Below are 561896 nucleotides of genomic sequence, written 5' to 3' on the forward strand. Positions count from 1 at the left end.
TTAAATATTTGTCCATTTCTTCTGACTGTAAAGGAGGCCTGTATATCACACCAGTGTGCATATGTTTTCTATTCCCTTTTTCCAGATTAACCCACAGTGCTTCTTCTTTACCCCTTTATGTCTTGCAATTCTGTCCCTTTAAACTTAACATACAACGCCACTCCTCTACCTTTTTTTACCTATCCTATCCCTCCTGAATAGATTATAGCCAGGTATAACTACATCTCAATTGTGGATATCCATGAACCATGTCTCTGTGACTGCCACTAAATCCAGTTCATTTTCTACCATTACCTCTAGATCTGGAATTTTATTTCCCATTCTATGGGCATTGGTATACAAAGCTTTCAAGCTATCGCTCTTTTGTCTCATTCCAATAATGGTATTTGATGCCTTATATTCTTGAGAGTTATTAATTACCTTGGGGTATTTTACACCCATCCCCAGTACATTTAGGTTAAAGCCCTGTTCAGTACATTAGCCAATCTGTTACTAAACAGCTCGCATGGTTTTACTGCATATTAGATGTTATCATAGATCCATACTAAGAGCTAATGTGTGTTAAAACAGTCAGCATGATATAAACATGCACTTCTTTCAAGTGGCATTAAGTGTAGCCACATCATCAGCAACCTAGTAGAACAACTGCTATAGGAAGAAATGTTACAGTGCTAAACTCCCCTGTTTCATCCCCCTCTCTGCCAAGTTTTACATCCCCCAGGTCCAATTCTCCCTCCCCCTAGACTCAAAATGTCTTTGATATCTCCCTTAGGTCCAAATTCCCCCCAATCTCAACCATGTCAACATCCCCCCAGGTCAGATTCCTCCAAAATCTCAAATTTTCCCCTCCACCCAAAGTGTTAATCTTCCTCCTCAACTTAACCCCCTGATCCAATCTTTCCCTTGTGTTTCAAGCCCTCTAAGTCAGTGTTCTTCAACCTTTTTACACCTATGGACCGGCAGAAATAAAAGAATTATTTTGTGGACCGACAAACTACTAAGACTGAAATTTAATAAAAAACGTCTCCGTACCGTCACTGCGAGCTCGGTCCCCAGAAACCATCTGATCCCATCCGCACAAACCACAAATAGTTATGATTTTATATTGAACATATTTTATTAAAGTACAAAAAGAAAAAATATTCTGTACAATTGTCATTTTATAAATACAAATAATACAGAGCAAGAATCAACAAAACCCCTGTCTCCCCTCCCCTTCACATATATCACCTCTACTATCAAGAAAACTGAATAAGCCAAATTATTACAGAATGCTCATGCTAACAGAATACCGCAGTCACACATGACAGGAATAGTGTTAGGGGAGTACAACTAGGGCAACTGCCCCCTGGTCAGAAAGAGCCCTAAACCAGCTAGAAGCTAAAGAAGCACTGCCTGGGCTTTGTAGTCCCCAGTTATGTCTAACACCAGCTCTAGCAGGATACATATTTTAAAAATGATATATTCTAATCACAAAATAGAAATAAGTTATTTTTTTCTATCTTTTGTTGTCTCTGGTTTCTGCTTTCATCTTCTTTTCACTATCTTCCTTCCAGCGTTTACCCTCTCTGTCTCTTCAATCCAGCATCTGCCCCTTCCATCCACTGTCTGCCCTCTCCTCCTTCCATATGGTGTCTGCCTTCTTTCTATGCCCCTCTCCCCTTTCCATCCAACCTGCACCCCCTCTCTCCTTTTTATATGATTCATTCCAGTTTCAATGCTCTCTTCATTTTTACCTCTCTTACACCAGATCTAGCATCTTTTTCCCTCTCTCCTTATTTCTCTGCTGACCCCCTTCCCAGCATCAATCTCGCTCTACTTTCTCATTCTCTCCCCTTTCCTTCCTCTGCTCTCTGCATTCCACCCTGACACCTTCCCCTCCTCTAATCTCCCTGCTGTTTCATTCCTTTTTTCCTCCTTCCCTGTCCAGCAGTAACTCTCTTCCATTCCTTTTCCCTCCTCCCCTCCCAGCAGCATCTCTCCTTCTTCCTCCCTCCTGGTTCAGTAGCAGCTCTCCCTTTATTTTCCCTTGTCCAGCAGCTTCCCAGCCTCCAACAGTGGCTTCCTCCCCTTCCCTTCGCTCTCAGTTCTTGCCTGCTACAACGCAGCGATTCCCTTAGGCAGCCTTGGGTCCTTTGATGGGTCACTCCACCTCTGAGTAAAGAGGAAGTTGCATCATCAGAGGTGGGCTGCGACTCAGCAAAAGACCCAAAGGCTGCCTACGTGAATCGCTGTGCTGCTGCAGGCAAGTACTGAATTGGGCCCCCCTGATTGCGCTGGCCCTGCACGGACCAGCAGGAAATTTTTGTACACCGATCTCACCGGCCCTGCATGGACTGGCACCAGTCCACGGACCGGTGGTTGAAGAACACTGCTCTAAGCTGTATGAAATTTCCCTCCCTACATTTCTGCCAATGGCAAAGCTGTTTCAATATCACATTTTCAATAGCGAGGGACAGATAAGTTTTGCAAGACTCCAGAGGACCTGCTTGTCCCTAATGATTGAAAACACAATATTGAAGCATCACTCCCCCCTTAAAGGAATGAGGTTAAAGGGCTCCCACACAGCTTAGTTAGAACATTGCCTCCTCCCCCAGTTAGGGCTGCTAGATTTTACATTTTTAAAATACGGATCCCTGGACATGCCCCCACTTAGGCAGAACGCTGCAGAGCGAAGGCTTCCAGGCAGGCCGACAGCAGCAGGATCGTGTCACTAAAGCTGCTGACTGCCCAAAGTTTTGAAATGGCAGCACTGGATGAGATATGTGAGGACTTTGGAGACTCAGAGAGCTATACCCAACTCTGGGGTAGGGGTTAGACTGGAAACAGTGAGTCCAATACTCGTACAAACTCCCTCCAGCCCAGAAAACCATATGCAGGGCAGGATTAATTTGTCAAGGGCCCCTAGGCACACATGTACATTGGGCCCCCTACCCTGCCCCACCCCATTTATTTACTTACTATTTTGTTTCCACTTTCTTTCTTTTTTTCTTTTATTTTAAAATTCAAAACAAACAACAAAGATTACCATACCAGTGCCAGTGTACAGTTTTTCTTCTATGCAACCTCCAAACATCTTTGAACAAATCTCCCCTTCCTTCTTAGAGGAAGAGATCTTCAGCTGGCAGGGCTTTGGGAAGCCCACCAATTTATATTTTGCATTTGGGTAGGAAGTATTGGGCATGGCGGGAAGAAACTTTAGGTGCCCGTCATTTTATTGGACTAATACATTTCTCACTTAGCTTTCAGAGGTTAAAACCTCTTTCTTCAGGTCAGTGAACTATACTGCTGTTATATTATCCATGTCCTGACCTGACGAAAGGAGTTATGATCTCTGAATTAGTTAAAAATGTATTAAAATTAGTCTAATAAACAAGATCACCTTATTTCCATTTTCTACTAATAAACAATTATCAAAACAGCTACAATAATACTTTATCCTAAAGCAAAAAGAAGTAAATAAAACAAATAGAAATATTTTTCTACCTTTGTTGTCTGGTTTCTGCTTTCTTCATCTTCTCATCATTCTCTTCCTTCCATCCACTGTCTGCCTCTTCCATATGGCATCTGCTCTCTTTCTATGCCTCTTCCAGAAATTGACTGCCTCTCTTTCCACATCTTCTCCCCCCCCCTCCCATTGGTGTGGCATCCATCATATTCCCTTCCCTCCTCCAATGGGCTGGCATCTCTCTCTTTTCCTTCCCTTCCCTCTCCCACATCCCCATGGTTGGGCATTTCACTCTCTCCTCTCCCTTCCTCCCACTTCCATCAGCATCTGCCCTTCTCTCACTCCAACCCAATTCCATCCAGTATCCTTCCCCCTTATGTCTCTCTCCCCTTTCCCTGCACCCCAATTCCATCAGCATCTGCCCCTTTCTTTCCCTTCAACCCAATTCCATCAAGTATCCTTTCCCTTCTCTCTCTCTCCCCTTTCCCTGCACCCCAATTCCATCAGCATCTGCCCCCTTTCTTTCCCTTCAACCCAATTTCATCCAGTATCCTTCCCCTTATCTCTCCCCTTTCCCTGCACACCAATTCCATCAGCATCTGCCCTTTCTCTCCTTCCACCACCCTTCCATACCACCCTGCCCCCTTTCTCTCCCTCCACTACCCTGCCCCACCATCCATCCATACCACCCTGCCCCCTTCTCTCCATCTACTACCCTTCTACATCAGAGGGGGTCCACTGAAGAAACAGAGGACTCAGGTGTTTGTTTGTTTTTTCCTTTGGCAACGCGGGCCACACAGGAAAGATCAGCAGCACTGCCCCCCCCCCACCCGGGAGATTGACAATGCTGCCCCCCCCCCCCGGGAGATCGACAATGCCCCCCCGGGCCCGGGAGATCGACAGCACCACCCTCCCCCCAGGATCGACATCAATGAACCAGAATAGGTGACGTCGGAGGGGGTGGACCAGCAGATGCAAGGAGTTGCTGCAAGGTCCCACGATTACTGCATCTGCTCAGGAAAGAAGTAAGTGACGTCGAAGGGGTTGGAACGGCAGACGCAGTCATCACAGAACCTTGCAACAACTCCTTGCATCTGCCGGTCCACCCCCTCCAATGTCATTAATTCTGGTTCTTTGATGTCGATGCCGGGGGGAGGGCGGTGTTGTCGATCTCCTGGTGGGGGGGGCAGCACTGCCGATCTTTCCCAGGGGGACCCGCATTGCCAAAGGGGGGAAAAACCCCCGAGTCCTCTGTTTCATCAGGCCCCCATGACAAATTTGGGCCCTAGGCGCGTGCCTACTGGGCCTATTCATTAATCTGGCCCTGACTATATGGACACCTGGACAGTCTTCTAAAAAGAGGACATGCCTGGGTAAATCTGGACATCTGGTTACCTTTCCCCAACAAACAAAAATGGTAAAATAAGATATTTTAACACCAAAGTACATTTACCACAAGCAAAAGCTATATCAAACCAACATCTCAGGACCCTCCATTATTCATGATTCATCTCATGAGCCCTATGTGGGCCAACCACCTCCTCCTCACTTTGAGAACGGTTGTGTTTGATCACTGTAGCATTCAACTTCTTCCTGTTTTTGCATAAAATTTGGCTCCCATTACTTAAAAGCATATGGTATAAAATATGCACTGTATGAAATCCATTCACAGGCTAAACATTTTCAATTCAAGAGTAAAACAGTTCTCCTTAGGGAATGAAGAAAGAGAAATTATGGATTATGTGGTCAGAGAGTGCTTCTAATGCCCTGGAACTGGAACTGGGATTATAGAAATCATACACAGTGCTGTATCTTGGATTTCTATGATATGTTATAAAGTCTTAAGACCAGATTACAAGAACAGGAAGTGGCACTATAGAACTCAGAAAAATATTGTAATCACGCATGGTTGACAATTGCCTAAAATCTCTTAAGGAAAAGTGAGACGTTATGAACCAGGAACTGCAAAAAAGTAAAGCAAAAAAAAAAAACCAAACCCAAAACAGAAGAGGCTGAAAGAAAGAAATTGTTCCCATCTGCAGACACCACTCAGGAATGTGAGACAACAGATTTTGGACTTTAGTATGTATTACACTGACACTAAGGGCCAAATTCTATAAACGGCATCCCGATTGTAGGCGGCCAACTGCTGCTTAACCAGCCAATTGGGATGCACATTTCTAAAAACAAAACAAAACAAAAAATCCCTCCCGAAGCAGGCCGCCTACATTGTAGGCACCTCCGGGAGCCTAGGGAGGCACATAGGTCCGCCTAAGCTCGCCTAAGGCTAGGAATGGGCATGCCTTGGCCCAGAAATAGCTTTAGGCAGGCCTAAGCAGACCTATTGGCCTCCCTAGGCCCGCGGTAGATGCATATAATGTAGGCCAACAAAATACTGGCCTACATTGTAAGCATCCCAAGACAAAACGGGGATAAATCAAACACTGTAACCCAAGAGTATAGTGCTATAAATAGATCAAATGAATACTCTCTGGCTATATATCAAAATATTCACAGCATTTACTAAGTCACACTTGTATTGTGCTTAGAGAACCGTTACAAGGTAAAAACACCCCGTCAGTGAACTAGAAAGCCCACCTTTGAAAATGGCTCAAGTTCTCAATCATTGCACAACAATGAGTGTATAAAGTGCTTTTTATCAAGTTACTTAATATATTTAAATGGAAAGACAAAGAGTCAATTCACAACATCGAAAAGTAAAAATTTTTTAAACTTAGCTGCATGTAAACGTGTGAATGAGTACAAATGGGTCTCAGGTCCTGACGCGTTTCACAATCAGCTGCTTCGTGAGAAGGCGGGCCAGCCAGCTGAAGTAAGGATGCCTCCGGCTGGAGATCCCTTGCCACGATAAGCTCAGCGGCAACCCGATTCTCTAACCGGCGCCTGTGATATGGATGTTTGGTAGAGAATCGGGTTATTATTAGGCACACTTAGGCATCTGTCCTTGAGAACAGACGTGATTCTCTATAGGACGCCCGTGTGCGATTCTCAAAAGCCACTTATGCAGCTTCTGAGATTGGGCATCCTATACAGAATTTGGCCCTAAATGTGCACCCATATTCATGCCTTTGTAACTACCATATTTTCACGCTTATAACGTGCGCGTTATACACGATTTTACAAACCGAGTATAACCATGTGCGTTATATTCGTGAGCACGTTGTATAAATTTTTTTTTACATAGTTCCCCCCCCCGATGTCCGATTCACCCCGCAGGACCGCTCGCACCCCCACCCCGAAGGACCGCTCGCACTCGCACCCGCACCCCCACCTCGAAGGACCGCTCGCACCCCCATAGCCTCCCCCCCATCACGGAGAAGCTGCCTACCGTTGTCCTGTTGCTTCCTCTGCCGGCGGTCCCGCCCCTTATCTGAGCCCTGCGTCTGCGCTGCTTCCTCTTCCGGTGGTCCCGCCCTTTCTCTGATGTCAGAGAAAGGGTGGGACCGCCGGAAGAGGAAGCAGCGCAGACGCAGGGTTCAGAGAAGGGGCGGGACCGCCGGCAGAGGAAGCAGCAGGACAACGGTAGGCAGCTTCTCCATGATGGGGGGGGAGGAGGCTGTGGGGGTGCAAGCGGTCCTTCGGGGTGGAGGTGCGGGTGCAAGTGCGAGTGCAAGCGATCCTTTGGGGTGGGGGTGCGAGCAGTCCTGCGGGGGGGTGAATTGGACGTCGGGGGGGGCATCAGGCTTTCAGGGTGGGGATAGGACTTCAAGGGGGGACAGGACTTCAAGGGGGAGAGGAGAGTTGGGGCGGGCGAAAGGAGAGTCGGGGCGACGAGAGGAGAGTCGGGGCAGGCGAAAGGAGAGTCGGGGCGGCCAGAGGAGAGTCGGGGCGGGCAAAAGGAGAGTCGGGGCGGCATGCGCGGTATACGGGTGTGCGCGCTATATAAAAAGTTCTTTACATAAATTACAGTTTCCCGCACGTTTTAAACGGGTGCGCGGTATATGAGTGAAAATACTGTAATAGGCTGTGGACTTGAATTGGAATGGTTAAATACAATTTATAATCCTAACAAACAAATGGTGTGAAGGGAGGCATGAAAGCTCAAAGAGGAGGATTATATTCCAAACAGCATTACAAAATTCATTGAAGCTAAGTACAACATGAAAATTAACCCACCATGGCCATACTTCAGCTAAAAGTTAACATCAGGGTTCTAAAATCTGTCCAAAACAAACTTATGAGATGCAAGAAAACAGTATTAGAATGTGACACTTTCAATGTCACATCAACTAAGGCCACATTCTGTAAACGCCGCCTAAATTGCCCGGCGCCTAGAAAATTTTTTTTATTTCTTCAATTTTCTATACCGTTCTCCCAGGGGAGCTCAGAACGGTTTACATTAATTTATTCAGGTACTCAAGCAGTTATCCCTCTCTGTTCTGGCGGGCTTACAATCTATCTAATGTATCTGGGGCAATGGGGGGATTAAGTGACTTGCCCAGGGTCACAAGGAGCAGCGTGGGCTTGAACCCACAACCTCAGGGTGCTGAGGCTGTAGGTTTAACCACTGCGTCACACACTCCCCTGCACCAGTCGCGTGTCGTTCACACATAGGCACCGTTATCAGAATTGTGGCTATCAGTGCCTAAGAAAAAACTTAGGCGCTGGCAATTTTCCCTCTAAGCTGCACAGCTGTGTAGCCGCTCACCTTCCAATAAGAGGCCGCACAGCTCTTCTGGGTCACTGTGTAGCCCAGCCGCTAGACACACTACTCTTTTGCTTTCCCACTGCTGACGCTCTCCTTTACTACAAGCCCTTTATCCCCTTTACCACAGTCTGGCAACTCTTCATTCATTCCCCCTGTAGGTCCAGCATCTCTTCATTATCCCTTTTCCCGCCGGTACGCAAAAGCGCCTGGCAGGACACCAGCACAAACAGCACCAAATAAAGGCTGTTTTCAAGCTGGCCCAGCTCACAGGAAGCGTATCATGGATGGGACATGGCACAGTAAAAGGACTGGTAGGGTTGACCCAGAAACAGCCTGTATTTGGTGCTGCTTGTGCTGGCGACCTGCCACACGTGTCTACATACCAGCGGGGAAAGGGTTGATGAAGAGGTGCTGTTGGACCTGAGGGAGACAGAAATCAAGCAGTGCCAGAATCATTTATAGTCGTAATGGAACAGATGTCAGGGTTCAAAGGATGAAGAGGGATCACATGTTGGAATGAAGTGGGAAGGATAAAAGGGCACATTGGATGGAAGTGGAGAGGACAGAGGGGCACATGTTGGAAGGAAGTGGACAGGACAAAGGGGTACTTCCTGGAAGTGGGTAGGAGAGAGAGGGGAAGTTGATGGATGGAAGTGGAGAGGAGAAAGGGAGTAGATGATGGATGGAAGTGGGGAGGAGAAAGAGGGGCAGACGATGGATCGAAGTAGGGAGGAGAAAGAGGAGCAGATGATGGATGGAAGTGGGGAGGATAAAGAAGGGCAGATGATGGATAGAAGTGGGGAGGATAAAAAAGGGCAGATGATGGATAGAAGTGGGGAGGAGAGAGGGGCAGATGATGGATGAAAGTGGGGAGGAGAGAGGGGACAGATGATGGATGAAAGTGGGGAGGAGAAAGAGGAGCAGATAATGGATAAAAGTGGGAAGGAGAGCGGGTTATAGGCGCTGGTTACAGAATACGATCCTGAGAGGGCAGGTGGTGAAGGGGGGGAGGGGGAGGATAAGGACAGGGACACAATGAAAATTCTGGAAAAGAGATGAGATAGGGACATAGGTGAAATGTGTACACAGAAGGGTGACACTAACAGACATAAAAGTGAAATGATGGATCAAGGAGAGATGGGGGCTCATATAGAAGGGACACTGAAAGAGGGCAGATATTGGAAGGAATGAGAGAGTGAAGAGAAGATGAGAAAAGCAGAAACCAAGAGACAACAAAGGTAGATAAAAGATTTTTGCTTTTTTTTTCTTTTGCTTGAGGATAAAGTATTTGTATTATGTTTATTATTTGCGTTATACAAAGTAAAGCACAAGTAAGCATACATAATAAATATACCAACAAACATAAAATCATCCATAAAAGCAATCAGAAGTGAAACATATAGCACAAGACATTTAACTGCAACCATAGCCAATGTTAACAAAAATCACCCTCACTACCTCAGAACAGTCACACCTTCTTCAACCATTATAGCTTCAACCATTAAAGCTTCTTCTTCATTATAGCTGTGTTAATAAATGTTCATAAACTGAAAATGGAAATAAGGTTATCTTTTTATTGGACTAATTTTAATATATTTTTGACTAGCTTTAAGAGACCAAAACCCCCTTCCTCAGGTCTGGAAAGGATACTGTAATAGCAGTATATGGTACTGACCTGAGGGAGAAGATTTTGGTCTCTGAAAGCTAATAGAAAAATGTATTAGTCCAATAAAATGATCTTATTTTCCATTTTTGTTTTATTTCCAAGTGGTGATTGGTATTTGTCAGTCTTTTCAAATTTGCATCTGGTTTTATATTTTGCACAGTACTAAGGAATATGCATTACTGTTTCTGTGGTGCTGCATTGTATACATAGGGCTCCTTTTACGAAGGAGCTTTATTGCACGGTGACTTTTTATCATGCGCTAACCCCCACGCTAACCGAAAAACTACCGCCTGCTCAAGAGGAGGCGGTAGCAGCTAACGCGGCCAGCACATTAGCACACGCTATTACACGCGTAAAGCCGATAACGCGGCTTCGTAAAAGGAGCCCATAGTTTGGCTTCTTAGGGTGGAGTTTCATTGCTGTTTTTTTAAGGTTGTGCTTACTTATTCTATACTGGGTGAGAGTGTATCTGGGTTCTGTGTGTGCAAAAAAAGACATGCTTTTTTGTTGGCATTGACTGTGCAGGATCGATCTGTACTAATTTGGCTTATTCAGTTTTACAACGGATGTATTTATGTTTTAGTGCTCATTGCAATGTTTAAAACACTGCCTTTTCCTATGTAGACGCTTGTTGTGTGACTCATGGATTATTACTAAAAATAATGTTTCCATATAGAGGAGAGGGTGTTAAAAAAAATGATCGGCCCTTGGTGTCAAATGCGTTAGGTATGCCACTGGGTGGCATGGAGACTTTCAGAACAGGGCACACAACGGGATATTCAATGCCAGGAGCTGCATATGCCCCAGCACTGAATTTGAGTATAAATTTAGGCATTCATCCCTATCTAGGAAATTTTCAGTTTAGGAACATAATTCTCACAGTTAGGAGCATAAATATTTGATTATTGGGACCACAATGGCTATAATCTCAAGTTAATTAAATAGACAGAAATCAATACAATTTTTAACAGTAATAAGCAGATGAAAACTACTGAAGGGCACACTAGAGAATGACACAGGGACAAATTTTTCCCCATCCCTGCGGTAACTCATTTTCCTGTCCTGCCATCAAGTTCTTTTCCTGTCCCTTCTCCATTCTTACAAGCTCTGTCCTCATCTGCACAAGCCTCAAACACTTTAAAATCATAAGAAGCAACATTCTATAGCTCAGATTGTGATGTCATAGTGCCTCATTCCACCAATGCCTAAGCTCCGTCCTCATCTGCACAAGCCTCAAACACTTTAAAATCATAAGAAGCAACATTCTATAGCTCAGATTGTGATGTCATAGTGCCTCATTCCACCAATGCCTAAGCTCCGTCCTCATCTGCACAAGCCTCAACCACTTTAAAATCATAAGTGTTCGAGGCTTGTGCGGTTAAGGCTGAGCTTACAGGAATGGGGTAGGGTCAGGGACAGCGACAAAACTCGGACGGATGGGACGGGCAAATTGAGTTCCCTCCTCCTTTTCTTTGCTGACAGGGACATAAACTTTTCAGCAGTTTGAATTCAAAGTTTCTTTGGATATGTCATAATGCATATGGATATGTAATAATGTATATTCAGAAATGAATGTGAACAAAAAATATTTCTGACACCTTGTCCAAATTTAAGGACAGCCTCTGTTAATGGACTGGTTGACAAGTAATGATGTCATGCAGGATAAAAGGTACATAATGGGGAGTAACGAATTCTCAGATTGAGATCTTTATCAGAAAGCCGGCGTTTGGCGTCTGTAAAGATTTCCCAGATGACGCAACAGCCTTTTGATAATCCATTATGACAATTAAGAAACGAAATAACTATTTTAATAAAATTTGCGTCGTGTTATTTTCCATGTACTTTTTACACACCTAGAGCGAAAGCTAGCAGCTTAATTGGCAACTGCTGCTTATAGCGTTTGCTTGTGTACCCAAGCTCAGGGGGAGGGGGAACATTTGTCCCCATGTCATTCTCTAGTGCACACCCTCAAAAAAATTAAAACTTCACAGCCACGTATGTAATGCACTAAAACCAGATTCAACTTTGAAGCCTTTAGTCTGTCCAAATGACTTGTTGTAGCCAAGTTAATAACTCTACATTTGATTTTAATTGAATGTTTCCTCAGAGTTGGAAATCCAGAAATATATAACAGCCATGCACTGCCTGTGAGTGCCTCACCTCAAATGTGTCTGAAACTCAACTAGAAATACATTTCTCAGGACTGTTAACTGACTGTTCAAACCTCTTGTACAAACTGTGCAAAGGAACCCCCTAGAGAGGTTATTTGGCAAGAACTGAAGATTACCGTTGCCAGTCTCTCTCTAATTGTAAACATTGGCGCTCTGAGAATGTTTAAGTGAGAGCAGGAAAAATATGGGCTGCTGCTTGGCTGAGGACACAGAGGGAGAATATAGGGGAGAAAGGAATGCCTCTGTGGGGTCCTTTTACTAAGGCGCACTAACCAATTTAGCCATGCGTTATATCAGATAGCGTGCCTTAGTAAAATAGGGGGGTATGTTAGCAGGCTGTAAATTGCTACCTGGGAATCCACCCCCTTGGTGAGAACTGACAGGGATGTGTCTGGACTAGACCACATGAAGAGAGAACAGAAAAGAGAAATTCACTCCCCTCTACCCTCCCCCAGCTTAGACCATGATTTAGGACAGTGTTCTTCAACCACCGGTCCATGGACCAGTGCCGGTCCACAGAAATAAAGTGTTTTTGATGGAAACAGGATCTCACTTTTCTCAGCATGTGAAGGCTGAAGAAACATTTTTTTACTAGGGAGTTGAGGTGGTCGTTGAAGGAAAGTGTAGAGTCAATGATGACTCCCAGAACTTTAATAGAATATTCAAGATGCAGAGTGGGGCCAGAGGACAGTGGGATGGAGGTGGGCAGTTGGTCCAATTTTGGGCCGAGCCAGAGAAGTTTTGTTTTAGATTCGTTCAGTTTCATCTGCACAGTGTGGGCCCAGGATTGAAGGTTCGATATACATGAGGATATGTTCGCCGAGAGGTTGGTGAGGTTCCGGTCGGTCTCGAAGAGGACAAAGATGTCATCTGCGTAAGTGTAGAGTGTTTCAAGGGGGGAGAGATGGAGGAGTTTAAGGGAGGACATATAAATGTTGAAGAGGATAGGAGAGAGAGGTGAGCCTTGCGGGACTCCACAGATCAGGTTCCAGGGGGAGGAAGAAGTGCCCTTCATGTTGACTATGTAGGAGCGGGAGCGTAAGAACTTCGAGAACCAGTCAAGGACTGTGGAGGTTATGCCTATCTTGGTGAGTTGGTAAATTAGAATATCATGATGGACGACATCAAAAGCTGCAGAGAGGTTGAATTGAAGAAGGACGGCAAACTTGTGAGAATGGAGATATTGAACTTTTGAGATTAAGGAGGTCAGAAGGGATTCGGTGCTGAAATTGGGACGGAAGCCGTATTGGTAGGGTTGATGAATGGTGAATTTCTCAAGGTAGGAAGATAGTTGAGTGGATATGATGGACTCTAGCATCTTGGTAAAAAGGGGAATGTTAGCTATTGGACGGTAGCTGGATGATGTAGAGGGGTCAAGCTCAGGTTTTTTCAGTAGTGGGGTTAAGGAAATATGGCCCATTTCTGGGGAGAAGAGACCCGAATGGAGGGCAGAGTTTATGAGAATGGTAAGAGATGAGATGGCCTGAGGTGGAGTGTTCTCATAGAGGTAGGAGGGGAAAGGATCCAAGGTACAGTTGCAGGATTTCAATTTGAGGCAGAGATTACAGACCAGGGATTCGGAAACAAGTTTGAAGGAAGACCAGGATCTGTCTGCTGGGATAGGGTAGGAGTCTGTTGGGATAGGGTTGGGTCAAATGGAATCAGAGATTTGTAGGAAACTGCAGGTGGGAAGGAGCGCCTCAAGGTGGAGACCTTTTCGTTGAAGAACTTTGCTAGAGAATCGGCTGAGGGGAAGGAGGGAAGTACGGAGTCATTTTTGGAGGTTAAGGAACGCCAGATGTTAAATAATGTGCTATTCTGATTGTTGGATTTGGAGATTTTATCACCGTAGAAGTTTTTCCTTGCTTTTTTTAGAACAGTATTATAGATTTTAATGTTGACCCTCCAGGAGAGTCTGTCTGTAGGGGATTTCGATTTTTTCCATTTTCGTTCCAGAGCACGGCATTTCTGTTTCAGTTCTCTGTGGTATGGGAGGTACCAAGGGGCCTTACGGGAGTAAATGGTTTTAGTGGAGAGAGGGGCAATTTTCTATACTGTTCTCCCAGGGGAGCTCAGAACGGTTTACATGAATTTATTCAGGTACTCAAGCATTTTTCCCTATCTGTCCCAGTGAGGTACCAAGTGGCCTACTCAGAAAGACACAATATAGCACATCTTATTCAGTGGAAGCTTTGCAAATATTACATCACTGTACTTGAAAAGCACTGGGATTATGACCCTAAGAGAATTATGGAGAATGAAGAGCTTTTGATAACTTAAGATACTCCTAACTGATAAAAGGCTAGATCAGAGTATCGCAAACAGTGTGCCGTGGTGAGATTCTGGGAGTGCTGTGAGACGCCAGCGAGTAAGAGAGGCGCCGGCGCCAACTGACTGCTTACAGGATGTGCCTTTTGTGGCGAAAGGAACACCTTTGTAGGCAGTCAGCCAGCGCCAGTACCTCTCTTTTGGTGCCTCTCCTCTAGCACCCCCCACCGGCGTAGTAGCTGCAGGCTAAGGGCCCTATCTGGAGGGCATCCGCGCAGGTGTGGACATCGACGTGTTGATGCTACATGCGCGTGATGTCATCACATCGAAATCCGTGCATTTCCAGATGCCCTCCAGCTGTGGCCCTGAGTTTAGTGTGCCGCGGCTTTAAAAAGTTTGCAGGGCACTGAGCTAGATGAAAGAAAACTGGACACAGTGTAAAAGAGAAAAATACCAGAATAGCATTAATCATAGATGTGTCAGTCCCAACCAATTACTAAGTACTAAGAATCGCAGTCTGACACCAAGAGAATGTGGTAGAAAGATACAGAAACATTTCCTATTGGTTTGGGTGCCACGGGTCTGATTAAAAGGAATTTCCAAGCAAACCTGGATAAGCTGCCTATACATGTAACATCTTAGGTAATCTAATGGTTAATGCAGTGGTCAGGGAACCAGGTTCAATTCCCACTGCAGCTCCTTGTGACTCTGGACAACCCTCAATTGCCACAGGTACAAAATATGTGCCTGTATATAATATGTAAACCGCTTTGATTGTAAGCACAGAAAGGCAGTATATCAGGTCCTATCTGTTTCTTACCTTTTATGAACTCCAGAAGGAAGCTGTCTCTGGCACAATGCATGTATTACGGCTGGCATTAGAGTAAATTTGAAAGACTGAGGTCATACTCCTCATACCCTGACTTAGAAGTTAGGTTCTTTTTTTTGTCATAGTATGTGTCAAATTAACCCATTTGCAGAAATTGTCCTCTGAGGAAACAATAAGATAAGGGAGGGCCCAAGGGCTAGGCTCCTGCACACACTGTTTTTCTCCTAGGACAAGCAGGATAGTCAGCCACATATGGGTGTTGTCCCAACAGCTCCCAAATTGCGGATAAGCTCTCCAATAGCTCAGAGATTTTTTTTTTTTTTCTCTGAGCACGTGCAGTGCCCGGGCCCCACTGGGCAAGCCCGAGCCCTATCCATTTCGCCCTGCTTCCCCCAATCCCCAGTCTTTAGTTTCCGCCCGTTCCCATCGGTCGGATTTTCTACAGCTCTCCATTACAACTTTTCTACTCATCACCTTGAAGATGCCTGAATCATCTAAAGAAACGACTGGGATGCAGGAGAAGGATGAATACACTGGATCCTCATGAATTATGCGCCCACTGATTGGATCCGGCGCTCGAGGTTTCCGTGTTGCTTGCATTGTGCGCACATGTCACCACGTGCACGCAAGCTAAGGAAGAGTGCACTGAGAGACTTCATGAAGAGAAGTGAGGCCCGAGAATCTTCCTCCAGCAGCCATCCTCATCGGAATGCAGCAGCGGGGGATCCACAAGCTACAGCGGCAAGGAGCCTCCAGGATGCCCTGGCTTAGCTAATCCCCCCGCCTGCACTCGGCCCGGTAGAGAAATATCTCCCGGAGTCCCTGCATGTTGCCGCTTACAGCCAGCCTCTGCAGGGCAGCCTATAGGAGTCTCACCAGACCGAGAGATCTCTCCAGGAGTCCCTGCATGTTGCCGCTTACAGCCAGCCTCTGCAGGGCAGCCGATAGGAGCCTCACCAGACCGAAAGATCTCTCCAGGAGTCACTGCATGGTGCCTCGTAAAGCCAGCCTCTGCGGTCAGCAGATCGGGGTTTTCGTCCTCCAGACTGAGAGATCTCCCCCGGAGTTTTTGCATGCTGCTGCGTAAAGCCAGCCTCTGCAATCAGCAGATTTGGGTTTTCGCCCTTCAGCCTGCATGCTGCCGTGTACAGTCAGCCTCTGCAGGGAGACGATCGGGGTTCCCCCTCCAGCCCCAAAGGTAAGTCCTAGCTGCTTGTTTTTGGGAAAACCTCTGATAATCTTTTGCAGCCCCGAGGGCTCTTCCCCACCCTCCTCCCAATCTGAATCTAAGGAGAAAGAAACTCCCATGCTTCTTTCCCTCGGAGGGGACCTGCAGACCTCAGCTTGTAAAGAACATGCTGAAAACAACAACAACAACAACAACAACAACAAAAAACAACTGCTTCTTTCCCTCCTAGGGTCTTGCAGAGTCTGCAGTTTACACCTTTCCCACCCCTCCCCCTCCCCCTCTCATGTCGGGAACGAAGAGTCTGCCTTTCAAAGCAGGGTGCTGATATCTTCAGTGATGCGGCATGTTAGACCATGCTTCTCCAAAGGTGGGGGTTTGAAACTCCTCAGCCTAAAGAGCAGTTCACTGCACTTCAGATGCTTTTCCAGCCAGCATGAGGGACTCTGCTACTATTTATGATTTCGATAGCACTGAAAGGCATATGCAGCGCTGTACTGTTTAATATACAATAGGCAGTACAGCAGGAGAAGCCCACTCAAGAGGCATTATCACTCCTCTTTCTCTGCCTCCAGGCACAGTGGGGAACACAGCCAGGAGCACTGGCACAGATGAAGGGGTGCATCCTGCCCCCTCTCTGCAGGCTCTCCCCCCCTTTCAAGAAGGACAGAGAATGTCGGTGGGGTACATGGAGTCACCCAACCAGTTAAGTGAGCAGCTCATGAACCTGCGAACCACCAGGGGTGGGACCAGCAGAAACAGTTAATTCTCCTGCTGACCCACTCCTCTCTCAGTGGGCAACACTCCCCACAATGCCCCCCTTTAGAGGGAGCCAGGCACAACAACATGGCGCGGTCCAGCGGCATGCCATGCACCCAAGCAACGGAGGAACAAGCAACACACCAGCCTCCAGCCACGCCCCGAGTCACCACACACAAAAATAAATAAATAAATAAATAATTAACGGAACCCCCCCCCACAAACGAGGACTCACCCCAAGTCCCTCCAGAAACTCACAGCCTTTCTCAAGATCCACGTGGGTGGGCAACAAGTACCCAAGGCAGAGTACTACAAGGCCTGAACTACCAGTACCAGTACTTCACGCAGGCAGTGGCGATTCCAGTCCACAAGAACCTCCTGGACTGCAGAGATGAGATTTGGCTGACTTCCTCTTCAGGGCAACCAACATCAAGGAGACTGGGATTGAAGTACCAGATCTTTCCAGCCCAGGGATTCGACAACACGCAGCAGCCATACAGGGACATTGCGGTAGCCTTGGCGCTTAAGAGAAACAGGGCAGCACGACCCCCCCCCTCCAACGCCCCGTCAGGGAAGGACCTGAAAAACCCTGGATTCCACGGGGAAAAAGACCTTCGAGGGCGCAATGCTGAGCGCAAGAATTGCTGCACTCCAGTTCCAGATGCGGCTTTATCAGGAGGCCAGTGAGAGAAAATAAATAAATAAAATAAGATAGGGACTCCAGCTCACTATCGAGCCAGTCCACACTGGTAGCAGTCTGTGCCCCAGCGCTCGCAACAGTAACATAACTGCTACGCAAACAAGCACCACCCGAGGAACAGGGGCATCCAAGTGCAGCCCTCTCCCCAAGACAAAAACAGAACCTTGACCACCCTCCAGCCCAGCAGGATCAGTTTGTCTGCGAAGGCTTGGCCCATGATCACCATCGACCAGTGGGCCCTCAGCATCATCAAGCAGGGATTCCGAATTCGTCTCCACTCCCCCCCCCCCCTGAGTGGGCGGGGCACCCTCCATCTGACGACCCAATTTTCCTGCAGCAAGGAGAGGACCTGCTTCTGCAGAATCAATAGAGGCGGTGACGAACAGAGGAGATCACCAAGGGGTTTCTACTCCAGGAACTCCCGCGTCACCATGGACAAGGACAACGCTTGTTCCTGGATCTCTGCAAGCTCAACAGGTGCATACAACAAGGTCCAGATGCACTCTCTGGGTACTGTCTTGGCCCTGTTTCAGCCCGAGTATTGGCTAGTATCCCATGCACCTAGCCCACAGGAGGCATCGTCGCTTCTAAAGCCAAGACAGACACCTCCAGTACAAGGTCCTGCCCCTTGGACTCTCAACGGCTCCAAGAGCATTCACAAATGCGTGGCAGTGGCACATCCTCGCCTTCAAGGGGTGCACGTCCTATCTTATCTCGACATCTGGCAGCCCCGACAACCACCATAACCCTCCTCCAAGAACTGGGGTTCCTCATCAACTACATGAAATCCCACCTGTTACCCACCCAGGGGATATCGTTCATCTGGGCAGTCAGCAACACCACACAGACCAAGGCCGTCCTACGGGACTACCAGATCGACGCCATGACATCCCTGGCCCAGTGCATCCCTGCCAGCAGCTCATCGTCAGCACGCTCCCTCCTGTGTCTCGGCTGCGGTCTTTGTTGTGCAACACACCAGACTACACATGAGATCCCTGAAAGGGCACCTCAGACGTCACTGGGACCAGTGTACCCAACCTCTGACCACTCAGATACCCATTTGCCAGCCCATACACAAGACGCTTCACTGGTGAATGGCCCGAGATAACTTAGCAAAAGGGAAACCAGACCACCACCTCACCAGCTGGTGGCCACCATGGATGCCTCCAAACATGGAGGGGGGACACACCTTCTCGATCCTCGCACAGGCGTCCTCACTCCATATCTACCTACTGGAGCTCAGGGCCATAGGGAATGCCCTCGAAACCGTCAAACAGGCAGGGCAGTCCTCACCCAAACAGAAAACCATGTGGCCATGCACTACATCAACAAGCAGGGAGGGACAGGGTCAACCTCGCTATGCAAGGAAGCTTGCCACATGTGGGAGTTCACCAACTCCATTCAATGCCCCATCCAGGCAACTTACCTCCCGGGGGAGAAGATCAACCTGGCAGAAAGACTCAGCCACCAGCTGGATCCCGATGAGTGGTGTCTCAACCCAGCGGCGATGAAGAAGATCTTCAGCACCTGGGGCACACCGAGCATCGACCTGTTTGCAACTGAACTGAACTCAAAATACTCGACCTTCTGCACAAAGAGATCAACCCATCGCCGTCTCAGTCCCGACGGTCTGTCTGTGAGTTGGAACCACGGACTCTTATACGCCTACCCGCCATACCCTAAGTCCTGCAGAAGATCCTTCAGGACAGAGCAACGGTGATCATGATTGCCCTGTCCGGGCCCCTGCAACCATGGTTCCCGTTCCGGCAAGGGATAGCGGTTCTCCCACCTTTCCCCCTCCCGATCAGTGCAGTTCTCATAACACAACGCGGGAACCTTACCCTCCACCATGACCTGCGTTCCTTAGCCCTGACCGCATGAATGATGAGAGGATAAACCTACCACAAGACGTGGAACACACACTTATGGCAGCCAGAAGACCTTCAACCAGAAAACGCTATGGGATTGAAATGGAGAAGGTTCCGCTACCGGTGCACAGACACGCAGCGAGACCCCTACAACTGCCCCATACCAGACATCCTGCAGTACATACTGAGCTTATCTCAGTGGGACATAAAACCCACTTACATCAAGGTCCACCTAAGTGCAATCGCAGCATACCATGCTGGCCTAGACAACAAACCAGTGTCGAGGCATCCAGTAATCACAAAATTTCATGAAGGGACTGTCCAATCTGCACCCTCCAGTCAGACCACCACCGCCTGGATGGGACCTCAACTTGGTGCCGCATCAGCTCACCTCAACCCCTTCAAACCTTTGAGGGAGGCAGATCCTGTATTCCTGGCCGGGAAAACCCTGACCATCGTGTCGGCCGACACACTCCTCCATGAGAACAGAACCCACCCCCGATTTTTGCCGAAGGTGGCTTCAGCATGCCTCCCGGCACTCTACATCTCCCCACAGGTAGGCACACTGCCACCTCAGCAACACCTCCTGGACTGTGTGCGGGCCCTGACTATGCAGCAGATTAGACAAGCCTCAATTGTTCGTCTCCTACGACCAAAACAGACCAGGACTTCCGGCCACCAAATGCAGGCGCTCTCGCTGGATATAAAAGTGCATCCTCTTCACCTATAGAAAAGCGCAGCATCAACCGCAGGTGGAAGCCAATGCCCACCAGCGCAGAGCCATAACCACCACAACGGCTCATCTGCACCACACACCAATAGGGGACATCTGTGATGCAGCCACTTGGTCCTCCATGCACACCTTCACCAAGCACTACTGCCTCGACATAGCATTCCACGCTCCAAATGCATTCAGCCAAGCAATCCCGGGAGGGACAGCAACCACTAGCACAGCCTTGACGAACACTGATCAAGTAGGGTGTTATAGATATTGATTAAGTAGGTCTTCCAGCACTCCTGCCTAGACTGAATGTGGAATAGGCAAGTATGAATTCTCACATGCAAGTACGAATTGTCACTGTTGACCAGTTGGTTTCTCACTGTTCATTGATTGTCATTGACAAGGTCACTGTTCTGTGAGTATTATTGCTCAGTTAACACAGCACTTTATCTAAAACCTTGTTTCCACAACTTCACCTGCTTTGCCTGATTACCCTGCCCGGCTCAGCCTCCACAGCCAGGCGAGGGATGCACAAAGCGCTAAGGCGCAGGTCCAGTCGGTACATCCCTCGGCTAGGGAGTCACCCATATGTGGCTGACTCATCCTGCTTGTCCTAGGAGAAAGTGTAGTTACTTACCTGTAACGTAGGTTCTCCGTGGACAGCAGGATAGTCAGCCACACAACTCACCCGCCTCCCCATACGGCCGACCCAGCCACAGCTAGGAACATCCTGGGGATTAGGGGGAAGCAGGGGAAAATGGGTAGGGCTCGGGCATGCCCAGTGGGGCCCGGGCACTGCACGTGCTCAGAGAAAAAAAAAAATCTCTCTGAGCTATTGGAGAGCTTATCCACAAATTGGGAGCTGTTGGGAAAACACCCATATGTGGCTGACTATCCTGCTGTCCACGGAGAACCTACGTTACAGGTAAGTAACTACACTTTCCTAACCAATCAATAAATACTAATACACACAGTGCTGCGGCCTCCACCACAGTATGCTAAGGCCTCTGACTTATAAAGGACCAGCAGTATCATTTCAACCACTCCAGAAGGAGGATGCTGTAACCAGATGATATATATGTCCTCTCTACTCTGACTTAGATTGATCCTGAGGGCAGAGACATACAGAATTAGAAAGGGTCCTTACATATTTCTTTCCATTTCTTCTAATTGAAAGTTTCTGAGAACAGTGAAACAGCCCACATGCAATTAATTTTCACAGATGTGTAATATTTGAACCCATTTGCAGCCCTCAGAAATAACAAAGGCAAGATGCATTCAAGCACTTTACATTGCAGGAGGAGTTTGACTGTTCATCCAGGGGTTACCAGAGAGGCATCTGAGGGTGTGGGTCTGAGGGTGTGGGTGTAATTGTTCATCAGGATTCAGCTCCTTTTTGCAGGCTCTGTGACACATATGTTGACAACTTCTGTTAAAGTATTTGATAAGATATAACTTCCCTGTAGTTTCAGGAAAGCTGGAATTTCTAACAGATTTTTGATTGTGGTTCAAATTTGACAGATTTTTCAGACTTTTGAAAAATCTGATTAAATTCTGTCAAGCCATGTTTTTGAAAGATGTATATATAGATAATAAATTGGCTGCAATCTAATTCTGATTTTCATTTGGATTTATATGTAGGCTGCCAGCCAGTTTGAATCAAAATGACAATTTTTTTTCACTTGAATCAGATTTGCTAGCTTCAGATTTCAGTAGATATTGTGCTAGCGGAAATCCAAGTCCTAGGAAATTCAGCAGGAACCGATCCCCTCCTCCCTTAGATTGAACAAGTATGGAGGTTGAAAACTGCGCCCTCAGCCCCAATGTTGATGCCACATTGGTTACTGCAGCTTCTGGCTCACTGAAGGAATGGAAATTGGTGCCTAGAGCAGTATCCTCTCGAAAGACAGCCCTGATGAGGGAACTGCATGTGCATCTGCTAATAGGGGGCTGATATTTTTCTTTAAATAGCCAGATTTAAAATTCAGGAGATAGAAAAGGAGGTTTATGATATTGCTACACAAATACTAGGAATCTGGGTGTTACATAGTTTGTGCTAGGACCCAAATCTACATATTACCAATGATACACCTCCGATTCCCAGAACGGGTTTATTTCCATCTTAACTCCAAAACAACAGCATCTACAGCTAAAACGCGCCACGGACGGAAAGAGTTAAACACGTACCAAACTATAAATACTCGTGCCAAGGAGGGAAAGCTCGCTGGCTTTCCATTGGCTGACGGTGACATCATGCTCTTTCCCTTGCAGCAAGCCAGGTATGGTCGGGAATATAGAGGCGTCGTGCTTCCCTGCCCCGCCCTGCCAATGATGTCACTGCAGTGACGTGCGGGGAATTGCAAGATGAGGAAGAGCTCAAGGTACTGCTTGAGCTCGTTGTCGTCGTTGGGTCTTCGTCTCCCTCCCATCCAGATGTTTTCTCATTATCGAGAGAAAGATCAAGACATATTAAGGAAGAGACTAGTCTGAGAGCAGCAGGCTAAGGGATACCTTTACGCAGAAGTCCAGCCTCAGTCCCAAACGATGTCCCTTGAGTTGGAGGGGAGGAAGGAATGTCCTTGATATGACAGGGAGGGATCTCTTTTTAAAGGGACCCTATCGACAATATTTCTGCTTCAAACTGCCATAGTTTAGTAACTGGAAAAAAGAGTGTTGTCAATGTTAGGTATTTTTCTGGAGCATTCTACTTAGTCTACTGGTTAACTGCATCATTGTATTGCTACAAGCAGCATATTGTAAGGCACTCAAACAAGAATCTTACCTGAAGTATTTTAATGGTGTTTGTTACTTTTCAGTGGGCACTAATTTCACTAATGTAATACGATTTTTGTTCCTGGGCAGTAAGTGTAATTTCTTAATTGCTCATGCCTACAGAGTATAGAAAATGACTTATTTCCATAAAACTATGCTTTTGTGACCAGAATAGTCAAATTTTGCAATTTATCTATTTAAAACGTGAAAATGCCGAATTTCCATCTTTTCATTCTTATAAAGTCATAAAAATCAACATGTGAATCACAATTAGCATGTATTTATATTGAAGTTATGCAAAGACGAGCATCCACACATGCACTGCTACCACAGCTGTTCTGTAACTTGCTTGTACAATTATGTGTGGTTTATAGAATTAGAGGGCATATGGTTAATCCTGCCATAGGTGTAAGTCAATAGCCACACAAGTCTATGCGTCTTCTTTCTCCCTTAGTCTCCCTTAGTCAGCTTCTTTGACTGGGTAACAAGAAAGTTGGACTTGGGAGAGTCTTTGGACGTCGTGTACCTGGACTTCAGAAAAGCTTTTGACAGTGTCCCACACTGCAGGCTGCTAAGCAAGATGGAATCGATGGGGTTAGGAGAGACACTAACTGCATGGGTCAATGATTGGCTGAGTGGCAGACTTCAGAGGGTGGTGGTTAATGGTACCCTCTCTAAAACATCGGAGGTGACCAGTGGAGTGCCGCAGGGCTCGGTCCTGGGTCCACTCCTTTTCAACATATTCATAGGGGATCTGACTCAAGGGCTTCAAGGTAAAATAACACTATTCGCCGATGACGCCAAACTATGTAATATAGTAAGTGAATGCAGTTTACAGAATTATATGGCGCAGGACCTGCTTACATTGGAAAGTTGGTCCTCAACCTGGCAACTAGGCTTCAATGCTAAGAAATGTAAGGTCATGCACCTCGGAAGCGGAAATCCATGCAGGACGTACTTCTTGAACGGAGAAACTTTAACTAGGACTTCAGCAGAACGAGATTTAGGAGTAATCATCAATGCAGACATGAAAACTGCCAATCAAGTGGAGAAGGCTTCATCTAAGGCAAGGCAGATATTGGGTTGTATCAATAGAAGTTTCGTCAGCCGAAAGCCTGAAGTCATAATGCCGTTGTACAGGGCCATGGTGAGACCTCATCTGGAGTACTGTGTGCAATTCTGGAGGCCACATTACAGTAAAGATGTGCGCAGAATTGAATCGGTTCAACGGACGGCCACCAGGATGATCTCGGGGCTCAAGGGTCTCTCGTACGAAGAGAGACTGAACAAATTGCAGCTCTACACTCTTGAGGAACGTAGGAAGAGGGGAGACATGATCGAAACATTTAAGTACCTCACGGGACGTGTCGAAGTGGAAGATGATATTTTCTTTCTCAAGGGACCCTCGGCCACAAGAGGGCACCCGCTCAAACTCAGGGGCGGAAAATTTCATGGCGACACCAGAAAGTATTTCTTCACAGAGAGAGTGGTTGATCATTGGAACAAGCTTCCAGTGCAGGTGATCGAGGCAGACAGCGTGCCAGACTTTAAGAATAAATGGGATACGCATGTGGGATCCCTACGAGGGTCAAGATAAGGAAATTGGGTCATTAGGGCATAGACAGGGGGTGGGTAAGCAGAGTGGGCAGACTTGATGGGCTGTAGCCCTTTTCTGCCGTCATCTTCTATGTTTCTATGTTTAGGTGGAATAGTGAAAGGAAAGGGATCAGAGGGGGTTTGGCATGTAATGAGAGAGTGAAGGAAGAGATTGGCAGAGGTATAGAGTGTGTATGTGCATGTATGAGAAAGTGAGATAGGGGAAGTGTGGGGTGTGAGTATTTGTCAGACAGAAACAGTCTTGTAACCAGAAGTCCAGTGGGTGAGGGAGGGTGACAGAGGTGGACTGGCAGCTACATATTTTCTCTCTGCTCTTCTCTCCCCTCTCCCACCATAGCATCAAGCCATACCTTTTTTGGTGGGCATGCCCAGTTCCCACTAACTGAAGAGGTCTGCTGCACAAACCTGAGCAGTGAGAAAGTTGTTGGTGGGCTTCCACATACTGACACCAGGAATCCACACACATCCTAAGTTCATGTGCATGAACTGAACATGATGTGAAGTGCCGGGAAATGCATTGCTGACTTCCTTGCTGCTTAGGGGGAGTGAGGGGTCTTGTGCGGCAGACCTTTTTATCTGGTGGGGCTTGAGCATCCCCACCAGCTATTCAACAGATGCAATTTTAAGGAGGGGTGTTGAGCACAACGGGTGGGGGTTGGGCAGACCACCATGGTCCCCTCAAAGCTATGTCACTGGTTAGAAAGGACAGCATAGAAAGAGGGAATCCACCTACTCTCCCCTCTAGCATCCTGATCCCACATCTTTTTAACCTTGACAAGGGGACAGAATTTGTCCCTGGCCCCATCCCCATGGATAACCATGGGAAACCATCCCGTGTCATTCTTTGGTGTCTATCTCAACCTCAGTCCTTCTATACCAGCATTCTTCAATGCAAGGCTTGAGGGTCAGTGGCTGTGCCCATTCATATTCTGATTCTTCCCTCTCTTCTTAAAGAATGTCACGGGGATGGTTTCCCTATGTTAACCACGGGGACGGCGACAGGGGCAAATTCTGTTCCCGTGTCATTCTCAGTAGTTGTAACTTTTCTCCTCCTTTTCCCTTTCCCCTTCCATCTCTTATCTCTTTTCTTTACCCCTTGATTCCTTCTCCTTCTCTCTCCTCTGAAACATCCTCCTCATTTGCTAGATTTTTTTTCCCTACCCTATTTTCCCATCCCAGAAATCCATAAAATATCTCCTCCCAGAAAAAGAGAACAAAATAAATATTCTGGACACACAAGAAATATTTTATAAAACCCAAACTATTATTTTTCTAAATTAAAATACAAATTCCCATTATTTAATATACCAATGTATTCAAATGTATTGGAGCCATATTTAGAAATGTTGCCATAGAGTGTTCTACATAATTCTTGCACAAGAAACTTGGAGCTAAAAAACAAAAAGTAACTCAAAGTGGTGAGAAGTTTAAAAAAAAAAAAACAACTACAGGCAGCAACCTGATAAGTAGTACAGTACTCCCCTGAAATTCACGGGAGTTCTATTCCAGGAACCCCCGTGAATTTCAAAAAAACACAAATGCAGTTTTTTGCCTGTCAAAAGGCAGGAGAGGGCAGGTAGAGAGGCAGGAGAGGGCAGTTGGAGTGCCAGCGGGTGAAGAAAATCACTCGCGGTCTGCTCCGACCGCTTCTTCCTGTAGTAAAGTCGGGCTACACCAATCAGGAGCAGCTTTGACATGCAGCTCCTGATTGGTGTAGCCCGACTTTACCACAGGAAGAGGCGGTCAGAGAAAACTGCGAATGAGTGAATCCGCAATTTGCGAACCATGAATTCATGGGGGAACACTGTAATTCTCCCCAAAACCTCAGTAAATCTCCTTTGTCCCAGGTACAAAATAATTATCTGTATGAAATATGTAGACCACTTTGATTGTAACCACAGAAAGATGATATATCAAATATCCCCTTTTCCTTGTTTAATAAACCAAGGATGAGAGGTTGGATTGCTAAATTATAAATGGACCCTTTTACAAAACTGCAGCAAAAAGCAGCCTTAGTGCGTCATTATATAGGTCTTTCCCACAAGCTCAGGCCAATTCTACGGTAGCTGGAAAATGGTTGTTTTTCCGAATTCATGGCACTAATGTTGACACTAGTGCATGAGCACTTACTGGCACCTATTGTGAAGGCATTAGGGGCCCTTGCTAATCAGTTAGTGCATGGCAATGTGGCTGCGCTGATTGGTACTGGCACGCTTAACTCTACACCCCTAGTCACATCCCCTCAGCCAAAAAATAAAATTTCCTTTTTTGCATAAGGAGCAGCACTTTACCATAGGACGACTCAGTGAACCCCATGGTACACCATTTTAAGCTGCAGTAAACACGCATTAGTGTTTACCATAGCTTGGAACAAGGACTCCATAGGGCGTTGTATGACTGTTTATTAATTTGGTTTTATATTCCGTCCTTTCCAGGAGAGCTCAGAACAAGTTACAAGTTTACATACCTATTAAAGTGTTACAAGTTTACATACCTATTAAAGTGTGTTTATACAAGGTGATGGCAAACATGGCATGGCAGGACATTATTTGATAGAGATGGCAAAATATAATTAAAAAGCATGGTAAAACAAAGCATGACATAGAAACATGATGGCAGATAAAGGTCAAATGGCCCATCCAGTCTGCCCGTCTGGAGTAACCATTATCTCTTCCTTTCTCTAAGAAATCCCATGTGACTATCTCAGGCTTTCTTGAAATCAAACACGTCTGTCTCCACCACCTCTACCGGGAGACTGTTCCACGCATCTACCACCCTTTCTGTAAAAAAGTATTTCCTTAGATTACTCCAGAGCCAATCACCTCTTAATTTCATCCTATGCCCTCTCATTCCAGAGCTTCCTTTCAAATGAAAGAGACTTGACTCATGCACATTTACATCATGTAGGTATGTAAACGACTCTATCATATCTCCCCCTCCCGCTTTTCATTCAAAGTATACAGATTGAGATCTTTAAGTCTGTCCCCATACACCTTATGACGAAGACCACACACCATTTTAGTAGCATTCCTCTGGACCAACTCCATCCTTTTTATATCTTTTTGAAGGTGTGGCCTCCAGAATTGTACACAATATTCTAAATGAGGTCTCACCAAAGTCATATACAGGGGCATCAATACCACCCTTTTCCTACTGGCCATACCTCTCCCTATTCACCCTAGAAATCCTTCTAGCTTTTGCCGTTACCTTTTCAACCTGTTTGGCCACCTTAAGACAAACATGGCATGGTGAGATTGTTGAGTCCACTGTGCATGTATATCCTCAGAAGTGGGAAAAAAATCTTGGCTTTATTGATCTAGAATGTTACTGGATCTCTCTATGGTTTCAAAAGATTTAAATTTCTACTTTGACAGCTGTCCTGAATAGTCAGATTAGGTTATTAATGAGAGCTTATGTTACACCACAGCAACTTGCAAAATGGAATTCTAAGACTTCAGATTTATGTTGGAGGCATGGTAATCAAGTGGTGGACTTGTCCCTATATTTATAGCATTTTTGGAAACAAGTCCTCATGATTATCTCACAGATTACTACCACACCTATAACTAGTTCTACATTAGGAATGCTCTTAGGAGAAGATCCTGAGTAGATAATACTGCAAAAGTATCTACTATCAAAGACTGATTTCTGGTATGTTATTGGCAGCATGAAGTGTAATTGTAAGATGCTGGAAAGGGCTGACTTTTTCTGTATCAGAATGGCTTCGTAAAGTATGGGGGAAATTATGTGTATGGCAGTGGTTTCCATAATATAGCTCACCTGAATTCAAAATGTGTCATTTTTTATAACAGTGAATTTGTAACACCTGGTTATATTTTTCTTTTGTAATCTGTCCTCAAACTATGTGGTTAGTCACAGAATATAAGCTTGAAGAAACATAACATAACATACGGCCTCTTTTACAAAGCTACACGGCAACAGCCCCGAAGCCCTTTAAATCTCTCTAGGCTTCGGGGCCGTTAGCGCAGCGCAGCCACTAGTGCGGCTTTGTAAAAGAGGCCGATAGTGTTAATTCAGATACAGTAGGTATTTTTCTAAACTAAACTTTAAGATTATATACTGCATCTTCTCTATAAATATAGAGCTCGACATGGTTTACAAAAGTTAAAAGGGAAGTATAGTGGGAGTTGGTGGTGGGGGAAACGGAAATTTACATTTTTGAAAATAGCCAAGTTTTCAGGTATCTACGGAATAGTTGGAAATAGCCCAGGTTGCGCAGTTGGGCAGGGAAATTATTCCAGAGCTCTATAGTTTTGAAGTGAAGAGATTTCCCTAGTTTTCCAATGTAGGTGACACCTTTTAGTGAGGGGAAAGATAATTTGAGCTTTTGGATAGATCTGGTATCGCAGCATTCCAAGACAGAGGAATTAAAGGGAGAAGAATGCCATGGAGGATCTTGAAAGTTAGGCAGGTACATTTAAAGTAGATCCTGGAAATTACTGAGAGCCAGTGGAGTTGTAGCAAGAGCGGCGAAGCATGGTCAAATTTGCTCTTTGCAAAGATCAGCCTAGCTGCAGTATTCTGGATCTGCTGAAGTCTTTGAAGACTTTTCATGATCAGACTTAAATAGACCGAGTTGCAGTAGTCCAGCCTCGAAAGAATGATTGATTGAACAAGGACAGCAAAATGTTGTTAGTGGAAATAGGATCTCACTTTCCTCAACATATGGAGGCTAAAAATGCTTTTTTTTTTTTTTACTAGAGAGTTAAGATGATCAGTAAATGAAAGTGTTGAGTCTATAATAACGCCCAAAACTTTGCTTGAGAATTCAATCTGTAGTGAAGGTCCAGAAGGCAGTGAAATGAATGGAGGTAGCTGATCTAACTTTGGGCCAAGTCAAAGTAGTTTTGTTATGGACTCTTTTAGCTTCATTTGTACAATAAGGGCCTAAGATTGAAGTTTAATTATGCTTTCTATAATATTCTTGGTGAGGTTAATAAGATTTCAATCTATCTCGAGAAGGACAACAATGTCATCTGCATATTGTGACAGGGAAGCGCCTGTCAGCAGTTTAAACCCGGTTTTAAACCCTGCCTTGCAAAGGGCTGCCCCTATTCCTAAGCCCAGGAAGCTGCCCAGTAACCCTGTTCCTATCACCAAGAACCAACAGGCAGGGCAAGGCAAAGAGAGAAGGGCAGAAACCACAACATCTGGTTTAGGGCACTATAATCCCTTTTATAACATCTTGGGCAGTTCTCCAACAAAACCTCTAGTAAAGAAAACTAGCACAGGCATGGTTAATGAGAGGGGTGGGGCTGACAGGCAGGACAAACCCAGAGGGAGAGTGGGAACTAGCCTGCAGCATAAAATCAGCACAGCTGGGAACACTCGAGAGAAGGCAGAGAATGCAGGGAGGAATGCAGGCGAGAATTCAGGAGGGAATTCAGGAACTGCTAGAACAAGAAGTGCCATGCTGAGCAGGAAGGAGCCTGCTAGGAGTTCTCTGTCTCAGACCAGAGCTAAAGCACAGGCTGTCTTACAACCCTCCCGAGCAAACAGACTTCTGGCTCCTAAGCAGAAGTTCAAGGGAGGAGAAAGGCTTCCAGGGCAGGGCTGGCCGTTAGCTGCCCCTGAAGGGAGTTCTTACCCGGTCTCAGAAAGCGGAGAGTCCCTAATGGAATTAGAGGGAGAGCTATCTGGAAGCAGTGAAATGGAGTGGGATCTTGCAGCCTGGGATCTCCTGTAGAATCACAGTCAATAAGGTATGAATGGGGGAGGGGAATGAAAGTGAATGTATTTTGTGTAGCGTTCTTTCTCCCTTAGGCAGAACTGTAAGCATGTGTGAATGAATCAATTAGAGCCTGAGAGAGAGGCCTTGTAGATAAAGGGAAGGAGGTGAGAACCATAATTAACTTTCCCGAGAAGCTTGAACGGAACTCAGAGACCTGACATCACGTAACCCTGAAGCAGGGAACTTTTGGGAGGGGACTTACACCAGTCATAAAAGGTTGGGTTATATAAAGTTCCCTAGCCCCTACCCAGGAGCATAAGGGTAGTGGGGGCATTGGACTTCAGGTGGGTCAGGTAGAAAAGCTTCCTGAAGTATCTGCAGACAAAAGTAGTAAAACTAAAGAGAAAACGTTTTGGTTTATTTTTGGCTTTTTGCCTGAGCAGCAGGCTGGACTATGTTATATGGAAGAAGCCTTGTGAATGTATGATTTGTTTTAAGTCCCTCAGCCAGAGGGACTACTGGAACCCCAGTGCTTTGAACTGGGGGTAATAAAGATAAAAGCTGAACTTTACCCAAAAAGCAGTCTACTAATTATTCTACTGATTATCCAGTGGGAGTCCTCCTGGGAGCGCTCCGTCCTACGCCTGGGGCGGGAGTCGGGTTGCCAGCGCTAGGCTTATCCCTGGCCCCGCCACAATATGTATACAGTGTTTCAAAGAGGGAGAGATGGAAAAACTTTAAGGTGAACATATAGATATTGAAAAGAATAGGGGACAGAGGTGATCCCTGCGGTACTCCACATAGCGGCTTCCAGAGTGATGACCTGGTGCCATTCATATTAACAGTGTATGAGTGAGATCGTAAGAATTTTGAGAACCCGTCTAAGACAGTAGAATCAATTCCTATCTCAGAAAGTTGGTAGATGAGAATGTTGTGGTGAATGACGTCAAAGGCCGCAGATAGGTCAAATTGTAATAGAATAGCAAACATATTACAAGAGTGTAGTTGCTGAACCTTTGAGATTGTGAGACCAGTAGAGATTCGGTACTGAAGTTAGGTCTGAAACCATATAGGCAAAGTAACAGAATGGAAAATCTCTCTAAATAATAATAAAAGTTGAGCAGATATGATAGACTAAAATTTTGGTCTGGACAGGAATGTTCGCTTTGGGTCGGTAGCTAGACGGTGAGGAAGGGTCTGTCTCTTGGGTTTACAATTTAAGTTTATACCTGAGGCAATACAGAGTTAAGTGACTTATCCAAGATCACAAGGAGCTTGAGGAGAAAAGAAGGAAGAATAGAAATGGAACTGAAAGAATGAAAGATACTACACTCAAAGTGGTTTACATACAGGTACTTCAAGCATTGTCCCTATCTGTCCCAGTGGGCTCACAAATCTATCTAATGTACCAGGGGCAGTGGAGGATTAGGTGACTTGCCCAGGATCACAGGGAGCAGGAAAGGGCTTGAACCCACAACCTCAGGGTGCTGAGGCTGTACCTCTAACCACTATGCTGCACTCTCCTCTACTCAGTGGAGAGAGAACTCCCTCAGTATCCTTGGATGTTTATTTCATCCTGCCCCATGGCTTTGTTTACTTTTCAGTTGTGAATAAAATATGTTTTTCATTGAATAGTGTTGGTGTAATATCTCCTCCATTTTCATATGTCCTGTTGTCAGTCAACTTTGGCTCTTCTCCAGAATTTTCTTCTGTGAACAGAGAACAAAAAGTGTGTTTATAAAAATATAACATCCTAACAATCCCTAAAACTTTAATCAACAAAAACAAGCAGCTAAATTTCCATTCAAAACAGATCTGCAAAACATGTCATTACATCTGAAGTACATTTAATTGTGTCCAGTGATTTCAAGGAGGTCCAGTTTAAATATTACACACACAATGATGATAAATGGGGAGGAGAAGGTAGATAAGTCTCATTTGAAGCACAGCACCTTGGCAAGGGTTCACATATCTTGCACATACATGCAGTATACCAATCCAAACACCTTGTTAATCTTAATTTATACCAAGCCATAATAACTTAAGAACCTAATAGTTGCCATACTGGGAATATCCTCTTTCCATGTTTAAAAAAAGTGGGGATGGAACAGTACATAACCACTGGGGATATCGTATAAGCCAATAAAAGTCACAATCACAAGAAATTCCTATCTTTATCTCTCGCTACATATACATAGGTATATGCATAAATGTTGCTCATTTCCTTTCCTTGAGTCCTGCCACTACAATCTGAACAAGCGGATTGTGTCCCCTTCTTACCAGCAACTGGAGGTAAAGAACTGAGTTTTCCAGTGCCCAGTGGAGCTCTCCAGTATGCTACTGCCAAAGCAGGTTAAGATTCTCTGCCCCATCTACCTCTATAGCATAATCAAGTTAATCAATTAACCTATACATGGAACTTGTTTACCATCTGACAGAAGCAGAGAACCCTCATGAGTAGCATATACTGTAGTTGAAATTTTCAAAGGTGGGTCCCAGACTGGTGTGGCAGGATTCAAGGAAAGGAAATTAACAGGTATGACTAAAATTAAGTTTCTTTACCATCCTTGCCATATCAGTATGAACAAATGGGATATACCTAAGCATAATCTCACTGGGAGGCTGAGACTGACCAGTCTCTGGACAGAATGTCAACCCTGTAGTGTTTCACAAAAGAAATGTAGTGACAATCAGGTGGTCATTCTGCAATTATCTTCAGGTAACACTCAGCGGGCCTACACCCTGATCCAGTAAGGTAAAATGAAGCTGGCTGGTGGGAAGCAAGTACATGATACCCTTGCCCATGCTGCCAGGGAGATACTTCCAATCTTCCTCCTATAACAGGCCAGCACCATCACCTGTATCTTCAAGGAATTAAGGCCTAGCCCTGTTCATAACATCTATGGAAGAACTCCAAAACATCTAGGCCCCCCTTGCTTGTTGACATATGCCCTTACCTGGCAAGGTTTTGACATTACTTGGCAGCTATCCCTTGGATCAGGAGCATGAATTCCACCAGGGACAAATGGATAGCCCTTGTCTCCAACCTGTGGATCACACAGGATGCCTTCAGGACTGACCAATGCCTTTGTGCCAACCAGATATTGCAGTGGCACCTTATCTTCTGGAGGTTGGCATCATTAGTCACCACCAACCACATGGCATTGTCCAAAGGAATGCCACCAGGCCAGACTCTTATGAATACAAGAAAATAAGGCAATAAAGAGTATATTTCTTTTCCAAGGTTAAACTCAATTGGTATCACATACACAACCTTAGATGAACATATTATTCCCGTTTAGGACCTCAGCGGTGCAAGCTGTGAGAGCATTTCATTCACAGAATTGTTTGCACTAAAGTCTTCATCGGTCTTATTTTATATATATTTTTCAATTATTTTTCTTATTTAAATATTTTAATTATAGAAAAGTTAGAAAAGTACTCATCTCTTTTAGAGATGCATAGCAGGGGCTCTTCACCAACATAGGCTATGTTTCGCCCAGGGGGCTTTATCAAGGTATTTTTCCCTGACAAAAAGAAAAAAGAGAGTCACCATAAAATGTTTCAATCATATCATTTTCACTTATAGTTTGCAACTAACCCATACAGACATATCTTCAAGCCCATATCAGTAGCCAAAAAAACAATTTATGTAAAAAGAATCAAAGAATCTTAACATATACCTTTGTTATGCCGGTTCCATGAATACTGCTGATAGTGTTTAAAGCAGAAACATGGCGGCGGCGTTTTTTTTTTATCCCAGGGGGTAACGTGATGATCTCATACAAACGTGCCCAATCAAAATCCCAAGACAGCAGAGGGAGATTTAAACTAATGTCATCCATTCAACTTCAGAGTTCAGACCATTCGGTTTAACAGTGTTCAAAGAAAAAATCAGTTGTTGTTCTTTAAAGTTTAGACGCTCTACATGGTTCCCACCCTCCCACCCTAACTCGATACATTCAACTATTCTCCATTTTAGATCTGTTGTTTTATGCCTCATGACCTGCCAGTGTTGAACGAGCAGCGCTTCCAGACTTCCGGTATTAATTTTGGATTTATGCTCCGTTAGCCTAACCATAATTTTTCTACTAGTTCTTCCGATATAGACAAAGTCGCAGGGGCATATTATCGCATATATGACGTGAGTGCTGTTACATGAAGTATTTTTCTTTAGTTTAAAAGTCCTCTTAGTACCTGGGTCAGTCCATTCAGGGCCAACAATTGCTTGTGAGCATCACTGGCATTGCCCACAGATTTCCTGAGAAAACTGTTGCTCCTCTGCAGCTTCATCTTTTTCCTCAAATTTTTGTACAGACAAAAATTCTCCAATAGTTCGACCTCTCTTAAAAGAGACAGTCGGGTATAGTTGAAAGCATGGGTGCAGCTCTAACACAGGCCAATGGGACTTAATACTTTGAAAAAATCTACTACTGACATCAGTATAGGGAAGCACACAGATCATATTCTCATCAATCTCATTATTTTTGTTATTCTTACTTTCTTGAATCAGTAAAGATCTATTAGCATATTTAGCACGAAGATATGCTTTCCTAATAGATTTTTTTCGGATATTGTCTCTCCCGAAATCTCTGAGTCTTTATTTCTGACTGTTTTTCAAACTCATTTCGATCAGAACAAATCCGTTTAATTCGCAAGAACTGACTCACTGGTATATTATATTTAAGAAAGTATGGATGGTAACTCGAGAAATGTAAAAAATTATTCTGTTCAACTTCCTTCCTATACAGAGTTGTTTGAATTGATTGATCTTTAAGAATCATTACATCCAAATATGCGATCTTATTAGGATGAACTGTCATAGTAAAGGTAAGATGCGGGTCCAAGGTATTCATCCATGTGAGGAAATATTCCAAATCTACATATGATCCACCCCAAAAGATCAATATGTCATCCAAATAGCGTTTCCATAGTTTGACATTTTGGAATATTGGTGCTGAGTATATATGATCTGATTCAAATTTAGAGACATAGAGATTAGCCACCGAGGGTACTAGGGTTGCCCCCATCGCGACTCCTTGTGTCTGATAGTAAAAGTCACCTCGATACCAAAAATAATTTGATCGGACTACTAACGTAGCTAATTTCATGAGCCAATCTGTTTTAAAACGGCCCAGATCCATATTCTCCAAGGTTTCTTTAACAATCTGTAAAGCAGCATGTTGAGGTATTTGGGTATATAATAAAGTGATATCGAGAGTAACCAAATAGGCAATTTCAGAGATATTATTCACAGTCTCTAAATTTTGATTGGGCACGTTTGTATGAGATCATCACGTTACCCCCTGGGATAAAAAAACGTTGCCGCCATGTTTCTGCTTTAAACACTATCGGCAGTATTCATGGAACCGGCATAACAAAGGTATATGTTAAGATTCTTAGATTCTTTTTACATAAATTGTTTTTTTGGCTACTGATATGGGCTTGAAGATATGTCTGTATGGGTTAGTTGCAAACTATAAATGAAAATGATATGATTGAAACATTTTATGGTGACTCTTTTTTTTCTTTTTGTCAGGGGAAAATACCTTGATAAAGTCCCCTGGGCGAAACATAGCCTATGTTGGTGAAGAGCCCCTGCTATGCTTCTCTAAAAGAGATGAGTACTTTTCTAACTTTTCTATAATTAAAATATTTAAATAAGAAAAATAATTGAAAAATATATATAAAATAAGACCGATGAAGACTTTAGTGCAAACAATTCTGTGAATGAAATGCTAAGACTCTTATGAACCAGCAACAACAATCTGGCCTTCTGATGGTGTCTCATGTGGGCCTCAGCCCATGGCACCACCTCCATAATTTCTAGGGATCCAAGGATCTGAAGATAGTCCCATGCTCAAGGAGTCTGCATCCTATACAGCTGCTGCTATTGAAGCTTGTGTATCTATTCCCCAATGCCATATCAAACAGGTCTCCCAGATACTCCTGGATATGGTGAAATGAATCATGGGGAGATTCACCACTTACCCAAAGTACTCTAGAAGTTGAATCACCTGAGATGTGTCTAACTTGGACTCCTCCTACAGATCTGCCCTGACTAGCCAATCGTTGAGCGATGGATGAACCCAGATACCTTGAGAGGAAAACTGGGTCACCTCCATTATCATCACCTTGGAAATATGTAAGGAGATGTTGCCAGTGCTTGAAATTGGAAGTGCCTGCTCAGAATGCAAAAACATCAGGTGACTCAGGGAAGTGCTACAATCAATGCAACAGAGCCCTGGTGACATAACCTCTATACATATCTGCATGCCCAGAGACGCTGCCCAGCCCTTACTTTTTATGGGTCTCAGTGCTGAACCTCCTTCCAGTAGAATGGTGGTCTTCTTGGTGACCACTGTAATAAAGGCTTGGGCACCTGCTAATACCAAGCCATCTCCTGTGGTAGAATGGGTAGAGTCTGTATTGGATTTTAGTCTCCTGAAGAATCCCAAGAATAGGAGGAAAGGGTTTAGGGGAACCTGCAAAGCCCTCCAGAAGAGAATTTCCCTCTTCTGCCTCCAAAGCTGAAACCATGGACAATCAATTCTGTAAGTTCCTCAGGCTGAAAGAAGTGAATGACCAGGGAAAGCACCCTTTCCTCTCTGATGGGAGGCTTGAACTCTAAAACCTGTTCAAGGTAGGTTCCCCAGGGGAGGGGGGATCTGAAGGAAAAGCCCCCTTTTCACAAGCTCCTAGGCCTAGCCTTTTATTACATTACATTAGTGATTTCTATTCTGCCAATACCTTGCGGTTCAAGGCGGAATACAAAAGAAGTTATCTGGCCATTTCCAGAGGAATTGAAGAGTAGAGCGAGTTGCTTTAGAGAATTGGGATGAGTCTTGCGGTGTTAGTTTGTCTTTAAGGATGTCTTGAATAGGATGGTTTTTATTTCTTTTCTAAACGATTTGTAGTCTGGAATCGTTATCAGTAAACTGGAGAGCTGGTAGTCTAGTTTTGCTGCTTGAGTGGCTAGAAGGCCATCGTACAGTTTTTTTCGTTTGACATCTCTGATTGGGGGATGCGTGAACGGTTTGTGCGTTCTCCTTTGGTTGAGGTAGTTTGGATTAGGCGGTTGTTTAGGTAGGCTGGGCTATCTCAGTTTATGGTTTTAAATAGTAGGCAGTAGAATTTGAATTGTACTCTTGCTTGTAATGGGAGCCAGTGTGATTCGCGGTACGCCGCCGTGATGTGGTCGTGTTTCCTCAGTGAATAGATAAGTCTTAGTGCTGTGTTTTGAACAGTTTGTAGTTGTTTATGGACCACATCTAGCCTGGCATGTTTTAGGGGACCCAGGCAAAATGTCACCTTTCTACCCACATCTATCCCCGAAGAGTCACAGTTCCTGGCCAGGGCCTCCTTCCCAAGCAAGGTAACCTGCTAAAATCAATCTGCATTCTGGGTTCCTAGAGGTCCTGATACTGAAAAAAAAAATTAAAAAATAGGAAGCCTTTCCAGTCACAAGCAGCCTGCTGGGACTGCTGGACAGACAAAGGTAGGAAAACCGGGGCTAAAATTGCTACTGTTCCTGCCAAACCCAATGGGACAGTGGGAGATACAGAGAAGGGCGACCACCAAAATTCTACTATACTTCCATATAGGTGACACCTGCAGCCATACTAACTACCCCAGTAAAGTCTGTTTTAATTAATTTAGTCATACTACATGTACTTTATTATGTAACGCTCTTTTACTAATGTACACCGCCTAGAGGCCTGATTAGGCATTATATCAAATTTTTAATAAACTTGGATAAGGGCTATTGTGGTGGTAGAGAGGTGGGTATAGTAGGTTTTGAGGGAGTTTTGGAGGGCTCAACATACATTAGAAGAGGTATATGGTGAAATGTACTTCTGATATCCTTTATGTGAAGTTTACAGCAATGCCCTCTAAAGTACCCCACCGCTCTGTTGGCATGTCGATGTGGCCAGTCTATTACAATGCTGGCCCCTCCCATGTCTAAATGGTAATGATTTGGACGTTTCTAACATGGATGTTTTTGTGGTCGAAAACGGAGAATAAAGTTAGACGTTCTGGCGGCCAATTCATCCAAGTAGTTGATTTTTGAGAGAGAAAAATTATTTGGGTGTCCTGTTTGAAAATGGACATATCTCCGCCTCCGTCTTTGGAGGTCTTGCGGGAAACATCCAAAGTTGGACTTGGACGTCCTATTGAAAATTGTCCTCCATGTCATGCAACATAGCAGGTGACTGGGTTAGCTGCTGACCAGGATATTCAGCAGGAGAAAGCCAGCTGTCTCCCGCTGAATATTAGTGGTTAGCCGGCTTAGCACTATTTAGCTGGCCAGGAACCATTCCTGGCCAGCTAAATAGTGCTGAATATTGGGTGTTATGTTGCTAATCTATAACATAAATGTTTATGTGCCCAGATATAAATGTCTATAGCCCATTTTGACCGGTTGATATTTTAGATGTTTAGGTTTCTAAAATGGGAGCTCCTGATACACAAAACTGGCGCATAAAGGTCCATTTCTCCATGTATTTTTAGAATACGCTCTACCGCGGCAGATCCTCTTGTAAAAAATTAGTAGAAGTTGAGACACCCTGACCTGGATGTTTTCGTTCAAATTTGTACATCCATTCTAAAATGCCATTGCACGTTTCCTATAATCTGTTAAGAATATGTAAACACTCTTTTTAAAAAAATTGGTAGATCATAAGTGATCCTCTTTGGATACTGCAGTCAATTTATTTTTCAAAGTCCTCTCTATAGATGATTTGTTGCTGTGTGGCTTATAGCAGTTGTCTATTTATGAATGTGGTTAATAGCACTAACTTTTCTATTTTAAGCAAAGAACAAAAATAATTTCTTTACATAAGCAGTCAAAAAACAGTCATTTGAGTCTTGAGAAAAAGCTCTGACCTTAATGTTTTCTCACTAGATAATGAATCTGTGAAGAGGAAATTTAGGGCCATGTTCTATACAAGGCATCCCAATTGTAGGCAACGGTAGGCATCCTACCTCTGTCTAACCAGCTAGTTGGAACACATGGTTTTAAAAAAAAACCAAACAAACCCTGTAGGCATCTGTCACGGGTGCAGGGGATGGCTTCACTTAGAAGTAGGGTGCAGGGTGCAAGGCTGGGCATGGCTTCACTTAGAAGTAGCCTTAGGTGAGCTTAAGTGGCCCTAGGCATCTCTCTAGGGCCACGATAGGTGCCTGAAACGTAGGCCAGCAAAATGCTGGCCTACATTTCAAATAGACACAGCCGTTAAACTGATCGCAGCAAGGAAATCTCCCTGCCGCGATCAGTTGAGAACCCCTGAACCCCATTGCAAGTTGGCTGGCAGAAGGGAGTGGCTCTAGGTATCTGGCCAATCAGAATTTTAGAATACACTGTGTGAGGTGCCTTAGGCACCTGGGCCTATAAAGGCCTTAGGCCACTCACCAGGGCATCCCAGGATGCGCTGGGAAGGGGAAGGCCTGTCATTCTGGTGTGCCCACCGGCCGAAGGGAATACCCATCTCTCCAGCAGGCTTTCTTGTTAAAGGGAAGGGGGAGGGTCCTGGTAGGCTTTGGGGGATGGGAGTTTGTTGGTGCCAGCAGGAGGGCTTGAGTATCCCTCCTGCTGCAAAAGTTGGGGAGGGTGCTAGCAGGAGGATATCGGCATCCCTCCTGCCGGGAATTTTGGGGGGGTTGAAAGCAGGAGGGAGTGGGATTCCCTTGCCACGATCCGGCCCATGTGCCTAAGGCCCAGTCCACAGGAGGGGCCTAAGGCTACTGGGCATATTCCGGTTGGCCCAGGTGTCTCAAGCCCCACCTGTGGGCAGGATTTGAGCCATCTGGGCCAATCAGGCCCTAAGGCCAGCCATTCAACGAATGGCTGGCCTGCTAGATGGATGGGCTTGGCACCCGTCTGTCCGGCCAACAATTTAAAGGTAGGAGGGGTGATTGGGGGTGGGGGTATCAAGGAGTCAGTGGGGGGGGGGTGCATTGAGGGCAGGAGGGCCTGGGATCCCTTCTACCTGTATTTTAGTGGGGGTGGGGGGTAGGGGGTGTCACCGGGCCAGAAGGGCTTGGGCTCCCTTCTGGCCGGATCGGACGAGTGGGCAGTTGCTGGGCCAGGAGGGCTTGGGCTCCTTCCTGGCTGGATCGGACGACTGGGCAGTTGCCAGGCCAGGAGGGCTTGGGCTCCCTCCTGGCCCTATCGTAATGGGAGGGGAGGGGAGTTGGGGAATTGCCGGAGCAAAAGGGCTTGGGCTCCCTCCTGCGTTGATCATTGTAGGGGAGGGTGGATTCTGTAACCGGTGTTCTTTTTGACAGACATCGGTTACAGAATCTAGCTTTTAGGCAAAGGACTGGCTCCTCCTTCGCCTAAAAGCTCTTGTTTTGGGCATTTGAGAGTTTGGCTTTTTTTTAGGTTGATTATATGGTGTTAGTGTAGACGTAGTGGTGGTCTGGGCATTTAAACAGCTGAACGTAGAGGCAGGCCATTATTTTAAAAGCCCTCCTTTTGGACATTTTTTTTGATAATGGACATTTTCCCTGCTTCTACTTTCAACGTTTAAGGCCTTAGGCCAAAAGGGGACTTAGACGTTTTTTTTTTTTTTATTATGCCCTTCCATGCTATGATCTATTGAAGAGAAAGTAGCTCTTCATAGCTATTTGCAGTTGTATGAATTTAGGCCCAGATGCACTAAAGAAGATCGGTAAGACCATGTGGGTCTGCTCCAATCTGATTTTTGGCCCATTCTAAAAGAGCTATTCATGCACTAAAAAGTTTGCATGCAAATGATTTATGTGGAGGTTTGTCATAATCCCCAACTCTCCCATTTGATTCATCGCTGTGAGAGCGACTCACACATGCGCAGAGCCGGCAGGGGAAGCCCAAAAAGGAGAGAAGCAGGGGAAAGCTTCGGGGCAGGAAACCTTTTTTTTTTCTTTATTTTTAATGGGCATTGATGCTGTCCTTCCCATTGAGCCCTGATGAACGTGGCACCAGGAATTCCTTCCCCCCATGCTAGCAAAAATCAGCAGTAGGGATGCCCATTCCCTCCTGACATGCCGCCATCCACCCCCCACCCCACCTCCCCACCCCCGTGCGAGAAAAAAATGGCAGGAGGGATGTCTGCCCACACACATACACCCCCGCAGCAGCAAAATGGTAGGAGGAATGCCCATTCCCTCTTGCCACCAAAAGGCCATTCTCACGCCAGGTGCCTCCGAACCATACCCTACCCTCCCCCCACCCCCAAAAAAGGCAGAAAGGATGCCCGTTCCCTCCTGCCACTGGATGCTCCCCTAAACCCCCTCGTATCTATAGGGAGGGGTCTTAGGCATCTGAGCCAGTAAGGGCCTTGGGCCCCTCTCCGTGCATCACATGATACACCGATGAAGGAAGGCCCACCATTTTGGATTGGCAGGCCTTGAAGGTGGAGGGACCATGCTTCCCTCCTGCTTCCATCTTTTGGGGGTTCAGGGGAGTATCTGGTGGCAGGAGTGGGCATCCATCCTCCTTTTTTGGGGGTGGAAGGGTGAGAGTAGGGTTAGGTTTAGGGGGAGGGCACCTGGTGCGCGAGTGGCCTATTAGTGGCAGGAGGGAGTAGGCATCCCTTCTGCTGTTTTCATTTCCACGTAGAGGGGGGAGGTCGGTTCCCAGTGCCAGTTCATTGGGGGGGGGGTGATGTTGGGGAGGGCCATCATTGGCAAGAGGGGGTACTTTTTTTCTTTTCTTTTTTTATGGGGCAGCATCTATGCCCATTAAAATAAAAGGGCTAAATTATGGTTAGATAGGTAAGCGACTGGTCTTGACCAGTCGCTTTTTTGAATTGCTAAAAGTGATCACTTTTTTTTGTGCCTCGGGAAGCCATGTAAGAGCATGAATCGCTCTACTAGTTTATATGGCATTTCAATATTAATGAGCTTATTTGCATGGTTGGACTGGAGAATGAGCGCTCGTGCAGAAAACCACTCAGTGAGCCATCTTTTGCATCCAGTTGGCAAATGTGATCGTCGCTAAGGCTGTCATAATGGGTTTAGTGACGATTGCAGGCATCTTGGGCCTTAGTCCTATAAAAAGGTTTTACCTACAACACATCTTTGTAGGGCAAACAAAATAGAACAGAAATCTAACAGTTTGAGAGGTGCTAAAGTAAATTGTACACATGTTCTTCATCAAAAAAGGTTATTGTGCCACTGAGACATTTCATTTGACTGAATCCCTGAATTGTGTACTGGTACTGAATTAATCTCACTTTTATTTTTGTGCAGGATATATAACAACTTTTTATTTATTTATTTATTTATTGCTTTTACATTTTTTCCAAGAAAACCTCTTGTACAGAATATTGAAAAAAGAACAGGAATAATAATTTTAAACAAAATACAGATATCAAATAGGAAATACAAGTTATATAACAACTTTTGCTATCCATACCTTGCACCCAATGTTTCTCCCTTTATCTTTTTACTTTTTCCTTTCTTGATTCTTATTTCTTATTGAAATCACTTGATGCTTATGTGTTAATATACTTCCTTCAGTTATCCAAATGCAATGAGAGTTAAAGATTTTCCATCTAAGTACTGTCTGTATGGCATCTTGTGATGAATATGATATTACATACTATGTTGTTATGCTTTTCCTTGGTGAACTGTTGTTTATTTACTAAAACTTCAATAAAAACTTATTGAACTTAAAAAAAAAAAGACGGCTTCATGAAGAATAGACATCAAGAGATCTTATAACAAAAATATTACTCAGATTTCCTATTACTTGATTGTATTCATTTATTGTTTCCAACTCAACAAAAGTTAGAAAGAATCATACATATCTGGGGATACAATAACTCTATGCACAATATAAAACATTACCCCAACCTCACCTTTTACTAAACAGTAGTGCAGCTTTTAGTGCCGGCCATGGTGGTAACATCTCCAACGCTCAAAGGAATTCTATAAGCATCAGAGCTATTACCGCCACGGCTGGTGCTAAAAACTGCACTACTGTTTTGTAAAAGGGGGGGAGATAAATTAAAATGGAATGAGATGGAACTTGGTATTGGAAGGTAAAACAGTAAAAATACACGAGTTTGAAAATAGGCCACATTAGACTGAGGATGTGAAAGAAATAACCCCCCCCCCAACAAAATATATCCAATACATTTTTATTTCTCTCGTCTCAAAATCTCACAACTGCCTCCACTACCTTGCAAGCTACTCCACATCCAAAAACTAGTGCTCTTCAACTGCATCATCTCCCACGTGTTCTACTTAAAAACAACAACAACAACAAAAAAACTACCATCCACAATTGGTCTCATCCTCCAAACTACCCCAACTCTGTGAACTACCACACAGTATGTCCTCACTGTCCTAAAACAACCTCCTCCCACCTCAACTTGCTCAAACCATTCACTCCCCAAAACCTTGCATCACAACTGCCCCAACTGCATGAATCACTCCCATCCCAAAACTACCATCCAAGATTTCCTCAAACCCCCAAACTTCATTAACCCCCAAAACTGTTCCCAAAGCTATTCTACCCCACCCACTAAATAACTCCTTCCAATTGCCCCACTACCCTCCAATCTGTTCCATTCCATTGATGCCTTGCAATTGTCCCACCACTCCAAACTCTCCAATCTCCATAAACTACCTCTCATCCCTCATGCTGCAAGACATGCCTTTAATTTGGTTCTTTCTAAAACTCTAATCCTTTGTTATTTTCATATTTCTCCTCCCTTCTAGTATCTTGATCAGATTGCTATTTAGGGATCAATATTCAAAGTGATTTAAATGACCAAGAGAGGCTCCTGCCATTTAAATTATTTATCTAGGGCTTACCAGAAATATTCAGTGGAATTTAGGTGAATAATGCCACTGAATATGTGGAGGGGCATAATCAAAAGGAACGTCTAAGTCAGAAGTCGTCTAAAGTAAAAAACAGCTTAGGACACATTTTCGAAAAATACGTCCAAAATTTTTTCCCTTTCGAAAATCGTCTAAGTATACATCCTGCTGATCTGATCGTCCAAGTCGCTAAATCGTCCATCTTTATACTACATTTTTGTCCAAGTCAAAAACGCCTAGAACAAGCCCTATTGGACGTGGGATGGGTCTGCAAAGTAATGGACTGAACACCCAGACATGGCACCTAAATAGTGAGGTACCTTACAGGGCACTGCTGTGAACTTCACAAAAAGGGTGCCATGTCATCATCTCATACAGTTCCCATATAGGTCACGGTGAGCCCCACAAACCACCTCCAGAATCCCCTAGACCCACTTATCTACCACCCTAATAGCCCTTATGGCTGCAGGAGCCACTTATAAGCCAGTATAAAAGGGTTTTGGGGGTAAATAGGGGAGTGCACATGTTTCAGTATCAATGCAGGGATTACAGGGGCTTATGGGAATGGGGCCTCTTCTCCATGGGTCCCTAACCCACCCCCAAGATGGCTTAAGATGCCTCTGTTCAGGACGACTAGGCTTTCCTATGCCAGGCTGCCAGGTGATGGTCTGGAGACTGAATTTTAAAGGTGTGATTACGATTTTTATGGGTTGGGGGGGTCGGTGATCACTGGGGTAGTGTGTGGGGGTCTGTATTATGTGTTTGCAGTGCTTATTTGGTCACTTTAGGTGGGTTTTTGTGACGTAGACCATATTTTAAATGGTCAAATCACAACATCCAAGTTCTGTCGATCCTGTGCTGAATAACTTTTGGTTATACATGCAGTACGACTAAGTCTAAGCCTGCCACGTCCCGCCCAAATCCCACCCTCGACACTCCTCCTGAAATGCCCCGTTTAGCTATGGTTGTTCAGCGGCACTATGAAGGCCTAGGTCGTTTGTAAACACGTCCAAAACCCGTTTCAATTATCGGCACTTGGACGTCTTTCGTTTAGGAATGTCCAAGTGCCGACTTAGGCCGGTTTTTGGACGTTTTTCTCTTTCAATTATGAGCCCCACAGTCTCGTCAAGATATATACCAAACTCAGTATATATCTCAAACTCCTCACCTCCAATATATAATCCCCAGCTCCTCAGAAGTACTATCTAGACTGAAACGTTTTTACTGCCCTAGGCTTTATGTACTACCTCATCACTGGAACCGCTATCAATTTTTATTAACAAACTTTAATTTTTTAGTTTTATTTAACAACCCTTCTAGCATATTTCAAGGGTACTTAGCTTTTAATTGTGGTCTTCTTTTCAGGGAAATAGGAGCTGAATACATAGTAACATAGTATATGACAGCAGATAAAGACCAGTCTGCCCAATAGTCATACTCATATATTCATGATTAAATTGATTTCTCTTTAATATTTCTGGGCAATACACCATAGAAGTCCACCTAGTACTGTCTTTAGGTTCCCAATGCTGGAGTTGCCATTGAAGCTCACTCCAGCCTATCCTAACCATCCTGTCACTGGAACTTTTATCAAAGCCCAACTCATCATTAACCAAATCACCATATACGAGACACAAACTACGCAGGATTACCCAGTACCGGCCTTAGTTTGTTTTATACCATTCATTTTCTAATTAGAGATCCTCTGTGTTCATTCCACACTTTTTTGAATTCCGTCACCATTTTCAACTCCACCACGTCCCTCCGTGAAAAAGAATTTCCTAACATTATTCCTGAGTCTGCCACCCCACAACCTCAATTCATGCCCTCTAGGTGTACCATGTTCTTTTCTCTGGAAAGATTTGTTTCTATATTAATATCTTTCAAGTATTTAAATGTCTATATCATATCTCCCCTGTCCCTCCTCTCCTCCACAGTATACATATTCAGGTCTTCCAATCTCTTCTTATACATCTTTTGGTGCAAGCCCCATACCATTTTTATCACTTTTTTCAGAACCACTTCAAGTCGTTTTACATCCTTAGCCAGATACGGCCTCCAAAACTGAACACAGTACTCCAGGTGGGGGCCTCACCATCAGGAGAAAGCTAGTCCTGGATATCGAGATCCCAAAACCATGTTTGTCATTTGCTGCACCTAGATTGTGAAATAAGTTACCTCTGATTCTCAAGTGGGAAAGGGATCTATATGTTGTTGCAGAAGAAAGTAAAAGTATTTACTTTCGGGGGGCGCTGTTGAGCCCGACTGGGATGGTCGCTTGAACAACTAGCTCCAGCAACCTTTCTTTACTTTTTGCTCTTTTGCTGCAATATTTTCGTTTTTCACCCCTCTAATTACCACCTTCAGCTGTATGAACTATGGCTTCAACTACTAAGGGCAAGAGACACAAGCCAGACCCACCTTCTCCGGCGAAAAACTCCAATTCAGAGACTTCTGATACTGCTGCATCTCCCTCCATGTCTGACTTGTGGGAAGCAATTAAAACAGTTCAAGAACTTATGACAGACACCAAAGATGCAATATCGGAGCTTAAAGAAGATCTGGCAGTGATTCACACTGATTTGTCTTCATTTAAATCCAAATTGGCTGATTTAGAAATCAAATCGGCAACTACGGAGGCTAATGTTAAAGCACTTCAGGGCCATGTGAAACGCACGCTGGCCCTGGAGAAAGATATGGAAGACGCGAGTAATCGTTCTCGCCGGAACAATTTGCGTCTTTTGGGGGTCCCGGAAGGGCAGGAAGGAAACAATATGGTCACCTTCCTCGAAGCGTTCATCCCCAAACTGCTGGATCTTTCATTCACCCACGACTTCGAGATTGAGCGAGCCCACCGGTCGCCATCTTCCAGGCTCCCACGCGACCGTCGACTGCGACCCATCGTGATGAAAATCCTGAGATACCCTCAAGTTATTGCTATACAACAAAAAGCAAGATCTATGGCTCCCATTACTTATGAGGGTAACCGGATTCTTATTCTCCCGGATCTTCATAAGAACACAGTCAAAACCCGGCAGCAACTCCTAGCATTCCGTCCCCAGCTAAAGAAGATGGGCGCCCGCTTTGGCCTCTTTTATCCGGCGCGGATGCGGGTGACATATTTAAACCAAACAAAAGACTTCACCGATCCGGAGCTCTTGGCCACCTACATAGAAGAAACTTCGCCCACCCCGATTGACAATGTGTGAGTCTGATCTGCCCTGCTCTGCTAGCAGAAGCATGGCTGTGCTTTAAAGAGTGACTCTCTACTTCAGAGCAACGGAATTTTCCTCACCACGATGCATTACTTCCTTTTGTAATTATGGCTCAAGTTTTTTTCTTTTTGCACAATGTCTGCCTACTCTCCTTACCTCTACTGCACTCCTCTGCACCACGAGCTGACAATGTGCTCTCTGTTTGTTTCCTTTCCCGCCTTGGGCCTCGGCACCATTAGATTTAATGCTGCCTGCATCTGTCTCTGGAGCCGTTTTCGGCTCTCTCTCTCTAGCCTCTCACTGTGTGCGGCTGCCTTCTGCTTTCTCCTTGGTCACTCTGACACCTTGTTTTCACTCACAGCGTGCTCCTGTATCTGTTCAGCCCTGTTAGTTCTGCTTCAACTGTTTTTGCTACCTGGATTGTTATGACTGGTTATCTTTCAATTAGCCTAATAGGTCAGTTGTTTACTCAAGGTTTTACTGCTTGAACTTGCTGATATCCTGTTTTTGTTTTCCTGCAGCAAGAGCTACTGTTTTCACAGTCTTTGTCAATAGGTTTGCTGGTGTGTGCTGTCCTTCGGCCTGGGCCTTGGCTTCTCAGCCCACCCATATTTTATGGCCTGCTGCTATTTAGCAGGGGGCTTTCTCACCTTTTCCAGTATATTTTATTGCTCTTTACTTCTTTCTCTCTTTATTGGTATTTCACTGATATTTATCACTCCTGTTCTATTTACTACAGATATGTATGCAGTTTCTGATGGGTATTTCATTCCTTATATTTTATTTGCAGACAATTATCAGATTCTTTTCATTATCTTCAAATGTCATTATCAATAACATCTTTGAATGTTAAGGGTCTTAATAATGTAATAAAACAACGGAAGTTAATGTCATATTTGGATGATATTAAATCTGATGTTATTCTGCTACAGGAAACTCATCTTAATTCTGCTGACTCTGCCAAGTTTACCAAACGTGGTTTTCTTCCTCCCCTTTTCTCCCCTGCTGAGGATGGTAAGAATGGTGTCATTACTCTGGTGAGACAACATCCCTCCATTTCCACACTTTTTAGCTCTCATGATACACATGGTAGATGGGTAAGTGCTAAGCTTTCTATTTCCAATCATGCATTGCGAATCATTAACATCTATGCACCTAATATTGATTCTCCAGATTTCTTTCATAATATCGCCAACCATATATTGCAGGATCCAGATACTCCCGTAATAATAGGGGGGGATTTTAACCTCATTTTGGACCCTAGTAGGGACCGGAAATCGCACGCCCCCTATAAAAAATCAAAATCATGGTATGCATTGCATGATATTATGACTCAGTTACAACTAACAGATCCTTGGAGAATCCACCATAGGGATGATGAACAATTTACATTCTTTTCTGCCCCCCATGCCACATACTCCAGGATTGATTATTTCCTTGTCAGCACATCTATCTTAACACACATTCTTTCATCTGACATTCACTCCATAACTGTTTCAGATCATGCTGCCATTACAATAAATTGCACACATTTCTCCCTAGAACCTCGCAGTAAGCAATGGCGGTTTAATTCTTCACTCCTTGCTGAGGACCATTTTTCGGATTGCATTAGTGCTGCCATTGAAGAATTTTTCAAATTCAACATTCCCACACATACTAATTGGATTGTTACCTGGGACGCCTTTAAGGCATTTATTCGTGGCACTATTATTCAATTCTCAGCCAAACTTCATTCTTCTCAGAAAACTGCACAACGGGATCTGGAATCCCGCATTCGTTTGGCTGAGTCCATCCATATCTCTGATACATCTAATATACAAGCTCTAACTGATCTTCGCAATCTTAAATTGCAATACAACTCTCTTTTAAGCTCTTCTGCTGCCAACTCTGTTTTTGTTCAAGCATCCACATATTACGCCGACAATAATAAACCGGGTCATCTACTTGCAAACTATCTGAAAAAATCTCAAGATAAGATTACCATATCTTCTATTAAAGATGTATCTGGGCAGTTATCTACAGACTATTCCTCCATCTCTTCTGCCTTCCATGATTTTTATCAACAACTATATTCATCAGAAACCTCCCCCTCTATTCCTCAGCTTACCTCATTTTTATCTTTTCCCCATCCTTCACTCTTACCTACCGAGACGTCTCCTCTCTCCTCTTCCTTCTCTGCTCAGGAACTCCAGGACGCCATTAACTCTCTAAATTCGAATAAATCACCAGGCCCCGATGGCATTACTGTTGAGTTTTACAAGGCCTTTCTTCCTACTCTGCTTCCACATTTGCTATCTTTCTTTCAGTTTCTCTGCAATCAGGGCGATTCTTCAGGCTCCTTTACAGAGGCTACCCTTATTGTGTTTCCCAAACCCGGCAAAGACCCCCAAGATGTCAAAAACTATAGACCTATCTCTCTAATTAATGTGGATGCTAAAATCTTTGCTAAAATTCTTGCTACCCGGCTCCAATCTGTTCTTCCATCTCTTATCTCCCCTGATCAATCTGGCTTTATCCATAACCGATACTCCTCCAATAATACCCGCCTTTTGTCACATATCATCCACCACACTACATCTCATCCAGACAGACTCTTGATTATGGCCCTCGATGCTGAAAAGGCCTTTGATCGCCTAGAATGGCATTTTCTTTTTCATATTCTCCGTTGGTATGGATTCCCAGATCCTTTTATTGATATGATCAAAGTTCTATATTCCCACCCGACGACTCGGATTATGATTAATGGCCGTACCTCGCAACCTTTCTATCCATCCCGTGGCACCAGACAAGGATGTCCCCTATCCCCATTACTTTTTAATCTCGCTCTGGAGCCGTTATTAGCGGCTATCAGACACGACCATAGAATTAATGGCTTCCAGTCTGACCAATTTTCAGTTAAACTCTCGGCCTATGCAGACGATATCCTGCTCTACATCACCCCGGACTCTCTTTCTCCTGTTCTTGAACAAATTAGACAGTACTCAGCCATATCTGGCTATAAGCTAAACATAACTAAATCAGAAATACTTCCGCTAAATTGCATTGATGTCCAAACTGATGCAATTAACTCTGGCTTCATATGGTCCCCTACCAAAATTAAATACCTTGGTTTATTCTTTGGTCCTACTCTCGAATCCACATTGAAACTTAATTCTGATTTCATCTTCTCTATCATTCACACTTGTACTTCCAAATGGTCCCCCCTCAACCTCTCCTGGTGGGGCAGACTTTCTACAATACGAATGATGATAACTCCCAAAATAAATTATGTTCTCAGTATGCTTCCATGTCTTTTTTCTCCCTCCGTCTATTCTCGTATTGAGCGTCTCCTTTCTTCCTTTTTGTGGCACAACAAACAGCCCCGGATTGCCTTGCGTAAATTAAAGTGTCCTCGGGACCAGGGAGGTGTCAACTTCCCTAGCTTTCGGGAATACCATTATGCTTTTCTATTATCTCAAGGCTCCCTATGGTCTAATCTTTTCCTCATAAGCACACCGCCCACGTGGTTATCCTTAGAGCATTCTTTACTCGATCCGTACATCATGCAACATGCACCTGCCATTCCTCTGCCTTCAGAGGCCAAACGCAATCCGATTTTACATAGTACTTGGCAAACACTTAACCATATTGACTCCATCTCAGAGAACAAATTAGCTGATTCATTAGCGGCACCTATTTGGCATAATCCCAAACTTAAAATTGACAATTCCGTGGTACTTTGGAAATCTTGGCAACAGCAAGGTCTCTGTACTATTGCGCATCTTATCAACGCGAATAAATGGATTACCTTCTCGGACATTATGGCAAAATTCCATATCCCTCCCACCCAATATTTTAATTGGATTCAGCTGCATCATTGTCTTACTGCGAGGTTCTCATCTCCCGCATCCTTGCATACTACTCCTGACCTCCACTCAAAGATACAACTTTTCTCTGCTTCCAAAGGTCAATCTTCAAATTGGTACAAGTATATGCAGGCAAAATCATATCCTTTCCTCGTCGAATCCATCTCTAAATGGGATCCGATGTTGCAATCCCCTATTACCGAGCAATTATGGTTGGCGTTATGGCCCAGATTATTTAAATCCCTTCACTCAGCCTCTCATAGACAAACAGCTCTTTTCCTCTATCATAGAGCCTTCTGGACTCCTATTAAATCAGCCAAAATAATGAAGTCCTCAGTTAACTCTTGCTGGTCTTGCAAAGCATCTGAAGGCTCCTTGCGGCATATGCTCTATGATTGCCCCCATTTGCAGATTTTCTGGAATTCGATCTGGCACACGATTTCTAAAATTTTCTCTATCACTGATCCTTTCTCATTTGATATTTTGATTCTGGGTTCCTCGGCACTCACTGCCCATCTATCTGTGTATCATGACCGCCTTTTTACCCTTTTATTAATTCTAGCCATTCAACTTATTTTACATAATTGGAAAGATTTTACAAAATTAGATTATAACCAATGGTGGAATTCAATGTGCCTCCACAATAAATTTGAACGACATATGGCTGACCGCCATAAATCTAGAGCGACTTTTGATAAAACTTGGTCGATTCTGGCAAACATCAGCACTTAGACCCTTGACCATAAACCGGATCATTTACCTATAGTATTCTGGTTTGATCTTTCCTTTATTTTCTCTTTATTTACAATATTGTATCTTATCTCTCTCGATTTACTCCCTTCACTATCCCATACGAAGCTTGTTCCTCGTTCTTATAGGCTTTTATGATGTGCATACTAACATGATTGATATACTGTTTACTGTTCATTTATCTTGTTATTGCCACTTCTTATTATGTAATTGAATATACTGGATGGGTGTCATCACCCGGTTTATAACCTGTGCTTCCTTGGAAGCTCTTCTTTTTGTACTTCAGTTTTTTTATGTTTTCCAAAAACCAATAAAAAATTTTTTGAACTGAAAAAAAAAAGTATTTACTTTCACATATTTCATGATTTCTTAATGCATTAAGACATTTTTAAAGGGCTGCTTGAATGTTTTATAATGACTGTCTTTTATGGTGATGTCATGTTGCTTTCTAACCCACAGAAACTTCTTATACTGTAGTTGGAGGCATATAAATAGGGAAGGGATTTGGATTTAGCTTCTGCCTTTTTTCACTTGTAGTTCAAGATGAGTTACTTTCCAGTAGAGCACATATTTCCTCTACTGGAGAGCTTAGGCTAAGCTTGTAACTGAGAAAATAGATTGTTAAGTGACATGCCCCATAATCACAAGGAGCTGCAGTGGGATTTGAACTGAGCTTCGTTGGTTTTCAGCCTGCTGCTCTAACCATGACTCTACTCCTCTACATCACCTTTATTCTTATTTGCCAGCTAAATAGGTGTTCGTTAAGGTTATATAAAATCAGTTAGCCTGATATTCAAAGCAATTTAATTAATCGGCAATGGCCACTGACCAGTGAAATTGCACATAAGAATTGCCATACTGGGACAGACCAAATGTCCATCAAGCCCAATATCCTGTTTCCAGCAGTGGCCAACCCAGGTCCCAAGTACCTGGCATAAATCTAAAGAGTATTAATATTCCAGAGCTGAGATTGTGATGTCATAATGCCTCATTCCACTAATGCCTAAGAGCCAACCTCAGCAGTGATGTCACAATGACTTGGCTCACATAAGAACATAAGAGCTGCCATACTAGAACAGACCGAAGGTCCATCAAGCCCACCGTATTTTCACATAGATAACGCGCACCCGTGTAAAACGCACACAAGGGTATAGCGCGCAAAAAACACATATTTATGTACATAAATTTTTATATACCGCGCACACCCGTATACCGCGCATGCTGCCCGACTCTCCTTTCGCCCACCCCGACTCTCCTCTGGAGACCCTGACTCTGTTTTCGCCCGCCCCGACTCTCCTTTCCTCCTTGAAGTCTTGTCCCTACCCTAAAGCCTGATGCCCCCCCCGATGTCCGATTCACCCCCCCGCAGGACCGCTCGCACCCCCACCCCGAAGGACCGCTCGCACGCACCCGCACCCCCACCCTGAAGGACCGCTCGCACCCCCACCCCGAAGGAGCGCTTGCACTCCCACCCCGAAGGACTGCTCGCACCCCCACCCGAAGAACCGCTCGCACCCCCACAGCCTCACCCCCCTCCCCCATGGAGAAGCTGTCTACCTTGTTTCCGGATGCCAGCGAGCCCAGCTGTTTCCTCTGCCGACAGTCCCACCCCTTCTCTGAGCCCTGCTGTGCTGCTTTTTCTTCTGGCGGTCCCGCCCTTTCTCTGACATCAGAGAAAGGGCGGGACCGCCTGAAGAGGAAGCAGCGCAGCACAGGGCTCTGAGAAGGGGCAAGACCGCCGGCAGAGGAAGCAACTGGGCTGGCATCCGGAAACAAGGTAGACAGCTTCTCCATGGGGGAGGGGGGGAGGCTGTGGGGGTGCGAGCGGTCCTTCGGGTGGGGGTGCGAGCGGTCCTTCGGGGTGGGAGTGCGAGCGCTCCTTCCAGGTGATGAATCGGGCGTCGGGGGGGGGAAACTATGTAAAAAAATTTTTGTACAACGCGCTCACGCGTATAACGCGCAAGGGTATGCGCTGTTTGTAAAAACCACGTATAACGCACGCGTTATATGCGAGAAAATACGGTATACTTCTCCCTGCGCATCCACGGGGTTAGGGGCAGAGCCAGCCCATGAATATTAAAAAACCGCGAATAATATTCAGTCCGGTTCTACCCCTAATCCCCGCTTCCCCCGGCTATTTTAAGCCTTAAGCCTTACCTGGTGGTCTAGCGGGTTTTCGTGGCAGAAGTGATCTTCCCACACTCCTGCTCCATGCAGATCGCTCATAGGAAATGGCTGCCTTGAGCTCCCATCGTAGCCTGAAAATTAAAATGTTTTTTTTGTTTAAAAATCGTGAATAACCGAATCCGTGGATGCTATAACCGCAGATTCGGAGGGGGGAAGTGTATCCTGTTTCCAAGTGGCCAACCCAGGTTCCAAGTACCTAGCTAGATCCCAAGTAGTAAAACAGATTTTAGGCTGCTTATCCTAGGAATAAGCAGTGGATTTCCCCAAGCCATCTCAATAACAGTCTATGGACTTCTCTTTTAGGAAATTATCCAAAGACAAAAAAATGCTGTGGAATGGGTGTTTTTGATGCAGATATTTATTCAATAAAAACACTTGTAGAGTACAAACTCATCCACATGAAGAAGCGATAATATGGACCCAACACAGTCTATGTTTCTGCTAGAGTCCCCTTCTTTACGGATCCTATAAAGTTTGAAGTACAGTATATACGGTATATTTTTAAAATGTATAATGTTATACAATGCAGTGCATAACTATGTGAGTGAAAAATGAAAGGATCCCTAAAAAGACCCATGTGAATGAAAATATGAAACAATAATTTGTGAATATAAAAATATGGAAAATCATGAATATGTAAAAAATGTGTGGAGGTGTTGAGGTGAAATAATGGTGATTGCGAATACCAGTGCTGATGTTAATATGCAAAAAAGAGAAGACTACAAAATAAAAAAAAATAATAATAAAAGAAGATCTGAGTGAAATGTATAAAGCCTAAGCCAATGTTAAAGTTAACCGAGTCGAGCTCCGATTGGAGATGACCCGGTATATAAACCAAAGATTAGATTACATTAGATTAGAAAGCACTAAAAGAAATGTGCACACAAAGATGTGCAAGATGTAATCCATGTTAAAAAGCAGCAGTCTCAACATAGACCCCTGGGGAACCCCACACTATTTAAGCAAAAAAATATATACAGTTGAGAGAAAAAAATCAAAATATCCGCAACAAATCTCTCAAAATATATGTGCTTATTTTCAATTATTGAGTATCCATACCATTAAAAGGGAAAATAAACTATACTTTAACAAATTTAGGGCTCCTTTTACAAAGGTGCATTAGGGCCTTAACGTGCGGAATAGCGCACGCTAAAATGCCGCGCAAGCTAACCGCTGCCGTCTCCTTTTAAGCAGGTGGTAGTTTTTCAGCTAGCACTGTAGGGGTGTTTCTTTATTCACACCTGAAGGTTAGGCCTCTCTGATGTCATAAAGCCTGAACCATTGTCTGCCAGAAATCATTCCAGCATGAACCATGCAAGAAGAGAATAGAAGAAAACATCTTTGCTGTTTATGATGCCTGATGCATTCTGGGTATGTACCAGAACTGTATTCTAGTCAAGGACATCCAGCTATGCCTACATGCTCAGCCTGTGTGAATCTTGGGGGAGGTAATACTCCTGTGCTGTTCTTATCTCTCTGAAGGCAGCTCTGTTACACAGCCTGTGCAAGACTTTACACAGAAAGACTATTCATCTAAGTTCTGTTTCTGGATTGGTCCTAAGAGGTCATCTGACGAGAACCAAGTAGAAGGTGCCTAATTATTGATTAGTCTATGTTAGTGTGTGAGTGAACTTGCATCTTATCATAGGTTCTCTGCACATCTTCTATAATAATTAAGACCTGAAAAAGTTACCTCTTGTGACTCTCTGCCTGAGAGAGAGAAACCGGACTTTTATACATATCTGGATTCCATCACATAAAGGAAACCTTTGTTGCCAACCTAATTTACAGCTGTTCCAGTGGCTGATGGACTCTTGTTCCTGTACCAAGGGAATTCATATCTTTCTTGCTGAGGAGAAGACGACTTCCGTCTCCTGGGCTAAGGCCTAATCGGATGGTGAAATAAGGAAATTATCTATCTTATCAGCTGGGGCTAGATAAAAGTATTCCATTGTTGTATAAGATAAGGAGTTGTAAAGTTACTCTTGGTGATAAGCTATTTTTAGAGTTGCTGCTAATCAGGAATTATTATTATAAGGAATTATTTAGTGTGTAAGAATTAGTTTTACTCATTTATCTAGCAAGTGTTGTGTGATAATTATGTACTGAGTTTCATATATGTATTCAGATATTATGTGAACAATAATTAGTTATTATTTACAGCTGGCTTGTGAATTATATTTTTCTATTTCCATAATAAAAGTATTTCACATAGCCTGGGTCTCTGTGTCATGTAAGTAGGCAAAGCTTGCTGAACCTGGATGAGGTATTATGGTTTTCCCTGGCACCTGACTAAGATATGTATGTAACTTGTTTATGTAACTGATTAGTCATCCATAAATCTACCTACAGCACATGCTATAGTGTGCGTTAATCTTGTTGTACACTAAAAATGCTAGCGCACCTTCGTAAAAGGAGCCCTTAATGAAGGAAAAGGTCTCAGATCCCCGTCTGCCACCAGAACTTATCTTACAGGCTGCCTGAAAAGGGAAACCACCTCATGGGCTGAAAAAAAACCTCCTTCCACAATTATAGTAGTTTCAAGTTTCAAGTTTCAAGTTTCACCTTTATTTGATGAATCGCTTATAACAATATCTAAGCGATGTACAATTTAAAAACCATCAGAGTGAGGTAATACATTTAGTTTACAAAAGTCACTTAAAAGACAGACAAAATTGGACGAACAGGAAGGGGTGGGAAGGAAGGGGAAAAGTTACAATTTTGTTATAAGTTAGAATTTGACATCAAAAGGGAAGCACATTGGGTAGTAATGGGTTAAGATAATGTTAAGATAGTAAATGTTTCAGTTCATAACTCACTTAAAGCTTTTAACTCTATAAATTGTGCATGCAACAGAAAGCAACAGTTGCTTATTTCTTAAATATCATTAGATGCTGTGAACTTCCATGTGGATTGCAGACTTCAAAAAACTTCAAAAGTGATTCCACATAGCTGCCAATCCAGATATGATATATTTACGGTCCACCACTGACGAAGGGAAGCCAGCATTTCACTCTCTACTGTGTCAAGGCGTGGGACCCATCTAATTTGCAATAAAGAAAAAAAATAGAACAGCATCAAAACTAGTTTATTTGAAAAAATAACAACCCTCTCATGACATAGAAACACTTATTTCAATCGGCACCTAAACTCTGTGCTCGCTCTGGCGGCAAAGATGGCTGTGGGTCAGAACTTCCCTAAGTTCCTTCAGCAACCTCGGATGTACACCATCCGGCTCCATCGCTTTGTCTACCTTTATTTTAGCTAGCTCCTCACGAACACAGCCCTCTGAAAATTTGATCAGGGTCTATTACTCCTCCATCCCTAGTCACGTTTGTCTTCTGCGGTCCCACTCCCGGCGCTTCAGCCGTGAACACAGAACAGAAATATTTGTTAAGTAATTCGGCCTTTTCTTTATCAGCTTCTACATATTCCTCCCCTTCACCTTTGAGTCTCACAATGCCACTTTTGCACTTCTTCCTATCACTAATATATCTAAAAAATGTCTTGTCTCCACGTTTTACCTTGTCAGCTATTTTTTCTTCCATTTGCATCTTTGCTTTCCTGACTATATGACCAGCCTCTCTTAACATTTCCAGATATTTTTCCCCGCCTTCCTCTTTCTGTGATCTTTTATAGTTTATGAAAGCTAACCTCTTATTCCTTACCTTCTCAGCTACTACTTTTGAGAACCAAAGCGGCCTTCTTTTCCTCTTACTTTTACTTATCTGCCTCACAAAAAGGTTTGTTGCCCTTACAATTGCTCCTTTCAGTTTTGCCCACTCCATTTGTACCCTGCTTAGAACCTGTGGATAATGCAGGTAATACATTTTAAATAAAAATAAATAAATAAATAACTGTGAGCTGGCTATCTCAAGGGTGTTTCAGAGGTGGGTCACACTAGGACCCAATATTCAGTCTAACCCAGCAAGGTTAGCACATATATAGGATTGCATAAATAGCTGTCCTATCTATATGTGCTGGCCGATAGCGGTTAGTGCTAAATATTGGCTTAACCAGTAATAGGCTGGCAGTCAGAAATGAAACTGGATATTCAGTGCTGGTTGCCGGAAATATTTCAGTATTGAATATTCGGGTTAAGCACCAGCAGTGGGCAGTGCAGTTAAAGCCCACTGCTGGCTGACAACTGGGCTGCTTGTTTTTCTGGTTGAATCAAAAATATACATTTGTGCATATAAATCAGAGCCAGCACAGAAAAGACACAAAAACAAAGTGAAAGATCCAAGATAGACTAGGGGAGGGTGAGAGAATACTAGGGAAGAGTCAGGGATTTTCAGTGTTTATTCAATAGACACCTATTTTCCATTTGTTGTTGTTTGCATGTTTTGCATTCTTTATTTTTTTCAATGATGGAGTTTTATCGGTTAAAACCTAAAATGAGAAGCTCTACATATCAATAATTGCAAATAATGAAATGTAATTTTCCCCTGATTTTTGTGTCCACCCCCTCCCACCACCAAACTGTGGTTCATCCTACTTACTTCTATCTTGTTTATTGAAGTGCTTTCCCTCTGGTCTCACTCCTTTTACAACTCTTTTTTTTTTCTCTCTTCATTTCCATCCCTTCCCTCTCTCTTCTCCTTTTTCACTGCCTCCCTTCTTTTCAGCCCTTTGCAGTTTCCATGGAAACTCTTCTAAGTGGTGTTCCTATCCCTGCTCTAAAGCTGACAGTCAACTATTTCTGCAGTCTATGTACAGCTGCACTAACATGGCTTGGGTGGATTTCCATGACATGCATGCAGTAAAGCAGAATGGAGGCCTGGGAATATGGGAAAAATAGATAAGCATGTATGAGGTCAAGATATTATGCAAGATCATAAGATACTGTTATTATGCAGAGCTAGTTATTCCTTTTCACAGATAGTTGCAGGAGGGACTTCTCTGTTCTGTTAAAAGGTTTAATTTTTTTTTTTTTTAACTTTTTAATGTATGTTGCAGTTTCATTTTTATATGATCCATTTTTAGCTGTAATCAACTTATCCCCACCCTTTACAAAACTGCACAAGCAGTTTTTAGCACTGGCCGACACGCTGAATGTTCTGCACTGCTCCGATGCTCATAGGAACTGTATGACCGTCAGAACAGCGCAGAGCATTCAGCACTCTGGCCGGTGCTAAAAACCACTTATGCAGTTTTGTAAAAGAGGGGGTTAGTTCTTTAGATGGAATAGAAGTGCATTAACCCCTTCCTTTACAAGGCCGTGCTAGCATTTTTAGCCCTGGCTGCCACGGTAACAGCTTGGAAGCTCATAGGAATTCTATGAGCGTTGGAGCTGTTACGACAGCAGCCAGCACTAAAAACACTGGCACGGCTATGTAAAGGAGGGGGAAAATAAATAAATATCACAGAGAGATGTTTAAGTATTAACAAGATTCATGTAGGTCACACAGAAATTACAAACTGCATGTATGCATTTCTAGATGCTTGACTCTCTCCTTTCAAACAGGTCTGAAGAGTGATGAGATAATTCTTTATTTCAAACAGGCAATGGGAGGCTGTGAGAACTACGTAAATGTTAGTGTCAGTTGCACTCAGATAGGTGGCTTGTTCAGTTCCACCCTGTTGTATAGTTATGTTTTAACTGGTTTCTTTAATAGTAATCACTTACAAACAGCAGTCTTGGCTTTGTCAGTGAATTCCCAGTGTCCCTCCTCTTTATTTCTCTTCTTATAATGGTTTTCAACTGCTTTGATATGAACTGAGGAAATGCAGCACAGTGTCACACAGCTAACCAGTGTTTTACGCTGGCCTGTCGGCATGGCTTCCTCAGGAAAACAGGTAAAAACAGACCTAGGCCCCTGCCTAGTCTGCCCAGGCCACACTGAGATACATTTACCAAGAATGTGAGACACAGTTCAGGTATTATTAAATTCTCAAGTCCAGGCTTTATTTGGTAAATGGTCTGAGCACCGTCAACCACAGTCATGAAATTCATAAATCAGGCAACAAATAAAAATGGTTCACACAGTTGTTCAAGAATGGCTGGACTTTCTCTGGTTAAAGACAGTCCTCTTCACCAGGGTTCAGGTAAGTAGAAATGCCATGCAAAATAACTTCATACAGGAACAGAAAATTGCAAAACAGGGAAGGCAAACACAATGGCAAAACATTGGAGATATAGCCACAGTCCCCAGCTAACATTGCAGGGTATAGTGTCCAGCTCTCAGGCCTTGCTCCGTTCGGAGCTCGGTGGTTAACAGGGCTTATCAGGAGGTGGGGATCCAAGATGGCCGCCGCTATCTGTCTGCTGTGAGGACTTCACCGATTGTCTCCTTTACCTGTTGGAAGAATGCCAAAAAGAAGGGGTAGAAGTGTCGGTGAAGCCTCCCGACGCTCGGAATCCCCGTTGCCTGCTGTGGATGACATCTTCAGGCGTCTTCTAAGTGAACAGGTTTCATCGGGGAGTCGCCCGCTGGGAGCCCCGGCAGAGAGTAGTGCCGCGGAGAATACCCAAGGGCTGGATGTCACGCTGAGCCCCGACATAAGGACGCCTCCTCTTCAGCCACTGCCACTGGGAGCTAGCTCACCGTGAGAAGAGAGCACGCCCGAAGAGGAAGTGTTCTCTCCTTGAGAGGCCAGTTTGTTGGAGGGCTCGCTACAAGGAACAGCCCAGAGTGATTAGCGGTATATAAGAATTAAGAATTAAATTAAATGGAGGACTAGTGTGTGATTAAGTTAAGATGTGTTTTCCTTTTATACTTTGATTTATTTTTAGGTTTGAAAGTAAATTTAAATATTATGTTTTCTTAATTACACTTTCTGTACAAGATGAGATAAGAACATAAGAACATAAGAACATAAGCAATGCCTCTGCTGGGTCAGACCTGAGGTCCATCATGCCCAGCAGTCCGCTCACGCGGCGGCCCAACAGGTCCAGGACCTGTGCAGTAATCCTCTATTTATACCCCTCTATCCCCTTTTCCAGCAGGAAATTGTCCAATCCTTTCTTAAACCCCTGTACTGTACTCTGCCCTATTACTCCCTTTGGAAACGCATTCCAGGTGTCCACCACTCGTTGGGTAAAGAAGAACTTCCTAGCATTCGTTTTAAATCTGTCCCCTTTCAACTTTTCCAAGTGTCCTCTTGTTCTTTTATTTTTCGAAAGTTTGAAGAATCTGTCCTTCTCTACTCTCTCTATGCCCTTCATGATCTTATAAGTCTCTATCATATCCCCTCTAAGTCTCCTCTTCTCCAGGGAAAAGAGACCCAGTTTCTCCAATCTCTCAGCGTATGAGAGGTTTTCCATCCCTTTTATCAAGCGTGTCGCTCTCCTCTGAACCCTCTCGAGTAACGCCATATCCTTATAAATAAATAAAATTTTAAAAAGGGCTTATCAGCAACAGCTGAGCTTTTCTGTAGACATAGCACAGCAGGGTGCTTTAGATAGGTTACTATTGTTGCAGAGGCTTAATCACAGAAACTTCACAGGTTGAAATTTACAGCTTCTCAACAAACAAAAACATCAGGACAGTCACACTGAGAGGCTTTTTCCTTCTCTTCTTGATTAGAGTCACCTGGTCTCTGCTTGCAGAGAGCCAACACACACAGTTTACTCAGACAGGTTCTTTTCTTCCCTTTAGCTTAGGAACTAACTTCCATCCACTTTGGAGTAAAGCTGGCATCTAGAGGCAATTCAGCAGTGTCCATAGCCTTGGATCCTACCAGGCTCTCAGCAGCTGGTCTCAGGCTAAGCAAGTCCTCAGCCATATCCACCTCACAGCAGTGAAAGGGAAAGACTCCTCCCCTCACCTTCCTGGTTGCACTGCTGCTGGTGCCTCTGCCTTTCTTCTCCTGCCTCTGTCTCTCCTCTCTCTCCCCTACTGTGATTCAGGGCTCTGCTTTTAAGTGTGTCATAGTCTGGGCTAATATCCTGGATGGGTTGATGTGCACGACTGTGCTGCCTGAGATGAGTAAAGGTGTAGTGAAGTATGTTTGTCTGTGGTTTTGGATAGGGTGGGTGTTGATTAGTGGTGAACGAGCCACAGAATCTTTTGGAGCTGGAGGCTGACTATAGCTTGCAGACTGCTTGGTAAGCCAGACTTGAACAGCTTGTAGCAAACTGCTGCTTTTGTTCGCTGCCAATATGCAAATCTTGTGAATGAGCAAGGATGCTCCTTACCCAAAGCATATCAGAAAATATGTTTTGTCATTATAAGCTTGCTCATGCAGGAAATGTGTCGGAGAGAGATAATACCAAAGTTGGGAGTCTCATCTGTATAGACAGTGTTAGCGGAAGCATCAGCATTGGGAAGGCTGCTATATCTTAAGGGCTTTCAAATCATACTAAGTGCATCAAGAACTTCCCTACTGACTCAGACCAAAGATCCTTCAAACCTGTTATCCTTTTCCACAGTCCAATCCAGGTGATAGGTACCTAGCAGGATCCTGGCTATCAAATCGGTCCTTCCTGTACACACTATCAATCAGGTTTCTACTTTTCTTTCACTTCCTGTGGTGTTCCACAAGGCTTTATTCTCTCCTCCTTCTTTTAAATATCTTTTTAAGTCCTTTGGCTGCTGTTGTTCAAGATCATAATATCAGAGCTGATATTTTATTATGCTGATAATGTTCTCCTTGTGTTTCCAACCTCAACTTTAAATCCAAATTTATAACCATTACACAATTTTTTAATAGCTAACTTCTCAGTGTTATGCTTTCATAAACTAATAGTTAATCCAAAAAAGATCCCTGATTTTTATCCACAGCCAACCTTGGTTCCCTATTTATTTTGCATATTCAACCAGTTAAATCTTTTCTCTACTTGGGTGTCATCTTTAATTCACAGTTGTCATTTCAAGATCACATCTCTTGTGTTTTGCAATTAGGATTTCTTTCACTTTGTCAACTTCGTACAGTACATAGCCTTTTTGATTCATCAACTATGCAAACATTCATCTATTTGTTTATTACTTTACTAGTCTTTAAGCCCGTTACATTAACGGGTGCTAGAATAGATGTGTGTATCTGCCTTTCTTTCTTTCTCTCTCTCTCTTTGGCTGCAGTCTGTCTTTCTTTCTTTTTGTCTCTCTCTTTCCTCGGCTGTCCCTTACCTGCTCCCCCTGTCCAGCAGTAGCCCTTCTACCTTCCTTTTACCTCCCCCCTATCCAGCAGCACCCCTTCACTGTTCCCCCTGTCCAGCAGCAGCCCTTCTCTTTTCGTTTTACCTCCCCCCTGTCCAGCAGCAGCCTTTCTCCCTTCGTTTTACCTCCCCCCTGTCCAGCAGCACCTCTTCCCTGCTCCCCCTGTCCAGCAGCAGCCCTTCTCCTTTCGTTTTACCTCCCCCCTGTCCAGCAGCACCCCTTCACTGCTCACCCTGTCCAGCAGCAGCCTTTCTCCCTTTGTTTTACCTCCCCCTCTGTCCAGCAGCACCTCTTCTCTGCTCCCCATGCCCATCAATACCTGTTCAGCAGAACCCCTTCACTGCTCCCCCTGTCCAGCAGCAGGTCTTCTCCCTTCCTTTTACCTCCCCCCCCTGTCCAGCAGCACCCCTTCCCTGCTCCCCCTGTCCAGTAGTACCCCTTCTCCTTTCCCTGCTCCCCCTGTCCAGCATCCGCTAGCCCGGGAAGCCTCGGGGCTTTTGTTAGGCCGGCCCACCTCACGTTATTGAAATGGGCCGGCCTAGCAAATGCCCTGTGGCTGCAAGTTGAAACCACGGCTGCTGCGTTTGCTGGTCCGGGTGTGAGAAGAGGCGTCCCAGCAGCGGCAGTGCAGGAAGTCAGCCGGCATCGGAGATCGGGGCAGAAGGCAGACAGTGCAGCATGAAAGCATACATAACAGCGGCAGGGATCATGACATTGTAAGTGCGCATGCGTGCTTAGGGTTTTATTATAGAGGATGACTTGACTACTGTACAAGTAACTCTACATGTATTTCAGGCTTGGCCATCCTTTTTCTATCAGGAGCTAAATTATACATTTTGTAGCATTCGGAGGGCCAAAACACAGACCATTGTAGTTGTCAGGTTTCGTCAAAAAGGGGCAAAATATAACAGTGTGTTGTTCCTTCCTCAGTCATCCAGTTTCTCTCTCTCTCTCAAGTACCCCCTCCCAGCCTTTAACCAGTCTCTCTTTCTCATCTATCTGCAGCCTTTACCCAGTCTACTTGCTCTTTCTCATGTACCCCCAACCTTTACCAAGTCTCTCTCATGTACCCCCAAGCATTCACTCAGTCCCTGCCCCGCTGTGGAACCTAGGCTCATTCCAATTATTTTGAAAGCATCTGAAAACCTGGCTTTTCTACAAAACGTAAAGCTAGCTATCCTCTTCATAACCTCTAATTTCTTATTATGACCTTCCCTCATTTATTGAATTACCTGTAAACCGTGCCGAGCTCTATCTTTATGGAGATAATGCGTTATACAAACTTAAGGTTTAGTTTAGTTTAGTCTCTTTCCCCTCACCTGGCTTCAGCTGCAAAACAAGTGTTAAAAATGCGAGACCAACCCAAACCTCCAGCACTCAATGGCTCAAACTTACAGAGATCTGAATCACATTGGGGAAACAGAAATCTTGCTGTTAGCACCACATGAATTGCCAAGCTTTCGAGGGCCAGAAAAAAGTACTTGGAGGGCTGGGTTCTAGCCCTTGGGCCATAGATTGGACAAGCCTACTCTATATGATGGAAGCCTACTCTATATGCTGGCATTACTAAATTTCAATTATGCTGTTTTCAGCATTTCGAAACACCCCCTCCTGGCAAAGAAATCTGACCACTCACTCTGTTACTCACTCTCCATTTAGGTGTTGTCTCATCTTCACAGCCTATCACTTGGGTGTTCCTTCTTATCTTTCACCCATAGTGATTCCATATACTCCCTCTCTGTTATTACATTCATTGGATAGTTATTACCTGGTTTTTCCAGCAACTAATACAGCACACTATGAACGTACTCGGAGTTCAGCATTTTTCTTTCTGGCTCCTGAGCTCTAGAATTCTTTGCCGCCATATATTAAATCAGAATTGTCCTTTAAGAAATTTAAGACTGAGTTGAAAAACGATTATTCTAATTTGGCTTATGGGTTAACAGCTATGTGATATTATGGTTTTTACAACCCTGTCTGCATTTGAGCAGTCTCTCACTTTGTTTTCTGTCTAATTCTTTGTTTTCTTTCTTTCCCAAGCTATTAGATGTGTGATTGCTAAATCTTTACTATTGATTTTATGGTGTTTTAAAAGTATTTCCGAAGTTACATGGAAATACTTTTAAAAAACCAATAGGAGGAATTTTTTTTCACTCAGAGGATAGTTAAGCGCTGGAACGCGTTGCCAGAGGATGTGGTAAGAACGGATAGCGTAGCTGGTTTTAAGAAAGGTTTGGACAAGTTCCTGGAGGAAAAGTCCATAGTCTGTTATTGAGAAAGACATGGGGGAAGCCATTGCTTGCCCTGGATCGGTAGCATGGAATGTTGATACTCCTTGGGTTTTGGCCAGGTACTAGTGATCTGGATTGGCCACCATGAGAACGGGCTACTGGACCATTGGTCTGACACAGTAAGGCTATTCTTATGTTCTTATGTACTGTAATTTCTTATATAAACCATTTTGACCTGTTTTACAAGAAAAGGCGGTATATTAAGTACAACCATAAACAATTAAATTCCATGGTCATTTCACTTAGGGCTAAGCAGTAGCTTTCCCCTTAATAACCATTTTGGACGTCTCAGGTCTACTTTGACAATAGTTTTGCATTCTTCCATCAGGAATTTGTCCAAATTTTTTGTCTGGTTTTACCACATCATCCAACAGGCTGAAGCCAGAGTCACTTGAAAATGTGTTGTGCTGTGCAGAATATGAGCAGGCAACAATGCTGAGTGAAGTCAGCCTCAGAGAGTATCATTGGTACTGAGGGATCCTGCTGTGGGGAATCAGCATGGGGAGCATCACCTATGGGGTAGTCCAGAGATGGGTTTGTATGCTAGTTAACCTTTGCCTGGTTGGTGGCAATGGTAAGCCCGCACACTTGCTATTCTAGTTACTGAAAAAATGGGGGGGGGGGGGCAAAAAATGGTGTGGGGGGGGTCAGTTTATATTTGAGTCAGTGCCCAACCGCCCCCCCCCTCTAGGACCTGTTGCAGTTTTTAAATCTTATGACTGTCAGTAACATCATTTTTAGATAGCTTTGAATCAAATGAGATTTTGTTTAGATATAATTGAAACAAACTGCACCAACATTGTTCAAATCCTCCAGCATCAACACATAGTGTAATGAGTTTTAAAAAAAGATCACTAATACTTATAATTTCTTATCTAGATTCTTTGATATTGTCACTAGGAAAAATATTTTTCCAATGATAATTCACCCAAATTTTCTTTACTATTATTAGTGTGAGGTTTCTATTCAGTCACAGTTCTCTTTGCTCCCTTATAGAGCTGCTCCTGGAAGGGTGCATATGACTAAGAACCGCGCTGATCCCGACGCTTATACAGTTCCTATGACCATATAAGCCCCTTCTACAAAAAACTGCACTGGCTGCCTATGGAGGCGAGGATTATCTTCAAATTTGCTTGCCTCTGCTTCAAAACCTTAACAGGCTCTTCCCCAATCTACCTATCAGATCACTTTGTCCGTCCGGGCCCCACCCACACACGTAACGCCCACTTGTTTGCCTTCCCGTCCCTAAAGTGCTGCATCTACAAGAGATTCCTCGACAGATCCCTGGCATTCCAGGCATGCAAATGGAACAAATGTCTATCCACTCTCATCTCTAATTCAACCCCCTACCAAACTTTCAGGAAGTAGATTTGTCAAAGAATTATCTCTTTGACAAATATCTCTGACTCCCGCCCTCCTTGTAACTCTACTTTTAACTATGCCTTGTACCTAAGTTTCCAAGTTTTATTAGTGCTTGATAAATCGCTTATTAAATATCTAAGCGATGTACAATTCAAGTAAAATAGAAATAGAAATACACTGACCTTTAAATAAAAAAACAAACAGGGTTTACACACATGAAATAAGAGGGTAGAGGGGGAAAGTTACAATATATTTGTAGAGGAAAATATACATTTAAGGGAAAAATAACTCAGGGAAGGGAAAAGAGCAAAATTACTGGATATTAAATCTATTGTTAAAAAAATAAAAATTTTAAATCTGAGATTCAAATATTAAAAGCTTCCTTGAAAAAATAGGTTTTTAAAGCTCTTTTAAAAGAAATGAGGTCCTTTATGTCTCCCACCTTCCTGCACCTCCCACCTACCTGCCTTTTCCCTACCTGCACCTCCCACCTACCTGCACCCGACTTCCTAAGCCACGCTGATTGACTTGTTTATAACCTCTCTATCTCCTTCTTGCCTGCTCCCGACTCTCTAAGTTATATTGATTGATTGACTTATTTGTAAATTTCGCTGTAAATGTACAGTCTCTTGTCATGTAAACCGCTCTGAACTATTCTGGTACTGCGGTATACAAAAATAAAGTTATTATTATTAGTTATTATTATTAGATATTTAGGGGCTTATAACCCTTATTGCTCAGGGCCCAGTCTACTGTCAGTGCACTCCTGAAATGAATGATTTAGTAAAAAGGAGGGGGGGGGAGTTTTTAAAATAAATACTTTTTTCAATAGCCTATTTTGCCATGTCCTTCAGCCTTAAACAAAAGTCTGCTTACTTAGATTACACCCATGTATTCAAGCTCAAATTCAATCCCAGCGCAGTTCTCTCAGTCTAAGATCGTTTGCACCCCCTGGCTCAGATCCTGGCTATACCCATAAGAAAGTTGTGATTTCACTCTGATACACTTGATTTACGTATCTAATTCATTGTTTTCCATTTATTTAAAGAAATGTACTTTCAGGTTGAGTTTCATTTTAAATAATGTTGACATAAATTTGAATTTCATCTAGTCTACTGGAAGGGCATAATTAAAGTTCTTTAGACAGTACTGAGATCTCATGCTGTAATAATTGGTAGTTAGAGGGATTTATCATTCCCATCTGATTTATACTGCACTTCCAACTATGTGATCAACGGGAATTTGCCAGCAAGCGATTGGCTTCATGATCTGGGTGTGATTGAATATTGATTTTCTGATTTCTCAAATGAATTGGAAAGTGCGTCCATGTTATTTAGATCTGCTCCATCAAATCTTTCCTATCACATTATAAACCATAAATTGCACCAATTTGTAACTTCTGGTCACCCATCCACCTCTCTATCTTTTATACCCAAGCATATACTTACACCCCTGCCTTTCTCCATGTCTGTCATTGAAATGTTTTTTTGTTTCACTTACTTTAGCTCATTTCAAGGGTAGCCTGACAGTAGTCTGGGCCCTGAGTGATAAGGGTTATAAGCCCCTAAATATCTATCATAAGAACATAAGAATAGCCTTACTGGGTCAGACCAATGGTCCATCTAGCCCAGTATCCCATCTTCACAGAGGCCAATCCAAGTCACAAGTACCTGGCAAAAACCCAAATAGTAGCAGCATTCCATGTCACCAATCTAAGGCAAGCAATGGCTTCTCCCACATCTGTCTCAACAGCAGACTATGGACTTTTCCTCCAGGAACTTGTCTAAACTTTTTAAAAAAAACAGTTACATTAACTGCTGTTACCGCATTCTCTGGCAACACATTCCAGAGTTTAACTATTCTCTGAGAGAAAAAAATATTTCCTCCTATTAGTTTTGGACAGTATTACTCTGTAACTTCATCGAGTGTCCCCCTAGTATTTGTAAGTCTTGATGCAGTAAAAAATTAATCCACTTGTACCCATTCTACACTACTCAGGATTTTGTAGACTTCAATCATATCTCCCCTCAGCCGTCTCTTTTCCAAGCTGAAGAGCCCTAACCTCTTCTCTTTCCTCATACGAGAGGAGTTCCATCCCCTTTATCATCTTGGTCACTCTTCTATGAACCTTGTCTAGAGCCGCTATATCTGTTTTGAGATAAAGAGACCAGAACTGAATGCAATACTCAAGGTGAGGTCGCACCATTGAGTGATACAGAGGCATTATAACATTCAAAGTCTTGTTCACCGTCCCTTTTCTAATAATTCCTAGCATCTTGTTTGCTTTCCTAATCACTGCCGTACATTGAGTGGAAGGTTTCAATGTATTGTCCACGATGACACCCAGGTTAAGGGAAAGTGGGTCCCTTTCTGCTGTGGGACCTCAGGCACTACCCTATAGCCCCCAATGGGTTAATCCCTAATCCAAGGAAGAAGGTTCTGGACTTTGAAAACTAGGCCAAAAAAATATAAATAATGTATAATGTAATGTAAAGTAAAACATATAAAAATGAAAAAAATAATATAAAGTTATCATCTTTTTTTGTTTTATTTCTATTTATTACTTTTAAAAGTGGACTAATAAATGAATCACACTAAGGTATCCAAGTTTTCTAAGAGGAATTGTAGGTATCAGGGCAACACAAACTTTATCTTATTGTAGCTTAATAAGAGTATGACAAACAGGCATATGACCTTTAGATTAATACTCATTTAAAGAGTTTAGTCATGTTTCACTTGATATCATTTGCCTGTATAAACCTTATCCTTTGCCCTCATGAATATCAAACTAAATCCTTTAGAATTATGACATTTTCCCTTCCTGTCTGAAAAACCACAAGAAATACCCCCATACACCCCCCCTTTTTTTTTTTTTTACTAAGCCGTGGTAGAGGTTTCTACTTTGGCCCAGAGCGTTACATGCTCCAACACTGCTCCGACACTCATAAGAATTCTATAAGGCCCTCTTTTACAAAGGCACGCTAATGAATCCATAGGATAACATGCACACATTAGTGTTCAGCACATGCTAAAAAGCTTAACGCAACTTTGTAAAAAGGGGGGGAGGGGGTAAGTGTCAGAGCAGTGTTGGAGCATTTAATGCTCCAGAACGTGGTAGAAACCTCTACCGTGGCTTAGTAAAAGCAGGGGTAAGTGATTTAGTACCTCAGAGGTTTTGATATTTCAGTAAAAGCCCCAAATTTATTTTTTCCCCTACCAATCTAATTCAAGGCAGCCCCTTGCAGCTCTATTTGGCTTTGTAGTTTAGCAGGTGCAAGAGACATGTTTGCTCTTTACATTTGATAAAGACAAAATCACTGTGATCTAACAATGCTACTGTAAGTGGCATGAGATGGAGACTGTATCCAGATCCAAGAAGACAAGTGACCAAATCACTAAAAGTGGTCACTGCTTGATGACTGAAGCAAAAAAAAATAAATATTTTTTTGATGAACTGCTTCAAGTAATTGTTGGTTTGATTGTAAAGTACTGTCAAGCTGGTGTCAACTCAACTTGTGGTTTTCAAGGGTGATGATGCAGAGGGACTTAAAGAAATGCTGGTGAACATGGAAGACATACTGAGCCAAATCAAAAAGTTAAAGGGTGACAAATCACCTACGGCCTATTTTACAAAGCCGCACAGCAAAAGCCCCAAAGCCCTTTAAATCTCTATGGGCTTTGGGGCCATTAGCGCAGCGCAGCCGCTAGCACGGCTTTGTAAAAGAGGCCGCTAGACCAGCTAGTATACACCCCAGTGTACTGAAAGAACTCAAACATGACATTTCTGATCTGCTGTTAGTGATCTGTAACCTGTTGCTAAAATCATCCATAGTACCAGAAGATTGGAGGGTGGCCAATGTAACGCTGATTTTTAAAAAGGGTTCCAGGGATGAGCTGGGAAATTACATATCAGTAAGCCTGCCTTCAGTGTTGGTAAAAATAGTGGAAACTATTATAAAGAATAAAATTATAGAATACATAGAGAAACATGGCTTAATAGGACAGAGCCAACATGGATTCAGACAAGTCACCAATTTGCTTCATTTCTTTGAAGGCGTGAATAAAAGTGAACCAATTGATGTAGTTATCTAGATTTTCAGAAAGCTTTTGACAAAGTGCCTCATGAGGGAGTCCTGAGAAAATTAAAAAGTCATGAGATACATAGGAGGCAATGCTCTGTTATGGAATAGGAGTTAGTTATTGGACAGAAAACAGAGGGTAGGGTTAATTAGCCATTTTTCTGAAAGGAGGAGGTAAATAGTGGAGTGCCACAGAGATCCGTATTGGGACTAGTTCTGTTTAATATATTTATAAATGATCTAGAAATGAGATTGACAAGTGAGGTAATTAAATTTGCAGATGACACAAAACTATTCAAAGTGTCAAAACACAGGTGGACTGTGAAAAACTGCAGGAAGACCTTATGAAATAGGATGACTGGACATCCAATTGGCAGATGAAATTTAATGTGGACAAATGCAAAGTGATGGACATCAGGAAAAATAGTCTAAATCATAGTTACCTGGTGCTAGGAGTCAGCAGAATCCAAGATAAAGATTTGTGTGTCATTGTAGATTCTATGCTGAAATATTTTGCCCAGTGTGCAGTGGTGCTCAAAAAAGCAAACAGGATGCTAAGCATTATTAGGAAAGGGATGACAAATAAGACTAGGAATATTATAAAGCCTCTGTATTGCTCCATATTGCATTCAGTTCTGGTTGCTGTAGCTCAAAAAAGATATAATGGAATCAGAAAAGGTTCAAAGGAGAGTGACCAAAATGATAGAGGATGGAACTTCTCTCATATGAGAAAAGGCTAATAAGGTTAGGACTTTTCAGCTTGGAATAGAGACTGCTGAGGGGGGATATGATTGAGGTCTACAAAATCTTGAGTGGTGTAGAATGGGTAAAAGTGAATTGATTTTTTTTTAAACTTTTTCAGAAAATGCAAAGACCAAGGACACTCAATGAAATTACATGGAAAACAAATAGGAAGATATATTTTTCTTTCACTCAAAAAATATTTAAACTCGGAATTGATTGCCAGAGGATGTTGTAACAGTGGTTAGCATGTGTGGGTTTATATAAAGTTTGGACAAATTCCTAGAGGAAAAGTCTATAGTCTTCCATCGAGACAGACATGAGGGAAGCCACTGCTTGCCCTGGGATCAGTAGCATATTATGTTGCTAATATTTGGGTTTCTGCCAGGTACTTGTGACCTGGATTGGTCACTGTTGGAAACAGGAAACTAGATGGACCATTTTTCTGACTGTTCAAAAATAGACCTTTTCGACATTGCCTTCAAAGCATATCCCTCTCCCTCTGCCCCCAACTTTAACAAAACAGCACAGGTTGTGCAGTGGGAGAACACATGCAGAATTCAGCCAGTAGGTATCTCCCATCATGCATTGGTGCCTGTGGGCTTTGGCTGTCTTTGTTTCTTTCCTCCATGTATAACAGCATTCAGCATGTTACAGCTTCTACTGGTTATGCAATGCAGAGTTTTCCTGTCATGATTAGAAGATGCTTTGATTAAAGACTGTGTAAAATGTATTGAACTGAAATGCCAATTAAAACCAAAGCTTTGGGGCACAAATCCCTGAAAAGATTTATTATTTTCACAGCATCACTTGGAGCAACAAAACTCCCCATCAGTGGAGGGAGAAATTCTGATGAAATCATGTTCACATTTTTTTGTTTAGAGTAGACACAGTGCCACCTAGTGATCATTGTGCATTAATGGAATGATAAATATTCAGTGTTCTGACAGCAGCAGAAGCAATACCATGCATGCAATATGGTGCTGGTAAGCAGATCCCACATTACTTGCTAGATAGTCTAGAGGATCCCCGTATATATTTCAACCCATGAAAGGGTGAGCTGTGACGCTGCTGCACTCTGTTTAAGGCAGTTTGATCAGGCATGGACACATAGTAATATAATAAATGAAAGTGTTTGGCCCATCTGTGCAGGTTACACCCATCTATGCCTTGTTTCAAGTATAAAGATCATTCAGATTTTTCTTGGATTACATCCTTTTGCTATAAAAGGGATTCTCTGTGCTTATCCCACACGTTTTCTAAATTTCATGACTGTTTTTGTCTACACCTTATCCAGTGGAAGGGCTTTTAAAACATCAACCAGCCTTTTCGTGAAAAAAGTGTTTCCTGATGTTACTCAATTTCAGTTAAGAACATAATCAATGCCTCCGCTGGGTCAGACCTGAGGTCCATCGCACCCAGCAGCCCGCTCACGTGGTGGCCCAACAGGTCCAGGACCTGTGCAGTAATCCTCTATCTATACCCTTCTATCCACTTTTCCAGCAGGAAATTGTCCAATCCTTTTTTAATCCCCAGTACCGTACTCTGCCCTATTACGTCCTCTGGAAGCGCATTCCAAGTGTCCACCACACGTTGGGTAAAGAAGATCTTCCTAGCATTTGTTTTGAATCTGTCCCCTTTCAACTTTTCCGAATGCCCTCTTGTTCTTTAATTTTTGAAAGTTTGAAGAATCTGTCCCTCTCTACTCTCTCTATGCCCTTCATGATCTTGTAAGTCTCTATCATATCCCCTCTAAGTCTCCTCTTCTCCAGGGAAAAGAGACCCAGTTTCTCCAATCTCTCAGCGTGTGAAAGGTTTTCCATCCCTTTTATCAGATGTGTCGCTCTCCTCTGAATCCTCTCGAGTAATGCCATATCCTTCTTAAGGTACGGCGACCAATATTGGACGTAGTACTCCAGATGCGGATGCACCATCGCCCGATACAACAGCAGGATAACTTCTTTCGTTCTGGTAGTAATACCCTTCTTGATTATACCTAGCATTCTATTCGCTCTCTTAGCGGCCACTGCGCACTGTGCATTCGGCTTCATTGTCATGTCCACCATTACCCCCAAGTTCCTTTCTTGGGTACCCTCTTTCAATAACATCCCTCCCATTGTATAGTTGTACCTCAGGTTTCTGCTTCCCACATGCAAAAACCTGAGGTACAACTATACGATCTCTGAAAAAAATTAAAATTAAAATAAATAAATTATATATAAATATATATACACACACAGAATTGCACGCAATACTCACCATCCTCCCAGAAGAGCTCAGAATGGGTTTCAAGTGTATATACATAATAAAGTGTATTTATACAAAGTGATGGCAGACATGGCATGGCAGAACATTGTCTGACAAAGATGACAAAAACATATCCCTTCTTTTACGAACACATAGCGTGGGTTTTAGCTCCAGCAGCAGCAGTAACTGCTCCGATGCTCATAATGAGTGTCGGAGCAGTTACCGCCGCTGCCAACACTAAAACCTGTGCTATGCGTTTGTAAAAAAAGGAACCAGTGCTATTTAACTTATTTATAAATGATCTGGAAATTGGAACGACGAGTGAGGTGATTAAATTTGCAGATGACACTAAACTGTTCAAAGTTGTTAAAACGCATGCGGATTGTGAAAAATTGCAGGCGGACCTTAGGAAATTGGAAGACTGGGCATCCAAGTGGAGTCTTAACACCTGTTCCCCTTCCTATTGTTCTTCTCCTTTACATGTTTTCTTTTTCTTTACATATTGTAGTTCCAGCCCTCCTTTCCTTCCTGTTTCTGTTTGTTAATTTTTTATTAGTTTATTAGTCCTTAGTTTATTAGTCTTTAAAAGTTAATATCTGCCCTAGTGTTGTTGTGTTTGTTTTAAACTGTATTTTAGTTAGTAGATGGTTTTAATATTTTTGTACACCGCCTAGAAGGTTTGATTAGGCGGTATAAGAAATTTTAAATAAACTTAAAACTTGGACAAATGCAAAGTGACAGTCAAACAAAACAAAACAAATTTTCCAGTTTAAATACATACTGGTGAAACATGCTCAATACCTTCACCTCTCTTAAACATATAGCTACAAGCTAACTTCAAGCCAGTACAGCACAATGGGGAAAACGCCTCAGATGTTACAAAGCAGACCTACCTTTGAAACTAGAAAGGAGAGCTTAAATTGTTGATTAGCTCCCTTTCAGCATTCTATCATAAGCGAGAAAACCCCCCCAAGGCTTGCTTGAAAAAACAAAGCAGCACTTATCTTTTAGCTGCCGTGACTGTTATCTTCTCTTCTGAGTCAAATGCAAAGTGATGCACATTGGGAAGAATCACCTGAATTAGTTACCGGATGCTAGGGTCCACCTTGGGGGTTTATACCTAAGAAAAGGATCTGGGTGTCATTGTAGACAATACGATGAAACCTTCTGCCCAATGTGCGGCGGCAGCCAATAAAGCAAACAGGATGCTGGGAATTATTTTAAAAAAGGGATGGTTAATAAAACTAAGAATGTCATAATGCCCCTGTATCGCTCCATGGTGTGACCTCATTTGGATTATTGCGTTCAATTCTGGTCTCATCTCAAGAAAGATATAGTGGCAGTAGAAAAGGTTTAAAGAAGAGCGACCAAGATGGTAAAGGGGATGGAACTCCTCTCGAATGAGGAAAGACTAAGGGCTAGATTCACTAAGCAAACTGATCGTGTACCGCTCGGTTTGCGCTCAATTTCCAACCCAGCTCGATTCACTAACCACCCTCCAGACCTCATCTGCACCGTATGCGATCAGCGCATGCAAATGAGTAAAAATGCATGTAAATTTCTTAACGGGTCAATTCATGAAACCATTTCCTCCAAACCGACTGGCCTTTCCGTTCCAAAAAGTTACGACTGCTGAGGACCAGTCGTTTACATCCTCACCGGCTATTTCTGCCTAGCAACTGACACGTGCATGTTAAGAACCCCTTCAAAAATATATACCTACCCCTCCAAAAATCATAAATATATCAAAACTTTTAAATACATGTAGACCTTCATGTACATAAGCGTTAGAAATAATTTTTTTTTCTTTTTTGGAATGCGCATAGCGAGCGAGGGAGTGAATCTTGTATTTGTAATACGCATTGTGAGAAAATTGCAGATTAACCCTGTGCTCTCCTTGCACATTGTACATTTCAAATATCAATTCCAAATAACAAAAGAAACCAAAAATCAAATAAAACTTTTATGGGCCAGCTATCCCTCCCCCCTTCCTTCCAGCTGGATTGTCGCATGCATGTGTCCGCGATTACACCGCGCCCCATTTCTACAGTGAATTCCTAAATAGCTAGCGAATACGTTATGAGCTTCAAAACCAACCAGGATACTGTGCGCAAGCGCGTTGATCGATGTTTCAGCGCTAATAGCGGCATGTTTACCATTGGATCATTTGCATGGACAAGCTGTACTGAATCGATCAGCTACAATGACTCGGAAACGGATAAGATACGAATAGGATAGATTTCGGGACTTTAGTGAATCCTGCCCTAAAATGGTTAGGGTTCTTCAGCTTGGAAAAGAGACGGCTGAGGGGAGAAATGATTGAAGTCTACAAAATCCTGAGTGGAGTAGAATGGGTACAAGTGGATTGATTTTTCACTCCATCAAAAATTACAAAGACTAGGGGGACACTCGATGAAGTTAGAGGGAAATACTTTTAAAACCAATTGGAGGAAATTTTTTTTCACTCAGAGAATAGTTAAGCTCTGGAACGCGCTGCCAGAGGATGTGGTAAGAGCAGATAGTGTAGCTGGTTTTAAGAAAGGTTTGGACAAGTTCCTGGAGGAAAAGTCCATAGTCTGTTATTGAGAAAGACATGGAGGAAGCCACTGCTTGCCCTGTATTGGTAGCATGGAATATTGCTACACCTTGGGTTTTGGCCACGTACTAGTGACCTGGATTGGCCACCGTGAGAATGGGCTACTGGGCTTGATGGCCATTGGTCTGACCTAGAAACATAGAAACATAGAAATTGACGGCAGAAAAGGGCCATAGCCCATCGAGTCTGCCCATACCAATGACCCACTCCCTGATTCTTACTCTCCTAGAGATCCCACATGAATATCCCATTTTCTCTTGAAATCTAACACGCTGCTGGCCTCAATCACCCGCTGAGGCAGCTCGTTCCAATGATCTACCACCCTTTCAGTGAAGAAGTACTTCCTAGCATCACCCTGAAATTTCCCTCCCCTGATTTTCAGCGAGTGTCCTCTGGTTACCGAGGGCCCTGTAAGACTGAAGATATCATCTTTCACCTCTATACGCCCAGTAATATACTTAAAGGTCTCAATCATGTCCCCTCTCTCTCTTCGCTCCTCCAGTGAGTACATCCGCAGTTTTTTTAACCTTTCTTCATACGTGAGTTCCCTAAGCCCCAAAACCATCCTGGTAGCCATTCGCTGAACCGACTCAATTCTCAACACATCTTTTCGGTAATGTGGTCTCCAGAATTGAACACAATACTCGAGATGAGGTCTCACCATGGATCTGTACAGTGGCATTATGACTTCAGGTTTTCTGCTGACAAAACCCCTACGGATACAGCCCATCATTTGTCTTGCCTTGGACGAAGCCTTCTCTACTTGATTGGCAGCCTTCATATCGTCGCTAATGATCACTCCTAAATCACGTTCCACCGTGGTCCTGGACAAGGTTTCACCATTTAGTGTGTAAGTTCTTTGTGGATTTTTTTTGCCTAGGTGCATTACTTTACATTTTTTAGCATTAAAGCCCAGCTGCCAAGTTGATGACCACTGTTCAAGCTGTCTTAGGTCCTGCGTCATAAAGTCAGGCACACTGCTGACTTTATGACGCAGGACCTAAGACAGCTTGAACAGTGGTCATCAACTTGGCAGCTGGGCTTCAATGCTAAAAAATGTAAAGTAATGCACCTAGTAAGGCTATTCTTATGTTTTTATGGATAGTTAACAAAGCATGGTAAAACACGATATGATAAAACATGGTATGGTAAGACATAGCAAGGTGAGCATAGTATGGCAAAACATAGTATGACAACCATGGCTAACCTAGTATGACATGACAGTAAGACACATAGCATGATAAAACCAAGCAAGGTAGACATGGAACAACAAATATTGTGTAGCAGACATAACATGAGAAATCATAGCATGGTAGACATAGTATGGCAAATATAGGGGGCCTTATACTAAGGTGTGCTAGCCGATTTAGCGCGCTAAATGCTAATTTGTTAATTATATTCGATGGACGCATTAGCATATAGTATGTGCTAAATTGGCTAGCGCGCCTTAGTAAAAGAAGGGGTAGTGTGAAAGATACGACATATAGTAAAGAGTAGGAGAAATGGTGATTGTATGACAAAACATGGCATGATTGGAAATTTGGGTTGGTGCACTTTCATAGAGGGTCAAAGGAATAGGTGAGTTTTTACTGCCTTCCTGAAGTTCAGCAGACCTTCTAATGATCTTATGCGGATAAGTAGTTTGTTCCTAAAGGACAGTAGGTATTATTATTATTCCATTTTCTATACCGTTCTCCCAGGGGAGCTCAGAACGGTTTACATGCATTTATTCAGGTACTCAAGCAGTTTTCCCTCTCTGTCCCGGCAGGCTCACAATCTATCTAACGTACCTGGGGCAATGGGGGGATTAAGTGACTTGCCCAGGGTCACAAGGAGCAGCGTGGGTTTGAACCCACAACCTCAGGGTGCTGAGGCAGTAGCTTTAACCACTGCGCCACACTCTCCCAGGTAGTGCGATTAAGATCTTTTCCGGGTGGTCTCAAGGTCTAGGACTTTGGGTTTTGTGTGTCTGCACTCCATTTTTGGGTCTTATAGCAAAGCATAGCATTCCATGATCACTACTGCCTAGGTTTAGGGTTACCATATTTTTCTCCAGGAAACCCCAGACACATGACCCCGCCCCATTCCACCGCCTGCCCCACCTCATTCTGCTCTCAGCCCAACCCCCACAAAGCCTTCTCTCTTCTTTAGGACGAGCTCCAGCCGCATCTGGAGGGCACGGAGCATGTGTAGATGTGTGTGATGTCATCCGCGCATGCTCAGAGGCCCTCTAGATGCAACTTGAGTTCATCGAGTTTTGGAAAGTACGTCAGGGAGTCCAGACAATCCTTTAAAAAGGAGGACATGTCCAAGTTTTCCCAGACATCTGGTAACCCTACCTAGGTGGGCATGCACCCGCAATTTGGCATACTTTCTCCTTTTGGGAGTACTAGATCCAGCATCATCCCTTCACTTGTAGTTTCATCATTTGTCTGATTAGAGCACCTTGAAAAGCATTCATAATCTCTCTCTTTTGACTTATTCTGCAGATGGGGCATTCCAGTCCTCCTCTGGCAAGTAGAAATTCCCTAGCAATAGTACCTCTCCTTTCATTCCCAAATTTGGGAAATCGATGACCAGATCTTTGTCCAATTTCTTCATTTGGCTGTAGACAATATCTGTGTGGATGGAAGTTCCATATTATTTTCCCGTGACGATCCATATTGCTTCCTTCTTTCCTCAGGCACCCTGTCTTGCAGCTGCTTTAATATTGTTTTTCACATATGTGCTACTGTTCCACTTTTCTGGCCATCTCTATCCTTCCTAAAGAGATAATATCTTGGTAAGGTTGTGTCCTATTCATAGCACTTATTGAACCTATTCTATTTAATAGCAATAATATCTAAGTCTGCCTCTAACATCAGGGCTTGCATCTGGAACTTAGCTGCTTAGACTGCGAGCATATGTGCTCACTGCTTTCCAGTAATATTTTATTGGCTCTTTATTCTTCTGTATAACTTTTTGCTTAAGTCTCCTCTTCTGTGTTGCTGATAAATGAGTTGCTAATGTGCACCCTCTAGTGGTGGAATGAAGAATTACTAAAAATAAAAGGTTTGGTAGAAATACCCACTGTATGCATCCACCTGCAAATCTATTTGTTTAGCATCTTCACTTTTTCCTCATCACTCTCCACTTAGTGGCTCTTAGGCTAGAAATGGTATTGTAAAACTGAAAAAAGCTTTCTTCTTTTCCTGAAATACCTGAAAGAGTTGTTACCATTCCTTTTTCTCTAGCCATTTTCTTCTGACCATTCTTTTGCCAGTCGTAATTCTTTCTTAGCTGCTTTGAGTTTTATTGTTCTGTATTTCATTAATGCCAGCTTTAGCTCTGCCTCCTGCATACTTCCTCTCCTCTGCTCTCCTTTCCCTCCCCCAGTCATCTCTCCCTCTCCTTGTCCATCCATGAGTCTAACTTTTCACTATTTGCTCTCTTCCCCTTCCCTTGAATGCGGCATTTCTCCTTCACTCGTTTCTGCCCTCCCCATTCAATATTTTTCCCTCTCTCTCTCTCCATGAGTCCAACACTTTCTGTCTCATGCACGCTTTCTGTCTCTCTCCTCACCCTCTTCCCTTGAGTGCGACATCCCTTCTTCCCCCACCCTGTCCATCTCTCCCCACTCTCAGGCTTCTTCTCAGGACAGGCATTCAGACTGACAGACACTCAGGACTGGGCTTCTCACAGATTTGGGGCTCCAGCCATGCAACTCCCTTCTAGCTTCTTATCTCTGGCCAGCTTTATTCAGCACTTCCCAGGACTGCACTGGTCTTCGTGTTCCAGTGCTGCTTCCAGCACTGCTTTGCACTAGACAGTTGCATGGGAGTGGGGATTGCAGGAAACCCATACGTATGAAAGAAGTTACCACAGGATCCCAATGGGGATGGAAGAAGTTACCATGGGATTCCCAGCTGCAAGGATTAGGGTTATCACATTTGTGAAGACAAAAAAGAGGACACATGACCCCACACACACTCCACCTCCAGCCTCACCCATCACCCATTTCCTTGATCCCCCTTCCCATCCTCTGTACCTTTTTAGTGCTTCTCTCTCTAAAGGCAGAAAGAGGCAGAAAGAGATTAGGACCTTACAGGGAGCATAAGAGAGATAGAAAGTACAGGGCTAAGGAACAAGTAGATGAAGGTAGATGCACATTACCTAAAGACAGTTCTTTGAGGTATCTATAATAATAAACCCTAGAGCGCGCATGCGCTCTTGAAAATTTGTGATTCCTGGCGCCGTGAGGTGTGCTTCTGTGGCAGTATTCTATTTGACACCTCACGGCGCTTGCAGGGGCTGGAGACGCGTGTGGTGGCTGAAGGCGCGCGACTGTGCTCTCTCCCTGCCCGTGTCCTCGGCAGGGAACACACCTCCCGCCCTCACTCGCCGCCGCCGCCGCTGATGCTGATCTTCCTCTTCAGAGCAGCCTGTGATCGTGGCCGGCTTTAAAGAACCTCACAGGCCGCTCTCCAACCTTAGTAGCACGCTCCCTCTGATGCACGGGATCGCGTCAGAGGGAACGTGCTACCGAGTTGGAGAGCGGCCTGCTAGGTTCGTTAAAGCCGGCCACCACGATCGCAGGCTGCTTTGAAGAGGAGCAGGCCAGAAGATGCCAGGATGGAAGGAGGGTAAGAAGGGGATCAATACCGGGAGCCAGGAGGAGAGGGAAAGGGAAAGGGGTCTGCTTTGGGGGGAGGGGTGTGCTGGAGGGGAGACAGAAGGGACTATGGATAGGGAGAGGGAAAGGGGGCTGCTTTGGGGGGGGAGGTGTGCTGGGGATAGGCAGCTTTGCTCTGGGGGGGGGGGAGACAGAAGGGGCCCTGGAGAGACAGGGAGAGTGAAAGGGGGATGCTTTGGGGGGAGGGGTGTGCTTGTGGCAAACAGCTTTGCTCTGGGGGGGAAGACAGAAGGGGCCATGGAGAGACAGGGAGAGGGAAAGGGGGCTGCTTTGGGGGGAGGGGTGTGCTGGGGGTAGACAGAAGGAGCCATGGAGAGATAGGTAGACGGAAATGGGGCTGCTTTGGGGGGAGGTGTGCTGGGGACAGACAGCTTTGCTCTGGGAGGGGAGAAGACAGAAGAGGGCCATGGAGAGAGAGTTAGGGAGAGGGAAAGGGGGCTGCTTGGGGGGGGGGTGTGCTGGGGGAAGACAGCTTTGCTCGGGGGGGGGAGACAGAAGGATACAGACAGCGGCCAAGGAGAGAGAGATAAAGAAACACAGACAGACAGACACATCTATTCTAGCACCCGTTAATGTAACGGGCTTAAAGACTAGTAGCATAATAATTGCCCGCAAGAGAACACACACAAAAAGCAAAGAGAAACGTTTCATCAGTCACAAGCATTCAGAATTGCATACACACAGAAAATACATTCATATTTAGGGAGTTCCATTGAGGTAGCAAGAGCTCATGCAGACCCCAATCCAGATCACTAATTCCAGAGACAAACAAGAAGAAAAGATAGATATCTTCACCAAGCACTCAAAGTTGCAAAAACACAGAAAGATGGGGATTTCAGTCAGGCTGGCAGGAGCTGCCGCAGACACTGACCAAAATCCCAAAGAACTTGAGAAATAGCACACCTTTTATATCTTTTTGCTTCAAAAGCCTACAATGGAAAATGTCAATCAGTCCTTCCTGACCTTCATGGTCAAGGAAGTAAAATTATCCTTTTCAGGTGTCAATCTCATGTGAATCATAACTATACTTTTACAAACTAATGAGCTAAAAGATAATTGTTTAAAAAAATGTATTTTGGTTCTATGGAAACTTCGCACTATTAAAAAATTATTTGATGAAAAGTCCTTCCGTTTACTAGTACAATCATCCATCTTAAGCACCCTAGATTACTGTAGCATCATATGCCTAGGAGCTTATAAAAAGAACAACAAGCTGAGATTAATTCAGAACACCACGATCCGACTAATCCATGGTTTAAAAAAATAGGAACACATTACCCCTTATTATCAGAAACTCCACTGGTTACCCGCAGAATCCAGAGTCCTCTTCAAGTTTGCTTGTATTTGTTACAAAGCTATCTTTGGGATTCTCCCAGTTTACCTAATCTCCCAGTTCTCTCCCAACGAGTCCAACAAGAGCACTCGCAGAACAAACCTATTTAATTACCCCTCCTTGAAATCTTACCAATACAAAAAGTTTCTAGATAGAATGTTATCATTCCAGGCAGCTAGGCTGAACACAAGGCTTGGAAAGCCCATACTTGAGGCCACTACATACGCAGACTTTAGAAAATCCCTGAAAACTCGACTGTTTAACAAATTCTAAATTCCCATACCCAACTCTTTCTCACTACGACCCTCTTCCCCACCTCGCCTCCCAATTCAAGGCCCGAAACTGACTTATACTCTTTCCACCCTGAATCTCATGCACTGACAAAATGCATCTTTATTGCAAACCACTTGCATTGTAATCCACTTGTATCCCATGCACTGACAAAATGTATCAAGTAAAATTGGGTGTTTAATGAATCACACTGAGCGGAACCTATTTTAGAGGCGCCCAAGAAATAGGTCAGCTCTAGGCACAACTAAAAATTAGGCGCCTAGCTGAGCGCATAAGCACGCTTAAGAGCAGTGATTCTGCAACAAGGCGCCTAACATGTAGCCACGCCCACGCCTAACATGCATAGCGCCTATTTTTTTGAAGACCGCTTAAATTTTTAGAGGCACCTTGATAGGCGCCAATGTTTCAATCAGTGCTGATTAAAGAGCTTAATTGAGCTTGTTATTCAATTTAGATAGGCGCCTATCTAGTTGGGCACCTCCGAAATAGGTGCCTAACTTTAGGAGCTGGTTACAGAATTTGGGCCTGAGCACTTCACTTATATTAATTAATATTTATTATTATTACACAGCATTTTATGCTTTCAACATATATACTGTTTCTCTAACTTGTGGAGTATTTTTATAAAATAGATTTGTTAACACAAGTAATTACTAATTAACTCCTTAATATTAGTGACTTTGTCCTGCTTTACCAGATCCCCCACTGAAAGCAGCACTTACTCGCACGTAATTTATCCATTTCCATACATTTTCTTATAAATTCATATGATTTTATTTCAAATTCTTTCTAATATGACTCGAGGCAATCTATACACTAAAAGCTTCATCAACAATAAAATTAATTACATAGTACTCTTCAGTCTGCAGATTTTGCAAGATTTGTATCGCAAAAGTATGCGTATACTTTCACTTTGAAAATCATGCCAAGAAAAGCTTCTGTACAAATGTACACCTTCTGTCCAGGATGTACAGTTCACAAATCACATTCAGTGTTATATGGTGAAGTCTGGGTTTGTGGAAACCTTGCTGAAGTTTCATGAGAATCCACCAGAGGGCAGGGTTGACAAGGGAGAATGCAAAGCTCATTCTAAAATCATGTTCAGCAACACAGAAGCCCAAGTGCAACAACTTCAAAAGATGTTTTGTGTATGTTTGCTGTGCCAGACCTGTGCTCCCCTTACTGCAGTGGTAATGTAGTTTCCAGCCAGCAATGTCTGTAATGCATGCTGACTTCACAAAGGGAGTGGTGTGGGTAGAGAATAACAGCAACATTTTTATATGCTGGTTTACTAATGTATACACATTTATTTCATACATACTCATCATGAACATCCTAAAAAACTTAATTAGCTACGTGGTCTGAGGTCTGGGAGCTACTAGAATGGCAGTCAGTCAAGGATCTGCTACCTGAAGAAGACTTAAAACCAGTGGCAGTCACCCTCAATAACATCCAGTCACCCACTGTCCCTTCCTGTGGCCACAAGCATAGAAATGTAGAAGCCACTCCAGCAGGGTTCCCAGACATCCGGGGAATCCCGGACATGCCCTCTTTTAGAGGACTGTATGGGTGCCAGAATGGACTTTCCAAAACCCAGTAATTTGTCCAGATTTTGGAAAGCCCCGAGTCGACATCTGGCCACATCTGAGTCAACTTAAGCTGGCCTTCTATGATTGCAATTATGCTTGTAATTGCAGTTATAGAAATCATGCTTAGGGTGCATCCCCCCCCATCCTAGCGCCTAACATTTGGTAGCCTGTAGAGAATTACCTCCCAGGTGTGCACTTTCAAACTTGTGTGATTCAGTATATTCCTTTTCCTTTTCTTATATGCATCTGTCCTGCTTTGTCCATTTCTCTCCTTTCTCGTCCAACTCTACATGTTTATTTCATAGCTCTTCATTTATCTCCCACCACCTCTCCACCTCTCCCATATTTTATGTACACCACTCCTACCCATTTTTTTCCTCCTCATTGTCTCTCTCACTCTCCTGCTCTCATTTTCTCACCTTCTCCTACCCTCCGTTTCTCACTTCTACTCTCCCCTCCAAAAGCCCTTTGTCTCTCCCTCTACTTCTGTCTCAGCCAAAATCTCCATCTTCCTTTCATTGATTCTGATTCTCTCTCCAGGCCTATCATTCATCTCCGTATTCCTCCAGCTCCCCCTTTCCCTTCCCAGCTCACATATTACTTTCTCAGTTTCTCACACTTCATCCCTCATCTCCTCAGACCCCAGACCGAGATTCCCAGTGCCCTGTTTCTCCTTCACCACCTCGATTAATTCCCACCCTATATTTATTAACCTAAAGGAATAAAAAAAAGGTAGTGAACAGTTCAGCCTGTCTCCAGGCCAATACTGAATAGCAATAGTCATACACGTGGCAAACAGCCAGCAACATGGGCTGCCAGGGAGTTTGAAAGAGTGTGTGCTCATGCTGTCGCTACAGCTGCCCCTTTCCTGTTGGACTATACAGATACTGAATTGAAAGAAAGGTAAAGAGGTAATACTGGTATAGTAAAAGTGTGCTCTCTTTCAGAGTCCTCAGGCCTGTGCTGCCAGCCATCTGAATAATTGCAAATGAAGGTCTACATCAGTGTTCTTCAACCACTGGTCCATGGACCAGTGCCGGTCCACAGAAATTTCCTGCCGGTCCACAGGGCCAGCATGTGCATTAGGCCCAAAACAGTGTTCTTCAGCCGCCGGTCCACGGGTGCGATCGATACGGCGTTAACTTCGAGCCAGCTCCCTCTTCCTAACTGATTCAGTTGTCGCACACCCGGCACTGGCTGTTCAGAACGGCTACCGGGACGCGCGCAAGACATACAATCCAGACGTGCCTTTCCCAAGTGAAAAGCCCTGCTGGTGTTCCGATATCAGCTAATATCAAAAGAAAACAAGTTAGCTGTGATTTCAACAAAAAGAGAAGAGCTTTATTTCACAATAGCGCTGAAAACAACACTGTAGCCACTGTTCAAAATTAAAATTCAAAAATAACAAGTTCAAAACAAAACACAGCTCAGAAGAAATGGCGCCTAAGTCAGCCAAGGTCTGAGAAACCTTCTCTTCAGAGTATATCCCTAATAGTCTTAACTGGTTTTTAGTCACAGATAAGGAAAACCATAATTGGTAATTGTAAGTCAATTTGCTTCTTCCAGGCCACTGAGTTAGCCTGGAATTGGACAGGCTCTCCCCTGCCAGTTCAGGTAAGCTGGCGGGGGTGGGGAGTTGCTGAATCCACCTTGAAAAAACTTGCCAGAAAATTGCCCCACAATCCCAACCCAGGATCTTTTGTGGATTCAATCCCCACAACTCCCACTGGAAACAATCAGTAGCCAAAATGTTCCTTATCTCAAGAAAAGGAAGCAAATCCAAAAACACAGTTCACAGTCCTTCAACAATATAGGAGAGTTCTTCTGGAGTGAGCTTTGGAAATGCTCACCCACACACACACAGCCAGCACAAGTCCCAAAACACAATGCAGAAAAAAACACAAGGAGAAACTTAGCTTTCCTCCATGGGAATTTCCTCAGGCTCCCAGGTAAGTCCATAGGTTCCTCAGTCTGTAGACCATCAAGCAGACTTGGCAGAGACAGCTCATCCAGGTCTCTCATCTCAACTTCATTTTCAGTTTGGAACCTGGAAGCACCTGGCCACGAGTCTCCTTCCAGAGCTGGATCCAGACTGACTTTACTCAGCTTGCTCTGTTCTATTTGTCCAGCCTTCAGAGAGCCACGCCCTACTCTGTATGGGGGTTGGGCAGCCTGGTTCTGAGCTTTCAGCTGTTTTCCTATTAGCCTAAGCAGATGGGGGCTGGGCTGGATAGGAGCTTGTCTCCTATGGGAAGTTTTAATAGGAGCAGCTCTAGGTTTAGAGACCCTTATGTTCTCCTCTGGTTTCCCCTCCTCCTAGCCCTCTTGTTCTAGGGCGCCCTTGTCACTGACAGAGCTCTGGGAACTGTTTGTAGGATGACTGCTGTACTGGTCTGCTCTCCTAACAGTCAGGGGTTTTTGTCCCTTCTCTGGCACAAACCTAACTCTGGTGCCGGGTTTGTGACACAGTGCACAAAGCCACGGGCAGTGGCTCCTACGGGCATCCTGCACCTGAACCGAAAGCCTTCTCTCTGAAGTCGCAACGTCAGAGGGAAGGCTTTCAGATGAGGCACAGGACGTGCAAGGTGCAATTAGTACTATTATGGGGGCGGGGTCTGGGGTGGAGATTGGGTAGAGATGGGCGGGGTCTGGGCCACGACTTAGCCCAGTGTTCTTCAACTGCTGGTCCACAGACCGATGCCGGTCCACAGAATAATTCTTTTATTTTTGTCGGTCCATAGGTGTAAAAAGGTTGAAAAACACTGGTCTACATCACACAAATGGAATAGGATGTTGGCCAAAAAAAAAAGGAGGGGGGTAAATAAAGAGAGAGTTAAAATAAACATGTATACAAAGAGAGACAGTAAAAATGAGGAAACAGAGAGACAGGGAGAGGTTTGTTTTGTATCTAAAAGCTCTTTCTGGTGGAAAGCGGATGGTCCTCCGTTTCTGAAAATCAAACTCTTTGCTTTTCCTGAGTCAGAATGCTGGAAAGACAGAGAACTGAGAGAAGAAAGAATTTTGGCAATCTGTTAGCTCAGAACCTTCAGCGTCAGCTTCCAAATAAGCGTTTGCAATATTTCAGATGCTGTGTATCTGTTCACTTAGAAAGATGGCTAGTACATGCAGTACTGCTCATTAGCACAGTGTAAGGCTGGGTAACATTTTTACTCCTAGAAAAGTGTCATCTCATTCGTGCATCCACTTTATTGCCCTTTAATACAAAATATGCATGGGGGGGGAGGGAATCAATTCTATAATAGAGTGCCAAGAATTAGGCATCCACAATGCACATGATGGGAGCCTAGAACCTGTTTCGAAAAACAGCGCCTAAAACATAGCTGCCAAGGAACATGGCACAAAGCACATGTTAATCATGAGTTAGGTGCTCTTTATAGCATCGTACCTACCAGCGCCAAAATTGGACTTAGGCACTGGTAAGCATCAAAACCTTAGGCGCCCCCCTATTTATGCCAGGGTTTTCTTAGCCTAAATATCAGCGCCTAAATCCAGTTTAGGTGTCTATATGGCAAACACGCTCATGAACCACCCTTAACCACACTCACTTTCTGGTAGGTGCCTTGGACTAAGTACCTAGCTGAAAGTGGTAGACACCTACTGAGTTAGGTGCCTAGAAAGCAATTAATTTTAATTTGAGCCAATTATGCTTTTTAAATAAATTGTTAGGCACCTAGATTGGCTAGGCCCGCCAATCAAGGTGCCTAACTTTATGCGTGTTTTATAAAATCTGGGCCCTAGTCTATAAGGGAAAGTTGGTACATAAGAACATAAGAATAGCCTTACTGGGACAGACCAATGGTCCATCAAGCCCAGTAGCCCATTCTCACGGTGGCCAATCCAGGTCACTAGTACCTTGCCAAAACCCAAGGAGTAGCAATATTCCATTCTACCGATACAGGGCAAGCAGTGGCTTCCCCCATGTCTTTCTCAATAACAGACTATGGACTTTTCCTCCAGGAACTTGTCCAAACCTTTCTTAATATCAGCGACGCTATTTCCCTTTCTAGAATACTGCATATGGGAATGTATGTGCAAAACATTTAGGCACAAGCACTTACACCGGCCATCAGTGGTATAGTAAAAGGGCAGGGGGTGGGGGACAGTCCGCCCTGGGCACTGTCTCGGTGGGGATGCCATTATCTCTTCAACCCCCCATGCCACACTTGCACCCTCCCTTTCCTACCCCCACCTCTATAAATCTTTGTCAGCGTGAGCAACTTTTCCAGCCTGCTGCCCGCGCTTGCCTGGCTTCCTTCTGAAATCACTTCCAGATCACAGGGCCAGGAAGTGATGTCAGAGGGAAAGCCAACACTGGCATGAGCAGCAGGCTGGAGAAGCTGCAAATGCTGCCAAAGATTATAGAGGTACAGGGGAAGGGAGGCAATGAGTGTGGCATGGGCGTGGGGAAGGAGAGGAGGCACAGAGGTTAGGGGCAGTGAGGAGGGCAAAGGGGTGCCTCCTACCCTTGCTATGCCACTGCTGGCCATAGTGCTCATGTGTGTTAGCACCTAAGTGCAGCACATACCCATTATCTTATATTATTCTGTAAGTTACATACATAACTTTTATAACTGCTCCGTCCCTATATATAGCTCCTTTCGCTATGTAAGTTAAGTGGGTGCTTGGAGAATAGTGCTTAGACATAATGTTGGCATTTGGAATTCTACCCAAATTTCCATTGAACCTCAGCTGTGTCGATACGGCTGCAGGACCCCTGAGGAAGGCATTTTGCCGAAACACGGCCCGTGTAGAATCAAGGTTCCAGTGTGTGTTTTGGCATAATTTTCAATAAAGTATTGTATATTTTGATTTCCTGGTTCTAACTCCTGGTTCCATTTTGTGCGTTTTTGAATATTCCTGTTGTGTTGGTGGAACCTTGGTCCTTTGTCTCTGACTCTGGGCCCACTGCTGTTCGCTGTGTGGCCATTCAGCGGCATTTGTGGATTGTGCAAGCTTGAAAATAAAATAAGTGAACTGAATATAAAATATCACATGAGTATTAAGTATGAGAATAGATATGAAGAGTTTTTCTGACCATTGATTCTAACTCCTAGACCTTTAAATGCTAAACTGCTGTCAAGGGTAGTTGAAGTTCTAAGGTCTTTCTTTTTTGGTCACTGCGCTACAGCAAATATTTATTTGTAATAGAGTATTATGTCAATATTTGCTTCACCCAGCAATTGCTGGTTGTTATCGGTTATACTTCACTCCACAGGAGCCACAGCTGTCAGGGCCTGATGTGCTGCCTGTCTCACAAAGTTGGTTCACTTCTTTCTGCATTTTCTGAAATTGTGTTTTCTCATTTGATATCTATGGTCTCTTTCAGGGTTATTGTGTAGGTTCTAAGCATTCCTTTTTTTAATTTAAAGCTTTTTTATTTCTTTAAAAAAATGCACTGTGTAAGAATATCAGGTGTGGGCTTCAATATGGCTGGTTCTGGATAACGCACATGTAGGCTGTGTCGCAATTGGAGCCATCTGAAGTATTGGTTGGCCGGGAGGCTAAATGTTTTTTTGCAGTTCCTCAAAAGTCATCCATTTTTGGTGTATAATCAAGTCTTTTAACACCCAAATTCCACATTTTTGCAACTGTGTCCAATCTAGGGTAGTATCTTGTATGGTAATGTTGCTATTGCACCATATCGAAACACAAGAAGAGTCATTCCAATTGATTTCCATCAAGCTGTCAAAGTGTTTAAGAACTGACGCCGTGGACCGATGAATAGAGTTAGTAGTTTTGTTCGTGTGATTGGAGACGTATACATTGAGAGCTAGGTTTGCACGTTTCAGCAGAATGTTGACACTGTGCGGCACTCACTGGGAACTCTCTCTTTTTCTTACTCTGTACCCATTTATACATTTTCGCAGTCCACGATAAGCGCTGGATTTGTGTTCTGAATTTGACAGGATATGACTACTTGTATTATGTTTAGTTTATTGGTATCTATGAACGTGATTGTACAACCTGCCCATATCTTGCCTTGTTACCGTGTGTGTACTTTTTGACAAAACTAATAAAAATTGTTTGAACTAAAAAAAAAATGCACAACAAATATAAAATTCAAAGTAGAAGACAAATGCTACAGAATAATCCAGTAATCTCATACATCTAGAACACTTGTGTTACTCTTTCCCACCCCCACTCTCACCCATCAGTCCTCTTCCCACTCATGAAGAAAGAAAACATCAACAGTTCTTACAGGAAGTCCCTCTACCCTCCCCCACCCCCAATGTCCCAAAACATTAAGGCCCAGATTTACTAAAGATAGCAACTCAATCACTATTGGCCAATTCTCTGGCCGATTTTCAAACAGCGATTGATTCACTATCAAGTTTGGATGTTGAGAGATAAGTAAGAGTTTTAGTTTCATTGTTCTACTATGTAGATGTTATTTTGTTTGATGATGTTTATGGTTTGTCATTATATAAAGTTTTTAATAAACATAAATATATTATGTATGTTACTTTGTACATTGCTTCGATTGTAAGCGGTTTATAAATCTTTTAAATAAATAAATAAATAAGGCTTTCTTTGACCATTACAACAAGTAGAGTTCATCTTTATTTTCATATCTTTTCCATTCAGTTCTATAGCAATTTTATAATTCTTCCACTGTGCTTTGGAATAGGTCAAGTCCTTGAGGTTATCACCTGCCATTTCCACAGGCCTAGGGACTGGAATACAGGTCTAAGCTGATTCGGTGCGGTCAGTTAGTGCGGCCGTTTCAGCACACCCAGTTCAACACAGCCACAATGAAATAGCCCCACTGAACTGGCCACGATGAATTGACTCATTCTGTCCCTTTGTGTCCTATGAGACCACGCAGGCCACAAATATCATGCTACAGTCCTGGTACTTTGTATAACACTATCCATACACTTCAAGATATTGTTCTGCTGATGAGGAATTGGGTAGGATAGAAGAGGAATCAATAATGTTGGGAGATAGCAAGGCTAAAAACATAGACGGCAGATAAAGGCCAAATGGCCCATCTAGTCCGCCCATCCACAGTAGCCATTATCTCTTTCTCTCTCTGAGAGATCCCACGTGCCTATCCCAGGCCCTTTTGAATTTAGACACAATCTCTGTCTCCACCACATCTTCCGGGAAACTGTTCCATGCATCTACCGCCCTTTCTGTAAAAAAAAGTATTTCCTCAGATTATTTCGGAGCCTTTTACCTCTTAACTTCATCCTATGCCCTCTCATTGCAGTTTCCTTTCAAATGAAAGAGGCTCGACTCATGCACATTTATATTACATAGGTATTTAAACATCTCTATCATATCTCCCCTCTCCTGCCTTTCCTCCAAAGTATACAGGTTTAGATCTTTAAGTCCATTCCCATATGCCTTATCACGAAGACCACACACCATTTTAGTAGCCTTCCTCTGGACCGACTCCACCCTTTTTATATCTTTTTGAAGGTGCGGCCTCCAGAATTGTACACAATATTGAAATCTGAAATGATAGTAGTGGGAGAGAGAAAGCTAAAAGGATAGAGACAGGCAACAAGAAAGGAGGACAAAAGTAAGAGGGAACACTTCTCAAAGGAGAAAGATGGGGAGATCTAGAAGAAGAGAGATGGGGATACGGAATCTATTAGTAGAGATGAAAATTCTGAAAGGTGGAGAGATGGGGTAATAGAAGAACTTCCTGAGAGCTAAATGCACCGAATAAGGCTTCTGAGGCTAGATTTCCAGAAGGTATTAACCCTAATTACTTCAGTGACTGAGTTGGATTGAAGGTGAGCATGAAATGGTGAAAAGGAGTTCTGAATGGGGAGCTCAGGTAGTTCTGAATGAAGGTTTACAACACTTCAACTGGAAGCCTAAAAGAACAAAATGAAGCCACTGGACCAAAAATAATAACTAAAAAGAGCCAAACAGTGAGCATTTCAGATTCAAAAACCATAGAGCATTTGGCATGTTGCATATGGTGATTATTTATAACCAGTGAGCTAGGACTCATATTATCTGCCTCAGGAAGACAGAAGTTTTCTGATGGTTGAGAAGGATGGTCTCTACATTTTAACGTGCTTGTAAGGAATGAGACTGACAAAGGAAAAGAGGGAAACTGAACTGTCTGAATGCCAATACAATGCATTTCGTATATTTCTATAGCCCAATTCTCAAATAGCTCAGATTAATGAGGAGTGCGATCCCTGCGTTGCCATGGTTAGTGGTTATGCACTGCTGTTCTTATACCAAGCAATGCTCAGGTTAATGGGGGAGGGGGCCAAATAGGATTTAGCTGCTTTGAGCTGCTTTAAAACTAATCTCTGCAGGGTGGCAAATGTTTCCACAAAAGGCATAGCTGAAGGAGCACAGTGCTTGCAATTATGCTGTTTTCCAAAAATAAACCCGGGCTGCTTTTGTTTATAGCTGACACCACTTTCTTTAGATGCAGCCTTGTCTAAGTTTAATGATAATTAGGGCTCAGCAAGATCACTACTTACACAGACTTCTCGGCACATGATCTAGCATGGGTACGTACTAGTTTTACATTTGTTCATTTTCTTCCAGTTTGTAGGAGCCTGGGGTGAAGGGAAAAGAACAGCAGAAGTGAGGGGGTGTTATGTACTGGTATACCCAGTAGGATAAAGGAGATAAGACTCACTGACACATAAAGAGATTATGTTGGCACTATAAGAGAATATTATGCAAGCATCACCGTCTTACTTCAGATTATTACTTCTTAATATTTAGGGGCCAATGCATGTGCATGTTTAATTACAGCAGGTTGAAAAGATGTTAATGCATATAAGTGCTAAAATTAGCGTGTACATGCTGTAGAGGTTGCATATTAGCTAGTGTTGTATGCTTGCTTCCGTAAGCTATTTAACAAACGTTATGGCTTAAATTTAAACTTTTTTCACTACCACCCTATTTCAAGGCCTCAACTAACCATATGTTTTGGGAATTATTGATGAAGGAGACGGGACTATTGGAGCAGAAAACGTGGGAGGTGTGGAGAAGACACAAACAGAGATGACACAGGCAGAAGATATTAACATAGACCTGAGCACTTACAGAAAAATGCCATATTATTTAGACCAGCAAATGTATTTTCAAATCAAAGATTCACCATAAGTGCCTTCTTTCACTTGAGATGAGACTAGAAATGTGCTCCATTTCTAGAAGAGTATTATTAGTTGATCCTAGTTGATGTTTCTCCAACTGGATCTAGGCAATGTTTTATGCAAGATTCTTCCTGCGCCTGTGCCTCCTCTTGCTGCTACGCCATTGGGCCTTAGTCCTCGCCCTGATGCATCATGTGAAGCACGGGGAGGGGCCTAAGGCCCTGATTGGCTCAGATGCCTCGGGCTCCTCCCTCATACTAATCTCTGTAACACTGGATGATGTAATGGGTCAATTTGACAAATTGAACTGTAACAAATTGCCTGGACTGAATGGTATACATCCCAGAGTGCTGCCAGAATTGTAAAATGAATTTGAAGAACTACTGTTAATACTGTAACTTGTAATTTTTCTTTATAAACCAGCATAGTCCCAGAAGACTGGAGGATGGCCAATGTGACACCGATTTTTTAAAGGGTTCCAGAGGTGATCCAGGACTTCTCATTGCGCAGAGTTTCGCCTATGATTGTTTTTAGCCTCTGATCGATGAGTTTATATATCAAGACTTTTAGGGACCCCTGAAGAAGACTGTTTTGTCGAAACACAGACCATGTTGGGCTCATAGTTCCCATTGTTCTGGGTCCTAGATATTTCTTCATGTGGTATATTGGATTGTATTTTTTTTTTAAATATTATTTTTTATTTGTGTTATAAAAATACAATACAAAAAAACAAGGTGAGAACAACTGACATTCAACAAACCAATGTGATATGAAAGTCTACCGCGTGGTTTCTTTGCAGAGACAACAGTACACAACAAAGTCAAACCAAGACCCCCTCCCCCCCCCCCCACTATCCCCTGCACTCCAGTGTCAAAAATTCAAAAGAGCATTTCGAGCTCCATGGGACAAACTGTCCCAGACCGGAGCCCAAATAGCCCTGAATTTTCTCCAATGACCAGGTTGGATTATATTTTTAAATAAAAGCCTGCATTTTGAACACCATCCTCTCCACAGTGTTTTTGTTCTTTTCAGACTTCTAGGATATTATAGACCAGTGAGTCTGACGTCAGTGCTGGGCAAAATGGTAGAGACTATTATAAAGAACAAAATTACATAAGCATGGATTAATGAGAGAAAGCCAGCATGATTTTAGTCAAGGGAAATCTTGCCTACAGTTCTTTGAAGGGGTGAATGAACATATTGTGATATTGTGTATTTGGATTTTTAACAGGCATTTGACAAAGTACCTCATGAAAGACTTCTCAGGAAATTAGAAAGTCATGGGATAGAAGATAATGTCCTTTTATGGATTGAGACCTACTTGTTTGGCTGACATTGCTGTCTGGATGTCCTGCCATCATCTGAGCTCCTCCTCCTCCTCCTCCTTTCTCCATCTCTATAAATAATACTGCCATTGTTCCAGTCTCCTCTGCTCGCAACCTTGGAGTGGTCTTCGATTCTGACCTCTCATTTTCTATGTATATCCTACAAGCTGCAAAGACCTGTCGCTTCTATCTCTTCAATATCAACAAAATTTGTCCTTTCCTCTCTGAGTACACTACCCGGACCCTTGTTCAAGCTCTCATAACCTCACACTTAGGGCTCCTTTTATCAAGCTGCGCTAGCGGTTTAATGCGGGTAATAGCACACGTTAAACCACTGGCTGCACTAGCCGCTACCGTTTCCTCTTGAGGAGGCGGTAGTTTTTGGCCAGCGTAGGGGTTAGCGCGTGATGAAATGTCACGCGTGTTAACCCCGCTAACGCGGCTTGATAAAAGGCTTCCCTGGGCCGCATTGGCCATTTAAAATGTTTCTGGGGCTGTACAAAAATGCAAACGCTGCAGCAAAACAGAGGAGGGAGCCGGCAAGACGGTAAACATCCAGGGGCAGCAGAGTAAAACACTGCATCGCCCTCGACCAGGGCCGCACAAAATACTTCACTGGGCCGCATGTGGCCCTCGGGCCGCAGGTTGGACACCCCTGCCTTAGATTACTGCAATCAACTCCTAACTGGTATCCCTCAGTGTCGCCTCTCCCCTTTACAATCTGTGCAAAACTCTGCTGCGCAACTCATCTTCTACCAACCTCACTACGCTCATGTCATCCCTCTCCTTAAGTTACTTCACTGGCTCCCTATCTGCCATTGCATACAGTTCAAGATCTTATTGCTGACCTACAAGTGTGTTCATTCTGCTGCCCCTCAATATCTCTCCTCGCATCTCTCTCCTTATACATCTCCCAGAGAACTCCGTTCCTCAGATAAGTCACTCTCAACGTTACCCTTCTCCTCCACTGCCAAATCCAGACTTCGTTCCTTTCATCTAGCAGCCCCCTATGCCTGGAATAAATTACCCGAGTTTGTCCGTCAAGCCCCTAAGAACATAAGAAGTTGCCTCCACTGGGTCAGACCAGAGGTCCATCGCTCCCAGTGGTCCGCTCCTGCGGCGGCCCATCAGGTCTATGACCTGTGAAGTGGTTCCTGACCATTTCTCTAACCTACTTCTGTACCCCTCAATCCCCTTATCCTTTAGGAACCTATCTAAACCTTCCTTGAACCCCTGTAATGTGCTCTGGCCTATCACAACCTCCGGAAGCGTGTTCCATGTGTCAACCACCCTCTGGATAAAAAAGAACTTCCTAGCATTTGTTCTAAACCTGTCCCCTCTCAGTTTCTCCGAGTGACCCCTTGTACTTGTGGTTCCCCACAGTCTGAAGAATCTGTCCCTGTCTACCTTCTCTATGCCCCTCAGGATTTTGAAGGTTTCTATCATGTCTCCTCTAAGTCTCCGCTTTTCCAGGGAGAACAGCCCCAGCATTTTCAAACTGTCAGCATATGAAAAGTTTTCCATACCTTTTATCAGTTTAGTCGCTCTTCTCTGGACCCCCTCAAGTACTGCCATGTCCTTCTTGAGGTACGGCGACCAGTACTGGACACAGTACTCCAGATGTGGACGCACCATTGCACGATACAGCGGAATGATGACTTCCTTCGTCCTGGTTGTGATACCCTTTTTAATGATACCCAGCATTCTGTTTGCTTTCTTTGAGGCTGTTGCACACTGTGCCGATGCTTTCAATGTTGAGTCCACCATCACCCCCAGATCTCTTTCAAGGTTGCTCACCCCTAGCAATGATCCCCCCATTTTGTATCTGAACATCGGGTTCTTTTTCCCTACATGCATGACCTTACATTTCTCTATGTTAAAACTCATTTGCCACTTTTTTGCCCATTCTTCCAGTCTCGTTAGGTCCCTTTGCAGGTCTTCACAGTCTTCCGTGGTTCTAACTCTGCTGCAGAGTTTGGTGTCTGTTTAAAAACAGACTGATATGATAGAGTCTATAAAATAATGAGTAGTCAGGGCAGGATTAATTCTTCGAGGGCCCCTAGGCACACAAGTACACTGGGCCCCCCTGGCCTTGCCCTGCCCCCATTTATCTGTTTTCTTATTTACTTCTTTATTTCCACTTGTATTTCTTTCTTTTTTTAAATTCAAAACAAACAAAGATTAGCATACCATTGCACAGTTTTTCTTCTATGCCACCCCTAAACATCTCTGAACAAATTCCCCTTCCTTCCCTCCCCACCTACTTACCCAGAACTTTAACGCTGAACCCTTTCCATACATATATATTGTAAAGCAGTAATACTATCCGAAATATAAGTCTATATTAATAACCAAGTTTACAACACCTCTCAACTGCCTCAGTGACCATCTATAACCCATATGTATGTATAAACAGCCAAATCCGTAACTTCTCTAGTACGTTCCACTCCATGTATGTTAACTTGTAACGAAACAATAAGCCAAGCAGTCCACCAAAGAATCCAACATGAAACAAAAGAAGATCGGCAGACAATAAGGAGATTCAAATCAGGTTTATTCAAGGTACTCCCAAGAACCATGCCTAATGCATTTCGCCAAACAAGGCTAGTCAACGCTAACAGAAAACCATGTCTTTCATACACACGGAACACAGATACACCCTCACCCGGTATGGAATAAGTAATCACAAACTAAAAATAGAAATATGTAGATAAAGGTTAAATTGAACCGCCTAGAAGCCAAATTGCATACAGTGAAACACCACAGAAACAATGACACATATAAGAACATAAGAACATAAGAAACGCCTTCACCGGATCAGACCTAGGTCCATCTAGTCCGGCGACCCGCACACGCGGAGGCCCAGTTAGGTGCTCCCTGTTGAAGACCCAGATTTCCCGTATCCCTCGATATGATTTGCAAGGAGGTGTGCATCCAACTTGCGCTTAAAACCCAGAACAGTAGTCTCCGTCACAACCTCCTCCGGGAGATCATTCCAAGCATCCACCACTCTCTGCAAAATATAAATATAGCAGATATAAATTTGAAGAAGCTGACACATTTTGATCACTATTGAAAATAAAATAATTTTTCCTACCTTTGTTGTCTAGTGATTTCATGAGTCTCTGGTTGCACTTCCTTCTGACTATGCATCCTTTCTTTCTTCCTCCAGACCTCATCCCAACCAACATCTCTTTTTCTGTCCCTCCACGAGTCCATCTTTTTCTGCCCCCTGCCACCGAACACACTCAATTCCCTCCAACTTTAAACTTTTTCTTCTTCTCTCCCTGCCCCTTCCCTTTTCTCTCTCCCTGCCCCTTTCTTTCAGACTTTCTTTCTTTCTGCCCCTCCCCTTTCTTTCTCTCTCTACCCCGCCCCCCTCTGGCCACCACTGCTGCTGCTGATTTTGCCAAACCACTGCCATGATTTCTCCCTGCTTCCCCGATGTGATGGACCCACAAGCCTTCCCACCCGACGTCAATTCTGACGTCAGAGAGGAAGTTCCGGGGCTGGCCCTGCCTGTTTCTGACAGAGGAAAAGCTTTGGGGCAGCCGCCGGCAGCTTGTGAGAACAGCTGCCGCGTCGGGGCCCCTCTGAAAAGGAAAATTTAGGAATTTAACAAAGAAGTTCGGACTGTGGGGCACCCCGGATCTGTTGGGCCCAGGGCAGCTGCCCTGTTTGCTCCCCACTAATGCCGGCCCTGGGGTCCCCTGACAATTCTGGGCCCTAGGCATGTGTCTCCTGGGCCTACCCTTTAATCCGGCCCTGAGTAGAGTGGAAAGGGTAGATGTGAATTGCTTGTTTACTCTTTCCAAAAATACTAGGACTGGGGGATATGCAATGAAGCTACTAAGTAGTAGATTTAAAACAAACTGGAGAAAATATTGAACTCTGTGGAATTGAACTCTGGAATTTGGTGCCAGAGATTGTGGTAAAATCAGTTTGCTTAGCAGGGTTTAAAAAAGAGTTGGATAATTTCCTAAAAGAGAAGTCCATGGGCCATTATTGAGATAGCTTTAGGAAATCCACTGCTTATTCCTAGGATAAGCAGCACAGAATCTGTTTTGCTACTTGGGATCTAGCTTGGTGCTTGGGACCTGGTTGGGCCATTGTTGGAAACAGCGGGTTCAGTGGACCTTCGGTCTGTCCCAGTATGGCAATCCTTATGTTCCTCTCCTCTAAAACCCCTTTCCCTATGTTTTTTGCCCATCAGGGAGGTTTCCATAGACCATTTTTGGCGTAATTTTCCTGGCAGTGGCCATTTTGGATTTTAAAAATCCTTTTTTTCTAAAGCCTGCATAAAATCAACAGGTATGAACTCCTCAGGCCTTTTTACCCCTTTGTCATGACAGGTTTGTGATGGATGGCTAGCTGACGAGTGTCCATGTCCTGCAAGAGCCTAGGGCTGAGTCTCTTCCAAGTCCTCCAGCACTGTGGATCCACAGGAGGTGCATTCCCAGGGCTAGAGACTCTTTCCATAGCCCTCTGAAGATGCTTTGGCCAAGCACAGAAGCGTGGGGGCTGCAGAGGCCAGAAAGACCGAACAGGGTGTCCTAGTACAAGGCTTCACCCTGGATTTTGGGAGCCTCATGTAGAATACCTATTTGAACTGCTAAGGTTACTCAGCATCTGCTTGCAGCGCACCAGAGGCGGTGGTACAGGGGAGCGCCCCTAGACACGTACCCCAGCCAGTCAAGGATTAGGATGTTCAGTCTGACATAGACCGGGAGAATGAAAACTCCAAATCCATGCCATATTGTCCCAGGATGAAGTTTCACTGGCAGAGTCTGGCTTGGTGCAGGAGAGTGGCTGTCCAGAAGCGGCAGTGGCCCTGGACCAGAGAGATGACCACACAATGCGCTGGTTTTTCAAAGGCTCTGCACTTTCTAGCATTATTTCTGCCTCGCCAAATGAACTGAAGCTAGAAATTCCTCCAGCTCTTTTGTCTTGATGCTCAGTTATGAGCAGTTCTGTTTCCGAGTCAACATGCTTTCCCTTGCATCCAGCCATCACTAAGGTGGTCACGGACTACTGGGAGTCTCCAGAGGGGTCTCTGTGGGCAGCTAAGGCTATAGCCAAGCTCTACCTGATGGCTTCAGATTTCCACAGCTATTTGTTCAGCTGAAGGTGGATCTACTAGGTGACATAGGTCACCAAGCATACCTTCTTGCCTAGTGAGAATGGTGTGATGTTAAAAGATTCACAGGTCTGTAAAGTGGACTTGCTCCTCAAACAGAAATTTTGTTTTTTTTATTTATTCTTTATTAATTTTACTTTTACATCACCAATACTTTGGGGATTAACAGAAATTCTTGAAATAAAGTGAAATAAAACTAAGAATACATATGGGAAATAGTTAACACCTTTCACCCACGTGACCCACAACATTTAGGTAACTGTGATCCAAAATTAGGAAAAATTAACTATAAGTAATAAAGGAACACAAATGCATTGAAAGGTTGCTCCAAGATCCTGCGCCTAGCCAGTCTACCGCGAAAGTATAGAATTTACACTATTACAGTAATTTCTTCTCTAGCACTTAAAAATTCCTCAAGCTGCTTAGGATCAAAGAATTGAAATTGTTTGCCTTCAATGAAAAATAAAGCAAATCTTAACACAAAGTTAGCAGATAAAAGCCTGAACCCTAGCCCGAAGGGCCAAGAAGGCTTTTCGCCTCATCTGTGTATCTCGTGCCAAATCAGAAAATACTCTTATACCCTAGAAACTCTTATACCCTAGAAACTGAGAATCCAACTCAAACAGCAATTTTGAAGCTTTAGCCTTAGGGATTAAGGCAGCAGCTGCAACTTCCTATGTGGCACGTGCTTGTCACATACGTCTGTCAAGAATCAGTCCCGAAGGATGACGATGATCCCCAAATGCTCCTAGCTCGTGGATGCCCTGTATGATCTCATTAGAGTTATGAGTAAGATGTTGGACTATGCGATCTCCGCTCAGTGGATACTCTGGAAAAGACAGTGGGCAGGATATTCTTCTTCTAAAGCCACGCTAAGCAGGCTCCCCTTTAAGGGGCAGATGCTATTTGGCAAGGGTCTGGATGACCTAATGGCAAGCATTGTGGGCTGTTGCCCTAAGGCCTTACCAGACTTCAGACCCCAAATAGCTCGGGGTCCAGGAAATGATAATTTTTTAGGTTCTCAAAGATTCTGTTCTTCTGCGGCAAGCTAAGCAACAGCGGTCCTTTCAGGTATCATATCAAAGGTTCAGTGGAGGCAGGAGACAGCAGGCCTCAGGCTCTCACTTCTCCCCAGATTCTAAGAAATAACAATGATGCCAGGAGAGGGGCCAAGCTCCCTCAGCTAGAGAGAAGACTGTCTTCTGGTAAGTCTGGGCTCAGACCATTGGGTCTTGCAAGTTGTTTGGGGTGTTTACAAAATTGAGTTTTGTGCCCCCCTTCCAGACCACTTTGTAGATTTTTCAGCTGGCTGACCGGAGAGAGCCCTCAGAGTCAGGGCAACTGATGGTGCAAAGACTACTGGATCTTTGTACCTAGAGCCGTTCCCAGTCACAGAATCGGGCTTGGGCAGATACTCTGTGACAAAGAAAGGCTCAGAAAACTGAAGACCAATTCTAGACCTGAAGTCTGTCAATACAGCTCTGAATGTGCAATACTTCTGCATGGAGACTGTTCAGTGGTGCCGGGGGAATGCCTCGCTTCCCTCGACTTGACGGAAGCCTATCTCCACATTCCCAGGAGGTACCTGCAATTCCATGTACTGAACCAGCATTTCTAGTTCTTGGCGCTCCCCTTTAGTCTTTCTTCCAGAGCCATGGAGACTGAAGCTCCAGAAGCAGATTTTAGATCTGCTCTAGAAGCTGTCTCCCACAGTGTGGCACTACTTGCAAATCTTGGGGGTCAATGGCAGAAGCCATAGAGGTGGTCCCTTGGGTGAGAGTCCACATGAGACCTCTCCAAGACTCTCTCCTCTCTCGCTGGTCTCCTCAGATGGACTTGCTTCAGCCGGTAGCGATGAGTAGCAAGTAGTACCTGAAGTTGGCTGCTCTCTCCAGGGGCATGCCTCTTCACATTTCCTCATGGCAGACATTAACAACCGATGCCAGCCTTTATGGCTGAGGGGGGTCATTGCAGCGGTCACCCAGTACAGGGTTGTTGGACACTGGCTGAACAGAAGTGGTCCATAAATCACCCTGAACTCAGAGCCATTCAACTAGCGCTTCACACACTGGAGAATTCTCCGGAAGGCAAGGCAGTCAGAGTCTTCTTTGACAATGCAATAGTAGTGGCCTATGCTAACTGGTATGGAGGCACCAGGAGCGTCTCGTTGCACCTAGAAGCTCAACTCCTCTTCCGGTGGGTGGAAGCTCATCTGCAGGCTCTCTCAGCCGCACACGTAGTGGTAGAAGAAAACATGCAGGTTGACTTTTTCAGTCTGCATGTACTCAACCCTGGGGAATGGTCACTGTTCCCCTGAGCATTTAATGCCATAGTTCAGCAATGGGGGCCTTCACAGATTGATCTCATGGTCTTGGCAGTAAGCACAAAGCCTATTTGCTTCTATAGCTGGAGACATGAGCCCAGAAGTGAGGGGTTGAATGCATTGGTCCAACAGTGGCCGGAGAAAAAGCTCTGTGGCTCATGCTTGGGTGAGTCATTCACAGGATTGTGAGTCAACCGGAGTTGGAAGTTTTAGAGGCATCCGATTGGTCCCACAGATTGTGGTTTGTAGGCTTCATCCATCTCCAGAGGGCCGATGGCATCAGGCTGTCAGTTCAAGCAGACCTTCTCACTCAGAGTCCAGTTACTATCAAGAATCTGGAACACTGATAAGTAAGGGATATTTGGATGTGATGGTCACCACTTTACTCATAGCTAAGTGGCTGTCCTTGGTAGTGGAATGTTTCCCTTCTGGATCTTACCATCAAGATAGTATTTTTGGTGGCAATTATGTTGGCCAGATGAGTTTCTGAGTTGCAAGCACTTTCCTGCAGGGAGCCATTCCTCAAGATTACGAAAGCAGGGATCTCATTACGCACAGTTCTGTCCTTCTTACCGAAAGTTGTCTCGGCCTTCCACATTAATCAGGGTCGAAGAAAAAGGGCAAGGCATTGCATTTGCTGGATGTCAAGCGTATTGTCCTCTGGTACTTAAAAGTTACTAATGAGTTTTGTGTATCAGATCATCTCTTTGTCCTGAACAGTCATGTAAAGAAAGGGAGGCTGGCGTATAAAGCCTTGATTTCTAGATGAATCAAGATGGCCATTTCCTTCATGTATATGGGCTTCAGTAATCAGACTTTGATCACATTGAAAGCTTACTATACCAGAGTTGCTGCTACCTCTTGGGCAGAGACGTGGGCTGTCTCCCCTGAGGAGATCTGTAGAGCGGCTATGTGGCCTACCCTACATACCTTCACTAGGTTCTACAGGGTGGATGTAGCAGCCTGGAAAGATGTTGCTTTCAGGTCCTCTGTCCTGAGGGCAGGCTCAATGGTAGATTCTGGGAACTGCTTTGGTACATCCCTACAGTTCAGGACCACTAGACACACTGCACTAGAAAGAAAGATTAGGTTCTTACCTCAATAATGTTCTTTCATGTAGATGTGTCTAGTTTTCCTAAAGCCCTCCCCCCCCCCCCCCCCCCCCCGTATGTGAGCTTTGCCTGCCTTCTGCATTGGAATCAGTTTGATGCTGGAGAAATCTCTGCCATTCAGGAGAGCTAAGAAAAAAACACGAATGATCCACTGTATAGTCTGCTTCAAGTCTCTGACAGATAGCAGGATGTGCAAGTAGCTATGACCTGTATATAAACTTAGTGCTGGTTGCACATGTTTTTATAGCAACTGTTTGAATGTTATAATATTTATTGCTTATGTTTGTTACAGAGCAGAACAGAATTATACTGTCGGGGATTCCTCCCTGTTTCCCTCTGTTCAGTTATGTCTTTCATTACAGTGCTACTTGATTGCTTTTGTAGGAACTGAGGGGGCAGGAGCAATTAATTCCCAGGGAAGGAGGCGGAGTTTTCTGCAAGCAACTTGCAGGTTCAGATACAAGACCCTATGGTTCAGGAACATGAGACACATCTACAAGAAAGATTATTGAGGTAATGTAATGTAATGTAATTTATTTCTTATATACCGCTACATCCGTTAGGTTCTAAGCGGTCTGAAGAAAGTATACATTAAGATTATAAATGAGAAGTAAGAAGGTACTTAAAAAATTCCCTTACTGTCCCGAAGGCTCACAATCTAACTAAAGTACCTGGAAATTAATAAAGAAGAGAAAATAAAGATGGTTGAAAAAAGAAAAATTCTATGTGAACTTATAGGATGGAAATTAAACTGACAGTGAAGAACTGTATGAAAACTACATATGGAATGCAGGTAAGAACCTAATCTTTCTTTCTGGAGTACCTGGATAGTGCCAAGTCAGTTTGTCCAGACTTTTAGCAGCATTATCTAGACAACACTGAAAATCCAGCTATGGACCCAGTGAGTGGGACTTTTCTGTGTAGAAGCCACTCTTACCCAGATAAATTCCATAGAATATTGGCCCCTTAGGTTGTTGTGAGCCCTCTGGGACAGAAAATACTGATTGCACCTGAGTCTGACTCATTGCAGAAGCGTGGGTGGTGGCCAGTTATGGAGCCTTTACAAATACAGTCAGTAGACAGGGTCAGTCAAATGAAAATGTACCAAAGGCCTGTTAATGTCACAGACCTGGGAAACATAGGCAGAATTTAAATGAAACTCAGTCTCACATTAAAAGAAACTTTACTCTTTCAGGTTCCCTGAAGCCCAGCTTTACTAAACTCACACTTGTTAACTGTCACAGTGACCAGCACTTAGCAGGCCCAGCTTCACTATTCCACTTTGCTTCATCTTCAAACACACGCTAGCAATAACACAAGAAGGCAGACCTAGTCACTACAAGGTTCATTAAGGGGATGCTCAGGAGCACAGGCTGTGCAAACCACATACAATGTAATGTGAATGATATCAAAATGAAGGGTGCTCTCAGTGCGAATCACCAGCGATAGGAGTCCAGCTCCAACACTTCACTTCTAGGTAGAGGTAATAAACCCCCACCCGCACATCATCATAGAGCACCCTGAGTGTGCTGAAAATCAAAGTGAAAATTTCCACCAATTAAACTAATAAATCAACAGGTGAGTAAACCAATGTGACCTGAGCGACCCCTGAACGAACACTGCCAGTCAAACCCCCCGAAAAATACGACAAAAAAATCAAACTGCACCATACGAAACAAAAATCAAATACTTATCTGCAAAATGACAAAACTGTAACAGGAAAATTGCGCCAGGAGAGCAGGTTCAACCACGCTGGTTTCAGGGAGGAGCCCTTCTGCAGGAACCTAACCCCCGACGAAAACAAAACGCTGAGGTCGGCTGGGTAAACATTTCATAATACAATCTTTCTACCTTGACCCATCTTTAAACATTGCAGTCATGGTTTAGGGCCTCTCCTGGAGGACCTGTTTTCCCTATTCTGAGTCTCCCTATTTTATTCTCATACTAGGGTTTTAACTTGTTCTCTGCCTGAACACTGCTGTCCCGACTCAGCAGTCTAACATCCCTATAAGTAACCTAGTAAGGGTGCGCTCTTAAAGGGCACTCTACTCACTCCCTCAAACTCATCTTGAGTTATAAGTGATGAAGCCATAGGGTTACCATATGGCTGCAGAAAAAGGAGGACGGATTGAAATATCTGGATTTTACTTCCATTGCTTTCAGTGGAAGTAAAGCCTGGATGTCTTAATCCATCCTCCTTTTTCTGCAGCCATATGGTAACCCTAGGAGATCATGGCTGCCTAAGTCTGGTCCTCGAGATCTACTGGCAGGCCAGGTTTTCAGGATATCCATAATGAACATGCATGAGAGAGATTTGCATACCAAGAAGGTAGTGCAGGCAAATCTCTCTCATGCATATTCATTGTGGGTAACCGGAAAACCTGGCCTGCCATTAGATCTTGAGGACCAGACTTGGCCAGCCCTGCCCTAGTTGAAGGTATTGTGACCTGGATTGGCTACCTTGAACATGGGATACTGGGTTAGATGGGCCATTGGTCTGACCCAGTAAGGCTATTCTTATGGTCTGACCCAGCAATGGCAATTCTTATGTTCTTGTGTTCCTAAGGTTGACCTTAATCCAAAATCTTCTAGCTCCCACTAGTTGGATGCTGGTGGTACCATGAACCCTCTATATTGTAGAGTTTTCCACACTTCTAAAAGGAAAGTGTCTTTTAGGTGCATTTTTCTTCTGTGTAAACCTAATACATGTTCTTCTTGGTTGGATGGAGATAGGATATGGAAAAAAGAGGAAGAAAAGTGAACTTGTCTTATAATGACAAGGTAGCTTTGTTACAGATGCTAAAGCTGTCACTTCCCTATGTGGCCACATGAAACCTTAGAAGCAAATATGTGCTCATTACAGCATGTAGCTGCAAGCAGAGGATGCTAACTTCTAACCCTGGACCAGCTGGTAGTTATTAATTGTGAGGAAGCCAGCGGAAACCACAGTGTGCTGCACAGGTTCCATCATCTGTGAATGGCTGCTCTTTGCTTGAACTTTCATAAGGTTTAACAGTTTCCATATAGCAGAAGTAAGCTTTAAGGCAGATCTTGCTCTTTGAACTTCCTCCCCACCACCATTCCAAATGGAGAAAACAGGACTACAATTAAACATATGCATTTTGATTAAAGTTCAAAAAACAAATGTAACAAAAAGTCATGTGTGAGAAATTACTATAGATGACCTGGCAGCTGTGGAGATTAGTGCTGCCCAATTCACGATTCAAATCGATTCACCGATTCATTTCAGGTGAATCCGTTTGAATCAATTCAAAAACAAAAAAAATCGGTCTCCCAATTCATTGTATGACCCTCCCCCCCTAAAGCAGGATCGGCAGCGCTGCCTCTTGCTGGCTGGTCGCTGCCGCTCTTCCTTTAGAGGATAAGGGGGGAGGGTCAGTTGTGAAGTGCTGCAGTGTCCGGCTTCCCCCTGGCCTCCCGCGCCTCCATTTACCTGATACCAGCAGGGAGCAGTATGCAGAGAGGATCGCCGGTACTTTAGCGATCATTGCAAGTTGCCATAGGCCTCAGGAGCTGTCTTCCTTCTTCCGCGATCCTGCTTCTGCGTCAGAGGAGGGGCGTGACTGCGGCAGAGGGAAGACAGATCCAAAGGCCTATGGCAACCTGCAATGATCGCTAAAGTACCGGCGATCCTATCTGCAGGCTGCTCCCTGCTGGAAGGTAAATGGAGGCGCGGGAGGTCAGGCCTTATGGTGGGGGGGCAGTCCTTCGGGGGAGGGGACAGGCCTTCAGAGGTGGGGTGCAGGTCTTCAGGGGGGTAGTGCAGGCTTTCAGGGGTGGGGTGCAGGCCTTCAGGGGTGATGGTACAGGCCTTCAAGGGGGGTGCAGGCCTTCGGGGGTGTAGGCCTTCAGGGGGGATGCAGAGAGAGGGGAGACATGATCGAGACGTTCAAATATGTCACAGGCCGTATCGAGGCGGAAGAGGATCTTTTTTTCCTTAAAGGACCCACGGCAACAAGAGGGCATCCGTTGAAAATCAGGGGAGGGAAATTTCATGGCGACACCAGAAAATATTTCTTCATCGAAAGGGTGGTTGATCGCTGGAATAATCTTCCACAACAGGTAATTGAGGCCAGCAGCGTGCCAGATTTTAAGAAAAGATGGGATTGGCATGTGGGATCTCTTCATGGAGGTAGTTAGGGGGTGGGCCATTAGTGTGGGCAGACTAGATGGGCCGTGGCCCTTTTCTGCCATCATGTTCTATGTTTCTATGACCTTCAGGGGGGACAGACCTTCAGGGGAAGGGGCCCTAGTGTAGAAGTACACAGAGGGAGGGAAGGAGGGAGGGTTCAAAGAGACATGCATATGCTGGACTTTGGGGGAAAGAAATAATGGGTCTAAAAACAGAGGAGAGGGAGAGAGATGGTGGACAATGGGATTTAGGGATGAAAGGAACGGAAAGGGAGAGATGGTGGGCCCTGGGGTGGTGGGGAAGGATGGAGAGATGCTGGATGAAAGGGTAGCTGAGAAAAGGTAGATCTGTGGATGGAGACAAAAAAAGGAAAGATGCTAGACCTTCAGGGAAGGGAAGGGAAGGGAAACGGAAGGGGAGGACAGAGATAGAAGATTGATGGTTAGCACGGAGAAAGAAGGAGACCCTGGCAAGCAAGTTATCAGAAGACAATCAGAGCCTGGGACTAACAAGATCTGAATAATGACCAGACAACAAAAGGTAGAAAAACTAATTTTATTTTCTGTTTTGTGATTACAATATGTCAGATTTGAAACGTGTATCCTGCCAGAGCTGGTGTTAGACCGCAAACGTGAGCTAGGATTTAACAGAGAGAGTAAAAGTCTTTTTTGTTTGTTTATTTTGTTTACATCACAGCGCCAGTGTGGTTAGGAGAAGGCAAAAGGGGTAAAGAGGCTATAAAATAAACCAACCAGGATGTTTTAAAAAAACACCCAATTGGGCAGGAAAATCGAATCGAAAAATCAATTCAATAGGCTGAATCAAATCGAATCGAAATTTTTTTTCCTGAATCAGGCAGCACCAGTGGAGATGTAGCAGTTATCGGTTTGTGTTCTGGGATTTTTTTGTTTGTTTGTTTGTTTTTTTTAAGTTAAAGCTTATGACTCTTTCTGCACTCTGCAGTAGAATGTGTTAATCATATCACATTGATTTATTTGAATTTATATATATAAATATGTTGTTGGCACCTTTACCTTAACAGTCCAATATTGATAAAGATACTTAGTGGTGCTTTTCCAGAAAACAAACAAACATATCTAGAGCAGAAGTATATGACTCCAGTCCCAGAGAACGAGACAGGTCTGGTTTTCAGGGTATGCCTACTGAATAATCATTGGGCATATTTGAATAGTGTGGGTTAAGGACTAAAGTAAGGCTGCCAACTGGATCTAGATTCACAGGACACTTTGTTTACCCCGTTACATGCAGGGCTTGTGGTTCTGATTTCCCCATTGCATTCTCTAAGAAATGCAAGACTACCCAGAATGCACTGAGGTAAACCCAGAACTGGATCAACCCTGTCCTATGAATATGGATACAATTGGCAACTTAGATTATTAGGGTAAAAAAATACACAAACAGGGAAAAAAACCTTCAAATGAGTGAAGTGATAAAGAAATGGAGAAAAAAATACTAAAGTCCTTTTCACTAAAACTTTAAATTGTATATCCAAAACGTATGTGATGTATACAGTTAACGTATGTGTGATATATGCTCAGAGACCTGGAAACCACCTAAGAACTCAGTCCCAAAATTAGTCTCACCACCCAATCATTGTATATACATATAAGAATATAAGAATAGCCTTACTGGGTCAGACTAATGGTCCATCTAGCCTAGTATCCTGTCTTCATGGAGGCCAATCCAAGTCACAAGTACTTGGCAAAAACCCAAATAGCAGCAGCATTCTATGCTACTGATCCAGGGCAAGCAGTGGCTTTCCCCATGTCTGTCTCAACAGCAGACTATGGACTTTTCCAAAACTTTTTTTTAACTAGCTACATTAACTGCTCTTACCACATCTTCTGGTAAAGCATTCCAGAACTTAAGAACATAAGAAGTTGCCTCCACTGAGGCAGACCAGAGGTCCATCCTGCCCAGCGGTCCGCTCCCGCGGTGGCCCATCAGGCCTAATTGCCTGAACAGTGTCCCTGACTAATTTTGTAACTGCCTCTAATCTTATCCCTATTTCCTACCTTTACTCCTATCTGTACCCCTCAATCCCTTTGTCCTTCAGGTACCTGTCCAGACCCTCTTTAAAGCCTTGTAGCGTGCTCTTGCTTATTACATCCTCCGGTAGCGCGTTCCATGTATCCACTACCCTCTGAGTGAAAAAGAACTTCCTGGCGTTTGTTCTAAACCTTTCCCCTTTTAATTTCTCTGAGTGCCTCCTCGTACTTGTGGTTCCCCGCAATTTGAAAAATCTGTCCCTGTCTACTCTTTCTATGCCCTTCATGATCTTGAAGGTTTCTATCATGTCTCCTCTAAGTCTCCGCTTTTTTAGTATAAACTAAAAGGTAATTAATGGTATCCTAGCTGTGCTCTCTAAAATTCAGCTGTAGTTGCTAGGTCCCAGTATTTAGGAAGCCCATAGTTAAGTGAAGTTTGTTTGCATCACACGAATTGCATGATTTTTTATTTTTTTTTTTAGGACTTTGGGTGCATGCTTTGTTTCTCTCATCCAAGGAGATAAGTTCTAAGCTTTCATTAAAGCCAATTCAAAATCTATATATATAAAATCGGAGGTATGTATGTGTGTGTGTATGTGCCGCGATCACGCAAAAACGGCTTGACCGATTTGAATGAAACTTGGTATGCAGATCCCTCACTACCTGGGGTGATATGTTCTGGGGGGTCTCGCGGCCCACCTGCACACGTGGGCGGAGCTACAAACAGTAAATCAGATTTCACCCATTCATGTCAATGGAAAAAATGTAAAAAGCTGCCATTCTCACTGTAATTCAAAAACGGCTTGACCGATTTGAACGCAACTTGGTATGCAGATCCCTCACTACCTGGGGTGATATGTTCTGGGGGTCTCGCGGCCCACCTGCACACGTGGGCGGAGCTACAAACAGTAAATCAGATTTCACCCATTCATGTCAATGGAAAAAATGTAAAAAGCTGCCATTCTCACTGTAATTCAAAAACGGCTTGACCGATTTGAACGGAACTTGGTATGCAGATCCCTCACTACCTGGGGTGATATGTTCTTGGGGTCTCGCGTCCCACCTGCACACGTGGGCGGACCTACAAACAGAAAATCAGATTTCACCCATTCATGTCAATGGAAAAAATGTAAAAAGCTGCCATTCTCACTGTAATTCAAAAACGGCTTGACCGATTTGAACGAAACTTGGTATGCAGATCCCTCACTACCTGGGGTGATATGTTCTGGGGGTCTCGCGGCCCACCTGCACATGTGGGCGGAGCTACAAACAGAAAATCAGATTTCACCCATTCATGTCAATGGAAAAAATGTAAAAAGCTGCCTTTCTCCCTGTAATTCAAAAACGGCTTGACCGATTTGAACGAAACTTGGTATGCAGATCCCCCACTACCTGGGGTGATATGTTCTGGGGGTCTCGCGGCCCACCTGCACACGTGGGCGGAGCTACAAACAGAAAATCAGATTTCACCCATTCATGTCAATGGAAAAAATGTAAAAAGCTGCCATTCTCACAGTAATTCAAAAATGGCTTGACCGATTTGAACGAAACTTGGTATGCAGATCCCTCACTACCTGGGGTGATATGTTCTGGGGGTCTCGCGGCCCACAACTCTATGTTGCTTGCTCAAGGGTGGGTTCACCCAAGAATTTATATGTTCTTGCTCCAGGAGGTGAAACTAAAAATGTTGTTTATAATCACGTTTTGCGTTAGTTGTATTGTATTCATTTTGTCAAATATTTCACATTATAATTTGAATATTGTACTTTTTATTAAGCTGTAAAAAAATAATTTCATTCACCACTATAAAGTATCTTTATTTGAATCCATTTACAGTGTTATTGCTATAATTAAATACCCGTGCAACGCCGGGGCATCAGCTAGTAATATATAATTACTTCTGTAACACACTACTAGTTTCCAACTACAGAAGCTTGACCATGTACCAGGAGGTAGTTGAGAACTAACATGAATTTGTTAAACCCCAAAACTGAAATGTAAAGTGTAGCTAGACTACAACTCAGCTTGTAACTTAAGCCTGACATGCTTCTAGAGCATTATATTGTAATCCAAAAACTAAAGAAACATCCTTCTTCTGCTTAGGAAATATGCCCTATTGAAGTTTAGACTACAATAAAATATATAAGAAGCACTTATCACCCATGGAGATGTATTAAAATATGCACAGCCTAATTATAAAAAGCAGTACAATGCTTATGCCTTATCAGATTACATAGTTTAGACTTAGCCCTAAACAAGTGTTAAAAAATTTGAATGTTTAAGAGATGACAATTTCTGCATGTGAATGTAAAACATTTAATTTAAAAATGTCAACACTACAATATATAAAATAGCTATTATAAACGCACATAGTGTATTCTATAGCTGCCAGGTATTACATTTTAGGAAACTAAGTTACACTGTGGTTAAGACTTGCCCTTTCATGACTGAAAAGTCCATTTCCTATCACAGTGATATCTGGTTAGACTTAACAGCCCCAATTTTTAAAACACTCAGATCAAGTCATAACCAGTTTTATTGCAAAAGGACCCTGTACATGTTTATACCATTCTAGTACCTTACAATCTGAGCTACCCATCAATTAACATACAGAAACATGCATGAGAAGCAAGAAAGTTCACCCACCCCCTTCTGCATATTAGAACCATCACTTCAGAGCAGACATGCTCACCTAGCTGAGGTTTATGAACAGAGCCACTTTTCACATTCATCCTGAGTGAAATATGGAATGACTTAAGTACAAATGCAACATATTATAAACAATTTCGTACAAAAAAAGTCACAAATAAACCAAAGTATTTTACAGAATTTACTACAAAATGATCAATATCAGCTTTAAATTAAGCTCTCTCTCCCCGTATCCTGCGAGCCAGCTGGATGTCTTTAGGCATGATGGTGACTCTCTTGGCATGAATAGCACATAGGTTGGTATCTTCAAACAAGCCAACAAGATATGCTTCGCTAGCCTCCTGTTTAAGGAAAAACCAAGCCATATTGATACCTGGTATATATTTCAGTTTTCACTAAATCATAGCAAAAAGATTTTTTTTTTTAATGTAAAACTTAAAAAGCTGCAAAATTAACAGTTCAAAACTATATTTAACCTCAGCAATAAAGAATGGTTAACATTACCTGAAGTGCACCAATAGCTGCACTCTGGAATCGTAAGTCCGTTTTGAAGTCCTGGGTAATTTCTCTTACCAACCGCTGAAATGGAAGTTTTCGGATCAGCAACTCTGTGGACTTCTGGTAACGGCGGATTTCACGAAGTGCCACAGTGCCAGGCCTATAATGATGAGGTTAACGATGAGGTTAACGATGAGGTTAACTATTCTCTGAGTGAAAAAATATTTCCTCCTATTGGTTTTAAAAGTATTACTCTGCAACTTCATCGAGTGTCTCCTAGTCTTTGTAAATCTTGATGCAGTAAAAAATCGATCCACTTGTACCTGTTCTACCCCACTCAGGATTTTGTAGACTTCAATCAAATCTTCCCTCAGCCATCTCTTTTCAAACCTGAAGAGCCCTAATCTCTCTAGTCTTTCCTCATACGAGAGGAGTTCCATCCCCTTTATCATCTTGGTGGCTAAAATCACCCATTATTATACTGTTGCCCAATTTGCCAGCTTTCCTAATCTCTGAAAACATTTCTTCATCTGTCTGCTCATTCTGTCCTGAGGGACGATAGTATAACCCTATCCATATATTATTTCCCTTCACACATGGAATTTTTATCCATATGGATTCCACACTGCTATCTGTGTCGTGCAGAATGTTTATTTTGTTTGATTCAATTCCCTCTTTAACATATAGCGCACCCCCCCCCTCCAATTTTATCTACTCAATCATTGTGATATAATTTGTACCCAGGTAACACAGTGTCCCATTGAGTTTCCTTCTTCCACCAGGTCTCTGAGATGCCTATTATATCTACCTCATCATTCAGTGCTATATATTCTAACTCTCCTACTTTATTTTTTAGACGTCTAGCATTTGTATACAGACACTTCAAATTGTGGTTTTTTTTCTTGTATCTACAGGGTGCTGAGAAGATGACAGGGGTAACTTGACATCTTTACTCTTCTTCCCTCTTAAACACCCTTGGCTTTCTTTCACCATTATTGAAACCTCTCTATTGGGACTCCCTATGTGTTCTGATTCAAGTATCCTTCAAGGATACTCCACACCAAACCATCTCCTAGGCAACTGTCGGCTCCCCCCCCCAAATCTTAGTTTAACAGCTGCTCTATCACCTTTTTACACATTAGCGCCAGCAGTCTGGTTCCATCCTGGTTAAGGTGGAGTCCATCCTTTCAGAATAGGCTATCCCTTTCCCAGAAGGTAGTCCAGTTCCTAACAAATCTAAATCCCTCAACCCTGTACCATTGTCCCAGCCATGTATTGAGACTTTGGAACTCTGCCTGCCTTTTGGGTCCTGCACGTGGAATGGGGATCATTTATGAAAATGCTACCCTGGAGGATATGGATTTCAGCTTTCTACCTATAAGAGTCTAAATTTGGCTTCCAGAACCTCCCTCCCACATTTCTATATGTCATTAGTACCACATGTACCAAGACAGCTGTCTCCTCCCCAGCACTAATATCCTAAGTGATGCGTGAGGTCCAGCACAGTGACCAGGTAATTCTCACACCCATTAGCCTCTCAGCTATCTACATGCCTAATGATTGAATCTCCCACTATAAAGACCGTCCTAACTTCTCCCTTCTGGGCAGTTGCCCCTGGAGATAGATCCTCGGTGCAAGAAGATACTACAGTGTACATCTCCTGGTGGGCAGGTCCTGACTACAGGATCATTTCCTGCATCACCAAGGTTATGATCTCCTTTTAGGAGACCTCTATCTTCCAAGGAAGAACAGAGGCTGCCAGACTGGAGGTGGGACTTCTCTACAATGAAGAAATTAATGACATCATTTGTGTCTTGTCTGGCTCTGATGTGGCAACAGGCGTCTGCTTATCAGATTCCTACCATCTGCAACATCCTTCCATCATGTGCCCAATTGCTCAAGTATCTTTCTGTTACTGCAACAGATTCATCCATTGTTGCTGGCATCAAGAAGCATTTCCAATACTTAATAGACACTTAGGAGAGGAACTTACTGTGCCTTTAATGATGGTCGCTAAACTGGATCCAGCTGGTTTAGCATGGTAGTATTTTACCGGCCAATTAGGCTCACTTGGTCTTTTCCAAGCTTCCTTGCAGACTCCGACTCTGCCATGCAAATGTATTGCAATGAGGTCATAAATATTAAAGAAGGGTTTTTTAAAAAATTGCTGCTACTGGGACAGACCAGTGGTCCATCGTGCCTAACAGTCCGCTCCCGCGGCGGCCCCTAGGTCAAACACCAGTGCCCTAACTGAGATCAGCCCTACCTGCGTACGTTCAGGTTCAGCAGGAACTTGTCTAACTTTATCTTGAATCCTTGGAGGGTGTTTTCCCCTATAATAGACTCCGGAAGAGCGTTCCAGTTTTCCACCACTCTCTGGGTGAAGAAAAACTTCCTTACGTTTGTACGGAATCTATCCCCTTTTAACTTTAGAGAGTGCCCTGTCGTTCTCCCTACCTTGGAGAGGGTGAACAACCTGTCTTTATCTACTAAGTCTATTCTCTTCAGTATCTTGAATGTTTCGATCATGTCCCCTCTCAGTCTCCTCTTTTCAAGGGAGAAGAGGCCCAGTTTCTCTAATCTTTCACTGTACAGCAACTCCTCCAGCCCCTTAACCATTTTAGTCATTCTTCTCTGGACCCTTTCGAGTAGTATTGTGTCCTTCTTCATGTATGGCGACCAGTGCTGGACGCAGTATTCCAGGTGAGGGCATACCATGACCCGGTACAGCGGCATAATAACCTTCTCCGATCTGTTCGTGATCCCCTTCTTAATCATTCCTAGCATTGTTTGCCCTTTTCGCCGCCACCGCACATTGCGTGGATGGCTTCATCGACTTGTCAACCAGTATTCCCAAGTCTCTTTCCTGGGGGGTAAATGGGCTCATCCATATTTAAAGGAGCACTCTAGGTGGTTCTCTATTATCACCGGATGATTTCCCAAGTACGGCACCGGCTTTTAATGAACAAAATTTACTGGCTGCTCCACTGGTGCTGGTACTGTGCAAAGCGTGTGTCAGGCGTGTGTTTCTGTCTGTGGCTCATCATAAAATTAAAAAACAAAATACACCATTCACATAAATTATAGTAGTTTTTTGGGGAAAAAAAAATCTCAAAAGCTCACTTCTTGAGCACATGTATTAAAGGCATGTCTTATGCTTGCTTGTTGAAAGCCGACACTTGCACCTCCCCTCCTTCCCCTTCATGCAATAGTGATAGCATGCCTATGATTGACACGATGACTTAGTTTGCTGGTCGTTCTTTGCCCCTTATATCCACCCATGTCATTTTAGGACATGTGCATATATTGTGCTCCAATAATGCAATCACATGATATGCATGGCTACAGCATAGCTTTTCCCAGCACATGCGCACACGTACTATGGTCTATTCTGTGCATGTACCGATCGTTATCACCAGTGACTCATCTCATGTAAATTTGGTGACCCTCCGCAAACCTCATTTGCATGCGCATTTTATCGAGAATGACTTGTCTTTTTGAAATCATTATATTTACGGCCAGAACGGTGGCCCATTGGATTTTACTGCCAATATTAGAGAATCTTTCTCTTATTACCCTGTTCTTCCATTGCACAGTGTTGATTTTCTTCTACACCCAGGTGAAAAGAGAGGAAGAGACTGGTAGCAGGAATTCTTCAAAAGTCATTCCTTCCAACTTGCTGACTAGTAAGCCAAGGAAAGGTGTGGTAAGTATAGCAGTGAACTACAATTTTCTTGCCGTAGGTTGTTTACCTTTACTTTTTTTTTTCTTTTACACAGGAGGGAAGGAATAGGAGGAGGAGGCATTAATGAGATATAACTTCAGGGGGTTTTATGCAGTCTTTGTGTACTGATGCAGCACTAAACAGATCTGGTTGACAGGTCAATATTCTTAAGGTGTTGACCGAGAAGTAACATTTCCAGGATCCCCCGCTTCTTATTGGTAAAATAAACTCATGTTAGTGTCATTTTCAGACTGCTGACAGGCATATCATCTGATTCCAAACAGGTTACAGCTAGTTCAATAGCTTGGAAGAGGTCTGAATTGGGAGGAGAATCAATGAAAAAAAAAAAAAAAAAGGCTGGTTCAGCAACCAGCAGCTGTCTGCATATGTAACATTCTCTGCTTTTCCTGGGGTGGAGTTTTCCTTTTGAAACCTTAGGGGTGCAGAAACAGAATGAGTGAGGGTATTATTGATCTTAAATTTTTTTTTTTCTTCATAGGAATGTAGATTCTGCTAGGAGCCATTTTCCCACTGAAATGAATTCTAAAAGTTCTGGCCTGTTTTTAAAATGTCTGTTTTATTGATTCTGCATTAGAATCACCCAGAAGCACTTGATGATTTCTAGCTGCTTTGTGTTTTTCATCTGCTTTTGAATATTTTACAAAACTTCACTAATACTTAAATTAGGGGGTCTGCGATCTAAGAAAAGTCAAACCGGTGTCTCATAAACCAATGCAACCAGAAATAAATTCAGATTTTCTCTTGAAAATGCATTAAAAAAATTAGGCAACAACTAATGTAGCGCTAAGCGTGATTCTATAAAAGTTAGGCACAGTCCTAGTGTCTAAATTCTTGCTCTCCTGTATCCCCCATGTTTACAGTATCTGCCCTCTGACCCTTTTCTTCCTTCACCCAAGCAACCATTGCCCCTGCCTTTCTCTCCATACCTATATCTCTTCTTTCTTCTGTGCCACTCCGTGGCGCAACCACATCTTGAGTTTTGTGTGTAACTCTGGTCATCAAGTTCAAGTTTCAAGTTTATTTGAAATTTGATGAATCGCTTATACATAAAATACTAAGCGAATTACATTAAAATCCAAATTTGAACATACGTTAAAATACAAAATAATAATAACAAATAAAATATTAAGCAAATTACAATAAAATCCAAATTTGAACATACATTAAGATACAAGGTAATAAAAATAATAACAAATCAAAGAAAAAGGGGGTTGGACTTACAGACCAACAGACTCAACTGGATGGAAAGGAATGAGGGAATCAGGTTACAATATCAATCATTATAAAAAGAGAGAAACACGAAAGGAGAAAAACATTAGGAAGGGTTTTTTATTTATTTTTTATTTTTTATAAAAGACTGCTATACTGTAATTATTCCATATAGGAGGTAAACGCATCTTTAAACAGAAGGGTTTTTAAATTAATTTTGAAACGGCTAATATCTTTTTCGTCTCTAATATATTGGGGGAGAGAATTCCAGGTTTAAGGGGCTACTACTGAAAATATATCGTATCGTCTTGTGCCGATCACTTTCAAAGAAGGGACTACCAAAAGACCTTGGCTTGATGAGCGAAGGGAGCGAGAAGAGTTGTATGGAATAAGTACCTTGTTTATGAATTGCAGTTCATTTGTGGATAAAGTTTTAAATACCAAAAGTAGAATTTTGAAGATGATGCGATGATTGATGGGAAGCCAATGTGAAGCAACCAGAAAGGGGGATACATGGTCATATTTTTTCCCGTTAGAATTAGAAAAGGTACAGATAGGCGGTGATCAAAATGTTAAGAGAATGGAACAACCCTCATAGGAGAAAAGGCTAAAGAGGTGAGGCTAAAGAGGTGAAAAAAAAATGCTTATAGATTACGTATGATTTGCTCTATTTCGAGTCTTCTCGAAGCTTCATCAATAAACATTTTGATTCATTCCCTAGTAATCTTCCATCTAGATTACTATAACACCTTGTATCAGGGAATAACCCAAAAGGAACTAAAACGTATTCAAAATACAGCTGTTAAACTCATTTTTAAAGTAAGAGTACTAAGATTGAGTTCTCGAAATCTTTTAGCTATTCCTTCCCTATGCCATTTCTTCTAGGACACTACGTGTAAAACAATTTTTTTCAGTGACAGCGTTCACTTTATGGAACTCGTAACCAACCTTCCTCCGTAATGAATCATCTTTAGAAAAATTTAAAGCCAATCTATAACGTTTCCTGTTCAAAGGCGCCTACAATTTATAAATGTTGAAAAACATTCCTTCATCGAATGAAGATCTTTTTCCCTTCCTATTGTACTCTCTTTTTTCTGTATATCTTTCCTATTATTGTATTTCTCCCCACCATACTTCATGTATAACTTTGTTTTGTCCTGATCTGTCAATTAGTCTGGAATTTATACCCCCCTTGAATTTTAGACTTTTATATTTTTATGTACACCGCTTAGACATTAAATAAGCAAGTTATCAAATTTTTAATAAACTTGGTAAGAAGAAATGGCTGAGCAGAGTTATGATGGAGGTCTATAATCCTGATTGGATTGGAACAGCCAAACATAAATCGTTTACTCTCTCTCTCCCCTTCCATCAATATCGACCTCCTCTGTCTTTCCTCCCACTTCCATACAGAGTCTTCCCCCTCTCTCCCCCTCTTCCCTTTCATTTCCCTCCTTCCATCATCTCCCTCCTATCTCTCCCCTCTTCCATCCAGGCCTCTCCCTCCTTCTAAAAAGTATCTTCCTCCTTTCTCTTCCCTTTCCATTCAGCATCCTCCCTCTTTCCCCTTCTACCAATATTTCCCCTCAATCTGTATCTCTCCCTTTCCATACAATATCTGCCCCTCTCTCCCCCTCTTCTTTTCCATCCTGCATCTCCCCTTTTGCTTCCCCCTTTCATCATCTACCTCCTTTTTCTCCCACGTTCCATCCAGAATGTCTTCCCCAGTTCCATATAGAATATTCTCCTTCCATTAGTATCTTCTTCCCCTCTGTCTGTCTCCCCTTCCATCCAGAATCAGCTACCTCTCTGTCTCCCTCCCCATCCAACTTCCACATAGAATCTGCCCCTTTCTCCTTTCCATCTATTTTGCCTCTTTCACTTCCATCCCCTTCTGCCTGTTTCTTCCCAACACTATCTCCCTTCTTTCATCCAAGCCAATGTACACTTTTACAAAATAATTTCTTTTTTTTTTTCCTACTTTCTTCCCCCTTCCTTGTGTTTTTACCCCCTTTATGTTTTTCTGACTGAGATAATTGTAACTTTTTTCCCTTTTCCCTTTTATATCATGTTTGTCACTAAGCCACATGTATAAAGAAACCTTATAAACATCTTGACTTTTTACTTGTGTCTTAATAATATTTGTTTTCTATAATGCTGTTTTAAAATTGCTTTAAAATTGTCTGTTTCCCCATAAGTTGTTTTTAAAATTGTTCATCGCTTAGAATTTTTCATATAGGCGATTTATCAAATAATAAACTTGAACTTGAACTATCTGCCCTCTGTCTCCCCATTCTATAGTATTTGCTGCTTCTCTCCATTTCCATCAGTATCTGCTTGTGTCTCCCCCTTCCATACAGCATCAGTCCCCTTTTTCTTTTCATCCAGAGTCTTCATTTCTCTCTCCTTACCCCTTTTATCACATCTCCCTCATGTCTTCTCCCCACCTGTTGCTACTGGAAGTGATGATGCGATCACAAGGAGATGCTGAAGGTGTTTGCAGTAGTGAACAACTAGAGGTATGGGGGGAGGTAAGATTGGGTGCGCTTGTGGTAAGGGGAGGAGGTGGGGTGGAAATGAGAAGGGGTGTTGGCATCCCCAGCAACACAGTTAGCACCCCCACCTCCACACTCCCTTACTATGCTCCCCTCTCCCATCATACTGGCCATTGCCGCTCCTTCTCTACAGGATCAACAGCAGTGGTAAAACAGTCTGCCTCACTCTTGCACAAGGATGCACTCTCGATGTCCTCTTCCAGTTTCAGGGCACAGCTGGCCTCCAGAGACTGTGAGCGTATCTTCATGTGAAAGTGAGGAAAGCTGTTTTGCCACTGCTGCTGTTCGTTTGGAGAAGCAGCAGTGGCGAGGGTAGCTGGCTATGGGATGGAGGTGGAGAAATATTTGGCAGTCCAGAGTCTTAAAAAGAGGTGCACAGCTGCGCAACTTAGAGGGAACAGTGACTGTTTGAGGAGCTGTAGTAATCCAGCCTGTTCCATTTTCCTAACAGTGTATTGATGTCTTGAACTCTGCAATATTTACTATGCTGCCTTTTCCTAATAAGGTCCTTGGAGCTGTTTTGGAATGGGAAGAATTCTTCTATGGGTCCTGAGTGACTTTTCTAGGGTTTTGTATTAATTATTCATAATATGCCATCTACTAGAGAAGGGCTATGTTGATATTACAGAGAGGAAACCAGAATCAGACTCTTTTTACAGTATATGATGCATTTGGTGGTGAAATGCCCTAATTTACTTGTGCATGCATTATTGCACATGGATGACTTTATAAGAGGCAAAACACCCTTAACAGCCTTAATAACTGGTAGAGAAAAAAAATGATAGACACTTATCGCAATGTGCTTAGTGGCACCTAATGTCTATGTGTGCATTTCTATGGGTGGAGCGTAAGTTAGGTACTGCTAAGCGTGATTCTCCAAAAACTTAACGTGCCTTCAAGCCAGTTAAAAGGTGAAACTGAGGCAGAAAGCCCAACAAAGAAAAGAGTTTTATCACCTACACTGAAGAAATCTCAGTCCAAAATCAAGACCCCAGAGTGCATCACCAGCATTGCCTCGATACAGCCACTCTCCTCCAACTAAAGATGAATCAACAGAAGGTGAAGTAGAAAGTCTACAGGAGTCTGATATATCAGTAACTGAGAAAGGTAAGAAGTAAAGTGAAACACAAGTTTATAAAGAGACTTTAGGAAGTTTTTCTTTACCCAACGTGTGGTGGACACCTGGAATGCGCTTCCAGAGAGCATAATAGGGCAGAGTACGGTACTGGGGTTCAAGAAAAGATTGGACAATTTCCTGCTGGAAAAAGGGATAGAGGGGTATAGATAGAGGATTACTGCACAGGTCCTGGACCTGTTGGGCCGCCGCGTGAGCAGACTGCTGGGCACGATGGACCTCAGGTCTGACCCAGTGGAGGCATTGCTTATGTTCTTAAGATTCTGTAAACGGCACCTGTGATTGACATTCGTCCAGCACTTTTTTTTTTAGGTGCCGGCCGCTGCAGGCACTGCCTATAGAATCAGTCCCTAAACATTTGCATGTAATATTGTGTTGATATAAGGTTGTGAGTCAGTATTTTTTATATTAGACTTCCAGGCTATATATTGGTAATGTAACTTAATCAATTAACCCTGAGTATAACTGATATTTGCAAAGATTTGTTTTTTTTTTCTAGAAGCCTGGAAGTTGTGTTTTGGTTTTTAATTTTCTCGGGACGATTGCTTGATCAGTATTCCAAGTGAGAGGGTCTCCTCACCCTCCTCCCTGACCAGAGTTTTGTTGGGTTTTTTTTTTGGGGGGGTGCCTCTCATCCCTTGCCTCAAACTGCCTTAAGATGCCCTTGGAGATAAATGCTGCCACTGCAGGGTGAAAACAGGGAAAATGTTATGACTGAAGAGGAGTGTTACCTCTGGGACAGGAGAATTTGAAAAATGTGATTTTTTTTTCTTTTCTTTACTGACCATGAACATTGCAAGGTAGTGAATTAGCAACTTGCATGAAATCCTGCCATGGCTTCCATACTCTTCTCCTAAATCTCTACTTGTTTAATTATGCTTTAGAATTTTTAATTTTAACATTTTAATTTAAAGTACATTATCTAGTATTTCACAGACAAGTAGCCAGTCAATTTTTATCAAATATGACATGCAACTTTGAAAAATTTGGTTTAGTGTGCCATGAGAAGCTATCAAGCCTGCCTGAAATTAAAAAAACAAACAAAAAAACTCCCTTCCTCTAATCAGGTAGATGAAATGAACTGTTGTGTGAGCTTCTGACAAAATCCTAAAAGCAGAGGATGAAAATGATGGGACTTTGGAGGAGGCAGACCTTGTTTAATGCTACGATAGCATACTTCTCACAGAGTTGTTTGGCTTTGTTTGGATTTTTTGGTTGGTTTGTTTAGCCAAATACACCATAAAGAATGGCATCTTATTCACTGCTTGTAATACTCTACTTTTGTGAAAGATCTCCAGAAGATGCCTCTGTAAATCTGCAGATGATTCTCTCCGCTTCAGAAAAGGAGCTTTTGAGTTGCTTGTATGTCTCAAGTTTCTTGTGTTGATGAGTATCACCAGCACTTACAATTCCTTCCAACATGCTTTTCCTGACAGCCCCCTATTAACGATAAACAGAGCAATAGCTGTGGCAGAAGCAATATCCTAGCAACAGCAGTAAAGGTACTGACAATGTCAGTGTGACTTCTGTAAGGTAGCTGTGCGTAGGCATGCTACAAAGAACCTGTAGGAGTAAAATCTTTACTAGTGACTGCCGTTGTCGTGTGTGTGTGTTGTTCTCTGTTAGCAAGTCATCTCATATGGTCCCCAGAATTAACTATTTCTATTTCTACAACCTCTCTCATTCGGTACACATAAACCAACTATTACCGTATTTTCACGCATATAACACGTGCGTTATACGTGTTTTTACAAACCGTGCATACCCTTGCGCGGTATACGCGTGAGCGCGTTGTACAAAATTTTTTTTACATAGTTCCCCCCCCCGACGTCCGATTCACCCCCGCAGGACCGCTCGCACGCACCCGCACCCCCACCCCGAAGGACCGCCGACTCCCCGACACGATCGAGGCAAGAGGGAGCTCAAACCCTCTTGCCCCCCCCTGACTCCCCGACACGATCGGGGCAAAAAGGAGCCCAAGCCCTCTTGCCCCGCCGATTCCCCAACTCCCCGACAATATCGGGCCAGGAGGGAGCCCAAGTCCTCCTGGCCCTGGCGACCCCCCCCCCCGGCTAGTTTTTTGGGCCAGGAGGGAGCCCAAACCCTCCTGGCCACGGCGACCCCCTAGCCCCACCCCGCACTACATTACGGGCAGGAGGGATCCCAGGCCCTCCTGCCCTCGACGCAAACCCCCCTCCCCCCAACGACCGCCCCCCCCAAGAACCTCCGACCGCCCCCCCCAGCCGACCCGCGACCCCCCTGGCCGACCCTAACGACACCCCCACCCCCCTTCCCCGTACCTTTCTGTAGTTGGCCGGACAGACGGGAGCCAAACCCGCCTGTCCGGCAGGCAGCCAATGACGGAATGAGGCCGGATTGGCCCATCCGTCCCAAAGCTCCGCCTACTGGTGGGGCCTAAGGCGCCTGGGCCAATCAGAATAGGCCCGGGAGCCTTAGGTCCCACCTGGGGGCGGGGCCTGAGGCACATGGGCCCAACCCGACCATGTGCCCAAGGCCCCGCCCCCAGGAGGGACCTAAGGCTCCCGGGCCTATTCTGATTGGCCCAGGCGCCTTAGGCCCCACCAGTAGGCGGAGCTTTGGGACGGATGGGCCAATCCAGCCTCATTCTGTCGTTGGCTGCCTGCCGGACAGGCGGGTTTGGCTCCCGTCTGTCCGGCCAACTACAGAAAGGTACGGGGAAGGGGGGTGGGGGTGTCGTGGGGGTCGGCCAGGGGGGTCACGGGTCGGCTGGAGGGGCGGTCGGAGGTTCTTGGGGGGGAGGTCGTTGGGGGGAGGGGGTTTGCGTCGAGGGCAGGAGGGCCTGGGATCCCTCCTGCCCGTAATGTAGTGCGGGGTGGGGGTAGGGGGTCGCCATGGCCAGGAGGACTTGGGCTCCCTCCTGGCCCGATATTGTCGGGGAGTTGGGGAGTCGGCGGGGCAAGAGGGCTTGGGCTCCCTTTTGCCCCGATCGTGTCGGGGAGTCGGGGGGGGCAAGAGGGCTTGAGCTCCCTTTTGTCCCGATCGTGTCGGGGAGTCGGCGGGGCAAGAGGGGAAGCAGCAGGATACCGGTAGGAGCTTCTACATGATGGGGGGGGGGTCGGGAAGCTGTGGGGGTGCGAGCGGTCCTTCAGGGTTGGGGTGCGTGCGAGCAGTCCTTCGTGGTGGGGGTGCGAGCGGTCCTGCGGGGGGGATGAATCGGATGTCGGGGGGGGGGGCATCAGGCTTTCAGGGTGGGGACAGGACTTCAAGGGGGAGAGGAGAGTCGGGGCGGGCGAAAGAAGAGTCGGGGTGGCCAGAGAAGAGTCGGGGCGGGCGACTGGAGAGTCGGGCAGCATGCGCGGTATACGGGTGTGCGCGGTATACAAAAATTTCTGTACATAAATTTGTGTTTTCCGCGCGCTATACCCGTGTGCGCGTTTTACACGGGTGCGCGTTATCTACGTGAAAATACGGTAGTCAGCTAAAAGAACAGGACAGAGCTTGTCAAGAAGCTACTTCCAATGCTATGATGCTGTCCCATGATTGCCCATTAGGAGGCAGCATTTGACTTTTTCTCTCCTCCTTCTCCATGCACAAGAGGTATGAATACTTTTTCATTTTCCCAAGGATCAGATTTCACATTGAGAAAACAGGCCCAAGCCTTCTGTTTATCAGCTTAGAAAAGCAATTGCTAATGGTCCTCAAGAATCCCAGCAAAGGATTTTGTGTTCAGGATGCTCAACTACTGTATTCCATTCAAGCTGGTTTACCAATATGCCTCCTGAAGGGAAAGTTTTGGAAAGAGAAAAGGTAGTGTTACCATACGTCCGGATATACCTAGACCTGTCCTCTTTTTGGAGGACATGTCCGGACATCTGGAAGGCTTTTCAAAACCTGACACTTGGACCAGATGGTATACATATCAGAGTACTGATAGAATTGAAAAATGAACTTACAGAGTTATTGTTAGTAATTTTTCTTTAAAAATCAGCATAGAAGACTATTTTTTTTAAAAGGTTTTCAGAGGTGATCTGGGAAATTATAGACCGGTGAGTCTGATGTCAGTGCTGGCAAAATGGTAGAAACTATTAAAAAGAACAAAATAACAGAACATATACTTAAGCATGGATTAATGTCATATGTCGTTTAGTCCTTAACCATGTTTTTGTAATTGTATAATGTTTGATATTTTTATCATTGTACATCGCTCAGAAGTTTGATTGAACGGTATAAGAAATTTTAATAAACTTGAAACTTGATTAATGAGAGAAAGTCAACCGAAAGGGTGGTCCATCACTGGAATGAACTTCCACTGCAGGTGATTAACGCTAGCAGCGTGCTCGATTTTAAAAAGAAATGGGATATATATGTGGGATCTCTAGCGGGGTGAAGTCTGGGGGTGGGTCATTAGCGTGGGCAGATTTGATGGGCTATAGCCCTTTTCTGCCGTCATATTCTATGTTTCTATGGTTTTAGTCAAGGGAAATCTTGTCTCACCAATCTATTGCATTTCTTTGAAGGGGTGAATGAACATGTGGATAAAACCAGTTGATATTGTGCATTTGGATTTTTAAAAGGCATTAGACAAAGTACCTCGTGAAAGACTTCTGAGGAAATTAGAAAGTCATGGGATAGGAGATAATGTCCTTTTATGGATTTTGAACTAGTTGAAAGACAGAAAACAGAGAATGGGTTTAAATGGTCAATATTCTCAATGGAGAAGGGTAAATAGTGGGGTTCCCTAAGGGGTCTGTGCTGGGACTGCTGCTTTTTAACATATTTATCAATGATCCACAGATGGGAATAACTAGTGAGATAATTAAATTTGCTGATGACACAAAGTTGTTTAAAGTTGTTAAATCACAAGAGGATTGTGAAAAATAGAAAGAGGATCTTGGGAGTCTGGAAGAGTGGACGTCAAAATGGCGGTATTTAATTTAAGCAAGTGCATATGGGAAAGAAGAACTGAACTATAGCTATGTGATGTTGTGTTCTGTTTTAGGAGTCACTGCCCAGGAAAAGGATCTAGGTGTCATTGTTGAGGATACATTGAAACCCTCAGCTCAATGTGCTGTGGCTGCTATAAAAGCGAATAGAATGTTAGGAATTATCAGGAAAGTAATGGAAGACAATGAAAATGTTATAATGTTATAATGCCATTGTATTGCTGTATAGTACAGCTGCACCTTGAATACTGTGTGCAGTTTTGGTCACCGTATCTCACAAAAGATATAGCATAATTAGAAAAGGTACAGAAAAGGGTGACGAAAATGATAAAAGGGATGGATCAATTTCCCTATGAAGAGAGGCTACAAGGCTAGGGCTCTTCAGCTTGGAGAAGAGACAGCTCAGGGGTGACATGATAGAGGTCTATAAAATAATGAGTGGATTGAAAAGGATAGATGTGAATCGCTTGTTCACTCTTTCCAAAAATACTAGGACTAGGGTACATACCATAAAGCTATTAAGTAGTAGATTTAAAATAAACCAGAGAAAATATTTCTTCACACAACGTGTAATTAAACTCTGGAATTCATTGCCGGAGAATGTGGTGAAATTAGATAGCTTAGCAGGGTTTAAAAAAGGTTTGGATAATTTCCTATAAGAGAAGTCCATAGGCCATTATTGAGATGGCTTGGGGAAATCCACTGCTTATTCCTAGGATAGGAACATAGAAACATAGAAAAATGACAGTAGAAAAGGGCCAAAGCCCATCAAATCTGCCCACTCTAGTGACCCTTCGCCTTGAATTTGTTCACCACCCCCTGCCTTTACATCATTAGAGATCCCACGTGAATATCCCATTTATTTTTAAAATCTGCCACGCTGTTGGCCTCAATCACCTGCAGTGGGAGTTCGTTCCAATGATCGACCACCCTCTCGGTGAAGAAATACACTCTCTGCGACTATCTCTGGCAGCAGAAGAATATTAACCTCCATAAAGGGTGCACGACTCAAACAAATGGTACTGGAGCCCACTAGAAACCAGGCGATACTGGACCTGGTACTCACCAACGGAGACAGCATCACAGAAGTATCGGTAGGAGATACGCTGGCCTCCAGCGACCATAACATGGTATGGCTTAACCTCAGGTGGGGTTTTTCTAGATCGAATACAGTGACGAGAGTCCTCAACTTTAAAGGCACAGACTTCGAACGCATGGGAGATTTTGTCCATCGGGAGCTGCAAAACCAAGCACAAACTGACAACGTGGAGAATAAGCAGCATAGAATCTGTTTTGCTTCTTGGGATCTAGCTAGGTACTTGGGACCTGAGTTGGCCACTGTTGGAAACAGGACTTGATGGACCTTCGGTTTGTCCCAGTATGGCAATTCTTATGTGTTAGCCTCTCTTTTCAGCTCCTGCGACATTGCAAGAGCGGAATAATATAAGCTATATGAGACCAGAACAGAATGCAGCCATGAGATATAGCACAAAGGAGATCACTGGTGTAGATGGTTCGATACAGCTGGCGCTCCAATGTAATTCCTCAATCCATATATTTTACAGTTCCTTTGTAGAGTGTTTTATTGTATTGTATTATATTGTATTGATCTTTGTAGTTTTAGAATTCTCACATTGTTTTTGAATGACTATATAATTAAAAAGATTAAAACAAATATGCCTCCTAAATGTGCATTGTGGATATCCTGAAAAGTCAGACCTATCTGGAAGAAAATTTTTCAAGGCTCAAAAATGAACACCAGCCCTTGGATTGCTAGGTCTAAAAATGGTGTATTCTTTCTCATAAGCAATTTCCTCCCTTCTATTATAAAATACTTCCTTTTTTGAAGCTAGGAGGAATGAGCACCGGAAGAGAGAGGGAAACACATTTTGACAAAAACATGAACAGTTTGTTAGAGGTTTGTGGCTTTTATATGACACGTTCTATTCTTACATGGCATTTTAATAAGAACACACTTCCCGGCTACAAGACAACACATCAACAGAGCAGCAGAGCGAGTGAGATATCACACTGTTCCATCAGCATAAAAAATAAACCTCTTTCCATTGTAAGTGATATGAGTGGCTTGAAAGAGTAGCCTAATGGTTAGTGCAGCACACTGTGATTCTGGGAAACTGCTTCCTCTATCCTAAAATACTAGGACTAGGGGATATGCAATGAAGCTGCTAAGTAGTAGATTCTGGAGAAAACATTTCTTCATCAATGTGTAATTAAACTCTGGAATTTGTTGCTAGAGAACGTGGTGAAATCAGTTAGCTTAGCAGGGTTTAAAAAAAGGTTTGGATAATTTCCTAAAAGAGAAGATTGCTTGGGAAAATCCACTGCTTATTCCTAGGATAAGCAGCATAAAATCTATTTTACTACTTGGGATCTAGCTTGGCACTTGAGACCTGCATTGGCCACTGTTGGAAACAAGATACTGAGTTTGATGGACCTTCGGTCTGTCCCAGTATTACAATTCTTATGTTCTTAATTCCTACTGTAGCCCCTTGTGCCTCTGCCCAAGACACCCAACCCTCCATTGACCCAAGTACAAAAACTTAGATTGTGAGCCTACTAGGGACAGAGAAAGTAAGGGTAATGGGATATGATATACCACCTTTCTGCAGTACAATCAAAGCAGTTTACATTTATTATACCTGCATATAATGAATGAAATGAAAAGTGTCAAGAAAAGTGTGGAATAACTTTCATGGCTGCACATCATTCTCTTCTTGGTTGTGTACCTATACAGACACATATTGGAAAATTATTATTTCATTTTTTAGGATTTAATTACCGTCTTTTGGAAAGAATTCACTCAAGACGGTGTACAGCAAGAATAAGTCAAACATAGGCCCATAGACAATTACATCAGCACAAATATTTTAATAATATTCAGACCAATTCTGGAGGCCGCATTATCGCAAGGATGTGCTGAGGCTGGAGTCGGTTCAGAGAATGGCCACCCGGATGGTCTCGGGGCTCAAGGATCTCCCGTACGAGGAACGGCTAGACAAATTGCGGCTGTACTCGCTCAAGGAGCGCAGAGAGAGGGGGGACATGATCGAGACGTTCAAGTATCTCACGGGCCGCATCGAGGCGGAGGAAGATATCTTCTTTTTCAGGGGTCCCGCGACAACAAGAGGGCAACCGTGGAAAATCAGAGGCGGGAAACTATGAGGTGACACCAGGAAATTCTTTTTCACTGAAAGGGTGGTTGATCGCTGGAATAGTCTTCCACTGCAGGTGATTGAGGCCAGTAGCGTGCCTGATTTTAAGGCCAAATGGGATCGACACATGGGATCTATTCACAGGGCAAAGGTAGGGGAGGGACAGTAGGGTGGGCAGACTTGATGGGCTGTGGCCCTTATCTGCCGTCTATTTCTATGTTTCTATGACCTTAATTTTTTTCTACATTTGTTAATGAGATCCAACAAAAACAGTGCTACTGCCATTTACTGTAATTTAAGTTTTCTCTGTTGCCTGGTTATCCTCCCCTAAATCTTTTACATAGCAGTAATAGCTGGCTGAAGAAAAGATTATATTTATGAACTTATCCATTCACTATTGTCACATCAGGTCCTTCAAATGTATTAGATGCTGCATGAATATATTATTCATTTGTCTATCTATTGATAGATCAGATATAGGTAGGTAGATATAGATAGGGTTACCAGACATCCAGGAAAACCTGGACACATCCTCTTTTTAGAGGAATGTCCAGGCGCCCAGAGGGATTTCCAAAACCTGGCAGTTTTCCCAGGTTTTGGATGTCCTAAGCTCGGAGGCCATGTCTGGAAGCCTTGCACATGCGCAGCTGTCACCACGATGACATCATACGTATGTGCACATGCGTGTGACATCATTGCATCGACGTTTGCACATGTGCAAAGGCTTCTAAATGAGGCCTTTGAGATTGGGGAGGTTTGTGGGGGGAGGGGGCTGGATTGGGGGAGAAACAGGACGAAGCTACAGGTGGAACAGGGCAGGTTTGAAGGCAGAACGGGATGGGGCCAGACATCCTCTTTTTTCTAAGAGGAAATCTGGCAACCCTAGATATAAATAAAGATATGCATACACAAACACACATACACTAAGATGCATAACACAGTCAAGGCCGATTTAAGATTCTGGTACCCACAGACATGTTATAAAGCAGGGTTGTCCAACATCGGTCCTCGAGGGCTTCAATCCAGTCAGGTTTTCAGAATTTCCCCAATGAATTTGCATGAGATCTATTTGTATGCACTGCTTCCATTATATGCAAATGGATCTCATGCATATTCATTTTGGAAATCTGTAAACACATCCTGGAGAGGGCTGAGGTTGGCCACCCCTGTTCTAAAGCAAAGAGGTGCAGGTCCCTCTTCTGCCTACTTATACAGTGCCTTCACAATTTGCCACCCCAGTTGGTTATTTTTGTTGCCTTTATCTAAATCCAGAACATCACAGAGTAATGCCTCATTAATTTGGAATAGATTCTTTAAGACTGTTAGGTCAATTACATCAATTTCGAAAAAATTTAAAAACTTGGTTGTTTGCACAATAGTTATCCAAGATTATTAGCTGATGAACAGTAATTAAGTATATCTTACTTTTAACTCTTTAACATCTATCTAATCTTGACTAATAGTATCCTCTCTATATGGCCTATTACAGGGGTAGGCAAATCCGGTCCTCGAGAGCCAGAGCCAGGTCAGGTTTTCAGGATATCCACAATGAATATGTATGAGATGGATTTGCATGCACTGCCTCCTTGAGATGCAAATCTATCTCATGCATATTTATTGTGGATATCTTGAAAACCTGACCTAGCTCCGGCTCTCGAGGACCGGAATTGCCTACCCCTGGCCTATTAGTATGTTATCTCCTTTTTAATGAACTGTAAACCGAATCGAGCTCCTTAGGGAAATGATCCGGTATATAAATTGAAGATTAGATTAGATTAATAATCATTATAATATTTGATACTATAGGCAAAGACTTCCTGCCTGTTCTTGTACCGCATGAGAATCCTGGTCCTGTCTTTCTTGTCTTCATCAGAGGTTTACTCTATATATGACGTCTAAAGTTAGATGCCTAGATCAGCGCATCTAGGTGATCTAGGTGCCTAACTTAATGTTCTTAATTGGCTTAATTAGCACTGATAATTAAGAATGCCATAAAAAAAGTATTAAAAATTATAAAATATGTATGCAAGTGTTTTATTGTGGATTTGATTGTGGTGACTATCTCTTTGTATCATATTGTTGTATGTTTGTTTGATTCCTTCAATAAAATGTTATAAATAAAGATTTTAAAAAAACCAAAACATTTAAAAATTAATTAGCCAGTAGTCGCCTAACTTAGTAGGCACCTACCATTTTGAGGTAGGCGTCTACATCGAGGCGCCTACTAACAAGTAGACATGGTTGGGGCAGATTCATGGTGGATTTTGCTTGTGGTTTGACTTAGGTGCCAGTAGGTGCCTAACTTAGGGGCACTCATTTAGGCCAAGAAAAACATAGCCTAAATGGGAGTGCGCCTAAAGTTTCAATGCCTGCCGGCACCTAAGACTGCTTAGGTGCCACTAGGCATGATTCTATAAATGGCGCCTAGCAAATGATTGACACCTAGGAATTAGACACCTTTTATAGAATCAGGGCCTCAATGCACACATCAGAACTGTTAATATTGTCTCCCAGTTGTCTGCTTCAGTCTTATGTCGTCTAAGACCAATGGGTGACTGAAAAATTCAGTATTAGGCTTATTGATTCCAGTTAGGGGAAAGCTGAGTAACTAATGAGGCATTGGCCAAAAATAGCGGAAGCTGATCCTGACCCAGCAGTACTTCACTTCCTCCCCTAAGCTATCCACCCAGCCTTCCTTTTTCCATTGCTTCACCCTTCTTTTGCCTTTTGGCATCTACCAGAGATTGCTCTTTTTTATTTTTTATTCATTTTTTAATCTTACAAGTGTACAAATAATAAAACATTTAAAATTAAATACATCACTTGAATTTCTTTCTAGTATAACATCAAATAAATAAATTTATTCCCTTCCCACCCACCCTTTCCTTTAGCATTCAATCAAAAATATACAAATATAAATATTCTTTACTATTGATTAAACCTATAGTAAAACTTTAAACCACCCTCCTCCCCCCATTTGCAAATATACTTTCAATAGAAAATGGTGTCTACTCATTACAGTAAGTCGTCAATGGCCCCCAGATCTTTTTAAATTTATTATAATTCCCTTTTTGAATAGCAATTATGCTTTCCATTTTATAAATGTGACATAACGAATTCCACCAGAAGGTATAATTTAATCTACTGCAGTTTTTCCAATTACTTGTGATATTTTGAATGGCAACCCCCAATTGATTGCTCATTTTTTTAATGTGGCTCCAGTTTTTTGGGAACAGTTTGGAGGTGTCATTATAGAAAGAGGAATCATTAAAAAAATTTTAAGAGATCATGTAAGGTTTTATGTTAATATAACATTTTGTCAATATTTAATGACTTGACTTTAGGGAGAATGTCTAAAATGTTTGGTTTGCATATGTGAACTGAATGTTCTCTATTGTGATTGTTTGAAAAATTAACTATCCTAAACTAATGGAGTTCTTTTCTATCTGTGTTACGATTTGTATTATTCCTGTAAACTGATTTGATCTTTCATTTAGCTAAGCGGTGTATAAAGTGTACCATACATAAATGTATATTTTAAGTCACTTTTGGTAGTGTTTCCATGGAGACCAAACCTGTTATCATCATTCAGAAAGGAGAAATGTCTTCTCTGTTTAATTTGGTCTAATGGGGACAAGATGGTAAAAACTGAGAGGCAGAAGATGAGGAATTTCAGGACAGCTTGGACAAATGTCTGCAAGTTACTTGTCCTTCATTCTATCATAGAAACAAAAAAGAAAAACAAGAAAAAATAAATAAATAAAGAGGATGAATTTAACAGCATTTGAAGCAGACAGATTAGCAGGCCTGAGATATACCCCAGAGGCCAGTACAAAAACAATTTTGGGGATAAGTTAATAGTGGGCTACTTTTAAAACGTGTTATTTTACCATTAACCTGGAAGGAGTGGCCCAGTGGTTAGAGCTACAGCCTCGGCACCCTGAGGTTGTGGGTTCAAATCCCATGCTGCTCCTTGTGACCCTGGGCAAGTCATTCAATCCTCCATTGCCCCAGGTACATTAGATAGATTGTGAGCCCACCAGGACAGTTAGGGAAAATGCTTGTAAACCGCTTAGATAACTTTAATAAGCAGTATATAAATACCTAAAATAAATAAAATTATTAATAACTAGGATTCACTGCATATACCCCCTTTTTTTACAAAACCGTGGAAGCGTTTTTTAGTGTAGGCAACACAGAGCATTCAACGCGCCGGCCTGTGCTTCCGCGGTTTTGTAAAAGGAGGAATAATGTGATATGTAATGTAATTTATTTCTTATATACCGCTACATCCGTTAGGTTCTAAGCGGTTTACAGAAAATATACATTAAGATTAGAAATAAGAAAGGTACTTGAAAAATTCCCTTACTGTCCCGAAGGCTCACAATCTAACTAAAGTACCTGGAGGGTAATAGAGAAGTGAAAAGTAGAGTTAGAGGAAAAATAAAAATAAAATAAACATTTTAACAAGACAGCATTGATCTAAATACTTTGGAAGGTAGAAGAGAGGAGAGAAAGGAATAGAAGCAGAAGGGGGAGCCGTTGAACAGTAGAATTCTGGAGAAATTTAAATGATAGAAATAGAACAAAACAAAGACAAAAGGCAAAACAATAGATAAGATTAAAGATAAATCATAAGCTGGAAAGAAAAATAAAATAAAACTTTGTCTTCAATCCACGGTTTCAGCGTCAGTGATGAAGTGGAGCAAGTAAGTTTAGGAGCACAAGTCGTGTTAAAATAACCCATCTTAACAATAGTCCGTATTGATAACTTCCACCCTTAATGGTATCTATGGCCAAAATGCACTCTAATTCTCCTTTTATTAAAGGGCGTTAAGCTGGAAGTGACATGGGGACAAATTTTCCCCATCCCCACGGGATCTCTCTATCCCTGTCCCATCCCCGTGAGCTCTGTCCCTCCCTGCCCCTGCCCCATTCCTGGAGGCTCTGTCCTCATCTGCACAAGCCTCATATACTTTAAAATCATGTGTTCAAGGCAGTTAAGGCAGAGCTTGCAGGAATAGGGCAGGGACAGAACTCGCGGGGACGGGATGAGGGTACTGAGATCCCATGTGGATGGGAACAAATTTGCTTAACTCAGCAGAAAACACTTACTGAAAAATGCTTTAACATGTACTGAAGTAATTTTGCCTTTCCTGCATACCAACTGCACATTTAAAAAAAAATATGTTTAGGAGGGGTCATGGATGGGTATAAGCATGAAAGCTTTATTTAGCATTCACATTAGCATGTGCTACTGGATAATGCACCCTCCTGTGTTAAGCTTTTGTAGATACCACGCACTAATGGATATCTAAACTAATAGACAAACTGGCCTGCCAACAAATATCAAACTTCCTAAAAAACTCGTCAAAACTAGACCAGGCCCAATCAGGGTTCAGAAGACACCTGAGCACCGAAACTGTGTAGTACAGGACTCGGCCCTCAAACACCATGCAAAAGGAGAAGACGTACTGCTGGGATTTCTGGACCTCTCAGCAGCCTTTGACCTAGTCCAACACACATTGCTAAAATCAAGATGCATAGAATTGGGCCTCAAGGGTAGAATGTCAGGGGAACACAAGCAACTGGAAAGAAACAGGTGTAGGGGTACCACAGGGATATGATATGTCAGCATGCTGTTCAACATCTTCCTCCAACTGCTGGGGAAATTCATCAGAAAACTGGGATGGGAATGCTACATCTATGCAGACAACATCCAACCAATCATCCTGCTGAAGAAACAAGACACAAAGATTAAACAGTGAATCAAGACAGGCCTAGAGAAGATCTTTGGATGGTTCCAAACAAATGGACTAGTAGCTAATGAAGATAAAACAGAACTACTTCTAATTAACAAATGGGAAGAAATAGCCCTCGATACCAACTAACTCTGAATGGCAAATACCATAAAATCATCCACGAAAGGGGTGAGGAACCTAGGAGTATGACTGAACTCTAAAGTAATACCTTAGGACTCATTATGTTTTTCTCTTCTTACTAAAGGACTTCAGTGGTATTACCTAGGGCTCAAACATCTTATAGCCCTAAGCTTTACGAACCCATATTCATCATCAGTCCAATTTAATTTAAACAAAATTCAAACTTTTTGAATTTTTAATTTTAACTTATTTGGTTTTGGTTTGGTTGGTTGGTTTTATATCCCGTCCTCCCAGAAGAGCTCAGAATAGGTTAATAAATTTACATACATAATAAAGCCTGGTACAATATAACATGGCAACATGACAAAAATGGCAACTATGTCCTGACATGGTTGAATTTCCACTGGCTAAGATAAGTGCATTAAATAAGTTAAGTAAAAAAAAACAACAACGAATAAATTATATGTAATCCTATCTGATCGAACACACAACTTAATCGCACTACACCAAAAAATGTTCAAGGCGATTTACATTCCAAGAGGTCATAAAATCTACGGGAAAATACAAAAGCAATCAATAATTAAAATATCATCATAACATGAATATTACAACAAATCAAGTTTTCGAATGTTTACAAAACCTTATAAGTAATTATCAGTCCTAATGTAAACAGATAGATTATTCCAAATTGTAATGGCAGTGTAAGCAAAAGAGTTGCTGAACTATTATTTATACCATACTCCTCTAATCTGTGGAAAATTTAAAAAGTTTGAATGATATTACGTTTATATTAAATTGATGACAAACATGGGTGTGTAAAGTTTAGGGCTATGAAATCTTTGAGCCCTAAGTGATATCGCTGAAGTCCGCACATATGTGAATGGGGTTTTATTTTTTGGGATAAAAAGAACTCCAGTTTGATATTAAGGTCAAAAGATTTTAATAATGCATTACTCAAGCAAAGCACATGAAATATATATAGCATACTAAACCCCATTCCCAAAAGGCTACGAAAATAAAAAGAGAATCCCTACTCACAACGGCTGTAGTTCAGAGCAAGTGGACATGTCTGATGCACAGTCTTTAAACAAACAAAAAAAAATCTCTCCAAAAACAGAAAGCAGTAGAGTGTAGTGACAGCAAAGATAGAGAACTGCTCAAAAAATATATACAGTAATTCAAATGAATAATAGATTTGATTAAATAATTAAATGGTGGGATGGACCCTCAGTTCACACAACTTCATAACAGGGGGAGTAAACCCCTCAAAAAGAAGTTGTCACGTGTTGAAACCCAAAAGGGTAATCTGTGTTACATCCCCGGATCCTAACCCACCAAGTGACAGTGCACAATAATGCAAAACAATATGTGCCAAAACAATTTGGTGAAAAATTGAAGTGACTCAAAAATCATTATTGTCGCTAAACTCTTACAGCGGCATTCACAGTAAAGCAGTCACTGCCGAAGCAGAGTACTGGCCCCAAAACAGGGAAATAGTTCATGACCAGAAAGGTACTTATCTACAGGCTGATGTAGAATAGAAGGCCCACACACAAAAGACATTCAGCCTTGAAGTTCAACTGACTACGTTTCAGGAACCAGGAGTGGCTTAACAAGGCAAAATCAACCTGCTATGGTGAGAATGTTTGAAAAATGGCCCTGCTGGAAAGCGACCCCCACCCCTCAAATACGCTGCCCCCCCCAATCGACCCCCTGAACGGCCCTCCTAATCCCACACCTCAATCCCTAGAACCCCAAATCAACTTACGTTAAGTTAGCTGGACGGAAGGGCTTGGGACGGGCTTGGGAGCCGTCCGTCCGGCCAACTTAACGTAAGTTGAGTTGGGATGTTGGGGGTTGGGGTGTCACGGGGTTAGGGAGGGATGTTTGGGGGTTCGATCAGGGGTTTGGAGGGTTGATCGAGGGGGTCATGGGGGTGCGTGCCATGGGCAGGAGGGCCTGGGCTCCCTCCTGCTGGTATTTTTGGGGTGGGGGGATCTTGGGTGGGTGCACCTCAGCAGGAGGGGTTGGGCTTCCTCCTGCCAGTATTTTCAGGGTTCGAGGGGATCGCAATCGCGGCAGTAGAGATTGGGCATCTCTCCTGCCATGGTTCGCAGCAGTTTGGGGGGATCGTGATCACGGCATGAGAGATTAGGCATCTCTTCTGCCGTGATCGTTGCAGGGGTCGGGTGGGGTGGGGGGGAAATTGGGTAACTGGTGTTGTTTTTGACAGACACTGGTTACAGATTCCAGCTTTTAGGCCCCTCCTTTGCCTAAAAGATCTTGTTTTGGGCATTTGGGACTTGGGCAATTTTTTGGTTGATAATGTGTTCTAAGGTTAGACTTAGTGGTGGTCTGGGTGATTAAACTGCTGAACGTAGAGGTAGGCCATTCTAAAAAAAAAAACCCTCATTTGGACGTTTTTTTTTGAGAATGGACATTTTCCCTGCTGCTACTTTCAGCGTTTAGGGCTTTAGGCCAAAAGGGGACTTAGACTTTTTTTTATAATGCCTCTCCATGTATGAAAATTTGCAGTTAAGTGTGGCAATGTGAGAAGTTTTAACTAAATTTGGGAACCTTTGTTTAGATATCATAATTAATATATTTTCATGAATGTTAATATGTTTCTCTCACAGCATTTCATGCCTAATGTTTTGTATTTATTGTATTGATATTGTTCACTTGGGGCGCTAGCGTTTTTAGCGCATGCAGGAAATTACCACGCGCTACGCTTCTAGAACTAACGCCAGCTCAATGCTGGCATTAAGGTCTAGCGCGTGCTATTCTGCGCGTTAAAGCCCTAGCGCACCTTAGTAAAAGGAGCCCTTGGTTTTGTATATTATGTATTTCTTTTAAAATTTAATAAAAAATATTTAAGAGGAAAAAAAAAAAAGAGAGATAAAAACAACCAAAAGGAACGTAAGTTGATGTCTTTTGTTGGATTAACAAAACTTAATACAGTTTTTGGCTCACTTTGATGAGTTAAAATCACCTCTCTCAGGTCTTTTTAGAAAGGTGAAATAAATACATACCTATATATTTAAAAAAAAGCCAGCAGGCCCCAGGGCAATGCCCTTCACTGCAAGGCCCGGGAGGGGGAGGGGGAGGTAGTCATGGCCCCCCATCATCATTCCTTCTTCACTGCTACTCTCTGCCTTTCTTCCCATGCTGGTGACAGAAAGCAGGAAGTGAACAGAGGGAATAGCTTAGCTAAGGGGCACAGCGTCTCTCGTTAGAAGAAGAGAATGTATTTGGAAATTCCTACCGATACATTCAGTGAAAAGTTTTAAAGTCGAAGAGATGGATGTCGTTGTCATTTGCTAGTAAGCAGTGTCACAGCCCCACCACATGAAAAGCTATTTTATGCTCTCCTTCAGCTCATCTGGACTCAAAAGTGGCCCCAGCTTTTAAAAATGAGTGAAGACCAAGGCCCTGGGGGGGTCTGCAGGGCCTTTCGTTTCATACCTTCGCACGGGCAGCATAGATGTGAACTGTAAGCCGCTTTCCGGGAGAGCACAACAAGTGCATCTGTGTATGCCATGTGGGGTTAGCAGCTGCTTCTATTTCAGCATTTATGGTAAGTCTGTGTATTAAAAAAAAAATGAGGAAGTAGGCAAAAAAAGTAAAGAAGAAAAAAAAAAAGCAGCAAGCAGGAAGGTGTGGTTACCCCCGTCTCTTGCCCGCCCCCCTCTCTTCTGTACACTCTAACGAGAGGGGGAGGAGAAGGCGGGCGCTGAATGTCTCTTCACCTGCCTGCTTTCACATGCCCAGAGAAAGAGAAAGGCAGAGAAACAGGGCGAAGAGAGGAGCGGGCTGCAGCCCCGCTCGAGGTGAGTGTGGTTTTTCTCTTCTCGTTCTAGCAGAGGGAGAGAGCCCGAGATGCCCAAGGGGTCGGGCTGGGCAGTACCTGGCACCACGGGACTGGGAGTGTGCCCTGCCCTGCCTGCTTCAGCAGCAGGAAGTGAGGAGCGGCTGCTGGGGAGGTTCCTGGGGCCTCGGGGCAAAGTTTCAGTCGAGTGCTTCTTTCTTGGACGGCGTGGTGGCTTCGTGCCCTGGGAGGGATCGAGCCGACCTTTATCTTCGCTGAGGGCAAAGCGACTTTAAACTTGAGGGTTAGGTGGCTGCCCTGATCAGCCCATTATTTCACAGCCTGCTCTGTGCTGGGGAGCTGTTTGCGGCAGAAAAACGTTTTGTTTTGTTTTTTCTTCTTTTCTCTGTACTGTGTATTTTATTGAAAACGCTCCCCACCTACTACTGCATTCGAGCAGATAGCTAGCTCCTGTAAGCATTTCAAAATAAGCTCGGTGCTGAAGATTCTGTCACTTTCTAGAGGGCGATTTATGACCAGCACTGGCTTGGTTTTGTTTTTTTTTTTGTTTTTTACTTGAATTCTGATCCTGCTCAGTTTAAATGGATAAAAGCAGAGCACAGATCCCAGTACTGAAAGTTCAAGAAACAAATAGTAACGACCAAGCTATTGTATCTCTAGAATCCTAGGGGTCACCGGGCACCGCAGCTCTCCAGAGATGAGTTGCTGTAGGAAAGGAAGAGTTTTGGGATTTTTTTTTTTCTGTAAGACTATAAGCTTGGATGGGATAATTTATAGGGCGTTTGAGGCTTTGAATTATCATTGGAGATCAGTTTATCACATTAAGAAGTAGGTGCTTAATTTGTGGAAGCTACTCAGAGGGAAGGGAGGGAGGAAGGGGAGGGAGGGGGGCATGAAATAGCCCAATCCAGACAATCTGCTGATCCTTCTCTGCAGGTGAAATGCATGCACCATCAAGAGTTTTTGCTGTACCTCATATCATTTTGCTCCTAAATGAATCCTTTATTTCTGATATCTGTATAATGTATGTCAGAGATCCAGGGCTCCCTTTACGAAGCCGCGGTAGCGGCTTTAAGGCGCGCAACTTTTAATCATGTGCTACCCCCTCACTAACCGAAAAACTACCGCCTGCTCAAGAGGAGGCGGTAGCGGCTAGCGCGGCCATCGGTTTAGCGTGCGCTATTACACGCGTTAAACCGCTACCGGGGCTTCGTTAAAAGGAGCCCCCAGTCTCCTGTTCCAAGTTGGGCTACTTATTCCAGGTTGGTGACTGCATATTGTCCACACATCAATGGGAAATCAGGAAAAACAAACAAACAAATTAGCCAATTAAATTATGAAATTTATTCAAGTGCAGAGCATATTTCTTTTGGTTTACTTGTGCAAGCATCCGTTGTGAATAAGGGGAGATATGATTGAAGGCTCCAAAATCCTGAGTGGTGTAGAAGTGGATCGATTTTTAACTCCATCAAAAATTACAAAGACTAGGGGACACTCGATGAAGTTACAGTGAAATACTGTACTTTTAAAATCAATAAGAGGAAATATTTTTTTTTACTCAGAGAATAGTTAAGCTCTGGAACGCATCGTTGCCAGAGGATGTGGTAAGAGCGGTTAATGTAGCTGGTTTTAAAAAGTTTGGGACAAGTTCCTGGAGGAAAAGTCCATAGTCTGTTGTTGAGACAGACATGAGGAAAGCCATTGCTTGCCCTGGACTGGTAACGTGGAATGTTGCTGCTGTTTGGGGTTTCTTGACAGGTGCTTGTGACCTGAATTGGCCACCGTGGAGATGGGATACCGGGAGACCATTGGTCTGACCCGGTAAGGCTGTTTTTATGTTCTTAAGGAAACTTGGCAAGCAAAGCCAGAATGTGTTGCTTCATTTTCTATGTGACTGATTTTAGGGTATTCTGCTGCAGCTGCACTGGTTTATTTGTCAGTTCTGAACACACTTGCTACAGAGGCTTTCATCTTGTATTTGTGTTGGCAGAACAAATGGGTTTCTTTAGGTGTTAGATGCCGGAGGAGTTGTATCCCTGAAACAGGTGACTGATGTGAAGGGCAGGCCCTAAGTTTTACCATGATAGATTGCTGCAGGGAGCGCATCACACTTGTCAATGGTATCCTGTGCCTACATGTTTATTTAAAATAATTTCTGTCCCTCCCATCATATGCTCATGACTGAGGGAGTCAGGGCAAAACATTAGAAATAAAATAGCAAGTGTCTGTTAAAAATATTATAGTAATGCTATACATTCAGAATGGTAAAAAATAATAAGAAATGATTTTAAACTGAGGAGAGGATCTGACAGTGTCTGAGGTGCAACCACTTATGGGAAACTGTGCTGTTTTTTTCAAGGTAACCAGAGAAAATAGCTCTGAGGCTGGGATGCACCTGTGATGCACCAGATGGAGAGGGGATGTTCACTTTACTGCAGGCTGGAAAGAATATGCCCTCTGAATCAGTGTTTCCAAGTTGATCCTGGAGTGCCCCCTTGTCAGTCAGGTTTTCAGGATATCCACAATGAATGTGCATGAGATTAATTTGCATACCCTACCTCCATTTATGCAAATCTTTCATGCATATTCATTGTGGATATCCTCAAAATCTGTCCGGCAAAGGGGTTCTCCAGGACTGACTTAGCTCTAGCTCAGTGTTTCCCAACCCTGTTCTGGAGGGCCACCAGCCAGTTGGGTTTTTGAAATAACCCTAATGAATATGCATGGAAGAGATTTGCATATAATAGAGGTGACAGGCATGCAAATCTGTTTGATGCATATTCATTAGGGCAATCCTGAAAACCTGACTGGCTGGTGGCTCTCTAGGACAGGGTTGGGAACCACTGCTCTAGTTCACCAAAATTTACCAAACTGTTTTAATTAGGTGCTTTTAAACTGCAGATATTTGGCTTCCACGGTGTGGGGAAAACAAGAGCCACAGCTCTTGGCTGATGCTTTTGATGTGCCTGAAATTTGTCAGAATTTGCAGTAGCATTGTGTTAGTTAAAAAAAAAAAAAAAGAAGTAAACATTAACTGATGCAATAATTTATTTTCTCTTTTCTGGATGAATTTGAGGCAGGTGCTATGGATACCACATGAATGCATTTTCATTCGACTGTTGTTTCTTTCCGTTGTGCTCTGGGCTCCTGAATAGCATGCTGACATCAGCTCCACCTACACAGAGCCTTGAGAGGATGAGGTGCTGTTGCTGCTGCTTTGAATAAAGGGCTCTAGATAGGTGGCACTGATGTCAGCAATGGCTTGCAATGAACCAGAACAGAAATCAAAATGTGAGAGGACTGAAACTAGATAAATGAATAATATACTTCTGGTAACTTCAAGTCAGCTGCATGAGAGAAAAGGAAAATAATTTTCCATTGTAAACTGGCTGATGGGGTAAGGGTGTACTGTATATGTATACATTAAATTCCATAACTATTTAGGCACAAATCAACCCACGACAATTTTTTGTGATAATAGTGATTGTTGACTTTTTAGAAACAAAAATAAATGAGAGCACAGTTCGGAACTAACAACGTCCTCACAAACCTTAATGTGCCTTCTCACTGGCATTCAAAAAAAACACATTTAATGCTCAATTTTTCTGCATTGCTCTTTAAATCAAAATAACTCTAAAGGCAAAAAACTTAACTTGTCATCTTCTCTGTTATAAGTACAGTCGAACCTCGGTTTGTGAGTGTTTTGCAAGATGAGCAAAACATTTTCGCAAATCGTGACTCGCAAACCGAGCATTGATTCGATTTGCGAGTCTCCCCTCCCGCAAACCAGCATCGCCCCCCTCCCCGGCCCGCAAACGCTGCCCCCCCGATGAACCGGAATCACCCCCCCCCTCGCGAATGCCCACCTCCCCCCCCTTGCGAACCGGAATTCCCCGCCCGCCCAAACTGAAGGCTTACCCCCAATCTGGCACCGGCACACAGCACCAGCCCACAGGAAGTGCTGGTGCCCGAAGTTCTTGCTGCTTGCCGGACTGGGCCTTGAGCATCTGCGCATGCTCAAGCCTTGCTGGATCTTGTTCTCTCCGAGAATCTCGAAGAGAGGCGGGAGCCAGAAGGCCTTGAGCATGCGCAGATGCTCAAGGCCCAGTCCGGCAAGCAGCACAATCTTCAGGCACCGACACTTCCTGTGGGTTGGTGCTGCGTGCCGGTGCCAGATTGGGGGTAAGCCTTCAGTTTGGGCAGGTAGGGGATACCGGCTTGCACGGGGGTGGGGGTGGGGTGAGCGTTCGTGAGGGGGGGCAGATGCCAGTTCACAGGGGGGGGATGTGGAAGCAAACCAGTGGCTTCAGGGGGAGGGTGGGGGGGCTTTTGGGGTTGTGGTGGGGTGGAGCAGTGCCGGTGGCCAGGGGGGGAGGGGAGGTGGAACCAATCAAGCGAGTTTCCCGTACTTCCTATGGGGAAACTCGCTTTGATATATGAGTAATTTGGTTTATGAGCATACTTCTAGAATGAATTATGCTCGTAAACCAAGGTTCCACTGTATATATAGTTCATAAATGGAGCTCCTTTTTGTGAGGAGACAAACTTCCTTGTGCCGACGACAGCCAGTGTTTAGCTAAAAATGCTGCTCCAGGGCAACGGGATTTCAACCTTCAACATGCTCACCACCTCAGCAAATGCAACATGCAGACATATTTGTTCATGAATGTATTGAACTCCGAAATCCCATTGCCCTTAAACAGCATTTTTTAGCGAAACACTGGCCGTCGGCACAGGGAAGTTTGTTTCCTCAGAATGGGGATCTGCATTTATGAACTATATACTTATAACAGAGAAGAAGATGTTTTTTGCCTTTACAATTATTTTGAAGTTACATTGATTTAAAGAGAAATATATAAAAATTGAGCATTAAACAGGGTTTGTTTGTTTTTTTTTGCCAGTGAGGAGGCACATGAAGGTTTGTGAGGATGTTGTTAGTCCCGAACTGTGCTCTGAGGCTTTTCCCCTATTTATTTTTGTTTATAAAAAGTCAACAATCACTATTATCACACAAAAAAAAATTGTCTTGGAGCGATATGTGCCTAGATATTTATGGAATTTTGTGTATACGTTGATTTGGGGCTCCTTTTATGAAGGTGCGCTAGCGGTTTTAGCGCACACACCAGATTAGCGCACGCTAGCCGAAAATCTACCACCTGCTCAAAAGGAGGCGGTAGCAGCTAGCACGGGGGGCAATTTAGCGTGCACTATTTTGCACGTTAAGGCCCTAGCGCACCTTTGTAAAAGGAGCCCTTGATGTTTTGGGATCTATTTGTTTATTACTGTAAGGCAGGGCCGGATTTAGATGAAAAGAGGCCCTAGGCTATTCCACTTATGAGGCCCTTTCACCTCCCATTTTTAAGTTTGTAAATTACATGAGAGATAATAAAATACATCATTACTGTGATATATATCAATATGTTAAATGAAACATGTTATTGGTACTAACCTTTATAAAAAATGTGACACGGATCTTGAGGCCCTAGGCTGAAGCCTAGTTAGCCTAGTTAGCCTATAGGAAAATCCGGCCCTGCTGTAAGGGTATACTGTATATGCTTATGTGTCCTTCTAATTATTTGAATTATGGTAGTAAAGTGAAGCATCTGGGAATGTTACTGGATGGAATATTCTGTGAATTTGTTTCCTTTGCCAGTGGGACTCCCTAGTGTAGCCCCCCTCAATCCTACCTCTTTACTGTATCTGTTGGGTAACACAGAAGATCAATGGGACTCTTGGGGGTAGAAAAGAGAGGGCAAGATACAAGATTATGCTGCTCCATGTCGGTTGGAAGATTAATGATGGAACCAGAATGTTTCACATAAACAAAGACTTTTATTTAACTCTACTCCTGAATGTAAAACGAGATTCAAATACTCACAATGGATTTGTGTTCGAAAAAAAGGTAAGTTAAGACAAATTATTGTACATAATTCAGCATGAGTATAAAGTCATTTACTTAACACTTTTTTTCCTTGCTTTTCTCTTTTGTAGAGGTTCACCTTGTTCAATCTAAAATGTTTCTTCACAGGTAAATATAAACTAGATACATCTGTTATGATACTCTTATACTTTCTGAATTTAACTTCTGTCTTTCTATTATTTAGGTTCACTGATATCTTCTCCTGCCATTCTAAAAACAAGTGTAGTCCAAGGTGTTTCCCAAACTTATCTGGAGCATGGACTTGAAACCTTAACCAAGTTCTACTGTTTCCTAGTGTTCTGTAACCCTGTGTGTTTGTCAAGTATGTGCTAGAGAACAGGGCCGCCATCAGAAATTTCTGGGCCCCTTACTGAGCAATCCTATTGGGCCCCCCACGCACCCCTTCCCCCCCGACCCCCCCCCTTCTTCCATGGGCCGAATACACACATACTTTTCTCTGTCGCCGCATTCTTTGACCAAAAGATTTGTAAGCCTGCAACCACGTCAAGGTAGACTCTTTCAGCAGGGCCCAAACCTAAACTAAACTAATCTATACCTATCTATTCTAAACTAACATATGCTAATACTGAACTAATAACAAACTAACAAACATCTGCATAATAAATAACTAATAAATAATAGTGCTAGTAGCTATAATTCACTTTTGAATGTAAAATCTCAGTTAAGGATTTCTTTTGACCTTTGTAGGCCAGAAGTAGATCACAATTGCACAATATTTTTTGTAACAAGTATTAAATGTGTTTTTATAAATACTGTAAGTTTAATAAATATATCAGAAAAAACTACACATCTGAGCGCGTATCTGAACATACACATCTGTATGATCCCATCCTTCTCTGCTTGCTTATAGCTGCATCATGCATGTTAAAAATGTACGATATGTTGATATGTGCACCTTCCTTCCTTCCCATCCATCCTCCTCAGCCTGTCCTTACACATCCACAGCTGCATGTTAATGATGATGTATATGTTATGATGATAAATAAGTGCATATGAGCATATCATTAACATGCAGCTATGTATGAATATAAAAAAGAAACAATATTCTGTACAATTGTCAATTTATAAATCAGCGTCTTCTCCCCATTTTCTCTTCCCCATTTCCCTTCAGCGTCCTCAGCCCACTCTCTCTCCACTTTCCTTCAGCACACGTACATAAAAACAAGCAAGTAATTTATATCATTTTCATTCTATTCATTCATAGAAATTAAAGTCTAAATAATGCCAGTCACATAACAAAACATGATTTTACAAAAATAATTCCCTGCACAGTCAAGCCTGCAAGGATTACTAGATGTCTTTCAGCAGCTCCCCTCCCTCCCTCCCCCTTACCTTTGTGGCCAAGTCAAAATGATCTACCAACAATAAAAATTTAAAAACACAAAGCACGCTGTACGCAGAGAAAATGCTAATTATAAGAACATAAGAACATAAGAACATAAGCAGTGCCTCTGCCGGGTCAGACCAGAGGTCCATCCCGCCCAGCAGTCCGCCCCCGCGGCGGCCCAACAGGTCATGACCTGCCTTAATCACCAGAAGGGGCCCCCTTGCCCCCTAGGTTTCTCATCGAAGTCCTATCATTATCATTTATATTCCGCGGGTTTTCAAAGAGGTCAAGGCAGATGACTTTATGCAATGTCACCTCAGTAACAACTATACAAAAATAGACAAATATTCCCCCTCCCTTTTTACTTAAACGCGATAGCGGTTTTTAGCACAGGGAGCTGCGCTGAATGCCCTACGCTGCTCTCAACGTTCATAGGCTCCCTGCGCTAAAAAATGCTATTACGGTTTAGTAAAAGGGGGCCATAGTGCAAAATATAGACAGCATATATAAATTCTCAAAGCAGACACATTTTGATCACTAAATTGAAAATAAAATCATTTTTCCTACCTTTGGTAATTTCATCAGTCTCTGGTTGCACTTTATTCTTCTGACTGTGCATCCAATATTTCTTCCCTTCTTTCAGCCTCCTGTATGCTTCCTCTCCTCCAGACCTCATTCCCTCCCCAATCTTTTTCTTTGTTTAACCCTGCCCCTTCTTTCTTTTTCTCTCTCTCCATACCCCCTTTCTTTCTGTATGTCTGTTTTTCTCTCTCTCTCACCCTTCCCCCTTCTTTCTTTCTCTCTCCACACCCTCTTTCGTTCTGTATGTCTGTCTTTCTCTCTCTTTCCGTGCCCCATTTTTCTTTGTTTCACCCTGTCCCCTTTCTTTCTTTCTGGCTTCCTGTCCCCCCCTTTCTTTCTTTCTCCCTGCCCTCCCCTATGCCACCACCATTGGGAAAATGCTGCCACCGCCACTGGGGAATAGGCTGCCACTGCCGCCATCGTGAACAGGCCAGTGCCGAGTTCGCCCTGCTTCTCTTCCCCGTGGGGCTGACCAACTCTCGCCACCCGACGTCAATTATAATGTCGGAGAGGACGTTCTAGGCCAGCCAGGCAGCGATTGGCTGGCCCAGAACATCCTCTCCGACGTCAGAATTGACGCGAGTGGCGAGAGCTTGCCCCACAGGGAAAAGCAGGGAGAACTTGGCGCCGGCCTGTTCCCGATGGCGGCGGTGGCACTCAAGTGGCTAAAGAGCCTTAGTTTGCCGGCCTAGGGAGAACACTGGAGGGTGGCCAGCTGTGCACCCCCTTGGGACATAAACCCAGGGTGGGGCAGACCGCCCCCCCCCCACCCTGGTATGCCACTATCTGTACCTCACTCCCTCACTATGACCAAAAATTCCCCTTGTACACAACCATCTCTTTCCCTCTCTTCCTCTCTCCCAAGTCCATGCCTTCTGTGTCCAAAAACCCATTCCCTCCACCACCTCAGCATCTCTTTCCCTCCCTTCCTCTCTCCCAAGTCCATGCCTTCTGTGTCCAAAAACCCATTCAATCCCCCACCTCAGCATCTCTTTCCTTCCCTTCCTCTCTCCCAAGTTCATGCCTTGTGTCCAAAATGCACTCCCTCCCCCCTTTTGTGTTCCGCATTTGCCTCCCAGCCCATCTTTGCAACTTTCTCAGCAAAACGGAGCTCAAGCCGAGAGGCTTGTCTCCTGTTTCCTGCCTGCCCTGCTGCGCACAAATAGCTGACCGGAAGTATTCTCCGACGTCAGCCCTGACGTCGGAGGGCAGGCTGTACTTAATCCCTCCCTCCTAGGTCAGCGCTGACATCGGGAAACACTTGTGATCGGCTATATGTGAGCGGCAGGGCAGGTAGGAACAGAAGACGAGCCTCGCGGCTCGAGATGTATTGAACTCCGCGGGTCCCCCATCCAGCTCTCTCCTGTGCACCTGGGGTGGACCGCCCCCCCCCAGGTATGCCACTGGGACCGGCACCGGTCTGCAGACCGGCGGTTGAAGACCTGTGGCCTAGGACCCTGGGGGAGCCCGGGCCCCCTGTCAGCTCCGGGCCCCTGAATGCAGGACTGGTGGTACTGCCCTGATGGCGGCCCTGCTAGAGAATGACATGGTGGCAGTTACCTGCGGCTAGCCCGCCGAAACGATGAGGGGGAAAAAGTTCTCACTGCGGGCATATGAACTAGGCCATCCACTGTTCCGTGGAGCGGTAATGGCCTTGTCCCCGCAGTTAAGGGAGGGAAGGCGCTCGGTCACCAATCACACGTGGCCCCCTCCCTCCTTCCCTACCTACCTACTGCCAAATCTATCTCCCTCCCCCTTACCTTTGTGGCACTTTAGTAAAGAAACTTACTGAAGCCAGTGAAGCCTGCCTGCCTGCAATCGCATGTGTGTGGGCGGAAGCTTCTCCTCTGATGCAATTTCCGGTTGCGTCAGAGGAGAAGCTTACGCCCACACACACTCGACTGCAGGCACAGGCAGGCAGTCTCTGCCGGCTTCAGTAAGTTTCTTTACTAACGCGCCGCGAAGGTAAAGGGGAGGGAGGGAGATTCTCGGGCCGCTGAAGGGCGTTGAGGTGGTGAGAGGGAAGGGTGGATGTGACGGGGACGGGGCGGTGAAGGGGATGGCGGGGACGGATCGGTGAAGGTGACGATGGTCCAGTGATGGGGCAGTGACGAGGACAGATTTTTTCCTCCGTGTCATTCTCTAGTATGTGCAGCACATGAGTTCACAACTCTACTGTAAATGGGTTGATCCTGATGAACTTAGACCACAGTTCTTTAATTGCCGGTCCGCGGACCGATGGCGGTCCGCAAAAAAATCTTGCTGGTCCGTGAAGGATTTGGGTCCCTGCTGCATCAAAAGGTGCTGGTGTCAGCTGACATGCAACTTCCTGTTGCCGTCGCTATGCCGGCACTCCTGCCTTCCACCACCAACTCTGACGCGTATGTCTCCTGCTCCAGCCTTTGTCTCTGCACCCCCAGACAAGCAGAGGCAGCTCTGTGTGCTTTTAACTTTGGCACACAGCTGCCCCTAAGCAGTTTTTTAGCCGCGGTTTCGTGAGACAGCCTCGGGGCCTTTGCTAGGCCGACCTGCTTTGATGATGCGATGTGGGCCGGCCTACCAAAGGCTCCGAGGCTGCCTCATGAAACCGCGGCTAAAATACTACTTAGGGGCAGCTGTGTGCTGAAGTTAAAAGCACACAGAGCTGCTGCTAGCCTACATAGAGGAAACATTTGCTGGAGAGGGAAGGGAGAAGGGGTTCTCCTGGGCAAGGGAGGGGAAGGGGGTACTGCTGACAGGGGAGAACGGAAAGGGAAGGGATGAGAGTTACTGTTGGATAAGGAGAGGAGGAAAGGGAGAAGGTACTGCTGGACAGGGGAGGAGGAACATTGAAAGGAAACAGCTGGCAGGGAGATTAGAGGAGGGGAAGGAGTCAGGATGGAATGGAGAGATCAGATGAGGGAAAGGGGAGAGATAGAGGAATGACAAAGTAGAGAGAGATTGATGCTGGGAAGGGGGTTAGATGAGAAATAAGGAAAGAGGGACAAAGATGCTAGATCTGGTGTAGGAGAGAGGGGCATAGAAAGAATGCAGATACCATATGGGAGGGGGAGAGGGCAGACAGTGGATGGAAAGGGCAGATGCTGTATTGAAGAGACAGAGGGCAGACGTTGGATGGAAGAGAGTGAAAAGACGATGAAAGCAGAAACCAGAGACGACAAAAGGTAGAAAAAAATAATTTTATTTCTATCTTGTGATTAGAATATATCAGATTTAAAATATATATCCTGCTAGAGCTGATGTTAGACATAACTGGGGAGTGGAAAGCCCAGGCAGTGCTTCTTTAGCTTCCAGCTGGCTTAGGGCTCTCTCTGACCAGGAGGCAGTTGCCCTAGTTGCACTCCCCCTAACACCATTCCTGCCATGTGTGACTGCGGTATTCTGATAGCATGATATTTGTGTAGCATTATGTAATAATTTGGCTTATTCAGTTTTCTTGATAGTAGAGGGGATATATGTGAAAGGGAGAGGAGATGGGGGTTTTGTTGATCCTTGACCTGTATTATTTATATTTATAAAATGACAATTGTACAGAATATTGTTTCTTTTTATACTTTAATAAAATATGTTCAGTATAAAATCATAACTATTTGAGGCTTGTGCGGATGGGATCAGATGGTTAATGGGACCGAGCTCGCGGGGACGGGGCGGCAATGGGGTTTTTAAAAATTTTAGTCTTATTAGTTTGCCGGTCCACGAAATAATTGTTTTATTTCTTCCAGTCCATAAGTGTAAAAAGGTTGAAGAACACTGACTTAGATGGTCTCACATGCCAGGCTTTCATGTCTTTCTTAACCACATTGTTTGGACTTCCCCATATCATACCTATTCTGTTTGTGCATCCATCATTGATTAATTTTCCACAATCTGGCGAGTGTATTTCTCACTGATTAGGATACCTAATATGACACTCAATATCTTCAAAATAAAAAAAACATGTGTTTCCCTATTACTAATGTCTTATGTCAACAAGTCTTACTTTTACATTGCACACAGTAGGAGGACAGGATTTGATATATCACTTTCCTGTGGTTACGGTCAAAGTGGTTTACATATTATATAAAGACACTTATTTTGTACCTGGGGAATAGAAGGTTAAGTAACTTGCACAGAGTCATAAAGAGCTGTAGTGGGTATTGAACCCAGTTCACCTGGTTTGTCAGACCACTGCTCTAACCATGAGGTTATTCTTCCACTTCACTATACTTTTTTACATACACAGTACTGATTCACTCAATTTCCAGTGCTTTAGGAAAATCTGGTTGCCTCAGATAGTTTACAAATACTTTGAATATTGGGAATAATTATAGCACAACTTCCCATAAGAAATTTACACATAGAACTTATTTCATCATAGATTGCACCTTACGGGGTAATGCTTTGCATAATATTTTTAAGTTTAAGGTTTGTATACATTTTGGACCTTTATTGGCTTTTCTGCCTCAGAAAATATTTCTCCTTCCAGGAACTCCCTGGTACAGTTTATAAATCTGTTTCTCTCTACAGTTCTGTCTCTAAAAGTATGCAGAGCTTTTTTTTGTGCCGGTATGCACTGGTACAGTGTTCTTACATGTTCCCAGGAGTGGCACTTTTCATCAAATGGCATTGTGCCTGAACAGACTGTCTGCTTTCCATTTTTCCCTCTTTGCATCCCTCCTTGTATCTCCTTCCTTCTAGGTCAGCATCCCTCCATAACCCTCTCCCCCATGGCCGCGATCCGCATTTCCTCCCTTCTGTCCTCATCCCCCTTTCCTGAATCTAAACTTCCTTTCCAATTTTCCAAAAGTCAACAGTGGTGGCAGCAGTTCCCAAATTCTGCCATGCCATTGACCCCAACTTCTTCTCCCTACTATGCTCCACCTCTCTGACTACTTCCTGTTTCCTCAAAGACATGCCATGGTAGATAGATGAGGCCGGGGCTGGTGGCAAGCCAACATTTTGGAATCGCTGCCGCCACCACTGACTTTTGGAAAGCCAAAAGAAAGTTTAAACTCCAGGAAGGGGGGAGATGCTAGAGTGTGGTTGCAGGGGAGGAGTGGAGGGAGAGAGAGGGTGAGTGAGGATAACAGGAGGCAGAAGGGAGTGATGTTGGACTCTGGAGAGGGGTTAGAAAGAAGGGACGGAGGGAGATATAGAGATGGAGTAATGGAAGAGGAGATGTCAGATTCGAGGGGTAGGGCAGAAGAGAGAGAGTTGGAAGGGGAAGGTTGAGGAGAAGGGGGAGGGAAAGAGAGATGTCAAAATTTAGGGGAAGAGGGAAAGGGACAATGGTGGAAGGGAGATGGGGAGTCATGCACTCAGGGAAAGCAAAGTAGGAAGGTGAGATGGACTTGGGCGCGGAAGGGAGGGAGTTCATTGAAACATTACAATTTGAATACCCGCGAAACTTTACTAACATATGCTGATGATATCTTCATATTACTTGAGGTTGATCCACATCTCGATAATTTGATACTCAATATTAACCATTGTATTACTTAACTTCAGTCCTGGGTGACAATGGTCCAGATGAAATTAAATGCTGCAAAGACTAAGCTTTTATGGCTTGGCTGAAAGTTAGATTCTCTCCCTTCTGCTGTGATCTTAGACTCAGGAGAATCTTTGAAAATTGAGTTTTCCTCATTAATACTAGGTATTGTTATCGATTCTTCACTTACATTTAAGGACCAACTAAACTCGCTTACTAAAAAGTGTTTTTTCAGCCTCTGTGCTCTGAGAAGAGTGAGAGCACTTTTTCACCAACAACACTTCTCTGTATTGGTTCAATCAATCATTTTGTCAAGGCTGGATTACTGCAATTCAGTGTATTTGGGTCTTTCAAAGGTCAGTCTGCAGAGACTTCAATTAATACAGAACACTGCAGCTAAACTTATCTTTGGTAAGAGTAAATTTGATCATGTAACCCCTCTATTCAAGGAATTACATTGGCTTCCAGTGTATCTCAGAATTCAATTTAAGTGCATTTGTATTGCATTTAAGATGCTATTTGGCATTTTTGCCACTTTGATTCCTTTAGACTGGAATGTTCATAGATCTCATCTTGCCAGAAGTTCTCAAAAATTAAAACTTACATTTCCCTCTCTCAGTGGTAAAAACAGAACCTTTAAGAGATTTAGTTATTCTTTTGCTTTTAAATTAACCCCATTCTGGAATGCTTTACTGCTTACATTATGAAGTTTAGGTTCTTTTGCTTTATTCCAGAAAGTTCTGAAAACTTTTTTGTTTGCTAAACATTTTGGAAATTAACGATTTCAGTCTACTTTTTCTTGTCAAATTTATGTATTATGTTTTACATTATTGTAAACCGAGTCGAGCTCCTCTTGATTGATGACTCGGTCTATAAAACTAAGTTTTAGTTTAGTTTAGAGGATGTGGCTATTATAGGGGATGGAGCCATAGATAGTGACTCCACCCCTAAGGTTGCCCTGTATGAATACTGGTACCTTTTTTCCTACAAAAAAGCACTGAAAATACATCTCACAAAATTTCTACAGACTTTGCAATTTCACTTTTATTTAGTATTTTCAAAGCCTGTTTTATCAATTTCTCTTTATAAACCTTTTTTTTTTTAAATATATTTTTCAGACATGGTTCAGAGCGTTCACTTTCCAGATAGTCTGTATTTTTCTCACACATTGATGTGTGTTTTTAGCCGTTGGACATTCTTGTTTCTCAGCCTTTCAACCAAACTTACACAACACTGTCTTCTCTGCAAGAACTTAGTTGTCTGCACACATCAGCAGCCAGTACTTTATTTTCTACTGATAACCTCCCTTCTCCTCAACCATGAGCTAATCATGTTATCTGAATAAAATCCCAGGACAAACTGCTGAGTTTACTCAGAATTCTATGCCTGCTATAAGATGAAGCTTAGGTCTTGTCTCATTTGTAGTATCTCGAGGGCAGGGGTTCTCAATCCAGTTCTCAGGACACATTCAGCCAGTCTGGGTTTCAGGATACCCACAAGGAAAATGGATGAGATAGAGTTGTATACCATGAAGGTAGTATTTGCAAACATATCTTCTTTATATTGATTGTGGGTATCCTGAAAACCTGACTGGCTAGGTCTGTCTTGCGGACTAGGTTGAGACTGCCACTCTAAGGGAATCACATTGTGAAGCTTGCTGATTACTCCTAATGTTCCCTGCAGCCTTGCAAAGAATTAATACAGCTGTACACAGCCAGGAAGACATGCTCTTGTTTCTGATCTTTGTTTAAAGACAATTGTACACAGATACTTCTGTTCTTCTGAGAGCAAACACACTTTATTTATTGGTTTTAATGTTCAGTCACTTTAAATCTTGATTATGCTATCCTAGCTCAAATCACCTTTAACATAGAGGATAATATTCAGCCCATGGTGGTCAGCTGAGTTTAAGCTGCTGATACCATGGGCAGAACTGAGTTTGGTTATTCAATGCTAGGCCATGTCTAGGCTCTAGTGTTAAATATCTGGGTTAGAGAATGATACGGGGAAAGGGACGATGACAGGGACTGCAGGAACAGAGTAGAGATGGAGACGAAACCCATAGGGATGGGGACAAACTGTGTCCCTGTGTCATTATCTAAAATCTTGAGACTAGCCTTAAATAGGCTGTTCCAACTAGATGGAACAGCATCTATAAAATACTAGTATCAATATGTAAAAACTTAACACATCTTAGACAACTGGCAACTGAATTCAGTGATTTAAAAAAAAATGCAGAAGCTGCTTTAGGATTTAAATGAACTATTATTAAGTTACATCATTGTCTTGTCTGCCTTTGATGTGGCAACAAGAGTCCTGTCTCCTGATCAGACTCCTACCAATCTTCCATCACTTGCCCAGTTGCTCAAGATCTTACTGTTAGTGCAAAAGATTCATCCATCGTTATTGGCATCAAGGAGCATTTAACACATTTATTTTCCTGTTCTTCCACTACACAGTGTTGATTCTTTTCTACAACATTAAAAAAGTGGGTAAGGAACTGTGCACATCAACCAAAGATAAAATAAAATGTATTACCGATTTTTTGTAGAGCAGGAAAAACCAAGAAAAAAATTCTCGACCAAATGGTGTTCCCTGTACTCTGTCCTCCCTCTGGTGGTCTAGTGGTAGGCCGGGACAGGGTACAGGGCACATCTAATAGTAGACATGTGCAGTGGCAGCCAGCCCCAAGCCAGCCAGCCCCCCAGCCTTCCACTACATTTTTAAATCATCCTCCTATACTTTTAAATCATCCCCCAGTACTTTTAGATCATCCCCCCAACTAGATCATCCCCCCAGTACTTTTAAATCATCCCCCCCAGTACTTTTAAATCAATCATCCCCCCCCCCCAGTATTTTTAGATCATCCCCCGTACCTGGTGTTCCAGCGTTCATCCCTCCCTCGCTAGCACTGCACAGATCAAGAGCGCAGATGTCAGGAGCAAGCTTTCCGCGCTCCTGTTTGGGCTCACACCACTTTCTGAATGGTTTGGGTCAGTTCTCACGGGACTCGTGAGAACCGACGAAGCCATTTAGAAAACAGCATGGGCCCAAGTGGGAGCACAGAAAGCTTACTCCTCAAATCCGTACTCCTGACTTGTGCACCACTAGCGAAGGAGGGATACACTGGACCATCAGGGACTGCAACGACAACGATGACGACGACGGAGAAGGAGGAGGTGGCAGAAGGTGGGTAGCTGTTTTAAAAGGTATGGCTATGGTGGCGGCAGCAACGACGGTGGGTGGGTAGGTAGATGGGTGAGTGTTTTTAAAGGTGTGGGGGCAGGGTGTTTTAAAATGGTGCAGCTACGGCGGGTGGGTAGGTAGGTGGGTGGGTGTTTTAAAAGGTGCAGTGGCAGGGTGTTTAAAATGGTGCGGCAGGGGGGAGTTTCAAAATTGTACCATTGCTCCATAAGACGCACCGAGATTTCCAACCACTTTTGGGTGGAAAAAAAGTGCGTCTTATGGAGCGAAAAATACAATAAATAAAATCAATCTTTGTAACGTATGAAACCAAACATAGTAACATAGTAGATGACAGAAGATAAAGACCTGAAAGGTCCATCCAGTCTGCCCAACCTGATTCAATTTAAATTTTTTAAATTTTTCTTCTTAGCTATTTCTGGGCAAGAATCCAAAGCTTTACCTGGTACTGTGCTTGGGTTTCAACTGCCGAAATCTCTGTTAAGACTTACTCCAGCCCATCTACACCCTCCCAGCCATTGAAGCCTTCCCCAGCCCATCCTCTACCAAACGGCCATATACAGACACAGACCGTGCAAGTCTGCCCAGTACCGGCCTTAGTTCAATATTTAATATTATTTTCTGATTTTAAATCCTCTGTGTTCATCCCACGCTTCTTTGAACTCAGTCACAGTTTTACTCTCCACCACCTTTCTCGGGAGCGCATTCAGGCATCCACTACCCTCTCCGTAAAGTAGAATTTTCTAACATTGCCCCTGAATCTACCACCCCTCAACCTCAAATTATGTACTCTGGTTTTACCATTTTCCATTCTCTGGAAAAGATTTTGTTCTAAGTTAATACCCTTCAAGTATTTGAACGTCTGAATCATATCTCCCATGTCTCTCCTTTCCTCTAGGGTATACATATTCAGGGCTTCCAGTCTCTCCTCATACATCTTCTGGCGCAAGCCTCCTATTATTTTCGTCGCCCTCCTCTGGACCGCCTCAAGTTTTTTTACTTCCTTTGCCAGATACGGTCTCCAAAACTGTACACAATACTCCATGTGGGGCCTTACCAATGACCTGTACAGGGGCATCAACACCTTCTTCCTTCTACTGACTACGCCTCTCTTTATACATCCCAGCATCCTTCTGGCAGCAGCCACTGCCTTGTTACACTGTTTTTTCGCCTTTAGATCTTCAGACACTATCACCCCAAGGTCCCTCTCCCCGTCCGTGCATATCAGCTTCTCTCCTCCCAGCATATACGGTTCCTTCCTATTATTAATCCCTAAATGCATTACTCTGCATTTCTTTGCATTGAATTTTAGTTGCCAGGCATTAGACCATTCCTCTAATTTTTGCAGATCCTTTTTCATATTTTCCACTCCCTCTTCGGTGTCTACTCTGTTACAAATCTTGGTATCATCTGCAAAAAGGCACACTTTTTCTTTTAACCTTTCAGCAATGTTACTCACAAACATATTGAACAGGATTGGCCCCAGCACCGAACCCTGAGGGACTCCACTACTCACCTTTCCTTCCTTCGAGCGACTTCCATTAACCACCACCCTCTGGCGTCTGTCCGACAGCTAGTTTCTGACCCAGTTCACCACTTTGTGTCCTAACTTCAGCCCTTCAAATTTGTTCAACAGCCTCCTATGAGGAACTTTATCAAAGGCTTTGCTGAAATCCAAGTAAATTACATCTAGCATATGTCCTCGATCCAGCTCTCTGGTCACCCAATCCAAAAATTAAATCAGGTTCGTTTGGCACGATTTACCTTTTATAAAGCCATGTTGCCTCGGATCTTGTAACCCATTAGATTCAAGGAAGTACACTATCCTTTCTTTCAGCAACACTTCCATTATTTTTCCAACAACTGAAGTGAGGCTCACCGGCCTGTAGTTTCCTGCTTCATCCCTGTGACCACTTTTATGAATAGGGACCACATCCGCTCTCCTCCAATCCCCAGGAATCACTCCCGTCTCCAGAGATTTGTTGAACAAGTCTTTAATAGGACTCGCCAGAACCTCTCTGAGCTCCCTTAGTATCCTGGGATGGATCCCGTCTGGTCCCATCGCTTTTATCCACCTTCAGTTTTTCAAGTTGCTCATAAACACCCTCCTCCATGAACGGCGTAGAATCTACTCCATTTTCTCGTGTAACTTTGCCAGACAATCTCGGTCCTTCTCCAGGATTTTCTTCTGTGAACACAGAACAGAAGTATTTGTTTAGCACATTTGCTTTCTCCTCATCACTCTCCACATATTGGTTCCCAGCATCTTTTAGCCTAGCAATTCCAGACAGACGTCAGTCCATCTTTACCCTGGCAGATAACTTCAGACAGGTTTCAGCCGTGCCAGCTCGGACCGTATTGTGACTTCTAGGGCACATGGCAGCTTCTTTATCTCTAGTACCAAATGCAAGTCTGCCCATTAGTTATACCCATTAAAAATACATGATTAAATTAACTTGTCTCTTCTTTGATATTTCTGGGTTATAGATTGTAAAGTCCACCTGGTATTGTCCTTGGTGCCAAATGTTGAAGTTGGCGTCCAAGCTCACTCCAGCCTATTCAACCATTCTGTTTGCAGGATATCTACCATACGTCTGGCTAGTAACATCCTCAGGTTCCAAGTTAGTGGAATTCCCATTGATGCCCTCCCAAGCCCTAACCTACGTCATCATTCGCTCGCCAGAATGTTTCCGCTTCCAAAAGACATTCAACAATCCCTCTTGTGGTGGATTCACTCCCAGTCTATGAAGGAGGGTTGTCCTTTCCAGTCTCTTCCTCCTTCCATCACTTTTTTTCCGTTTGAGTATTTTTGACCGGGTTCTCCGGTCTTGTTCTGGTCGCCTGGCCTCACGGGGCCACGGCCGTCCTTTGTCTTAGGTCCCGGCCTCGTTCCGGGTTTAAAAACTGTACTAAGTGCAACCGGGTTATCTCCATCACTGGTGTGTGGAGTGCCCGAGTGCAGAGCACCGCACTGAGTTGTGTCCACGTTGCGCGACTTTACAACCGCGTGCTCTTTTTCGGAGAATGGCCAAGATTCTCCAACTCTTTGGCCCCATGGATCCTGCAGGACAGGCCTCGAGCTCGGCCTTGGCACCTTTGTTTGGTGCCTCGGCCTCAAAGTCCCCCTCGGCCTCGAAGGCTCCGGCCTCGATTACTCCTGCTACTCCGGCCTCGGGTAAGTCTCCTCTTGCCTCCTCAGGTGTGCCTGCAAAGAAGCCTGCCTCATAGTCTTATATCAGTGCCGCCTCGTCAGCGTCTTTGAGACATCATTCTATGCGTACCTCCTCGCGTAGGGAATACTCTTCCTCGAGGTCACCCCCCGAAGGAGCGCACTGCTGCACCTACGATCCAACAGCCCTTGGTCTCAGTGCCCATGTTCGAGGATATATAAATTATTCTGTTTTGTGTTAAATCTGAGTGATAGCTCCATGTTGCAAACCCGACGCAATCCATGTTTCGGCTCTAAAAGTCTGCCTCAAGGGCACAAAACAGACACTAATAAAAATGAAATGACAGCGTCTCTCTTGCACAAGGGCATATGCAGCGTATTCGTTAAAGATATTACTTAATTTTATTTTATCTCTGGTTGATGTGCACAGTTACTTCCCCATTTTTTACTGTTGCTTATTTACCGTGGAGTTTTGTTCCTTGTTTTAGCTTTTGCTATGTATTTGATTCTATTCTACACCCATATATCTTCCCGGATAATGTAAAAACACTGGCAACCAAATCTTTGGGAACTTGTACCAAAACCAAAATGAAATGGAGGGCTCTATTTGTGATTTACAAACAACCGTTGTACAGAATATGGTTCCTTTTTACACATTGTAGGAGTATAAAACTTTTGTGCAGGACTTGAGTGTGATTGTATGTGATGATCATAGCTAAACAGGTTGAAAAGGTGATGGCAAAAGCTAAAAGGGTTTTAGGATGCATACGGAGAGGTATGGCTAGTTGGAAAAAGGAGATATTGATGCCCTTGTATAAGACTCTGGTTTGACCTTATTTAGAATATTGTGTACAATTTTGGAGACCATACCTTTAAAATAAATATAAACAGATGGCATTGGTTCAGAAGAAGGCTGCTAAAATGGTTGGTGGCCATCATCATAAGGCGTATGGGGATAGACTTAAAGATCTCAATATGTATACTTTGGAAGAAAGACGGGAGGGGATAGTTATCCTAGGACAAGCAGGCAGCATATTCTCAAATGTGAATGATGTCATCCATGGAACCTGGTACGGATAGTATGAAAAGTGGACTGTCACAAGTTTTAAGAAACTTTGCGACTGCCCACACCGGGCATGTGAGACTGCCTTCCCGCCGGATGAGGCTTGTGGTACCTCAGTTCTTTGTTTTCCATGGAGCAAAGAAGTCTCTTTTTGACTGGACTCTCTGTTCAGTCGGCGTTGCCTTCCTGCATTGCGTTTCTTTTTTTTTATATATATAATTTTTTAATATAGTTTGCTATTCTAAGTTTTTTTCTTAAAAAAAAAAAGAGAAGATAATAAAAATATTTGTTTCTTATGCCCAACCTCGGGCTTTGCCTTGAGGTTCTCTCCCTCGATGGGGCTTCATTCACCATTGAGTTTAATCTCGCCGACGAGATTTTTCCCACGTTGAAACCTATGAAGGGGTTTAAAAAGTGCTGCAGGTACCAGAAGCCTATTTCAATAACCAACCCCCATAATTTGTGTCTTCAGTGTTTGGGCCCTGACATCAGGAAATCTCCTAGCATCTGGGAAATCAGTTACTAAGACATCCTCTTCTCAGCAAATGTTGCAGTTCTCTACGGCATTGAGTCTCTTGATGCAGACCATACATCGATGCCATTGATCTAAGGATCTGCAGGTCGTCTCTCCTCCTAGGTGTGCATCCTCATCAAGGTCACCCTCTCCGAGACCAGCTGCTGCACTGATAGTACCGGCTGGTAAGCCTTCAGTACTGGTGCATGCTGCTCAGCAAGCGTCACAGGCCTTAATGGCATCGAGTCTCTAGATGCAGGCCAAAAGATGTCATCATCGTTCTGCTGACCTGCAGGTTGTTTCTCCCATACGGGGTGCGTCTTCTGTCAGGTCACCCATCCCAAAGCAACCTGTTGGACCGACGGTACCGGCTGTTGAGCCATCGCTACTGTACACTCTTTCTGGGAGAAGCTTGATGAATTCTTTCACAGGGAGATTGCCACTGTCTTTAAGTTGCATTGCATGCATCTTCTACAATCAGCTCCCTTGGTACTGGCCCAACCTGAACATAGTATCAAGATACCGATACCACTGATCCATTGGAGCATTGAAATACTGCTCAGGCATCATAGTTCTACCTCTCAATGCCATTCTACCTCCAGGCTTGGTTCTTCACATCAAAGTTCTGCTTCTTCTCACCAATGCTCCTCTTTGAGACTTCAAGCTGCTACTTCAGGCTATACGTCTTCTTCTGTGAGGCATTCCAGACCAAGACATCGGAGTTCTTCTTTCCATCGACCTCCTCTTTTGAAGAGACATCAGGAAGTTCATCTTTCATCGGCCCAGTACTGAAAACATCGCAGAGCTGCTTCTAGACATTTTTTCACAGAAGTTTACTCTGATTTGAAGTCTGACTCAGAGTGTGGTTTTTCCTTTTCTGAACCTGAATCTGTTGGTACAGCACTTCCGAAAAGTAGATCCTCTCCTGAAGAAGTCTCCTGTGCTGCTTACATTAACCAGTTGTGCAAAGATTTGTCTGTTTCATTGGAGACTGATGCTTCATTAAATGCTGAATTCCAAAATATATTGAACTTTAATGGGCCTTCCAAAGATCTCTTCAAATTGCCATTGCATGAAATGTTTAAACAGATTATTTTCAAAAATTGGGAGATGCCCTTATCTGTCAAGGCTGCTCCTTGGAAGATGAACTCGCTTATAGAATTTGCTTTACTCCAGAATTTGATAGTTCACAACTTCCACATCATTCATTATTAGTGGAATCGACGCTCAAATAATATTTTAAGACCAAAGTTCATTCCTCATTGCCTCCGGGATGTGAAGGCCTTACTTTGGACAAGTTTGGACATCGCCTTTATCAAAACTGAGGTATTGTGAGCCTCATTGGGCAGGAAGGCAGTCGCACATGCGCGGTGTGGGCAGTCGCAAAGTTCTTAAAACTTAAAGTGACAGTCCATTTTTCATACTGTCCGTACCGGGCTCTGTGGATGATGTCACCCATATGTGGGAATATCTGCCTGCTGTCCCCGGATAACACCTGTTACGGTAAGTAACTGTGCTATATGTTAGAGTCGTTTAAATACCTACATGGCATAATTGTACATGAGGTGAGTCTATTTTGTTTGAAAGGAAGCTCCGTAACGAGAGGGCATAGGATGAAGTTGAGGTGACTGGCTCTGAAGTAATTTAAGGAAATACATTTTTACAGTTCCTTCTCTTAAAATTATTAACACTCGCCGCCAATACATCTTCTCAGTCACAGCACCGCTAACGTGGAACTCCCTTCCAATCCATTTAAGAGAAGAATGCTCTCTGGATAGATTTAAAAGTAATTTGAAATGCTTTGAGGGGCATAATCGAAAGGGATGTCTAAGTCCATTTACGTCCATCTTGCAAGTCGTCCAAAGTTAAAAAGAGTCTAAGACACATTTTCGATAGAGACGTCCAACTTTTTTTTACTTTCGAAAATCGTCTAATTATATGTCCTGCCGATTTGATCGTCCAAGCCATTAAATCGTCCATTTTTATACCACATTTCTGTCCAAAACGCCGAGAACAAGCCCTGTTGGACAAAGGAGGGGTCTGCAAAGTGATGGACTACACACCCAGACATGCCACCTAAATAGTGGGGTACCCTACAGGGCACTGCTGTGAACTTCAGAAAAAGGGTGCCATGGCTTCTCCTCACTATATATCCTTTTTAGGTGATGGTGAGCCCCCCAAACCACCTCCAGAATCCCCTAGACCCACTTATCTACCACCCCAATAGCCCTAATAGCTGCAGGAGCCACTTATATGCTAGTCAAAAAGGGTTTTGGGGGTATATAGGGCAGTGCACATGTTTAGGTATCAATGCAGTGATTACAGGGGCTTATGGGCATGGGTCCTCCTCTCTATGGGTCCCTAACCCACCCCTCAAGACGACTTAAGCTGCCTCTGGGCTGGACGACTAAGCTTTCCTATGCCAGGCGGCCAGGTGATGATGGTCTGGAGGCTGAAATTTAAAGTTGTGAATAAAACTTTTATGGGGGTGGGGGGGTTGGTGATCACTGGGGTAGTGTGTGGGGTCTGTGTTATGTGTTTGCAGTGCTTATCTGGTGAGTTTAGGTGGGATTTTGTGACTTAGACCATGTTTTACATGGTCTAAGTCACAACGTCCAAGTTCCGTCGATCCTGGGCTGTATAACTTTCGGTTATACATGCTGTACGACTAAATCTAAGCCAGCCCACGTCCCGCCCATCCCCCACCCTCGACACGCCTCCCGAAACGCCCTGTTTAGCTTTGGACGTTGAGCAGCTCTAAGAAGGCCTAGGTTGTTTAGAAATACGTCCAAAACCCGTTTTTATTTTCGGCGCTTGGACATTTTTGAGCTATGTTCATCCAAGTGCCGACTTAGGCCGCTTTTTGGACGTTTTTCTCTTTCGATTATGAGCCCCTTTCTTTTTAGAGATGCCTTTGATCCTTAGTTTTTTAAGTCAGAACCTCTTCATTACATTCGATGTTTCATTTCCCTGCAGTTATTCTTATTTCATTTCTTTTGCTCTCCTTCCTTTTTTTTATTCCAGTCTTCGTACTTCATTTCTAGCGGCTTTTTATTTTTCCGTTTTCTTTGATTCCTTCTTACCCATCCTGTTGTTCTTCCCTTACTTGTCTTCTTTCTTATCTAATATTGTATTTCTTCCCCTCCTCTCCCTTTGGCACAGTAAGTCCTGTATGTCTTTTGTACGTCTGTTATACGGTACCCCTTGTTATTTTGTAAAAAATTTTAAAATAAAGTCCATCGCTTAGAAGTACGATTAAGTGATTTATCAAATTTTAAATAAAACTTGAAACTTGTAGAAGTGTGGAATAGTCTCCCAATAGAGGTGGTGGAGACAAGGACTGTGTCAGAATTCAAGAAAGCGTGGAACAGGCACATGGGATCTGTAAGGGAGAGGGGAAGATAGTGGATGCTGAGGATGGCCTTTATCTGTCATCATAGAAACATGATGTCAGATAAAGGCCAAATGGCTCATCTAGTCTGCCCATCTGCAGAAACCATTCTGCAAACTTACAGTGCTAGAGTTAAATAATTTAACTTCTCAGTATGAATAACTTGTCATGTGAGGAAGACATGACTAGTTAGTGATATTTCAATAACACAGAATGTCAGCAGGCATCACAAGTAAACCTTTTATCAGAGGATGTGGGACTTTGTACAAGAATTCCAGGTTGTATAGAGGCTTTGTCAGACCAGCATAATCCAGTCTTTTTCCCAACCCCCTGTAGGCTAGAACAGTGTCCTGTCAGGTTGTGTGGTCAGATCTGATGCCGAGAAGTGAAGAGTCAGCATCTGCATTAGCTGGGATTCCAAAAATGGTGAAGAAATACCATGGAGATCCTGGAGAGTTCTGTCGGATGCCTCCAAAAAGATTCATGCAACCTTTCAGCCCCGCGAGGTGGGGTGTATCATGCAGAGAGGACAATGTAATTCAGTTCCATTTCCCATTCTAATGCTCTTCATACAGTTTCAGCCAGATGATGTGCTCACTGCATGTGGTGTGATTTTTGCTGTGAACATTCAGCATAATTTCATTGACTGTTTAAAAAAAAAAAATCACAGTGAGCCCATAAACACTGCAGCTATTTTACAATACAGCATGCTAATATTGCCAGTGGTAAATTAATTGAACTACAATGAATTGGAAGTAAAACAAAACAAACAATCCAATCCAGAACTTTTGAAGCTATCCTCTTGTTGGCCTTGGGAACAGGCAATCGGAGGAGTGAAACCGAGAACATACAAATTTTAGATGATGAATGTGCTAAATGAAAAGTAATTGAGTTTATGTAATTTTATTGCAATCAAGATTATTAACAATTCTTTACATAGTAATTTAAGGGATATAACATAAGAGTTGCCATTATTGGGAAAGACCAAAGGTCCATCAAGCCCAGTATCCTGTTTCTAACTGTGGCCAAGATCGCAAGTGCCTGGCAAGATCCCAAGGAATAAAGCAGATTTTATGTTGCTTATCCTAGGAATAAGCAGTGGATTTCCCCAAGTCCATCTTAATAACATAGAAACACGATGGCAGATCGAATATTTGGAAAATCAGTTAAGGAGAAATAACTTGCATTTTTTTAAACTTTCCCAAGTCCCCTTTGATATTATCAGTGGACTTGGTGAGATGATGCTTAAAGGAGATCCTTAAGATACTGGATGAAGCCCTTCCTCCGACAGTAAAAGCTCAATATGTTTCTGAGAAAAAAACGGAAGGGGCTGGGTCCTCGGGAAGATCAGATCTGATAGTGAACTTAATTGACTTTCTTGAAACATCTCTTGAAATAGTGACCCAGAGATTAACTCTAATTGTAACATTTGCTTTGGAACTAGATCACAGTAATGTGTTACGATTGTATTTCCGTAATATTAATCAGCAGTTTATGGAGTCAAGTATTTGGATTTTTCCTGATTTATCTAGAGACACACAAAAGAGGCACCAGTCATTCTTGGCTTGTGGACCAAGAGTGAATGCTTTGGATGCCAATTTTGTATTGAAATTTCCTTGTATGTGTATTGTATTGCTTGAGGGTTCAACTTTTACTTTTTTTGACCCAAAACAGCTAATGGATTTTCTTGTAGTTAAAGAGGAGATTAAAATGACTGTGTAACTTTCCAATTTGAGAGTGAATATTGAGAGCAGGCTGAGACAACGATGTGCTTGAAGTTTCCAGAGAAAAAGTTTGTTTATTTCTTCATTGATTATTTATAAGTATCTTGGGTCCTATTCCTTATATTGTGGACTGTTCTAGATTTTATTTTCTTGATATTTGTTGAATTGCTTCTGTTGTATTACTAAAATTCCATTATCATGAATATATTGAAGTGATTGTAAAATTGAAATGCTAGAAACCCCCCCCCTAAAAGTGCATGTCACACACTTTCAGACATAGGTATATTAGAGTTCCAGTGTTGGTGCATTTTCAAGAGAAAAAAATAGTTTCTATGACTTATGAATCAACCCTCGTGTGTGTGTGTATAAGTATAAAATAATATTTACCATATATTATGATGTAAGTTGGAGTCAGAAGCGGTACATTTTTACCAGCTCTATCCAAAATAATTCCAACTCCACAATTCTGCTTAAATTTCTATGGGCCTCTTTTACAAAGCTGTGCTAGCGGCTGCTGCAAGGCAACAGCCCCGAAGCCCTTTAAATCTCTATGGGCCTTACCGCAGTGGCCCACACTAAACGGCTTTGTAAAAGAGGCCCTATGTTTTAAATAATTTTCTATAAAGCACATGATTGTTCATAATCTTCAGTTCTACCTGAAGTTTATTCCACATAGAGGAACAGAGCTGAAATTCCCCCCCCCCCCCCCACACACACACTAGCCTGTCTTCTTACTGATTCAAGCTCCTTCATTGATGGAAGGTCCAGTATTTATACAGGAACCTACATTTGGAAGGTGACTTCCTGAAGAATATCATAGGAGAACGGGAAGGAGCAATATAGCTTATAGAATGTTATTGGATTCTCAATAATCTATGACAATGCAAATTTGAGAATATTGTGAAGATTAAAACCTTATCTATCTGCATTGGATTTTCTGTTTCGTTATGTACGTTTTATATCTGTCTACTCTCTTAATTTATTTTAATGCTTTTGGTTTGCCAGTTCCATCCGTATGAGCAATGCAGTGGCCCTGACAGTTGCCTATTGCACAAGATTTGTTCATATTTCTCTTTGTGGCTTCCCTTTGCTGCTTGTGTAAAGTTTAAGGTTCCGTCAATACTAATTAGAAATCTTTTTTCTTCTGGCTCCTGTCCTTAACCTTCGGAGGCATGATCAGCGATGCTTTCGTCTTCGGATTTTGAGCTTCATTCAACTACACTCTTTAGCCCTATCCTCATTGTTTTTCCCTTTATGGTTTTCGATCCTATAGCATTTGTATTTCCTCCCCTCCTGCCCAATGGTTGTGTTAGTTCATGTGGTCATAATATGTTGGTATGTCCTATTCCTTTACGATGTTATTCCTGTACATCACTTAGAAGTCTGGGCATCCAAATGGCAGATGACATTTGGGCCCTCTTTTACAAAGGCGCAGTAAGCGTTTTAGCATGGATTTAGTGTGCGCTAAATCAACATGTGCACTAACCGCTAACGCGTCCATAGGATAACATGCATGCATTAGCGTTTAGTGTGTGTTTAGCGCGTGCTAAAAAGCTTAGCGCACCTTTGTAAAAGAGGGGGTTAATGTGGACAAATGTAAAGTGATGCACATTGGGAAGAATAACCTGAATCACAGTTACCGGGTGCTAGGGTCCGCCTTGGGGATTAGCGCCCAAGAAAAGGATCTGGGTGTCATCGTAGACAATACAATAAAACCTTCCATCCAATGTGCAGTGGCGGCCAAAAAAGCAAACAGGATGTTAGGAATTATTAAAAAAGCGAGAATGTTATAATGCCCCTGTAGCGCTCCATGGTGCAACCTCATTTGGAGTATTGCGTTCAATTTTGGTCTCCTTATCTCAAGAGAGATATAGTGGCGCTAGAAAAGGTTCAAAAAAGAGTGATCAAGATGGTAAAGGGGATGGAACGCCTCTCGTATGAGGAAAGACTAAAACGGTTAGGGCTCTTCAGCTTGGAAAAGAGACGGCTGAGGGGAGATATGATTGAAGTCTACAAAATCCTGAGTGGAGTAGAACGGGTACAAGTGGATCGATTTTTCACTCTCAAAAATTACAAAGACTAGGGGGACACTCGATGAAGTTACAGGGAAATACTTTTAAAACCAATATGAGGAAAATTTTTTTCACTCAGAGAATAGTTAAGCTTTGGAACGCATTGCCAGAGGATGTGGTAAGTGCGGATAGCGTAGTTGGTTTTAAGAAAGGTTTGGACAAGTTCCTGGAGGAAAAGTCCATATAGTATGTTGTTGAGAAAGACATGGGGGAAGCTACTGCTTGCCCTGGATTGGTAGCATGGAATATTGCTACTCCATGAGTTTTAGCCAGGTACTAGTGACCTGGATTGGCCACCAGATTGGCTACTGGGCTTGATGGACCATTGGTCTGACCTAGTAAGGCTATTCTTACTTTAGTCTGTCAGTTAGGAAAACACCCACTCTGACTCCAGAAGTAAAATTCATACTGGAACTCTTTGCTGGCAAATATTGCAGTAAATTCAATTTACAAAAACAGCGTCCAAACAAATGTACAACTTATTCTATATTTTTCATTGGGTTTAGGGATACAATTTAATTTTATTAAATTCTGATCACTTTTTAAAAATCAGATCACTATGTACAGCAGTTCAGTTTTGTTTTTTCCCCTTATATCCCCATTACAAATCAGCAACTCAGAGTGAAGGCTGCACTCTGGATTTCCTCTAGACAGGAATCCAAAAATACTCCCCCAAAATCCAAACTCATACAGTGGTCCTGCCAGACACTTTCCCCAGCTACCGGATCCAAATCTGAGGCCTGAACCTCCCAGTCCGTCCTCGGGTCCAGAATGTGTAGTTTCGCACTCTGGTCCCACTACAGACACTCTTCCCCTGCATAGCTCACAGGGTTTTCACTATTTTACCTCTTATTCTCCTCTGTTCTCCCAACAAAGGTGATCTCCTTACAGTTCAATTCTTTACAGCCTTCTTTGGTTGTGCTCCCTTTCTTACTCTTCTTGGTCAATGGCTGGGAGCGCGGGAGACCAAAGAGCTCTTTCTTAACAACACAGGTACTTTTATCCCCCTTAACTCTCTCCCCCCTCCCCTCCTATAACACCTACTGTCACTTAAGTAGCATAACTCAAGGATCTCGCTTAATTGAAATACAGTAAAAACCTTGGATCGCAAGTAACTTGGGTTACAAGTGTTTGGCAAGACAAGCAAAACATTTTATTAAATTTTAACTTGATATACAAGCAATGTCTTGCAATACAAGTACATACAGTATACACACGTCACAACTGAGCTGGTGGGTCTTCTCTCTCTGACGCTGCAAGAGTGTAGTGACTGTTCTAAATGAGCGAGGTCTTGCAATATGAGTACATACAGTATACATGTGTCACATCGTCACAATTGAGCCGATGGATCTTCTTTCTCTGACGCTGAGGGAGTGTAGTGACTGTTCTAAACAAGCGAGGTCTTGCAATACAAGTACTTATAGTATTTTGTATTAAAGTTTTTGGGTTGTGGAACGAATCATCTGAGTTCCCATTATTTCCTATGGGGAAATTCGCTTTGATATATGTGCTTTGGATTATAAGCATGTTTTTGGAATGAATTATGCTTGCAAACCAAGATTTTACTGTATATAACTTTACTGTAAACTCTACTCATGAGATTTACCACTCACCCCCCTCCCCCGCCCCAAATACCACTCCCCTCTCCTCTCCTGGCAGGTCCAGGCCTAACCAGACAGTAATCCCCTGGGGAATCTACACCCAAACCTCTGTGTTCCCATTCCCCAGGCAGATTATACAGTCATTAAACAATATAACACACAAAAACTGTCATTTACAATGTCTTATATCAGAACATCAAGAACAAAATGCCTGAACAAATGCATGAATTGTAAGCGCTTCTTAAAAATTGATAAATCTGTGAGATGCCTCAGCTGAGTAAGCAACTTATTCCATAAAATTAGATCACAGGGAGAGAAAACAGCGTTTTGTGTGAAGTTGTATGATCTTTGTTCTTAGTTATTTTAATATTTATCGTAAAATTTCTATTCTTGCTTAGAATACTATTGATGGGCAGGATATAAATTTATTTTTATTAAATGGGAAAGGGAACTTATATACTGCCTTTTTGTAACTTTACTACCAACTTAAAGTGGTTTACATACAGGTATTTCAAGCATTTTCTCTATCTGTCCCAGTGGGCTCACAATCTAACTAATGTACCTGGGGCAGTGGAGGATTAGGTGACTTGCCCAGGGTCATAAGGAGCAGCATGGGGTTTGATCCCACAACCTCATGGTGCTGGGGTTGTAGCTCTAACCACTACACCACACTCTCCTGTAGCAGAAACTTAAACAGGGAAAGGTACAGAAAGGATTTCAGAACAGGGAGCTCAAGGACATGTGTCTCAGTTCCTCACTCTAACCACTGACAACACTTTCCATCTAGGAGTGGTAGTGTAGTATACAACATATGGCACACATACCATGAGGGGTACACAAGCCACTTCTTGGGGGTACGTGACACTGTGTGGGTCTCCCGCCCCCCCCCCCCTTCCTCCTTAATGGGTGCTGCCGCCAGGGATCTCTTGCCCTCCAGCTGCATTCCCCCTCTGCCTTCCAGGTCAGTGGGGGATTCCAGTTACCTCCTTCAGGGCTGTCTAGCTGAGGATCCCATGCCCTCCTTCCTGCCTTCCAGTTGCATCCCCCCCCCACCAAAGCCGACCTGGAAGGCTTCCCTCTTATGTCAGAGCTGATGTCAGAGGAAAGCCTTCCAGGTCAGCAGGGGATCCCAGCTACCTCCTTCAGGGCCGTCCAGCTGGCTGCTCTTTCCCGCCTTCATTCACACAGGGACATGGTGAGCAACTCTTGCACGCTGCACGTGGCTGGTCCAGAAGCCTCTCTGACGTCAGAGGGAAGGTGCAGAGCCTGGGAGTGAGGGGGGACAGAGTGGAGAGCCTGGCATGGCAGGGAAGGAAGGGGGCTGTGTGCAGTACCTGGCAGAGAGGGGGCAGAGTGCAGAGCTTGACAGGGGAGGGAAGGAGGGAAGGGGGCTGGGTACAGTGCCTGGCAGAGAGGGGGCAGGGTGCACAGTCTGACAAGAGAGGGGTGCTGGGTGCAGATCATGGCAGGGCAGGAGACTTGAATATTAAGCCATCCAACTTATATTTGAGTCAATAATTTTTTCCTTGTTTTGGGGAGAAAAATGGGGGTCTTGACCTATATTCGATTGATATATTTGAGTAAATACGGTATGTTTTCTGTGCAGGGCCCAGTTTGTTGGAATGCTCTCCCCTTGGAGTTAAGACAAGCCCTTACGTTGTTGCAGTTTTGCATACGTTTGAAAACAGCCATATTTGAAAGTTATTTTGCTCAGTGAGATAAACTGTTCAGGGAGAGGTTTGCATGATTTGATTTTTACTGTTGTAGAATCTGATTTTGTTTGTATATTTCTTGTGTGAGGTTGTAGGTCTGTATTTGTTGTCTGGTTTTATTCCTATTTTATTATGTATGTAAAGTTGGTACCCGCTTAGTATTGTTGTATATTCGGGCTATAAATATTTTAAATAAATAAATAAATAACCATATCACAATATTAATATTCACACAATGGATGCACAGTACTGTATATCACTAGGGAAAATAGAGTAAAACTAGTTAAATCTTCTCATTATCCCCCCCCTTTACTAAACCACAATAGCGGTTTTTAGTGCAGGGAGCCGCGCTGAATGCTGCGCGCTACTCCAGATGCTCATAGGAAGTCTATAAGCGTCGGGAGCAGCAGCATTCAGCGTGGCTCCCTGCGCTAAAAACCGCTATCACGGTTTAGTAAAAGGGGGTATATTTGACAAATCTCTATCCAATATGCTCTCTAGAACCTAGTTCGAATGTAATAACTGATCTCAATCTTAACGTAAACCGCAATGATTCCTTGTTGAAAATTGTGGGATATAAGAAACTATATGGCATGGTATGGTATGGTATGGTATGGAAATAAAAATTTTAAAAACATTATAATAGGCAACAAAGAGACGAGAGAGCATAGAAGATTGCAGGACTCTCAAATCTGTTAATCTAGTAAGAAGTGTTCATTTCAGTCCTATGAATTTGCATGCTTCTAATGACAGAGTTCTCAACTCAGTCCTTCGGACACATGTAGTACCGTAAAACTGATTTTCAGGATATCTGCAATGATTCTGCATGAGAGAGATTTGAATACAAAAAATAACCCAACAAAAAAACAGTGAATGCAAATCTTTCTCAGGCATATTCATTATGGATAGCTTGAAAACCAGACTGGCTGAGTGTGTCCTAAGGAATGGGTTGCACATGTTTTCTGTAATGCTTTTTACTCTGCTGCTTTCCTACAGTACATGCATTGGAAAAGCTATGGCACAAGTAAAAAAAAAGGAATAATTTTTTTGCACGGTCCTCTGACAATTGCCTTTTTGCATATTGCAGACACTGACATCCATGCAGGATTCTACCCACATAGGCACCTGTGGATCAGGTTCTATAATCGTATAGTCCTGTTTCTGAAACTGTACTGCAGTGAGCCACAGGATACTGCGGCACATGGCATAGCTTTTCTGTAACCAAAGGAACCAATGTAATATTTTCTGGAAAAATAGAGGTGACAAAGCATTTATAGTCTGATTACCCTAGAGTTATTTTCTTGATGAAGGAACTGCATATTAATTGCCCGAGGATGCATACAGACCTTACCTACAGCCTTCCATACTGTCTTTTCCTTTTCACAGACATTCCAGATTATGCCACTGTACAAATGTGCCACTTAATATTTGTTTCTCTTGTTTTCGTTAGGTAGTTACTTTCATTTTTCTTTTGGGCTTCCAGATCAATTGGAACTGATGTCTATTGAGGTATTGGTATCATGAGACTTCACTTCGTCCTCCACATATTAAACATAAAAAAAGAGAAAAATGAAGGCAGATAAAGACCATATGACCTGTTTAGTCTGCCTATCCATGCCATCTACTATGCCTTCCTCTCCCTTAAAAATCCTATGTACTTGTACCAAGCTTTCCTGAATTCAGATACATTTTTTGTCTCTACCACCTCTACTGGGAAGCTGTTCTATGCATTCACCACCCTTTCTGTGAAAAAGTATTTTCTGAGGTTATTTCTTAGTCTAGCGGCCCATTTTACCTTCATCCTATGCTGCCTCTTTCTAGTTTCCTTGTCCTTTGTGCATTTATGTCATATATCCCTTCTCCTACCTTTCTTTCAAGTCATATATATTGAGATCTTTAAGTCTGTCCTCATACACTTTATGATGAAGACCAATGACCAGTTTAGTAGCTGCCCTCTGGGCTGACTATTCATTTTGTATCTTTTTGAAGGCATGACCTTTAAAATTGTACACACTATTCTAATTGAGGTCTCCCAGAGTCTTATACAGGGGCATTGTCACTTCCTCTTTCCTACTGGCCATTCCTCTCCCTATATACTCAAGCATCATTCTAGCTTTCATCATCGCCTTTTCTACCTGTTTGGTCATCTTAAAATCATCACATATGATCACACCCAAGTCCCACTTGTCTTTTGTGCGCAAAATTATTTCGCCCCCTAAATAGTACCATTCCCTTGGGTTTTTGCAGCCCAAATGCATAACCCTGCATATTTTGTCATTTAAATCTTAGCTGCCAAATTCTAGATCATTATTCATACTTTGCTATCTCCTTCCTCCTGATATCTGTGCTGTCAGGGGTGTCTACCCTGTTGAAGATTTTGGTATCATTCACAAAGAGGCAAACTGTACCAGACAGACCTTCAGCAATATTACTTACAAAAAAATAAAAAAATAACTGGCCCAGATGCCGAACCTTGCAGCACACCACTGGTAACATCCCTTTTCTCAGTGTGAGCTCCATTTACCACTACGCTCTCTTACCTTCCACTCACCCAGTTCCTAACCAAGTCAGCCACATAGGGCCCATACCAAAGGCACTCAATTTGTGTATGAGTCGCCTATGCAGAATTGTGTTAAAGGCTTTGTTAAAATCTAAATACAAATCCAGTGCTCTCCCTCAGGTCACCTAGTCAAAGAAATTAATCAGGTTTGTCTTACAAAACCTGTCTCTAGCGAAACCATGTTTCATTGGGTCCTGTAATCCATTGGATTCCCAAAAACGTTACTATTCTCTGTTTTCAAAGTGTTTTCATTAATTTACTTACCACAGAAGTCAGACGTACCAGCCTATAATTCCCTACCTCTCCCTTAATTCTTTTGTGAGAGGGACCGCATCTGCCCTTCTCCAGTCCTCCGGTACCACTCCCGACTCTAGAGAAGTATTGAAAAGGTCAGCCAGCAGAGCCACCGGAACTTCCCTAAGTTCCTTCAGCACCCTCAGATGTACACCATCCGGCCCCATCGTTTTGTCTACCGTTAGTTTATCTAGCTCCTCAAGAACACAATCCTCTGAAAATCGATCAGGGTCTACCACATCTCCAACCCTGTTTACATTTGTCTTCTTCGGTCCTGCTCCCGGTGCTTCATTTGTGAACACAGAGCAGAAATATTTGTTAAGCAATTCCCCCTTATCTTTATCGGTGCCTACATATTCTTTCCCTTCATCCTTTGAGTCTTGCAATAGCACTTTTGTGCTGCCTCCTATCGCTATTCCTTTCCCACCTAGACTAGCAATTGCAATTGGTCCTTAACCAGGGCCAAGAACACAAGGCTCTTTCCAGAATGTCCAAATGTGTTCAAAAGTTATCCAGAAAAATGTTCAGGAGCATAGCTTAAAGTTAACTGGATCGCAGTGATATTCAGCTGCTAATATGTTAAGTTTGTCCATTTAAAATTGGACTGTACACGTAGCTGCCCTAATTTATAATCTATCCTTTATGGTTGTACTTAAACGGATAACATGGTTGAAAATCTACATAAAGGTAAACAGATAAGGTATTTGCTTATTGTTATGTGTAAACGACCATGCTGAATATCAGTATTTATTCTAGTTAGTCTTTCTGTTTTGACGTCTGAATTCACTATTCTTTTACCTAATAATAAAAAGGAGAGCGGCTTAAATATTTTTAATTTCAAACAGCAGGTTTTTTTTTATTTTGTTCAGCATAATAGTTAAATGTATATACTCACGCAAAGCACTATATATAAGAACATAAGAACATAAGCAATGCCTCTGCTGGGTCAGACCTGAGGTCCATCGTGCCCAGAAGTCCGCTCACGCGGCGGCCCAACAGGTCCAGGACCTGTGCAGTAATCCTCTATTTATACCCTTCTATCCCCTTTTCCAGCAGGAAATTGTCCAATCCTTTCTTAAACCCCAGTACCGTACTCTGCCCTATTACGTCTTCTGGAAGCGCATTCCAGTTGTCCACCACTCGTTGGGTAAAGAAGAACTTCCTAGCATTCGTTTTGAATCTGTCCCCTTTCAACTTTTCCGAGTGCCCTCTCGTTCTTTTATTTTTAGAAAGTTTGAAGAATCTCTCCCTCTCTACTATACTCAGTACTTAGTTTATATTACTCTTGTATCTCAGTGATGTATCTCCGCCACAATCAATGTTTCATTGCTGCTAAGAGATGAATACATCCAATCTTCACCGATCCATTAACTTTATTACAGTGCACAGATTTTTAATTTACATTTTAATCTTATTTAATTTTATAATTTAGCAAATAGCAACATCATCTTAGTTATAAAGTGTATGAATATTTAATGTGCAAAACTTACGCGCCCTTTTACAAAACTGCAATAGCGGTTTTTTAGTGCAGGCTGGCGTGCTGAATGCTCTGCGCTGCTCCCCACATTCCTAGAGTTCCTATGAGCATTGGGAGCAGCGCAGAGCATTCAGCGCACCGACCTGCACTAAAAACCACCATCACAGTTTTCTAAAAAAGGGGGGTGGGGATTATTTTTTTTATTTTCAGTCAGTAAGGGGGTTCACTTCACTGACATTTTCAATAGCTGAAACAGCGACAGTGGCAGCGACACTATGGGCTCCTTTTACTAAGATGCGCTAGCGGTTTTAGCCCGCACTACACGCTAACGCCTCCATAGAGCGTACGTTAGTATTTTTCATTTAGCGCGTGGTTAGCGTGCGCTAAAATCGCTAGCGCACCTTAGTAAAAGGAGCCCTATGTAAAAAGGGAGAGGTTTGCCTTGAGGCAGCGAAAGCAAAACGTGACGTGGGTGAAATGAACCCCCTTACCAACAGAAAATAAAAAGCTAAGTTTTTGTACTTTAAGTGTTCATACACTTTAACTAAGATGATTTTGATATTTGCTAAATTATAAAATTAAAATATAAAATTAAAAAGAAAACTAAAAAGCTGTACGCTGTAATAAAGTTAATGGATCGGTGAAAATTGGATGTATTCATCTCTTAGCAGCAATGAAACATTGATTGTGGCGGAGATACATCGCTGAGATCTGAGAATAATCTAAAACCAAGTGCTTTGAGTGAGTGTATACGGAGCATCCGGGTCCTAGGGAGGGGGGAGGGAGTGTGTGTGGGGGGGAGGGGAGGTTATAGAGGGGGTGTCTGTTCTTGGGGGGGGGGCTCCTTGGAATTGGTGAGGGAATATATAAAATGGTGGTATACAAACCCTGTAGGTTTCTTACATAGTAGACAAGTCTCTTGTTTGTTTTGTTGTTACAGCTTTGCTCTTTGATGATCTGTTTTATTTCTTGTAATGCCTTGTGCTTTCATATCTTTGTACCCTTGTTCTTCGTGGTATGTTTTTTGCAGTGTTTGCTTGCCAATAAAATAGATTTACAAAAAAAACAAATAAACCCCACTGTGCCTACATTTTGGGAACACCCTTGACCACCCATACTCCTCCACTGGCCATGGCCCCTTTTGAGTTGCATGTGAGACACTTTAGGTGCGGAGTATTATAGACTAGCTCAGAGGCAGATCTGTGCCAATGTCCTAGTTAATGACAATTAACATAATTGATAACAGCTGATAAGTTTGCATGTGGGCCTGGGATCTGTGCCCAAATCTGTGTAATCTTTTTAGAATCCAGGGTTAATGCGGTAGCTGCTGCCACCAAAAACTATTTTAAACTAAGAAGAAGGGGAAAGCCAACAGTTGACAGAGAGTCGATGGTTCGGGAACCGGTATACCCAGAGCATACCGTGCAGAAAGATAGCGGGGAAGATTCACCGGATTCTGACGGATCGAAAGGGACACAAGAGGGAAGGAAATGCAAGAGTATGTACATGAATGCAAGGAGCCTAAAGAATAAGACGGGTGAATTAGAAGCTATGGCACAAAAAGATAACCTTGACATCATCGGCATTGCGGAAACATGGTGGAACGAGGAAAATGTGTGGAACGCTGTGCTACTGGGATACAAGCTATACCGCAGAGACAGAGCAGGTCAAAAAGGTAGGTGCATTGCCCTATACGTCAAAGAGAGAATTGAGTCTACCGGAGAGAACATGAAGAATAAGTTAAGAGTCTCTATGGGTCAAAATCCCGGGATCAAATGGAACAGAAACAAAGATCGGCATCTACTACTGATCCCCAGGGCAGTCCAAAGAAATTGATGGAGAAATGATGGATGAGATTAAATGCAACTGCAAGGGAGGCAACACAGTTATCCGGGGATAGACTGGAACCTAGGCAATTCTCCGGGGATAGACTGGAACCTAGGCACCTCCGGCAGCGGTAGGGAGACCAAGTTCCTGGATGCTGTAGGCGATTGCTTCCTGGAACAACTTGTCAAGGAAAATACAAGAGGAAACACAATTCTGGACTTAATTCTAAATGGACTACAAGGACTGGCACAAGGTGTAGAAGTAGAGGGGACGCTGGGAACCAGTGATCACAATATGATCCGCTTCGACCTGGACACAGGGGCGAAACATCGATCCAGAACGACGGGCACGGTGCTAAACTTCCGAAAAGAGAATTACGAAGGATGAGACTCATGGTAGGGAAGAAAATTAAGAAGAGAATAAGCATTGTAAAGACACTAGAACAAGCATGGTCCCTTTTTAAGGACATAGTCACCGAGGCTCAAAATCTATATTTACTGTGTATCGGCAAGGGATCCAAGAGGAAAAAGAACAAGGAATCGGTGTGGCTCACTGTAATGGTTAAAGAAACGATCAGAGACAAGAAGACTTCGTTTAAGGAATGGAAAAGGTCAAAAACGGACGAAAACTGGAAAAAGCACAAACAGCATCAAAGCAGGTGCCATAAGGTGGTAAGAGGGGCCAAAAGAGACTCTGAGGAAAAAAGAGCCAAGGAGGCGAAAAACTTTAAGCCATTCTTTCGATATATTAAGGGGAAACGACCCGCTAAGGAAGCAGTGAGGCCGTTGGATGACCAAGGAATAAAGGGAGTGCTAAAGGAGGACAAAGCCATCGCCAACAAACTGAACACATTTTTTTGCGTCTGTGTTTACCCACGAGGATATACACAACATACCAGAAGCCAACAGGCTATATGCGGGAAACGAAGATGGAAAACTGACAGGATTGACGGTCAGTCTAGAAGAGGTATGCAAGCAGATTGATAGGCTTAAAAATGATAAATCCCCAGGACCGGATGGCATCCATCCGAGGGTAACATAGTAATATAGTAGATGACGGCAGATAAAGACCCGAATGGTCCATCCAGTCTGCCCAACCTGATTCAATTTAAATTTTTTAATTTTTTCTTCTTAGCTATTTCTGGGCAAGAATCCAAAGCTTTACCCTGTACTGTGCTTGGATTCCAACTGCCGAAATCTCTGTTAAGACTTACTCCAGCCCATCTACACCCTCCCAGCCATTGAAGCCCTTCCCAGTCCATCCTCCACCAAACGGCCATATACAGACACAGACCGTGCAAGTCTGCCCAGTACCAGCCTTAGGGTATGAAGGAATTGAAAGGGGCTATAGCTGAACTGCTTCAACTAATAGCCAATCTGTCGATCAAATCGAGAAGGATTCCAGAAGACTGGAAGGTGGTGAATGTTATGCCGATCTTCAAGAAAAGTTTGAAGGGTGATCCGGGATACTACAGACCGGTGAGTCTGACCTCAGTATCGGGAAAGATGGTAGAGGCACTGATAAAGGACCGCATCATTGAGCACCTTGACAGACACGATCTGATGAGGACCAGCTAGCACGTCTTCAACATAGGAAAATATTGCATGACGAACTTGCTGCACTTATTTGAGGGAGTAAACAGGTAGATAGACAAGGGTGACCCGGTCGACATTGTATATCTGGATTTTCAGAAGACTTTTGACAAGGTTCCGCATGAACGACTACTTTGAAAAATTGCGAGCCATGCAATTGAGTGTGAAATACTCACACGAATTAAAAACTGGCTGGCCGATAGGAAACAGAGGGTGGGGGTAAATGGACAATACTTGGACTGGAAAAGTGTCACCACTAGAGTGCCGCAGGGTTCAGTGCTTTCCATTTTACAGAAATAGAATTGCAGAGTCAAAATGTTGTCTAAAAGACTACATAAACACCTATGCATGAGACTGTCTCCTCTGTATCTGCATTTCTATCTTTGATCTGCTGTTTGCTTGATTTTTGCTTTTTTAACACTGGACATGGCAGATATTTCCTGCTGATAAAAGTGATCAATTCCTGTTTTACCGAACTCTGATCTCTAGAGTATATAACACAGAATCTTCCTGCCAGGAGGCAAATTCCTGACTGAGAATTTCACCTTACAAAATTAATTTGGAAGTTTCACTTGCAAGAGCAGCTCTTGTCTGTACATTTTTGCTAAATGATTTTAGAAAAATGTGGCTGTAATACAGTTGGTATGCACTGCGCAGAAGTCTGTTTAATCTGGGTTGTTGCCTTAAAAGAGAGATTTTTTTTTTCTCTCTTTCCATTGTTTATCTGAGGCTCAGTAAAGTTAAAATGCCTTTTAGTGACACAGGTCTTAAGGTTTTTCCCATGGTTCCATTTTAACAATATGCATTATTGGGGGTCCTGCATCTTAATGTTTATTGTGCTCTCATTTTCAAAGTTATTTACTTATTCAGTTTTCTATACTGTTCTCCCATGGGATCTCAGAATGGTTTACATGAATTTATTCAGATACTCAAGCATTTTCCCCTGTCTGTCCTGATGGGCTCACAATCTATCTAGTGCACCTGGGACAATGGGAAGATTGGGTGACTTGCCCAGGGTCACAGAGAGCAATGTAGCTTTAACTCTCCCACCATGTGTGGTATATTCATGTGTTGCTGATAAAGCAATGGTGTACAGATAAAGTCACCTCATTACCTCTTTTCCTTTCGGTTAATACATTTTGCTGTTTTCACTGGGTCTGCCAGACACAGCCCTTTTGCAATGGCAAGGGGGAGGGAAGGGAAGAGAAGGCGCGTGCCGACTAAGGGGGGGGAAGAGAAGTGAAGGCGTGCGCACAGCAAGTGGGGGCAGAGAGGAAATGAGGATGGGTGCCGGTATCCCCCCCAAGACAGCACCCGGGTGGACTGCCCCCCCCAGCTCACTGCACCACTGTAAACTGTTCTGATCTCCCCTGGGAGAAAAGTATAGAAAATTAAATAAATAAATAAGTTGCTTGACCAAGGCTACAAGCAGTGTCAGAGGGGAAAGAGGGATCAGGTACTGCCATGAGCAGGACCATGTGCATTGTCTATCTGCTAAAGCAAGCTGTAAAGATTCTGTGGATGAGACTTCCTTTGTCTCTAATGCCACAAGAAACTCTATGGATGTCGATTGACTGTGGCAGAGGGATAGACAGATTTGTCTCTGTGATTCATGGACAGTGAATGGAACTTGGCAGATCTACCAGGATTTCAATGTATCTCAACTGCAAAAATAGTGCTGAGAAAAAAGTCCTTATTGAGAAAGGTTCCTAAGCCTTCTTCTCAGTTTACTTCTTTTTTTAAAATTTAAAAAGTCCTTTTTACTGCTAAAAATTGCTATGCCTTATTTTCTAGATTTTTGTTAAGCATGAAAAAGAAATACAGTTGACTCCAACTAAGTGCACGTCGGCTAAGCGCATGCTCCGGTTATTAGCACCTGACCACCACGGTCCTGTTTTTTTTTTTTTTTACATTACAGTCAATGGATGTAAACTCCGGATATTTGCACTTCTGATAAGCACACAATCCGCTTATGCGCATTGATGTCATAGGTCCCACCTCTATCCTTTCACGTTACTTTGACTCCGGTTAAATGCAATCACGGGTCCTCTGCATTTATTGCACCGCATTTACTATCCCCCCACCCCCATCCCTGGAACGTCACAGCATCATGAGCCGTCCTAGGCAGCAAGTAGACGGAAGACCTACGCCAGCGCTCCGAGCACTCACCAGCACCTTCCTCTCAGCACTGCTTGCTGTTGCCGCCATTATCCCAGGTAGCTGCTGATACTGGCTAAACGACCGCCTGACAAAAAAGTGGTACTCCTATTAAGCGCATACTCAGCTTAAGCCCACATGGCGATCCGGTCTGGAGGCCTTGCACTTAAGCAGAGTTCACTGTAGTCACTCCAAACCCTGCTCTCCCCAAAATGCTCTGAAGGTATTGAAATACCCTCTCCCAGGTGCTTTTAACCTTTTCGCATTGCCACCAAATGTGTAGAATGTTCCAATCAAGGGGCATTCCCCCCCCTCCAACAAAGTGTTTCCCAGTACCATACAGCTTAGCTATTCTTTACGGTTCATAGTCATTCGCTTGCAAGACATCAGCGTGCTGACATTGGAATGCAGACAATTTGGCGCAAGACACCAGCGTGCCACGGGAAAACTTACTTTTAAAGAGCTCCATCACGGGGTATGAGCGGGAACCCCCCCCCAGTTTACTTCATACTCTTCGTGCTGCTGTGACACTGTGAACAAAGTAAATGGGTAAAACTAGGTTAAGCAAAGGACTGGGGCAGAATAAGGGAAGATCATGGGCAGGGCAGGGTTAATTCTTCGAGGGCCCCTAGGCACCCAAGTACACTGGGCCCCCCTGGCCCTGCCCCGCCCATACCCTGCCCCCATTTATGTTTTCTTATTTACTTCTTTATTTCCACTTGTATTTCTTTTTATAAAAAAAATTCTAAACAAACAAAGATTAGCATACCAGTGCACAGTTTTTTCTTCTATGCAACCCCCAACCTTCTCTGAAGAAATCCCCCCTTCCTTCTCTTCCCACCTACTTACCCAGGGCTTTAACCCTTTCCATGCATATATAAAAGTGTTCAAATATTTGTAAAGCAGTAATACTATCTTATATATATGTCTATATTAATAACCAAGTTTACAACGCCTCTCAACTGCCTCTGTATCGACCAACTGTAACCCATATGTATGCATAAACAACCAAATCTAACTCCTCTAGTATGTTCCACTCCATGTATGTTAACTTGTAACGAAACAACAAAGCAAGCAGTCCACCAAAGAATCCAACATGAAACAAAAGAAGATCGGCAGACAATAAGGAGATTCAAATCAGGTGCTCACAAGAACCATATCGATGCATTTCGCCAAACAAGGCTAGTCAACGCTAACAGAAAACCATGTCTTTTATACACACAGAACTCAGATACACCCTCACCTAGTATGGAATAAGTAATCACAAACTAAAAATAGAAATATGTAGATAAAGGTTAAACTGAATCACTAAGAAGCCAAACTGCATACAGTGAAACACCACAGAAACAATGTCACATAGCCCTCTAATACTCTGCAAAATATACATATAGCAGATGTACATTTGAAGAAACTGACAATCACCAGTTTACAAATTAACAAATAGAAATAAAACAAAAATTGAAAATAAGAATATACCATTTTATTGGACTAATCCCTTTTTCAATTAACTTTCAGAGGCCATAGCCTCCTTCTTCAGGTCAATATAGTACACTGCTGTTATATTATACTGTCCTGACCTGAGAAAGGGGGTTTTGGTCTCTAAAAGTTAGTAAAAAATATATAAAAATTAGTCCAATAAAAAGATTACCTTATATTCTAAAGCAACAAAAAAAAATCTTTTTTCTACCTTTTCTGCTTTAATCATAATGGAAATAGTATCTGGCTGTGGTTCCCGGTACCTTCAGCATCTCTCTTTTTGTCCTTGGTTGGGGACAGCAGCAGCAGCGCCGCTGCCCTGTCCTTCACGTGTCCTGAGGTAGGCCATCCTTTTCTTTCTCACTCTCTCTCACTCCCTCCCCCGGGCTACCTGTTGCTGGCTTCCTCTGACCGACGTGCCTGCCGGAAACATGAAGTTACACTTGAGGGTGGGCAGGGCGATTGCATGCACTGGCTCAAGCCTGCCACTGAGGTTTGTCTCGCCTTCTGAGCCATGAATGAGGTTGGGTCTCGGTGGCCTAACATTGGCCAACGGCTGCAGAGAGATGAGGAGCGTGAGGTAGTTAACCAGAAAAAACGAAGAGAGAAGCCGCGGGACCTTTCCTCTTGCCTGCATCGCTCTTCCTATAAGCTCCGCCGGTCTCAATCTTGCCCCTCAAAAACAGGAAGTCACTTCAGAGGGGAGCGGGATCAAGATAGGCAGAGCCTATAGCGATGCAGGCAAGAGGAAAAGTCCCGCGGCTTCTGTCTTCGTTTTAGCTGTACCGTAGCCGAAGGCAGGGCTGATGGCAGCTAAGTGAGCTGCCTGGATCGCGGGGCCCCCTTGAGCTGTGTGGCCTAGGGCAGCTGATCTGTTTGCCACCTTCTAACGCCAGCCCTGGGGCCCCCCTGACTATTTCGGGTCCTAGGCATGTGCCTCTTGGGCCCTGATCATGGTTAGGCAAGAGGTGAGACCCAAGAAGTGCATGGTGGGGGGGGGGGGGGGGAGAGCATGTGTCCGGTTTCTCTCTGTTAAAAAGTTTACAACCTAATGTGCACAAGCGTAGTTGTGTTAGGCTGGTGGTACATCATTGACTAATTTATTGAGCCATCAGCTTTTGAGAACACTAGTGCAGTTTTTCAGATTTTATTTTTTTCAATTTTCCACTAATCACTACCTTAATACTCTCCAATTGTGCAGTTTTCTTGCTTGTTTTCCTAATCAATATATCAAATCTCCAGTAGGATTGTGGAAATATCATTTTGAAAAGTAGCAGATAATTAGCTCTTAAGAGATAAGTAAAGATTAAGGTCAGTAGACAGTGTACTTGCTGCTTGGTTTCTTTCAGAGATTAATGTTGCTGAAGCAACAGGTGAGATGGCTTCAAAGAAAAGGGAAAGCAGTGAAGAATCTTTGAATAGATTTAAGGAGCACCTTAGAATTTATAGGAAACAGATTCAGGAAGCAAATGGATTTATGTATTGCTAATTAGTTGTATGCACAAGGTGATAGGTCTAAACACCTGTCTGAGACTCAGAATTTTTATAAATGCTTCTGGTTTAACTTTGAAGGGAGTTGAGCTTATTGATGATTAGTTTGTTTTTTTAAGGAAAAAATTGATCATTTTCCCCCACTTGGGAAGGGGTCATTTTTTAGTGTACCAATTAGATACCAATTAGATGCCTAACTTTTGGCACTCAAACAGAAGTTAATGGAAGTTAAGTATCAAACTGGGAGTAAAAGGGCACCTACACTACTGGCCAAAATTGTGGAAACACCTAGCATTTTAGGCATTAAAAAAACCACATAGCTGTAACATCATAATTGTATTTAATGCATACATTTCTAACTGATATCAGAAACTTTGTAAATCACTTAACATGACCAGCATAATATTTGGCACATTTCATAAAACATTTTGGGAGTGAGATTAGACTCTAGACTTACTATGAATTGTCAAGTGGTTAGGACCGTTCAAACCTGTTTTGCACAATTACATTGGTTTTTATCGTCTGAAACCTAGGGCTACTTTTACTAAGGTGTGCTAGCGTTTTTAGCATGCGCTGCACTGCCGCGCACGCTAACCCCGCGCTACGCACCAAGAACTAACGCCAGCTCAATGCTGGCATTAGCGTCTAGCACGCGCGCTAAAACCGCTAGCGCACCTTAGTAAAAGGAGCCCCTAGGCTCTGACCCTACGACTTTCGTACACTAATGCAGGGAATGGTGTTATCTAGATTGGATTACTGTAACACATTATACCTTGGAGTAGCTAAAACAGGATGTTGGGAATTATAGGTGGTACAAAATGCAGTGGCACATACTTCACCTTTGTAGCGACAGTTACATTGGTTGCCTGTGATGTTCAAGGTACAATATAAAGTGTTGATGATCTTATATCATTCCAATGTATTTTAAGAAGGTGCTGACTGTTTACCATCCTGGTCTGTCATTGAGATCAGACAATGTCTCACTTTTTGAAAAGAAATGTTAGCCCAGGTTATGCAGAAACTAGAGCAGCTGTCTTTTGTTGTGCAGAGGTTCAATTGTGGAATTCCCTGCTGGGCCAGTTGAAGATGTGTGCTGACAGGGTTGGATTTAAAAGGCTGTTGAAGACTCACTTGCTTATAGCAGCATTTTTATGAGGTTTAAGAAGATCTGGAAGTAGAAAGCAGTACAGGTACAGTTCTTATTGTATTGTTTTACCTTATTATGTTTTTTTTTGAAAACCATCTAAGTATATACAGTTTTAAAATAAAAATAATGCTTTTCATAAGCTACCCAAGCTAATAATGATAATTTGTCCAGTTATCTGATGACTTCATCAGTCTCACTAGTAGTGCGTTTGATATCCCTTAACCTTGATTACTGCCTCACATTTTCTTGGTATGCTGCCCATAAGTCTTTGAAGATCAATAGGTGTTATTATGTGGAACCAGGAGTTAATTAGCGCTGATATCAGCTCATGTTTGTTGAATGGTCACTTTTATGCTACTGCTCTCTTTTAATCTTGTCCAGAGGATCTCCATGGGGTTGAGATCTGGGTTGTTTCCTGGCCAGTCCGACAATACAACCTTGTGCTCTATGAGCCAGGTGAGGCATTTCTTGGCTGTGTGGCATGGGGTGTCATTCTGTTGAAAAATGAATGGCTGACTGGCACCAAAGATGTCTCTGACTTAGGGCAGGACCTTGGGCTGAAGGACCTCCTTTATGTATTTGTCAGCATTTATTGCTTCATCAAGCACCTGCAATTGACCCACAACATCTCTGAACTTGCAGCCCCACACCATCACACTCACAGTAACGCGGCAGAGTGAATTCCCTGACGAACAAGGCCGAAGCAGCGGGGAGGGAAGGATGGAGTGTCAGCGGGTGTTCGGCTGTGCGGTAGGGATGGGGGAGGGGGGTGCTTAAGGGTTCTGCTGCACGAGGGATGGGAGGGAGGGAAGGATTGAAACTGGGCAAACTTGTACTGCCCAGGGCAATGGGAGGGAGGGGAGGAAAGATGCTGCACATGTGGGCAAGAGAAAGGAAAGAGGAAGAATTGGGGTGAAGGAGAAGAAGGGAGAGATGATCATGTACATACCCCGAAATTAAGATCTAGTGCATTTTTTGGGCCCCAAATTAATATAAGACACTGTCTTATTTTCAGGGAAACACAGTATTAAAAACTCCCTCCACAAAACCCTTTTTGAAGTGGCTTATTTCATGCATCAAAATGGAGGCAGCCACCTTTGCTGCGCATGCCTGTCACATGAGATTGCGCAGGGTGCCCTTTGCGGAAATGGATGTCTGTCCCCAACTAGTGCTGGACAGTGTGGATTATGTGGTAGATGCCCTTTTTGATCTTATTCAAGTTCTTACCGTTTATGTGTGCCAGCCTCTTTGAATCCATCCTTGGGTTGGGGATGCTGCCTCCAAGGCCACTTTAAGCAGACTTCCTTTTAAGGGTAAGCTTCTTTTTGGGGAAAGGTCTGGATGACCTCATGGCCAGTGTTGCTGATTACCGCCCTACATCTCTGCCTGTGAACAAAGCTCACTGGACTTTCGGAGGGGACAGTGGTAATTTTTGTTCTTTCCGCCGTTTTTATTGGGGATCCTCGGGTTCTTCCTCCCAGAGATATTCTCAGGGATACAGTCCTTGTGATAATACTTCCGATTCCAGACGTCCTCAAGCATCCTGATCCTGGATAGCTACTGCTCCTAAACAGCCCTCCAGAGGGCTGCCTTGCTCAGTTTTACTAGGCGTGGACACGCATGTCTTTGGATAAATGGGTTCTGGACATCAATTGGGAGAGGCACGAGATAGATTTCTTTTGCCTGACTCCGGATTTGTTTCTAGACTTAGCAGATTGATCAGAAAAGGAGTCAAAGGTCCACACTACTTTGCAGTGTCTCTTGCACATTCGAGCACTAGCACCCATTCCAGAACATGAATCGGGCTTTGTCAGATACTCTTTATACTTCATTGTGCCAAAGTACGGCTCAGAGGACTGGAGAGCCGTTCTGAATCTCAGGTCGATCAACCGCTTCCTGCAGATTTCTAATTTCTGAATGGAAACTGTGCACACAGTCATTGTTGGTGTCTCTCCTGGTGAGTTTCTAGTGTCTCTGGATCTCAAGGAGGCTTTCCTCCATATTCCACTATTTTCGTAGCATCGCATGTTTCTGTGTTTCCATGTTTTGCAACAGCATTTCCAGTCTGTGGCTCTTCCCTTTCAGCTCGCGACAGCTCCCCGCACTTTCATCAAGGTACTTGTAGCAGTCATGGTGTTCAGGTCCATCCTTTCTTGGACATCTGATTGTTCTAGGCTCTGTCTTGACTCGAGTGCTCCCATACAGTGGAGATGGTGGTCTCTGTTACAGAGCTTGGGTTGGATTTTCAACTTTAAAAAGAACCAAATGGGAGTTGTTTGGGGTGGAGGTGGGGGTTTGGGTAGGGCTTGTTGGGAGGTGGATGGGGCTCGGGGCGAGTGACTGGGGCGGGGGGGGGGGGGGTTCCGTCAGGGGAGAAAAACCTACCTATTGTTGTTCTTCTTGTTTTCTCTGGCTTCTTGTGCTACTGGTTTATTGTGGAGCAATAAAAATGATTTACTCTAATAAAAACCAGTTGCTGCCATCTCAGACCTTGGAGTATCTGGGCCTTCTCTTCAACACATGGCAGGATCGTGTTTTTCTTCCCGAGGCACACAGTCTGAAACTTCAGCAGCAGATCAGAGATCTCCTGAACCTTCTAGCTCCCACGCCCTGGCATTTTCTGCAGGCCCTAGGATCCATGGTTGCCTCCGTGGAGGTGGTCCCCTGGGCCAGTGTGCACATAACACCCTCTACAGGCATCTCTCCTTTTTCGGTGGTCTCCGCAATGTCATCCCTTTCAGATGCCATTCCCCTAGATGGAACCAGCGTGCAGAAATCCGCCAGGGCTAGCTTCTTCGGATCTTAAAGTGGTTAACTCTTATGCCAGTCTGTGGGGTTGATGTGATCATTGCGGTGACTGCTCCATTCAGGGGCAGTGGTCTCCATCAGTGATGTTGGTTGGTCACCTGGCATTACTCACTTCCAGCCCACTCTGGAAGGAAAAGCAGTGCGAGTGTTCTCAGACAACGCCATGGTATTATAGAATATAGTACTCCCCCAATATTCGCAGGGGTTCCGTTCCAGGAACCCCCGCGAATCTCGAAAAACCGCGAATACTATTTTTCATGGGGGAGCCTGAAGAGGGCAGTGGGAGAGGGCAGCAGGAGAGCAGCCAGAGCACTGCGAGTGCAGAAAATCACTCGCGGTACGCTCCGACTGCCTCTTCCTGCACTAAGTCGGGCCTTATCCAGTCAGGATCTGCGTGTCAAAGCAGCTCCTGATTGGATAAGGCCCGACTTAGTCCAGAAAGAGGCGGTCGGAGCGTACCGCGAGTGATTTCCTGCCGACCACGAACGACCGGGAGAACAGTGTATGTCCTTACTGCACCTAATTTAGGCTTGGGGATTTGCACTAGGTTTCAGTTGGCGTAATTCATCACATAGCGCTTAAAAAGTTAGCTGCAGATGCTGGTGCTAGGAGGGCTGTTTATAGAATAATGCTTAGAACTCATTTTTTTCACCATATATAAAATTTGGTCCAAAGTGCCTAAATGCTTGTATACATGATAGTCCACACACAGGATTATTGCCAGGCTAACACATGCCCAGCTAATGGATGGGGGTGGGAGGACCCTCCAATGTATCCCAGGGGAAGAGGTACCCTGTTGCCCACTGATAATGTGCTTCCAAACCTGGGTCTCCCTCTGATGATACAAATGACTGGCCCATTCCCCTATGATATGTTTACGTTGAGCGCAGTGGTGCTGTTAGCAAGCTGGATGGGTCACCACACCCTTTTGTCCTCATCCAATGATTCTGGTCTGATGAAGCCGTCTGTGCAATGTGCGCCGGCAGCGAAAAGGGCAAACAGAATGCTAGGAATGATAAAGAAGGGGATCACAAACAGATCGGAGAAGGTTATCATGCCGCTGCACCGGGCCATGGTGCGCCCTCACCTGGAGTACTGCGTCCAGCACTGGTCGCCGTACATGAAGAAGGACACAGTACTACTCGAAAGGGTCCAGAGAAAAGCGACTAAAATGGTTAAGGGGCTGGAGGAGTTGCTGTACAGTGAAAGATTAGAGAAACTGGGCCTCTTCTCCCTTAAAAAGAGAAGACTGAGAAGGGATATGATCGAAACATTCAAAATACTGAAGGGAATAGACTTAGTAGATAAAGACAGATTGTTCACTCTCTCCAAAGTAGGGAGAACGAGAGGGCACTCTCTAAAGCTGAAAGGGGATAGATTACATACAAATGTAAGGAAGTTCTTCTTCACCCAGAGAGTGGTAGAAAGCTGGAATGCTCTTTCGGAGTCTGTTATAGGGGGAAAACACCCTCCATGGATTCAAGACAAAGTTGGACAGGTTCCTGCTGAAGTGGAACGTACGCAGGTGAGGCTGGACTCATTTAGAGCACTGGTCTTTGACCTAAGGGCCGTTGCGTGAGCGGACTGCTGGGCAGGATGGACCACTGGTTTGACCCAGCAGCGGCAATTCTTATGTTTTTAAGGTGACTTCCAAATACAAGGTATCCATATACCTTGACTTTGAAAATTTGGATGCTACTTGTGCTTTTTATTTAGACTAAGGGGTGTAAAATCAGTGACATGCTCTCTGTATGCATATCTTTTGAAGATGTAATGAATCTTTGTATTTGCCTTCCGAATGCTTCCTTTCCCCCACTCCCGCTAACTTCTGGAATACCTATTTTATACAGACAAGTATGTGTTATGAAAGCATGTGCAGCAGTTTTAGATAACTAAAAATCTACTTACCTGTAATTTTGCCAACCAGTATCGGTTATCTCTATTTTTCTATGAAACGATAATTTATTTTTCAGGTTTGCACCATGGATTTTCAAAGTGTAAAATATGTTATATACATGCCTGTTCAGCCATTGTTTCTTTGTTGAAATGTTGTTAATGTCTTTTGCGTTGGGGTATTTTTATATTAATGTGGAAATTTCTAGATTAACAGATCTGCTTCATGTAAGCCAACAAATACTTATTTGACAGTAAAGCTGTTCCATTACTACAGCAGATTTAAACTAACAGCCGAAGACCGACATGAGGGGCCCGCTGAAAAGTTCTTAGCCCAACCAACAAAGTCGGGGCAGTCTCCATTGAGGGCTGTACGCTTAGTCCAGTGATTTTCCGCTTCTTTCATTCCTCCGAAAAGATACGGAACGAGAAAAGTGGAAAATCCCTGGACTAAGGGCTCCTTTTACGAAGGTGTGCTAGCAGTTTTAGTGCGCGCTTGGCGCACGCTAGCCGCTACTGCTTCCTTTTAAGCAGGCGGTAGTTTTTCGGATAGCGCGTACTATAGCACGCTCTAATCGTGTGCGTGCGCTAAAAACGCTAGCGCACCTTCGTAAAAGGAGCCCCAAGTGTATAGCCCTCGATGGAGACTTTGTTGGTTGGGCTGAGAACTTTTCGGCAGCCCCTTGTACAGTAGTATATATTTATACCCCATAGTAACATAGTAACATAGTAGATGACGGCAGATAAAGACCCGAACGGTCCATCCAGTCTGCCCAACCTGATTCAATTTAAATTTTTTTTTTTTTTTTAATTTTTTCTTCTTAGCTATTTCTGGGCGAGAATCCAAAGCTTTACCCGGTACTGTGCTTGGGTTCCAACTGCCGAAATCTCTGTTAAGACTTACTCCAGCCCATCTACACCCTCCCAGCCATTGAAGCCCTCCCCAGCCCATCCTCCACCAAACGGCCATACACAGACACAGACCGTCCAAGTCTGCCCAGTAACTGGCCTAGCTAAGTGGATTACAGTCATCTAAACATAAGAAGATAAGAACATAACCATTGCCTCTGCCGGGTCAGACCGGGGGTCCATCGTGCCCAGCAGTCCGCTTCCGCGGCGGCCCCCAGGTTCGTGACCTGTAAGTCCTTACCTAAATTCTTTATTCCCTATTCATTAGTACCTGTATAGTTACCCTCTATCTGTACCCTTCAATCCCCCTTCTCCTTCAGGAAGTCATCCAATCCCCTTTTGAAGCCCAATATTGTACTCTGCCCTATCACCTCCACTGGGAGCGCATTCCAAGTGTCCACCACCCTCTGAGCGAAGAAGAACTTCCTAGCATTCGTTTTGTTCTTTGCCAAACATGGAATCCATTTAAAAAGGGCTTGAATCTAATTTCAAAAACTCTTGCAAGTATTAAACATTTCTGTCTCTTTCTCTCTCTCTCTAAGGCCCCCTTTCATGAAGCTGCTTTAGGGGGTTTTTTTTATCGCAGGCCGCTGTGGTAAAAGCTCCGACGCACATAGAATTTCTATGAGCGTCGGAGCTTTTACCATAGTGACTCGTGATAGAAAACCCCTAACACAGCTTCATTAAAGGGGGGCCCTAAATCTTTACTGTTGTTTGAAAAATATTATTATTGCTCATGTTTAATATTTGCATTGGTAATTTTTGCTGTACAGAATCTCTGTTAGAACAATTTATGCTGCCAATTTGGCTTAACGTTTAGTAATCTTTCTGAACTGGGTGTTTTCCAGTTTACACAGGACACAGATGGATGAGAAGCATCTTGATAATAAGTACAAAAAAGGAAAAGACAAAAATTAGAAGGCAGGCAGTAAACAGATTGGCCTTTTCAGAATTTCCCAAGGACTTTTGACAAAATGGTAGAAATCACTTTGCCATTCACAAGGGAGCCAGTTGTGAGTTTGGACATCCTTTCAGTGTTGTGAATTTTATGACTTCCTCCTTAAATGTGCTTTTTGAGTTTTGAGTTTGATTCGTCCTTAAGGTTAAGTGCCTGGAGCTGGCAAATAGCAGCTTTGGCTGAGTATTAATTGTTGCAAGAGGGGAGGTTTGTCTGCTGTTTGGCGTTTTTTGAGGCTCTTCAAAATATATTCACAACTGACATTTTACGCCCCACCCCTACATTTATTGGTATTTATTTACTGCCTTGTTCATGAAGAGATTCACCCAAAGTGATTTACAATACAATGAATAGCAACAGTGGTACCTGGGGCAATGAAGGGATTAAGTGACTTCCGCAGAGTCATAAAGAGCAGGCTGGGATTGAACTTAGAGAATGACACGGGGAAAAAATCTGTCCCCGTCACCGCCCCGTCACCGGCCCACCATCCTCTGCACCGCCCCGTCACCGCCGATCCCTTCACCGCCCCGTCACCGTCACCGCCATCCCTTTCACCGCCCCGTCACCGCCACTGCCATCCCATTCACCGCCCCGTCACCGTCCCCGCTGCATCCATATAAGCCTTTTTCCTTTCACTCCCTCCTTCCAATTTGAGCCGGGAACACTAGCGATCGCACGGTCCCCGCGGCCACTACCTGCCTGCCCGGTCGATCCTGGTGTTTGGCCGGCTCTCTCCCTTCTCCTCACCTTGGTTTGTGGGTTTTCTTTTTCGGCAAAGGGAGCCGCACACGCGCGGCTGCTCAGTGTTCGATCTTCTGCTCTGCTGCAACTTCCTGTTTCCGGTTGCGTCAGAGCAGAAGATCGAGGCTGAGCAGCGGCGGGTGTGCGCGGCTCTCTGGTAGCGTGCGGGTCGCCGAGGAGGAGGATCTGCGGACTGGGGTGAGGAGAGGGGAGAGCGCTGGCTGGACACTGGAATCGATTGGGCGGGCGGGTGTGAGCTGTGGGGACTGCGCGATCCTTCATGCCTCACTGCGGGGGACAAGACCATTCACCGCCCCGTGGGCGGTGAATGGCCTTGTCCCCGTCGCCGCAGCGACTGCTAGTTTTCTTCCCCGTTTTCGGCGGGTGACCCGCGGCTAAAATGCGGTGGCCGCGGGTAAACCGCCACCGTGTCATTCTCTAATTGAACTCACAACTTTGGGGTGCTGAGGCAGCAGTTTTAACCACTGTGCCACACCTCGAAAGTGTCTTTCAACAAGACTACCTCAGAAAGTGTCTCAGCAACACATGGGGCTTCTTTTACGAAGCCCTGTTAGCGGTTTTAGCGCACGCTAAACCTGCGCCATGCGGATAGAACTAACGCCAGCTCAATGTTGGCATTAGCGTCTAGCGCGGCCGGCGGTTTAGTGTGCGCTATTATGTGCGTTAAACCGCAAACGCGGCTTCATAAAAGGTATTCCCCAAGGGTCCATTCTCTCACCACTTTTGTTTAATATTTTTCTTGCACCCTCGATGACTCTCTGCTAATCCGTTGGTTTTAACGTATTCGCTTATGCAGATAATATTCAGCTTTTACACCTGCTAGACTCCAATAACCCTCTTGAGACAACAGCAATCAATAAGTAACTCGAACAGATTCACCAATGGCTTGATGCTAACAGATTAGCTCTCAATGTTAATAAATCAAATGTTATGCTCTTTCCCTGGAAAGATGGTCCTAAGCTCATCTTCCCAATCGCTATCAAGGGTTCCACTCTACAGTCGATCAGTTGCATTAAGATCCTAGGGGTTATTTTTGATTATAAACTAACTTATCACGACCACATTAGTAGTATTGTCAAATCAACTTTCTTCAGACTATGTCAAATTCGTTCAGTTTCGAAATTCTTATGTCCCAAGTCACTTAACACATTAATTCATTCACTGGTAATCTCAAAAATAGATTATTGTAATGCTCTATTTAAGGGAATAGCTCAAAATGAAACCAGACGTTTACAGATTATCCAAAACACTTCAATTAAACTCATAATGAAAGCTAAAGAATTTGACCATGTGACAACTCTCCTTAAGAAAGCGCATTGGCTCCCAGTTGCTGACTGCATAACATATAAATTAAGTCTGCTCACTTGATTCCCTACACCTCAACAAGATTACTTAGGTCAAATGACCAACATCTATTAATTGTTCCCTCACTCAAAAACATTAACACACAAGGCGGCAATTCATCTTTTCTGTCGCAGCCCTCCAAACATGGAATTCCCTCCCTATTTAAGGGAAGAATTCAATCTAGACAGATTCAAGAGCAAGTTAAAATGCTTTCTTTTTAAAGATGCATTTGTAGCTAGAAAGCTAGATTAGGAGCCTCAATTGAATCCTATTTCCCAGCCCACTGCTCTCACCCCTCCTATTTTTTTCCCCTTGTCTTATTTACTATCAACAACTTGTATTTCTTTCCCCATCTAATATGTTTTGTCAGGTTAGTCGTATTCATTGGTTTTGTTTCCCCAGAAATTTATAATTTTATTGTTTTGTACATCGCTTAGAATTTTGAATAAGCGATTAATCAAATTTATAATAAACTTGAAAGTTATAATAATAATAATAAACTCCATATAAGAAAGGAGGAAAGCCAATTCTTAACACATGATTTTCTTTACAATGTACCATTAAGGTGAATAGAAGTCCAAAAACACTCAGGAAAAAATTGAACTTCAAGTTCCATTTTTATACCACTCTTTAGAGAATATCACAATACAGCGATTCTTTATTGAACAGCAGGATTCATAGTTCCTATTCATAATACAGGCATTGTCATACAGTATCCTTAACCCTTTGATTGGTCTCCATACATGAAGAAGGACACGGTACTACTCGAAAGGGTCCAGAGAAGAGTGACTAAGATGGTTAAGGGGTTGGAGGAGCTGCCGTACAGCAAAAGATTAGAGAAACTGGGCCTCTTCTCCATCGAACAGAGGAGATTGAGAGGGGGCATGATCGAAACATTCAAGGTACTGAAGGGGATAGACTTAGTAGATAAGGAGAAGTTGTTCACCCTCTCCAAGGTAGGGAGAACGAGAGGGCACTCTCTAAAGTTGAAAGGGGATAGATTCCGTACAAACGTAAGGAAGTTCTTTTTCACCCAGAGAGTGATAGAAAACTGAACGTTCTTCTGGAGGCTGTTATAGGGGAAAACACCCTCCAGGGATTCAAGACAAAGTTAGACAAATTCCTGCTGAACAAGAACGTGCGCTGGTAGGGCTAGTCTCAGTTAGGGCACTGGTCTTTGACCAGAGGGCCACCATGTGAGCAGACTGCTGGCCATGATGGACCACTGGTCTGACCAAGCAGCGGCAATTCTTATGTTCTTATGTGAAACGGCATCATTCCATACACAGTGATTGGGTGGTGGGTTCGACTATAGGAGCTTTGGCTCTTGGCCAAATTACACATTTCTGAGTGTATGAGAATTACATTACACTACATATTTAACTATTTATGAGATAACTAACAGATAAATATAATATTAGAAGTCTTTCCTTTTGTCATGATCTCCCATAAGAGCCATAGAAGACACGTGTTGCTTCTTAGCAACAGGGTCAAATAAAAGGTTAAATGTCACCTCCATGTTGCCGATTCATACCTCTTTCTCGCATCCTCACAAGAATACATTGTTGAGACCTACCCTATACATAGGTACACATGCTCCTATATGCAAACAGTGATTCTGGTACACACACACACAGTACCACTAAGCTTACCAAAATCCACAAAGGACAGCAAAAGTAAAACCAAAGAGCGTTTTTATGAGAAAAAAAAGACTAGGTGGAAGATCTAGCTGTGAGTCAGGGAGTGGTAACAAAAATGACACTAGGACAGAATTTGTCCCCAACCCCGTGGATAACTGCAGGAAACCATTCCATGTCATTCTTTAGTGCATAGTACCACCTTTTGACACTGCGGCACCTTAAACTAGGTGCCGCGGCTGCTGGAGATCATCTGGAAGTGTGCAGACGTCGACGTGATGACATTATGCACAAGCGTGACATCATCATGTCAACGTCTGCACATGTGCGGGGGGCCCTCCATTTGTGGACTTGTGCCTCTTTCTACGCCAGTAGGTGTAATGACGGAGGAAAGGTGCGCTGGTGAAGAGAGACGCTGGTGAGGAGGAGAAGTGCCGGCGCCAGGTGACAGCCTACAGGATGTGTCTCGCCACGAGAGACACATCTTGTAAGCAGTCAGCTGGTGCCGGCATCTTTCCTCCTCGCTGGTGTCTCATGCTGCGACACCCGGTTTGCGATACACCGCTTTAGTGCCTATCTCGCCCTCAGTCCTTCTATACCAGCATTCTTCAATGCAAGGCTTGAGGGTCAGTGTCTGTACCCATTCATATTCTGATTCTTCCCTCTCTCCTTAAAAAATGACACAGGGATGGTTTCTTGCTGTTAACCGTGGAGATAGGAACAAATTCTGTCCCTATGTCATTAGTCCACTGCCATTTCTCCTGTTCCTGCTTTCAAAGGTGGAACAATAGTTGGGGACCATTCTAAATACCAAATTAACTTGCTGCAGGTGCAAAGTAAGAAAGGTAGCAATACATACAACTATACCTTCAAGAAAGGTTGCAGACTATTCAGAACACTGCGGTAAGGTTGATTTTTGGTCCGAAACGATTTGACATTGTATCACAATACTATCATAGATTGCATTGGTTGACTGTTGAGGCTAGAGAAATTTTTAAGTTTGGCTTAAAAATTTCTCTAGCCTCAACAGTCAACCAATGCAATCTATGATAGTATATAAGAACTTATGTTATGTGTGTATATAATCTATGATAGTATATAAGAACTTATGTTATGTGTGTATACAATCTATGATAGTATATAAGAACTTATGTTATGTGTGTTTTAAAGTGTCGCATGGATCACTGCCAAGCTATCTTCACGATCACTTTAAGTTTGCAAACAGGAAACATTTACAGTTAGTACCTTGTTTTTCCCAGAGGGCTGGCTTGATATGCCAACATTTTGCAAAAGAATCGTTTACAGATACTTCCCTTAACCAATGAAAAGTTGTTTTTTTTTAAGTTAGTAACTACCGGTATATCTCCTTTTTCACTTCCTACTCAGCTTTTAGAAAAAAGTTGAAAACATATCTTTTTAGAAAATACTTAGGGCTCATTTTACTAATCCGCGTTAGGGCTTTAACACGCGGAATAGTGTGCGCTACATTGCCCCGCGTGCTAGACCTTAATGCCAGCATTGAGCTGGCATTAGTTCTAGAAGCGTAGTGCGCGATGTAGTGTGCAGTAATTTCCTGTGTGCGCTAAAAAGGAGCCCTTAGACTAAAGTTTTATAACATGCTTTAATATTAATATTTCCTCGGAAATACTTAAGACTAAATATTTATGATCTGCTATAATATTAGTATTTCTAAATTTGTGGACCGCACTGGTCTTTGGCCTAAGGGTCACCGTGGGAGCAGACTGCTGGGCATGATGGACCACTGGTCTGACCCAGCAGCGACAATTCTTATGTTCTTAACTGTATATAAGAACTTATGCTATGTTATGTTAAAGAGCACCTTTTCTTTCTGTTAGAATGAACACCCACAGGTGACTTGCCTGATCTGAAGAATGGCTGCTATATTGAGACAATGCTGTATACCAGGGGTGCCCAAAAGGTCGATCATGATCGACCGGTAGATCGCGAAGGCAACGTGAGTTGATCGCATTGCCTTCGCGTTCTACTTGCTTCCCAACTAAGAAGCGCCAAGCCGACCAACTTCCCCCACTCGACGTCAATTCTGACATCAGAGAGGAAGTTCCGGCCCAGCCAATTGCTGCCTGGCTGGCCCGGAACTTCCTCTCCAACTTCAGAAATGACGTCGGGGAGAGGAAATCTGGTCGGCCCGATGCTTCTGTGTGGGGAAGCAGGGAGAGCTGGGGCGGCGGTGGTTTGGAGGCCTGTTCCCCGATGGTGGCGGCAGTGGCTTGGGAGCAGGCAGGGAGACAGAAAGAAGGGGAAGCAGTGATACAGAAAGAAAGAAGGGAAAAAGAAAGGGGGGACAGGAAGACAGAAAGAAAGGGGGCATGGAGAGAGAAAGACAGATAGAAAGAAAGAGGGGCTGGGAGACAGAAAGAAAGAAAGGGGGCTTGGAGAGAGAAAGACAGACAAAGAAAGGGGGGCAGGGAGACAGAAAGAAAGAAAGACAGAAAGAAAGGGGAGGGAGCAGGGACAGAGGAAGAAAAAGTTGGCAGAGGGAATGAGATTTGAAAGCATGCAGCAGGCTGAAAGAAGGGAAAAAATATTGGATGCACAGTCAGAAGAATAAAGTGCAACCAAAGACTCATGAAATCACCAGACAACAAAGATAGGAAAAATGATTTTATTATCAATTTAGTGATCAAAATGTGTCCGTTTTGAGAATTTATATCTGCTGTCTATATTTTGCACTATGGCCCCCTTTTACTAAACCGCAATAGCGGTTTTTAGTGCAGCGAGCCTATGAGCATCGAGAGCAGTGCAGGGCATTCAGCGCAGCTCCCTGCGCTAAAAACCGCTATTGCAGTTTAGTAAAAAGGGAGGGGGTATATTTGTCTATTTTTGTATAGTTGTTCCTGAGGTGACATTGCATAAAGTCATCTGCCTTGGCCTCTTTGAAAACCCATGGAATATAAATGATAAATTAACATTTTCTCTGCGTACAGTGTGCTTTGTGTTTTTTTAAATTTTATTGTTGGTAGATCATTTTGACTTGGTCATTTTAAAATTAGCTCGCAAGCCCAAAAAGTGTGGGCACCCCTGCTGTTAGAGAAAGCAAGAAGAAGGAAGAAACCTCAATGCAAGGGGAATATGCAGTTCAAAGCATGTAAAGGAAAGCAAAGGCAGGATGCAGAGAAAAAAGACAAAAGTTCAACCAAAAAGAGATCAGAGCATGCAATGTGACAAATATAACTCAGGCGAGACAGACAAAATGTGTACCTTTCCATTGCAAGCAATATATGACAGGGAGGAATATAGAGAGCAGGTGCAGTGGAAAAGTTGACTACCGGTATATGCAAATAAGACAGAAAAACACAACAGGGACTTTGCTAGCATCTTAAACAAAGATTATGGCTACAGCCTCAACACCTTGATGTTATGGGTTCAAACGCGCACTGCTGCTTATATCCCTGGGCAAGTCACCTAATCCCCCCCCCCAATCGCCCCAGGTACATTAGATAGATTGTGAGCCCACCAGGACAGACAGGGAAAAATGCTTGAGTATCTGAATAAATTCATGTCCACCTTCTGAGCTCCCTTGGGAAAACGGTATAGAAAACTGAATAAATAAATATTACAGGAAAAGATGCCCAGTAACACAGTAAATGATGGCCCATCTAATCTGACCAATAGGCTGACTAGAGTTGTAAGCCACTCTATGATTTGTTTAAAGTATGAAAGTGCCTCGATTCCTTTCTCTTTTTATGTAAGGATCCTCTGTTTCTGCCAAGCTTTCTTGAATTCCATCACTGTATTACAGACACCCACCTGCTGTTACTCCTAAATCTACCTCTCTGCAGCTTCAATTCTTATCCTCCCGTTCTGCTGCTTGCCCATCTCTGAAAAATTTTGTTTGTACTGTATGTTAACATAGTTTAAGTATTTAAACATCTGTTTGGTATCTCCCTGTCCCTCCTTTCATCGTCTCATGAAGATGAAAACCCCATACCATTTTTGCCATCTTCCTCTCTAAATAGTTTCAAGTCTTTTTGTCCTTAGCATGATATGGCCTGCAAAACTGAACCCTATACTCCAAGGGTAACCTCATTAATGACTTATACAGGGGCATTAAAACCACTTAGCTTTGCCTCTCTCTGTGCAGCCTAGCATCATTTTGGCTTTGGCTACTGCCTCGTTGCATTGTTTAGCCATATTGTGATCTCAGATGCCATCATCCCAAGGTCCCTCTCCTGGTCCATGAATATCAATTTCTCATTCCCTATCACATCGGGGGGACTCACAATGTGATCCAGCATTTTTCTCTCCCTGTCCTTCCCTTCCTCCTTTCCCACAGTCCAAACAGCTCTCTCCCCCTCCTTTTTATTATTCTCCATTTCTCTCTCACACTGCCCCCTCTATCTCTAGATCCAGCACTGTTCCTCCTCCAACAGTCCTACCCTGTTCAGCATGTTACTCTTCTTCTACTGCACACCTCCTCCCACAGTCTGGCCTCTGTCTCTCCCCCCCCCCTCGCATCTACCCTAAAACATGTCTTTCATTACAGAGGTTGCCAGCTATGACAGTGATTTACCCAAAGCCATCTTGAGGCTAAGCCTGGAGCGATCCGTGTGTCATCTTTCACCCATGCTGGAAGTGGGAAGTTGTATTAGGGGGACAAAATGTGTCAGAGGAAAAGCTCCAGTCTTGATTGCAGGCAGCCTGAGTGAATCTCTGCTGCTGCTGGTGACCCTATAATGGAAGACACGTGTTAAGCTAGATCAGGGGGATGAGGAGAGAAATGTTGGACCACGGGAGTTCTTAGTAGCTGTGGGACCCAGTTTGCCTCCTCCCTCAATGCTAAGGGTGCACCACTGCTGGGCCCATCAGTCACTTTGCCTCTACTTATAATCTTTTGGCAAAGTCACTCACAAATATATTGAATAGACCTGACCCAGTACCTATCCTTGAGGCACTTCACAACTTGCCTTTATTTCCTTCCGTTGAATTCAATTTACCAGTGGCATACCTAGCATCTTTGACACCTGGGGCCACTCACTTTTTAACACCCCCTCCTCCATATAAAAATATATTTTTAGTAATAATCCACAAGTCACACAATAAGAGTGCACCTAGGATAAGTCAGAATTTTAAACACTGCAATGAGTACTAACACATCAATATACCCACTGTAAAACTAAACAAGCTAGATTAGTACGGATAGATCCCGCACAGTCAATGCTAACAGGAAACCATAGGCTCCTTTTACTAAGGTGCGCTAGCGGTTTTAGCACACGCAGGAAATTACCGCGCGCTACGCTTCTAGAACTAACGCCAGCTCAATGCTGGCGTTAAGATCTAGCGTACGCAGCAATGTGGCGCGCGCCATTCCGCACGTTAAAGCCCTAGCATAGTAAAAGGAGCCCCATGTCTTTTTCATACACATAGAACACAGATACACCCTCGCCCTGTATGGAGTAAAATATCACAAAGTAAAATTAGAACTAGACAAAAGTTAAACTGAACCACTAAGAAGTCAGACTGCATATAGCGCAGCACCACAGAAGCAGAAACAGTGACACACTATGCAAAATATAAAGATAGCAGATGTAAATTTGAAAAAGGAAAATGAGAAATAACAATTACCAGTTTACAAATTAACAAATAGAACAAAAGATGACTAATAAGAAAATATCATTTTATGGGACTAGTACATTTTTCAGTTAGCTTTCAGAGGCCAAAATGTCCTTCCTCGGATCAGTATAGTATTCAGTTGTTATGGTATCCTGTCCTGATCTGAGGAAGAAGATTTTGGTCTCTGAAAGTTAGTAAAAATATATATTAAAATTAGTCCAATAAAAATATTACCTTATTTCCATTTTCTATTTATAAATGTTTATCAATAAAGGAAAAATAAATAAATAAATAAATAAATAAATAAATATATATATATATATATATATATATATATATTCTACCTTTTGTCATCTCTGGTTTCTGCTTTCCTCATCTTCTCTTCAATCTCTTCTTTCCATCCAGCATCTGCCCTCTTGTTTCTGCCCTTTCCAGCCACTATCTGCCCTCTCTGCCCCTTCCATATGGCATCTTCTCTCTTTCTGTGGCCCTATCATAAACTTACTCCTTTCCTCTTCCATCTAGTCTGTGCCCTTCTCTCCTTTCTACATGATTCATTTCCGCTTCATCCTTTCTCCAATTTACTCTCTCCTCTCCTCTCTGTCTCTATCCCTCTCCCCATGTTCTGGCATCTCTCTCTTCTCCTTTTCTTCTTTCTTTCTACCTCACCCGACCTCATGGTCTGGCATCTGTCTCTTTTGCTTCCTTCACCTCCATGCCCTAACATCTCTTTCCTCTCCTTACATCCTCTCCCTCCCCCTCCATGGTCTGGCATCTGCAACCCTTCCTTTTCCTCCCTCCCTCATGGTCTGGCATCACTCTCTCTCTCTCTCTCCTCTCCCTTCCCTCGTCCTCCTTCTCCTCTCATGCCTCCCTTCCTCCCCTCCCCCCTCTGGATGGGTACCCCCTCGCTCTCTCTGTCACACTAACTACCACTGAAAACTTGCCTTCCATTGTTGGCAGTGGCAGCCTTCACAATTCACTGCTCTGGCTGGTGTTGGGCTTTCTTCTCTGCTGGTCCTGCCTATTTCCTGATTCCGCAAAGGCAGGATGCAGCAGAGAGGAAGGCCCGACATCAGCCAGAGCAGTAAGTCGCAAAATCTTCCTCTTCTAATGTACAGCGCTGTGTGTGTCTGGTAGCACTATAGAAATAGTAAATAGAAGAGGGTTCGACACCAGCAGGGCAGCGAGTTGTGAAGGCTTTGGCTGAGGCTGCTGCTGCTGGAAGAGGAAGACACCGGCTCTGGGAGCACCCCCCCCTTAAGGGCTGCACTTGGGGCGGACCAACCCTTGACCCTCTTGGAATGCCACTGCCATTTACTACCACCCTCTGTCATTTTTCAGTCAGCTAGTTTCTAACTCAGATCACCACTTTGGGTCTTAACTTCAGCCCGTTCGATTTATTCATGATCCTCTTATGAGGAACTATATCAAAGGATTGCTGAAAACCAACAGATTACGTCTAGTGCATGTCCTTGACCCAATTCTCTGCTTATCCAGTCGGAGAAATTTATCAGATTCATTTAGCATGATTTTCCTGTAGTTAAACCATGTTGCTTTAGATCTTGGAACATGTTGGATTTTGTGAAGTTCACTATCCTTTCCTTCAGGAGTGCCTGTATTATTTTTCCAACCACTGAAGTGAGGCTTGCCAACCTGTAGTTTCTCTCTTTATCGCTGTCACAATTTTTGTGAAGAGAGACCACAACCACTCTTTTCCAGTCCCCTATAACTTTTCACATTTCCAAGGATTAATGAATAAAATCTTTAAGGGGACCAGCCAGTACCTTTCTGAGCTTCCTCAGTATTCTGGGATGCATCTGAACTAGCCCCATGACTTTCTCAACTTCTTTTTTTTTTTTTTTATTTCAAATTGTTCATAAACACTTTTTCTTTTGTGAATATTGCAATATCTACTCCATGCTAATATATTATTTTGTATGCTGACTATAGTCTTTGTTCGGGATTTTCTTCTGTCTAGACAGATTAGATGTTTAGCATCACTCTCCACACAGCAGATCTCAACATTGTTCAATCTTACCATTCCATTTTAGAGCCGTCCTCCTTTCCCCAGTATAACTGCAAAAAGTCTTGTCACCTATCTTTACATCTTTAGCCCTTTTTACTTTAGCCTGTATTTTTGCAAGCTAATTTGAAAAAGAACTTTGAGTTTTATCTGATATTCTTTTCTGTGTTGTTCTTCTGTATTTTATTAATACTACTCTTTTGCCTTTATATTTTTAGACACTTGTTTGAAGAACTATATTGGTTTCCGTTTCCTCTTGCTTTTATTTACTTTCATTACATAAAAATATGTTGCCAGTTTTATAGCTCCTTTCAGCTTGTTCCACTTTCTGCTTTTCTCACACCTTCCCATTATATCAGCTCTTTCTTCAGGTACTTTGTCTCTTTTTAAAAAAAAAATTAAAGTCAGTATGTTTGAAATTAAAGACCCTGCATTTTTTTAGCATTAAATCTTAGTTGCCAATTGCCTGACCATTCTTCAAGCTTTGCCAGATCCCACCTCATGCTATCCACACCCTCTGGGGTGTCTACCCTATTACAGAGCTTGGTATCAGCTGCAAAAAGACAAACTTTGCCAGACTTGTAAAGATCCTGGAAGTCTTTTCACTTTGTTGGGACCCATTGACTTTGTTCCCATCAAGAACTTTGTGTTTCAGCTGTTCTGTCAGTATTTTGGGGATGTTGCATTGAGTTACTCTTTGTTTTTCACCTCCTCTCAGTTTTTATTTATTGACTATCATAATGCTTAAGTGTAGCAAAATAATTTTGTATGAGCAACAATTTGGAGAGTGAATATCTCTGTCAAAAATTGCATTAATGTTGTATAGTCCAGGAAGCACCTTTTAATTTCAGCTGTTCGTATCTGTTGAATTCCTCTCCTCTTTTATAGCAGAGAATTGGAGACAGATGGGGCAAGCTCTTAAGTCTACAGATGGTCTGCCTTAGGACTAAGGCACCACAGTTATTGCAATGAATAAAAGTCATGTTATTTGGTTGAAATCAGAACACCTGCTCTGTAATAATGAATACTATACCAGTTGGCAAGATTATATGTCACTTGATTAAAGAATAATGATTATGTGTATTGGGAAGACAATATAGGATAATCAAGCTAGGTAGTTTGGTTAGATGAAGAGCAAGGTATGAGGGATAAGTGAAAATGTTCTTAGCTCTTCAAAAAATTAACAAACATGTTTATATGTTAGAATTCCACAGCAGAGAGCTCCATAGGATAATAGTGAATTTCTTAAGCCCAGTCCTGCCTATTAACAAGTAAAAGCCAAAGTTTTGGGGGTTTTTTTAAAAGCTATTTTGTAATAAAGGCAGATATTGGGACCTTTTTTATGGCTGATGATAACTCACAGGCAGAAAAGCTAACTATAGTTTAGAAATCAACAAAAAATTAAATCTGAATAGACCTAGGCAATTTGGAAGTTTGGACTTATGTATTTTCAGAAGACTTTAATATACCAAAGAGAGGTAAGCCAATCTTTTTGAAGAACTAATACAAAGAGGCAGACAAGTTGTAAGCAGCCAGAACTTAAGAGACAGATGGGGAAGTTAAGCAGTTGGGAAATAATAGGAATAACCAGCAGAAGAAGTGAGGTATTGATATCCCTATATAGGTCATTGGGGAGGCCAAACTTGGAGTATTGTGTTCAATTTTGGAGTCCTTATCTGGTGAAGTATATAAAAAGACTTGAAGCGGTCCAGAGAAAGGTGACAAAAATGGTAAGGGATTTGAACCAAAAGAAGTATGAGAAGAGACTGGAAGACCTAAACATGTATACTCTGGAGGATAGGAGGAACAGGGGAGATATGATACAGACAGACGTTTAAATACTTGAAAGGTATTAATATAGAACCAAATCTTTTCCAGAGAAGAGAAAATGGTAAAACTAGAGGGCATAATTTGAGGTTCCAGGGAAGAATACTCAGGAGCAAATGTTAGGAAATTATTTTTCACGGAGAGGGTGGTAGATGCCTCGAATGCCCTCCTGAGGGAAATGGTGGAGAGGAAAATGGTGATGGAATTCAAAAAAGTATGGGATAAACATAGAGGATCTCTAATTAGAAAAGAAAGGATGTAAACTAAAGAACTAAGGTTAGTACTGGACAGACTTGCATGGTCTGTATCACATATGTGGTGATTTAGTAGGATGGGCTGGGGAGGGCATCATGGGGAACTCCACTAACTTGGGACATGAGGACTTTACTAGCCAGGTTTTACAGTAGATATCCTGCAAACAACAGGATGATTCGATAGGCTGGAGTGAGCTTAGATAGCATTTTCAGCAGTTGGAACCTAGGACAATACCAGGTGGACTTTACAGTTTATAACCCAGAAATAAATATAAAAAAAAGAGACAAGTTAATTTAATCATGTATTTTTAATGGGTATAGCTAATGGGCAAACTGGATGGACTGTTCAGGTCTTTATATGCCATCATTTACTATGTTTATGTCACTATGTTACAATACATTTAGCAACTTATCCAGACAGCTTCTCTTAGTGCACTTCTGCCTCAGTACTCAGAAGAAAAGGTACTTGTAGACACACATCCTAGACATAGACAATGGCAGATGGACAGAGAAATGTTCAAAAGATTGATTCACTCAATCATCCTGATAGCTGATGAAGAATTATCAGAACACCTTTGCCTCTTTTGAAGCCAGAATGATCTACTCCAGGCCACTGAGCCAGAAGCAACAATATCATGCGTTTTTGGTTGGCCTCAAAAAATGCATCCAAAAACCTGACACTTAATAATCCAGTCACACAATGTGCACCCCTATACTATTCATACAAACGAAATAATAATAAAATTTGTAGAAGCCAGATCTTCGGAAGTACCTCCAATGGATTCAGTTTTCACCATTTGAAAAGAATGCACTGAAGCATCGTCATTGATCTGTTGTGCAGTAGAGTTTGCGACCGACAGTTTCAAACAACGAGCAGATAAGTGCGGGTTGTACATATACATTAAAAATTTTGAAATGATTAAAGACTTAAAAACAGACCTAAAAGTAGAAGTAAATGAAATTTAAAGAGATTGCACAGCAGATGAATAACAATGCTTCAGTGCATTATTTTCAAAAGGTGAAAACTGTATCCATTGGAAGCACTTCCGAAGATCTGGTTTCTTCAAAATTTATTGTGATTTCATTTGTATGAATGGTATAGGGATGCACATTGTGTGATTGGATTAATAAGCGTGAAGGTGCTACCAAGAAGTTATATTGCTGGGTGTGGTCGACTCCAAAAACCTGACAGTAATTAATAATTAAATCCACCAAGTGCAAAGCAAAATATTATTTTAGATATAAAACTCACTCTGACAACACGCACTAGAACAACCCACAGTATGGTTGACTGTCCTCTTCCCAAATAGAAATAAATGAGACAAGGTATGGCGTCCTCTTGTGACATCTGCTAGCTTGGTGCCTTTTCATACTTTAAAAAGGCCAGTTTTGTGTGTGTTTCTTTAGTATTCTACTGTTTAGTGATTCTATACCCCAGCTTTGATAGAAGAAGCAAGAAATGTGTTTTTCCTTTTTGGTTTCAACCTGTATCCATTGGTTAATGTATGGTATAGTTGCTTGCATGAGTACAGTACTGTATTTGACCAGTGAGGTCCTATATAAAGCCTTTCTTGTACAATCCCGCTCTTTCCCTGGACAAGTGGATTATGCATCCCAAGTTGCGAGACTGCTTCTAGGAAGCTCATTTACATCATTTTTTTCAGACCTTCCCCTCTTACCTCAGCACTGCCCTCAGGGATTCAGTTTTGTTCCTACAAGTGGTACAGTGGGAGCTAGTCTTTTTTTGTGAGGCTCATTGGCCGCTTACCCAGACGTCATCCATTTTCTGCAGGGCACTCTGAGGCTTCAGCCCCTGCTGTGGCTACCCTGTCCAACTTGGAATCTCTTTTTTAAAAAAAAATCTTTATTGATTTTTATTCAAAAATAATGCATTAAATATACATATACATATTAAATAACTTCAAAATTGCACTTGAATCAGCCATCAAAATACTTCAAGACATTCCCCCTCCCCCCAATACCAGAACAAAAAAACAAATGCATTACTTCAGACAAGTAATAAAAATCATATTGAACATATAGATCAAAATCTGCTATCCCTCCACCCACCCACCCTGGATGTGAAAATAAAAAAAATCAAGGGAATAATCCAGCTAATCATCATTAACAAAGTTTGTCAATGGACTCCAAGTTAATTTGAATAACTTATCATTATACAACATTTCTGAATTCATTTTCTCGTATTTGTAATCTAAACATACAGAATCCCACCAAAAGGAGAAATTAAGCCCATCCCAATTTTTGGTCACCAGTTGCATGGCTATCCCGTCATAATGGCAAATAATCTACTTTTATATTTATCCAAAGGAGGTTTCAGTGACAACAATGTACCACAAATAACAACCTCATAAGATAACGGAATTGAAGATTCCAAAATCAAATTGGAATCTCAATCTTGTGCTCTGGTCTCTGGCTCGCCAACTGTATGAGCCTTTGGAGCAAGCATCCTTAATGGATCTCTCTGTGAAGACAGTCTTCCTGATGGCTATTTACTTCTGCCACAGCGTTTCTGAGCTCTTTCTTAAGAATCACAGATTCCAGCGTGTTTTTGCGCACCGTTCCCTCCTTTCTTCTGAAAGTGGTCTCTAGCTTCCACATTAACCAGGAGGTTTTGACTTTCTACCTTTACTCCCTCTGGTTCCAGGGAACGAGACTGGGTATTGTGGTCGCTGGATGTGCACAGGATTTTGATGCGGTACTTGGAGATCACAAATGAGTTTAGGTCTTTGACCACCTGTTTGTGCTGGTTGGTCCTGCCCAGAAGGGCAGGCCAACCTCAAAGGTCACTATTTCCAGATGTATTCGTATGACTATTTTGTCTGCTTACATCGTGGCTGGAAAGAAGCTTCTGTTTCTGTCAAGGCTCATTCTACTAGTGGTGTTTCTTCTTCTTGGGCAGAGTCCTCACCAATTTCTCTGGAGGTGTTTGCAGGGTTGCTACCTGGTTCTCCTTGCATACCTTTACCAAGTTTTACAGGATCGATGTGGCGGCCAAGCGGGATGCTGCTTTTGGCTCCTACATTTGGCAGAAGGCTCATCAGTTCCACCCTGATCTTATGGGACTTCTCTATCACATCTCACTTGTCCAGAAATAGAGCGGGATTGTACAAGAATGAAAGATTAGGTTCTTACCTTTGCTAATCTTCTTTCTTGTGAATCCATGCTCTATTCCTGGAACCTGGCCTGGGAATTGCTGATTTGCAGATTGTCTTCCTTAACAAGTACAGGTAAGCTGGACTTCTGGTTTCCTGACCAGCCTTTCTAAGAGTACCAGCCAAATATGTTTCACACTTTGAATTAGGAGGGTCCCAAGTTGTAGTGCCCCCTTCTGATATTGCAGGCTATGTCTCCTTATAAATGGTTTATTTCCCCGCCGGGGCCTTCCCTCTGTCACATTGTAAAAGTATGACAAGGTATAAGTGTTTGGGACATTGATGTGGCTATGATGGTCCTGTGGTAATCCTTGAATAACATGTGGCATTTTGGTTATGGGTCTGAGAACATCATATTTAAAAATATTATATTTTTTCAAGATATTATTTTGAATGAGGACCGGACTTGTGGTTTTATTTTTTTTTGAATGCATATTCATTAAAGGCATCCTAAAAACCAAACAGTTATATATACCTTCAGGAAAGGGTTGAGAAACACTATACTAAGAAGGCATTAGTAGTTTGCTTCATGGCCATCATGGGATAGGGCGTGTTTGTGCTTTTTGTCTGAATGAGTGAGTACTGGTTTTATTTATTGATTTTTCTAGAGCCAGTCTGTAAATAATTGTTGCTCAAATTATGTAAACATGATGTAGAAGCAACAGTCTGTAACTTCACATAAACTTTGTATTCACCTTTGGATGTGCAATGGTTTGGCACATAACATATTATACTTTCTGCCTGGCTTTTTATGGTGACCCCCTTTGGCCTATTCACCTTGTATTATTATTATTTAGATTTCAGTTTGTGGTTTTATGATTTGGTATATTAATTTGATGTATTTATTTGAAGTATCTATATTAACATATTATTTATAGTTTTTATAGTTTTACAGCCTCTGATGCAGAGTAGACCTTCTAAGGGCGAAACATGGCCTTGTCAGGCTTTTAATTATTTATGAACTTAAGAATAGCCTCACTGGGTCAGACCAATGGTCCATCAAGCCCAGTAGCCCATTCTTACGGTGGCTAATCCAGGTCACTAGTACCTGGTCAAAACCCAAGGTGTAGCAATATTCCATGCTTCCGATCCAGGGCAAGCAGTGGCTTCCCCTGTGTATTTTTCAATAACAGACTATGGACTTTTCCTCCAGTAACTTGTCCAGTAACTTTCCTCCAGTAACTTTCTTAAAACCAGCTATGCTATCCGCTCTTAACTTATGTGTGTTTTTTAATTTTTGGGTCTTTTTACTAAAGCTGACTGTGCAGGCTGGTGCGGAAAATACTCCAACACCCACAGGAATTGACTGGGCATTGGAGCATTTCCTGTGTGGCACTTGACTGCATGGCTTTATAAAAGGGGGGTGAATAAAAAGTTCTATGATATTACGGACCGTTGCTTCTCTACCAATTTGTTTCTTGGTGTTGCCTATCCTGAATGTTGCATATCAACTACCTGTTTGTTTTTCTGAAATGTGATGATGTGACAACTGCCGGTGGTTTTAATTCTATCTTGACCTATATGCTCAGTATTTACAAAATTTTATATATCCTGGCTGAACCCAGTTTGCAATTTAAAACTGGAAAAAAATTGACATTCAATCTCACTAGTCATAAAAGTTTAGGGAGAGCTTGTGATGCATGAATACTTTTCCCTTAAAAGTGCAAGAATTTTCTTTTTTTTTTTTGCATCTAGCAATTTACTCATTAATTCCCCACGTCTATATTTTCCATCTCATACTCATAGAACAAATCATAGTCTATATGAAAATTCTCTTTATCTCAGTTTCTGTTTTTCCTAGATGCTATAAATAGTAGTGAGTAGCTGCCTACTTTGTTGGTTTGTGTGTAGTTAAGATGGAAAAAAGTAAGGGTTACTTTTACTGTTAATGTTGCCCAAGTCCACTAACCCAAAGAGTTCTTTTCTTACAGACCTGCAGAATCCATACCTATACTAGGCTCTGTAATAAAAGCCAAGGTAATTTTTCTGAGTGGTATATTCCTTCCTAACATAGGAGATAGGACAGGATTAAAGCACAGGCCAGGAGAAGCCAGGGCATACTCTCCTTTAGTTTGCTGGAAAAGTAAGCTTGTCCCTTTTGATCCAACAAATGTATCATCTTAACCCTTTATTTGGCATTATTGCTCAGAAGCAACATGTGTCTTCTATGGCTCTTATGGAAAATCTGCATCTCCAAATGCCTGTTTACTTGGCACTGCTGCTCTCGTTCAACATCAAGTTACGTAAAACAGCCATTTCACCATCTGCCAGTTAAAGGGTTAAGGAGAACAGGAAAGACCAATCCATGCTGATATAACAAACTCTTGAACTACTACTCTTGAAACCTCTACTTGTCAAGCATTTCCTGCTTTGTGCTTGGCTCCAATACATAATCAACAGTTAGAATAGAAAACAGTATTTTATTACATCATTAACCCTCTCCAAACCCTTTCCCTTCTTTAGAAATAATTATAATAAAGTATTTGATTTGTATTATCTAGAGAACCTTAGATAAGACTTGATAATAAGACTCCAGAAGGGAGAAAGGACTCTATTAGGCTTGAAAAGGGACAGGGAAGGGGATGCTGGTTGAACACAGGAGTTTTGGTAGACATGGATGATGACCATTGGTAAATTTTTATTATTATTTTTTTAACTTTAGTTTTTAATGCCAACAAAAAGTGCAATAAAATTTACATACAAATAATAATAATCAAATAAGCACTTATAAACAATCAGAATCTATACAAAAGGTAAAAATTCCCTCCCCCATCCATCACCATCAGGAATAATACCAAAACAAAAGATAAACTCTCATCCTGCTCCCTGGATGTGTGAGTGCAATACAATGGAAAATAAAGATAAAGGGCAACTATAACAAATCTACAAAAGATGTCAATGGACCCCCAAACCAATCTGAATATCTTATTATGCCCCACCAAGTCAGCATTCATTTTCTCATACTTATAAGTTAAGCATAAGCTCGTTCACCAGAAAGGAAAACTAAGGCAATTCCAATTCTTCCAATTGCGAGTAATCGTTTGCATGGCTATCCCAATCATAATTAGGAAAAGCCGGCATTTATAGCGATCATGGGGAGCTTAATATGCAATAACCATTGGTAAATTGACAAATTGCGCACATTCACCCAACAGGACTTTATAGCTTGTGAACTTTGGGAATTTAGGAGACCGATTGCTCCCCTTTTGAAGGAACCTGACTATTAGGGATAGACCTCTGGCTTGAAGCAGCAGAAGCAGGTTGCTGTAGACCAGTGGTTCCCAAACCTGTCTTGGAGGACTCCTAGGCCAGTCAGGTTTTCAAGATAGCCCTAATGAATATGCATGGAGCAGATCTGCATTCCTGGCATCTCCATTTTATGCAAATCTCTGTCATGCATATTCATTAGGGCTATCTTGAAAACCCGACTGGCCTGGGGGTCCTCCAGGATAGGTTTGGGAACCACTGCTATAGACTAACTTCTGGTCCAAGGATCAAGGCTGGAGGACCAACAGATGACAAAAAACACACAATTAAAATAACAAGTAACAACCCAAACAAGATAAATCAATGTATTTGTTGGCTTTTGCCATGAATCTGCCTCTGCCTCGTATTTTAAATGAAGTAACTTGGAGGGGCGTGGCTTGGACACGCATGAAGAAAGTCGTGTAATTGAAGAGCTCCGTTAAAAAGACCTTGAAAGATTAAATAAATTGAATGAAAACGGAAGATATATTAAAATTTCACTGGTCCTATGAATAATAAAGAAGAAAAAAGGATGGCAACTGGTAAACAGAATAAAAACGACTTCGCTGTATCAGGAAGTAGCAAAAGGGCAAAACCGGAGCAGGAGAGCAGTTTAAAACTGACAGACACAGAAGTTATGAAAGAGTTAAAAGAAATTAAAGAAATGCTTTCTATTATTACTAAAAAAGTTACCGATTTAACAGAAGAGGTTTCAAATATAAATAAGAAGATGGATGTGCTTGAATTGAAATCTAACAACTTAGAAGAAAGAATGCTGACAGTTGAAGAGGAAATCTGTTATAGCCAAGCAGACAGGAAAAAAATTGAAATACTCATTAAAGACCTGGAAGATTTTTCGAATCGTGAACGAAGAAGTAACATCCGTCTGATTGGCTTGCCGGAAGGAGCAGAAATAGGAAATCCTATCACCTTCATTGAAAAATTACTTCCCAAGCTACTTCCGTTACAAACGAAATTTCCCATAGAAATAGAAAGAGCACATAGAGTGCCGTTAAAAAGAGCAGTAAACCAGCAAGGACCAAGATCTTTTATTTTTAAACTATTGCGACACCAACAGGCCATAGAAATATTACAACTGGCCAAGAAAAATAAAGGTTTGAAGTATCAGGATGCTTTTATACATCTAGTGCCGGATTTCGCAAAAAATACAGCTGTAAAAAGAAAGAAGTTATTGGATTTAAGACCAAAGCTGAGAGAATTAGGAGCGAAGTTTGGATTGGTATACCCTGCTAATATGAAAGTGACAATTGGAAACAAAACTTTATCTTTCAATGATCCAGAGAAATTAGAAAAATTTATTCAAAACCAGGAAGTACCAATGTCTTCTTAAATTGTTTATCATATTTTAGTTCCTATATATAGATAACTGAATATAGTTAAATAACTAATTTGATAAAAAGGTATTATAAATTGATTTGGAAAAACGATATAGAATGTAATATATTCAATTCAATTCAAATATTCTACACTAACGATATTCAAAAATGGAATTCAAATGAAATCAAAATTCCAAAAAAATAAAAATAAAAAAAAACTTCTATTAAGGGAATAAGTGAATGTTTTAAACATGAACTAAGTTTATTAAAGGAAGATATGAATGTATTAAAGGAAAATATAATATAATATTAAAGAATGAATTTATAAGGAAAGATGTTCAGGAACATTCAATATTAATTAACAATTTTCAGATAAATGATTTTCATTTTTAGAAAAATAGAAATTATTTGAAAGACTACTTTATAATTTTAATTAATTTAATACAATATAAAGTAAAGATCTTCCTCCATGGGGGGATACGCAGTGGGGGTGCATCTCGAACATATATAACACTAGATACAGAGGAGAGAATAAAGACTCAGATTCCCAGATGTCAAAGCGAGGGAACTGCATGTGATGGACAGAGCAGACACCGGAACTATAAAGAAAGACTTTTGTATAACCGTTGAACTTATGGACAGATCTTGTTGTTGCATCGTATTGATCATATAAAGAGAAGAACTACATACATTGGGAAAAGAAGAAAAGAACAGAAAATGAAAATTCAAAACGGAATAGAAAACTACAATCAAGAATAAAGGTGGACTGAGATATACTTGAAGGAAATGAGTTTGTATTGAAATTATTCTCTCTTCTGGATTCAACTAACATAAAAGTAAAAGAAATATATATGTGAAATCGAGATGTGCTTTTACGGTGGGTTCCTCCATAGGAGGGGGATTTTTTGATCATAAAATACTTAATTATATATCATTGAATTCCCATATTATTTAAAATAAAACAAATAAGGGATTATTTATTGATATATATTTATTACAAAAATAACAATTTAGATAAATTAACAATATAATATGCTTTGAATATTATATATATATATATATATATATGTGTGTGTAACATGGCTAAATTATATTATATTTCATTTAAATAACAAATGTTTTAATTTATAGAATACAATAAGAACAGGTCTTATGGAGTGCTTTATTATCGACTTAAGATGCGTGTTACCAAGTATACACAATTTTTAATTAAAAGGGAGGGTGGGGTGGGGGATGGGAATAGGAAGAGGGGAAAATTAATAATTAAATCTAGAATAATTAAAGAAAAGTGCAGATATCTGATCAAAATTTTATTATTAAGAAGATATTTAATTTTACTCAAATTATTAAATGACAATTAAAATTTTTTCCATTAACGTCAATGGTCTGAATCACCCAGTAAAAAGAAAAAAAATGTTAGGTTTCCTTCACAAGCAAAATGCGGATATTTATTTCATGCAAGAGACACATCTTACAGGGAATGAATCTAATAAACTAATTGGGGGATGGGTATCTAAATGTTTTTTTGCTCCTGCCTTAGGGAAAAAGGCAGGAGTAGCCATACTTATTAATAAGAAATGTACTGCTGATTTTAAACTTATAAAAATTGATCCATTAGGAAGATGGGTACATATCAAAATGATAATGGGAAATACAACCCTGGACTTATTTAATTTATATGCTCCTAATTCAAATCAAATGGAGTTTTTAAAAAAAATTCAACAGATATTACTACCATTGGCTACTTCAAATTTGATAGTAGCTGGAGATTTCAATGCTGTTATGGATCCTATTTTGGATAAGAAACCTAGTAAAATTATAAAATCATTAGGGCTAGAAAATTTGATACAATCTTGTGATTTGGTAGATATATGGCGTATTCTTCATTTTAATGATCAGGAATATTCTTTTTGTTCTCAGGTCCATAAATCATTTTCAAGAATTGATTATATATTTGTTTCTAGTAATTTAGCACAAAAAGTTATGAAAGCAGTTATTGATCCTATTATAATTTCTGATCATGCTGGTGTGTGGATTGATCTAAAAATGATATAAAAACAAATTTTACATCAATTTGGAAATTTGATAATGCCTTACTTGCTGATGAAAATTTTGTAACAGACCTAAAAGTAAAGATGAAAGAGTTTTTTCAAATTAATAGCACAGACAATATGAATATTGAAATTATATGGGATGCTTGTAAAGCGACAATGAGAGGAAACATTATATCATATTCGGCTTTTATGAAAAAACAGCTTAAAAAACAATTTATGGAATTAGAGGAAGAAATTAAATCATTAGAAAAAAAATTAATTATTAAATGGGAAAATGTAGTATTACAAAAACTATTAAAAGTTAAAACTAAATATAATGAACTCTCTTCACAATTTGTTAGAAAAGAAATGTTCTGTCAGCAATTTAGATATTATGGAAACTCAAATAAAGCTGGAAAAATGCTAGCAAATTTTCTTAAAGCAAAAAAAAGAAAAACTAAAATTATTGCAATAAAAGATACAAAAGGTAATACACACACCAGCACTAAAGATATTGTAAAACAATTTCTTGATTTTTATAAGAGTCTATATACTTCAGATTCTTGTGAAAATAAAGAACAAGATGGCTTAGAGTTTTTAAATTCATTTATTGGACCAAATATTCCAGAACATATAAAAGGAAGTTTAGAAGAACATATATCATTAAAAGAAATAGAACTAGCATTGAAATCTCTTAGAGTTGGATCCGCTCCAGGTGGAGATGGATATACTGTTGAATTTTATAAAACATTTCAAAATATTATATTGCCTTATTTATTAAATTTATATCAATATCAGATACATAATGAAAATATATCAGGTACTATGGCAGATTCTGTAATTATTGTCTTACCAAAACCAAACAGGGATCCTACATTGGTTTCAAACTACAGGCCCATATCATTGTTGAATGTAGATGAAAAATTGCTTGCTAAAGTATTAGCATTAAGATTGGCAAAAGCTCTTCCTTTTATTATAGATGTACACCAAACAGGATTCGTTGCTAAAAGACATTCCTCACATAATACCAGACTGGCACTTCATTCTTTAAACTTAGCGAAAACTATGAATGAACCAGCTTTCTTAATATCGTTAGATGCAGAGAAAGCATTTGATAGAGTGGAGTGGAAATTTATGTATCAAGCTTTAAAATGGTTTGGAATAGGTCCCTTTTTTATTAAAATGATTCAAACATTGTATAGCTCTCCTGGAGCAAGATTAAATATAAATAATAACATTTCAGAAAGATTTAACTTGTTACGGGGGGTTAGACAAGGTTGTCCTTTATCTCCCTTACTTTTTGATATTGTTCTTGAACCCTTATTAATTGCAATAAATCAAACTAAGGGAATAAAGGGGATATCTGGATACAAAATAAATTGGGAAAAATCTGAAGTTCTTCCAATTAATGTCCATTGTACCAAAGGATTATTTGATTCATATTCATTCCAATGGAAAGAGGAAGGAATAAAATATTTAGGAATTGTTATTAAAAATACAATTGATGATACAGTAACAGAAAATGAAAAAATTTTATTAAAAAAAATAACAGAAATGTGCGAGCAATGGAATCCTTTACATCTTTCATGGTGGGGAAGAGTTCAAACAATAAAAATGATGATCTTACCTGTGGTTTGTTATCAAATGAGTATGATTCCGATATTTTTTCAGGGGTCATTTTATAAAAAATTAAATAGAATACTTACAAAATTTGTTTGGTTTGGGAAAAGGCCAAGAATCGCTTTAGCAACATTACAAAAAACAATTAGAGAGGGAGGGGTAAATTTTCCAAATTTTTATAGGTATCATCAAGCCTATATTTTAAGACAGGGTATGTATTGGATCCTCCCAGACCTCATGGAGAATGTACCAGACTGGTTATATTTAGAATGGCGACTCCTGTTTCCATTATATCCGGAACATCTTATAAGTATAACAATGCCCAAGAGATATAAAGATCACAGAATTTTATTAGATACATGGAAAACATTAAGATTTATTAGTAATATTACAACAGATCCAATAACTAAATCGTTAAATCAATCCATTTGGGTAAACTCCAGGATCAAAATTGGTGGATTCAAAATAATATGGAAGCAATGGATAATTGCAGGTATACGGTCTTTAAATGATGTTATAGTAAATGGATCCATGCTTAGTTTTTCACAATTGCAACAGAAATTTGGATTGAACATAACACAATATTTTAAATGGATGCAATTGAAGCAAGCCATCCAGGAAGGGTTCCCTGAATGGAAGAATCTTAATACTCAATATAGTTTGCAAATCCTTTGCTTTCAGGCAGATTTTTTGGGACACCAAGCCGCAAAATGGTATAAATTATTATATGGATTTTTAAATAAAAAAAAAAGAACAGGACTTAGGGACATTTGGAGTATTGAGATAGGACAGACAATTTCTGCAACTCAATGGCAAAAATTTTGGTCCTGGAGAATACATACTACAATGTCAGCATCTATGAGTCAAACATGGTTGTTTTTATTACATAGAGTTTTATGGACCCCTACTCGGTTACAAAAAATAGATAGTTCTAAATCTAATAGATGCTGGCATTGTAAGGTAGAAATTGGGACATTAGATCATTTAATCTATTTTTGTCCCTGTATAAATGCCTTTTGGAAAACAATTTGGCCCCAAATTAATATATTATTAGAAAATCAATTTTATTTGGAACAGCAATGAGAACACAGAGTCCAATATCAGCAAACAATAATAAACTTTTATTGATATTAACAGGGGTCGCCATACAACAAATTACTCAAAACTGGAAAGATCATACAAAATTAAATTTCACTTTTTGGTGGAATTCTATTTGCCATATATATAAGATGGAAAAAGCAATAGCGTTACAACATGGTTATATTAAAAAATTTAATAAAATCTGGGGACCATTGGCTCTTTTTTCTAAAGATCAGATATCATAGCACAAGGATAGATCATATAATAGGGGTTAGGGTGGGTACAATATTATAATAACAGATGATATATAATTTATTGCAAAAGGGGTTTTTATATATGTTTGTATTAAAATATATATTGATGGATATTCAAGTGTATATTGAAAATTATATGTATTATATATTTATCACTTGATGTAAGAAATTTAAAATGAATAAAGAACTTTAAAAAAAAAAAAAATAAATAAAATAAATGAAGTAACTTTATTTGAATAAACAGTTGGTTCAGAACAACAACATTAGGGTAGCTTTACCAAGGAACCGGTGTATGGCAGAACCATAGCCTGATAAGTTGTGGTTTTGAGAGTGGTAGATCAAGGATTGGCCTCTTCTGTTCTCATGAGGTGATATGTTTGTTACACTAGTAATGGCAGAGTTCCCCTTACTCAACCTGTAAGAGGGGGGTTGTAGAGCTACCTTCAGATCCAAGTTGCATCCTGGGAGTTTCCTCTTCCCTTGTGACAGGATATATACCTTGGCACAGTTTTATTGTAACCTGCCTAGATGATAGGTGGGCTAGAAATATGCAACATAAATGAATAAATAGCAATACTATTAGTTACAGCATCTCCGAGCTTTAATATTCTTAGGGCCTCTCTTATCAAGCTGAATAGTATGGACCAGTGTGGCAAATGCACCAGAGCCTATAGGAATTGAATGGGCTTCGGTGCATTTGCACATGGCACTCATTACCACGATTTGATAAAAGAGACCCTTAGTCCTTAGAAGTTAAGTGGTAGGTGCAATGAGTAAGGGACTTTCCTATGAGGATTGTCTAAAGCGACTAGGGCTCTTCAGTGTGGGGAAAAGATGGCTCATGGGAGATATAATATTTATTTATTTAGTTAGTTAGTTTTATATCCCATGCTCCCCAGAGAGCTCAGAACGGGTTACAAATTAACATTCATAGACTGTTTTGAGCTTGTTAGAAGTTAGTTTGAAAGGTGCATTTTCTAATGAATGAGATATTATGTTGTATTTATCTTCTTTTATGAGTGTACATGCGGTGATCTGGAAAGTGACAAGGAAGAGAACTGTGAATGATCTAACATTTTCTTAGCTTTTTTTTTTAATATATAGCTGCCATCTGGATGAAGCTGTCAAAGTAACTTAGAGAGATCAATTTACCATGGCAACCTTTTAAGATACTGTGAATCATCTAGAAAATTCTAAAATTGGGGAAAAAGCCTAATTGAACCAACATTTTTTGGCCTGTATATATCCCTATTTTGTACAATAACTGTGTCTCCATTGGCCCCCTTATGGCTATATGTGAGGGAATAAACTCAGTTTTCCTCAAAATCTCAAAATAGCTACTGCATTCTACTATCCACATCGACCCTCAATTCTTGACCCTTTCCCTCATTTTAGTTCATTCTACTCCCCTTTAAACCGGGCAGTTTTTAACTACCAGGTCTCAAAACTGTATCCTCTGTGCCTGTGTGTTATATCTGCTGTACAACATTCACAAAATCCAGAATTTCCTTTTGTTTGACTGATGCTACATGTTTTCACAATCATTTATTTGATCCGATTAAGACAAAGCAAATTATATCTTGGCCAGGTTCCCAGAATCTATAGCCTACCCACTCTAACTTCTTTGGAGTTATGTGGCAAGAATCTTGTATTGTGTTTCTTGTCACGCTCCTGTCTCTCCTTTCATTTGCTTCCCATTAAGCGCTACATAATAAGACAATTAATGTCCTAGATCCAGGTTAATCTTTCCTCTTTAATTTTTCTTCATTTTTTGGCCCATGTCCTCTGCTTCAAAGCCTGAGCTGTTCTCTCAATGCCCATTCTTCTCAGACATTCCGTGTTGCTAAGTTTTGCCTTTTGTCCTCTTCCATGGCAATGTGGCCCAGCATCTCCAGCTCATCTCTCCAGTCTTTATTAGATATTCCAGATGATCCCCTCTTTTATCTTTTTCCTCACAAAGGCATCTGTTCAGAATGGTCTTTTCAAATCTGACCTTTTCCTCAAGGTTGTTTTTATCAAAAAGTAAAGGCAAACTATGGATCTTGAGTTATGTACGGTTGGGGTAATGATTCTACAGTTGTGTTGCACTCTGGAGAAAACAAACAATATAAACATTATAGGGTCTCAAAAGCTTACATAGAACAAGATCTTCTGGAGTGTGTAGCACACTGGTTAGTGCCACAGCCTCAGCACCCTGAGGTTGTGGGTTCAAATCGTATGCTGCTCCTTGCGACCCTGGGCAAGTCACTCAATCCCCCATTGCCCCAGGCATATTAGATTCAGTGTGAGCCTACCAGGACAGATAGGGAAAAGTGCATGAGTTTCTGAATGTAAACCACTTAGGCTATAAGTGGTATATAAATACTATAAATAAATACAAATTAAATATAACCATTTATGTGGAATTGCGCTGAGCAGCTGGGGGGAGTGGGCCATGAGTGAAAACATGTTTGATCAAGTTTTGGAAAGGTAACTTCTTTAAAGTGCTTAGGACAGACCTTGCAGGGATGGGGCAGGAACAGAACTGTTGGAGATGGAGATAGACCCCACAGAGTGGGGGACAAATTTGTCCCCATGTCATTTTCTAATATTACATTATGGGGCTGAATATGTATTTAGCAGAATTTATTTATTTCTATACTGTTCTCCCAGGGGCGCTCAGAATGGTTTACATGCATTTATTCAGGTACTCAAGCAGTTTTCCCTGTCTGTCCCGGCGGGCTCACAATCTATCTAATGTACCTGGAGCAATGGGGGGGATTAAGTGACTTGCCCAGGGTCACAAGGAGCAGTGTGGGTTTGAACCCACAACCTCAGGGTGCTGAGGCCGAATGAAAAACTGGGAGTTGGTTCTTAATCTGTGGCAGCCATCAGTCCTCTAACACAGTTATCTGCGTCTCTTTATTGGTAACTGGGGCGGTAGAAGCAATGTATGGCGGCAGCTATGGGAGATATTTTATTTTGATCCAGCAAAGCAAGAAGGCAGTCAATCTGCAAAGTCCAATATAGGAACAGAAGAAGAAACTGACTGAGTGAAATTCACTTGAAAAATGTATTATTAAAAAGACTTAAAATATTGCCCAGCACAGCCATGTTTTGCCCTTATATGCTGCTTAGAGGACTGAGGTTCTGTTTTATCTTATAGTGAAGTGCTTTTTCACACCATTAAGGTTTACGAGTCCCTGACGCAGCCCATGAATAAGGGTGAAACGCAGCCTTGTTGGGGAATATTTTAAAGGTTTTTAATAACAAATTTTACAATGAATTCCTCTTGGTCTGCTTCTTCTGTTATTTTATTCTGGACAATGGTATTGGCAGCTGATCTCTAATTTCTCATGGTTGAATGGTAGAATTACACCCTTGAAGAAGGAGATGCATTAATTGGTAGTAAAGATACTCATTTGGTCCCTTAGAGACTTGGTAATGGCAGTCTCTTGAAGCACATATTCTAGGTCAGTGTTTCTTAAGTTGGTCCAGGAGATCCCCCTTGCCAGTCAAGTTTTCAGGATATCCACAATGAAAAGGCATGAGATTGGTTTGCATACATTGCCTCCATTGTAAGCAAATCTTTTCTACCTGTACTCCCCCAAAATCTAAAATCCTTCTCTGCACTGGCTTCCAAATCAAGAAGAGAATGAAGTCTAAATTGCTCTAAAGGAAATGCAGTAAACCGCAGAAGAGATCTGAACCCCCCCCCCCCCTCCCTCCCATCCTTCTCACTTCAGTGGAGACACAGCAGTGGTGATGGGGTTGAAAAAAATCAGCCACTGGCTCCTAAGTTTTTTGGGCTAGCTCCTAAATGCAAAAAACCCCAAAAATATTGTCAAGGCCTAAGTTAAGCTGATTGCAGAATAGTGCTTAGGTAGAATGCTGGCATATACTTATATAAGTACGCCCATATGCTCATATATACAGTGGAACCTTGGTTTACAAGAATAATTCATTCCAGAAGTATGCTTGTAAATCAAATTACTCGTATATCAAAGCAAGTTTCCCCATAGGAAGTAAGGGAAACTCACTTGATTGGTTCCACCTCCCCTCCCCCCCTGGCCACCGGCGCTGTTCCACCCCACCACATCCTCAAAAGACCCCCCCCACCCCCGAGGCTACTGGTGTGCTTCCACATCCCCCCCATGAACCGGCATCACCCCCTGCTTGCAAACGCTGCCCCCCCCCCCGTGAACCGGCATCGCCCCCCCCACGAACCGACATCCCCCGCCCGCCCAAACTGAAGGCTTACCCCCAATCTGGCACCGGCACGCAGCACCAACCCACAGGAGATGCCGGTGCCTGAAGATCGTGCGGCTTGGGGGTAAGTCTTCAGTTTGGGCGGGCGGGGGATGCCGGATCACGCAGTGGGGGGCCTTCATGAGGGGGGGGGAGGCGATGGCAGTTTGCGGGGGATGGCATTTGTGGGCAGGGGGGCGATGCCGGTTCACGGGTGGGGGGACTCGCAAATCGAGTCAATGCTCGGTTTGCGAGTCACGATTTGCGAAAATGTTTTGCTCGTCTTGCAAAACACTCGCAAACCGCGGTACTTGCAAACCGAGGTTTGACTGTATTAGTATTCTAAACAATTTTTCTTGTAACTTGCTCATAAAAATTTATAGAATTACCCTAGTAATGGCTTCTCAGCATCTGTGTGAAAAGATAATAACTACATGCCACCTACTCCAAATGAGACCCACTTTTCTGTCTATCCTGGCGCCCTGATCCTTCTCTTGAGAGGAAAAGGGAAGTGCTACAGCCGACTCGGCACACTTTGTTTTTAGGTTGGTGATGCACATGCATTACCAATGCACTATTGAGGCTATGGCCATGTTTTTTGAGTTTGTGGAAAAATCTTAAAATCCATTACTTTTATCCAGATTTCTTCTTACAAAATCCTTTCTTTGTCCTTATTGTAATCATTTGGTTTACTTACAATGTAATCCTATGCAGTTCATAAATTAGATATTGCTGTAATAGTTAATATGTGACCTTGCAAAGGTGGCTTTTACTACATATCAGTGAGAGTGCCAGGATTGGACCCAATGGCTCTGTTGTTCCATTCCGTACTCTGAATTATTGAAACTCTTCTCTGCCTAATGCCAGCTCTTCAGGATGAAGGGCAGAGTGCTAGGGAAAGACTTCCGTCTTCTTTCCCCTTACTAGGATATTGATAGGTCAGATTTCAGAATCCTGTATTTATGGGTTTCACATAGTAAAGATGATTTTATTTTTAAATTTTGGAAAACCTTCCATTTCCAGCAGAACATCCAATGAGTTTCTTGCTGTTAAAGCATGCTGTTTCTTTGAATGCATTAGGTTGAAAATAGAAAAAAGAAAGAAAGAAAATCTAAAGGAATGGTAATGCCCCACTGTTTTCTTTATCTACTGCAAATCTAGAATTTTTTCCTCTGACTGAAAATTCCCTTTCAATGTCCTGAAATGTTACTCCCACTGGTGAAATATATACTCTTCAGGGGAGCATGGCACACGAAGATAATTGTTAAATACCTAAAGTGGATGATATACAGGAAGCTAAATTTGGTACAACCTTAATTATTAGTTTTAATTCGGAATAGACCAAGGATTTTGCAATTAACACTGTTAAAGTGATTCTATTTGCCTACCATATCTTACATTTCTCAAAATATTGGTAAAGCCTCATAGAATGGGCAGAAACAGAAATGATGACTTTTTAAAGAAATACATGGGTTCTGGCCTAGAAATAGCTATGAAAAAGGAAAATTTAAATTAAAGCAGTAATTTAAAGAGAGGGTAAGGTTGGGCAGACTGGATGGACCATTTGGGTCTTTATCTGCCATCATTTACTATGATACTATGATACTTTTTTGACCTGGTAATTAAGGCCTATTTTTTGTCCTACCAGTTCAAACTGGAATTTGCTTTTCCCAATTTTTAACCACATTCTCCCTTCCAAATGCAGAGAGAGCCCTAGACCAGGGATATCAATGTGGATTGCTCCAGAGCCATCTGCCCAATCAGCTCGAGGAACTATGAATGGTGCCTCTACAGCAGAGGTTCTCAAATCCAGTCCTTGAAGTCCACAACCCAACCTGGGATTTAGGATTTCCACAATGAATATATATGAGATCTGTTTGCATGCAATAGAAGCAATGAACACAAATAGATCTCATGCATTCAGGAAAACCTGAAAACCAGGCTAAGTTTTGTATTTCTGCTCTACGGCATTTCAAATAGCTACTACTACGGTACTACTAAGTGTATTCCTATAGCAGATCAAGCACCTTTCAGAAATCTAGAAGACAGTCTGCTCAAGGGAGATGACATTTTAATTAGAAACATAGAAACATGATGGCAGGTCAAGGCCAAATGTCCCATCCAGTCTGCCCATCTACAGCATCCACCATCTCCTACTCTCCCTAAGATATCCCACATGACTGTCCCACGCTTTCTTGAATTCAGACACAATCTTTGTTTCCTTCACCTCTGCTGGGAGACTATTCCAATTATCTGCCACCCTTTCTGTATAAAACTATTTCCTTAGATTATTCCTGAGCCTATAACTTCATCCCATGACATCTCTGGAGATTCCTTTCAATTCAAAGAGACTAGCCTCATGTGTATTTATGCCATATAGGTATTTAAACATGACATATTGAGGAAAGGGGAGGGGATGTGATACACTGCCTTTCTGTGGATGCAAAGCTGTACCTGGAGTAATGGAGGATTAAGTAACTAGCCAACAAAGAACTGCAGTGGGAATTGAACCCAACTCTTCTAGTTCTTTGGCTGCTTTACTAGCCAGTAGGCTATTCTTACACTCCAGTGTGGAAAGGAGAGTGAGAGAGATGGATATTAAGGAAGAGATATGGACCTGGAATATAGCTGAAAAGTAGGAAAAGGGAGGTGATAATGCCGTGAGGCCCCATTTGGAATATTGTGTGCAATTTTGGAGACCCCACCTTCAAAAAGATATGAAGAAGATGGAGTTGCTCTAAGTCTAATAGATACTGGCATTGTAAACTTGAAGTAGGGACTCTAGATCATTTATTATTCTATTGTCCCTTTATCATGGCCTTTTGGAAATCAGTTTGGTCCCAAATTAATTGTTTATTAGAGAATCATGTAGCATTATAATATGATACGATTCTATTTGGTACATCAATGAGAACAAGGAGTCAGATTTCATCAAACAGCAATAAACTTTTATTGATTATGACAGGGGTCGCCATTCAAAATATCACAAGTAATTGGAAAAACTGCAGTTAGATTAAATTATACCTTCTGGTGGAATTCGTTGTGTCACATTTATAAAATGGAAAGCATAATTGCTACTCAAAAAGGGTATTATAATAAATTTAAAAAGATCTGGGGGCCATTGACAACTTATTGTAATGAATAGACACCATTTTCCAGTGAAAGTATATTTGCAAATGAGGGGAGGAGGGTGGTTTATAGTTTACTGTGGGTTTAATCAAAAGAAAAAATATTTATATTGTATATTTTTGATTAAATGTTAAAGGAAAGGGGGGGTGGGAAGGGAATAAATTTATATATTTGATGTTATATTAGAAAGAAATTCAAGTGATGTATTTAATATCAAATGTTTTATTATTTGTACACTTGATGTAAGATTAAAAAAGAATAAAGAATTTTTTTTTAAAAAGAAGATGGAGTTGGTCCAGAGAGCTGCTACAAAATTGGTTAGTGGTCTTTGTCATAAATTGTATGGGGACAGACTTAGGGCTCCTTTTACTAAGCTGCGATAGCAGTTTTAGCGTGCGTTTAGCGTGCACAGAATTGCCCCACGCGCTAGACGCTAATGCCAGCATTAGTTCTAGCTGCGTAGCTCGGGTTTTGCACATGCTAAAATTCTGCGTGCGCTAAAAACGCTATCGCAGCTTAGTAAAAGGAGCCCTTAGAGACCTTAATATGTATACTCTGGAGGAAAGATGGGAGAGGGAATATGATAAAGACATTTTAATATCTGTGGCATTAATGTACATGAGTTGAGTCTTTTTCAAATGGGTGAAGTTAAGAGGTGATAGACAGGAGTAATGTAAGAAAATACTTCTTTACAGAAAAGGTGATAGATGCGTGAAATAGTCTCCCGATGGAGGTGGTGGAAATGAAGACTGTATCTGAATTCAAGATAGTATGGGACAGGCATGTGGAATATCTTAGGGAGAGGAGGAGATAGAGGATGTTGTGGATGGGCAGACTAGATGGGCCATTTGGCCTTTATCTACCGTCATGTTTCTGTGTTTTTATGTGTATGTTTGTAGAAGCTCTCTAAAGGAGTCTGGGAAGAAGAGGGTGCATCCTACCAGGGTTCTAGAAGGTGTTTGACCAAAGGACTTGAGAGATAAAGACATTCTTTTCTGGAACAGTGCTTTTATTTCTTGCTGTTTTGCTTTCATCTAATTGTCCTTTCCATACACTTATAATGGGGGATGATAACCCAAATAAAGGAGTTTTTTTTAATATATGGTAGCAATTGGTTTTGACTTTTGGAATATTTTGACATTTTGAGTGTCATGTTAGTGAAGGCCTTTATGCATTCTGCCTCCTTTAATTATCAGAAATCTTACTTTTGCTTTGGATACTGTATATACTCGAATATAAAACAAGATTTTTGGGTCAGGAAAATGGCCCCAAAATGGGAGTCTCAGTTTATATTCGAGCCATCACCCGACCACTTGGTACAGCTGTCCTCTTCCTACAGAACTACAGGGGCGTCCTTCTCTCCGAGCCACTATCCACAATATACACACCTTCCCTGGAGCCGCTATTCATATACATGCCCCATTTCCTACTCACTGATCCCCATATACCTGTTGGTACCATTGGCGCAGATTCGCTGACCTCCATGCACCCTCCAGAGCCACTAACTCATGGATTGTGCTGCTGCTGATCCACTGTATGTTGAACCGGTCGGGGCCTTGAGCATTCTTGAGCATCTGCGCATGCTCAAGGCCTGCTGGCTCCCACATTCGCTGACAATCTTGGAGGGGGCAGGAGCCGGCAGACCTTGAGTATGCGCAGGTGCTCAAGGCTCTGCCCGGTTCAACATACAGTGGATCAGCTGTGGCAGAACGTATGGGTGTAAGGAGGTCAGAGGCTCCGGGGGGTGCATGGAGGTCAGCGAATCTGCAGCAGCAGCAGAACCAATAGGTATTTGGAGGTCAGTGACTCGGGGTGAGAGCATATATTGTGGATAGCGGCACCCCTCCTCCATAGGCAGGATAGTAACCAGTGGCATACTGGTGGTGGGTGGAGTGGGGCGGGGGTTGTTGCTCTAGGTGCTCTGACAACCGGCACCAGCATCAAGAACCTCTTCTGGGCAGCAGTGTTCCCAATTCACTACTCTGTGCTGGGTCCTGCCTTTACAGAAACAGGAAGTAGACGGGGCCCGGCAAAGGGGAAGGCCTGATGCCAAGAGTAGTGAATTGTGAAGGTTGCACTGTAGACTAGAGGGTGATAAAAAGAGAGAGAGAGGGGAAAGGGATGGAAATGCTGCACCTGATTGGGGGAAGAGAGAGAGAGGGAAGGAGAAGGAAGACCAGGGAAGGGAGAGGAGACAAAAGAGAGATGCCAGATCATGGGGAAAGAAAGGTTGGAGGGAAAGAAAGGAAGGGAAAGAGATACCAGGCAATGGAGGGAGAGGAAGAGATGCCAGGGCATGGAGGGAGAGATGGACAAAGAAAAGAGAAGAGAGATCCCAGGGCATGGGGGAAGGGAAGCAGATGCCAGACCATGGGGTGAGTTGTGGAGGGAAGGAAGGAAAGGATAAGGGAGAGATATTAGAGCATGGGGGAAGGAGTGGAAACAGAGAAAAATAGAAGGAACAGAGAAAGAGCGGACACTGGATGGAATGGAGAGGGAAGAGAAGATGAGGAAAGCAGATCCCAGAACTTACAGAAAGTAGAGAAAATTTTTTTTATTGTTGCTTTAGAATAAAGTAGTATTGTAGCTGTATTTTGGATATCAAAATCCACTTACTCAGGGGTTTTGCACTAATAAAAATATTTAATTTTTAAAAAAATTGTGTTAAAACTTATGGCAAGGATGTCTGGTCTTTATAGACTGGCTCACCAGGATCATCCAAGTTTCTAATCTCAGTTTTTCTTTGAGTCAACTTTTTTCCCTCCTTTTTTTGGGGAAATGGGTCATCTCGGTTTATTTTCGAGTATATATGGTAAATGTTTTTTCTTTCCCTCTTTAGGGATACCCTCACACTCCAGTGAGGATCAGGCCTTGTACTATTGTTTGAATTGGTTTCCTGTTTAACTTTTTCTACATTACTCATGATTTTGTAAACCTCTGTGATAATGTCATCTAATTTGTTTCATCCCCAGGTTGAAAAGACCTTACTGTCTGCTTTTACATAAGAGAACCTTCCATTTTCTTTATCATTTTGTTGCTCTTCTCTGCAAATTTTCTAGCACTGCTATGAGATGCAATGATCAGAATACTCAAGGTGCGGTTGCACAATGGGTCAATTCAAATACATTATTAAACTTTCTGTTTTGTTTTCTAGTCATTAACAAATAATTCCTAACATTCTATTTTCATTTATTTTTATGGGGGGGGGGGGTTGACTGCTGCTGTACATAGAGCTGAGATTTTCAATATGTTTCTCACAGTAATGCCAAGATTCTGTTGCCAATAATAAGCAGTTTATAAATAGAAATAAAAGGCATGTTTTAGCTGTTTATGCAAATGGCAAAAATCTAAAAAATAAGACTGGAGAGTTAGAATGTATGGCACTAAATGGAAAGGATTTCAATATGGGCTACTTTTAGGACAGGTTATTTTACAAGTTGTGCTATTTTAGAAAGAGTATTATGAAAAATTGAAAGAGGACCTTGTGAGACTGGGCGTCAAAATGGTAGATGATGTTTAATCTGAGCATCTGCAAAATGATGCATGTGGGAAACAGGAGCCCGAACTATAGCTATAGCTAAGTGATGTTGGGCTCTATGTTAGGAGTCACTGACCAGGAAAAGGATCTAGGTGTTATTGTTGAGGATGCATTGAAACCCTCAGCTCAATGTGCAGTGGCGGCTAAGAAAGCAAATAGAATGTTAGGAATTATCAGCAATGGAATGGAAAACAAAGATCAGGTCGAAGTGGCAAAAAAGGTATCCAAAGTGACCAGATAACCACTGCAAGGACAAAGATGAGACCCCTCACACACCCCTCAAGTGATCACTGACCCCCACCCCCACTGCCATAAAAATTGAAATAAAAACATACATATCTGCCTCCAGAACATCAGCACCTGGCATAGAGAACCATAGAGAGGAGAACCCAGGCTCATAAGCCACTCTAACTAATGCATTCATGGTGAAACATATGCACCCACCCATCCACCAACCCCCCCAAACACTATTGTACTGCTAAATAGGTGGCACCTGCAGCCATAAGGGCTATTGGGGTGGTAGACATGTAGGTCTAGTAGGTTTGGGGGGCTCACCATGACCTATAAAGGAGTTGTGGTGAGATGTTTTATGTGGCATCCTTTTTGTGAAGTTTGCAACAGTGCCCACTACTCTGGTGCCAATTCTGGGTGAAAAGAACTCCATTTAAATAAAAAAAGAAAAGGAAAAGAAGAGAAGAGAAAAGTAAAATTCCTAATACATAATATTACACACCAATTTAAACACCTAGGCATGTAAATAATAATCAGCCAACAGCAAGCAGACCATATGGAGATACATAAAAGAAGGTTTAAGCAAGTTGCTCCTGGGAACAATGCATGACACATTTCAGCAAACAAGGCTGCCTTAGGGACATTTAACTGTGATATATATATATATATGTATATGTGGAGGGGCATAATCAAAAGGAACGTTTAAGTCCGTTTTCGTCTAAGTCGCAAGTCGTCCAAAGTGAAAAACAGCTTAGGATACATTTTCAAAAAATACGTGCAAATTATTTTCCGTTTCAAAAATCGTCTTGCTGATCTGACCATCCAAGCTGCTAAATCGTCCATCTTTATACCACATTTTTGTCCAACTTTTCATCCAAGGCAAAAACGCCTAGAAACAGACCTTTTGAATGTGGGAAGGGTCTACAAAGTGATGGACTGGACAATCAGACATGGCATCTAAATAGTGGGGTACCTTACAGGGCACTGCTGTGAACTTCACAAAAATGGTGACTACAGCTCTCTTATAGATAATGGTGAGCCCCCCAAACCACCTCCAAAATCCTAGATCCACCTATCTACCACTCCAGTAGCCCTTATGGCTGCAGAAGCCACTTATATGGCAGTATAAAAGGGTTTGGGGCTTTTTTTTAGGGGAGTGCACATGTTTAACCAGCAATGCAGTGATTACAGTGGCTTATGGGCATGGGTCCTCCTCTTCATGGGTCCCTAACACCCCCCCAAGATGACTTAAGCCGTCTCTGTGCAGGTCGACCAGGCTTTCCTATGCCAGGCTACCAGGTGATGATGGTCTGGAGGCTGAATTTTAAAGGTGTGATTATGATTTTTATGGGGTTGGGGGGCTCGGTAATCACTGGGGTAGTGTGTGTGGGTCTGTAGTTTGTGTCTGCAGTGCTTATCTGGTGACTTTAGGTGGGTTTTTGTGACTTACTCCATGTTTTAAATTTAGGTGTTGCATGCCAAGTTTACACTTAAATTTCTGCCAGAAATTGATTTTATTTTCATTTTTATTTGAAGTATTACAGTATTTCTTTGATTTTTTTTTTCTTTGCTGTACTTTGCTGTACTTTGTTTCCTACTGGGTTTAAATTCCCCTCTGCCCAGCCTGTCTCTTGAGGAAGCCGTAGCTTTTCCATTAGTTTCAGGGCTTTTCCTAAGAAACCTGTATGTGCAAACTCCACCCAAACTCTACCCTTGCACATGCCCACAGGCTAAGTATGCACCATCACGATAAAAATTTTGCATCAATTGATATTTAATAAGAGATCATTTATAAAGCCACATACATGTGGGAATTATTATAAAATTACCACCAAAAGCCATTTTGGAGATCTGGTAGAAAGAGAATCACCAATAGGACACTGTAATTCAGGGTACAATATATAGAAATGACAGAGCAGATATACTGGGAAGGCTTGGATCTTCACTTAGGCCTTTAATAGAAGTAACTAACTTGCTAGTCACACTCACGAGGAGTGACACTTGGCTGCACATACTTTAACAGGAGATATTTATCCTCTCCTACCTTGGATGAGATAATTTCCAAGCACCAGTCTGACCTCATGTGCAACTTTCTTCAAATTAGTCCCTTATCTGCTAACCTTTGTTACTCTATCTCTTCTCTCTATAGTATATACTCCTTCTTTGCTTACACTCTATGCTGTGTTGACATTGTAATGTAACATACTATGCCATACTTTGTATTGTAATCTGAATAATTTTTTTACTACTGCTGTAATTATCTATTGCTTATGTTTAACTTATTCTCACTATACTGTAGGGGTTGGTAATTAGTGGTATAAACTAATTATAGGCAATTAGTCCTAAGTTCTATGGCTCTCATGTGTCTGGAGAAAAACACTGAATTACAAAGCCAGGGAACAAACTTTCTGCTTGCTTATTTGCTTGGATAAGCGAGACCAAATGATGCAAAGAAGGCTTTTATTCAGAATTTTAGCATTTCATTGAAAAATAAAGTTCAGCAATGCTAAGGACTAGAGACATGCATAAATATATAGGTACAATCAATAATACCGTACTCTTCAAAAAAGATTTGTAAGCATTCATAAGAACATAAGCAGTGCCTCCGCCGGGTCAGACCATAGGTCCATCCTGCCCAGCAGTCCGCTCCCGCGGCGGCCCAAACAGGTCACGACCTGTCTGAATCACCAGAAGGGGCCCCCTTGCCACCTTGGTTTACTATTGAGTCCTATCTTCCCATCGAAGTCCTAACCCTCCGGTCTTGCACATGCACGACCTGGTTGGGTTTCTATACTTATTACCTGGTTAGCTTTCTCAGTATCCCACGATCCCTTTATCCCTCAGGAATCCGTCCAGTCTCTGTTTGAATCCTTGTACCGTACTCTGCCTGATCACTTCCTCCGGTAGCGCATTCCAAGTGTCCACGACCCTTTGGGTGAAAAAAAACTTCCTTGCATTTGTTTTGAACCTATCTCCCTTCATTTTCTCCGAATGCCCCCTCGTACCTGTTGTCCCCTTCAGCCTGAAGAATCTGTCCCTATCCACCCTCTCTATGCCCCTCATGATCTTGAAGGTCTCTATCATATCTCCCCTGAGCCTCCTTTTTTCCAGAGAGAAGAGCCCCAGCCTATCCAACCTCTCGGCGTATGGGCAGTGTTCCAGCCCTCTTACCAGTTTCGTTGCTCTCCTTTGGACTCTCTCAAGTACTGCCATGTCCTTCTTGAGGTACGGCGACCAATATTGAACGCAGTATTCCAGATGTGGATGCACCATCGCTCGATACAATGGCATGATGACTTCCCGCATCCTGGTTGTTATGCCCCTCTTTATGATGCCCAGCATCCTGTTGGCTTTTTTCGAGGCTGCTGCGCACTGTGCAGATGGCTTCAGTGATGCATCCACCAGCACACCCAAGTCTCTCTCAAGACTGCTGTCTCCCAACAATGCCCCCCTCCCAATTTGTAGTTGAACAACGGGTTCTTTTTCCCTATATGCATGACCTTGCATTTTTCCACGTTAAAGCGCATTTGCCATTTGTTTGCCCAGTCTTCCAGCTTGTCTAGGTCCCTTTGCAGATCCTCACACTCCTCCCTGGAGCTAACTCTGCCGCACAGTTTGGTATCATCTGCAAATTTTATAACCTCGCACTTTGCCTCCTTTTCCAGGTCATTCATTAAAGACCTCGGACAGACTCAATCCTTCTAGGAATCAAGCCAACTGAATGCTAACTTTGATTCTCAGATGCACCACTCCACGTTCAAACTTTGTGGGAAGATTTGAAACACAGGAACTATATGGTTCTGAATATTTTAAGAAAATCAAAATATGGAAGTGTTTCCTGGATGATATCTTTTTCCTATGGAAGGGGACGGAAGAAGAGTTAAATGAATTTATAGTTTGGCTAAATGGCAGAGATCCAAATCTAAAATTCACTATCACATATAGTAAAGAATCCATTGATTTTTTTTGGATATACATATTCAAAAAGAAGACACTCAAATAATGACTGAATTATACAGAAAACCGGTAGCTCGAAACACATTTCTCCACTTTTTTTAAGCTACCACCCTTATAAACTGAAGTTTAACCTTCCGATTAGTCAATACTTAAGAGCTAGAAGAGTATGCTCTTCAACAAAGAAGTTTCAATTGGCAGCCAATGATTTAGAACAATGGTTCTTGAACCGAGGATATCCAAAGAAGGCAGTAAAAAATGCATACATTAGATCGAAGTTTGCACAGAGAGATTTACTCTTGAAAGGACATACAATACGGAAGAGTTTGATAGAATGACGTGTGTCCTTTCATATTTTGAAGCTGCCAAATATTTAGGGCTCCATTTATCAAGCTGTGCTAGCGGGGTTAATGCGCACGACGTTTCATCACACATTAACCCCTGCGCTGGCTAAAAACTACTGCCTGCTCAAGAGGAGGCGGTAGCAGCTAGCGCGGCCGGTGGTTTAGCATGCGGTATTATGTGCGTTAAGCCACTAGCATGGCTTGATAAAAGGAGCCCTTAATATAATTAATTAAAGAATATTGGCATATTGTACAATATCATGAAGGCTTTGAGGAACTGCCAAGATTTGCTTTCACAAAGGGCAAATCCTTTGGACAATTATTGATACAACATCAATATCAAAAGATGGAATTGGAAGGGATAGATACACATGAAAAATGCGGAAGATGTCAATGGTGCAAACTTACACTAGAAGGAGAGAAATGGATGGATATCCAAAAAAAAAAATCATAATTAAAGTTAAGGAAAAGACTATATGTAAAACTGCAGGGGTAATATATATTCTAATCTGTCCCTGCAAGTTAGTCTATGTTGGATATACCAAGCGCCTGACACATCTGAGACTTAATTCACATAAGTCGCGCATTTTTATAGAAAATCTGCAGGCGCTGATTGCTCAATACTGGCTGCAAAAAAAGCATAAGATAACTGATCTCAGATGGAGAATAATAGATAGTATACAGAGGAGGGAGGGTGGAAATATGGAAGAAATAGTGAATTTTAAAGAACAGCGATGGACCTACTGATTAAATACGGTAGCTCCCTATGGATTAAATAAAGAGTTGGCGTGGGGCTCTCTAATCTAATTGTTGGGATATTGGTAAAAACAATAATTTATAAGAAGAAGGGGGTTCATATATATATTCTTATATTTTTTATATATTAAGAGCTAGGTCTTTTTCATTCTGTTGAGGCAGTGATAGTTTAAAATGTTCAACTCCATGAATCAGCGAGAATACAAGTGAGATGATGTCAGTATGTCACTCCCAGCTGATTCTTTACGTGAGGTGTTAAAAAGGGAGTTTACCAAACTGCTGCCATTTTTACTTGCATAAAGTTGTGGTCAAGATTAATGGCCTTTCACTACTAGGTAGGAAAATATTTAGATGGTACAAAAAATAGTATTTAATGTGTACCGTATAGTTGTTATATGTGCCCTGTTAACTCAGCTGTAATACCCAAAGGTATAAATTATCCTTCCCCTCTCTACACGGTATTCGCTATGCAGGCAAACTGGGAAAATCCCTTCTCTTCAGAATCACAGGTCTTTGGAACGCTGCGGAACCTGGGCTCCCTCCAATTATTCTGCAAGCAACTGAAAACCTGACTTTTCACTAAAATGTAATTCTATCCCCCCTTACTCTTCTCTTCTATATATAAGTTCATGTAAACCTTTTTTTTCCTTCTCTTCCTATATTTTAAGTTCTTGTAAACCGTGCCGAGCTCCACAACATCCGTGGAGATGATGCAGTATATAAACTTAAGGTTTAGTTTAGTTTAGTTGTATTTCCTTATTAGGGACCCAGCCTTGAAAAAGCATTTGTCGCGAAACATGTTGGCAAAAGCAGTCCATAACAGTGACCACAAAACCAAGCTAAGTATTTATAATTAAGAATAAATTAAGAAATAAATATTTATTAAGTTAAAATAGTATTTAAAATTTAAATGAATTGATCCAGGGAAGATTTTGCACATCAAGCTTAACGTAATGAAATGGTTTGAACATAGAATGGTGCATCTGAGGATCAAAGTTAGCATTCAATTGGCTTGATTCCTAGAAGGATTGGGTAAATATATAGGTATACATATAGCAATGCTAGGCAACATTAGCAAATTTGGATCAGACACAGAATATGCATATAAACAAAAATCTTCTAGAGACAAAAGGCATACAGCTAAGGTTTGTCACTGACTAATTACCATGTCCCATAAACCATTCCTTTTCAGTCAACTGCCGTATCCCTGTCTAACCAGCAAACCAATAGGAAATTTCTGCTCTTGCCAGGCTATAGATGGGTGTCTCCAAGGGTGTGAAGGAATTCTCTTCCTGGGCAGTTAACCACAGCCTTGCCCACTTTCTGCTAGTCTTAGATGAATCACAGCACTGCTGATGTCCCAGGTCTTGCCAGATGATAAATGTCAGCACAATAGCTGTCAGTCTTTCGTTTCTCTTTCAGAGTAAAAGTTCACAGACTCTGAATTCAGAAAGTCTCTCTCTCTCTCTCTCTCTCTCTTCCCAGAGCAGCACACAAGGAGGCTTTCTCGGCAATCTTGTTTCAGGGGAAGCACACAAAGTCACACAGGTCTCTAAAACTCCAGAACTCCTTCAGCATCTTTCTTTGTCTAACTCACAATGTGCTCCCTTCTCCTTCCTCCTCCACCAAGGGTCCTCCACCCAGACCAATCAGTGTCCGTACTGAAGTGGCATTCTTCAGTCATATAGCAGAATCATGAAGCTTGCATTCCAGTGTCAGATGGACCCACATTTCAAGCCATAAAGATAAGGTACCAGGCACGAGTTGTCCAAGTTTTGTAGATATAGTCTCTCCCCTACACATTCTACTGGGGAAGCAAGGGGCCTAGCTCTGGTAAAACATAAGAACATAAGAATTGCCGCTGCTGGGTCAGACCAGTGGTTCATTGTGCCCAGCAGTCCGCTCACGCGGCAGCCCCAGGTCAAAGACCAGTGCTCTAAAAGGAGTCCAGCCTCACCTGCGTACGTCCAAGTTTAGCAGGAACTTGTCCAGCTTAGTCTTGAAACCCTGGAGGGTGTTTTCCCCTACAACAGACTCCGGAAGAGCATTCAAGCTCTCTACCACTCTCTGAGTGAAGAAGAACTTCCTTACGTTTGTACGGAATCTATCCCCTTTCAACTTTAGAGAGTGCCCTCTCGTTCTCCATACCTTGGAGAGTGTGAACAGTCTGTCTTTATCTACTAAGTCTATTCCCTTAAGTATTTTGAATGTTTCGATCATGTCTCCTCTCAGTCTCCTCTTTTCAAGGGAGAAGAGGCCCAGTTTCTCCAATCTCTCACTGTACAGCAACTCCTCCAGCCCCTTAACCATTTTAGTTGATCTTCTCTGGACCCTTTTGAGTAGTACCATGTCTTTCTTGTACGGCGAGCAGTGCTAGACGCAGTACTCCAGGTGAGGGCGCACCATGGCCCGGTACAGCAGCATAATAACCTTCTCCAATGTGTTCATGATCCCCTTCTTTATCATTCCTAGCATTCTGTTCGCCCTTTTTGCCGCCGCAGCGCATTGTGCGGACGGCTTCATCGACTTGTCGATCAGAACTCACAAGTCTCTTTCCTGGGAAGTCTCTCCAAGTACCGCCCCGAAACACATATACTTACACTTTTGAAATGGAAGGAGTACCTAGTGGTTGGAGCTTCAGCTTCAGCACCTTGTGGTTGTGGATTCAAATCTCACACTGCTCCTTGGGACCCTGGGCAAGTCGCTTAATCCTCCATTGTCCCAGATACATTAGATAGATTGTATGTGTGTGTGTGTGTGTGTGTGTAGACAGGAGGCACACCCGAAAGACAGAGAGTGGGAAATAGTGCAGCAGCAGTTCAAAGTTCCACTATATTTCCCTATTATTCCTTATACCAACCTGCAGAGGGAAAAACTCACTTTAATCCTACAGCATTGCAGGCTGACAGAGGGTTAAAGGGAGGGGAGGAGCCACCAGAGCTGATGTGCAGGCAGTGCATATGCCCAGGAGGAATAAAGCCTCTACAACTGAGAGCTGGGGGGGGGAGGGGCGGAGCATCAAGCCAGAACTGGGAAGCTGAGAATTCTGCCAGGTACTTTAACAAACTCTGAGAGAGTGTATGCACCAGTCCCTCTACCTCGCAGGAAATTTCAGCCAGAAGCACACAGGCAAGAAAGGAATCCAGAGAAAGGTTAGTTTGGAAAGGGGAGGATTCTGAGGAAGAATTTACACAAGCTAGCTTCCACAGGTTGAAGGTGGGGAGCCAGAGGACAGAGGAGAAATTGGTTTGGAAGTATCTGAGCAAGGTTTTGATTCAAATGACCCAGATTATGCCATGGAGTGCAGATATGAACCAGAGGAAGGCATGTTTGAATAAAGCTGATTATCTAAAAAACCTAATTGCTTAAAAATGAAATAAATGATCCTGTTGATAGGGAGATTGAAACTGAGGTTTGAATGAATGTTTTTGGATAGGAGTGTGAGTGGGCTTTGGTGCAGTGGGGGAGGGGAATCCCAGCATAGCTGAAGTTTGAAGCCAGTTTTAAAAGTAAGGCTGTTTCAGGTGCCCAAAGCTTGCCCCTGTCCTGAGTCGCTGAACAATTGGGAACTCGGGTGGAGTTACAGGGTCATTTATTCTGTATAAGGGTGATAAAAGTTCCCACACATATGGGCCTTAGCTATAGGAAGTCAGAGCAATATTGTGAAAGTTCTCTTTGGAGCTGGACATACGAGAGTGTCCATTATTTGACTGTGGCAACCAAAAGCATTTTGAGGATAATGTGAAAGCAAAAATGCTGCCTAGTGGTGCCTGTTGGCAAGGAGAAGTGGACTAGGGTCCCTGTTGCAGAGGGCTGCCAGAATTGTGGTAAAGCAGCAGCATATGGGACAGAATTGTGTGAACATGTTTTTTTTTCTTTGTTTTTGCTGAGGAATAACAAAACCCTGAACTTTAGGGGATATTAAGAAATTGTTATATCCTGCTAAGAGGACTTTGTGAAGAGTGGCAAAGTGGTTTGTGCCAGCTCACCTGTATGAAGGAATATAAAAGTAAATAAACCTTTTTTTGTTTTGAAAGTAGAAGGGCTTAGAGACTGTTTATATTTGAGAAACTGGCACTCTGTGGAGACTGGATCAGTGCACAGTGTGTGGTGGGTGCTAAGGCCCTGCCCTGTTGGTGGATTTGGACTCTGCCACAAGCGATACACACACACACACACACACACACACACAGTGTATATATATATATACACACACACACACACACACACACACACACACACACACACACACACATGCTCTGCATTCTTTCTCCACATGTTAAACATGTAGCTATCCCTACTAGACAGTACCACTGGCTATTGGTTGTCAGTATGGGAAGTTTCTTTTCTCTGTATTATGCTTTGATTCTGTATTTAATTTTCAATGTACAAGAGGGAAAGAGAATGTGGGAGGAACTGAATGGTATCCAATCAAGTTGTTATATGACTCTTTTGTGATTTGCAGATATAGCACAGGAATGAAAATGATCAATGTAGCAGCTACCTTTATTATGTTAATCTATAATGATAGGAATGGAGAAGTAGGAAGAACATTCACTAAACTCTTAAGTAACCCCAGGCATGCTACCAAAAATAAAGATGGAAAATTGCCATTAATTTCATTATTCTAATTGATACAAAAATGAGGCAAATGTACCTGCTAAATACTGCCTTATTAAATCTTTTGTTAACCAATGTATCTGTATATTGTTTAAAATGTATCCACCTAATTTTAATCTTACAAGGGCAGTGTGGGACATCGTGTACCTTTGTTACCTATGTACCTTTGTTAGTTTTTGAATGATGATATGAAACAGCCATGGTAAGAGATTATTTTCTTAAATGACTTAAAATACTTTGTAATTATCATCCTTTCCATCTAATTATGGCTACTGAATAGAGAGGACTTTTTTTTTTTTAGTCCATAAGCACAAGACTAGATGCCATCTTAGTACTGTATTTCATAGACACACTATCAATTTGAGTTGTGGGTCAGCGGGATGAGATGAACCAAGTTACCACTGCCCTCCAAAATAATGAACTCTGTGGGGAAACTCATGAAAGAAGAAAACTCACAAGTCTCTGTAGAGAAATAAGAAGGAGAAGAATGGGGCTTTTAAGACTAAAAACTGAAGATATGTGAAAAAGTCCTGTGAGAGAAGCTATGTGCACAAATTATAAGGTTTTTGTATTGCATGGATTCCTCCAGGAGGACTCAGTTCAGTTTATCAACTCCTTTTTTGTCATCTCTAAAGATTTATGTTACTGCCCTTGGGCTCCATGAGTTTTGTCAGTATCTAGAGAAGTTGCCTGATTAGAACAGGGCTGCTGTCCAAGGTGCTGTTCTGACTAAAACACTCGAGTGTGATGGCTTAAGGTGAGCAGTTGTCCAAATCCACTTCCTGAGGCCTAGAATAACCAGAGACAGAATAGCTTCAGACCAACACATTCAATATTGTCAAACCCAACATCTCAAAAGTAAAAAAAAAAGTTAAAAAATTGAGCTATAGGAGCCTATGAACTAAAGGATTCTTTAGTCCGAGCTCCACTGGTGTTGTCTGCAAATTTTATTATTTCACATTTCGTCCCTGTTTCTAGATCATTTATGAATATATTAAATAGCAGCGGCCCGAACACTGAGCCCTGCGGGACCCCACTCGTGACCCTCCTCCAGTCCGAGTAGTGGCCCTTCACTCCTACCCTCTGTTTCCTACCCGCCAACCAGTTTCTGATCCATCTATGTACGTCTCCTTCCACCCCATGGTTCCTCAGTTTCCAGAGTAGGCGTTCATGGGGCACCTTGTCAAAGGCTTTTTGGAAATCTAGATATATGATGTCTAGATTTCCAAAAAGATCCACAAGTATTTTTAAATACATGGGGGGAGGGTTGTAGGAGTGGGAAGACAATGGTTAAAATCATTTTTAAAACAGGTAAACAGGATTACCTATTTCAATGCAATGTATTAATGTAACATAGCTTAATAGTGGAAAACACTGATAAATTACTGTATATCATAATCATACATAAAATACCATAATTCAAAAAAGTTATACCTCATAAACTTCATATTTCTTATTTAATTAGAGCAGCCTGATGTACACCAATTTCTTCATTAGATGATTTGTGATTTGTAAATAATAAATTGTAAAACAATAAATTTATAATGTATTTATATTTTTGATCCTAGTTTGCATCTTGCTCCTCCTGGCTGTCTTCAGCAGAGGTGGAAGCTGTTAGGGGAGCTCATCTGGGGGCAGCATTGCAAATGAGCAGATAGGTAAGGATTAGATTAGATTAGATTAGATTAGATTAGGTAGCCCCTGTGTAACAGATTTCTCCTAGGTAGAACTCCCTTCAGCTGTAACCTGAGAGTAATTTATAATCCAACTGTTTCTTAAGAGCTGATAATCCAATTTGGCCTCGCTGCCATTGCCTTGCTGCTCTGTTCTGAAGTGTTGGTCACAGCAGCCTTCATACTCTCTCTTTCAGCACACAGTAAAACCCAAATTCTGCAGAGCAGTGGTCCCCATGTAACATAGTAAATGAAGGCAGATAAAGACCTGACCATTAGTTATACCCATTAAAAATACATGATTAAATTAACTTGTCTCTTCATTGATATTTCTGAATCAGTCTGTAAAGTCCATGTGGTATTGTCAAGTTTCAAGTTTAATAGTTTCTTTGATTTGTTCGCATAATCCAATTTCAATGCGATTTACATCAATTAAAAATCAAATAAAATCCACATACATGACATACATTGCTAATTGACAATAGAACATTAGGAGGGGAGGTAGCTTAATTACAATAATAATAAAAAAAAATAAAACCAGAAATAAAATCGGGTATAGGTTTAGGACACATGGGTTGGGAAACAAATACCCACCTATTTCTTTGACCTCCTCATCCTAACCTAAAGTATAGTAAGACTGGTCTATTAAAAGGTGTCTTTAAATAGCCAACTCTTTAGGAGACTTTTAAATTTGTTCAATAATTTTTCTTCTCTTAGGTTAAGTGGGAGTAAGTTCCAGATTTGGGGAGCTGAAACAGAAAAAATCATGTCTCTCCTAGAGTATATAACTTTTAAAGAAGGGACTGTTAGTAGGGCTTTGTCTTCTGATCTTAAAGATTTTAAGGGGGTGTATGGTATTAAATATCTTTCTAAGAATGCCGGGGCTTTATTTGTGAGTATTTTATGAGTAAGTAGTGCTATTTTATAAGTAATTCTATGGTTTACTGGTAGCCAGTGTTTTTCCTTTAAAAGAGGTGTTACGTGATCAAATTTTTTCTTTTTCATAATTATTTTTATTGCGGTATTTTGAATGATCTGGATTCTGCGTATTTCTTTTAAAGAGGATCCTTTGTATAGGGCATTGCAATAATCGATTTTTGATATTACCAGTGAGTGTATTAAAATATTTAAAGCTGATTCGTCTAGGAAAGCTGATAATGATCTGATCATTCTCAGCCTATAAAAACAGGCTCTTACTAGTGCGCTAATTTGTTCATGGTAGCCCAATTTTTTATCTAGCATAACTCCCAGAATTTTTACTTTTGTAACTGCTTTGAGGATGGTTGTGTTCATAATAATATCGGTTCCTAGTTCCAGCTTCTCTCTACATGGGAAGAGTATGATTTCTGTTTTGGATATATTAAGTGCTAGCCTATTGTCCTGTAGCCATCGAGTAATTTTTGAGAGTTTAACATTGATTTCCATGATGTCCTAGGTTCCAAATGCTGAAGTTGCCGTCCAAGCTCACTTCAGCCTATCCAACCATCCTGTTTGCAGGATATCTACCCTAAAGACTGGCCAGTAACATCCTCATGTTCAAATTTCAAGTTTTATTAAAATTTGATTTAACGCTTATTAATAGTTCTAAGCGATTTACAAGTTAAAAAATAGGGGATACAAAATGATAAATAAAATCACATATACAAGACATAGCAAAAAACAAACAAAAAAATAACTAACCGATAACAAAAGGAGAAAGGAAGGAACAACAATTCTTAACAGGATAGAAAATATGTAAGGTAATAGCATCAGGAAAGGAAAAAAAGAGAGAAATAATAATTAAAAAGAAAGAGGGCAGAGTTAAAAATCCTGAGTTCGATTGCTAATCAACTGACTTATTAGTCTGCAAAGGTGTCTCTAAAGAGAAAGCTCTTCAATGAACATTTAAATCTTTCTAATGAGGTTTCCTCTCATAGATAGATGGGAGTAAGTTCCAGATTTGAGGGGGCTGTAACCGAAAAGATGTCCATGCGTCTAGTATTAATAACTTTCAAAGAGGGGATGCATATAGTTGTTGTTCATTTGATCTCAGGGATTTTAGAGTATTGTAAGGAATTAATAATTTATCTAGGAAGGCTGGCATATTTGAAGCTCTGACAAACTACCAACAAACTAAAATTAAACACAACTAAAACCAAAGTTCTATACTTCTACACACCCCAACAGACGGCACCAACAAGCATCACTCTTCGATCAGGCAAGACCCTCCCTGTAGAAGAATCCTCCAAAATCCTAGGTTGCATACTAGACTCCACATTTACCATGGAACCACAAATCTTCAGTCTCTGAAAGAAATCCCTCTATACCTTGAGACAACTAAGATTAATAAGACCATACTTTCACCTACATCACTTCGCCTTAATTGTACAACTGATGATACTACCACACCTGGACTACTGCAACTCCATCTACATGGGAATCAACACCGCTCTAATCTACAAAATGCAACTCATCCAAAACACCGCTGTTAGACTAACCTTCAACCTGAGAAAATATGACTCGATCACAGCCTTCACTAGGCAACTGCACTGGCTACCCACCCCATCACGAATAATCTTCAAAACTTCATGCATCATTCACTGCATACTTTATGGAAACTCCGTGGCTTCTCTCATCCAGCTCTTCTCCAAGGCATGGTCTACTTCCTGCAGAACCCTCACCAGAATACATCTAAATCTCCCTTTCACAAAAAATCATCAATACAAACGTGTTTTCCACTCCATGCCTCCATGCTCACCTTTCTAGGAGTAAAAACTTGGAATTACCTTACAGAAATGACCAGAACAGAACCTAACCATGCTATATTCTGGAAGAAACTGAAAACTCATCTATTTGACACTTAATCACCTGCATCCTCTCCTCCCTCTTCCCCCCCTACATCCTCACCCCTCTCTATAAGTCGCCTTGAGCCTGCCTAGGTATGAGCGATGCAGAAATAGAAAATTAATTAGGTTATGAGAGCTATTTTGTACATTATTCTGTATGTGATCGGGAGCCAATGTGCATTTTTCAAGAGAGGTGTAACATGGTCAAATATTTTTGAATTTGTGATAATTTTTATTGCTGTGTTCTGGATTATCTTTTACCTTCTCATTTCTTTCTGTGTGATACCTTTTAGTAAAGAATTGCATTAGTCTAATTTGGATATTACGAGGGAATGGATAAACATATTTATTGCTACTGGTTCAAGTGTCTTTGCCAGGGAGCTTATCATATGCAATTTATAGAAGGAATTCTTGATGACTGAGCCAATGTGGTTGTGATATGATAACTTTTGATCCAGTGTTACGCCTAGAATTTTGATGGTGTTAACCGTTTGTAGTGGGGTATTATTCAGAGAAATATGAGAGTTCATTGTAAAATCCTCTTTCCAGGGAAATAACATCATTTTTGTTTTTGAAATATTTAGTGCTAACTTATTATCTTGTAGCCACTGACTAATTTGTTCTATCTTTTTGTTAATGTCTATTAAATCCCTTGGATTTCCGACGTTGATAGGATGCAAAAGTTGTATATTGTCAGCGTAGGCATATACTGAGAATCCAATTGATTGACAGCATTTTAGTAATGATGCCAAGAAGATATTGAAGAGAAGCGATGACAGAATGTGGAATACTATAAGTGTTAGTGAAGTTCTCTGACAGAGAGTTGTTGAATCTTACCTTGGAGGATCGATCCGTGAAATATGAATGAAACCAACATAGAACTTGGCTGGAGATACCTATAGAGTTTAGTCTATTAAGAAGTAGGTCATGATCGATAGTATGGAAAGCTGTGGATAGATCAAGGGACACTAAACGAACAGATTTATGATGGTCTAAGAAGTATAGTAGTTTTTAATCCAATCATAGAATGTTCTGTAGAGTAGTTAGTTCTGAAACCGGTTTGATTTGGGTGAAGTATCTGAGTTTTATTGATGAAGTCAGTAATTTGGTTGAATACAATTTTTTCTGTCAATTTTGCAAGGAAAGGTATATTGGCAATTTGACGATAATTTGATTCGTTATCAACTGATTCCTTTTGATCCTTAATGATTGGGCAGATGGTTGATTCTTTCCAAGATTTTTGAAGGTCAAACTATTGGAGATGAAATTTTGTAGAATGGGGCCAAAGATGAGAAAGAAGCGTTTTATCAAAAAGGGAGGGGATAGTTCAAAGTATGCTCCCTTAGTATTAATACTTTGGAGAAGCTTTTTAAGATTGTTTAATGATGGCAATTTGAAGTTGGCACATTTTGCAGTTGGTAGTTTTGTGAGTTGGTCTTTATCCACAAAAACTGGGATGGAATTTGTTTGAAAATGTTCTCTGATTTTAATAATTTTGTTTGTGAAGTAATCAGCTAAGTCCTGGACTGAGTTTGCTATGTGATGTTGAATATTTTTTTGGTTTGAATGGCGTTAAAGGTTTTAGAATCGAGAAGAGAGCAGTTGTGTTTTTGACTTTGGAGATACGAGTTGAGTAATAGTTCTTTTTTGCCTGATTAATTTTATTTTTGTAATAGATCCCTTGTTTTTTTTATTTATTTAAGTTGGTAAGTGTTAGGTTTCGGCGCCAGTGCCATTCCAGGAACCTTAATTGCTTTTTGATCAGTGCGAGTTCAGAAGTATACCACGGGTTCTTAAGTTTTTGGGGAGAAATGGTCCGAGTACGAAGTGGAACTAAGTTGTCTAATAGAATGCTAATTGCTGAGTTCCATAGTTCGATTTGCTCATCTAAAGTTCCAAGTTAGTGGAGATCCCATTGATGCCCTCCCCAGCCATCCTACCAAATCACCACATATGGGATACAGACCATGCAAGTCTGTCCAGTACTGGCCTTAGTTCTTTAATTTACATCCCTTCTTTTCTAATTAGAGATCCTCTATGTTTATCCCACACTTTTTAAAATTCCATCACTGTTTTCTTCACCCCTTCTCTCGGGAGGGCATTCCAGGCATCTACCACCCTTTCTGTGAAAAATAATTTCTTAACATTGCTTCTAAGTATTCCTCCCTGCAACCTCAAATTATGCCCTCTAGTTTTACCATTTTCTCATCTCTGGAAAATATTTGGTTCTATATTACTACTTTTCAAGTATTTAAACATCTGTATCATATCTCCCCTGTCCCTCCTTAGAGAGTTGAACGGGGACAGAAATCCCACCCGTCCCTGCAAAAATCCCACCCGTCCCCACCCGTCCCCGTGAGGAATCCCTCCATCCTCACCCGTCCCCGCGAGAAATCCCTCCGTCCCTAGCCATCCCTGCGAGGAATCCCATCCGTTCCCATCCGTCCCCGCGAGGAATCCCCTTCGTCTCCGCCCGTCCCTATAAACTTCAGAAATAGTTATTTCATTTAATTATGCTACTGAATTAAAGGCTCTGGTAGAGACCCATTTACAAATAAGCAAAGACACTTTATTCATTTGGAAATATTAATTGGGAAGAATACATACTTTGTAAATGGGTTTCTACCAGAGCCTCTAATGTAAATATAAATACTCAGCTGATAAGAACCCCCAAGCTGTCAGCTGAGGACTTCCTTTGCAGTTGGCCATGGGTCGCTTTTGCCAAGCTTGGCAGGCAGCAGTAGTGTCCCTGAGTCACAGATGCTGGCACCTCAGTGGCTCATGGATGTTGCCAGCGACTGCTGTGCTTGGTGGAGGGGAGTTCTGGCCATCTCTAGAGGAGGTCCTCTGCTGGCGGTGATTGGGGATTCCCATCAGCCACAGCAAGGGTCAGCAAGTACTTCAACACTGTAGAAATAAAACCAGAAATGCATTTCCTTTTCTTTTGAACACAATACAAAGACATCTGCTATATACATTTCTCAAAGCTAACATATTTTAGTCAATAAATTCTGTTTTTTACCTTTGTTGTCTGGAGACTTATTTTTCCATAAAGTTGGTCCCAGTTTCTTTTTTCTGCTTTGCCATCTTCTGTAAATTATTTTTGCTGTCCATTGGTTCCTCCTACCATGGTCCAGCATTTATCCCTTTCTCATCTTTTGCCCCTGTCCACCAGTCCCATGCCCAACATTTCTCCTTCTATCACCCCTCTCCAGCACCATGCCACATCTCTCCCTCCATTCCCTTCACTCCCTTCACCACTATGTCCAATATTCCTCCCTCTTGCATCCATTTCAATCTATCCGTTCTACCACAATATTTCTCTCTCAACTGTATCTCAGTCCCTCCCTATGACCAAAAATTCTCCTTTCTTCCATTCCCCGTGTACACAACCATCTCTTTCCCTCCCTTCATCTGCCAGCAAATTACTATCCAAATATAATAATAATAATAATAACAGTTTATATACCGCAAGACCGTGAAGTTCTATGCGGTTTACAATGGTTAAAAGATGTTACAAATTACGGTAAGTAGAATTAACAAGGTTAGAAGCTAGTTATTAACAGCGCTAGAGATCAGTTATTGTAGAGTAGGATTCTACAGGTTAGTTGCCTAAATACTTCAGGAACAGATATGTTTTTAGGTGTTTCCTAAATTCCCCATAAGTAGTAGGCATGAGCAATTGTTCCAGATCTTTGCCCCATAATGCCACTTGATCATAGTTGCAATTTCATTGGAAAGAAAAGCAAAAACAGTATCATATCAGCATATACATTACATAATCAAGTCAGTATGAAATGACTTCTAAAAGGGAATGTTTACCCAATATTTTTAGATATATATAAAAAAAAAAATAATAATTACTTCTGGTATAATGTCAACATTTTGCATGCTGTCAAAAATGAAATAATTTTAAAACACACTTTGCCAGTTAAATGTTTCTGTTTAATCCATTTAAGAGATCAGCCAACAGAAGGCAACATACAGTATATATAGCTCTGCAATGCTGTTTTTAACATTCCATCATGCTGTGTGCCACTTTACATGTTCTATAAACAAAGGAACATCTGTGATTTTCAAATACTGCTGTGTGACCTTGAGTAAGAATACCAATTCATTGCTGTTACATTAAACAAGCTATTAGGTTTATATTTCTTGATACACCGCCATTACTGAAAACATGTCAAAGCCAAGTACAATCAATCTATCATTGGTTACCACTATGTGCCTTTCTAAATGCTTTCTCATTTAAACCTTGCTTGTAAAGCTCTCACCTCCAAAATAGGAGTGTTTGGTGGAATTTTTCTTTTAGATGGAACCTAAGGATATTTCTGCGGGCAGGTGTTACACCATGCTGGGAAAAGCAAGTGGTTACAAATGTAACATTGCGCCTTGTAGTTGTAGGGGTACCAAGCCGTTGCTGCGAAGAACTCTCACCAGGGGCCTGTACCACAGTTTTCCGCCGTTTCACATTACTAGCACCGGACATGGTAAAATACTAGAAAAGGCCACAGCAGCACATCCACCACACCCTCACCACTCCGCCAGCCGCGAGGCTCCTCTTCTATTTCCTGCCTGCACTGCCGCAGCACATAGCCGACAGAAGTCTTCCCCGATGTCAGCGCTGACGTCGGAGGGAGGGCTTAAGCAAAGCCCTCCCTCTGATGTCAGCGCTGACATCAGGGAAGACTTCCGGTCGGCTATGTGTGCTGGGGCAGGACAGGTAAGAAAAGAAGACAAGCCTCGTGGTTCGAGATGCAACAAACCCCGCAGGATCCCCACGACCCTAGGGGCGTCCCCACGGAATCCCCATGACCCTAGGGGGCATCCCCACGGGATCCCCGCAACCTGAAGGGGGAACCCGCGGGATCCCCGCGGTCTCGCGGGATTCCCGTCATCCCCGTTCCCATGCAACTCTCTATCCCTCCTCTCCTCAAGAGTATACATATTAAGTCTTCCAGTCTCTTTTCATACTTCTTTTAGTTCAAACCCCTTACCATTTTTGTCGCCTTCCTCTGGACCGCTTCATGTCTTTTTATATCCTTCACCAGATACGACCTCCAAAACTGAACACAATACTCCTAATGAAGCCTCACCAATGACCTATACAGGGACATCAACACCTCCCTTCTTCTGCTGGTTATTCCTCTTTCTATATAGCCTAGCATCCTTCTAGCTACAGTCACCACCTTATCACACTGTTTAGATGCCTTTAGATTCTCAGACACAATCACTCCAAGATCCCTCTCTCCATCTTTTTTTTTTCACTATTTTATTGAATTTTTCAAATACAAAAATGTATAATTAAAAAATTACAATGAAACAGTACTACAATAGATTAAGCTGCATATTCACAAAACATAACAGTCAGTTAAGTTTATCATTAGAATCCTTACAATGCTCATCTAGAAGGGCCTATGTTAAAGTAAAACGAAATTTTATTTTGCTTGAGTGCTATTATTTCTTCATATTTCCTGATAACACATAGATGATTCCACCATTCAAGAAAGTTAAGCCTAGAGTTATCTTTCCAATTACATATAGTATGACGAATGGCTATCTCAATCATAGAATCAAATATTTTTTGAATGATGTTGGTAACGAGATATCTGGGTTTGATGAATGCAGTATGATAGATTTATAAGACAAAGGTAACATATTCATATTCATATTTATATTCATATCTCTCTCTGTCTTTATATCCTTCACCAGATACGACCTCCAAAACTGAACACAACACTCGCAAGTGTGGCCTCACCAATGACCTATATAGGGACATCAACACATCCCTTCTTCTGCTGGTTATTCCTCTTTTCTATACAGCCTGGCATCCATCTAGCTACAACACCGCCATATCACATTGTTTAGATGCTTTTAGATTCTCAGACACAATCACCCCAAGGTCCCTTTCTCTGTCGATGCTTATCAGCCTCTCACCTCCCTGCACATATGGTTCCCTCAGATTTCTACCCTCCATATGCATCACTCTGCACTTCTTTGCATTGAATTTTAGTTGCCAGACATTAGACCATTCTTCTAAATTTTGCAGATCCTTTTTCATGTTTTCCACTCTCTCTGGGGTTTCCACTCTGTTACAAATCTTGGTATCATCCGCAAAAAGGCTAACCTTACCTTCTAATCTTTCAGCAATGTCGTTCACAAACATATTGAACAGAATCAGTTTCAGCACTGATCCCTAAGGCACTCCACTGAGGCATCTTTTCTTCCTCCAAGCGAATTCCATTAACCACCACCCTCTGGCGTCTGTCCGTCAACCAGCTTCTAATCCAGTTCACCACTTTGGGCCCTAACTTCAACTCAATAGAGTTTTGTTTAAGAGCTTGCTATGAGGAACCTTGTCATAGGCTTTATTTAAAATAAGTAAATTATATCTTGAGCACATCCTTGATCCATTTCTTTGGTCACCCAGTCAAAGAATTCAATCAGATTCGTTTGGCACGATTTACCTTTAGTAAACCTATGTTGCCTTGGATCTTGTAATCCATTAGATTCTAAGAACATAAGAACTGCCATCTCCGGATCAGACCTTCGGTCCATCAAGTCTGGCGATCCTCACATGCGGAGGCCCAGCCAGGTGTACACTTGGTGTAATTTTAGTCACCCTAATCCCTCTATGCCCCTCGTAAGGAGATGTGTATCTAGTTTGCTTTTAAATCCTAGAACGGTGGATTCTGCAATAACCTCCTCTGGGAGAGCATTCCAGGTGTCCACTACTCGTTGCGTGAAGCAGAACTTCCTGATATTTGTCCTGCACTTGTCCCCCCTTTAGCTTCAGTCCATGTCCTCTTGTCCATGTCACATTGGGCATTGTAAATAATTTTTATTCCTGCTCTATTTTGTCGATTCTTTTCAGTATTTTGAAAGTCTCGATCATATCCCCTCGCAGTCTCCTTTTCTCAATAGAGAACAATCCCAGTCTCTTAAGTCGTTCCTCGTATTCCAAGTTCTCTATACCTTTTATTAGCTTCGTTGCTCGTCTCTGCACCCTCTCCAGCAGTTTTATATCCTTCTTTAGGTTGGGAGACCAATGTAGGACATAGTATTCCAAGTGTGGTCTGACCATTTCCCTATAAAGCGGCATTATAACTTTCTCCGATCTACTCGTGATTCCTTTCTTTATCATGCCTAACATTCTATTTGCTTTCTTTGCCACTGCCGCACATTGGCCGACAGTTTCAGGGTCCTATCTATCATTACACCCAGGTCCTTTTCTTGTTTGCTCTTACCTAGAGTTGCACCTGACATTCTATACTCGTGTTCCTTGTAGAGAGTTGCGCGGGGACAGAAATACCACCCATCCCCGCCCGACCTCGCCAGGATCCTCTCCGTCCCCAGCTGTCCCCATCAGGATCCTCTCCGTCCCCACCTGTCCCCATCAGGATCCTCTCTGCCCCTACCCGTCCCTGCAAGGAATTACCGCCATCCCTGCCCGTCCCCATAAAAAGCAGCAATTACTTCTGACAGGATCATCAATTCCACAGTTTATTTTATGTTTGCGCTGCTGTTTTCCTTGTGGAATCTCTTTGGTGGAACCCTTTTTTTGTTTTCTGTTCAGGTAATTAACTTATAGACCCCCTTCTTTTACTAAGGCTGAAATGTCCTTTATATTATATGGACAAACCCTGCTTCCAAAGCCTTCCATCCCCGTGGGAATCCCGTTGGCTAGAGGGGGGGGGTCCCTGTGAGAGTCCCATGGGCCAGAGGGGGGTCCCCGTGGGAGTCCCATGGGTTATGGGGATTCCCGCGGGAGTCCCATGGGCTAGGGAGGATTCCCACGATCCCTGTTCCGTGCAGACTTCTAGTTCCTTGTTCTTTCTGCCTAAATGCTTTACTTTGCACTTTTCCACATTAAACTTCATCTGCCATTTCTCCATCCATTTCTCTAATTGACACAAGTCACTCTGGAGTTCCTCACTATCCTTCTGCGATCTGATTGCCTGGCATAGCTTTGTGTCATCTGCAAACTTGATGATCTCACTGGATGTTCCTTCTTCTAGGTCATTGATGAAAATATTAAATAAGATGGGCCCAAGTATCAAGCCCTGGGGCACACCGCTAGTCACTTTCTCCTAGTCTGAGAACTTCCCATTTATGCCCACTCTCTGCTTTTTGTTCTCTAGCCATTTGCCTATCCATCTTAGTATATCTCCCTTTATGGCTTTGCAGTTTCCTGAGAAGTCTTTCATGTGGAACCTTGTCGAATGCTTTCTGGAAGTCCAAGTATATTATGTCCACCGGTTCTCCACTATCAATTTGTTTGTTCACGGTCTCAAATTTCATTATCCTTTCCTTCAGCAACGTTTCCATTATTTTTCCAATAACTGAAGTAAGACTTACTGGCCTTTAGTTTCCGCTTCATCTCTGCAACCACTTTTGTGAAGAGGGACCACATCCATTCTTCTCCAGTTCTGCAGAACCTCTCCCATCTCTAAAGATTTATTGAACAAATATTTAAAGGACTCGCCAGAACCTCTCAGAGTTTCCTCAATATCTTGGGATGGATCCCGTCTGGTCCCATAGCTTTGTCCACCTTCAGTTTTTCAAGTTGCTCATAAACACTTTCTTCTGTGAATGGCGTGGTATCCACGCCATTCTCAGGTGTAACTTTGCTAACCAATCGCGGTCCTTCTCCATGTTTTCTCCTTAATACTTAAATATCTTCTAATGACATGTAATGGAAGGTTGGTCCCTTGTCCCCTTCCTCATAATCTAGTTGTTTGTCCTCCCTCTTCCGTCCAATGATTTATTTCCCACTCTTCTGGTTCATTGTCTTTTCCACTTGTTGCTATCTCATCCTTCATCTATCTATTTATCCAAAACTTCTGCAGTTCTTGACCCTTCTTCCTTCACTTCACTCTTCTCTTTCTTCCCCTCATTCTATCCCCAAACAGCTGATACTGAGATTTAAAAAGCCAGCTCCTCCTCTGCAGTAGAGGCTTCATCCTCTCTGTTTTGTCCTCTCCTCTCTTGTCTGCTGCATTCCCTTCCCTCTTATTTTTCCCTTCTTAACTATTATATTCCGTCTCATCTCCTTTCTTCCCCATTCCTAAAGTTCTCTTACCTATACATATTCTCATATTTCAAAAGGGTAAATTAGAATAACTCCTAGCCCACATCAAAGCATGGATGTATCAACCTAGTTCTCACATGAGGGCATTTCCACATCTGTTCTTTCCGCTCCTCTTTAATTGCTTCTCAGATCTCATCCCTATCCTCAGTGGTGGTACACTTCCTACTTGCATGGCATATTCTTTTCTGTTATTCACCTTGCTCTTTTCTCTTTTATCCTCTTTTTATAAATTCCTCATTTCTGCTATATTCTGCCTTCCTTCTCTCTACTATGCTTCTTCCATTCTAATTTCTGCCTCCCCTTTTGCAGATTCTTCCTTTGTGCTGCTCTTGATACCGTCTCCTGCTCCTCCCTATCCTGGCCACATACTTTTTAATGCATTTTGAATTATCTTTTTAGACAGTAGAAGGTAACATGTATAAGGGTGTAAAGATTATTCCAAGGCACTGTGCTTCTTAACCTTCCATGTGCCTGGTGTAGCAACGTGAGTGCATGCTTGTTATCTCCTTCCTCCTATATCTGATTAGTTATCCTGACTATGGCTAAACCAATCAGTTGCAGGAGGTGGGAGATATGCAGCAGTCTGCTTTGTTGTCTGATCTCAATAAGTCAGACAGAAAGGTTACAATCATTCTAATTACTGCCTCCTGGCTTCCTTAGGTAAAGAGGACATCTTGCACCTCTCCAGTATATTGGAAGTGAAAAGTATCAGCTTTATTAAATAAACAGAAAATGAGCCAAATAATTATGTTTCTCATTCTTTATCTGTATGTCAAGGATGGGAGTGCAGAAGAATGGCAGCCATAAGGGTTTGGGGTTTTTTTACATTATAGTTTCAGGTAGGCCCAGCTTAGCATCTATGCCTTGTCTGCTCTCATTGCCATGTTTCTAATTGGTGGGTGCTTTTTCAGTGAAGATGCATTTAATTCATACTGAGAATTTTTGTTGGCCTCCTGTATTACTTTAACAGTTACTAGACATGCCCCATGGTGCTGTCTTTACTGAGAGTATGACCACCTGGAGGGGTTCACATACTCGCCACTTCAGCCAGACATCTGGTAGGTGACGGAAACCATACTAACTCCACTGCATTGTGCTCATTAGCAGGTGCACTTGCCTATCTATGACAAATAGAAGAAGATGAACAATTTATTTCTGTAGTGCTACCAGACGCACACTACTGCACAATGTACACGCAAGAGACAGTCTCTGCTCAGAAGAGCTTACAGTCCAATTATGACAGACATATAGGTCAAAGGGAAGTCAGAACATAATGCTCAAGTAGGGAATTGGGGGGGGGGGGGGGGGGCTGATGAGGTGGAATCATATAGGACAAAGGGGAGTCTGAGTTTACTACTACCGTGTTTCCCCAAAAATAAGAAACTGTCGTATATTAATTTGGGGTCCAAAAAAAATCACATAGGTCTTATTTTCAGGGATGTCTTATTTTTTTCATGTAATGATCATCTCTCCCTTCCTCTCCCTCCACCCCCAATTCTTCCTATTTCCTTTCTCTTCCCCACATGTGCAGCATCTTATCCTCCTCTCTCACCCATTCCCTTGTGCAGCATCTTTCTTGCCCTCCCTCCCATCCCTTGTGCAGCAGAACCCTTGCAGGTTTCTATCCCTCCCTTCCTCCCATTCCCCATGTAGCATCTTTCTATCCCCTGCCGCCGTGGCACACCTCCCCCCCTCTGCCCGATGTCTCCCTCCCATCTGAACCGTGAGGCAGGAATACCTTATAACAAACCGGCAGTGTTGGTACTCAGCAGCAATCTACACAGGCTGCTTCGTGGCCTTCTATCTCCCGTGCGTTCCTCTTCACTGTCATCTGCCAACCTCATTTGCATGCACGATTTTATGAGAATGTCTCGCTTTTTTAAATTCGCTATCAAAACATAGAAACATAGAACCATGATGGCAGAAAAGGGCCACGGCCCATCTAGTCTGTCCACACTAATGGCCCACCCCCTAACTACCTCCATGAGAGATCCCCACATGCCAATCCCATCTTTTCTTAAAATCTGGCATGCTGCTGGCCTCAATTACCTGTTGTGGAAGATTATTCCAGCGATCAACCACCCTTTCGGTTGAAGAATATTTTCTAGTGTCGCCATGAAATTTCCCACCCCTGATTTTCAACGAATGCCCTCTTGTTGCCGTGGGTCCTTTAAGGAAAAAGAGATCGTCTTCCACCTTGATAAGGCCTGTGACATATTTAAACGTCTCGATCATGTCTCCCCTCTCTCTGCGTTCCTCGAGTGAGTATAGCTGCAACTTACCCAGTCGTTCCTCATACGGGAGATCCTTGAGACCTGAGACCATCCTGGTGGCCAATTCGCTGAACCGACTCAACTCTCCGCACATCTTTTTGAATAATGCGGCCTCCAGAATTGTACACAGTATTCCAGATGGGGTCTCACCATTGGTCTGTACAACGGCATTATGACCTCGGGGCTTACGGCTGATGAAACTTCTACGGATACAGGCCCATGATTTGTCTAGCCCTGGATGAAGCATTTCTCCACTTGATTGGCAGTCTTCATGTCTCGCTAATGATCACCACCAAGTCACGTTCTGCTACAGTCCTTGCTAGGATCTCACCATTAGAGTGTAAGTCCTGCATGGATTTTTGCCGCCAAGGTGCATGACCTTGCATTTTTTGGCATTGAAACTTAGTTGCCAAGTCTTTGACCAATGCTCCAGCAGGAGTAGGCCCTGCATCATACTGTCAAGGCATTGAGCTTTTGTCGGGCACTGTGCTTTCATCTGTTGTGTCGGTTGCCTACTATTTTGCATAGTTTGGTGTCATCGGCGAATAATGTAATTTACGGCTACGTTAGCAGACTCTCGCTTTTAACACGTTTTTTTTTGAGATCTTGGCCTGAGTTCCTAGCACAAGCTAGTACTGCACATTCATTTTATTTAAATCACTGTTCTTCAACCACCAGTCCGTGGACCGGTGCCAGTCCACGCAGGGCCGGCGAGATTGACGTGCTGAAATTTCCTGCCGGGTGTATAGCAGTGCTACACCAGTCTTGGGCTCCCCGACTGCGGTGGTGCTGACGGCAGGCTGCTGTTCCACCCAGCCTCGGGCTCCAGGTGGTGCGCAAGGCCAGCGTGTGGACTGGGGCCATCGGCAGCATCTGGGCCTTCCCTCCGCAACAGCTCACTTGTGCAGCAAGAATCTGCCCACATGCAGGATGCGCGCAGGCACCCAGCAGTTGTGAGGGTGCCTCTGCGTGCAGCAGGTTGAGCCCATGCAACTGCGGGGACATGCCGTGTTCACATGCCGCCACCGGGTTGTTAACAGCCTCAGTAAGTGAGCGAGCAATGTGGTGCGGCGTGGCCCTGAGCTTTCCTGTTGGCGGGCTGCTCACTTGTGGTGACTTGGCAGGGTGGCGGGTAGGGGTCACTGGCTCGTCTTGGGCGGCAGGGCCTGCAGTGCAATGCTGTTTTTGCCGGCTTGTTTGGAGGGGGGCCGCAACTGTGCAGGGCACGTGTGGGAGTTTGGGAGCAGGGGTGAGCCCGATCATGGGGAGCCTCCGACAGTGGCTTTCTCCCCTCCCAGCAGCTCTTGTACTTGCCAGCATAGTGATTCACTTTGGCAGCCTTGGGGCTTTTGCTGAGTCGCCGCTTGCCTCTGATGATGCAACTTCCTCTTTCCTCAGAGACTGCCTAAGTGAATTGTTGCTACAGGGAAGTACTGAATGCTGCTGGGAAGGAAGCGGAGGGAGGGAAGGGGAGGAAGCCACTGTTGGAGGCTGGGAAGCTGCTGGACAAGGAAAAATAAAGGGAGAGCTGCTACTGAACCTGGAGAGAGGAAGAAGAAGAGATGCTGCTGGGAGGGAAAGGGAAGGGAAGAGAGTTACTGCTGGACAGGGAAGGAGGAAAAAAGGAATGAAACAACAGGGAGATTAGAGGAGGAGAAGGTGTCAGGGTGGAATGGAGAGATCAGAGGAGGGAAAGGGGAGAGACTGAGAAATGAGAAAGTAGAGCAAGATTGATGATGGGAAGGGGGTCAGAAAAGAAATAAGGAGAGAGGGAAAAAGATGCTAGATCTGGTGTAGGAGAGGTAAAAATGAAGAGAGCAGTGAAACTGGAATGAATCATATAAGAAGGAGAGAGGGGGTGCAGGCTGGATGAAAAGGGGAGAGGGGCATAGAAAGAAGGCAGATACCATATGGAAGGAGAAGAGGTCAGACAGTGGATGGAAGGGGCAGATGCTGGATTGAAGAGACAGAGAGTAGACGCTGGAAGGAAGAGAGTGAAAAGAAGATGAAAGCAGAATCCAGAAACAACAAAACGTAGAAAAAGTAATTTATTTCTATTTTGTGATTAGAATATATCATTTTTTTAATATGTATCCTGCTAGAGCTGGTGTTAGACATAACTGGGGGCTACAAAGCCCAGGCAGTACTTCTTTATCTTCCAGCTGGCTTAGGGCTCTCTCTGATCAGGGGGCAGTTGCCCTAGTTGTACTCCCCTAACACTATTCTTGTCATGTGTGACTGCGGTATTCTGTTAGCATGAGCATTCTGTAAATAATTTGGCTTATTCAGTTTTCTTGATAGTAGAGGGGATATATGTGAAGGGGAGGGGAGACAAGGGTTTTGTTGATCCTTGTTCTGTATTATTTGATTTAATAAAATGACAATTGTACAGAATATTGTTTCTTTTTATACTTAACAAAATACATTCAATATAAAATCATAACTAAGGCTTGTGCGGATAGGATCAGATGGTTTGCGGGGACTGAGTTCGCGGAGACGGGGCGGAAATGAGGTTTTTTATTTCAGTCTTAGTAGTTTGCCGATCCACAAAATAATTCTTTTATTTCCGCCGGTCCATAAGTGTAAAAAGGTTGAAGAACACTGCTTTAAATCACTTTAGCTGAACTCCCTGATTACTTTAATCCTTAGTCTTAAGGACCATCTGCCTTGGTTACAGCTTTTATCAAACTTTACACACTATGTACTACTCACACACAGTTTCTGCAGGCACTCCTTCCCAATCTATAGCAGTTTCACTCTGTAACATCAGGGAAGCTTTCTTCCACTTCTATAGGAATTTTCCCAGTAAGGAACTTTTCCTCCTTTAGGGTAAACCTGCTCCTGCAGCCATTCTCTCCTAGCTTGGTGCTGCCTTGAAACTTCCTGCTAGCCAGCCTTACTGTTCCTTTGAACTAGGCTTCCTTGTGGTAGAGGCACAGGACTTCTGCTCTGCTTCTAATGTTCTGAGCTGCCCCTGGAGTTTCTCCTCTGGGAGTTTCTGCCTGCCTAATCGGATTCCCAGGTGTGCCTTATCTCTTACACTGGGACAGCTGCTGAGCACTCCCTCTCTGGGAATCACTATGGCCCAAATTCACTAAGCAAACCGATCATGTACTGATCGGTTTGCAACCCCTTAGCGACCCCGGCCTGTTTCACTTACCTCTCTTCCGACCATCCTCCGATCCATTCATGCAAATGAGGGCAACAGCATGCAAAATAGGCAACACCGACTGGGCTGGCTGATCAAAAAAAAAACGACTGCTGAGGACCAGTCGCTGAAGCCCTTTCTGGCTGCCCTGCCTTCTGCCACCCTGCTCTCTGCCCTGTCAGCCCCTATCCTGCAGCCCCGAACACGCTGCCTGCCTGCCTGCCTCCCTTCCCCGCACTGTCCTTGGTTTTAACCCACGGGCTTAAGCGTGTTAAAACCCACGGGCTCCATTAAAACAATCGCCTTTAAAAAAAACTAAGCCGGCCCTGAGGTCCAGCGCATGCACAGACCATCTACAGATGGTCTGCGCATGCACGGGGATCGCTATCGGAGCGATCCGGGAAGACAGATGGGGGCGTTCCTCCAATCGCCCCCATCTGCATATTGGTGCTTCAGGTAATTCATCGGACTTGCCCGGATCAGGCCCGATCGGTCAGGGTTCGTGAATCTATGTGTCTTTAGCACAAAGCTTCTTTCTGCCCCACACACACACACTCTTAACCCTTTCTGTGTCAGCCAGCTCTGGCTATGGTCTGAGCTTAAATTAGTAGCCTTCTCATAAAAGGGATAATAAATAGAGAATGCTTTTAGGAATCCTGTTCCTCCCTGTAGGAACCTTCTGTAGTGACTACTCCCTGAATTCTTCTGATGCTGGTAACAGATTTGCTGGGCTTATTTAACTCTTTAGGGACAGATATAGTGCTAGTGCAGGGTTCTCCGTATGACATTATATCTATCTATCTAAATCTATCTATATAAATAAAACTATCCAGTGGTGTGTGTGTGTATGTATACCCCTCCCCCCCCCCCCCCCCCCCCCCCCACACACACACTGGATAGTTTTATAAGAGCCTATTTGAGAATGTAAAACACTGTTCTATATGCTCAAGTTCCTTAAAATTACCACCTAAATCAGAGATACATAATTATGGTCCTTGAGAGCCCAGGCACGTCATGTTTTCAGGATATCCACATGAATATGCAGGAGAGAGATTTGCATGTACTGTCTCATTGATGTGCAGGTTGCTTTCTGCATATACATTATAGATATCCTGAAAGACTGACCTGCCTAGGGCTTTTTAGGACTGGAACTGCTCAACCCTGACCTTAGTAGAAACATAGAAACATGACGGCAGATAAAGGTCACGACTGCTCCCAGCCTCCTCTTTGACTATGCAGACTCAGACAAAATTCTGTTTGTGTCATGAGCTTTCCTTCCCAGTTGTAACTGAGGAGGAGCAAGGTGTGGGAGAAGGGAAATGGTGATAGTTCTTCATGTTCCTCTATGTCAATATATCTTTCCAGAGCTCAGTTCATACACCAGAGCTCAGATTTTCGAGCTCTACCTATACCACACCTTGCAGCCCAGTGAATTCGTCCCACCTTGGGCTCAGATTCAACCTTCAGTCTCCAGCTCTTGCATTCCTAGTGACTCACAAGAATGCTTTTAACTCTCTCCTGCCTGCTTATAGCTTCATGAGGACAATAACATTTCAGACATGGCAATCCAGAAGTGAACTGGAACACTGCCAGACTGATTCAGCCAAAACAGCCTATATACTATTCGTGAAAATAGAATATGAAAGAAGGAGAGGACTAGGGTGGGCTTATGATCTGTGCATTTTGCAGTGATAATCAAACATTTTCCATCCAGGGCACAAATTGGATGTTTAGGCCTAGACCTGTTTTAATAACGAATATGCGCCAACAGGTTGCCCAAACTGAGCAGATAATCACTGGATGGATGAAGGCGTACCCCCCGCCCTCACACACACACACACACTCCCCCAGTGGATACTGACCCCTCCCACACCCCAAAGATGTGATTAAAATAGTACATACATGCTTGTATGACAACTGTAGCTGTTATGGACAGTCCTATGAGCAGTAAGCAGGTGTCTGGGGTAGTCTGGTGATCAATGCAGTGGACTTCAGAGAAGGAGACCCAGGCCCATATCCCACCCTAACTAGTACACTTAGAAACATAGAAACATGACGGTGGAAAGTGCGAGCCCACCAAAACCCTATTGTATTGACAAATAGGTGACCCCTGCAGAAATAAGGGCTATTGAGATGGTATACATTGGGGACAGTAGGTTTTGGGTGAGTTTTTGAGAGTTTACCATACACTGTAAGAAGGTTATGGTGAGATGTGTACCTGGCACCCTTTAAGTAAAATTCACTGCAGTGCCCCCTAGGGTGCCCCTTTGCTCTGCTGGGATGTCTTTGTGGCCAATCTACTAAAAATGTTGGCTCCTTCTATGCCCAATGACTTGTTTTGTGTGTTTTTCATTTGGATGTTTTATTTAGATGCACTAAGGACCTGATTCTGTATAGGATGCCGGTCTCAATCACACACTGGCATCCGATATAGAATTACATCTACTTACGCCCTGATTCTCTAACCGGCACCCTTGTCAACCGGCACCAGTTAGAAAATCACTCCTGCCTGATTGCAAAGATAAAAGAACGTCTTCTCATTCAAATTGGTAACCAAACTTCAGGATTGCAACCGTCACGTTTGAAAAGTCACTCAGAGGTATAGAGTTCTTCAAGAAGAGAGTTGCGCCCTCTAGTGATGAACCAAAGTATATTTTCAGTCCGTTGCAACTTTATTAGTTCTGGTTACGCTCCAAGTTGATTACAAAAGTAAATAAATAAATAAATGTCTTTACAGTCTTTCAACACTTGTATGAAAATACTTTGTTTTTTCTTATCTTTACAAATCGTTTCAAATGAACATCGCTCTGTGAGAAAATTGAGAGCAGTTTGATAATTCAGTTTATAACAGGTTCGGGGTCTCTACGTGGCCCCGTTTCGATTCCTTCTTCAGGAGACCCTATTGTATGTAAATTGAAAAAACCTTTTCAATGCTGATAGAATGCTTTCTATCAGCATTGAAAGGTTTTTCAATTTACATACAATAGGGTCTCCTGAAGAAGGAATCGAAACGGGGCCACGTAGAGACCACCGAACCTGTTATAAACTGAATTATCAAACTGCTCTCAATTTTCTCACAGAGCGATGTTCATTTGAAAAGATTTGTAAAGATAAGAAAAAACAAAGTATTTTCATACAAGTGTTTGAAAGACTGTAAAGACAATATTTATTTATTTATTTATTTACTTTTGTAATCAAACTTGGAGCGTAACCAGAACTAATAAAGTTGCAACGACTGAAAAATATACTTTGGTTCATCACTAGAGGGCGCAGCTCTCTTCTTGAAGAACTCTATACCTCTGAGTGACTTTCAAACGTGACGGTTGCAATCCTGAAGTTTGGTTACCAATTTGAATGAGAAGACAGTTCTTTTATTTGAACTCTAATATTTTTCTGACTTCCACTAATATTTAACTATTAGTACCCAGTGACATTATAAAGAAATTATGATTGCAAAGATAGGCAGCTCAGCTGATTTGTAGCACAGGAATCTCCAATCAGCTGAGTCAACAGGACTCCCAGAAAACCGTGGCTTCGGGCAATCCTGCCAGCTCAGCTGATAAGGGGGAAATTCCCCTGCTGCAATCAGCTTAGCCAGCTACGGTGGGAAGAGGACCCCCAACACACCCCAAGATTGGCAGAGGGATGTCCACTCCCTTCCCACTCCAAGATCAGATCTAAATTATGAGAAAGCATCTAAGTCCAAACAAATGTCCACCTAACAGCCATAATCAAACAGGAAACATGTCTAGATTTCTTATTTTATTATGGCTGCGAGATGGAAATTTTTTACACTGAAAACGTTTAAAATGAATAGCCATTTTCCAACTCTTGAATGCCAAAAAAATGAAAAAAATCACCATTTTCTAAAACATGGCCATAGAGTTGTCCCTGTAGAACAGAAGAGTAGCCTAGTGGTTAGTGTAGTAGATTGTAAGCCAACAGACACAGGTTCAAATCTCCCCTATAGCTCTTTTTTTAATTGTAAATGTGATCCCTTCAGGATCTGAAACATACCTATGGTACCTGACTGTGCACCAAGTCAATAGCCTTCAGCCTTTCAGGTGTCTTCTATATTTGGGACATAGGTTTTTGGAAGACTCAGAATTATAAACCAACCCCGCTTCCCCCCCTTCCCAAAGAAACCCCCAAACCTGAAGTGCAACTTGAACCTGGTTCCCTTAGTTCAAAGCCTACTGTACTAACCACTAAGCTACTCCTTTAAATTCTGTACTGCCTTATTCAGAAATGCTATAACAGTGTTTCTCAACATATGGTACAGTACGCGGGCCACTTGTTGGGTACATGGCCTGGCCGCCGCTGCAGGGGATCCTTCCCTGCTTGCCCGCTGCTGAATCCGTTTCTGGGGATCCCTCCCACCCTGCCCGCTACTGAAACCACTGCCTGTGATCCCCCCTGCCTGTCTGAATGCCCACTGCACCCCCCCCCCCCCACCCCGAAGCCGTCCCTGTTAATTTGTCAGAGCCTGACTCACTCTATCCTCTTCCAGCAGCATAAAATCTGTTCTATTACTTGGGATCTAGCTAGGTACTTGTGACCTGGGTTGGCCTCTGTTAGAAACAGGATACTGGGTTTGATGGACTTTCAGTCTGTCCAGTATAGCAAATTCTTATGTTCTTATGCTATCTGGGCATGTGAATTGCAGTCTTAAACGTAGACTCCTCTTAAGTTTTAGATCCTAAATTTTAGGTGAACAATTATCTGAAAATGTATGCTTCTAAATTCAGTTTAAAATTAGGAGCCTAATTTGCATTTCTAAATTTATATGCTCAGTTTTTTTTCAGTCTATTGGCTTCTATTTTGTTGACTGCATCAATGTAATTGATCACAACTTTGCTCATTCTAACTGTATGCGATATTCAAACCTGCTCTGAGAAGTGTAAAAGCTTCCTATGCACTGCATCAGTTTTAAGGCTTTTGAAAACTGAAGTAATTGCCTTCTTGTCTCCTTCATTTCTTTTTTCTTTTTGTAATTGTTTATTTATAACAAAAAACAAGGCATCAAAACAGCAGTACAATATAAAAGTACATACATCAAAACTACAAGACCCACTAAAGTCAACCCCTCCCCCCGGTAACAGCATGTAGAGACATTCAACCCCCAAGATCCATATAACCCCACTGATGGGTGTCGTAACACCCAAGGAAACGAAAAGAGAAGAAAGAACAGAATCGAAAAAATGAGCACAAAACCAGAAAAAATACAAACACCCAATGCCCCCAGACCATGTCTAGTTCCATCAATCAACTCACAGCAGAACTCCCCATATCTAATCCCTCCACTACCAGGTATCTCGCCCAAATATCATGATATTGCTGCCATTTTCTAGTCAACAAGGCCAAAAGCCTGTATTGCTCACATACCCACCCCAATTTCTCTCTCATTAGGGTCAAAGTAAGTGTAACAGTGCTTCGCCAGTGGCGAGCCACATTCAGCCTAGCCACTGTGAATGCCAACCAGTCTATCCTGGGTATCAACTGCCCCCTCCTGCGGGAAACCCCAATAAAGCCACCTCCTCCCTTTCCTCAAGGGGCACCTAAGAAAGTTCCCCATATATTTAAACACCAGCTCCACCACATGGGAAAAAATGTCTACATGTCCGCTGTCCACATCCCCGCCAACATTTCTTTTTCATATATAAATGTCGATAAGAAGAAAATGACCTACATTCCCGCATTTCCTAAAAGAGCAAATTTTCATTTTATGTTGTGTAATTAGTGATTCCTCCAGTATAAGATAAACGGCTGCCACATATTTCTTGATGTTACTCAGATTCAAATTAGGTTTATGCATGCCTCTAGTTAATCAGCATATTGCTTTTCCCTTGAATGCTGAATTCTGATTCAAAAGCACCTCCGATTGGGCTCCTTGTACTAAGGCGCGCTGATTTAGCACACGCTAAATATTAGTGCTTGCTAAACGCTATCACGTCCATAGAATATAATGGACATGTTAGCATTTAGCACGCGCTAAATCGGCTAGCACGTCTTAGTAAAAGGACCCCATTATTATTAGAGAAGTCCCTGAAATCCAGAGTGGAACAATCGACGTGCCAGCATGCAAAACATAAGGCAGAAAGGCAGTGTGGTAAACCTAAAATCTGTTTCGTCCAGTCGTAAGGCGGAAGTCATTATGCCATTGTATAGATCCATGGTGAGGCCCCACCTGGAATACTGTGTGCAATTCTGGAGGCCACATTACCGCAAGGATGTGCTGAGACTGGAGTCGGGTGCAAAGAATGGCCATCCGGATGGTCTCGGGACTCAAGGATCTACCATAATGAAAAACGGCTTGACAAATTACAGCTATACTCGCTCAAGGAGCGCAGAGAGAGGGGAGACATGATCGAGACGTTCAAGTATCTTACGGGCCGCATCGAGGCGGAGGAAGATATCTTCTTTTTCAAGGGTCCCACGACAACAAGAGGGCATCCGTTGAAAATCAGGGGCGGGGAAACTACGAGGTGACACCAGGAAATTCTTTTTCACTGAAAGAGTGGTTGATCGCTGGAATAGTCTTCCACTACAGGTGATTGAGTGCCAGCAGCGTGCCTGATTTTAAGGCCAAATGGGATCTGGCACATGGGATCTATTCACAGGGCAAAGGTAGGGGAGGGACATTAAGGTGGGCAGACTGGATGGGCCGTGGGCCCTTATCTGCCGTCTATTTCTATGTTTCTATGTATTGGAGCATTCTCTGTTTTATGTGAAGGCACCATGTACCAACTCATGAGCAGTTTGCAGAACCCTTACAACCTTCAGTGAAATACAGTTGAGATATCCCCTTATGCATGCAGTTTGCCAAAACGTGGTTGCACTGGTTTTCCTTTGAATTTGATTCACCAAGGTTTTCTGCGGTTGCCACGCTGCCTGTCCAGCTTGTATTGTGATTTCTGGCACTCCTGTTGTTGCACCTTGGTAGAATTCTGCCACCTCTTGTTCCCCCTAATCTAGAGTATCTCATCTAGGAGTGGCTCCCACCCAGATTTTCAGCAGCACTATCTGGATAATGGCACTGAAAATAATCTCTGATTGTCTGGGCCCTATTTGGGTAGTGCCAGAAAGCCAGAGGGCAGAGCTTGAAGTTATCTGCACACTCACACACGCCCCACCGCACCCCATTATTACGCCTCTGACCATAAGATATTGGGTGAGTAGGGAGTTCTTTGCCTTTATTCAGAGCAAGTTATGGCATTCTTTGGGGAGTAGCAAATGCATAACTCATGTAAATGTCTAATTCTAATTACTAAAATGGCTTGATTTTATCAGGTAATTATGGGCCAAATTAAGGAGAGGTGGAGACACTGTCAAAAATGATCCTTATAATAATAATAATAATAATTTTATTTTCTTGTATACCACCCCACCAACAGTTCTAGGTGGTTCACAACAGAAGAACTGAAACATTCAGTTAAAAAATACAATTTCAAAAAACACAACTATTATAACTACATCTGTTAAATACAGCATCAGATAAAAAGTACTTTAAAAATACAGAGCCTAATAAAAAAAACCTATCTTAAATATCAACATTCTTGTTTATCAAAAAGGTGAGTTTTCAATCATTTCCTAAATGTAAGATAAGAATCAGCGGACTCATCCAGGAGTTCAACTTCCCCGTCTGATATTCCAATGTCCTGTCCAAAAAAGTCTTATAGCGACAGGCCCTTTGGGGTAGGGAAGAGGAAACATACCTGAATTTCTGGTACATTTTAATGAATTAAACAGTTTCAGGTAAGATACCAAATAGGAAGGTAATAAACCCAAAAGAGCCTTATAACAGATACACCCAAACTTAAAAAATACTCTGGCCTCAAAAGGCAGCCAATGCAGTCTAGCATAAAAAGGACTAACATGATCATACTTCTTAAGACCAAAGATTAAACAAACTGCTTGCATTCTGAACTAATTGAAGCCTTAATAAAATCTTTTTTGGTAGCCCCCAAATAAACAATATTACAATAATCCAGAGTTGACAGTACAGTAGACTGGACCAGCAACCTAAATGAGTCTAGATCAAATACTTCTTAATGGACCTCAATTTCCACAAAATTGCATAGCTTTTTTAAATTAATGAATCCGTATGCTTCTTAAAAGTTAAACTATACGATCCAGAATTATTCCCAAAATTTTCAAAATTGGCACTATCTCAAAACTGTGACCCATCAATTGAATAGTTGTTTCCTGAATTTTATCGTTAGGGCTAGCCCAAAATAACTCCGGAATTAAGCTTTAGTCTGAACTGTACCATCCACAATTCTACCTTTTCCAAAACGTTAGAGATTTGAATAGCTATGATATACTGAGAAACGGAGCTAAATGGATAGTACTGGCACCGTCACGGCTTAATATGTATATGAATACCACTGCTTATATGGAGTACCAGTGCTAAATAGACACTTGAGTGGTGGCGCTGATGGTTAACTTTATTTAGTGATCCACCAGCTGAAAATAGACCTTCTTATTCTTATTAACCTTTGTTCTGTTGCATTCAAGTGAACTAATGTGGCATTCCACATCTCTTTATCCTAGAGTGCTATGGTCTTCAAAAGGAGCTTTTGATACCGGGTCTGTTATGTGTTTTATAATATAAGGGCATTATTTTTTTAGGAAATTAGCTGCTTTCCTAGAGTACAGAAAAATTAGGTGGTTATCTTGTGGGTCCTTAGATTCCATCAGTGTCCCCAAACAGAATTTTCCAGTGTTAGGGGACTGATATTGGGACTAGGAAAAAGGGGCTTTCTCTTGCACCAGCCCTCTCCTTTTCCAAGCCTTGGCAAATGGCATCTACCTCCTTATTTCATCGTCAGCAGTAGCATAGTCCTTCTCCTTCCAGCCTCCCTTCTCAGCACCTGCATCATCCTTCCTTTTTTTCCAGGTCATCTACAGGCATACAATACAAGGGGGCTGTGGTGAAATGTGCACCTGGTTGCCCCACTGCTCTGCTGAGATGTCTGTGTGACCAGTCTACTAAGAATGCTGGCCCTTCATATGTCCCAATGGCTTGCTCTGTGCATTTTTCTTTTGAACTTGTGTTTTTTTCCAAAAGTGGTTCAGAAAGATAAACACACTGACCACAAACACATCCATTTTTGAAAACACAAGGTAGATGTTTTGCAGTTTTAAAAATGGGCATGTTTGACACAAGATTTTTGGGCATGTTCCTTAAAATGTCTAAACGTGGATCTGGACATCATAAGAACATAAGAATAGCCTTACTGGGTCAGACCAATGGTCTGTCAAGCCCAGTAGCCCATTCTCATGGTGGCCAATCCAGGTCACAAGTACCTGGCCAAAACCCAAGTAGTAACAATATTCCTTGCTACCGATCCAAGGCAAGCAGTGGCTTCCCCCATGTTTTTCTTAATAACAGACTATGGAATTTTCCTCCAGGAAACTTGTCCACACCTTCCTTAAAACCTGCTACGCTATCTGCTCTTACTACATCCTGTGGCAATGCGTTCCAGAGCTTAACTATTCACTGAGTGAAAAAAAAATTCCTTCCATTGGTATTAAAAAGTATTTCCCTGTAACTTTATCGAGTGTCCCCTAGTCTTTGTACATTTTTGACAGAGCGAAAATCAATCCACTTGTAGCTGTTCTACTCCACTCAGGATTTTGTAGATTTCAGTCATATCTCCCCTCAGCCATCTCTTTCTGAGCTGAAGAAACCCTAACCGTTTAGTCTTTCCTCATATGAGAGGAGTTCCATCCCCTTTATCTTCTTGGTCACTCTTCTTTGAACCTTTTCTTGTGCCACTATATCTTTCTTGAGATAAGGAGACCAGAATTGAACACAATTCTCCAGATGAGGTTGCACCATGGAGTGTACAGGGGCATTATAACATTCTTAGTCTTGTTAACCATCCCTTTTTTAATAATTCCATTCCTGTTTGCTTTTTTGGCTGCCGCCACACATTGGGCAGAAGGTTTCATCATATTATCTACCATGATACCCAGATCCTTTTCTTGGATGTTAATCCCCATGGTGGACCCTAGCATCCAGTAACTGTGATTTAGATTATTCTTCCCAATGTGCAACACTTTGCATTTGTCCACATTAAATTTCATCTGCCATTTGGACGCCCAGTCTTTCAATTTCCTAAGGTCCGCCTGCAATTTTTCACAATCCGCATGCGTTTTAACAACTTTGAACAGTTTAGTGTCATCTGCTAATTTAATCACCTCACTCATCGTTCCAATTTCCAGATCATTTATAAAAAAGTTAAATAGCACTAGTCCCAGTACAGACCCCTGCGGCACTCCACTGTTTACTCTCCTCCATTGAGAAAAATGACCATTTAATCCTACCCTCTGTTTTCAGATAATCAATTCCTAATCCACAACTGAACTTTGTCACCTATCCCGTGACACTTTAATTTTCTCAGGAGCCTCTCATGAGGAACTTTATCAATAGCTTTCTGAAAATCTAGATACACTATATCAACAAGCTCACCTTTATCCACATGTTTATTCACACCTGCAAAGAAGTCAAGCAAATTGGTGAGGCAAGATCTCTCTCGGCTGAGCCCATGCTGACTCCGTCTCATTAAATCATGTTTGTCTACGTGTTCCACAATTTTATTTTTTATAATTGTTTCTACCATTTTGCCCAGCACTGAAGTGAGGCTTACTGGTCTGCAATTTCCCGGATCTCCCCTGGAGCTCTTTTTGAAAATTGGCCGTAACATTGGCCACCCTCCAATCTTCAGGTACTACAGACAATTTTAGCAACAGGTTACAGATCACTAACAGCAGGTCAGCAATTTCATGTTTGAGTTCTTTTAGTACCCTGGGATGTATGCCATCTGTTCCTGGTGATTTATCACTTTTTAACTTGTTGATTTGGCTTAGTACATCTTCCAGATGCACCAAGATTTCTTTCAGTTCCTCTGCATCATCGTATCAAAAATAGCCTTCCACATGTTCCACTTTTGCTTATACCCTAGGCTGTCTATTAAAATGCTCTATTGCATTTTGTGTTGATATTGTAAGTAGCATACTGTGCTGCACTATATACTGTTTGAATATTTTTACTGCTGTAATTGTCTGTTGCCTGTGTTTGACTTACTCTTGCTGTATCCCACCTTGGGTGAATTTCTTCTGAAAAGCAGTAAATAAATACTAAAGGCTGGATATTCAAAATGATTACCTGGCCAGAAACATCTCCTGGTCAGTTTAATCACCTGTTCAGGACTAATTTGACCAGTTAGTGGCTTAAAGCAAAACTGGCTATTTTGGGAGTGTTGAAAGGGTGGAGTCAGAACTTTGCTGGTTAACTGCCGATATTCAACAGTTAACCGGCCAAGGTGACCGCATAAATAGGACCACATAACACTTAGTCCTATCTTTATGTGGTGCCCCGTAGCCAGTTAAGTACTAAATACTGCACTTAACTGGTTATTATGCAGCAGGTTCCAGAAACCCTGAAAATTCAGTGCCAAAATTTGGACATGGTCCAGCATTGAATTTCCGGACATAATGTTAGCAGTGGCCATTTGAATATTGACTCCTAACTGACTAACTAACCAACAAATAAATAAGTTTTTATTTTTACTGATTATTGAACATTTTTGTTCATTTTAATTTGACAGAAAAGTGATGCTCTTGACTTAGAAGATCCCCATCTTCCAGGATGTCACTGGATGCAGCTGCCCTGTCTCGTCTGAGAGGAAGTATACTCCGCAGGGTGGATGACAACTTTGAGCCATTGGTAGATGATGACATTGAAAAGGATGAAGTGAGGATTCTTAAAGTATGTTTCCATAGCAACAGCTCCAACTTAGGGAAGAATTTCAAGCTCGTGAAATGCAGTATCCTGACTGAGATTCGAGTAAGTAAAATACCTCTTGTGGCATGTTTCCATGTTTGCTTTTTGAAGCATGTGTTCTTATCATTAAAAATCTAAAGGGGTAGTTATTAAACTGTGGTAAATCTAATTTTTCATTGCTGTAGCAGGAAAGATCAAATGTTCTGGTGACAGCAGTGGAAAGATAGCAGGTCTGATTTGGAGCATTCAGCCCTTTAAAGGTCCAGCCATTGTTGAAAACAATTACCTGCCTCATTCTTCCCTTCAGATTCTCTAAACATACTGTACAGTCCACTAATCTTCTGAACATCAACCCTCCAATCATTTTAACTTATATCCCTTCCCCTCAATTCTCTTTACATACATCCACCTGACCTGTTAGCAGGGGGGTCTCCCTAGTGGCTAATCAGGTGCAGGAGAAATCCCTGATTACATCTGCTCTGGCAGTGCCTAGTAGTGCTGCCCGATTCAGGAAAAAAAATTTCGATTTGATTCAACCTATTGAATCGATTTTTCGATTTGATTCGATTTGAATTGGGTGTTTTTTTTTAAAACATCCTGGTAGGTTTATTTTATAACCTCTTCACCCTTTTTATAGCCTCTTCATCCCCTTTGCCTTCTCCTAACCACACTGGCACTTTGGTGTAAACAAACAAAAAAAGACTTTTCCTCTCTGTTAAATCCTAGCCCACATTTGTGGTCTAACACCAGCTCTGGCAGGATACACGTTTCAAATCTGACATATTGTTATCACAAAACAAAAAATAAAATGATTTTTTCTACATTTTGTTATCTGGTCCTTATTCAAATCTTGTTGGTCCCAGGCTCTGGTTGTCTTCTGATAACTTGCTTGCCAGGGTCTCCTTCTTTCTCCATGCTAACCATCCATCTTCCATCTCTGTCCTCCCCTTCCATTTCCCTTCCCTCCCCCGGAGGTCTGGCATCTTTCCTTTTTTTCGTCTCCATCCACAGATCCATCTTTTCTCAACTACCCTTTCATCCAGCATCTCTCCCTCCTTCCCTACCACCCCAGGGTCCACCACTCTCCCTTTATTTTCCCAACTACCCTCCTATCCAGTATCTCTATCCCCACTCCACACCATCCCTTGTGTCCAACTTCTCTCCCTTTCTGTTCCTTCCCTCCCTAAATCCCATTGCCCATCATCTCTCTCCCTCTCCTCTATTTTTAGACCCATTATTTCTTTCCCCCCCCCAAAGTCCAGCATATGCACATCTCTTTGAACCCCCCCTTCCCTCCCTCCATGTACTTCTACACCAGGGCCCATTCCCCTGAAGGTTTTTCCCCCCTGAAGGTCTTTCTCCTCCCTGAAGGCCTGCCTGCCCCCCCTGAAGGCCTGCCCCCAAGTCCGGCCTGTACCCCCAAAGGCCTGCATCCAAGGCCTGCCTGTCCCCCCTGAAGGCCTGCCTGTCCCCTCCTGAAGTCTGCATCCAAGGCCTGCCTGTCCCCACTGAAGGCCTGCATCTGAGGCCTGCTTGTTCCCACTGAAGGCCTGCCTGTCCTCCTGAAGGCCTGCATCCAAGGCCTGCCTGTAACCACTGAAGGCCTGCCTCTCCCTCCTGAAGGCTTCTGAAGTGGGTCTGAGTGGGCCCTAGCTCCTGCTACGTTTCCATTAGGCTAACCCAGTAGCCAGTAGCATCATTAGAGTAGCAGGCAGGGGCCTCTAAGTCCTGCCAGCTGTAGAAACCCAGAGCTGCTCACCCCAAGAAAGAAGCCAACAGATAGCAGCATCATTTTAAGCCACTGGCACTGCAAAAGCATACTCAATATTGGCAAAGCACTATCTGATGCTGATCTCACAAGATCAGAATTGAGCATTACTCTTTCTCACCAATGCTCAACATGCTGTAATTATTGCTGAATATATTGTTGGAGCAGAAAAGTGTCCATGGGTTTTAAATTACAGTGTACAGTGGAACCTTGGTTTATGAGCATAATTCGTTCCAGAAGCATGCTCGTAAACCAAATTACTCGTATATCAAAGTGAGTTTCCCCATAGGAAGTAAGGGAAACTCTCTTGGTATGTTCCCACCCACCCCCGAGGCCAGTGGCGCTGCTCTCCCCCCTCCCCCCAAGAACCGGCATCGCTCCCCCCTCCCTTGCTCCCCCCTCCTGCCCGAACAACATTCAATCTTACCCCCTATCTGGCACCGGCACGCAGCCCGCAGGACGTGCCGGTGCCGGTGAAAGAAGTTCCTGTCTCTTGCCTGTGCCTTGAGCATCTGCGCATGCTCAAGGCCTTCTGGTTCTCGCTCTCTCCGAGATCCCGGAGAGAGCGAGAACCAGAAGGCCTTGAGCATGCGCAGATGCTCAAGGCTCAGGCAAGAGGCAGGAACTTCTTTCACCGGCACGTCCTGTGGGCTGTGTGCCTGTGCCAGATTGGGGGGGGGTAAGATTGAATGTTATTCTTGCGGGGATGTGAGCGGGGGGGCATTCGCGAGTGGGAGGAGAGATGCTGGTTCTCGGGGGGGGGGATGCTCACAAATCGAGTCAACGCTCGGTTTGTGAGACAAGATGTGCAAGATTGTTTTGCAAAACACTCGCAAACCGCGTTACTCACAAACTGAGGTTTGACTGTATTTTCATTTTGTGCATTAATTTTATAGTGTCCATGAACAGATGTAACGGTTACACTTTAAAACACAAGCAAACCCTGTGATGCTCTAAGAAAGGGGGATAAAAATGGCTCTCACATGAGAAGGGCTAAAGAGGTTAGGGCTTTTCAGCTTGAAGAAAAGATGGCTGAAGAGAGAAATGGCAGGAGTATAAAATTCTGAATAGAGTGGAATGGGCAAATGTGAGTTGATGCATATCAAAAAAGTGCAAAGACTAAGGGACATGGCATGAAGTTACACAGTAGCGCATTTAAAAATAAATGGGAGAAAATATTTTTTTATTCAACCTATTTTAAACCCTGGAATTCATTGCTGGAGCAAGTGCTAAAAGCACTTAGACCTAGATTCTATTCATGCATGCAAATTTGGGTGCACACACAATTTGAGTAACAAACCGGTTAGTGATGATAATCGGGTGATAATAAGCAATCATCAGTGCTAATGGACAATAATTAGAATTTACATGCACATTTTGCTAGGTACTGTTCTATAAAGATGTGTATGTAAATTTTTGTGTGCTGATCTGAAAAGGGAGTGTGGCCGGGGGAGGTGCACGAGCAGGTCATGAGCGTTCCAAGAATTTGCACGCACCGTTACAAAGTATGCCTAATTTAGGCGTAGGACTTTACACCCAGGTTCTTGTTGGTGCAAATCCTCGCACCTAAAAGTTAGGCTGGATCTCGGTGCTAGATGTTCCACGGTGATCCCATCAATAGCCAATCTTTATATGAACAGGTTTGAAGAAATGTGTTTTTTCGGCACATTTGAAGTTGTGGCGATGTTTCGTTGATGACATTTTAGTACTGTGGTCAGGACCAGAAGATCTGCTAACAGAGTGCTTCAAATGGTCGAACACTAGACATTCTGCGATCAAATTTGTGATGGCAGCAGACAAGGAGAAAATCGAACTTCTGGATGTGATGGGTGTCAAGCAAAACAATTATTTTATGACCACAGTTTTCTGAAAAGCCACAGACAGTAACACCCTTCTGCAATTTGACAGTTGTCACCATCATTCTTTGAAAAGGTGTCTTTCCTTCAGTCAGTCAGTTCAGGATCAAAGGATTTGTTCAGACAAATATGATTTCAGATTGCAGGCTTCTGAAGTTAAGGATCATTTGTTAAGTAGAGATTATCCAGCCTCGGTGGCTAGAAATGTTTATAAAAGGGCCAAATTTTTGAACAGAGATTTATTGTTAGTACTACAGGCAAGGGAGCAGGTTTCATGGCAGCCTACTGCTGTTCTGAAGTATGCTTCTGACATAGAGAAAGTGGTTTGCGTACCCAAGAAACATTGGCCAATAATGATGACTGAGCAACCCTTTCAGAATAAAGATTTAAGGGTGGCTTATAGTAGAGGCTATAATTTGAAAGAAACCCTGTGTAACACCAGGCATGTTGAAAGGTAGTCAGAAGTGCTGTGGGGAATTTCTATTTTGTCCTCTCATGTTGACTATTTTGAGCATCCTGTCAACCACAAGCAATATTGCATGAGGTTCAATACAAACCTTCTCAGACTATGGGGCTCCTGTTACTAAGGTGCGTTAGGGTCTTAATGCACGGAATAGCATGTACCAAATTGCCGCGCACGCTAGACCTTAATGCCAGCATTGAGCTGGCGTTATTCTAGAAGCGTACCGCACGGTTTACATTACATTTGTGATTTCTATTCCGCCTGTGCCTTGTGGTTCTAAGCGGATTACAGTTAAAAGAGATCAGGACATTACCGAGAGAATTACATTACAACGATTTAAGTAAATTACATGTTGTGATATAGAAATACAAGTATAAGATATCTGGATTAGCGCACGGTAATTGTGTGCATGCGCTAAAAACGCTAGTGCACCTTAGTAAAAGGAGCCCTATGTTGTGTATGTGATCATATGTTTATGTCCTAAATTATATGTAGAACAAATTTTCTGCCAGTTAAAAATTCTGGTTGGCAAACACAAAAGCTGCCTATAAGGACGTAGGTCCCGAGAGTGAAAAACCATACATACATTCATACCTATACATACATACAGTACTTATCCATTCTTTAATAATACTGCAAATGGGGTGGGATGGGAGGGTTTGGGGATAGTTCTTAGAAATTTCATGAATACCCTTTGCATTGTGATGATATAGTTTATAGACAAGCTTTTCAGGATTTATATTCTCTCCTGTTTGAATGTACAGTATGCTTATTATATAAAATTTAAATAAAACATTTTGGAACTAAAAAAAAAGGATGTAGGTCCTGGACTCTGCACGGAGGCTTTTCCTCCTCAATTTTATTTAATTGCATGTAGTTCTGAAACACATTTTGAGATACATTTTCTACATTTCATATGATTTGAGCTACTAGTTCTAAATTTTGTTCAAGTGGAGATTTATAGAGGGATCTGGTTTCATGAATTGCTTTGAAATTTTTACCCCAAACTGCCTTCAAATTTTCCCTCTTAAGAACCTTTGTTGCTGTTGTTTTTTTTCTGTAATGCAAAGTCTGGATACCAATATAGGTGTCTAATTTGTATGATAGCTTCTGAAAGTGGAAGAAGAGAAGCCACAATATTATCATGACTATAGTTGATCTACAGGGAAATAACTTGCTCAAGTGCACAAAAACAGTTGTGCGGCAGATAAAATTAATTATTTTGCCTTGTACTTTAAAAACATCTTTTTCAGTCTTTGTTTCCTTCTTTCCATGCATCATACGTGGATGCCTCTCCTTAGCCATGAGGGTTATCGGGGGAAGAGTGTCAATGTCGCACCTGCTTTGTTGGGACAGAAAATTTCAGCTGAAGCCCTTTTCAGAAAGGTTTTTTATGTTGGTGGGTTTTTTTTTTTTTTTTTTACTTTATAACAGGGAGATTCTTTTAAATGAGATTCTTTTAAAGGACATTAGGGCAGATCACTCACTCTGGCAGGCTATGATTTTAGAAATGGCATCTCTCTATTTTTAGATATTTATTTATTTGGTAGAACGAGAACTTGACACCTAATGATGCTTAATATCCCTCCCATCCCTTCCAACACATTTGATCAAAGAATAAACCAAAAAGATATCCCCCCTCCACCCACCCTGTCCTGGATGTGTATGGAAATAAATAAAAATTAAAGACCCTTTGCAATGTTATTAAAAAAATATTGAGCTGGCCCAGCTTAACAAGCTAGAAGAATACAGCCATCTCGCACATCTGTAGTACTGTATATTAACTGCCATGCTGAGTTCTAAAAAAATGTACAACTGCTCAATGGATAACTAATTTGGAGTGTGTAAAAGAGAGTGTAGATATGGTTGGGTCAGTTCTGACTACTGTTTTGAATCTGTTTTGTATATTCATGATTTTGATCGTACACGTACTGCAGTAAGAAAAGGAGACATGTTAATTTGAGTGCAGCCTTGCTGGAGTAGGTCACCCTAATTTGTGGCTTGAGCAGAGCCATTGGGTCAGCAGGAGAGCACTTAACTACTGACTGTCTGCTCCCCTTCCTAACCCCATCACTCTCTCTTCTTCACTCCCTAGCTCCACCATTGTCTTTTTCCTTCCCTCTCCAGCAGTACTACTCTCTTTCTTCTTGTCATAGTAACGTAGTAGATAACATCTATAGGTCATCTATGTTTATGTTTATTGACAGCTTCTACTGTATACCGCTACTAATGACTGGGGAGTCAATTTGTCGCGGTTTACATGAGCTTCTGTAAAGGTGTTACAATACAGTTGGTGTTTTTAGATGGTTTTCAATACAGACATAATATCATCTTACATATATAAGAACATAAGAAGTGCCATCTCCGGAACAGACCCTAGGTCCATCAAGTCCGGCGATCCGCACACGCGTAGGCCCCGCCAGGTGTACCCTGGTATATTATTAGTCCCCATGTCACTCTAAGCTCCTCATAAGAGATGCGCATCTAGCTTACCCTTACCTATGTCACCTTAAGCCACTCATAAGCAGATGTATCTCTAACTTACCCTTGAATCCTAGAACGGTAGATTCCGCAATTACTTCTTCTGGGAGAGCATTCCAGGTTTCCACCACTCGTTGCGTGAAGCAGAACTTCCTGATATTTGTCCTGAACCTGTCCCCCCTTAGCTTTAGTCCATGTCCTCTTGTCCGTGTCACATTGGACATTGTAAATAGTTTTACCATACCCAATCATCCTACATGTATACATATATAATATTAGTATCGTGTACTGTGTTTACACTAAGGGCCCCTTTTACTAAGCTGCGATAGCATTTTTAGCGCACGTAGAATTTTAGCGTGCGCTAAACCCACGCTATGCAGCTAGAAATAACACCAGCTCAATACTGGCGTTAGGGTTTAGCGCGAGCGGCAATTCAGCGTCTTATGGTCAGGTGCACCTTAAAGAGCGAAAAATATGGTAATTTGTTTTCTATCCCGTTTTCCCCAGGGAGCTCGGAACAGGTTACAGGTTAAACATTCTATTCTGAATTGACCTATTGAATTAAAGCAGTGGTTCTCAACCCTGTCCTGGGGGACCCCAGCCAGTCAGGTTTTCAGGATATCTCTAATGAATATGCATTACCAATACAGCAAACTATTGGTAAAATCAATTCAAATCAGCTTCTCTATATTTTACTACAGTATATATTACTCAAAAAAGCTGTAGAGAAAATCTTTATATATAATCATTACACCATGCTCTATAAATAATTCAAAAATCCTTATAACATTACAGTTAAACCTCGGTTTGCAAGTAACACAGTTTGCAAGTGTTTTGCAAGACAAGCAAAACACTCTTGCAAATTTTGCCTTGCAAACCAAGCGTTGACTCGATTTGCGAGCCCCCACTCCTGAGAACCGGCATCGCCCCCCCCCCCCCCCCGCCTATCCACCTGCCTGCTCGCCCAAACCCTTACTGTGATCGGGCACCGACACGCAGCACCAACCCACAGGACATGCCGGTGCCGAAGGAGCCTGCCGCCTACCGGTGATCTCTTCTGGGCCTTGAGCATCTGTACATGCTCAAGGCCTTCTGGCTCCCACTCTCTCTGAGATTCTAATGAGATTCTTGGAGAAACCCGAGAAACGCCTTGGAGAAACCTGATGACGCCTAGATGGTGAAACACAATCTGGTGTTGAGCTGGACAATTACAATTTAATTGAAATATTGAAATACCATTTTTGTCACCAGTGGATTCTGGAAACAAGATCGCCAACATTCAATTACAACATTTCACAGCAAACAAGATATTTGAATTCAAGGAGATACAAAGAAGAAGATTGAGATTTGAAATACTGTGAGAACAGAACATTTCACAGGACATTTATCTTAGTCATTATAATTAGGAAGGGGACTCTAGTTCTATATACAAGTATTTATAAATAATGTTAAATGGATATTTGAATTTGATATTCGAATGTTGAATTGATGTTTGAATATAAATAATGTTTAATGGATATTTGGATATTATTTATAGAGCATGGTGTAATGATTATGCATAAAGATTTGTTAAATGAAAATATTTTCTATACAGCTTTTATGAGTAAGATATAATAAATATGCATGAGCCACATTTGCATACCTATCTCCGCCTTTGAAATGCAGTTTCATTAGAGAAATCCTGAAAACCTGACTGGCTGGGGGGGGGGGGGTCTCCCAGGACAGGGTAAAGAACCACTGAATTAAAGCATTTCAAGGTTTCCAGGATATGCACAATCAATATGTATGATATCCCCACTGCCTCCATCATGTGCAGATCTCCTCTGTGTATTCATTAGGGATATCCTAGAAACCCAACTGTTTAAGACCCAAAGCTTAGGGGGTGTTAGTCACCATTTCAGCCGATGATAAATGCCAGGCTATGCTTATCATTCATACTTCCTTATGGCAAAAAAACAAAAACAAACTCCATTCAGTCATACATGCCACAAGTTTACTGAGGGCTATTGAGCAATCAAGAATCCTATCTGCATCTCTACTGAATTTGTGTTTTTTCTTCTCCCACACCATTTGCCATGGCAACCGTTGGTTCTCCTGCCTGACGTGAGAATGGATAAGACATAAGCCCATTTATTCAATGCTTTACATATCATTGGTCTTTAGATTTTTACATCCTCCGCAGTGGATAACAGGTATTGCACATGTTTCTAACACGTGCTGAAGGAATGCAGTCCGTGCTTGGTTCATGCACACAATTAAGAAGAACTTGCCACAAGTGCTGAATCTTTCTTGAATGCAGCCCGGTTGGACTATATAGTTTGGAAGCTGGCAGAACAATTTCTATCACTCAGACACAGAAAAAGCAGCAGGGTAATTAGGCAGTAGACCTTGAATAAAATTAAACACATTCCACAGCTTGCAGACAAAAAGTCTGGGAGGGACGAGCCATTAGAAGTGCTTAGTGGTGATGTACACATGATGAACACGTGGCTTCTGCTGTAAACACTTGGCTCCTGTTGTAGGAAGCCTGTTTGATTGCCGTTCTGCTCCAGTTTGTGTCCCACTGTGTTAGAGTCTTAGCAACTAGTTAGCTTGTTGGCTGGAGTCCACTGTTACTAGGCCTTGCCAATTCTTAGCTGCTCTTAGAACACGTGAGAGTAATATGTGCGTCAAACTGTGCTGGGAGTTTTTGATATCTTTGGTGTTCTTCTCAGGAGGGGGATTGTAAGGGTAGGGGGTTGGGAGCTGTTAGGGTAAGGCTGCCAACTGAATCCAGATTCGCAAGATGGGGCAAATCCAGTCCTGGATTTCCCCCCAGTGCATGCTGGGACTTGTAGACTTCCTTTTCTTAGGGAATGCAATGGGGAAATCAGAACTACAAGTTCTGCATGCAATAGGATAAACCCAGGACTGGTTCAACCCTGTCCTGTGAATCTGGATCCAGTTGGCAGATTCCAGTGGAGATTCTGTACTACTAACTTGAAGATGAATGGAACTGTGGGCCTGATTCTTTAAATAGCATCTAGGTTAAGCGTGCAATTTGCGTGCAATTTTTTTAAATTGGCTTAATTAATATGATAATTGACCACTTCATTAAAAACCGAATTAAGGAAATTACTTAATGGTGCATGTTAAATATCATGTAGCACCCAGCAACGCCTAAGTCAAGGCACCTACTGGTAACTTACAATTGTTACTTTGAAAGTAGGTGCGGTTAGAGGCGGAGACTAGACATGATGAACTTAGGTGTTACTAAACGTTTGTGTTAGGCATGTGAGGAATTAGACAGATTCTAGAGGAGAAAATACCTTGGAGGTGTCAGTATCTCACACACTTGTGTCTGACAGTCCCAAAGATACACACTACACTCACACTGTGCACAGTTATAATTCCCTTTATTATGGTCACACTCTCATACAATAATAGAAATACATTTACAGGACCAAGAGCAGAACTAACAAATCGATTCTGGAAGAGATCAAACTGGCTGTCTCTTGAAGCCAAAATAATGAAGTTATGACTGTCTTGTTTTGGTCATTATGCACTTCCTTCTAAACTAGATGTAAATTACAAGCAACCTTAGATAGTTTCAATTCTATTCCACTTAAGACCTCAGCGATGCAGACTGTGAGTAGGTTCATTCACAGTGTTATTAGCACCAGCATCTTCATCGGTCTGTTTTTTATATATAATTTTTTTATTCTCTTTAATGAAGCACAGCAGAGGTTCTTCGTTCCAACATAGACTAAGGTTGCTTGTATTTTTGATATCTGATATTAACCTTAGAAAAGTAGCGCATTATTGCCTACAATATTATTTTGATCACACCATCAAAAGAGAGAGAGATCACTGGAGAAGGACATCATGTTTGGGAAGATCGAAGAAACCAGGTGAAGAGGGCGACCTGCAATCAGATGGCTGGACTTGACATATTGAAAACAACCATTGGGATGATGCTGGAGGACCTTTCCGGACTGGCACAAAACTAATTTCTTTTTAGATCTGTAATTCATGAAGTCGCTAGGACTTGAGCACGAATCGATGGCCCCTAACAACAACAACAGTGGAGGACTTTAGGGGCAGTTTGTTGAAGACCACTACATTAGATAATAATGAGCAGTCATTATGCACTTCCTTCTATACTAGATGTAAATTAACAGAGGCTGATCTACTAAATTTTTCAGAAAGGAAGTTCCTCTGTTTAATATCAGGTGATATTATTACATGCTAGTTCTTCAAAGGGAAGAGTTTTTGTAGTTCAATGCCTTTGGGAAACAGACTTCCTCTTTTTGAGTGTAATAATGGTGAATGAAAAGAGATCAAGTCTACTTAAGTTATCAAAACACAACTGAAGCCACTGTTTAGATTTTTGAATCCAAACCATTCACCAATCTTAATAGTAGGGAGAAATGTTGCACATGCCTGCCCTCTAGTGAGCAAATCTACTATGTGCACCTCTCTACCTCACTAATTACAATGCTGCTCATGTGGACTTTTAGAAGGTAATTTTATAACAATACCATAGGTAGGCACTATTTTTTAAACACAGGTAGACATCTACTTGTCTTTATAAAATATTAGCATATGTGACAGAACATGCCTGGTATGTATGTGCCATCACTTACGTACAAGCTGCTTTTGAGCATGTGTAATATACGCATGTAGATTAAAATATTACATGATCTACATATGTGCTAACTCCTCCCACCCTCTGCATAAACTTCACCCCTGCGCATGCCAACTGACAAAGTTTGCATCATCAGGTCATGGCACGTAATTTACACCAATTGATATTATGGGAGATCATTTATGCACTTATGTGATTATAAAATTACCTCCTTATAGTGTTTTTCATTTAAACTGACTCTCAAATACTGGGGATGATTTGCAATAATAATTATAATTTCAGAATGGTGATTCAAAGTTTGATTAGCCCTTGTTTTGCCTATTGTAACACATTAATTGGTGCCCCTAAAAATTTGATTTGAACTGTACAGGTGGCACAGAATGCAAGTGTTTAGAGTCATTTTTGGGCTTTCTCGTTGATCAACTCTGAAGCGATAACATTGAAGCACCAACTCTGAAGCGATAACATTGACTATTCATCCAGCAGAGGATAATTTTTAAGACATTATAATTATTGGTGTTTAAAGCATTTTACCTTTTACCCCTAGCCAATTTAGCGCGCGCTAAATGGAACGTACGCAAGTGAGGCTAGACTCATTTAGAGCACTGGTCTTTAACATGGGGGCTGCCGCATTTGCAGATTGCTGGGCACGATGGACCACTGGTCTGACCCAGCAGTGGCAATTCTTATGTTCATAGAATATAATATCAACCGCCCAGAATATATCAACTGCTCATGCGTCCAAAGAATATAATATCACAGGCGTCCTATACAGAATCGTATCTCTCCTAGTGGACAGATGCCTAACCATCCTGATTCACTAATCAGCTTCCATGTCACAGATGCCATTTAGAGAATCATGTTGCCACTGAGCTGATTGCGGCAAGGGAATCGCCCTGCTGTGATCAGCTGAGTAGCAGTGGCAGTGAACCCCCGAACCCAACCGCAAGTTGACCAGCAGGAGGGATGCCCACTCCCTTCCACCGCCACCCACAACCCCCCCACCAACAAACACATTGTCCATGGCAGAAGGGATGCCCACTCCTTCCTGCCGGCACCCTAAGGCTCTGATTGGCCCCGATGCCCCAGGGGAGGGACCTTAGGTGTCCAGGCCAATCAGAGCTTTAGGCCCCTTCACAGTGCATCTAGGAAGGGGCCTGAGGCTCTGATTGGCCCATGTTGTATAAGGCCCTCCCTTTAGATTGGCAGTGCATTCTCCATCAGAGGATTTTAAGAGCAGATCAGAAAAATAATTTGAGACCTTAAAGCAGGGGTACTCAAAGGGGTCCACAGGCCTGTCAGGTTTTCAGGACATCTCTAATGAATATGCTTGAGAGAGATTTGCATATAATGGAGGTGATAGGCATGCAAATCCCTTTCATGGATATTCATTAGGGATATCCTGAAAACCTGAATGGCCTTTGAACCCCTAGGACAGGTTTCAGTACCTGTTCCATAGAGGTACAACAGGCCATGCCCAAACCAGGGAATAGATTAGATGATCAGGAGATCCCTGAGAGATCCCTCTTAATAATGCACAATGCCTAAATTAATTCACAGAATATTTGCTCTGTTTCCTTCTACAGGAAATAATCAACTCTATCCTCTTGAGTGGCAGGATCGGACCAGATATTAGGAATGTAGAATGTTATGGTCTGCGTCTGAAACACTTGAAATCTGATGAGATTCATTGGCTGCATCCAGATCTGACGGTGGGAGATGTTCAGGAGAAGTATGAGCGTCTTCATGTTGAGGCTGAATGGAGGTAAAAAAAGGAGAGGAGCTAAAATACAGTATTGAGATCATTTTATAAAGTGACTGCTAACATATATGCACCAGTTCCAGGTGTAAATGTTTAGAATTTTAGCATATACATGTATATAAGCACATTTAGGAGACAATTCAGAAAATGGTGTAGAAACTTGAGCATTGACAAAATTCACTATACACTATTCTATAAAGGGCAACAATATAGCTGGCTAATATCTTACTGGAATATCTATATTCTGAACTGTACTATCAATTTCCAGTATTTAAATTTTTCATATATATATATAAGTATTTTTTTGATCCTCAGTGGGCTCCAAAAAGTGCTTCTAGGTTATGCAAAAAATGCATGAACCCCAATCGTTATTGGATTGATCTTTATATATATATATATATACTAGTCTTTAAGCCCGTTACATTAACGGGTGCTAGAACAGATGTGTGTGTCTGCCTTTCTTTCTCTCTCTCTCCTTGGTCGCTTTCTGTCTGTTTGTCTTTCTTTCTTTCTGTCTCTGTCTTTCCTCGGCTGTCCACCACCACCCGTTGCCTGCTCCCCCTGTCCAGCAGTAGCCCTTCTCCCTTCCTTTTACCTCCCTCCCTGTCTAGAAGCACCTCTGCCCTGCTCCCCCTGTCCAGCAGCAGCCCTTCTGGCCCACTGGCACGAACCTCATGTCCATCTCTCCCTCTCTTACTTCCTCTGTCCATATCTCTCCCTTCCCCTTCTATCCACTGCCTGAATATCTCTCCCTCTCCCCATCTTGCCTCCTTCACATCCATTTCTCCCTTCCCCCCGCTTCCCTCATGTCCATCTCTCCCTCTCTTACTTCCTCTGTCCATATTTCTCCCTTCCCTTAGTCCCATATGCTCCTCCTTTCTACACCTAGCTATCTGCCAGCATGCTTGCTGGTTGACACTCTGTAACACACCCCTGACGGCATCTACTACTCCCCCCTTCCTCCCTCCCGCCTTCTCATCCGACCGCCATGTTTAACTTCATAGAAAAGCATTGTGCCGCGCTGTTGCTGACCTCGGCGTCTTCTGTCCACTGCGGCCAACCCTAGTGGAAAAAGGAAGTTGTCAGAGAGGGTGGGCCACAGTGGAGAGAAGACGGCAAGGCCAGCGGCAGCACGGCGCAGCGCTTTTCTAAGAAGATAAACGCGGCGGGCGGGTGAGCAGGCGAGAGGGAGGAGGGGGGAGAAGTAAATGCCGGATGGGGCAGCAAGATCTCAGCCTCGGAAGAAACTCCCACTGGATCACGTACAGGAGGGGCAATTTTGGGGGAGGCCATGGCCCCTGTGCCCCCCCCCCTGTTCCGATGCTTATGGAATCAGCGGCAGCAGCAGTTTGGCTGGCGGTGAGTGAGGGCAGGAGGGGGAGTCGCTGGCGTATTCCCTGCCTCCGTGTTCGAAAATGAAATTCGGCACGGAGGGACACATCATGGTGTCAGGGAACACGCCGTTCTAAGTGCGCATGCGCGCTTAGGATTTTATTATAGAGGATATTATATTTTTTAAGTCTTTTTTTGTAAATTCATATATTTTTTCATAATTCTAACTTATTAACATCAAAGTAGCACTTAACTTTATTAAAATGGTCATTAAGGGAGTGTCTCCGCCAACATGTCCATGTTTCAATATCTTTTCTTCAGGGTTGAGGCTCCATATAGTGAAATCTAAAGCAAAAAGATGATTTGAGCTAAAGTCCACTCAGAAACACTCAGAAAATAATATTTGCTACACGATGTACTATCCAAAAGATATAGTAGAAAATTGTAAAAAAATTCTAGCTTACTATCAAGCGTTTCTCTGAGATGGTAGCTCAGCTCCACAGTTATTCATTCTTAGTCAGCGTCTGTGGTCAGTTCCGGTTACATAAGGTTGACAGCCAACTAAGGCAAGCAACCTGATTGGGTCCTATTCCCGCTTAACTTAGATTGTTGTTTGTCTCCAAAGGAACCAGAAACATGACGGCAGATTTAAAAGGAAACATCGTTAGTCTATTTCCTCATTAAGTCCTTCAGGAACCAACGCATTGAGATAATAAATCCACTTTTATTCCTTTATATTTAATGCTTTTTTATAATTGCCTCCCTCCTGCTCTACTTGTATTGTATCTATGACTCGCCATCTGATGTCTTGTAACGTGTGTCCCATAGCTTTCCAATGATTGACGATAGGTGCAGTATCTGTATGCGTATTGACTCAAGACTTTCTATAAAGGGTACATGCTCTATATAGAATAGTGTTTAGCGCCATCTGAAACCTGGTGTAAATGCCAGCACCTTGGGGTTAATTCTATAACTAGGTGCCTTCATTTAGACACCCAAAGGTGCCTAAATGAAGGTATGTGTGAATGTGTATATATATTGTGACAAACTCACGGTGGGCTCTGACTTTGTCCCAGGATTAGGGAAAGGAAAGCACGGTCCCTAGTCAGAAGAGCTGACCAAGTAAATAGGAGTTAGGGTGGGCTGACTATCCCTCAAATCCTGAATTAGCAAATGAAAGACAGCAGTATAAGGTTCCATAGCAGTATGTGCTTTCCAGGTTTAAAAGCAGTAGAAAACCTGATAAGGTTCACTAGGACAGGAAAAGGAGATATGTTCCTTTCAGGAAAGCAAAGCCCTGGTTACCCAGTAGGGGTAATCAGGCCCACTACCTGGATGAGCTGGAGCCAAGCCTTTTTCCCAGGAGAGAAGGGCGGGGGCTGGGCCCATTTAAGCTCAGGGCTCTGAGAGCAAAGGGGGGGGGAGAGGGGGGAGAACTGGCAAGACAGACAGCAGGAATACAGACATGAGATAAGGCCAGAGGCCAAGCAGGAGGTGGAAGAGAGGAGTCATTCCCCTTAGAGAATGACACGGTGGCGGTTTACCCGCGGCTACCACATTTAGCCGCGGGTAACCCGCCGAAACAGGGAAAGAAAAATAGCAGTCGCTGCTGGGACGGGGACAAGGTCATTCACCGCCCTGTGGAGCGGTGAATGGTCTTGTCTCCGCAGTGAGGCATCAAGGTTCGCGCGGTCCCCGCAGCCCCTGCCCGACCGATCAATCTTAAGCAGCTCCCTCCTTTCACCTCACCTTAGTTTGCAGCCTTTCTTTTTCAGCGACCCGCACGCTATCAAAGAGCCGCGTACGCGTGGCTGCTCAGTGTTCAATCTTCTGCTCTAACGCAACCGGAAACAGGAAGTTGTAGCAGAGCAGGAAGATTGAACTTTGAGCAGCCGCGTGTGCGCGGTTCTTTGGGAAAATGTGCAGATCGCCGAAAAAGAAAGGCTGCAAACTAAGGTGAGGACGGATATAACCATTTTCTGAAGCCTGTTAAAAATGCCAAGGAGATTCTCTCTTCAAAATTCCAGGGCCTGCGGACTACTTGTCATTTTGTATGCTGTCAAAATCTTTGATGTACCCCAAATCTTAATGGGCTATGAAAAATGCTTAGCTCAATTTAAGCCTCTCGCAAAAAAGGGCTAACAACTGTAATTAAATCATTAAATTTTTGTCTACGCTTCACATAGAGAAAATTAACTTCCCACCAACCTCATTTTCTACTTGAACATGATTTTTTGGACATGAACACAGTTCAGCTGCAATTACTGCAGAACTATTCATCCCTAGTTGCTAAAAGATTTGGGACATTAAGACAGCTTAGAGTTATTCAAAATGGGAGTGAAAGGGAAAAGGATTCTGGGCCAAGGGGATGAAGACGGAAAGAAAACCCCACAGCAGGAAAGAAAGGGGAGGACAGGCAGGTGAGCCAGATACTGGAAGCAGGGGTGGGGGAAGAAAAAGGGAAAAAAGCTAGATGGGGTTGAAAAGAAGAGACACACTGGTATGGAAGAGGAAGATAGGGGAAATCTGGACACAGGAAGGTAACAGAAAGAGGGGAAATTATGTGCATGGGGCATAGGGACAGAGACATAAAGGGGACATGCCATGGGGATGGTATATGGACACAGGGGTGGGGGCAATGGCAGATACATAGGGGAGATATTAGAAATGGGGAAAATAGGAGCGAGATGGTTTGTGGGGATGGGGCAGGGACTGAGCTCGCAGGCTCCAGTGGCTTGCACAAATTACATTGTAACGTGGCACGAAAATAAGAGGGAGGAAAGTAGATAGATAGGCCACGCGAGAGGAGCTGAAGGGTAGTAGAAAGGAACAGATGGTAAAGGAGGGAGGGAAGGGTGGTGGTGGAAAGGAATAGAACAGACATTGAAGGAGGGTGGAGAGGAACAGACCCTGAAGGGAAATGTGGAAGACAGAGTGGGAAGAAGATGCTGGAAGGGAAGAAGACAGATGCCAGACTATGGGGGAACGGAGGGAAGAAGATGGGTGCTAGACCAATTGGGGGGGGGGTGAAGGAAAAGGCACAGTAACAGCAAATGGAAGACGCAGAGAGAAGACACATAGTGGATGGAAGGAATTGAATGAGAAGATGTGGAAAGCAGAAACCAGACAACAAAGGTAGAAAAAAAAATTCTATTTATTTATTTATTTTTTGCTTTAGGATAAAGTAGTATATTAGTTGTGTTGATAAAAATTTATAAACAAAGCCCTGCCAGTTGAACATCTCTTTCTCTAGTTCAGCAGCAGGAACTTTGATTTATAAGAAAGGAATAAGCTAAATATTACAGTACTAAGGCTTATATGGATGCTGCGGGGACAGTGACGGGGCGGTGAATGGGATGGCAGTGGCGGTGACGGGGTGGTGAAAGGGATGGCGGTGACGGAGACGGGGCGGTGAAGGGAACGGCGGTGACGGGGCGGTGCAGAGGATGGTGGGCCGGGGACGGGGCGGTGACAGGGACAGATTTTTTTCCCCGTATCATTCTCTAATTCCCCTCACATAGGCAGTGGCCACGATGTGGAAATGGCTGAGGAACTGCCAGGCATGAGCTCAGACCCTGTGCCTATTTCCATAGAAGAATTAATGGATATCTCTAACCCTTTTGGGGAAATATATGCTGGTCCAGAAGGTATGGATACCAGTCTTTAATAGTGTCTATAAGCTGTCCAGGGAAGCATTGCCCTGCTGTTTTCTTGCATGGAGGGAACTGTGAGCAGCAGATGCTAATCAGGAAGCAAGAGAGATAAGAGCTCCAGGAGAGTGCCTAGCGAAAACTGAAAGCTAATCTCAAGACTCCCTGCTGGATTGTTTGGTTAAAAGTTTGACATAAAGCCCTTGAACAAACACTGGACTGAGAGTGTCATGAAGCTCCCAAGCTCTGAAGCTGGGGCTTAAGTTTTGTGCTCTTTCCCTACTTCAAGGGAGAGCTGAGCTTATTTCTTTTGCCTGTGAACTTTTCCAAATTGAAGGAAGTTATGAAGTAATAACTTTTATAAAATACTCTTACCTGAAAGGACCATACTGGAGCAAGTATTGGCCAGACCAGGAAAGGAAGTGTTTGCATTTTTACACTGCAACAATTGCCTATGGTGACTGGATGTTTGCTTCTGTTTGAGAAAGTCTAATACTGGTTTATTAGTAGACTAACAATAAAATCTGATTTTTGTTCAAAAGTATTACATTGGCCTGAGTTTCCATTTTTCTGTAAATGGCATTCTGACTGGGTGAAACAGTGCATGAATCCTACCTACTTGAAGAGAGGCTTCCCTCTTCCTAGGGAAGCCACGCCAAGGCCTCAGAAAAGACATCGTGCAGGCTACCTGCAAATTAGGCAGGGCTAGCGGTGTGACAATATATAGTCTTACTTCTAGGGTTGTTTGTATTTGTACCTTCACCAGTTATGTACAGTCTTTAGATAATTCATGTTAACCGCATCGAACTCCATAGTATATCACAATATACAAATAAAATGTTATGTTATATGGGGTTAATTCTAAATCTAGCTTCCTTCATTTAGACACCCAGAAGTGCATGATGGTAGCCTAATCTATAAAATATCTGGACGCCTAGGATCTGTCATAGAATATTAGTGTAACCTGTTATTAATACACTTAATATTTAGATGCCCTCTCTTGGACCACTCACAGACATGGCACGTGCCAAGTTACAGAATTGCTTTCATAATGTCTACCTACTGCTGCTTTATATAATTCATTTTACAACTTAAATAGAAATAGTCTAAGGGGGATTAAAAAAGAATGCCTGGGCAAATAAGCATTCAAGACTGTTTCAAGGAGATCTGAATTTTCCCACTAGAGTGTAGATAGCTACCTAGCAGTGGTCTCAAACTCACGGCCCCGGGGGCCATATGCGGCCCGCCAGGTACTATTTTGAGGCCCTCGGTATGTTTATCATAATCACAAAAGTAAAATAAAACAGTTTCTTGATCATATGTCTCTTTAGCTATAAATTATATTATTATTATTCAAATTTAAATTGTATAAAAACACATCTTACAGTAAGTGTAACAGATTATTCATCAATAACATTCTTGAAAAACATTTATGTACTATACATGAATACAAAATAAACAATCCCCTCCCCCCTCTCTCTCTGGATTTGTATGTAGAATATGAAATCTTTAATGTGGTAGGTACACAGTATTATTAAAGTTATTTAACAAAATAATCTAATGGACCCCCAGATTCCTATAAATCTTTGTGATTGATTTATTTTTTCTGTAAGCATTTTCTCATATCGGTAATACAGACATAGGGTCGCCCAACAAAACGGCATATTCAACCTATCCCATTGTTTCGAGTTCCTAGTAATCTTTGCAAAGCCACACCTGTCATGATGAGAAGTTTATCTTTGGAACTATTTAGCAGGCTATTTTTCATAACTGAGGTACCAAACATTATAATTCCATTTGATAATCAAGAATCAAAATGATTTTATTCCATATGGACCTCCAGAATTATAATATTATTATTATTATTAAGACTTAGCCAAAAGGAAAGATTTATAAACTTAAAGAATTTTACCTCACGCAAAATTGCCATTTCTTTAATAAGACATTAACTATTTTTTCTGAGGCCCTCCAAGTATCTACAAATCCAAAATGTAGCCCTGCAAGGGATTTGAGTTTGAGACCACTGCTACCTAGGGATGCCATGCTTAAATAGACACCCCTTCTGTGGCCTAATGGTACATCCTGAGCAGTGTTTTGTTGGACCAGCCTCCCCTTAAAGACGCAAGAGGCAGGTTAGTGGCATTAGAATTGTAAAACAGCGTTAGTGTGGCCTACCCGTCACTTTTATGAAGGTATATGCGACGGGATGCCACTGCCCAGGATAGTGCTCCTGGAATAGAGACAGAGACATTACCCCTTTCATCAGGGTTTTTTAAAGGGAGGTCAGCTGATTCCCTGCCCTTCCCCCTCACCCCAATCTCTATCTAGTTTCTGCATTCTTGAAAGGAACAAATAGCAGGTAAATACAGTATGCTCCTGACTACAAGTCCTTCCTCAGGCAACCAAACCTTATTAACTGTTTAACTGTGAAAGCTGGTATCAGTAAGCACTGGTTAACCCTCTCCTGGTCCCTCTGCCTTGCGGAATTTGCCTTGACTGATTTCATATCTGAGAGGCGCTCCGTTTCAATAGCAGTGCGAGATCTTGCATCACACTATTTCATTGCACACTATTTGTATTTCTAAGAAGTTTTGTATACTCGGAGTCTAATTTGCAATACAGCAGTGACAAGATATTAAAGATTAATGGTCTGATAAAATGAGGTTTCCAGGGCCTTTTCTCTACCTCACCTACAGTGAATTTCCTAATTTTGTTTGTACTGAAAGGAAAATAATTTAGTTAAGGAAGTTAGTGCCATTTTCTCTTTTACCTCTTAAAACTGCATGAATTACCTTTACCTGAGGAAATGATCTTTATCAAAATTGCCTGCCCAGTGTCCGGGTAAAAAATGCTATTTCATGCTTGCTTTGACCTGCAAGTACAGACATTCCCAGAGGTGGAGCTGGAGTCGTGTCTCCCCTTATCACCTTCCCCATAATTAGCAGGTATAATTGTGTGGAGAAAGTTTTGCTGGAATAAACGCAAAGCATATTTTTTTTGTTTGTGTTTGAAAACTGGTATAAGATGGCCTTCAAAATGACTCTCTCAGTGACGATGACTTGGGGCTTCTTTTACTAAGGTGCGCTAGCGTTTTTAGCGCGTGCTGAGGATTAGCGCACGCAAACCCTGCGCTAAATGAAAAATACTAACGCAAGCTCTATGGAGGCGTTAGCGTCTAGCGCACGCAGAAAACCGCTAGCGCACCTTAGTAAAAGGAGCCCTTGGTATCCATAAACAAATAAATAATAGAATCCTTGGGAAGCTGTAAAACCTCGATGAGTCACATAAACAGAATCAGCAGTGTGCGAGAAGCAAAAATAGCCCCATTCAAACATAGCATCATAAATGGACTATCAGCAGTGGTTGGAAAGGATCTGAATAAAGCAGTGGCTGAAAGAAATAATAAATAAGTCAGGCTGATATCAAACTCCAGAGGCAATTGTTTTAACCATCTAGTACAGTGTTCTTCAACCACCGGTCCATGGACCAGCGCCGGTCCACAGAAATTTCCTGCCGGTCCACAGGGCCAGCATGTGCATCAGTCCCAAAACAGTGTTCTTCAACCGCCGGTCCACGGTGCGATCGATGCGGTGTTATCTTCGAGCCAGCTCCCTCTTCCTAACTGATTCAGTGCACAAAGCCACGGGCAGTGGCTCCTACGGGCATCCTGCGCCTGAACCGGAAGCCTTCTCTCTGACGTTGCAATGTCAGAGGGAAAGCTTCCAGATGAGGCACGGGACGTGCAAGGTGCAATTAGTACTATTATGAGGGCGGGGTCTGGGGGTGGAGATTGGGTAGAGTTGGGCGGGGTCTGGCCCACGACTTAGCCCAGTGTTCTTCAATCGCCGGTCCACGGACCGATGCCAGTCCACAGAATAATTATTTTATTTCTGCCGGTCCATAGGTGTAAAAAGGTTGAAAAATACTGATCTAGTACATATATTAATCATCTAACATGGCAAGTTTAAGTATGTCTGGCTTTGATGATAAAAAGAGTCACCTTTAAAATTAGTACTATTATGAGGGCGGGGTCTGGGGGTGGAGATTGGGTAGAGATGGGCGGGGTCTGGCCCACGACTTAGCCCAGTGTTCTTCAACCGCCGGTCCACGGACCGATGCCAGTCCACAGAATAATTATTTTATTTCTGCCGGTCCATAGGTGTAAAAAGGTTGAAAAATACTGATCTAGTACATATATTAATCATCTAACATGGCAAGTTTAAGTATGTCTGGCTTTAATGATAAAAAGAGTCACCTTTAAAAAAAAAAAGCTATTTTTTATTGCAATGTAACAACAGAGATATTTTCACTATTATTAATCTTGCCAATGGTGTCACACTTGGGGGCCCTCTTATTAAGCCACATTAAGTATTAATACACGTTAAGGGGCTGGCTCTATAAAGGGCACCTAATGCTAAAACCCACACTATGGGCTCCTTTTACTAAGGAGCGCTAGCGGTTTTCTGCGTGCGCTAGATGCTAATGCCTCCATAGAGCCTGCGTTAGTATTTTTCATTTAGCGCAGGGTTTGCGCGCGCTAAAAACGCTAGCGCATGCAGGAAATTACCGCGCCCTACGCTTCTAGAACTAATGCCATCTCAATGCTGGCGTTAAGGTCTAGCGTGCATGGCAATGTAGCGCGCGCTACTCCGCGCGTTATCGCCCTAATGCGGCTTAGTAAACGGAGCCTTGTGCGTTCGTAAAAGAGGGGGTTAATTGTCAAAATACCCTTAATAACAGTGTCCCGCAAACTTTCTGGAGAAGGAGAGGTGCTGGCGCCCGCTGATTGCGTACAGGACGTGCCTCTCGCCGGTGCCGGTGCCTCTCTTCCTCCCCAGTGTGCCACAACACACCTGAAATCCCAGGAGGCATACTAGTGTGTCATGGACACTGTGATATACTGCTTAATAGCCTCAATAATTAAGAATAAAAAAATTGGGCGATAGGCGCCTATCTGATTCTGTAAAAGACAGGCGCCTATCGCATGGCGCTTAGCAGCACCTAGGCCCAAATTCTGTAACCAGCGCCTACAGTTAGGCACCTATTTCAGAGGTGCCCAACTAGATAAGGCGCTTTCATCATTCTCACTTCGCCATCCTTGTTCAGTCCACCATCCTCTCTAGAATGGATTATTGCAACTCCATCTTTATAAGCCTAACTAAGAAAAACCTCCATAGACTTCAGCTAATTCAGAACGCCGCGGCTAAGCTTATTTTCGCAAAAGGCAAGTTCGACCATGCCTCTCCACTCCTGTCCAAGCTCCACTGGCTTCCAGTACACTCCAGAGTCCTCTTTAAATGTGCCTGCTTAGCCTTCAAGATTCTACACGGCATCCTTCCTCCCGTTATTCCACTCCTTTGGAACTCCTCTAACCCTAACTCCACCAGATCTTCCCAACTATCATTCCCTTCTACAAAAGGTATATCCCGCGCAGGAAAACTGGGGACATCCCTCCCCTTTAGAACCACAGAACTCTGGAACAACCTCACATCCCCGCTCAGAAATTCAAACTCCCTCCAATTCTTCCGCAAACACCTGAAAACTTGGCTCTTTTCAAAAATCTAACACCTCAATGCATATTAATTAGGGAAATCCTGAAAACACGACTGGAATATGGCTCTCGAGGACCGGAGTTCCCTACCCCTAGTCTAGTGGTAGGCCGGGACAGGGTCTTATAGAATGAAAAACCCATAGGCAGTGTAGGCACACCCGCTGCCCCCCCTTAGGCAGCACCCCCCTTAAGCAACACAGGCATCTCCCCCCCCCCCCCGTAGGCAACCAGACCAGGCAGGAACGTGAACAGCTCGCGCCTTCTTTCTGCGCTGCTCTGCCCGAACTGAAGAACAGCTGTACAGCGAGGGAGATGGGCAGGAGCACGGAAAGCTCATGCCGATACAGCGCTGGACCCAACAAACTGTAAAAAATGTACGGGGGGGGGGGGGTAATTTGCTTTATAAGATGCACCCTTAGTCCCACCCACTTTTGGGGGGAAAAAGTGCATCTTATGGAGCAAAAAATACGGTAATAAAAAGCACAGAAAGAACATAACATACAGTTAAACAATCACAAATTATATATATACTACTATTGCTACTATTGCTATTAATTATTTCTAGCGCGCTACCAGACGTACACATGGCTGCACATAGTCACAAAGGAGACAATCCCTGCTTGAATAAGCTCACAATCTAATCATATCAAACATGTGAACTACACATAAGCTCATAATAAAATACTGTTCAACAAAACGAAGTATAGCAGCATCAAAGATCCAGTCCTGAGCCTTTCTAGTGCATAAAAGTTCAAACAAACAAAAGTTTTCAATTTTCTTTCAAATTCAGAGACAGATCTTAATATCTGAATAATTCCTGGTAGATTATTCCATATTCTTAGACCAGCCAAGGAAAAAGAGGGCCGAACTGTGCTTTTTTAGATTACAGTGACATTAAGCGCTGCTACTCAGATTACTATGTGGTTAACTTTGAATAGCTTTTTTCTGATCTAAGTTAAATAGTCAACCAGGCACTGGTGATGAATATCACTGGTCTTTTTGGGTCAGTAGGTGAAGAAGAAGTGACTAAAGCTATTTCAACTGCGACTCCAACAAGATCATTGTCTGATCCATGTAACACGAATATTATGAGACAGTTAGTTAAAAACATCAGCCCGTTTGTGCCGAAAACAGTAAATAAATCTCTAGTAGATAGATTTTTTCCTGAAGAATGTAAACAATCTACTATTACACCAGTCTTTAAAAAGACTGGTTTAGAGATAGCACTGATGTCATGTTATCGTCCAATTTCTGTTTCTTTTTTGGGAAAAGTGATAGAGAAACTGGTATTAAAACAACTTGGATGAATATGTTCAACAAATAGAATGCCTAGATCCCTGTCAGTTTGGATTCCAAAAAACACACAGTGTGGAACTATTATTAGTTTCAGTTGTTGATACCCTGAGGGAGGGATTAGACAGAAATGTATCCTACTGTATGATATCAATAGATGTTTTTGGTACTTTTGACTGTGAATTTGGAATTACTAGCGTTGAAATTGGAAAACTTAGGCATTGGTGACAAGGTTTTGAAATGGTTTGCCTCTATTTAATAGGAAGATCGTTTTGTGTGAAAAGAGGACAGAAAGTGTCTGTAAAAATATCGGTGGAGAAGGGTGGCCCCCAAGGGTCAGCATTAACAACATTGCTGTTCAATATTTACATGGCAACATTAGGGAAGGTATTTCAAAAGTTGGGAGTTCATTATAGAGTATAGGGCGATGATATTCTATTCTTTTTCCCTATAGGGGGACAACAACTAGGGGTCGAGGCAAAATAAAATCTGTGCATGAATGAGGTGGGAATGTAGATGTCTGGTGATAGTTTATAGTTGAACGTTAACAAAACTGAAGTGATGATTGTGAGTCAGGACAGGGATGGAATATTTCCTGAGTCTTTGAATGTGATGAGTGTCCAACTAAATGTGAGGAAAGAGATGGTGGTTCTGGGGGTTTGCTTGGATTCTACTCCTAACAATGGGAAAACAAATCTTGAAGACCATTCAAGAAGGATATGCTAAGCTACATATTTTGCACAGGCAGAAATCTATGTTGACATCTTATGATTTCAGATCAATAGTGCAAAGATTACTATTGTCATGATTAGATTACTGCAACTCGCTTTATCTCGGAATAGCCAAGACAAAATGTAAGGCGTTATAATTGCTGTTGAATTCAGCTGCAAGGCTGATTACTGGGGTCTCTAGAATAACTCATATTACACCTGTTTTGAAACAGTTACACTGGCTTTTGGTACAGTAGAGAGTACAATATAAGGTGTTATCCATAGTACATCAAGTTTTATATCAGATGGCCCCAGTATATTTTCAAATGTTTCTGGAAATATATCAACCAGGAAGAATGTTGAGGTACAAGAGTGGGATGAGATTGGGAATTGGGAGTGCACCATGCTGTGATGAGGGCTACAGTGTCCTCAGTAGCTGGACTGAAAATGTGGAATGCCCTAACAGGGAACTTGCGACTCTGTGTTGATCATGTAAATTTCAAGAAGTTGCTGAAAACACAGTTATTTGTTAATGCATTTATGTAATATTTCTTAGCAGTTAGTAATGAAGATGTAAAGTAAGATGTTCTTGTCTTCGTAATGATATTTCTCTTAATGATATATAAGTTTAATTGGAAATCGCTTGGTATCAGGCGGTATATAAATTTTTAACATACATAAATAAATAAAGGTGCCTAACTTACTCTGGCTTTTATAAAACTGTGGTAGAGGTTTCTACTGTGGATCGGTGAGGTAAATGCTCCAATGCTCATAGGAATTCTATGAGCATGAGAGCATTTACCTCAACAGCCCTTGGTAGAAACCTCAACTGTGGCTTTGTAAAAGTAGCCTTTAATTGGCAAAATCCCCTTAATAGCTCCAATAATTGAAAAAAAAAAAAAAAAAAACCCCAACTGAATTGGGCGATATGCACCTACCTGATTCTATAAAAGGTAGGTACCTATTGCATGGCACTTAGCAGCACCTCTCAGGAAACTACAAAGACATGGAATAGAGGGGGGGATATACAAAGATGGATAGGCAAATGGCTGAAGAACAGAAAGCAGAGAGTGGGCATAAATGGGAATTTCTCAGACTGGGAGAAAGTGACTTGCGGTATACCCCAGGGCTCGGTACTTGGGCCAATCTTATTTAATATTTTCATCAATGACCTAGAGGTAGGAATATCCAGTGAGATCATCAAGTTTGCAGACGACACAAAGCTATTCCGGGCAATCAGATCGCAGAAGGATAGCGAGGCACTCCAGAGCGACTTGTGTCAGTTAGAGAAATGGGCGGAGAAATGGCAGATGAAGTTTAATGTGGAAAAGTGCAAAGTAATGCTTTTAGGCAGAAAGAACAAGGAACACGAGTATAGAATGTCAGGAGCAACTTTGGGTAAGAGCGAACAAGAAAAGGACCTGGGTGTACTGATAGATAAGACCCTGAAACCGTCAGCACAATGTGCGGCGGCAGCAAAGAAAGCAAATAGAATGTTAGGCATGATAAAGAAGGGAATCATGAGTAGATCGGAGGGGGTTATAATGTCACTTTATAGAGCAATGGTCAGACCACACTTGGAATACTGTGTCCAACATTGGTCTCCCGTCCTAAAGAAGGACATAAAACTGCTGGAGAGAGTGCAGAGATGAGCAACGAAGCTAGTAAAAGGTATGGAGAAACTGGAATATGAGGAACGACTTACGAGACTGGGATTGTTCTCCCTTGAGAAAAGGAGACTGCGAGGGGATATGATCGAGACCTTCAAAATACTGAAAGGAATCGACAAAATAGAGCAGAAAAAAAATTATTTACAATGTCCAATGTGACACGGACAAGAGGACATGGACTGAAGCTAAGGGGGGGACAAGTCCAGGACAAATGTCAGGAAGTTCTGCTTCACACAAAGAGTGGTTGACACCTGGAATGCTCTCCCGGAGGAGGTTATCATGGAATCGACTGTCCTAGGATTTAAAAGCAAACTAGATGCACATCTCCTTACGAGAGGCATAGAGGGATATGGGTCACTATAAATTACAAGCAGTAAAATAAACCAAGCAGAATATATATAGTATATATATACTTGATCGAGTATCGAGTGCTCATAAGATGTAGTCATGAATGCTGTTTGTTGTCTTTTGTTAATTTACACATTCTTCTCTCTTGTTTTTGTAAGGTATGACCTCCGAATCCGTTACCTTCCTGAAGACTTCATTGAAAGTTTCATGAAAGACAAAACCACTTTGCTGTACTTTTATCAACAGGTTAGACATATGAGTTTCCCTTTATCCATCTTAATGCACCTGCTATAACCTGCATGATATTGTATGGTGTGCTGATGAATCCAAGGCCATGGCAAGAGCATCTTGGGAGTTCCCTGGTGGTGATGGCAGGAAATTAGGGATGCACACAGAGTAAACATTTTCAGCTCATTTTTAGTATGGGATTTTTTTTTTTTTAATTGGGGACTATTTTAGTTCAGTGGTTCCAGACCTGTCCTGGAGGACCACCAGGCCATTTGGGTTTTCAGGATAGCCCTAATGAATATGCATGAGAGAGATCTGCATATAATGGAGGTGCCAGTCATTCAAATCTATTCCATCCATATTCATTAGGGCTATCCTGAAAACCCGATTGGCCTGGTGGTCCTCCAGGACAGGGTTGGGAACCACTGTTTTAGTTCATTTCATACATCTTCATTTAAAAAATGCAATTCTGGCTTGGCAGATACTGAAATGTCAGGTTTAAACAGATATGCAGCCCAAGAGAAAAATACCAAACAAACCCTGGAACCTTTCAGAGAATAACATTAAAATATTTTACACAAAACAAAAACAAACAAACAAAACGATGCAATTCACACATTACAACTTTTAAGCATGTGTTATCAACTTAATAAGTGTGAATTTGTGGGTTAACACATTTTAAATCAATTTAACTTGCCAAGATACTTTTAGAGAACACTAGCATGCACCCAAATTGATGTGATAATATTTAGGCATGAACATTTATGCCAACTCAAATGTGCCATACAAAGAGCATATCATAATATTCAATGTTACAGTATATGCAAAGTTAGAGACACACCCATAACCAGCCTATGCTCTACTCCTTACATGCTATAGAACTTAGATCCGACCTTATAAAGTGTTGCCAAGTGAACTTAGGCACATACTTTCCAATTTTGGTGCTTCTGACATGCATAAGTGATGTGTACGGTTTGGTGCCCTGTAAATTAAGGTGTGCTAAAGAGTTCACGTCCCTGTGAGAATACAAGCAAGGACTGTCTGTTCAGCAGTTAGCAGCAGACTCTGCTTTTAAATACACTTAAGTAGTTACTGCTTAGTTTTGCCAGAAAGGAGACCTGCATTAGGTTGCCTGCTGCTGCTTGGAAAGAGAGTTGTTCTGAATTGACATTTATTTAATTTATTTATTTTATATCCCATCCTCCCCCAACGAGCTCAGAACGGGTTACAAAGCTAACATACATAATACTTAGTCAACATACACACAAAGTAATTTACCCCTCTTCTATTAAACTGCACTGCTCCCGACTCTCATAGGAACTCTATGAGCAGCGGGAGCAGCGGGGGCCATTCAGCGCAGCTCACCGCACTAAAAACTGCTAGCGCAGTTTAATAGAAGAGGGCCTTAGTTCAACATACATTGATATACATTTTTTTTTTTAATTCTTTATTCATTTTCAAACTTACAATAAGTGTGATAAAATGTCCAAACAAATTAGCAATATCTATATCACTTAATAATCATCAATGGTAACAGTGATAAATACTTAACTCCCACCCTTCCCCCCTTACCTATCAAATAATCAATACTTATACAATATATAGCTATAAAATTCCCCCCCCTCCTTCCCTCACAATTGAACTTGTAAATTTAAGGGAAAAGAAAATTTCATCTAATCAGTACAATACTTTGTTAATGGCTCCCAAACATCTTGAAATTTCTTGAAACTACCCCGCTGTATTGCCAGAAATCTCTCCATTTTATATATATATGACATAAGGAATTCCACCAAAAATTATAATTTCATCTACTCCAGTTTTTCCAATTATACGTAATTTGTTGAATGGCAACACCAGTCATTATAAGTAATAATTTGTTATACATTTAATTGGGAAATACTGACTGGATGGTCGTTAAACTGAAGAAGGTCGATTGGGATTTGATGTCCTGTAGTCTGTTCGACAGTGCAGAGGTACAGAAGGCATTGGGTCTAGATAGCTCATTCGGGGCTTCCCTGATGGGTGAGCTTGCCTACTATACTAGGCAAGGGATTTAGGTGAAGAGGCAGAGTGGCCTGTTCATGGCGTATGAGGAAAGTTAGCTCCGTTGCTCTTACATTAATTCAGTGCTTTCCAATTTTTTTGTGACTGCGACCCCATGATACCTGTCACATTAAATTGTGTGACCCGTTGGAGGTGCAGAATAATTATATACTTGCGGAGAACCCACTTACAGTAGGTTGTGACCCCATTTGCAGTCCTCACCCACAAACTCTTCATTCATCTCTTAAAACGAGTCATAATCACAGGATAAGAAAGCTACAGAAATATAGGTGATCAATAGTTATCGATAAATGAAATCTCTTAATCAGAAGCAAGGGGGAGGAGATCAACTGAATATGAGCTTACAGGTCATTATTCCAACCCTCCCTCCCCCCCTCTTCCGTTATTAAGCCATTAAAATAGAAACCAAAAATACCTATATAGACCCTGTGCTAGCAGCCTGGCAGTATTGTTCATCTGAGAAATCCAAGCCTAAACTTCTGAATGGTGGTTGAGTGAAACAGTGCTCTTACGTTAAAACCTAATGAGGCCATTGAGAAATGTGCTGAGTGAGCTTGAGAAGAAACGTAGCTCTGTTTGAGCACTAGAGGCACTGTGACCAAGACTCTTACTGGACAAATTGGTGCCCTCTCAGGAGCTATGTACTTTCAGTAGCACTTAACCTTGTGTGGGGTAAATTGTGTAAAGAATACATGCATAAATTGTTAGAATGTTGGCATATATGTGTGTAGGTGTGCACATCCATGCTTGAATGCCAAAAATCTGTCTAATCACTAATCTATAACAGGTGCTTAAATGCAATAGTACGTAGGTTGCAACTGGGCCTGCACACATACAGAATCTGGGTAGAGCATAGACAAGGTGCACAGTTGCATATGCAAATTATGGAATACTAAAATTTACATGTGTCTTTCATCAATTTTGGTGCAGTCATTTGCACCTGCTCTGTGGCTGGCATGGGTGCCCGTGCCTAAATTGTAGGATACATTTTACTTGTTATGTCAGTATTCTAGGAAAGAAATAGGCACTTATTTTACTACATAGAACACTGTCATAGTGTTGCTCTCTGCATGGGTGAAGGGTGGGTTCTCATATTTCTTGCAACATGGTCAACCTCTAGCACTGCTTCCCAGGGCTTCTATGTTTGCCTCTTTCTACCTGGCTGTACAGTTTTCATGGGTGTCTCCATGTTAGAGCAGATTGATCCTCTTTTGGTCAGTTTGGCGGAGGAGACGCAAACGTGAGGGGGCCGGATCATGCGCAGCTCTCTTCTTTTTCCTCCATCTTCTCATGCCACTGCTTCAGTTCTTTGTTTCCACTTTGAATGATTGCCTGTGTTGCTTTTATTTTTATCTCGATGTATTTATTAATCTTTCCTTCCCATCCTTTCCTAATGCATCATGTATGTTCATGCGTAAATGTCTCCCCTTTTTTTTCAGTTTAGATAAGTTTTTATTCTTCTTTTAACTTTTACTACATATTATTGTAAACCGTTTAGATACCTGTATGATAAACGGTATATCAAAAATAAAGAAACTTGAAACTTATTATTTGTAACTTCCCTGCTGCGGTGTCTGACCATAGCTGGAAGGGATGATTTATAGCCAGTGAGTGGTAGCTCTATGGCACTCGGTCAGGCTATTCTTTTTCAATCATATTGAGACAGACATGGGGGAAGCCACTGCTGTCTGTTTGTCCTAGGCTTGGTAGCATGGAATGTTGGTACCATTTTAGATTCTGCAAGGTTCTTGTGACTTGGATTGGCCACTGTTGGAAACAAGATTCTGGGCTAGATGTCATGATGTGCAACGCTGTGACTAGCTTTGGTTACTACTGGAAAGAAATAAGATATGCAGAAGATCTAAAGTGGGAACTAAAGAAGATGCTGCCTATACTCTTAACCTTTACGTTTTCTCTCATTTGCAGCTTCGCAATGACTACATGCAACAATATGCTACAAAAGTGAGTGAGGGCATGGCCTTGCAACTGGGATGTCTGGAGCTAAGGTAATGGCATTCAAAACAAAATTAATAATCCAAATGTTTGGGGCCAATCCAAATCTCGTGTCACCTTTTGCCTCAAAAGTATGTTTGACTGATTATTTATCTCAGTGTCTCTCAAACTGTGTGCCCTGAAGAGATTCCAAGTGTGCCATGAGAGTTTCCAGAATTTTACTTGAAAAAAAATTAACTTCATAAGTGTACACTAGCATTGTTAACATGCATGTCACGTACACAAGTGTCTGTCAGTGTTATGAGCTTCCATGGGATACAACTGCCCAGCCAAGCAACATTCCTTAATGTGATTGGTCCTTGAAAATTAATGGCAAGTAATTTTAGTTTGAGCAACAGAGTAATCCAAGGCTTTGTTACCGTTTGGATCTTCTTATCTTTGTGAACTTGGATTTTCAGCCTTGGCAGAAATTGTAAAAAAGAGAATGATTACAAATAGATGATGAAATGCGTGTTTGCTTGCCGACTATTGAGCTGCGTTTTGAGTTAATTTGCACTCATAAACAAGCTTATCCATCGCATTGATTAGCAATTCTATGCTATCTACTTTAGTTTCACCGTTGTTACAATTACCCATACATAGCTTAAAGAACTTTAAATAACTCTCAAATTTAATTTCTTGTTGGTTTTGCAGTTTCAGTTATAATATGCTGCGAAAAACACTTGCTCCATTTAGGGATCCTTTTATCAAGCTGCGGTAGGGGTTTAACGCGGGTTAAACCGCCTGCCGCGCTAGCCGCTAGCGCCTGCATTGAGCAGGCGTTAGTTTTTTAGCCAGCCGCGGGGGTTAGCACGTGATGAAATGTCCGACGGGCTAACCCTGCTAGCGCCCCATTAGTGTGCCACGGAAAAAATTTGCTTTGTTAAGTGTCGGAGCTTAAAAAGTTTGAGAGATACTGATTTATCTGATGGCAAACAGCTTTTTTTTTTTTTTTTTTAAATGCTGACCATCATCAGCTAAATTTTAGCCCTGGATATACATCACAGGACCATATGTCTCACCAGCATGGAATATCTAGGGCTAATTGTTACAGCTTAGGTTGGTCTCGACTGAATATTGACTGGGACCCTCATAAGGGTTTCTGCAAAGAAGCCACAGTACCCCACCTTTTTGATCTGCCTCTCAAAATGCTGATCATGTCTTGCTGCCATTTTTACAAGTTTTAACATTTTACTCCTTCCAGGAGGTTTTATAAAGACATGCCTCAGAACGCCCTGGATAAGAAATCCAACTTTGACCTCCTTGAGTAAGTATGCCATTTTATTTAATTATTTTTAAATATTGGAACTTATTAATTGCTTTGGCCCTCTTTTACTAAGCTGCGATAGAGATTTTTACCGTGACCTGGGGCGTTAAATGCTTCAACTCTGCTCCATTTATTTTATTTACTCAATTATATGAGATCACCTTTTTTACAACTACTCAGAGCAAGGGAAACAAAAAAATTCACGCACGTTGATCGTATAAATCAACAAACGCAGTAAATGCAAAACAATAAAGCCAAACATAACTGCTGGATTGTACTACAGAAAACAAATAATAGATGGAACAATATAGTCTTAAGTTGAAAATCAAATTAAATGGCCCTGTTCTACTGAGTTTCTAGAAATAAAGAGAATGGCTATAAAATGTTTAAGTCCTGAATACTGACTCAATGGTTGCTAGGGTATGAATTGAAAAGGGGTGAGGATTCTATGATTCATTGCGGCTTTCTTTGAGGCATGAAATAAATTTGACAATTTGGACCATCTATAAATGGCGCCATAAGTTAGGCTGTGGTAAGTGCCATACTGGCGCCTAACTTGCTTGCTTTAATTGGTTTTAATCAGCGTGGTAACTGATTGTGCCATTATAAACTAATTAAAACTCATTTTAAAAAGTAGGCGCTGGTAGACACCTACGAAGGTAGGCGTCATAATTGCGTCTAAGGAGGCTTCTAATGGAGCCTAAGGTCAAAGTAGGTATGGTTAGGGGCAGAGATGACCTTAGACGCCATTAGATGTAATTCTAAAAAGAACTTACGCATCTGCAATGTAGGCCAGTTAAACCCTGGCCTACATTGCAGGTGCCTAAGTTTTCTGGTAGGCATTGTTATCCATGATTCTTTAAATGGCACCTAAGCATGACTAAAACATGGCCAGCGTCAATTTTGTAGGCAGCTGCCTATTTAGGCATCGTTTACAGAATCTGATCCTGTAAGTTTGATATTTTTTGCTTAGGGATTTTTTTTCTTTGTTACTGTTTTTAAGATGGATGTAATTTTTTTGTTGAGGGGAAGATATGTTTATGTGTGAATTTTGATTGTCTTTTGTATTTAATTTTTTCTGTGTGATGTTTTTATGCAATTGTGATTCACTTTGTTCAAGTTTGTACTTATGAAATGCAGACTATAAATATGTAAATTAAGATAAGAAACCAAGGCCCAGATTCTATAAACAGCGTCATTGTTGGTGGCCACCTTAAAAGCGGCCGCTGATCGTGTATCAATCAGACAGTTCTGTCTGTAGAACTGTGCCTTCAGGAAAGGTAAGCACCAGAAATGTAGGCCAAGGTTTTCAAGACTTACATTTCCGGCGACTACCTTTTGTGTGAATTGTGCCTACAGAGGTGCTTTATAATACCTAATGCCACTTCCAGCATTAGCCATGCCTACAATGGCGTTAGATGTCATAAAACGCTTCTGTAGGCTTGATTCTGGCTCTGTTTTTCATAGGCGCCTGTAGGTGCCTTGAAATTTGTTTTAAGAGCGCTTGTAAACAGTGTTTTGCACTTAGGTGCCTAAATTAAGGTGTCATTTATAGCAGGGGTGCCCACACTTTTTTGACTCACGAGCTACTTTTAAAATGACCAAGTCAAAATGATCTACCAACAATAAAATAAAAAAAAAACACAACGCACACTGTACGCATAGAATTGTTAATTATCATTCCTATTCCGGGTTTTTTTTCAAAGAGGTCAAAGAAGATGACTCTATACACTGTCACCTCAGTAACAACCATACAAAAATAGACAAATACCCACCCCCTCCCTTTTTACTAAACCACAATAGCAGTTTTTAGCGCAGGGAGCTGCGCTGAATGCCCAGTGCTGCTTTTGACGCTCATAGGCTCCCTGCGCTAAAAACCACTATTGCGGTTTAGTAAATGGGACCATATTGTAAAATATAGACAGCAGATATAAATTCAGACACATTTTGATCACTAAATTTAAAATAAAATCATTTTTCCTACCTTGTCTGGTGATTTCGTGAGTCTCTTGTTGCACTTTTTTCTTCTGACTGTGTATCCAATCTTTCTTTCAGCCTATATGCTTCCTCTCCTCCACACCTCATTCCCTCCCCCAACTTTTTCTTCCTCCCTCCCTGACCTTTCTTTCTTTCTCTCTTTATGCCCCCTTTCTTTTTTTCTGTTTCTCTTCTTTCCTTCTATTTCCCTGCCTGCCCCTTTCTTTCTTTCTCCCTGCCCTTCCCCAAGCCACTGCCACTGCTGCTGCCAGCGGGGAACAGGACCCAAACGCCACCAATGGATAACGCCGACACCGCCCCATGCTCTCTCTGTTTCGGGCCAATCAATCTTCCTCTCCCCGACGACAATTCTGCCGTCGGAGAGGAAGTTCCGCCCAGCCAGGCAGCGATTGGCTGGCCCGAACTTCCTTTCCGACGGCAGAATTGATGTCGGGGAGAGGAAGATTGATCGGCCCGATAGATCGCCAAGGCAAAGTGAGTCCTGGATGATCGACTCACTTTGCCTTGGCGAGCTACCGGTCGATCACGATTGACCTATTTGGCACCCCTGATTTATAGAATATGGACCTTTGTTTATCTGTGCATGCTGAACTATTAAATGTAAATCCAGAAGCGTAACCAGGTTTTAGAATTGGAGGAGTATTCCAGAGCTTAACTATTCTCTGAGTGAAAAAAAATTTCCTCCTATAGGTTTTAAAAGTATTTTCCTGTAACTTCATCGAGTGTTCCCCTAGTCTTTGTAATTTTTGACGGAGCGAAAAATCGATCCACTTATAGCTGTTCTACTCCACTCAGGATTTTGTAGATTTCAGTCATATCTCTCCTCAGCCATCTCTTTTCCAAGCTGAAGAGCCCTGACCGTTTTAGTCTTTCCTCATACGAGAGGAGTTCCATCTCTTTTACCATCTTGGTCGCTCTTCTTTGGGCTGAGAACTTTTCAGCACATCCTTGTATTCTGATTTTTCTTAGAATGAATGCCTGTTTTTAACCTTTACAATATTTTTATTTGGGAGGGGGGTTCTAATAAATAGCAGTTGATTTTTGTGACTGCGTTGATAGTGACATTTCTTTCATCAGCTGTCAGCTACTTATACACACGTGTTTTTTTTGTGTGTGTGTTATTATATACTGATGTTCCTGTGTTATTTTAGGTAGTTTGCAATGCAAGGTCTTTGATAAAAATAAATCATTAATGTGTTCGTGTTCTCTGCTTTTCATCTTTCAGGAAGGACGTTGGACTGGATTTGTTCTTTCCAAAACAGATGCAGGAAAGCTTAAAGGTGAGGGACACAACGGTCTTTAGCTGGGGTTTTCTCAGTTTTTCAACTTTTAAAGGAATCAATGTTATTGGAGAGCAACCAGAATCTACAAACTCATTTTTGACTGGTGTTAACCATTAGAGGAATACTGCAGAACAGAGCCTGTTTTGAATGCAAAATAGTGTTTTCTGAACAGAAAACCAAGTATCATCCTTGCAGGGGCCAGTTATTATATAGTTCAAGGGCTGCATCTTCTGCAAGCGCTTTTTACCTTCTACCTTTTTTTCCAGTTCTGAAAGAACATGCATAATTTTCCTTTGAAAATTGCTAAAGGAAAATGCAAAGTTCTTGTGCATAATTTCCTCTCCTCTCCTCTCCTAAATAAAACCCCAGATATACCTCCAGTGAAGGTAAAAGGAGCACATTGTGGAGGAACATGATACTTTTATCTATATCAGTGGTCTCAAACTCAAACCCTTTGCAGGGACTCATTTTGGATTTATAGGTACTTGGAGGGCCTTAGAAAAAAATTAGTTAATGTCTTATTAAAGAAATGACCATTTTGCATGAGGTAAAACTCTTTATAGTTTATAAATCTTTCCTTGAAAAGAGGAGACTGAGAGGGGACATGATCGAAACATTCAGAATAATTAAGGGAATAGACTTAGTAGATAAAGACAGGTTGTTCACCCTCTCCAAGGTAGAGAGAACGAGAGGGCACTCTCTAAAGTTGAAAGGGGATAGATTCCGTACAAATGTAAGGAAGTTCTTCACCCGGAGAGTGGTAGAAAACTGGAATGCTAATCTATATAATAAAACCGTAGGCGGCGCATGCGCAGTCTTATCAGCGTGCTTCCATGATCCGTATGTCCGTGGCCGCCAAGACTGCAGCATGCCCCGCGCTTACTACGGCCCCACGCGCAGCTGAGTTCGGCACGGCGGTTTCCCCAGATAGGGGAAGCCGAAAAACTCAATCCCGCCTCATGGTCCTGCCGCCGCTCACGAATTCCCCCCCCCCCATCCTCCTGCAACAGCCGCTACCGCTCCTGTTCAAAGCGGCCTGCTGAGGTTCGCGGCCGCTGTAACGAACCTCGCAGGCCGCTCTCCACATGGTAGCACGTTCCCTCTGACGCAATCGCGTCAGAGGGAACATGCTACCGAGTTGGAGAGCGGCCTGCGAGGTTCGTTACAGCGGCCGCGAACCTCAGCAGGCCGCTTTGAACAGGAGCGGTTGCGGGAGGGGGGGGAGTTTTAACAGGAGGAGTCGCCGAAAAAAACCTTCAGCCGCAGCAGGCCAGCACACGGGAAGGGAAGGGGGAGGGGCCGAACGGAGCAGGGCAGCTCAAGGTAAGAAGGGAATGGGGGGTGGGGGAAAATGTTTCTACTACTCAGCAGGGACCTGGAGGGGAAGGGAAAACCGCTGCTGCTTCTGCAAAGGAAAGTGGTAGTAGGGGAGAGAAGGGAATGGGGGGTGGGTGGGGGAAAATGCTGCTACTACTTCTCAGAGATCTGGAGGGGAAGGGAAATATCACAGCTGCTTCTGCAAAATAAAGTGGGGGGGGAGAGAAGGGAATGGGGGGTGGGGGAAAATGCTGCTACTGCTTCAGCAAGGACCTGGAGGGAAAGAGAAATACCGCTGCTGCTTCTGCAAAGGAAAGTGGGGGGGGGGGGAGAGAAGGGAATGGGAGGGTGGGTGGGGGGAAATGCTGCTACTACTTCACAGGGATCTGGAGGGGAAGGGAAATAGCACTGCTGCTTCTGCAAAGGAAAGTGGGGGGGGGGGGAGAGAAGGGAATGGGGGGTGGGTGGGGGGAAATGCTGCTACTACTTCACAGGGATCTGGAGGGGAAGGGAAATAGCACTGCTGCTTCTGCAAAGGAAAGTGGGGGGGGGGAGACACAGAAAGAAATACAGACAGACAAAGGAGGCTAGGGAGAGAGACAGACAGAAATAAAGACAGACGGGACCAGAGAGACACAGAAATAAAGACAGACAGGCAAAGGGTGCCAGGGAGAGAGATAAAAAAATTGCAGGAGGGAGAAAGACAGAAAGAAAGGAAGAAAGAAACAGGAGCAGGGAGAGAGACATAAAGAAAGAAAGACAGACAGCCATATATTCTAGCACCCGTTAATGTAACGGGCTTAAACACTAGTATATTATATTACTTCTGATTGAACATTCCTCCATATTATATTTAGTTCTTCTAGAACCTGTGTCTTGAGGAAAACTTGATGTTGGCTTTAGTCTCAGCAACTCCAAATCTTACATTTCAGACTTTGTTCCTTTCAATTTACTGCCCCATATAACTGGAATAAAGTACTTGAATCCATGCGTCAGGCCCTTTCCCTTCCCTTGTTCAAATGTAGGCTGAAAACCCACCTTTTTGAGACAGTCTTCAACTCATAACTCTACTCCCCACTGTCCTCTGCTCATCACCCTAGCCAGAAGTTTAACCATTCCCGCTAACTGTAACCCCTACCTTGGCATCCTGTTTGATTAGATTATGAGTTAATTCGATCAGGGACTGTCATCTTCTTTACAGCGCTGTGTACGTCTGGTAGCACTCTAGAAATAATTGGTAGTAGTAATAGTGAACTGCGCACTAAAATTATAAAATGCTGTCTACAGCCCAACAAGCATCTCTGCATATGACATATAACTGTGTGCAAGTACCATATTTCCCCAACGATAGGCCGCCCCACATTATAGGCCGTCCTATCCTATAAGCCGCAGAAAATGCTTATTTATGTTTTAAACCCCATGGTATTAGCCATGCCGTTAATGAAGTAAAATACAGTATACTGCTTAGTTTAAAAGTTTTTGCCACCAACTTAGTTAACAGCGAATGTACCAGTACCTTTTTAAAATCCTCCTGTCTCTCTCTCGATGGACGGCTGCCTCCTCCAATCTCGCAGCCAGGGGTGCAGGGCAGGAGTGAGCTTATCAGCTCCAGCCTGGTCCCGTGCCACTTCCTGAATGGCTGCTGTCAATTCTTGTGGGACTCACAAGATTGGAGGAGGCAGCGGGCAGCCGTCCAGCGAGAGAGAGACAGGAGGATTTTAAAAAGGTACGGGGGGATGGGGGAGGGGATGATTTACAGGGGGGATGATTTAAAAAGGCACAGGAGGATGATTTAAAGGGGGATGTCTTTAGATAGGCTACCCCATTTAAGCAAGCCACACCCACTACTCATGTTTGTAAAATCAATCTATAAGCCGTGGCCTATCGTTGGGGAAATACGGTACTGGTATTCTATAACTTAGTTAGTTTTTACCTAACTTTAAATGTCAGTTTTTAGACTGAGGAGGATATTATTAATCAGAAAGTAAAGCCAAGCTATATTGTTCTCATTCACTGAATAGATGCTGAAAGTGCTAATTTTACATACTGGTGGTTTTCCTTTGTGGGCCTCCTTAGTCTGTTCTGTGGAACTTGAAGGCTATTATCTGTTTCTTTTTTTTTGGCTTTCAAGCCCAAGCAGTTCCGTAAAATGATCCAGCAGACTTTTCAACAGTATGCTTCGCTGCGTGAAGATGAGTGCATCATGAAGTTCTTAAACACGCTGTCCAGCTTTACCAACATTGACCAGGAATCCTATCGCTGTGAATTAGCAGTAAGTAAAGTTCAGTCAAAGCCTGGAAATGGTGTACCACATGAGCAGCTAGAAATCCAATGGAGATACTGGACTTCCATCAATATCATGAAACATCTCCCATGGCCGCCTTACCACTGTGATATGGTTCCTGAAGAGATGGAATAGGTCGATTAGGGTTAAGGGATCACCTGACAGGTTTTGGAACTTTTTCACTATTTTGGCCTTCTTTTTTGGATTTTAGATTTAATTGCTTCTCTTTCTAAATCCACACTCAGTGCAACTTGCATTCAGGTGCAACAGAAATAAATTTCTGTAACAGTGCACCTGTATATAGGTCCTATTCTATAAAGGAAAGTGTGTGCATACTTTTGTTTATAAAATACTTACATATCAAGTGAAATATGGACCTTTAATGTAGGTGTGAGCTTTCATGCCAGCCATTGTTGGCATAACTGCTTTTATTAAACTGCTGTAAGTCTTCGGGCTGTCGGCAGCATGACTGAAGAAAACACGCTGCCTTCGGCGACCTGGAAGCTTTCTGCTACTGCTTTCTGCCTATGCAAGAACAGGAAGCAGTAGCAGAGGAGGAGCTTCTGGGTCACCAAACGCAGCGTGTATACTTATATGATGCTGCCAATGGCCTGAGGAGTTACAGCAGTGCACAGTGAACAAGCACTGGATCCTGCGAATTGGGGGGGGGTGAGAACTCCGGATAGGAGTGGGGGTGAGTGGTAAGGAGGATTCTGGATAGGTGTGCGAGCTGCTGTAGGGGATACTAGATGTTTGTTTTCCACAGACAAAAAGCTATAAAATTAAAAAGGCTTGCAACCGAGTCCTCAAAAAGAGGACATCTGGCAACCCTAGTGCTGTATTCCAGTGCTTTCTCTCCTGTTTGAAATGAAGGTTTTTATGGTGTTTTGGCATCAGGCATTGAAAAAGTTCCATTGTTTATGGGGTTCTGAGATATTTGCCATCAAACTAGAGTAAATGTTTGTTGAGCTGTAGTGGTGATATTTCAGACCTGCAGATAATGACTTTTTATGTGACGGTTTATTAATAACATCTTTTTTCTTATTTTAGCAGGGATGGAGCATCACAGTAGATCTGGTGATTGGACCTAAAGGCATTCGGCAGCTAACTAACAAAGAAACAAAGGTAGTGGACAAATATATATAGCCTTAAAGGACTTATTACTTAGCCATAATTTGTTAATATCTTTTCTATTGTAAATCTATAATTCTTAGTACAGTCAAATCTCGGTTTAAAAGTGTTTTGCAAGATGAGCAAAACATTTACAAAATCAGCGCCTCAGAAACCGAGCTTGACTTGATTTACGAGCAAACCCCCCTCCCGCGATCCAGCATCCCCCCCCCCGCTCGCGTCACCCTCCCCCACCATGATCTAGCATCACCCACCCAAACACATTGGCTTACCCCCATCTGGCACCGTCACCAGCACCAACGCACAGGACATGCCGGGGTGCTGGTGCCCGAAGATCTGCTGTCTTCCTTTTGCTAGGCCTTGAGCATCTGCGCATGCAGGGCAGGATTAATTTGTCGAGGGCCCCTAGGCACACAAGTACACTGGCCCCCCTGCCCTGCCCCACCCCACCCCACCATGCGCCCAGGCGGAAACAGGAAGCTGTGTCAGAGGGAAGCTTTGGGCAAGCAGCACCGCTTACAAAATTACAGTTCCTGTTGCCTTTCTTACCCGCGTTGCTTGCTTGTCTTATTTTCCGGCGATGGGAGGGCTGCATTGCTGATCGGGGGGGGGGCCCGTGTTGTCGATCGGGGGGGTGGGCCATGTTGCCGATTGATGCTGGAGGGGCCCATTGCCATTTGGGAAAAACAATATTGATGCCCTCCTTCATCGGGCCCCCCTGACCATTTCGGACCCTAGACACGTGCCTACTGGGCCTATTGATTAATCCTGCCCTGTGCGCATGCTCAAGGCCTTCTAGTTCTCACTTTCTTTGAGATTTGAAAGATTTGTTAGGTAATGCGTGACTACAAAGTGGTGGGTAATTCATTCTACAAAGCAGTAAATAGAAAAGAACAAGAACGGAAGACTTGACTCCTTGACTGAACACCTTTAAACGATGGAAAAGACAGCTTATAAGCAGTTGAAGATCTACGACCACTTTGCAGTGACAGACCTAAAGGCAATGATAACACTGAGTCACCTAATTGTCCATAAAATATTTTAAAAACTAGACAGGCACATTTGAACTTGACTCTTAAATGAATAGGAAGCCAATGTAGTGATCTCAAGAGGGGTGTGACATGTTTGAATGTATTTTTATTAAAAAAAACAACAAAACAGTATTCTGTATTAGTTGTAGACATTTTGAATTACCTTTACTAATACTACAATAAACTGAATTATAATTGTCCATCTGCGTTAATACTGTCGACTGAACAATCGTGGCAAAATAATGTTGATAAAATAGAGCTTGTACTGACTTCAGGTGACGTAAACTTAGAAAACATTTTCTCACTAGATTATTTATCTTTTGTCAAAAAGATAACATAGAATCTAGTGCAATACCCAATCTTCTTGATGATTTATAGACAAAACTCCTCTAGAGTCTAAAAAAATATTATTAGGAAGTTTCAAACAATCAGGCCCTAGCTACAACAATTTAGTATTCCCGGGTTTAACTTCATCATGGCCAAAATTGATCAGTGTAACAATCTGTTAATACAAGAACAATTAGAGGCAAAGTTATTTGAAGCTGGACTAACTTCTTTTGGTATAAAAATATCTACATATGTAAAAAGAATTTCACCTGGACCTAAAGAGATGACACTTAATGATGTCATAGAAACATAGAAACATAGAAGATGACAGCAGATAAGGGCCATAGCCCATCAGGTCTGCCCACTCTACTGACCCACCCCCAAGTCTACTATCCTAGGGATCCCACTCCTGGTGACAGGTTCCCTTGGCTCAACCCTCTAAGGGATCCCACATGGGCATCCCATTTGCTCTTAAATTCTTGCACGCTGTTTGCCTCGATCACCTGCACCGGGAGCTCGTTCCAAGGATCAACCACTCTCTCGGTGAAGAAATATTTCCTGGTATCGCCATGAAATTTCCCACCCCTGAGTTTGAGCAGATGTCCTCTTGTGACTGAGGGTCCTTTGAGAAAGAGAATCTCTTCTTCCATCTCGATACGGCCGGTAATATACTTAAACGTCTCGATCATGTCTCCTCTCTCCCTACGTTCCTCGAGTGAGTACAGCCACAAATTTTTCAGCCTTTCCTCGTACGATAGATCCTTGAGCCCCGAGACCATCCTGGTGGCCATCCGTTGCACCGACTCTACTCTCAGCACATCTTTTCGGTAGTGTGGCCTCCAGAATTGCACACAGTATTCCAAATGAGGTCTCACCATGGTTCTGTATAATGGCATTATGACTTCAGACTTCCGGCTGACAAAACTCCTGCGGATGCAACCTAACAACTGTCTTGCCTTAGATGAAGCCTTCTCCACATGATCAGCAGTTTTCATGTCTGCGCTGATGATCACTCCCAAGTCTCGTTCTGTTGAAGTTCTAGCTAAGGTCTCACCATTCAAGGTGTAAGTTCTGCACGGATTTCTGCTGCCGAGGTGCATGATCTTGCATTTCTTAGCATTGAAGCTCAGCTGCCAGGTCGAGGACCAAAGCTCCAACAAATGTAGGTCCTGTGTCATACTATCAGGTGAATTGCCGTCTCTCACTATATTGCATAGTTTGGCGTCGTCAGCGAATAACGTTATCTTACCTTGAAGCCCCTGAGTTAGGTCCCCTATGAATATGTTGAAAAGGAGTGGGCCCAAGACTGAACCCTGCGGTAAACATTGAAAAGGATGGGGGACAGTGGAAAAGGATGAGGGGACAGTGGAAATCCCTATCTATCTCATTGGACTCACAGTCTCTGTAATATACTTGGGACAATGGGGGATTAAGGCCCAAATTCTGTAACCAGCGCCTAAAGTTAGGCACCTATTTTGGAGGCGTCCAACTAGATAGGCGCCTATCTAAATTGAATAACAAGCTCAATTAAGCTTTTTAATCAGCACCGATTGAAACATAGGCACCTATCAAGAAAGCGCGATTCTGTAACAAGGTGTCTCTAAAAATTTAGGCGGCCTTCAAAAAAAAGGCAATGTGTATGTTAGGCATGGGCGTGGCTACATTTTAGGCGCCTTGTTGCAGAATCGCTGCTCTTAAGCATGCTTAAGTGCTCAGCTAGGCACCTAACTTGTAGTTGTGCCTAGAGCTGGCCTATTTCTTGGGCTCCTCCAAATTAGGTGCCGCTCAGTGTAAGTCACTAAACAGCACCCAATTTTACTTGAATCGCGTAGAAAAGTGTTTAATTAGGTGCTTAACTTTTGGGCGCTTCTTATAGAATTTGCCCTTAAGTGACTTGCCCAGGGCCACAAGGAGCAACATGGGGTTTGAACCCACAACCTCAGAGTGCTGAGGCTGTAGCTCTAACCACACTCTTTGTCCTTGCATTCTTGTGTTTAGTATTGTTTTCCTAATAGTATCATGCATTTCAAGTTGACTTTTTGCCTTTTTCCTTGCAGCCCACTTGTTTAGCTGAATTCAAGCACATCAGATCTATCAAGTGTTCTCCCCTGGAGGATGACAAGGCTCTCCTGCTGCTGGAGATATCTGGGGCACCTCAAGTAAGTTTCTGATGTCATAGGAGAAAAACATACTGATTGGCTGAGGCGCCTCGGACTCCTCCCTGGGAGGAACCTGTTGTGCCTCAGCCAATTGGTGCCTTAGGCCCCTCCCCGTGCATCAGATGATGCACTGGGGCGGGGCCTAAGGTCTCTATTGCGCAGTGGCAGCCCGGGGAGCAGGAGCAGGAAGACTTAACTCCTGCTCCCGAAAATCAGCGTAGGAGCAGGAGGGTCCGGGCACCCCTCCTGCTCCCGAAGATAGAGCTCCTTGCCGGAAGGAGCAGGAGGGACCGGGCACCCCTCCTGCTCCCAACTCTTTCAAAGGTACCAGGGTGAGTGGGCCAACCAGGTTTGGGCCGGGGGGTGGGAGGCCTAGGAGCAGGAGGGACTGAGCACCCCTCCTGCTCCCAACTTTTTGGTGCCGGGGGTGGGTGGGCCATGCCGGGAAGGGGGCAAGGGCCATGCCGTGCCAGTCATGGGGAGGGAGGGTTGGAGGGCAAGGGCCATGCCGGTCGTGTGTGGGTGGCGGCCATTCTTCGGGGGTGCTTTTATGTGTGGGGGCACTTTTAACAGGCCTGCCTGTATTTTTATTCATTTTTTTTATGGGGCAGATATTTTGCGGGTGTAACACACGCAAAATATCTGTGCCATGGAAAAAAATGAATAAAAAAGACAGGCAGGACTGTCAAAAAACCTGCAGACCTGTCGGTAACTTAGTTACCGATAGGTCTGCAGCAGTTGGGTTTGTCAGCAGTAAAACCCGACTTAAAATAGCAAAGCAATTGCTAGTGAATCAAACGCTTGGCTATTTTGCATGGGGTTTTACTAATGTGCATGGGAGGCTTGGGATCAGATTGCTATAGGCCTTAGTGAATAGTGCAGGAGGGAAAGGGCTCGCAAACCGATCGGTACTCGATCGGTTTGCTTAGTGAATCCTGGCCTAAATTAGAAGAGAGCATAAGATACGAGGAAAATAGGAAGATGAGGAATAACGTTTACATACTGTAATTACAAGACAGAGATTTTTGAGATTATGTGAGTAATTGCTACTATTTTAACGACCCAGGCTGTTAATTATACCAGTGTTACATTATGCAAATCTGACTACCATGCTTAAGTCACAGAGATTAAAGAAAGAACAAGAGCAGGAGTCTTAATAGGACTTCATGGCTCAAGTCTCCTGATAAAAGAGAAATGACACCATTCTGCTCTCAATGTTTTAACAAGGCCATAAAGATACACATAAAAACTGTGGGCTAGATGCACAAAACACAGTCGCTAAGATCGTGCGGGTTGCTGTGGGCTGATATTTTGGCTGATTCTGAAACAGAGAGTGATGTCCCAACAAGTTTGTATGTAAATAATTTTTGTGGAGGTTCGCCATAATCCCATGAGAGTGACTTTGAAACATGCACAGAGACGGTTTAGTAAGCCCAAACAGCTGAGTGGCAGGGCTAGCCCCAAAGCAACCTCCTTCCACTCAGCTGTTGGGGCTTTTTTTTTTTTAATGGCACAGAAACTGCAAGTCGCACCCCCTCCCCCCCAACAGTCCTCACTGCCATTGACACCCCCGATGACCCCTGGAACCAAAATGAAGGCAGTATGGATGCCCATTCCCTTCTACTGCCATGACACCCCCTTGCAAGCCAAACCGCCCCACTCCCTCACAGGATTCCCTCTCCCCGCACTTCAATAAAAATTGTTAGAAAGGATGCCTACTCTCTCCTGCTGCTGTGAACCCCCCCTCCGAACTGACCCCCTCACTAGGCCCCCCCAAACTGACCTCTCCCCTCTTCTTCCCCATGTTACCAAAAATTGGCAGGAGGTATGCCACTCCCTCCTGCCACCAGATGTCCTCCGGCCCCATCCGGAGGAAGGACGGAGTGGGCATCCCTCTTGCCAATTTTTGGTAAAGTGTGGAAGGGGAGGGGTCAGATTGAGGGGTCCTGGTGACGGGGGCAGTTTGGCAAGGGGGATTGCAGTGGCAGGAGGGAGTAGGCATCCCTCCTGCCAATTTTTATTGGTGCAGGGAGGAGGGATCCTGCAAGGGGGGGGAGCAGTTGCAGGAGGGAGTGGGCATCCCTCCTGCCTCTATTTTGGTTCTGGTGGGTTGTCAGGAAAGTGGTTGTCGGGGGAGGCGGGGGGAGGCTCGCCTTTTTTTTTTTTTTTTTTTTGGAACAGATATTGTGTGTTTGTTACTCACACACAACATCTGTACCCATAGAAAAAAAAAATAAAAAAACAGGTAGACCTGTCGATTTTTGGGGGGTCGGTATTACTGATCCAATTCTGGTATGTAATGTTAGGCCATCAATTGATTGGCTATTTTTAATAGTAATGAGGTCATTTGCATGCCAGAATCAAAGAATGTACAACCACCATAGAAAAACCACATGGTGAGCCAGTTTAAGACCAAAGTTCGTTGGTTGCTAAACCTGTGAAACTGGTTTAGCGACGATCAGTACCCGATCGGAGCATTTAGTGCATCTAGCCCTGGGAGTCTTCGATAGAGGGATATCAAAATCCTATCAGTCGGTATTAGAAACTAAGGCATTCATGGAGGTCCTGAATTTGCAGGGTGTGTTCTAGTGCTGTGTGAGGCCTATGTGAGTGCAATTACAATACATCCTACACATTTATATTCTGCCAAATCTTCCCCAGAGACCCAAAGCACATTACAGTGAAGTAACCAAAACAGATATCAGGAAGTACAAATTTCTCAATAAAGTGTTATAAACACAGAAAAAAACATAAACATAATTAAAAAAGAAATTTACAAAATAAAAACATTTTTATATGGAGGCAGAAAACCAAGTAAGAGAGTTTGCTGAAAAGTTCTCGGCTCAACCAACCAACTTCCTAAATTTTGAGCGTTATTTGCCACTGTAGCTGCAGAGTGTTATCTTATTTCGTTAAGTGCCAATTTGCAGAAAGGAAATTCTTTTTCACTGAAAGGGTGGTTGATCGCTGGAATAGTCTTCCACTTCAGGTGATTGAGGCCAGCAGCGTGTCTGATTTTAAGGCCAAATGGGATCGTCACGTGGGATCTTTTCACAGAGAAAGGTAGGGGAGAGTCATTAGGGTGGGCAGACTAGATGGGCCATGGCCCTTATCTGCCGTCTATTTCTATGTTTGGGTCCGGGTTCTTACCCTCTTGGATACAAACTGTTTTATGTTCATTTTTAATATATGTTCATTGAAGACTTGGCATTTTGTACACCATTCCTGCAGTTTTTTTCCTTTGTTCCTTGACATTGTTTCAGATCATTGATTGAACCATATCCACGTCATTCTCTTCTTGGTTGGGGTGAGAACTTTTGTTTGAGAGCAAAGAGTGCTAGGTAAGCTATTCCAGATAAAACATTTGACATGGAAAAGAACAATCCAACACTTTATTGTAGTGTAAGCCCTTAACTGGTTATTGCATCCAAAAGGTTCTATTAACTTATAATGTTAAAACATTTTCTTCTTCTTTGTTGTATCTACTTTCTGTAACCGCATCAAATTGAAAGACATTTTGCGATATATAAATAAAGTCTTATCTTATGCTAACTGGTGGAAAGTGTGGCAGAAGGCTATACTTTGTCCTTAAAGAGTTAAAGACCCCTAAAGCAGAACAAGAAGTGAATATGCTTATAACTCAATTGATGTTATTCCTTTAAAGCCTTTAGCTATTAAAACATCCTGCTTGGCTGTGGCTGAAAACATGGCAGATCTGATAGATGGGTACTGCAGGCTGCAAAATGAATATGAAAAATCTCTAATCGTCCGTTCCAATAAAGGTGAGGAGACGTCTAAGTAGCCTGCCTCCTATATTTTCTGTCTTCATTTACTGTTGTATTCGCTGAAAGGAGGATTTTGGGTGTGCAAATGTCAGTTTTTCATCAGGTAGCATAGAATCTGCTACTCAAGCTTCAGAGGACAGCAAGGGTATAACCCCAACTGAACTGAACTTATTTTCCTGCAGTAGAAGCACACATTCAAATAAAGATCCTCTACCCCCTTGCCTTTTGGTTTGAAAAGATGGAGCACCTCCTCCCACCACCTTTCTCTTCTGTTGCTGGACTGAAGTTCTTCTAGAACAGTAGCATTGAAATGATTTGATTGTTATCACAAGACTAAGTGACAGATGCACAACACTTCATTTAGATTGGTTTTATCCAGTCTAAATGAATCATTTATTCAGTGTACAGAGGCTTTCGACCACTGCTTTACCATGCACAGAAGCAGTGTCCGAAAAGTCTAATGCTAATGAGCTTATTAGTAATCAAGCTCATGAGTAGATTCCGTGCAATGCCCAGAAAAACAAGTTACACAAAACTCCTGTCAGACTACCGACAGCTCTGAGCTATTGGTAATGCCCCCTGCCTATTCATTCCTGTCAGTTCCTGAGCACTGATTTGCTCAGGCATCGACAGCAAAGCAAAAAAAAAAACAAAAAGGGCAGTGCACCTCCCCCCCCCCCAACATGACTGCTCAAAAATATATTCTTGGTGTTCCAGTGGCCAGGCCTATTTACCCTCACCCCATCCCCCCAAATAGCCCTGGAGGTCCAGTGGCTGACCCGATTCACCCCCTGCTGCCAAGCTCCCCCCCCCCACACACACACAATAAAATTCTGACCCCCACCCTCGTACCTTTTCCTGAATAGCAACAGGAGGGATTCCTTCTGCCTCAGGGCCTGCCTCTTCAAAATGGCGGCACACTGCCCCTGCCTGATACATTCTGAGATGCACTGGAAGAGGCCTAAATACCATATAAGACACAGGCTTAGAGAGGGAAAATGGCTGTCACTATAGTTATGGCTCCGACCGGCCTACTAGTACTACTGAAGGTGTGTCTCAAAAGTGGTTCCGCAGATGTTTGGATAATGCAATATTCAGCCACTATCTGGACAGCCACCTTGCATTCACTTGAGACAGTCATTTTTTCTGTCCATTGAGCCCAGCATCCTGATTATGAAAGTGACCATACCAGGTCACAAGCAGGAGCTAGAGAGGTCTGTTTCCAGGGATAAGCAGTTTACCTTGGTAATAATACTTTATGAACCCTTCTTGCACAGCTGGGGTGGGGCACTAAAACAACACATGTGTTTTCATTTTTCAGAAGCACAAGAGTTCTTTCTTTTTCAATTGAAAAAGGTATCTGCACAAAAAGGGCAGTATAGGCATTCATGGGCACTTCACCCTTTAGACCAGTGGTCTCAAACTCAAACCCTTTGCAGGGCCACATTTTGGATTTGTAGGTACTTGGAGGGCCTCAGAAATAAATAGTTAATGTCTTATTAAAGAAATGACAATTTTGCATGAGGTAAAACTCTTTATAGTTTATAAATCTTTCCTTTTAGCTTTGTCTTAATAATAATATTGTCATTTATAGCTAAAGAGATATATGATCAAGAAACTGTTTTATTTTACTTTTGTGATTATGATAAACATATCGAGGGCCTCAAAATAGTACCTGGCGGGCCGCGTGTTTGAGACCACTGCTTTAGACCATTGTCAAGGTAAAAGTGCATGTGCTTTCACTTTGAAAACTCATACGTAGTCAACAGGTGATGAAGTAGCCATTGCTTTGCAGAGAGTATGGAATTACATTTTAAAATCCTTTCTCCTTCTCTCTGTCTTCCTTTACAGAAAATGGCAAGAGGATTAGTCTACCACAAATCCCAAATCAGTAAGAATTTCTCTCTAGTGGGCACCTCAGAAACTGGTTTAAAGGAGCTCTAGCCTAAGTGGCAGCTCTCTTTTCTGTGCTTATCATGTAATGAATGAAATGAAAATGTGATATTTGTATGGTTCTAGGCACTCAAGCAAAAAAACTAGTAAAGGAACAAGCTACTTTAAATACCTTTTTAAACGAGAGTGGCGCTCAGAATCCAAGATGGAGTAAAAAACTTCAAATTGGGGTGCAAACCCCTAAAATGCGTTTTTTATAGAATCAATCATTGCACCATTTTGAGTGAAAAGGTAATAGAAAGTGCTTATTGAAAAACACTCTTGCTTTAAATGTCCAATAAATGTCCAATAAAGTGAAAATGTTCCAACTATTATATAAGTTCAACTACATGAGTTCAAATCAGAACTTATCTTAATGGTTCAGATAGCGTTGACCCGGCGAGGTTCTGACGCGTTTCGCCAATCCTGGCTGCCTCAGAGAACCTACTGTATAATGACACATCGTCATTATACAAATACAGGGAGCTCAGCTGAGTTCCCACGTCACAGGAAATGTAAAAGAAGTTCCTTTGTACCAGGTACCCTGCTGTCAGCGTCATGAGAGTTGTTTAGTAGCTGTAAAATTGTTTCACTATGAATGTTTGTTACAAACCAGCATCATTTTCTGTTTTTGTTACTTTGTTTAGATAAAGAAGCACCTTTAAACTAAGCAGTAGTTCACTAGCAGTGCAGTAGGTTCTCTGAGGCAGCCAGGATTGGCGAAACGCGTCAGAACCTCGCCGGGTCAACGCTATCTGAACCATTAAGATAAGTTCTGATTTGAACTCATGTAGTTGAACTTATATAATAGTTGGAACATTTTCACTTTATTGGACATTTATTGGACATTTAAAGCAAGAGTGTTTTTCAATAAGCACTTTCTATTACCTTTTCACTCAAAATGGTGCAATGATTGATTCTATAAAAAACGCATTTTAGGGGTTTGCACCCCAATTTGAAGTTTTTTACTCCATCTTGGATTCTGAGCGCCACTCTCGTTTAAAAAGGTATTTAAAGTAGCTTGTTCCTTTACTAGTTTTTTGCCTGTTTATGGTCATTTGGGAACAAATCTCCTTTTTTTGAAATTTACCCAGTTGTGTATATTGGTTCTAGGCACTGACATGTTTTATAAAGGCAATATAGGCACGCTAAAATGCCATGCGCGCTAGCCACTACCGCCTCCTCTTGAGCAGGCGATAGTTTTTCAGCTAGCGCGCGCTAATCTGGTGCATGCGCTAAAAATACTAGCGCACCTTTGTAAAAGGAGCCCTAAAAGTGAGTCAAAATAAGATTTCCATATCAATGACCTAACAAACAAAAAAAAGCAACAAAACTTGCAGTAAAAAGACAGCAAAGCAAACAAAAATAGTACTGCAAAGAAATGTACAGGGTACAGGAATTTATTAAAAATAACAAAAATCTAAAAACAAACTGTATCCAAAACAACTGGTCCCAATGATTTTGTGGACCGGACCCAACACGGTCCATGTTTCGAAGAAACACTCCTTCCTCAGGGGTCCCTACTGTGGTGTACAAAGAATCAGTAAACCAGAACGGATAAGCTAAACCAAATCGGTAATGAACAAGCATGAACCTCACCTGTACAACTCAGGGAAAAGACTTCAGTAGCGTTCACTGCACACTGTGATCTGCGCTGATTCGCCACATGCCCAGTTCCTGTAAAATGCACACAGTTTTATAGAATATTGCAGATCTGCACGAACTTGTTTCAGTTAGTGTAATTCCATTCTCCCAAAGTTGAGCCTGGGTCCTGATCCTGGAATACCTATTATAGGATACTGTTCAGCGCGCAGAATTTTGAGTATCATTTACTAAAAGAGAAAAGGGACTTGTATACCACTTTTTTTGTATTGTATTGTATTTGATAAACCGCTTGTACATGAGTATTAAGCAGTTTACAAAACAAAAACAATAGGCACATTGAATTTCCCTCTCTGTCCCAAGTGGGCTCACAATCTAAAGTGCCTAAGAGAAAACATCACTAGAATAAAAAGATAAAATTGAAAGGAGGAATGAAAGAAGACACTCCAGAAAAAGAAAACTTCAGAATAATTAGTAATAAAGAACCCAAAAGATCCAAGAGGAAAAACAGAATAGTAGAAGTATCAAAAATAATAAATATATAAATTACAATATCGAGCAGAAAAAATAAGAGATGAAAATAAAGAAACAGAAATTAAACAAACCCAGCAAAATAAAATGAAATAAATGATAACGTAAAATAAATTCAAGTCTGTTACTAGATCCAAGCTTCATTCCGGTCCAATGGAACACTGAGTCTGCCTTATCTTCGCTACTTTGGAAGGATCTAAGGTGGAGGAGCAGTCAAGGTAAAGAGAACTGAGACTGCCTTCAATCTGTTTCCACATAAATGTATAACCTTTATGGTTATCGGAACTTTGTTAGGTAAGGAAGAAGGCATTGCAAAGAAGTGGTAGACCTCAATTCTGTCTCTGCTAGAGGAGAAGGGATTGATGGCTGTGCCTTGAAGCAGCTGATGACAGAGAGACACCTCCCCCCAGGGGGAGGGAGTGAACGAGACAGGAAGTCGCCATGGCAGGAGAGGGCCAGAGGACGAGGAAGAGGGACCCAGGAAGAAGAAGCAGGCCATAGAAAGTCCTCCAATGCTGTTACTAGCTGACGCAACCCAACCACATGGTCTCTGCCAACTGACTCCAGTCCCAGCCTGCCAGGGAGCGGCGCATCACCTCCCTCAATGGTGCAAATATTAGGGCCTGGGGGGAGGGAGTCATTGACACGGCTGTCAGGTGCAGTGCGGTGCAGTCCCTCCACCGACGAAAGGGAGCCTCATTGAAACCTGAACCCTGCCACCTCCGGCATAAGAAAATCTGCAGGGTCCCACAACCAGCTTCAATCCACTCAGCGGGAGCCGATTTCACCCAGCATCACTGAGTAATCTGACCCAGCTACAACAGGTAGGTAGGCCTTCTGCTGTTGGACCAAAGAACCAACGGTCGTCAAACAAGGAAGAGTTAGTAGTATAGTCCATTCAGACCGGGTAGAAAACTAACAGGACAAAACAATTGAACAAAAACTGAGCAAAAAAATGCAAAATAAAACAAATAAGGAAGGGAGGCACTACAACCTACGATTTAGCTGGGCACCATCTTAGATTAGTAGTTATACAACCACACTCAAAGCGGTTTACGTACTAATACTTCATGCTAAATCCAGCCCATAGGGCCTTATTCTATATATGGTGTCTAAAAAATCAGCACCAACTAGAATGGTGCCTATTGCAATTCTACAAGGTGTGGGTACTTTTTATAGAATCACACTTAGGGCTCCTTTTGCTAAACTGAGCTAGTGGTTTTAGCACACACTAGGCGCTAATACCTCCACTGAGCTGGCGTTAGTTTTCTCATGTAGCGTGGGGGTTAGCGTGTGCTAATCTGCAGCGCATGCTAAAAACGCTACCGCAGCTTAGTAAAAGGAGCCCTTGGTGCCTATGTGCGATGCATAACTTCGGGTAACCGAACCTCACTAACCTTGCTGAGAACATATCTGCATGTATAATGAACCTTCAATCCTGGGCACATTTTGTACAAATGAAATTGAACGAGTCCAAAACAAAACTACTTTGGCTCGGCCCAATATTAGGTCATTTACCCACCTCCATCCCATTATCTTCCGGCTCCACTCTTCAGCTTGAGTTTTCAAGCAAAGTCCTTGGCATCATCATAGACTCCTCTCTCTCCTTCAATGACCACCTCAACTTCTTGGTACAAAAATGTTTCTTTAGTCTTCATATGCTGAGGAAAGTGAGATCGTACTTTCATCATTCTCACTTCGTCGTCCTTGTTCAATCCACCATCCTCTCTAGACTGGATTATTGCAACTCCATCTATTTAAGCCTAACTAAAAATAAACTCCATAGACTTCAGCTAATCCAGAATGCCGCGGCCAAGCTTATTTTCGCTAAAGGCAAGTTCGACCACATCTCCCCACTCCTGTCCAAACTTCACTGGCTCCCAGTTCACTCCAGAGTCCTCTTTAAATGTGCCTATTTAGCTTTCAAGATCCTACATGGCATCCTCCCTCCCGTTATCCCTCTCTTCTGGAACTCCTCTAACCCTAATTCCACTAGATCTTCCCAAAAACTGAAACTATCATTCCCCTCTGCAAAAGGTATATCCCTCCCCTTTAGAACCACAGAACTCTGGAACAACCTCACATCCCCGCTCAGAATTTCAAACTCCCTCCAATCCTTCCGCAAACACCTGAAAACTTGGCTCTTTTCAAAAATCTAACACCTCCCGCTCTTTGGTACCCTGTCCCTCTTTATCTTCCTAGCTCCTTTCCTATAACCCTTCATTGTAGCTCCTTTTCAATCTAACCCTGCAAACCATGCCGAGCTCTACGCTTGTGGAGATGGCGCGGTATACAAACCTAAGGTTTAGTTTAGTTTAGTAACCTGTTGGGTAACCTGGTGTTGGTGGTAAAGTGGAGGTTCTCACATCCGTTGTTAGGCTGATCTGGACCGAGCCTAGCTGCAGGGGGGAAGATGCTTTGGTGTAGGGGATCTTATTCTTCTGTTTTGCTCGGTCGCTTCGCAAAAGAGCGCGCTAAGGCACGCAACTTTGCCGTGCACCTTAGCCGGCACGCCGAATGGCTGTGCGCCGTTCCCTCCGCTCAGTTTAAAAATTTTCCCGCAAGTCGGGAGGGGCGGAGCTGGCTAGCTCACACACCCGGCTGGGGGGTTGGTTGGAAACGAGGCTCCGTGGAGGAGCCGGCCGGTCTGGGTGTTGGACGCTGCCAATTGCACAAGCCTTTGCTGCATTTACGCATCTGTAGTTTCATTAGATCTATGGCTGGTATCAACTACGGGCACCTAGATTTTGGACAGTCCAATACCAAGTTGTGCCAGTATTCTGTAAAGAAATATGGGCACCCAGATGTCGTTATAGAACATACTCTCCCCATCCAGAATCAGGGCACCTAAAAGGAGATGCCCAGTTAAAGAATTATCTCTGTTATGTCCAGTTCTGTGTAATATTCTTATCATTTGTGTACATAATGTTAAATCAGTAGCTCTAATTTTCCCAGAGAGGCTATAAAATTAATTCAGAAGGAAATGCTTCTAATAGAATGAAAGTCTAATGGTCAGAGAAGCAAGCAGGGAAGCCAGGGTTCAAATCCTACTGTTTCTCCTCGTGATACTGGGCAGGTCATTAACCCTCTGTTGTCTTAACTAAATTAAAACTTATCAAACAATCCAAAGGGGCTCGACAGAGTTGAGAAAAATGTTAATGTGGATGGTTTCCAAAATGTTTAGCAAATAAAATAGTTTTTAAAGTTTTATGAAAAAATTGAAAAGGACTGGAGCCCCTTAAGATAAGAGGAATTTCATTCCATGGTTGTGTTAATTTGAAAATGAAAGATTGACTGAGTTTCTTGATTCCTTTAATTCCCTTTACTGAAGGAAAGGAAAGTTTGAATTGTTGGGTACCTCTTGCATGAGAGAATCTATAAGCATTCCAAGACAGAGGGACAAGAGGGACAAAAATATCATATAAGATTTTGAAAGTGATACATAAACATTTGAAATGGATCCTGAGATGGACAGGAAGCCAATGAAGTTTTGAAGCAGATTGTAAACCTAAATGTGACATGCCTTGACCTATAGCTTAAGGAAGGCATGACCTAAATCGGCATGACCTAAATCTAAAATCTCTTCCTGTGAGCATACTGGATGAGCTATTTGGTCTTTATCTGCTGTCATGTTTCTAATATAACCGTATTCACATCTTTATCATATACCATAGGGAAACTGAAGACCGTAGATCCAGAATGACTGAAAGGAGCAGTATAGGTGAGTTGCAATTTTCATTGAAAGACCGGTGTGATAGTCTTCTTATTACTTTCTAAATCTGACCAGAGACTTATAAAAAACCTTGAGATCTAGAGTTAGGGGCATGATTGCAATATTTTAGTCTTGTTTAACATTTTACCGATAAAAATCTGCAGTGTAGAATTATGGGACCATCACTTTTTTTGAATTCCCACCTTAAAACTTACTTCATCACAGGAGAAATTCCATTACTTTGTGGCTCAGGCCCAAGTACTGTGGTGCTGGTAACTTAACCTTGAGTCACCTGTCTGTTAGGGTCAGTTGGGATTGGGTATGCCATAGAAGAGAAATACTTGAATCTATGAAGAGGGCTGTTACTATAGCAACCATGCCAACCAAAGGACCAATTCTGAGGATAGCTTCTATGGCCAGCAAGGATATATGTGTTATCTGGCCATACTATTGGGTGGAGAAATATATGAAGAGGCCTGACTAAACATAGGAAAAACCTGGTTGCACTGTAGATGTCGGGCACAGGCTTAGGGAGGGAAAATAGCTGTCACTACAGTGACGGCTCTTACCGGCCTGCTAGTAATACTGGGAGTGTATCTCAAAAGAGGTGCTCCTCCAGTACTGGTTCCAGCAGGGATTGCTTGGCCACTTGAGAGGGTTAAGGGTTCACAACAAAAGAAAACTCACCTAGGAATAGAAATGAACTCTTTTTAACAGAACATGTCCATCTTATGGAAATCTTTCTGTGGGAAATCTAGCCAGCCTCATAAGTAAAGGGTAGCAGTCTGACTGGGTTTGAAAGTCTACTTACTTGGTTGCCTAGTAGGAAGTTCTGATTCATAAATAGGACTGTGGGAATACTAAATCCTACAATTAGAATGAAAATCTACATGATAACCAAGAGGTCATTTGAGATTGAGCATGCTATAGAAAAGAACTGAGTGAATCTGAGTGCAATTTCCCCAAGGCCGGTAGATATCCTTCTGAGTCTCATGTACATGCAGTGAATGATTTTTGCTTTATGATAATATTTCTAAATCAATCTATTTTGTTTTGCTTCAGATTCTGATATTTATGCTGAAATCCCAGATGAATCTTTAGGACCCAGATCTGCAAGTAAGGACTGTGTAGCCTCTGACGGTTTAGTATAAAAACACTTAAACCTCAAATGTATCATGCAAGAATCGGAAAAGGCTATTCAATAAGTGAAACACGTTTACCAGTCACATTCCACAACTGGTTACTGGTGACTGCAGTTGACTCCTTCTCATTTGTAGGACAGAGGGCAGGTTTATCACCTCACCCTTTGGTATTGTCAGTTTACAAATGAGCCCATAAATTGGCCTGTGATGTTTGGAAAGTGGTTTTCAGCTCAGTCCTTCTCACTTCGCCATATTTGGTTATGGTACAGATGAAAAGGAAATGCATATATCAGAAAACTTCATCTGCAACTGTGTGGTACTGTGATAATAAATATGTCTGTGCTGTATAGACAGTTGAGAACATAACATAATTAATTTATATACCGCAGCTACCTTACAGTTCAGTGCGGTTTACAATACTAAAATACTGTGCATTTGCTGTGAATTATAATTCAATTATTTAAAATATTTGTCAAAAAGATAATTTTTTATCAATTTCCTAAAAATGAGATAGGAGTTGGAACTTAAAATCAAATTACCAAAGCTCTTATTCTACAAAGCTGCCTGATAGGCGAGGATACTATTTAAAAAAATTGTTTGTATAAACAACCTTTTACCGAAGGGAAAGCAAACATTTTCTGTTAACAAACTTCTAAAGTGATCAGTGACATACGTAGGCACCTGATCGTGCAATATCTTTTAACAAATACAACCAAATTTGAATAATATTCTTGCTTCAATTTGAAACCAATGTAGACTCTGATAATATTCTAATATAGGATCAAATTTTTTCAAATTAAATATAAATTGGACAGCTGTGTTCTGAATGATTTGCATCCTTTTGATGTTCTTTTTGCAAGAAGCTAAATAGATCATATTACGATAATCTAAAATACTTAGAATACATTTGATTCTTCTCAATAATGTTAGGTTTGGCATTTCCTATTAATATTGTTAGGAGGTATAAGTGCCAGTTGCGCAATTACTAAAAGAACACACAATGCTCATTGCCCAAACTTTTATACCCCTATTTTGATAGCTCCACGCTATGGCATCTGTCGAGATGATGTGACCCTGGGGCGAATCCTGGGAGAAGGTTTCTTTGGAGAGGTCTTTGAAGGAGTGTTTAAAAACCAGGTGTGTATACATTCTCTTTTCACGCTGATTAACAGGAAACACATGCCTTTCAGTGAATGCTGTAGGGCCTATTTTCAGAAAATGCTCACTCCTAAATTAAGTTCCTAAATTTAAAGATAGGTGGCCTAAATTTAGACCCAAACAACAAGAAAAGGCAAGGGGGATATCTATTCAACCAATAATAAAGTCTTTATTTGAAACAAAAAGGTCCCAACAAGGATCTCAGTTTCAGCATTTAGAAGATGGCGTCTTCTAAATGCTGAAACTGGGTTTGTTGGGACCTTTTTGTTTCGAATAAAGACTTTATTATTGGTTGAAGAGGTGGTATGAGAAGATGCTAGGAGAAGGAGAGAAAGGGATAGGGAGATATAGCCTGGCGAGAGTGGGAAGGCGATTCTGGAAGTGGTGAGCCACATGGAAGAGGTCAAAAAGCGGATGATAAGATGAAAGAGAACAATGAGTACAATGGTAGAAATGTAGTCATGGGGAGTAGATAGTAGGAAATGGAAGGCTGGGAAAGGAATGAGATGGGAAATGGAAGAGCTACAGAATGAGAGGAGGTGGAAAATTGATAAGTAGCTGAAAATGTAAAAAAAAAAAAAAAGAAAAGGGTGAGAAAGAAGGTGAGATTTGAGTGGACAGAGGCAGTAAAGAAAAAAGGGAGGAAAGCTGAAAGGGCAAAATCTATATGCTGGAGACATGCATAGTGAGGGAATGGAGCAAGAGGGAAGAGGATTAAAAAAATGGACAGCAGACATTGGAAAGAGAATTAGTAGAGGATAGACAGACCAAAATGATGGAAAACCAGAATGTCCAGACAAGGTAGAAAAAAGTGTTTTATTTTGAATTTATTAAGTGGAATATATTGGCTTTGGGACATGTGTATCACAAATATACTTGTATTATATTCAGTAGCATAGCCACACAACTAAATTTTTTTAGGGGGGAGAGGCTGGAGCCCAAAATGGGTGGATGGGCACCAAATTTTCTCCCCACCTAAATGCAAGCCCTGCCAACTAAAGATCTCCTCCCCCCAGTCTAGCAACCAGAAATCTCCAAGCTTTGCAGCTAGTGGCCATATCCTCAAGCTGTAGCTCTGAAATACTGTTGCAAGCTGCAGAACTTAGAAAGAGCTGGTCATCAGCTGGTGAGGCTTGTGGATTCCCACTAGCTACAGCAAGGGAGATGTACATTTTGAGGGGGCCTAAGCTCAAAGTGAGAGGCCCAGCCCCCCTCTCATGGTTATGCCACCAACTGTATTTAATACAAAATGAAGTACTTGCTGAGTTTGTTTTGAGGTTTCCAGTTCAATTTTGGTATTCATATTTCTATTTTTATTTTGTGATCCATTGTGAAGGTCTGTCCGTGTGTTGTGTGTGAAGAAGTCATTTCAAATTGTTTTATATGTATATGGTAGTAATAGTGGGTGGAGAAACTGGGAGAAGGACCCCACTCCTTAATTTCTTCCCTGGGCCCCAGCTTGTCTAAAACCAGCCCTGGAGGTAGGAGGGACCACTGGGATATTAAGAGAGTTCATGCCTTCATCCCTCCAGTGGTCAACTGATCAATTAGGATACCTTTTTCAGAATTAGTGAGGACTGAAGGAGGTCTAGATAAAAATGTGCTTCTTTTCTCCCATAGATCTTTTTTCCTGTTCCATTATCATAGAAAATCATCCAGATTGTGAGCCTAACCAAGTCTCTTCCAAAACACACCTCCAACACTCCCCCTCACTATTTGGATCTTCTCAGTGAAAAAGCCCCAATTCTTCCTTTTCGAAAATCAGGATTTAAACGTTGTGGAGGGAAGAATATTCATCACTCACTATACCTGCTTTTGAGATGTTTTTCTCATTTGAAAATGAGCACCTTAGGAGTTCAGCTGCTTTTTTTGAATATCAAGCTCATAGAAATTAGAGTCAAAAAACAAGCTGTAGATGGTAGCTTTATATTGGCCTAACTTGGTACCCTGTTCCCTTTATTTTATTGAGCAGTAATGGCGTATGCAGGTGGTCTACGAGCTAAATGAGTTTATTCTTTAAACCCAGTGTAAATGCATTGTTTCTCCACTGACCCGATGATGAGATCATAACTCTTGAAAACCTGTCATAGATGTCTTTGGTCCTGTAAAATTTCATCACCCAAGCACATGTTCATTGACTTCTTATATTTAATGCTGAGAGGGTTACATGAAAGCTGTTGAAAATGTAATGGCAGTAGGAGCTTGAGAAATGGGCTGGCACAGTGGGCAGGAAAAGGGGATGTTGATTGCTCTAGATTAAGTTTTCACAGAATGATCTTTCTCTTTTAAGAAAGGGGAAAGGATTAATGTGGCTGTGAAGACCTGCAAGAAGGACTGTGCACCTGATGTCAAGGAAAAGTTCATGAGTGAAGCTGGTATGTTCCAGACCTTTTCTTTCAAGCTGCTCTTTTATTTGGAAGAGAAATGAGCATATGTTATTTTTCTTTTTAGCAAAGCGTGGTTTTAGCTTTGTTTTCTTGGATAATCACATAGCAGCAATGCCAGGATCATTTTTAGTAGAGGGTAAAGGACCCTTTGCATGTTCATGATTTGATCACTGAATGAAATCCCTATGTGCCCTCTGTGTGGAGTGGTTCCTAGTGTCATTATTAAGTTTTGTCCATGATCATTGTCATGCAAAGGAGAGGTAAAATGAAAAACTACCTCTCCAAGACTGTGACACCAGTCTTGACACACAAGAGGATCAAGGAGTTTGCTGCTGCTGGCAGGTGCAGGGGCAAGTGGCCATTGCCTACTCAACTGATGGGAGGGCCAGTGATTTTTATTACTTGTGTCATGCTGGTAATTCTTGTAGTTTAGAATTAAAATTAAGACCTGTAATTTAGATTTTAAGTCCCCTTCTCTTGATGTGAAGATGCTGATGCAAGGAATTGAGGCTTATTGAAAGGAACATGTTAGGAAAATTGAATTGAATTGAATTGAAATGGATAAGTAGAGAGACCTACTCAGTTCTCTTTGTATTTTACAAAAGGATCTGCTGAACACAGAGCCTTTTGTAAAATACATATAAGGATGTAGGAATGCATGCATATTTGCCAGCATATATAGTGGGAGCTATTATATACACATGGAAAAATGGAGTGGCATGAACGAGACAGGTTCCACATGGACGTATCAGCACTAGCACATAGAAGTGGTGAAAATGAGATTGGATGTTCATAATGATTTGTCATGCTCGTCTTTTTTTTTTTTTTTGTAAGTTTTGATGAAGAAGCTGGATCATCCCCACATTGTGAAACTGGTGGGCATCATTGAAGAAGATCCCATTTGGATCGTTATGGAGCTGTATCCATATGGAGAGGTGAGAAAAAGTAAAGAAAATCAGGAAAACTTTATAACTAGGCAATGGGGGGACCGCATCATAATCTCAGCTCTAACTGCATCTTCTGTCTATCAAGCGACCCAATTCACTAACCTCTGTGCCGATCCGATTCTGATCTGTGCATGCAAATGAGGGGAAATGGCATGCAAAGTAGGCAGGGGCGCGATTCATCAAACAGAAGAAGGAAGACCAATTGGGCTTACCGATCTGAAGTGAAGCAACTGCTGAGGACCAGTCACTTCACTTCTTACCGACTCTTCTGCCCTTTAAAACCACGGGCTGGCAATACGCTTTTGCAGAATACATAAAAAATGAATTCTTCCTTTTTTATATATTCTGTAAAATGCATTGCCAGCCTGTGGTTTTAACCCGTCCCCGCACTGCCCCCCCCCCCGCACCAATGCCCCCCGGATGCCACGCCAAAGAATATAAAGCAGGAGGGATGCCAACTCCCTCCTGCCATTTCAAACCTGTCCTGGCCGCCCCCCCCCCACACACACACTGATGCCCCCCTGCGCCGATGCCCCGCCGAAGAACAAAATGCAGGAGTGATGCCAACACCCTCCTGCCATTTCAAACCCGTCCTGGCTGGGCCTGGCTCACTCCCCCGAACTTTTAAAATCAGGAGCAGGAGAGATGCTCGGTCCCTCCTGCTCCAGGCCTCCTCTTACGCCAACTGTGGCCTTAGGCCATACCCCGGTGCATCATGTGATGCACGGTGAGGAGCCTAAGGCCCTGATTAGCTGAGGCGCTTCGGGCTCCTCCCTTGTGAGGGGCCTGGGGCACCTCAGCCAATCAGGGACTTCCTTAGGGAGGAGTCTAAGGAAGTCTCTGATTGGCCATTGTTTTTGATTAGCTGAGGCGCCCAGGCCCCTCCCAAGGGAGGATCCTGAGGCGCCTCAGCCAATCAGGGCCTTAGGCCCCTCCTCGTGCATCACATGATGGACCGGGGTGTGGCCTAAGGCCACAGTTGGCATAGGAGGAGATCTGGAGCAAAAGGGATTGAGCACCTCTCCTGCTCCCAACGATTTTAAAGGTACAGGGAGGTGGGTGGGCCAAGCCTGGCCAGCTGGCCGGCCTAGCTAAACGTACAGGGAGGGAGGGAGGTGGGCCGGGCCCGGCCAGGACGGGTTTGAGAAGGCAGGAGGGAATTGTCATCCTCTTGCCTTTTGTTCTTCGGTAGGCCGTGTTTGGGGGGAGGCATTTTTTTTAGGGGTTTGGGGAGGGAGGAAGCACTTTGGGGGGCTTTATTTTTATTTTTTTAAACCAAGCAGTTATTTTGTGTGTGTAATACATGCACAATATCTGCCCGATAAAAATAAAATACAGCAGAAGCCCTGATAGCAATGACAGGAGGCTGCTTCTCCTGTCACTACTGTCAGGGTCTGCACATGCTCAAGGATCCCTCCCTTCTCTCCCCTATTTGCAGAGTATCTTGGGATATTATTCTGTGTTTGGACCCTGGGATGATTCATACCTAACCACTCATCTCATTCCACGTGGATCCTTCCCCCTCCTGTTTAGGTATAAATGAATTAAGCACTGAATTCCTAGCTTTAGGTGCAAGGGACTGGATATAAACCTCCCATAGCTTAAAAAAATAACTTCTTCCTTTTAAGACTTAAGTCAGGCATGTCTTTGCTCCAACCTCATCAGGTCATGAAAATGATTGCACCCATATGCAGAGAATTATTTTTTTACCTGTTACTGCTGCTTTCCTAATCAATATATGATGTCCCTGGACAGATATTCGGAAAGATTCATGCTTATCTAAGACTGGCAGGGGACACAGGAAGGGAGTTTCCAAACAGTCATTCCATGTAATGAATAATAGCTCTCCAGAACTCTTTAATTTGTGGACAAGCCCAAAAAGCATGATAAGATGAATTAATTCCATGATGGTATTTAATACAGATCAGTGTTTCTAATCCCCCTCCCTTATAAACCTGTTCCTTTATAAAATATGTCCTATGGGCTACTCAGTATTGACATTCCCTAGGCTCGTTAAGGATTTCAAAATCCTATATGTTATCCTCCCTCCCTTTATCCCTCTTTCTTGGAATTCCTCAAACCCTAATACCACCAGATCCTCCCACAAATTAAAACTATCCTTCCCCTCGCTAAAAGGCATTTCTCACACAGGAAAGCTAGGGACCTCCCTTCACTTCATAATCACTGAGCTCTGGAACAACCTTACCTCCCCTCTTCAGAACTAGAGCTCTCTCCAAGTTTTCCGCAAACATCTGAAAACCTGGCTTTTCTCAAAAAATGTAAGTCTCCGTCCAACTTAGGAATCAAGGAAACTCTTATATCTTGGCATCCCAAGTCCTCTAAATTTTCTTCACACTTCTACCTCTAACCCTCTGTTGTAGTTCCTCCATATTTCTCCTACTGTAAACCGCGTCAAGCTCTACGAACTTGGAGATGATGCGGTATACAAACCTAAGGATTAGATTAGATTAGAGTGCAATCCTGAGTTGGGTTATGCTTATAATTGTATAAGAAAGATTAAAACTCATGATTTGTATATTCCTGATTTTATCAAAATAAGTTATTAGAAAATATGATTTATGGATGTTTGGGAACCATTGACTAAGTTCTGTAAGGAATGATAACTGATTTTATTTTATTTACCTTAAGCATACACATCCAGGGTGGGTGGGAGGGGGAGGGTTTTGTATTGGAATTTCATTCGGGGAATATATGGAAGGTTTCCTGTAGGTATGTACTTTTTCTGATTATTTTTTTTTGGGGGGGGGGAATAGTTGTGCATTAATGTCTATAAGTTTAATGTGCATTTTGTGTAATGTGTATATTGAAATTGTTTGTTTGCACAATGGTAGTTTGGAAAGTTAATAAAGATTTAAAAAGAAAATATGATTTTTATGACTTACTGTGGTCCACCTTGCGCTCCAGATGGCAAAGCCAAATATAAATGCCATGTTAAATTAAAATGATTTGTTCTCATCTTCATCCAGCTTGGACACTACCTGGAAAATAAGAAGAATACCCTTCAGGTTTTGATCCTAGTCCTGTACTCCTTACAGATCGGTAAAGCTCTGGCTTACTTAGAAGGGATCAGCTGTGTTCACAGGTGAGGCAGTGTTGGGAAGGATGCTTAGCAAAAGATCAGTGATAACTCTTTTAATTGTTGGGTATAAGGGAGGGGGATATTTGTTGCGAGTTAGAATTTGATGATATATTAAGTGATGTTAAAGTATAAAATGATTGTATTTTATGTCACACTTATTGTGAGTTTTAAAAATGAATAAATATATATAAAAAAAAAAATTACTAAATCTGGAACAGTTAATACTTAGAATGTAAGTGTTGAAAAGACACTGTTTCAGTGTGTCTTTCTGAGACCGGGGGCAATGCCGGTTCTCGGGGGGGGGGAGTGTTCGTGGGCAGGGAGGCGATGCTGGTTTGCGGGAGGGCAGGGAGGTGGAACAGCGCCGGTGGCCTCAGGGGTGGAGGGTAAGGTGGAGCAGCACCGGTGTCCTCGGTGTGGGGGGGGGGGGGGAACGAATGAGGCGAGTGTCCCTTACTTCCTTTGGGGAAACTCGCTTTGATATACGAGTAATTTGGTTTACGAGCATGCCTCTAGAACGAATTATGCTCGTAAACCAAGGTTTCACTGTATTTTCATTTAGTTTATATTGTGTTTTCCTTATTCATTAGTTTTAATGCTTGTATTAGTTACTTAGAATTTTATTATGTATAATGTTATTATTATATTGTATGCTGAGTACCTATTGTGTAAACTGCTATGAACTGCTGGTTAGGCGGTATATAAAAATAAATTATTATTATTAGCTCGAGGTGTTAAAGCAGGGGAGTCCAACCTTTTGGCTTCCCTAGGCCACATTGGAAGAAAAAGATTTGTCTGGGGCCGCACAAACACTAGTGCTAGCTGATGAGCAAAAAAAGGTTGAGCAGGTCCCAAATTAACAATCACTAATATAGAAGATATACATATTTAAATAATAAACCTTCATTAAAGGGACACTATGGAGAGGAGCCCAAAAAAGCAGTAATACGTACCCTGATTGAGCGATCCTTCACTTGCGCCACTGACAGCAGAAGCCTGGTTCTCCCATTCACTTCTATTACAGCTACGGTGAGCCTCTTCAGAGGCGAGCCTCATTAGAGCGGAGATGCTGAAACAGTAGTCAGAGGCACACGTGGAGGATCGCTCAGTCAGGGTATTACTGCTTTTTTTGGGTTCCTCTTCACAGTGTCCCTTTAAAATTGTTTTTGATATTTTTAACTTTTTTTTTGTCTCCTTTAAAAATGGATATAACATTGGCAATTTCATGTTATTAAAAATTACCTTTCCTTCTCAGTCTTCAGCCATCCAAAATGTGGAAAATCAACCACCCATCTTCCTGTCTCTTTCAGTCTGTACACTTCTCCCTCCGAATCTGTGGTTTCAGTAATCGCGAATTCGGTGATTTGTGCTTTTTTTTTTTACACAGGAAATGCTGCATTCCGGACCTCCCCGAACCTTACCTGGTGGTCTAGTGGGCTTTTGGGGCAGGAGCGATCTTCCTACGCTCCTACCCTGTGCAGATCACTGAGACAAAATGGCTGCGTAGGAAGATCCGGGATGCCAGGAAAATAAGAGGCGGGGGTGGGTCAGAGCCAGCCAACAAGTTATTCGCAAATTTTCAACATTCGCGGGCCAGCTCTGCCCCTAACCCCCGTGAATATTGAGGGAGAAGTGTACATCTTAGCTCCAATGCCAGAAAATTTACTTGCTGCTTTTGGCTTTCCTTGAACTGGGAAGTTTTTAATTACACTGCTGTGTTGAGTGGGTCCTCACTTGTCGCATATTAATTGCATGTAGCAGGGGTTCCAAAAATCAGATTCATTCATTTCCATGGCCCTTCCTAGCTCATTCATAATTTATTAAGATTTGAAGAGGGTGTGAGAGCTGAGTTTGGAGAGCCTTGGTGAGCCTAACACCCAATAAAGTGCAAAAAAATCATTTATAATAAAAAATCTCCTGCAGCTGATTGTGATTTGTGATAGGGCAGTTCTGCAGGTGAGGGGTAAATTTTTTCCTGTGAGATTAAAGCAGCCTATGAGATATTCAGTAATGCTAGAGCCATCTTCATGTTGACCCTCAGCATTTTAATGAATATTTCGTTGAAAATTCTATCCCTCATCTGTAAAACTGCCCCATCAGAAATCACAATCAGTTGCAGGAGATTTTTTAAATTATATTATAAATGATTTTTTTGCACTTTATTGGGTGTTAGGTTCACCAAGGCTCTCCAAACTCAGCTCTCACACCCTATTCAAATCTTAATAAATTACCCCAGCCTAAGTAATAGGCCGCACACTAGAGGCCACACACCACAGGCCGCATATGTGCAGTGCAGGCAGTCCCCGGATTAAGAACGGGTTCCATTTTTTTAAACCATTCTTAAGTTGAATTTGTATGTAACTCGAATCCTAGTATTCTTCCCATCTTCTCTACCTCCTTGAGGCCCCTCTTGCATCCTTTTCCATCTATCCCACTGTTCCCTCTCCACTACCACATCCAACATTACTCCCTATCATCTCTCTCTTCCCTATGCATCTCTACCTCACTCCTCTCCCACCACCATGCCCAATTCTCTCTCCCTCCCTATGCCCAACAATTCTCCTCTTTCTTCATCTCCCCATGTGCACTATCTCTCTTTCCCTCTCTCAGACATCAAATTTTCCCTTTCTATTCCCTCTCTCACCTCAGCATTTCTTTCCCTCCCTCCTTCCATTTTTCTATCCTATGGCTCATGTTCCCCTCCCTCCATTCTGGGTCCCAAGTTCATGCCTCCTTCCTTCCATCAATTGTCCTAAGTTTGTGTTCCCTCCCTCTCTAGTACCAACACATCCATCTCCCTCCCTCCCTCCATTCTGTGCCTCAAATATGTGCCTCCCTCCAGCGGGTGTTTACCTTCTGGCCGGCTCCCTCCTCCTCACTGCCACAGTCATTTCTCTGCATAAAGTTGTGGGCAGCAGCTCTTACACATGGCCTGCAGCTGAGCCAGAAGCCTTCTCAGCAGAAGGAGCTGCTGTCTGCAGCTTTGTGCAGAGAAACGACTGCAGCAGAAAGGAGGAGGGAGCCAGCCAGAAGATAAATTCCCGGGAGCGGCAATGAACAAAACACCGCTTCGCCCTCAAGCCGGGTCACATAAAACACTTTGCCAGGCCGCATGCTGCCCATGGGCCGCGGGCTGGACACCCCTGTGCTAAAGTGTCTTAGTAAGTGACAGTGGTAAAGTACCACATTTCTAGATCATCTTTTGTTATGTTGTCTTAGGCTAAGAAGTATCACTTCAAGAATTTGGCTAAAGTTTCCCAGAGAAAATGATCAGTGCTGATTCAATATGATTTGTAGCCCCAACCAAGCTAGTCCGAAATAAGCATGGGTCTTGATTATTTTTTAATGTTAAGTCCAGATCTGTCTTTCTGTGGAGTCTAAGAAGGTATACTATCAATAATTCAAACATTTTGGATTTGGATTTTTGATTTACTTATTTACCTATGCAAATCCTGGCTTAAGGCACATTACAGTTTAGGTACTAGTTACAGTATTTCCCTGCCCAAGTAGGCTTACAGTCTGTTCTGAGAACATGGAGGGTGAAGTGAGTTATCAGAAGTGGCAAAGAACGTCAGTGGGAGAAGAGAGATTTGAACTCCAGCTACACCATGTTATTATTGTGTGAATTTAACAGCTGTGATTGATATTAGTGTGTCCCTTCCCCTCTAGCTCAGTCAGTTTTGGACCAGACTAAAGCAAGTGCCTATATCTGCCCTGGTGATCACACAGAATTTTTGCCTGCAGGGATATAGCTGTCAGGAATATTCTAGTTGCAAGCCATGAGTGCGTGAAACTGGGAGACTTTGGGCTGTCCCGATACATAGAGGAAGAAGAATATTATAAAGGTAAGTCCAGGAACTCACCTACAAAGTGAAGTATTTGTCAGAGAGCAATTATTTTCCATCACGTATGCTTGTGTTCCCCCTCACTAAACAATTTCACTTTAGAAGGATGATAGACCAGTACAAACCATCATAAAGGCAGACATGTTTAGACAAAGTATTTTACTACTGGAAACACTAATGACAATGTTTTGTACACAGGGCCGGATTTTCCTATAGGCTAACTAGGCTTCAGCCTAGGGCCTCAAGATCAAGAGGGGCCTACATTCAAATTGTTAGCAAAATTAAAATTACACTATTCTAAAAACAGTGAACACTAAAACACTGAACCGAAAATAAGGAGAAATTCTACGCTTCGGGATCGGAACCGGCTCCGGCCGCAACGGGGCGCCGACTCAGCTTCCCCCTTTCTTTTTCTTGCTCTGGGAGGAGGATCGTCAGTACGGAAACAGCTGGGTAAAGCCCAGCCCTGCGGGGAGAGAGGCAAAACGTGGATCCATCAGGACAGGGCGGCCCAGACTGGCATCGGGGAGGGGGGGTGGGGGGTTTCAGTGGAAGGGGGATGGGAGGCAGGCAGGCTGGCATCGGAGGGGGGTGGGGGGTTTAATGGAAGGCAGGCAGGCAGGATGGCATGGGGGGTGTTCAATGAAAGGGGGATGGGAGGCAGGCGGGCATCAGAGGGGGGTGAGGTGAGGAAGGACGCACTGGGGGCACTATGGACATAGGAAGGGGCAATGTTGTGTGTTATGTTTGATTAGTTATTGTTACAAGTACTATATATGGTGCTGAGAATAAGGCCCTGATTCTACAAAGTGCGTCCCGATTTTAGGCAGCTGTAGGCATTTTTAAAAAAAATGCTTCCCAGGCAGGCCGCCTATATTGAAGGCGCCTCCGGGAGCCTAGAGAGGCCCGCAAGACGCCTAAGCTCGCCTAAGGGCCTTAAGCGGGCCTAGGCGGCCCTACGCGTCTCACTAGTAGAGGAAGAGACGCTTATAATGTAGGCCAGCAAAATGCTGGTCTACATTGTAAGTAGACGCGGCCGCTATACTTATCGCGGCAAGAGATCTCCCTGCTGCAATAAGTATAGCGGCCGCGGCCGCCTGTCCCATCACCGGCAGAAGGATGCCCAACTCCTCCTGCCGGAACCCCCCGGACTCCCTCCGGACCCCCCCATGCTAACGATGACCCCCCCCCCCAACTAACCTCCCTCCCCCAACTAACCTTTAATTGTTGGTCGGCTGGACGGGTCTTGCTGCCGTCCAGCCGACAGGCCCGCCTCGTGGAAATGAGATGGGCCCGCCCCTTCCAGGCCCATCCCTGCTAAATCTAAGGCCTGATTGGCCTAGGTGCCTTGCCCAGGTGCTTGGACAACCTCCATTGATAGGTGGTATATAAATAAATATCTTTAGACACAGTATATAGAATCGCACTAAGCACATTTTTATTCCATGCTGATTTTTTTCCAACACTATATATATATATTATATATATATATATATATATATATATTAAAGGACCGGCTAGATAGAAGACACCAGAGAAGGTTGATATTTCAGTCTGGACAACAAAAGCCCGTGAGGTCAAAAATGTCTGACCTAAAAACGTTCTTGTTCCACAGTTGTGCAATTATTACTCTACAGCAGGGTTTCTCATTCCATTCCTCAGGACACACTGGTCCTCTCAGGTTTTCAGAAATCCACAGTGAGAAAGATTTGAACTCTGTGGATATAGTACTTGCAGATTTATCTCATTCATATTCTTAATGGAAATCTTACTGGCTGGATGTGCCTCGAGGACTGGGTTGAGACTGAGCCCCTCTCAATCAAGGGTGAATTCTGAGAAGGAAGCAGGCCTGCTTTCATTCTTCTTAGCACTGTAAAGCATGTAGTGAAGAAAATCCCAGTGCTCTGCCTTGATCTCAGAATACATTGATTGTAAGGACCACTTTGAGAGTGTGGCGTAATGGTTTAGAGCTACAGCCTCAGCACCCTGAGGTTGTGGGTTTTTAACTCTGCACTGTTCCTTGTGACCCTGGTCAAGTCACTTAATCCTCCACTGCCCCAGGTACATTAAATAGATTGTGAGCCCACTGTGGAAAATGCTTGAAGTACCTGTATGTAAACCGCTTTGAGTGTGTTTGAAAAGTACAATAAGGCACTATACAAGTCCTAATCCCTTCCCCCCCCCCCCTTTGACACATTTCTTGAATTTGAAAAGGAGGGAAAGGTCAGTTTTTATAGATGTGTTCTATTAGTTACCACTGGAGGGCCACCTTGTCCAAGGAATGGCTAAAGGCAGCACTTTGGCACTACTGAAGATATATTTTGTCTTTCCTTCAGAAAATGGATCTGCAGAATAAAGCAGACACGTTTAGGTAAAGTGCCCCAGTTTTATGCAGCAGCTCAAGGGTAGATTCTGAGTCAGGATTTAGAATAAATTTAATGAGAAAGTTTCTGAAACACCTAGGCACGTCTAAGAGCATTATGCATTGTCCTGCATATTAATCTAAAAATGATCTTACATTACAAAGATTAAACTTGAATGTCAGACATGGCAGGTTTCTTTTTTATAATGGCCAAATCATATCATCTGAGGTTCAATCCAGAGACACCATGAAAGTAATTTTATAACTGCTGCATTAATGAAAGTCCTTATGTCCTTTCTGCCATAAAGCCTTTGCCATAAATTATTTTACATCTCTTTTTTTTTTTGAGCATATTAATATCCAAACTCTCCCCGGTCACAGTCTTTGGAATGCTGCTACTTTCAGCATGTAAAATATGTACATACAGGATATGCATATGTGTGTGTAATCCTTGGCCTCTTATGGTACCCTATGGCTGGTTTTGTGCTCAGGAGGCCAGAAGAACATTATCAGGTAAAGAGAGGGTAAATAGAACAAATACTTGTAGAAATTCCCCCGTTACCAGTACATTCAGAATTCTGGGACACTGATCTCCAGAGCTATATGTATAGAGGTAACTAGCTACTTAGAGAAATTCTTTGCCAGCTACTATTAACCATAAAACTATTAACCAGAGAGAGACAGATTGCTTCTTCCTACTCCAAACTGCTCCCTTCCTCTTCTCACTCCAACTGCAGTTCTCTCTCCCTCTACACTGTTCTCAGGCTGAAAAAAACCCCTCTGAATCTTTCAAAACAGCCAATAGTAGCTCTCTGCTTTTGGCAGGGGGAAGAATCTATATAATGTACAGTTTCCCTGTTGTCATGACATCAGAGGCCTGGTTGCTGAATTTCAGAACTTTGAAAGAGTCAGTGAACACAGGAATCCCCCTCCTCAAGTGTGCTTTTAACTGAAGATAAAGGTTCTTTAAAATTAATTAATGGGCCTGCTTCCACTGCTGCTTTCCCCCTTCTGCAGGTGGAAAGCAAAGTGGATTCAGCGCTGACATAGGGCCTAGAAGAACTAACATGTATTCATATTCTGTCATGTCCTGCCCTTCCCCTGTCTTTCAACCCCTAGATTTCCATCTCGTGAGCTCTCAGGTTGTTGTCTCCCATGCATTCCTCAATCCTAGGTTATAAGTATCCGGAATCGTGAAATACCATGAGTTCCATTCCTGTCTTTACAGCTTCAGTGACTCGACTCCCAATCAAGTGGATGGCACCAGAGTCCATAAACTTCCGCCGTTTTACCTCAGCCAGTGACGTCTGGATGTTTGGTGAGTAAGTCTCCCATTGATGTCATGTGAAACTGTAAATGTGGCTCATGCTATGTTAGTTGAGTATCATCCCACTCCTGGGATGGTAACAGCAACACTCCACAGTTTAATGTTTTAAATATGCTGTCAGTTAGTTTCTTGGCATGTCCCCCATTTCTAGAACTATTTGAAAGGACAAATAACTTTTCTTCAATGACCTGCATCAGATCCTTCAGACAGATCTTCTTAATGTTATAAGAAATTGTTCTAATGAAGGGTGTAGGGTTCACCAGCTTTTACATGTACAAATCTCATTTCAGATTGCCTTTTAATATTAGTGCAGTACATAGAAATGATTAAGCCCAGTTCGATTAAATAAATTAGATAGTTCTAAGTCTAATAGATGCTGGCATTGTCATATTGATATAGAGATTTTGGATCATCTGCTATATTTCTGTCCATTTATATTTATATTTTGGAAGTCAATCTGGGGACAAATAAATCTAGTTCTGGATTCAAATGTTCTACTATCATATGAGGCTATAATTTGTGGATTGATATTACATGTGAAATCCACTCTAGATAAATATAAGAGCCGTCTGTTTATGATCATGACAGGCATAGCCATTCAATTGATAACGAGTAACTGGAAAAACCATGACAGAATAAGTTACACTTTTTGGTGGGTGAACATGTGCACTACGTACAGATATGAAATAATTAATGCAGAGTGTAGGGGATTTAGTGGTGTATTTAATAAAGTTTGGAGCCCATTGACTAAATTTGTGAAATTATAATAATGTATATTTATCTTATCTTTCCTTTTGTTCATTTACCTTTACATATCCAAGGGGGGTGAGGGGTTGGAGGGAGGGGAATAAATATTGATAGTGACAGTTGGGTAACTTTATTCTTCATTTATACTATATATTATGTTACTATTATATGTAGGAAAACTATGAATTTTGAATGATATATATGTTACCTGTACAGATATTAGTGTAATGTATGTAATACCTAATGTTCTTTTATTTGTATGGCACTGTTTTAGATTTAAAATCAATAAAGATTAAAAAAAAAAAAAGGAAATGATTAAGCCACTACTGAATTATACACAGTATTTGGTATTCATTGCCTCATCTCTCCCCTTTTGCTCCTGCTTTCATTAAAACTGAAAATCCAGGAGGGAGCAAGCTAGGAACACTGCCAAAAATGAATAATTTCAAAAATCAAAACCTCCATTTCTAAAAGGAAATGATACACTGGCTTACCCATTAGTGGATTTTTTTATGGTCTGTTGGCTAGAGCTCGTGTATTGGATATGGGCTGCTCCTGTGGCGATAGGTTGCCCTCTTTCTGCACTCTGTGAGCTCAGTAGCCATCTTACATGAGGGAAGGTGCTGCATTGCCACCGACAGCCAGATGTTGAATAAGATGGTTTATCTAGTGCTTAATTTACCACCAGTTTTATGTAAATTACTCTGCTGTACTTAGTATTAAAAATACAGCAGAGTACTTTGCATACAGCTATAAAAATCTCAGCAGAAAGGAAAGCCATAATTATAAAAGTTTAGAAATAAAATAAAATCAACCAGCACTAGACTATGTCAGCTTCAGGTAATCCCCCCTGCCTCCCCTCCCAGCATAGTATTAGAGCAATTCCATAACGGTGCCAACTGATAGGAGCCTGTTCTATAAAGGAAAGTAGGCATCTACTCTCTGTTATAGAATACTAATGTAATTGGCACATGCATGCATTTGTACTTGTACCATCCATAGATCTGCTATAAATGATTGTTCCTAATTGCTGGAGATATGTTGGTATCCTATACTATTCTGTAGGGTAAGTGCCTAAATGTAAGTCCTGCCTGTGCTCTGCCCACATGTATGACCACCTGTCAACACACTGTGCAAGATATACACCTATTTACACATCCACCTCTATATTCACGGGGTTAACAGCAAAGCCAGTCCATAAATACCAAAAAATTGCGAATAACTTTAGGGCTGACTCTGACTCTGCCTCCCGGACCTCTCCACTGTACTTAATTTTAAAGTCTGGTGGTCTAGTGGTGAAGCAGGGCAGGAGCGATCTTCCTATGCTCCTGCCCCCTGCAGAGCTAGGAACAAAAATGGCTGCCATGATTTCCTGTGAGACCATGGGAACTCAAGGCAGCCATTTTTTGTACCTAATTCTGCATGGGGAAGATCACTCCCATCCTGCTTCAATGCTAGACCACCAGGTTTTAGCATGTAAGTACAATGCAGATGTCCAGGAGGAGAGAGGGAGGTGGGTCAGTAAGATAAAACTCGCAAATAACTGAAGTCACGAGTTCTGAAACCGTGAATATGGAAGGGAATGTGTATTGAATACTGCTTAGGTGGAATTTGTGATGTATGCTTAGATGTGCGCACATACATGTGAATCGGGTTCATTAGTGGAAAAAATTATTACTAAGCATGATTCTATAAAGAGCATGCACCCTTCATCAAATCGTGCTTATTGCCAATTCTTGCACCTATGTTTACGTGCCAAATGTACACCTGATGAAGCCTAATGTAAATGCTAGTGCCCAAGTTAGGTGCACTAAGACAACATTCTATAACGAGACACAACTTTTTAGAATGCCCTTGACATGCCTAAGGCCACACTGCTTTTGAGTTAGGCAGACACTAGAAGAGTTAGGCACCATGCCTTATAGAATAGTGTACAGCCAGATAATAACCTAAAGACAGAAGAGTTGCCTTACTAGGACAGACCTGCTAAGCTGTTTCACCACATTCTCCGGCAATGAATTCCAGAGTTTAATTACACTCCAATAAGCCCACACGTAGAGTCCAGTTATTCACATATCCTACTGTCATTTGAAGAGATTTCTCGAGAGAACGCTCTCTTTCCAGGCAGCCAAAATGAACGCCTGGTTTGGCAAAATCATGCCAGGAGTCTCATCTTATTATTTTTTTAGAAAACTATTAAAGACATAACTGTTTGACAAATGTGTAACCCAAGCTTCCTAATGCTTTTTAAATACAGCATGTATTATGTACATTCTAGAAATTGATGTATCTTTTTGAACTGTATATTCGCTGGATGTTCAGCCTTATCTGCTGTGAATCGCCTAGAACCATTTGTGGTCTGGTGGTATATAAGAATAAATTATTATTATTAAGGGCCGGATTCTATAACCAGAGCCTTTGTTGGTGGCTGCCTTAAAAGAGGCTGCCAATCGTGTGTCAGTTGCTCGACAGTGCTAGCTACAGAATTGTGCCTAAATTAAGCCAAGATAGGCAGCTGAAATGTAGGCCTGAAAAACCCCGGCCTACATTTCATCTGCCTATCTATGCCGCCACGAGATCCTAAAGTCAGGCCGCAGCAGCCATAAACTAATCGTGGCAGGGGAAGTTATCCCCGATCAACTAAGCCAGCAGTGCTTTCCAAAGTCATGGCTTCGGGGAATCCTGTTGGCTCAGCTGATTTGGGGGAAGTACCCCTGCTGCGATCAGCTGAGCAGCTGCGGTAGGGGACCCCCAACATCAACAGGAGGGATGCCCACTCCCTCCTGCCTGCAGGCCCCCTGAACCCATAACCCACCCAAACCTCCACCCTGACATCCCCCAAAAACCCAATGAACCCATGACTCCCCAACTGCTGATACTCACGAACCTCCCACCCCAATACCCCCAAACCCCAACCCCACCATACCTTTTGTAGTATGGCCACCTGGAAGGATGCCTAAACCCTCCGGCTGGCAGGTCTGCCTCTTCACAATGGTGGGCCTTCCCCTTCCTGGTGCATTCTGGGTTGCGCCAGGAAGGGGCCTAACACCCTGATTGGCCCTTGCGCCTAAGCCCCTGCCCATAGGAGAGGCCTTAGGCACCCGGGCCAATCAAGGGCTTAGACCCTCCTTCCTGGTGTATCCTGGGATACACTGGAAGGAGTCAATGGGAGTCCTTGGCCCCTCCTAGTGTATCCTAGGATGCACTGAAGGTATTGAGGTGGCGGTTCAGGGGTATCAATAGGGAGTGGGCATCCCTCCTGCCTATCACGTTTGGGGAGGTGCTTCAGGGGTTCCTGCAGGATGGAGTGGGCATCCCTCCTGCCGATGTCAGAGGGTCCCTTAACACAGCTGCTCAGTTGATCGCAGCAGAGGAAGTTATCCCTGTTCAGATGAACTGGCAGGACTCCCCGAAGCCAATGCTGATGCTCCAGTTCAAAACTCAGAAAGTTCTGGGTATGGTAAGAAGCCCATTTTGATTTGACCTCTTTGTTTTTGGTGGGATGTTTTTGTCCTGCATTTAATTAGCATGCACTTTGAGCTGCCCTCTACCTACGCAGGGGTCTGCATGTGGGAGATCCTGAGCTTCGGGAAACAACCCTTTTTCTGGCTGGAGAACAAAGATGTCATCGCAGTGATAGAAAAGGGAGATCGCCTCCCAAAGCCAGAAGTCTGCCCACCCACTCTCTACACCTTGATGACCCGTTGCTGGATCTATGACCCTAATGAAAGGCCAAAGTTCATAGAGCTGGTTTGCAACTTAAGGTAAGGGGCTGTGGTTACAAAGGAGATAGTGACTGAAAATTTCTAATCCCTGTGCAAGTCATAATTATATTACAGCCATTGATCTCTGGACCAAATTACAGTGAATTCCAAGAACTGCTATGCTCACTTAAAGGCTGATGCATTAATATGTTTAAACTTCTGCAGACAGGGATTCATGTGTTAAAACTCATGTAAGCCCTAAAATTCAGGAGCAGGGGATACACATTTTAATGCATGAGCCCCATTGTATGAAGTCTTTTGCAAATTTGCCATTCTGAGCTTTTGCGTGTAATCCACTACACGAGACTTTTTCTCAACTGATAATTGATACAACGCAAAATCATGCAAAAATTTAATTTTAGATTTTATGAACAAAGGTGATGAAAAGCTTTACAGTCCCAGGTTTGCCAAAAAAGATAACTACACCTTCATCAGGTATAGTTATCTTTTTCAGCCTCCCTAGAAACTCATTTGTAATATGCCTGGAGAGTCCTCATACGAGTGGACATATGCAAAATATGATTAAATGGGTAAATAAATAATACATCAAAAAACTGTTGTACATTACCTTATACTAAAAATGGAAAGGCAGTCTAGCAATATAAAATATTAACATTACCCCCTTATTTCCAAAAACTCAGGTACCCAGATTTATGCTGTTGGCCAAATTCTATATATGGTGCAAAAAAATTTGGTGTTGACTAGAACAGCGCTTAACGTGATTCTATAAAAGGCAGAGAAAGTACCTGCAGATAATGTCTAGCAGTGCAATAGAAATGATTAGTAGTGAAGGTGATTTATCAGATGGTATAATAGACCTCTTTCAAAGTTCTCATAAAATCAGGTTATCCTGTGTTAAGATTCCCCAAAACGGGTTTCTAAAATGGTCTACCTTATTTACATAGGAAGATATTTGCAAGCTGCTTTTCATCAGAGCAGTGAATGGTACAGTTCTTAATTCATATGTAGAACAAATGAGCGTGTTACTTGTATACATCCCAGAAAGATCTAAGACTTCAGATATTTGTGAACTATCAATTCATGGATAAATTTAAGGATTATTCTGTATATCAGGGGTGTCAGTCCCTCCTCGAGGGCCGCATTCCAGTCGGGTTTTCAGGATTTCCCCAATGAATAAGAATGAGATCTATTAGCATACAATGAAAGCAGTGCATGCAAATAGATCTCATGCATATTCATTGAGGAAATCCTGAAAACCCAACTGGATTGTGGCTTTCGAGGAGGGACTTTGACACCCCTGCTGTATATCATTGCTTCTAGCTTTACAGATGTGACAGCTATTCCTCCATCTTTTCCTCCCAGCTCAGTTTGTTTCTGCAGCCTTGCTGAGAACTAGTTTCTGCTGCTTGTGATTTTTTTCTGAATTCCTAGTATTTTATTTGGTTCTGTGCCATGGGTATTTCCCAAGTGCTACGGATTCACTCTGAGGGAGTGATCCTTTGGTGGAAGATCACAGACTTTTCCTTAAAGATTGTCTGCTTCTGGGGGTGCCCTGTTAGCAGAACCTGCAGTAAGCCCTCCAGACAGCCTGCAGATCAGATCGGGTCTCCAGATCAGGAGCCATCTCACCCCTGGTTTGTCCGCTAAGGGGTAGAGTGCAGGCTGCTGCGGTTCTGTGGAGGTACACTGGGATCAGAACCGGACCGCATATCTTCCCTAAATCCCCCTTCCCTGAGGGGTCCTGGTGGTCGTAATCTGAGGTGGCAGGGAAGGTGAGGTGGTCAGAAGAGCTGAAAATACAGTTGTATCAGCTCCTGAGGTATTGATCTTCCTTTGCTTGCACTGTGTATGCTGGCTGCCATAGAAATGCATTGCAGCACATGTCTCTGAGGAGCCTGTGTGTGTGTCTCCGAGTTTGGCAATTTGGGGGGGTTTATAAAATCAGGGGTTTGGGTGGTTTTCCTGCATGCCCTGGTCCCCTCCACCTGTAAAATCATAAAATCGCCATTTTTCATGGTTCGCTGCGTTTTTCCCGGGCCATTTTAGGACAAAATCGGCACCCGTAGCGGCCATCTTGGATTTTCATTAAAGTTTTTAAAAGTGTATTTTTTGGACTTAGAAGCTTCATTTTTGCTCCAAACTTCACAGATGGCCACCTCAGGACAGGATGCCATGGATTCATGCCTAAATTATGGTGGATGGCTGTTGGATTTGCGGCCACATTTCATGTGCACCACAGCCCGCACGGGGGACAAGGCGTGCATGGATTCCACATTTTCCTCCTTCGGAGAGTCCCCCTTTGCCTCCACGTCTACCTGTGATGCTTTTGATGCATCCGGTCCCCTCAAACAGGTTCTAAACGTGCTGCGTGGAAGTGCAAGCGCAGTTTCGGGGGCAAAAGTCTCCTTTGGCTGAGAGCACTATAATTTTAGCACATTGAGCGGCTTTTGCCGCCAGTGCTTATTTTCCGCCTGCAAGGGTCGGATATTATATCAGGCTTTTCTGGTTGTAAAAAGGCTGTGCCTGTTTCTTCCAAGTTGTATCCAGTGCTGCAACATGTCTTTGTGTTTCTCTTCAGTGACACCGGAAAGCAGACCGGTGGTTTCCACTATTACTTCTGCCCGGTCTCTGTCCATTTGCTGTCGCAGTACGGAATCCACCAAGGTGGTTTTTCTAGAGGATCTTCAGGATCCCACTGCCAGCAGGTTCCCAGTGCTTGGGGTTGTCCCGTCTGTGCGCAGGCTCTTTTGGTCTGTCCGAAGTTCTACCCTCCTTTCTGAGTCCTCAGGTGCTTTACCCTGGTGTTGGACCTCCAGCTGCTGGCTGGCTGTTTCTTCATGAGTGCTCAACGTACGCTGCCCACTTTCTTTCCGGACATTCAGTTATGGATAGGAGTGGCTTGGGAGTCCCTGGAGAGTCCCCTTAAATGTTCTAGGGCCATGGCATGGTTGTCTCCCATGGTCCTGGAGTTCACCAAGCAACTGGTCCCGCTAAAGGTGCATTATGCTGTGAATTAGGGCACTAAGCGTACCTCTTTACCCTTGGACGGAGGGGTAGCCCTGATGAGGTTTGGAAAAGGAGAATGGATTTTGTTCTCTAGTGTCTTTTTGATTCCACTGCGGCGAGAGTGCGAACTGCGGTGGCCTCTTCCTTCGTGGCCTGGGCATGTCACACCAAGCTCTGCCAGGATCTCAAGGAAATTGTCCTTCGGGACAGTGACTTCCTGGTATCTGGAGTGAATTATTTGGCAGATGCATTCTGACATCTTGACAGTTTTTGCTAAGCTGGGAGCTTATTCTATATCCGTCTGGTGAATGCTCTGGATTCCTCATCTCAGGCTACGCTGAGCAGGTTACCTTTTAAAGGTTCGCTGTTGTTTGGCCAGGGTCCGGATGACCTTAGGGCCAGTGTTCAGAATCATAAGCCTAAAGTGGTCCCTGGCTCTAAGCCTCACCTAGCCAGGGGTAAGGGACGGATGATTTTTCGTCCCTTCCGGTGCATTTCACAGTTCGCTGGGCCCCCGGTGATGGAACAACGTTACAGAGCTACCTCAAGACCTCGCTTTGGACGTGTAGCGTGTCAGCAGTCTTCCAACTCCTATTCGTCTGCCCCTCCCAAGAGTAAATTATGTCACCAGGTCTCTTGCGGTTCCCCCTCCACCCCCCTCCCCCCGGATCAGGGGGCTCATTTTGGCCTTCCTTCCGGAAAGGTTGAAGATACCTTTGAACCAGTGGGTCCTCGAGGTACTCAGGGAAAGCCTTCAACTGCAGTTTTTCAGTCTTCCGCCGGACTTCTTCCTGTCTTTGCCGGTTGGATACCCGGACAAGGCCAGCAGGGTACGAGCCACAGTGCGCAGGGCCATGGAGCCAGTTCCAACTGGTGACTTGGGCTCCAGGAGATACGCAACATACTTTGTTGTGCCACAGCAGGACTCTGAAGATTGTAGGCCAGGGGAGTTTTTGGCTTCCTTGGATCTCACGGAAGCATTCCTCCACATCCCGATTTTTCTGGACCACAGGAGGTTCCTGAGATTTCAAACTCTCAGGAGGAGTTCCAGTTTGCGGTGCTGCCCTTCGGGCTGGGATCGGCACCCAGATCCTTCACCAAAGTCATGGTGGTGGTTGCTGCCCATTTGCGCTCCCTAGGGGCGCTAGTTCATCCATACCTAGATGATTGGCTGATCAAAGCTTCCTCGCTGGGAGAATGCCGCAAGGCAGTTCTCCAGGTGGTGCAATTGTTGGAAAGTCTCAGCTAGGTGATCAATCTCAAGAAGAGTCATCTCGAGCCGACACAGGACTTGGAGTACCTAGGAGTCCAGTTCCATATGTGCAGGAACCAGGTATTCCTGCCGGAACCCAGACTTCCTAAGTCATCAGTTTCTGGACCCGGGAGAATGGTTCCTGCCCAGGCTAGCATTCAAAGCCATAGTTCACCGGTGGGGTAGTCCCACCTTCACTCTGATGGTGTCTTCGGGGAACTGGATGGCGGTCAGGTTCTTCAGCCGTCGATGAGAGGTCGGCAGCGAAAGGTTCAATGCTCTGGTTCAACCTGGCCTGCAGGGGAACTTCTGTATGTCTTCCCCCCCGCCTGTGGCCTATGATAGGACGTGTTCTGTGCCGGGTTGCAGCTCATGCAGGTCTGGTACTTCTAGTGGCCCCGGACTGGCCCAGGTGTCCTTGATGCACTGACCTGGTGCGCTTGAGCTCAGAGAGGGGCCTGCATCTTCCTTGCCATCGGAGATTGCTCACGCAGGGCCGTTAGCTCTTCCACATCTAGACCGCTTTGGTCTTACGGCCTGGCGCTTGAACGCGCGGCCTTGAGAACTAGAGGCTACTCTTCTGCGGTCATCACCATGTTTCGTCAAAGCAAGAGGAAGGCGATGGTGTCAGCCTATGCAAAAACACGGAGGTGCTGGTAGGCTTGGTGTGCTGGGCTTCGAGAGGACTCTTTGGCCCCGTCGGTGGCATATGTTCTGGCCTCAGGAAGGGTCTGGCGGTTTCTTCTCTACTTGTCCAGATTGCGGGACTGTGGTGTTTGGGTCCCTCTTCTCTAAGGGTTTCTCTGGCGTCTCACCCAGATGATGTACTCTTCTTACGAGGGGCAGGGAGGCTGTGGCCTCCCTTGAGACTGCCTTGTCCTATGTGGAATCTGAATCTGGTTCTCCATTCACTGGCTCATCTGCCCTATGAACCCTTGGATGTGCTTTCTTTGAAAGATCTAACCATCCAGGGGTTTATAGGGCGGATGAGCCAGTGAATGGAGAACCAGATTCAGATTCCATGTAGGACAAGGCAGTCTCAAGGGAGGCCACAGCCTCCCTGCCCCTCGTAAGAAGCGTACAGAGTGTGTCAGCCTCCCTACCCCTCGTAAGAAGCGTACAGAGTGTGTAAGAGCTTCAGGCTCTGCCATGCAGAGATCCTTTTCTACGCATCATGGAGTCTGCAGTTATTTTGAGAACCATGCCTTCTTTTTCTTCCGAAAGTGGCTTTTGCTTTCCACGTCAACAAGGAAGTTCGACTTCCTGCCTTTGTTCCATCAGGTTCCATGTCTAAGGACCGTGTTTTGCGGTCTTTGGATGTGCGGTGTCTCCTTTTGAGATATCTGGAGGCTATGAATGACTCATCTTTTGGACCATCTGTTTGTTTTGGTGGGCCCCTTGCGTCTGAGTTGGCCTGCTTCCAAGGCTACCATCTCTCGATGGATCCATGCTGCCATTTCCGCTGCTTATGTGTCAGCGGGGAAGAAGCCTCTCCTTGGGATTAAGGCTCACTCTACCTGAGGAATGGCTTCCTTGTGGGCTGAATCCTGTGTGGTCTTGCCTGATGTAATTTGTAGGGCAGCCACTTGGGCCTCTCTTCATACCTTTACCAAGTTTTACCTACTTGATGTGGCAGTTAAGCATGAAGCTGTTTTGGAGGCTTCAGTCCTGGCGGTGGGCGCATCGGGCCCCCCCCGGGGTGTTGGGACTGCTTTGATAGGTTCCTATAGTGAAGCTTCCAGAGGTTATTGTCCAAGAAAGAAAGATTAAGTTATTCACCTCTGTTAATCTTTTTTCTTGTACATAGTGTCACAACCCTAGCCTTAGGGCTAGGCTTGTGACAGTCAAATCTCCTCCAAATCCTTCCCTTCTCTTGAAAAGGGCTGATCACTGCAGCAGGCTAAGTTCTGATAGACAAACAGGGTCTCTGTTTCCTTTGAAACCTCAGTCTACAGAATCCCAGGGAGTAGAAGAGGAGTGGGAGAACAGCCTGTTGCAGAGGGAGGAGACTTATTCAGAAGAACAGCCCAGGAGTCAGTGTCAGAGAACATCTAAGGAGCCTCTGCTGGGGCCAATTAAGGCTAAACTGAGAGGCCAGCAGAAACAGCAGGTTAGCCCTCCCCCTTCCAGGTCAGGGCGTGGCCAACTCAGAGCATTAGAGGCTGTGCTGAGGAAGAACAAATCAGTCTTCCCTGGGTCAGCCCAGGAAGCAGTCTCCAGGGACTGGGCTCCTGACTTTCCTATGAATGAGGATGTTGAAATGGCAGAGGTTTCCACTGTCCCTGGGGTGAACCAGCCAGCTTGCCAGGAAGCCATGGAATTTATGGATACTATTCAAGAACCAGAGGAAACTCAGATGGACCAGAGCTAAGTTAAATCACCTTTTTGATTATGTGCTTTTGGAATCTTGTTGGCTCTGAGTTTGTTTGTTAGCACCAGTCAAGTGCTGATTGCCTGAGCAGTGCTGAGATAACTGCTGCAGCTGTACCTCAGGCAAGATCCCCGGGAGGAAGCTGGAACCAAGGGAAGAGGGGAAAATGTGTGTTAGGAGATAAGGTGGAAAGTAAAAGGACCGCCCCGGTAGGGAGGTGGCGTCAATTCAGAGGGCCAAGACCAAAGGGGTGGTGTCCCTCTATTCGTTGGGCCCCTCTTTCTGATAGGGCCTTGGCACCAACCCGAGCCTATGCTAGGGCAGCGGGGTTCGATCTTTATGCTGCCCAAACTCAAATTATTCCAACTAGAGGCAGGGCCTTAGTAATGACAGACATCCAGGTGTCACCCCCGCCAGGTTCCTATGTTAGGATAGCACCACGGTCAGGGTTAGCCCTGGAGCATGCATTGGACGTCGCTGCAGGAGTAATTGACCCTGATTTTAGAGGCAATCTGGGGGTACTGTTAGTGAACCACGGGGATACTGACTACAGCATTCAGGTGGGGGACCGTATTGCCCAAATGGTGTGTGAAAGGATGTGGCACGCCAAGTTGGAACGACGGGAACGGCTCCCTGACACCAAGAGGGGACAGAAGGGGTTCGGGTCCACAGGAGATAGGGCCCAAGTATCTCTACCTGGCCCTGATTCCTCAGGTGCCGATAAGGGGAGTCCTGAGGAAGCAACCCTGTCTGCAATACGCGCTGAAATATTAGCCCTAAGAGGAGAATTAGGGACAGTGCAACAAAAGTGGAAAACGAACTTAAAGTCCCAGGCGGAAGCCAGTTTCCTATCATGGAAGGATCCACTGGACCGGGCTAATGAGAAGTCCAGAGAGGAGACTTTAGCCCAGTGCCAGCGGGAATCTGAATGTCTTAGGAAGCTGCTAGACCAGATGAACGCCCAGTTGAAGCAAGTTAAAGGGCAGATTGAGGAGAGCCAAGCCCAACAGCAAGCAGTCCAACACAGTGTGGGTGAGATAAAAACATTGTGTGGGGAACTAGCAAAGGACCAGGGGCGTACGAAGAGTTGGGCTGAACTACAGCAAGCTCAGGGGGAGCAGCTGGAACATCATGCCCAACATTTTGAACGGGTTGTAGGAACATTTAAAGAAATGGAACAAGAGATGAATGACATACATCGGCAAGTCACTCAAATGAAAAAGGAGGAACTAGGGGGAATAACCAATGTTATATCAGCCCTAGCGAAACGAGTGGATGGGTTGGAAAGGGTAGAGAACGATGATAGGGTAACCTCAGAGACAAGATATGAGACCCCTGTATTGCAGTGGCCCGATGATTTCATGGACCCTGACCCACCACCCATCAGTCAGGGGAAAAAGATTAATAAACCCCGTAGGCGTTATTGATCGCCCAGGCAAAATGAGCACTAATGTGGATAGCCTTTCCAGAATGCAAGAGAGTGGTAAATCTACTCCAAAAGCTAGGGATGTTCAACCCTTAAAGGTGAGGGTATGTCACAACCCTAGCCTTAGGGCTAGGCTTGTGACAGTCAAATCTCCTCCAAATCCTTCCCTTCTCTTGAAAAGGGCTGATCACTGCAGCAGGCTAAGTTCTGATAGACAAACAGGGTCTCTGTTTCCTTTGAAACCTCAGTCTACAGAATCCCAGGGAGTAGAAGAGGAGTGGGAGAACAGCCTGTTGCAGAGGGAGGAGACTTATTCAGAAGAACAGCCCAGGAGTCAGTGTCAGAGAACATCTAAGGAGCCTCTGCTGGGGCCAATTAAGGCTAAACTGAGAGGCCAGCAGAAACAGCAGGTTAGCCCTCCCCCTTCCAGGTCAGGGCGTGGCCAACTCAGAGCATTAGAGGCTGTGCTGAGGAAGAACAAATCAGTCTTCCCTGGGTCAGCCCAGGAAGCAGTCTCCAGGGACTGGGCTCCTGACTTTCCTATGAATGAGGATGTTGAAATGGCAGAGGTTTCCACTGTCCCTGGGGTGAACCAGCCAGCTTGCCAGGAAGCCATGGAATTTATGGATACTATTCAAGAACCAGAGGAAACTCAGATGGACCAGAGCTAAGTTAAATCACCTTTTTGATTATGTGCTTTTGGAATCTTGTTGGCTCTGAGTTTGTTTGTTAGCACCAGTCAAGTGCTGATTGCCTGAGCAGTGCTGAGATAACTGCTGCAGCTGTACCTTAGGCTGAGGCCAGAGGAAAAAGTGTGGAGTTTTTTTGTACATTTTCTCCTTTTGTTTTTTCATTCCCTAATCTTGGGGGTATGAATGTATGGACAAGGAAGTAGTGGGGAGAATCCACAGAATATCCTCAGGGAGGGATTGTGGGGCCAATTTTGTTGGCAAGCTTTTAAGCTAAAGTGGATTCAGCTACTCCCCTCCCCCACCAACTGTTTGTTAGGTTGGCTGGGGAGGCCTGTTAAGCCAGGCTTAGGCAATACATTCATTTGAGTGTGCAAGACATTTGGGAACAACCAGCAGAAACACTGGGTGTTCCAGTAGCCATATTGCTCTGTGCCCTTGGTGGACTGTGTGACTGTGAGGGCAAGGCTACAACAGTATTTTTTTTGTTTAAACTTACCTGCCAGAAGGTGTATAGGCTATGTTTTTGCAAGCCTGGATTTTTCTTTGTATTGATTTAATTCAAAGACTATGACTGTAGCAATTGCTACTTTAAGAATAAAGTCAGACACCAGTTACTCTAAATCTTGATTGTTCCTGACATTTATTTTGCTTATTATTGTGATGAGAGCCAGCAGGACCTTCAACATCCTTTGAAGGCACGGCGAGTTCGGCGTTGGTGAGCATTGACCGGTGGTCGGTTGCAAAACCCGGCACTGGCAGGATCACAATAGCCTCTGGAAGCTTCACACCCGCCCATTTGTTCTGTCCAATTCGCAGGTCGCCTGTCAGTAACTGGTAAGTTGGATATCTGTCTTTGACCAGCCTCACTAAGAATCCCATGAGTGTTCTTTTGTACAAGGTTAAGGGTTTAGAGGGGTTCCGAGGTGGTGCCCTTTCTGATCTTCAGGCTGTGTCTCCTTTAGAGAAACGTTACTCAGTTTTGCAGTTTATGCATGTTCAAGTTTCTTGTTAAGCTAAATTTGGCCTTTTTGGGTGTTTGTTGATTATGTATTTGGCTATCATGAGCAGCATTAACTTGTAGCAGGGAGTCCCCGCACACACACACACACCCTCTCTTTTCTTGTGTTTCTTGTGTTTCCTGTTTCTCCTAGATGTTCCTGGCTTTACTAACTACTGAGTTGGGAGGGGAGTGTCCTGAGAGGTAACCTAGGAGAGGGGGCTGGCTTTATTTGTAAGTTCTGCAGTCAAGGCTGGAATAGATGCAAGACCCTATGGTGAAGCTTCCAGAGGCTATTTATAAGAAAAAATATTAACAGAGATGAGTAACCTAATCTTTCTATGTCTCAATCCATTCTCCTTTTTCTGGAGCCATATTGTAACCCTAGGATAGACAAACAGAACAAATAGGACATATAGGGGTTGCGGAGTTTCTTGCAGAGAGGATGATAGGTATCATATGGTGATAGGAAATTAGGAGTTGCTAGAGAATGTGAATTAAGTTGTTGTTGTTTTTGTCATATAGGGAATATCTGTGTTTATCCCATGCTTTTTTATCTTCAGTCACTATTTTTGACAACGCCACCAGTTTCCTTCAGAATCAATGTGACTGCTAGAACTTTGCACTGTGAAAGGGAATTGGTTAAAACATCCTTTCCTGCATTTTATAAAGCCACTTTAGAAATAGAGGAACCCAAATTGGGAAGAGTACAAAATACACTCACTGTAAAAGATCTCCCCTCACTCAAATACTCGGTGGGGTACCAGGGGTGATTTTTTTGGATGACAATGCAATATAAAGATAGACAACTTGGCGGTCTGGATGATCAAATGGCTGGATGTAGAAGTAGACGATTTTTGTGAAAAAAATTTTGGGATGTATTTTTCAAGAATGAACTTTAGATGCTGCTGACTTTGGGCGACTAGTGTCCTAGGCCCAAAATGAACTTAGACATATTTTTTTATTATGCTGCTCCACGTAAGTTAAATTTGTATTTCCAGAATTGTGTTTAGGCACCATACTAGCATTTACATGTGCACAAATGCTAATATTTATGCATGTAACGCACACATAAATGTGAGTGCCTAGGTTAAAGCATTGCCCCAAAGTGCGTTTATCAGTGAAGGCTAGATAAATTAATTAATAGCAATGAGCTTGGAATGAAAAAAGATGTATGTGCAGGTTTACTTCAATTTTTTAATTTTAGCATAACAGTTATTAGTTCAGTGGTTCTTTTTTTTTAAACTGTTTTGAATTCAAGAAAACGTGGGACAGACATGTGGAATCTCTTAGGGAGAGGAGGAGATGGATGCTATGGATGGGCAGACTGGGATGGTCCATTTGGCCTTTATCTGCCGTCATGTTTCTATGTTTCTACTGTAGTTTTATGTATATTTTTACTATGTAAGCTGCCTAGAAGTAGGCGGGGTATACATTTTTTAAATAAAATATATGAATGTCACCCAGTAAACATTCAGCTTTCTAATATAGCTTTCCCAGTATAAAACCCCAGAGAACCGTTCCTTGTTTGAAATACCTCTTAAATCCCCTACCCTCCTATCTTTTTCCAGCTTACTGAGTATTGCTATTTCCTTAGAAAATACATACAGTGGAATATAAATAGAGTGTTGAGAGGAAGCTCAAAGCCATTTATTTTAGTTTCTGTAATAAATATAGAAGACAAGGCTTAATGTTTGCGCTGTTGACTTAAATTCAGTATTGTGGACAGTTATCACTTAAAGACATACAGTAATTTGTCAAATAAATATGACAAATGGAAAAAGGCAAGACAAGTTATTTATATAGTAATGGTGCTCAGGAGGTATTCTAACCATAAAATCAATCTTCTCTTCTGAAAGTAAGTGGAACAATTCTATCACAATGTGTAAGCAGTTTTTCCAGCCTAGAAGGAAACATTGAATGATGATCATCTGTTATAAGGGTGTAGGAGGGTAACCCCTTCTATTGGAATAATTTCACAGTCAATAAAGGATTATGTACAATTTAGAATGCTGCCTTATGATGTAATCTTAGCACTTGGTGCATGTTTAGAATCACATTATCATAATATCCACTTTAATAAAACCCTTAGCGCGCATGCGCACTTCAATCTCTGTGCACCATGATCCGTAGTGCCGTGCCACACATGCGCAGTAGAAGGAGACTGTGACGATTTGTAACGCATGTGGCGGTTTTCCCAGCAGCGGTGGCAGTTTGCAATGCATGGGGTGGTTTCCTCAGCTGAAAAAGGCGCCTGCGGCGGTTTGCGTGCGGTGGTTTCCCTATCGTTACAAGGAGCCTGAAGAGGGTCCTGGCAGAGCTGCTTTAGAAAACACGGGATACTTATCAGATAAGAGCAGGGAAAGGGTGCTGCTGGACAGGGTGAGGTAAAAGTAATGAAGAAGGGCTACTGATGGACAGGGGGAGCAGGAAAGGGGTGCTGCTGGACAGGTGGGAGGTAAAAGGAAGGGAGAAGGGCTACTTCTGGACAGGGGGAGCAAGAAAGGGGTGCTGCTGGACAAAGGGGAGGTAAAAGGAAGAGAGAAGGGCTACTGCTGGACAGCGGGAACAGGGAAGGAGAGCTGCTGGACAAGGGGGAGAGACAGAAAGAAAAAAAGACAAACAACGGGTAGGGAGAGAGACAGAAAGAAAGAAAGACAGCCAGACAGGGGGCCAGGGAGAGAGACAGAAAGAAAGACAGACGGGGGGGGGAGAGACAGAAAGAAAGACAGACAGGGGGCCAGGGAGAGAGACAGAAAGAAAGAAAGGGGGAAGGGAGAGAGAAAGAAAGACAGACATACAGAAAGACAGTTTGCAATGCATGGGGTGGTTTCCTCAGCTGAAAAAGGCGCCTGCGGCGGTTTGCGTGCGGTGGTTTCCCTATCGTTACAAGGAGCCTGAAGTGGGTCCTGGCAGAGCTGCTTTAGAAAACACGGGACACTTATCAGATAAGAGCAGGGAAAGGGTGCTGCTGGACAGGGTGAGGTAAAAGTAAGGAAGAAGGGCTACTGATGGACAGGGGGAGCAGGAAAGGGGTGCTGCTGGACAGGTGGGAGGTAAAAGGAAGGGAGAAGGGCTACTTCTGGACAGGGGGAGCAAGAAAGGGGTGCTGCTGGACAGGGGGAGGTAAAAAGAAGGGAGAAGGGCTACTGCTGGACAGGGGGGAGCAGGGAAGGGGTGCTGCTGGATAGGGAGGAGGTAAAAGGAAGGGATAAGGGCTACTGCTGGACAGGGGGAACAAGGGAGGGCTGCTGCTGGACAAGGGGGAGGTAAAAGGAAGAGAGAAGGGCTACTGCTGGATAGAGGGAGCAGGGAAGGGGTGCTGCTGGACAGGGGGAGGTAAAAGGAAGGGCTACTGCTGGACAGGGGGAACAAGGAAGGGGTGCTGCTGGACAAAGGGGAAGTAAAAGGAAGAGAGAAGGGCTACTGCTGGACAGCGGGAACAGGGAAGGAGAGCTGCTGGACAGGGGGGAGAGACAGAAAGAAAAAAAGACAAACAATGGGTAGGGAGAGAGACAGAAAGAAAGAAAGACAGCCAGACAGGGGGCCAGGGAGAGAGACAGAAAGAAAGACAGACAGGGGGGGAGAGACAGAAAGAAAGACAGACAGGGGGCCAGGGAGAGAGACAGAAAGAAAGAAAGGGGGCAGGGAGAGAGAAAGAAAGACAGACATACAGAAAGACAGATATACAGAAAGAGAAAGAAAGAAATGCCTAAGTCTACACATCCATTCTAGCACCCGTTAATGTAACGGGCTAAAAAACTAGTATGTTAATATTCAAACTACACTCCTCCCTCCGTATTCACGGTGGTTACAGGCGGAGCATAGACGTGAATACGGAAAAACCGCAAATAACTTTCTCATGTTATTCACGATTTTCTATTAAAAACCTTCGAATAACATATGAGAAAGTTATTCGCCTCCTCACCCCGCCTGCCTGGGTCTCTCCTTAACCCTGGCCCCATTTACAGAGCAAGGGGGAGAGAGAAGCCCACCGCCAACTCCCATTGCGTCGCTCCAACACCCCCTCCCCCCTCGAAGGTCTGCATGTTCCCCCCTAACCTCCCGCTTTTACCTAAAGATAATCGGCAGCCTGCAGAGAGGATCATGGTGCTGTAGCGACCTTTGCTGGCTGCCATTGTCCTCAGCACCACATTTGCTCTTCCGCGGTTCCACCCCTCCTCTGACGTCAGGGGCACGATCGCGCAGAGCCAACGTGGTGCTGAGGATGATGGCAGCCTGCAAAGATCATTACAGCATCGCGATCCTCTCTATAAGCTGCCAATTATCTTTAGGTAAGAGCGGGGTTGCCAGGGGGTAAGCCGGATGCTGCAAAGGGCCAAGGCAGCACTTCCCGAGTGACCTTCCTCTTCGCCCCCTAAAGCAGCAGCGGCAAGCCAGCAAGATTCAGTGCTGCTGCTCCTGCTTTAGGGGGCAAAGGGGAAGGGTTGGTAACTGAATCGGCGAGGCCAATTTTTTTTTTTTTTTTTTAATCGATATGAATCGATTCACCTGATTCGAATCAGTGAATCGATTCAAATTGGAAATCGGGCAGCACTAATAGACGCCTACATTATAGGTGCCATTTACAAAATTTCCCCCTATGTTGCCATCTTGTCTAGTGCTCAGGAGCAAACCCTCCCCCCCCACTCTTTTGCATTCCTGCTTTCTACTAACACAATCTTCACTGGTTCTCTCACCAGTGCTACAGGTCCTGGGTTCTGTCCCACAACTGATATCAGCCCGCCCTCACCTTAGCTTTTCTCCATTATTCTCACCAGTGTTGTTTCTAACTCTCTCAATCCTGCCCAGCAAGAGCACTAGGGAGTTGTGCTTGAGAAAAAAAAAATATTATACAGACTACAACCCGTTGAGCATTTTGCATAGCTAGATACAGTATGTTATCTTGAGATCACCAACTTGCATAAAATTTATCATGCAATGTAAATGTAAACCAAGCTGTTTATTTACAGAGTGTAAAACATGTATAGCAAGAAAAACTTAAGCAAATCAGTATCACTTTTAATAAATTACAACAAATATAAATTGCAAAATTCTGCTCTATCAGAAGACAGCCAAAATGCAAAACCAAACGATATTATGGCAGCTGGATGTGTCGGTCTTCAGATAAATGAAGTACTGTTCATCAGCTGTTCCCTAGATGGTACTGTGGGACTAAAGGTAAAAGTCTCTGTAGGCACCAGTGCCTGAATCTTGGTTCTTTCAGGTAGCTCAAAGGACTGCGGCTTGCCCTCCCACTGAGTGCAGTTATTCCAGTCATTGGCACTCGATCAAACTGCAGGGTGTTCAGTAAAACAAAGAGATATTTCTGGCTCTCAGTTGAGTATCAGATGTTGCTGAGATTTTTAAACAGAGATTAGAGGATCCTTTGGACTGAAGCTCAGTCCACTGGTTTTCAAATTTTAAGCTAACAAAGTTCTTAAGCAGTAGAGATCCAAAAGTACATTGCAGTCAATAGTTCATGTTCATCGATGTATGATCTGGAAGACTCTTTGGATCAGAGAAGTTACAGGGGCATCCGTATGCCATTGTCCGTCGTGATATTGCAGCCCGGGAGCTTCTAAAAATGAAACATGTCTTGCTTTCTTTTCCCTTTTCTGATCAGTTCTGTCACTGACTGTTCTGTTCCTTTCAGTCACTATGATTGATGCCAATCAGGCAGATATCTCTCTGTCCCTTGTAGAACAGGGAAGTATGCAGACACAACATACTCCCAGTGAACTCCCAGTCCATGGAGAAGCATGCTAAGCAGATATCTTCAAAGCGAACATAATTTTGACAAGCATTTTCTACATGAAAGGTAAATCTTACACATGGAAAATGCCTATTACAAAATTGTGCAGCTGAATACATATATACAAGAATGTGTGCCGACAAGACTATGCCTAGCATTACCTGGGGGTATTGTTTGGGCTGACCTGGGGTGAAATTGTAATATACATGTGTGACCCCCAAAGAATGCCTCTGCTACAGAGCAGGAGGCGCAGAATTTTGGGGGGAAGTCGCTGAGTATGAGTGTGTGTGGATAGAAGAATTTTTATGAGAGGATTTGGAGGACCTTGACCAGAGTGGGAGTGGGGAATAGTATAAAAAGGAGAAGAGGAGAAAAAGCAGGGATTTTGGTCATCCTGATTTTCCCGCCAGAGCCCTAGTACTGAGGGAGACTCGTGAAGGTGCTAACAGACTGTGGGGGTGAGAGTTCGAGTGTTTCAGCTTGGCAGGAAGATACCGTGATCCTGGGCTGAGGAGTGAAGGTGGGATCCAGAGCAGCTCACCAAGAGAGTAATTGGGACTTTAAGTTTCATGTTTAATGAAGATTTGATATACCGCCCATCAATATTATCTGAGAGGTTTACAATTACAATCTATTAATAGGAAAGTGGAAAGAAATAACTAGAAAAATAAAAGAAGGGTCCGTTTTAGCGGGAAGCTAGGAATAACTAATTTTTGATAGGAAAGAAGAGGGAGAAAATGGCGAAGAAAGAAGGGATGCAGTGGTGTATTGAGGGAGGGGCAAAGGCTCCAGCATCGCCACGCCATACACCTCCCATTCTTCCCCACCATGCCGTGCGCCCCTCCCCTCCAATCATCCCTGCCTCTCCGTGCTTACCTCTTGTAATGTTTACTCACGCGAGTGGCACACTCTGCCTGCTGCTTGCACCGGCCTCAACACCCTTCTGACATCATGTCCTGGTCCTGCGACCAGGAAGTGAAATCAGAAGGGAGCTGAGGCCAGCACCAGCAGCAAGTGGAAGATGGTGCTCGTGCCAGCAAACTTTAAAAAGATGGGGGGGGGGGCAGAGAGGAGGAGAAGCGCTGGCAACTGGGTTGGTCCACACCTCCTTACTACGCCACTGGAGGGATGTCGTTCATAGGCTGTCACCTGGGTGAGGAGAGGAATATTGGACCACATGTTAAATCTTTTCAAGTGGCTCAAATAATTTGTAAGTACACTTCTCCCTTGGTATTCGCGGGGGGTTGAGTGCAGAGCTGGACTGCGAAGTGTGAAAAATCGCAAATAAGTTTTTGGCCGGCTCTGACCCACCCCCACCTCATTCCGCCTCCCTCCCGGCATCCCAGACCTTACCTGGTGGTCTAGCGGGCTTTCATGACAAGAGCAATCTTCCTACACTCCTGCCCCGTGCAGATCACTCATAGCAAATGGCTGCCTTGAGTTCCCGTAGTCTCTCGAGGGCAGGGAGGAAGGTTGCTCCTACCCCGAAAGCTCCACTAGACCACCAAGTAAGGTCTGGGATGCTGGGAGGGAGGCAGGGAAGGTCTAGAATTAGCGTCTTCTTTTTTTTTTTTTAATAAAAAAATCACGAATAACCAAATCTGCGGATACTGAAACCGCGGATTCAGAGGGAGAAGTGTATGAAGGTTTTTCATTAAATGCATCAGAGATCAAAAAAAATGTTAAGAGCTTTTCTAAACTTGTCATGGGAGAACTTGTATACAGAGGTGAGTTGGAGAGCATGCTAGAGAATTGAGGCAGTTAGTGAAAATATGGCGGATGTAGTAGTATCATCTAGGATGGAGAAGGACTAAGAGGGACTTTACCTTCCCGAAGGTGTCATCAGGAAAGGACAGAACAAAGGAATGTATGGAGACCCATTTTGGTGGATAACCGTGAATGTGAGAGACCCTTCTATAGCAGAGCCTGTGTGGAGTTATCAATTGCACCTCAGTCTCAGCTTTATTTAATCAATTGAATGAAAGACTGCAGGGAGTTGATTGGGTCCCCCGGAGAAATTATTCTCTGGCCTACTGGAGGAATCCAGCACCGGCCTGTGCCCAGCTCAGAAAACAGACTTTTCTTTTGTATGTCAGCGTTGCAGGTATTTGACCCGAAGAGTTAGCTGATGTCCAAAGACGGTGTGTGATTGAGACCAGGGTTACACAAGTATATTGTATAAAATGCATGTGTACGTACGTGGAAAGCAATTCTGTAAAGAGGTGCTTAGAATTAATACTTTCCTACTTTCCTTTATAGAATCTAGCATAACCTGGTACATATGCAAATTTGTAGTTAGGCACAAGCACTTAATGTTAGCTAAAGAGCTGGTGTAAATGTTTATGCCTGAGACGTCCACATAACATATGGTATTCTTTAAATTATGGGCACTTAAATATCCTTGCCCAGTTTTGGACAAAGAAGTGAATGCAACCTAATCGAATAATGAGTCAATTAACATCAGCAATTGGATGCTAACAATTAAGTTTAAGTTTATTAATAAAATTTGATAAATCGCCTATTAGAATCACTAAGCGATGTACAAATCAAAAATATAGAAAGATAAAGGAGGTGCACATTTAACAATATTCTTTTGTCGTAAACAAACGTGAGATTGGGAAGGAAAGGATAAAAGTTACAATTTTCATTTGGGGTAGAAGAAGGGAAAAAACAAATTACTTATTATAGTAGTAGCATAAATGGCTATTCAATAACTGGAATCAAATTTAATAACTTCATCTATCATAAACTTCCAGTATTGTTTATAACAAACCTTAAACCAATTAGGGATGGTAAAGATCCTCAGAGAGTTAAACTACAGGGGTTCAAAGAGGGTCTAGATAGGTTCCTAAAGGATAAGGGGATTGAGGGGTACAGAAAGCAGTAGAGGTAGGTTATAGAAATAGTCAGAAACCACTTCACAGGTCATGGGCCTGTTGGGCCGTCGCGGGAGCGGACCGCTGGGCACGATGGACCTCTAGTCTGACCCAGTGGAGGCAACTTCTTATGTTCTATTCCTGTGGCTCACGTGAAACAAATCACGGAACCCGATCTTCATAGGATCAATTCTTCGTTATTTTTAATTCATATGTACATTTTTTAGCATTTCTTTTTAATAAAGTACTTAGCTTGAATAACTTTCAGGGAGCGCCTCCACCAACATGTCCATGTTTCAGATACTTTCGTCAGGGTTGAGGCTCCCGATTTAAATTATCATGCTCCTCTCTATACATTTCTATATGAATTAAAAATAACGAAGAATTGATCCTATGAAGATCGGATTCAGTGATTTTCAAGTGAGCCAAAGGGATAGTTTAACCCTCTGAGGATCTTTACCATCCCTAATTGGTTTAAGGTTTGGAAGTTTATGATAGTTGAAGTTATTAACAATTACTTATTGACATCTGGCTGCATGCTGTCCTATAAGGCTGGGAGCAGTGCAAGTTACTTTCAGAATGATTTCTTAGAAGTGCAAAAAGTAATTACGTAGCTGAAGTGCTTTATGCTTAGTTTACATCTTGCTTTTTAGTAATTCACTGTATACGGTATATCCCACTCCTTGTTGAAGTCCAGCACATCTTCTTTTGTGAGGACATTCCAGGCTCCCACTACCCTTTATTTCAAAAAATATTTCCAGATGCTGGTTTTAACTCTACCTTTAACATGTTTTTCCTGCTTAGTGATATTTATCAAATGGAGAAGGAGATCCTGAAAGAGCAGGAAAGGAATCATCGGCACAGGGGCCCCAGAATTGTAGAGCCGGCTTCTTTAAATGAACCCCCTCCAAAGGTAATCTTCTTTCCAAGGGTATCAGTGTGAACAGTGGGCTCAGCAATCATCATGACATTTTCCTGAATCTTTGCTCCCCCACCCCTGTTATTCCAAATTGTTTAGTGCATATTGAAAGCTTCTATACCACTACTAATGAAAAAGAAAGAACCAGATTTATGTAAATTGAGATAAAGGATAAAATATTGCAGTTTAACGTTATGTCTTTGATGAATCATGATCCTCTGCTGACAATAATATGAAATGCGATTAGAGAAATTTCAGATGAAGCAATAAGAAATAGCTTATACATACTTAAATGTTCTCTCATAAATATGAGAGATGCTGAGGGCAGTTGTTTCTGTTATGGGCACTATGATTTAAACTCATAAATGTAAGCCTATCATTAGTTTGCCTAGATTTATGAGCCCAATTTATGAACCTAGTACTAAAAATCAGTGCTAAGCTCCTAACTTCTGCCCTAAATCCACCCATTATCATTCACTTTTTTGTGCTCTTAATTTTAAGAATTGAGTGAAGTTTTGAGCAAATATTTACGCACTCAGCCCTAGTAAATGTTCAAAGAGGCCAATTTACGAGCATAACTCTCAAAGTTAGCGGCATAAGGGGGAATTCATCAAGAGATGCTAACCTGTTTAGTGAGCACTAAACACCAAGGGCTAGATTCACTAAGTAAACCGATCATGTACCGATCTGTTTGCGACCCGATTACCCTCCGTCCCGATTCACTAACCTGTGTACCGATCATCATCCGATCCGTGCGTGTAAATCAGGGGAAACGGCATGCAAAGCAGGAAGGACGCGATTCACTAAACTTTCTTCTGGCACACCGACTGGCTGGCCGATCAAAAAACAAGCAACTGGTGAGGACCAGTCGCTTGTGCTAAAACCCTGCTCTCTGCCCCGATCTCCTGCTCTGGCCACCCTGCTCTCTCCTGCTCTAAGCCGCCCTTCCCCGCAGTGCGAGCCCGTGGTTTTAACCCACAGGTTAAAAGCGGGGCTGCGCTACAGGGAAGAGCGGCAGAGAGGAGGAGAGTCGGGGAGGCAAACCCAGCGTCATTGCAAGCTTCCCAAATGCCTGTGTAAGGCCTGTTGTGAGCTCCTTTCTTTTCTGCCATTTAAAGCATCTGAAGCACTTTTATGGGCTGTGAATGAGTGCTAGCTACCCCTTTGCCGGGGCTCAACGCTAACCCGGCTAAACGCTGTCCTAGCTTTCGTTATTCATTGCACTCGCCCCTCCCCCCCCCGGTGTTACTCCAAAAGAGCATGCGCAGACCATCTACAGGAAAAGCAGATGGTCTGCGCATGCGTCAGGATCACTCACTTGCTGAGACTAGTATGATATGTCTGGGTGGTGAATGGTAGTGGTATGGTTGTGTGGTATGGATGTTCAGGGGTTGATATATTTTAAAAGTTTATTGCAGCCATGGCTTGCTCTCCCGTGGGAGGATCCTTCTACCCTTTTGTTTTTTCACTGCTGGGAGGCCTCTGTTCCTTGCATCCGGGCTCTCTTGTTTCTTCTGGGATTGTACTTGTTTGCCCTTGAATCTCTGTTCCTTTTGCTTACTGGTGGTTTATGTCTGACGCCTTCCTGGGCATGCTCTATTGACCTGGACCTCTTGCTTATTGATCTCTACAGTGCTGTAGCTTCTAATTCTTGTATTGCTGTTGGCTGCTTTATAAATAAAAATTATTTTTTAAAAAAGGAGCACTTACTAGTGATCCGTGTGGTCGGTGGGGAGCGTTCCTCTGATCACCCCCATTTGCATGCAGGGCCTTGGTGAATTGGTCGGTCTGCCATGGATCGGGCATGGAGAGGCGGGTTAGTGAATCTAGCCCTAAGGCCTGGATTCTCTAAACGGCGCCGGTAGGCACCCAAGCTCAGTGAAAAACACTGCTTAAATGTTTTAAACCAATTTTCAAAGCACCTAAAAAATCGGCACTAGAATCACACCTCCGTAGGCACTTTACTGCCTGACACCACTGTAGGCGTGGCTAATGCTGGGAGTGGCGCTAGGTGCCATAAAGCTTCTATGGAGGCATGATTCACATCAAAGGCATGGAAAACCCTGGTCTACATTTCTGGTGCCCACTTTTGCTGGAGGTGCGATTTCCCAACCAGTACCATCGCATGATTGCCCCACGATCGGTGGCTGCTTTTAAGGCGACTGCCGACAACAGTTCCAGTTAGAGAATCTGAGCCTAAGACACCCATTATAGTCCTCTGGGTGTCTTAGCATTTAGCGTATACTAATCATTAGTGCCTCTTGATGAATTCCCTGAATTGTTTTAAATAACAGAGTACGCCCATATTTATTGATAGCAGATGATGAATTTTTATGATATGATCTTATTGTTGATGTTTTGATAATTTGTAGAGTTTGTTCATTTTTATGTGCATGTCTTTTGTTACCCGCTTAGGACTGGGCCCAATGTACTTTGCATTGATTATTTGATGTTTTTGTATTTGATTATGTATCTTTGCGATGTTGAAAATTGCATTGATGGACCAGAAAGGCAGTATATATATAAAAAGCCCAGGTTAGATTTGATCAAGATTAGCAACTGCTGCTAAGAGAATAATTCTATCAGGTACCTCTAGACAGCTATATATAGGGTCAATTCTAGAAACTAGGCACCAGCTGCAACCTATTTTATAAAGACACAAAATACAGCAGAAATTCTGCAGAAATCACAGTGCAAATAGTGATGTAAATATATAAACATATGATATACGCAGTGGTATATCTTTTATAAAGTATATGTGTAAATCATGACTGTTTTTGCCCCAGAATACACCTATACTAATCACGTATACAATTATTCAGTCTTTGCTATGGGTCATTTATGGGGCATTATACATGCATACGAGATCGGCATATCTAAGCAACAATAACTATAAAATTAAATCCCTTATATACATCTTCACATAGGTGGTTATTTTAGAAACCCTGTGCATGATTTATATGGAAAGTCACATTGACCCGGATGCTCCAAGCCACTACCCAAACATGGCTTTGACATTGAATATCCAGGTCTAATTCAACCTTTGGCTATCAGCAGCCCGAATACTTCCTCCTACGGTGGGCAAATATTGGCTAGTATGTTTTTATTTGTTCTCACAACCTGTCCTATCAGTCAATGAAATATCTGTCTTTTCTTTGTTTAAATACACCTGCACTCCTTAAGCTTTTACCACAATCTCTCTGTTGGGATGTTCTAACTTCTGTATTTTGCTAGTATCTTTTGAATCATGAGTACCTCAGCCACTTTTCCCCTATGATCTAATTTAAAAACTGCTCTGTTTCCTTGATAAAGTTAGCACCAGTGGACTTATTCCATTCTTGCCCATAATGTTGGCTAGTTTGTAAAAAATCTAAGGCTCGTTCTATATACACACCTTAAGTTAGGCACCCTAACTTAAGTGGCAAAGCTGTTTAAAAACAATTTAAAAATTGTTTTAAAACAAAAATGTAGGCGCCTAGAAGTGCCTACGAAACTGGCGTTTAGATTGGATTTACAGAGGCGCCTTGGAATGCCTAAGATCAAAGTAGGTGTAGCTAACGCCGGAAACATAGGACCTTAGGCATCCTTAGGCATCTCTATAAACACAATTCAACGTCAAACATAGGAGCTAGAAATGTAGGCCTCGAAAATTCTGGCCTGAATTTCCGGCACCTATGTTTGAGATAGCTGTGACTGTATAAATGACACCATTGCTTGATTGACATGCGATCAGCAGCTGTTTTGTTGGGGTTTTTTAGATGGCCGCTGATACTGGCACCATTTAATTTAATGTGGTGTCTTATATATTGTAAAATCTCCCAAAGGATTCAAAGCGGTTTACAAAACAATTAAATTGACTTAAGTAGTGGCCAAAAATCTAATCAGTTACTTTGAATTTCCCTCTGCCCCAATGGGCTCACAGTTTCACTATTTGTAGAATTCGGTCCTAAACGTCTCACCCCTGTGCCATTATCTGATCTCATCATCCATGCATTGAGATTCTGGAGCTCTGGAATCCTTCACATGGATTAGGGACACGTTCTGAGAATGCTACCGTAGAGGTTCTGGATTTCAGCTTTTTAACTAAAATCATAAATTTGGTTCAAAAACCATCATTTCTGTACTTCCAATGTGTACCACGACAGCTGGCTCCTGCTCAGCACTGACTAAAATTCAATATAGTTGATAGATGTGATTTGCCACCTTTGTCTCTAGTAGGAAAGTTACCAAGTGCTTCTTCTTCTACCTACCAGTCTATATTCCTAATAATTGAATTGCAATCTACAATAGCCATCCTAAGCCTTCCTTTCTAGGCATGTGCACCGGGAGACCCGTTCAAGGACAAAGGGTCATGATAATGAAGTAGCAGCAAGGAAATACAGAAGAGACGTGGAAAAATGATGCTTTGCCAAAAGTGTGGTTGATATCTGGAATAGCTTATTGGTAAAGTTAATGAACAGCTAAAATTATGGATTAACCTAAACATGATTGGAGCAGTGGTAGTGGCAAATTGAATGGGGATTGACAGGTGGAAAAAACGAAGGTGAAGGACTTACATGTTTCTCATGTGTTTAAAATTATTTTTCTTTTTTCAGCCCAGTAGGCCAAAATACAAAACCCTGGCTCCTTTAAACCTGCTGGCCCCTAAACTGCAATTTCAGGTAGGTCCATAAGGCTTTCACTACTGCATACTTAAACTGACATGAAAGAAAACATTAATACAGTGCATGTGATCTCCCTGCAGACACGGAAAGGGGGCCCGCATTTCCATGCCTGCTGCACAACTAAGTGCACAGAACACTTTGCCTTTTTTTGGATAAGTGCCCACTGACATGTGTCGATGGCAGCAAAGCAACTGAGCACTATTCTGTAAACGTGTGTTTTTGTGGCATAGCGCATAAGTGCAAGGGCGGCACTCACGTGGTCAGAGCACGTGGGAAAGGCATGGGCACGGCTGCCATTTATGCAGGTTACCTGCTGCATTGCGTTGAGGCACCTGCAGTTATGCCAGATCCGTGGCTGGTGTAACTGCAGGTGTGTAACTTTCAGATGCACTGATGCAGGGTTACGCTAGCATTCTATAACACAATGTTGGCACCCAGATGCCAATAAAAAATAGTCTCTCACCAGACAGCATCAGAGCACCTAAAAGGAGACCCTCACTTATAGAATTGTCCCCAGAGTGTTTAGGGACCATCAGGCCTGATTGGTACCTGTAAAATGCCAGGATCTGGTTGTATATGTGGTGTGGAAACAAACCTTCCAATTTTCTGAGCTAAAGTGTGGGAGACAGCAGGCAGACGCTACCAAATCTGCAGCAGCCTGCCCTGTAATGTTACTGCACGCTTCTCGAGGCAGACTGGATCAGTCCTGGATTTTTTTTTGTTCAGCCTTATCCAAAGCAGTCGGTTCTTAAAAATCACTTGTTTTCTTGCAAGAAAGGTAGTACATTTTAATCTGTTATCTACAAGCTACAGTAGGTATAGGTGCATGCTCCATGTGGTACTTAACACCTGCTCTGCATTTTGATAATGACTGAGATCGCAGTGCTGTCGAGCAACAGTTTAATTGCACTCTCAGTGGGTGAATATGCATATACTCGTATATTCTATATATTGCAGATGTGCTTTTGTGTTTCTTTGTTGCTATTGCTGGCGCTGTTGCGCCTAATTTTCTGTGTCTGTGTTTGTGTCTGGCACCCCTTCCCCCCCAAACAGGTGCCCGAAGGTCTGTGTGCCAGCTCACCCACGCTCTGTACCCAAACAGATTACCAGTCACCACTGGACTCTACACACAGCCCGCCTCTCCTGCGGCACAGTGTCTTCAAGCGTCGCAGCATGAGGGTAAGCCCTGCATGCTTCTCTGTGGGCTATTCAAGGGAGCACTAAGACCGCGTGAACCTTAAGAAAGAAAAAGGCACTTTTGGTCCACAGGCAGGCGCTTGCTTCCTTGTCTCTTTCCAACCTGCTTCCTTGTCTCTTTCCAACCTGCTGCTTAAACAAGAGTGGAGCACAGTGAAAGGTTGTCATAGTCTTGAAGAGTGCAAGTGCAGCTTTCTAAGGGACAATTAAAGGTGATGTCAAAAGCCCATGTATCCCAAGGCTCAAATTAGAAGCCATGCATATGGAGTCTGTAACCCACATAATTTTAAATATTGTGGTGTGAGTACAGCATAGAATCTGTCCATTTAATACCACCATGTCAAAATTCAAAACATTGCTTGCAAAAAGAAATTGGTTCTTTTCTTAAATAACTATTTTTTTCCAAATTCTGTCTTGGTGGTGGTCATGCTGGTGAAGGTGGTAAAGGAGAGGGAATTGCTTAGTTTAGAACTGAAATGCAAATCCCCAAGAACATTTAGGTAAATCTGTTTCATTTAGGCAAATCTGTTATGGATGTTATATAATATTAAGAAGATCCAACAAAAAATTGTTTTTTTTCTGTTACATAGATCTTTTTGGACCCCTGTTCAAGTTTCAAGTTTTATTGGAATTTGTTATCTACGCAATATCATATTTCAATGCGTATAACAATTGTTTTTAAAATAACAATTAACAAATTGGGGAGGACAAAACAAGATAATATAGACAAATTTTGACATTCTATTACAGACTGGTACAAAAGGCAAGAGGGGTGAACTACAATTTTTAAGAAAAGAAAAAGAAACATTTAAGGAAAAAGAAACACATATGGAGGGGTCATGGAAAACATATATGGTAGGATCTCAAATCCAAGATATAAAGTGAAATAAAGAGTATTTTGGCGACCTACACATAACACTCATTAAAAATTGGGATTTAATATTTGTAGGTAATATTTTCTATACATTGAAAGCGTCCTTGAACAAAAAGCTTTTAAGGGAACGCTTAAATTTTTCTAAAGAAGGTTCATTACGTAAAAATAATGGTAAATTGTTCCAGAGCTGTTAAGTTACACAGGTTAGACAGTTCTAAATCTAATAGATGCTGGCACTGTCATTTAGACATTGGGACGCTGGATCATCTGTTGTTTTATTGCCCTTTGATACTTAACTTTTGGAGGTCAATATGGGGTAAGATTAACAACACATTGGAATCATCAATTCCACTGACATATGAGACGGTCATTTGTGGAACATTATTACATGTTAAGCCCCCTATGGATCAATATAAATGCTGTCTGTTCTTTAGCATGTCCGGAATAGCCATGCAGATGAGTACCCGTAATTGGAAGAACTATGATCGTTTAAATTATCCTTTTTGGTGGGCAAATCTTTGCTCCAATTATAGATATGAAAGGATGAACGCTGATAGTTTGGGGCATGGTAATATATTTAAAATGGTTTGGGGCCCATTGACATCGTATATTACCTCACTATAGTAGGTCTTTGATTGAGTCAGTTTTTGTTTATTTTTCTATACATCCAGGGAAGTGGGGGGGGGAGCATTATTTCTGTCATAATTGGATCTTTGAATATTTAAACTTGGGATGGGGGGAGGATGGAAGGATATGACTAATTTGAATAGGGTAAGGTTACTAGGGAAATCTATGCTTCTGTGTTTTATTAAATAATCATGGTGGGTGAGTGGATGGGAGAAAATGGTTGGTTATGTATATTGGTAAGTTAAATGTGCTTATATTGCTAATTATATGTGATATATTTGTGTATTTCACTATTGAAGTTTGGAAAATCAATAAAGAATTTTTTTTTTTTTTTTAAGAAGAACCAACACAATCTGAAGTAAGGAAAAAAGAGCACAAAGGAAAACAAAGAAAAACTGCAGACAACCGTACATCTTCTACGCTTGTCTGCTGTTTTTCTTTGTTTTCCTTTGTGTTGTATAATATTAACATCGCTGCACTTAGTGGATCCAAACAAACAAACAAAAAATCTTACGTTTAACTGTTTAGAAAACCGTGAAGTCTTGAAAGAGTGTCATATAATATTGTGCTAATATTCAGTGACCTAAGAACCTGGGGGACTGGGTTTGATTCTCACTGCAGCACCTTGTGGTTCTGGGCAAGTCACTTAACCCTCCATTGTCACACATACAAAATAACGTACCTGTATGTATATAATATGGAAACCACTTTGTAACCACAGAAAGGTGGTACAGTGTTCCCCCGGTCATTCGCGGTCGGAGGTTCGCGGTCCTAGTCATTCGCGGTATTTTACGACCGCGAGCACCGACCAGAAGAGGACAGTTGGAGAGTCAGGAGAGAGCAGCCGGAGCACAGGTGAGTGAAGGAAATCACTCGCTATATGCTCTGACCGCCTCTTCCTGCACTAAAGTCGGGCCTTACCAATTTCAGGGGAATACTGTATATCAAATTCCATCCGTTTCCCTATTTTTGTAAGAAATATGCTTAAAAAAAAACATTGGAGCCAGTTTTACAACCTATGCTTGTGAGTGTTGGCATTTACATCACAAGAGCCAATAATGTAGCCAATTGATAAAAACTCTGGGTACATTTGTACATAATGTACTCTATCTCTATTTTGAAGAAGATGCAAAGTATGTACCCGAAAATATGTGCAATGATTTGAAAACTCAGCCAACAAATGAAGTTTTCCTTCCTTGATTTAACTTTCTTTTTTATGTGTATTGTATGTTGGGAATGAATATATGTATTAGGAGGAAAACATTTCAAACTGGCACGATTATAGGGGGAGACGAACAACAAAAAGAAAACCAACAAAGTCTGCAGTGAAAAAATACAAGTAAAAACTGCAGACAAACGTACAGAGATGCAGGCTAAATTTATTATATCAAATAACTGAGTGCGGTTAGCATTACCACCTTAAAACAAACCAAAGGTCCACAATAAATATGCATGAGATAGATTTGCATCTCAAGGAGGCAGTGCATGCAAATCCATCTCATACATTTTCATTGTGGATATCCTGAAATCCTGACCTGGCTTTGGCTCTCGAGGACCGGAATTGCCTACCCCTGCTCTATACACTCTGCAGAGAATGCAAGCTTAGCTGGTTTAGTGCATGCTTGATTCTTTATCAGAGGAGTACTGATTTTAGCAAGACCTACTTCCTTTTACAGCAGGGATCTCAAAGTCCCTCTTTGAGGGCCGCAATCCAGTCGGGTTTTCAGGATTTCCCCAATGAATATGCATGAGATCTATGTGCATGCACTGCTTTCAATGCATATTCATTGGGGAAATCCTGAAAACCCAACTGGATTGCGGCCCTCCAGGAGGGACTTTGAGATCCATGTTTTACAGGAACTTAGGCCTCCTTTTACAAAGCTGCGATAGAGTTTCTACCACGGGCTGGCGAGGTAAATGCTCCAATGCTCATAGGAATTCTTTGAGCGTCAGAGCATTTACCTCGCCGGCCTACAGTAGAAACCTCTGCCGTGGCTTTAGAATAGACAGCGTTAGTGATTGATACCGTTTATCTTTCTACAAGGAAGAGGACTTTGTTAAACCCAGCAGCAAAGAAGAAGCTCAAAAACTGTGGGAGGCAGAGCGGGCCAAGATGCAGCAAATTCTAGCACGGCAGCAACAGCAGATGATTGAGGATAACTGTTGGCTGAGACGAGAGGAAAGTTCTCTGGTGAGTCTCATATTGGGTTTAATTTCAAAATAAAGTTATATCTAATCTCTCCAGGATAAAAACACTTAGGCCTAGATTCTCTAAACGGCGCTGTTATCGGTGGCCTCCTTAAAAGTGGCCGCTGATTGCGTGTCAATCACGCAACGGCGCCGTTAAGGAGAATCACACCTCTGGCAAAGGTAGGTGCCGGAAAAGTAGGCTAGGGATTTCAAGGCCTACATTCCCAGTGCTTATCTTTGACATGAATCGTGCCTCCTGAGGCGCCCACTGGTGCCTACCACTTATTGGCCTAATATACCGGCACCTAATTCCAGGATGCCTAGCAATGCCTAAGTCTACCATGCCTATTCTCCAAACCTAACCACATCTATTTTTCAGGTAGGCATCGGGAGGTTTGATTCTATAGTGGTTGATTGACAACTGCGTGGAGCAGTACCTGCAAATTAGATTCCTTTGTGTTGTATAATATTAACATCTAGGTGCCTCTAGGTGCCGTTTATAGAATCAGGCCCTTAAAGTCAGATGATAATGTGAGAGAGTGCAAACTGAGCCCTGTAGGAAAGAGGAACGTAAACTTGTTTGACATGATGCAAGGTTCCAAATTAGAAGTCGCAGTCCAGGAATAGGATCTAGGTTTCATTTCTTTTTATAATATTTGGAAACCCTTTGCCTGGTATGCAGTGGTGCATGTTAAGAATTATTAGGAAAGGAATGGAAAATGAAAATGCCTTTGTTTCACTCCATAGTGCAACTATACCTCAGATATTGTGTACAATTCTGGTCACCACTTCTTAAAAAAGATATAGTGGAATTAGAAAAGGTACAGAGAGCACTGATAAATTTGATGGGATTGCCTTCCCTATGAGGAAAGGCTTAAGAGGCTTCAGCTTAGAAAACAGATGTCTGAGGGGAGATATGATAGAGATCTATAAAATACTCAGTTGAGTGATGTGAATTACTTATTTACTCTTTTCAAACATACAAGAACTAGGGGATACACAATGAAGCTAGTCAGTAGATTTAAAACAAATCAGAGAAAATAATTTCTTTTTTAAAAAAATTTCTTTATTCATTTTAAAGCCATAAGTAAGTGCAAAATAAAATCATATAATTCTATAAAAGCGCTTAAATACAATTACAATTATAATCTATGACAAAGAGATTATCACCCCCCCCCCATAATTATATCTAAGAACTACACTTAAATTGAGAATTGCAAAATACATTCCAACCCACCCTGGACGTGTATGACCAAATAGTGATTGCTGAGAAAATAATTTCTTCACTGAATTTGAAATTAAACTCTGGAATATTTTGCCAGAGAATATGGTAAAAAAAAGTTAGCTAAGCAGAGTTCAAAGGTGGACTATTTACTAAAAGAAAAGTCTGTAAGCCATTTTTAGAATGAACTTGGGAAAATGTACTGCTTATTTCTCGGATAAGCAGAACAAAATCTGCTTTACTCTTTTGTGATCTTGCCACGTACTTGTGACCTGGATGGGCCTTTCTTGGAAACAGGATACTAGGCTTGATGGACCTTTGGTCTCTCTCAGTATGGTAATGTTTATGCTCTGAAGTTCCTGGAGGCTGGGCCAGACTCAACAGAAGGTCCATAACTTGATCCTTAAGTCTTTGTGCTCAAATCAGTGGTTCTCAACCTTCCTAATGTCGCGACCTTTAATACAGTTCCTCATGTTGTGGTGACCCCCAACCATAAATTATTTTTGTTGCTACTTCATAACTGTAATTTTGCTACTGTTATGAATCGTAATGTAAATATCTGATATGCAGGATGTATTTTCATTGTTACAAATTGAACATAATTAAAGCATAGTGATTAATCACAAAAACAATATGAAATTATATATTGTGAAATATTTATTTCTAATTACAAATAAATGTATGTGGGCATATCTGCATGTGGGCGGACGGATAGAGGAGCAGTGTCTAGGTTCCTAAGACCAGTGTTCTTCAACCTTTTGACACTTATGGACCGGCGGAAATAAAATAATTATTTTGTGGATTGGCACCGGTCCGTGGACCGGCAGTTGAAGAATGCTGGGCTAAGTCATGCCCATCTCCACTCAATCTCCGCCCCAGATCCCGCCCCATAATAGTACTAATTGTAACACCATTTTTTCCATTCATTTTTCATATATACACACAGTATAATTGTATTAACAATACATAATAGTTAAACACAAAATTAAAATACACAAAGCACACTGTATGCTTTTTAACATTCATTCCTACCAGAAAGCAGATAACCCCATGCAAATGCAGGACCAAAAACTAAAAGTACTAATATTTACAAAGAAACCCTAAGATGCAAGTCAGACTCTGCAAGCAGTACAACCCCAGAGGAAAAGAAACAAATGCATTTCTTCCTGAACAGACAAATTGATCACTAAATAAAAAAAAATAAAAGCATTTCCCCTACCGTTGTTGTCACTCTCCCTCCATGTGCCTTGCCTTCTGGCCTGCCCCCCAGTGTTATCTTTGGGCCAGCTCCCTGTGCGATCAATGCAGCGTCTTCGGGCCAGCTCCCTGAGTGCTGCATTGCACAAAGCTGTGAGCAGCAGCTCCTCGCGCGCGTCCTGTGCCTCATCTGGAAGCCTTCCCTCTGACATTGCGACATCAAAGAGAAGGCTTCCGGTTTAGGCATGCCGCATGTAGGAGCCTTTTCCCATGGCTTTGTGCACTGCAGCAATCAGGGAGCCGGCCCGAAGATGTCGCGTTGATCGCACCGTGGACCGGCAGCTGAAGAACGCTGTCTTGGGCCCGATGGACGTGCCGGCCATGCGGACTGACAGAATATTTCTGTGGACCGGCAGTTGAAGAGCACTGCCTAAGACCATCAGAAATATGTGTTTTCCGATGGTCTTAGGCGACCCCTGTGAAAGGGTCGTTCAACCCCCCAAAGAGGGGAGGACTGCTGGCTTAAATCAACAGGGGCAAGGGATATTGCAAAAGCAGAATTCACAGCCCCCATGGAAGAGGAAATTATGGTTATTGCTTAAGGGTTACACTTAGGCCTGGATTTTCTAACTAGCGCCCAAACTCGGAAAATGCTGAGTCTCAAGGTGCCTACCAGTGTGTGAAAAATTGGTGCCAGAATCATGCCTCTGTAGGCGCTTTAGGCCACCTAATGCTACTATGGGTGTGGGTTAACACCAGAAGTGGCATTAGGAGATTTAAATCATAGGTAGGTGCCGAAAATGTAAGCCAGGAAAACCCTGGTCTTCATTTTTGTCACCAACATTTGCCGGAAGCACGATTCTGTATGTGGCACCATTAGAGCAGCTGGGCCTTAGTGGCTAGATCTGGGATCCATGATTACAGTAACCCAGAAAAATTATTGGTACATGTTTCTTGGTCAAGGCCTGTCACTGTAATTTAATTTAACTTAATTCATAATTTATAGCCTTCTATGTTTCAAAGTGGATTATAATTTGTCAACTCATACAAGTCAAATATTAAAATTCACCTTAGTAAGATTTCGAACTAGCCATCCCATTTTTAGATCTTACATCCTTCGCTTCAGAAATGTAATGTAATTTATTTCTTATATACCGCTACATCCGTTAGGTTCTAAGCGGTTTACAGAAAATATACATTAAGATTAGAAATAAGAAAGGTACTTGAAAAATTCCCTTACTGTCCTGAAGGCTCACAATCTAACTAACAAATCTGTGAAGATATATGCATCTTTAATGAACTTTAGTCTATCTCAGGGATAGGTAAGTAAAGGATGTCTGCGTCTGGTTAACGCCATCTTGGTTGTCCTGGTGGAAGTTCTGATATCTGGGTGGTGGTAGAGATGGCAGGCACTGGACCCCACTGCTTTTTCAGTGACTGGGCCTCCCTTGTGGAATGTACTACCAGGGATTCTGCAGTTGTGTAATGTCACAGCACATTTTAAGAAGCTTTTGAAGACACATTTGTTTGTGCAGGCATTTCTTACTGTGTAGATGTTTTCAGTTTATGCAGCTAGCAGTATTAAGGAGATTAATGAGGGTTTGGGATTTTGTTTGTTTTAACGTGTTTTTATAATCTACCTAGGTAGTAGGCAGATTATAAGATTATAAATTAAATAGGTATGTTGAGGGAAGGTGACAGAAAGTCAGGTGGAAAATCTCTTGAGTAGTTGCAAATTAAGGTTCATGATGCGAGATCCCAGCCCTAGTTACATGCGAGTTGAAGTACAGAGATGCAACCAGAAACTGATGGGTTAAAAAAAAGCTACCTGGAGGCTTGAGAAAGACCATTAACACTTTTAAATAAAGTATTCAGTGCCAAATATAAATATGGAAGGGAACAGATTTTAATAGCCTTTTATTTTATGGTAAACATGTCCGCTAATATTGGAAGATTTGACTGAAAAAAAGAAAATCTTACAAATTCTTTTTATTCGAATTTGGTCTTGGAGAATTAGATGTACAGTGTCGGCATCTATGAGACAGACTTGGTTCTTTTTGTTGCATAGAGCTCTTTTGACCCCAGTACGTTTACAAAAGTTTGATAGCTCTAGATCTAATAAATGTTGGCACTGTAATCTAGAAGCAGGGACTTTGGATCATCTAATTTTTTATTGTCCTTGTATTAAAGCCTTCTGGAAGTCAATTTGGTCTCAAATTAATTATTTTCTAGAAAATCCAGTTGCTATGTCATATGATACAATTTTGTTTGGAACAATGATGAGAGCAAAGAGTCAAATTTCAGCAAATAATAATAAATTACTAATGATTATGACAGGGGTTGCCATTCAAAATATAACTAGAAATTGGAAAGATTATACAAGACTTAACTATACTTTTTGGTGGAATTCTATATGTTATATTTATAAAATGGAACGAATTCTTGCTATGCAAAAAGGAAATTATAACAAATTTAAAAAAATTTGGGGGCCATTGATTGAATATTCGAATGATTAGACACTTTTTTTTTTATATAGAAGAATAATATGATATGGGATTGGGAGGGTATAATGTGTGAGATTCAAATAAAATGTTGATATGTGTGGAAGGGAAGGGGGGAGGGGGGATAATATAAGATTTAATATTATATGAAGTAAACAAGTGAATTGTATGAATATTGAATGATTATTGTATACTTGTTATGAGATATGAAAATGAATAAAGAATTGGAAAAAAAAAAACAAATTCTTTTTATTTTTCAGGAACGAATGTTACATGTAAATGACAAAGCCCCCATGGTAAGTAATTAGCAACACTGTTGTGCTTTTTAATCATTGGAGAAGCATCATTTATTTATCTATTTCTTGTATAACTCACCTATTTTTTTATTAAAATGATTACAACATAAACTAACCAGAAAGTTTATTATCAACTTTATATAGTCATACCCTCTTTCTTTAGAAAATGCAAATAATACACCTCTAAAGCTTAATTACACCCTTCCCTCCTCCCTACCCAATTCCTGCCTACTTTTATAAATGGGTCATCTTTTAAGTTAACCCAGTTTCAGAAGGTAGATTTTGGGCCACTTCTGGGGCACCCTGCTCTAATGCATTATCCGACCTGCAGTAGTTTAAATATCCACATGGCATAAATTCAAATGAGGCGAGTCTCATTCAATCTAAAGGAAACTCCAGAGTTAGAGGGCATAGGATGAAGTTAAGAAGTGATAGACTCAGGAGGAAATACTTTTTTACAAAAAGGATGGTAGATGTGTAGAATAGTCTCCCACATGGGTGTCGAAACACGGGGAGGGGGGCCACAGGTGGCCATTGCTTCCTTAAATATTGGCAGTCAGAAGAATCAGTTATGGCTCTCCTGACTCCCCCACCTACTGCCTCCTCAGCAGCCATAATTTTAAATCTTCGGGCAGCCGGTGGCGGGAACGAAGTGAGCCTGCCATGGTCAGCCTACCCCAGAAGTCGTTATTCTGCAGTGACTTCTTCTTCCCACATAGGCGGGACGCTGAGGAATGACGACTTCCGGGGTAGGCCAACCATGGCAGGCTCACTTCATTACCATTGCTGGCTTCCCAAAGATTTAAAATTACAGCAGCTGGGGAGGCTGTAGGTGGGGGAGTCAGGAGCTGGAGAGGTCGTGCCACAGGATCCCGCTCAGGAGAAGAATCAGGGATGAGGTTGGGGTTGGGAAAAGAGGAAAGAACATATACTGCATGGGTTGGGAGGGGGTTGGGCAGGCCGGGAAGGACAGATGCCGCATAGGCTGAGGAGTTGGGAATGCAGGAAAGGACAGATGCTATAGAGGCTGTGGGGTAAGAAAGGGAGGGAAAGAGAGATGCTGCCGGTTGGGGAGGGAAGTGAAAAAGAGAATTGGCAGACAAAGGTGCATGGAGTGGGAGAGAAAGAGAGATAGTATGCATAGGAAAAGGAAGATAGAGGAAGAATTGTTGGACATGATAGTGGTGGAGGGAGAAATGTTACACTGGGAGGGAGGAGAGATGACTCAAGGTAGAGATGTCGGATTACGGAGAAGGGTTATAAAAGGAGGTTGAGAGTGATGCCAGATCAGAGAATGGAAGGGAAGGAGGGGAGAGTGATATGCCAGAATGTGGGAAGGAAAGGAGAGAGATACCAGACCGCAGAAAGGAGGGAAGAGAAGGAGAGAGATGTTAGACTACGGGAAGAGGGAGGGAAGGAGAGAGAGAGATGCCAGGCTGTGGGAAGGAGAGGAGAAAGATGGTAGACCATAGGAGGGGGTTAGGGGGAAGACAGATGTCAGACCATGGGAGAGGGAGGAGATGGTTCACAACAATGGGTGTGGCAGGGAAGAGAGCTAGAAGAAATGCTTCTTATGGATAGATGGGAATAGGGGAAAAGAAAGAGTGAGGCAATGGTACACATGGGTAGATGGGAAGGGAAGGAAGGACATGGAAAAGTAGGTAGATTTTGAGAAGAAAGTAGAAAAATGAAAAATTTGAATATTAAAAGTTAATGCCAAAGATGGATGAAGGACAGAAAGTGAAGAAGGAGAGAAAACCAAAAGGATAAGAAGGCCCTGGATACACAGTTAAGAGCACAGACAGAAGAAAGTGCAACCAGAGACTGGGAAAAGATGATTAGAAAAATAAAATCACCAGACAGCAAAAGTAGGTCAATTTAGTACCTGAAATATATCAGTTTTGAGAATTTATATCCACTGTCTAAATTTTGCACTGTTCAGGAATAAATTAATTTATTTCTATTTCTCTGGTATTGTACTGCACGAAGTGTCCGGCAACTTAGGGTTTTGTTTGTGAATATTAGTTTGTGGTCCTGCATTTGCAAAAAGGTTATCTGTGTTCTGCTTGTGTGACCAAGGCCAGGTGTTCTGATAGGAATGAATGTTGAGAAGCATACAGTATGTTTTGTGTAGTTTAATTTTGTGGTTAACCATTATGTGTTGTTGATAAGATTATATTGTGTGTGTATATATAAAAAATGAATGGAAAAAATGGTATTAAATTAGTACTATTATTATGGAGGTAGGGTCAGGGGCAGAGCTTGGACAGGATCTGGGTTGGAGCTTTTGAGTCCCCAAACTTAAAAATGTTCCGCTGCCTATGATGTCCCAGTAGAAGTGGTGGAACTGGACTGAATTCAAGAAAGCATGGGACAGGCACATGATATCTCTTGAGGAGAGGAGGAGATAGTGGATGCTGCAGATGGGCAGCCTGGATGGACCTTTTGGCCTTTATCTGCCATCATGTTTCTATGTAAATACCAAAAAATAATGATAACACTAAAGAATTGGCTAACACACCTGGTCCTTGGAAGGAAAAAGTCTAGAGGAGTAAGGTAAATTTGTAAATTTATAAACAATGGACATCAGTATGAGCCCTTGATAGATCAACGTAAACCTCTGGCTCAGGCAATATCTCAAAAGGTGACCAACACCAGACCGCAGTCTAAATGAGAATAGCCTTATACATCACATAGTCTATAATGTGTCAGAAAAAATGCAAATCAAATCACACTCCCAGAACTAAATAGACTTTTTACACCAAGGAGAAGGGGTTATGAAGGCATAACAAATGCATACTCTCCCTGAAAACACACCTTGTGAATAGAGACATACCTAATAAATAAAACAATAAATATAATAAATACTATAAATATGGAAGACTATACAGTGAACATGTATAATAAGACAGTACCTATGTGTAAAGTGCAAGAGACAAGAAATAAATACCTAACAAATAATTCTAAAGTGCGAAGTGCTTACCAATAAAGTGCAAAGTGTGTATATCAATGAAATGTGGCAGAGCAAGAGACAATGTAAAAATAAAGTGCAAATGCAAATCCCCACTAGAAATACATAATTAAGATCGTATCATATAAAATGCAAATGCAGAGTGTAGCAAAATAAAAAAACAGTATAAATATAAAGTGTAAATGCAAATCCCCACTATGAATCCATTACTGGGGTCATATCATGTAAAGTGCAAATGCAAATCCTCACTAACAATTCATAATATGTAAATACCACACTGCTCGTGTAAGTTCAAAACCAGTACAGGTCAAAGGGTTTCCCTCATTGAACTAGTTACTTGTCAACTCTGCAGATGTCTGATTAGGGTGAAGCTTGTATGTCATCGTTACCCAGATCCACAAGCAGAATTGGAGTTGAGGCTAAGTCAGAATTATACGTACACAGTCATTCAGCTTTGTCGTATAAATATCATCCATGGTGCACAAAATTTAGTGCAAGCAGAGTTTCCCCCCATCATTGTCTGCTTCCAAGAGGGCTTCATTCTAACTGGAAACCCAGTAGCAAGGTGCTTGAACTATTCCTTTGGATTAAATTAAACCAAAAATATATAAGGTGAATTTGTATGCTGGAGAGGTTGAATACTGACTCCAGGCTTTGAAACTACATTCTTCTTCATGGTGTCATTTACCAAAAATAGAATGCCTTAAAAATGTACAAGTTCATTATGAGCTGAGTAGATATTTAAATAAATCAGTACATTAAACACATATTCTTATGGAGCTGTTATTCATATAGATTGTTGTAATATCTCTGCAAGATTCAGAAGATTGCAGCATTGCTACCATTCAAAACTAATATCACGGCATGTGGAGGCAGTACGTGCAGAAGGAATTCACATGTCCAGATGTGGAGAAGGCCCAAACTATTTTACAAGATGCACTGCCAGAGATAGAACCTCTTGTAAAATAGGCACAGGAGTGCAAGTTAAATCCATTCATTTACAGAAGAAGCAGTGATTTTACAAAACTGAACATGGTGAAAATAAATGTAGATGCTTAATTTCCCCCCCCCCCTTACACAGAGACATAAGATTAGCTTTGTCAAATCTCTGTTCCCTTTAGAAACGGTGCCTTGCAGCATCTATTACCCCTGCCCTAGTTAAGCCCACCCCCAACATCAATACCTTCCATCTTAGGCAGCAGTAGACACCCCCTCCCCATGGTAAACTTCCCCTTTGAAAGCAGATTCCCTCCTTCCCCACCCACACACAGCATCCCTTCCTGACAGGACACCCTCCCCCAGAAGACCCCTCATGGAACTCCCACCAATACAACCCATCATGATTCTCCACATGGTAGGCAAGAACCTACCACATACTCCTGAGGCCCAAAGTCCTTCCTGGACAGAAAGCCTGAAGAGGGTTCCTCCTCCAGCTATCCCTCCCCAACTATCCCCAACTATCCCTCCCCAGCTATCCTCCTCCCTCCCCAACTCACTCTGTTTACCATGGGGTCCTTGGAGTTTAATGGGTTGGAAGTGATCCCCCACTCTTTCCCAACCACAATGATGCCAACCCTCAAATCCTGCAGGTTAGCGACCTCATTTATGTTCCACTTTCCTACCTATGCAAATGAGCTGGGTAGCAAAGTCACATGCAAAAGCTTACTGCTGACTCTGAGACAACTTGAGAATAAGCACAGCTGGTGAAAGTGAAGTTATCAGTTTTGCAATAACAGGCTTTCAAAGCCTTTTTCACATGCCCTTTTGTGCTAAATGAAAAATAAATAAGCTGCTTTTGCACGATTTTGCAGCTCCCATATGTGATCTTGAAAACTCATATACAGCAAGCAGTACTTTTCATGGTTTTTATGGTGGGACACAAAAATGTATTACAGCTGCCAACAATCAAGTTGAAAATTGGTACTATTAGGTTTATAAGATCCCATTTTCATGTATTGTGCCATGTATGCATGATTTCTATTCAAAGCTGTTTCTTTTTTAATTTCTCAGCCACTTCCTGAAAAGGAGACTGCCTACAGTAAGTATACAAGGTGATATCTCTGTTACATAGTCACAAATTGCAGATATCGGGAGGATGTCATTAATGAATCTCTCATGATGTCACTGAGTATCAGGTCACACATTAAGGTCTTATAGTTGATCTGTCCTAGGACAGATGCTGTCACTGAACAGCTGAATAGGGACTAATATTTCTGTAGCCGCCAACTTGGCCATTTGTATTAGTCTTTGGCCACCTAACAGAGACAGCCATTAATGTTTCTATGTAGTAGCTAAGCACCTGGACAGACTTTATAGGATAGCACCCTATATAGCTAACAAAAACAGAAACTTACTTAACTCACGTAACATTAAAAAAAAAATCTTTTTGTCAGCTTGGTGCTGGGTCAGACTTTTGTAGTTCACAACACTTTGAAATATATGGCAAGGTTATGTTGTGTTGGTATTGCATAAGAGATCATTTATTCATGCATTTGGTCACCTACGCACATAAATGACTGGAATACCGTCATTCCTGCAGCTGAACACCAGAGGAAGCCTCTAACTGCATGGCAGACCTTCCAAAAATCTCACCACACTTTCATATATCAGGGACTTAGTATCCCCTGCTTGTTCAAGGCAGTTGGCATGCATATTCATAAAAATTAACAAATAAACCTGAGACACATCTGCGTACATTAAGCATGGCCATAGCTAAGTATACGATTGCTGACAAATGTGCTGTCATATGCAATCTGAACAAACAGATTTACAGATTAAGCAATACAAGTTTAAAAAAACAAAACAAAACCCTATATCAATATACTTTTTCATTGGTCATACATACTGTTTCCTGAGTAGCCGAAATCTCCTTCTCGCCCCTTGCGCCTCTCCTCCTCCCCTTCTGGAGCACCCTCCCCACTGGCAGAAATAGGAGGCTCTGGGTTGCAGCTGCCATGCAACAAAAGCCCCAAAGCCATTTAAATCTCTATGGCAGTGTATTGCAAACTTTCAAAGCTGTGGCACACTAATTTCGGGGCTGCAGCTGGAGGGCACCCAGAAATGAGCGGACCTTGATGCGATGACATCACACACATGCGTGATGTCCATGCATTCACGGATGTCCTCCAGCTACGGTCCTGAACCTCCTATTACCCCCAGTGGAGGGGGGGAGTGCTACAGGAGAGGTGAGGAGAAGGAGCAGAGGTGCAGGTGCCGGCTGACTACAGGACACACCTTTCGCCATGAGAGGCACGTTTTGTAAGCAGTCTGCTGGTACCTCTCCTCCTTGCCGGCATCTTGCAGCATACCTGGAATCTGCCGGGGCACACAGTTTGCGATACACTGCTCTGGGCTTCAGGGCAGTTACCGCAGCGGCAGCCGCTACAAGGCTTTGTAAAGGAAGGGGGAGGTTGTTTGCTGTTATCTGCTAATTACCTTTATAGGCCCTACTTGTTGTCTACTGGTATTAAAACAGTATAGTCATTTTTCATGACTGCAGAGCACAAGCGGATTTGAAGTGCCATTATGCGTGGATAACAGTGACATTGTTTTATACCAGAGTTTGTCATTGTACAGCGTAATGGCTCCTTGAATGGTACGCTCCTTTTACAATTATTTACATGTTGTACCAGTGTAGTTAGAAGTTCTCTCGCATTTGGTGCTAATCCCTTTAACTTTCTCCTGCTTTCATTATCTCTTTTAGCTGAATTTACAGGGCCACCACCCCAGAAGCCTCCAAGACCAGGAGCACAGGTATGTGGTGCTGTCACTAGTCACTAACTTCATGCATGTCTTTTACTGTACAACATCGGCTAAACTAAATATTGCTGAGAAAAATTCTCTAAAAGCAAAAAGAACATTATGGTAGGGTTTTGAAGAAGTGCTTGTACTTAAGAATACTGTACAAATATGCTCATCAGGTATTTTTTCATTTCAAGCACACGAGATTCCATTCCTGTTATGATGAGTATCTTCAGCTAATCAACTCCTTAATCAGATAGAATTATCTAACCAGCCAACTATTCATAACATAACATAAATTTTTATTTAAATACCACAAAAGCCTTTCGGTTCTATGCGGTTTACAAAAGAGATGGGCTGACCATTGTCAGTGAGCTACAATAGATGGAATATTGGCATCAATGAGTTAACAATAGTTTCACATCAGAATGCTGCTTTGAAGGGATTACAAGAATTTTGAGAACAGATGGGTTTTTAATAGCTTTCTGAAATGCATATATGATGTTGATATTCTAACCATTTGGCCCAGTTCAGGATCCCTGGAAGCGGCTTGGTATGATAAGAGTCGGTTAATGAATCTTTTCTGAGTACAGCCTTTGACTGAAGGGCAGGTAAAAAATGATCAGGGACATGTGGAGTGGCTTTTGCGACGAGAACAAGAATTGAGCAGTTAGGTAGTTAGGCAGTAGGCCATGTAGGGCTTTGTAGACAAGGCATCCAAATTTGAAGATAACTTTTCCCTCGACAGGAAGCTAATGTAGTTTTTGGTAGAATGGAGTTACTTGGTCAAATTTTTTTCAGGTTAAAGATTAGTCTCACTGCCATGTTTTTGATGATATTCAGTTTCCGGAAATACCTGCATTGTCCTGCTAGGTATGAAATGTTGCAGTAGTCCAGGAGGTTTAACACTAGCGATTGGACTAGTAATTGGAAAGGTGCAAGTTCAAAGAATTTTCTTATGGATCTTAATTTCCAAAGCGTGATGAAGCCTTTGCGTACAACTTGCTCCACTTGAGTGGTCATAGATAGCTGTCTATCAAGGTGAACTCCCAGGATTCTAATCGAAGGGGTGATGGGAAAGGTATTTCCTCTCAGAGTTAGGGTATCCAAGGTGCAGTTGGTAGAGGTGGCTAGAAAAAACTTAGTTTTTTCAGTGTTTAGTTTTAACTTGAAGTGTGACATCCACCCTTCTATAGTGGATAAGACCGAGTCTATTTTTGAATCTGTGCAGGTGGTAGGCACAAGGAGGACAATGGTAATGTCATCAGCTTAACTATAATGGGTAACATTCCCAAAAGAATCCAGTTTATATAGTTCTGAATGAATCATACACTTAATTTCACAATCACTCACTGTTTAAAGAAAAGCATTCCAATTTGTGTTCTAATTCAATCCAGGAGATTCAGTTGGGTTTAATTGAAAGATTTGTCTTTGCTCCCAATGCATCTGGACATTACCCAATATCGACACCATGTATACTCTCTCAGAACTGATCTGCCACACTACAGAATAAGTCAGGTTTCAGGTATATTATCATTTGATATACCACTGATTTGATGATCCATCTCTATACAATGAGAGATCATTAGAGTTTATGTCTTGCTTTATTAAAACAATATCTTTGTTCTGTCAATCTGACTTTTAACTTGATGGGTTGTGTTGCCCACATAAAGTTTACTTACAGGGTCACTAAATATATATATTACATAGGATGAAACAAAAGTAGTAATTTGTCTTAATTTGTATATTTTATTATCTAATGGAATTGATTGTGAGTAGCTGATTGGTTAGATAGTTTCTCTGAGTAAGAAGTTGATTGGCTGTCCAGCAAAGGCTGGAAGTAAAGAAAACTTTTACAGATACTGATGTTAAAGCATTAATGTGACATGAAGGTCAGTAGGTGAAATCGGGGCCTTCACCAGGTTTCTATAGATGTCACTGAATATATTCAAGATCAGTAAAATTGATAAGCAGATCTGTTTTATTGAGAGGGTTTATGACCAGTGATTGTTACTTTCAAATCTATAAGCCACCAGGCAAGTGGGTTGTAAAAATGCTGAGAGGTCTTTTCTTCTCATTATTTTTTCTTAAAATGTATGTGGTGCACGCACAAAATTAGGTAAATGAAGCGTTATATACCATTGTTGGTGGTTTTTGCCTCACCTTATAGCCTGTTTTTACTTGGTTTAGTTTTGCACATTCCATGACAGGAATGGAACTTACGCCTAAACCAGGCCTACTAGAAATGGTCTCATTCTCTCAGATTTACTGGTAATGATTATTACAATGCTTGTATAATGCCAGAGAGATTCCAAGTGGATTTCATGAAGTTTAGTATATACAGGCAACATATCAAGGTGTGCTTTGAGATTCTTTTCAATCAGGCCAGTGGTGCCCAATGGAATTAGGATAATTTCTACATCTTTTTGCCATAACTTCTTTGTCCTCTTTGATCTGGGTGTTTTTTCTGGCACTGAGATATTAGTGTTTACACAGCTTCCAATGGATGAGATGTGCTACTTTGTCGTGCCTTGCTATGTACAAGCAGTGCAAACAATTCATGAGTCTCACACTCTCCCAGGAACTGTGAGCATTACTCCATAGGACTAAACCAAGAAGCCAAAGATAGACCAGTGGCAGCACTTCAGAGTTATCAGGGCAGTCCCCCCAAATAGCATAACGAAAAGCAGTCATCAGTTTCTTTACTTTTATGAAACAAATCCATTTTGCAAAAACCTAAATAATGTTACAACCACGGGAACTGTAAATAAAGTTAGTCTGCACCGTGTGCAGTGTAGCTAAATATTTCTCTAATAACCTCGCTCTGTTTCTGGATGTTTTATTTTTAGCCAATCCAGTCAGCCCCTACTGGCAACCTGGACCGTACCAATGATACTGTGTACCAAAATGTAATGGAACTGGTGAAAGCGGTTCTTCAGCTTAAAAATGACATTTATCAACTTCCTCCAGAGGGATATGTCAATGTGGTAAAGGTAAATATGGTTCAAATATTCCAAGATGCCATTGTGAGCTAATCATGGAAAGATTCTTTGATTGAATTGCTTTGTCCACAATTAGACCACTCAGGAGAGAGAGGTTGATGTGTTGAAAGCAAGAAACCACTTTCTGCTGCTCCCTCAACAATTTTTCTTAATATGGATATACCAAATCATTGTTTAGAAAAGAAATGCCATAAGTAGTTCATGGTAAATTGTGAAGGTAGCGATTGGTCAATATCATGAAGGCAGGCGCTTCGGTGTTTATCTGCAAAAGTAGGTAGCTCCCTGTTCTTAGTTGTGACATGCTCAGTTCCAGTGGATTTTTGGAAAAGGCTCTGCTGACCCAGAGTCTCTTCTAAAATATCTGTAGGAGTGCACATGTATTTGTGGCACACGCAGCAGGAGTAGCCATTTCAGAAATATACTTGCAGATAAAATGAACAACACAAACCTGGCTACTTCTATATGGAAGTATCATTCCTTCCCAATGGAGGCAGCAATTTCACAGCTTCCTCATATAAGTATTGTTGCTTCTGTTTGTAGCTGCCTCCTTTCACAAACTGTATATGTACGTTAGTAGCAAGGCTGCAGTTTTAATTTGGAGGCAGAAATAAATGATGAGCAATTAAGGGTGATTCCCTTAATTTCCCCTATAAAGCATTAAAAAAAAAAATCTGTGCATAGCTCTCAGCTAGTGTAAAACAGGCCCTACCCCTGAAATTTCTGCATGGTGTTTTTTCTCCTTATGTTAATAGTAGATTTCTAAAATCAGTATTTGCGAGTACACTTGATTGTGCTCTACATGTATAATTACAGCTATTTACACGTGGCAGTTCTATTAAAATATTAAAATCTATTAAAATATTTTATTTCCACAAGTAAGCCAGGTTCACTGAAAACCTGGCATGGCATTCGATGGCAAAGTAGCTGACAAAATGCATCTATAAATCATAGCGCTCAGTTTAATGCAACATGTAAGAGATCCTAGTGCAAACTGCCACAGGGTTGTGACATTTCCTTAAATTCATGAGATATTGATAATACAGAAATATGTACCGTAGTCGTTGAAGAATTCTGTGACCCAGAACAGTAAAGAATACGCAAATGAAAAAATAAAAACCTGTCAATACCATTCTCTTTCAGTGAATCCAAAATGCAAAGCTTATGCTGAAGTGGAATTTTCATTGGAGATATAAAACTAGGCAAGAATTAACATCAGTAATGGACCCTCCAGTCCCAGAACTGTTAAGACCTTCCAGTTACTGCAGCCTCATGCTGTCAGCATGTTCTGAATAAACACAAGGTGCACGAACAGACAAGAGGCGATGATCTGCAAGCAAGCAAAGCAGCACAGCACGAAGCAGACCAACCAGTGTGGAAGTATGAGATTTATTAAATCAAGCACCTGATGTGGCCATGTTTTGCCTTAAGGTTACGTTAGGGGTAAATGCTTAAAGGGGACATACACACTTTCCCCTAAAAACTGAATAAAAAAAACAACAAATCATAAGCAGCTCCAAAGAAGAGTTTGTTTGGCTTGGGGGGGTATTTGATTCAGCTTTTAGGTGACAGTGGGTGAGAGTCCCCCTTTTAGCATTTACCCCAACATAGCCTTAGGGTGAAAAGTTGGATGCTTGATTTAATAAACTGCAGGGCCAGCTCAAAAGACTCTGGTGTTGTGAGCCATCTTTTGCAGTGGTCCCCCCCACCAAACCGCAATGTAATATCTCTCTCCTCCCCCTCCCCCATAATCCAGTATGTCACTCCCTCTGATAAAGTGTACCAAAATACCTGTCCAACATTTATCCTTCCAGAAGTCTGAAAGTAGGCCAGACTGATCCATAGGAAGAGCCAGCCCTGATAAAGTGCATTCTTCCACACTGGTCGCTCTTCTTCATGTTGTGCTAAACATGAGGAGGGAAATTCTATTAAAGGAGTCTAAAGATATGCACACAATAGGCTCCTGAATAAATAGGCGTCTAAGTTAGGCAACTAACGTAGTATATTGGCTTCAATTATGAGCTTTAATAAGCTCATAATTGAAAAAAAGTAAAAATCAATTGGGTGAGAAACACCTATCATATGGTGCTTAATGACGCCTAACTCCAAAGTAGGCATGTTATGGGGTGGAAACTAGAGAATGACACGTCACTGCACCGTCCCCGACCCATCATCCTCTGCACTGCCCCGTCACCGCCGTTCCCTTCACTGCCCCGTCACCATCACCGCCATCCCTTTCACCGCCCGTCACCGCCACTGCCATCCCATTCACCGCCCCGTCACCGTCCCCAAAGCATCCATATAAGCCTCAGTACTGCGAAACACCATGAAGACAGAAGAGAATCCTGCCACCACTACTACTACTACTGCACTGAGAATCTGTTTCAGTGCCTCTGCCTTGTAGTAAAAACAGAACATAAAATAAATCAATTGACTTGTCCTCCCTTGCAATGACGTGTCCCCCATGTTCACCTATAGCTCGAATCAGGTCAATTGTGCACACTAAAAATGCAGGAGGATCTGGAACGTGAGCGCAGGCAGGCAGTGATACAAAAACAGCAGACACCCGACCGATTGCAGTGTTCCGCCATCTCTCTCCCTCCATCTCACCTTAGATGTAGAGTATGCCGGCTTTCTTTTTCGCCCAGCCGCACGTGCGGGTGCTCATTTGTTCAATATTCTCCTCTGATGCAACCGGAAACAGGAAGTTGTAAGAGAGGAGAAGATTGATCAACTCGAGCAGCCGTGCAAGCGCGGCTTTTTGAACACGTGCGGCTGGGCGAAAAAGAAAGCCGGCATACTCTACATCAGTGTTTTTCAACCTTTTTACACCCGTGAACCGGCAGAAATAAAATAATTATTTTGTGGACCGGCAAACTACTAGGACTAAAATTTTAAAACCCTGTTTCTGCCCCATCTCGCAAGCTCGGTCACCTCAGTAACTATAGAAAAATACACAAATATAGTGCAAAATATAGACAGCAGATATAACTTCTCAAAACTGACACATTTTGATCACTAAATTGAAAATAAAATCATTTTTCCTACCTTTGCTGTCTGGTGATTGATTTCATGAGTCTCTGGTTGCGTTTCCTTCTGTCTGTGTATCCTTTCTTTCATTTCTTTCTTTCTGCACTCAGGCCCAAGAATTGTCCCTTTCTTTCCCTCTCTCTTTCCTTCCTATGTCCTTAGTGCCCCTGGTGCCTCCTTCCCATGTCTTTAGTGCCCCCAGTGCCTCCTTCCCATGTCCTTAGTGTCCCTTCCTGTCTTTAGTGCGCCCAGTGCCTCCTCATGTCTTTAGTGCCCCAGTGCCTCCTTCCCATGTCCTTAGTGCCCCTTCCTGTCTTTAGTGCCCCCAGTGCCTCCTTCCCATGTTCTTAGTGCCCCTTCCTGTCTTTAGTGCCCCCAGTGCCTCCTTCCCATGTCTTTAGTGCCCCAGTGCCTCCTTCCCGTGTCCTTAGTGCCCCTTCCTGTCTTTAGTGCCCCCAGTGCCTCCTTCTCATGTCCTTAGTGCCCCTTCCTGTCTTTAGTGCCCCCAGTGCCTCCTTCCCATGTCCTTAGTGCCCCTTCCTGTCTTTAGTGCCCCCAGTGCCTCCTTCCCATGTCTTTAGTGCCCCTAGTGCCTCCTTCCTATGTCCCTCTCACTGCCTTCTACACTTTGTCCCACCCCCACCCCCGAATCCTGCCTGCCTACCTTTTTCCCTCCCTAGCCAAAGCCAGCCTGCTGCCTCCATGCCGCTCTTACCGCCATGCTCATAAAGCCAACAGGAAGTCTTTCCGACTCAATTCTGAAGTCGGAGAGGACGTTCTGGGCCAGCCAGGCAGCGATTGGCTGCAGCATGAGCATGGCAGTAAGAGCAGGGGAAAAGGAAGGAGGCTTTTTTTTTTTTTTTCGTGCGGACCGGCAGAAATTCAACCGGCGGTAAGGAGGAGGGAGGGAGATGGCGGGGACCCCACGATCCTTGATTGCCTCACTGCGGGGACAAGTCCATTCACCGCTCCACAGGGCGGTGAATGGCCTTGTCCCCGTCCCGCAGAAGCCACTATTTTTTCTTCCCCGTTTCGGCGGACTACCTGTGGCTAAACGCGGCTAGCTGTGGGTAACCCGCCACCGTGTCATTCTCAAGTGGAAACGAACTTTTAGGCGCCTATAATATAGGCTTTTAAAACTTTGGCTTACATTTTAGGTGGCTAAGTTTTAGTTAGGCACATTTCTATAATGGGCGCCTAAGTGTGATTGAAATGAAATAGGTGCTTTACTTTAGGCGCCTATCTGTTTAGGTACCCAATTATAGAATCTGTCCCTATATTTCATCTTTCTAACCATAACTTTAGCACTCTCCAGACCAGTAGAGGTTAATCTTTACAAATGGGTATATATCCAATCATGACCAGCAGGTGGAGACTGAAAACAAAACTGTGGGACAGTATATAATATACTCCCTTCTCTATTTACCTCAGTCTTCTTTCAGTCTCCAGCAGGTGTTGAGTGATCTGTACCCATCTCCCTTGGTAGGGCTGTTGGAATTTGTTTAGGGGGTTTCTAGTCCCTGTTTTTGGCCAGACGGAGCTTGGGCGGGCCCTGTTTGGAGGTCCGTCCGACCTCGGGGGTGTCAAACCCGGCGGGTCTCGAGCGGGGTCCCTCCCCCCACTTCCTCCATCTCCCCACATTTTTTTAGAGGAGTCGCAGCAGTAAGCCTTGCCCCCTAAATCAAGCAAGGCATATTGCTTCGAGAGCCTGTGGAGTCTGTTCTGTAAAAAAAAAAAAAAAATCCTGAGGTAGTGCCGGTCTGCAGGGTTGCTTCCCTGTCAGTTTACTGTATTTTATTGTATTTTTGCACTAACCGGCACTTTTTCTCCTAGCTAGGTTGCGTATGGAGCCATTGTGCCCTTCTCCGGGGGATTGGGACACAATTTGGTCCAGCCGCGAGGCAATCGCGGCCGGCCTGAACTCGGCGGTTTGGGCCGGTGAGGTGGTGGAGCTCCGTCGGCAGCGGCTGCAGGCGCCCAGAGCTCCCCGCCGATGGTGCCTCGCGAGTCGGCTGGGAGCAGTGGGGAAGCCCGGTCTTCCCCAACTGCCCACGGAGGGATTCCCCGAAGGATTCCCTCTCAGCTGATTTTTTTGACAGCTGATGCCGACTTGCCTGTTTTAGCGGCTGGGACTGTTCAGGCTTCTCAGCCGCTACAGGCTATGGAGGGAGCATTTTTGGCGGGAGAAAGTCGCCATTTTCACAGTCTGGCCCCTCCATTTTGTCTTCTACCTCAGGTGACCTTCCCCCTGTATTGGAAAAACAGGGGCAGGTTTCTGCTGTGTCCCCTGCTGTGGCAGGGAGTCCCTTGGGACCCCCGGGGGGGGGGGGTTTCCCCTGATTTATTTTTTTTCTTTGTGCAGAGCCTATTTTCAGGTGGCTGGGGGTCCCGGATGCGCCCAGGGGGTTTCGGGGAGTGGGGTTTCCTCCGCGCTCCCTGCGGCTTTGCCTCTCTCATCTGTTGTGGCGTCCCCTCCTCCTCCTCCCTCGTCCAAGCGTCCGCGGGTGTCTTGGGACGAGGATTTATGGTCTGAGGAGCGTGTCGGTCTGGATAAGGACCTGGACCCTTTTGAGGATTTCCAGGACCCTCTCGAGGGGACGGCCACTGGCGGCGGGTTGTCGGATATCCCGTCCTCCGGCGAAGAGGCGTCCATGGTGCGCCTTTTTCAGAGAGATGAGCTACCGGACCTGATTCAACAGGTTTCTTTGGTGTTGCGTTTTGAGGATGCGCCACCGGAGACTCCGTGTGTGGGGGACCCTCTGCTTCGGGGGATCCGTACCGTTTCCCGCTCTTTTCCCATGCATCAGGATATTCGGGATATTGTACTGGAGCAGTGGAAAACGCCGGAGGCGCCGTTTCGTTTGGCGCGCGTCATGGCTCGTTTGTATCCCATCCCAGAGGGGGATCTGGCTACTTTAACGTCGCCAGTCGTAGACGCGGTGGTCTCGGCAATTTCTAAGCAGCATACCGTGCCTGTTGAGGGCGGTTCTGCCTTGCGGGACTCTGAGGAGCGCAAGTTGGAGAACATTCTTAAGCTAAATTTTCAGGTCTCTGCCTTTGGGGTCCAGGCGGCTATTTGTGGGGGGCTGGTGGCTCGCGCCGTGTTTTGGTGGGCTGAGCGTGTCCTGGATCGGGAGTCTGATGACTGGTCTTTGGTGGATCAGGAGGTGGCGAAGATTGAGATTGCTGCCTCGTTCCTCTCGGATACTCTTTATGACTTGGTGCGGATCTCGGCTAAGTCTATGGCCTTTGGCGTGGCCGCGCGGCGTATTTTGTGGCTTCGCGCTTGGTCGGCGGATGCTGCGTTCAAAGCTAAACTTACTACATTTCCCTTCCGGAGGTCTTTTTTGTTTGGGGAGGAATTAGATAAGTTGCTTCAGACTCTGACGGACTCAAAGGTGCCCCGTCTGCCTGAGGACCGTGCCCGCCCGGCGTCTCAGGGTGGCACTGCCCGGGGGCATTTGTGGGAGTTCCGCAAGTATTGCCCTGGGCGTGGGGCTGCTTCTTTCCCGGCTCCAGGGTTTTCCCGGGGTCGGTTTTTTCCTGCGCATGCAGCCCTTTCGGGGGGCCCGTCAAGGGGCAGGGAATCCCTCCACCGGTTCCCCCGCTTCCCGTCCTGAACAATGACTCCTTGCCGGCGCCCCCTTTGGTTCCGGTGGGGGCCCGGCTGCACGAATTTTTTCCCAACTGGGCCGAGATCACGTCCGATCAGTGGGTCCTGGAGGTGTTGCTGGACGGTTATGCCCTGGAGTTCGCCCGCTCTCTGCCGGACCTTTTCCTAGCCTCTCCATGTCAGGCTCCTTGGAAGACGCAGGCTTTTCGCCAGACCCTTCAGCGCTTGCTAGATCTCAAGGCAGTTGTTCCAGTGCCCCCTCCGGAGTGGGGCACCGGCAGGTACTCAATTTACTTTGTGGTGCCCAAGAAGGAGGGGACTTTTCGGCCCATCCTGGATTTGAAGGGGGTCAACAGGGCTCTCAAGATTCCCTCTTTTCGCATGGAAACTCTGCGGTCGTTCATTCTGGCGGTTCAGCCGGGGGAGTTTCTCACTTCTCTCGATCTGACGGAGGCCTACTTGCATGTTCCCATTCGGGCCTCTCTTCAGCGCTTCCTTCGCTTTGCAATCTTGGGTCGGCACTATCAGTTCTGTGCGCTTCCCTTTGGTCTGGCCACAGCTCCCCGTACGTTCACCAAGGTGATGGTGGTCGTCGCGGTGCCTTGCTGGTGCACCCCTACCTGGACGACTGGTTGATTCGGGCAAAGTCGTTGCAGGAGAGCTCCCGAGTTACGGCTCGGGTGGTAAAGTTTCTCCGGTCGCTGGGCTGGGTGGTCAACCTTTCCAAGAGTCGGTTGGTCCTGGCTCAGCATCTGGAGTACCTTGGGGTTCTGTTAGACACCTCCTTGGGGAAGGTCTTCCTTCCAGAGGCCCGGGTAAGCAAATTGCAATCTCAGATTCGCCTTCTTTTGGCATCCCGGTGTCCTTGGGCGCGACATTTCCTCCAAGTCTTGGGGTCGATGGCGGCATCCCTGGACGTGGTGAGGTGGGCGCGGGCCCACATGCGTCCTCTTCAGTATGCTCTGCTCTGGAGGTGGTCACCCCAGAGGCATGGTTTGGATGTTCCTGTCCCCCTACGAGGCGTGGCGAGCTGCAGTCTGCGTTGGTGGCTCCGGACCCCTCACCTGGTTCAAGGGGTGGGTCTGGATCTCCCGCAGTGGACGGTGCTCCTTACGGATGCGAGTCTCCTCGGTTGGAGGGCTCAGTGTTTGGGTCACTCAGCTCAGGACACCTGGTCCACGGAGGAGGCCTCCTGGTCGATCAACGTGTTGGAGACCAGAGCGGTCCGTCTGGCGCTGTTAGCTTTCCGCTCCCTTTTGTTGGGCAAGTCGGTCAGAGTCCTGTCGGATAATGCCACGGCGGTGGCTTATGTCAATCGTCAGGGGGGCACCAAGAGCACTCAGGTGGCGCAGGAGGCGGCTCGGCTCATGATTTGGGCGGAGTCCCATCTTCTGGACCTCTCGGCCTCTCACATTGCCGGGGTAGAAAATGTTCAGGCGGGCTTCCTCAGTCGTCACTTCTTGGATCCAGGAGAGTGGTGTCTCGGCTCCGTGGCTTTTCAGTTGATAGTGCAGGCTTGGGGGCAGCCCCTGCTGGACCTGATGGCCACGAGTGGCAACGCCAAAGTGCCCCGCTTTTTCAGTCGTCGCAGGGACAGTCTGGCCAAGGGTCTGGATGCTCTGGTCCAACCATGGCCAACAGAGGGGTTGTTGTATGTGTTCCCTCCTTGGCCATTAGTGGGCAGAGTACTTCTTCGCATTGTTCACCATCCGGGTCTGGTGGTTTTGGTGGCTCCGGATTGGCCTCGACGTCTGTGGTATGTGGATCTGGTGAGGCATCTGGTGGCGGATCCTCTTCCTCTGCCTGTCTTGGACGATCTTCTGACGCAGGGTCCCATTCCCATGTTCGAACCGTCTCCCTTCTGTCTTACGGCTTGGCTCTTGAAAGGGGTCGCCTTAGTAAGAAGGGATATTCAGATAAGGTGATCTCTACGCTCTTGGGGTCCCGGAGGCTTTCTACCTCTCGGGCTTATGTGCGGGTTTGGCGTCTCTTTGAGGGGTGGTGCCGGGCGCGGGGAGTGGTCTCTTTTCGCGCTTCCCTGCCTACCATTCTAGAGTTCTTGCAGGATGGCCTGGATAGAGGCCTGGCTTGGTCTTCTCTCCGGGTTCAACTTGCGGCCCTGTCGGCTTTCAAGGGTTGGTGACAGGTCAGCGTTTGTCGGCCATTCCTGATGTGATTCGCTTTTTGCGGGCGGCCAAGTTGCTCAGGCCTACCATACGGCCCTCTGTTCCATCTTGGGATCTCAATCTGGTTCTCTCTGTTTTGGTGTGCCCACCTTTCGTGCCGTTGGACGGCTGCTCTTTGAAGGACCTTACTCTGAGGGCGGTCTTTTTGGTGGCCATTACTTCCGCTAGGCGTATTTCTGAGCTACAGGCTTTCTCTTGTAGGGCTCCCTTCTTGGAGTTTTCTAGGGAGCGGGTTGTCTTGCGGCTTGTTCCTTCCTTTCTGCCGAAAGTAGTTTCTCCTTTTCATGTCAATCAATCGGTGGTCCTCCCAGTCTTGGGCAGCTGCGCAAGTTGGATGTCGGTCGGGTCTTTCGCTCTTATGTGCAGCGGACCCAGGAAGTCCGGAAATCCGATCATCTCTTTGTCCTTCTGGCGGGTCCTCGTCAGGGGGCTGGCGCTTCTAAGGCTACTATTGCGCACTGGATCAAGGAGACGATTGCTTCCGCTTATCTTCTGAGACAGAAGCCCGTTCCAGAGTTTCTCAAGGCTCATTCCACTCGGGGTCAGGCAGCTTCTTGGGCTGAGTCGTCGCTCGTGCCTCCATTGGATATTTGTAAGGCTGCAGTTTGGTCCTCCTTGCATTCCTTTGTTAGACATTATCGGGTACATGTTCAGGCGCGTCGGAACGAGGTGTTCGGTGAGCGTGTTCTGGTATCGGCCCTGCGGGGGTCCCACCCGTGAGAGGGACTGCTTTGGTACGTCCCATTTGTAAAGATTAACCTCTACTAGTCTGGAGAGTGCTAAAGAAGGAGAAATTAGGTTCTTACCTGCTAATTTACTTTCTTTTAGCTTCTCCAGAGCAGTAGAGGTCCCCACCCTGTCTGTTGTTGTTGTTTTTGTTGTTGTTGTTGGGGCTGTTTCGCGGGCAGTTTTTGTTTTTTGCTGCGGTTTTCTAGTATTTTTCTAGGGCCGGGGAGAATTAAAGAACAGCGGCTGTGGCTCGGCTGGCTTAGCTGGCGAGCTGTGGGGACATTTTCCTTCTGGTATTTCTCCTCTGCATTTTCTAACAGCATTTGGGTATGTTAGTTGTTACTCCTGTTCAGAGTATTGTTTTCTTTCTGTTTTCCAGTTCTTGGTTCTGCTTGGCTATTCGGCAGACTGAGGTAAATAGAGAAGGGAGTATATTATATACTGTCCCACAGTTTTGTTTTCAGTCTCCACCTGCTGGTCATGATTGGATATATACCCATTTGTAAAGATTAACCTCTACTGGTCTGGAGAAGCTAAAAGAAAGTAAATTAGCAGGTAAGAACCTAATTTCTCCCTCTCTCACTTCTATAACTTGTTGCCTAAATTTAAGTGCCATGTATGTGCTTAATTTATCGAATTCTAGCACCGTGGTATTCTAAAAATGATGCGTGCAACTCACTTAGGGGCGCAAAACCCCACAGCACAATAACAGCGCAGAAAAATAGGTATGCAGTGCTTGAAAGAAATGACATGCAAATAATATGCATGGTTAATTTGCACTAACTAGTTGAAAGCAAGGGGAAGAATATGCCTGACCCATGCACACAAGTTTTGCAGGGTACACGGTTCTTATGTGCATGCATAGATGAATCGCAAATTCATAATCACCTTGACTTTTTATTGTAATAAATATCCATAAATGCATAACATAAGAACATAAGAATTGCCACTGCTGGGTCATCATGCCCAGCAGTCTGCTTATGCGGCGGCCCTCTGGTCTAAGAGCAGCACCCTAACTGAGACTAGCCCTACCAGCGCACGTTCTTGTTCAGCAGGAACTTGTCTAACTTTGTCTTGAATCCTTGGAGGGTGTCAGCTATCAATCCTGTCAGCTTTCCGTCTTCGTTTCCAGCATATAGCCTGATGGGTTCCGTTATGCTGTGTATGTGAAAAGCTCAGACCCAACAACCAACCTTTAGTGATAAACACGGAGCAGGTTGTTAATGAGACCATTACAGCTGATCACTATCTCATACCACCGCTTATTGAAATTAATCTTATACTCTAAATTGTCTGCCTATTACTTATCTTTGGCGGTGGTGAAGCTGTGACTCGTCCAACAACTGCTCCAGTCTGTGATAATATAACTTAGATTAATGCTGTCTCACATTTCCCTCGACCCCCCCCCAACTCGAGTTTCATGAATTGGAGCTTCTTCAGCAGGGGACACTGCAAGAAACATTGAAAACAATAACCCATCACAACCTAAAAGCTAAAACCACTGTGTGAGCTAACTTATAATAATACACACTATCTTGTACAACAACATTGTCAGCTTTGACTATACTGCTAATAAAACTTTCACCCGGCTTACCCGTTCGCAGAACTCCCGCACCCAAACTAACTGACAGCGCAAGAGAGAAATGAAGATCAGGTGCTAATCAGCTGAACATAAATCAAAAACGTGTTAGTAATGTAATTTGTGATTTATAGTTTGATCACCTGAATTAATTTATTTGATTTTTTTCATTATATTTTGGGCATGCATAGATAAAACCAGAAGTGCAGCTGTTCTTCTGAACCCTTAAATATGAGCCTTTTAAAAAAATTGTTTGCACTTAAAATGTTTGAAAGGATCATATTTTAAGTGTAGAAAAACAGGTGCCAACAGGTGGCTCAGACTCGCTTACGTTTGTTTCTCACTATCAGCACTTAAAATTGTACAGGCTTCTTTCTGTTTGCAAAAGAAGACAAAACCCACAGTTCAAGTGAAAATTTGACAAGAAATCTTCTCCTGAAATCCTTCTATGCTGCCCCTGACCTGGCAATAATTTTCATTGTTCGCGCCATCATTTCCTTCTGTGCATTGCAGCGCTTTCATTGGTGCTTTGGGAAGGAATACGTAATGACCTCATTGAAATTAGGGTTACTGCCCCATTCTGCCTCCAGCCCAGCCCTGTTTTACCCCCCATTCTGCCCCCATATAAACCTCGTCTCTTCTTCCCCAAGTTTGGGCTATTTCTGAAGGGCCTCCAAGCATGCATTAATGAGTTACGATGATGTCACATGCATGCACGCATGCATATATCATCATCAAGTTGCACCCACGCATGCTTGGAGGCCCTCTAGATGTGGCCCAGAATTCGGGGCCTTCTAAAATCCAGACAGACTGCTGGGTTTTGGAAATCCATCCTCTAAAAAGAGGCTATATCCTGGTTTTCCCAGACGTCTGCTAATCCTAATTTAAATACATTTTAAATACAATTTGAAACCATCTTTAACCTGCACATTAACACGTCCCATGAGCCTTCTGAGCATTTGGCACAGTATAGCATGCATGCAAGCCCAGCGCTAACTGCATGTTAACATTGGCGGTAGTTTTGAGCATCATCCCCGTAGAGCATAAAATTTATGCCATAAATACAAGGGGATGTTACCAAGGGAGAGTCATGAGTGGGACCAACATTCTTGCATGCAACTTACAGGGGAGATAATCCCTGTTGGTCTAATGGTAGAGATCAGATTTATGTGAAGGGGATGGGCATTCCTAAGTGGGTGAAGCTACCTATTAACTTTGAGTTTGGGTGAGGGATTCAAAGGAGGGATCAGATTAATTGGGGAGGGGGGGTGGTTTCAAAAGGGGCTTTGGATTGGGGGAGCAGAAGTGTAGAATGATTGCAACAGCCTCATTAATAGCAATGGGATGTCACGCTATCGTACTGCTTGTTTGAGGGCTGCGCTTAAAACCTTTTGAGGTCCTGACAACACTCGGTACTGATCTGTATGCTAGCTGTCACAACAGACCACTCCTTCACTCCGCCTCTGCCTGTGTTAAGCATCTGGCACAGGGTCTGTACTGCACGGACTGGTTTAATGCTTGTTAGCCAACATCTAATGCACAGTAAAACCTGTGCTAGCTGCTTAACATAGCTTAGAAAAAGGGCCCTAAAATCCGTGCTAAAAAATTCTACTATGCAAACACATAGGTACAGGCTTTCCGCACTTCTTGACTCTAATCAGAAACCTGGCCCCTTTTTGCTGGAGAAGATGGAAATACTCATTGTGTTCCTTCATGACTCGATTCTCTGTTTGCAGAATGTGGGATTGTCTCTACGCAAACTTATAGGCAGTGTGGATGAAGTATTGCCCATCTTACCTCCTACATCGCGTACTGAGGTAAGAGAATGAGAACTCATCAGAATTTTTTTCTCTGGTTCTTTTATCAATCTGTACCTATGACAAGTGATAACTGCGCATGGTATTGTGCAAGAGGCATTATGCAGGTGAGATAAGTGGGTAGAAGATCTAGGGTTACAGGACTTCCAGATTTACCTGGACATGTCCTCTTTTTAAAGCTTGGGACCATTGTCCATTGAGCTCGGGGCTGCAACGCAATGACATCACAATCATGTACTTGTGCATGTGACGTCATCGCTTCACATGCGCAGATGCCCTCTTGACGCAGCCCCAAAGAGATGAGGGTTTGTGTGGGGCTGGGGTTGAGGGTGGGAACGGGGCAGGGCTGTGGGCAGAATAGGGCGGGGCCACATATCCTCTTTTTTTTTTTTTAGGACAAAATCTGGTGACCCTAAGCAGAGTAGATAACTCATAATTTATAACGCCTACTTGTTTCTTCGGAGATGTAAATTCTTCCGAGTGTAGGGTACCCTAAACAGTCAGGAGACCCAGCTGCCCCCTGTCGCAGAAGAGCTGATCAGATAACCTTTAGAAGGCAGTTGCAATTATAAATAAAAAAATCAGCTCAGGGCCAGTGAGTTGGCACATGCTTACACGGCCTGTGACAGTGCCAACCCTCTGTAAAGGTTTCTGTGGTAACAAGAAATTCATGTAGCGGGAAAGGGGCAGGGCTTGTGAATACAGATAAGCTATTACACACCTCATCCCCCGATTTTTGTTGAGCTTAGATTAAATAATTTTTAATCACTGATGGAATGAGGCATTTGTATATATATGTGACCTTGGGCAAGTAGCTTAATCCTTTAGTGCTCAATGCTTTGAATGTAAGCTTTGAAATGCCAAAGCCACAAAATGGTGGTATACAAGTCCCCTTTGCCAAGATATGAGGAAAGCCTGACAAGATTGTCACATGGAACAATCCTGTGGGGAGTTTTAGTCTTTTTCTCCAGGTACTTGTTCTACTCTTCCAGATTTCCTTCCAGATGAGATCAAAGAAAGCAGTGTGCCTGACTGCCTGCAGTAAAAAGTGTGAACACTTTAGGTTCACTCATGCAGTATGAAAGTGAAGCCTGGGAGTGAAACATGAGTGTGAGTGTGACATGGACAAAGCACATGTCTGTAGTATTGATTCAGTATGGATCCTGAGTGGTGTAGAATGGGTAAAAATTAATTGTTTTATCAAAAAGTACAAAGACTTATCCCAGGACAAGCAGGCAGCATATTCTTGACTGATGGGTGACGGCACCAACGGAGCCCCGGTACGGACAATTTTAGAGTGATTGCACTCTAAGAACTTAGAAAGTTCTAGCTAGGCCGCACTGCGCGTGCGCAAGTGCCTTTCCACCCGACGAAGGCGCGCGGTCCCCAGTTTCTTAGTTTCCACGGAGCTAAGAAGTCGCGTGTGTCCAACGGCTGTTGGACAAATTTTTTCTTTTTCGTTGCCTTCCCGCTCGCGCGTTATTTTTCTTTGTGAAATTCTTCACGTTCTTATTTTCTTTTCTTTACCAAAAAAAAAAAAAAAAGTCCGTTTTTTTCGACTTTTTTCGGTCGGCCCTGGCGGGGCCTGTTGGCACCATCGAGGCCTCGGGCTTCGATTTTGCTACGGCCGTTTTTCCCTTCATGCCCCCTTCACCAGGTTTTAAGAAGTGTCAGCGGTGTACACGCCCTATTTCTTTATCTGACCCACACAAGTGGTGCCTTCAGTGTTTGGGTCCAGACCATAGGGCAGAAACGTGCACCCGCTGTAGTTCTCTTCAAAAGAGAACTTTGAAGAATCGCCAAATTCAGCAGCGGATTCTCTTCGGTGCCGCCATGGAAGTTCCTCCGGCATCGACTCCGGCAACTTCCTCCAAGTCGACACCGGGTGGTTTCGACACCGCAAGATCCATCGTCGGTGTTGCACCCTGTAGGTAAGCCGGCTAAGAAGCCATCCCCTACTGTCCTTGGCCCGCCAGTCGAACATGCAGTGAGCCAAGTCCTGCAGACTGCGCGCCGGCTCTGCAAACGCTCCGCTCCCATAGAAGTCACTGCCTCTTCATCGGCATAGACTTCGCCTGAGCGTCGAGCTGCACCGCAGGTACCGAGCAAGAAAAAAGCGGTACCGGTGCCATCGGGACCGTCTTTGGATGAGAGAATAGCATCCATCCTCCAGGTCCAACTTAAGGAGCAATTACAACACCTGCTCCCGGCTCTGCTAACTCCGAGCCTTCCGGTGTCGGTCCCCACTGAGCCTACGGTACTGATCGTCGACCAGCCTATATTGTCGGCATCGACGTTATTGGCACCGCTTAAATCTGCCTCTTCCATGTCCATGCCTGTTTTATCAGCAGAGCCGAAGTCTCTTCGACGTACTGCTCACTCGGCCTCTGATCCAGTACCGCTCTCTGACTTCCGTCCCGTTTTACAGTCACCGGGTACGGTGTCGATGCGTTCAGGCAAATCAGTGCGCAAGACCAAGCATACCGACTCCTCTACTCCTATTTCTCAGGGCCGTCTTCCATCGGTACGGGACCCTGATTTATGGGATGATTCAGAGGATCCCCTCGGTACCGAGGAGGATTTTTCATCGGATGAGGCTGACCTATCGGTGCAAGATCCTGCTAGTAAGCCAGAGCACTCTTCCTTCACTAAATTCCTTCGGGAGATGTCAGACACCCTATCTCTCCCTTTGGAATCTGATTCTAAGAAGTCAAAGGCATTCCTGGATGCTTTAGACTTTGACCAACCTCCCAAAGAATTTTTAAAGTTACCCCTTCATGACATCCTAAGGGAAACTTTTTATAAAAACTTGGAAACTCCTCTCACTATTCCAGGAGCTCCAAGGAAATTGGAATCACTTTATAAAGTTATTCCTATTCCAGGGTTTGACAAACCGCAGCTTCCACACAAATCCTTGCTGGTGGAGTCAACCCTAAAGAAATCTGCAGGCTCTAGTGTGTATGCATCTGTCCCTCCTGGCAGAGAGGGCAAAACCATGGATAAATTCGGTAAATGACTTTATCAAAATGCTATGTTGGCCAACCGTTCAGGTAACTATGCCTTCCATTTCTCCTTTTACCTGAAACATCTTATCCAGCAGATGGCCACTTTTCAAAAGTATATTCCTGACCGCAAGCTTTCTGCTTTCCAGCAATGCACTGCCAGTCTTTTGCAGCTCAGGAAGTTCATGGTCCGTTCCATCTATGACACGTTTGAACTGACATCCCGAGCTACTGCTCTCTCGGTAGCCATGAGACGTTTGGCCTGGCTCCGCGTCTCAGACCTTGATGTAAACCACCAGGACCACCTTGCCAATGCTCCCTGCCTGGGTGATGAGCTGTTTGGAGAATTTATGGATACCACTACTCAGAAGCTTTCTGCTCATGAGACGAGGTGGGACACTTTATTGAAAAACAAAAAGAAACCCCCTCCTCCTCGTCCTTTCAGACAGCAGACGTCGTATCAGAGGCATTTTTCTGCTCGACCGATTCAGCCTCATCCTCCTCAGCCTCGGAGGCAATGGCAGCAACAACATCAGGCTCGCCAACAACAGCCGCCTGCCATAAAGCCTGTTACTTAGCCTAAACCGACTCAGCCCTTTTGACTCACTTCTCCAGGGCATTGCCAGTCTTCCTCCCTCATGTCCTCTTCCACAGCCCATAGGAGGTCGACTAAACAATTTTCTGACTCGATGGGAGGTGATCACCACCGACCAGTGGGTGCTCTCTATCATAGCCCACGGCTACTCCCTCAATTTTCAGACTCCTCCGCCGTTAGGCCTGCCAAAAGAGTCTGCTTCCAACAAGTCTCAGTCCCTCCTTCTCGCTCAAGAGGTTCAATCCCTCCTTCTTATCAATGCCATCGAAGAAGTTCCTCAAGATCAGCGAGGTCAGGGATTTTACTCCCGGTACTTTCTAGTTCCCAAAAAGACCGGAGACCTCAGACCCATCTTAGATCTTAGAGATCTCAACAAATGTTTGGTCAAGGAGAAGTTCAAAATGCTCTCTCTTGCCACCCTCTACCCTCTTCTCACTCAGGGCGACTGGCTATGCTCCCTCGATCTCAAAGAGGCTTACACACATATTCCTATCCATCTGACATCCAGGCAATATCTACGTTTTCTCATCAATCAAAATCATTATCAATACAAGGTGCTACCCTTCGGTCTGGCCTCCTCTCCCAGGGTATTCACCAAGTGTCTGATTGTGGTAGCGGCCAATCTCCGCTCTCACAATTTTCAAGTCTTCCCTTATTTGGACGACTGGCTGATCAAGGCTCATTCTCCTCAGGCGGTTCTGCTTGCCACCAACCAGACCATTCACTTCCTTCAACTCTTGGGTTTCGAAATCAATCTACCCAAGTCGCACCTCATTCCGACCCAGCGACTTCAATTCATTGGAGCCATTCTGGACACTGTTCTGATGAGGGCGTTTCTTCCATCCAACCGCCTTCAGACCATCCTTCATCTCTGTCGGCAGGTGTTTCAACAGATTACCATCTCTGCCAATCACATGATGGTGCTATTGGGGCACATGGCGTCCACAGTGCATGTCACCCCCTTTGCACGTCTCCACCTGCGTACTCCTCAATGGACCCTAGCAACTCAGTGGTCGCAAGCGACGGATCCTTGCTCACAACACATATCTGTGACCTCGTCTCTTCGACAGTCGCTTCTTTGGTGGTTGACATCTTCACATCTATCCAGAGGTCTACTGTTCCATCTACCTCCTCATCATTTTGTGATCACCACAGATGCATCCCCTTATGCCTGGGGAGCTCACTTGAACAAATTCCAAACTCAGGGGTTTTGGACTGCCCAGGAAAAGAAACACCACATCAATTTCCTGGAACTCCGAGCGATATTTTATGCCCTCAAGGCATTTCAACATCTTCTCTTTCCTCAAGTATTGCTCATTTGCACAGACAATCAAGTTGCAATGTACTACATCAACAAACAGGGAGGGACGGGTTCTCGCCTGTTGTGTCAGGAAGCCCAACGGATTTGGTCACAGGCGACAACTCGTCATTTATTCCTGAAAGCTGTCTACATTCAAGGGGAGCAGAATTCCTTAGCAGACAATCTCAGCAGAATTCTCCAACCTCACGAATGGACTCTCGACCCCTTGACTCTCCAGTCCATTTTTGCTCAATGGGGCACTCCTCAAGTGGACCTTTTTGCAGCTCCTCACAATCATCAGCTGCCCCTGTTTTGCTCCAGACTCTCCTCTCCTCACCGTCTGGCACCCGATGCATTTCTCCTGGATTGGACCAATCTCTTCCTATATGCATTTCCTCCTCTACCGCTCATGCTGCGGACATTGTTCAAGCTCAGGAGGGAACAAGCCACCATGATTCTCATCGCTCCACGGTGGCCCAGGCAACATTGGTTCTCCCTTCTACTTCAACTCAGTTCCAGGGAACCCATACTTCTTCCACTGTTTCCTTCTCTGCTTACTCAGCATCAGCAGACCCTAACTTGCAGTCTCTGCACCTGACAGCTTGGTATCTCTTGGGCTGACTTCGGCTCACTCACTCCTTTCTCAGCCTGTCCGTTCTATCATTGATGCTTCCAGGAAACCGGCCACGCTTCAATGTTATCAGCAGAAGTGGTCTCAGTTTTCTTCCTGGTGTCTCTTACATCACCATAATCCCATGTCTCTAGCAGTGGGACTGGTGTTTGACTATCTTCTTTCCTTGTCTGACTCTGGTCTCAAATCTACTTCTATCAGAGTTCATCTTAGTGCCATTGCTGCCTTTCATGAGCCAATTCATGGAAAACCCCTCTCGGCTCATCCTTTGGTTTCTAGGTTCATGAGGGGCCTTTTCAATGTGAAACCACCTCTCAAGCCCCCTCCTGTGGTCTGGGATCTCAATGTGGTTCTTTCCGCTTTAATGAAGCCTCCTTTTGAACCTTTGGCCGCAGCACATTTCAAATTTCTTACTTGGAAAGTGGTCTTCCTTATAGCTCTCACTTCTGCCAGGAGGGTCAGTAAGTTGCATGCACTAGTGGCCGATCCACCTTTCACTGTTTTTCACCATGATAAGGTGGTTCTCCGTACACATCCAAAGTTTCTCCCTAAGGTTGTGTCTGACTTTCATCTTAATCAGTCCATAGTCCTACCTGTATTTTTTCCGAAGCCTCATTCTCATCCAGGTGAACAGGCTTTGCATACCTTGGACTGTAAACGTGCTTTGGCTTACTATCTTGAACGCACTAAACCTCACAGATCATCTCCTCAACTGTTTTTGTCCTTGATCCTAACAAGTTGGATCATCCTGTATCTAAACGCACTCTATCCAATTGGCTTGATGCTTGCGTTTCATTCTGTTATGCTCAGTCGGGCCTGACACTGGAAGGTTCTGTCACAGGCCACAAAGTTAGAGCTATGGCAGCGTCTGTAGCTTTCCTCCGCTCCACTTCCATTGAGGAAATCTGCAAGGCTGCTACTTGGTCCTCAGTTCATACTTTTACATCTCACTATTGTCTGGATGCATTCTCCAGACGGGATGGACACTTCAGCCAATCTGTTTTACAAAATTTATTTTCCTAATGGCCAACCTTCCCTCCATCCCGCTTTTTGTTAGCTTGGAGGTCACCCATCAGTCAAGAATATGCTGCCTATTTGTCCTGGGATAAAGCACAGTTACTTACCGTAACAGGTGTTATCCAGGGACAGCAGGCAGATATTCTTGCGTCCCTCCCACCTCCCTGGGTTGGCTTCTTAGCTGGCTTATATTAACTGGGGACCGCGCGCCTTCGTCGGGCGGGAAGGCACTCGCGCACGCGCGGTGCGGCCTAGCTAGAACTTTCTAAGTTCTTAGAGTGCAATCACTCTAAAATTGTCCGTACCGGGGCTCCGTCGGTGCCGTCACCCATCAGTCAAGAATATCTGCCTGCTGTCCCTGGATAACACCTGTTACGGTAAGTAACTGTGCTTACTGGGCACTCAATGAAGTTACATGGCAATACTCTTCTCCCTCCGTATTCGCAGTGGTTAGGGGTGGGGGCATAACCGTGAATACAGAAAAACTGTGAATAACTTTTTATATGTTAGTCTGTAACAGCCGCCAGTATTACTATTGAAACCGCAAATAACAAACAATGGTGGGAGACCTGACCTGTTCTTGAAGAACAGGCAATATCGCTGAAGAAAGCAGTGATTTTCAGACTGATAGCAGGCAAGCCACAATTTTCTCTGTGCATGCTGGGAAGCAGCATTTTTCTCTGTGCACACTGAGAAGCAGCGATTTTGAGGGTGAAATATTGGAAGCAGCGATTTTGAGGGTGAAAGCTTGGAAGCAGCGATTTTCTGAGTGAAAGCTGGTAAGCGCCAAACTTTTTATCGGTACAGTGCAGGTACTTTACTCATGACGTAATTTGAGGGGGGGGGGAGGAGTCAACATGTGAAAAATCAAGAATAAGCAAAACCGTGAGTGCTGAAACCGTGAATGCGGAGGGAGAAGTGTACTTTTAAAACGAATAGGAGGAAATATTTTTTTCACTCAATGGATAGTTAAGCTCTGGAACTCATTACCAGAGGATGTGGTAACAACAGTTAGTGTGTCTGGGTTAAAAAAAAAGTTTGGACAAGTTCTTAGAGGAAAGCTCCATAGTCTGCTATTGAGACAGACATGAGGGAAGCCACTGCTTGCCCTGGTATCTATAGCATTGAACGTTGCTACTATTTGGAATTCTGTCAGGTACTTATGACCTGGATTGGCCACTGTGGAAACAGGATACTGGGCTAGATGGACCACTGGTCTGACCCAGTATGTCTATTCTTATGTTATGTTCGTATCAGTGGAACTTATAAATAGGGAAATGGATATAGCCAGAGTAAAGCATGTCAGTGGCGCATGCAGGTAGTATGATTGTGAATGTGATATGCAGTATGAATGAATGTAAGTGGAGGGTAAAAATGGTTTGACTGTGTTTATCAGTGGAACGTGTTTGCAGTTTTGACATGTGGGATATAAATATGGAGCGTGTATGTGATGTGTTAGTAATGCATGGATATAGCAGGTGTAACCTGGCTATGGGATTGTGGAAATGATATGAGTGTAGTATGTAAGTGAAAAGTTAGTAAGGTGTTCTATGGGGTGGAAGGAGACGTACATAGATGGATCAGAAACTGGTTAGCGGGTAGGAAACAGAGGGTAGGAGTGAAGGGCCACTACTCGGACTGGAGGAGGGTAACAAGTGGGGTCCCGCAGGGCTCGGTGCTCGAGCCGCTGGACGACACCAAACTATTTAGTGGAGCTCGGACTAAAGAGGACTGTGAAGAATTGTAAAGGGACTTGAACAAACTAGGGGAATGGGCTGAGAGATGGCAGATGAAGTTCAACGTTGAGAAATGTAAAGTATTACATGTGGGAAACAGAAACCCGAGGTACAATTATACGATGGGAGGGATGTTATTAAATGAGAGTACCCAAGAAAGGGACTTGGGGGTAATGGTGGACATGACAATGAAGCCGACAGCACAATGCGCAGCGGCCGCTAAGAAGGCAAACAGAATGCTAGGTATAATCAAGAAGGGTATTACAACCAGAACGAAAGAAGTTATCCTGCCATTGTATCGGGCGATGGTGTGTCCGCATCTGGAGTACTGCGTCCAATATTGGTCGCCATACCTTAAGAAGGACATGGTGTTACTTGAGAGGGTTCAGAGGAGAGTGACGCATCTGATAAAGGAGATGGAAAACCTTTCATACGCTGAGAGATTGGAGAAACTGGGTCTCTTTTCCCTGGAGAAGAGGAGACTTAGAGCGGATATGATAGAGACTTATAAGATCATGAAGGGCATAGAGAGAGTAGAGAGGGACAGATTCTTCAAACTTTCGAATAATAAAGGAACAAGAGGGCATTCAGAAAAGTTTAAAGGGGACAGATTCAAAACGAATGCTAGGAAGTTCTTCTTTACCCATCGTGTGGTGGACACCTGGAATGCGCTTCCAGAGAGTGTAATAGGGCAGAGTACGGTACTGGGGTTCAAGAAAGGATTGGACACTTTCCTGCTGGAAAATGGGATAGAGGGGTATAGATAGAGGATTACTGCACAGGTCCTGGACCTGTTGGGCCGCCGTGTGAGCGGACTGCTGGGCACGATGGACCTCAGGTCTGACCCAGCAGAGGCATTGCTTATGTTCTTATGTTATGTTCATAGAGAAGCTGTCAGCATTCGGTTTTGCTTGCATATGGGAGCTGAATCTTTCCACTTACAATGTATAATTTAAAATTTAAGAAATCCTAATGTATGTTTGGTCATATTCATGAAGAAATACTCTTTCCAACAAACAAAAATTAATTAAATAAATAAGGTGTACCACAAAGTAGCTTTTCCACTTGACTGTAAGTTAGACAGAATTCTCCAACAAACACTACAGTAGGTCATAAGTTGCTTAAGAAATAAGGGAATGAAAATTGTGGGCAGTATTGAATGTCACTGTCACTATTATGTAAGGGTGTGCCAAATCATTATATGGCAAACCTTTCTTAAAACCGGCCACTAGATGGTGACAAGATGCCAATAAACATGTCTGAGACTCATTCTAGGAAGTTATGCAAATTCAAAAAAGCTCTTTTCTTCGTAAATCTGACAAGCTAAGTTTAAATTACTTCTCAGAGCTTTTCTTTCTCTTCATCCTGATGCTAAATAATACAGTTACTGATATATAGTGAGAAAATAAAAGAAACAGAAAGAGAGAAAACAGTGGTTTAGAGAGAACAATTCCCACGTTCTGGTTGTGGTCTACAACATTCGTAGAACACATTTGTTGCATGGTGGTAGGATTCAATATATTTTGCTGCTGTTTCTCCTCGTCCCCCAAGGATTATATAGCATTCTTCTCACTCATTCTTTTCTGGGAAGCCTTTGAGTTTAGTTTTGGGAAGTGCACACTACCTCTAATATCTTTATATTTTGCACATTGGGATAAGAAACGTGTTTCTGTTTCTCCAGCATTGCATTGCTTGCAGTCTGGGGTCCAGTTCAGTTTTTGTCCGCATCTTTCTATTCCTAGTCTGTTGTCAGTTGTTCTGTACCTTGTTCAGTCTGTATTTGTGTGATGTCCAAAGTCAAGTATTTTGCTGTATTCTGTTAGGGTAGGAGTGGGCATCCCCTGTTCTCAAGGGCCGCAGTTTATAAGAACTACTATAATGTGTCAGACCAAAAGATCCGAGAGGGTCATGTATGCCGTGTGTCATATATGCAGTGCAATTTTTCTAACCAAAAGGTGCTGGTACTAAAATTACAGGCCATCCTATAGGGGTGGGTGATCACTGAGGGACCCACTCCACAATATCTAGACCCTCTGCAACCAGCCATACAATATAGGAAAATGCAGCATTGGTGTGGAGAGCCTGGCCTCTTTCATTAATACTTGGGGGCCATAGGGTCAATTTTAGCAGGCAAAGGAAAAGGTGCCAGTACACAGGACCCATGAGCACCCTCTGGGAAAAGCCCTGCACACATGTGAACATCAGTGGCATAATAAGGGAGGGAGGAGGCAGGGAGACAGTCTGCCCCGGGCACCATCTTTGTGGGGGCGCCAATACCCGTCCCTTTTTCTGCCCCCCTCATTCCTTTCCCACACCCCCCACTACCCCACCTGCGCGCCGCTTCCCTTCCCCTGCACTTCTTTAATGTTTGCGGCACAAGTGGCAACCCCATCCTGCTGCTCACGCCAGTGTTGGCTCTTCCTCTGTCGTCAGTTCCTGGACCTGCACCTAGGAAGTGACGTCAGAGGAAGAACTGATACAAGCGCGAGCAGCAGGTTGGGGTTGCTGCTCACACCGTGAACGTTAACGAGGTATGGGGGAAGGGAAGGGTGCGCGCGCATGCGCGTGCATATTAGGAGGGGCAGAGAAGGAGCAGATGGGGGGGGGGTTCCACCTCTCACCATTGTTACGCCACTGATGAGCATTGTCCATTGATGGTGTCCCAACTGAAAAAAAAGTGGAGAATGAGTATAGTAGAGCTTCAACAGCATTGAGTGTACCTGAATGTAACTCACTATGAGCTACTATTAAGTCATCAGACCCCCCGCCCTCTCTCCCTCTCCAACATAAATGTACAAAATGCCTCTATGAGCTACTAAACCCCCTTCCTTCCCATCTTTAAAAATGTTCCCCATGGCCATCAACCCTTTTCCCTCCTTCCTTTCATATCTGAAAATGCATAAACTACCTCTTCCTTGAAAAAAAGAAAAGTTACTAGCAGGGGAATTCCCCACCCGTCTCTTCCAACTAGCCATAAAAACAGTGCCAGATGAGGAGCTCACTTCTTTCCTTTTTTTGGACAGGATGTGGGAAGGGGATTCCAATCACCACTTTTGTTACCAGACTGGAAACAGGAGCAGGGATACCCCCCTATCACTAGTCTTTGTTTTTGTTTATTTGTTGTTTAATAGAAATTGTATGGGGCAGCCTGGGAAAAGGGGGAGTGGATCATTTTATGCATATTAAAAATAGACCAATACGATTTCCATGAAAGGATGAACTGGGCACACATAGGACTAGCAACCAGCTAAGCAATGGTGTGGCCTCACCTCTGCTCTGTCCCAGCCCCTCAAAGCCAGATTCTCTCTCCTCTTATGTTCTTAAAACCTTTATGTCAGACATTGATCTTTTTCTTTCCATTTCATTTTAATTTTAATTATCTCTGTCCTCCTGTCTTTTTTTAAATATTTTTATTGGTAATTGCAACTGCACAAAAATAAAACCAAGCAATAACATAGTACAACAATAAAGATGAAAACCACAGATACGCAGTGGTACAATCTCAAAACAAATACAATGTTGCCGCAACTACATTTTAATATTATATCCCTACAGCACTCATCAAGGACAACACCTTATCAACAAACTCAAACCATACACACCATTCAATACTCAACAGACATTACACATACACTCAGCCACTCATCTGCCAACCCCCATCCAACAGTGCCAAATGATCCACCGAGGGTAGGAGGAGTACCAGGGTGGAGAAGCAGCAATTCCTTCCAAAAGTTTACATAGCATAAGCGCTCCCCCCTGTGGGGGGTCTGCTGAATTTCAAAGTGGGCCACCTCAGCAATACGATTAAGCCAGTGACGGTAAGAGGCCGATCAATCTGACACCCAGTGTTGCAATAGGAGCTTTTTAACGACCAACACAGCCATATACAGAAACCTACACTGTGGGAAGAAGAACCCTGCTTCCATCAGGGCCCACATTAAGAAACTATGGTCCAGATTCACTAAACGCCCCTACAGATCCGATCCGAGTCCAATCTGTGTCCGGGGGCTGATTCATGATGCGTCCTCATGCAAATGGGGATGATCGGAATCACGCCTCCATCCGACTGCACGGATTGCTGAATAGCGATCCCGACGCATTCGCAGACCATATGTAGATGGTCTGCGCATGTTTTACAGAGCAGCGACCTTTTTATTTTATTTAACTTATACTTTGCGAGTCCGTGGTTTTAACCCGCTTTAAACCTGCAAGTTAAAACCACAGGCTCGCACTGCGGGGAAGGCAAGGAGTGTCGGGGCAGAGAGCAGGAGATGCAGTCGGAAAGGTCCCCAGCAGTCGCTTGTTTCATGATCAACCAGCCCAGTCGGTGTTCCAGTTTTTTGATAGTGAATCGCTGCCTGCCTACTTTACATGCCGTTTCCCCTCATTTGCATGCGTGGATCGGATCGGAGGATGATCGGCCACGAAGTTAGTGAATCGGTTCAGAGGAAAATCGGGTCACAAACTGGTCGGGACATGATCGGTGTCCTTAGTGAATTTAGTCCTAAAATCCCACAGGACTGCTCTACGCACCATCTGCTCCAAGAGGGGAAGAATCTGCAACCATAATTCTGTAGTGGGGCATTCCAGAAAGTGATGGACGAGGGTACCCCGGGCCTGATGACACTTAGAATATAGGTCCCCCTCTCATAAGCTCATACGCTGCCCCTGTACTCGGGAAATATAGGCCCTGTCTTCTTTAATACCTCTCCAGACATGTGAGTCTCCAGAGTCCCTTCACATACAAATATACAGTACTAGTGTTTAAGCCCGTTAGATTAACAGGTGCTAGAAGTGAAATGTTAACATTTAATCGGAGAGATAATCTGGACTCTTTAGAGAAACTCATTGCACAGTCTCAATCTAGGAAGCGGAAAGAAAAAAAAAGGGGAGGGGGCTCAGGGCGATGAAAGCTGTCTAATGTAACTCTTGAGCCCGTCCATGATTTAGGAGCGAGAGAGAGAGGGAGTGCTGGCTGACCGCCTCTCCTGCTTTTGAACCTGGGCAGAGGCAGAGCCGGGGAGGGAGGGAGTGACATCATCAGCCTGAAGTGAATAAGGTGGGAGAGCAATTTCAAAGCCTCGGGCAGCGGCGGCTCCTCGACCAATCCGCGCTTACAACGGCCCCACACTCGTGGTCTGGCTGGCTCCCCCACCAAAGCCCTTCGCGGCGGCAGCCCCTCCCGCATCCGTCCCCGCGTCCCAAGCCTCTCCGAAGGCCGGCTCCCATGAAAATGCTACCCCTCCCTCAAGAGGCGCACCAGCGTCAGAAGCCTTGTCTCTGACGTTGTGACGTCAGAGAGGTCTCCGACGCAGGTGCGGCTCCTGAAAGAAGCTGCTGCCGCAGCCCCAAACAGAAAAAACAACATCTCCATGGGAGCCAGCCCCCGGAGAAGCCCCAGACACAGGGCCGGACACGAGCCGCCACCGCGAAAAACCCCAGCAAGGGAGCCAGCGAGACCGCGAGTGCGGGGCTGTTGCAAACAGCTGACTTCTTCAGCTTCCCCTATTATCTCCACCGCCGTAGTCTCTTTTTTTAATCTGGGGAAACCGTCGTGCAGAAAATGCCATTGCTGGAGAGCAGGGAGTGCCGTGTTTTAAAATTTCTCTGCCGCGCGTGGGGCCATAGTAAGCGCGCATGCGCACTCATGCCGGCCACGGACCTATGGATCATGGAAGCACACCGATAAGAGTGCGCATGCGCCGCTTAGGGTTTTATTATAAGAGATTCCTGAGAGTCATCCCCTCCCCCAAATAAGTGCTATCAAAGTGGATGGATAAAGCAGCTGATTGTACAGGGCATCAGCTGGAAGGTGAAAGCCAAACTACATTGCCCACAGAGAGCAGATGAGCCACTGTCCCCCATCTCTCCTAAAAAGTACCTACCTCTATAGTCACTGCTGCATAGATCTAAGTCTGAGGATAGAAAAAAGGGGAAGAGCCCTACAAGTGCACATTTTTCAGCTTGCTTTTTATTATTTTTTTATATTTATTACTGTAGTGAATTTCCAAGAAAAATGTGCTGGGCACAAAAGGAACTATCAGCCAAAAATACATGTGCAAATTAATTGGCTAACAAGCTGTTAACCATCAATAACTGGATGTTAAGAACCAATTACTGAAGTTAATTGGGACCCATTAATATTTGTACATGTAGGCTTTGTGACATTTCTTTGGCTTCTGTTAATTTAGTTAATTCTACACAAGGTGATAATGTGAGAGAATTTACACTGAAGGATATAGTTTCAGCTAATTTCAGAATGGAGAAAGTTCTTCAAGATAATTTGTCCAGGCTGTCTAGGTTTTCTGAAGAAACTATCCAAAAGTTAGAAGAACATGATAAATGATTTAGCTCATTGGAGCAATGGATTTCTAAGACTAAATCTCAGCTGAAATCTACTCAGGCTGCCTTTGCAGCAGCTACTAAGGACAATCTAATTATGCATATGTAGAAAAATATGGCAATGGTTTGAAACCTGAGGCTATTGTATTTTCCCATCACTCACTACCTCTCACCTAGGAAATTGTTTCAGATGTATTTAAAAGATATACCATATTTATCCCAGGACAAGCAGGCAGCATATTCTTAACGCATGGGTGATGTCACCGACGGAGCCCTGGTACGGACATTTTTCACTAGAAAGTTCTAGTTGGCCGCATCGCGCATGCGCGAGTGCCTTCCCGCCCGACGGAGGAGTGCTTGGTCCCCAGTTTCTTCGTTTCCGCGGAGCGAAGAAGACGCATGTGGTTTCAACGGCCGTTGAAAACTTCCTTTTTGCCTTCCCGCTCGCGTTATTTTCTTGTTTTTTCTCTTTTTCCCTTCGGGTTTCTTTTTCCGTTCTAAATAGTAAAAAAAAAAAACAAAAAAAAAACTTTGTTTTTTCTTTATTTTTCAGGCCGGCCCCGGCGGGGCCTGTTGCCATCATAAAAGCCTCCGGCTTTGATTTTGCGGAGGCCGTGTTTCCCTTCATACCCCCTCAACCGGGCTTTAAGAAGTGCCAGCGGTGTGCATGCCCGATCTCTCTCAGTGACCCACACAATTGGTGCCTACAGTGTTTGGGTCCAGAGCATCGGGCTGACACCTGCACCCGTTGTGCCACTCTTAAGAAACGCACTTTAAAAAATCGGCAGATCCAGCAGAACATCCTTTTTGGTACCGGATCTGCTATGGAAACTGCCGCGACGTCGACGGTACTGCAAAAGACGGCACCGATCACTTCGACGACGCCCGATCCTTCCTCGGGGTTGCTGGCACCAGGTAAGCCGGCTAAGAAGCCTTCCACCTCCCTTGAGCGCCCACCTGCCACAGTGGCGACGCCGGTCCTCCCGGTCTCACGCCGACCCCGCAAACGCTCCGCCCCGATCTCGGTGAGTGCTTCGTCATCGGCCTCCTCATCGCCGGGGCGTGGAGCAGCACCTATGGAACCGAAAAAGAAAAAAGCGGTACCGGTGCCACCCCTGGATGACCGCATCGCGGCCATACTCCAAGACAAATTGCAGGAACAGCTGCAGCAACAACTCCAGCACCTGCTACCAACCCTATTGGCACCACTTCTTTCGGTACCAGACCGGCCCGAGCCTCGCACCATCCCACCGGTGTCCACCCCCTCGGTGCCACTCAACACTTCCATGCCAATCCTCTCGGCTGAACCACTCCGTTCTCGTCCTGTGGTACAGACCCGCTCTGAAGCCGATCCTCCTCGGGACCAGGAAGGGCACCGGTCTCCCCGGGACCGAGAACGACACCGCTCTTCCCGGGACCGGGATCAGCACCGGTCTTCCTCTCCCGGTACCGTCTCAATGCGCTCTGGCAAGTCTCTTTCTAAGACCCGCCACACCGAGCCTTCCACCCCGACATCTCGGCGTGCGCACACTGACATCAGGGAATTTAACCTCAACCAGTCCATTGTGTTGCCTGTCTTTTTCCCTAAGCCCCATTCTCATCCTGGGGAACAGGCGTTGCACACGCTGGACTGTAAGCGTGCCCTTGCTTACTACCTTGACCATACCAGGGCTCACCGCTCATCTCCTCAGCTCCTTTTGTCCTTCGACCCTAACCGTCTAGGTCGTCCTGTCTCCAAACAGACGCTTTCCAACTGGCTTGCTGCCTGCATTGCATTCTGTTATGCTCGGGCCGGTCTCTCACTGGAAGGTGCTGTCACGGCCCACAGGGTCAGAGCTATGGCTGCTTCTGTGGCTTTCCTCCATTCCACGCCCATCGAGGAAGTCTGCAAGGCTGCCACTTGGTCCTCAGTTCACACATTCACTATTCACTACTGTCTGGATACCTTCTCCAGACGGGATGGGCACTTCGGCCAATCTGTATTACACAATTTATTTTCCTAATGGCCAACCATCCCTCCTCCCTCTCTGTTAGCTTGGAGGTCACCCATGCGTTAAGAATATGCTGCTTGCTTGTCCTGGGATAAAGCACAGTTACTTACCGTAACAGGTGTTATCCAGGGACAGCAGGCAGATATTCTTACGACCCACCCACCTCCCCGGGTTGGCTTCTTAGCTGGCTTATCTTAACTGGGGACCACGCACTCCTCTGTCGGGCGGGAAGGCATTCGCGCATGCGCGGTGCGGCCAACTAGAACTTTCTAGTGAAAAATGTCCGTACCGGGGCTCCGTCGGTGACGTCACCCATGCGTTAAGAATATCTGCCTGCTGTCCCCGGATAACACCTGTTACGGTAAGTAACTGTGCTTTTTCACTCCATAAGACACACTTTTAACCCCCCCAAAAAGCGGGTAGAAATAAGGGTGTGTTTTATTCAGCGAACATAACACACACACACACCCCAGTACCTTTTTTAAATTCTGGCATTCCAGCACTGTATCGGCAGGAGTTTTCCATGCTTCTGCCCTTCCCTCGCTGGATGGCTGCCTCCTGAGCTCTTGTGGCAGTGGAAGAGTGGCGCACATGGCAGGCACCTCCTCCTGATCTCTTGCGGCAGAGCGGTGCACAAGGCAGGCGCAAGCTTTTCGCGCGCCTGCCTGGTCCCGTGCCGCTCCCTGAATGGCTGCCGTCAGTTCTTACGAGTCATTCAGGGAGCAGCGCGGGACCAGGCAGGTGCACAAAAAGCTCACGCCTGCGTTGTGCGTTGCTCTTCCACTGCCGCAAGAGATCAGGAGGCAGTCGTCCTGCAAGGGAAGGGCAGGAGCGTGGAAAGCTTCTGCAAATATAGTGCTGGACCGCCAGAATTAAAAAAAAGGTACTGGGATGTGTGTGTGTTATATTCCTGTCCTGCCACTAGACCTGCCCTATACCCTGTCCCGGCCTATCACTAGACCACCAGAGGAGGGACAGGGTACAGGGCAGGATGGTGGAACAGGGTACACCATTTGGTTCAGAATTTGTTTTTTCTTGGTTTTTCCTCCTCTACAGGTAGGTGCATCTTATGGTCAGATGCGTCTTATAGAGCGAAAAATATGGTACTAAACTTCCTAATGTTGATCAGATTAAGGTGGATCATTTGTATTTCCTTCCTAAGGGAGTTAAAGTAATAACAGAGAAAGGAGGGAAGGATAATATTACCTCTCCTGAAAGTTTGGACATTTCACAATTCTTGGAATTATCACAAGATATTATCACTAAGAGAACAACATTGTTAGTAACTTTGCAGTCAAAGGAACAGAAACTGATAGTTTTGAAAGTTTATTTTCCTGAGAAAGCAGCCTTATTTTGTGGTCAAGCTATTCAGATTTTTCCAGATGTCTCTAGATCAATCCAAAAGAGGAAGAAAGCTTTTCTTCAATTTAAGACAAAGGTATTGGAAATAGTGTTCCTTGATCCTTTACGATTGGAGTTCTTTTAGTTGGGAAACCAGCTAAGGGAGAATTACCTGTGAAATAATTTAAAATATAGATTTTCTACAGATTGAGAATAAGAGAAAAAGTTCAAATTAAGGCCCCCTTTTATCAAGCTGTGTTAGGTTTTTTTTATTGCTGGCTGCTGCGGTAAAAGCTCCGATTCTCGTAGAATTCCTATGAGCGTCGGAGCTTTTACCGCAGCAGCCGGCAATAAAAAACCCTAACGCAGCTTGATAAAAGGAGGCCTAAGTTTAATTGCCGATATTTCTTTGAATATTATGTAATGGGCAAACTGCTAGAGTCCATCGTCTCCTCCCAACTTTCAGCCTACCTGGAAAGATTCTCTATCCTCCTACCCTATCAATACGGCTTCAGACCCAACTTCAGTACCGAAACCCTCCTGGCCTCCCTTATCTCGAAGATCCAACAATTTCATTCTCATAAAAAATTTGCCGTTCTCCTTCAATTCGACCTCTCTGCTGCCTTTGATGTCGTCCACCATGACATTCTAATCTTCCTACTCTCCGAGATAGGCATCAGTTCTACAGTCCTCGACTGGTTTTCGAATTTCTTACGTTCTCGCTCTTACACCGTCACCAAACATGGTTCCTCCTCCTCCCCATGGAAACCGACCTGTGGAGTCCCACAAGGCTCCCCCCTATCTCCCATCCTCTTCAACATTTATATGTCCTCCCTGAACCTTCTCCACCTATCCCCCCTAGAAACACTCTACACCTACGCCGACGATATCCTGGTCCTCATCGAGACCGATGCAAACCTCACCAATCTCGTAGCTAACATTTCTTCTTGCATAACCAACCTTCAATCTTGGGCTCACACTGTACAAATGAAATTGAATGAGTCCAAAACCAAACTACTATGGCTCGGCCCCAAACTTGATCAATTACCCACCTCAATCCCACTGCCCACAGGTTCCTCTCTACAGCTGGAGTTCTCTAGCAAAGTTCTGGGCATCACCATAGATTCATCATTATCCTTCAATGACCACCTCAACTCCCTGATAAAAAAATGTTTTTGCAGCCTTCACATGCTGAGGAAAGCGAGGTCCTGCTTCCACCAAAAACACTTTGCCGTCCTCGTACAATCCATTATCCTTTCCAGATTGGACTATTGCAATTCCATTTACCTTAGCGTAACAAAGAAAAGCATTCACAGACTCCAACTAATACAGAACACCGCGGCTAAACTTATCTTCTCAAAAAGTAAGTTTGATCATGTCTCACCGCTCCTATTCAAACTCCACTGGCTTCCCGTTATTTCCAGGGTCCACTTTAAATGTGCCTGTCTAACCTTCAAGATCCTCCATGGTATCCTCCCTCCTTTTATCCCGCTATCCTGGAATTCCTCAAATCCAACCTCCACTAGATCCTCGCAAAAATTAAAACTATCCTACCCCTCCCTAAAAGGCATCTCCCTTGTTGGTAAACTTGGCTCTTCCCTCCCTTTTAGAATTGCTCAGCTCTGGAACAGTCTCCCTTCCCCTCTCCGCAATTTGAGTCCACTTCTACCATTCCGTAATCGTCTGAAGACCTGGCTCTTCTCCAAAACGTAACCCCGTCCCGTTCCTGGCATTCTTACACCTAAACCTCTCTCCTCTCTTACTTATATAATTCCATTGGATTTCCGTTCCTTCCCTAACCATGTAAACCGTGCCGAGCTCCATCAGTGGAGATGATGCGGTATATAAATCCAAGATTTAGTTTAGTTTAGTTTAGTTTAGTATGGGAAAATGATGTTCTCATGTTGTGGACTAGTAGAATTTGGTGTATAATTTTTTTTTCCTTTCTTTTCTTTATCTTTTTTGTAAAAAGATTATATAAATTTCAATATAAAAATATATATATTTGTGCATGCATCTGGCTGCATGCTATTCTATATGGCATGGAGCCTTATTCTGTTAATGTGTAACTCAAAAGGTGATGTGGTCATGTGCATGTTGGAGTATTCTGAAAAGTTGTGTGCTTAATTGCTGAATACTGCCTTTTGTTAAGTCCCAGATTTAGTATGCATGGATACTTTCCCGCAATCTGGGAGTTGCAGAAATCCAAACATTTTTCTGAGCATGTGCTCCTCTTACCTTAGAGAGAGAGAGTTAGAGCTCCCTGCGGTTTCAATTTCTGCAAGCAATCTGTGCAGAAGTCTTCTGCTCTGCATCTTTTTCTTATTTTTTTTTTTGCTTAAAGTTAGTCTTTTTGGGTGGCTTGAGTGGATTCCACATCAGAGGCCTTGGTCGATCAATTGTCTGGCGCTTTGGGCAAATCTGCTGGTCTTACTCGCTCTCCAGCCCACTCTGGAAGGAAAAGCGGTGCGAGTATTCTCAAACATCATGCATACCACAGATGAAGAGGAGCAACTAGAATCATGAGGCCAGGATGCATTGCTATTCGACGGATGACCCAACCAACCAGAGGCCATGGAGGAAACACATAAAGGAGTTCATGAGCTGGCCAGGGCTGATCCAAGGTGTCCTGTTCTACTGAAGCCATCAAGTCCATCTGGGACTGACCCCAGTGCTATACAGTTTAAGCGAATGTTAAAAACTCAATTGTATATAGATGCCTTCCTATGATGCTATGTGGAAGGGAGATGTTTAAAGAGTAATCTGAGCTATGAACAATGCTCTTGAGTCATTAATGATTGATGTTATGTAATCCTACTATAATTCCCTGCTATTTTTAGTGGGTTAAATGTGTGTACTGAAAGTATCTTATATGTTGTTCTTTGAATCATTTTGAATGTTTTATGCTGTAAACCGCTTAGTTATAGGTCAGTGTTCTCCCCAGGGCCTTTCAGCCGGGCGCTCCGCCCAGCTAATTTAGATGAGCGCCCGGCTGTAATCTCGATGGCAATCCTGCTGCTGCTGCTGCCTTCTGCTCAACATTAAAAAAAACCCAACCTTCTCACTGATTTGGAGATTTACCGGGCTGACTCGGCACAGCTTGAATCGCAGGAGCCTGACTTTTTTTTTATTTTTAGTTTTTAACGCCAGCAAGCGACTTGAACCCATGCTCCGGGGCTCTAACATGTGAATGCCGCTTCTCTCCGAAACCGGAAGTCACGTCCCGAGGGGGGAAGAGAAGGGAAGTCGGCATGCACAAGCCCCGGAGCATGGGTTCGCTATAGGAGACAGGTCAGCTTACAACTTGCTCTTGATTTCTTCGGGCTTTCCTCACTGCCGGGTCCTGCCCAGTGTTCCCTCTAAGGTGAGCACATGAGCGATCGCTCACTATTTTCAGTGGCATCGCTCATGCTTCTTCTGGTGTCGCTCACTCGAGCGGAGGTGAGAGGAAGCGGCGGCGGTGGCGGTCTGCCCTGCTCGCCTAAGATGCAGCAGCGGCGACTCCTTTCATGATCCCAGCAATCAGTGGCGTATTAAGTGGGGGGCGGTCCGCCCTTGGTCTCATTGGTGTAACGCCGGCCCTGCAGCTCCGGACTTCCCCACACCTGCCCCCCTTCGGATCGCTATTATTTTAAATGTTATAGCCGCGGAGCTGTATCCATCAGTGGAGACGTCTAACCTCGGCCTGCCCCGGAACTCTTACTGCAACAGTGACTTCCTGTTCCTGCCTAGACGGGCGGCTGCTGCAGTAAGAGTTCCGGGGCAGGCCGAGGTTAGACGTCTCCACTGATGGATACAGCTCCGCGGCTATAACATTTAAAATAATAGCGATCCGAAGGGGGGGGGAGAAGGTGCGGGGAAGTCCGGAGCTGCAGGGCCGACGTTAGAGGGAGTAAGAGTTGATGGTGCCGCAGGGTCCCGCGGGGGGGGAGGGAGGGAGGAAGGAAGAAGAGGAACCGAAGCATGGCAATTGTGGGGAAGTGCAGAGCTGCAGGGAAGAGTGTTGCGGTACCCAGCTGGAGGGAGAAGGAAGATGAGGGAGGGAATGAAAGGAGATGCCAGGGCTTGGAGGGTAGGAGGAAGGTATGCCAGGCTAAGGGAAAAGGAAGGGGGAGATGTGAGAGCATCGAGGGGGAGCGAAAGATGGAAGAAAAGGAAAGGAGAGAGATGCCAGAGAATCAGGGAAGGGGAGATACCAGACTATGGGGTGCAAAGGAAAGAAAGGAGAAGAGAGAGATGCCAGAGCATAGGGGATGCGGTGGTGACAGAGAGAAAAAAATGGAGAGGTGGCAGAGCTGACTGGCTTTGGGGGTGGGCAAAATCTGGAAGGCAGTGGGGGGACATAAGAAGGAGGCACTGGGGGCACAAAGGACATGGGAAGGAGGCACTGGGGGCACTATGGACACGGGAAGGAGGCACTGGGGGCACTAAGGACATGGGAAGGAAGGAGGGAGGGAATAGAAAGGGACAATTGTTGGGCCTGAGTGCAGAAAGAAAGAAAGGATACACAGTCAATTAATAGATGTCCCCTTTTGATGAAAAAAATAAATGGTCACGTTACCACTGACTTACTTTCTCTTCAGCAGAGTCAGCATCCGCGCTAAGGTGCAGGAAGGTCTGGCGATGACTCGTCTGCTGGCTCTGCTCTGGAAGAAGTAAGTTAAGTCGGAGGGGGTGGACCTGGCAGACGCAGTCATTGCGGGACTTTGCCGCAACTCCCTGCGTCTGCCGGGTCCACCCCCTCCAACGTAACTTACTTCTTCCAGAGCAGAGCTAGCAGACGAGTCATTGCGGGCCCTTCCAGCATGCGGCTGCTGAGTCCGCTCTAGAGCAAGTACATCAGAGTGGGGTGGATTGGCAGCAGGCAGCTACAATCATCGTGGGACCTTGCTGCATGAAGGGAGAGAAAGGAGCAGGACTGCTGGAATGGAAGAGTGGTGGAGGGAAAGAAAGGGGGCAGGGTGGTATGGAAGGGTGGTGCTGATGGAATTGATCTACAGAGAAAGGGGAGAGACATAAGGGGGAAGGATATTGGAGGGAAAGAAAGGGGGAAGATGCTGATTGAAGAGGGGTGGATGGAGGGAGAAAGGCAGACATTGGATGGTAGTGGGGAGCCTGTGCTGGATGGAAGTGCAGATGGGAGAGATAAAGGAGCAAATGCCAGAAGGAAATGGGAGGAGAGAAAGAGGGGAGCAGATGCTGGATGATAAGTGGACAGAGAGAGGAGAAGGTACTAGATGGAAGGGTTGGAGAAAGAGGGTACATGATGGAAGGAGGAGATAAATAAAAGGAGGACACATGATGGGGAGAAAAGGATTGAGTTAGGGAAACACTGGAGGGGTGAGGGAAAGAGGTGGCAAGCTTTAGGTAGACAGTAAAAAAGGACATTGATGAGAGGGTAGTAAGAACATAATCTAGACAGATGCAGAAAATAAATTGAAAAGGGAAATGAGGGAAAAAAGGGAAAGGGATTGCAGAGGAGAGGTGTGGGAGAGAGAAGGAGAGGAAAGAGATGCCAGACCAATGGGGGTGAAAGGAGAGATGGAAGGGGGAGGCATACAGTTTCTGGAAGGGGCATAGAAGGAGAGAAGATGCCATATAGGGGAAGAGAGACGGCATAAAAGTGGATGGAAGGAAGAGAGTTACAAGAAGATGAGGAAAGCAGAAACCACAGAAGACAAAGGTAGAAAAAAAATTTCTATTTATTTATTGCTTTAGGAGACATGTGTCACTGTTTCTGTGAAGCATTGTATGCAGAGTCCAGCTTCTTGCTGGTTCAATTTAACCTTTGTCTATGTGTTTTTATTTTATCCCCCCTTTTACAAAACTGTGAAACGTTTTTTAGCACCAGCCGTGGTGGTAGCAGCTCTGATGCTCAGAATTCTATGAGCATCAGAGCTGTTACCTCCGTAGCTAAAATCCACACTACAGTTTTGTAAAAGAGGGAGGGGTTAGTCGAAGGTGAAGGTGTGTTCTGTGTGTTCGAAAGACATAGTTTTCTGTTAGGATTGACGGTGTAGGATTGATCTGTGCTGGTCTGGCTTGTTTAGTTTTACAATGGGTGTATTGATGTACTGTTCACTGCAATATGTAAGATGCTGCCTTTTCCTAGGTACTCATGTGTGACGTGTGGCTTGTTACTAAAAATCATGTTTTTCGTACAGATTGGGGGGGGGTGCCAAAAAATGATGGGCCCCGGGTGTTACATATGCTAGGTACACCACTGCATTATGTAAAGATACCAGAAAGCTGGCGAAGCAAAAACTTTAAGTAAATTGTTATTCTTCTAAGTTTTGAGTATTTAACCCTCCCACAATCTCATGGGCACTCGTTTCAAGTTTCAAGTTTATTGAGATTTTGATTTAAACGCAATATCAAATATTTTCAATGTGTATAACAAAAATAAATTTTGGGAAATAAATAAAACCATTTGAACAATAAACATACAAACATATCCATAGATGATTAAAAATACATAAGGAGTACAAGGATAAACTACATTTGTTTAAAAATGGTCCTCCGTGCCTGCTCATAAATTTGTGGAATATGTAACTTGTCGCTCATGCATATTTTTTTTTGCACACACCTCATCAATCCTTAGAGGGAACATTGGTCCTGCCTACTTTCTGTTTCCGTGAAGGCAGGACCCGGCAATGAGGAAGGCCCGAAGCAAGCGAGAGCAGCGAGTTGTAAGCTTCCCTCCGTTGCTGACTTATGGAAGTTAGGTCAGCGATAGAAGGAAGCTTACAACTTGCCTTAGTCTAGCCCTGCACAACATGCGGCCCAAAACGGATCTCACTGCCGATATGGCTCTCACTCCGCTCTCCTTTGAAGATCAGCTCAGGAGGCAAGATTTAGCCCGAGATCAGATGAACATTAAAGGGCATCTGAGCAGATTGAGGAGAACATGTCCTGTTTTTCCATGCCTAAAAATACTACCTTGTCTAATGTAATCTCTGATCAGATCCTTAAGAGCGATGCAACTATGTATGCTGGACAGTCTCCTCCAGTAAACAGAGCTTTAAAGCCTGCAGCCATACAGAACCAGATGGTCAAAGGGCTCCAAAGTGTAGTATTGCCAAGGGATCTGTCTCACAAGTTTCTGCTGCTGGCAGATGTAAACACAGCACAAGAAATAGAGACTTGTGGCATTCTGTGTGGAAAGCTGATGCATAATGAATTTACTATTGCCCATGTAATAGTGCCAAAGCAGTCTGCTGGACCAGACTACAGTACAGTGATATGGAGAATGTGGAAGAATTATTCAGTGTTCAAGATCAATATGATCTCCTCACAGAAGAAAGACGGAGAGAAAGAGAGAAGCCTGGACCAAAGGGGAAAGACAGGAGGCAGATACTGGAGAGGGGGGAGAGAAGGGAAGGAGATAGAGATGTCAGACCATGGGGTGGAGTGGGAAGGAAGGAAAGGAGAAGAGAGAGATGCCAGAACATAGGGGAAGGGTGGAGACAAAAAATGGAGAGGGGTTGAAGCTGAAATAAATCATGTACAAAGGAGAGAAAGGGCACAGGATATAGCGTTTATTGAAGGGACATAGAAAGAGGGAAGATACCATATGGAACAGAGAGAGGGCAGACACTGGATGGAAAAGGCAGAAAGGGTGGACAGTGGATGCAAGGGGCAGAGATAGGGTGGACAGTAGATGGAAGGGGTAGAAAGAGAGAGGGCAGAGGCAGGGTGGAAGAGGCAAAGAGAGAGGACAGATGTTGCATGGAAGGGAGCGAGGACAAATGCTAAATAGAAAGAAGAGAGTGAAGAGAAGATGACTAAAGCAGAAACGACAAAAGGTAGAAAAAAATATTTTTGTTGCTTTACGTAGAATCAAGTAGTATTGTAACTGTATTGATTAAAATTTATCAATAGGAAATGGAAATAAGGCAATTTTGGGGGGGAATAAACCCCTTTCCTCAGGTCAGGACAGGATACCATAACAGCTGTATACTGTACTGTCTTGAAGAAAGATTTGGCCTCTGAAAGCTAATTGAAAAATGGATTAGTCCAATAAAATGGTATTTTCATATTTCTCATTATTTTATTTCTATTTGTTAATTTGTAAAGTGGTGACTGTTATGTAGAAGTTTTTTTCAAATTTACATCTACTTTCTTTATATTTTGCACAGTATTAGGGGACATGTGTCACTGTTTCTATGGTGTTGCATTGTATGCAGAGTCTGGTTTCTTTGTTCAGTTTAACTTTTGTCTACATATTTCTATTTTTAGTTTGTGATTATTCCATATTGGGCGAGGGTGTATCTGTGTTCTGTGTGTATGAAAAGGACATGGTTTTCTGTTAGCATCGACTACGGGATCAATTGACTGTGTAGGATCTGGTTTGTTTAGTTTTACAATGCGTGTGTTGGTGCTATCGTGCTCACTGCAGTGTTTAAGATGCTGCCTTTTCCTAGATGCACCCTTATTGTGTGACTCATGGATTATTACTAAAAAATATCTTTTTTTATATAGAGGAGGGTTTTTTAAAAAAATGATTAGCACTGGCTGTCATATATACTAGGTACGCCACTGGATTTAATGACCCTATTCTAACTTTACTGTTGACATAGGTGTTGTCCCCCCAACACACAGACACATCCATTATAAAGAATTAAATTAAAGTTGTATTATCATCAAGCAGCTTTCAAATGACATTATAAGCAAATAAAAATAAAATATTTTTTATACATTGCTAATTATTACCTGCATCTTTACCTATACTGTTTTGCCCTAGCTCTTACTTTGCAGTATAGCAAAATAAAAAAGAAGCAGATAAAGATCAATCACACAGGTGCCCTTCAAGGCTCAGTAACACCTCTGCAAAATTATGTGGAAGAGGTCTGGAAGTGGGGATAGCATCTATTTCATATCCTCAGTGAGACCTCAGGAAGGAACCTAGTGATCAAAACATTATTAGAGGTGTTGTACAGCCATTTCTTGTATGACTGGATGAGCTATATTTATCTTTTTTTTTTTTAGTTGTTTAAATTCATGCAGAAATAAATGGTTAGATTGAACCTAATGACTTCATTAACACATTTCCCTTTTTTAAACCTCTATACTATTTGAAAGAGGGTGAATATCTAATTATTCACTTCTAGAATTGGATACTTCTTAAATTTAGTAAAGTGTCAAACCTTAAAAAAGGAAGTCATATCGAGCATTGGAAAATAATAATAATTAACTAATAAAAATAGTATACATTTAATTTTCCCCACTACCAAATTTCCCCACCCCGCCCACCCAGCTACTTTTTCATGCCACCCGGCTGGAAAAAATTTCTGGGGAGAACACTGTAGGTGGTTAAGAAATTTTAGAAATAAATAATAAATAAATAAATATACAGACAGAATGCTCTGCAGATGACTGAGGAAGTCTGCTTGTATGTTGTCGACTCTGGCCATGTGAGCCTCTAAGAGAAACAAAAGATGTAACTCCGCCCAGTGAAACAGCATGCAAGCTTCATTTGCGGCCTTCCTTGCATCATCTTTTCCCTTCATGGAATCTTTAACATTGTTCTTCAGGGTCTTGTGGAAGCCCCATTCGAGCCACTAAAGGATGCTACTCTTCTGGACCTGACGATCAAGACTGTCTTTCTGGTTGCCATTGTCTCAGCATGGCATATTTCAGAGCTTCTGACTTACAGATGCAGGAGTGGTTTTCCATACTGTACCTTCCTTTCTACCAGAAACTTCACCATTCTCTCTTTTAAAAGCGTTTCCATTAATTAGCTTACCACAGAAGTCAGACTTAACTGGCCTGTAATTCCCTACTTCTTCCTTACTTACATTTTTGTGGAGAGGGACCACATTTACCTTTCTCTAGTCCTCCGGTATCACTCCCGACTCTAGAGAAGCATTGCCACCAGAATTTCACTAAGTTCCTTCAGTATCCTCAGATGTACACCATCCGGCTCCATTGCTTTGTCTACCTTTAATTTAGCTAGCTCAGGGGAGGGCAACTCCGGTCCTCGAGGGCCAGAATCCAGTCGGGTTTCCAGGATTTCCCCAATGAATATGCATTGAAAGCAGTGCATGCAAATAGAGCTCATGCATATTCATTGGGGAAATCCTGAAAACCCAACTGGATTCTGGTCTAGAACCTTTACATTTGAATGAGCCCTCTCTATACCTGTCTTAATATTAAACCATACCATGCAGTGATCAGTGGATGCCAGATGATCACCCACTATAACATCAGAAAAACTTTCCCCGTTTGTAAGCACTAAGTCCAGTATGACCCCCTTCCCGCGATGATTCTACTAACAACTGCTGGAACAGTTCTTGCAGAGAATCCAGGATCTCCCTACTTCTTGAAGACCCCGCAATAGAGATACCCCAATCACCATCCATGATGTTAAATCACCTATTATTAAAACTTCCCCTTTCTAAAATATATTCTGAATGTCTGCTATGAAATCTCTGTTCACTTCTTCCGTCTGTGAAGGAGGCCTGTATATCACACTAATGCAAATATATTTACCATTCCTTCTTTCCAAATTGATCCACAGTGCCTCTTCCTTGCCCTGCAGATCCTGCAGTGTTTTTCTGTGTTGCCTTTTACCTGTTTATTACTTGTTTTCATGTTTTGCAGAGCAGACCAGAACAGAATCTGTTTATGTAACCGGGAGTTTCTACTGTGACCCCTTATTTTGTCATGGATTTGTTCCAGTATGTTGCTTGGCTTTGGGATTGAACTGCAGGGGGCTCTAATTCTCTCTCTAAGGTAGGAGGTGCACATGTTCAGAAAAGTATTTGGATTTCTGCAACTCCCGTATTGCAGGAAGGGACTGAACTCTTAGCGTACTGAATCCTCCAGGGACTAACAGAAGCTTATCGAAGGTGAAAACCTAATCTTCAATTAGCATGCTTAACTCAACCACCACCACGTTTCAGCAGGTATATATCTGACACCCAAAATTAGGCGCCAGAATTGGTGCTAAGTGTGATTCCATAAAGGGTGCATGCCGTTTATAGAATCATCCTGAGCACTGATTTTATCAACTTCTAATTTTGAGCACCATATATAGACTCTTCCCCCATCCCAATGTATCTGCATGTTCTGGGGCAGAGTTTGGCCAGAATAGTGGTAGAGTCACAAAGTGCATGCATTATTTTATAAAATATTTTCATGGGCACATACTTTATGTGCTTGGGAGCAAGTGAAAATGACTGCAGCTTCAAGTTACCTGCGATTTCTGCCCGTTTACCACTAGTGCTTTGTAGAGACACATGGGTGGCAACTCTGTAAATTGGGGGGAGGGGGAAATTAGGCCTTGTATGCCACCTTTTTTGTAGTTTTATAATCACACTCAAAGCGGTTTACATACAGGTACTTCAAGCATTTTCCGCTGTCTGTCCCAGTGGGCTCACAGAGCAGTGGAAGATTAAGTGACTTGCCCAAAGTCTTAGATGAATATTCATAGTTGACATTTCTAGTTGGCCCTGGAAATATTTGACAAAGAAAATACACACACACCCTCTCCCCTTTTTTACAAAAGCACACGAGCGTGTTCAGAGCTGGTTGCAGCGGTAACATCTCCGATGCTCATAGCGTTGGCGCTGTTACTGCCATAGCCAGCGCTAAAAATGCTAGCATGCTTTTGTAAAAGGGGGGGACAATTCAGTATTTTAATTTTTACTTTGGGATGCCATAATGATAACTGTTGACTGCTATGATGTCATTTGCTGGGAAGATTTCCTTTATCATTATAAAGACTGGGTGCATTAGGTTTTGGCCTTTGTTTTTAGTAAAACAGTGCTTTATTCTGGTTTTAATTGGCAGATTGAAGGAACGCAAAAGCTACTGAACAAAGACCTTGCAGAACTGATCAGCAAAATGAGACTGACACAGCAGAATGCAGTGACATCACTGAGTGACGAATGTAAGAAACAGATGCTCACAGCCTCTCATACCCTGGCTGTGGATGCTAAGAATCTGCTCGATGCTGTTGACCAGGCCAAGGTTAGAGCCAACATAGCAAAACTGTCCTTAGAATGATGGAAAATGACACACCTCAATTTTTGTGTCCCTGAAGCCTCAGCTTCTCTCGTTCTGGTGGTGTTTTTTTGTCCAAAGTCAACTTGTAAGATTTGCTGCTAGAAATTCATCTGTGACAGAAAGATTGTATTTATGGGAAGAGCAGAGGATGTGATGCCTCCATTGCTTCCACACAGTGACTCCCTGGAGTATTTCAGACAACCAGAGAAGCCCTGCTGATTCAGAGAGCCATCATAGGAGCCCTGCATGACAGCCTTTTTGTGCTAATGTCCATCTAGCTTTCATCTTAAGATGAAATATAGTTGTGGTGCAAGAAGAGAGTTGCTGGATGTGACATTTCCAGTGTGAAGCCGATGGCCTAGACAGTTATGTGGCTCCTTCCATTTCCAAATGGAGAAATGTGACTTATTCTACAAAAGCTGTGGCTTCCATTTCTCTCACTCACTGGGGAGATTCTGTGGTCCATTAGCTTGAACCAGGTGGTAGCAATTATTCATAACGGTTATTGCACATTGTATTAGAGATCAACTTTCTCTTTACTGTGCTCTGGGTTACTAATAATGTTGAGACCGATATTCAAAAAAAAGATAAGCTCCTACATTTATGCTCCTAAGCTGGGCTTCTAACTTTGTGCGCTATTTTCAGCCTAATTTAGGAGCTTAAGTTTTCATCTGAAAATTCATCTTAATTTAGGAGCTTATAAACTGTGCTCATAAATTTAGGTCTGCCATACATTTGCTTAGATTTATGAGCCTAATTCGTGAGCCTAGCACTGAAATCAGTGCTAAACTCCTAACTACTTTTCCCTGCCTTAAATCTGCCCTTCTTGCACTCATTTTTTATGCTCCTAAATTTAGGATTTACAGAAATGTCAGGTCCTTGTTCTACTAAAGTGCATTAGATTTTGCAGTTGCCACCGCTTAATGCAGGTAATTACCTTTCGGTAGCTGGAAATCCAACACAGGAACTATTGGGGCATTGCCTGAGTTTCCTTTTATAGTTCCTGCATTAAATTCCAGAGAGTGCATGGTACTGAAATTGAAATGAGCACAGAAGCACTTAGACCCTGATTCTATAAATGACGCCTAAAATCAGGCACCTAGATCAGCGCGCCTAACTTAATTATTTAAAAAGCTTAATCAGCATCGATAACTGGCAAATAACAACTTGTAATTGATGCTAATTGCACTTAATTGGATGACAAGCACCTACCATGTTCAGGTAGGTTCCTAGTCCAAAGTGCCTACAAGGAAGTAGGCATGGTTAGGGGAGCAGGTTGTGGGCCTGTTTTACGTTTAAGCATTTTGGGGGGACTTGAGCACCGGTATTCAGTCCAAGAAAACCCTGGTATAAATATACTGTGTCTAAGGTTAGCTCATCAATCTCGTACTGGATATTATTAATTTAATAAACTGGCCTCAGAACCACCACTCCACTGCCTAGCAAGAACTTCAAGCGGGAAGAATTACATGGCTCTTCGTCATCGGCCTGAACTTTCTTTCTATTTGTTCAAATATATTTTCCAATAAATTAATTTAGGATGTATTCAATAAATAACATTCACTGGACTTTTACAGTTGGGACATCTATGGACACCTAAGACCACTTTAGGAGCCGCTAGGCATGATTCTATAAAGTGTGCCTAACTTTTATAGAATCGTGCCATGGCTGAAAGTTCTCCACAAAAAAGTGCAATGAACTAGAGGGGCTGGCTTAACAAACCATACTTTTATCACGCACGACAAAATAAATAAATTAATGTGAAAGGGGTGTCCTCAGTGTGAAAGCATAAGTTAGAAGAGCATCCGCTTCTGTGCCACATGCTACACACCATCATCAGACCACCTATGTGTGTATTTAAAATCAAACTCTGAATTTTTAACCATACATGAAGTATAAATAATAAATTGTAATAGTTGTAAACGGTGAGTCCCTCGAGACACACACAATGTACACTTTGTACGGAAGCTCAAACTTTAGAGTACTTATCCTTCGTTGAGCTGTCGGCACTTGGTGAATATAACATAAAACACCTCCTTTCTCACTCAGTTCGCGACCTCCCAAAAGGGTTCTACTGAGCTCGGTTTTGGGACCACCCCTTCGTCAGGAACCACTGTTCTTTTAGAGATCTGCCAAAGAGGAAAAATCTTTCATTTTTTTGAAAGCGTTTACGCTCCCGTACAAAGTGTACATTGTGTGTGTCTCGAGGGACTCGCCGTTTACAACCATTACTATTTATTATTTATACTTGACGTATGGTTAAAAAGTTCACAATTTGATTTCAAATACAAGAGTGGTCTGATGACGGTGTATAGCATGTAGCACAGAAGCCAATGCACAAGTTAAGTAATTGAACGCTTTGCGCTCTTCTAATTTATGCTTTCACACTGAGGACACCTTTCACATTAATATATTTATTTTGTCGTGAGTGATGAAAGTATGGCTTGTTGAGCCAGTCACTCTAGTTCATTACACTTTATGTGGAGAACTTTCAGCCATGACACAAATATAGGGCTCCCTTTACGAAGGCGCGTTAGGGCCTTAACGCATGAAATAGCGGGTGGTAATCCGGTGCGTGCGCTAAAATGCGTAGCGCACCTTCGTAAAAGGAGCCCAGTGTTCTCATTGTTTGGTTTTTTTTTGTATTGATAGCACCATTATACCATTATTGATTAGCACCATTTATAGAATCAGACCTTTATCGCCTTCTATTTAGGCAGTATTAAGTGAGCTCACGCTAACTACTGAGCTGCTGATTAGTACTCGGTGAGGTCCTTTTACAAACGACCTTAAGCACTAGCCTGCTCTTACTGCAGCTTAAAACGGTATACCGTAGTGTGCGCTGAGGCGCCCTGCAGTAAATTAAAAATGTGTGTGAGCTACCTATGTGCTAAAAAAATATTTTTTAGCCATGGGGACATTTCATAGGGGGGCGGAGAGTGGGCATTTTCTGTGCTAACTGCTTGTGAGCCCTTAGCGCCTACAAAATAGATGGGGGTAATTGCTGATGTGCTAATTTTCATTAATGGTCATGCGCTATTGCCAACATTTACACATAAAAGATATGTGCATAGAAATATCTAGCAAGGCTAGATTCAAATATATGCCTTTAAACACCCGAACGTGGGCACACACCCTGTGTCTTGCTGGGGTCATGAATATTATCACTGGTCACACTCCACTCAAAAGTGTTTTGGTTTTTGGGGTTTTTTAATTTGTAATTTGTGCTCAATAAACACCAAAAAAGTGAATATTTGATGCCGTTGCAAAAAGTTCTAGGAAAGAAACACTTAACATTCCTGACAGAGAGTTATCCATTTCACTGTAAACTTCATCAGGGGTTAGTGTTTCTGTTTCCTGATATACAGTACATGCAGATCACTGTAATGTTTCTTTAAGTACAGGAGACTATCCTTTGCAATGCTTTGTTACTAGCCAAATTCTGGCAAAATGTAATTCCCCCTAAATCGAAAATGGAAAATTAGCCGTATTCCAGCTGCTGTAGAAATGGCCGTAGCACATGGGAAGGGTACACTAAAGCCACTTTTTGCTGCAGCTTTGTAAAAAGACTCTTGTATTTGCTGCTCACTATCTGCAAAATTCTGGGAATGCCCGTTCTTTGCCCATACCCCACCCCCGACATATCACAAAACCATTAATTCAGTTACGCACTAGCAGTTACCCTGTGGTAAACTGCACCACATATAGAGGCATTGTACTAAGGTGTATTAGGTATTAATGCATGTCTAATACAGTTTAACACTGGAATACCACAGGGCACACTCAGCTGTAGAAAATGACACGGGGACAAATTTTTCCCTGTCTCCGCAGAAACTCAATTTCCCCATCCCTGCAAGTTTTGTCACTGTCCCTGCCCTATTCCTGTAAGCTCTGCCTTAACCGCACAAGCTTCAAACACTTATGATTTTAAAGTGTTTGAGGCTTGTGCAGATGAGGACGGAGCTTAGGCATTGGTGGAATGAGGCACTATGACATCACAATCTGAGCTATAGAATGTTGCTTCTTATGATTTTAAAGTGTTTGAGGCTTGTGCAGATGAGGACGGAGCTTAGGCATTGGTGGAATGAGGCACTATGACATCACAATCTGAGCTATAGAATGTTGCTTCTTATGATTTTAAAGTGTTTGAGGCTTGTGCAGATGAGGACGGAGCTTAGGCATTGGTGGAATGAGGCACTATGACATCACAATCTGAGCTATAGAATGTTGCTTCTTATGATTTTAAAGTGTTTGAGGCTTGTGCAGATGAGGACGGAGCTTAGGCATTGGTGGAATGAGGCACTATGACATCACAATCTGAGCTCTAGAATGTTGCTTCTTATGATTTTAAAGTGTTTGAGGCTTGTGCAGATGAGGACGGAGCTTAAGCATTGGTGGAATGAAGCACTATGACATCACAATCTGAGCTATAGAATGTTGCTTCTTATGATTTTAAAGTGTTTGAGGCTTGTGCAGATGAGGACGGAGCTTTCAGGCATGGGGCAGGGACAGGAAAAGAACTCGCCGGGATGGGACGGTAAAATTAATTTACGCGGGGATGGGGAAAAATTTGTCCCTGTGTTATTTTCTACTCCGCTGTCCTGCGCAAAGTGCCAAATGTGCAAGTTTTAACCACACACTAAAAATTATTTTTAATTTTTTTCTGAGGAGATGTGTTTGGGGTGGGGAGAGTTAATGCAGCTACATTACCGGGCACTAAATGGTTAGACCCTGATTTTATAAAAGGCACCTACCAGTAGGCACCTAGATCAGGTCACCCAGCAATATAGGTGCATAACTTAATATTTTTTTTAATTGGTTAATTTGCACTGATAATTTGACAGCACCATTAAAAACAATTAAAAAAATTAATTAGCTGGTAGGTAGTACCAACTCAGCAGCTACACTTACCCAAAAAGTAGGTATGCTTAGTGGCGGAGATTGGGCGTAGATTGAGTTAGGCACCAGTATATTAGGCCAGGAAAACCTTTGCCTAATATACCAGTACCTAACATATCCCCCCTCCCTTTTACAAAACCGTAGCGCAGTTTTTAGCATCAGCCACAGCAGTAACTCCAACGCTCATAGAATTCCTATGAGCGTCAGAGCTGTTCCTTCCTTGGCCAGTGCTAAAAACCACACTATGGCTTTGTAAAAAGGGGGGGGGGGGAGAGATAATGATGCCTACCAGCACCTAACTCAGTTTAGGCACCAATAGGTGCAATTCTGCAAATGGTACCTAACGATTGACATGTGGTAGGTAGGCCCCATTTATGGAATAAGCCCTGAGTCCTTGATTCTGTAAAGTCCACCTAAAGTTAGGTACCGACATTGGCACCGATTCTGTAAAACTTAGGGAAAAAGCAAAAGGAATTGACACCAAAATATCCACAAGAAGAAAATCCAGAGAAAATTAAAAAAAACTCTGTGGAGTGACGATGTTCCTAAATGGACTTTATTTGAAAGTGTCAAAGTTCCAAAGGTACACTGAAATCATCCACATAAAATAATTCCATCCACATAAAAATAAATCATCCACATAAGAGCCTTAAAGGACCTAGTCCGCTAGGGATACAGGGCCCAACACGGTCCGCATTTCAACAAAAAGTCTTCTTCAGGGGTCCCTGGGGGTCCTATAAAAGTGAGTATGTGGGAAACAATTGCAAGCAGTGTCTCACTTCCGGCTCACCACACAATTGTTTCCCACATACCTTTATAGGACCCCCAGGGACCCCTGAAGAAGACTTTTTGTCAAAACGCGGACCGTGTTGGGTCCTGTATCCCTAGCGGACTAGGTCCTTTAAGGCTCTTATGTGGATGATTTACTTTTATGTGGATGATTGCAGTGTACCTTTGGAACTTTGACACTTTCAAATAAAGTCCATTTAGTAAAACTTAGTGCCCATTATAGAATCACACTCAGCGTTGCCTAAGTGTTTAGGCAGCTCTCGGCATTCTAACATTTAGGTGTCTCCAATTTATGCCAAGGTTTTCTATGCCTAAAGTAACGCACTGATATCAGAGCCTAACGGCACCTGATTCACATAGAGGCACCTAAATTGAAAACACCCCCTAACCACACCCACTTTTAATGTAGATGCTTTGGGCTAGGCGTTTACTTTTTATAGAATCGAGTTTTCGAGTTAGGTGCCTGATTTTCAATTAAGTCCAATTAAGACCAGTTGTGAAATGTTAAGTACCAATATCAGCACCGATTAAGCCTATTGCTCAATTAAAGTAAGCGTCAATATCGGCACCTAACTTTAGGTGGACTTTATAGAATTAGGGCCTTACTGCCTATAAAATGGGTAGTGGTAAGTGCACATGCGCTAGTTTTTTTTTAACGGTCATGCACTAATGGCAATAATAGCGCGTAGCCATTAATGAAAAAAAAATAGGAAAAGATAATTTCTCTGACTGCAGTAAAAATGGCCTTCACCTCAGGTAAAATAAGCCTGTGTAGGGTTCGTTAAGGTCACTTTTCACCACAGTTTAGTAAAAGTTATGCCCCCATAGTTAAGAGCATAAGGACCTTTTTTAACAGAGCCATAGTAGCGATGCAGTAAATGCACCAAAGCCCATTCAATTCCTATGGGCTTCGATGCGTTTACTGTGGCAGCATTGCTACTGCGGCTTTGTAAAAGGGGCCCTAAATCCTTCGAATATGGGGCTCATTGTTTTTATTGGCATTTGAATACCGGTACATTAAAAAAAACTTTTAGATAGATGAACGTGATGGAGTATTTTTTTTGTTTGTTTGTTTGTTTAAGGTTCCATTTTTTAGAATCTTGGGGGGAAGGTAAGACTAGGACCAACAAGAGAAAATGATAAATATAAAGAATGCCATAACAACTTATATACAGTACTAAAAAAACGTTTCTTCATGTATTTTGATACTGGAAAAAAATAAACTATTATAGGAAGTAGGACTTTTCCTTCAAGTACTTAACACTTCTTACTATGTGTAGATGAAACCATGTTCACGTTCAAGAGAAGGAAAATGGAAACCAAATGAAAAAATGTAAATAATGATATATCTAAAAATGGATGTATTTTTGTGAAAAAATCTTTATATTTGGTTTGTAGTTGAAAAACTAAAGTGCAGTTAAAGTACAGTAGATTTATATTGTTCATTGTTATTAAGATAAATTATGAGATATTTGCTGTTTTATCCATCTTACTTGTAATTTTGATCTTTTTGTAATGGGACATTTGGGAGAGGAATATTATCTTTTTTGTGTGTGCTCTAGGTTACTGGCCTTGTTCTTAGATTTTGCTTGCAAACTTTAGCTACGTTTTCATCATGCATGAACTTTTCTAACTGTGTTTAGGGTTCAAGAATTGCTGCTGTTTAGTTTTGGGGGGGTTTTTTTGGGGAGGGGTTGCAGGGGAGGTTGGTAACTAAAATTTCATTGCACATCGTCACACTGGTTAACTGTTTCTCACCATTTAAAGTTTGTTGTTCTGTTAGACTAAGTAATTACAAGGGCAGACTGACCAGCGCCTTTTATGTTAATTTTCTAAGGACTGCCAATGTTGACAAATGCACTTTCTTTCAGCAAAGAGTTATAAAGAAAATATGTTCAAGATGTATAAATTTGGGATCTAAAGATTGGCCACAGTTGGTTATTGGTTTTCTACAGAGGACAAATGTGTTACCCAAGAGGATACTGTATAGACTTTAAAGATGATGTAAATCAAGCCACTTATTCTTTTTATTGTGACTCGGACCTGGAAGAAGTAACATAGTAAAATGATTTGTATAGTAAGCCAAAGGTTTTGTTTTCAGCTGCTACATTTCAATGGGGTTGATATGTATTTGCTTGCCACACGGAGAGCAATTCTGTAATACGGCACGCATATTTAGGTGCCTGGAAGGTACAAATGTAGCATCTGTTCTATAAAGAAATTAGGGCTCATATTCTATAAAAGGTGCCTTAACTTAAGTACCTGTAGGTGCCCTACCGGCGCCTACGTTAAGAGGGAAACGCCTTTTAAAAGCTGACTTAAGAGCAATTACAAGGCGCCTAAAAAAAATCAGCACCAGAATTGCACCTCCAGAGGCACCTACTGGCATTTACTACCACTGTAGGCGTGACTAACACCAGAAGTGGCAGTAGGCACCGATAGGCGCCTCTGGAGTCGCGATTCATGTCACCGGAAATGTAGGTTTTGAAAGCCCTGGCCTATATTTCCAGCAACCACCTTTGCTGGATGCAAGATTCTCTAGATGGCACCGTCCTGCGATTGGCAGCCACCGTGAATGGCGCCGTTTAGAGAATCCAGGCCTAAGTACCTATTTTCCTTTACAGAGTACTAGTGTAAGACGTCAGACGCACCCTACCCCAAACAGTTGGTATATGTTCTTTCACCTAAATGCTAGAACCATGCACATAACTTTTAGTGTTCTGTAAATTTTGTTGAATGAGTGTGTGTCCTGCCCACCTGTAAAAACGTTAAAATATGTGCTATGTAACATACACACACACTTGTGCACAGAGGGGTTATTGTTAAGACATGTTATTTTTACTGTTAATCTCAAATTTTAGGAGCTAGGACTGTATAAAATGGAAAGCTAAGCTAAAATAATTTCTTAATAGCAGCTTACATTGATAACTATGGAGTCCTTTTACTAAGGTACACTAAATGCCATGGAGCCCATTCTTATAGACTGCATGGCATTTAGCTCATGGTAATCGTTAGTGTGCACTAAATTCATTAGTGCGCTTTTCATAAAAGGACCCATTTTGGCATGCAAACACATGCACAAGTGCCATTATTCTAAACATTTATATGTATAATCAGTGCATACGTTTTGGTGTCTACTTTATATTATTACCCCCGTAGGAGGTAATTCTACAACATGGACCAGGACGTGATGTCAGAAGGGAGCCGAGGCCGGTGCAAACAGCAGGTGGAAGATACTGGTCACGCTAGTGAACATTTCAGGAGGTGCGGGGGTGGGGGATCATTCAAGCAGCAGGGAAGAGCAGGCACCGTATTGTACAGCGATGCCGGGTTCGACCGCTCTGGGTGCCAACCTCCCTAACTACACCACTGCGTCCAACCTCATGTTATGTAACTTCCTGTGGGTGAATATGACAAAGGAAAACCCATGGTAGGACAGGCAGCAGAAGTCTTGTGTCAATGCCAGAACTCTGGAGAACCGCAAGGGAGGGGGAGGGCAGAGAGATACACTGGACCCTTGGGGGAGGGAGGGAGTGTGGGACCAGACAGGGTTGAGAATGGATAGCAGAGGGCTGTAGTGTAGGCAATTCCTGCTATAGATACTACGTCTTTGGAGCCCCCCCAGACATTTTGCCACTGGAGTGAGCATGGATACAATTAGAGCATGAGTATAATGTATGTGCATAATATATAGAATTCTGACATTATGGTGTAAGTTCCAAGCTTTATGGCTGCGTAAGTGATCATTTTTATGTTTTATTAACACTTGTTATACCGCTTGTTCTTAAGACAGGTCTAAGCGGTTTACAGATGCAAAATATATAAAAGAACTCCATTTTAAGAAAGGACAGACCTATATAAATTCAAAACAAAAACGTATACACATTCATTCATACAAACCAATGATTTAGAACAATTAAAAAAAAACCCTCTTGTATGAATTCAATATCACAGGATACGGATTGAAAGATCTATTTCCACTAATATATAAGAACAATTTCAATATGCAATATGGCTATCTGCACTAGTATTCTATAAAGAAATGTAAGTGCATCCTTCTCTTATTAGAACAGGCTAAAAATAGGGCCATCATCCGCACCTATCATGGGCACCTGTTATAGAATTACTGTGATAGTTGCAGAATGAACTTATTTTACATTTAAAAAGGTAAGTAGATAATGCTCAGAGGGCTTATGAACATGATTTTTTTTTAAATTATTTATTAAAAGGGCTGAAGAAGTAAATTTGTTGTTGATTTTTTTTTTCTCTAATCCCCTTCTGCACTATCCTGTCACTGAAGCGCTTTCTCACTTTTTCATCTTCAAGGTTTATTAAAAATTTGATTAATCATCTATTAACCTTCTAGGGGCGACATACAATTCAATTAAATTGGAGAAACAAAATTAAAATAAATAATGAGAACCAAAACACAAAACAAGACCTACTGACAAACAGAAAACAAGAGGATAGAGGGTGAAATACAATAATTTTAGAAAAGAAGACATCTAAGGGTAACACAAAAGGGTAGGGGAAAGTCAGTTGAGAGCTGCCTTTTTATAGATTGTAAAAGAGTCCTGGATTATGCAGCAGTAAACACTAATGTGTATTATCATTGACTAATTTTGGGCGTTGACTTGTGCATTTATTGAATACCAACACAAGCTTTATTGTCAGGATCTCTTGTTCTGTATTAGTACTGTTTTATTTATTTTTTTTTTATGTTATGTTACAAAAACTTTCAATAAAACGTACTGAACTTAAAAAAAAAATGGTATACCACAAGGCATGCTGAGGAATCCCACAGTACTTTTGACATGAATACACATTACCAGAAAGCTAAATATATATATTTATTTTATTTTTTATTTTTTCTGAGGGACATATCTAGAGGTGGAGAACAGAACATAAGAAGTGCCTCTGCTGGGTCAGACCAGAGGTCCATCATGCCCAGCAGTCCGCTCATGGGCGGTCCAACAAGTCCAGGACCTGTATAGTAACCCTCTATCTATACCCTTCTATCCCTTTTTCCTTCAGGAAATTATCTAATCCCTTCTTGAAATCCCCAATACCGTACTCTGTCCTACCACGCCCTCTGGAAGCGCATTCCAGGTGTCCACCACCCTTTGGGTGAAGAAGAACTTCCTAGCATTGGTTCTGAATCTGTCCCCTCTTAATTTTTCCGAATGCCCTCTCGTTCTTGTATCGATTAGCGCAGGATTAGAGTGTGAGCACTTAGGCCCATATTCTCTAAATGGCGCCTTAATTTAGGTTACGCGCCCTACTAGTGCCCAAGTCCAAAATGCCGTTTAAAATGGTTAAAAAAAATTTCAAGGCGCCTATTGACACTTAAAAAAAATGGCACCGGAATTACGCCTCTAGAGATGCTTTAAGGCGCCTAATGCAACTGTAGGTGTGGCTAACGCCAGAAGGTGGCATTAGGTTCCGTGAAGTGCCTATGTAGGTGTGATTCACATCAAAGTGCCTAAATCCCATATAGTTCATTAGTTCTGCTGCGTTCATGAATACTGCAATGGGCTTTTTCAGGGAAGACGGAACAAAATAGTCCACTGTGAAGAGCTGAGTTTTATTCCTGTCATACTTCTTTGGCCTGTGGACATCATGATTTCTGTTTTGCAAACAGCCCAAGCATTTCCATGATACTTAGATGGTTTTTTAAATAATTTCTTGTTCAGATCCACTGAGTTAGAATTAGCATATTTACATGCCCAAAGAAAGTTTATTGTACATGTAGCCCAGGGGTGTCCAACCTGCGGCCCGAGGGCCGCATGCAGCCCCATGAAGTATTTTGTGCGGCCCCGGTCGAGGGCGATGCAGTGTTTTCCTCTGCTGCCCCCGGGTGTTTACAGTCTTGCCGGCTCCCTCCTCTGTCTTGCTGCAGCGTTTGCACATTTGTACGGCCCCAGAAACATTTTTTTTGGCCAATGCGGCCCAGGGAAGCCAAAAGGTTGGACACCCCTGATGTAGACCTTTTATCTCAGCGAGGATGAGGTCACCTTCAAAAAAATTTGTTTTAGAAAATGTGTGCCTCCTTAAATTTTTTTTTTTTTTTTTTAAACCTAGTGTGTTCAAGTTCTACTTGTAAAGCAGGTTGGCCACCATCTTGGTTCACTTGGATTTATAGAAATAATTGTTTACAAAGAAGGTGAGGAAATGCCACATTATTCGACTAGCTTACTAGATTTTTTCTCAGGAGCTCTACCTATTTCACGAGGTCAATGCCAAATAGAGCTAAGCATGATGTATCCCAAATATGCAGCAAATTACAAGTTATTACGGTCTATGGCCCAGAATTATCAAATAAAAAACACACAATTTAATCATGAATTTATAATGCGTGTAACTAATGGGCAGACTGTCATTTACTATGTTACATTGCAGCAAAGGAGTGATAATATGTTTTACAGCTACAGCATGTTATAAGGTAAACGGATGAGGGAGAGGGGGGTGGGGAGAACTGAGAGAGAGAGCAAGATTTACAGCCCTAGGAGTTTCAAAGCATTAATTATTGATGTTCCCATTATTCCCAGTAGGGTATTATAGCACGCATCAATGCATACTGGCATACATTGCAGCTTTTCAAATAATCATCCTCTAAGTGGTAATAGGTGAAAAACAATTCCCATTTTGGAGGTAATTTTATGACTCATGTTCCAAATGGAACGCATGGAAAATGGCCGTAAAGTCATAAGGTTTGTATTGAAATACAGTGCCTGTTTTTATGTGATCTGCATGTACTATTCCGGGGAAAGTTGGGCTGAACAGTTGCTATTTTTGCATATGTTCTAAAATATGCTTGAAAATGCTTAGAGAGAGCAGGAATGCACCTACATAATCTTTGAAGCAGGTATAAAGGTGCACGAGAACTTGTAGAAATGTAGAAACAAAATCCCCAAATCCCAAATATCATAAAAATACCCAATAGTTGGAAGGAGAAGCTGTGTGTTATGCAGTGATCTGAAGAACTACAGCACACTTGGTTGAGAGTGTAAGCTTTTAGCACTCTTTGTTGAAAATTACCCCAATGCAGGGAGAAGCCAAGATAGCGTCGGAAGGTGTGGACGTGTGAACCATGGTCTCTTGGTCGTAGCCTTCAGAGGAATGGGGAAGCAAAAGGCTAAGCATAAACTGTTCCCTCCAGTAACAGCTGAGCGCCCCCCCCCCCCCCCCCCGACTGAAACAGTCTACACTGGAGGCTTGCAGAGTTCGCCGTCCTGATAGAAACTGCTACAGGAGGAAGACTGGAAGCGGCATCTTTGAGTCCCGTGAGGCCTTCCCCTCCCCCACGGCCCAGAGATGAATCTGCGGCATGTAGGGGAAGTTTTTCTGCCCAGAAGAGGAATGTGGGAGACTTATCCTTAGAGGGAATACCGCTGGCAATGTCGTCTTTGGAACTACAAAGGAGTGGAGTGTTAGAGCTGAATGAAAATCTTCTACCGGAGGAATCCTTGCCAATTACCACTGTGGCGTTCGAGCAGAGGGGATTAACTAAACCGGCCGCAGTCACTCTTGACTCTTTGAACTTTCCTAAATCTCCTTTAGTTCCTCCAATCAAGATGCTGAGAAAATATTTTAGAGAGATTTTGAATCTACCTGAGGATAATCTTCCCCCAGTAATGAAGGCAGTGTAATTATCTTTATCTAGACTATCATCTGGTAAAGGGGAAGGAAAACAAGAAGCCATTCAACAGGAATCTTTGAAAATGATGGAGTTTTTGGAATCATCATTAGAAGTAATTTCATCCAGAATGACTCTTTAGGTAATATTTACTCTGGAATCAGACTGCAATATAACATAACATAAATGTTTATTTTATATACCGCATTAGTCTTTCATTTCAAGGTGGTGTACAGGTTAGTAAAAACCATCAAGGAACAGTAATTTTTAACAAATTAGAATAATACAGTTTTACAAACATAAAAAACAATAAACAAAAATTGAGGTTAGTGATGGGGTAAGATGATGAGTGAAAGTTGTCTAGTCTTGGGTCAGCAAGGGTTAATTTAAAACTAGGTCATCAGGTTTGGGGAAGAGGTGAGTTTTCAGGAGCTTCCTAAAATGCATGTATGATGTAGAAGAATGGACCAGATGACTCCATTCTGGATCTTTAGAAGCTGCTTGGTAAGATAAGAATTTATTGAAGAATCTCTTATGCGAGAAACCTGTAACATGAGAAGGAAAAGAATGATGGGGGTTGAGAGGTCCGCCTGTGTCTGGAAAATAAGAAATGATTGGTGAGGTAATCAGGCAATAAACCATATAGGGCCTTATAGAAGAGACAGTCGAACTTTAAAAATACCCAAATCTCAATTTTTAGCCAGTGAAGACTCTTCACAGGAAATGCGAAATGGCGCTGGGGTCCAGTGGGCTAGATAAGTGTTACCCAACACGTTTGTAGCATTGTGGCTGAGAAATGTCCCCATATAGGATGTTTGAACATTTTTCAATGTTTTATATGATTCAATGGGGTTATTTAGAAACAGAAATTTCAAGAAAGGTTTTTGTTAGTTAACTTATAATAGGGAGGGTGGGGGAAGTGATTATAATAGATGAGGATCGGTGAAGTGGGTACTGAAATGGCATGTACCATAAGATGCCCCATGATCCCTTTCCAGTCTGATGGTTCTTTCCCTTTTGGGTGCTATTTAAACAATTGTTTTTGACTAGTAAATGAAACAAACAGAATAAATAGAAGATAATTTATAAATGGTACTTTGATTAAATTAAGGATTTTGATCTTAAAATTGATTCTTATGGGATGCTTTATTGTATATTATATTTCAGAGGTGATATTGCTACCTATGTATCTATTCTGACTTATGATTCTATTTGGGGGTAGTTGATTTAAACATAGATGAGTAATCAAGATCTCCTATACTGTTGCTAAAATCCCAAATAGTGGCAACGTCCATGCTGCCAATCCAGGGCAAGTAGTGGCTTCCCCTATGCCTGTCTCAATAACAAACTATGGACTTTTCGTCCAGGAAATTGTCCAAACCTTTCTTACAGTGGAGGTGGTAAAGACTAGATGGGTATCTGAGTACTAGAAAGCATGGGACAAGCCCCTTGTTATGAACTTATTCCTATGGGGCTAGTTTTATAACCAGATGCATATTTTGAAAGTGTTAGAAGGCATCCATTTTAAGGCTATTTCCTAAAAAAAAAAACATAGGCACCTATGTGCATTTACATAATATCTCCATTCTAATGTCCCTGTCTTTAATATAGCACAAGATTTACCCAGAGCTTAGTTACTAATGTTCCTGCATAAGAAAAAGCCAATGCCGTTGCAATAATTGACTGTCTAGCCACTTTGGTCTTCAGCAAGTAATTTCCTAAGCCTCATATCTAAAAACATTATTTGTCCAGTTCAGTAAAGGTTCAGTGAAACTGCCTGGACTTTATTAAAGGGGATTCAATGGATTTGAATTTAGCTCATGCTACAGTGAGTCTTTTTAATTTTTGAACATCAGGAACCAATAATTCCCTTGGGCAGATGTGCTAAGAATACTTACAATCTTGTTGGTTATATTCCTTGACCTTGGTACAGCAATTGTATATTGTATCCTCCGATATCACCAGAATCTATGTCTGAAATATCTGTGTATTACCTAATAAGCTAAATTCAAAGCTTATGATACACCTTGTAAAGGTTTCATTACTCATTTGCAAAAGGAAAGTGACCTGTAGTACTCATACTGTGGCAACCACAATTTCTTAGATGTCAGTCTCTTTGAACAGAATTGGAATTTTATCTGTTTTAACAGCTTTGTTCGCTTCCTGTACATTTTCTAAATGGACTTAAATTGGAAGTCAGTTCAGAGAGTATTGATAACCAGTTCCTACCTTGTAATAAGACCTGCCCTGAAATCCAAAACCTTTGGAGAACAGTTGGAGAGTGATAGTCTGTGGTTGTGATGCACAAATGGCTATATACTGAGGCAGTATGCTGTGATGTAACTGCTCTTTACTGTCTGATATGGGAATTTCAGTCTCCATATCGCCAGTAGAATTGTGAATGCACAAAGATGTTTTTGGTTTGGTTTCGTTTTAATTCATTGTTGTTGTTTTTCAAATGCTCTAATTTTTATTTCACTTTTTTTGTTTGCAATATGTGCTATTTGCAAATATCACAAACTGAAACATTTTAGCAGGTGCCATTTGTAAACAACACCTGTTAAACAATAGAAACTCAAGAAATATATACTAAATGCTGGCATATCCTGTGTCAGTTCAAATGACTGCACATATGTTTGAGTTTATTCTGTGCAGATTTTACTCTGACGCATTGTAACAGGTGATGTTCCTGTCACAGGCCAGCAGAGGGAGCCTGAGCAGGTGTCTGTGGAGCTCATTTGAATAGAGACCCCGAGTGAAGTAGAGTGCTGAAAAGGACAGTTCCAAAGTAGTGAGCTGAGAAAAGCAGAAGCTCCTGGTGCCAGATGATCCTCAAGGGGAGATATGCTGGCTCCAGCCTAATCCTTGGTAAGCGGGGGGGCTTGAGCTTGATGACTGGCCTGTGGTGGATGTGTGGATATGTAGTAACCAGGAGAGTAAATGGCTAGGAGACTGGGAGAGTCCTCAATGCATGAGTCTGGGAAAAGACACCTGAGGAAGTGGGCCTGGAAGAAGGGGTAACCATAGGACCCAGTAGAGCTTGGAGTCCAGGAGGGGTTCAAGCTTGACGACTGCTGGTGGAACTGGTGAAGTGTCCAGGACTTGGTGGACCCAAGAGGCTGCTGAGTAAGACAGTGACCCCACAAGCAGCCAGAAGAGCTGGAGGAGTCAAAGTCCAAGGTTGAGAAGGTCTAGCGAGGGACTGTTGGTGGAACCAGTGGAGAGACCAGTAAATGGTACTGGGAACTGGCAGAAAACTCCCTAAGAAGCAGCTTGATAGACCCTGAGAATGTTGGCCAAAGGTGATTGGTGGAGGGACCGGTGGTGACTGGCAGAGAGACCGGTAAATGGTACCGGAAGCTGCCCAAGACCCAGAGGGTCACTGAAGGTCAGAGAGGACCTGGAGAAGAATGGAGTCTAGGGAGGACCAGGTGGAGGAGCCTGGAGGGACCTGGTAATGGAGTTTTAGAAGTGTATGAATAACAGTGTGTCATGTGTTTTAACAGAGTTGTGCTTGTTGATTCAGTGCCTGGGGACAGATGTCTGACGGGTAATGACCGCTCTGCCCAATCACATGATCACACACATACATGTGTGTAATTATCTGCTGCATCATCTTAGCTTCATAAACTAGTAAAATTCTCTTAGGGTTCTCTTTAACTCAGGTGTTTTTAAAAGATATTTCTCCTACCCTCCCTCCATGTGGTAAATATATTTTAGTAATTTTTTTTATATATTTTTGAATTATTGAGGATTTTCCACAGCCTTCTTTTCCCTGATCTTCAATTTCTTTTTTTTTTTTTAAGAAAAATAATAGTGCATTAGTCTATTTCTTGTACTAGTTGAGAGGTGCAGCATTGTTAGCAATATAGTCCCCCCACCTGTTTGCTTCACTGTCCTGGAGATGGCATCTAAGCAAGCTGTGAAGGGAGAGAAAGGATAAACCACTTCTCAGACTGATTCAGATGTTTGGAAATCTGTTGAGACTACATACTAGGATGCCGATTTTGAGAGCAGTTTTGAGGATCTGCGGACAAGGTAAAATTGAACTGTGTGATCACCAACAGGAACTAAATGATGAATGCTTTATCTTTTAAGACATTCTTTACAACATGACTGTATGGAATGCCTAATGGTAATTTTTAAAGGATTTCCTGACACCAACTCTATTTAGTACCGCGGCAAAATGGATCGGACCAGCATAATGAAGAAGCTAAATGAATTTATTCACCACCAGCAGATAAAAGAATATATAAATAAGTAAAATAGTCACTAAGGGCTGGATTCTGTGATTGGCACATTTAGGCACCCATTACAGAATCACGCTTAGTGGCACCTAACTTAAAACTTAGGCGCCTGCAATGTAGGCCAAGGTTTTAAAAGGCGTGCATTATAGGCACCTAAGTCCTTTAGAGAATCGCACCTAAGGCCCTCTTATACAAAGGCGCGCTAAGCGTTTTAGCGTGCGCTAACCGCTAATGCATCCATAGGATAACATGCACACGGTAGCGTTTAGCATGTGTTTAGCGCATGCTAATATTTAGCGCGTGCTAAAAAGCTTAGCGCACCTCTAAACAACCTCTAAACCTCTACCCCTAAGCAAACCTGATCGATTTGTAACCTAAGGGTTCATTGTTTTTAATTTTTACCTTTTTTATCTTGTATGTATCTCTGATGAATTGTTTTTTGGGGTTTTTTTCACCGATTGTCCAGTACTTCTTACTGTAAACTGCCTCGAACTACTATGGCTTTGGCAGTATATAAGAATAAAATTATTATTATTATTAGATACCTATCTTTTGTAGAATTGTGCCTTAGAAGATAGGTGCCTATTTCCCAATTAAATTATATATATATACTAATCTTTAAGCCCGTTACATTAACGGGTGCTAGAATAGATGTGTCTGTCTGTCTGTCTGTCTTTACCTCTCTCTCCTTGGCGGCTGTCTGTATCCTTCTGTCTCCCCTTCCCCCCCGAGCAAAGCTGTCTGCCCAAAGCACCCACCTCCCCCACAAATGTCTCTCCATGGCCCTCTTCTGTCTTCCCCCCAGAGCAAATCTGTCTGTCCCCAGCACACCTGCCCCCAAAGCAGCCCCCTTCCCCTATCTCTCCATGGCCCCTTCTGTCTCCCCCTAGCACACCCCTCCCCCAAAGCAGCCCCCTTTCCCTCTCCTGTCTCTCCATGGCCCCTTCTGGCTTCCCCCCCAGAGCAAAGCTGTTTGCCCCAAGCACACCCCTCCCCCCAAAGCAGCCCCCTTTCCCTCTCCCACTGACTCTCTCTCTGGCCCCCTTTCTCTGTCTGTCTTTCTGTCCCTCTCCCTGCCCCTGTGTCTTTCTTTCTGTCTCCCTCCCTCCCACTGTCTGTCTGTCATTTTTCCCCAGTTCCCTGTGCAGTAGCATTTCCATCCCACTTCCCTATGCAGCAGCAACATCATTTCCCTCCTATCTCCCCCCTTTCCTGTGCAGAAGCAGTAGCAGCATTTTCCCCCACCCCCCTTTCCCTTCTCTTCCCTTATCTTCCCTGCTCCGTTCGGCCCCTCCCCCTTCTTTTACTGCCGTTGTCCTGCTCGATCTGGCCTGCTCCTGACCCTCCCACCGCCGACAAATCTCGGGATTCCAGCCGCGTAGGCAGCACTTTAAACACGCTGCTTCACGGCCACACATAGGGCTCCTTTTACAAAGCAACTGTAAATGCACCAAATCCCATAGGAATTGAATGGGCTTTGGTGCATATACCACAGCAGTATCACTTCTACGGCTTTGTAAAATGGGCCTTAGGTGCCTGGGCCAATCAGGGCCTTAGACCCCTCCCCAGTGCATCCCATGATGCACAGGGAAGGCCCTCCTTTGTGAAGAGACAAAAAAAAATGGAAAATCACTGGACAAAGTGTTTAGCCCTCGATGGGGACTGCCCCAACTTTGTTGGTTGGGCTGAGAACTTTTCAACAGACCCTCATATACCTGCAAATAGAGACTCACCATAAAATCATTATCAGTCTGGGATTTTTTTCTTCTTATCAATTTCCATTTCAGCTTCACACTCGTGGATAATTATTCAACCCTTACATAAATTCTTCCTCAACTTTTCTCAGGTTCCACAAATTCTCAGGCTGACACAAATTCATGTTTCACCCATCACTGTATCAAGGTTCTAATAAGTTTATTCTTGTATACCACCCATCTGTGAGGTTCTGGGTGGTTAACAGAGAAGAAGAACTGTACAATCAGTGACATATACATAAAAAAGGTAAAACTTAATAAGATAAAAATGTATAATTATCTCGGAGAGAACGAGAGCCAGAAGACCTTGAGCATGCGCAGATGCTCAAGGCCCAGCCCAGGCAAGAGGCAGGATCTTTCTGTCACACATGGGGTAAGGAGTTTGTTAGGGAGGGATGGAGGGAGGGCAGATGTCACTTCCAGCATGGGGGGGCGATGAGATTCTCGCAGGGGGGGGTGTGATGCTGGTTTGAGCGGAGGGGGGGGGGTGATGGAACAGCGCCGGTAGCCTCTGGGGGGGGGGGGGGGGAGGAAGGAGGAGGTAGAACGAATCAAAGAGAGTTTCCCTTACTTCCTATGGGGAAACTCACTTTGATATACGAGCAACTTGGTTTACGAGCATGCTTCTGGAACGAATTATGCTGATAAACCAAGCTTCCACTGTACTGTATTTATGAAAAAAGTTTGTAGACAAGGTGCAGTTGACTTTGTGATGATATGTTACGGCACCTTAATGCACAGACCACTTTCATGAAGAATTTTTAATAAAGCATGGGATCAAGATCATCGTTTCCACAGGCATTGTTAGCACCAGTATCGGTGGCTACTGATTGCTTGTCAATCATGCAACGGCACCATTTATAGAATTGTGGCTACCTCAAACATGGAATTGTAGGCCAGGGTTATCGAGCCTACATTTACGGTGCTTATGTTTGATGTTAATCATGTCTACAGAACAATCTACCTATTTATATTCGTAATGAATCTTCTTTAGACAAATTCAAGCGTTCCTTAAAAAGTTTTTTGTTCAAGGACGCTTTTGAAAAATAGATAACACAATTTTATAAATCAGTAAACTTCTTAGATCTAAACTAGATTACTGTATAGATTACAGACACATCCTATTTCTTCCCCCCCCTTTTTTGTGTTACCTACCAAATGTGCTCCCCGCTAAATGTTTTCTTTCTCTCTTTAAAAATATGTAGTTCATCCCCTTCACCTTCCGTACCAGTTATGTATTAGAATGAATAGAATTTGACTTTAACTATGTAAAAGAGTTTTGTTCTGCCCCCCATTTTTAAAATGTTATACGCTTTGAAGCTTTGATATTGCGTACATAACAAAAATTTAATAAATTTGAAAATTAAAACTACAGAGGCATCTAAGGATGCCTAAGGTCATATTGGCATTATTTATTTATTTTAAAACCTAAGCGGTTCACAAAAATACATACATAATTATAAAACAATACTATAAACAAATAAGCAGAAAACTCTTTCCAACAATAATAAGAGAACCATCTCTCAAGAAAAGGCCTCTATAAATAAAATTGTCTTCAACACCTTTTTAAATGTCTGAGTCAGAGAACGATCTAAGTGGTCCTGTCAAATTATTCCACAAAAGCACCCCTGCTACTGAAATTACTGAAGCCCTCACTTTGATATAATGTACAGTACTCCCCCAAGATTCGCAGGGGCTCCGTTCCAACTCCTGATTGGATAAGGCCAGACAGTGCAGGAAGAGGCGGTCAGAGCATACCGCGAGTGATTTCCTGCACTTGCGGCACTCCAGCTGCTCTCTCTCCTGCCTCTCCCGCTGCCCTCTCTTTGTCAGCGGTTCGTGGTCAGAAAATACCGCGAATGACCGGGAACGCGAACTGCCGACTGCGAACCACTGGGGGAACACTGTACACTCACTAACCCCCCCCTAACCAGCTGTAATGTTCCCGCTGACTTTAATGATCAACTTGGTTGCTATATTTTCAATACCTGGGTCAAATACCAGGGGATCTCACAGTGAATAACTTTAAAAATCAAAAGAAAAACTACAAAGACAATCTGATATTTTACTGTTATCCAGTGACGTTTCAGTAAAAGTGTTACATGATCAAATCTGCTTCCTCAATAAGTCAATTGAGCCATGGCATTTTGAGCAACCTACAAAGTTTTACATCTTATAGATGACATCCCTAGGTACAGCGTGTTACCATAATCTAGTCTTTGATGAATAATTGGACCACAATCCTAAAATCATAAGTTGATAACATTGATTTCAATCTACTAAGTACTCACATCTGAAAGAACGTAGATTTGATCACAGCTAGCACCTGATCATTCATACTCAAAGTAGAATCAAGCCAAACTGCTAATATTTTAAATCACTTATGGATACTAATTCTTATATTGTTAATTTTAGCACAATGTGGCCATCTAGGATCTTCATCCTTTCCAATCAGCATCACACTAGTCTTGGTGACAGTTTTTAATGCCAATTTATGGTCCATCATCCATATGTAAACTGCTTGTAGACGCGTGGATAAATTTGACTGTAATTCAGTGCTCCAATCATTCTTAGGGAAGAAAAACTGAATGTTGTCCGTATAGAATCGATAACTCACTTGCAAATTTTGAAATACTGTACATTCCCCAATGACATCAAATATAGGTTAAACATTAAACCTGACAGCGCAGAACATTGTGGAACCCCCCCTATAGATTGTCACTGCATCAAATACTCGACCATTGTTCTGCCCTCGAATCGAGCGCTCCTGGAAGTAGGATATGAACCAATCATATACAGTACTACCTATTCCTATTGCCTTCAGTTCGCCTAACAAAATGGTAGTATCTACTGTATCAAAAGCTGAAGACATATTGAGGGAGACCAAACAGAGTGTTTTACCTTTAACTCTTTTCTTATTTCATCCACAGTAGTTACCAACAAAGACTCAACACTATGACCTGATGATTATCTAGTAACTTTTCGCTCTCTACAAAAGCCTTTATTTGTTTAAGCACTAGTTTTCTATTATCTTCCCTATAAAAGGACGACCGCTATAGGTCTATAATTACTAAAAATAGATCTATCTATCTGTATATATTTTTTTATCTTTGGTTTCACTGTGAAAATCTTTAAGAGATCAAGGAGTACCGTGCTTACTCCAAAAATAAGACAGTGTCATATTCGTTTGGGGCCCAAAAAAGGCACTAGGGCTTATTTTCAGGTAGGGCTTATTTTTTTCATGTACATGATCATCTCTCCCTTCTTCTCCTTCATCCCAATTCTTTCTCTTTCCTTTCCCTCACATGTGCAACATCTTTTCTCCCCTCTCACCCATCCCCTTGTGCCTTCCCTCTGCAGCATCTTTCTATCCCTCCCATCCCCCTGTGTAGCAGAACCCTTGCCCAGCTTCCATCCCTCCCTCCCATCCCTCGTGCATCAGAACCCTTGAGCACCCACTGCCCTCGCCGCACAGCCAAACCGCTGAACCCCCGCTGACTCTCCATTCTTCCCTCCAAAACAATCCCCACCAACCGTGACCACAAATACCTTCCAGCAGAGGAGCTTTGGGCCAGCAGCAGTCACAGGCTGCTTCGTGGCCTTCTCGCTGGGGCCTTCTGTGTGCTACGTTACTGATGATATCAGTGCACAAAAGGCTCCAATGAGAAAGCCACAAAACAGCCTGTGTGTGTTGCTGGCCCGACGCTCCTCTGTTGGAAGGTATTCATGGTTGCGATTGGCGGGGATCGGTTGGGAGGGAAAGATGGAGGGTCAGTGGGGTTCAGCGGTTCAGCTGCATGGTGGGGGAAGCACAGCTGCCTATGATTAGGGCTTACTTTCAGGGCTAGGGCTTATATTAAGACCTTCCCCGAAAATCATGCTAGGACTTATTTTCGGGGAAACATGGTATATTCGTATTCATTATATAAGCCATGGTATTAGTTTGTAGATATGATTTCTGAGGATTGTTTGTGTGTCTGTTTTATTATGTTTTTTTTAATATTATGTATGTAAATCATGTAAACCATAGAAATTTTTTAAATAAATAAATAAATATTTATTTACAATCATAGATATTGACGGGAGAACTTATTTCCCAATCCCTATACCAAAGCAAGGGAGCATGAGTCATCATGATTTCGTCTGTGTCAGTGATTTCAAAAAACTCTACAAACTTCCTGTCCATCTACTTCTATAAAATCCTTCCATTTAACAGTCACATCATCATCATCAGTAGGTGCTTCATTATCCTGAATGTTATTAAACCTTTCCTATAATTTAGAACAGGGGTGCTCAATAGGTCGATCGCGATCGACCGGTAGATCGCCAAGGCAAAGTGAGTCGATCACAGAGCTCATCCCGGGCTCCGTGATAAGACTCACTTTGCCTTGGCAATCTACCGGGCCGATCAGCCTTCCTCTCCCCGACGTCAATTCTGCCGTCGGAGAGGAAGTTCAGGCCAGCCAATCGCTGCCTGGCTGGGCCAGAACTTCCTTTCCGACGGCAGAATTGACGTTGGGGAGAAGAATGCTGGTCGGCCCGACGCAGGCAGAGCTTGGGGCAGCAGCGGCTTTGGGGCCTGTTCCCCGATGGCGGCAGTGGCTTGGGGGCCTGTTCCCCGATGGCGGCGGCAGTGGCTTGGGGGAGGGCATGAAGAAAGAAAGAAAGAAAGAAAGGAGGCAGACAGGGAGATAGAAGGAAAGAAGGGAAACAGAAAAAAGAAAGGGAGCATGAAGAGAGAAAAAAAGAAAGGGAGGCAGGGAGAAAGAAAGGGCAAGGAGAGAGGAAGAAAAATTTGGTGGAAGGAATGAGGTCTGGAGGAGAGGAAGCATACAGGTTGAAAGAAGGGAAGAAAGATTAGATGCACAGTCAGAAGAAGAAAGTGCAACCAGAGACTCATGAAATCACCAGACAACAAAGGTAGGAAAAATGATTTTATTTTCAATTTGGTGATCAAAATGTGTCCGTTTTGAGAATTTATATTTGCTGTCTATATTTTGCACTATGGCCCCCTTTTACTAAACCGCAATAGCGGTTTTTAGCGCAGGGAGCTTATGAGCGTCGAGAGCAGCGCTGGGCATTCAGCGCAGCTTCCTGCGCTAAAAACTGCTATTGTGGTTTAGGGAGGGGGGTATATTTGTTTATTTTTGTATGGTTGTTACTGAGGTGACAGTGCATAGAGTCATCTGCCTTGACCTCTTTGAAAAAACCTCATAATAGGAATGATAATTAACATTTTCTCTGCGTATGGTGTGCTTTGTGTTTTTGTTAAAATTTTATTGTTGGTAGATCATTTTGACTTGGTCATTTTAAAAGTAGCTCGCAAGCCCAAAAAGTGTGGGCACCCCTGATTTAGACACTTTATTCAGAAGAAAATGTAAATATTCTCCTGCATCAAGTCCTTCAGCATAATCTTTAGTATTACTTTCCTCGACGAGTAGTTTGACAGTCTCAAATTACTCTCGTGGTCTGTTTACTGCAAGCTTAATCCTTTCACAATAATATCTCTCGTTCTAAATCACAGTAGGCACAATATTCAATTAATCAAAATGAATAATTATCATAATTATCCACATCCTTTGTTTTCTCCACACTCGCTCATACTTTTCACTTCTCGTATCAACTCTTGTATAATTCCTGTTTTCCATGGGCAGGGTCTATTATCACTCAAGGGCGCTATCCAGCATCTTCTTTGAAAGCTTATACAAATTGTCAGTCATATCAGATACAGCTGTATCCACATTCAACTGTTCAAGTGATGAGATAAAAAAGTATCTTTAAAAACATCAAAATCAAATTTTGGGCAAATTAATTTATATGGTTCATTTTATGGGTTGAGATGGAATCTCATACATTTGTAAGACAAAACTTACCAATGAATGATCTGTTGAAATCATAGGTTCTACCTCTGGGGGCACTCTTAATTTTCCTAACATCCCTGCATGTATAGATACCAAATCTAATATATGGACTGCTTTGTGAATCATTGTTTGTACTATCTGAGGGAATGCACAGATCTCCATTTGAATAAGATTACAATTTGTCTCACCTTCCCCTTTATCACCTACCTTAATTGGGACACTAAAATCACCTACTATATAGAGGTTCTCCATATCAATCTGAAGGTTTACAAACATCTCTAGCAACAGTGAACAATCAGCAGCTAACTTTCCTGGTGGGCTATAAACTGTGCAAATCGATAATTTGTGGTTTTTAATCACCACGTACTCTAATTGAGGGGATGTCTCTGAGGCAATTAGTTCAAAACTAAGACCCCTTTTACAGAAAATAATGACTCTTCCGCCTCTTCTATCTGTTCTACAACTCCATTCCCAGGCATAGCCTAATGGACAACATTGCTGCATTACAACAGTATCTGACTCTTGCAACCAAGATTCAGTTATACACAAAACATCATATTTGATATCATCTAATAGATCATATATCTTGTTCCTAATAGAACGCACATTCAGTAATCCAATATTTAAAGATGGTTCTGAAATGCTCCTATCAACATCTATAATTATCTCTTTTAGAGCAGTTGTCCTTCCCATAGGCAAAACGTTTGCAGAGCAAAACATATGCCAGCTCCCCAAAGCACCCTCTTCCCACTACAACTGGAATATATCCCATAATAAAACAGTCAAACTAAACAATAATTTAAATTACAACCAAATAAAACACAGCTAATATGTCTTAAATGCTCCCACTTAGTTTGCTTATCAAGATGCACTTCTCAAGTGAGCTTCGCAAAAGCGGTTGCAAAGGCACGTGCCTTCTTCTCATGCTTAGCCAACATGCTAAACAGTGGCACATCTTTAGGCACCTTGAATAAATCAAGGCGTCCGACGTCACACCTGGGCAGAGCTTGCTCCCATGCCCACTTAAAGCAGTGCATCTGACTCTCAGATAGAAATTCACAGGAGGCAATCTATTTGGATTAGTCACTCCTGCTTCAACCTTAAGCATTCTAAGGTGCCCCCATAAATGTGATCTAGGCACCTCAATATTTTTTGTTTTTAAATCATTTTGAAAGGGCTTTGCCACCGTTTATAGAATATGGTCCCTACTGCCCACCTCAAGGTTCTAATTGGAGGTGTCTAGTTCTAGAATTGCTCCCGAAATGTCTTCCTAGATGGCATGGAAGACTAATAGAAGGTAAGTGATGTGATAACATCATATTTATTTACTTAAAAAAAATATATACCAACTATGATCTAAGCGGTTTAATTAGAAGAGGCAAGTGGTGGTGTGGGAGCATGGCCAAAAGTTGTCCATATCAAGGCAATACTTAGCCATTAAGGGTCAGATTCTATAAACAGCAGATAAGTGCGCCTATATTGCCAATTAACCACTTATAGAATCACACTTAGCAGCGCCTAAGCAGACTTAGGTGTCGCTAAGCATCCTTGAAGTAGATTCCAGTATATTAAGCTTGGTTTTACCTGGACTAATTTACCAGTGCCTATCTTCGATGACTAGCAGAATCTAAGTAAGCCATGCCTACTTTCTGCCCATATACATGTCTACTTTTCAGGTAGACATTGCTAGTCACTTCGACTTAGGTGTTGCTAGGTATCCTAATTGGTCATTTTAATTTTTTTTTTATTGGCTGAAAACTGGCACCATCAATTACCATGCCAATTCTGAAGTTAGGCGTCGCTAAGCATCCTTGATTATGGTGTCTAGCAGTGCCCAATATAGGCATCTTATACATAATCTGGTCCTATCTGGATATCCTTATCTATTTAGTAGAACTTCACAACTACAAATCTTACATTAAATAGGCAAGGTATCCATTTATGTAGTAGAATCACATATTCCAAGATCCTACCTGAAAAGAGAAGGCCACTGAATATTGGGTACAAAAGATAAGTGAATGGGTATCTCCATATTACTTCCTTTGTTTTTCATTTTTAAAACAAAAATAAATATCTATTAACTATTTAATGTATGTATTTATCCATCAGAAATTAGTTTGCCCAGATGTCCCCACCTTTGATAATAATTTGCGAGTCAAAATGTTTGTAGCATATCAAAGATAATAATTCCACAGTGAACTCTTGAATAGGCTAGTATATAGCAGCTATATTGTATGACTTGAACTGGGCTGGTGCTAAGTAGAAGGAAAACAAGTCCACCTCAGAAATTAATTATTGACTGTTCTTGTCCTTCACAGGATTCATTCTGAGGTTTTCAAGTTACACAAGTCCATGCTTTATATATGTGTATGTCTATATCATTCCAGCCAAGAAGGGTGGAAGGAAGAGTCCCATTGTCCCTAACAAACAGACGATGATGAACATCCAGAGGAATATCCGGTCAATCACCATGGCAACATACTTCCAGTCTTCTTTCACCTATAAATAGAGCAGATTCTTTGTCAAATGGCTGAGTGTTGGAAGGCATGGATCTTTCCTACTCTACCAAACAGTTTAATAATGCATGACCTATCAGACCATCATCTACAGGTTGAGACTCTTGGTTTTAGAAAGTCTCCATTCAAAATAACATAATGTGGTACTTTTGTGAAGATGATATCCCAGAAGACTATCAGTCTTTCCAATCTATTAAAGATTTTATCACTAACAAACACCAGATCCAGGAATAATATGTACCACATCCTCTGGCCATGCTGTTGTGTGAAGTCTGTGCTCCAGTGGGGTCAGCCAGAGATTCAAATGCTGTGGAGGCCTGACTAGAGGGGGAAGTTGATGTGACAAAGGCAAAGGCCACAAACAATGCAGAACATCAATCTATTGCAGGACTGAGCTGTTACATGTAGAAGCTGGAAGTTAAAAAAAAAAAAAAATTGAAAACAGAGGGCTCCTTTTACAAATTGGTGGTACTGATTTACTGTGCACTGAATGTGAAGAAGCCCATGGGAATTGAATAGGCTTCATCACATTCAGCATGCCACTAATTGGTAGCGCTGCTTTGTAAAAGGAGCCAAGAGACTTTTAAGAATGGACCCATAAGTGCTCTAGCTAATGAAAAATGGCACTTCGTGGTAGCCTCTAATACAGCTTTTCTGCATTCATTTGGAACTCAAGAATATGAGGGGCCGCTGGAAAGTTCTCAGCCCAACCAAGAAGAGAATGATGTGGAATCATGAAACCTATAAGTTATTCCACACTTTTCATTTCGTTTCAAGAAAAGTGTGGAACAACTTGTAAGTTTCATGGCTCCATCTCATTCTCGTCTTGGTTGGGCTGAGAACTTTTCAGCGGTTCCTTTTAATAAAACATAGGTTTGCTATCCCAGAAATCAGCTGTGTTCACTCACATCACACATTTATTTCTGGTTAAAAAAAAAAAAAAAAAATTAGGACAAAAGTAAAATTAACCACTGCCTAGAATTATTCCTTTGAATCAAGGGTTCTCATACTTTTAGCAGCTAAATCTTGGTTTATATATTCAACATTTATTACTCCTCTTTTATATTTTGAGCTTAAAAGCACTGTACTGCTGCTAAATAATTTTGACATAATTTTGTTAAGTATAATTTTTATTTCCTAAGGAATTGGTATCCCAGAGAAAAGTATGGTTAAAAATGGAATTTCATACATCTAATGGTTAAAATATCTCTCTATTAACCAGCTAAATCTATATAGATAGTTAAAACTGGGCTGTGGTGTGTCAAAATTTCCAGTTTGGTCAGTGATATTCAGTGCTAACTAGTCAAAACCGAGTCATCAAGTCTATGTGCAAAAGTAGCTGCACTAAACCTTAGATTACAAATCTTGTGATTACATTTAAGTAGCTAGTCATCTGAACTTTTAATTGGCCAATGCTCTGACTTGTTATGAGGTTATTAAAATATTTGTTCAGATTGGTTAATTTTGGTCCAGACAAGGGTTAACCAGGAAAGCTGGCAAATTGGGCAACAGTATAATAATGGGTGATTTCAACTACCCCAACATTGACTGGATAAATGTAACATCAGGGAGTGCTAGGGAGGTACAATTCCTAGACATCATAAATGACTGCTTATTGGAACAACTGGTCCAGGAAATGACAAGAGGGGGAGCCAATTTAGGTTTGGTCCTTAAAGGAATGCAATACACAGTACGGGAGGTAACTGTTGGGTCTGCTGGGAAACAGTGATCATAATATTATCAAATTTGAGCTAACTGGAATGACGTCACTAAAGAAATCTACTGTAGCGGTATTTAATTTTTGCAAGGGCAACTACGATAAAATAAGGAAATTGGTTAAAAAGAAGTAAAATTGGTCTGTCACAAAGATCAGAAATATAAATTAGGTGTGGATGTTGTTTAAAAATACTATTGTGGAAGCCCAGACCAGATGTATTCCACGTATTAAAAAAGGTGGAAAGAAGAGAAAATGAGAGCCGGTGAGGTTAAAGGCAAAGTGAAAGAGGCTATTACAGCCAAGAAAACATCCATTAAAGAATGGAGAGAGGATCCCAATGAAGAAAGTAAGAAGAGACATAAGTACTTGCATGTTAGATGCAAAGCATCGATAAAGAAAGCTAAACAAGAATATGAAGAAGAACTTGTCAAAGAGGCAAAACTCATAGTAACAATTTTTTTTAGATACATCAAAAGCAGAAAACCCTTTGAAGGAATCTGTAGGACTATTGGATGATCAAGGAGTAAAAGCTGCGCTCAGGGGGGGATAAGGCCATAGCGGAGATACTGAATGGATTCTTTGCTTTGGTCTGTACGGAAGAAGATGTATGAAATCTTCCTGAACCAGAAATGGTTTTCAAGGGTGATGAGGTGGAGGAATTGAAAGAAATCTCGGTGAACCTGGAAGATGTACTAAGCCAAACTGACAAGTTAAAAAATGATAAATCACCTGGACCGGATCCTATATATCCCAGGGTACAGAAAGAAATCAAACATGATATTGCTGATCTATTGTTAATGATCTGTAAACTGTCTTAAAAATTATCTGCAACACTTGAAGACTGGAGGGTAGCCAATGTTACACTGATTTTTAAAAAGAGTTCCAGGGGAGATTCGGGAAATTACATACCAGTAAGCCTGACCGGTGCCGGGCAAAATAGTGGAAAAAATTATAGAAAAATAAAATTGTGGAACATGTTGAAGAACATGATTTAATGAGACAGAGCCAGCATGGGTTCAGCTGAGGGAGGTCTTGCCTCATCAATTTGCTTGACTTCATTGAAGGTGTGAATAAACGTGGATAAATGTGAGCTGGTTGATGTAGTGTATCTAGATTTCCAGAAAGCTTTAGGCAAAGTTCCTCATAAGAAGCTTCTGAGAAAATGAAAGAGTCATGGGATAGGTGGCAAAGTTCAGTTGTGTATTATGAATTGGTTATCGGATAGAAAACAAAGGGTAGGGTTAAATGACCATTTTTCTCAATGGAGGAGGCTAAATAGTGGTGTGCTGCTGGGATCTGTACTGGGACCGGTGCTATTTAACTTATGACCTGGAAATTGGAACCACGAGTCAACTGATTAAATTTGCAGATGATACTAAACTGTTCAAAGTTGTTAAAAACGCATGTGGATGGTGAGAAACTGCAGGAAGACCTTAGGAAATTAGAAGACTAGGCGTCCAAATGGCAGACGAAATGTAATGTGGACAAATGCAATGTGATGCACATTTGGAAAGAATAATCCAAATCATAGTTACTGGATGCTAGGATCTACCTTGGGGGTCAGCGCTCAAGAAAAAGATCTGGGTGTCATCGTGGACAATACGCTGAAACCTTTCACCCAATGTGCGGTGGTGGCCAAGAAAAAAAAACAAGATGCTAGGAATTTTTAGAAAAGGGATGGTAAACAAGACTAAGAATGTCATAATGCCTCTGTATCGCTCAATGGTGCGGCCTCATCTTGAGTATTGCATTCAGTTCTAGTCTCCTTATCTCAAAAAAGATATAGCGGCACTAGAAAAGGTTCAAAGAAGAGCAACCAAGATGATAAAGGGGATGGAATGCCTCTCATATAAGGAAAGACTAAAGAGGTTAGGGCTCCAGCTTGGAAAAAAGAAAGCTGAGGGGAGATAGGATTGAAGTCTACAAAATCCTGAGTGGTGTAGAACGGGTACAAGTGGATCGATTTTTTATGGCATCAAGATTTACAAAGACTAGAGTATGAAGTTACAGAGTAATACTTTTAAAACCAATAGGAGGAAATATTTTTTCACTCAGAGAATAGTTAAGCTCTGGAATGCATTGCCAGAGGATGTGGTAAGAGTGGTTAATGAGCTAGTTTTAAAAAAGGTTTGGACAAGTTCCTGGAGGAAAAGTCTAGAGTCTGCTGTTGAGACGGACAAGGGAGAAGCCACTGCTTGTCCTGGATCGGTGGCATGGAATGCTGCTACTCTTTGGGTTTTTGCCAGGTACTTGTGAAGTGGATTGGCCTCTGTGACCCAGACCCAGTGAGGCTATTCTTATGTTCTTAAATATCAGGGGAGAGTTGGAGGCATGCTGGGACTATCCAGTTAAGTTTGGTTGGGGAAACGGTTCTCCTAATCAATATATCCAACTAACTGTATCCAGATATGCCACGATTGAATAACAGATCCTGAATTATCTTTATATGGAAAAAAAAGTAAAGAAAAAGTCTTAGGACATACTGTAGGACTAAAGGTGATTGAATCCCTTAAAATTCCTTAAAGTTAAGCTCCTTCTCTACAGTGAGCCCTAACTAAACAGATCATTACAAATATGGGGAAAACAATTCAAAGTACCATTTAGCTGATTTACCAATGTGAGAAGGGTAAGTCTACAACTGGGTGTCTGCATTTGCACACCACTTGTGAATGTAAGTATATCCTTACACCAGTAAATGCTATGGGACACATAAACACTATTCTGTTAAGGAGCACGTAAGTGACATACTACATTCATGCAAGGGGGCATACACATGGACATATCACCTGAGTTTTTTTTTTTTTATTAATCAAGCAGCAAAATCAAGGAATCGATTGTTGATGGAGACAGGCCATGAAACCAATTAAGCTCTTTCTAAAAAGGTTATAAAAAGTACTATGTTCCGAGACCATATTATTGCTAAAAGTAATATTACATCATGCTAATTTGCTGAAATTGTTTACTCTTTGGCATTACATATAATTGCTTTATTGTAAATTCCTATTGCACTCTAGTTCTCTTTCTGTAATCTGCTTTAAATCTTGTGTGGATATTTGTGGAATAAGATGAATGTAATGTGTAGGAAATGGGCATGATTCCCACTTACACACATCCCTGCATGCATTTAGGTCTCCACACTTACACCAGCTCTACGGCACAGATGCGGGGTTTCATTAATATTATATGTATGAATCTGGGCACCCAGATGCCTTAATAGAATAGGCTCTCATATGAGGAAAGGCTAAAGAGGCTAGGGCTCTTCAGCTTGAAAAAAAGATGACTGAGGGTAGATATGATTGAGATCTACAAAATCCTGAGTGGTACAGAAAAGGCACAAGTGAATTGATTTTTCACTCTCAAAAATTACAAAGAATAGGGGGACACTCAATGAAATTACATGGAGCTTCTTTTAAAACAAAGAGGAGGAAGTACTTTTTTCACTCATAGAATAGTTAAGCTCTGGAACTCTGCCAGAGGATGTGGTTACAGCGATTAGCATAGCTGGGTTTAAGAAATGTTTGGATAAGTTCTTGGAGCTAAAGTCCATAGTCTGCTATTGAGATAGACATGGAGGAAGCTATTGCTTGCCCTGGAATCAGTAGTATAGAATGTTGCTACTATTTGGGTTTCTGCCAGGTACTTGTAACCTGTATTGGCCACTGCTAGATGGACCATTGGTCTGACCTAGTATGGCTATTCTTATGTCATTGGGATGCCTAAATGGGAGGTACCCAGTTACAGTATTTCTTCCACAATAACTAAACAGATTACATAGCTATAAAAAAAAAAATACGAGGGAGGGAGTTCAAAGTACCACTTAGCTGATTTACCAATATCAATACATTAAATTTTTGTTTACAGTAGTTTAGAGTAAGGGCAGACAGTAGATTACATATCATGGACAATGCCTTAACCCTTTATTTGGCATTGTTGCTCAAAAGCAACACGTGTCTTCTATGGTTCTTATGGGAGATCTGCATCTCTAATGCCTGTTACTTGGCACTGTTGCTCTCGTTTTCACCATCTGCCAATTCAAGGGTTAATCCCTTGCAAGAAAAGAAAAACATATGCAGAAAGTTCCCACAAATAGCAATGGTAATCCTATTAAATTATGCACCCAATTATACTTCTAGCTCTGTGAGTTCTGGAGTAAGTGCACTTCTACAAATACTTCTTTACTGATTAAGGAGGTGATCTTTTAAAATGGATTCTTACTGAGAAATCAGCATCTTCAGCCCGCAAGTGATTTGCTATGTAGTGTACACCTTCCAGAGCTTTCAGGATGCTGGGCGAGAGCATGACACTTGGTTCCGACACCACGTTGTCAGCTTTTGCTGGGTACTGCATTTGAGCTTGACTGAGCCCTTCACCTGCAGGAAGAGTGTTGTCATGATGGTATTCATGACTGTGCGACTCCATCTGATGTGTGTGGCAAGGGTGAAGCTCAGTCTCTCCCCACTTCGCATCCACATCTGTTTCTATCCAGTACCTAGAAGTGCTCAGATTCATTTCTGGCGGATCATACTGGCTGAAGATATCCTTGACCGGTGGCAGCATTGTAGGTGGACGCCGCATAAACAGCCAACGCGGGACAAAGTCTAAGAAGATGGTTCGTACCCAGTAAGGCATTTTATGAGTGCTAGGTGAACGGTGGTGAACATTGAGCACAAACACAGTTATAACAATGGAGAGAGTGACAAAGATCATGGTGAAAAGAAGGTACTCTCCAATCAAGGGAATCACCAGTGAGGTGGATGGGATGATCTCCGTGATGAGCAGCAAAAACACCGTGAGTGACAATAGAACCGAGATACAGAGTGTAATCTTCTCTCCACAGTCAGAAGGTAAGTAGAACACCAGTACAGTGAGACAGGAGATCAGAAGACAAGGGATAATCAGGTTGATGGTATAGAACAATGGCAACCTTCGAATAATAAAGTAGTAAGTGATGTCAGGGTAGATTTCAGTGCAGCAATCATACTTTTTGGTGTTGTATTTTCCGACAGCGTTAACAATAGCCCACTCGCCGCTTTCCCAATAGTCCTTAAGGTCCACACCGTGTTCCATACTTTCCAGGTCAATTTTAGCCTTGTCATAAGTCCAAGAGCCAAATTTCATTTTGCAGTTCTGGTGGTCAAACGGAAAGAATGTCACATCAATGCTGCAAGAACTCTTGTAGATGGCAGGTGGTACCCACTTAACTTTTCCTGTGTGGAAAAGGTGAGCCTTAGTCATGTGAGTCACTGCAAACTCTCCATCAGCACTAAGAAAAAAAAAATACAAGAAGAATTACTCATTAAACACAGGAGAGTCAATATTCAGCAGCACGACTGTCAATAAATTCACCTTGTATTCATGGGAATCTGAATCAAAATCGCTTGCAGTGGATACCTCATTTACAGGCCAAGTTTGTTTCAGTTCTGTTCAATAATAAGATACAGCAGCTCTTTATTTAGTAAATAGGGCTTTTCATCTTGTTGCAGTTTGAGATGAGGAGTGAGTAGCTCTTAGAGAAAGATAAGTAGAACTAGGAATGAATTGTGGGAAAATATTGCTCCAGTGAGGGGGAGAAAGGAAATAGGGAAAGGACCTTGAGGATGCAGGAAGAGAAGTATTTTTCTCTATGTCTTACCCCTCCTATTTTGCTGGGAACAGGAAGGCAAGGAGTGAGGATGGAGTAGACAGAGCTATTCTGTTCCTTTTCTTCTGAGTCAGACTAAAGATAGCACAGGCCAGCACCGAGGTTGCCTTTATTCAGCTGACCAACCTATGAGGAGATGTCCAATCCTGTTAGTAGCCAACCAAGGCACAATATTTGGACACCTATATCACAACAGTGCCATCTGGTGGCCTTAAAATTTATTGCATCTTCAATATTTTAGGTTTTGACCTTTGCCACCGGATATGAGTTTGAGCAGTGGTCTCAAACTCAAACCCTTTGCAGGGCCACATTTTGGATTTGTAGGTACTTGTAGTGCCTCAGGAAAAAATAATGTTTTATTAAAGAAATGACAGTTTTGCATGAGGTAAAACTCTATAGTTTATAAATCTTTCCTGTTGGCTAAGTCTTAATAACAATATTGTAATTTATGGCTAAAGAGACATATGATCAAGACATATGTTTTATTTTACTTTTGTGATTATGATAAAGATACCCAGGGCCTCAAAACAGTACCTGGCCCGCGAGTTTGAGACTACTGCTATAGAGCTATTTCGCCATCCAGGAATGGCTCCTGCCTGGCTAAATAGCACATAGTTGCCTAAGGGCTTATATTCAGAGCGAGTTGGCCACTGAATATTAGAGGTTAGGGCCTGATTCTGGACACAGCGCCAGCTGCAGCAGGAACATGCAAAACGGGCGCCTACCACGTATCAGTCATTGGTAGTCACCATATCCAGAATCGTGTCTAATTTTTGTACAGATGCTTTAAATGAAGGCCAGAGTTTTCCAGGCCTACATTTAAGGCTTCTGACTCACACCTACGGACACGCCTAGGCACTCCTATGGACGCTTAAGGCCACTTCCGGCAAAAGCCATGCCTATGCCAGTCTTAAGCAACAATAGGTGTGCCTAGGCTCTTCCATATATGTGAGTCAGATACCTACACTGTAGGCGTCGTTCGCTGCATCAATGTTTTAAAAAAGGGTGCGTCCTGATTGGTCCGTTAGACGGTGGTAGAATGCCATTTTGAGAATTAGGCCTTTAGCGGCTAACAGATAGTTTGCCTATCCATGAAATTCAGAATACTGGCCAGCTATGTCAAACGACCAAATCGGACCACTTAAATAGCTGGTCTATCTTTGGACGCTATACTTAGCCGGCCAGCACTGAATATTGACATTGCCAGCAAAGTTTTTCAGCAGCAGGAAATAGACTGGATATTCAATTCTGGTCACTGGAAACAGCCCAGCATTGAAATCCATGCTCAGCACTGACCATGGGAGTCAGCCTGGCTAACTCCCATGGTCTGAATATCAGGCCTACGGCTTTTTTTTTTTTTTTTTAATATCTTAGCATCCTTGACACAGATGAAGCCATGTAAACTCAGAACAAATTTGCCAATCTGGGGAATTTTGTTTAAATATCTATGGGGATTTGTTTATTTCAGTTACTCTGATTTAATTTTATGTAACAGCTTATAATGTGCTGTTGACTCACAACAAATTAAATTTTTGCTATTTATTAAAAATAAAGGCAAAATGAAAAAATATAATGCTGCAGTGAAATAATTCATTGAGCCAGCAAACGCCTTGCAAATTCATCAATCCTTGTTCAAGCTTAAAAAAAAAAAAATTAAGTGTGTATATCACTAATAATAAAACCCTAAGCGCGCATGTGCACTCCTACCTGCGTATTCCGTGATTCATAGCTCCATGGCCGGCAAAATGTTAAAGAGTGTGGTGTGTGGATATGGGAGCGCGTGCGCACGTTCAGAGCTGACATCAGGGAGAGAAGGAGGCAGCGGCAACCGAGCTATGGAGCTAGAGGAGGGAAGGCCACAACCACAACCGCTCCCTGGTCGCATGGCCTTCTCCTCTGCCTCCACTCTCTGGGTCAGAGCACCGTTGCAGCTTGCAGGAGCCGCACTCTCTGCCCGCCTGGCGGTGAACCAATATCCCTTACCTCTGAATTTCAGTTTGTTGGGTGGGTCGAGGATGAGGATTTCTTTATTCGCTGCCATGGCGCTGGAGGCTGGTGGCGCTACCGCAGAGAGAGAGGTGGGGTGGGGGTTAGCCAAAGGAAGGGGTGCGGGGCGTAGGTGGGGAATGGGAGGGAGGGAAAGAGACAGACAGACACACAGACAGCGGCCAAGGAGAGAGAGAGACAGAAAGAGACAGACAGACAGTGGCCAAGGAGAGAGAGAGAAACAGAAAGACAGACAGACAGCGGCCTAGGAGAGAGAGAGAGAGAGACAGACAGACAGAAAGAAAGACACACAGACAGCGGCCGAGAGAGAGAGAAAGAGACAGAGAGACAGAAAGACACACAGACAGTGGCCAAGGAGAGAGACAGAGACAGAAAGACACACAGACAGTGGCCAAGGAGAGAGACAGAGACAGAAAGATAGACAGACAGCGGCCAACGAGAGAGAAAGAAAGACAGTGGCCAACGAGAGGGAGAGAGAGAGAGACAGAAAGACACTCAGTGGCCAACGAATGAGACAGTGGGCAACAAGAGAGAAAGACAGAAAGACATACAGAGAGCGGCCAACGAGAGAGAGAGAGAGACAGAAAGACAGACAGCGGCCAACAAGAGAGAGAGAGAGAGAGACAGAAAGACACACAGACAGCAGCGAATGAGAGAGAGAGACAGAAAGACACACAACAGCGGCCAATGAGAAAGACAGAAAGACACACAGACAGGAGCCAACGAGAGAGAAAGAGACAGAAAGACACACAGACAGGAGCCAACGAGAGAGAGAGAGACAGAAAGACAGACAGCGGCCAACAAGAGAGAAAGAGACAGAAAGACACATAGATAGCGGCCAACGAGAAAGAGAGAAAGACACAGACAGCGGCCAATGAGAGAGAAAGAGACAGAAAGACACATAGATAGCGGCCAACGAGAAAGAGAGAAAGACACAGACAGCGGCCAATGAGAGAGAAAGAGACAGAAAGACACACAGACAGCGGCCAACGAGAGAAAGACAGAAAGACACACAGACAGGAGCCAACGAGAGAGAAAGAGACAGAAAGACACATAGATAGCGGCCAACGAGAGAGAGAGAAAGACACAGACAGCGGCCAATGAGAGAGAAAGAGACAGAAAGACACACAGACAGCGGCCAACGAGAGAAAGACAGAAAGACACACAGACAGGAGCCAACGAGAGAGAAAGAGACAGAAAGACACATAGATAGCAGCCAACGAGAGAGAGAGAGACAGAAAGACAGACAGCGGCCAACAAGAGAGAAAGAGACAGAAAGACACATAGATAGCGGCCAACGAGAGAGAGAGAAAGACACAGACAGCGGCCAATGAGAGAGAAAGAGACAGAAAGACACACAGACAGCGGCCAAAGAGATAAAGACAGAAAGACACACAGACGGGAGCCAACGAGAGAGAAAGAGACAGAAAGACACATAGATAGCGGCCAACGAGAGAGAAAGACACAGACAGCGGCCAATGAGAGAGAAAGAGACAGAAAGACACACAGAGAGCGGCCAATGAGAGAAACACAGAGACAGAAAGACAGACAGACAGCGACCAACGAGAGAGAGAGAGAGAAAGAGACAGAAAGACACACAGACAGCGGCCAATGAGAGAGAGAGAAAGAAAGAGAGACAGACAGTGGCCAACGAGAGAGAGACAGAGACAGAAAGACAGACAGACAGCGGCCAAGGAGAGAAAGAGACAGAGGCAGAAATACACACAGACAGCGGCCAAGGAGAGAGAGAGAAAGACACACAGACAGCGGCCAATGAGAGAGAAAGACAGACAGCGGCCAAGGAGAGAGAGAGACAGAAAGACAGACAGACAAACAGACAGTGGTCAAGAAGAGACACAGAAAGAAAGAAAGAAAGACATACAGCGGCCAAGGAGAGAGAGAGACAGATAGAAAAACAGACAGACAGACACATCTATTCTAGCGCCCGTTAATGTAACGGGCTTAAAGACTAGTCTTATAATAAAATAACATGACAAGACTGGTTGGTAAGGGGGCTATAGAACTAGATAACTGATATCATATTAGCAGACTTCTTAAATGTGCAAAGAGAGTAGGAGATTTTATGAGAAACTGATTGTTTGCTGTAAAACCATAATGCTCCATTGCTTTAACCCAGTGGATCATAAACAGTAAAAAAAATAAAAATAAAAATCCTGCATTTGTAAACAGTAATTTGTACAGATGGCATTTCTGTTTTCATATTCTGAGTGTATCCATCTAGAACCCTCTTGTTTTGCATACTTGTTATACAGTACAATGTCTGGAATCCAAATCATCTCAGAGGGAACTCGTATCGAGGTGACATTGCCATAATCTGCAGGGTTCCAGCGTAGCTTGTAATCATGCCACTCCTGGAAAATCAAAGGCAAATAGTCATCAGACAGTTTATCTTGGGAGGGAGGGAGAGAACATCTCGAAAGAGTCACCTTCAGATTTTAACATTACATGCACCCTTCTGACTTCAGGTGCAACTTTCTTTAAAATATTCCCCTTGTTTTCTATCTCCTGTTACTCTATCTTATCTAGCTATGGGCAGCTTTTACGAAGCCGCAATAGTGATTCCTATGGGCTTCGCTGCATTTGCCACAGGAAAATTGCTACTGCGGCTTTGTATAAGGGGCCCTATATGTTCCACCTTTGCTTCCACCTTATGATATCCATTACCATGTTTTAATTGCATAGTGTGTTGACATTGTAAGTAGCAATCTATGCCATAATGTACTGTTATTTGAATATTTTTACTGCTGTAATAGTCTATTGCCTAACTTCAGGTTTTTTTTTTTTCAAAAAGGCAATAAATAAATACCGTATTTACCGGCGTATAAGACGACTGGGCGTATAAGACGACCCCCCAACTTTTAGTTAAAATATAGAGTTTTGTTATATACTCGCCGTATAAGACTACCCCTTCTTCCGCACACCTTCTCTACCGCCCCGGGTGCAGCACAGCCGGCCAGGTCCCCTTACTTTTGTGGCACTTCCCCAACCGACCGACAACAGCCCCGGTCCGACAAACCTCCCTGCCCTTAACCGCGAATCTAAATTACCTTCTGACTACCCCTTCTTCCGCACACCTTCTCTCCCGCCCCGGGTGCAGCACAGCCGGCCAGGTCCCCTTACTTTTGTGGCACTTCCCCGACCGACCGACAACAGCCCCGGTCCGACAAACCTCCCTGCCCTTAACCGCGAATCTAAATTACCTTCTTACAGCTGCTGTAAGAAGGTAATTTAGATTCGCGGCTACAGGGCAGGGAGGATTGTCGGACCCGGGCTGTTATCGGTCGGTCGGGGAAGTGCCACAAAAGTAAGGGAACCTGGCCGGCTGTGCTGCAACCGGGGCGGGGCGGGCCGCTCCTCTCCTTTGGTAGCCACTCGAACCGCGAGGCTACTCTCCTTCTCCTTATCTGCCCTGCCTGCAGCACAGAGCCGAACGGAAGTCTTCCCGACGTCAGCGCTGACGTCGGGAAGACTTCCGTTCAGCTCTGTGCTGCAAGCAGAGAAGGTAGGGAGAAGAAGAGCCGCGTACATCCAGAAGACTGAGCATCCAGCCCCGCAGGAGCCCCGCGACCCTCGGAGGCGTCCCCATGGGATCCTCGCGACCCTAGGGGCGTCCCCACGGGATCCCCGCGACCCTAGGGGCGTCCCCGTGCAGCTCTCTAAACAGTACCCGGCGTATAAGACGACCCCCGACTTTGGGGAGGATTTTAAGGTACTGAAAAGTCGTCTTATACGCCGGCAAATACGGTAGTTAAAATAAAATAATACATGAAGGGGCATAATAAAAAAAATGTATAAGTCTCCTTTTAGCCTAAGGCCCTAAACGCTGAAACTAGCAGCAGGGAAAATGTCCATTCTCAAAATAAAACATCTAAAATGAGGGTTTTTTTTGAGAATGGTCTGCCTCTACATTCAGCAGTTTAATCGCTCAGACCACCACTACGTCTAAACTTAGAACACATTATCAACCCAAAAATTGCCCAAGTCCCAAATGCCCAAAACAAGAACTTTTAGGCGAAGGAGGGGGAACTGGTGGCCCAAGGATTAGTGGGAGGTGCTCTCGCGTCGGACTCAGCGTGGTCTCAAAAGCCCGCAGAGACATCTCCATTCCATTCCCCGGAAGTGTCTCAGACAAGGGCATCACCGACGGGTCTGAGGCGCCTTGCATCCGCCTCAGTAAATCTTCAATATTGCCAAAGGTAGCTGTTCCAGAGCATCGCGAGGTTCCAGCGACGCTCTTTCCTCTTCGCTTTGGCATATTTAGGATTATATACCGGCAAAGTAGCGCCGGAATGAAATTTTATGAAGAACCTTTTACAAGCGGTAGCTCAGTAACCTGCGACCGTGGCCATCTTGGATCTCGCTCTCAAATTTTTTTTTTATTATTATTATTATGAGCCCCTTAGTGTGTATTTTTTTTTTGAGGGTGGGGAATGTGTGGTGCAGTGGTTACAGCTACAGCCTCGGCACCCTGAGGTTGCGGGTTCGAATCCCACACTGCTCCTTGTGACCCTGGGCAAGTCACTTAATCCCCATTGCCCCAGGTACATTAGAAAGTGGGAGCCCACCGGGACAAATAGGGAAAAATGCTTGAGTATCTGAATAATTTGTAATCTGCATAGAATTGTAAGATATGCAGAATATAAATTATTAAAAGATAAAATAAAAGTAAGTGTTTAAGAAGGCCCCACATAAGGATAGTTTCAAATAAATACAATAGATCAAACTGAGTGGGGGGAGGGACAGCAATGACTCCAGATGACCCAGTCTTTCTTAATGGACTATTGGTATGATCCGGCATGGCATTTTTGACATTCACAGGTTCTTAAGCCCCTCCTGCGAGAAGAGTAGCTTAATGGTTAGAACAGTGGGCTAAGAATTAGGTAAGCCCAGGTCAAATTCCCCTGTGGCTCCTTTGTGATCTTGTGGAAGTCACTTAACCCTTTTGTTGCTTAAGGTGTAAGCTTAGATTTTGAGCCCTTCAGAAGCAGGAAAATACTTGCTTTACTTGAATGTAGCTTGTATTGACCTACAACTGGTTCAAAGTAGATAAATAAACTATAAGCAAGGTTCCAATTCTGACTCATAATTTTTCAGGCCAGTGCTAATAAAATGTAGAAGTGAAGGAAATTGCCTCACTGGTACATAGCAGAGGTGTGCAATCAGTTTGGATGCCTTTAATGTTTAGGCTCCCTTTTATAAAGCCGTGTTAGGGTTTTTAAAAAAAAAATCACGATGAGAGGCACATCCTGTAGGCAATCAGCCGGCACCAGCACCTCTCCTTCTTTCCGGCCCTCTTCCCTGCTGGCACCCCTCACTGGCGCCTCTGGACCCATCTGAAGGGCCTTCGCGAATGCGAGATACCTGCGCATTTCTGGGTGCCTCGAGCTGCAGCCACTACCTTTTGTGTGCCACAGCTCGAGAAAGTTTGCGGGACACTACACTAAAGGAATTGAGAAAGCCTGGTTTAAAGTATTTTCAACAATCAGGAGACAGGTTTGACACATTTATTTTAATTTTTAATTAATCCAAAACCAAACTATGGAGCCTTCACAACACCATACCAAACTATGAACATGTTTTGGTGCCTCAATCAAAATTCAAAGGTTCTTTTCTAGAGGAGACTGAGAAGTGACATGATCGAAACATTCAAGATACTGAAGGGAATAGACTTAGTAGATAGACAGGTTGTTCATCCTCTCCAAGGTAGGGAGAACGAGAGGGTACTCTCTAAAGTTAAAAGGGGATAGATTCCGTACAAACGTAAGGAAGTTCTTCTTCACCCAGAGAGTGGTGGAAAACTGGAACGCTCTTCCGGAGGCTGTTATAGGGGAAAATACCCTCCAGGGATTCAAGACAAAGTTAGACAAGTTCCTGCTGAACCAGAATGTACGCAGGTGAGGCTGGACTCATTTATAGCACTTGTCTTTGACCTAGGGGCCACCGCGTGAGTGGACTGCTGGGCACGATGGACCACTGGTCTGACCCAGCTACGGCAATTCTTATGTTCTTATCCTCTGTTCATCCATCTCCTTGTCAATGCTGCTGTGGTCCATGGCGCAGCTCATAGGCATCAGAATGGGGGAGGCCACAGGGGCCATGGCCTCCCCAAAAATTGGCAGTCAGAACAGTCAGTTATGGCTCTACTCCCAGTTGCTGGAATTTTAAATCTTCGGGCAGCTGCTGCGCTGCATCAACGAACAGGAAGTCACTGCAGAATGAAGACTTCAGGGCAGGCCTGCTCATTTACGCTGTGCGGCGGCTGCCCGAAGACCGGGGATGGTAGGTGGGGGAGTCGGGAGCTGGAGAGAGAGTTTTGTCACAGGATCTTGCTGGGTCTAGGACGGAGCTTTTGCCTCCACCCCCCAAAACAAAAAAGCATTCCACTGCCTATAGTGCAGCTTAGTACTGTTAGTAGCCCTCTGCTTACTGATCCTTCAGCCATGAGGAGGTCCTCAAAGGAAGTCAGCTCTGTTTCATTTTACCGTAGTGCATAATGCAAACTACTATCTCCTCAGCAATTCTTCTGATAAAGCATTGCAGTAAATTAATCATTACCTGTTTCAGCCAGACATTTGTGGTCATCATTTGGTTCTTTTCATCCTGAAAAATAAAGTGAAGGCATAAAAAGAGTGTCTTAATTTTAATCTGCTTGAAAAAGAGTAATTTGTCCAAACTAAAATCAATGGTTGACGTAAAGGCCAGTTGATAAAACAACCTTTCTTCCCCTGACTTCCCCTCCTGTGATCCTTTCTGTACATCTCACCAATTAACTGCCTCCTGTCAGGTTTGTCGGCTATCTGCAATGGCCAGATGAGTTTTCCTATCTAAACAGAACAAGGTCTGATAGGGTAATGCATGTTTCTGATTTTAGTCAAGGTATTTGGAGGCTTAATATTGGATTTTGCGGTTCTAAAAAGCCAGGGATTGACTGTGGTGATGGTTTCACTGTATCAGCAGAGAGTGACTAAAGACAGCTTTGAAACAAGATTCAGTTGGTAGACCAGCTAGGCAGGCAGTAAATTGAAGATATACAAACGTAGATTTTCTAGGCAGCATTCATAATTTCTCAAAGTGCTTCACAGGCCTCAGTAATTAAAATGAGAGAAATATAAAATTGCTCACCTTTCAGGGGCTTAGGTTTTTCTGCTTACAGTTTGTCATTCAATATTTTTCACTGAATGAATCAAACACATCATGTGTCATCCCCATAGCTAGCTATTTCTTTATATATGTGCATTGCATGTACAGTACTTCTGGCTGCAGTAATTGCACTGACAGAAGAATGAAGCAAATTTGTTTTGTACCTTTGGATGTTTCAAAATAAATACAGGTTATCCTATTTTCCTATCCTTTAAAAAAGGTCTTTAGTTCTTGACTTCTTGGCCACATGAAATCATTGTGATAGTTAACTTACATACAAATGAAAAGAGGATATGGAAGATCAATGGATCATTACTGAAATCTATGGAGGACATGGAAGACCAATGGATCATTACTAAAGTCTATGGAGGGGATTTTAGAGTGCTGTAACAACCCCAGAACATCTTGTGTTGAAACTTAGAAAACCAGGTCTGGAACAGCATTGTTACGAGACTGCCATTATAGCAGGCTAAATAGAAACCACAAACAGCAGCAAAAAAGGTCTGATGGACCTTCAAAGTAACTAACTTCTGTCTCGAGCACTGAACTACCAATCATATGCCATATAAATAATATAATTGAAAAAAGGAGGGAGTCTCAGTGTGAAGAACCAGCAGGCTGGCATCACTCACCACATCTATCAGTTGAGCAATGGACAATCCAAACTTGACAATGACAATATCAGAGGTATTGGGCACAGGCCGCGACCACCTATTGTAATCAGAGAAGAGGTCTTTGAAAAGGTGCTCTTCAGCATTCAAATGGGTCTTGACCAGGCAATATACTGTGAAAAGAAAGCCAGAAGGACAGAGGTAAAGATCCATTTTGTTTGTTCAGAAACTTCATAGCTAGGATGATATTTTTGCTCCATGCTGAAAGTGACATATACACTGTGAATGAAGTTTCAGGCATAGATATCATGGGCTTGATTTATTTTATTTTATTTTTTTACTTTCTTTATTGATATTTTGAACTTTATAATGTATACAATTGAAAAATCAGAAAAACTATATGAAAATACATTATTAACATCAGAATTATTACATTAAACAATTTTTAATCCCTTCTTAACCTAATTATAAACAGTAATGATGTATATTATACTATCAATATTATAAAAATGAAAAAAAAAAAATTTATTCTTCCAAATAAATATTCCACCTCCCTCCCCCACCCTCCAACCCACCCTGGATGTGCAAAGGAATCTAACATAAAAAAAAAAGAATCACTTTAATTATAATGTGACAAAATTAGTTAATGGACCCCAAACCCCATTAAAGGATTTGATAAACCCTAAACGTTCTGCCATAATCTTTTCATATTTATATGTTGCACATACAGTTGCCCACCAAAAACTAAAATTAATCCTATCATGATGTTTCCAATTAGATGTGATCATTTGAACCCCTATTCCTGATAAAATCATGAAAGGCGACTATTATTTTTATCCAAAGTGGGTTTAACATGAAGAATCGTTCCAGAAATTATTGCTTCATATGTCAAAGGAATAGAGGATTGAAGAATATTGTTAATTTGCCCCCAAATCGACTTCCAAAAACCAAGTATCAATGGACAAAAAAACAAAAGATGATCCAAAGTCCCTATATCAATATGACAATGCCAACATCTATTAGATTTAGAACTATCTATTTTGTTTAACCGAACTGGGGTCCAAAAAATCCTATGTAATAAAAACAACCATGTTTGTCTCCTAGATGCTGACATTTTACATTTTAATCTCCAAGTCCAAAATCGTGGCCAACGAGAAACAGAAATATACTGTTTTATCTCGATACTCCAAATGTCTCTAAGACTATTTTGGGGTTTTTTATTTAAAAATCCAGAAATCAATTTATACCACTGGGCAGCCTGATGTCCTATTAAATCTGTTTGGTAGCAAAGGATTTGCAAGCTGAAATAAGTTTTTACATTTTTCCATTCAGGGAACCCCATCTGAATAGCCTGCTTCAACTGTAAGCACCTATATTGTTGAGTCTTCGAAATACCAAATGAATGCTGCAGTTGTGAAAACTCAAGCAGATTACCATTAGAAATAAGATCATCTAATGTCCTAATATTTGCCTGCATCCAATTCTTCCAAGCGATCCCAGCACCGCCTATTTGAATCTTGGAGTTTAACCATTCACTCAAAGTATAGTTAAGGTCTGGAACACATTGCCAGAGGTTAATGTAGCTGGTTTAAAAAAAAGATTTGGACAAGTTCCTGGAGGGAAAGTCCATAGTCTGTTATTGAGACAGACATGTGGGAAGCTACTGCTTGCCCTGGATCAGTAGCATGGAATGTTTCTACTGTTTGGGTTTTTGCCAGGTACTTGTGACCTGGATTGGCCACTGTGAAGATGGGTTACTGGGCTTGAAGGACTAATGGTCTGACCGAGTATGGCTGTTCTTACGTTCTCTATCACTAGTGGGCTCACAATATAAGTTTTTTGTACCTAGGGCAAAGGAGCATTAAGTGACTTGCCTAGGGTCACAAACAGTTACAGTGGGAATTACACTCACACTCTCAGCTCACTGCTCTAATCATTAGGGCTACTCCCCCACCAGGATGCCCAGCTCTGTCTAAACCAGTGTGTCGCAAACGTTTTAAACTGTGGCACACTAATCTCGGGGCTGCGGCTGGAGGGCCCCTGGAAATGCGCAGATGTCGACACGATAATGTCATACGCATGCGTGATGTCATCACATCAATGCCCACGCATGCGTGGATGCCCTCCAGCCACGGCCCTGATCCTCCTATTACCGCCAGTGGGGGAGTGCTGCAGAAGGAGAGTTGAGGAGAAGGAGCAGAGGCGCTGGCGAGGAGGAGAAGCACAGGCGCCGGCTGACTGACTACAGGATGTGCCTCTCACCGGCACCTCGAGGCACACCTGGAATCTGCCGGGGCACACAGTTTGCTATACACTGGTCTAAACAGAGGCTCTCATAGTGTTTCTATATTGCAATTTATAGCCTGTTTTTTTAAATTAGTGTGGCCAAAGTGGTATGCGTAGATCAAACGTGTATCTACAATACATTTTGACAGTGTCAGGGTTACCTGTGCTGGGCATGAGACTTCCTAGAAAATAGAAACAGAGATAAATGAAAGCAGATAAATACGATCTGGCCATTTAGTCTGCCTAACCATGCCATCTTCTACCCCCTCTTCTCCCTTAGAGAGCCAACATATTTGTCCCAAACTTTCTTGAATTCTGATATGCTTTTTTGCCTCCACCACTTCCTCTGGGAGACTGTTCCATGCGGTGGCATAATTGACACCCAGGGCCCATCATTTTTTGACACCCCCCTCATCTATATGGAAAACATGATTTTTAGTAACAATCCACATATTGCACAAGAAAAGTATGCCTAGAAAAAGGCAACATCTTGCATATTGCAGTGAGCCGTAGAACATCAGTACACCCATTGTAAAACTAAACAAGCCAGACTAGCACAGATTGATCCTGCACAGGCAGTGCTAACATAGAACCATGTCTTTCCCACACACATAACATAGAAAACACATTTACCCAGTATGGAATATGAAATCAAAAACTACACCCCCCTTTTTATAAAATCAGCACGATTTTTAGCACCGGTCACAGCGTAACAGCTTTGATGCTCATAGAATTCCTATAAGCGTCGCAGCTGTTACCACTGTGGCTGGCGCGAAAAACCACACTACAGTTTTGTAAAAAGGGAGGGGGGGGTGTAAAATGGAAATATGTAGACAAAAGTTCAACTGAACCACCAAGAAGCTGTACTCTACATACAATGCAACACTACAGAAACAGTGATGCATGTCCCCTAATATTGTGCAAAATATAAAGATAGCAGATGTAAATTTGAAAAAAACTGTGGCCGGTGATTTAAAAAAAAAAAACCCTACTGTGGCTTCATAACCACCACCCCTGTTTTATGAAGCCACATTATGCTTTCTCATCACCAGTTGTGGCAGTAAAAGCTCCGGCACTCTTAGAATTCCTATGAGCATTGGAGTTAATATCACCACGGCAGGCAATAAAAAAGCCTGCCTCTGCCCCTTCTCTCCTCCCCGCTTCCATAAAGCGAGGGCCTTTTTGAGATGCAAATACAGTAACACAAATTAAAAGTCCTAATATATACAAATGAAACCCTAATGCCAGACTCTGCATGCATGTAGTAAAACGCCAGCGAAATAGAAACAAATGCATAGACAGCAGATGTAAATTCTCAAAACCAACATATTTCATTTATTAGGTTGAAAATAAAATCATTTTCCCTATCCTTGTTTTCTGGTGATTTTATTTTTCTACACATGTTTTCCTAGTCGCTGGTTGCACTGCCTTCTGTCTGTGCCCTTAACTCTATTTCCAGGGCCTTCTTATCAATTTGCTATTTCTCTCTCCTTCACTTTCTGCCCTAAATCCATCTTTGGCATTAATTTTCAATATTTAGCTTTCTTCTTCCTTCTCAGTTCTATCTACTATCTTCCCTTCCCATCTATCCATGTGCACCTTCTCCTTCCTCTTTCTGCCTTTTCCTCCTCTCCATCTATGTGTACCATATGCCCTCTCTTTCTTCTCCCCTATTCCCATTTTTTCTTAAACAGCATTTTTTCCATCTCTCTTCCCTTCCCCATCCCTCTCATTCCTGTGCAGCCTGTTGTTGCCCACCCGGCCTTCACTGGGGTAGCCATAGTGCCGAGACGGGTCACAAAGCCAACATAAGCGCGCCACTCGAAAGGGAGAATGACAAAACTATACAAGTCAGGTTCATTACAAAATTCAAACAGTAAAAAAAAAACAACAACTCTCAAACAGTTCTGGCTTTTCAAGGATAAGTTTAGTTTTATTCTATCACCTTTTCCAAGGGTGATAAGCTCAGACTTTCAGGTATCAAGCAGGCCTCATTATTCTGCAAGCAGAAAGCAAAAAGAAAACAATCCTGGCTTCTAACCATTCAGCCAAGCTTTTGTTAGTCCCACAGAGTTCAGCTCTTTCTGGGCTGCTTTACTCTCCAAGCAGGCCCAGGAATTAATTATCAGCAAAACAAAATAATTCTCAAAAGAAAATCCAAACATTATGACTGTGCTTAGGGCTGGCAAAAAGGCCATTTTCACAATCCTCTTTTAGAGAACAGTGGCTCTTGTGGCGTTTTGTGCCATTTTCACAAGCTCCGTTCAGAGAAAATTGTCATCACTATAACACAGCTCCAGTAGACTTCATTCCACACATTTGTTTCTATCAGCAAATCTAACTCCTGAGGATGGCCGGTTGACCGAAACACAAACTGAGTCGGGTCATTGAGTCAATTCAGTCATTGTAACACCACTGTCCAATAAAGCTTGACTTGTTATTTACAATTTAAGTTTCAAGTTTATTAATATTTTGATATACTGATCATCACAAGTATCTGGTCGGTTTACAATAGTAAGAAATACAAATTATATATATATATATATATATATATATATATATAAGTTATATATATTAAAAGCAAAAAATAAAAATAGGGGAGTAAGATCGATACAAAGACTTAATTACAAAGGGTATGAGACATAGGGGAGAAGAGGAAAGGACAAGTTTTTAAATTACATTGTATAAATAAAAATAAAATGAGGAGAGGAGGGGAGGATAAAACAAGATGAAAAAATGAGGTATCGCTTCCTGGAAGCGTTTTTGTTGTCCTGTTTTTATTTATGAACTTAATTGGAATTTTGATAAGCATCTTTAAAGAGGAATGTCTTAAGGAGTGTTTTGAATTTGTTTAAGGAATTTTCAGAATGAAGATTTGTTGGCATGGCATTCCAAAGGGAAGGTGCGACAACAGAGAAAATGATGTTTCTGGTATAATATAAATCTTTGATTGGAGGGACTGTTAATAAGTTCTGATTGGTGGACCTGAGGGCCCTGGAAGGGGTGTGTGGAATTAGATGTTTGTCAAGGAAGGCAGGCTGATGAGAAATCTTGATCTTACAGGCTAAGAGAATAATTTTATAAATTGTTCTATGAGAGACTGGTAACCAGTGAGATTCTCGTAGTAGTGGGGTGACATATTTTTTAGCTTTATGAATGATTTTGATCGCTGTATTTTGAATTAGTTGTATTCGAAGGGTTTCTTTTTGGGTTATTCCATGATAGAATGAGTTACAGTAATCTATATGTGAAATGATCAGAGAGTGGATTAGGATTTGAATAAAGGGGGTTCTAAAACTGAGGTTATGGACCGAAATAGGCAGAGTTTATAAAAACTACACCTACTTTGTTGTCACCCACTCCATTGTTTGCTGATGTTCTTCTCATGAAGGAATTTTTTTTTTTTGTTATTTCTACTGAGCCACCAAATGTGGCAAGAACAGATGAAGCAAATAATACTAGAGAAGGAAGATCTTACATCCCAGGAAAGAAGAGCAACAAGGATGCAGATCACACTAGGCAGAAGCAGCTTGAGTGGCTCTAGCAATAATGTAACAGTGACCCTAGAACCAAAACAAGAGGCTGGGAAGGACAAATATTGACACAATCACCAGCAGCACCAAAGCTAGAGATGGGTCTGGGTGGTGGAGCTTTTTCTGTTATTTATTTGTATCTGGGATTAATAGAACCCACTGGATTCAAGACAGCAGGCTGGGCAGTGACAGGGCCTGATGCAGGCAGTGAGAGGAGTGACAGCAGCAGTCAAAACAGAGATGAGCAAAAGGAGAAAAGGTTTTTCTCGCTTCTTGTGTTTTTGTATGTAGGGCAAAAAGAAGCCACTGGAAGGAAAAAAAAAAAAAAGGAAACAGGCTATAACATTTTGCAAAACCTCAACAAGAGACTGCAGCAAAAAAAATGTGGGCCTACATTGTTTCATGGAGTTCTGTATAGGGTTACCAGATGTCTGGATTTCCCCGGACATGTTCAGGGGTCAGGATGACTTTTCAAAACCCGACACTTTGGATTTTGAAAAGCTTCCCGTCAAAATCACATAGGGAAGGGGCATCCGCGTGAAATCACTGTGTGCGCAGATGCCATCTGGGGCTGGGGCTGGGGGTGGAACTGGGCAGGCTTGGGGCGTGGCCATGGGTGCGGATTTTCCTTTGGGAAAATCTGGTAACCCTAGTTCTGTATTCAGTCCTCCTCTCAGTCATGTGGAAAATGAGAAGAAAACAAGCAGAGGAAACTTTGCCTTTAGAAACATCAGCTTTTCTTCCAAGTTTAATAATAATAATAATAACTTTATTCTTATATACCGCCATACCCATCGAGTTCTAGGCGGTTTACAACAGTTAACAAATGATCTGCATTGACAAGCTTATTTACAACATGTTACAAGCAGATTTACAAATAAATTACCTGTAGATTTACAGTAGATTACAACAATTTTCAATTTACAACAGTCTGCAATGAAGTTACCAACAATTTACCGTAGTCTGCAATGAAAGGAGGATGTATAACAGTTTAACTGAAATTGTGGATTAGATCGAACTAGACAGGGGCAGTGGAGAGCGGGTCAATGGGGGATCAGGTGTCGGAGGAATGGGTTGGGGGTGGGGCCGGGGTTATGTGAGGTGAAGGGATTAAATAGGGGTCGTGTTTGTTGAATAGGTAAGTTTTTAGTAGTTTTCTGAAGGCAAGGTAAGTTTAGTGCTAGCCAGGCACAATGGGAACTCATTGTGTCCCCTGTTCACTGATCATGATGGTTGATGGGCAAGAAAGGAAATGCTGGAAACCATGGCATGATATGAACAGATTGTGTATTTATGTGCCCAGTATGCCAATGAACCTCGCTGAACTCTGTAAGGTACCACGTCACAGAAATTCATGCAGGGCTCTTGATTGCAGAATGTATATGTGGGGGGAGGGGGGAATTTTATATAATTTTCCCCATGCTCCACATTTAATATGTGGCAAAAAAACTGTTCTAAAAATGTGTGAGGATATATATAAATAAAAATTAGTTTGCACTAATAGTGTAGAGGAGTAACCTAATGGTTTCCCACTGAAGCTCCCTGTGACACTGGGTAAGTCACCTAACCCTCCATTGCTTCAGGTGCAAAATAAGCATCTGTATATAATGGTTCTGAATACAAAAATTGGTTATTGCTTTTAAATTTGCAGCACTCAACAAAAGGCTGCAAATTTGAAAAAGAGGCAGCTCCACTGCCACCAGGAGCTGCCTCACTTGACCCAGCAATGTCTGGGAATGGAGAGAAGCTGACCAGTATGGGAGAGTTGTTCCACCCACAACAATCTTTTAGTGTGGTACCATTTATGGTGACATGCCTAGCATCATAAGACCATAAGATTTGCCGCTGCTGGGTCAGACCAGTGGTCCATCATGACCAGCAGTCCACTCACATGGCGGCCCTTAGGTCAATGACCAGTGCCCTACTTGAGTCTAGCTTTATCTGCATATGTTCTGATCCAGCAGGAATTTATCTAACCTTTTCATGAATCCCTGAAGGGTGCTTTCCCCTACAACAGCGTCCCATTGCTGATCAGCATGAGACATAAGGTGCAAGCCAAAGGCATGTTTCTTAGCACGCTTCTTTGTGCAATTCTTTGAGCAGTTCCCAGTAGACCAGAAAAGAGCAAAATTTACCTGGTGATATCTGTATACAAATCTCCATTCAGAGGGCTGCCATCCATCAAGTGTCCACATCTATTCATCCCATTCAACATCCATTACAGTTCTTCTTATGCAAGGTAATCTCCAACCAATTAAATTTATACCTTCCATATCTCCAATTGACCTCACATCTTGAACCCCAAAATGAAGCAGTACTATGTATTATTCATATTCTTTCTGGAACTCTTAAACCTATGAGATATTAGGCCAATTTAATAACAAACCCTTCCAGTCTGGTATACTACATACTATAACTTTGTATCATCTGATTTCTCTCCACAAACAAGTCTAAGCCTGGGCCAATCACACCTTAGGGTTAGTGGGGATGGGCGGACCCACTATGCCTAAGGCCTGATTGGTCCAGGCTTCTAGAGCCTGGGCCAATCAAGCCTTAGACTTAGCGGGGATGGGCCAAGAAGGGGCGGGCCCTTCTCATCGCTTTGTAAACAGATTTAGCGATAAATCAAATGTTAATAAACCTTGAACCTTGAACCTTGATGGCAGCAAGACCCGTCCAGCCGTCCAACATTTAAAGGTTAGTTGGGAGGGGGGGAGGTCGTTAGCAAGGGGGGGGGTCCGGAGGGGGTCCGGCTTTCCGGCAGGAGGGGTTGTGCACCCTCTTTCCGGCGATTGGGAGTTGGGGGAGTTCCGGCAAGAGGGGTTCAGGACCCTCCTGTTGGCGATCGGACAAGTGGTCGCTATACTTATCCCTTGCCGCGATAAGTGTAGCGGCCGCCTCTACTCTAACCCGATTCTCTAACCGGCGTCTGAAACATGGACGCCGGTTACAGAATCGGGATTAGTGTAGGCCCGATTCTGTATAGGACACCTCTCCCGGTCGTCCTATACAGAATCAGGGCCTCCATGTCCAGAGTTATCCCATTTTTGTCCACCTGGTTACAGCATTATCCACTCACCAAGACCAGTAAAGCCAGGAGATGATCTTGCTATAATTTACAAGATCTTTTTCAAAATCACCTTGACAGACACCTCCATTCTTCCTGAACTAGAGTGTATGACATGCAAGTTGGAAGATAAATCTGATATATACTCTAGCCACATAGGTATCCTCCTGTTCTATCACCCCATCTGGACCATGGTTGAGCAACACCACAAAACTACTAAAAATTATTTCTAACTTCACTTGCCAATGTGCAAGAGTAATTGTTATAAGTGGTGTAAACTTACCACTAGAATTCCATGGCAATATTAATGTCTCCAAATTTTAATTTTTTAAACAAATTTTATATTGTTTATTCATTTTCAATTTTACAAGCATATTCATAACTTGTTACAGATCAAGGAATATGAATTTATAAATACTAAAAATAAAGAAAAGAAAATATAATTCTTATTTAGTCCGCAATTTAAGAGGTCTAGAATAGAAATTAAACACTGAGGAAATTATTAACCTATTACAAGAGAGATGGCAAAAGATACACCTTCCTACAGCCACAGGTAAATCATATAACATCAGGTACGGTTACCAACCTTTCTCTCGATTCAATAAATTCTAAAAGTTGTTTAAGCTCGAAGAACAAAAATTTTTTATTCTGATAGGTAACAAAACATTTTGCAGGATACTTAACAAGAAATGTTGCCCCCAGAGCAAGAGCTCTAGGCCTCAAGGCCAAGAGTTCTTTCCTATGTCTCTGGGTTTTTTGAGATAAATCTGGAACAATTCTAACATTTGAGCCTAAAAACTGGTCATTCATATGATGGAAATATAAACCAAGAACAAATTCCCTGTCACTTTCCAAAGCAAGAGTCACAAGAAGTTTCCAAAAATGAAGATAAATTCATATCCGCCTGTCTGTCTACAGGCAGTTCAGCTGGAGTAGATTCCTGTTGAGGATTCCTAATATTGAAGTAATAAGCTTTTACAATAGGGGGCAAATTTTCCAACATTATGGCCAAAGTCTCTTGAAAATATTTCCTAACCATCTCTACTGGTGAGATGATAGGACATTTAGGAAAGTTTAAAAATCTTAAATTATTCTTCCTCAATTGATTTTCAAAATTTTCCATTTTTTGTGGGATATATGATCTTTCTTTAACCATTTCTACTTCAACCGCTTTCATTTCATTAATCTTAACTTCTTGCATCTCCACTTTTTCCTTTAAAGTAGATAGCAGTACCCCCTGTTGCTCCACCTTGGAATGCAGAGTTCCATAATCAGTTTTAATAACTGAAAGAGTCAATTTTAGATTGGAGTTCATAACCGATATGGCTTGCCAGAGCGCTTCTAAATTGACCTTCTCTGGTTTTTTCAACTCCCCAAAATTGATGGCATTCTCACCTGAAGTGATTTCTGGATCTTCTTTAACTGTGCTAGGAGAATACAGATGAAAATGACCTGCTCCTTCCTTTAATGAGTCCAGTGAAGGCGTCCCTCTCATGCTGGAATCCTCACTTCCCTCTTGGGTAACCGGACACCAGCTGCTCCTTGCACTGTAGCGCTTCTGGGTTGGGGAGGAACCAGTCTCTGCTCCAGGCATAGCAATGCTTGGCTCGGTGTCGCGCTGAGGTTCGCAGTTGAACCTAATTGAACCTCCGAGGTAGGTCAGTGATCTTCGCCCGAACGAGCTAACACGCTGAGTATGGTAGGCTGTGTCATTTGCTGGGAGGTTCCAGTCGCGCGAGGGTTAGGGCGAGCAGTCCCTTTCCTCTTCCCCATATTAAACGGGAGAGAGTCACACCACGTGCTGAACTCAGCCGATATTCAGCGCTGTCCACTCAGGTGTCCGCTCCCGATGCCATCTTGACCCTAATGTCTCCAAATTTAAAGAATTCCTCCTGTCCTCCTTGCATGTCATATACTCATGAAAAAGAATACACCCTAGATATTATAACTTCCAATCCCATGAATATTGTCTCAGATTATACCTGGTCCCCAATCCCTGGTCTGATCACTACCTATTGTCCTTCAACCTTTCCCTTTACATGGGAAGTACCTCCACTGAGGATCCTACCAAAAAAAACCTGACAAGAATCAGGACTAATGTACATAAATTTTGGAACAAAATTACAGAACAATTAAGTTTGTCCTCAAATGATTCCAACTTTGCTGAATAACTAGAACAACACAATTGAACTCACATTGGACTCATTAGCTCCTCTCTCCTACACAAGAACTACCAGAACCTCACCATGGTTCACTGAAAACTTAAAAATAGAAAAACAAACCTGCTGCAAGTTTGACAGCCAGTGGCAAAAAAGCAACTTACCTTAAAATAAACTTGAATGGAGGAAAATTATAAACAAATACATATTTAATATTGTCAAAGCCATAAAAATCCATTACACATGAGAAATAAAATATAAAAACTTTGATATCAAAAAGCTATTTCATCTAGTGCACACCATGACAGCACCTCCAGAGCTAGGCCTAGCTGACATTAGTTCGCAACCAACTGTCCAAACTTTGGCTGACTTCTTCTCAAACAGGATTAGCCCCAATTCACATACCGCTCCAGATGGCAACCGACCCCAATTCACATACCGAGCCAGATAGCAACCAACCCCTGTATCGTTAATCAAATCTGGAATGCCTTTACACCTTTTACAACTTCTAACACAGTAAAGCTCAGAAATAAACTGTCCAGTCATAGCTGCTTCCTAGACAACAATCTCACTCTTTTGTTAGCTGACACTACAGACCATATCATTATCTGGATCACCAATCTTCTGAACAATCTATTATATCATGGCCAACTCCCATCCCAAATGGATCAGATCATCCTCACCCCCATTTCCAAGTCCCAAAATGCAGACCCCAATCAATTTCCTCAAACTACAGACCCATTGCTGGTATCTCAATACTAGAAGTTCATGTGTATAAACAACTCTCAATCTATACTGAAAAATATTCCAGTCTTCATCCCTCACAGTTTGGGTTCTGCCCACAACACAGAACAGAACTCCTCCTCCTGCAGTCAACTAGTTCAAAGACTTCCTGCAGAACAGGAATTACCTCGTCTGGAAAAACAATATATTCTCCAAAAGCTGGAGAGGAAAAGCTAGTGGATGCTATGGTTGGGCAGACTGGAAGGGCTATTTGACCTTTATCTACCATCATATTTCTATGTTTCTATTGTGTCTGAATTCAAGAAAGCATGGGACAGACACGCGGGATCTCTTAGGGAGAGGAGGAGATAGTTGATGCTGTTGATGGACAGACTATATGGGCCATTTGACCTTTATCTGCCATCATATTTCTATGTTTTTTTTAGTTTCTATCCCTTCTCTCCCCAGTTCAATAAAACCAATTCATGAGTTCCCTGGGCCATATCAGCTTCAACAACAATGAATGTCTACTATCTTATGTAGATGGCATACTCCTCATCGTTATCAAATACAGCTTCAATGATACTCCCAGAGAATATCCAATGGCATTGACAAGATATGCACCTGGGTCACACTCAATAAACTCAAACTTAACACAGCAAAAACAAAAGTATTATGGTTTCACATTATGCTTATGCTCATTACAAACTGTCCCCATTACCTCCAAAATTCTGAGTCATACTGGATTCCACCCTCTCCTAGGAAGCCCAGGTCTCCAACTTAAAAAAAAAAATCCTACCAGATCATGAGACTACTAAGACTAATCATTTCTTCCTTCCATGACTGGCACTTCGTCATTCTGGTACAAATGCTAATACTTTCTCAATTAGATTACTGCAACTCTCTCTATGCAGGTTTAAATGCTGCACTCACCTGGAATGTTGCTACTCCTTGGGTTTGGGCCAGGTACTAATGACCTGGATTGGACATCGTGAGAACAGGCTATGGGGCTTGATGGACCATTGCTCTGACCCAGTAAGGCTATTCTTATGTTCTTATATTGCAATAAGACTAATTTTCACACTTAACAAATTTGAGCCCATCTCCCTTTACTTTAGAAGACTACACTGGCTACCCATCAATGCAAGTGTCACCTTTAAACTATCAATCATTTTAACTGGAAGAATTGGAGTAGATTAAACTTTAATTTTTGGTGGAATTCTTTATGCCATATATATATGATGGAAAAAATATTAGCCATACAGAAAGGACATTTTAATAAATTCAAAGATATTTGGGGACCATTAACAGATTATTGTAATGCGTAAATAACACTTTTCCCTTATTTACATAATTTTAATTGAGAGGGTGGGGGGGGGTTATGATTTTACATTAATTGCTTGAATTAGTAGAAAATAATATATTATATGATATACATGATTACTTATGATATGGTAAGGGCTGGAAGGGGGATAAACTTTATTAATTTAAGATGATTGTAATAGAAATTCAAGTGATGTTTGTTAGTTTGTAAGTTGAAATGTTATTTCTGATTACACTTGTTGTAAATTGTAAAATGAATAAAGAATTTGAAAAAAAAACCCCAACTATCATGCATAATGATTCATATCTTATATGCTAATTCCACTGAGCTCCTCAAAAAGCTTTTCTCCAACTCCAGGTCAAACTCAACTAGAAATCTCAAGAAACTTTTACTGATTCTTCCTTCACCCAAAGGAGTTAAATATAAGCATATATTTAACGCACTACTCACTTACCTTGGGACAGAAACCTGTAATGACCCCCCCAACATCCATGAAGACTGAACCCAAATACCTCGGATTTCAGAAAAAAAACTAAAAACTCTACTCTTTGAGACAACAAACACCATCAACACATGAGAATGATGCCTGAAAACAAATAACTTCATACCATCCCATAGCCATATACAGCATGACTCAACTGCTAGACCAACATTTTTCTCAATTCTCCATCTCCCTATTGAACACTCTGAGAGCAAAGCAATTATTATGAAATGTGTCTATTGTCTCCGCTATATTCCCCTCTATAACAGTCTTAATTCCACCTTTGTTTGTAACCCATGTTGACTTTTGCCTCACAATCTTGTATATCTCCTAAACACACGTGACTCTCTTGAATTGTAAGTCACCTTGAACCTAATTAGACATAGTGCAACCCAGAAATCCCAGATTAGATTAGATTAAGTTGCTAAACGGGTAATATTATCTGTTTTGAACTGGGAAATGATTTAGGGATAAGAACATAAGAACATAAGAAGTTGCCTCCACTGGGTCAGACCAGAGGTCCATCCTGCCCAGCGGTCCGCTCCCGCGGCGGCCCATCAGGTCCGCGACCTGCGAAGTGGTTACTGACCAATTCAATAACCTACCTCAAGTTCTATCTGTACCCCTCTATCCCCTTATCCTCCAGGAACCTATCCAAACCTTTCTTGAACCCCTGTACAGAGTTCTGGCTTATCACCTCCTCTGGAAGCTTGTTCCATGTGTCCACCACCCTCTGGGTGAAAAAGAACTTCCTAGCATTTGTTCTAAACCTGTCCCCTTTCAATTTCTCCGAGTGACCCCTAGTGCTTGTGGCTCCCCACAGTTTGAAGAATCTGTTCTTATTCACTTTCTCTATGCCCTTTAGGATTTTGAAAGTTTCTATCATGTCCCCTCTAAGTCTCCTCTTCTCCAGGGAGAACAGCCCCAGCTTTTTTAACCTGTCAGCGTATGAGAAATTTTCCATACCTTTTATCAGTTTAGTCGCCCTCCTCTGCACTCCCTCGAGTACCGCCTGAAGGGACACGTATCAGAACTTTAGTAAGTGTCCTTAGGCATATGTTGTTTAAAGATGCAAAGGTAGGCCCTGTTTATCTTTCCCTTCTTTGAAGATGGTATAAGGACATCTATGTTTGTCTTTCTTTCTTTGACATGAATGTTTAAACAGAGTTGTAGTGAAGTGAATTCAATTGTTTTGTTAAGCCGTATTTACAGACAGCTTTAGTTAAGAAGCTCTGCTGGTCAAGGCTTTTTCTTACCTTTTGGACTTCAATCTCTAGATAGGAAAAATGCTGATGTGTTTAAAGTTTCATGTGACCTTACGTCACATGCTGACACATGCTGGCAAACCTGATTCGTATAAATATGTGAAACTCATAATAAAAGACGGACATATTTGAAAGATGGTTTCTGGTCTTTAAGATGTGTCCCCAGGTACCTGACTTACATATGACAGAGACAGAGAAAGTATGGGGCAGGAATTGGGACCTGAATCCTTTTCACCGCCATATCCTTTTTGAGGTACGGCGACCAGTATTGAACACAGTACTCCAGGTGCGGGCGCACCATTGCGCGATACAGCGGCATGATGACTTCCTTTGTCCTGGTTGTGATACCTTTTTTGATGATGCCCAGCATTCTATTTGCTTTCTTTGAGGCTGTCGCACACTGTGCCGATGGTTTCAGTGATGTGTCAACCATAACTCCCAGATCCCTTTCAAGGTTACTCACCCCTAGCCGTGTTCCCCCCATTTTGTAGCTGAACATCGGGTTCTTTTTCCCTACATGCATGACTTTGCATTTCTCTACGTTAAAACTCATTTGCCACTTATTTGCCCAGTCTACCAGTCTCGTTAGGTCCCTTTGCAGGTTTTCACAGTCTTCTGTGTTCCTAACCCTGCTGCAGAGTTTGGTGTCATCAGCAAATTTGATAACCTCACATTTTGTCCCGGTCTCCAGATCATCAATAAATATATTAAACAATAGAGGTCCCAGCACCGACCCCTGTGGAACTCCGCTCGTGACCCATTGCCAGTCTGAATATTGGCCCTTTATTCCAACCCTCTGTTTCCTGCCTGCCAACCAGTGTTTGATCCATCGGTAGATATCTCCTTGCACCCCGTGGTTCCACAGCTTTTTTAATAGCCGTTCGTGAGGTACCTTGTCGAAGGCTTTTTGGAAGTCAAGGTAAATGATGTCTATGGATTCCCCCTTATCTATCTGGTTGTTTATTCCCTCGAAGAAGTAAAGCAAGTTTGTGAGGCATGACCTTCCCTTGCAGAAGCCATGCTGGCTCGCCTTCAGTTGTCCATTTTTTTCTATGTGTTCGCAGATTGTGTCCTTTATCATTGCTTCCATCATCTTTCCCGGAACCGAGGTCAAGCTCACAGGCCTGTAGTTTCCCGGGTCACCCCTTGATCCCTTCTTAAAGATGGGCGTGACATTTGCTATTTTCCAGTCTTCTGGGATCTCTCCAGTTTTTAGGGAGAGGTTACATATTCGGCGGATTGTCTCTGCTATTTCGTTTTTCAGTTCTTTTAGTACCCTTGGGTGGATGCCGTCCGGGCCTGGTGATTTGTCGCTCTTCAGTCTATCTATCTGTCTGAGGACCTCCTCTTTGCTTACCTCTAGTTGTACCAGTTTTTCGTCGTGTTCCCCGTTTATAATCACCTCGGGTTCTGGGATATTGGATGTGTCCTCTCTGGTGAAGACTGACGAGAAGAATTTGTTTAACCTGTCAGCTATCTCTTTTTCCTCCTTTATCGCTCCTTTCCTGTCTCCGTCGTCCAGTGGTCCCACTTCCTCTCTGGCTGGTTGTTTCCCTTTGACATACTTGAAGAAGGGTTTGAAGTTTCTTGCTTCTCCTGCCAGTCTTTCCTCATATTCTCTCTTTGCTTTCCTGACCTCTCGATGACATTCTTTCTGGTGCCTTTTGTGCTCTTCCTGGTTCTCCTTTGTTGGTTCTTTTTTCCATTTCTTGAAGGATGATTTCTTGTTGCTTATCGCCTTATTAACTGCAGTTGTTATCCATGCTGGGTTTCTAGTTCGATTTTTTTTGCACCCTTTCCTGAACCTTGGGACGCACAGGTCCTGCGCCTCGAGCACTGTGCCTTTAAGCAGTGTCCAGGTTTCCTTTACGGTTTTCATCTTCCCTGAGCTGTAGCTGAGCTTTTTTCCTACCATTTTCCTCATGTCATTGTAGTTTCCTTTTCTGAAGTTGAGTGCTGTCGTTGTGGTTCTTTTCACCTTTGATGTTCCCATGTTTAATTTGTACTGGATCATGTTGTGATCGCTGTTCCCTAACGGTGCTAGTACCACCACTTCCTTTGCGGGTCCTTCTAGCCCGTTGAGGATTAGGTCTAGAGTGGCATCCCCTCGTGTTGGTTCTGTGACCAGCTGCTCCATGAAACAGTCTCTTATCACCTCTATGAATTTAGTTTCTCTCGTGCAATTTGAGTGCCCAGTGTCCCAATCTATTCCCGGATAGTTGAAATCCCCCATAACCACCACCCTTCCACTTTTGCACATCTGCCTCAGTTCGGCCTCCAGGTCCAGGTCGTTTGCTTCTGGCTGTCCTGGTGGGCGATAGTAAAGTCCCAATTTGATGTCAGCTCCTTCCCCTCCTGTTAGCTTAACCCATAGTGACTCCAGCCTGTCTGCCCTTATTGTTGTTTCTGATCTGGATGAAGGAATGTAGTCCTTTATATACAGTGCTATTCCTCCCCCCTTCTTGTGTGCCCTGTCCCTCCTGTAGAGTTTATACCCTGGCAGGGCCACATCCCATTTGTTGTCCTCTGACCACCATGTCTCTGTGATTCCTATTATGTCTAGGTCCTTATTTCTGGCTATAACTTCTAGCTCCCCCATTTTAGTCCCTAGGCTCCTAGCGTTTGTATATAGGCAATTTAAGTCCCAGTTAGTTACCTTTTCTTTTGGGTCTACTCTTGATTTGATGCTCCTGCTGGTCTCCTCACGGGCTACCTCCTGTGGTGTGTCTATCCCTTCCTCCGCCCGCTTCTTTGATCTTTGATAGTCCTCTGGTTCCGGCTGTGTCCTCCATGTCTTGCTCTTTAGCTCTACTTGCCTCTCGGGTCCCTGTACTGTATCCTTGGGTTTATGTCCATAAAGTGTCCATTTTGCCTCTAGTCCACTATCTTCCTTTCCTGTTTCAGTATCCTTGCTCGATACTGTGGTCCGATGTGTCGAGGTCAGATCGACTCTCGGCTTTCCCCCTGTTATCAGTTTAAAGTCATGTCTATGCAGGTCTGGATGTTACGTGCCAGCATCCTTGTCCCAGCCGTAATGAGGTTACCAGTCAATCACCGCTTAATTTGTTAATCAGGTGCAAATGCACAAATAGCAAGACTAACTTTAAATGGATATATTATTCATTTAAAGTAAAAGTAGAATTTTCAGCTTTTCCACCTGGTTGAACAACTTCACTTATGACATGCAAGGTTTTAAATTGTCCATTATCAATTTTATTGTAAACTATTTAGATATGTATGATTGACAGTATATCAAGAAACTAATAAACTTGAAACTTATGTTCTATTTGGCAGCTGCCTGAATATTAACCTTGAGACTGTTAATATACATTATTGCAGCATGCTCTACAATATAGAATATGCATATACCTTGAAAGACCATGCCCAGAACATACCATAATATACAGTATATGTTAAATATCACTTTTTCTAAAATCGATGCTTATATCATTGTACCTATGAAAATCCACTATTTACAGATGTATATGGGATGTAATTCATCTAAATTTGCCTCCTTAGTTGTTAAAATTGGTGTGATAACACTGTTTTCATTATTTTACATTTTTTAGCTGGCTGGGAAAACTAATTATTTGCATTGATATTGGTCTCATGTATGTAAATGAAAAATCAAATGCAGAAGTTTTAAGATGTGTTACTTGTAATAGATATAGTAGCAATATAATAATATTTTATCAACTTACCTGGTCTGAACACCATAGCACAGCACACAAGGAATTTTTTAATTGACAGGACGTCATCCATCAACTGATTCATGCTGTAGAAAGGGTAATTTCCTTGACTTACAACTATTTCAGGCTTGCATTGGTCTTCTCAAAGTTAGTAATCCAAAATATAGCTTTCATTTGCTAGTGTCTAACCTGGCGTAATAACCACAGATTAATCTAGCTGTGTTATACCTTAATTGTAAGGTAGAGTGGCTGTGAAAACCAGCTCAGTGCATTAGCAAGGACTAAAGGAAGCCCTCAGGCCGTGAAAGTATCAACTGGGAGAAGGAGCTATCTTTGGTGCTGAAATCAAATCTCTGAGAGTTTCTCCAACTATGTGCTCTGCTGTATTGATCACTGAATGGATGGCAGAAGTTGGCGCAGTAGATTACAGTACTTGAATTGCTTCACTAATTGAGAAAGAGCTGAAACGACCCCTTTCTTTTATTCTTTTTCAAGGCATGGAAGTTGTTTTCCTAGAAAGCACAGAATCAAAATTACACTTCAAAGCATAGAAATATTTAAAATGTATATATTCTGAACCAGTTGCTACTAGAGAGAACATTTTGCTTATGATCTGTATAGGAAAAAAGAACTACTCTAGCTTTTTGTTCTCTTTGAAGTTATTGTAATCAATAAAACAAAAGGACAAAATATAGTCTGCTAGAGTGACCTTGACATAGTTCATTTAACTCAAAGAAAGCAGTCCACAAGAAATGGTGTGCTGAATGCTCTGTGCTGCTCCCGACACTCATAGAGTTCCTATGAGCATCGGGAGCAGTGCAGAGCATTCAGCGTGCTGGCCTGTGCTATAAACCATTTTCACGGTTTTGTAGAAAGGGGGGTGTGTGTTAATACTTATTTTATTAGTTGAAGAAAATGAAATCGCTTCCAGATATGCACTTTTAACAGAAGGAGTTGCACAATTTTTTAGGTAAACGTGAATGGTTACTACAGATTAAGTATGTTGAACAAATTTATACAGTGTGTGCATAGTAAAGCTTGTGAATCTCAAACCTTGGTACCAAAGATCTCAGATATTATTACTAGTCCCGACAATAGCTTTACCCCTCCTCTACACCCCAAAAAAATTATTTTGAAGGGGGAACTAATCTATTTCTTCTCCCTTCAATATAGTCTTATAGCAGGCTTGACCAACCTTTATCTAGCAGCAGTCACATTATATATTTTGTAATACTTGGAGGGCCAAAACACACACCATTGTATTTTGTCATATGCTTCGTCAAACAGGGACAAACTAAAAGTGTGTCATCCCCTCCCAGCCAGTTTATCTCTCTCTCTCTCCATGCAGCCTTCATCCAATCTACTTGGTCTCTCTCATATCCCCCTCCCCCCCCAGCCTTTACCCAGCCTCCAGTCATCTGGCTTCAGCTACAGAACAAAGCATAGGCTTCCTGCTTCCCCAATCTCTGGCTGTATAGTTCTGGAAGTTCAGGTTGGTCTCATGGTTTTTAAGTCTCACAAGACTTAAAACTGCGAGACTAAGCTGCCCAAAGATTAAATGACAGTGGCTGGACTCTGGGAAGAGTTAGATTGGGAGTCAGGAGAGCTGGCTAAACCTGGACAGACTCCATTTTAAAAACAAAAAACAACCAACCTCTGGACACCCAGACAGTCTTCTAAAAAGAGGGCATGTCCAGGTTTTCCCAGATGTCTGGTAACCCTACATGAGACCAATCCAAACTTATGACATTGCTATGCTCAAACTTACAGAGATCTGAGTCAAAGTGCTGTGGGTGCTAGAGCACCCCAATATTCTTTCTAGCACTGCTCAGACATCAAAGCTGAAATCTTCCCAATGTAGAGCTGCAGGGGAAAGCAGGAAGAAAGGTGATGTCTCTATAACTACTGCTCTCTCCTCCACCTGCAGCCCAATGGTCAGACATTCTTTAGCTAACCAATAAGCTGCAAAAGCAGCAGGATCCAAGTTTCTTTATTCTTTGATATACCATTTATCAAACAGGTACCTAAACGGTTTACAATAGAATAAGTCTAAACTATTTAAAATTAGAATTAAAATATATCAGTAGCTCAGGAGACAACATTAGTCAGACATTCCTTAGCCAGCCAATTGGCTGCAGGGAAAAGCAGGACTTCCCCTGCAGCCTATTGGCTGGCTAAGAAATATTGACCAATGGGCTAGAGCTGCAATGCAGGACAGACAGGTTTCCTGCCTTGGTTCTATTATAAAGAGGAGGAGAAGTGCTGAGGGATGCTCTGGGAAAAGAATGAGGAAGCAACAAGTAACACAGGAACTGAGAGGTAGAAGAGATGGGTTATGAAGGGAAGAGAGACTGAGGGAAGACACATGAACTATGAAAGGGAGAACAAAGCTGAAGTAAATGCAAGCTGGGAGGGGGCACAGGCTGTGATACAAAGATAGATGGGTAAGGGATGGGCTGAAGAAAGAAAAACAGATATGAGGACAAGGAGAGGAACTGTATGGGGTTCAAAGAGCAGGGAGGCCTATGAAAAAGGTTCTGAGAAAAGAGAGGATCAGGTTGGAGGGATGGAAGAGGTAAAATTAGGCTGAAAAAAAAAATCAAGAACAAGTAAAGATAATTTTCAAATTTGGGGAGGCATGATTTGAATCTATCAACTGCTCCCCACAACTGAGCAAGCCCAAGAATCACTGTATAAGAATTATACTGCTAATTGAGCTGGGTCAGGTTGGGTATCTGGTCTTTTCTTCCAACTTTACAGTCACAGGGATAAATAAGGTATTTCATTAGAAGAATGGGGAAATGGAATGAGATTGTGGAAGCATGGAATTCCATGAACTGGAAATCTCCCTTTTAAAACATACTTTCTAGACCTAGTATTGCGGGGCTATGCTCAGGGATTGAATTGAAGGGGAATGGAGAGTAGCACTGTTCCAATTCCTCACAAAAATTAAAAATAATACTCCCCATTGTATTCCACAGGAAGTGGGAAAAGGGCACTGGGCTATGGCCCTGATTCATTAAAGTCAGCAATCATCGCTAAACCTGTTTTCATAGGTTTAGCGATGATCGTTGCTACCCACCCCATTCACTAAAAGGCCCACCATGTATTTTGCAATCCGATCCAACCCAACCCATGCACATGAGTAAAACCCCATGCAAAATAGACAAGCGATTGATTCACTAACATTTGCTTGGCTACTTTGCATCGAGTTTTACTGTTACTGACATGTCTACCAGTTAGTTGACAGGAAGTCCCTGATTGGCTCAGGCGTCTCAGGCCCCTCCTAAGGGAGGAACTTGAGACAACTGAGTCAATCAGGGCCTTAGGTCCCTCCCCGTGCATCACATGATGCACTGGGGTGGGGCCTAAGCCCCCATTGCGTCGCAGGAGGGACTGAGCACAACTCGTGCTCCCAATGTAAAGGTACGGGGAGGGGAAGGGGACATCTGTGTCCGCATCCACAATCCGGTGGCAGGAGGGAGTGGGCTTCAAACAAATCTGGGGACTAGTGCCTTCATACCTGCAACCACACTTCATACTACACAACCCCACACGACCAACCAGAAACAAAAACATCTTTACATACCCAAAGATCACAGGTTGCAAATACAAAGCCTTTTTAGACAAGACCTTCATGTTCCAAGCAAACAGCCAACAATCCTGGCTGGAAAACTACATTAATAGAGCCGGCCAGACCTACAGTGCATTCTGAAAATCAATTAAAACCGCCCTATTTGACCAATTTATCTCCTAAACAGATGCCCCTCTCTCACACAGATTTTTTTTCCTCTGTCAATCTTAGATGAAATCCGTTGCCCTTTACCTACTTCTTATGTAACCTTTCACTTCTTGCACTCTGTAATTCATGATTTTTTCCCTTTGCCAACTTCGAAGTATTCCACTGCCCTTTACCTATTTCTTATCTAACTTTTCACTTCTTGCATTCTGTAATTCGCTGATTGTCCAGCCTTCTTCAATGTGAACCACCTAGAAGTCTTTCGACTATGGCGGTATAGAAAAATAAAGTTATTATTATTATTTACTTCCTACCATTTGTTTTGAGGGGGGGAAGGAGAGGGGCCGATGGCAGGAGAGAGTGGGCATCTCTCCTGCTGTTTGTTTTGAGGAGGGGGGGAAAGGAGAGGGGCCGATGGCAGGAGGAAGTGCAATAAGTTCGGCAGGCAAGTGAGCGGGGGTTCGGGAGAAGTTCTGCGGGGGGAGTGGGCCAACCTGCCATAAGTTCATTGGGCGGGCGGATGACAGAAGCCCTGACAGCAGTGACAGGAGGCTGCTTTTCCTGTCACTACTGTCAGGGCTCTGCACCAACTCAATCGCTCACTGAGTCGCTCACTGAGTGACTGAGTCGGTGAGTTTGCATGCAAATGATTTGCACCTCCGTGCAACTCATTTGCATGCAAAGAAGATAGTGAATCAATCAGCCAGAGAATCGGCCAACAGCAATTGAATCGCTCTCTTTAGTGAATCTGGCCCTTTGTGAGCCTAAAAAAGTAACACAGCAACAGCAGGAGATTATTGGCAAAGTTGGAGGGAAGGGGAGAAGGAACATATTGTTTCACAAACTCTGTTTGTTTCTTAGTTTGGCACCCTGGTGTTCTTTGTATTTGATTGCTAAATCCTTAATTGCTCTTAGTAAAACTCTGCAGCCATCTCCCAGATCTCAACTCCGCTCCCTGAGCTGGATAATTGTTCCTTGGCCACTTGAGTAATATTTTTTATTTAAAAATTTATATACCGCAGGAAAACTATGCGGTTTACAAAATTACATTCATACATATTAAAAATACTAAAACATGTTTCGACAGAACAAACACAATAAAACATTAACTAACGGTATCATTATTAAAACCTTTTTCAAATTCATCCTACAAGATGGAAAGACAGAATCCCATAAAAACATTCACAGTATGGTAAAGCTTTAAAAGCAAATAGCATTGGCAATGAGGGTATTGACAAATAATTGTGTTTTCAACCTTTTTTTAAAGTTCAGTCTCCCATCACAAAATCGCAGAATACTAGGCAGTGCAATCCAAAGCTTGGCACCTGCTACAGACAGCATTTTTGCCCCAATCTTAACATGAGAGACTAACATCTTACCCTCCTAAATATAGGGCTAGAATCACTAAGCCCACCGATCATGTTTGTGATCGTGTACCGACCCAATTTTCCTCCGACCCGATTCACTAACCTCGTGGCCGATCATCCTCCGATCTGATCCGATCCGATCCAAGCATGCAAATGAGGTGAAACGGCATGCAAAGTAGGAAGGCAGCGATTCACTAAACATTTTCAGGCACACTGACTGGGCTGGCCGTAGAGAATGACATGGTGACAAAATTCATCACCGTTCCCGTCCCCGCGGATAACCGCGGGAAATAATCCCATGTCATTTTCTAGTGTCTATTTCAACCTCGGTCCTTCTACACCAGCATTCTTCAAAGAAAAGCTTGTGGGTCAGTGGTTGTGCCCAATTATACTCTGATTCTTCCCTCTCTCCTTAAAGAATGACATGAAAATGGTTTCCCGCGGTTATCCGCGGGGACGGGAACGGTGATGAATTTTGTCATCGTGTCATTCTCTAGCTGGCCGATCCAAAAACAAGTGACTGCTGAGGACCAGTCACTTGTGCAAAAACCCTGCTCTCTGGCCCGACTCTCCTACTCTTGCCGCCCCGACTCCGTGGTTTTAACCCGCGGGTTTAAAACGGGGCTGCACTATGGCACGTTCTGTTAAGTTCCAGAACACGCCGCAGTACAGCTCTGCTTTAAACCCTTGGGTTAAAACCACGGGCTTGTGAAAATTTCCATAGCCCTGGGAGCTGCTGTAGGGATTTCCATAGACTGAACTGAGCTCATGTCGAGCTGTAGCTAAGAGCCTGCTTTCATATACAGGACAATAGACTGGGATCTGTGTAGAGCAGGGCTGTCAAAGCCCCTCCTCGAGGGCCACAATCCAGTCGGGTTTTCAGGATTTCCCCAGTAAATACGCGTTGAAAGCAGTGCATGCACATAGATCTCATACATATTCATTGGGGAAATCCTGAAAACCCGACTGGATTGTGGCCCTCAAGGAGGGGCTTTGAGACCCCGTAGATGATGGGCTGAGGGACTGGATGGAGAAAAGTGCTAGTAGATGGCCGGAATGGATTGGGAGAGAGTGAGTGAGAGCGTATGATGCTGACAGGCTGCGAGAGGAAGGAGAGAGTAGCAGGACCTTAGCTTTTGATTTGTTAACATTACCTGTTTATTATTAAGTTTATTAGGATTTTATATACCGCCTATCAAGGTTATCTAAGCGGTTTTTACAATCAGGTACTCAAGCATTTTCCCTATCTGTCCCGGTGGGCTCACAATCTATCTAAAGTACCTGGGGCTATGGAGGACTGAGTGACTTGCCCAGGGTCACAAGGAGCAGCGCGGGGTTTGAACCCACAACCCCAGGGTGCTGAGGTTGTAGATCCAACCACTGCACCACACACTCCTACCCTGCTCTTGACATTTAGATACAGGCAGGTCATTTACTCTTTTGGTTTTCTTTGCTGGGTGAGGGGAAATTTGTGGTGAGTTTTTGAGCTCAGTCCCCTCAATCATTTTCAGAAATTGGCTCCTATGAATCTTGCTATAAGTACTACTTGAATTACCAAGGTTCTGGCCCCAGGGCCATAGGCTGGACAAGTCTGTCTTATAAGTACCAAGTAAGAACAGTTATCAGGGTAAGGAGTGTGGGATGAAGGGGACATGGAGACAGAGAAGAGATGCTGGACATAAAGAGAGAATAAGGACAAGAACACACAGGGCAATGTTGGACACGGGAGTAGGGACACAGAGGGGCAATGCTGATCACAGGGGTAGGAGAATGGATGCAGGGAGGAAATGCAGGACAGATCAAGATAAGGACACAAGGGATAGAAGAGGATAGGGACACTGAGACTGCAGATGCTGAATGTAGAGAGAGGATACAGAGGGAAATGGAAGGTGGACATAGAGAAACAAGAAATGTCAAATGGACAGGAGATCCTACAAAGACATGAAAAAAAAAAAATGGAAAACCAGAAAAGAGACATTGGGACCAACACAAATAGAAAACCAAAATGCTCAGACAACAACAGTAGTATAAAATATTTTATTCTGAATTTATAATAATAATAATAATAATAACAGTTTATATACCGCAGGACCGTTCTATGCGGTTTACAATGGTTAAAAGATGTGAGACAAGTCTGTCTTATAAGGCACTCCTTCACCAATTAACCAACCAATAGATTTAAAAAGTTTCTGTCCAGGAAAGAGACTGGTTTAATACAACAGGCAACCACAAAAGGAATAGAGTGAACACATAAGTAGAACAGGTCGTTAACCAACTATCTCTAAACAGCATATATTATGCTAGTTCCATTCTAGAAGGAATGATTTTCACCGTAGTTCTACTTGGAACATTTTCAGACTCCATTGGAACATTTTCAGACTCCAGGGTCATAATTGATGGCTTACTTTAACCCCACCGCTGTGAATGTGCTTTACCTGCAAACATTTATGCCTGCTCCGAAGCAGGTGTAACTGTCCACAGATTTAGGGCTCCTTTAACGAAGCCGCAGTAGCGGTTTAACGCACATAATGGCGTGCGCTAAACTGCCGGACGGGCTAGCCACTACCGCCTCCTCTTGAGCAGGCAGTAGTTTTTGGCCAGCGCAGGGGTTAGCGCGTGATGAAAAGTCACGCGCGTTAACCCCACTAGCGCACCTTCGTAAAAGGAGCCCTTAATCTACATACAATTTCTACCATTTTGTCTCTAGTATTTTATAAACATACAAAGATGCTTATGTGTCTTTATAAAAGATAGAGAAAATATACGTCTACTTCACTTTCACTGTTAGGGGACCTGTTATAATATGTGTTTGTCTGCATTTGGTATACACCAGGCAAATAATCAGCAATAATAAATAGTCCAGGCTGTAAAATAATGCAGTGCAATATCACATGATTTAGCTTAGAAGAGGGGAAAAATGAAAGGCTAGTGTGTTCTGATATGTTGGTAATACCGGAACAGGAACTATGGGAGCTGTTATTGAAGTGCAAATAGAGAACAGCGGAACAATAATTTTCTAGAATTGAACGTATGGATGGACACATGAAGCTGAACCAACCTATCAATTGCCATGGTAAGAAAAATAATTTAATTGACACAAAAATAAGATTTTTCTGTATTAATGCATATAATGCAACAAAACTACAAATTCCAAACATAAATATGAAGAAAAAAAGGTCTACTATTGATGCTCCATAAGTACAGAACATTAAAAACAACTTCTTTTTTTTTTTTTTTAGCAGAACACCCCCCCCCCCCCCACACACACACACACACCTCCCCTTCATCATAAACATAGAGGGTCTGTAATGGGCTCAGGTTTACTATCTCAGGTATCAGCTTCTATATACACTTTGCAATTCCTCAATGAAGGTAATAATCATAAATATTATTAAAGTTGAGTATGAGGATTAGCTGACTTTCCAGTCTTAAAAGAGGCAAAAATTCATGCGCAGGAATTCAGAATGAAATTGTTAGACCAGCTAGCACTTGATTATAGTACAGAAATTAAGACTCCATTCATAACAAACTTAAGGTCTGCAGTTAGCCTGTGCAAAGCTCATTTATTAACAAACTTTCAGCTTGTCTGAAAAAGAAGGACCGTTATTAGAATCAAGAGCAGAATACCAGAACTCTTTTCTAGAAACCTACTTTTAAATCACAAAGTTCATCCAAATGTGTAAACATTATTCAAATATCCTTACCTGCTGTTGCTGATGTCTAAGCAGGGGGGGGAGGGGATAAGAAAAGCAAAAAAGAAAGGAAATCTACCAGTTCGTACCCACACTCAATTATTATTTTTTTTTTCCTTTGGAAAGAGCAGAAACAAAAATGCCTTTTAAAAAATTCTTTTCCGGCCACAGTCTATTTGCAGATGTGCTTGACAGCATGCACCCTGGAAAGAAGAGCTAAGAGTCTGGGAGGAAGAGGCTGCGTTTATCTGTCTGCCGCTGGTCGAAGTCCAGGATTTGGAAAGATGTCCTGTCAGGCACTCACTTGTAACCAGCAGGTGGGGCTGCTGACTGGCTGCTCTGCTCACACTGGGCTGGCTAGAGCGGTAGGGAAGCTTAAAAACCCACAACCTTCCCCTCAAAGGGCCACCCCCTCCCCTCTCACTCTACAGAGAGGATGAAGGCAAGCTGATTCACCAAGGTCATCTTTAATCAGGTAGTAACACAAGAGGGTGCAAGCTCAGTAAGTGGATTTGTCCCGTGGGATGTGCTGGGAGAGGATCCCCCCCCCCCCCCACTGCATTAAAAACTGTCTTGTTTTATGAAAACAGAGTGTCATTAGGTAGAAAAGTGTTGATCAGAGCCGTGTGATAAGACGTTGGTTTAACAGCATTGGAGAGACGTCAGATTTCAGCTTCTATATAGAATGAGCTCTCACCATGTAATTAGCACATTATTCTGACACCAGCTACTTCAGAACTGCATAATCTTGAAGAAAGGGGGAGGGGATAAGCATCATTGCGGTTACTGGAAAACACACACACACACACAGAATTGTAAAAGCATTTTAGGCAGCTGCCATATATGGCCTCTGTTCATAGCAATGATCTTTTTGTGTACGGGATTATTTGCAGTTGTGAGAGTATGAAAAGAGGCGCTTTTTTTTTTTTTTTTTTTTTTTAAGGATTTCGATTCGCAAATGAAACCAAGTCATAAAACATGCTCTAGAGGTCGCTGGCCTCATAAAAATGTTGATAGTCTGAAGATCTAATTTTGTAAGTTATATTGATTCATTTTACTATTCCATAAAGCTGAATACAGGAGAACATAAAATACAAAGTTAAACATTCCTACACTTGGTCATCCTGCAGGGATAACCAAATGTTTTACTAGGCTTCCTGGATGAAACTTCTACATTGTGAATTAGACTAAGTAAAAACAGGTATAAGTGTCAAAAAGTATCAAAAGTGACCAGATAACCACTGTAGAGACAAAGTAAAGACACACACACACTCCCCCTGTGTTCCCTGACCCCCACAAAGTTCAGAATAAAAACATATATACTTGTCTCTGGAGGTGACTGGTCAAAAGCATGCGAGGACAAAGGCGCGCCGACAACCGAGCGCGGACAACTGAGCGCAGGGCTTAATCGCGCCAAAGAAAACCCATATTTTAAAGGGCTCTGACAGGGGGTGTGGGGTGTTGGTGGGGACCCCCCTCACTCTACTTAATAGGGATTGCGCTGCCTCACGCTGCCATGTTGGGGGGTGTAACCCCCCACATTATACTGAAAACTTAATTTTTTTCCCTAAAAAACAGGGTAAAAGTTAAGTTTCCAGTATAATGAGGGGGGTTACAACCCCCCAAACCCTCCACAATGCCAGCGCGATCTCTATTAAGTAAAGTGGGGGGGTTCCCCAACAACACCCCCCCCCCTGTCGGAGCCCTTTAAAATACGGCTTTTCTTCAGCGCGATGAAATCCTGCGCTCAGTTGTCCGCGCTTGGTTGTCCTCGCGCGCTTTAGACTATGAACCGTCTCGCACCTGCTATAGGAAAGCCTAGTAGAGCTGTACAGAAGTGTCTTAAGTAGCTGGAGAGTGGGCTACTGAACCATAGAAAGGAGTACCCAGGCCCATAAGCCTCTCTAACCACTACATTTATGGTGGAAAAGGTGAGGCCACCAAAAAAAACCCTCAAAACTATATTCTACTACCATATAGGTGCCACTTGCAGCCATAAGGGCTATTGGGGTTGTAGACAGGTGGGTATAGTGAGTTTTGTGGGGAGCTCACCATAACCTATAAAGGAGTTCTGGTGAGATGTTTATGTGGCACCCTTTATGTGAAGTTCACAGCAGTGCCCTGTAAGGTGCTCCACTGCTCTGTTGCCATGTCTGGGTGGCCAGTCCATTACAAGATTGGCCCCTCCCATGTTCAAATGGTCTTGTCTGAGCATTTGGGACTTGGACAAATTTTTGGTTGAGAATGTGGCATAAAGATAGACGTACTGACAGTCTGGACGATCAACCCCCTGGACATACTTTTTCCCCACTGCCAACTTTGGGTGCCTAGTGCCCTACGTCCAAATCGGACTTAGACGTATGTTTTGATTTTTCCCATCCACGGGTTCTATCCACAGGATAGAAAAATCTCTTTCAGATATAAAGCATAGTTTCTCTTAAGGGTCTCTTTGGTTTCTCATCATTTTGCAGTTGCTGAAAGGACTATCACATGTGGTTCTTGTCACAGATTACATGGTTCCCCACTCCCTAACCTGTTCTTTTTTCCATGAAAGTCTGGTGGTGTGTGCAATGGCTTGAGACTAGGGAACTGGATACGATTCCCACTGCAGCTCCTTGTGACTTTGGGCAAGTTACTTACTATTCCATTGCTCCATGTACAAATAAGTACCTGTATTTAATATATAAGCCACTTTGATTGTAGCCACAGAAAGATGAAGTTCCATCCCCTTTATCCTGAGGATGGTGTGGCCTAGTGGTTAAAGTTACAGCCTCAGTTCCCGAAAGTTGTGAGCTCAAGCCCCACACTGGTCCTTGTGACCTTGGGCAAGTCACTCAACCCTCAATTGCCCCAGGTACATTAGATAGATTGTGAGTCCACCAGGACAATTAGGGAAAAGTACTTGACTGCTTGAATGTAAACCAATCAGAGCCTCCACTGATAGGAAGGCAGTATATAAAATAATTGTATGGTCATGTTGACCACTTTAAATTTGCAGACAGATGGCGTCTTTCACGTCATCTTATACTATTTGCATTCCCTACAGTAAACAAAGTTGTAATACAGTTCTGTATTTATAAGCAATTTTTTCATAGAATCCTATCCGGTTGGTATTTGGGATACAAGTTTTAGTAGTTCTATTGTAAGTTCTAGCTTTTAGAAAATTGTTAAAGACTTATCTATTTGACAAATTTTTATAAATGGGTTTATACTTCACTGTCTATGTACAGTATCTTTCTTTTTGTTAACCACATTGAACTGCGAGGTATTGTGGTAGATACATAAATGTTTATGTTATGCTAATTAAGGAGCTGTTCATACCATTTATCACTTGTGTCAGCCTTCCGTGTACCTTTTTTAAAATTAGGTACTTCGTAATGCTGCTACATTTTTTTCTGAGATGCAGTGACCACATACAAGCATCTACAGAGAGCATTATTTGATTCTCAGTTGCATTCTGAGTTCCCTTCTGAATAATTCCTACAATTCTGTTTGCCCTTTTCTGTTTTTTTAAACCACTGCTGCACACCAAGCTTAAGATTTCAATGGACTGCATATGCTGATTCCAGGATCCTTATCCTCGGAAGTACCCGCCGTTAGGATTATGTCTTCTTACGTGCATCACTTGTCCTTCATTTGCCATTTCAATGCCCAGTTCCCTTATTTTTCAAGGCCCTGGTTATAATCTGTTCATGTTTAACCACTTTGAAAAAAATTGTACATCTCAAATGTGATAATGGCACTATTGCTCCCTTTTCAGATCATTAATAAATATGTTCGACACAGCTTCCAGCACAGACCCTACAGCTTTACACTATTGATTCTTTCTCCACTAAGGAAATTGACTGCTTTCAGCAGTGCTTTGTTCCCTGCCTTTTAGTCAGTTATCAATTCACAATAGAATATTGCCTCTTATCCCAGGACTATTTAATTTCAGAAGGAATCTTTCATGAGGGCTTTTAGATAAGGCAGATGCACTGTATTGATTATCATAATCTCACCAATATACACGTCTATTTATTTACACCTTTAAAGAAGGCACAGTTTCTCTGCAAAATGCATGCTAGCTCTTCTCCGTTAAGCCATTATCTACAGGTCCAATTATTTTATTCCTATCAGTAGCTTCCACCATTTTGCTCAGGACCAGGGTTGAGCTTACTGGTGTGTAGTTTCCTGAATCCCCGTTGAAATCATTCTTTTAATTACAATTTTGAAACATATATCAACCAAAATCAAGGAAATCAGGTAACTTAACTGTACAGTAAAAGAAACACAAAATCAAAACCACCTCGCATTAAAATGAGGGATATACCTCAACCTGTATGAGCACATGTCAAATGTTATAATGCCCTTGTATCGCTCTATGGTATGGCCGCAGCTCGAATACTGTGTGCAATTCTTCTCGCCATATCTCAAAAAGGTCTATAAAATACTGAGTGGAGTGGAAAGGGTAGATGTGAACTGCATGTTTACTCTTTCCAAAAATACTAGAACTAGGGGACATGTGATGAAGCTACTAAGAAAATATTTTTTTACACATGCAGTCACTGCGGAATCTGTTCATTAGAACTGATTAATAATCCACGAGTTCTTATCTTAGAACCAACAGAGCAGAGGCGTATCAAGGATGGGGGTGGGGGGGAGGTCCACCCCGGGTGCACGCCCCAAGGGGGTGCACAGCTGGCCACCCACCAGGGAAAGGCTGCCACTGCTGCCAACAGGAACAAGCCGGCACTGAGTTCTCCCTCCCTGCTTTTCTTCCCCATGGGGCCAACCATCTCTCGCCATCCGACGTCAATTCTGATGTCGGAGAGGACATTCTGGGCCAGCCAATCGCTGCCTGGCTGTCCCGGAACATCCTCTTTGACGTTAGAATTGACATCGGGCGGTGAGAGTTGGTCGTCCCCGCGAGGAAGAAAAGCAGGGAGGGAGAATTTGGTGCCGGCCTGTTCCCGATGGCGGCAGTGGCAGCCTTTCCATGGCGGCGGTGGCAGAAGCATGTTTCCGAATGGCGGTGGCATGGAGTAGGGCAGGGAGAAAGAAAAAAAGAAAGGGGGGGGGACAGGGAGCCAGAAAGAAAGAAAGGGGGCAGGGTGAAACAAAGAAAGAAAGAAATGGGGCATGGAGAGAGACAAACATAGAGAAAGAAAGGTGGCATGGAGAGAGAAAGAAAGAAGGAGGCAGGGTGAAAGAAAGAAAGAAATGGGGCTTGGTGAGAGAGAAAGACAGACATGCAGAAAGAAAGGGGGCATGGAGAGAGAAAGAAAATAGGGGGCAGGGTGAAAGAAAGAAATGGGGCACGGCGAGAGAGAGACACAGACATAGGGAAAGAAAGGGGGCATGGAGAGAGAAAGAAAGAAGGAGACAGGGTGAAACAAAGAAAGAAATGGGGCAGGGAGAGAGAGAGAGAAAGACAGACAGAGAGAAAGAAAGAGGGCATGGAGAGAGACAGAAGGGGGCAGAATGAAACAAAGAAAAAGTTGGGGGAGGGAATGAGGTCTGGAGGAGAGGAAGCATACAGGAGGCTGAAAGAAGGGAAGAAATATTGGATGCACAGTCAGAAGATTAAAGTGCAACCAGAGACTGATGAAATTACCAAACAAAGGTAGAAAAATGATTTTATTTTCAATTTAGTGATCAAAATGTGTCCGTTTTGAGAATTTATATATGCTGTCTATATTTTGCACTATGGCCCCCTTTTACTAAATCGCAATAGCGGTTTTTAGCACAGGGAGCCTATGAACGTCGAGAGCAGCTTGGGGCATTCAGCGCAGCTCCTTGCGCTAAAAACCGCTATCGCGGTTTAGTAAAAAGGGAGGGGTTATATTTGTCTATTTTTGTATAGTTGTTACTGAGGTGACATTGCATAAAGTCATCTGCCTTGACCTCTTTGAAAACCTGCTGTATTTAAATGATAATTAACATTTTCTCTGCGTACAATGTGCTTTGTGTGTTTAAAATTTTGTTGTTGGTAGATCATTTTGACTTGGCCATGAAGGTAAGGGGGAGGGAGGGAGGGGAGCTATTGAAAGACATCTAGTAATCCTTGCAGGCTTGACTGTGCAGGGAATTATTTTTGTAAAATCTTGTTTTGTTATGTGACTGGCATTACTTAGACTTTAATTTCTATGAATGAATAGAATGAAAATGATATAAAATTACTTGCTTGTTTTTATGTGCGTGCGCTGAAGGAAAGTGGAGAAAGAGTGGGCTGAGGACAATGAAGGGACATGGGGAAGAGAGAGTGGGGAGAAGACGCTGATTTATAAATTGACAATTGTACAGAATATTGTTTCTTTTTATACTTTAATATAATAAGTTCAAAATAAAACAATTCAAGTCTTGTGTGGATGGAATCAGGTGGTTTGCGGGGATGGGGACCGAGCTTACGGGGATTAGTCCAATAAAATGGTATTTTCTTATTTCTCATTATTTGTTTTATTTTTATTTGTTAATTTGAAAAGTGGTGATTGTTATGTATCAGTTTTTTCAAATTTACATCTACTGTCTTTATATTTTGCATAGTATTAGAGGACATGTATTACTGTTTTTGTGGTGTTGTGGTGTTATATTGTATGCAGAGTCTGGTTTCTTGGCGGTTCAGTTTAACTTTTGTCTACATATTTCTATTTTTAGTTTGTGATTATTCCATATTGGGCGAGGGTATATCTGTCTGTGTGTATGAAAGGGACATGGCTTTCTGATAGCATCGACTGTACAGGATCAATTGACTGTGCAGGATCTGGCTTGTTTAGTTTACAATGTATGTGTTGGTGTTCTATTGCTCACTGCTGTGTTTAAGATGCTGCCTTTTCCTAGGTACACTCTTGTTGTGCGATATGTGGATTGTTACTATAAATCATATTTTTCATATAGATGGGGGGGTGTCAAAAAAATGATGGGTACAATAGAGTAAACACTTTCAACACTGAGTGTGAAGATGTCCAAAAATGTAAGACAGGAACAGCATAGACCTAACTCAATCCAAAAAAATGAAGGAAAAAGCCTCAGAAAGGGCCCTTCCACCTCACCAAAATGGCTCAAAGAGGTGGTTGAGCGTTCACCTCACTGGCAAAAAACCTTCATTGTGTGATAAAGTCTTATGCTGTGCTGTAATGTGCCAATGAAAATGAAATAATAGAGGAATTATTCCACTTATCTTCACTGATCGGTACACCAACGGTGGCCAGCGTTTCACAAATTCATGCTGCCTCAGGGTGTATCCCGACCGATCAGGTTTCTTTCAGAACAGGACGCCAAGCCTCTTGCTCCTGAGATAAGTGGAATAATTCCTCTATTATTTAATTTTCGTTGACACATTACAGCACAGCATAAGACTTTATCACACAATGAAGGTTTTTTGCCATTGAGGTGAACGCTCGACCACCTCTTTGAGCCGTTTTGGTGAGACTGGGAGAGCCCTTTCTGAGGCTTTTTCCTTCATTTTTTTGGATTGAGTTAGGTTTATGCTGTTCCTGTCTTACATTTTTGGACATCTTCACACTCAGTGTTGAAAGTGTTTACTCTATTATACATTGGTTTTTCATCACATCTGGGATACCAGCGGCTATTTACATATGCTAGGTATGCCACTGCAACAGAGACCCCTGAGGAAGTCACTACTGTCGAAACACAAACCGTATTGGGTCCAAAGTTCCCAGTAGATTGGATCCTAGATGTTTTTATGTGGATTATCAAGTTGAACTTACAATAAAGTCTACATCTGGAACATCAACTCTTCTTTTGTTGCTGTTGGATTTTTCTTCTGTGGAGTCATCAGGGTCAATTTTTTGTTCTGGAAGCATGTTCCACCACTGAGACCGACTAATATAAAAAATAAAATTTCTGCATTCATCAAGGTGAATTTTGCAAGAAGGGGGAATATCAAGAAGGTTATAGCTTGATGACCGTAGTGCCTGTGCAGGTTGATGGGTATGTAGTGTCATTGCTAGGACAGGAGACATCCTATCAGTCAGGGCCTTGAAGTAAGAGGGTTGTATAACATAATAGATCTGATGTTCAATTGGTAATCAGTGAAGGGCTTTAAGTACTCGTGTTATGTTCTCATATCTCAAAGTCCCACTAATAACTTGCAACAGTGTTTTGGGTAGATTGCAATGCTCTCAGATATTTGATAACTTCCTCCCTTAATATGTATATTCAGCAGGGTTATCATATGGTCTCAAAAAAGAAGGATGGATTAAGACATCCAGATTTTACTTCCAGTGCTTTCAACGGAAGTAAAACCCGGATGTCATAATCTGTCTTCCAAAAGGCCAGATGTAGACAACCTTGGTCTTCAGGAGCTGCAATCCTGTTGGGTTTTCAGGATTTCCCCAATGAATATGCATGAGCTCTGTTTGCATACAATGGAGACAGTGCAAATAAATCACCGATGTACAGTCCGCAGGGGTGATTTATTGTATAATTTGCCCTTGCAATTTATATTACATAGGGCATACACAGCGCCCATAAAGGTCAGAATTGTGGAGCATTTGAGTACTATAAGAACAAGGAAATGAGAAGCTCCATTGACAGAGCACTGGATGAGCCAGCACCATACTCTTAATTACATTTTGCAGTGTTAATGCAAGTGAACCTCCAATTCGGGTATTACTGCATAAAGAACAAAAACTTATTTACACTTGGAGCACCATGGTTCCATACGGCCTCAATCATGAGGTTGAACGGCCCACGGTTTAAGTTACCATGGCTACTCTATGTCACTCATGCAAAAGCCGACCACGTTCAATAGTGGTTGGTGGTTTGTTAATCACATGACCTATAAAAGGAACTCATAATGGCGTTCCCCATTGATTTCCCAACCATTGGAGTCCTAGGAGCGATAATGCAGCCAAGGAAAAAGTACAAAGAATTTGTATGATGAAAGTTTGCATTAGAAGATTAATTTATTTTGACAAGTGGTGAAAAACATAACTTTTTCAGTTCCTCCTAGGGTTTGTTCTCCCTGAGGATGGTATGAAACCCAGCTTGGGTCAGAGAGCAGAAAATGGAGTTTAATAAGTTTGGAGAGCAGTCTGCCACTCCGCAACCTCTGAAAAGCATTTGCTTAGATTTGAGCCAAGATCCAATTGATTTACATAATATAACTGTCCTGAAAACTTGATTTGTTGGTGACACTCCAGGACTGGTATTTTATATGTGATGTTACCTATTTGTCTATTTCAACGTATCTGTTTCCCATTCTTAACTCTGTGCTGTGAATTGTATTTCCAATATCTTTTCCTGAATCCCATTCCATTAAAAATACTTTAATAGGTCAAACTAAGGCCCTCTAAGCCTAGAATCCTGTCTAGGAATGGAGGGAGAACTAGCTAAAACAAGCCTAGATTATTTTAGCCAGTTCAGGTCACAAGAATGTAGCAGATTCCAAAAAGTAGGCTATTATTTATAGCTCTTTTCCAGGGATGAGCAATGGCTCCCACAAGTCTATCCAGCTAATAATTTTTATGGACTTTTCCTCCAGGATCTTGTCTAAACCTCTTTGGAAGTTCACTATATTATATAGGCTATCTGACCCCCCCCCCCCAACAAACAAACAAACAATGATTTGTTTTTCAACCTGTTGGCCATTAAAGGCATTAAATTCATGAAGTGCCCTCAAATGTCTTGTCTTTTCCCACTTCTCTTTCATTTTCCTGTAATTCATTCACTCACTTACGGTACTTATGGAATGAAGCAAAATATTCCCATTTTATAAACAGAACATATGGTCTGATCATTCCTTTTTGTTGCCCATTTAGAATTTCAAATTTTACTGGAGAGCAAAAGTTTAGAATAACCAAGTAAAGAATGTCTATTACTGAAGATGCATTCATTCAGACTTTGTCTTGCACTTATTTTTACATTTTATTTTCATGTGGTGTTCGTTGTAATTGCTGTCAGCCATCATTCTGGTGTTTTTCAGTGTTTTTATTGCAACATTTGGACCTTTGGATTGACATGTCATTGGTTTTATTACTCAGCATAAAGACTCCTGAGGCAGGCCCTCTTGGGCCGAAACACGATCGTGTCGTGTCTGTTAAATAAATAGGATTGAGCACCATCTGGTTTTGTGTCACTGATAAACATCGCCATAGTTTGAAATTATACCATGGAAAACATCTGCATGTGTAGAGAACATCAGGGATAATGTCTACATATGACCGCAGAAGTGGATGACATTCCTGCGATGTGCTGAAAATGAATATATTACACTACAAATGGAGGAACATATTTTTGAGGGTGTGAGGAGATAGGGAGAGGAGGAGAGCAGAGGTAATGGAGTTAGTGAGGAAAGACAGATGCATTGAGGGAGAAACAGAGAGGAGAGTGTGGGAGAGAGAGAGAGAGAGATACCGAGGGAAAGAGGGGGAGAGAGGGAGAGTTAGAGAAAGAAGAAGGGAGAGAGGTACAGATAGTTATACAGAGAGACAGAGATGAAGAGGGAGAGAGGTAGAGATAGAGCAGTGGTCTCAAACTCAAACCCTTTGCAGGGCCACATTTTGGGATTTGTAGGTACTTGGAGGGCTGCAGAAAAAATAGTTAATGTCATTAAATAAATGACAATTTTGCATGAGGTAAAACTCTTTATAGTTTATAAATCTTTCCTTTTGGCTAAGTCTTAATAATAATATTGTCATTTATAGCTAAATAATAATAATAATAACTTTATTCTTCTATACCGCCATAATCGTGAGACTTCTAGGCGGTTCACATTGAAGAGAGCTGGACAATCAGCGAGTTACAATATGCAGATAATCATCGAATTACAGTAAAGAAACATATGATCAAAAAACTGTTTTATTTTACTTTTGTGATTATGATAAACATACCGAGGGCCTCAAAATAGTACCTGGCGGTCTGCATGTGGACCCCGGGCTGCGAGTTTGAGACCACTGATATAAAGGCATGTCTATTCGGAGAGAGTCCAATTACTCCCCGGGGGAGAGTGAGGCCTTGATGCTCATGTGCCTCTGCTACAGGAGGCACATCTTCAAACACCACAATCACCTGCCCACCCTCCATTTGTCCACAAGGGCCTGGAGAGCAACCAGGAGAAGCCTATATAGGTGAATTTGAAAATTGTGATCCTCAGGATCACAAAAACATTCATGTACAAGCACCACACACAGGCAGGATGTGGCTCCAAAACATCCAACATCTCCTGTCCTAACAAAGGAAAAAGCCAACACTGTGTAAAGCACAATCCACACAATAAGGCAGGAGGCGTTTCATGGTGCCACTGCCCCACCCATGCCCTACTAACATGAGGGGCCTCCACAAATGTAAGCCCTTTCCCTCCCTCTCCTGCTCCTCACCTATATAGACAGAGCAATGTTGGGAGGAGCTCACTAAAGTACACTGAGCCACCCTAGACCACACCTGCCTTTCCCCATGACCATCTCCCACCTACCACCAACAGTGGCCACCATGCCAACCTTGGGCCCCAGTCCCACCTCAGCTCACAAACCATCTGGCCCCTGTTGGATATCCCCTCCCCCCCACACCCAGCCCTCCCTGCAAGCCACATCAACCCAGGCCATGTGAGGAACATTGCACAGCATATCTGTACCACCATCATGTATGTGAAGGCAAGAAGGCCCATCACCCAATCCCAATGTCCATCAACTTGTGTCTTGCTGGCACTATGGGGTGCACCATGACTTAGAGGCACTATAGTGCTACTACAGGCGTGTTTACTGAGAGGATCCGAGCCTCATGTGGTGCAGGAAATTGCATCTCAGGGTTGAATTTAAGTATCTCACACACAGCAGCCCTGCAGTTCACTGTCCCTTATCATGTCCCCAGTGTTCAATGACTCGCCCTTCTGTGTGGTCACGACTATCAGACCCCCAAATAATTAAATTATATGGGAAAACTTGGGGGAGGGGAGAAGGCATTTGCCCACCAACAGCCATTAATCCAAAAGGCCACAGCATGACATACTCATATCTAGCACCTTGCATCAAATGGAGGAAAAAAATAACAGTGGGTCTCTCCCCCTTCCCCCACCCCTTGCATTGCTGTACATAACCACCCTAACCCTTATACTACACAATCAGCTGATACAGTGGAGAGTGATGTAGGACTGTACATTGGCCACAGGGGACCCATACAGCATCCTTGGCCCTGCTCACACCTCCTAACCCACACTCATTGCATAGACCAATGTCAGCACCACAGACTGGGATGCAGCCATGTGAGATATGCCTACAAGGCACAAACCCAGGGCCCATGACATATTCACAGCACAGAGGCCCCCAACCCCCCCCCAACAACAACAACACTTCTTCTCTCTCTCTCCCCCTACCCTGGAAACCCACATCTAAGTCTACATGTCCTTTACTCCCAAAATACAGCTGTGAGGGTCTCATGGGCAGTCACCACTCAGCTCCCCAACACCTAGCATGACTGCCCCACACTTATATGTCCCCTAACCTAAGAATCCCATCCCAGATCTCAATCATGCCATCCTCCAGGATCATATATTACCACAAGGTCACTTGGTGGCTTCCAAGTAGCACCAGGCCACATAAGCATACTCATTTTGTAGAATACTAAGGGCAGTGATGCATGTAACTGCAAATTAGCACCAATTAACACCAATTAGCAACAAATTTAACAATTAAGTTATGCATATGCAACTTTTCACACTAACATCAAATTGTGCACATAGGGCTTTTCTTCTTTTTGGTTTCCATTGCTAGCGGCCAGGTAGGGAACAGGGGGCAGGAAAGGAAGAAAAGAGAGTGAGAGAATATGAATTAACTTTATACTATCATGAACATCAAGCAATGTGCTGTCAGAAGTACAGGATCTCTCTTTACAGTTACAGAGCATATGCTGCACTTTGGAGGCATAAGCATTACCCAAATCTCACATGAACATACAAGGAAAGTCAATGTAGAAAAACTAAATACCTTTAAAGCCGTGTGTCACAAACGTTTTCACGCTAAACTCAGGGCCACAGCTGGAGGGCCTCCGGGCATGCGCGAACATCGTTGTGATGACATCACGTCAACATCTGCACATGTGTGGAGGCCTACCAGAACCTGAAATTAGTACGCCATGGGGGGGGGGTGGGGGTGGGGAGAAAGCAGGAATGAGCAGAGGTGTACACAGGAGGAGAGTTGCCGGCACCAGCTGACTGACTACAGGATATGCCTCTCACTGCGAAATGCACGTTCTGTAGGTAGTCAGCCAGCGCCTCTCCTCCTCACTGGCATCTCGCAGCACACACAGTATCTCACCATGGCCACACATTTTGTGATACACTGTTTTAAAGGATGGTACATTTGGGGGATGGAAACCAAGCTGTGTGTGTCCCACTCTCCCAGGCACCATGTAACAGGGCACCTTCTTTCGCTCTGCCGCTGGTGCTCTATGTTGCTATTCAGAATGGACTCTAGCCCCCTTCTCCAACCACCTAGGGGCCCTGCCCCTCACATGGTTGCACTTGCCCCCCCCCTCCTTTCCCTGCTTTGGGGGAGTGGGTGTGGCAGATAGACACACACAGCTTGGTTTCCATCCCCCCCGAATATACCAGACTCCATTGCTGAGGTGTCCTGGGTTCCAAGCTCATGGATGCTTGCCTGAGGGAGGATGCTGTGGATCATTTGCACCACTGGAGCGAGGTCTGTAATGTCAACCCCTTGAAGATCTGTCCCCTGCCTTGTGGCGGACATCCTTTCAGCTGCCTCCTTTTGCGCTTGCAATCTTCTATGTCTCTGTTGTTAAAGTATGGGCTATCGTTCACGCTTTTTTGCATAGGTGATATCTTCGAGGGCACCAAGGGGCTGTTCCTCAGAGATCTTTTCAACAGCGATGAAAAGGGAAATATATGTCCAATGTAGTACCTTTAAAATGGCATAGATTGTTCCTAAGTGTCACTGTGAGAAGAAGAGGTGGGAGCTAGTTGCCTTTTTTAAAAGGTGCTGTTTACAATGCTGTGTTATCTTTTTATAGATCAGAGCCCTGTTACATGGTAGCTTCTGCTATCATTGACTGACTGCAAACTTTTCTTGACATTCCCTTTCTTTCTCAGTATTTCAAAGAGGTCTTTACACTGCACAGTTTCAGAGTTCAGTAAATAGCTGAATTTAGGAAGATATTTGGATTAAGGCATTTTCATCATGGTACCTATTTGAAGGCTCTGTGCAGGGCCGGATTTTCCTATAGGCTAACTAGGCTTCAGCCTAGGGCCTCAAGATCAAGAGGGGCCTACATTCAAATTGTTAGCAAAATTAAAATTACACTATTCTAAAAACAGTGAACACTAAAACACTGAACCGAAAATAAGGAGAAATTCTACGCATATGACTAATAAACAAACATAAAAATGTATTGGTTATGATCAACGCGTTTGGCTCATTGGGTCTGTTCGTTTGTATAGACTAGATTGCACCAAAGTATAGTTCATACGTTCACTGATTGCTATGGCAAATATTTACGTGCCTTATGCTACTACAATGGTATGCAGCAAAAAATTATCGAAAAAAACAAGTTTGCAAGATTTGTTCCATGCGCTGGTCACTCTTTAAATTTAGTAGGTTGTTCAGCTGTTGATTGTTGCCTTGATGCTGTTAATTTTTTTGGTGTTGTGAACAAAGTTTATATCTTTTGTTTTGTCTTCCACAAAAAGATGGGCAGTTCTGAGATCACATTTGAAACCTCATTCTAAAGTGCCTAAATATTTATCAGACACTAGGTGGGAGGCACACGCAAAAGCTACAGAAGCTATTTTAGAAAATAACAATGATATCACCGATGCACTCAATTATTTACATTCAGATAATAATATAAAGGGGTGATACTAGATTGAGGGCCAACAATCTTTTAGAGAAGATGGAAGAATTTGAATTCGTGTTTATTCTCCATTTCTGAAATCGAATACTGAGACATTTTTCAAAAGTAAATAAAATTCTTCAAAGCCCTAATATTTTACTTAGTAGTTGTGCAGATTGGTACAGGTCACTTATGGCTATTTTACGTGGAATTAGGGAAGATTTTGATGCACTTGAGCAACAAGCAAAAAACACATTGCCAAATACTGAATATAGAACTGCCAGAAGGATAATAAGAAGTAAAAGGCAAGGGAATTACGAAAATTCATCTGACCCTGATGCCTTAGACGAACTCTCTTCAAGAGATAAATTTAGGATTAAATCATTTATTCCTATATTAGATGCACTAGAATCAAATTTAGGAAGAAGAGCTTCTGTTTATGATGATTTAGTGAAAATATTTTCCTTTCTTGCCGATCTTACATTATCAAAGGTAGAACTTCAAAGAGGTGTTGAGCTGTTAATGCAAGAATACCCAGATGTCAACCAAAATCTTACTGAAGAACTATTTCATTTCCACACATATGTGAGACAAACACATAAACCTTCAAAAAATTCCACATTGTCGCATACAGACTTGTATCAAATAATATTCAAAGAAAATATTCAAGTGGCCTTCCCCAATGTGGCATCAATCTTACAGCTGTTTCTCAGTTTAATAGTCACTAATTGTACTGGAGAAAGGTCATTTTCAAGACTTAAAAATATCAAAAATCAATTAAGAAGCACAATGACCCAGACGAGGTTGTCTTCATTGAGTATTTTGTGCATCGAAAATGAGACCTTCAGAAAAATAGATTTTGATGAACTTATAGAAGAATTCTGTGTGAAAAAGTTTAGAAAGAAATTCTTCTAATCTACTATTTCCTTTTAAATGTATACTTGGATTGAATCAGTTCTTAAATAAAATAACTATTAACATAAAATTTAATATGATATACAATTTGATATTTTCTTTTTTGTGATCTGGATTTGAATAAAGTTCCATTTTTTGGTTTAGTTTAAGACTTAAAATTCATAATAATTCATACTTAAACTTTAAATGCGAATTATTATGAAATAAATTTATCTGAATTGAATTTGGTTTAACTTCAATGTATTGAATATATTTAATTTAATTTGATAGAAAATATGATAATTTTTATTGCGTATTTTATTTTCATAGTCAAAGATTTTCATTATTTGAATTTTGTTTCTTTGTAAATGTTGTGTGTTATGTTTGATTAGTTATTGTTACAAGTACTATATATGGTGCTGAGAATAAATGTCCAAATAAGTATTCTCGACTTTTTTTAATTTTTTATCCGTGTCACATTTTTTATAAAGGTTAGTACCAATAACAACATGTTTCATTTAACATATTGATATATATCACAGTAATGATGTATTTTATTATCTCTCATGTAATTTACAAACTTAAAAATGGGAGGTGAAAGGGCCTCATAAGTGGAATAGCCTAGGGCCTCTTTTCATCTAAAGACTTTGCGGGAGGCCTAAGGAGCAGGAGGGACTGAGCACCCCTCCTGCTCCCAACTTTGAGGTACGGGGTGCTGGGTCAGGCCCGGCTGGGGGTTAGTCGGCCTACAGAGCAGGAGGGACCGAGCACCCCTCCTGCTCCCGAAGATGGAGGGAGCCTTGCCCTAAAGAGCAGGAGGGACTGGGCACCCCTCCTGCTCCCAACATTTTTAAAAGTACGGGGAAGGGGGGTGGGTCCAGCCAGGCCAGGCCTGGCCCGACCATGCAGTGGCCCGGTTGAGCATGCAGCCCTGCTTTAAACTCGTGGGCTCGCACTGCAGGGAAGGCGGCAGAGAGTAGGAGCTCGGAGCAGAAAGCAGGGCTGGAAGATCGGGGTGAGCAAGCAGGAGACACGGGGCAGAGCAGAGCTTCTATGGAGCTGGAGAGTCGGAAAGATGTTTTCGACAGGTCTCCAGCAGTCGCTTCTTGGGTTGATTGGCCAGCCTAGTCTGATCAGGAAATTTGTTTAGTGAATTGCGTCCCTACCTACTTTGCATGCAGTTCCCCTCATTTGCATGTGCAGATTGGAATTGGATCGCAAAACAGGTTAGTGAATACTGCAGGAGGGAAATCGGGTCGCAAAGAGCTCGCAAACCGATCGGTACACAATCGGTTTGCTTAGTGAATCTAGCCCATAGAGTCTCTTGTAAAATAAGTACAGGACCACATATATAAGTCCCTCCATGTACAGAGGAAATGGTGATTTCAGGGAGAGAGCAGGTGGAAGAAAAAAATCTTTAGGATACCCCTCCCCGACATATACCTGGAGCAACATTCTAAAATCACTGCTGCCACTGTGGAGTGCACCAATACCAGAATTGTCTGCCCTCTCCCCCTCCCCAGGTATTTGATACCCCATCTGCAGCATGGGCAAACCACTCTGAACATCAACCCCCCTCCCTTCCAAAGCAGAGACCTTCCTATGTAGCCACAACTCCCCACCATATGGGTGATTCTTTAAAGTGGGTGCCAGCATGTACATGCCACATACATGGGTAATAGTTGATTAATTATGTTATTTTCATAGTTTTTAGTTGTGGCATCTGTCTCTATTTAAAAAATGTATACAATATCTACCTAGAACTATACAGTATATTGAGTGGATGATAAAGTTTCTTTTCTTTGAATGTTGCTAGATCAGTCCAGATTAGTGGGTTATATCTCCTTACTAGACAATGCAGCAAAAACCTAGAGATTCTAATAACATCTCTACGGTCAGGCAGCGAAAGGAAGGCGGGCTGTTCTGAGCACATATATAAAGAGGAAACGTAACCATAGTAATGAAAATGCATTCACGTGACTTATATTCAAAGCACAAAGAGGACAGGGAACCATAATGTGGTGCCGTGATGACGTGTTGCCATGCTGAATATGCGCGTGCTCTTCGCCACATGCCATTTTGTGGCGCGCGCTAAATTGTCGTTGCGCTGAGTTATCCCTGTGCTCAATTGTCTTGCGCTGAGTTATCGTTGCGCTCAATTGTTTTGCGCGCTGTTATCCTTGCGCTCAGATGTCTTGCGCTGAGTTGTACTTGCGCTCACTTGTCTTGCGCTCACTTGTCCGTGCGTGTTTGTCGGTGCGCTGTTGTCTTGCGCGCATTTGACCTGTCACCCTCTGACACAATAGGTTATGCAGCCAGTATCCTGTCTGTATGCTAATTCCAAAACTACAATTGACGGTAGAAACAGAAAAAAAAAAAAATTGAAAAGGGGGGGGGGAGAAAAAGACCCACAATATATGTGAGTCCACATATGTGCATAAATGCCAAAATTCTGCCTATGTTTTATTTTATAAACAGGTGCGTAAATGCATGAGCATGTTATTGGAAAACAGACATATACATGGGTGGTGTTTGGGTGGACTGTGGTCAGGTTGCACTGTAACTTGCAGAAATGATAGAATGCTATAATTTGTGCCTTTTTTCAGCAATTTACACTTTGGCTAGGCAACAACCTCATCTTGAGGTGCCCCAGGAGACCCCTCCCCCCACCCTAAAACCTCACCTGATACGGTACTCCAGTCTTACTGGGAATTTATGGTGTCTAGTGAGGCAGGGGTGACCTCAATTGTTACCGCTGCGACAGTCCCAGGTCTCACAAATAATTATTTAAAACAAAATCAAAATGTCTGTGATATTATTACTAGTCTCAGCATGAATGTGTGTGCTCATGTTTATGCTTTATTAGAACTCGTTATACCGCTTCAGCATCTAACAGATCTAAGTGGTTTACAGTGCAAATATTTTATGAAACGAGCTCCATGTGCTGTGTTATGCCCCAATACGTTCTGCAATGAATCCTATAAGAAAAAAGCAAAACTGTGGAAACAATGATCTTGAGGAGTTTATTGTAAAAAGTCTTCACAGGTAAAAGCGATGCATATGCTTGACAAATCCATATAGAACACAATATCAGTTCTTTTGTATGGACGCGACACGGTCCGTGTTTCGGTAATAAACAACCTCCTTCTGAAGTTCGTTCTAATGTGACCACAAAAAGGGAAAAGGCTTGAAAAGCATCCAAAATACTGTGTGATGTAAATCAGAGTGCTGCCAACGCGGTCTAAATCCAGCAATAGCTGGCATTATTGTCTCATTATAAGTGGATCCAATGAATACTCTAATTTGAAGTGATTCCAATGTACATATTATTATTATTATTATTAAGTTCTTATATACCGCCATACCCAAAGAGTTCTAGGCAGTTCACATCAATTAAATTAGGATCCGGTCTGAACACGGATTTACAACATTTTGTCGGAATTACAAGCAACGAGGAAGGAAGTATTGGGGTTTTAGCAGACGTTTATTATAGTTGGATTGGGAGAGACGAGGGAGGGAGAAGGGAACCAAGGGAGGGGAGGGGGAGAGAAAGGAGGGGGTGGGGCGGGAGTTGGTTTGTTGCAGGCAATAAGGGTTAAGGGTCCTGTTCGCGGAAAAGGTATGTTTTGAGAAGTTTTCTGAAGTCGAGGTAGGTCGGGGCCTCGAGCATCATTTGGGCTAGCCAAGGGTTCAGCTTAGCCGCCTGGAAGGCGAAGATTGTGTCGAGGAATCTTTTGAGCTGGCATAATTTTATGGAGGGGAAGGAAAACAGCTGAATTCTGCGGGATTTCTTATTGGTGCAATACATAGTGAAGTGGGGGGAGAGGTATTTTGGTGATAGACCAAATACTGTTTTGTAGCAAATGCAGGCGAACTTGAAAAGGACTCGGGATTCGAAAGGTAGCCAATGCAGTTGGTGGTAGAAGGGAGTGATGTGTTCCCATTTGTTCAGGCCGAAAATGAGGTGGACGGCTGTGCTTTGAATCAGTTTTAGTCTTTTGGTGATTTTCTTTGTGGAGCTCTTTATGGATTTAGGAAGACTGGGAGATATGATTAGGAAGTTTCTGGAAGCTAAGAAGGTGATAGGTTTTTGGCATGGTGTACCAGATAAAAAGGGGTACACTTTAGATCTGATTTTGTTCTAAAGCAGGGGTGTCAAAGTCCCTCCTTGAGGGCTGCAATCTAGTCGGGCTTGCAGGATTTACCCAATGAATATGTATGAGATCTATTTGAATGCAAAGCTTTCATTGTGCGCTAATAGATCTCATGCATATTCATTGGGGAAATCCTGAAAACCTGACTGGATTGTGGCCCTCGAGGAGGGACTTTGAAACCCTTGTTCTAAAGGAAAGGTGATTGAGGCCAGGATTCTTAAAAAAAACCGCATCAAAAACTGATGGGGCACTTTCACAGGCGATCTTGTAGCGAATTCAAAAGCGCGAGTCATTCTCAAAAAAATTGCACATGTAAATGAGGTCGGTGGACAGTAGCGAAGATTCACTAAATTTACATGTGTCGAGTCGCTGCTGATAGTGATTGGCACATGTGCAGGAAAGAGGCGTGCATGTGCACATGTGCTGGGAAAGCAACGCGATGCAATAAGCACAGCGTGAGCAGTTCATATTGCAAAGCCCAGCCTGAAAATAAAGCAAGAAATGAAGGAAGAGGAGGGGAGGAGCAAAGTCGGCTTTTAACAAGTGCACATAAAACATGCCTTTCTCTCCCCAAAACTACTATAATTCAGGTAAATCATGTCATTTGTTTTTAATGTAAAATTTTATCATGAATCACAGCCAAAAACACAGGACCAAATGGTCTTGTTCCGGGCACAGACTTGGATGACATTTTGGTCGAAAATGTTGTATAAAGATAGATGTCCTGGCAGTCTAAGCATCCCAATGGCCTGGATGTCCAGAAAGAGAATTTTCAAAAAAAATTATTTCTAGACCAGACATGGGCAACTCCAATCCTCGAGGGCTGGAATCCAATCGGGTTTTCAGGATTTCCACCATGAATATGCATTGAAAGCAGTGCATGCATATTCATGGGGAAATCCTAAAACCCGATTGGATTCCGGCCCTCAAGGACCGGAGTTGCCCATGTCTGTTCTAGACGTATGGTGGTTTGCCTTTCGAAATAGGCATTTTCTTACTGCCGACTTTGGACATCTAGCACCATACATCCAATTCGGACTTAAACGTTTGTTTTGAAAATGCCCCTATAAGTCTGTACTATTGTTATCCTACTATGGATTTGTGTTTGTGAATATGGTAATCTGTTTAGGCCAGGGCTGCCCAATTCTGGTCCTCGAGATCTACTGGCAGGCGAGGTTTTCAGGATATCCACAATGAATTTGCATGAGAGAGATTTGCCTGCACTGTCTTCTTGGTATGCAAATCTCTCTCATGCATGTTCATTGTGCATATTCTGAAAATCTGGCCTGCTAGTAGATTTCAAGGACTGGAATTGGGCAGCCCTGGTATAGACTATAAGCAGAATAAAAATGTTTAAAATAAATAAATGGTGCCTAACATTAATTTTATTAAAAAAAAATTTTATACCACCAAAAGTCTCAGCGGTTTCCAAAATAATATACAGTACATAAAAGCATAAAAATACACATACATTAAAAAATAACAATCCAAAATCATAACACATATAGCTATTGACACAAAAAATGCCCTTAGCAATGCTTTCAACAAATACTCATCAGCTGTAGTTAAGGGAAAGCAAGACAGTTTCAAAGGAATAATTATCATACTGTATTAGAAATAAGCATCAACAAATAGCTTAGTCTTAAGCAGTTTTTTTAAAAATGGAATGTTCCACACATCTTATTTGACCGAATAAATTATTCCATAAAGTCATCCCAGCAATCGTAAACATTTTCATTTCTGTAGACACGTGGAGGGGCATAATCAAAAGACACGTCTAAGTCCATTTTGGCCTAACTCACAAGCCGTCCAAAGTTGGACACGGCTAAAGGTCCATTTTCAAAAAATGCATTCAGCATTTTTTTTTTTTTTTAATCGTCCAGACCACTAAGTCATCCATCTTTAAACCCCATTTTCTTCCAAAAATTAGTCTAAGCCAAAAACGCCTAGAAAAAGACCTTTTGGATATGGGAGGGGCCAGAAAAGTAAGGGACTGGACATCCAGACATGGCAACAGAGTAGTGGGGCACCTTACAGGGCATTGCTGTGAACATCACAAAAAGGGTGCCACATAAACATCTCACAACAGCTCCCTTATAGGTCATGGTAAGCCCCCCAAAAACACCCCCAGAATCTACTAGACCCACCTATCTACCACCCCAATAGCCCTTATGGCTGCAGGAGCCACTTATATTGCAGTACAAAAGGGTTTGGGGTGTTTTTGGGGGGTGCACATGTTTCTCCATGAATGCAGTGATTAGAGTGGCTTATGGGCCTGGGTCCTCCTCTCTATGGTTCACTAACCCACTCCCAAGACCACTTAAACCACCTCGGTGCAGCTCTACTAAGCTTTCCTATGCCAGGCTGCCAGGTGCTGATGTTCTGGAGGCAGAGATGTAAAGTTGTTATTACATTTTTTTAGGGGGGGTCAGTGATCATTGTGGGGGGGGGGGTCTGTACTTTGTGTCTGAAGTTCTTATCTGGTCACTTTGGATACCTTATGTGGCCTTAGACCTGGTTTTAGATGGCCTAAGTCACAACATCCAAGTTCCGTCTAGTCAGTGTTGTAAAACCTTCGGTTATACATGCAGTACGACTAAGTCTAGGAAGGTCCACGTCCCACCCAAATCCCGCCCTCACCACTCCTCCTAAAATGCCCCTTTTAGCTCTGGCTGTTCAGCAGCACTGTGAAGGCCTAAGTCGTTTTTAAATACGTCTAAAACCCTGTTTGATTATCGGCACTTGGATGTTTTTTGTTACTGATCATCCAAGTGCCGATTTAGGCCGGTTTTTAGATGCTTTTCTGTTTCGATTATGAGCCCCATAGTTTATGTTCATAGATGATTGACAATCACACTCAACAGTGCCTAGGGGCTAGGTGCCATTTAAAGTTTCAGGGCCTTTCTGCCTGGAAAGTCTGTATAATCCATATTTTTATCTATCATATATTTTATACAGGTGTTGACTTCAGGGTTCTTATATATTCTACAGTGGTTTTTATGTTTTTACTGTTGTATTTATGTTTATCATTGCAGCTTTCTTGCCCCAGATTTGGCAAAACATGGCCATGTTGGTTGGGCACTTGTGTGTGAATTCTGGGAGTATCACATATTATTAAAGACTGATGTTTTTTTTCCCACAAAGGTCTACTTTTGGCTTGTTCTCCACATTGGATCTAGTAGACTGCTTGCCTTGTTGCGTCCTTAAACTGGAAAGTCTGTTTTACATGTGGAAAAGGGTTCATTAAAAAAAACAACAACATCATAGCTGAATATGTTCATATAAATATACTGTACATGCTGATATAGGTTTTGATCCTCAAACCTCATCTCCCCGATATTCAATACTCTTTAATTGGCCCACTTAAATTGCTCTGAATATCAGACCCTGTATATCTTAATTTTCATTGTCCTGCTTTTCTATAGATTTTTTTTTTTTTTTTACATAAATCCCTATCAGCCTCCCTCAGTGTGTTTGTGCCGGTCCAAAAATCATCAGAGGAGTTTTCATTTGATTATTCTTCAATGTTGCTCTGTGTGCGTGAGGAATGTTTGCCAGAGAATGGTAAAAATAGCTGCTGTATCTGCCTCAGGGGTCACCCTCAGCTCCAACTAATTAGAGGACTGGCATTTCATGGATTTTGGAAAGTCTGAGTCAGGCATATATTGGTTTTGACAGTATAAAGCATCCTTGTTCAGTAACTTTAATCAGCAGCCAAACAACCATAAGAATAAGAATAAGCATAGCTGTACTGTGACAAATCAAAGGCCCACCGAGCCCAGTATCTTGCTTACAATCGCAAATCCAGGTCACAACTTCCTGGCAAGATCCCAAAAGAGTAAAACAGATCTTATGCTGCTTTTCCTAGAAAAACAGGAAATGAATTACTGCACATCGGAGATGGTGATAAAATAAGAGACACCGTTTACCTTAAACAACTCAGGACATTAAGATCTTGGGTCATAACATCTTAAATGATGGAAAAACACATAAATGGAAAACATTTGCCAACCTGAAATTACTGTGCCAGATCAAACTATTTTTGGATCCTTCTCAAGTGCAACTATTGTACTGCTACAATCTATTATTTAGATCCAACTGGATACTGAAATTTCAACTTGCTTGGTTTGCCAGACCAACAATTGGGCAGGCTTCAAATTGTTCAGGGCAGTCAGCTGTTATTATTCCTTTAGACATTGCTTGAAAGATCATTTGTTCTATCAATATTTGCTAATAAATTTATTTCATGGGATTTATTGTTGTATACTCTGGTGCAAAACCATATTTTTCTTAGAACTATTCTTTCCCAATTCTTTCTATTTTGATCCACCTTGAGTCTCAAACTGGTTATGTGAAATATAAATATTCATATTAGATTAAATTAGGAGGACACCACGTGATTGCAGAGTATGTCAGTTCTTTGCAGAATAGTATCTATCTGATGGGTGAAGGGATATATGGCATCAAGGGGTCAAATATAGGATTAAAAGCCAAATAACCAAAAACTTGTCACGTGTTTGGTGTGGTTGCATAATTCTGTGATGCACAGCTGGGGATGTGTGAACCACCACCAAATATGAACCTGGGAGATTTTTGGCACGTTTGTGTTAAGCAGAGAATGTGAATTTCTCTGGCAAGCACTGGAAAGATCATTTGGATTCTGCCCAGGTTTCAGTCAAAGAGGTTGGATTTCCACATACAAAATTAAAATTAGCTCCAGCTGAAGTTCTTTTACAGACTGACGTTAAAATTGTAGGCATGATATTAGATTTTTTTTTTAAATGGAGAAATGAATAAATGAAATAATAAGGAAAGCCTTTTTTAAACTGAAACTTCTTAGATATATTAAACCATTACTAAAGTTATATCAGTTTAGAACAATTTTACAATCTATGCATTTAAGTCAAATTGACTTGTGTAATATTACTTTGTTGGGTCGACCAGATTTGCAACTATAATCCAGAATGCAGTTTTTCATTCCCTTAGCAGATCTTCACTCAAGCATCTCTTCAGGGCAAGCTGTTTTACTCCTTAGGATCTTGCCAGGTACTTGTGACTAGAGAATGACACGGTGACAAAATTCATCACCGTTCCCGTGGATAACGGCGGGAAGCCATCTTCATGTCATTCTTTAAGGAGAGAAGGAAGAATCAGAATATGAATGGCCACAACCACTGACCCGCAAGCTTTGCTTTGAAGAATGCTGGTGTAGAAGGACCGAGGTTGAAATAGACACTACAGAATGACAGTCTCTGGTATCCAGAGCAGATATTGTGATGTCATAATGCCTCATTCCACCAGTGCCTAAGAGCCAATCACATCAGTGATGTCACAATGGCTTCATTATCCTTGGCTCACATAAGCACAGCCACTGACCCGCAAGCTTTGCTTTGAAGAATGCTGGTGTAGAAGGACTGAGGTTGAAATAGACACTAGAAAATGACATGGGATTATTTCCCGCGGTTATCCGCGGGGACGGGAACGGTGATGAATTTTGTCACTGTGTCATTCTCTACTTGTGACCTAGGTTGGCCACTGGTGGAAACAGGTTACTAAGGGGTCCTTTTATCAAGCTGCGGAAGGGGTTTAACGTGTGTAATACCGCGCATTAAACCGCCTGCCGCGCTAGCCGGTAACACCTGCATTGAGCAGGCGTTAGTTTTTTAGCCGGCCGTGGGGGTTAGCGCATGACGAAATGTCCGACGCGCTAACCCCGCTAGGGCAGCTTGATAAAAGGAGCCCTAAGTTTCAAGTTTATTTAAAATTTCTTATACTGCCCAATCAAGCCTTCTAGGCGTTGTATAAAAACACCAAAACGATGTGCCAAATAAAATACATTTTAAACAAAAACTGACCTGGGGTAATGACAGTTTTTAAAGACGTTGACAAACGGGAACAAAAGGGTAGATGGGTTAGAACTACAATTGATAGAGAGAAAGAGAACACGCAAGGGGAAGAATAATAAAGGTAGGGGGAACTGAAGGTAAAAACATTTCTTAAATCTAAGTCGCCCTTAAAAGGACAGTTTAAGTTACAAAAGCATCGAGAAAGAGAAATGTCTTTAACGTCACCTTAAAGTTGGCAAGAGTTGATTTTTCATGTAAGTAATTTGGGACACTGCTCCAAAGAGAGGGGGCGCTAACAGAGACTAAGCTTGATGGGCCGTTAGGCCTGTCCCAGTATGTCAACTCTTATGTTCTTATTCTTGGCACCTAAATCATGTCACCCTCTTTATAGAGTGTTAAATATGAATAGATCATGAATGAAAAAAGAAAGTAGCAGAGGTATTTTATTCTATTTGATATTAGGATCTCAGCTAAAGGGCTCCTTATACGAAGCCGTGTTAGCGGTTTAACGCACAAAATAGCACGTGCTAATTTGCCGGCCGCGCTAGCTGCTACCGCCTCCTATTGAGCAGGCGGTAGTTTTTTGGGTAGCGCAGGGGTTAGCACACGCTAAAAAGGTGCATGCGATAAAGCCGCTAACGCGGCTTCGTAAAAGGAGTCCAAAGTGTTTGAATTCATCATGATTATCCAAGCTTCCAAAAGAGTGAATGCATTATATTAAGTTTTCTCTATTAAACTCTCTGTCACCTAACCACACTGATAGTTCTTTTCTTCACTTGCTGGGAAGCAATGGTGTAGTAAGAAAGTGGAAGAGGGTGAACCACCCCAGGTGCCGTTTTCGCAGGGACTCCTCACACTTCTTCTCCTCTCAATCCCTTACATATCTCTCGAAATGGTCAACGGCCCAAGCAGCATCTTCCACCTGCTGCTCGCACCAGCCTTGGCTCTTTACTGATATCACTTCCTAGTAGTAGGACCAGGACAGGATGTCAGAAGGGGGTCTAAGACCGGCACGAGCAGCAAGTGGAACATGCTGCTTGGGCCGTCGATCATTTCAAGAGGCACGTGGGGGTGGGGGGTGGACGGACGCTCAAGTGGCTATGAATTGGGGTGTGGCCAGATGCCAACCTCCCCAGTTACGTCACAGACAAATTTTATGTGCTACAGAATATAAAATAGCTGAAATTTATTTCTTTCTGATGTCTTATGAACACTATTTGAAACCATTTTTTTCTTCTCTGGCTTCATGGAGCTCGTCATTGCAGGCAGTCTTTGATCTGTTATTTTGCTCAAGATTTCACAGTGCTTCCGTAGGCCAGGAGCATGGATTTCTCTGTATGTTGAGTGAGTACCATATCCAGATCCTGTGAGGAAGTGTCTAACTGGTCAGCAAGATGGCTGGTTATTTTCAGCAAATATTCCATCATCAGGAAGTCTTTCTTCAGCCTGGCCAGAGAAGAAAACAATAACACAGCAGCCTCATTAAGAAAGAGGTTCTACAGATTTGTGACTGTCTCTGGGGAAAGGTGACTAAAGTAGCAGATCCCAATTGTTGAGAATGTCCTGGGTCGATAAACAGCCTGAAATGGTTAAATGTTCTGTAACTTTTAATTTTTTTTCATATAAAAGGGGTGGGTTTGAACTGTTGTACTACAAATTGTTTGCTTAAACAGAATTAGTTAAAACCTCATTGTTGGTTCAGATAATTTTAGTCACCTTTGCCCGCAGAAGGTCACTTTTTTTTCACATTTTTTTTTTTTTAGTTCAATATTTTTATTGATGTTTATCAACACAAAGTAACATAACATTCATGAGTGAAACATAAAGAACAGCAATAGCAAAAATCCAAAACAAATTATCTATGTCAAGAACCAATCGATATCATGGTTAGCAGACAATACTGGAAGAGAGCGATACCATACAAAATAATTCAAGGAAAAAGAACAGTAAGATACAGCACAATTAGACAGTTAAATGAGAGCACTATGCCGTAAAGATAAGTGAAACATCAGAAATCTCAATGTCAAAAGGTATGGATTAGACTTAGAAGTTTCTAATGAAGAATAGACTAGCATCTTCAAAAGTAGTCACAATGACAAAAAGGTTGTGAGGACTATAACTCCAGAATAGGATCCCATACTTCATAAAATTTTTGCATGGAGCCAAACTTTTCAGTGTAAATACGTTCGTATTTCACTATAGTAGAGATGCTGGCCCACCAGGCAGAATATGAGGCAGAGGATAAGTCCTTCCAATTAGAAAGTATCACTTTCAACGCCAAGACAGTTAATCCTCTAAGAAGGAGAGATTCAGGAACAGAAAGGGAACAGGTTGTTGCAGCATCCCCAAAATGATAATAGCATAAGATAGAGGTTGACCAATAGCCAATGCAGCTTCAATCATATCCCAAATACGGTTCCAAAATTTCCTCAGTAGGGAACAATCGAACAGCATATGTTGAAGGGTTCCATCTCCAATGTTACAAGACCAGCATTTATTAGAAAGCGAAGTTTCAATTTTAGCAATACGATGTAGGGTCCAATATGCTCTGTGAAGGACAAAAAAAAAGCTGTTTGCCTCATTGTAGATGAATGAAGAATCCTTCCAGTAGACAACCAGAGTGAATTCCATTCTTCTACGTCTAGGGTCAAATCCAGGTCCTCATGCCAGGCCATTTCCAATCTCTGGTCAGCTAAGAATTTACAAAGTTGAATTAATTTATACTATTGAGAGGCTTCTTTAACTTTGAAGGTGATTTTTTCACAATGTGATAGAAAGGAGGGATGACCAATGCCCGAGTGGGTCGGCAGGAAATCCTTTTTAATAGCATGAGTAAGTTGAAGCCATTTAAAGAATTGGGACGGAGGTAAGCCATATGTTCTGGAAATGGTGGCAAAGGTGAATCAATGATGACCATCAAAAAGCTGGCTCACATTCCAGATGCCAAGGTCTTGCCAAGATTTTCACGAAACAAGATTGTTTTGAATCTTAATTTGAGGGTTGTTCCATAAAGAAGCTAACAGTGAATTCTCCCATTTGACTTCTGAATAGGCCTCCACTACTCTAACCACCTGCATTGTAGAGAGCAAAATAGGGTTTGTGTTGATAGGTGGAGGGAGACTAATGACATGTGCATATTTCAGTTGCATATTAGTGAGGTTAGTCTCCAGTTGAAGCCAAGGAGGTGAAATGACAGACTGTGAAGTATAGGCCCATTTGGCACCCTGCCTCAACAAAAAGGAAACATGATAATAAAAAAAACTTGGAAAGGAGACGCCATCATTTGCTTTAGAGCTTTTGAGTTTCAAAAGACTGATCTGTGGTGTTTTGTGATTCCAGAGAAAGTCGACAAGCAGGGATTCAAGTTTCTTGTAGAAGGACCTTTGAAAAAGAGAAGGAATCATAGATAATACATAATTAACAACAGGTACAACTATCATTTTTATAGTATCCAGGTGCCCCCACCAAGAGAGCTTAAGTGGTGACCATGTTGCCAGGGATCTTTTTACCTTATCCATGATGTATGCAGCATTGTATGTTAAGGTATCATCCATCGTGGGTCCAAAGAAGACTCCTAGGTATTTGATCTTATCTTATGCCCAGTGGAAACCCAGTTTTTTAACATTTTCACAAGCCTCCGGACAGTTGATAGGCATAATCTCTGATTTGGATAAATTGAGCTTATGCCCAGAGATGAGGGAATCACCTCAATAATATGTGGTAGATATGTTGGTGAGGCATATATGAGAACATCATCCGCATATGCTGATAGCTTTACTTCAAAGGAGCCCAATTTAAATCCAGTAATGTTCTTATGTGTGCGTAATGCAAGGAGTAATGGTTCCACAGCAAGGTTGAATAATAGAGGAGATAACGGACAACCCTGTCTGGTACCTCTCGCCAGTCGGAACAATGGTGAGTAGATGTCATTGATGCCACTTACTATATTGAAAATAATAATAGATGTGGCCACACCTTAGCCCAATACCTGAAGGGTAAGTCCTCCAAAACATATGTTGCTGCAATAACTGATGATTCTAGGACCACACTAACGGATGCCAAGCAGATTGTTGGTTCATTCCAACAATTCTACAAATCCCTTTACTCCTCTGAAACTGATGGTTCCTCCTTATCTTCAGACTTTTTGGAAACATTACCTCAGGTTTCTCTGACAAATTTGCAAGTGGAGGCCCTATCCAAAACGATTCAACCAGATGATGTTTCTGCGGCCATTCATTCACTTGCCAAAAAGAAAGCCCCTGGACCTGATGGCCTTATATCAGAGTTTTACCAAATTTTTCTTCCTCATCTACTGCTGCATCTTTATGCTTTTTTTCTTGGCTCTAATTGAATCCGATCAAGGAAGTGGGACATTCACAGAAGCGACTATTATAGTCTTTCCTAAAACTGGTAAAGATCTTACGGATGTTAAAAACTATCGACCTCTATCACTCATCAATACAGATGCCAAGATTTTTGCTAAAGTAATCGCATGTAAATTGCAGCTGGTATTGGACACACTCGTACATCCGGAACAGACTGGCTTTATGACTGGTCGTCTATCTAGCGATAATTCCAGACTACTTGCTGATATTATTCAATGTTCTCAACAATCCCAATCACCACTGTTGGAAATTGCACTGGATGTGGAGAAGGTGTTTGATTATTTCATCCAGGTATTGCAGTGGTATGGCTTTCCTACATATTTTTTTTACTTTAATATTTATTTATTTGAAAATCATAACAAGCAATGCACTTGTGCAGGTAATGCGAATAAATAAATTTTACAAGCATATAATTTTTAAGGTGAAACAAATTCAATTCTTCTTAGACCCCACTACAAGAGCTATTAGGGGGAGGGGTCCAATTAGGGACTTAATACAATAAAAAGTAAAAAAAAACTAATCAAGAATTGGCTTTAACGTGAACAGCTCCTCTCATATACAATAGAATCCACTTATTCCTTGATAATCTTTTTCATGTCTAGAAAGCTCCTGAGGTGTTCTGGAACAAAGAAAGTATATTTTGTTCACAAATATTTAATGAGGCATTTATATGGACATGCCAATTGAAAAATATCCCCCAAATCCTTTGTCTCTTGCCTCATAAGTAGAAATAATTTCCTCCTTTCTTGTGTCTCTTTATTGACATCAGGATAAACCCAAATGCGCTGACCCATGAAAGGAGTCTGAGCATTGCGGAAATATAACTTCATTACGGCATTAAGATCCTGCTGAAATACAAATGAAGCAAGCAAAGTAGATCTCTCATCAATTTTCGGTGTAGTTGTTTCTATAATTTCCGAAAGATTTCCCAAATCAAGTGGTTGTTCTATAACTCGTTGAATAGTTCCTGGTGTGAAGGTCACATTTTTAAATGCTTACTGCTCAGCATTCAGTTCGAGATGGCCAGTGCTTTTTTTTTTTTTTTTTTTTAAATGCTGATTGCCAGCAGTTGAATTAGATCTGAATATTGCCATAGGGCGACCCCTGTTCCTAGTGAGGAAGCCTTGCCAGAAAAGGGAAATGAGGTTAAAACCCTTGAAAGTATTCCTAAGCCTGCTAAGGAGAGTCCCAAAGCAGCCCCTAGGAATACATACAAGCCAAGCCTTCCAGCAATGAAACCTCCTAAAGCCTTGCCTAAAGCAGGCAGATCTGGTTTAGCTTTACCTAAGCCAGGTATAAAGAAACAAGTGGAAAGACTACATTTCCCAGCAGGTCTAGAGCCAGGGTCAGAAAGGAGCAGAGCTAGAATACAAGCCACTTCCAATCAGTCCCAAATTGGTTTAGGCCAGGTGAGGAGCTCTGTGAAAGCAGGCTACACCAACACACCTGCAGGAAGGATTAATCAGCTTTCTGCAGTGAGAGAAAAGAGAGTAACTTTCTCAAAGCAGGGGAGCCAGCTCCAGAAGCAGTGGGCGCACCAGCCTCAGAGTACACACTGGCTCTCAACTGAGCAAGCCAGAGTCAGTCAGCCAGTTGCAAGTTACAAATTGCCAGCCCAAGGAATTAAGAAGCCACATTCTACCTCCTGGCTACCAGATCAGGCAGAGGTGGATGATACAGAAGTCTCAGAGAGTGGTGAAACTGTGTTTAGGCAGGACATTGAGTTAGTTGATGAAGACTGTGCACATGATATGGAGATAGAGGAAACAGAGCAGCCCATTATTGAAAGTATGGAAACAAGCTGATCTTTTCCTGTTGGGGCAGCTGGGAGAAAATGTGGAATGTGTATTACCTTAAGACAAGGCTGGAAAGTTTTTGTGTTTGAAGAAAACTTTACATTAAGAACCAGTTTTGGGGTTTTTTTTTTTCTCTTATGGAAACAGTAAGCTGGGAACTGACTATTGTTTGTGTTCTAAATGCTGCCAGGATACCAGGTGATACAAACCTGAAGGAGCCTATTGAAGGTTTTGTTTTGATTTTATGTTCAATAAAGTATTCTAGAGAAATTGCACCTCTGACTCTGAACTAGTTGCTTTTCCTTTATTCCATTACCAAACTACCATTAGAACCTCGCATAACCGCTCAGCTGAGGTTTATGTGCACTGGGCAAGGCCACTTGCTGAGCCTAGCTTGGCCGTGCCCAGTCCCAATATTCAATGCTGGTCCCTATTTGGGGTTAGCCAGTTGCTTTTGTATTTTGGGCACTTACCTCGGACCAAACAAAATTATGCAAAAAATTGGAGAGTAAAACTGTGACTGAGTTCAAAGAAGCGTTTAGAAGATTTAGAATCAGAAAATAATATTAAATATTGAACTAGGCCAGTTACTGGGCAGACTTGAATGGTCTGTGTCTGTGTATGGCCGTTTGGTGGAGGATGGGCAGGGGAGGGCTTCAATGGCTGGGAGGGTGTAGATGGGCTGGAGTAAGTCTTAACAGAGATTTCGGCAGTTGGAACCCAAGCATAGTACCGGGTAAAGCTTTGGATTCTTGCCCAGAAATAGCTAAGAAGAAAAGAAAAAAAATAAATAAAAAAATTTAAATTCAATCAGGTTGGGCAGACTGGATGGACCATTCGGGTCTTTATCTGCCGTCATCTACTATGTTACTATGTTACTATCTCAGCATTGTGTTTGGCTGCTAGCACTTTCATCATTACCTCTATGACCAAGACACCGTATATACTCGAATATAAGTGGATCCAAATATAAGTCGAGACCCCCCTTTTCCCCCAAAAGGAGGAAAAATGATTGACTTGAATATATGTCGGGCGGCTTAATATTCAAGTGTCCTGCCCCGTCAGGCTCTGCACCTAGCCCCTTCCTTCCTCCCCTCCCCTGTCAGGCTATGCACCCAGCATCCTTCCTTCCTCCCCTCCCCTGTCAGGCTATGCGCCCAGCACCCTTCCATCCTCCCCCTCCCCTGTCAAGCTCTACACCCAGCATCCTTCCATCCTCCCCTCCCCTTTCAGGCTCTGCACCCAGCACCCTACCCTGTCTCCCCTGTCAGGCATTGCACCAGCCCCCTTCCTTCCCCCCTCCCCTGTCAGGCTCTGCACCCAGCACCCTTCCTTCCTTTCCCCATCAGACTCTCACCTCCCTCCCTCCCAGGCTCTACCCCGCCTCCCTCCCTGCCCTAGCCTCATACGGTACCTCATCTTGGCGATCCGCAGTGGAGGCGCGGCGGGCAGGAACGAACTTTACAAGTTCCTGCCCTGCTGCTAACCAGCTGCCGCGAGTTCCTTCAGCTGCTGAGCAACACGAGCAGGAGCGTGATTTGGTACTGCTGCTCAGTACTGAGAGGCATCCTTACTGGCTCCCGTGAGAATTCACGGGAGCCAGTAAGGATGCCTCTCAGTAATGAGCAGCAGTGCCAAATCACGCTCCTGCTCGTGTCGCTCAGCAGTCAAAGGAACTCGCGGCAGCAGGGCAGGAACTTGTAAAGTTCGCTCCTGCCTGCTGCACCTCCACCGCGGATCGCCAAGATGAGGTACCGTATGAGGCTAGGGCAGGGAGGGAGGCAGGGGCAGAGCCTGGCAGTGGCAGCCTTAAAAAAATTCTAGGAGGGGGCATTGAACTGAATATAAACCTGGACCCCCCATTTTTGGGCCAATTTTTTGGCTCAAAAATCCCAGTTTATATTTGAATTTATACGGTAATTACCATAGAAACAAGCCATAAGCCTCTGCTAGCAAAATAGGAAACATGTCTGAGGGTAATCCTGAAATTAAATGTGACTGAGAGTCACCCAAAGCGGTTTACAATACATTGAATAGTAATCGGGCATATTTTTCCTATCTGTCCTGGCTAGGAATACCAGATGTTTGGATTTACTGGGACATATCCTCTTTTTAGAAGACATTTCTGGGCGTCTGGACGGCTTTTCAAAACTTGGCACTTTGTCCAGGTTTTGAAAGCTTCTTTGGGATTGTGTCGGGAGGGCATCTGTGCATGCGCAGATGCAACATGGTAACATCACGTGCATGCCCTCCCTCCCAATGAGAACAGGTTGAGGGGGCGGGGCTGGGGCGTGACAAGGGTATAACAGGGCGGGGCTGGGCAGATCTAGGCAGGCCTGGGACAGGGCCATGGGTCCAGATTTTAATCAATTAAAATCTGGTAACCATAGTCCTGGCAGACAATGGAGGGTTAAGTGACTTACCCAGAGTCACAGAGAGCAGCATGGGATAAACTTGCAACCTCAGGGTGCCGAGGCATCAGCTCTAACCACTAGGCCACACTCCCAGTTATAAATGAAGGTAACTGCATATTGATATGACATATTTTTGGGCCTGCCTTCAACTAGTCAAATTGTTCCATAACCTCCAAATTCTATATATGGCACTTTGAGCTGCACACACAAATTTGGATGCAGGCCCAATTTGTGCATGAAACTTAATGGAATCATGAATCAATTAGTGCTGATAATAGACATCTTTGTAATTATTAGTAAATTTATGCATATAAATTTATGCGTACGATCCGCCAAAAAAGAGGGTGCAGATATGGGAAGATCATGGGCCAATCAGGAATGTTGCTCAAAGTTATGCATGTAATTAATAAAACTATATCCTAATAAACAATAACCCACAGACTATTATGAAATTCAAAAAGTGTAAGATTAAGTTAATAGATTCAATGGCTTTGAGCTTATAGATCAACTTGTTACAAGAAATAACCATGAAGTTGCGAAGAACTAGTGTTTATCGTCAATATTCTAGTCACAGCACAGTGATACTTGAGTGTCCCAATCTCTTATAAAATAAACATAATTGTGCCGAGGATCACATTATTATACAATAGCTGCACTTCACCATTATGTTTATTTATAAGAGCTTGGGACACTCAAGTATCACTGTGCTGTGACTAGAATATTGAAGATAACCACTAGTTCTTCGTAACTTCATGGTTTATTTCTTGCAACAAGCTGATCTATGAGCACAAAGCCTTTGAATCTATTCAACTTAATCTTACACTTTTTGAATTTCATATTAGTCTGTGGGTCATTGTTTATTGGGACATAGTCATAATTTACATTCAGATGTTTTTGCTAGTTTATCAGTTTGTTTCCCTTTGTTTGTGTTGGATCAAATTTAGTATTAATAAGAGGCATCCAAGTCTAACTTTACATTGGTGCAAATAGATGCTCCTAAAGTTAGGTGCAAGTCCCATGAATAAGCGCTATTCTATAAACCATGCTTAACTTTAAGCTTAATTTTTTTTCAGTGATGATTTGATTAGGCACCATATGTAAAATTCAGTCCTGAACCTCTTGATTTGGAGGTACCCATTAACCACAACCTTTATAGCAGTGGCATTATTTATTGGCATTATTTTGAAGGAGGTTACCAGAGATAACGGTGGACAGAAATAACACTATTGTAAATCAACCCTTGACTGAAGTAGGTTAGTGAAATGTTCACAAGTCAAAATTAATTTCTTATGAGTCACCACAGGAGGTCAATATTCAGCTGCGTGGAGAATGTATAATTTCAAATGTCTAATGCAAATGGTTGCAAACCATTTAGCAGTTGAATTATTTATTTCTATACTTCTGAACTTGCTCTTTTCTGAGTTTTAAGTGGTCAGTTCAGGGTTAGGCCAAGTATTCTCTGTTTACTTTCCTTGAATTTTGAAAAGGCCAGTCCACCATATGCTAAACTTATCTTTTTTAAATGTTTCAATATTATTCTTTATGTAGTAAAACTGAGAAGGGAATTAGTATGAAAACATCCCTTTTAATATTACCAGTTTATTCAAGTTATCAGTTGCTTACCTGATTTAGTTAACTGAAATAGTTCCATTTTATCTCTGTCACACCTGTATGATCTATACTGTGCAAGTTTCATCTTATAACTATCTTAGCATCTAATATGAAGCATAACTTAGTTACCTACTTCTTTTTTTCCTCTGAAATGTTAGGATTGCTATCTTCCATTTCTGTATATAATTCGTCTGAGACTTTATGTAAGTTTCTGTAGAATTCTTGGTTGTCTTCTCCGATGCCTGTGATGGTTTCTACAATGGCATCTTGATAGCTGAACTGACCCGCCTCTGAGCTGATGGTATGGTGGAGGTTCTGAATGATCCTGTGTGTATCTTGGAAAAGCTCCTTGAGATATGCTAGGTTTTCCTGGGATACCGGTGCCTCATTTGTGGCCCTGCAAGGAACTGAAGGCCCTGGGGTAAAAAATGTGAGACTGCAGTGCTTTAGGTCTGATGATTGTTTGTTAGATTCTTCAGTTTTGACCAATGACTCTTCGGCCATCAACCCTGATCCTGTGTCTACCAGATCTCCCCCACTTTGAGCCCAACTGATGGGTACAATAAGGCTCAGCTCCAGTCCTGTACTCATTATCCATAGCAGCATCATTATATACTGGGGAGAAATAAAAAACAAATTAACACTGTCTTAATATATATCCTTGACACGCTTTCAATATATTTTAGTTAAGTGCTTGAGCTTTGTAGACACCTCATCCGAAAGGGAAGAGGAACTTCAAAGATTCAACTAAATGGGAATCCTTGCTGTGATGAGAAGGGCAATTCTACAGTATAGTTAGGGAGATGAGATTAGGTGCCCCTTTGCCTATGTATATGCACTAAAAGTAACACTTACATGCATAAGCACCTTAAATGCTATTCGATAAGAGTAAAACAGAAAAAAGAAGAAATCTTGCCTCAATATATGACAAACAGACAAAAAAAGACAAGTGAGATGTCAATATCAACCAACAGTTACATTTATTTTCATAAAAAGTCCCAATCTAGGCGCTTGATTTGAAACAGATCTTAAAATCTCAACTACCGTGTTTCCCTGAAAATAAGACCTACCCCGAAAATAAGCCCTAGCATCATTTTCGGGGTAGGTCTTAATATAAGCCCTACCCCAAAAATAAGTTCTAGCCCTGGGATTCACCTACAACTCTTTAACCCCCCCCCTGCCGTTCCTCCCCCCGCACTTCGCAGCCGAACCCCTGCTGACCCTCCATCCTTCCCTCCCTATCCTTAGTGAGATTGGAATTTCAGGAAAAGTTCCAGTGCAAAAGGAACATGAGTTTTGACGATTGAGTTATATTCCCGAAACCACAAGTTTCTTGCAGAAAGATGTCACTCTCATCTTTCTGTTCCATCTCCTTCCTCAGTTGACTGTGCCTTATCTCCTCAGTTGTTTACTTCTGCAAGGGAATTGAGAAGGTGTCTTTATGATCAGCTCTGATTATATATTAATATTTTCGGGCTTTTATCTGACCTGTGAGGCTCAGCTTGGGAGAAGACGCAGACTCTCTGAGCAGAAGTCTGTAGCTAGCAGGGAAACTGTTTAGCCGGCCTGCATTTCCACTTGTGGAGCTCAAGGACCATTTCCCCAGAAGCGTGAGCGCAGGCTGTTTGGCACAGTAGCAGTCCGTGAAGGGCTTTAGCGGGTACCAGCTGTGTTCCTTCCCTCATCACAGCACGTGGATTTGTGGGGTTCTGAGGTCTCAGTCTGACTTTGGTCTGACTGGCAGCCTGAAGATTGCAGCGTTGTGGACACTTTTAAGAGGCAGTGGTCTTCGCCAGATCCCAGCTGCAGTGTGAGCTGAGGCAGGCAAAAGCACCAGTGTGTGTGGGGGTGGGGGAGTGTCCCAAATTGAGTTTTTGGTGATTTCTGGAGCTAGCAATAGGCTCTGCAAAGGATACCTTGCAAGTGGTTCAATTATTGCTGTAAGACATCCAAGTTTTTAAACCAGCACAAAGTCCATCCAACTTCTGCCCAAAGCACACCTCTAACATATGAAAAGAAATGCAGAGTAATGCATTTGGGGATTAATAATCGGAAGGAGTCATATATGTTGGGAGGGGAGAGGCTGATATGCACGGATAGAGTTAGGGACCTTGGGATGATAGTGTCCGAAGATCCAAAGGTGAAAAAACAGTGCAACAAGGCAGTGGCTGCTACCAGAAGGATGCTGGGCTGTATAAAGAGAGGCGGAACCAGTAGACAAACAAATGTGCTGATGCCCCTGTACAGGTTGTTGGTGAGGCCCCACTTGGAGTATTGTGTTCAGTTTTGGAGACTGTACCTGGCGAAGGATAGAAAAACCACAGCCAAATACCTCAGTCTGTGAATACGACTGTGCGTGGGCTCCGTTACTGAGGCCTCTTCTTATACACATTCTTTAGTATAGAAGGATAGAAAAAGGCTTGAAGCGGTCCAGAGAAGGGCAACGAAAATAATAGGAGGTTTGCGACAAAAGAAGTATGATGAGAGACTGGAAGCTCTGAATATGTATACCTTAGAGCAAAGGAGGGACAGGGGAGATATGATTCAGACGTTCAAATACTTGAAAGATATTAACGTAGAACAAAATATTTTCCAGAGAAAGGAAAATGGTAAAACCAGAGGACATAATTTGAAGTTGAAGGGTGGTAGATTCAAAGGCAATGTTAGGAAATTCTACTTTATGGAGAGGGTGGTGGATGCCTGGAATGCGCTCCCGAGAGAGGTAGTGGAGAGGAAAACGGTGACAGAGTTCAAAAAAGCGTGGGGTGAACACAGAAGATCTAGAATCAGAAAATAATAGTAAATATTGAAGAACTAAGGCCAGTACTGGGCAGACTTGCACGGTCTGTTTCTGTATATGGCCATTTGTGGAAGGATGGGCTGGGGAGGGCCTCAATGGCTGGGAGGGTGTAGATGGACTGGAGTGAGCTTTGATGGAGACTTCAGTACTTGGAACCTAAGAACAGTACCAGGCAGAGCTTTGGATTCTTGCCCAGAAATAGCTAAGGAGAAGAAGACCCCCCCCTCCCACACACACACAAATTTTTAGATTGAATCAGGTTGGGCAGACTAGATGGGCCATTCGGGTCTTTATCTGCCATCATCTACTATGTTACTATATCTGTCTTATATTTCTAAATGTTTGTTTCAAAAATCAACACTTAAGACGTTTTGCTGAAAAAAGCCAAAGTGCTAATTTAAACAGTTTTTTGGATGTTTTTGAGTTTTGAAAATGCCCCTAATAGTGGAATTAGAATAGGTACAGGGAAGAAAACCAAAAATGATAATGGGGATGGGATGACTTCGCTATGAGGAAAGGCTAAAGTGGCTAGAGCTCCTGAACCTGGAGAATAGATGGCTCACAGGAGATATGATAAAGGTTTTAAAATACTGAGTGGAGTGGAATCACTCGTTTGTTCTTTCCAAAAATGTGTTGAGTTTTCATCATCATCTTTGGGAAGGATTAAGACAGTTATACTCAGCAGCTAGAGGCAAACTGGGCCAGGTTGACAATCCTTGGATGAAATATTGACCTGATGAGATATAATTAGGTCTCAAAGGTAAACACTGTAGTAAACAGGATCCCCTCTTGTAAATGACTTCGGTCTGACGGAAGCAGACGATTATTGGAATTTCTATGATGCTAATCATGGCATAACTGTGTTTTACGGCTGTCAGTTACAGAATCAAAGGTCATGAAGAGATGGCAGTATCAAATCGTTTTTTGTAGGATCAAAATTGTGCCATCAAATATCATCATGCCTGGCAGGAGCTGGAGTTTAATGATTCTGGTATCAATCTCAGGAAAAATAAGTATTATTTTTAGCAAAATATTCCATGCCTAGACTCTGATGGCTGACCTTGAGGTGTCAACTCCCCTTTCCCTTGGCCTTTTCAATCTGCTTTTGCTTTAGAAGAAGGAAGAAAGAGCTCAGTCACAAATATGAAGGGAAGGTAAAAAGAATATCATCTCAAAGAAAAAGCAGTTATATCATAAATAGCATCTGGTCACATACAGAGATTTCATACCGAGAAGGCTGCCTATCCCCATGTACAACATTAACATCTGAAGGTAATTTTTGTGTATGTGACTTGAAGTGGATCTATTTTCATTTCTTGATTGCATTTTCATGTTGGCATTTGTAAAACAAAGATTATGTCAGAGGTGTGCGTTGGCTTAGTGGTTGGCATAGCAGGTTGAGAAGCAGGGGACCAGGATTCCAATAAATTTACTTCCCATTATCTTGTGTACCAGCTTAGGTAGGCAAGGAATTATCCATAGGGCATGAACCAAGATGGTCCTAATATTGAGCTACTATTGATTTTTGCACGTGGCTCTGCTTTTCAGCGCCTGCTGACTTGTGTTAATGAGTAGGGTTACCATATGGCTCCACAAAAAGGAAGACGGATTGAGACATCCGGGTTTTACTTCCATTGCTTTTAATGAAAGTAAAACCTGGGTGTCTCAGTCCGTCCTCCTTTTTCTGGAGCCATATGGTAATCCTATTAATAGGGTTACCAGATTTTCCTGAAGGAAAATCCGGACTCATGGCTACGCCCACAGGTCCGCCCAGTTTTGCCTGCCCCACGCCCCATTCTGCCGTGCATGTGCAGATGCCCCCTCCCAACTCAATTTTTACAGGAAGCTTTTCCCCAAAAATAAGACCTATCCCGAAAATAAGCCCTAGCATGATTTTCAGGGTAGGTCTTAATATAAGCCCTACCCCCGAAAATAAGCCCTAGTCACCTTCAGCAGAAGCGCTTCCCCCCACCTGCCTGTCGCCGCACCCCACTCCCCACCCCGTCCTGCTGACACATCTCTCCCTCCCATCCGAACTGTGAAACAGGAATACCTTATAACAGTGTTGGCAGCAATCTACACAGGCTGCTTCGTGGCCTTCTATCTCCCGGGCATTCCTCTACTGCATCACTGATGATATCATCAGCAATGTGGCAGAGATAGATAGAAGATAGAAGGCCGCGAAGCAACCTGTGTAGATTTCTGCCAGCGCTTTTATAAGGTATTTCTGTCTTGTAGTTAGTATGGGAGGGAGAGATGGGTCAGCAGGGAGGGGGGGTTGCGGGAGGTGGGGGGATAGAAAGATGCTACACGGGGGCTGGGAGGAAGGGAGGGATAGAAAGATACTGCACAAGGGGATGGGTGAGATGGGAGGAAAGATGCTGCACATGTGCGGGAGAGAAAAGAAATAGGAATAATTGGGGTGGAGGAGAGGAAGGGAGAGATGATCATTACATGGAAAAAATAAGACCTCCCTAAAAATAAGACCTAGTGCCTTTTTTGGGCCCCAAATTAATATAAGACAGTGTCTTATTTTTGGTGAAACATGGTAATTCAAGATAAGATCTATGAACTGAGATGCCCCGATTTTATTCATTGTCTTCATCTTATTCATTGTCTTCCTACCATGCCCTCTCCTTACCTCTTGTTTGCCCCTTCTATGTTCTTTTTCTCTCAATATTGAAGTCCTATGCCCTTTTCCTCTTGTTTGAGTTCATCCTGTTTACTTGTTTGTTGTACTAACTTTCCCTAGTGATGTTCTTACTTGCAAATTCAGATATTTTATTTCCATCTTAAATGTACCTTACATAATTCCCTTTTCACTGATGTACACCACCTAGAAGTCTGATTAGGCGGTATAAATTTTTTTTTAAATAAACTTGAAACTTGATTGGCCTCTGCAAAACCTGAAGCAAATCGTTTAGGCGGCAATTCTTTAAGTGGGCGCCACAGTTTAGGTGTCATATATCTGTGGACAGTAAGCCTGATATTCAGACATGGGGACGGAGCATAGCTACCTCCCATGGTCAGCAGTAAACCCAGAAATTCAATGCTGGGGCCATATCCAGCCACCAGTATTGAATCCAGCTACAGTAGTCATATTCAGAGGGTTATGGTCATGAGGAGCTAGCTAAATTATAGGTAAACAAAAGATATGTCTAGTATTGTTAATTGTACAGCCTTCCTCTGGACCAACTCCATCCTGTTTATATCTCTTTGAAGGTGCAGTTTCCAGAATTGTACACAATATTCTAAATGAAGTCTCACCAGAGTCTTATACAGGGGCATCAATACCTCCTTTTTTCTATTGGCCATACCTCTTCCTATGCATCCTATCATCCTTCTAGCTTTTGCCATCACCTTTTCAACCTGCTTGGCCAGCTTAAGATCATCACATGCAATCATACCCAAGATGGCCACCATGACAGCGTTTTGGTGCAAAAAAAACCCCAAAAAAAACAAGCCGGGGGAGCTTCACCAAAGTACAAAAAATTCTAAAAAGTTTTGGAGGTGGGGGACCCTATTGCTAGCCCCAGATCTGGTGAGTACCAGTTGTCAATCAAAAAATGGTGTCATTTATACGAGAAAGTTTCAAGTTTTATTAAAATTTGATATTCCGCTTATCAAGCTTCTAAGCGGTATACATGTAAAAATATAAAAATGGGTTATATAAAGTATGGCAAACAGTCAAACTGTAACGAAAAAGGTGAGGCGGGAGAACTACATATCAGGATAGGAGAGGGTAGGACAATAGGAGAGAGGGACCCATCTGAAAGTTAAACTCTACAGAAGGTTTAGGTTACAGATCAAAAGCGCCCTTAAATAGGAATGTTTTATTTTGAATCATGCCCAGTGGTGCCTGAAGTGAACTTAAGCATCACTAGGCATCCTAGACAAAGGTGCCATTCCATTAGGCCAGCTTTTCAGTTGCCTAATTTGGTGGTGCCTAAGTTAGACGCCTACTGACACCTAAGTCAACCATGCCTATTTTCCGCTCATAACCAGATGAGTTTCATTAGGCATCCATAGGCATGGGAGGGCACCTCCATTTAGGCATTGCTAATCATCCTAAGAGTTTGGCGCCAAACTCTTAAATTGTTTAATGAATGCTTTTTTTTTTTTTTTTTGATTGACTGAAAACTGGTATGGTCAATTATCACACCGATTAAGCAAATTAAGAAATAAAAATTAGGCGCAGATCCCCAACGTAAGCATCACTAGGCGGCTTCAATTAGGCTACCTAGTGGGACCTAATGTAGGCGCTGTTTATAGAATCTGCCTAACTTGAGATGTGGTTAATAGAACAATGCTAAGTGCAGTTTTTTTCATCACGGGTTTTATTGGCGACATATATAGAATTAGTTTCTAGTAACCTAATAGTAGGTGACAAGTTACAGAATAAGGAAGTACAGTACATGAGTAAATGTGCACCCTATTCACACTTCACCCAGAATCTGCCCATGCATATGCTCACGCTATCGTAGATATGTACATATTTACAGAATAGTGCTTAGATACATAGCCTGCATGTGCATATACAAACATATATAGATGTATGGAACAGTCTCCCGGAGGAAATGGTGGAGACGGAGACTGTATTTGAATTCAAGAAGACGTGGACAGGCACGTGGGATCTCTTAGAGAGAGGAAGAAATAATGGTTACTGCGGATGGGCAGAATGGATGGGTCATTTGGCCTATATCTGGCATCATGTTTCAATGTTTCTATATAATTAACTCCTAAATGCAAGGTTGATGCTTGCCACATCCCCCACATTTACTGAACAGGTTTTGAACTTACCTTACCTTAAATTTCATACTTATGTTGTGGTAAATGCAAAATCTTACAACACTTTAATGAAATGGCCCTTAGTTACTAATAAAGCATATTGACAGCTTTAGCTTGCAGTGACGCAATAGTGATTATTAGTAACTTTCCATTACATTATAACCCCTCTTAATAGCTGTAAAAAAAATATTATAACATTTCTTTTTCTCTGTTGGAAGCAGAAATGTGTTGCTTTTCCCATCCAGCGAGTACTTCTGAAGTATTACTTTGCAAAAAATCTCTTTGTTATCCTGTCTGGATGAAAGACATTCTATAAATTCAAATTATTGCTACTTAAAAGATATGAAAAGCAGGCAGCCTGAACAAAAGACAGAAGTGTTTCAGGGTTCATGCTTAGAAAATGTCAGTTGATAGCAGCATTTGGGCCTTGGGGATAATGCTGCATCATTCACCGCTTCTTTCACAATAAGCAAGGCAGCAAATTAATTAATCTCACAAAACGCCAGCAGTGCAGTCCTTCAGACCATCAAGCATTATAATGTACTTGAACAACAACAGTTCAATTGTAATGCAAATAGGAAAAAGCATTTGTGTTATAGTTTTGTAGACTGAATACTGCACCAGAAAGAAAATGAGTTAACATTAATCATTTGTTCACAAAAGCTTCACCTTGAGTAGATTGCATGGTAATTATGAGGGTGCTGAAAAGTTCTCAGCCCAACCAACTTCCTAAATTCTGAGCGTTATTTTGCTACTGTAGCTATTTTATTTTGCAAAGTGCCTATTTGCATAATCGTAATGCTATGTTTTGACATTGTTTCAGATCATGGATTGAACCATGTCAATGAAAAGGGTGGAATTTTCAGGTATGGAACTCTGAGCCATCATGAAATTCCATGATGGCTCAGAGTTCCATACCTAAAAATTCCACACTTTTCATTCCACACTATTCCTGCAGAAGAAAACTCCAAAGGAAATTCATGAATATATGATACAAATATTGAGTGACAAATGCCCATCATACTCTACAGTGAAGAACTGGTGTGCAAACTTTCAGCATGGAGATTTTTGAGTCTAAAGTTGCAGCAAGAACTGGAAGGCCTCAAACAGTGTCAACTCTGAAAATTGTTGATCAGGTCCATGACCTGATTTTAGCAGATTGGTGAATATCATCTAAAACAATTGCTGAGACACTACAGATATCCAGGGAACGTATTGGGTGTACTGTATAATTATTCATGTTGGATGTACTGTATAATCCATGAGCAGCTGGGTATGCAGAAGCTGTCAGCCAAGTGGATGCCCAAATGTTTGAATGCTGATGAGAAATGACATTGAGTGGACACATTCAAGTTGATTTTGCAGCATTTTCAGTGAGCTGATGCCAACATTTTTAAACAACTAGTTACTGTTGAAGAAACATGGATACACTACTATGATCCTCAGACAAAGCAACAGTTTATGCAATGGTGGTATCCAGGTTCTCCAAGGCCAAGGAAATTCAAGACCCAAAGGTCATAAGAATAGTCTTCCTGGGTCAGACCAATGGCCCATCAAGCTCATTAGCCCGTTCTCACGGTAGCCAAACCAGGTCCCTAGTACCTGGCCAAAACCCAAAGAGTAGCAACAATCTATGCTACCGATCCAGGGCTTCTCCCATGTCTTTCTCAATAACAGACTATGGACTTTTCCTCCAGGAAATTGTCCAAACCTTTCTTAAAACTAGCTACGCTATCTGCTCTTACCACAACCTCTTGCAATGCGTTCCAGAACTTAACTATTATCTGAGTGAAAAAATATTTCCTCCTATTGGTTTTAAAAGTATTTCCCTATAACTTCATTGAGTGTCCCCTAGTCTTTGTAATTTTTGAAGGAGTGAAAAATCGATCTACTCTACCCGTTCTATTCTACTCAGGATTTTGTAGACTTCAATCGTATCTCCCTCTCAGCCGTCTCTTTCCCAAGCTGAAGAGCCCTAACCTTTTAAGTCTTTCCTCATACGAGAGGGGTTCCATCCCCTTTATCATCTTAGTCACCCTTCTATGAACCTTTTCTAGTGCCGCTATATCTTTCTTGCAATAAGGAGACCAGAACTGAACACAATACTCCAATTAAGGTCACACCATGGAGCGGTACAGAGGCATTATAACATTCTTAGTCTTGTTAACCACAGTGTTTTGAGATCAGGAAGGTGTTGTAATGATGGACTATCATCCAAAGGAGCCAAACAGTTAATGCAGAATACTTTTGTAACTTGCTGTGCCGATTAAAGGAAGCACTGAAAGAAAAAGGAGAAGGAAGCTTCAGAAAGGAGTTCTCTTTTTGCAAGAAAATGCACTTGCTCACAAGGCTGGCAAAATGATGAATGTTTTGATGCATTTGGGGTTTCAGTGCATAGACCATCCACTCCACTCACCAGATCTTGCTCCATCTATTTTCTCTTTCCAAACCTTAAAAAGAGTTTGAAAGGGCAACAATTTTCAAGTGATTTGGAGATGATTGCAGCAGCAGAGCAGTATTTCAGTGACCAGAGTGTTTTTGGAAGGGTTACAAGTGTGTTGAACATAGGGGTGAATATGTAAGTTTCATGGCTCCACGTCATTCCCTTCTTGGCTGGGCTGAGAACTTTTCAGCACCCCCTTGTATTGTATGAGGACAGTGAAACTGCAGAACGTGAAACAGTTTGTATTGGGAGTTATCATTTTCTACTATTTAGTTACAAAAAAGGAAGGATAAGTGCAGTACCCTCTTGAATCGTTAATTATTCAGTCAGAGAAGATATTCTGGAGAGCATCTGATGAGGTGAACTCTAATTTATTTATGTAAACTTTGACTCGCTGCTTTTCTGGAAGCTCCAAGCAAGGTATAAATGTTTAAAACAAAAATCTTGCATACACCAGGACCTAAAAAATGACAAGTTGATCTAAAAGAATGCAAGAGCAGATTATGCCAATGAAATGAAATTACCTAGAGGCTATGATGAATATTGGTTATAAATGGAAATGTGAAGTACTGTACCTGACTATTTATTTTCTGATTATATCATCATCATCATCAATCCTATAGAGTTGTCCCTTTATTATTTTAATAGCGTTGTGAATGTGGGTAGGGGTGGGGATTTGATATGCTGCCTTTCTGTTGGTACATCCAAAGCAGTTTACATTTATTACCAGTGTAGAAACTTTCTCTGTCCCAAATGACCTCACAATCTAAGTCATTTTTCAGATGTGCATTTATCGTTTTCAACAATTTTTTAACAAAAATCCCAAAACTCAACAACCTAAAAACATGTCCAAAAGAAAACCACAAAAAAACAAGTTATTGGGTTGTAGGAGGGGCCAGCAGTTTTAGTAGACTGGCCACAGAGACATTCCTGCAGAGCAGTGGGGCACCTTAGGGGACACATCTCACCATAACCCCTTTATAGTGTATGATGAGCCTACCCAAACCTACCCAAAACCTACTCTACCCAACTGTACTCCACATCAAAAGCCCTTAAGTCTTCAGATATCACCTATATGTAGGTACAGTGAGATTTAGAAGACTCACATATTCCACCATAAGTGTAGTTAGAGTGGGATATGGTCCTGAATCCCTATCACCATGGTTGACTACATTACCTACTAGGCTACGCTAGGAATCTGCCTGCTGTTCAACTAGAACTGGCCATAACAACTGAAGTTATCATAAAGACAGGAATGTACTGTTTCATTCACATCTTTGGGGGATGGGAGGGGGGGGTCAATGAGCACTGAGGTTGTGGGAGGAGGGGCCATGTTTATATCCCTCCAGTGGTCATCTGGTGACTTAGGGAACCTTTATGGTCCTTATTCATTATTAAAACAGGTCTAGCCCCAAATGTCCAAACTGTGCTCTGGACGTATTCTTAAATGTTTAATTATGGCAGAAAAATGTCCACGTCATATGACCATCTTGCCACTAAACCACATTTTTAACACATACCCTTGAGATTTAGAGAAATTACTGATCATCAGCATAGATGGCCATCTAGAAATTATGATTACTTTTTGTATGTTTTTCTTTTTTGAAAATGAATCCTATTTGTGGAATTAAAAAAAAAAAATTGAAAAAGAGAGACTACAATGATAAAGGGAATGGAACTCCTCTCAAATGAGGAAAAGCTAAAGAGATTAAGGCTCTTCAGCATGGAAAAGAGAAGGCTATGATTGAGGTCTACAAAATCCTCAGTGGTGCAGAGCAGGTAAAAAGTGCATTGATTTCTTACTCTTTCAAAAAGTACAAAGACTCAATGAAGTTACATGGAAATATTTATAAAATGAAAGGAGGAAATATTTTTTCAATCAAAGAATAGTTAAGTTCTGGAACTCGTTGCCAGAGGATGTTGTAACAATAGTTAGCGTATCCAAGTTTAAAAAAGGTTTGGACAAGTTCCTGGAGGAAATGTCCACAGTCTGCTATTGAGATAGATATTGGGGAAGCCACTACTGTGTCTGGGATTGGTAGCATGGAATGTTGCTACTATTTAGGTTTCTACCAGGTATTGTGACCTGGATTGGCCAATGTTGGAAACAGGATATGGGCTAGATGGACCATTGGTCTGACCCAGAATGGCTATTCTTATGTTCTTATGCTATCCACTCTTTTCTCTTTGCCAGCTGATCATTTTTCTTCTCCAAGATTTTCTTCCGTAAACACAGAACAGAAATATTTGTGGAGCATGTTCCTCATCACTCTCCACACAGTGGCCCATAGAATTTTTCAGTCTTGTAATTCCATTTTTAGCCTTCCTACTTTCACTAATATACCTGATAAAATTATTGTCTCCCCTTCCTTATATTTCTAGCTATTTGTTCTTGTGCTTGTGCTAGATGTACATTTGTCTTGACTTTTTTCATTTTTATCTGGTATTCTTTTCTGTGTTCCTCTTGCGTTTTTCTGTATTTCATGAATGACAGCTCTTTTGCCTTTATTTTCTCAGCTACTTGGGTGAAGAACCTTATTGGTGTCCTTTTTCTCTTTTTACCCTCCTCACATAAAGGTCTGTAGCTATTTTTATAGCTTCTATAAGTCTGAGTCACTGTCTTTCCACTTCTCATATGTCCTCATGTTCTATCAGCTTTCTTCAGTCATTCCTCCATTTTACTCTATTGGTTGAGATCAATGCTTCTGCCATATGACTTTCGTTCTGTGCTTCAGGCATTGATATTAACACAATTGGATTATTGCAGGGGTCTCAAAGTCCCTCCTTGAGGGCCGCAATCCAGTCGGGTTTTCAGGATTTCCCCAATGAATATGCATGAGATCTGTGTGCATGCACTGCTTTCAATGCATATTCATTGGGGAAATCTTGAAAACCCGACTGGATTGCGGCCCTCAAGGAGGTACTTTGAGATCCCTGGATTATTGCAATATGCTCTACCTGGATTTGACCAAGGCCAAATGCAAAGCACTACAATAGCTGATGAATTCTGCGGCAAGGTTAATTCTTGGAATACCAAGGATAGCGCATATTACGCCAATATTAAAGCAATTACATTGACTCCCAATTCAACAACGAATCTGTCATAAAGTGTTATCTACAGTGCACCAATGACCAGACCTTATATGGGTCTGTTCCTTTAAGTTTTCACAATCTTTGGAAGGTCTATCAACCCTGTAGAAAATTCAGATCCAAAGGAGGGATGAGGCTGATCTCTGTAAAGGAAGACAGTGCTCATTATGGGGTCCTTTTATTAAGGTATGCTAACCAATTTAGCGCACGCTAAGGATTAGTGCATGCTAAATGCAAAGACCTCCATTATATTCCTATGGGCATCTTAGCATTTAGCACGCTCTAATCTTTAGCACACGCTAAATTGGTTAATGCACTTTAATAAAAGGATTCCTATGTAAGATCTGGAGCAGGGGTGGGCAACTCCAGTCCTCGAGGGCCGGAATCCAGTTGGGTTTTCAGGATTTCCCCAATGAATATGCATGAGATCTAGTTGCATGCACTGCTTTCAATGCATGTTCATTGGGGAAATCATTTACGCAGATGATATTTCAATGTTGATCCCTTTAATTGCATTTACACCAGAAATTTTAAATCAAATTTCTTTCATTCTTACACAAGTGGGATTCTGGACTTCTAGGGGTCCTTTTATAAAGGCGCGGTAGCGGTTTAACACGCGGAATACCGTGCGTTAAAGCGCCTGCCGCGCTAGTACCTAACGCCTCCGTTGATGAGGTGTTAGGATTTTAGGCTGCCGCGGGGATTAGCGCGTTATGAAATGTCCGACATGCTAACCCCCATAGCGCGCCTTAATAAAAGGAGTCCCTAGTTTCAAATTGAAATTGAATCCAGATAAATCAAAGTTTTTTCTGGCTAGCCCTAATGATAAGCTTACTGAAATGATGTAAATGGTCAAACTTATCCAATACTCCCTACTTTAAAAATATTAAGAGTTACATTAGATTGTACTTTATCATCTAAGGTTCATACAGATTTATTGGTCACAAGATGTTTTATTACTCTTTGGAAGTTGCATACCATCAGAAAATATTTTGATTTTCTATCATTTAAAATACTGGTTCAATCATCAATTCTTTCAATATTAGATTATTGTAACATTATTTATTTGGGTGCTCATAAAAAAAAAACAACTAGTCGATTAAGATTAATTCAAAACACAGCTATTCGTTTGATTTTTAATTTAAAAAAAACATGATCACATCAGCTTATATTATCAAAAACTTCACTGGTTGCTGTTCGAGGCTAGATTGTTGTTTAAATTTGGATGTATTTGCTATAAAGTTTTATTTAGGTTAGCTCCATCTTATCTTATTGCTCATTTCAGATTTTTAAAATGAAAAAAAAAATACACGTAGAACCGGTTGGTTTCATTTTCCTTCAGCGAAAGCGTGCCGTTTTAAGAATTTTTTAGATAGGACACTGGATTTTCAAGCAGGAGTAATGAATTCATGCTTGAATGCTCTTATTACTCCAGCCCTCACTTACCATCAATTTCGGAAAGATTTTAAAACTTATCTATTTAAACAATACTTTAAACAATATCTATTTAAACAATATTTTAAAATTATTATGATAGGCGGATTTTTATTTTTATGGAGTAAGGTTTAAAGTTGCTTATCTATTTTAGTATAAATAATCTGTATTATGCATATTTTATTTTCAATAAATTAGTGTTGTACTTTGTTAGTCAGTATCTTTTATTGAATTGTGTTATTTTCTTTTATAAGATATTGTTATTTGGATCTGTATTTTAATTACTTGATGTAATTACTATTGTGTAAACCGCCAAGAACTGATGGTTTGGCAGTATATAAAAATAAACTATTATCATTATTAGAGTGGCAAAAGTTGTTGGAGGACTTGAAATAACAGCAGTCAAAATATTTAGCCTGCTGCCTGCTAAACTGATAATGGTTAATAATAATGGTTGGTTGGTTTAATAATGGTTTTCAAACCAACAGTGGAACATTCTTTTGGTCATTTGCTCCAATGTGGTTCAATAAATTTTGTTTTCCATGGCTCGTTTTAATTATATAGATCTATAATAATAGTATTTGCATGGTCTACTTTTTGTGATCCGTTTTTCTACAGTGTATACCAGAGTGCCTTAAAATTCTTGAACAAGATGTGATACTTAATTTTGTATCTGCACAGGTATTTGCTGCTTCCCTCCCCCATTGAAATGGTCTGGTTGGAATGAGCAGTTCTCTGGATAGATATTTGTTGACTCGCCTTGTTCTCAGCTGATCTTTCATCTGGAGGGGGTGCACACAGCCCTCCTACATTGTTTCTGGTGTCTTTGTTTCCCGTTTTTGTGTGGCCTCTGACTGGTGGGTGCACTTGGGTGGTTGTCTTGGGCATGCCCTCTGATTTTCTCTGCAAAGAACAACTCTACTTCTATATGTCCTGTCTGTTTGTCCAAACTAGATTGTAAGCTCTTCAGAGCAGGGACCATCTATTACATGTCAAATGTACATCACTGCATATGCCATAGGGATCTGGACAATTGGAGTCTCAGGCCACTCCCAGTACATCCCAGAATGCACTGGGACAGAGGCCTAAAACTCCACTTGGCCCTGGTGCCTATAGCCCCTCCTATGGGAGGGTCCTTAGGCACCTGGACCAATCAGGGCCTTAGGCCCCTTCCTGGTGCATCCCAGGATACACCAGGAAGGGGAAGGCCCACTATTTGGAAGAGGCGGGCCTGCCGGCCAGAGGGAGTGAACATCCCTCAGGCTGGCCTGCCATTAAAAGGTACGGAGAAGGGTCCGGGTGGGTTTTGGGGAGTGGGGGTGTTAGTGGGGGTTGCCGGCAGGAGGGATTGGGCATCTCTCCTGCCAGGGATGTTCGGGTGGCTGCCAGCAAGAGGGATTGGGCATCCCTCCTGCTGGGGATGTTCAGAGGTTTTGCCGGCAGGGTTCAAACTTAGACACGAAAATCTGGGCACAATATATAGAATCTGGGAGTATATGCATACAGTGATACTGGGATAGTAGAATTAATACAAGTCATTGCTAAAATTATTAAAGAGAAATGCTGATACTGGAACCTTCTTTGAACAGTAAGCAAACTGGTTAAGTCAAAGCTAGAGCCTGGATACTTGTCGGGCACTGATATTGGTGGCCACCTAAAAAGCAATTGCCAATTGTGTGTCAATCATGTGATGGTGACTTATAGAGAATTATGCCTCCAGAAAGACAGGCACCAGATATGTAGGCCAGGGTTTTCTGGGCCTACTTTTCCGGTGCCTACCTATTCCATGAATCACATCTATACAGAGCCTAACACCACGTCTGATGTTAGCCATGTCCATAGTGGCATTAAGTTCCATAAAACACCTAAGTAGGTACCATTCTTTACCATGTTAAACGGCGTTTCTCAGTTAACTTATGCGTCAGCAGGGCGCCTCCTGGCATCTAAGTTTTGGTGCCATAGATCCCCCAGAGATGTTTAAGATATGTACATTTGTCTAATGCCTTGATTCCCAAAAACTTATGACATGAATTAATAAATTAAAGCCAGATATACCAAAGGTTTTTGTTTTCCATTGTGTGTGTCTGGGAAAATGTTTAGCAATAGATGTATCCATAGAAAAGTCCTAATAAATGCACAATTGAGAGTTCATTTCAGTGTGAACAATCACTTCAAACTGCCCCTAAAAGTTAATCGCTGTAACACATTTCAAGGCGTCTGCATTTGGACTGGTGAAAGTGGAAATTGGAATTCACTTTCTTTTTTTTCCCTTTATGTATTTTTTATTCAGAGTTCCCAACAAGCTACAGAAAATGATAATAAGAAAATGAAAATTATACACGCATATATAACTCTTAAAATGTCTGAGCAGTCTGCGATGACCTTCACAATGACACTGATGGGCCGTACCCTCAAAGGGAGTGTGATACAGTAATTGAAACTCGGTGCCAGCTGCCTCTCACTTCCACTGAGCAGGAATTGCCTATCTTTGTCAAACTGCTCTGGTCTTCATCTGATAATTTTATAATCTGTTCTTTCCTACCAAGTGCCGAGCCGAGACTCGTGAAAATCACATTTCCCAGGAGCTGAACTGCAAACCATATGCCATAGAGCTTTACAGTTTCCAGTCGTGCCGTTCAAATCCTTTCCCTTCCCTTGGCCTTCGTTAGTTGAACACATTAGAAACATACACAAAACCGCAAGTGCTCTCTTTTTCAAAACGCCTCACCCTTCCCAATGACATCTGGCAAGCAGTAAAAGTTCCAAAATTGTTTTATGAAGCAAAGCATCAAGATGTCGCCTTTTGGCCATACCAGTCTTATTGGAAAACTTATTTCTGAGTCACACCTACTAAATAGAAGATGCAATCCGAGAAGTTTACAGTACTTGCTGTATAAAATCTAATCCTAAATTTATAGGAATCTACTTCTACTTTGCTGCACCATATGCCAGGAACAAACTGCCTGACTCGAGCAGTATTCAATTCCAAACTCCAACCCACTTGCTAAGGACCAATATCTGTCTTATTACCCCCTCTGTAATTCCCCCACCCGAGCACTGTGCATTGATGCACTTTCTTGTGATGCACAGTGCTGCAGTAGCGCTGTAGAAATGATCAGTGGTAATACGAGGGGCTACCGAAAAGTTCTCAGCCCAACCAACACAGCTGGGGCAGTCTCCATCGAGGGCTATATACTTAGTATAGCAATTTTCCGCTTTTTATTATTTTTTAATCATTCTGTCGGAAAAATACAGAACAAAAAAAGTGGAAAATTGTTGGACTAACCCTCCTCTTTTACAAAAACATAGCACGGTTTTTAGGAATTCTATGAGTGCTTGAGCTGTTACCGCCACGACTGGCACAAAAAAAAAACAAAACACGCTACGGTTTTGTAAAAGGGGGTGGGGGAGGGGGGTGTTAAGTGTATAACAGACTGCCCCGACTTTGTTGGTTGGGTTGAGAACTTTTCAGCGTCCCCTCATAGTGGAGGTAGAAATGGCCATAATGCCTTGCAGTGCACAGAAACACAGCTTCATAAATCTGTGTTATATAAACAGAAATTAACTATATTATATTAAAATACAATTCATAAATATACATTAAATATAATGTATGGAAAACAATCTGAGATCAAGTCAATAAACAGTTGTAACAGTACAATAATAAGAAAACCCTAGCACCCATCTAATTTGTGTTCTGTCACAGAGAAAGTACGGAACATCCAGCCTCTCATTCTAGTGATGTCCATTATCTGCTATGCAAATTCATTTGATATACTGTGCTACTTAATATGGAAGAAAGCACTTTTTTTCTTCTAAATCTATGTTAGTGTTAATACAACATATTTTGGAATCAAATGCTCCATTCTAGGTTAAACAATAACAAAAAATCATTTCATGTAATTCAGTGGTTCAGCATAAGAATCTTTTAGTTTTTCTGCAAAAATAAACTTAAAGACATTTTCCCGCTGTGTGGATGACTTATCCTGCTGTTCACGGAGAACTTCTGTTACAGATAGTAACTAAAGCATTGGGGTACTTGTTGCTAGTGATAGTTCTTTAAACATTTCACTATTATGGTTTGATAAATATTCATGAGCAAATCTGAGATCTTAAAAAAAAAAAATCAAATTGAAGGCAATCAGGTTCATGATAACTTCTCTTATTTTGCTCATAATCAGAGTCCCAGCTCACCTTGTAACCCAAGCGCACATCAGAAACTGGGGATATTGTCCTGGGATTACTGCTGATTCACCATCCTCAGTCCATCTCCAGATCAGCAGCCCAAAATAAAAAGCCAGTGGGGTTAGACAGTGATTAGAAAGTGAAAGGTGCTTTGCTGTTTTCTTTGCAGGATGTCCTGAGTATGTAAGTTTTCTCCCATGCCTCTGCTTATAAGAAAATTCTAGGTTACTTTTTATCAAAGCTGCTGTCACACAGTCTGAGCAGATCCAGCCTCCAGACTTGGCACTGGGAATTCCTGTGAGATGGAAAGACTATACTCAGATTGAATGAATTCTTTCTTCCCACGACTGTGTTTTTGCTCGTTAAATCTACTTAACATCTGTGGAATGCTAAACAGTGACAGATGAAGCGTGCAGTAAAAAGGCGACAAGGGTATGATGATATCTTGAATGGAACAGATTTTAAAATTCGACTAGACAGACTGGGAGATTTCAACAAAGAGAGGTCCGCCTAGCAGAATTTTCCCCATTCCCTGAGTTTCTACAGTCCAGTCAGACTTGGCATGCAAGGGGCCGCTGAAAAGTTCTCAGCTTAACCAAGAAGAGAATGATGAGGAACTAAGGAACTTACAAGTCATTCCACACTTTTCTTGACACTTTTCATGAGATGAAATCAAATGAAAAGTGTGGAATAACTTGTAAGGGCAAAGGTAGGGGAGGGACATTAAGGTGGGCAGACTAGATGGGCCGTGGGCCCTTATCTGCCGTCTATTTCTATGTTTCTATGTTTCTATGTAAGTTCCGTGGTTCCTCATATAACATCTTATCATTTCAAGGCTTTAATTACTGGCCCTTATTACCAAATTATTTGGCAAAATAAGAACGTTTTTAAACTTTTCTTAAATTCAGCACAATTCTCCAACTTATGTAGGTTTGAATGCAACCCATTCCACAGCTTCGGACCTGCAGCTCTGAACATTGACATTCGATAAGCATTTTGATTGATTAACTTGCACAATGGGATTTCTAATTTCAAATCAGAAGATCTTACTATTCTAACCGATTGGTAAATAAGCAAGGTTGCAAAAATAATAAGCGATACTGAGTTATTTAAAACCTTACATACCAGCAATACTATTTTAAATATTATGCGCTGTTTATCAGAAGCACGTGACTGGACAAGAAAGCATTAGAAATTCAAAGTACTTCAGCTTACTAGTTGTTTCTTTATCTCTGTCATATACAATACTGATTTATAGCACTTCTTCATGTTCTGAAACTTCAATAGGGGATCCACTGTACATCATTCATTTAAATTAGTTGACATTTCATGGGTGTTAGCTCTGTTTGCATTAAGCCACAAATCTCATGGCGTTGAATCATATCTATCAAGCTCTGCTGATGGAGTATCCTTGGACAAGTCACTTAAGTCTTATTACCTTAGGCACAGATCAAAAACTGTAACTCTCAGGGGACAGGAATGCAACTTGCTTGAGTTACAAATGGAATGGCATGAGACAAATACACAGTTAGAGAAAAAAGGCCTCGTAGTCAAATAGAACAACAAAAAGAAAAGGTACAGGAGATGCCTAGACCAACCTTTAGTTACCGTACATATGCTTTATTAATAACAAAATGGCCAAAATGTTAAAACAAGTCCTTCACATATAATGTGAATTTGGTCCCAATGATAATAACCATTCTAAAATTAGCAAGGCCGTGCCTTGGCTTATGTTATCATGTGATACTGCATACGTGGTACATTTGTTTTAAACTTGCTCAAGTCAAAAGCAATTATTATGCAACCAGTGGCATAGCGAGGGAGGTTGGCACCCAGCATTGCTGCGCCGTGCACACCCAACTCTTCCTCACTACTTGGGCACCCCCACACATTCTTCCCTGCTGCTTGGGCGCCGCAACCAGGAAGTGATGTCAGAAGGGAGCCGAGGCTGGCGCAAGCAGCAAGCGAAAGATGTGCTCGCGCCGACGAACATTTAAAGAGGTACATCTAGGTCAGTTCGCCGACCCACCCTCCTTACTACGCCTCTGTATGCAACTATTTGTCTTCTTGTACTGTATGCTGATTATGGGACTTATGCAATAAAACATTCTATACATTTTTAGTGTGCAAGTTCACGAAAAT

General features: G+C 42.7%; 3 protein-coding genes and 1 long non-coding RNA gene across 11 annotated transcripts; 1 reads left to right on the forward strand and 3 right to left on the reverse strand.

Annotated features, from left to right (window-relative positions):
- Positions 1 to 111937: 111937 nt before the first annotated feature.
- LOC117357834 lies at positions 111938 to 112960 on the reverse strand. Its single transcript, XR_004538869.1, has 2 exons — positions 112791 to 112960; positions 111938 to 112627 (listed from the first exon to the last, which is right to left on the reverse strand). It is a non-coding gene; the product is annotated as an uncharacterized LOC117357834 (long non-coding RNA).
- A 26157-nt stretch (positions 112961 to 139117) lies between these two features.
- On the forward strand, positions 139118 to 434673 carry PTK2B (protein tyrosine kinase 2 beta). 5 transcript variants are annotated; one of them, XM_033937096.1, is made up of 34 exons: positions 139122 to 139238; positions 144891 to 145139; positions 145229 to 145265; positions 184927 to 185068; positions 269203 to 269441; positions 282160 to 282338; positions 297048 to 297135; positions 301108 to 301187; positions 302378 to 302440; positions 305664 to 305718; positions 309170 to 309310; positions 310373 to 310447; positions 313869 to 313970; positions 317635 to 317752; positions 319607 to 319646; positions 325495 to 325541; positions 326595 to 326648; positions 327714 to 327811; positions 330123 to 330207; positions 331054 to 331154; positions 334154 to 334269; positions 338011 to 338111; positions 341702 to 341791; positions 346107 to 346311; positions 365452 to 365560; positions 370162 to 370227; positions 371284 to 371409; positions 374973 to 375119; positions 380299 to 380334; positions 385316 to 385343; positions 387009 to 387058; positions 389896 to 390039; positions 402919 to 402999; positions 432748 to 434673. In XM_033937096.1, the coding sequence occupies exons 5-34, from the start codon at positions 269244 to 269246 to the stop codon at positions 432961 to 432963; spliced, it is 3039 nt and encodes a 1012-aa protein (XP_033792987.1). In that variant the 5' UTR covers positions 139122 to 139238; positions 144891 to 145139; positions 145229 to 145265; positions 184927 to 185068; positions 269203 to 269243; the 3' UTR covers positions 432964 to 434673. The 5 variants fall into 5 exon arrangements, with proteins under 5 accessions (XP_033792989.1, XP_033792987.1, XP_033792990.1 ...); XM_033937099.1 differs by lacking the exon at positions 184927 to 185068; XM_033937095.1 differs by lacking the exons at positions 144891 to 145139; positions 145229 to 145265.
- Positions 434674 to 457571: 22898 nt separating this feature from the next.
- Positions 457572 to 505538, reverse strand: CHRNA2 (cholinergic receptor nicotinic alpha 2 subunit). Of its 4 annotated transcripts, XM_033939895.1 has the most exons (8): positions 505140 to 505538; positions 498098 to 498192; positions 496342 to 496841; positions 477824 to 477975; positions 476607 to 476651; positions 472293 to 472402; positions 466598 to 467645; positions 457572 to 460648 (listed from the first exon to the last, which is right to left on the reverse strand). In XM_033939895.1, exons 3-8 carry the CDS (start codon positions 496412 to 496414, stop codon positions 460523 to 460525), a joined length of 1554 nt encoding a protein of 517 aa, XP_033795786.1. In that variant the 5' UTR covers positions 496415 to 496841; positions 498098 to 498192; positions 505140 to 505538; the 3' UTR covers positions 457572 to 460522. The 4 variants fall into 4 exon arrangements, with proteins under 4 accessions (XP_033795786.1, XP_033795785.1, XP_033795787.1 ...); XM_033939894.1 differs by lacking the exon at positions 498098 to 498192; XM_033939896.1 differs by lacking the exons at positions 496342 to 496841; positions 498098 to 498192 and having other exon boundaries at positions 505140 to 505537.
- Positions 505539 to 531977: 26439 nt separating this feature from the next.
- On the reverse strand, positions 531978 to 559968 carry LOC117358076. Its single transcript, XM_033939530.1, has 3 exons — positions 559764 to 559968; positions 541148 to 541629; positions 531978 to 532254 (listed from the first exon to the last, which is right to left on the reverse strand). Exons 2-3 carry the CDS (start codon positions 541621 to 541623, stop codon positions 532098 to 532100), a joined length of 633 nt encoding a protein of 210 aa, XP_033795421.1. The 5' UTR covers positions 541624 to 541629; positions 559764 to 559968; the 3' UTR covers positions 531978 to 532097.
- Between the last annotated feature and the right edge of the window lie 1928 nt (positions 559969 to 561896).

This window comes from Geotrypetes seraphini, chromosome 3 (assembly GCF_902459505.1).
Source record: "Geotrypetes seraphini chromosome 3, aGeoSer1.1, whole genome shotgun sequence".
Lineage (NCBI taxonomy): Eukaryota > Metazoa > Chordata > Amphibia > Gymnophiona > Dermophiidae > Geotrypetes > Geotrypetes seraphini.

Bases quoted from the DNA above. Each gene is read 5' to 3' on its own strand.
- PTK2B (XM_033937098.1), top strand. From the start codon at position 269,244: ATGTCACTGGATGCAGCTGCCCTGTCTCGTCTGAGAGGAAGTATACTC. The intron at 302,441-305,663 runs GTAAGTATGCCA...TTCATCTTTCAG, and splicing joins TCCAACTTTGACCTCCTTGA to GAAGGACGTTGGACTGGATT. The intron at 385,344-387,008 runs GTAAGTATACAA...TATCTCTTTTAG, and splicing joins TGAAAAGGAGACTGCCTACA to CTGAATTTACAGGGCCACCA.
- CHRNA2 (XM_033939894.1), bottom strand. From the start codon at position 496,414: ATGAATCAGTTGATGGATGACGTCCTGTCAATTAAAAAATTCCTTGTG. The intron at 472,403-476,606 runs GTAATGATTAAT...TTGATTTTCCAG, and splicing joins CAAATGTCTGGCTGAAACAG to GAGTGGCATGATTACAAGCT. The intron at 467,646-472,292 runs GTATGCAAAACA...TTTTTTTCTTAG, and splicing joins GACATTGTACTGTATAACAA to TGCTGATGGAGAGTTTGCAG.
- LOC117358076 (XM_033939530.1), bottom strand. From the start codon at position 541,623: ATGATGCTGCTATGGATAATGAGTACAGGACTGGAGCTGAGCCTTATT. The intron at 532,255-541,147 runs GTAGGTAACTAA...TTCTCTGGCCAG, and splicing joins ATTTCAGAGGAAAAAAAGAA to GCTGAAGAAAGACTTCCTGA.